This window comes from Leiobunum rupestre, chromosome 11 (genome assembly GCF_980474605.1).
Source record: "Leiobunum rupestre chromosome 11, qqLeiRupe1.1.hap1, whole genome shotgun sequence".
Taxonomy (NCBI): domain Eukaryota; kingdom Metazoa; phylum Arthropoda; class Arachnida; order Opiliones; family Sclerosomatidae; genus Leiobunum; species Leiobunum rupestre.
The window spans coordinates 41,429,081-41,954,698 of NC_143394.1; the positions used below are offsets into that span (position 1 = coordinate 41,429,081).

Consider the following 525,618-nt stretch of genomic DNA (forward strand, 5'->3'; position numbering starts at 1 on the left):
AAAAAGAAGGGGAAGGGGGGTCATAATTACAAGTTTACTAGCCGACGTCTGGGAATTTTACAATAATTAGTCAGTAGTGTAGTCGCACAGGCTCTTCTTCCCGACACGGACTCGCTTGAAGAAGAGATACATTGTATTAATATTCGAGGGCTGTCACGTTATCTCTTTCTCAAATGGATCTCAAATGGTTCTGAGGCTCGCCGGTTACCAACGTATAAATTTACATAAAAAACACAAGAAGGATAAATTTTCTAGCAGTGCGTGTATAGCGTAGCCTTGGTTCAGTCGTGAATTCAACTTTCAACCTTTTCTTCGCGATATGCGCCGTCTAGAGGAAGTTTCCTGATGGAAAATGGCTAGTACGTAAGTTTTCAGATAATTTTATCTTCCGTTGTCAACCTCGATAAGCCTAAATACCTAACCAATTATATTTAAAAATGAGATTAAAACCTGCTTTCAATTTTTGTGGGAAGATATTCCTTGAAACCAGGGAATTATTTATATAATAAATAATTTAGTAGTTATTAAGTATCACGAAAAACGATATCAGATAATGACTATATTAATAAATTGTTGGTACTAGCTTAACGCCATTTAACTTTCAATGAAATGTAACATTAATTATAATGTAAGTAAATATAATGTATTTAAATTAGAACAGTGAAAATTTTAATAAAATATCTTCACTGACGTTATAATTCGTGTTTAATTTAACTTAAAGTGTATCACTCCCTATTCATTTTGTTCACAGAAATTAAGATAGATTTTTATAACGAATAATTTTTTACCGATTTAATCACTAGTTAAAAACTTGCTGAGATTAACGGTAAAAGTTAGTGTAGGGAGCTGTTGGCTCACGTGGCTTGCAGGGCTTGCCACCACCCTCCTACGCATTGTAACCCGGCCACCTGAATTAAAGGCTTTAAAAATCGCTTGATGACTTAGGCCTAAGGTGGTGCCTTGGGTATTAGCCCAGCTGTTTATTATTATGATTATTATTATTATTATTATTTTGGTTACGAAACCATTATTATTACAATTTTGGCTGCTCCGTAAAAAAATTCTGGCTCCTTAGATTTACTGGGCATCTATACGAAGCAGTTGCAAAGACAATAAACAACACTATAGTTAGTCTTTAGCCGCGTTATGATTTATATGGTCTTTGGTGAAACAGCCTTCTATTAACGAAACGAAAATAAGACGGGTCGTACATATCGTTATATGTTATGTTAATATTTAATTTGTATATGTATTTTCCAAATTAATTACCACAAATTAATACGGCTAGTAAAAGCGAATTAAGTTTGGTATCGATCCAATTTTAATGTTGGACGTAGTGAAGTATTTTCAACAGCTGTTTCAAAACAATACTACACTTTGATCTTAGTCAGACGTTGATCATTTTCAAAAACCAATATCTTATACGAAGTTATATATTTAGTACTAAACAAAATATTTTAATGGTCAGCGTCAAAACAAAACAAGAAAAAATATTTCCAAGTCTACAAATAGTTATCGCTTTGTAATTTAAGTAGGGTGACGGAGTGATAATCACTTTCGTCTCGCCGTAAGAGGAGCCTGGTTCGATCCCAGCTTGTGGCACTGGATGAAAACTCGTAACAACTCCTTCTGCGTTTAGTTTGCAAGTTCTCTCCGCGCTGGTTGAAGGGGTTTTCCCCCGAGCTTTTCGGTTTTCCTTCAATAAAAACTTGTTGAGGTTAGCAGTAATAGTTAGTGTAGGGAGCATGAAGGGCTTGCCCCCACCCTCCTACGCATTGTAACCCGGCCACCTGAATTAATTACTTGAAAACTCGCATGATGACTTAGGCCTGTGGTCGTGCCTTGGGAATTAGCCTAGCTGATTATTATTATATACGAAATGGTTAATTAAAACTTTAAGCTAAAAGTTTGTTTAGTATTTACGATATTCGTCGCATCGAATACGTGTATAACGTGAGGGGGGAGGAGGCAGGGGTGTTGTATATATTCTTGACCATATGCATAGCAGCGAAGAGAAACACGAGAAGCGAAGGGGATAGGCGGCCGCAGTAAGTGAGGCTAAGTAGGGCTAAACAAATGAATATTCCATTACCTCTCAACGTTTCTTTGCCTATCATTTGTCAAAAGCGATCGCTTCGAGTCTGGCACAGCTCCCCGAAGGTTTTACGCGAACAACGGCCTAAGTTATACTCTCTTCCGTGCATCCTCTCAAAGGCCCGAAATTTCCTATCCCATCCCCCACTACGCAACCCCCCCCCCCCTTTACGTAACTCTTCCCCCCCCCTAACCCCTACACTCCATCGATGCTTTCGCGAACCTTAACTTTTCTTCTTTGTTATTTTATGAGGCGAAAATGCCCACCTTTCGAATTTGCCTGCAAAAATTGCGCCACTAGAGATTTGCCGAACTTCTCTCTCGCAGTTTTCGAGCTTAGGTTCTTTTCCGTGACAAGGAAATATCCCTAAGCAAAACAAAATATAATATTAACAAGTTTTATTTTTAAGAGAACGCCAACCAAAATGTCCTTCGTAAAATTTTCTTATTGAACTCGAGTTACTCGACCATTGTTGTCTAGCATTGTGTTAAGGAACTATCAGAAAGGATTTTCGTCTAAATTTTAAGTCTTTTTCGACAAAAATCCGTAACGGATATAACAGTCTTTTGACACTGTCTTATAACTTTAGCCAGACTACAAAACCCACTCCTAGTATACGCTACAATTTATAAAAAAAAAAAGTGTAGCATCAGAAGTTACAAAACATCGTAAATCACTTATAAGCTTAGAGCGGGATGAAATTGTCACCCGCAAAACGTCGAACGAACGTTTTCTTTCGGTAATAACTTGATTCTCTTCCCGACCTCAACTAAATTCCTTCCTCCCTTCGAAACCCTCATCTTTCGATTTTTGTCCAGTTTTTTTTCATTTGTCTTTTGTCTTCCCATCATACAGTCCGTAAATCACGCGCTCTCTTCTCCGTATAGCACCCTGCTCTTTATAGACCAATTTCTCGGTGACGTTTTCTTAATCCGACGGTGGCGGCCATTGCGTATTTTACTAGCGTTACCAAAGCCATTCGATTATACGTGGAATTATCAATGGCCACGTCCGAGAACGTAACCGTGGGATATGATGTAACGCGCACCCTCGGACGCTGGAGGACTCTACGCAAAAAAAAAGAACTTTTTGTCATCTTTATTCGGGGAATAGAACGGCTACTCATACATTTTGCAGGGTTATCGAAACTCGCCAAGATAAATCCCCATCCTTATCTGATAGAATCTTTAAGGGGTGATGTTCGAGATAGCCTACTTCGTACGAACTATCAGGTAGCTTCGTGGCGGGCTCTATAAACCGGACAGTTTCTTCACTACGAAAGGCTATCAAACGGGATCAAAGTAAATCTACTCCAATCGTTTTCGGCCGAGTTACTTTTTTACAGTCGAAATCCGAGAAATAAAGCTCGCCCCTCCTGTCGCTCCCTTCGCCCCTTTTTTAAGTGTGTTTGGCCGACTAAACGCTATAGCGGTTTTAGAGAAGGAATAAAGATAGGTTTTCAGTGCGGGAGAGTTTGAATCGTCTTTGGTTGTTGGAAGAGGGATTTCGGGCTCTATCGATCAAATCCCATCCCTCCTCCGCGCGACGTTTGTAACCATGGGAACCGGCATTCTTCTCTCTCTGGCACTTCGCTCTCCTTCAGACACCCCTTTTTAAAACAAATTTTCCCGGTATAATCAAAAGCGGCGAATTTGTTTACAAGCGGTAAGGAAGCTCTCTTTTCCCATTTAAAAAGTTAATTAGCACCGCTTTTCGTTATTAAGGTAACCGATTCCCGTAACACCGTGATGAAATTATTCCCTCGCAAACTGTTGCTTCTAATTATTAGCTATACTCTAGACATTACGGAACTTTTCTATAGTCTTTCTATAATAACTTGTATACACTTATAGAAAGTCTACGGTTTTCTATATCATATATACAATTTTAAAAATTCGTAGAAAATACTATATATTCTATAGAAGTAACTATATTTATTTTATGTAGAAATTTGTGTTCTGTAGACATTTCTATATATTCCGTAGACATTTTTATATATTTCTTAACATTACGATATATTCCGTAGATTATTCCGTAGACACTTCTATATATTCTGTAGATTTTTCTATATATTCCGTAGACATTTATATATATTTCTTAAACATTACTATATATTCCGTAGATTTTTCTATATATTCCGTAGACACGTCTATATATTCCGTAGACACGTCTTTATATTCCGTATATTTTCTATATATTACGTAGACACGTCTTTATATTTCTTAAACATTACTATATATTCCGTAGACATTATTATATATTCCGTAGACATTTCTATATATTCCTTAAAATTTTCTATTTATTACGTAGACATTGCTATGTATTTGAAAGACATTTCCATACATATTCGAAAGACATTTCCATACATATTTGAAAGACATTTCCATACATATTCGAAAGACATTTCCACACATTCGAAAGATATTTCCATACATATTTGAAAGACATTTCCATATATTCCAAAGAACTATCTACATAAACAAAATCTGTAAATTTTCTATTAGATTACCCAATACATTGATATAAAATATTTATGTAAGGGCCATGATAGAAATTCCCAAATTCCCTCTGACATTTTCCCGTCCTTTCCCGTACAATACCGAGAAAAAAACAACGTCCTTGAGCCAACTTCTGGAAGGTTATCTACCATTTTAACTATAATTGGGACCTCAAAGTAGCAGCTTCGGTTATCGTCTGTAGTGGAGCAAACCTTAATATAAATTGTTATCTCCAAACTCTCGACATTTTTACGACCCTACGGAACCAACCCAAAAAATCCAGAAAGAGTTGTAAAAGTCAAGGTATAGCGACAACGTTAAGTGTAGCCTCGGGGGTACGCGGGGACATTTTTAAAAGAGTTAACTTTTTCGAAGTATTTTCGCCGTTTTCACGGTTAAAAACCAAATGGCGCGATATGGTCAGTCAGGTACGCTCTCATTGTGAGTCCAAGTATTATTTATGACTTCCAAAGAAAAAGATATTCCGACCTTCTCTCCCGTATTGTCAGAGACGTGGCGTGTCCAGTTGCGTTGTAAGGAAACCCTGCTTTTTTTGCCGTACATATTTCGCGCTTTCCAAAATTACTAGCAACGATTTATTACCGTTCCTCTCCCCCCTCGCTACTTCACCTTTGGTTTCCACGTGGCCCCCCCTCAAACATTTTAGCGCTAGCCTTGTCATTATCCACCGCGGGGCAATAAAACGGAGGGCCAGTAGTTCCAGTATTGGGGAAAAAGTACGGCTCCTCGTATTAAACGCGCGTTTTAGGGCCAAAAACTCCAGCTATCATAAACCGAACGAGAACCGAACTCAAATGTTTATCAGTACCTCGGCCCGTTTGAACAAAGGAATATCTCATGGTATCTCCAATTCTTTTTCTTCTAAAAATGCTTTTAATTTTCGACCCCCTGCAAGCCCCCCCCCCCTGAAAGCCCCCCCCCCCCCTCTTAGCTTCACAATCGTCCTTAATAAATTTCACTCAAGTTGATCTCTACCGTAATGTGTCGTTTAGTAAGATCAAGTCTTTCGCTAAGCCAATTTATTCCTACTTTATTACAGGAGGGGGGCTGAAACGGCTTAATCCCCCTCCCCGAGGACCGCTCGAAATCTCTGTGGCAGACTGGGATCCGTGTACTTATTTTTTACCACGTAAAAACCCGAAGACATTACTTCTTGGACCGAGTTCAACAGGTAAGATATTTTGTTCTTTTTCTATAAAATTCTCTTTTTATTTTGGGGGGTTGAAATTTTATACGTTGCGAAGAAAATGTTTACAATTGAGAAAATTAGAAGAAGAAAAAAAACACTTCGAAAAAGCCGGTGTAACGCGCCAATGTTATGGCCAAGGCTTAGCGAAAAACTGTTCGGGTACGTAAAGGAAGTTATTTCCGATATGAGCCCTTCGAACGCTGGCCTGCTTTACCATTATTTATACCCAGGGCTATAAGCTCAAAATGGCCGCCCGCTTTGTTATCATTTTGTACCGTACGATACAGTTCTTTATTGGTGGGAAATTGGAAATAACTATCATTGTTTCGTCAGGGTATTTTATTTATCAATATTTTGGTCGGTCCAGGAGATTGTTGAACCGATGATCGCCTAACATATATAATAACGTTTATTTAAAATTAGTTGATTTATTTAAGTGTAAGACTAATTCTGTACGCCGCAAAATGTTTATTTTATTTATAACCTTTTAGTGTATTTCAAACAAGACAATATTAATCTAGCCACACTGCTATTTTGTTTAAACATTTTGAACTGGACGTCTGTGTCGCGGAAGAAAATTAATACTAAGCATATCGGTAACGGTTCCTACTGTTATTTTGAAGTAATGACTGTCATTTGAATTATAAACCCTTATTTTTATTATCGATTAAGACTAATAGTGTTTAATACGTATGTGACTAAAACAAACATAGTGTTTTGTTACCTCTTTTTCTCCACAATAACAGTTAAATTTACATTCGGTTAATTTAACATAATAATAATTGGAATTATTACAGCATTTAGTTTTATGATAAAGCCAAGACGTTTAGCGTCGCACGACTGACTTGGTAGTAACTGTAATTTCAATTTTAAATTATTTTTCAAGGTAATACTGAGCAATATCTTTATGTTTTATTTTTAGACATATATTACTCTTTCAAAGGAAAGTAGTATCAATACTTATAAATACAATGTCTAAGTTTCAAATCAATAAAAAATAAGTGATAATATTGGTAAAGCAATTCCTTTTGTTTACCAATTTTCTTTTCTATATTTTATATATTATATATTTTAAAACTGTGATAACGTTTAGTTAATATCGACGCATAAATACATATCTATAATCGATACTACAATATCAAAGAAATTAAGTGGAATTATTGGTGAAACCATACCTGTTGTTTACCAATTTCCCTTTGAAATTTAAATAAAACATCTATGATACCAAACCAGTATTTTACAATCATAGTAAAATAAGTGAAAATATAGCTGAAAAACCATCCCTGTATTTTACCAATTCCCTTTTGAAATATTTGAAATTTAAATAAAACATCTATGATACCAAACCAATTTGTTACAATAATAGTAAAATAAGGGAAAATGTTGTTGAAAAACCATCCCTGTATCTTACCAATTTCCTTTTAAAATATTTAAAATTTTATATCTTTGATACCACACCAGTATATTACAATCATAGTATAATAAGTGAAAATATTGCTGAAAAAACATCCCTGTATTTTACCAATTTCCTTTTAAAATATTTAAAGTTTTATATCTTTGATACCAAACCAGTATATTACAATCATAGTATAATAAGTGAAAATATTGCTGAAAAAACATCCCTGTATTTTACCAATTTCCTTTTAAAATATTTAAAGTTTTATATCTTTGATACCAAACCAGTATATTACAATCATAGTAAAATAAATTAAAATATTGCTGAAAAACCATCCCTGTATTTTAGCAATTGCATTTTAAAATAATTGAAATTTTATATCTTTGATACCACACCAGTATATTACAATCGTAGTAAAGTAAATTGAAATATTGTTGAAAAACCATCCCTGTATTTTACCAATTCCCTTTTGAAATATTTGAATTTTATATCTTTGATACCAAAGCAGTATATTACAATCATAGTATAATAAGTGAAAATATTGCCGAATAAACATCCCCGTATTTTACCAATTCGTTTTATAATATTTGAAATTTAATATCTATGATACCAAACTAGTATATTACAATCATAGTAAAATAAGTGAAAATATTGTTGAAAAACGATACCTGTATTTTACCAATTTCCTTTTAAAATATTTAAAATTTTATATCTTTGATACCAAACCAGTATATTACAATCATAGTATAATAAGTGAAAATATTGCTGAAAAAACATCCCTGTATTTTACCAATTTCCTTTTAAAATATTTAAAATTTCATATCTTTGATACCAAACCAGTATATTACAATCATAGTAAAATGAATTAAAATATTGCTGAAAAAACATCCCTGTATTTTACCAATTTCCTACTGAATATATTTAAAACTTTAAATTCTTGCCAACCAGTTTGGTACGTTTATTAATCGATTTTGAAATTAATTTCGAAGCTATTATTATTCCTAAGTAATGAACAGAGCGATCCGTAGAATTTTTACGATAATTGCTCCTTAAATTTTATAAGTAACTTTAATAAATCTGTCTGGCTCAATTTAGCGGTTCGCGTTGTTTGTGGGACCAAAGTAAGGTCGTCACCTGTCTAGGGTTATTTTTCTTCATCGGGGCTTATATCTAGCGTACCCTTGTGTTTTGGGCTCCTATCAAAGTAAAAAAGACGAAGTTTGTAAATCCCCGAGTTTTGAGACTCCGTCGATGTTGTCTTGTCGCCTTTCATTTGCGCCTAGTTCCAACCAGTTGACGTCCATTAAAATATTCGAGGATTTACTCCTTTGACGGGTGGGCTAGCGGAAGAAAAAACTGTTTTTTGGGGTAGTCAAGCGAACCAGAGCCGAGCCGTCAGCTTCGAAACCCAGGGCTGCACGGTTAGCGAGAAATAAAAAAAAAAACGAAATATTAACAAGGGTTTTTTTTTAATTGAAAGTGGCAATGGTAGGATTAAAACGGCGAAATGTGCTAAAGTCTTCTTTACCTACGAGGAAGCGGAGAAAACCCTAGGCTTCGTCAATTCGCGGCTTATATCATAAACTATGATAAATGAACCTCCTCTATAAGGCTAGCCACTTTTTGCTGATTTATTACTTTGAAATACATTTTAATTATGTCATTTTAGTTACGTCTTACAGTCGATTATACTTGACTCTTTATTTTTTAGTATTGGATTTATTTGAACTAAATTAAAATTGACAATGTAAACAACGGTTTAAATTAGCAATATTTACAAATAATTTTACGCAACTATTAATCCCAGTTCAGACTATACAATTAATTGGGCCACTTAATTGAAACCAACTAATTGTAAGCTAGAAAATTGAATAGTGTGAACAGAAAAATTGTAACCATTGTTCCAAATTTTTCTGTTCACACTGTACAGTTTTCTTGCTTCCCATTAGTTGGTTTCAATTAAGTGGCCCAATTAATTGTATAGTGTGAACTGGGCTTTACTCTTCCTTCATAAATATAGTTACGCCTTAACTATGATTTTTTTATAAATTTTATTGTTAATTTAAACCGTTTTTTGTCTCATTAATTTACGTGTTATCATTTTCTTCTCGCTTCATCTGTTAATACGAATATATTTAACAAGAAAATGTATTTACAATTTTGTCGGTACTGTAAAATTATATAGCGGATCAAATCTAATCTATCAAACGCTAAATTTGATAGTCACAAAACGAAAAAAAAAGCACTAAGAAGAGTAAAGATTTTTACGTATATCTAAAAATTCATTTATGATGAGCCTGCATGAAGCGTGAAAATTTTCGTCTGAGATTTCTTTGATGAGAGGTGACGTGGATCCGCTGCAATGTTAATGCAGCCTCCTTCCAGGATTTTTTTTATTCAATCTCGATTCCAGGGAACTCTCCGGGCTTTTAAGAGTAGCTGCAGGGTCCGCGCTAGTGAGTCGCCTTCCGCCCTGAGATTTTAGTTAGAGCCGCTTATACCCTTTCTTCCCTTCATTCCTGGGAAGCCTTATTTGCATGTCTATGCTGAATTCTCTCTCCCTGCTCCTGATTTTTGAAACGTGTCAGACTTGTCATCTTTCACCGATATACCGCCAGTTCTCTCCAGTGATGGGCATTTTCGAAAATTTTAAACTCAAACTCATCTCCTCTCACCGCCGTAAACTAACTTTTAAGCTCATCTCGTCTCATTGAATTTCGCTAATTAAACTATAACCTCGCGCATAGTCCAAATACTTTCTTTGAAAAATCTGAACTCATCTGACGCTCTTTGCCGTTTATGGAAATGCATACTTTGTGAAACACCTCTCACGCTTCTCTCCTTTTGAAGTTAAGGCAATTCTCACCTCTCAGATTCTCACACTGCTCTCACGGGGGTAGAACAACGACCATCACTGACTAGTGGCCACATTAGATTCAGAGTCGTAACTATCCATTTATTCGTCCTGTGCGAGCTTCTATAACTGCGCCCTTGAAAAATCTTACCCGGCTCTGACTTGATCCTGGTCTGGTCATTTCTGCGCCCTGTGCCTGGGCACCGCGGGCACCGCCCTTGTTACGGCACTGATAAGATTTACTGTCTTTTTTATAACTTTATAACGCCAGCGTATTACGATAATTGTACTTTTTGGCCAAAGTCACAGAATTCTTTTCAAAAAAGTCATGTTTTGACATTTCCTTTGTTTTTGTTTTCTTACACATCTCATCTCAAACTCATCTCCTCTCACCACCGTAAACTAACTTTTTAGCTGATTTCGCCTCATCGCATTTCGTTAATTAAACTAATCTCACTCACACTCCAAATACTTTCACCTCCTCTCAATCGCTCCCACTGATCTCACGGTGAGAGGAGAGTGCCCATCGCGGGATTTCTCTCTTTCTCTTTGGGTCGAGCGAGACAAAAGGGGAGATTCGCTTCTTGGGTGAACGTCAACTCTGACGCGAGAATATGCAAGAGGAAAACGTTATAGCTTTCAAGCTTCTGCTGCCATCCAGAGTTTTTTCCGAGAGCAGTATGGAAGGAAATGGGATAGAGGAAATGGTTCCTTCCCTTTTATTTCTCAAAGCCCACCCTTAATCTTGAACGACAGGGCGGGCTCGTTTTTTGCCTACCACCCTCTCGACGGTAGAAACTTAATTATCTGCAATGGTAATTATGAATGCTTCATTCGAATGAATATATGCATATTGATATTGTACCCCTTATTGGTAACGCTTTTTATTAGAGTTGTTAATTTTCAGGAAAAATAAAATATGGAAAATTTTCCGCAAATCGGAAAAATAAAAAATTGAAACATAAATTACTTTTTAAGGGTTTTTAATGTTTTTACCTTTTTATCGATATAAAATGTCTAATAACAGTAAACATACTACAAAACATTAATAGTGTTACATTGTTAATCAGTTTAAACTAATCTAGAGGTTTAGTTTTACTTTTAGATTCGAAAAATTAAGGCGAAAATGCCGCTTTATTTAAATTTGCAAACATTATGTGAGACTAATCATAAAATTAAAAACTTTTTAATTTTTTTCGGAAAAATACGGAACATTTTCCGCGGAAAAGGCCTCGGTCATTTTCCGGAACATTTCCCGTTTGGGCTTAAAAATAAACAAAAAAATTGTTTTTTTACTATACATAACTTGGTCACTTGAGTTAATTTGCATATTATAATGTTTATATTTTCGTCGTTGATTTGATTTGATTCAGCTTGTGGAATATCCTCGTTGTTTATTTTATTGAATTTTTGAGGAAACGTTTGGGGACAAATTTCAATTTCATAAAATTATGCACATGTGCTCGAACAAAATCGGTATTTTTCAACGATTATAAACCATATTTTTATTGTTTAAAATATAAACAAGAATGTATTTATTTATACCTAGGGAGAATGTCGAGACGGTTTTTAGCCTTTCTCTCAATCCACCCGTTGGTCCCCCCAATACGCTCCTCCGCTTAAAATAAAACGAATAGTCCCGGTATTTCATTGGCTGCTTAAAATTTACGTCACCTAACGCGATGGAAATCAAACGCCGGTGACGTTTTGTCTTTCCCCCCGCGCGAGACGGGGGAAAGGCGTTCAACGTGCCCGGCGATTGTCGCAACATAATCATTCTTCCTAAATATAAATAAATACATTCTTGATATAATTCAGTGTTTTTAATTGTTTAAAAAAACGTATAAAAACATTATTTGCATAACGTATTTATACTTGCTTATGAATTAGGTTATTAAACATCTTTAAAATATAGATTTACCTTTGGCTCAGGTAAAAGTAAGCACTTCAGGGTCTTAGGTTTTGAACCTATTCGTTGCTTGCTCGTAGCGTCATAGGCGTACGTCGTAGCTAAGCCCCGTCTCAAAACATTATTCTACGTCACCGATCACCCCACTATCCTGTTTGCCAATAGCCACGTGACTACCAAGCGCGTCTTAATGTCATGGCCGACAGAAACCCGTTACCATGTCAACGAAAGTACTTTAATTTTACAAATAATCTACTCTATTTTGGCGAATTAAGGGTGGGTGAATAACCGAATATTCGAATAGTATTCTTTTGTTTCGAATCGATTATTCGATTTTAACCGAATTTGAAATTTCGTGAAAACTATCTTACTTTTTAAATGGTTATTCGAAAAATAAGTCGAATAATCGTCTCTGATCGATACGAATAATCGTTTGAAAACGAATAAAAACCGAATAATCGTTTGAAAACGAATAAAAACCGAATAATCGTTTGAAAACGAATAAAAACCGAATAATCGTTTGAAAACGAATAAAAACCGAATAATCGTTTGAAAACGAATAAAAACCGAATAATCGTTTGAAAACGAATAAAAACCGAATAATCGTTTGAAAACGAATAAAACTTTTCTTTCTGTACCGTCGCGTCAGGTGACTCAGCAACTGGTCGAGTTTCGTTTTGTTTGGTTTGCGAGAGTGACTGGTTAAGTGTAGGGCAGTTTAACTAAATTTATTTCTTAAGCTTTAAGCATTTTGGCCAGAAATAACTGAAATTTAAATATAACAATGGCCGGCCTAAACCTGAATCGCGGGAGAATGATTTAGATTATGTTTTTTTTTACGGCGAAATGTCTGACCATGTCGAGGGAGCTTAAATTTCTAAGCTTTTCAATGATCATTAATCGGACATTTGAATAATCGCCTCATAAAATTCGATTAAACAAATTCAAACGAATAAAATTCGATTTTCGATTAACCGAATCGAATTTCGAATTGGGATTAACTATTCGATTCGTTTATGAAATGCACTGTTCACCTACCCCTAAAAAATATAAAAATTTATTCAATCTATGGCTTGTATTAAAAGCTAAAACATTCCATTACATTTTTGAATTGCTCCAATCTTGATCTCGCGCACAAGTTAACTATTAAAAACAACATACACTATTTCTAAATAAACAAAATTAATCCTTTTCACCTCACCACAAAATAAATATATCCCATATAATCGGCTAGTATCCATCACCTCCCAACATTATAAAAAAACCTGAATTTGATTGTACCAAAATCAACACTCTCCAGTGTTCAATAAAATATATGTGAATTTCAACCACCCTTATCTGCAGCATTAAATGGTTTAGAAGCGCACCCCTAAATCAATTCTGATCCGAAACATTTCATCGAAATAGTATTTCAAATCTACCTTAATTAAAACCGTTGTAAACAAATGTATGTTTATTTAAATGATTGATTTAGACACGTCGTGTCAAACTTGGCAACTTTGAGCCAGCCCTCACCTAGATATCTTTTAAGATTATGAATCTGAGATGGAACGCGGTTGGATGGGAAGTAATGTCAACTGGGGCTAGATCCATGGTTTGTTGTTTTTGGTTCCTTTCCCATAATTCAATTTAGCCGAAAGCCGCTTCGAATGAATACGAATCTTTTATTCGAGTGGAGGGCGTTCAAAGCGTGACCCTTACCCCCCCCCCCCCCAGCGCGTCTCACCCACGTAATACCCCTCACGCTATAGACAGTCCGGGAAGTTTCCATCCTCCCTGTAAAATAATACAAAAGGGTCTCTCTCTCTCTCTCAGAGCCGCCAATGTCCTTCATCTCTTTCATCTGGAAATAAAAAATGTGCGTGTCTCAGGCTGATCAAGCATGCGATATACGTTCGGTCACTCCGCCGCCCCCTCCCCCGCCGCCAACGCCATCTATAGCCTGGCTCTCTTCATTTTCTACTTTTATTTTTTCCCCTAGCCAGATTGGTCCTAACGAAAAACTACGCCGCGGCGCTTGGCTTGTCTGTCAGATAGAGAATCCCTGCGCTTCCATTCTTTGAAGTACTCGACCAAAAAACAGTGTTGACGTGATTAATGGACTACTGTTTTTCATTTTTACTTTTTTTCCCGGTTGGGGGCCTCATATTTTAATTAAAAAAATATCAACTTTGGGGCGTTGGGGTTGCGCAATACCTTCAGTTCTGTTATCCTACGCGATATTGGTTACTTAACATATGTAGCGCGTTTTCTTGCTAAAACTTAAGCCGCCCTACTAGCCTAAAGGAGACCCAGTGAACCAGCTTATCTCGAATCGAAGTTGATATCGAATTGTTTTTCTCCCTTCTATCACTTAAGAAAATTACCTGATCCAACGTTCAAGTTAAGATTCAACTGGAATAACAACACATCCAGGTTGAATTCAAATCTGTTTGGATCAAATAACTGTCATGCAATATAGTTAAATTTCGTAAATTGTAAAATTTTCGACTGTAATTCTCCATCACAGTCTGTCCAATATTGGATATAATTTTGGAATCAAATTGGATCCACCATTTTTTCAAATGACATTTCTTTTGTTTCGGGCATAATTTTGTTTAATGTCATCTTGACCCGAGAATGGCGCTTTCACGTATAAACAGGCCTTTATCGTATACATCCATTGAAAACGTATTAGATTACTTTGCAATAAGGTATAATTAACTTCGCGAAGGGTTTATTATCCAGTATATCTGGCACACGACCGACGAGTGGTGGGCGCTGCCTTAGTCACGAATTACGCGTCCTTGACTCTTCTGATGGTGGTGGAGGGGCTGAGGACTGCCTTCTGGGGACAACTGTCATAGATCGTCCACCGTATATATTATTCGGTATATAGCGTGGACTGACCAACTGCGTTGAAACAAACAGGAAAAACACGTCGGCTCAGTTCCGAGGGTTCCTCCTGTCCGATGTCGTAGCGCGTAACTTCCTAACTCGTTCGCCTTCGCGTTGGTAGGCTTTGGCCTACGTAGGACTCGAAACAGACTGACGTACGGTTACTAGGTTGCGTCGTCCCGCTATCTGCTAACTATCGGCGTGGTGTCTGGGTTAAGTTTTCCCCTCCCACCATTTGGTCCCTTACTCTGTCACTCTGGGTATAGCGGGGTGAATTTAACTGGGGTGCGCTACTCGGGGTGTACCGTGTGACGATACGGCGTCTAGCTGGAAATCCAACCAGTACCGTACCAGTAGGAGAGGGTGTACTACTCTGGAAACGGGGGTCGGCTAGCTACATCGGGGGAATTCGTCGGGGAATCTAGTTTTCAGAAATACATTACCCCAGTGAAGCCGGCTACCCTGGAGATCAATAACGGGCACAATAGTGCGCCATATACAGTAGCCTCATCGATTTCCAACTCCGCTCGCTCTCTCTCTCCCGATAGCCAAACTCAAAGTTTGGATTCTATAGGGGGGTTGATAAGTGCACACCGTATCAAGAGGGAGGAGGGAGAGATTTTTCTATAGGTGAGGAAAAGATCTTCCTTGATGTGAAAATTTGAAGATGTTTCTACTGGACTGTCTTTTATGGTCTGTGAAATATATTCGATGACCTTCATGGCCATCAATTTATCGTAGAGCCGTCGTGTGTGTGTAGGAACAGATTCTTTGTGGAATGTTCATGCGTGGTGGTCGCGTTAGATTCGCCTAAAACTAAATATACAACGTATTTATTTCTGTTGTTACAATTTTGTACACTTTGACACGAGGGGTCGGACACTTGCCATTATTTTGTACGGGATTTGGGGATTTCGTAGAGATTTTGGCGATTTTATCATTACTTTTTGAAGTGATTTTGGGATTTCAATGTTAATTTACCATAGAGAGAGTTTAAAGATTTTGTGATTTCAAACAAAGTGTACGGGATTTTGGTAAATGTCCGACCCCTGGCTTTGACAACTTTCCCATAAGATAAATGATAAACAAACTTTCGCGTAACACTAAAGGCAATGATTATATTTGAAATTCCTTTATTTAAAATTTCGCGTAAGGTGGCCAAACCTGTATCGAACAAGGTGTTGTCAATACCGCTGTATTATGTTGTTTTCCGACGCGCTTTTTGTGGGAAAAAACCCCTTGGACGGAAGTGTCGCGCGAGCTATAGAAAAACATTTAAAAAAAGGTTTCTGAGCATTATATCTCGGCATCCTGGACGTGTATAATCTTTTCCGTGTCCTCTATTCATTGGGACATGAGCCTGGTAGCCGAGACTGGTGGTTTGCCCGAGCCCTTGGGGCGCCCAGCCCCCGTCAAAGTTACGTGACGTGAAAGGCCCCTCGTTCCACCATACCCCAAACCCCCACCCTTCCGCGTTTGCGCGCCTATCACACCCAAAAAACCTTTGACGGTTTCAGTTGCCAAGTCTTACCGCGTAATACAATGGGATTGACAGGCCGTATCGGGAACACTCTTCCATGGCCTCCGGCTGCGTTGCCAACTTTGCCATATCTATAAGTTCTGTATCGTCTAACCCATACGACATTCGACACTGCGCCAATGGTTTACAAAAAATCTCTCGTCTAAAATTTTCCCATAGACTCGCGATTGACGCGGGTCTTTTCGGTGGCTGACATTAGCTAAATAAAATCCACACTTAATTTATAACGCGGCAAATAATCCGTATTTCTATCTGAAGCCGTGAACGCCCCGAAAAGCACGCGTGCACTCGTTTCTGTTCCCTGTAATTGACAGAATGATGGATCACCCGTGTCAAATTCGGCTTTTAAACGTATGATTGGTTAAGGCTTATCTGCCAATAAGGGAACTGAGACTCGTACCTTTGCCCTTATTCAAATATAAGGGAACACACTCTTATTGGTCTATCAAGACGAATTTATTTTGCATAAATCGATTTTATTTTAGTTCGCGCGAACAAAATATAGTAAACTACGAAATAACTATGCCTATATATATTTTTTGGTCCTTATTGCGAATTTAAACCAACTGATATTTCGTAAATGAGTTTGTAATATCTTTAACACGTTTTTCATTGAAGCGGTTTTTATTTTTACGTTATAAGGCGCGTTCGGATTCGTCTTTGAAAGCGAGTGTCAGAACCGCTAGACGGAGCTATCCATAACCGCTGTCTGACGTAGCGTGGCGCTTTCTAGATCTCTTTTCTTTTCCTAGTAACTCATCTTTGTACCAACGTGTCTTCTTCTCCGCTACAGTATTACTCGAGCTATATCCAATTTCTGGTTTAGTCTTTAAGCGCATTTTCCCGGACACTCTGTCACGTAGCTTTCACATTATTCCCTTTGATAATTTCCGAACCCGGGGAAAGTTTTTATCGTTAAATTTCAAGATTTGGCGTTTGAGAAGTCAGATATGGTATTTTGTTTGCTAATTTCTTGATTTTATTTTCTGAATTGAAAGCGATTAACTAGTTTCGAAAGCTGCTTATCGAAAACCAGTTTTCTATAATTCAACTAATATCAAAAGTTCATAGAAATAGCATATATATCTTCGCAGGCTAGAGGAAGATTTTAAATAGCTGTTTTTTTCCTTAAAAATCGACCCACAAGTCACCGTATGTACTATACTCCACCAATGTAAATAAACCATATTTTATAATACTATAATGAAGTATTTATATAGGCACTATTTTATTTTAATTACGCGTACTTAACAGATACAGACTCCAAAGATTACGAGTAATATCATTAGTACAGTCAAAGGTACGGTTACGCTGACCAGGAGACTACCCGAGGTGGTTAGCACGGATTTTGTTGAAACTCGGGGGGTTAAGTAGAAAATTTCCAAAGGGGAAAGTTGCAATGGACTTTTGTTTTCCGATGGCAACCGAAAATGTTTTGACCTCTACATTTAAAAAAGATTTTCTCGGTTACCCGAATTTGGTTAAAATTTAATCAAATTGATCAATTTTACCCAAAAAAAGGTCAAATTTATCTTTTTGTGTAAGTTTTGAAAATATAATTTTTTAAGTAAGTAAGTACCCTGTGAAACCGAGAAAATCTCATGCTTTTCTAAATGGAGATTTTTGTTCTGAGAGATCAAAAACATTTTCAGTTGCCATGGGAAAACTAAAGCCCATTGCAACTTTTCCCTTTGGCAATTTTCATATTACCATAAGGTCTACCTACCCCCCGAGTTTCAACAAAATCGGTGATAACCACCTCGGGTAGTCTCCTTGTGAGCTCCTCGAAAAATTCACGGTACACGTTTTAAGCTAATAACATCAGCTGTCTACTTCATTCCTAAAATAAATATTATATACTTCTGTTAATATCTAAAAGAGAGAGGAAATGACACCTGCGGAAAAAAAATTGTTTCGGTTTAGTATTTATCATTTAATTTTTTGGCGATAACTCTTCTAGATATTCTAGAATTTGAATGTCTCTATTTAACAACAAGTGGGTCAAAAATATAAAAACTATCTCCGTCTCTTTAGGCGGTGCAGGCAGGCAGGGGTTAGATAGGGCGCAATGGCTGTTTTCCGAGAATGATTCATGTTAATGGTGCCCCTAAAAGTCACTGTAAAACACGCTCTTACGTCCGCAGTTCATGCCTCACTCCTAAAAAGATTTAGGTGAGTGGGGAAGCCGCTCATAAAAAAGGCCGCCACTCCAGAAGAAACGACCAATGATAGGGCTCCAATCTTTTACGTTTCTCTTTCCGACGCCACCACACCTCACCTAACGCTTCCTCGACAAGTATCGGGAGGCCGTATTCCACGTCTAACCGCGAATACCGTCACCTAGCCTTTACACGAACTGTCGGGTGACGGGTCCCTTTCCGACGACATAAGAGGCTTCGAGTGGGGGATAGACGCTTACAGCCGCTGAATCCGAGCGATTTAAAGTCCGTAAAGCATTTCGCGCTTTCTATTTGAATGGGCTTTGGATAAACTGGAATTAAGCGCTCCGTCTAACCACCAAACGACGGAAGGTGGTCTTTGCAGGTTTATAGCCTTCGAAGCCTTTCTTAAGAACGACCGAGATAAAGACGTGTCTGTAGGGAGGGAGGGGGGCATTCTTACGACCGTGACAAAGTTGTTCGTACTTTTGAAGATAAGAATCTGCGGTTCTGCGTAATATATTACTCGCGTGTATTTTACGGCAGCCCAGAGTAATTGAGTAAATTAAGAACGTTAAATTTAGATTAATTTTAATCGGATATGTTGTTACTCGTGTAATTTATGTGGCTATTAGTTTCTAGTCGGGCAGGTGAAAATATTATATTATAAAGGTAGAAAATTTATTGACTTTAATAAAAACCGGTAATTTTAATTTTATTCTACTTTTATTCATTAGAAAATAATATTTTTTGTACTTGTATAATACTGTTATTCATTATAAAATGTACTTTTATGTACTTGTACTTTTATTCATTAGAAAATAGTTTTATTTATTAGAAAACATATTTTTATTCAAAAGAAAATTTACTTTTACCAATTAGAAAATATATTTTTATACCAATATTTTCTTTTATTCATTAGAAAATGTACTTTTATCAATTAAAACATATATTTTTTATACCAATGTTTCCTTTTATTCATAAGAAAATGTACTTTTATCAATTAGAAAATATATTTTTTATACCAATATTTTATTTTATTCATTAGAAAATATATTTTTATACCAATGTTTCCTTTTATTCATAAGAAAATATACTTTTATCAATTAGAAAATATATTTTTTATACCAATATTTTCTTTTATTCATTAGAAAATATATTTTTTATACCAATGTTTCCTTTTATTCATAAGAAAATGTACTTTTATCAATTAGAAAATATATTTTTTATACCAATATTTTATGTTATTCATTAGAAAATATATTTTTATACCAATGTTTTCTTTTATTCATTAGAAAATATATTTTTTATGCCAAAGTTTTCTTTTATTCATTAGAAAATATATTTTTTATACCAAAGTTTTCTTTTATTCATTAGAAAATGTACTTTTATCAATTACAACATATATTTTTTATACCAATGTTTTCTTTTATTCATTAGAAAATGTATTATTTATACCAAAGTTTTCTTTTATTCATCAGAAAATAAATTTTTAATACCAATATTTTCTTTTATTCATTAAAAAATATATTTTTATACCAATGTTTTCTTTTATTCATTAGAAAATATATTATTTATACCAATGTTTTCTTTTATTCATTAGAAATTACCATTTATATACTCTTATATATGTTTCATATAATTCTTTAGAAAACTATTATTATTATTAAACTTTTAAAATTGTCAAGGTAAAAATCCAACTATTTTTAAACCATTGTTTTCTTGAGTGTAATTTATATAACGCGAGACACGTATTATTTTCCACCAGTCTCCGTTCTTGTTTAGGGGGGGTAAATACCCGATACGTCGAAAAGAGTCAATAAAGGTGTCATCGTGTTAGTTTTCCATCGGCTGTTTCTTGTCAACGTTAAAACAAACGCAACGCGTAAAAATAAACCCTTGTTCAAACTTAGTCGAGTCACTCAAAAAAGTCGCGCTCGGGCTGACGCGAGAACAATACGCGTTGGTCGTATGACAAGATCGCGCATCCACTGACGTCATCATCAACATCCCCGCTAGGTGATGCCCCTGTCGCTTCTGCAAAAATTATAGGAAGGGGATGTACGCTAGATCTGGATGAATCACTTTTTCGGATTGGGAAAAATATCTCACCCCTAAGTCGTTATACCCTCGGCTTGGCAACCGATGGTCTTCTGGTTAAGCCATTGAACTATTTCGCGTGTTAGTCCAAAGGCACCGATAGGTCGTATACGCGTGTCTTTCGCCAGCCGGAGTAAGGAACGGAATCCCCCTCTAACAAATACGAGCCTTGTAATTGCCATTTTATTTATGGCGACTGGGGATAAAGGTCTAGTCGGAGTCGGATGAAAGTGAAAGAGTTATACATGAAGGGAACTAGCTACCGTTGAGAGGGGAGGAGGGGACATAAACAGGTTGCCGCGATTCGCTTTAGCCGCGTAATAAATTTACTCAAATAGCCCGAGAAATAATTTGACTTTAAACGCGTATCGTGTTTGATTGATCATAAATTTTATTCTTTCCTTTTGACGAACGTGTCATCGTATAAATAAAAAAAACGATATATATTTTTTTAATTTTATTTTGAAAATATCTTAAGCCTAAATGCGTGGGATTTTTGAGAAACGGAAGTGTGTTGTGTGAGGTTGTTTGTGAAGGGGTTTTTTTTTTAAAGAGAATTTTTCGACAGCTGCTCCTAGTTTAGGAGGCTAGATTTTTGGGATTTGTCCCGAAGGAGAGAGAGAGGTTTCATTGGAGCCTTTTTATTTGTTCGGTCCTTATTCGGGAGTAGACACGGCGCTTTCGGCCGGTGTATTCAATGTCCAGACAGTCTCCGTTGGCGTAGCTTCGATTTCCTCCTTTACCCCGATAAAGGAGCAACAATGGATCCAGAACACGCGGGATGTCAGATCTCTTCTGTTTGACTCCGATTCCGGCTCCTGGTGCCCGAATCCACAGTCGGGGAAATATCCACAGCGGATCCCTTATTCGGCTGCTTTTTTTTGTTGTTGCCTTTTCGACTCCGATTATACTTTTTTTTCCCTAGCCCCCCTTTCGCTGCTATCCTACTTTTATCTTCCTCCGCCGAGCTCTGCCTTCTCCGTTCGCTCCCTCCCTTTCGCCACGATATTTCGGACACCCCTTCTCTCGCTCTCTCTCTCTCTGATTTTAGCTCCAACGCGTACTGTATGTTGTTATTACCGCGATCTGCTCGCTGGAGGGACTCCATATTTTTCGTCGGGAGTCGGAGAGCGACGCCTGTCGAATTTGACTGGCAAACCACGGGCTGTCGAAAAAGGTTCGTCTCTTGACTGACAGCGGTCATCGTCGTCACGGTATTGGCCTTCGCGGGGTCACGTGACTCGGCGCCGCCACCCCCCTTCGACGCCGCGTGTGCCTTCCCCCTTTTGATTCCGACGTGGAATTGTATTTCCGACCCCCTCCCTCACCCTCCCCTCTCGACACCAGGCGGCTCTCCCAGCCTTTATTACCGTCGACTGCGCCGCTTTCTCCCCCCCCCCCGTTTTGCACCGAATATCATTATACGCGTATATAGAGACGACGTGAATTCGTCGTTTCGAAGCGAAAAGAAGAACGAATCAGTCACAAATCATTCGTCGTTCGGCCCATAAACTCTTCATTATGAGTTCGTATTTCGGCGGCGGAGGCAATGTGGCCGGCACCAACGCCAATTGGGTCAACGCCAATAATTGTTCGATTCAGGAGGCAACGTTCTTCGGACAGGGCAAAGTGTACGGTCCGGCCGTCTACGACCATCAGGCGGTGTCGGAGGCGCCCTACCACCACCATCACCACCATGGCCATCACCTCGGCCATCACCACCTTCCCGCGCACCAGCAACATCATCTCTCGTTCATCGCCGCCTCGCACCACCAGCACCAGCAAGCGCCCTACTCTCCTCAGCACCAGCGAGTCCATCATCCGAATCACCCTTCTCCTGGCGACGTTCATTTCGAGGACAGATACTCGCCTTACACTCCTCCGCACGCGGCGCCGGTATCTCGACTTCCCGCGATAAACTGCAAAACGGCGCCTTATTCCGTCCCGGAGCAGCAATCAGGCGGTGGCGGCGGAGCTGTAGCGGCATCTTACGGGTCGTTCTACTCCTCTCCTAATGTCCCGTCCACCGCGCTCGTGCAGTTGGCGACTCATTCCACTCATACGGCGGAGACGGGACGAATCGAAGTGAGTCCACCGCGAATTGGCGCCGTTCCCACGCCACCAGCGCTCACTTCTTCTCCAGACGCTGCGGCCGCCAGCTTCCCGGATTGCGAGAGTGTCGCGTTGCAACCGGACAGCGGTCGGAACAGCCACGACTCCAGTCGCGGACATCCGCGCTTCGATATTCGCGCCGCAGCCACCACTACCAGCACCACTCCCGAGAACCCGACCACGAACTCACCCGGACTCGGAGCTTTAGCGTGCAGAAACTCTCCCCCCGCGAATTCACCCTCTTCCACCGCTCAGGACGCTCCAAAAACCAACTTCTATCCGTGGATGAAGTCTTATACGGGTGAGTTTATCTCTCTTTTACTTTCTTTTCTATATCCCTAATCACTCTCGTAATAAGCCTACACTTACGGAGCGAGTTCTGGTCCTGGATAGGTCTACCTGTTTAGCCTGATTAATATTCCGAACCACGAGTTGCTTCGGCGACTCGAACATCCTTACCACCAAGTATTTATATATGCCTACGTGACCCGAAAAAGTTCCGCTCGCACCCCTACTAAAAACTCCGTATGTTGGAACACCATATATTATTCTCTCGTAAGACCCGGTTGATAACACGCGCATGCGCTTTGAACCTACACTCCAAACCTCTTGCCGCCATTTTTAAAACCAATAACTTGCCCTTTCGCCACCAGGGCGAAGATACTTTACGTTGCTGTTGGATTTATTTTCTTTTTTTCCAAATTAATCTTATTTTATTGCTTATTTTAGTTTGAATTACAATATCCCGAGGGGCAGGTCACTTCCTTGATTAACGACGCACCCCTCAAAAGATTAATTCCGATTTAATCGTGATTATTTTGATTAAATTCAATTTAATCACGATTAAGTTGATTAAATCACGTTTAATCATGATTAGAATGTTTAAATCTCGTTTAAATCATGATTAGATTTTCTAATCTTAATTAGATTTTTTAATCTTGATTACCCTGATTTAATCACGATAACCCTGATTTAATCATTTTACTATGATTAAGACGCACCCAAAATGGAAGTGACCTGCCCCTCGCAATATCCCCAGAAAGTTAATATTTTAAAGTTAATTAAAACTATATTTTATTGGTTCCTTTTTCGTTGAAAGGAGACCCTTGCGTGATTATTAATTAACCTCCCATTTATCGTCATCAAATTCCAAAAAATTTAGTATTTTAAAATGCTGTTAAAAAAACGTATTACCCGGAAGCGCTGCGTGTAGAACACTTCTACAGGCGCTTCGTAAGAATAACATTAGTAGGCGTACCCCTGTAATTCAGCTTTACTCTGTACACAGGTTTACGTGACTTTGAACACTTTTATAGGCGTTTGTAGGTCATAAATATATCATGGTACTCAATTTGTCATAATTGAGCTACGATTAACTTGACTTCCTTATTTTATTCCAATTAATTAAGGATTTAAAACAATTTCTAAAATCCAGACTGTAATAAAATATGGCAGAATAGTGCTAGCTTCCACCTCCGGTTCATCCCAGTCGCTTGGGCGGAGCTTCTGCCTTTAGTAACGCAGACTGAGGCCAAACAATATGGCAAGCGCAAGTAGCTATTTGCTCATAAGGTTATTATTTATAGCTTCAACTTAACTATTTATTTAAACAGATCCGTTAATGGCTCATAGTAAAGAACAATGATTATAAATTATTATAAGCCTTTGTAGCAACTCGAACTTAACTAAATTCCGCAAAGCAACTTTTTCTAAACTCTAAGGGGAAAACATTCTATTACAATTTGTGGTATTTCGAATTTGTCTTGTTGAAGTTCGTGTTACCTCAATTAGGGTAAATTAAGTTTACTGCGCGTTATTTAAATAGCGATTTTTCGGTCATAATCTTTAAAATTGAGAGGTTACAACTAAGTTTTAATAAGTTTAGACTGCACTAATACGTAAGCAAATCAACTGAAGCTTTCAAATAATAATAATTTAGAATAATTTCTATTTAAACGTATTTAAATACTCGGAATAATATATTTTCTACACAATATTATTTCGAATGCTTTTTTCTAAATCCAACAGCGAAAAAGTATCTCTGTCATTTATCTACCCGTACATTCTTAATTATAAATTCAAGCCCTCAGTATAATAAGAAATGGTGTATATTTTAAACCCGCCTTTCTCCCCGAAGGCCTATTAAACATGTCGTCCGCGCTCTGGGCCTCGGTGAATGGTAGAATTTCTCTAACCTACAATTATCCCCAGTACCGTATATATACAAGGACCACCGTCAGTAATCAAAATAATAATAGGTACTGTGTTATTTTTTTCCCCTACCCGCGAACAGACACTTGTCAAGGTCAGAAGCGCACTCGTCAAACGTACACTCGCATTCAAACCTTGGAACTGGAAAAAGAGTTCCACTTCAACCGTTACCTGACCCGACGTCGACGAATCGAAATCGCTCACTCGTTGGGACTGACGGAAAGACAGATCAAGATTTGGTTCCAAAATCGTCGAATGAAAGCCAAGAAAGAAACCAATTTGCAATCGGCCGCCTCAAGCACCACTGATGACTGCTCCCCTCCGCCGTGCGCCTACTACGACATTGACAGTCGAACAGACAGTAATTAAACCCTAGAATCGCGCGCCGAAAGTTTCACTAGCGAAAGAAAAATATGAAAAACATCTTATCCGTGACTAAACTACAACGGAATCGACTGCAGTCTTTTGCACGCTCCAAATTTTCACAATCGCGACGCTTTTTGTGCTCAAATACCCTCTGATTCGGGGTGTATCTTGTTATTTTTTTGCTGGTAAAGTTCCATTTCCAAGTTGATTCTTGGGCCCCCTCGCCGCGTCCTTGGGGGAACTCGGGGGACAGCTGGTCCAACGTCCACCGTGTCCGAGGAGGGTAAAAATTATTTATGGCCCTAGAAGAAAGGCATTTCTGGTGTCCATGGACAAAGACGGTGTTCGCGGGAATTCGCGTCCATTTCCGAAATCGTCGATTCTCACCCCGCGTAACCCCCACTAGTTCCAACTGCTCAAAATACTCGGCCATCTATGAACCCTTCTGCCGGTGGTGCCGCGTATCCACGCTGGAACTTGAATTATTTTCTAAAAGATTCCGAAAATTATTTATGACTTTTCGACTTTCCCGCTTTCTATACCAGCCACGATACTTTTTTTCAAAGAAACGTACCCCTCTTTTACAACTTGATGGTTTTACGACCATTTTGGGGCTCTTAGCGAAAGGGTTAAAACGTTTTTCCACCAGGCTTCCCCTTGAATGCCAACCATTTCGAGCAGATAGTCAAGTTTTACAACCTTTTAAGGTTGTAAATGGTTTCCCAAATTGGCTGGGTATAGCTCTCTAGGGTCTAATAGTTTATACGCTCGTGATTTTTCAAGGTTTTCTTTAAGTATTTACGTATTTAATTTTTCAAAATACGGGTATATGGTCAAACAAAATTAAATAAGAATGTAGTTGAAAGCGGCCTGTGAATAACTTCGAATGATCAAAAACGTTATTAGAGAAATAGTTGATTATTTTCCAGTTATACCAAAGCGATACAAAACAAATAACTTTCCTTTTTAATAATGATCGTTTTTAAAGTAACATTCCAAAAGATAAATATTAATAATGTTTAAGAAAGATTTTGCTTAACGCGATAATATATCTTTCGAAAGTGATTGAAATCAAAATCAAAAATTGTGTATATATTAATATTCGTATAAACGGTTTTAAATTTCAAATGAATATTAGTGATAACTATTTAAAAAAAAGAAATTGAAAATGTAGGGATTAAAATTTATACTCCGTATAAATATTTTTGGGAAGATAAATTTTGGGCGAGATAGTTATAGAAAATATAAAATGATTCTAAATATTTGCACAGCGTGAACGTATTTTTCTATCCGAACGAATGTTAGTCGAATATATATATATATAAATCGATCAAAAAAAGCGCGAATCAAAGAACAATTTAATTTAATCGATTTAATAATAATATTCTTTTTCGATCAGTATTACCAGTTTAAGATAACGAACGAACAAAATTGAAAACATAATTTAAATTGTCAAGTTCTAGTCTCGGAGGTTACGATCTTTGTGTTAATATATAATTAATTTTTTTTTGGCAATGTTAAAAATATTTTAAACACCCACGATCTACGTTGTACAGTAAACCCTTTTGTTGGTTTTTGATTCGGTTTTTAACAACAGTTTTTCGATGAAAATAAACCGAAAATTTCGTGAACCGAATTTGTTTTTAAATTTATTTGAATGAAGGGTTAAATTTAGTATCTACTCGTAATCGTTAATGAGGTCTAGTGTATTATAGATTTCTCAGTAGCTACTGCCTTTCATCGCACGCTCCATAACCCTAAAATGGAGAGAGCCGGCATGGGGGGGGGGGGGCTCGTCCGCCATCCCCCCCCCCTACCACCACTTTTCTTCTCTTTCGTCGTCATCCTCCCAAAAATTTGGAGAAAGTCGGGAAGCAAGCTCTTCGCGTTAGCTTGGTTTAGACTCGATGACGTTCGGAGAATCCCCAGTCGGTTCGGCTATTTACATCCCTATTATGAGTGTAATAGTGAATATCTAGTCGACCCCACCCCGATAAGATAGAAAATCGAAAACGGATGGATAGAAATTTGGAGAAAACCCCGAAATTTTTATTTCTCTAGTAGCGAGGTGTCTTTTAGTAACAGGCCCTGAGCCAAAAAAAGGCGCGTAAGAGGAGGGGAGGTGATGGGGGGGGGTAGGAAAGGAGAGCGCGCGGAACATCGCGGAGGGCGGCCATCTTGGATAGCGCTAGTCGCGCCCACCCCCGTGCGCTCCGGCTCCTTGGACGATCCTGGCAGCAGCGCCAGCTAGCGGAGGGCGCCGGGCGACGAGAAGGCCGCCCGGTCGGGGGGGATGGCGTGGTCTCCAGGCTATGTAGGCGCTAAGCCGGCGAGCGAGACAGCTTCGGAAAAAGGCCGCTTTTTCTCAGGTAATTAAAACTCATCCTGCATAATCTTTGGCTCCTTTTGCCGATTTCTTTAAGATCAGCGAGAGTGGAATGGGATAGGTTAAGCTAGGCCTCGGAGCCCTCGCAGTCAGGGCTGCGTTTGATACATATATATCTCTCAGCAGCACGGGCAAATGGCCTCGTTCGGCCGTGGCTCGATATCCCAGTTGCGGGTCTCCCCTCTTCCTTCCTACCTTGACTTATTCCCCAGTGCGATGCTCGGATCAGAAAACGTGTGCCACCGACGAAGCCTTTTACCAACCACCCTAACTCTTCTACGTCTACGAACGAGACCTACCCTCTACAATATCTCTCTCATCCGAATCTCGACACTAAATACGCCCAAGTATGCCATTTTTGTCATTAGCCTGTTTATATTTATCCTTTACGCCCGGTAGCCGTTACTTTATATCCCCTTTTGTTTGGTTTTGCTTACGTTGTTTTTCTTTTGTTAATATTTATTATCAGTCGTATTTTGTCGCGGTGATACAAAAGTACCTTTTATTTTGTATTCGTTTATTGATCGAGGATTCCCGTAACGTTTCGAGAAGAGGCTACTGGTATTCAAGTTTCAAAAATAATTCTTTTTGAACGTCAAAAAAGTGTCAGATCCTCCAAAGTCCAATAATACAGACGTATGCTATACTCTGATATTTTGCATTCCCCCCGCCCCACTCCCCTCCTTGGTTTTCCTCGTTCGTAAGTAGAAGGACCTCTCTCTGATATTATTCGCGGATATATTCAACTGTCCAATGTGACAGAACAGTGCAGGGTTGCTGTCATAGCTAGGCCTAACGAAGCTCGTCTTCGAGGAATATTTTTTTTTATTGTATCTTTTTGATTGTAAGACTTGCTACTCGTGACATTTGAAAAGTTTTGATGGGCGAAATATTTAGGTCTGGTGATGTTTTTTTTTTGGTACGAGTATCAACTCTTAAAGAAGATTTTATTTCGGTATTTTTGGTTATTTTTGGATGTCCTGACTTATTTTGAATTCTAGAAAATTCTAAGGGTATACATATTGTTGTGTTTTTTGTGTCGTGTAATCTTAATTTTATTAACTCAAAATTTCAGCTAGTCTAAGCTTACAAAACTTTTCAGGAACTTCTCAAGTTACGAGATTCTCAATGTTTATAACAGTGGAATGTTTAGGTAAATATACCTCGAGTCACAAAAATAATTCAATTATATTTTTAAACTCTAAAACTCCAAAAATATATGGTTTAATTTTAATATACATATATATATATATATATATCTACATTTTATAGATATATATGTAAATACAAATCAACTAGTATAAATTTACCGTGATACAAATCGACTAGCATAAATAATGTAATACAAATCGACTAGCATAAATACTGTAATATAAATCAACTAGCATAAATACTGTAATACAAATTAACTAGCATAAATACTGTAATACAAATTAACTAGCATAAATACTGTAATACAAATTAACTAGAATAAATACTATAATACAAATTAACTAGCATAAATACTGTAATACAAATTAACTAGCATAAATACTGTAATACAAATTGACTAATATAAATTTAGTAATTCGAATTGACTAATATAAATATAGTAATACCAATTGACTAATATAAATATAGTAATACCAATTGACTAGCATAAATACTGTAATACAAATTGACTAGCATAAATACTGTAATACAAATTGACTAGCATAAATACCGTAATACAAATTGACTAGCATAAATACTGTAATATAAATTGACTAGCATAAATACTGTTATACAAATCAACTAGCATAAATACTGTAATACAAATCAACTAGCAAAAATACTGTAATACAAATCAACTAGCAAAAATACTTTAATACAAATCAACTAGAATAAATACTGTAATACAAATCCACTAGCATAAATACTAATACAAATCAACTAGCATAATACTGTAATACAAATCAACTAGCATAATACTGTAATACAAATCAACTAGCATATTACTGTAATACAAATCAACTAGCATCAATACTGTAATACAAATCAACTAGCATAAATACTGTAATACAAATCAACTAGCATAAATACTGTAATACAAATCAACTAGCATAAATAGTAATACAAATCAACTAGCATAAATACTAATACAAATCAACTAGCATAAATACTGTAATACAAATCAACTAGCATAAATACTGTAATACAAATCAACTAGCATAAATACTGTAATACAAATCAACTAGCATAAATACTGTAATACAAATCAACTAGCATAAATACTGTAATACAAATCAACTAGCATAAATAGTAATACAAATCAACTAGCATAAATACTGTAATTCAAATCAACTAGCATAAATACTGTAATACAAATCAACTAGCATAAATACTAATACAAATCAACTAGCATAAATACTGTAATACAAATCAACTAGCATAAAAACTGTAATACAAATCAACTAGCATAAATACTGTAATACAAATAAACTAAATAAATATGGTAATAAAAATCAACTCACGTAAAAAATGTAATGAAAACCAATAATTTAATGCAAATCAACTTGCATAAATACCGTAATACAAATTGTCTAGCATAAATACTGTAATACAAATCAACTAGCATAAATACTGTAATACAAATCAACTAGCAAAAATACTGTAATACAAATCAACTAGCATAAATACTGTAATACAAATCAACTAGCATAAATACTGTAATACAAATCAACTAGCATAAATACTAATTCAAATCAACTAGCATAAATACTGTAATACAAATCAACTATCATAAAAACTGTAATACAAATCAACTAGCATAAATACTGTAATACAAATAAACTAAATAAATATGGTAATAAAAATCAACTCACGTAAAAAATGTAATGAAAACCAATATATTAATGCAAATCAACTAAAATAAATACTGACATAATACAAATCAATAAAACTAACATATTTACATTTCTATCCAATCTATTCATCAGCTGTTAATTTAAGAAATGCCCTAATGGTTTTTGATATTTCCCAGTATAAAACATTTTTATATTGTTTTGTTAAAAAAACTAATCTGTCTAATATGACAATATATTTCAATCTACACGTGGCAAAAATAATTGTCAAAGATGGGATAATTTGAAATAATCTTGTTTGTCAGTTAAGTGACATTATCTCCCTAATAGGAATATTATGGATATACTTTTTGAAAGTGAACAGGCTTTGACATTTGCCCTTGTCCTAATTATTCATTTTATAAACGACGGCATTATATTTCAAGGCACTTTTCATTCATTGCGTAGAGTTATATAACTGCTCTGTTATGAAATTAGTAAAATAATAACACGCTGCATATAAAATAATATTTAACATTTGAAAATCATATATGTTTATAGCAGATGCTCTAAATAAGTGGTTATTAAAAATAATAATAATACTATGGGATGCACCGATATTAACAAAGTTATGTATCATAACAGTAGTGTATATGATAAAATCATTGTAAAAGACGGTTCGGTATACTCTCATACCATTTTATTATAATTTTTCATGAAAAAATGGTTGCAAGAGCATATCCGAATTCATTTTACTTGATGCATATTTTATATCAAAAATCGAATATCGTTGTTTTTTATTTGTTTACAGTCGTAACCCCCTTGTCTAAAAAAAGGTATGATCTACCTTCTGAAGTCTGGCGTACGTGGCTTGGCCAATCAATTAAAATATTATCATTAGAATTTTTTTATTTTTTAAGGTTTTTCCGATCATATTTTTCTAATACCGGCACCGGCCCAGGACCGGATTAAGCCATTTTTCGCCCGGGGACCCAATGCAATTTGCACTCCTAAAACCAAGGGACACTTAAGACAAAGTATCTAAATCAAACTAATCAATGCGCCCCCAACAGCCTTGGCCCCCACCTTTTTCCGATATTGGCCGATATTAGAAAAATAGGCCGATATATCGGTGCATCCCTAAATAATATCAACATAATCGTATTATTGAAAGATCAGATTAAAAGTCAAGAAAACCTACCTAAACACCACATTCGATGAATACCCGTCTAAAATATCAACATCTTTATAAAACTTTATTTATGACGTAAGACAGCTTCCACGAGAGGTAAATACGAATTAAAGAGAAATAAATGATCCAAACAGCCACGCCATGTTGAAAGTTGCCTTTTGATAAGCGACCGTAGAAAGAGAAACTGAGAGTGATGTACACGCGAAATCTCGATTTGAGTAAGCCATGCCAGACCCTTATAACGCGCTGATAAAGATAGGAAATATAAAGATGGATGCGTCTAGTTGCTTTATTTATGATCCTCGGGCCTCTTTCGATTCTGGCAACGAAGCGCATATCTCAATATCATTAAGTTGGACTGTGGGCTATAGCGTTAAAACTTTGCCGACCGCAAATTGGCCGAAATCCTCTTTCGCTGTAGAAAAGATACGCCTTTTACCTCCAGACACACGGGGCTGGTGGCTCTGGCACCCATGGGACGGCCAGGGCTGGCTCGTACTGGCAGATCAAAAGAGGCCCGCGTACCCTGGTAGCCGCTACTGGTATTTTCGGCGACACGGAACTACTCTGAATTATAGATATTGCTCGCTAGAATCGATCAGGGCTCTATCGACGCCGATGTATCCTGCGTGGTCTTCCCTAGTTTAGAAAAGACAAGGGGGTTGCTTCTCTTAAAATCTCTGGAGTGGCTTTGCCTTGGGGCTTCGGTTGTGCACGCGTTTCGATTCGAATATTGTTTTCGCGCTTGTCTCCCATTGGGCTTCAAAAACAAAACTTTCCATTGTCATACGCGCCATTACACGCAGTGTGGGGCTCTGTAGATAGTGGACCCCTTACGCTAATACGCGCCATTCCTCGCTTCTACGTTAGATGTTAGGGATTTTTTTAATTTACAAAATGTCATTCCATCGTCCGAAAGTAGCCCGCCTTTATTCCAGTTCTGGAAATCTCACGCGAAGAATAAGGAAAAGTATTTAACACCGGATTTGGAAGGGAAATTTCGGCCGACTTTTCTAAAGGAATTAACAAAAATTGAGACGTTGTATCGCGTGTATTTGGTTGGATTTCTTGTATTCCGGTTTTACACGACGATTAATCTTCGTTAAAAGTCGCTTTTTAAGATTAATCGAACGACTCGATTTATTTTCGGTTTAAAGGGTTTTTCTACTTTAATTATTTCTATCCATCATTTTTAGCTACTGATGTATGCGATAAACGTAATTTTTGTACTAAACATAATGTTAATCGCCCGGGATGGTAGAAGCTACCTTTCTGTTCATATTTGCCAAAAATATCCTTGCTGATCAATTTTATAAAAAAAAAATATCACTATGAGCTTGTAGGAATTATTTATAAACTATCTATCAAATGAAAATTTTACTATAGGCTCGTAGAAACTATTTATAAACCAGCTATTTGGGGATATTGAAAAAAAAATCTTACTATGGGCTCGTAGCAATTATTTATAAATTAAATACCTGGTGATATTTTCGAAATAAATTATTGTTGATAAATTAAAAAAAAATGTTTTACTATGGGCTTATAGGAATTAATATATACACTACATATCTCGCGATATTTTTGCCAAAGAAATTCTTACTATGCGCTCGTAGGAATTATTTATAAATTACTTATCTAGTGATATTTGCAATTGAAATTCTTACTATGGGTTTATATGAACTATTTTTGAACTGTTTATATTAAAGAAATAAATTTATAGTAGATAAATTAAAAAAATCCTTCAGTAAGGGCTCGTAGGAATTATTTATAAACTACCTAAGAATTGGCCAAATAATTTCTTACTATGGGTTCGTAGGATTTATTTATAAATTACTTATCTGGTGATATTTGTTAAATAAATTCTTACTACGGGTTCGTAGGAATTATTTTCAATATAAACACCTTACAGTTGAGCGTGTGTACCTTTTTATATTGGGAAGTTGAATTCAATTTTCGAAAAAGAAGGGTACAAAGGTTGATACACTTCGCGAGCTGCAAATGTCAAAGTAAGTCTTTCCTAAATCCTCAAGATACAAAGCAGAGACTAGGCGCATCCGAAGTTATTGCTTTTTAAAGTCGACGTTTTTTCCATTCCGTGCTGTTGCTAGCTAAAGGGGCCAGAGTGTTTGGTTTTAATAACGTTATTTTAAGGAACACGTTTTAAAGTCTAACGATTTAAAAATACTTGGCCTATTTAATAAGCCGAAATGGTAAATTATGTACTATGTAGTAATAGTATCGCTTTCAGTATTGCTTCTACATTTAGCGGAAAATATTATTTTTTAAAACATTTAATTTCTAATACTTACTAATTGAAGTCTTCATTCGCATTAGTTAGTTGAAGTTCTTTGTAGATAATACATTACCCTGAGCACCGGAGCGTTGTGAGTGAAACAGCATTAGTATATTAGTGAACCCCAATTATATAACTTCTCACTTACCTATGTTAAAACTTGAAATAATGTGGAATATCATTTAATATATTAATTAGCATTATTAATTGGTCATTCTAATAAAATATATTTGTTTCTAGCTTCCCAAAAAAATTATTAGTTGTATACGAGAATGGTTTGTAAATAATGTAATGTATTAAAAATTTATAAAGTTGACTCAAACATTATCATCAAAATATATTTTTTATTAACATACCTAAAATCTTTATACAATTAACCTTTTTTAAATTATATAATTATATACAAAATATAATTAAAACATCTTTTTGTAGAATTTAAAAAGCAATATCGCAAAAGATTCAAAGAAAACACATCTTTAATCTAATTGGCTTTAAGCGAAAACTACGTCAAGTATTATGACAACCCAAAACGTATGATAAATTATCGATATAATTATACTCTTCTAACCTTAATTAAACGAACAAAAATCAACAAGCCTCTTACAAATCATCTTCAATGATAGCTAATTAGAAATACCGACGTTTGATAAATGCGTGAAAATTCGCGGGTTTAAATTTTCTTAGAAAAAACTCACTGTCTACTGGAGGCAAAAACACGTTTACATTCTACGTCAGTGCAAGTAGAATAAAGGATTCTGGTAGGAAACTGTGACTTGATAAATATCTGAGAAAGCATCGGGGATTAACATTCAATATTGGAGTCCGAATATAAGTAGAAGGGGTTGTTCCTTTAGTCATAAGTTAAGAGAGTCGGATGTGTTTAGTCGGCTACATGCGTAATACGGTTAACGCGATAGGAACATCAATCCTTGTCATAACATCTAATTTAGTATGATTAGTATCGGCTGGATCCCCAGAGTCTGGCCGGCTCCCATCTTGCCGGAGATGCTCGCCTTCGAATCGTTCTGGAGAGACGCCTAAAGTGTGAAAGGTTATTCTGCATAATAAATTCACACGCGGTATAGAAACGAAGCGCTACCATCGCGGAGTTTGAAATTACCTACTCTATATCGCCCTCCAAAATTAATAATGAAAGCAATAGGGGACTTGTTTGGTAGGGGGCAACAAGGGGGGATGGAATTCAGACCCGCCCTCCACTCGTACGTGTGTTAATATTTCCTATATAAACCCCTCAGTAAACAAATCTGACACTTTTGTAATTACAACGGGTTGATTCTTGTGTTACAATTTTTGGTCATATTCCTCCTGAAATATTTAGGCCAAGGATTTGGTGTTGCGTTATATCGCGTGGATTTATTTTAATTAATAATTCGTGGTTATTTACACTTATCGTGTTAATATTTTGCTTATGATTGATGTATTTAAATGTTGTAAATATATATATATATATATATATAAAAGAACTGAAAGAAATTGTTGGAAAATAAAGTACTTTATTGACAGACAGGAGTAGACAATTTATTTCTTGGAATAATATAGTGAACGGAAGCCTCGTTTAAAAAGGGAGTCAACGCTCTCGCGTTGGGAATAATTTATGACCGTCAACAAAATATTTTTCACAGCTGATTATTTTACTCCGGCACACGCTTATTTACGGCGCGCGCCGTCTCGGACGTTAATAACTACGCAGACTGCCACAGAGAGAGAGAGAGAAAGTAGTACTTTCTTTATTTCTCTATAAAGAGTTATTAAGGTCGTAATTTAGCAGCACGTGTGGGCTATCCCTCCTTTTATGGCCGTTTCGCTTTCCCCTTTTCTTTTACCGCCTTATATATATTTATATATACGTTAACCCTCGGGGCATATTCAGTTAGAAGCCACTTTGCGGCCCTATTTCGTTTTGCCGCGCGTACAAATGTGTGTCGGCGGCCATATTTGTTTACGTTCTCAACGATTTTCTAGCATGGCGCTGCCCGCCTGCGCCGTAGCACCCTCACGAGGCCTAACGTTTTCGAATCGCGAAGGAACGAGCCGCGCTGATTCGAGCGACCCGGTTTGCCGGATTTGCGTGAAAAGAAGGAAGAGAAGGAGAAAAAAAGCCCGACACAGTCGCGGACGGATTTGGGAATGGAAAAAACCGGTTAATAACCCGCTTAAATGCCTTAATAAAGTCGGGTTTTCGTCAATCGAGAGAAGGAAACTACGTCGAAATCGAAAGTACGAGCGGCTAAGCCTGAACGAGTGCGAGAAAACGGCTCAACGAAGAGAGAGTTTTGGCGACGTTGGATTCGTCGTCGTCGCCTGGTATGGATCGGAAAAGCCTAGCGTCAGTTCGGTGAGCAGCGTGCGATAAGGATCAGAAGCGTAAGGGACCAGCCTTTGCTACTGTGCGTTTTCGCAGCCATTCGATAGGAAGCCGGCTGAAGGCAATTTCCAGCGCTGCCGCTGCCCGCTCTATACACTGGCGCGCGCTAGGGAGAGAACTAGGCTTAAACAAGGCCTAGCGAAAATATAAAAGGAGAGAAAGGCGAAAAACGAACTCGTTATTTCGGCTGGACGAGTTTGATTAGGATTTTAGCGGCCGAAGACAATGAACGCCCAGATTTGCGACGAATATAAAGCGTACTATCTCGATCAAAAGTAAGCGGCATTTTTTCGTACCGCCTATTCCTAATATCGTTGACAATCGAAGAAAATACTCTTATTAGACTAGACAGTCGTTCGGGGCGCCACGACGCGAAAAAACTAACGCGTCTAAAGTAACTAGCCGTAATATTTACGCTTAAAACAATGAGAAGGGATTTTGGAATGCTCGCCTCTCGTTTTGTCACGACACGGCGCGGCTCTCCGGAAGAATGCCTATAGATCATTAATCATCCACTACAGGCGACATTCTTGGTCTCGTACCCCGAAGGCATGTATTGGAGCCGCCAAAGATGACAAAAGCTCTCGTTTCGAGCCAACGTCTACCGAGAAACCGCCCAACTAGAGTCGCCGTACGACTATGTCTATACGGGCGTTGGAACTCGCCTGGGAACCCCTCGTCAGACTGGTCAAGCGCCCTATAGCGGTGGCATCAATTTTGATCATCTCGAGATAGCCATTCGATGTTTCGCGCCCGCCCGGCAATCGAATAGCCAGAAGTAGAAACGTGATATTATTGACATTCTTAAGCGCGTCGGGAATTCGGATATAACTCCCGCCCGGACAGAACCCGCCCTTCAGAAAAAGGGGAATAGAATTTGGCTTCATATTTACCGTCCAATATTAGAAAAGGCATTTCCGTCGTCTGTACGAGAGAGATAGATATATATATATATATATAGTTTATTTCTACCGTCGCGTATTTCGCCAGCCCTCAAACGAAGTCACAATCAAGCCTCGGAAAATGGCATTCCAAGCGAGCTAAAAGCGCGTTGGAAGTGTGCGCGTTCTGAAAATGAACACACCAGCTACACCTATTCCGCAGCGCCCGACTCTCGTCTCATCAGAGTCGCATTCCAAATCTGTATAGGAGTCGCTTTTCTATGGGCTTCACTATTAAGCCACCAGACTTCCTATACGTTCCAAATTAATTTTTGAAAGGCCGTCTTGATATATAAAAAAAAATAAACCGAGATGAAATTGCAAAATGAATTAGAACCGGCCAAAAGACGGAAATTGTAAGGAACATGAAAAAGTAAAGAGAGACTTGATAGCAATATGAAAGACTTATCCGATAGTTTCGGACGCTTAGAAGAAAGGGGTTTCGTCAGAGTGAGAATTTCTATCAAATAAAAAGAAGGCTTCGAATTAACCTCAAATATTTCGTCTATTTTTATACTTATAAAAAAAAAGGGAAATCTGGCAAGCGTTAAAAAAAGAGAAATGAAAAAATGGAATTTATAAGAAGAAGAAGAAGACAGGAGTGAATGTTGTGATTTTTGGAAATAAAACCCTACTTGAACTTTTACGAGGACTGATTTTCCGCATTCGTTTAAAAAGGCCGAAATCGCGAACCCGCGGCGAAATGTTTGCGGAATTAAAGGCGTCTTTGGAGAAATAAACTATTATCGTCGTGGTAGATCAGCGAAGAAGGTACGATAGTCGTCTAGCGCGTCCGAAAATTGTCGTCGAGGCAGCGTGCGAAGGAGTGTCGGTGTCTGGGAGTCGAAGAGACACGTCCGACTCGCACTCTGGTCGGGCCAGTTCTATCGGCATCCAAACACCTCCGCAAGTTATTTTGGCGGCGCGAGAGGACGTCCCGAGTCGAGGAGGGGCAGATATTAATCGAAGGCAGGGTGGGCGCGAAAGGAATCGCGGCTGGAATATAAGGAAGGCTTCCCGAAATTATAATGCGGTTGCCGGAATGTTCGTAGCGTCTCATTCGCCCAGAAAGGTATCGATCACCGAAGAAAATGAGCCTTAGCGGAGCGACGTAGCTTCGAGACAGCGAGAACGGCTTCGCCTTCGACCGAGAACGGGAGGAGGGAAAAAGCGCTCTTTTGAATCTCTCCGAGGAGCGCCACCAGTTAAGAGAGAGAGACGAACCGCACTCACGCCGGAGCCGAGAGGGGGTATTTCGTCAGAGTTCGAACCCCCACTTCGCCTTGGCTCGGAGTCGCGCGCGCAACGCGTCGCCACCGATCTGGCTTTCAGCTTTGGCCGGGCCTTTTGGAAACTACAGCGGGCTCTCGAAAAACGCGCGCGTTATCAGGCGTGCACCACGCGGACTCGGTCAGAACGAGCTCTGAACTGGGAGCGAACGAGTGGCGCGGATTTTCCACCGCCAAATTTTAGGCCTCGTGCGCGTTCGTCCACGTTGCGTCAGTAGAACCGCGTTCGTCCCACCCGCCGCCGGCGCCAGCCTGACATAGGCCGACCGTAGTACAAAGAAGAGGCTCTAGGGTGCGCGCGTCAGTTACGTCGACTTTAAGCCCGCTAGCCTTTGGCCTTTTTCTCATCTCGGCATATACCTGCGAGGCATCAACGTCCTCAACTTCAGTTCACCGTTTGCCATCGAGGTAGTCGGGTCTGACAACCTTAGACCTCTTCTCTTTCACTCGACTCCACTCGCGCGCCACGATTGTGTTACCACGACGGTCGCACGCGGAGGCCGTGACAGCTAACCGAGATTCCGAGTCGGCCCGACCGTCACCCAAGACACTGTGTCGGCGAAAGAGAATACTCCGACCGACGTCGACATTATTTCGTCTAGTGTCGCCGAAATACTTGTGACTTTTCAACGCGACCCTGACAGTAACTCCGGGTCTCCCATTTTCATTTTCGAAAAAGCAAAACACCCCGAACGCGCCTGTCTTGGTGTTTCGTATTTCGTTAATCCACCCGGTCTAGGAATAACCGTATTAAACCCCTCGCTCCTTATCCACGGATCTCACTACACCCCAGGGTAAGTGATCTTACTACCGAGAAAATAAAAAAATAATTAGAGAACACCCCGATCCAGTTGCAAAAAGGGGGTTCCCTAGTATTTGGCGAGCGCTTTTAATCGTAGCTTAGCCAGGAAGCAAAAATTCGTTCCCCCTCGAGAGAAATTAATAGCGCCATAATTCCACGCTTGACACGAGAGTGTGTCTGGTGTGTGTGAGTTCTGTGGACCTTTGCATAAATCAAACTGCAAAATTTGTAAACCCCCCAATCTTTTACGACTCCCTCTGTAAATCTTTCTATTACCGCCACCCTTAAAACCTCTTAAAGAACGATTCACCAAGTCTCAGGTATATATATAATATATATAAGGGGAAAAGCGAGAGTTTAGGGAGAACTATCATAGAGGGCAGCACCGTACGAAGGCAAGCGGCCATTCCCCGCCTTAGCGCGAGGTGTGTTCTAGGGGACGGACTTGGGCCGTATATTTTCTCGTAGCCTCAGCCATTGCCACGCGCGAGTAACTCCCTGGCGAGGCGGCCGACCTACTCTGCTGCGCGAGATCAGCGCGGGACTATAAATCTTGGCGAGCAAAAAAACTGAAACACGTGCACCGCTTTTATAAACTTTTCTTACGACTGTAATATTTCGTTCACGGATCCGAGGCGCCCCGACGACAAGTGTCCCGTTGTCATCGTGGGTAATTAAAAGATCCGCAAATCTCTTCGGCGGGTTCCGCTTGATATTTATCGCTCTCCATTCGGAGGACCTGCGAAGGAGAGAAACTCGTAAATATTCCACAGACCACAAAGCGAGTCGGGGAAGCATGTACTTAACCTTTAGACCGTCGGCTCCTCTCCTCATTGGCTGTTGAGGATCACGTGGGAACAGAGCGGGGTTGCCCCGTACATGGAATTACGCGCTTCTAAGTGTCCCTGAAAGAAAAAAAAGGCTTTTTTTTAATAAATTTTTGCGAGTTTATATAGCGCGTTCTTTTCCCCCTGAGTGTAGCTAAAAAGCTATAATTTATCAAAATTGCGTGGAATATTGGCCAAAGTTATTCCGGTGGCACAAATCACGGCGGACAGATGAGTTCCTATCAGTTTGTTAACTCACTCACGTCGTGTTACGGGCAGCGGAGCCAGGACGCTCCGTCTCAGGACTACTACACGCCTCAAGTCCAGGCGTACGCCGGTTGCTACAGCGGGCCGGCGTCTCCGGTACAACAGTACGGACCCTACGCCCAAACGAACGTGCCACACTTACAGAATGGCGGAGGCGGCGAACACCCCCATTTTAACAGCTGCGCTCAACGCCTGAGCCACCCCAATCCGAGTCCCAGTCCTCGCACGCCGACTCCGACCACGACGCCGGTGCCAAGTTGCAAATTCGCCGTGGAATCCAGCGCGGCGTCGCCTCAAGATCTCAGCACCTCGAACTCTCAACCTCATCCTCCTCCTTCGGTGAGTCCCGACCAGAGGACGTCTCCGGTGCCCTCGAGGCTGACGGGACCGTCGGGACCCCACCACCATCCAACATCCCAAGCGACTCAACCGAATCAACCGTCGCCCCAGCAAAACTCGCAATCACCCCAACAAAACCAAGGCCAACAAAACCAGAAAAATACCTATATTACGAACCCGCCGCAAATATATCCTTGGATGAGGAAGGTTCACGTCGGACAAAGTGAGTACCGCTTTCTCTTAAAACACTCGTTTCTTTCTCTCTCACCTTTTGTTTTTGTGACTAAGCACGCCATTGTCACTTACACCGTGTGTATGTTTACCCGTAGATACATCACCCTTTAGAGCTGGCTTTCACTCGGGTCTAAACCGCCGCGACGGTTAGCGTAACCTTTTCAAATCCTCGTTAGGCCTAACGCTTTTGTTTTCGCGTCACGGCGTTTTTGCCTTAGTGAAAACCAGCCCGATACACCCACGCTAACCGCGACGTAGTCGTGGGCGATTTAAAATGCAAACAAATGAACAGGCATATATTTATTTACTCACCACAAAGAGGTAGTGCACGCTCCGGGTGTTGATGATACTCGCAGATAGTACACGGAGTCCCTTTCCATTGTCCTCGCAACGGTAGAACTTTGTCGTCGTTGGCATCCGTATTCGGGCCTCGGTCGTTCGTTCGACGTTCTTTTCTACGGCGGCCGAAAACTTGGTCGCGGGATCTGCGTGGGGAGAATTCGGTGTCGGAGAAATCCGCCAGAACACGCGGCAGCTAGCGAGCGGTTCGCGAAACTGGCGCTCCGCAGAGCCGGTTCGCCCGTTTTCAAGCGGTAGAAATGCCGTAAATATTCGGCTCTATGTCCTGTCAGGGGCCTTCCTCCCTTTTCGGCCATAAAAGCGCGCCACGCCAGGCCTATAAAACTTTCTACGAAGCCATAATTTTGGATGGTTTCGGAGCCCTCTCTTTCCTTACGCCAAAGTCCACCAGCGTCTGCAACGTAACCTCTCTCTCTCTCTCTCTCCTCGCCTACGGGAGCCCGTTTTACTGAGGCCATAAAGTTGCCCGGGCTCCCGGGCCATAAAAGTATATGGCGGGCCATAAAAGAGCGCGGGGCTCTTGCCAAACTCGGGCCAAACTCGCCGAGCTAAGTCTTAGCCGCTGCTACGCCGCCCCAATTGCAGACCGTAACTAGGCAGTTTTATGACTGCCATAAAATCCTTCCCTTCTCGATTCCGAGCGGAGAAATTCAGAGTTTACGAAAAGGATCACGTTCCACGTAGGAAAGTCGACGCTAAGGAACGGATATAGAAGCTCAGAAAAATGCCCACTTTTTGGTTCCGCGTTTTAAAGAGAAGAGAATCGTAAAAAGAAGGAGTTTTAAAACAACCCCTTTCTCTATTTTTCCGTCGTTCGATCCGCTTAGAAAAATATAAAACCCCGTAGGATGACACCGTTGTAAATCTTAATCCTTTATCTACAACGCTTTTTGAGATGTGGAAAAACCACCCAAAAAATTGAAAGGTGTTACGATAGGAGGGGTGAAAAAAAAGCGTCGTTTAAAGCTCGTTACGGGGTCACGGAGGTTTTATGACCCATTAAGGGACACTCTCTCCTTGTTGAGGCTTGTTTATGGCTGCTTGAAATTTTCCGACTTTGTCAATGCTCCTTAATTTCACGTTTCGTCGAGTAGAAGAAATACAAAGATTCGTATTCATTTGTCTTCCCCGAAAAAGACCCCACCGCCAAAAGAGTGCCTACTACGAGCGACGGAATATTTGGCACCAGTAGCTCGGTTTTTTTTTATCGTCCTAGCCAAGTCGCTACCTTCACTGACTCTCTTGCTTTTATCTTTTATAACCTGTAACATCAACGTTGCGGGTCGTAGGTGAATCTTAGATATTTTTCTACCTTTTTTTTATTTCTGAAAGTTTATCTCACTCGAGCATCTCGTTGTGTTTAAGATTAAACGACCTTTTAGAAGCGTTAAAATTAATGACACATCCGCGCTACTAAGAGAGACTTGATTTTATTACGTTTCCCAAATCGTCTGGAATGTAATATCGTTTCGTTTAGCGAACGAGGTGGTCTAGGTTACACCTCGTTCGAACACTGTGCCGTGGCAATCCCCTAAACACCGATTTCCGAAATTGCCCACTTTATCGAGAGTTAGAATCTCAAATGATGATTACTCGCGCTCTTTTACAGGTGTCTAGGTGGCTCCGATTAAGGGAGCCAGGGTGGGGGGAAGAAAAATGGTTTTGTCTCTGATATCGTAAGGGCCGGCCTTAGGTTAAATGGTAATCTCCCTTACGAGCTGAGGATTCCGCAGACGCTCCGAGTGTTTTATTGATCCACTCGCGTATTTAGTCCCTGATTTTCTCTCTTCGCTATAGCCTAGTCCGTGTCATTTTCTTTAGTTTCCCCTTCTGCGTCCTCAATTTCCTGGTCATTTCATCTTACCAGACACTAGCCACCCCTATTTGGTTTTAGTTTTTGCAAAAACAAACCTTAGAATTTAGTTTTTTGTCAACACTAGTACCATCATTCAAACTGCCTAATAATTCAGATTTTGTATCCAAAAATTAGTTATTTACAAAATTAAAATAAATATAATTCTTGGTTTTTGCTCTATTGGAGTTCTACGCAGTTTTAAATATTTTTTTTTACTAGAATGGAATCTATTATAAAACAGTGTAATAATATTAATGTTATTTTAATTACAAAATGTGTCATAGGCGTCATATTATCTAAACATTAAATTATTTAGCAGCAGGATATTATACTTAATGAGCAAGGTTAAAATACCCTAAAACTTGTTCTAATTTTTAATGAATAGAGAATAAAGACTCTTTATAATGTCCGTGAAAAACTAAATTGTACTAGGGATTATTTGTAGGGTACGTTTGCCCTTGGGGCTATTTTTAACCGACATCAGGCTGTGGAAGATGAATGAGAGAGAAGTCGAATTGTGCAAACCCCGGATCCAATTAAGCGGTTTTTTTGTTTTCCCGCTAATACATATAAAAAGATACCGAATCTAACATTCCTTTAGTACGGGTTCTATTCGTATACTTTAGGTTGATTACCTTATATTTAATTTTATAATTTCGCCCAATAATAATTTATGGAATTCATAAATATTTGTTCCAACTAGGAAAGTATTGGGTATTCTATCGTAGCGTTATAGAACAAGTACAGATATTTAAAATTTTATCATTTATCCAAGTCGCATCGTAAATCATTAAATGTTTCAAGAATATAATAATTTATGAAAATTTTCTCCTAATTTATAATTCAAACGTATTTCATTAATCTTAATATCTGCAAATATATTTTTACTCGGAAAACGTTCAGTTGAATATCCTAGCTTCTTAAAACAATGGCGGTTATTTGAAAAAGCGTAAAAAGGCACAGATGTTTTAGTTTTCCTTATATTAGCTTTTATTGGAACCTTGTCATCGCTTTGAAAGCTTCCTTTACACCTCTAATATAATGGGTTATCGAACACGTGAAAAAAAACTATATCCCGTCAAACAAAGACCAGCAAAGCGATTAATATTTCACTCACACTCAGTCGGTTTAATGTGAAATGTATACCCTATTGTTTATGAGATATATTTTTTTCCACCGAATTCGCGCGCACCCCCCCCCCCCCCTTCCCATTTGCCGTTGTATCCAAAACCCTTTTGAACGCTTATAAAGGTTGTCTCGACTACCTGTCACGTTGGGCGAAACGGTATAGAAGGGAGATCTTATTTTCCATACGTCGATTTGTTCCAGGCTTGTTTGTTCGAACAAATTGGGGCCCACCGGGTCAATAAGCTCGCGACGCTGATAGAAGGTCCATATTTCGATCGGGACAATTCTTGTCTGTCGAACCTATAACAATCACTTTCATACGCCAAAGACTTTGGGAAAACGACAAGGTATTATAACGGCGTTGGTCTCAACGGGGGTTTCGCTGTCAATATCAACTGTTTCGGCTCCGTTCACGTGTGGACATCGTGTAGGCCCATCTAAATTTCCTTAGCGCCTGGTTAGTCAGTCGCTTCGCCTCTTACGTATCAGCGCTTTCCCAAAACGGGCCGAAATCGTCGCCCCCCTGATAACGCGCCCGCGCCCAACGCGGAGATAGAACCAACCTGGCCGCCATTCCATCGCGCTTCGATTGATCCTAATTAATAGAGGGTTTAACGGTGGGCGGCCTCGAGGTTAACACATGGTCGAATTACCCCGTACCTGTTTGGCCCCGCCGTTGAGAACAATACTATCTTCCGAGTTTTGAGAGAGGAGAGACTGAGGTGGGGGCTCCTTCGATGGAAGAAAAGAGATGATTATACCTTTCCGCTGACTTAATAGGGGTCCTTGTTCGTCCACGCTGTTTCGGGGCCTTCCATCGTGGTCATTTCTGTCGCTTCTGCGTCCCCCCAACGCGAGAAACTTTTCAAATATGGAATACCTCCCTTCACCCCTATACTCTTCGTAGATACCCTTTCGCTTCAATATCTGCTGGTATCATTATATATCTCGGGTGTGTAACTAATATAACACCTTCAGGGTTTTAACCGTGCTATTTCGTGTATTCCACGCCACAAATTAACTGGGATTTTTAATTTTATCAAAAAGCTTATTCACATTTGTATTTTTAGCGTTATTAAATTGATAGTAATATCTCGAGTATTATTTAGGAACGCAGCTCTTTTAAATGAAATTGAAATTTTTGCATGAAAAAATTGGATTAAATAATACATAATTTTGAATAAATTAAGGGGGTTATTTAATTTTATCAAAGAGGGTATTGTTTTTAACTTTCCCTAGTATTTTTAAACTAAGTTATTTGGTAGGAACTATTTAGCAATTCTTTTAAATAAAATTAACTTTTGCATGTAAGCGATAGTTTATATTGTATATTTTTTTAAACAAATTGAGAGGCTTTTTAAATTTAGTAATTTACCATAAAAATTTTTAATATTTAGCATTCCCTCGTATTTATAGCCTTAGTAAATTGTTATTATTAGTTAAAAGAAAATTAAACTTTTGCATGTAAACAATAGTTTAAATTGTACCATTTCTTAGTTGCCACGGTAGCTGGAAAACCTGGAATTCCTGGAAAAGTCAGGGAATTTTAATATGGGTATAAAAATCAGGGAAAAGTCAGGGAATTTTAAAAATTAGTCTAAAAGTCAGGGAATTTAATTTCGGTTGCAAAAAGTAAACTTTTACTAAAATGTAGGTTAAAAATACAAAATCTTGGCACAAAATACAGGGAAAATCAGTGGAGATGGTCAGGGAAAACCTGGAAAAGTCAGGGAATTTGAATATGGGTATAAAAGTCAGGGAATTTGAATATGGGTATAAAAGTCAGGGAATTTGAATATGGGTATAAAAGTCAGGGAATTTGAATATGGGTATAAAAGTCAGGGAATTTGAATATGGGTATTATAGTCAGGGAATTTGAATATGGGTATAAAAGTCAGGGAATTTGAATATGGGTATAAAAGACAGGGAATTTGAATATGGGTATAAAAGTCAGGGAATTTGAATATGGGTATTATAGTCAGGGAATTTGAATATGGGTATAAAAGTCAGGGAATTTGAATATGGGTATAAAAGACAGGGAATTTGAATATGGGTATAAAAGACAGGGAATTTGAATATGGGTATAAAAGTCAGGAAATTTGAATATGGGTATAAAAGTCAGGGAATTTGAATATGGGTATAAAAGTCAGGGAATTTGAATATGGGAATAAAAGTCGGGGAATTTGAATATGGGTATTATAGTCAGGGAATTTGAATATGGGTATAAGAGTCAGGGAATTTTAAAAATTAATAAAAAAGTCAGGGAATTTTCAAGGGATTTAATTTTGGTTGCAAATAGTAAACGTTTACTAAAATATAGGTTAAAAATACAAAATACAGGGAAAATTAGTGGAGTTGGTCAGGGAAAACCGGCAAAAATTAGGGAATTTTATTGTTAAAAAACTGTGGCAACCCTGTAGTTTTTTTTTCTTCAAATGATCAATTAGACTATGTTAATCCCGAGTGAAATAACCCAGTAGTAAATGTGGAATACCAAGGCGCGGTTATAACCCTGAGTTCAATGTTTATAAATAATTTTTCTTCAACTCTCTCTCTCTCTCTCTCTCTCTATTATATATGTTGCTCGATTGATCTTGATATGAGTGTGGTTGTTTTCGTGAGTTTCTGACGCTTTGTGTCTCTCTTATCTCTCCTGTCTGTCTGTCGCGTGGACATGGTGACATTGTAGATGGAGTCAACGCGATGGGCGAAACCAAGCGCCAAAGAACGTCTTACACTCGTTACCAGACCCTGGAGCTGGAGAAAGAGTTTCACTTCAACCGCTACCTCACCAGGCGGAGGAGGATCGAAATCGCCCACGCGCTGTGTCTCAGCGAAAGACAAATCAAGATTTGGTTCCAGAACCGGCGGATGAAATGGAAGAAGGAACACAAGATGGCCAGCACCATGCCGCCGCAGATGCCCCAAGTCATGCAAGACCACCATCCTCATCTACACGGCGAAACCAAGGCCTAAACTTTACGTCACTCCCGCGTCACGGGGAACTGGAAATCACGGAACGAATTATACGAGGATATATATATTGACAAAAACACTACGCAAATGGCTGAGCGGTTTAAAGGAAGATAAGAATGATTTTTACAATTGTTTTCGTTTCGGTATCGATAACGCAACACCAATCCCCCCCCCCCCTTCCCCCGACTATCGTGGTCATTTTTTTAAAGTATTTATAAATTGACGCCTTTTTAAGTTATATATTAAACGAGGTAATTTATACTGTAAATTCGTTATTTATATGAAAGACTGATTTGCCTCTTCTATCTCTTAATTATATTTTTTGTCAGAAGAAAAAATATATTAATATAGATATAATATAAAATAGATTTGAAGCGAGTGAATAATTTACCAAATTTCGGTCTTTTTTTTCAAATGGGTAAAACGTGCAAAAATCGTAACAAAAACATTGAAGCGATATCAGTTTCTGTATCAAAATCCTACGAGGGGTCTGTATTTTTTGGTTCGTTTGGGGGAGGGAATTTCCCCTGATTTTTGCGGCCGCTGATACGGCGGAAGACCTCCTCGTAGTCGGCCCCCCTCCCAAAAATCTATCGGGCCGGTTAGCCCCTCTTGTCGCTGCAAAAACAGCCGAAATGGATGAAAGAGATGAAAAACTGAGCGAGGGGCCCACGAAACTAGCCTGATACGTTTCAGACGTTTCTAGGGTTTTTGGCGATCACGCAGGGGTGTTCCGATGCCCGGGTCCCCCAATGGTTCCTCGCCAAATCAAATGATCCGTTCTAAGGGTCGTCGCGCGCGAAAGTCACCCCGAAAAAGCCAACTTTTTCCATATTTTCTATATTTGCCCCCCCAAAACACCCTCCTCGACTAACCTTCTTAAAACGCCGAGAAAAAATAGGCAAGTCGTAGCAGATGTTGATCCTAAGCCCAGCCAGGTCAGCCATGTCAATCTCGACTAGTCAAAGAAGTTATAAATAACGGCGCCATTTTGAAAATACGCCGTTTTATCATTCCCCGTTTTGTATATTTCAAAATGGCGTCTGTTTTGTTTCGCTCTCGATCGAATGGCGATATAGTTATCAGCTCGACCTAACCAATTTTATTTACTTTTTATATTTATTGTTTTAATGGAAAATATTATATTCCGTAAAATGTGCCATTTGATAATACGTTCGATAAAAAATCTTTAACATTTTGGCAAAAATATTCTAAAACAGAATTATTTAATTAATTATTTTACGAAGAATTAAGACTTAAAATAACACTAATTTCAAATTTAACTTTTTCTTTATAATTTGCTGCTAATATTTCTCCTTTCAAAAGAATCTTGGTTAGGCATATTGGTAGGAAATTTGTAATCTTACGATTATAAGCTTAGTCATGACATTACTGTTAATTCACACTTAGAACCAAGGACGTATTTAGATTACTGAGAACGTAGGCGTCTACATAAGCACCTCCCACAAACGGAAACCCACCATTTTCCAAATTGTATAGTGCCATATAAACACTTTATCTTCCATATTTCGAGAAAACTTACGTGATTAGTTACTGAAAAGTAATTTAATTCAAATTAATTTAAAATGTCAATAATCATTAATTACAAAATAGTTGGTAAATTATCAATTATCGCGTTAAGAAAAACCATTTAAAAGTGCCCGTCAGATAGCGTTACTGTTTCGATTGCGAAATTAGTTTAGGTAGTAAACGAGTATATACTCTTACGTTCTCAACAACCTAACAACGTTCCCAACCAAAACTGAATATTGTCGAGACACCACAACTGTTGCGCGATGACTTGCCCTTTCTTTTAGGTACCTTTGTATTATTATTCACGCTATGGAACCTCTCAGTAGTCGATTTTTATCAAACCTAGAAAGAAAAAACAAAAGTTTTTTCTTGTTTTTTATTTCTTCCACCTTTTGGTGTTACGGTCCCCATCCTGAGTAGGGTTCCCCCTGCCTGATTTTGGCCCCCTTGAGGTTTCCCTCGCCGTTATACAGCTGACCTCCGCAACTTTGTATTCGCTTGTAAATATTTTTTTTTAGTTCGATAGAACGTGTTTTTGGGTGTTTCGGTCTGTATTTCGAGCCCCTCTCCTAGTCCCCCTCATAAGCCAACCAAAAAAAAATATAGCCTCCCAAGCATTCCCATAACCGATAATTTATAATCGCGTTATATACAAATTGACATTCTCTTTCGTTTTTGCCAAAGCAATGTACCCTAATTGTTCATCCGTAAAACGGTCGAAAAATGAAAAAACGAAGCACGATTTTTACGAATACGTCGGCGAAATTTGTAGGTTTTCCTATTCCAATCAAGCTTAATAGAACGAACAAGTTTTGGAAAGTCGGGGTTACGAAAGGGGGCGATCTACGAAGGGTAGGCAATTGCCCCTTTGCCCGTTTAAGTGAACAGTCGTAATGCAAATATCCATTGATCACGGAGCGTCTGGGAGCGTCGTGGCCCCATTAATCATGTTTTCCCAGTTTCTCGACACGGATATTGTAATTTATTACAGCGAGCCGGCCATCAAATTCTGTCGGACGGAAAACTTATTTTAAGTAGGCTCCCCTGTTACTTTTTTTTTTAAACTAAATCCATATAGGCTTTAATCGCCTATCTTGGATACAACGCCTAAACCTTCGGTTTGGGGATATTTCTACGGAAAAGATTGTATTTTTCAATTTTTCCTTTTGGTACCGTGTATATATAAGGATAAGTCTGTGTATGACTAGGCAATGCTCTCTCTCTCTCTCTCTCTCTCTCTCTCTCGGAGGGTGATTATTTATGAGTCACACCGAACTAGAAAAGCCCTAACTAGAGTTGTCGTTGGCGGCGCGGTGTAGGGTCTTCGCACCTCCCTTTTTCCCTCATTTCAGACTCGTTTCCTTCAAATTCTCCCTCAAAAACGGATTCTCTCACTCACCCACAACCCACGCTGCTATAGCTTCGATTTCCCGCTAATGTCGGAAGTTTTATTAATTTAACTTGCCACCCAAAATACAGTTATTTGGTGTTGGGTATTTTGCATATTTTTGTGGGCATTATATTGATAGTAGAATTTTGTTATTTTAATTTGGTTGTATTAAGGCGGAAGACTACAGTGGCCATTGTCTACTTTCGCGCTATTTCAAGCTGAACTCTTTTAATTTTGTATTTTAACTTATAAAATTAATATTTAAGTATAGAACCCCCTCTTGTTTAGTGCTTAAAATAATTTTGACAATTTTAAATTTAAAAGTTATTAAATTATTACGTTTTAATTCGGACCCCCGGAGCTAAATAAGTTGGGCAAGCGCCCACACTACCCTTTAGTTAGGACCCTATATCTCGTTATCTAATAATATTAGAATTATAAAAATTATTTTTAGCACTAGAGGAAGGTTCAGCCTAATAAGAAAAATATAATTCAGTTATGTAATTGTTAAAACAGAAACGTTCAGCTTGAATGAAATAGAGGATTTTACTGTATTCTTCCCCCTTAATGTCATAATTAATGTTTATTAAATAGTTATACTTAAATAATTGTCATGGGGGTATTAGGCATATACATTCTGATATCTATTTAATATTTATCGTTATGATAAAATTAAACGTATGACGGATGATTTGCATATTTATTTAAAATCTTTGAAAATTGTTTTGCTAGCTTTGTTTAATTTTACGAAGTTATCGTTATACATTCTTGGTATAATTAAAAATTAAATATTAAAATCTCGTTAGTAAATCTTAATATATAACTTCCGATAAGATAACATCTCTTAAACTAGGCATTTTACTTTTATCCAACGAACATCTCGCGTGAAACATACTTTGTGTTCGTTCAAAATTAAACTAAAAATAAAATAAAATGAGGAATAGCAACGTGAACGAAGCGTATCACACAGTCGTTATTAGAAAAACATATAGCCTTGTAAAGTAGTTTTCAAAATTATATTTTTAAATGTGTATTTGAGTTTGTGTGCGTTTTTTTAGACCCAATCCATCACTGTACATTTCTGTCTCCGTAGAAGCCCTTCGTGCCGCTGTGTTTTTAAGGGGTTTGGTCGGAGCAACCGATTTTAACGAAAAAATATCCAATCCCGACTTTTCTAAGATTAATGAAGTCTTGGTTTTCGTCGAAATTTTTTATTCGTGACTCTGTTTAGTTTTTTATCTTTTTTTTTAACTCTGTCGGGCGGGGGAGGGTGAAATTTAGTGCAGACTCTTCCCCCTCCCAGCGCTGCATACGTGAAACCATTGCCTATACTGATTGATTTCCAATATAAAAGTTTGTTAAAGGCTGGGAGGGTAGGGTGGAGAATAAGCCGGGGGGGGGGGGGGCATGCTTTAGTTCAGTTACTTTCAGTTTTCCTACCCCCCCCCCGCTACCTCTTCTCTGTTGATAGATTTTCTCTTTCAAAATTGCCTTTCGATTAGCGCGTTTTAAACTGAATTAAAAGAGAAGCGTCCCCTAGCGGTAGAGTTTAGGAACTCCCCTTTAAAAAAATAGAACTGCCCTATTATTATTATTAATTTTATTAGTTTGGAATCCTTTAAAATCCGGTTTATTTTTTTTGTTTATAATAAATTTATTGTAAATTCAATTTACTGCCAACATCGTATTACTATTTTGGAATCCTTTAAAATCAGGTTTATTTTTATTATAATAAATTTATTGTAAATTTAATTTACTGCCAAGATCCTATTATTAATTTGAAATCCTTTAAAATCAGGTTTATTTTTTTATAATAAATTTAATTTACTGCCAAGATCCTACTATTAATTTGGAATCCTTTAAAATCAGGTTTATTTTTTTATAATAAATTTATTATAAATTTAATTTACTGCCAAGATCCTATTATTAATTTGAAATCCTTTAAAATCAGGTTTATTTTTTTTATAATAAATTTAATTTACTGCCAAGATCCTACTATTAATTTGGAATCCTTTAAAATCAGGTTTATTTTTTTATAATAAATTTATTATAAATTTAATTTACTGCCAAGACCCTATTATAATTTTGGAATCCTTTAAAATCAGGTTTATTTTTTTATAATAAATTTATTGTAAATTTAATTTACTGCCAAGATCCTATTATAATTTTGGAATCCTTTAAAATCAGGTTTATTTTTTTATAATAAATTTATTGTAAATTTAATTTACTCCAAGATCCTATTATAATTTTGGAATCCTTTAAAATCAGGTTTATAAATATATAATATTATTATTATTTTATAATAATAATTTTATATCGACGAAGTATGGGTATTTTTTTATAATAAATTTATTGTAAATATAATTTACTACCAAGATCCTATTATTACTTTGGAATCCTTTAAAATCAGTTTTATAAATATATAATATTATTATTATTATTTTGTAATAATAATTTTATATCGACGAAGAATGGGTATTTTATATAATAAATTTATTAATTTAAAAAACAGAACTGCCAAGATCCTATTATTATTTTGGAATCATTTAAAATCAGGTTTATTATTTTATAATAATAATTTTATACGAACGTAGAATGGGTATTATTTTGATAATGAACTTTTGGTAAATATAATTTATAAATAAGAATTTCTTCGTTATTTAAATAAATACAAAATATCAGTAAAATTTATCTTCCGCTTTTTGAAGGTGGAATGAAAAAGTACGAGATAGTGTTCTTACTTCAGCGAGGCGACGCTCGTTTGGCGGGCTATTTTTGACCAGTTTCTCTATCCTCCGCTCATTCAGTCTTCGTACATCCTCGGTTTAACCTCTCGCGCTTCTATATAAATGGCCCCCTCTTTGCCAGGCTCGCAGACTTATTTTTTCTACCGTGTCTCGAGAGAAGGTTGCTGCTAGGGATAGCAAAATGTAAGAAGAGGGAAACCTAAATTATCCCGAAGTCTTCTTCAATCTTTCGTCCCGTTCTTCATTCGACGCGAGAAGAAACGTTTAATTCCGATTTAGACCCAGATAAATCAACGACATCTCGCGGAAGTTTTCGTAGAATTAGCGGGTCGTGGTGAGGAAGTTTTCTTCCTGTCTTCAACTCGGAAGATGGTTCCGAGCTCTGTCGGGTTCGACTTAGCCGTCGTCCCAGAACTCTCGCTGAGAGATGGACTTTGACGACTCTTGGACTCGAGGATTAGGATTAGAGCGGTAACTACGGCCAGTGGCTTTACCTTAAAGGTTCTAACGAAATGCTAGCGAGTCTTTCTATAGTTTTATATTAGGGTTCGGGTATTTCGATTCCCATATAGATCGAATTTTAGCCAGGCAGCTGGGTATCTCTCAGATCGGTAACTCCGCGAGGGGCGTTCGGAGAATAGAACGAAGAGACAGCTAGATAGAGGCTAAAGCGGAATGGGGGGGTTCGGATGGAATTGGGTATGGCGAGGAGAGGAAAGAGGGGTTGAATGGGAAGGAGAGACGCCTAGCGAGAGAAAAAGGAACGAAGCGGAGAGAGAGAGAGAGAAAAAGTGCATTACCAGCGTTCTGTGTCTGCCGCGATGCACAAACTTGTGACCCGAGAGTGCCTAAAAAATGATTGATGATGTTAGGTGGGCACTCCCGACTGGCATCTCCTCTTCTTCTTATGACATTTATTGGCATCAACGTTTCTGGCGAGCTTTTTCTCGCAAGTTCCATTCCCCCGCCAACCGTAGCCGTCAGTGTTGTTGCGAACTTTCTGCCATATAGGTCCGACCAAATTTCAACCTTTTTTTTTCTTGTTCTCTTAATACTCGCTACGTTACTCGGGTGTCCAGTTTTTTTGGTCCGAGATAATAATTCCTAGAGGTCGCACTTCGTTTATTCATTGATAGATGGCAGCGTTGCGAGCTCCCAAAACTGAAATTATAGTATCAAAGCCCAAAAAATTATCGAATTTTCAAGAACGGCCAACTTTGATTTTACTCGCTTTAGTATGGTAGCACTTGATTATAGTTGGCCGTGACTCGCGTATTTATTGTGTCACCCAGTCAAGGTCCGTCGAGATAAATACAGGGATCCTACAACAAGCTTGATTAGTATTTGCTCCAAGTAGTATAATAATAATATAATAATATTTCCATTCTTGGCCTACTAGGAGTAATATTACAGACTGGAAACGGCGTTCTTAAAGGCCTAGGTTTTCTTCTGCCTGTCGCCCTTTAAATTAGGCCAACATGTTCAGCGGTTGGCCTACCACCAGGGTATTTGTGCTCCACTAAGTTAATTTTAAGGAGGACAGGCAGAAAAAATCTAGGCCTTCAAGTTAAAAGAAAGGAACTTTCTAAAATTTCTTTAATTATCGCCTAAATATCGGATATATAATAAAATTATCGCAAAAAGTGGTACTATATAGTACGCGATTGAAAGTATAGTACAGAGAAAATCGTTAGGTAATATTATCAAAATGTACTATAATTATAACGCTCACTAACTACGTTAACCCTCCGATATATTTTTTAAATACCGCGGAAGATATAGGCATGCCCCCTCCCAGTCAAAAATCTTAAAAAACTCAATAATGCTCAAACTCCCAAGGTTTTCTTGATATCTGTGGATATATATATTTTTTTTGGCCGGGTATTCGAACGAGTCGTAGCCATCGGGGATTTTATGTCAAACGAAAAATTGAAACGTGTCAACTTTTTGGCGAGCGAGGTCAGCTGTGGGCTGGAACTAGCCGAATATCAGGAAGGGGGAAACCAACAGCTTTTTCCCTACGTTACGTCATTCCCCCAAAATACGAATTTTTGAACTTCTTCAATAACCGTCACGTCAAATTAGATTGAAGGGGGAAAAATGGTAGGCGAAAGGGAACAAAACTAAAACGAATTAAATTAAATTTCCATAAAATCTTCCCCCTTTAAGTATTAATTTTTAACTTTAAAAAAGTGGGTAATATGTATTACTTTTCATCTGTATAAATATAAACAATTGGAAATGACAAAAAGTATACGTCTTATACTACCCGCTGATCTGTAACTTGTAAATAATACTAATAACAATCCTTATTCGGATTTTAAGTATACACGCAATTACCACATTTAGAAAACAATTAAATACTGTAATATAAATTAAAAAAGGCAAAAAAAAAGTAAAAAAATAACGGTAGTCATATTTTCAAAGAGAAAAGTGGAATTTGCGCCAATCTAAATGAAAAATAAACCATACAATTAAAGAAAATAATTAAATTTACAAATATATTTGCTTCTGGAAAATATATAAGAGCAAGGGGGGAATAAAAAATAAAATTTGACCAAAATATTTATACGGTATATTTACTAAGCGCGTTCAATCTTGTACAAAAAGCGTAGATTATATATTTCAGTGTAAAACCCTCGTTCGAAAAATGTTCCTTCAATGTATTCTCGGTGATTATACATATGAAAAAAATATATTCCTGTAGGTAATATTGTATTTACCGAAAAAAAAACAAGAAATTCTCAGCTTTTTTTACGCGCACAAACGCGATGTGTAACACAAAAAAAACCGAACGAACTATGGTATCGTGACACTCGCGACGTTTCGACAAATACTTTAAATTATGAACTGAAAAAAAAACATAAATCCACCGTCAGATGGAGTTAGAAACGTAGTTAACACAATTAAGGTGTTGATTCGCGACGGACAATTTTTATCGAGACAAAATAAAAGAAAAAAAAATTGTTACGCGTAGGTGTTCGTGCAGTAGTAGATGACGAAATATACGAACTCTTATTTGTGTGTAAATATGTAAATGTTGGTGCAGAACCAAAAAAAAATACAAGAGTTTAAAAAAATATATACTGTGTAGATTTTCATGTGGTGGTGTATACTCAGATTGGCTTCATTTGCGAATTCTTTCTTGTAACATTTAAAGAAATGTCCGTATACAAAATGTGTTCGCAATAAAGTTAGATAAATAACGTCCAGTATCTTCTACTTTCGTCATCACTGGGAAACCACTTCGATAATGTGTATAATTGTTTAATTTTTTTAGGCTTAAATTGTTTGAATTTTTAAGGGGCTTTAATTATATATGGGGGGGGGGGGACCTAAATTGTTTTATTTTTTGAGGGGCGTAAATTGTATTTTTTTTTATGTGGAGCTAAAATTGTTATATTTTTTAAGGTTTAATTTTTTTTATTTGGGGGCTTAAATGTTTTTATATTTTAGGGGATTAAATTATTTTTGGGCTTAAATTGTGTAATTTTGGGGGCTTAAATTATTTTATTTTGGGGTTAAAATTACTTAATTTTGGAGACTTAAATTATTTAATTTTGGAGGCTTAAATTATTTAATTTTGGGGGCTAAAATTATTTTATTTTGAAGACTTAAATAATTTAATTTTGGGACTAAAATTATTTTATTTTGGGGGTTTAAATTATTTAATTTTGTAGGCTTAAATTATTTAATTTTGTAGGCTTAAATTATTTAATTTTGTAGGCTTAAATTATTATATTTTGGGGGTTAAAATTATTTAATTTTGTAGGCTTAAATTATTATATTTGGGTGTTATAATTATTTAATTTTGGGTGCTTAAATTATTATATTTTGGAGGCTTAAATTGTTTAACTTTGGTGGTTGAAATTATTTAATTTTGGGGGCTTAAATCCTATAAATTTGGAGGCTTAAATTATTTAATTTTATAGGCTTAAATTATTTAATTTTGGAGGCTTAAATAGTTTATTTTTTGGTGGGCTAGTAAATAGTTTATTTTTTGGAGGGGCCTTAAATTGTTTAATTTATTTAGGGCCTGTATCAAACGTTGATTTTGCTCCTCGATGTAAACGAGGACCTTTGTTTATTTTGGTGCGTCTTCTTTATCGGGTTTCCCTTTACACGCCAAAAGTATGCGCTAAGAAAATAGTGTTTCTGGTTTATTTTTAGGGAGACAGATTCTTATCGCTCACTGTGGTTCGTTTATTTGGTAAACAAAACGGTTCGACGGCTTACAGACCCACTGTAAGTGTTGGAGTCCAGAGCGCTACAATATTTTACTCTGATAGCGGCTATGAAAACGGGTGTTACTATCTAGTAAATACGTATTTATAGTAAAATACAGATTAAGATAATTATGGCCGACTCAAGTTTTCACGAAATTACTATCTAGTAAATACTTATTTAAAGTAAAATACGTTTAAGTAACTAAATTAATTATAATTAATCATGGTTTAACGAAATTACTATACCGTAAATACATATTTACAATGAATTTACATTTAATTATCTAAATTATAAGAATTAAGTTTAGTAAATGCATATTTAAAATGAAATATGATTAATTTACGAAATTAATAATAATTAACCCTTCTTAAACCAAGTTACTATCTAGTAAATACGTATTCGAAATGAAATACATTAAATTAACTAAATTAACTTTAGTAAAACAAAGTTACTTTCTAGTTAATGCATATTTAAAATGAAATACGTAAAATTATCTAAATTAATTATAATTATCACTTGTTAAATGACATTAGTATACAGTAAATACGTATTTAAAATTCCATATATTTAATTATATAAATTAAAAGAATTAAGTTTATTTAAACGAAGTTAGTATGTAGTAAATACGTATTTAAAATGAAATACGTTAAACTAACTACATTCTTATAATTAACTTAAGTTACACGAAATTACTATCTAGTGAATACAATTTTAATTAATTAAACTAATTATGATTAACTCTTATTTCCACGAAATTACTATCTAGTTAATACAATTTTAATTAATTAAACTAATTATGATTAACTCTTATTCCCACGAAATTACTATCTAGTGAATACAATTTTAATTAATTAAACTAATTATGATTAACTCTTATTTCCACAAAATTACTATTTAGTGAATACAATTTTAATTAATTAAACTAATTATGATTAACTCTTATTTCCACGAAATTACTATCTAGTGAATACAATTTTAATTAATTAAACTAATTGTGATTAACTCTTATTTCCACGAAATTACTATCTAGTGAAAACAATTTTAATTAATTAAACTAATTATGATTCACTCTTATTTCCACGAAATTACTATCTAACAGATACGCATTTAAAATAAAATAATTTATTAAATTAATTTTAAATAACCCCATATATTTAAAACCCATCGGTATATAATATATTTTGAATAAGGCTTCACTTGGGACTTTTCTACAGGATCAAAATTAGACCAAACTTATTTCTATTCACTATCAATATTTTTGAAACTAAATAATTTAATAATAATAAATTTTTGGGAAATTCAAAAGCAGCGATCATGTTCAATATAAAATTCAGCTGTTCACAAAATTTCTCTAACAAATACTTAACCCTTAGAAAAAATGAATATTCGAATTTTTTTTAACACTTTGACAGACATCGAAAAAACCGGGCAGTCTTATTTTTTTCGCTCTCATCTTATTTTGGGATATAGAAATCCAGCTCTCATGAGCCGTTCGACATCTCTGAGGCCATTGTTGTATTTTCCTATATGTCATATGATTGATGTTAGCGAGAAAGCCCGCTTATTCGCTATTGATATTCAATACAGCGCCTTTTTTAACCAAACATAAGCGTAGGAGACGGATTCCTTAAATAAAAATATAAAAATATATTTATGAAAAAAAAAAACATTCAGTTAGCCGTAGAGTTAGGGATAGAAAAACATAATCGAAAAATTCGCGTTTCTAGTTTTAATCGAAGCATCAATTTTAGATTAATCATGACCCCCCACTTGCATCCCCCCATCGGGACTGTTTTTTGATAAATCCAGGAATGATAGCCAATGAAAATACTTTTACTGCCAACTCTTATCAAATAGCGCTTAAAGAAGGCGCGTAAAAAACAACAAAAAAGTGATAACAATTTTATAATATAACCGGGCTGCCTCATAATTTACCATTAATTATTTGCAGATTTCTCTGATAGGACAGTCGCATCGGCGTAATCAACATTTTCTCCAGTTCGTGTCCGCCCTTTAGCGCGCGAAGGCCGTCACACGATCCGCTGACAAGCCAATAGCGTCAGTTCGCCGTCTCTTCTGGATCTTCGCTTTGCCACATAAATAAATCATAATGTCCCTACGACAGCGTTGTTTGGTTAGTTTGACGAATTATGTTTGCCCTTTGCCGGCCTAGCGCTTACAAATTTTTGAATATTCAATCGAGTTATTATTTAGTTGCCCGTGGGGAACGACAGATGGCGCCGCGTGTATCGGATATAATCGCCAAGATTGAAAGTAAACACGGAGACTCTTATTTTTAAACGACGCTCCGTATATACGTTTATTTTGGTATCTGTCCAGATTGTCAGCTGAGGAAAGCGCGGTTCATTTTCTGTTATTTTTTAAGTGGAATTTGAACGGAGAATTAATTATTCGAATTTTTGTAACGTTTACGTCCTAAATTGTTGAGCTTGTTTCCCATTAGCGTTTGTCAATTTTATCACGTACCAACGAATCACGCGCGTAATAAAAATAACATTATGATGCGAGGTTGTGGAAAATGAGCTTTGTTGGTGTATTTCGTTTTGCACTTTGATGTTTTAAAATAAGGTTTGGTAAATTTCATTAATCATAATTTATTGGTTAGTGTAAAAAATATTATTTAACGTAATCTAAGCTAAGATATTTAGTGAAATGATTAGTGATAAAAATATGGTATAATTAAATAATAATAATTGCACCAATAATAAATAAAAATTATATCTTGATTTGAATAAAATTATCTGAATAAGCTGACTTAGTTTTTAAATAACGAATATTGAAAAACAAACAATTGTAAGTTTAAACTAAATATTACCATATTTAACATAATTTCTCATAAGTATGGCTCGGTATAGCATTTTCATAGAAATAATTTCAATGAGAACCTTGTTTCACTCGAAGCGTACAATAAGGGGACCCAAAAATGCTAAAATTCTTATATTCCTTGCTGTATTTTAAAGGTAACCATGGAAACGAAATCACGTGATCCCAAGGCACGAGATAAATTTTAGATTGGATTGTTAAAGCTAGAAACGTGTGAGGAATTCTAAACTAACTTCCGTTTCCCGTCAATAAAGCTGATGACGCGTTTGTCGTCACGGAGTTGACAATGACGTAAATTACGTCATACCCCGTGAAGAAGGTTTAATGAAAGAGCATGCTTTTCAGTGGCGTAGCCAGGGGGGGCAAACGTATGGTCGTAAGTACAAATATTTTTTTTTACTTTTTTTTCAAAGCGTGCCCCCCCCCCCCCCCCCGAAACAAAATCCTGGCTACGCCACTGATGCTTTTATGGCATACTTATGAGTGATTAGTTTACATATGATATTACGTATTATCATGGACAATTTTGTAAACTGCGAGTACAAGAACATTTTAAGTTTTTTAACGAATCTTTTTACTAGGATTTATGGAAAATAAAGTATCATAGAGAACAAAACAACAACAACAATTGTAAGTTGTTAATAAATATTACGTAACATCATGAACCATTTTGTAAACTGAAGTTGAACAGAAAAATATTCCTGAGAAGTTTAAAGTTTTTATTAAGAAAATAATCGAATGGAGATTCTGCTAAACAGGGTACAAGCTGCGTGGTAAGAGACACCAGCGAGAAAACTATATAATTAAACTATAAAATAAAATTTGGCCGGCGTCAAAGATTTTTTATCCTAAAAGGGGATGGGGTTAAAAAGCTCTGGTTGAGAAAGGCTGAAGAGCAAAGAAATTGGTGGCTTCTTCTCCGCGTTGACCGACCTAAAATTTGCCTTCCTAATGAGATCTCGAGAAGAGTCTTTTTAAGGCGCAGAGTGTGGCGATGGTGGCTCGATAGAATTGTATACGCTCGTGTAAGGGCCAATACAAGATCTCTAGCGTGGCGTGGCGTGGTGGGGGCGGCGAACGGAGAATTTTCGTTTCAGCCGCGAAGGGCCTAACGTCATTAATTACTGTCAGCCGCAGCCCGTCCGCCGAAAATATGCGTAACGCCAGCCGAAGAAGAAAGCCAAACTGCCAGTCTAGTTTCTAAGCTAGTTCTAAGCCGCTCGAAGCGGCTACGGAGTGACACGCCGATCTCTCTCCACTGGCGAACCAGCCCTTCAACCCCTCCGGATGTAACAAAGGTCTGCCAGCCTCTTAAGTCTAAGCAAATAGCCTTAGTACTTATTTTTATTTATTCGCGGAAACTATTTAAGTACCTCAATTTCTCGAGTGATGGCGCTGACGAGCAATCACGCCACTATAGAGGCTCCTTCGAGCGGTCGCCGCGAGAAACAATTCGCGGAAAGTGCGCCGCCGGAATTCGTTCGAGAAGCCACCGCCAGGTAGCGCTTCTTCCCCGAGATTTTGGTAATTTAGAGTAATTCATCATGGCGTCGAAACTCAAACTCTCCGAACAGAGAGAGAGAGCGAGCGAACGAGCGACCGTGACTGTTTCTATAGATTAACGAATAGCGTTAGATGGAAGTTCGACGCGAGACGAAGTATTGGGTACAGTTTGCGAGGCTGCCACCTATTACTAGTCTTAAGTTAGCGCGCGAAAATTTCCCCCCCACTCTCTTTCTCTCCGTTTCCGGAAGCCGTAGAAAGTACGACAGTGGCGCTCGCTCTCTAACAGCGGCGAAGAAGCGAAATATCCGCGGGATAGAAAAAAATCCAAAAATCTGGCTCCCAATAAGTGGTGGCCCCAAACAATGACTGCCGTAAGCTCGAAACTCCATTAGCGTAGCGCGGGGGAGCGATCCTTCCAGGGGTCGCGCGTGCGAATACTAAAGGCCGTTGAAAAAGCAATTAAATTTTGAAGAAGAAGCAGAATTCTCAGTCTCCCCAGTCTCTCATTCCTATAGCTATACTCCCTTTGGTATATATTTTTTTTATCTTTACTCTCTAATGTACCTGAAATTCCAATAGCTTGATGTAACGTGAAAAAGGATTTTTTTATTCAAACGCCGCTTTTAGGGCGGTTTTTCGGTATTGAAGCCCGCGAAGAGTTTCGGCAGACGGTTATAGGGAGAGGAAAAAACAGAAAACTTTAACCCGTTTTTTTTTGCTGAAGTTTGAAATTCAAATAGACCAAAAATTGTGGAATGTACGGGCCCATGAAGGGGTCTTAAGCGGGCTTTCTTTGAAGCGTAACTTAAACTCCTTCATCGAATTGACGACCTGAATAAATTTATATTCTTGGATAGTAACTTTGAATTTTTCGCTGTCTAGGTTTAAACAAAAACCAATATTCGCCTTGTTTGAAATGCATTAGATTTTCCATAAATTCTTCTCATTGTAAGAAAATGTGTTAAAAAAGCTTTCTGAAAATTATAATTTATATTTTATTTTATGTAAATACCGATGTGATGCGCTGCGAACACTTCAACAGAAGTTTCGTAGACAAAGCTTAAAGCACTAGGTTTGCCCTGTCCCCCTTAAATTAACTTGCCTGAAAAGCAAATACCCTGGTGGTAGGCCAACCTCTGAACATGTTGGCCCCCCACCAGGGTATTTGCTTTTCAGGCAAGTTATTTTAAAGGGGGACAGGCAGAAGCAAACCTAGGCCTTTAAGTCGCTGAAACCCTGGTAGCCGTCTCTTTCCCAGTACGCCGGTGTGTTGCTCGTGAAACACATCTACAGGTGTTATTAGGTCAAAAATAGATTAAAGTATCTTTATTGCTATATATTATAAAAATAACATAACAAATTAATTAATGTTACAGTAACGTACCCGTTTTATTCTCTAGATATATATAATTTGCATAAAAGAATAATTAAACCACCAAATTAATAAAGTAAAGCAAACTTTATTTTTATGATTAATTGTAAGTTTCCACTATCAATCTAAAAAGAGTCCTTTTATGAAATATATGGCTATAAATATATGCATTACAACGCTACATATAAATAAAGATAATTAATTTTAAATTACTCTTTTTTTTAACGGAATTCCAAAACCAACTGTGAATGTAAATTTACCACTGTGAGATTAAAAAAAAGGAAATTGCAAAATAAAAAAAACACTCATCCAATTTAAATTCTCAATTAAAATTAAAGCAATTCTATTTCACGCCACATTCTAAACGAAGTCAGGAATTTGTTTCTTTTGAAAATTCGGGTATAATTCTTGGGCAGTGAACTCCCCACATTTACATGAAGAATTTCTGCTACGAGTCAGCCTACCAGATATATTTCTCAATCTCTCTTGAGAAAGATAAAAAAAATAACGCAGTATGGTAAAAATAAACTTTTTAATAGCCCAGATCTTTGGGCTCTTTGGACGTTTTTTTATACATATAGATGACGTGACATGCCGAAGCATGTGACTGACTCGAATGAAAGAAGAGTATATAATTCTGACCGCTATACTAGCAGCGCCCTCTCTCAATTGGTATGCCCAACATGGGACACCCGAAGGAATTTCAATTTCGCGGCAGAATTGAATTAATTCCTTTTGCCCGAGTCCATTTCTCCTCCGCGGTGAGCTGGAGTGTGTCGGAGAGGTTTTGGCTTTCAATGTGTTTGTATAACACCAATTTCCACGTTTCTTTAGAATCTCTACAAATAAATACTGTTTTTTAAACGTTTTGTTAAATAGTTCTGTTGGTTGGGAAGGAAAAAATAAAATACCAGAATTTTCTATTAGATTTGAAAATGCAATTTCACGCATTTGTAGGAATTTTCGCTTTTTCAACGGACGAAATGTTTAAAAATCTTTCCAACCATATTTCCCTCTCTTTTTCCTCTCCCCTCTCGTCCCCCCCTCTCGCTCTATCGATTGCCTCGAGCGCTCCCTTTCGTTCATTGCGTCTCCTTTCCGTCCGGGAAGGTCTAAAGCGCCATAGAGCGGCGTATCGGTGAACTAGCATTTAATTTGAGTTTATTTATAGGTTTTAATATTTATATTTTAAAGTTAGTTTTTCGTATTATTAATATATTTGACGTTAATTTAATTTTTTGGGAGTTAAATTTTTCGATTATATTTTATAATTTTCTTCAATAATATAGCGATTTTTTTCTTTTATAACTTGTTTAGAATGAAACTATTTCAAATGTAAAAATACGTAGATTAGAAAGTTATTATTTTCGCAGCATTTTTGCATTATCACCGATCAATTCCTATTATAATTATATTTACATAAAATAACATTACGTGTCATTAACATAATCGATTTGACATTAGAATTACCATAATATTTTTTTTGCAAATAAAGCTTTTCTGGTAACCAAGGTTACACAAACACAAATAATAAATAATTTAAAAAAATTGAGGAATTTTTAAATAAATATTAAAATACAAACAAGTTATTTCCAAAAATATTTAAAATAATTAAGTAATATTTGACATTACCTAACATAAGTTGTGATTCAATAATCTGCACAATTAATATTACAGATATAATTAATTTTATTTCTAGTAATTTCATATTAACTAAAACTTTATTATATCTGTAAACGGAACTACTTCTAATAAATAAATTGAAACTTAATGTTTCTGAGAACCTGAAGAAGGTCTAACATTGTAAGTATTTATAAAATATTTATATTATAACTTAACGATAGAGGGAGTGAGTGATTGGTAGATCTCAACAAAAACAACGTATCAACAGATCACTTTAACGGTTTACTGGTTATATACACCGTTCGATTTCAACCTGGGAGTAATAACCAAGGCAAATCCACGGCCATTGATTTCCGCTTCCCTCCTTTGAAAAATCTCACAACCCGCTAAAAATAAACGTCTTGAAAACCGTATAATCGTTTAAGACCATTAACCGTATTGTTAGGGCTTTCTGGTAGAACTATTAAATAATTTCGAGTGGGGCTCAAGTTCAATTCTTGATGTTTTTGGTACAGTCGGTCGTTCCCTCGTGGCTGTTGTCATCAAGTCTAGCTAGGACCAGTACTTGGAACTTGATGGAAAGCTCCCAGTCACTTAGACGCTGCTCTATAGATGGCTGCGTTCTCAACGAATATATATATATATATATATATATAAACCTTGATTGCGTGCATTGACTACCTGGCACGCCACCTTTTTCATTTTTTATTTATGCTTGTAATGGTCTACCGGTAATCGAATAAAGCACCATCCGTTGAAGATGTATTCGATGTCCGTCTGTACGGGGGTATAAAAATCGGGTTTTAAATTTCTTCAAATTTGTTTATAGTTTAGCTTTTTTATCCCTTTTCATTATTAACTAATTTACTTATTCGCGAATTTTTTCATCATTTGAATTGCAGTCCATAGGTGGTTCCTTTTAACGTATAAAAATCCTAAGTGCTTGTCCGTCTGTCCCATGCTGGAAAATAAGTAGTCATTGAATAGTTAGGCTTTGGAAAAATAATGTTAATTCTCTATTGTTAGGAATCTGTTTAAAGTATTATCCATGATAATAAATTATTTATTTGGTAATAAATTATTGAAATTACATTTTGGCGTGTACCTATTTTTTGTTTAATGTCCCTATAAGGTATCACACGAGACACAATAGTTCGGTGACCTTGTTTTGTTATTAGATTTCCGTACAGGGTACAAATTACAGATTTCGATCACGTCCTTAAAAGCTGCCCTGGAATGAAGACTGGTATCTGTTTACTACAGTCATGAGCCGAATGCAACTGCACCAATCAGTGATTATATAAAATAAAAGCGGAATGAACATAAAATAAAACGTAGTTAGTTCAACATAAATAACTACTTGTCACATTGAAGTTCACACATTCTTCGCCATATTCTATCATATGAAATGTGTACTTTTGTATACGTTTAAATAATTCATAAAGATCACAAAGTTCAACAATGTTGAAAAAACATTTATTGTCAAAATGTAATACACATTAAAATTTAACGTAGAAACCACACGTACGTTTAAATTAAATATTTATTTCAATCATTGCGTGTTTTCGATTTGACAAAAATATATAACAGGGTTTCCACACGTCAGGGGAAATCAGGGAAAAGTTAGGGAATTTAAAAATGGCTATATATATAATAATTTAATAATATATAAGATAATTTTTTTTTAAAAAGACAGGGAAAAGTCAGGGAATTCAATTTTATCTTGACACTTTTTGAAAGTAATTTTACTCTAGATCTATGACAAATTCTAAGATTATTATTTAGTTCCTTTAAAGTTTTGCAATTTTTTTGCAATAATACTTTTGTACTGAAATGTAGGTTCATTGCAATTTATAAACTTCTGATGAAAGTAAAATATAAAGCTAAAAATTGTCTAATTTGGTTTTAAAAAGTCAGGAAAAATATCTTAAAATGGTTAGGGAAACTGGGATTAGTCAGGGAATTTGAATCTGAAAATATTGTGGCAACCCTGATATACCTTTTTTGCGTTTTACGTAAACTTCCATGTGTTTAAATTTAAATCATATTGATTTGGCACGTACCCAAAGAAAAAGAATTTTAACATTGATGTCATACAGCGTACAAGGAAGAAGTGGGACCTCTTGTTGCAGCAATCTTCGCTTCTACATGCCCCTACGAGTTTAATGGTTTCGAGACACGATATATAGCCTATATTAATGATATTCTTTCGCCTATATGCTATAATATATGAATGTGTTTATGGCGGTGCATGTTGTATTTGCGAGGCTACAGCCCGCGAGACGCTCGCTTTGATCGGATCTCGAGTTACTCGCGTTGAAAAGAGAAATGATAAAAGTAATAAATTGACTCCCGTGGACCAAAAAAAAGGGGAAGAAATAATGGATTTATAAACGCGCTTTTTCCGACTTAACTTGGATTGGAAGAAAAATCCAGTGACTCGTTACGCCACCGCTGCTGTTATGAGCCCAAAAGACGTGCTGCCTATTTATCATTGCATAAAGAGGACTCGACGACCTTTGCTTTTATAGCGCGAGAATTTGACTTAATTTTCAACACGATAGGGGACACATTAATTTATAACTATTTATTTATTAGGCCTACGTGCTTCCTCTAAATTGATAGTTTTCTTTGTAAATGTTTGAGAGGTTAAGTCGCCTTCCGTAGAACGTGTAGAGACCACGTTTATATATTTTATTTTTACGGTATGGTTTCTTTTAAATTACTGATAATAATGTCATACGTGAAAATATTCGTTTTTTACATCGTAAATTATTTGGTGAGAGTATTTAATTCCCAAATCCACGTGTAGAATGTGTCATAATCAAGTAATTTTATTTTTGTACTCCCGTATTAATGTCAAATTATTATTACATCAAATTTAATCATTTACATAAAATGCAAATATTTTGGTTAATTGTAAGCGTTGTCGGGACATTTTGTGAACGTTTTGGGGGGACAACTTTTTCCTTATTTTCAAAGCTGCAGTTTATTTCTCCAAGTGCCCTTTGCCCTTCGAACTGCAATCAATCATGAGAAAATGGTCAGTTAGCTATGCATAGATAATGTTCGTTTAAAAGTGATTTAGATATTTTTATCATCATTTACCTATATTAAAATTAGCTATTATTATTAAATAAAATAATAATAAAATAATACAATTAAATTTCAAAATCGATGGTACTCATGGTTCTCGATAATAAAATCAAATTTTAAAATCAATGGTATTTATTGTGAACAATAATTTTAAAATAAGACTATGGTTTCGGCTTGAGAGAATAATGTGATTTTATTATTATGTACAATAAATACCTTTGATTTTATTATTGTGAACAATAAATACCATTGATTTTATTATTGTGCTAAATAAATATCCTTGATTTTATTATTGTGAACAATAAATACCATTGATTTTATTACGTTGCGCAATAAATACCGTTGATATTATTATTGTACACAATAAATACCGTCGATTTTATCACGGTGCGCAATAAATACCGTTTGTTTAATTATTGTGCACAATAAATCCCGTTGATTTTATTTCTATACACAATAAATCCCGTTGATTTTATTATTGTGCACACTAAATACCGTAGATTTTACACGGTGCGCAATAAATACCATTGGTTTAATTATTGTGCACAATAAAAACCGTTGATTTTTATTATTGTGCACAATAAATACCGTTGATTTTATTATTGTGCGCAATAAATACCGTTGATTTTGTTATTGTGCACAATAAATACCGCTGATTTTATTATTGTGCACAGTAAATACCGTTGATTTTATTATTGTGCACTGTAAATACCGTTAAAAAATACCGTTGATTTTATTTTTGTGCACAGTAAATACCGTTAAAAAATACCGTTGATTTTATTATTGTGTACAATAAATACCGTCGATTTGATTACGGTGCGCCATAAATACCGCTGGTTTTATTATTGTGTTCAATAAATACCGCTGGTTTTATTATTGTGTACAATAAATACCGTCAATTTGATTACGGTGCGCCATAAATACCGTTGGTTTTATTATAGTGCGCAATTAGTCTCGTTGATTTTATTTCTGTGCACAATAAATCCCGTTGATTTTATTATTGTGCACAATAAATACCGTTAATTTTGTTATTGTGCACAATAAATACCGCTGATTTTATTATTCTGCACAGTAAATACCGTTGATTTTATTATTGTGCACAGTAAATACCGTTGATTTTATTATTGTGCACAGTAAATACCGTTGATTTTATTATTGCGTAAAATAAATCCCGTTGATTTGATTATTGTGTACAATAAATACCGTCGATTTTATTACGGTGCGCAATAAATCCCGTTGATTTGATTATTGTGTACAATAAATACCGTCGATTTTATTACGGTGCGCAATAAATACCGTTGGTTTTATTATAGTGCGCAATTAATCCCGTTGATTTTATTTCTGTGCACAATAAATCCCGTTAATTTTATTATTGTGCACGATAAATACCGTTGATTTCATTAATGTGCACAAAAAATACCGTTGATTGTATTATTGTGCACAATAAATACCGTTAATAAATACCGTTGATTGTATTAATGTGCACAATAAATACCGTTAATAAATACCGTTGATTTTATTATTGTTCACAATAAATACCGTTAATAAATACCGTTGATTGTATTATTGTGCACAATAAATACCGTTAATAATTACCGTTGATTCTATTATTGTGCACAATAAATACCGTTGATTTTATTATTATGCACAATAAATACCGTTGTTTTTATTATTGTGCACAGTAAATACCGTTAAAAAATACCGTTGATTTTATTATTGTGCACAGTAAATACCGTTAAAAAATACCGTTGATTTTATTATTGTGCACAGTAAATACCGTTAAAAAATACCGTTGATTTTATTATTGTGTACAATAAATACCGTCGATTTGATTACGGTGCGCCATAAATACCGTTGGTTTTATTATTGTGTACAATAAATACCGTTGATTTTATTATTGTGCACAGTAAATACCGTTGATTTTATTATTGTGCACAGTAAATACCGTTGATTTTATTATTGCGTAAAATAAATCCCGTTGATTTGATTATTGTGTACAATAAAAACCGTCGATTTTATTACGGTGCGCAATAAATACCGTTGGTTTTATTATAGTGCGCAATTAATCCCGTTGATTTTATTTCTGTGCACAATAAATCCCGTTAATTTTATTATTGTGCACGATAAATACCGTTGGTTTAATTAATGTTCACAATAAATACCGTTGATTGTATTATTGTGCACAATAAATACCGTTAATAAATACCCTTGATTGTATTATTGTGCCGTTATTTTATTGTTTACCAAAAGTAACGTTATTTTAATTATTTACCAAAAGTACCGTTATTTTATTGTTTACCAAAAGTACAGTTATTATATTTTTTACCAAAAGTACCGTTATTTTAATTATTTAGCAAAAGTACCGCTATTTTATTATTATTTATCAAAATGTTAGTTTTATCATTATTTACCAAAATACCAGTTTTATCAATATTTACCAAAATACCAGTTTTATCATTATTTACCAAAATACCATTGTTATAATTATTTAACAAAATACCATGGTTATAATTATTTACCAAAATACCATGGTTATAATTATTTACAAAAATATCATTGTTATAATTATTTACCAAAATACCATTGTTATAATTATTTACCAAAATACCATTTTTATAATTTACCAGTGCAAAATTAAATATGTGGTATTTTTTGGAAAACCGTTTCGATAATTCTTATGACGGCCGTTGGTGGCGCCATTGTAGCGCATCTTTCTACCTAGAATATTTTTTCCAAAACGACCTCTGTTGACAGTACAGTGGTAGGCGGGAAGCGGGTAAATTATTAAGGGTAGGTATTATAGGGATTCTCGATGTTTTAACACGTTTAAACACTTTTAACACGCAAGACTGACCTCTGACCTCACAATAAAATTTTGGGTTGATAAAATTACATCAATCTTAATGCGGGACTTAGGTATTTTATCATTATGGTTTTTAAATACCCACAGTATTAAATCCAAGAGGAAAATCTTACAGAGAAACTGTCATTTCAGGGGAGAGTTAATCATAAGATTTGTTAGCTTCCTATACGTCATCTGTACTCCAAAGACTACGGAGCCTTAAAACAGACAAGATAATATGCTTTTTGGTAAATTATTTTTCTCTTGTGGGTCCAACTGCCTGCAATCCAATAAATTAGGAAGCCGCTGCGTTTATTAATATTTTTTATACAGCGATAAACTTAACTTTTGTTAGGTATGAGTGTACAGAGTGATGTCCTGCTCGAAAGGGACACGTCGGTTCGTGTCCCCGTTCCCTTGATGACACGTGACAGGGACGCTCTAGACTGGCCAACTGAGAAATAATGTGACAATATATAAAATGAGGGGGTACTCCTTCTCATTAACAAATACCTCCATTGCCCCCAATTAATTATTCTAGTCGACAAAGGGACGTTTTGTGTCCTTAGCACGGTCCTCCGCGACACGCTGGCCCGGCAACTGTCTTTATGTTATGTAAGCGACGCAGCACAGGGACTGGCTGCCACAACCCTCCAACCCTTCCGCAAGCGGCTTCTTCTGTTCGTCTTCGAAAAGTTAGCGCGACGCTTAAACTGTTGTCCGTCGGGAATTCTTTCAATTAGTCCTGAACAAGTTTGGCTGGGAAAAATATACTGCGAGACACTTTATTTCGCGAAAGCCAGTCGACAATGAAAGCGAGTATCTATCTAGAGGCTGGGAGGAGGTGGGATCAACTTTGGAACCATCTATTTCAAATGTAAATGCGATATCCACAGAGCGACAAAGTTGGCCTTTCTTTTTCAATTAGTTCCTCGCCCCGGTCGCCTGCTTTCGCCAGTGACAGGAAATCGAAGTACGGCCAATTAAAATTTACACATTTGAAAAAGGTTTTTCCCAATAAACTGAATTGAATTTTAAAAACTCATTCTCAAAGTTTCGTTTCATTCGACACGCTGCCTGATTTCGCAGCTCAAATGCGCTTCTTTATTTTTCATTATTGTCTCATAAATTTATTCTCCAAATAACAATTTACACCGAATTTTATTTAAATATCAAATTACACAAAATTGTATTTTATTGCGAATTGAACTATAATGGTTCAAATTAAATTCGTTTTTTTTTTAAAAGAAACGTTTTAGGCGTCTGTGAATTTTAATTATGCATTCCTTAATTGGTAATATGCAAATCTAACCTGGGTTGTATGTTAATTACATATCATTTTTCATTGACAAGTATCGAACGAGGCACCTTAAGTGTAAACTTCAATACACGTTGATTACACTGAACAACAAAGAAAATGTTTCGGGCTCAAAATTAGCTGATATTATGGTAGTTTTGTCTGCTGAACACGAATATGACAATAAAAAATGTTGGTTAGCTCTAGTTTTTGATATACAGTCATAGTGACTGTTCAAGTCATTTTAATGTCTTGGACAGTCATTATGTCTATGTATTATGTATCTTGGAAACGGTAGTTAATAAAAAAAATTCATTGCCTTATTCGTTTTTCTTTACTCAAAAATAGTTCAATTGGGTTAGGTAACATTCCAAAACATTTGTTTGTTGTTCAGTGTTATTAAGATGGTCATTTTAAACTTTCACATGTTAACTCTTTTGTGTAGTCAAATTTTTATTTTTACTTAAGTATTTCTGTTTTTTTTATTTTTAGTTGGATAATTAATACGATCAGTGTGCCTATATTGGATTTTTTTGGATTATGGACAAACGATTAATTCTGTGGATAAATAAATACGACAATGAAGATGACTTTGACATTATGGTGTGTTGCCGCGTTGTGTGTGATCATTTGCCAATCTGGATCTATACATGCAACATGATGACGGATTTGTTCCACAGAAGGGCTAAGACTTCGTGAGTACCTCTTTTACGATACTTTATTGTAAGTTGTGAGAGTGTTTTGGTGCACGTTATTTTCTGCATCTAGTGTCACGCAACATGTTGTTTATTGTAAGTTCCATTGCTAGCATTGCTTGCAACATTAGTAATCTTTACTTAATATTTCAAACACACTTCAACTAATATATTAATTATATAATATTATAATTATTACAAATAATTCTGCCTATTAAAGCATGTCATAACACCAAGCTATTTTCGACAACATTCGATTTTGAATATTAAGAAACCTTTAATTTATATTTAAATTATATTGACACAACCGTTATAAATAATTACAGACATTTAAGCGTGTTTTAACGCCCATATAAATTTACTTTCGACTGTAATCGACAATATTTACGATCTTAAACCAAGCTCGTGGCACAAGAAATATCCCGTTTCGAGAATCGAGTTTATTTCAAACAATCGCCCGTGGTTACAGTTGATTTGCCATCGTCATGATTTCTCTAAAATAGCATTTTGGCCTTCAATAGAGGTGTCCGATATCATCCGAGCACGTACGTATATGCCGCCTCACAACGAGATGCAAATCCACAGTGGGTAGACGTCTCTGCAATAATGGCCTTACTAATTACTTTAATAGCTGACGTTTTTTGTCTCTATCGTTTGCCCTCTTTAGAATTTTCCCCCAAGGTTACGTTGCTCGAATATCATCCTGTGCCAACATCCCTTGGAGTACGTAATGTATCTGTCCACCCTGCTTCATTTGAATTCTGGTAACGATGCCTTCTTGTTTCACAGACACCACATTGGCTCTCGCCGTGAATTTCCACTTGGGGGAAAAAATATTGCGGGATTTCTGTGCAAAGTTCTTTAGCGGGGGCTTAGTTTTCGAAGTTTAAACCGGTTATGGGTGGTCTTTTATGGAATTATGGGTTATACTTATTCTGTTTTAATAGATGTTGTTTTGATGGATTCGAAAGAATTTTTGCTTAGATTTTTGGAGGTTGTTTGTGAAATTATCCAAGAGACGATGGAAATATCAATCGAACTTTTGCGGTACCTGTATTCGGAGGAACTCTTTCAAACTACAATTTCAAATGCATGAAATGAAAATATTACATTTTTAACTATGTTATTTTGTAATATAGAGCTTCGACTTGGTTATATTGGACAGAAAATATTTAGTTAATGTTGCGTTATCTTTACCAATTTTTACTAACGTTAATATAAAATTATCCAAATAGAACTTTTACATTATTAACTAAAATTCCAAAATATGATAGAAAAGGTTATGAAACAAAATTTATTTAGAATTTTGTAGGTAGTCCATACACTCAAACGCATAAGGAACTACTTGAACTGGTCAACCAGAGATTAAACGGTTGAGTTGGTTCGATCAATATAGGAGCCACATAGGGGGGAAATGAAAAATTGGAAACCAAGAAAATATTCCTTTATACTTTGGGAGTATGACTATCCACTGCCAACTCAACGTAATAATTCTCCCTGAATATAAATAAATACATTCTTGTTGAGACTGTAATAAATTATAATGTATTTAATAATTGAAATATTATTAACCAAAAATCCCGTAGTGGCGCTACGGTATTGCATTTTAAAGTGTCTTTATTTTTAGAGTGCGCCATCTAGCCAGTTCGTTAGTCTTTGGTAATTTTCAACCGAGACAAGATTTAAAAAAAATTCTCTAAAATATTTGTTCGGTTAACGCTCTGAATTTTAATTAATGAAACTAGCTTATAAGTTCCAATAATTGCTTCAGAAAAAAAGTGTCCCTCGTCTTGTCGTCTGCAGCCTGCAGGCCCGGCAGCGTATATACAATTCGGTCGGAAAAGGGATGTTTCCATGTTTGGCGGGCGCGCGCGGGTAAAGTTGAGTCGTGCCCTTCAATAGCAGCGGCAGCAGCGGCGACTGCCGCGCGCAATTTTATTACCCCCTCGCGTTTGTAGCCTTTGGCAATGTTATGTCGCACTTAGCCCTCCCCTTTTCGTCTCCGCGGGCCGCCTAAGAGCCTCCCATTGGACGCCGTAAATCACGTGACTATTTTTAGTCTGGGAAATTATGACTTTTCGTTGTTTAAAAAAAATACGATCATACATCAAGACAAAGGCAGCCGATATTGTAATTTTGTATCCCCAAAACCCGGTCCCAGAACTGCCTCGCCGCGCGACCACTAGATCCGCTACGGCGCTAGCCGCGCTACGCATTCTCCATTTTCTCTTTGATATGGGGAAAAAACAGGACCGCGCCCTGACGCGATGTTTTTCGTGGCACATTTATCGGATGATAAAAGTGGACGGTGACCAGCCAGCTCTTCTCTCTCTCTGAACAGCACGAATCGTCGAAGCGAAAAAAACCTGCACTCCATGGATCTCCCGGGACGCAAAACACGGTAACAATAAATACCCTCTCCTCTCTCCCTCTCTCTCTTGTAGCTCTCGCTCGAACCCTCCCCCTTTTATACCTAATATTATAATTTTGTAAGTCCGAGGTTCCGGTCCGATTTGCATAGTCTCTGCCCTAGTCGTTGGCGCCATTTTTGGCGAACGACGCGTTAATTTCAAACCTAGCGCGCCAAATACGTAACTAATAGAATTACGCGCGCTTTTTCTCTATTCGAAAACGTTTTTCGCGGCGGTTGCGAGTAGACGAGGTCGTCCAAAAAGCCGGTACAATGTCCGCCATTAAGGTTAGGCCTTGGACAAGCTTCCTCGAACTAACGTCGTGGCGCTACGAGCGGTTATGGATTTTTCCCGCCCGCTTTATCGACCGAAACTGTAAGTTTTGAATCACGGCGACATCTGGTAAGCGGCAAAGGAACTCGGCGGCTTTCCTGTCGTCCCACCCCTCGTCCCCCGCCGTCTGGAAATTATGAACGGATATAACTCCACCTCTCGTAGCGTTCGTCACTATAAAACCGGGCTGGGTCATTTCTGGTCCTTACCCCCTTAATTATCATAAGCCGGCGTCGGCTCTACAGCGCTAATCTGAGCATGTGTAAAAAGCGAAAATGCTTTAGTAGTCTGTGCGAAGCCCAGGAGACACCGATATTTCTCTGATATGTCCGAACCGACCGCTAACTGCTCTCTGGTAACGTTTCAAAATTAAATATTTTTACTTATTTTTCAGTTATTTTTCTAGCTAGATTTTTTGTACCTTATTATTGCGTAGTAAATTCGTATATGGTTAGAATTAGCTGTTTGTTTTCAATTTGAAATGCGTAGTTTAGGAAATTTATTATACGGGTTTTAATAAAATGGGGAATATTTCCACGATCAAAACGTTCAAAATTAAGTCCGATCGCTCCGAAAATAAAGTTCCGAATAGCCACCGCGAGACGGAGCTCTTAAGCCTTGTCTCTTTGTTCGTAAAATACGCCGGTTGTAAGCCTCGGCTAGCAAACCGCGAACGTCATAACAAATTTGTTTTCGAATACAAGATTGTACGTCTGTATACAATGAGTCATGCTACTAGTTTATCACGATCGCGTTCTATTTTATTTACATTATATTTTATATAAAAAAAACTTGGAAATATTTCGAAATTGCCGAAATATCTGTTGATGAATTTGATGTTATTGTAAGTATCATTAAAGTGCTACTAAAATACGTAGACTTTAGTCACTTAAGTTTTAATTAACTACTAATTTAGTTTCATTTGTGCGGGAATTCTTCAAATGTACGATATTAATTTTGTAGTAAAAGATGTTTACCAAATATGTAACAAAAACTAATATTTAATGTGTTTTAAAATACTGTATAAAAACCGTAATACGTGGTGGCAGATAATTTCTAAATGACTAGTACTAATTATTGTTGCTATAAATGCTAATATTTAATTTGTTTTTGTGTGTAAAACCTTGCAAAACAATTTCTCAAAATAATACCCATTAGCAAGTTGTACGCTAGTTGACCCGATCCCCTCGAGATGGCGCCACTAGTCCGCTACTGGGATTTTCAAATATGGAGGATTAGCGCTCTCGTTCTCCAATACGGTCGATGCAATTCTCGGCGTCTAAAATTATCAAATTAAAAGAAACTGCTCTTTTTTATAATATGTATTATTTATTTTAAATATCACAATTAATTAACACGATCACATATTATAGTACCAAATATACCTAATATAATAAATTAGTTTATACATTAAAGTAACCTAATAAACAAATCGAATTAACTTTTAAAATATCCTCAAAGACTTAGAAATTGTTCAATTTTCTTTTTCCAAACATACCACTTTTTCGAATACAATAACCAGCTAGGCTAATACCCAAGCCATCTAGCAACTTTTATTGCCCTAATTCAAATAGTAGTAAATTATGGTTAATAATGGTAAATATTGGTTTATATTGTAATATATCAACTTAAGAAGATCTTCAACTTCATTTAAATTACTCTACAAGTCTGTTCTAAATCTTAAATACTGTAAATAATTAATGGAAATAAATTATTTACAATTATCTACCATTGTTTACCACTTTTCCTATTTCATGCCATAAATTTATTTACCACATTTCCAATTTTATACCATAACGTTATTTACCACATTTCCCATTTTATACCATAACGTTATTATTTACCCATTGTGTCCATTTTATACCATAACGTTATTTACCATTATTTACTACTACCCATTTCATACCCTAACGCTATTACCACATTATTTTCATATTTTATACCCTGACGTTATTACCACATTATTTTCATATTTTATACCCTAACGTTATTTACCATTACCTACCATTATTTACCATTCTATACCATAACGTTATTGACCATTACTCACCACTTTTCTCATATTAAACCATAACGTTATTAACCATTATTAACAACTTCCCATATTAAACCATAACGTTATCATTACCTACCATTATTTACCATTCTTTACCATAACGTTATCATTACCTACCATTATTTACCATTCTATACCATAACGTTATTAACCATTACTCACCACTTTTCTCATATTAAACCATAACGTTATTAACCATTATTTACCACTTTTCCCATATTAAACCATAACGTTATTAACCATTATTTACCACTTTTCCCATATTAAACCATAACGTTATTAACCATTATTTACCAATTTTCCCATATTAAACAATAACATTATTTACCACTTTTCCCATATTAAACCATAACGTTATTAACCATTATTTACCAATTTTCCCATATTAAACAATAACATTATTTACCACTTTTCCCATATTAAACCATAACGTTATTAACCATTATTTACCAATTTTCCCATATTAAACCATAACGTTATTAACCATTATTTACCAATTTTCCCATATTAAACATAACGTTATTAACCATTATTTACCACCTGTTAAATACCACTTCGGAACCCTGCATCGGATTTAGAATCAAAACACTGAACAATCTACGCTTTTATTTTTTTAAATCTATAGTAGTGGTGTTAAGGAAAATAAATTTTGTGGTTGAGGATATTTATCGTTAAAAAAGCAGGGGGGTATTAGCAGTGGGAAAGGGGGGGTAGCAATTATTGCCGCGTGTGCGTTGATTAATGCTTCCGAAAGTGGTCTATAAATCAAGCTCCCGTTCGCACATCCTTCACGATTTGTTTGTCTAGCGGAAAGGGTTATGTTATTGTAGTAACCTGATCTTCCATTTTTTTCTCCTTCTCTCCATTCAAAACCATTAATATTATTTTCTCTTATACGCGTGTTGCGCGCGCTTTTCTACATGCGTGTATAGAAATCCCGTTTTTCTATCGGAGGCTCGTTGAAAATCAACACTTTTACGCGACGGCGAAAGTGCTTCGAAGTCGCTTTAATCCGGGAGTAATTTATTATAAGTTAAAAAGAACATCTATTGTATTGGTCATTACCTTCGAATTACCGCTATACTTAGCAGTCTCGTGTGTTTAATTAGCCGTTGATGTACCGTCATTAATTATTTTCACGCCTTTCTCCTTTACCAGATATAATATAACCATATCCGTTCGCTACCCTGGTCACGCGTATAATCTATTAAATCATGTTTAGTGATCATTTGCTAAATATATTACCGTGATGACATTATTTTTTAATGTTCTCTCGCGGTTTGTAATTGATTGTTTGTGTTGATAAACATAATAACGTCCGACTATTATTGTTATTAAGTTAACCTTTTTAACTATCCAATTTTTAAAAATCGATTGCTAACAATCAGGGTTGCGACACGGCAGGGAATTAAAAAATGGGCATAAAAGGTCAGGGAATTTTAAGAATTTGTAAAACGTCAGGGATAGCAATTTTATTTTGACACTTTGATAGTAATTTTATTCTAGTTATCTGACAAATGTTATGAATTTTATTTAGTTCCTTTAAAGTATTGCTAAATTTTTTAACGTTACAATAATACTTTTGTATTGAAATGTAAGTTGATTTCAATTTATAATCTTCTGATAAAAGTAAAATATAAAATTACAAATTGTTTAATTTTGCCTTAAAAAGCCAGAGAAATGGTCAGGTTATAGTCAGTGAATTTGAAGGGTTGACAAAAGTCAGGGAATACAATTTTATCTGGGCACTTTTTGAATGTAATTTTACTCTAGATCTATGACAAATTCTATAATTATCATTTATTTCCCTGAAAGTTTGGCTAATTTTTTCAACCTCGCAATAACCTTTTTACTGAAATATAAGTCCATTTAAATTTATTAACTTCTGATAAAAGTGAAATATAAAATAAACATTTTGACCTTAAAAAGTAATGGAAAAATCTCTTAAAATGGTCAGGTTATAGTCAGGGAATGTGAATCTGAAAATATTGCGGCAACCATGTTGGATATATTCACAAGCTCTAAAATAAAAAAGGTTAAAGTCTATTTAGTTTTTTTATGGCCAACCAATCTTCAAATGTCGTGTTTGTTGAAAGTAGCCCATGTATATAAACCCAAAGAAACTTCTTACACTCTTTCTCCAACAGAGCTTTTTCTTAGGCTCTTATTTTTATTATTTAGCGTCGCTTTCTAAACTTTAGCAGATAGGGGTGTACTCGGCCACTATAGGGGAAAAAAGGTTCCACAAAAGACTTGGGCTATAAGAGGGCGGAGACCCGAAAGATCTTTTCCAAAGAGGAGATTCCTGGCGTACCGAGTTCTTGGGTATTGATTGGATGGGAAAAGGAACTAGAAGGTTCCACTAGGTCGAACCTGACAGCGTTTTTACAGTCTATTAAAATAGTCTCTACGAGGGACTTCTATCTCTCAGGGTTAAGGGATACGTGACGACGAAGAGAATGAAACGGTATGTACCATAAGTGTATAATTTTGTTACATAAGTGTGACACTTCCTAGAATCCTAGTCTTCACGTGCAAAAGTTTCACAGACTGCATTACGGGCTTCGTCGCCGTTTTGCGTCCACTCGCTAACGCGTAGCTTTTGACAGGGAGTTTTTCTTCGTGTGATGACGTCACTCCGTTACTAGCTCTCAGTAAAGTGACACACTTATGGCACAATATTATAGACTTATGATATACGCGTAGGATCCCTTTACCTTGGCGTCATTCGGGCCACCCGAACGTCGATATTGTTTTCGATTGGAAAAATCCCTTCTACACCCTTTGTGGCTCCTTTCCAAGCCCACCACCCTCCCACCTTTTTGCTTGTATGACGCGATGACGTGATGGCTGTGTACTTTGGGAGTGGCTTACGACCCAAAAATACGACTCTATATCTATCAGCGACTGCTAATTTGATTTTGTCTTGTACGCGTAAATATTTGCCCCTTAATAATTTAATTCTTTTTAAGTAAACAGGGCGGCTTAAGCCTGTTTTAACCACCGAATAAAATCCATGGTTAAAACCACTTTTTTTTAATTAAAAAAATAATTGAGAAATGAATTAGAAATATTGAAAAACTAAAACTTAACCTTCACTTTCTGTCGTAAGTAATGAGAGCTAAATATAAGCAATTAGGGGATCTTAAAATTCATTTTGCGCTTGAAAATACGCCGCCATGTTAGGGTATAAAAGCGGGTAAATAAGTCTGCTATACCTCGCAATGTAAAGGAACTGCAATGAGGGCTAGATATAAGCAATTTGAGCATTTTTTATGAATGGTTTTAACCGGTTTAAGCTACCCGTTACAGCCGTTTTTAACCATATATACTAGATTTTTAAATTAAAAAAAGCCGGTTTTTTGTCAACCCTGAAAGTAAATTAACAGTAATATCACAGTAAACTGTTAGAATGCCTTTAATAAGAGTAAATATTGACGTAAAATTCCCTTTATTGCAATTCAAAAAAATTACTATCAGAAGTAACTGACAATATAGAATCTCTTCAATTTGTACAACAAATTAGTTAAATAATAATTAGCAAAAATAATTTAAGTTTAATTTAGCCACACGTCAGGGAATTTAAAAATGGACCTAAAAAGTCAAAGATTTTGTCATGGAATTCCGTTTAATCTTGACACTTTTTTAAGTTAATCTTAATCGAGATCTTTGGCAAATTCTGCTATTATTATTTAGATCCTTGAAAGGCTTTTAAACGTCGAAATACCATTTATATTGAAATATAAGTTGATTAAATTTATTAACTTCTGATAAATGTAAAAGTTAAAAACCGTCTAATTTTGGCCTTTAAAAGTCAGGGAAAATAACTTAAAATGGTCAGGGAAAACAGGGAATTTGAATCTGAGAATAACGTTGCAAGCCTCAACCCTCTAGAGTCTAAATACTACTTGGTTGTGAGTCCAAATCAAAGTTGGATGCGAGGAGTAAATGTCAATAAAAAAGTTCGGTAAGGAAATTACCATCTTAAGAATTGTTGACGATAATCCACTACTCGGTTGTGAGTCCAAATCAAAGTTGGGTGCGAGGAGTCAATGTCGATAAAAAAAGTTCGGTAAGAAAATGACCATCATAAGAATTGTTATTATATTACTTAAGTTATTATTTATATTTAAGTAATTTAATTTGAAACACAATAATAATTTAAAACTTTTACGTTTAGCAAATTTTTGTATTCAACCACGCTGGTAGGGGGTTTAAAAGGATAGGGTGGGGTGTTATATTTAATAAGACGAAAACTGTAGGCAGAGACTTGGCAAGTGTCACGGGCTGCACGGCTCCCTTTAATTTATGACCGACTCGTATAACTAAATGACAGCAGACGTTAAAGCCAGTTAGCTACTCAGGGCCACGCTGCCCGCTTCTCCGCGCTCAAACCCCGATCCTCTCATTTATCTTCAACGTGTCCACTTGCCAAAACAATTCAATGTCTCATTTGCTACCAGAAAGCAGCGCGTGCGAGAGGATATCGCTTGTATTTAGCGCCCTGAGAGGCTGAGACGTTGCTAAGCCTCGCTCTCTAAAACAAGCAGTCAGGTACCCAGAAACTAGGCGACCGATTGGTTTACGAAAGCCGCGCTGGGTAAATATATTATACCACCCTGAAATCGGAGCTAAACACTGCGCCTTATTAACATTAACCACGTGTCTTTTAATCAAGATACCTTATAACCCTTACCCTGGTCGTAACTTATACCTCCTTCGTTCCTGACGTAATTAAAACCAGACCTATATATACGTACGTAATATATACTTGTACGTGAAAATTATTTAAAACGTGTTCCAAGACTGAAATTTTGGGAATTTTGCCTAACGTAGGCGTATATTTACCTGCGCATTGTAGAGGTATAGTGAACGCGAAAGGATACAGGCACGTATATGGAAGCTCGTTATAATCTCATTATGGAGTTATCTCCGCGGCTCTGTTTAGTTTTGGGCATTAGTCGGTATATACTCTTCGCGGGAAATTTAATTACGGCGAAAACCCCCTTTACTTTAAAACTTTTGGGGCAGGCTTCTTGGCGCGAGGATCGCCGTTGATTTTAATTGGTTAAGAAGTGTCGTATTATATGTAAACGTAATTAAGCCCAAACGTTTCGAGTTTCGGCACCGTTTTTGGGTATTTAAAGTAAGCATCACAATATACATATATATGTATATATATATATATATATATATATATATATATATATATATATACATATATATGTATATATATATATATATGTATATATGTATATATATATATATGTATATATATATATATATGTATGTATATATATATATGTATGTATATATATATATATATATATATATATATATATTATTTTAAAAATGGGTTTTGTATTTGGTATAACCAAAAGTAAACGAACCGAAGTTATCAGACTGCTATACTCACCGTGTTGGAGGCGTTTTCCTTATGAAGATACATTTTGACCTCGAATTTGAAATTTTTCCTAGACCGAAAAATAAATGTTTTTGTTTTTATGAAACCATTTTTTATACATAGAAATAGCTATACCCACAATTCCCAAGTGCAATTTATCGCGTCAAAAGACGGGGATGGAAATTGGCTTTTATTTGACTCGATTTTTTCATCATTTGCATAAGGAAAACGCCCTCCGACTCTGAGCGCTATTTCGATAACTTCGGTTCATTTACTTCTGCTATAACACGATATTTTAGTTTATTTAAATTGCTTAATAAGTATAGTATTATATCTAAACATAATTATGCCCAAACGAAAAACCTCACTTTAAGTGCCCGGGTTTTGGAACCATTTAATAATGGATTTTGTCAAGAATGTATTGAAGTTACTAAGAATATTGGACTGCAGGATTCTCATTCCCATCCTCGCAGCCTTTGTAGATTAAATTCGTCTGCTTCCCCATTCAAGTTTGCTATATGGTATGACCTTGAATGCGCCTTAAATGCAGACGAACTTTCTCCACAAAAGCTGCGATGATGGTACCAAGGGTTAATGCTATGCTGAAATATTCTTAATAACTTCAATACATTCTTGATATTGTACATAGTAACACTGTATTTATTTTTTATTTTAAAAAGGCGGTTTTTTGCTTTAAATAACACTTGATTAAATTTAAAAAATATTTAACTATAAATCCCCGGGTTTCGACACAATTTTTTGGGGATAACAACACTGTATTTATCTTCTTTTGGAAATAATTTTGGTACATCCAAATTGTGAAAAGTTGTATTATCTCCGAGTTTCAACACCATTTTTGGGTAGATGAAATAAGTGATATTTAATATAGCAACACTGTAAATAACTTATTTTAAACTGGTTTTTATACGTTATTATAAACAGTTATTTTAGCTTCTAAATTGTTTAAGAAAAATCGTATCATCTTCGAGTTTGAACACCATTTTTGATTTTATAAAAATAATAGAGATTGTATCCAGCTGCAACAAGCGCAAAACCAAGCAATAGGGACTTTAAATACTGTTTAAGTTTACTTTTTTATTCTGGTTACAAATCCTTTTTTTACCTATCACACCAGAGGTCCTATAATTCCTATAAAATCCTATATTTTCAAAAATGTCCTATAACATCCTATATTTTTAGCAAAATCCCCCAAAAGTTCTATAAAATCCTATAATTTTGATATTTTGCCCATTTCAAACCTAACCACTCAGTTAAATTGCTAGATTTAGCTATAGGATAAATTCCTATATTATGTCATTCTAGTCTATACTTTTGTTATTGTTAACATGGTTAGCTACTAGTATATTTTTGTGATAAAATGGTTAAATAGTTTCTATTTTTAAGTGAAAATCAAAGATTTATTTCAGTAAATGTAGATTTAGTTTTTAAATGCATAAAGTTAGTAAATAAAATAGCATATAAAGTCCTATAAAATCCTATAATTTTGTAAAAATAGTCCTATAAAGTCCTATAATTTAGTAAAAATAGTCCTATAAAGTCCTATAATTTTGTAAAAATAGTCCTATAAAGTCCTATAATTTTGTTAAAATAGTCCTATAAAGTCCTACATTTTTAGAAATATAATCCTATTTTTCCTATAAAAAAATTGAAGATTTGAGTGGGGGCCCTGCACGAACCCAAACCTTAATGTTCGCATTTCCCTGCTGCTTGGTTTTGTTCTTGTTGCAACCTACTTCCAGGGGCTAGTAGGGAAAAACAGGCATACTTCTCAACTCACCCCCTACAACTCCTTCAAATATTTGCATATAACCTTTTGAAACACCCTGTATACATTTGATTTTTAGAAATTATTTTGTATATTATTTTACGTTCCAAATAATACGGTGTTTTCGCTTCTCTAAATAAAGCAAATATTAATGATAATTCGTAAAGTTCTGTTTAGGACAGATTTTCCTTCTTAAATTAAAATTCTAAAAATACGGCGATGGCGGGGGCGAATATTCTGCTTTTGTATATAGATACATGTGTGTAAAAATCTATAATTTCCTGAAGGGAGAAGCGTCCTTATAGGGGCACCAGAGGGGTGTATATATGAAAAAGGGTTTCCCGCGTGTGTTATGCTCTCGGAGTAATCAATAACTTGTTTGCCTAAACTCGCTCGTTTATCATGCTCGTCTGGGTCTCCGGTCTACATTAATTACGGAGATTTTCAAACACGCTGAGTGCATATTGTTCCCTTTCAAAATGTGTTTTAAGACTCGCTGCAAAGCCCCCCCCCCCCCTGGTACTCTTCTGCTTTTCTAGCCCCCCCCCCCTCCCTGACTCTTTCTGACGAAGGAGTTTTAAAGAAAAGGGAACAATATTTAGTTTTATTTTTCGGGAAAAGAATTTTTTCCTTTTAAGAGCGTGAAGCGAGAGAGTATTTTTAAAGGCTTGGTATTCTTTACCCTTAAAGACGCTGAAAATTGTAGGTTTTTAAAGAAGCAGGATAAAACGATATTTCTTTAAGTTATAAATTTTAAATTATTTTAAAGATTCAATTTTAAGTTAAATTTAATAATTCCAAATTTTAAAGATCCTTTATTTCACAATATTTTAATTAAATTGTTTTAAATGTATATGGTAATATTTTGATTAGTTTTGTTTAAATATTTAAATCCATTAAATTCTTATTATTTTTAAACTATTTATAATTTATTTTGCCTCGGTAATAATTTTGAATACCATTTGAATTAGTCCAATTGACAAAAAAGAATTTTATTTGAGAAATAAATATTATTATTATTGGTTGTAGTTAAAACTAACTGTAGAAAAATCATCGTTTACACTGCTACCAAAGTTTCCCCTACACGTTTTATAATGTTAAATCTGCACAGGATTCGTACACTACCTGGAAAACCTGGAAAAGTCAGGGAATTTTAAAATGTTTCGAAAAGGTCGGGGAAAAGTCAAGGAATTTTAAATGTTTCGAAAAGGTCGAGGAAAAAGTCAAGGAATTTGAAAATGTTTCCAAAATGTCAGGGAAAATACAAAGAATTTGAAAATGGTCCCCAAAAGTAAGGGAACTATAAAATGACTCCAAAAAAATCAGGCAAATAAATTTTTAAAATTAATTATTTTTGAAGATTTTTATCTCAAACCATTCATTTGTTCTACAAAAATGGTCAGGGAAAATTTGTAAATTTGATCAGGGAAAACCTGGAAATGTCGGGGAATTTAATTCCGGAAATTTTGTACGAACTCTGCTGCAGTTTTTAAACTAGTACTTTAGTCCGAATATTAGCGTTCTTATTTCTGTTTTTCTTTCGGTACCGTCTTCACGAAAATAGTTGTTGATGGATGAAGTTAAAGCGACTGGCAAATGAACCTATCACTCGTTCCATAGATTCCTTGTTGACTGATTTGTCAGTCTAAGTTCAGAGAAAAACACACCGAAGGCCCTGTTTCCAGGGGGCTCTAGCAAAATATAAACAGTGAATTATTCTCAGAACCCTCAGAATTTGTCGAGGGAGATATTTCCTTTCTGGCTATTGATAAATGACTTCATTGCTATCGAAAATGACGTAAAAACATTGATATAATTAGCTAATTTTAACGTCCAATTGGACGTTACAGATTTAAAATTATAATATTAGCCGTATATGGGCGTGGTATAAATTTGGACTATCCCATCCAATGTAAATTGCTTCGGTGCAATCAATAACTACTCTAGTCCTAATCTAAATACTGTAATCTGTAGCTAAACAATGTAGGTTGCCATCCCAACCATGGTTCGTACACGACCTGGAAAACCTGAAAATGTCAGGGAATTTGGAAATGTTTCGAAAAAGTCAGTGAAAAGTCAAGGACTTAGAAAATGGTCGAAAAAAGTAAGGGAATTTTAAAATGACCCCGAAAAAAATCTGGCAAATAAATTTTTGAAGATGTATTAGAAATAGATAATAAATTTCAAGATTTTACCACAAACCATTCATTTATTCTACAAAAATCGTCAGGGAAAAATTGGCAATTTGTTCAGGGAAAATTTGGAAATATCAGGGAATTTATTTCCGGAAATTTTGTACGAACCCTGCGGACAATTTTTGTCGATTTTGACTACTAGTACGCGTTGGTGCCCCTGTAACCAATTCTTTTCGACACAAAACCCGTCAAAGGCTGGAAATGGAATAAAAAAAAATTCTTAAAAGGGGGGAGGCGTACAGAACCAAACGGGAGGGGGGGGGGCACGTACAGAACCAAACGCGGGGGATAAGAAATAGAGGAAAAAGGGGGAGTCCAAAAAAGGGGGAAGCGCCTCCAAAAAAACGAAAAGCGGACGATGGGAAGGGTCCATTTTGGCAGTCGAAGGGAGGGACGGACCGGGATGGCGTATAATAGACAGTGGAATCCATTTCCCCCCTCCCGACGCCACCCCCCCCCACCTCAACTACAGTCTACTACGAACAGGATGCAGAAACTTTGTTAGATTTTTATCGGGCTTATTTTTTAATCTTAACGTTGGAAATAGAGACCGATGTTTCCAATGTTAAAAAAAATTACCAACCCCCCCCCCCGTAGCGCTGTCTACGTGTCTATAAAGAACTCTACGCGTAGACGGGTATAAAATCCATTCTTCGCTATTGGGCCGTTCTCTCATCTGCATTTTGCACGATACCTTATCCCCCCAATTTTTATTCGCTTATACGGGTAACTGGCTAAAGGCCTAGCGCCATGGCGTATCGAAGGTTCTAATCTAGTTATCTGTCGCCCGCACGTCTGCTCCGGAGTCTTCACCCAACTCTCTTACTCGATTCGGAAAAATCACGAAATCGATTTAGTTAGTGAGTCTGCGCTGTGTAAATAATAAAAGTGGTGTCCAATGTACGGGTTTTTTTTCTCTAGAAAGAATATCTTTTGTAATTATGAATGTAAACGAATAAGAAAAAACTGTAGCGTAAGAAGGTAAGAAGAGGTGTTTCTCGTTTATTTAATGTCTCGAGACGTCGCCTTGTAAAGGATTTTTATGGGAGGCCATTGTCGTAAGCGTTTTTGTCGCTTCTCCCGGCCGATAGATGGGGCGTTAATGGCTTAATGGCGTTAAGACTTAAAGGGGATTTGAGAGGAATCGCTTCTAAATGGCTTCAACAAATTGATACGGAACAATTGACCACACATGTCAGCGATCCTGGTTTTAGGGGCTTTTAATAGTCTTTTCCCGTTTAACGCCCGCTTAATGCCTCCGTCTGATAAGATAGTGCGCCCTTAAGCCCGCGTAATGATGCTAATGGAAACAGAGCCGGCTCATTCCACCTTCGCCATTATCGACATCTATCGGTATCTATTCGCGGATACTTTCTTTTCACCTAGACACACGGGTGGTAACTGTGACTTTTCTACTCGCGCTGTTAAATAACTATATGACTTTTCCACTCGCGCTGTTAAGTAACTATTATGACTTTTCCACTTGCGCTGTTAAGTAACTATTATGACTTTTCCACTTGCGCTGTTAAGTAACTATTATGACTTTTCCACTCGTACTGTTAAGTAACTATATTACTTTTCCACTTACCCTTTTAAGTAACTAAATGACTTTCTTACTTACCCTGTTAAGTAACTATTATGACTTTTCCACTCGTACTGTTAAGTAACTATATTACTTTTCCACTTACCCTTTTAAGTAACTAAATGACTTTCTTACTTACCCTGTTAAGTAACTATTCTGACTTTTCCACTTACCCTTTTAAGTAACTATATGACTTCCACTTACCCTGTTAAGTAACTAAACGACTTTTCCACTTACCCTGTTAAGTAACTAAACGACTTTTCCACTTACCCTGTTAGTAACTATGACTTTTCCACTCTCACTGTTAAGTAACTATATAAATTTTCCACTTACCCTGTTAAGTAACTATATAACTTTTCCACTTACCCTGTTAAGTAACTATATAACTTTTCCACTTATTCTGTTAAGTAACTATATGACTTTTCCACTTACCCTGTTAAGTAACTATATAACTTTTCCACTCACCCGAGATATGTAACGAGTGCCTTTCCACTCACACTGAAAACGTAACAACTTTTCCTATTTGCTCGTGTTTGATACCTTTAAATTTTTTTGTTGGGCCTATAAAGTTCCACAAAAAGAAAGTCTGAATTTATCTACGCCTAGCTATTTCGGCGCTCCTTCCAAATCCTCAGTACGGCTATCCTCCCAAAATCTATTTTAAGGTACCATTCCACTGACGTCGGTTGTATGCCACTATCGTTCCTCTGTCTGGTTCTATTCAGCGTCATTAATATCGCGAACCTCGAGAAACCTAATAAATTAAGGCGTCATTAACTTAAATCCTCGAGCTTTGAATAAACAAACCCAAAAATTGCATTCCTCACCCTGAACAGCCGAATTACTTGTACATCAACAAAATGTTAAAAATGTCGCCGCTATTACGTTATGGCATTCATTATTTTTCCTCTTCAACGAGCCAATTAAACAGGGCCCAAACGGTAAATTAATTTAAACGAAAGCTTTATACGTATCCCGCGGCTATTAGCATACCATTTGAGCAGTCAATTCTCGCCCTCTTTAAATTCTACTTTAAGCTCGCGCCTTTAAGCGGGCTTTAATAACCCCTTCGGATTTCGTTTTCCCGCATTGTCGTCTTTCGCGTCAGAGTTAAAAGTCTTCGGTAGCTGTCCCCCCCCCCCCCCGCTAAGATAAATAGGCAACCGAAGTTTTAAAATTGAATTAATAGCCGATGTAATTTGTTAAACAAACCGCCTTGTTTACTTCTTTGATAATCGACTTACTTAGGTAATCGATCCTGGGTACGTTGGCTCGTTTCTCTCGCCGGTCCCTAGGTGACGCTGCCGGCGCCGTTGCGTTGCCTCGGAGGCGCGCGTGCGACGAAATTGAGGGGGGGGGGAATTGGAAGGAAGATTACGTCACTGGCTCCGAAATAGTATCGATTTCGAGGCGAAGCACGTGTTTTGGGAAGAGTCATTTTACTTTCGGGCGCCGCACTCCTTTAAGGTCGTCGAGTTTAAAAAATGACTTTTTGTTGCCGCTAGGGGATTTTTTAACGTTGCTGGTGGGGGGAACGGAATTGTTTACATAGACGATACTGTGTATTAAAACCGTTGGGCCTCATTGGCGTTGATATATATTCCAGGGGGGAGTAAACTGGCTCGTAATGTCTTCCCCCCCTTAGCGCATTAGGAAATGTTTGGTGAGTCGGCCACCCGCCGGATGGCGCTGCGTTCGCGTGGCATCCTGCTTTTCGGTGTCCCCACCACCCACTGGCTCTGGCAGTGTCGAGTGCGACCATGTCAACGGTCATCCGTCGTAGATGTCACGCCCGCCTAGCTGCCTAATTCATCAAGGTTCGTGCGTCGAGAATTTGTCAGGAAAATCGGGCTCGAACCACTGCCGCGCTATTAACAGATAACATCGTGTGCTGCCTCCCCAAGAGAAAAATCTACTCTGACAAAGAACCCCAATAAAGGAAATATTATAAACGCGGTTCTACACCCCCTTTAAGCGTTCTATGGACTTTCCCAAGGCTTTGCTATCTGTAACTGTACCTTTATTTTTGGTCGATTTCGTGTTTATAGTATGGATTTCAAATCCCTTTTGGTTTTGAATTAATAATCACCTACGAAGGAATCGAAAATAAGGTTTTATGTACCAACGTTGTCATATCTCATTATGTTGGTACCTTTTAGTTAATACAAATCTTGATTTTTAGCTGGATAATGTCGTCGAAAGGATAAAAATATAAAGTTCCGTGATTTTTCATTTCTGACACCAGGTTTAAAATAAAGTACTACGTTACTAGCGTTTTAGCTGAAGAATTTTCGATATATAGTACACTACCTTTAATATATCGATAAATAACTTTCTACGTGTAATCAGAAAACGAGGGGCTGATCACTCCGCGTAATCGGTGTATAGAGCCGTACCTTTGACTGTACTAATGGGATTACGCGTAATCTTTGAAGTCCCTGCCTTTGGCAGTGCTAATCTAAGCGTAATCTGGTGTACAGATTTTCTAAGAGTGGTTAGCCCCTCGTCAGAAAATAAGATCTTTAGTGGGAAAAATAATTATCGAATTAAAAAATTACAATTATTACATTTAAATGACTACATTATCATAATTTATAAGTATACTAATAGCGGTATCCATACCGATTTACCGAAATATTTTACCGATTTACTTTGAAGAGCTAACATTAACAATTTTACCGATTTCCCGGGCTAAACTACCGTTATCAATATAACCGATTTCCCAGGCTAAACTACCGTTATCAATTTGACCGAAACAGTTTACCAATTAATCAGGACAATACCGAAACAGTTTACTAATTAATCAGAACAATACCGAAACAGTTTACCAATTAATCAGGAAAAACTACCGAAACAGCTTACCAATTTATCAGGAAAAACAACCAAACAGTTTACCAATTAATCGGGAAAAACAACCAAACAGTTTACCAATTAATCGGGAAAAACAACCAAACAGTTTACCAATTAATCGGGAAAAACAACCAAACAGTTTACCAATTAATCGGGAAAAACAACCAAACAGTTTACCAATTAATCGGGAAAAACAACCAAACAGTTTACCAATTAATCGGGAAAAACAACCAAACAGTTTACCAATTAATCGGGAAAAACAACCAAACAGTTTACCAATTAATCGGGAAAAACAACCAAACAGTTTACCAATTAATCGGGAAAAACTGCCGATACCGATTTTACCGAAATTTCTATGGAATTATGGGTAATTTTTCTATAGCCATTGAAAATTATAGAAAAGTCGAGGTCTTTTTCTTTAGATCTCTATAAAATTTTATAGAACTTTTAGTGAAGTTCGCTCTCGGCAATTTTCGAGACCTTCGGACCTAAACACATCCGATTAAATATATACAACGCTAAGCCTTAGCCGGAACAATTTAAACGCAAGTACAGGTGGAAATAACGTACAATCGGCGTAGGTGTACTTAATGCGAGTTAGATCCCTTCTCACGTCCCACCCACCGCCGAAACTCGAAGCGTACGTGCCGAACGTGGTCTTCTTGACTTCTAACTTCTAACGTCTGCACCAACCCCGAAACTCTGCCGCCGACGTTTCGAAGTTGGTTCGCGTTTCATCGGAGCTTATCTGACGATGAAGTCGAACTAATACGGATGGGTGAAGGTCTGCTCTTAGGAATACTGTACGTTGAACCCGCTCACTACCAGTTTCGTCTATTTTGAGCGAGGTAGCGTAAGGGGGATTGGATAGGGGGATGAAATAAAAAGTATGATTTTGTAAAGCTGTTCCGTTTGTAACCAGTTCTTAGAATATGTAGATTTTGCAGCTACTCTTGTCGAAAGTGTGCTATTTGCAGCTACTTTTTACATTCAAATTGCAAGAAAGATGCTATAATTAACACTTATTTACTCAAACATAGCGTTTTGTACATACGCGAAATCGGTGAAGAATATTACTAGTAATTAGCCACTACTACAAAATATTCTGGGGTTGCTACATACCTTGAAAACCTGTAAATATCATGGAATTAGATAGTCTGGCCAATTCCATTTTCGTGGGTACAAAATCAGTCAAATTCCATTTTCGTGAGTATAAAATCAGGCAAATTCCAATTTCGTGGGTTAAAAATCAGGCAAATTCCAATTTCGTGGGTTAAAAATCAGGCAAATTCCATTTTCGTGGGTACAAAATCTCAGGCAAATTCCATTTTCGTGGGTACAAAATCTCTGGCAAATTCCGTTGTTGGTAAAAATTCGGGGAAATTCCATTTTCGTGGTTACAAAGTTACTGAAATTCCATTTTCGTAGCTATACAATCAGGCAAATTTCATTTTTGTTGGTAAAACATAAGGGAAATTTCATTTTTGTTGGTAAAAAATAAGGGAAATTTCATTTTAGTAGGTAAAAAATCAGGGAAATACCATTTTCCCTAAAAGAGGATATAAATCCCGTGTGCCAAATTACTTTAATAAAGGCATTCACGATTTCTGCAAACTAAAGGATAGGTAAAAACAATAATTTTAAATATTTATAGTTAAGCTTCGGTCATTGGCCGACATTGGTTTGTGAAAATAGAGAGGGCTTCTGCGTAAATGTAGGCACTGATGTAAGTTGCTCATTTAAGTCCTTTTGTTGATATGAAATTCAAACACAGTGCCTACGTGTTTTTACGTTAAATGTTTTGTCAAATATTTACATTAATTTTGTTTCTCAGTGTGTATGTGACTAAACTTTATAAATTATTCTCCACGCCCTGTTGAAAATAATGCGTAGCTTCATATTATTGTTTGACAGGGTCTCGCCTACATTAGTAGAATTAAAAATTCTATAAACTTTCTATGAAATTATTTAGAAGTCTATAGAAACCGTTGCTTTCTATATTCTGAAGTTCAAGTGTTCTCTAAATATTTCAATCAAATCCCCAATAGCTATAGATCATTTGTACATTCTATTTAATATTCTATGGATTTCCAATTACAGTTCTCTGGGATTTTTTTATAGATCCTATATTAATTAGTGTTAATTTTGCTGTAGGATTCCGGTTACAGTTCTCTGGGATTTTTAGATATATCCTATATACATTTGTTAATTTTTCTATAGGATTTCGATTACAGTTCTTTAATACACAGTTCTTTGGGATTTTTAGATATATCCTATATAAATTTGTTAATTTTTCTATAGGATTTCGATTACAGTTCTTTAATATTTTAGACAGATCCTAATCCTATATACAGTTCTGTAATGTTTCTACAGGATTTCGATTACAGTTCTATGGTATTCTTAGATAAAAATTTTGTAAAAATATACAACAAACCACTCAGACCGTGGAGAGGGAATTTTCAACGCCATCTACGTTCAATAACAGAAACTAAACGGAACGAAAAGGCTTAATACAGGATTGCCACGGTACCTGGAAAACCTGGAATTCCCGGAAAAGTCGGGGAATTTTAATATGGGTATAAAAATCAGGGAAAAGTCAGGGAATTTTTAAAATTAGTCTAAAAATCAGGGAATTTAATTTCGGTTGCAAATAGGAAACTTTTAATGAAGTATTGGTTATAAATTACTAAAACCTTATCAAATAAGTCAGGGAAAATCTCCGGAGATGGTCAGGGAAAACCTGGAAAAGTCAGGGAATTTGATTGTGAAAAAATGTGACAACCCTGTAATATAATTTAACTTTAAAAATTGCATTAGAATGGTAAAAATATCTGCCACTGGCTTTTCCAGAGGTAAATATTTTTCTATTATCGGGACACGGTTATCGGAGAGTGCGAGCTTGATATAGATACAGAACGGTTTTCTTTATAACCCGGCGTAAAGCCCCGCGCTATAAAAGGGGATTTTGAAACCTTTTTCTCCTCTCGTACGTAAGCACCTAATAGAAAGAGCTTTAATACAATCACTTCGCCATTTACGCGATGCGATTTTCCAAAAAGAGGAACTAATAGTAGAGAGTACCCGTGCAAATTGAAGTCGTATATTTCGTCCAAAGGGGGCGCCACTTTCCCCGTATCTATCGCCAAAAGCCCCTTTTTGGCGAGGTCTCCTCTTGAGAGCTTTCTGTGGTTCTTCAAGTTTAGGAGGTTTTTATAACGTCCGTAAGAAAAGAACCGTGTTAAACAAATAGTCCGTACAAGTCCCGGAAACGGTCTCGCTGTAAAAGAGTTGTAGAAGCGTTTTATATCACCAGGGGGAGCGTTTTTCTAATTTATTGATTCCGGGGGCACTGTTTCGACCCGTGTAATGGCCGTGTAACCAAGAATAATCACGACGATACTTTTCAACATGGAATTCCGTTCACGGCTCCATTAATATTTATATTTGTTTTGGAATTGGAAAGTGGACATTTTTTCTTCAAGTTTAAACACCTTTTACAATTTATTAAATTTCATATTAAGTGACAATATATTTAACGAATTTTAGTGACTATTTTACGAAATTTAGTGCAACATATTTCACAAATTTAATGCAACATATTTCACAAATTTAATGCAACATATTTCACAAATTTAATTGACAAAACATTTTACGATTTTAATTGACAAAACATTTTACGATTTTAATTGACAATATATTTCACGAATTTCAGTGACAATAAACGAAATTAAGTGATAATATATCACATGAAATTTAGTGCAACATATTTCACAAATTTAATTGACAAAACATTTTACGATTTTAATTTACAATATATTTCACGAAATTTAGTGACAATATATTTCACGAAATTTAGTGACAATATATTTCACGAAATTTAGTGACAATATATTTCACGAAATTTAGTGACAATATATTTCACAAAATTAAGTGACAATATATTTCACAAAATTAAGTGACAATATATTTCACAAAATTAAGTGACAATATATTTCACAAAATTAAGTGACAATATATTTCACAAAATTAAGTGACAATATATTTCACAAAATTAAGTGACAATATATTATCGAAAACAAATATTAATTTTTAATATAAACTGGTTATTACATCCATAAATTGTATTATATCGTGAATAATAAAATTTAAAATGAAAAAAATTTAAATCGATAAATAATTTGCACTTTAATACCAGTAATTAACGGATAATCAATGGCGTGACATAACTCGAGAATTTCACCCTCATTGTAACGAAAAGTGTAGACGTTCTTATTTTATTTAGGTATTCATTTAAATACTATTTGACTAAACCAGCAAACCGAGTATTAGCGATGAAAACTTTACTCTAAGAGCACCGCCAACACATTCCATCCGTGTGCGCGCATCACGGCTAATATAATTATTGTTTATAATGTCCTTGAGTTAAACTGCTTATTAAAATCTCATTTGAAGTTTCCTTTGATTATACGCGTCGACCAAAGAACTCATGCGAACAAGTTTCGCACCGGCGAGGGGGGGAGGGAAATATAACCCAAGCTACGCCTTCTCCGTAACGCGAAACTACCGCTTTGGCATTTTGCGTGACGTAGAGGTGCTCGCCACGTCCGTTGGCCCGGCCGCCCAACCCCCGAAAAAGCGCCAATTCAACCACTCGTAATTTGAAAAAGATTGCTTGCCATCTGCCTAAGCCGCGCGTATTCCCCGTTTAGAAGTTATAATTTAATATTTCTTTTTTCGGTTGCCAACACCGGCCCCTATTTTTTTACGGAATCCCTGTATACTGGAATTTTTTACTTATTCGTTATTTCCAATTTTTACTTCATTTAATTTTTTTTTAATAATACGGTGTGTATTTATATTATTTAGAATTTTACGAAATACTACGTCCAAAAGATATATTTTTATTGGGAGTTTTAGATATTGTGTACCGGTAATCGTTGTAAATAATTTTTTAATTATGTATAAATATATTTATATTTAAAATTAAACAAAGAATTTTATTAATAGGAATTTTAGATTTAGAAATATATTTATATTTAGAATTAAACAAATAATATATTTTTATTGTGAATTTTAGATTTAGAAATATATTTATATTTAAAATTAAACCAATAAAATATTTTTATTGGGAATTTTAGATTAAGGATTATATTAATATTATTATAAATTAATCCAGGAATATATTTTTATTTTCAAAATTTTAGATTTAGGATTATATTTATATTATTTAAAATTCTACAAAACCAATAATTTTATTGGGAATTTTAGATTTAGGATTATATTAATATTATTATAAATTAATCCAGGAATATATTTTTATTTTCAAATTTTTAGATTTAGGATTATATTTATATTATTTAAAATTCTACAAAACCAATAATTTTATTGGGAATTTAAGATTTAGGATTATATTTATATCATTTAAAATCCTACAAAAAATATTTTTATTGGGAATTTTAGATTTAGGATTATATTTATAATATTTAATATTCTACAAAAAATATTTTTATTGGGAATTTTAGATTTAGGAATATTTTTAAATTATTTAAAATCCTACAAAAATATTTTTATTGGGAATTTTAGACTAAGGATTATTTTATATCATTTAAAATTCAATAAAGAACATAATTTTATTCGTAATTTAAGATTTAGTTACATATATTTTTTTTAATTTTACAAAAATTTGGAATTTTAGATTTAAGAATATATTTATATACGATATAATTTTATTCGGTATTCAAGATTTTGAAAATATCTAAAGATTGTTTAATCTTATTATTAGCCTTTTTAATTGTCGAATTGAAAAGATGGTTATAGCAAAACTTTGTTTAGTTTCCAAGATGGCATCCTATTCTAATTGTTTCGATATGAATAGCAGGGAAAATTATAAAGACTCCTTATTAAGAGGGGGGGGGGGGGCTATGGCCCGACGGGGGGGGGGGAGGTTTCGGTTTTGGCCTCAGGGGAGGGAGACTCAAGCGTCTAGACCGTCGGTTACACGGGCAAACGGTTCACGACGGCCCTGCCCGGATGTGCCGCCGCTCTGAAGGCAGCTATTGAGACCACCACCCCACGGACTCTCCCCGTTCCAGCAGACCCACTTTTCCCGCCATTTGTTCGACCCCTCCATTCGCAGTTTCAATCTTCGTCCATTGGGAACAAACCGGGCCGTGAACCCCTCCTTTCGCCTAAGCCTAAAATGAGAAATCCCTCCAGGGGGCCATCCCTAAATAACCCCGACTTCCCTGCCCAATTAAATTCGGAACCCTAATAAGACGTTTAATTGATGTCGCGTAAATCATATTTGATTAAAAAAATTAACCCTCGTAACTGCCCTAAGAACCGGATACATAATACAACATTTTAGTATTTAAAGCTTTTCCCAAATATCACCTTATTTGCGTGTCAAAAGATCAACAAGACGTTCAATATACTTACACGTACCTTATTTTGTCTTGAAAAATACTTTTCGGCCTAAAAAGTTGAAACGCAAAATAACGCCAAATATTTGGGTTTGAATTTTCGCCGCCATCTTAAGGTGTATCGCCAGCGCCAGCAGCACCTTAGTGAGCGATTTGCGAACTATCCTAACTTTTAAAATCGCTAAATTTGGGCTTAGGTCTCGTATAACTGGAACGCGCCGCGCGTGCGAAACAAATCATTCGCGCGCGCGCTTTTACGTTGTTTTTCAATTTTAATCAAGCAAAGAGTGCCTCACCGATTTCTCACCAGGTGTCGCAGCGGACGCACGCTTTTCAATTTCCCGAAATTTCTTTATTTTATTAAAAATTAACCACTCAAATATTTTGATGCGGTTTTCGCCATTAATTTTAGTTTTTAACGGCTATAGGGCTATCTAAATGGTTAAAGCTTGACCGTTCCCCTTTAAACGGACTCCATTTATGGTAGTTTTTCTAATCTAAAAGTAAAACTAAAGCCCAGTTCACACTATACAATTAATTGGGCCACTTAATTGAAACCAACTAATTATAAGCAAGAAAACTGTACAGTGTGAACAGAAAAATTTGGAACAATGGTTGCAATTTTTCTGTTCACACTATTCAATTTTCTTGCTTACAATTTGTTGGTTTCAATTAAGTGGCCCAATTAATTGTATAGTGTGAACTGGGCTTAAACCTCTAGACTAGTTTAAACTGATTAACAATGCAACGCTATTAATGTTTTGTAGTATGTTTACTGATATTAGACATTTTATATCGAAAAAAAGTTAAAAACATTAAAAACCCTTAAAAAGTAATTTTATGTTTAAATTTTAATTTTTCTGATTTGCGGAAATTTTTCCGCGTTTTATTTTTCCGGAAATTAACAACACTAATTTCAACTAATTATTTAATAATAGTTAAACGATAAGAGATCTTTATGTATATCGCAAACCAAACATGACAACATAAGCAGCAGACGTTCGTAGACCAATGAAAAAAAGGTTGATAGGTGTAAAAATCAGCCGTAAGATGTCGCTACCATCACAAATGTCACGTGACTAGGCTGGATAACCATCATTTTTCAAAATACCTTCCACGTTAAAATTAAAGCAAAACTGGCAAACAATTTATTTTCTCGTATTATCAGAAGATTATAACATATCTAGGGAAGTATTGGTATATGCCATTAAAATGAAACGCCTAAGCAGGCTCGAAGCACACAACTCATCACGGCTCAAAATTTACCGTGTGTATTACTTTGATAATCGTAAAATTTAAAAGTTACACTCCTTAGAGATATATCGTTATTTATAAAATAATATTTTATCAATTTAAATAGTCTTAGAAACTTACAACACGTATTTCACTCCTCGCAATTCTTTCTTCTGAAACGCCTGTTAAAAAATAAACTAAATAAAAGAAATTAGCAGTATAAATACTAAATAGATAAAAACTTACTTCAAAGTAGGGATGCAACAATATATCAGCCCATTTTTCCAACATCGGCTTAAGCGAATCCGATATTGACCGATACCGGTATAAGAAAAATATTTTCAGAAAAACATTTAAAAGAAAATTCTCGATTAACTAACTTAGGATAATATTTGATTTGATTGGCCGCGCCACGTACGCCAGACTTCAGAAGCTAGATCATACCTTTCTTTAGACATGGGGTTACGAGTGTAAACAAACGATGAACAATGATATTCGATTTGTGATAGAAAATATGACTAACTTAAAATGAAAAGAAACATATTCGGATATGCTCTTTCCCCAGAGGTCCTAAAATTCCTATAAAATCCTATATTTAAAAAATGTCCTATAACATCCTATATTTTAAGCAAAATCCCGCAAAAGTCCTATAAAATCCTATAATTTTGATATTTTGCCCATTTCAAATCCAACCACCCAGTTAAATTGCTAGATTTAGCTATAGGATAAATTCCTATATTATGTCATTCTAGTCTATACTTTTGTTATTGTTAACATGGTTAGCTACTAGTATATTTTTGTGATAAAATGGTTAAATAGTTTCTATTTTTTAAGTGAAAATCAAAGATTTATTTCTCTAAATATAGATTTTGTTTTTAAATGCATACAGTTAGTAAATTGAAATAGCATATAAAGTCCTATAAAATCCTATAATTTTGTAAAAATAGTCATATAAAGTCCTAGATCATTAAGTCCTATATTTTTAGAAAAATAATCCTATTTTTCCTATAAGAAAATTGATGATTTGAGTGGGGGCCCTGTCTTGCAAACATTTTCATGAAAAAATAGAAACAAATGGTATGACAGAGTGTACTGAACCGTCTTTTACAATGATTTTATCATATACACTACTGTTATGATAAATTGAGAAATTAATTAGAAACATTGACAAAACTTAACCTTCACTTTTTGTCGCGAGTAATGAGAGCTAACATATAAGCAATTAGGATATCTTAAAATTAATTTTGCGCGTGAAAATACGCTGCCATGTTAGGGTATAAAAGCGGGTAAATAAGTCTGCTATACCTCACAATGTAAAATTACTGTCACGCGCAGAAACGTAATTTTTAAATCGGGAAATTTGAGCAATGAGGGCTTGATATAAGCAATTTGATCATTTTTTATTAATGGTTTTATCCGGATTAAACCACCGGTTACAGCCGGTTTTACCTATACTGGATTTTTCAATTTTAAAAAAGCCGGTTTTTTGCCAACCTTGTTAAATACTTATGGAAATATTAAAAATAATAATATAGGTTGATTAATATTTAGCTCACAAGAAATGGATTATGCACTTCTGGTGTTAAGGTCGCATTTAGCCTTATCTAAAAATGTTATTTTCGGTAACTTCGAAAGGGAAATACCACTGCGTAACAGTAAAAATCTAGAAAATAAAGCTTCAATCATTCTTTATCGCGAGTGTCACTTACATTGCTCAAATCGTTTACTTTTACACGGTGTTTCGATCTTTACAACGCCCTGAAAAGGTCGAATTCGGTATTAATCAAATATGATTTAATTTTAAGCGACTAGTCGATTAATATCGTCTTTATTTTTCGCTATATCGGCGAGTTTTAAAGAAAAAGACGGAAAAGATTTTTTTTATCTGAAGATAAAAAAGCTTTTTCCAAAGTTTCTTTGAAAAGTAGGCCTAAGCAAATATCGTATACTCGACGCCGACGTCCTCTTGATAAATGACTTTGCACTTCAAAATTTATCCGTTGCGAGCCAAAGTAAGAAGTTTCTCTTATCTTTTTCCCAAACCCCTCTTAGCCGGCGCTACCTTCTTGGGCTGGCTGCGCGTGACTTTTGATCTTAATTCGTATATAATATGGTTTGCCGAAATTTAAAAAAAAACTCGCGACTAAATATAGTTTTCAAAATATCTCAATTTTTTTGTCGTTTTAATATTTGTTTTCGGTTTCTTGTGTTTTAATGAAGTTTTAATGTTTGATTTAAAGTACGTAGGTAAATCATCTTTTCTATTTGTAAATATGGGTTTATATTATTTTTTACTTCATACGTTTTAAGACGGGCCGCTATGTAAATATCGACTCCACCACCATCTCAATTTCAATTAAAAACCAGTTTTACCTTTTCACTTGTTATTCTTTGATCACGTCATCTTAGTAAAAGACCTAACATGGTTTTTGATTAGAATTAATTTAGTATGTTTGGTTCTTTAAATAAAATAGAAATTAACTTGGGATTTATTCATTACAGTATTAAAAATAATTGATTATTTTGGTTATTTAATATTTAATATTTTTAAAAGCCTTAGCCACAAAATAAATTTAATTACTACGATTTAGTTGAAACAAGAACAGGGTTCGTACACGACCTGGAAAAGTCAGGGAATTTGAAAATGTTTCCAAAAGGTCAGGGAAAAGTCAGGGAATTTTAAAATGGTCCAAAAAAGTAAGGGAATTTTAAAGTGACCCCAAAAAAATCCGGCAAAGGTATTAAAAATACATATTCAATATTTTTCAAGATTTCCCTCAAAACATTAAATTATTCTACAAAAATGGTCAGGGAAAATTTTAGGGCTGTGCGGGTATTGATACCCGACCCGATACTCGAAATTTAAATTTTTAAATACCCGAAAGTGATCGGGTATTAAATTTTTTCCCGCCAAATAGTCGGGTATTAAAATTTTCCCGCCAAATATTCGGGTATTCAAATTTTCCCGCCAAATATTCTGGTATTCAAATTTTTGCGCCAATTACTGTGAGGTATAAGCAAACTGAAACTGAAACTGAAACCAAAAGTATGCGCACCTTTCTGTCCATATTTCAACATATGTCTCTAATGAAACTGTACTAAAATACTAAAATAAAAGGATTGTTTTTGAATTTTGGATAAATAAAAGTTTAATTAATTAATTCCCTTAAATAATGTAATTACCCGATAATTACCCGTTATTTTTAGTATCCGAATAGTTATTTTGCTTAGGCTTAAATACCCGAATACCCGATAAAAATTGGCTACCCGACCCGATACCCTAAAGAAATATTTCTGATTTACCCGTACCCGACCCGAACCCGAAAAAGCACTACCCGCACAGCCCTAGAAAATTTGTCAATTTAGTCAGGGAAAACCTGGAAATGTCAGGGAATTTAATTCCGGAGATTTTGTACGAACCCTGAAGAATGTATTTATTTATATTTCGTGGGAAGAAAACGCTTAAAATTGTCTCAACATATTCATTATCTCCAAGTAGAAATTAAAACCTTCTTAAAACCTTATATGGATAGATATAATTTTAATGATATACTAACACTTTTGATCTAAACAAAACAATAATACCAAAAGTTAATTATTTAACTTCAAGTTATCTATTTTGCACGAAACAAAATAGTGCCTATCTAGACATAAATTATTTATTTAAGTTACACAGAATTACACCAAACATTTACACACCAACCAGAGGTATACAAATCGACGCATCGTTGAAATAAAACTTAAGTTATCGAGTTGGGACTTAATCGAGGGGCAAATGATTATTAGGACAATCTCAAAGTTTTAATCATGATTTAATTATTTTAAATAAAATATTAAACCGTGATAAAAATATTCCGTTTCTAAGGATGAATTAATATTCATCTTTAACCATTTAATAATTTAATCACGTTTATTAATTAATTAGTAAAGTAACCTGCCGGTCAGACCAAAATATTTATTTTCTAAGGATAAATTTTAAATTATCTTCAACCCCAAAAAACGAAATAACACTAAATATAATTTCTTGTAGAACGAAATAGAATTTAAAGTCGGGGGCTGTAAGGGTGCAAATCCCGCTGTGAACCGTTCGAAAATTGACTATCCATTGATTTTGAGACTTTATTTTCGGGCTCAGGTAGGCTTCTTAGCGAGATATAACCCCCCGAAGCAACCGCACAATTTTTTATTCTTCCATAGAATTTTTCGCTCCACAGAAGAGAGAGATCGGCTCAATGCGCGAGAATCTCCGGGCAACCTCATGAATAAAAAGTCTTCGGGGGTATTCCATTATTTTCCATGATCCATCCACGGCTTAGAAGTCCCCCCCTCAAAACCCTCCTGCACCAACTTCTTTAAAGCAAACATAGTAAAGAATTCAGTGGTGGATTTTCAAATATATATATATATAGACTTTTATATACGAATGTTTCCGAGAAATTTGGCCAAGATGGTAACCGTTACTGAAAGGGTACGACGACGTCGCTTGAAAACTACCTATGGCCTTATAGAAAACCACCTTAGTAGTTCTAGAAATAAAAAAAAAGAATATATATATAAGAACAATATTTTTTTAATATTTTGCTTGGTGATTTTTTATTTTACCTTTTCTGGTATGTCGTCGGAGGGACTTAATGCAGCAGGGACTAAGCTGGATCTTTCGACGCTTTTGTTGGGTCGCATTAGGAGCGTAAAAGCTTAACTCCTGTTTACATCGAAGAGACAGTGACAAATGAAAACGGGACGATTGTGAGGTGATGCGTTTGCCCCCGTCCTCCCACCCGCTGAAAGAATTATGAAGTCTTTCTCGACTAGGCAGTAGCTTCCATCCTATCTTGACTCTCTGAAAAGGACAAGGGATTATATTAAACCAAAACCAAAATACAAACATCTTTATTTACGTGTCTTCAATTCTTCATTATTAAAAGTGTACTGAATACACGTCGTAAGGATTAGCAGTTTGTTAGTTAAAAATTTATTTATTCTGGGAAAAGTCAGGGAATTTAAAAATTAACCTAAAAGGTCAGGAATTTTAAAAATGAAATATAAAATATAAAATTACAAATTTAATAATTTTGGCCTTAAAAAGTCAGTTAAATTCTCTTAAAATGGTCAGGGAATAGTCAGTGAATTTGAATATCAGGGTTGCCACTCGCCAGGGAAATTTCAGGAAATTTTAAGAATTTGTAGGAATTCAGGGAAATGTCAGAGAATTTTAAGAAATTGTAGGAATTCAGGGAATTTTAAGAATTTGTAGGAATTCAGGGAATTTTAAGAATTTGTAGGAATTCAGGGAATTTTAAGAATTTGTAAAACGTCCTGGAAAATTCAATTTTCTTTTGAAACTATTAGAAGATAATTTTACTCTAGATCTATGACAAATTCTGTGATTATCATTTATTTCCTTGAAAGTTTGCATAATTTTTTTCAACCTCGAAATAACATTTTTACTAAAAGTCCATTTAGATTTATTGACTTCTAATAAAAGTAAAATATAAAAAATTGGCCTTAAAAAAGTCAGGGAAAATCTTTTAAAATGGTCAGGGAATTTGAATCGAAAAATTTTGTGGCAACCCTAGATAGCTATTTTGGGCCGATATCTTAGTGTAAATATAGCCAAGGCTTAAGCTTGGGTTTGACCAAAAATATAAAGCATCTACTTTATTTACTTTTTGCGGTTAACCCAGATTAATAGTTTGGTAACGATCATTTTACGTCGAAGAATTTAGTCCCGTGCAGATATTTTTCCTTAATTTTCGAATAGGGTTAGCCACGGTGCAATAAGGGTACTTTTCTAAAAACTACAGTATTATTTTTACGCTGCACTTTCCACTAACACTTTTTTTAAGCCAGCTTCACACTAAATCGCTTCGTGTTTGTTCGGGAAGCAACTCGTCAGTTCGCTTAGGCAAGGCGGGGAAGTCATATGGCTCGTATTTTCCAAAACAATGGGAATAAAATTCTAAATAATGTCAAATAATATTACCGTATGTATAGTAAACATAATTAATTAATTGTTTTGGGGTGCATTTTAGCATTTTCAAAATTCTGGTCATAATTTGAAATGAGGTTAAGCCTTGGCTATAAGCGAACCGGGCTGAAGCGATTTCGCGCGTGTGAACCAAGAATTATCGTCAGCGGTCAAAACTACAGGGCCCCCAGAGGTCCTATAATTCCTATAAAATCCCCTATTTCCAAAAATGTATTATAACATCCTATATTTTTAGCAAAATCCCCCAAAAGTCCTATAAAATCCTATAATTTTGATATTTTGCCCATTTCAAATCCAGCCACTCAGTTAAATTGCTAGATTTAGCTATAGGATAAATTCCTATATACCAAGCCATTCTAATGTCTATACTTTTGTTATTGTTAACATGTTAGCTACTAGTATATTTTTGTGATAAAATGGTTAAATAGTTTTTTTTTCACTAAATATAGATTTTGTTTTTAAATACATAAAGTTAGTAAATTAAATAGCATATATAGTTCTATAAAATCCTATATTTTTAGAAAAATAGTCCTATAAAGTCCTATATTTTTAGAAAAATAATCCTATTTGTCCTATAAAAAAATTTAAGATTTGAGTGGGGCCCTGAAACTGGCATTCAAACCGACCTAAACTGGGTTTTAAACACTAGTATGACCCTTTAGTGTAGTTTATTTTATAATTTAATATCGTTTTATTTTTTTAGTTATATTTAATATGAACAAAAATTATTTAATTTATCTCTGTCGAAATTGACTAGCATGTGTCGGTAGTGTCGAGGGGGGAAGTATGCAGTTCCTTTTCAGGAGTCTTTCATAGGAGAGGGGTTTATGGCCTAGTAGCCAATCAATCACTTTGGCAGCACTGCAGTCCGAATAGGCTAAATCCGATAGGCTCTTTCTGTCTGTGTATTATGGCAACAATGAGTCTCCCCAGTAAGCCCGCGTTGGTCAGGAGATCAGGGCCTTTCTCTGAGCCGAGCCATTATCGAGTACAGCTACGGGCTAAACTATTTTATTGATTTTCTGCGGGCGTTCTGTCCTAATATGAAAGTAGTAGAGCCGTTTACCCAAGTTAGAAAATGTAAAATCTATCCTAGCTAAGGCTGGAATTACAGTAGCACCAACGGCGGATTTTAGTAGAATAATTCCGACTATATACGAGTTTTGACAGCGGCAAAAAATATTTATTTTAATATTTTCGTACAATTAATTACGTAAATTTTAATTACATTGGGTGCTTAAAGGCCGACTACATAAATCTTCGGTTTACTCTGTCTTTCACTGGAAGTAGGCTGACTGCATGGCACACGTGTATTAAAAGTATGTAAAAAGGTCCTTGGCAATTGAAAAATAAATATACCAGGATTTTTCATTATTTTTCGGGGAAAAGTCAGGGAATTTTAAAATGTTTCCAAAAGGTCAGGGAAAAGTCAGGGAATTTTAAAATGTTTCCAAAAGGTCAGGGAAAAGTCAGGGAATTTTAAAATGTTTCCAAAAGGTCAGGGAAAAGTCAGGGAATTTTAAAATGTTTCCAAAAGGTCAGGGAAAAGTTAGGGAATTTTAAAAAGTTTCCAAAAGGTCAGGGAATATCAGGGAATTTTAAAATGTTTCCAAAAGGTCAGGGAAAAGTTAGGGAATTTTAAAATGTTTCCAAAAGGTCAGGGAAAAGTTAGGGAATTTTAAAAAGTTTCCAAAAGGTCAGGGAATTTAAAAAATTTTCCAAAAGGTCAGGGAATTTTAAAGGGTTTTCCAAAAGGTAATTTTAAAAAGTTTCAAAAGGTCAGGGAAAAGTCGGGGAATTTTAAAATGATTCCAAAATGTCAGGGAAAAGTCAAGAAATTTGAAAATGGTCCTAAAAAATATGGCAAATAAGCCTGTTTATAATTTTTTTTTACCTCAAAACATTCATTTATTCTACAAAAACGGTCAGGGAATATTTCGCAATTTGATCAGGGAAAACCGGGAAATGTCAGGGAATTTAATTCCTTAAATTTTGTACGAACCCGGCCGTGTATCGCCGCTAACTCGATCAAAAAACCTACAAAAAATGCGACATATAAAATAACCAGTATCCAAAGTTCTGGTGGGGGGGGGGGGGCTAGAAGGACGGCCCCCTCCTGGTACTTTATTTGAGGGAGGGAGGGAAACGCGTTACGATTGAAAGAAGCGAACTTGGTAGGGGGGGTTGACACAATCGTCTGATGAACTCCCCATCCCGGTTGGTCAGTGATGGATGATGGTCCATGGAGCAAAAATGTATTTTTTCTATCATCGTTGTCTCTTCCATGGGGCTATCATATTGGCTTAGGCTGGATATACCCGTACCAAGTTCTCCTTCGTAAGCGATACTCCGTTAATCTTGTATTGTGTATTTTACGCGCTTATGGAGAAATATTGCCATAATAACCGTGAAAATCTGAGCGGTATGTTTTGATATGGCTATTCCTGTTCGATTAACACCGCTTTCAATTATTACCAGAAGAATATAAGACACTCATAGATAGAAGTAACCATTTATCCGTATTTAGGTTAAATTAGTAAAACCCTAATAAAATTAAAGAAGGTTAAATTAGGGAAACCCCAATAAAATTTAGGTTAAATAAGTAAAACCCTAATAAAATTGAAGTAGATTAAATTAGGGAAATCCTTATAAAATTAAAGTAGATTAAATTAGGGAAACCCTTATAAAATTAAAGTAGATTAAATTAGGGAAACCCTTATAAAATTAAAGTAGATTAAATTAGGGAAACCCTTATAAAATTAAAGTAGGTTAAATTACGTAAACACTAATAAAATTTAGGTTAAATTAGGGAAACCCTTATAAAATTAAAGAAGGTTAAATTAGGGAAACCCCAATAAAATTTAGGTTAAATTAGGGAAACCCTTATAAAATTAAAGAAGGTTAAATTAGGGAAACCCCAATAAAATTTAGGTTAAATTACGTAAACACTAATAAAATTAAAGTAGGTTAAATTAGGGAAACACTAATAAAATTAAACTAGGTTAAATTAGGGAAACACTAATAAAATTAAAGTAGGTTAAATTAGGGAAACCCTTATAAAATTAAAGTAGGTTAAATTTATGAAACCCTAGAAGTAGGTTAAATTTATGAAACCCTAGAAGTAGGTTAAATTTATGAAACCCTAGAAGTAGGTTAAATTTATGAAACCCTAGAAGTAGGTTAAATTACGTAAACACTAATAAAATTAACTATGTTAAATTATGGAAACCGTAAAAAAACAATTAAAATAATAAATTACGGAAACCCTAAAAAAATTAAAGTAAGTTAAATTAGGGAAACACCAATAAAATTAAAGTAAGTTAAATTAGGGAAAACCTAATAAAATTAAAGTAAGTTAAATTAGGGAAACCCCCCAAAAAATTAAATTTCAAATATGTATATTTAAATATGGACATTTTTGGCAAATATTTATTAAATTCTTATACCACATAATCGGTACAGTATAAAATGAGGGGGATATTTAGTTTTGGTATAAAAATTGAACATAATTAATAGCGCTATCAAATTCCCGACGCGAAAGATCTGTGTAAATGATAAATATGGTCTCATTCAAAAGTCGGTACAACTCCACTCACTCGTGTTACTATAAATGGTCCAATAACGTGCTGAAAGAGAGATCTCGCCAAAGCGTGATTAGTCATTCTCTTTTAGGAGGTCTTTTACGCTTTAGCGCCGACCGGATGATTCTCCATTTTTCATTCTGCCTGTATGCAACTATTGACTTTCTCCAGTCGCCCCACCACTAACTTCCCCCCACCCACAATTATTTCACCCCCCCCCCCTCCCAATGGCCGTCTTGGAAGACAGAATGAAGTAACTTCGAACGTAGTCTAGATTATATTTGCTTCGCAAGTCTTAATTTATGTTGAAATAGAAAAGTTTAAAAAAATGAGGCTTTCCTAAGTGAAGCTACTTGAATGTTTTGACGTTTTCCCTAATTGCAGGGACCCCATAGGTCCTATAATTCCTACACTTTCAAAAAGGTCCCATAACATCCTATATTTTTAGCAAAAGTCCTATAAAATCCTATAATTTTGATATTTTTCCCATTTCAAATCCAGCCACTCACTTGTCAGTTAAATTGCTAGATTTAGGATAAATTCCTACACCAAGTCATTCTAGTCTATACTTTTGTTATTGTTAACATGGTTAGCTACTAGTATATTGTTGTGATAAAATGGTTAAATAGTTTATCATTTTTAAGTGAAAATCAAAGATTTATTTATCTAAATATAGATTTTGTTTTTAAATTCATAAAGTTCGTAGACTAAATAGCATATATAGTCCTATAAAGTCCTATAAAAAATTGAAGATTTGAGTGGGGCCCCTGTAATTGAAAATACTAAATTATTTTAAGGTTATCCTAATTTAACATACTTATAATTTTTGGAGGTTTCCCTATGTTAAAATATTTTAATTTAGAGATTTCTACCCAAAAAAACAGTTTTTTGGGTTTAAATCAGGTGTTTTTAAACACTGCTTTATTTTACTTTCAATCTATTTTTCGCTTTTGTTTAACCTTGCATACTAATTACCAATCAACTAAAAATTAATAGGAGTATTATTACAGGCCTCAGTTTTGGTTTCGTTTTTTACAAGTCTCACCAGAACTGAGTTTAGTTTCATTTTTGTATAAATACGGGTGACCAGGAAAATGCCTCTAAACCTTTATAGAAGGAATAGCAAATTTTCAAGCGAATTGAAGGAATATATAGGAAAAACCGTAAGCAAAAATAAGGATTCTTATCGAAAATCAGTAGATAAAATAAAGTGAAATATAGAATGAAGAAGGGTACACGACGACGGAATATTTCCGGGTTATATACTACACGAGAAAACCTAAGGAATTTATAGGAAGGTATTGAAAATATAGGAAATGTGGTCACCTTGTAAATGATTTAGAAATGTAATCATTTCGGTAACAAAATGAACTAACATTTAATTAAGTTAGAAGAAACCACCTATGGACTGTGAGAAGGATGATAAAATACGCGAAAAAGTAGATTAGTCCATAATTAAAAGGGAAAATATAGCTAAATCCTAAACAAATTTGAAGAAATTAAAAAACTTACTACTCACTCGTACCCAATAGGTCTTCGAGCAAAAAACGCGAAACTCGGATCAAATAGATCTTCGAGTAATAAACTAAATTAAAATAAAATAGCCAGAAATTCCAACGGTAGACCGGTTTCGTTCTATTTGGAACTCATCAGTACCGTGCGGGAAATCTGGCTGGCGACTGTTAAATCGAAAGGAGAAACTAAGCCTAACCATTAAAAATTTCAAAACGCGTTGCATATAGCAACGGAAAGCCGAAAAGGGGGGAGAGTGGTGGAGAATAGAATATACGGTACGTTAAGTTAGAAGAAACCACCTATGGACTGTGAGAAGGATGATAAAATACGCGAAAAAGTTGATTAGTCTATAATTAACATTTAATTAAATAAACCAAATTATTTAAAAAACACTTAGTTTAAACCATGATTTAAACTAGCCAACCCTGTGTAGGACAACCTGAAAAAATCCTACAGTTGAATATATTGTTCGTGACTGATTACTACAAAATCACGGTATATTCTGACAACCTCAGAATGCTAAACAGCCTTTATAGATTTAGATAAGAATGTTAGGTACGTTGAGGAATTTCGAACGACTCTGAATACGAGGTGTTGCAGACATGGCGTTGTCAGTCAACCGTATCCCTTTGATGCCAGTCAAAATATACCTGGCCTCCGACTCAAAATGTATGCCCAGTCTTCCATGATCACTCGAGCGTCGCGCACGTCGGTTAAAAAAGATGAGAAAAATAGGCACGTTCTTAGAAAAGAATCACGCCAACCTTTACATAGAATAGTTGACCAATTGAAACTATATATATTTCGTGGCGTCTAATGAGGCATCGCTTGTACCAATGGGCGGGAATTTCCTAGCGTGAAGATTTTTCCTCCAAGGTCTTTGGTAATACCTTATCTGCGTGGCTGGAGCCCTAGTCCAGATGTGATTTTAATAGCGCCATTATCACTCCATTACAGACTATGGGTTTTATAAGCCGCTAACAAAATATTGTTTGAAATATATTTTTTCTGCCTTTTTTTGTGTAACTGTGTTTGTAATATTATATTTATGGGTATTTTATACGCGTTGCTGATTCTTAATATTATAGGTTGGCGTTATAAAAAAATGTTTGAGAGTAGAAGGTGCATGGTTTTTTTTACGGTCAACCGTAATTGCACGTGGAGGTTTAAAATAATTTACCACATTTTTATGTCTAGTGATTATTTGAGGGGAGTAAATAAATAGCTTGTCGTAAAGTTGACTTCCAGGGTTAATTTATTAACGCTTTTTCTACTGAGTTTCTGTCGAGATTTCTGTAGTACCCTTTATGCTTTTGATTTTATTTGTTTAGCAGAAAACAAAAAATTTAGGGGAATAGCCAGTTCGGTTTATCGTGTTCTTAAATTTATTTCCGTTGGTATGTGTATATTAATGTCTAGGCAGTTTATTTTTGTGAAACGAAAAGTTTATTTTTGTGAAACGAAAAGTAAATTCTTGGTAAACGAAAAGTTTATTTTTGTGAAACGAAAAGTTTATTTTTGTGAAACGAAAAGTAAATTCTTGTGAAAAGAAAAGTAAATTCTTGTGAAAAGAAAAGTAAATTCTTGTGAAAAGAAAAGTAAATTCTTGTGAAAAGAAAATTAAATTCTTGTGAAACGAAAAGTAAATTCTTGTGAAAAGAAAAGTAAATTCTTGTGAAAAGAAAATTAAATTCTTGTGAAACGAAAAGTAAATTTTTGTGGAACGAAAAATACATTTTTGTGAAACGAAAAATACATTTTTGTGAAACGAAAAGTTAATTTTTGTGAAACGAAAAGTTAATTTTTGTGAAACGAAAAGTTAATTTTCGTGAAACCCGTTCTTCGTCTATGACTAAATTGACATCGCCATATCAGGTATGATCTTGGTAGGATAGTGGGAACTATATATTCTACCAGATGCTGTGGTAAAAATTCAGAAAAAACCTAAGTCAATGACGTTACAAACAAGGCGCGATAAAATTATCGTTTAAAATAAAATCCGAAGTGAGGCGCTGCACGTAAATTTAATTTTAATATTAAATAAACTTAACACCGGTATTTCATCAAGTGAGTTACATTTTTGGAAAGCCTATGATCAAATTAACAATAAAAATATAAATTATTTTAGTTTCTATTCCGAAAATCTTTTTGCAACTTACTCTCTTCAGCGCTTTTAAAAATCCCGTTCTGTGTCTTTCATAAAAGTGAAATCCCTACAAACTTCCGCTAAAGGGAAGGTTGTAGGTGCGCGGGGGGGGGGGGGGGGATCTCTCCAACGACTTGATAAATAGCCGAGCTAATTTCTCTCGCACCTTGTAATGGTGTAAGCGTGCTCCATTTAGATAGGCGAACAAATGGCTGGTCTTCGCCTTATAAACACTAGCAACTCGACCCTCTACAATATTACAGCGCCTAGAGTAAACGCGGAGATTAGATTATACGGAGACCAACATTTACTACGCGTGCTTGCGAGCCTAATTGGTCGTTTTAAGAAAAGGAGGAGCCACCAACGGCGGCGCTAGTAGCGACGAAGACGGCCTATTCCTCCCCTCCACCCTCCCGTTTGGAAGAAGAAGGTACGAAGTAATACATTACGCGTGGAAAAACTTTAATGGTAGCTAGAGGTTTTCCACAGCCAAATAATTACCTTTAATCGCCTAAAGATGGGTTTTTGAACTTTAATGAAATTTCATTCGTCGATAGATGGCGCTGGTAAAGGGACGGTTGGACGACGAAGGGGTTTCCCTGATAACCGGCGCACGTGCCAGTATCTCTCTCTCTCTCTCTCTCGCCCCCGAAAAGAGCAATTTCCCCTTTTAATGTTTCTTTTTCCCATTCATAGATTTTTATAACTTTCTCTCTTTAACGGTTTTGAGATTTAGGTCGATCTTTTCTTTTTTGAGTTGTGGTTAAAAGTCGGTTTCGATCTCGCTCTACAACCTGCTTTTTTATTGAGGTTGACCACGATATTTATCTGTCATAAATCATTTCAAAATTCCATAATTTTATGGACGGTATAACATTATTATTGGACTTGTTTTTCACTTATTAAAATAGTATTTTATTATATATTTTACATAATATGTTATATTCTACATTTTATTTTATATGATACATTTTATTTTATATCATATGCTACATTTTATAATATATGTAAATTAAATTGTTTATTTTCTATAATATATTTATAATATATGTAAATTATATTGTTTATTTTATTTTATATCACATATTTTATGATAATTATAAATTATGTTGTATATTTTATATGATATTTTTTATTTTATATCGTATACAAGATAATTTATATATGTTATAAAATATATGATATAAAAAAAAATATACAATATATTATATATTTATTATAAAATATATTTTATATTTTATATTTTTCTCTAAGAAAAGATATCAATATACGGGGTATAATTTATTGATTTGGGTACATTTGTCCGAATTTCATTCGTCCGAATGGTGGTACAAATGTCCGAATGCCGGAAAACAGGATCGTATGTCCGAAAACGTATTTCATTTGCCCGAAAAATGCATCACAACTTTTGTTGGTGATTTAGTCGTTCAATTTATGTTAACTTTACTGGCAAATTTCATTTGTTCGAATAATCGTTTGTCCGTTTTTTCGAACATTAGGATTTGGTTGTTTTTTTTAAATGTTGTTAATATAAGAAAATAGTAACATTAACGTGAACCTAACCTAACCTAAAATATCCACAACATTTTATCGATATTAATACGAATATGAAGTAAAATATACAATATATAGATATAGCAGCAATTAAGAAAAAACAACTTGAAAAAACCACGATATTTACAATGTAGTTTTTTATTTTTTATTCTTGCACTAAAAAAAGTCCGGACCAAAAAAAACAGCAATAAGAAATACTAATTTAGCGACAGAATTCGGACAAGTGATGCTACCGATTCGAACGAATGAAACAAACAAGTTGTCCAATTCGAACAATTGAAACATTTGTTATTTCGGCGGCTCGGACGAATGAAATTCGAACAAATGTACCTACCCCAATTTATTAATAAAAATTGATAGGGTTTGAACTTGGAAATGCATAACATTAACAGAGCTCCCGAATTGACCCCGTTTTGCCACGAGCATTGTGACGTGGGACTACAGAAACGAGAAATTGATTTTATGGCTAGCACAGAAACGATGGACTTTATTACGCGTTGAAATATACCACATATCGTTTATTGATCTGTGCCGCCGCTAATGCAATCGAAATTCAAACATTCACTGATAAAATATGTACCGCAAAAAATGCGCGTTCGAACCGCAACGCTAATCAACTCGGAAAATTTGTAATAGTATCTAAAAAAAAACTATTTAAGGGGTCTAACCATCCAAGAATTAATAAATTATTAATTATCTCATCTCTATGTAACATAAATTCAGGGTGACCACACTTCCTATATTTTTTTTTCTATATTTCGATTGTTGTCCTATAAATTCCTATAATTTGTAAATTTTCCTATATTTTCTTACTTTTCGATATATTTTTCGTACTTCGCGCTAATATAGTTTTAAAGTTTGATAGAAAACGCTTTACCTAAAAATTACTTCTATAATTCCCTATAAATTCTACTGAACGTTCCTATAATTCCCTATAAATTCTACTGAACGTTCCTATAATTTCCTATAAATTCTACTGAACGTTCCTATAATTTCCTATAAATTCTACTGAACGTTCCTATAATTTCCTATAAATTCTACTGAACGTTCCTATAATTTCCTATAAATTCTACTGAACGTTCCTATAATTTCCTATAAATTCTACTGAACGTTCCTATAATTTCCTATAAATTCTACTGAACGTTCCTATAATTTCCTATAAATTCAACTGAACGTTCCTATAATTTCCTATATATTTATCTAAAGATTACTCTTATAATTTCCTATATATTTATCTAAAGATTACTCTTATAATTTCCTATATATTTATCTAAAGATTACTCTTATAATTTCCTATATATTTATCTAAAGATTACTCTTATAATTTCCTATATATTTATCTAAAGATTACTCTTATAATTTCCTATATATTTATCTAAAGATTACTCTTATAATTTCCTATATATTTATCTAAAGATTACTCTTATAATTTCCTATATATTTATCTAAAGATTACTCTTATAATTTCCTATAAAATGACTGAATTTCCTATTTTTCCTATAAAAAATTGGAGAGTTTCCTGTGGTCACCCTGTAAATTAAAAATTTAAATTAAGGATAGTTATTTACATTCGAAATTGAATGTATAAAAAGTCAAACGCCGTGGTGCAAATTATCCATTTGCGAATCTCTCATATTTTCGCCAAAATATTTCTTTCGTAAACACCATGGATTATAATATTTACCATTATAATTTAAATATATTTTGACGCGAAATGAACAACAATTTTATTTCGTGTACGAAATTATTTTACGTTTACACTGAACCGTAGAATTTGAAAATATAGAAGCAATATAGCCTAATAACTTAAAATCTAGTAACAACGGTATTTTCTAATAATAGCAATTACCCCTTCGTACGTTTCGAAGGTTATAGAGTGAATTTGGAGGGCCGCGTATGTTTTGCGTTGAGAAGGGGACCGTTCACGGATCTATTAGTCGGGTAATCCCTACACGAACATTAAACTCTATACCGCGACCGCGTCTAGTTAATCGTAATACTCGCCTAAACTTTCCATTATGATAATTCCATTAGCGCGAATGCCCGAGAAATTTGACACTCGCGGTTGGTCGGCCTTCGTCAGGACGCCCGCGGTTTAAAACCCGGCAGGCCCCTAATTACGGACAGCGACGTATCGATCTCTACGAGCAGCGGATGCGCTTCAAACCGAATAAAACTAAAGCTACGGTTCACACGTACCCCTAAAATCCCTTGGTTTTAGATAACAAGTTGTGTTCCCGGGTGGTAAATTCCGTTTATTCCCATTCGACCGAAATCCCATTCGACCGAAAGAGTTTTAAAATGTAGCCCAATTGGCGGGGTGATTTGGTATTTTATTTATAAGGTATGTACTATCGAAGATCCATGTTTAGGTTAGGTTAGGTTAGAGTTGGTTAAGTTTACTATTTCAGTTTTGGTTCAGTTACTTTTCTTGACTAGGTGAAGATAAAAATATAATTCATGCTCATTCCATTTTATTTTCAAATAAATGCATAGTACAAAGATATTAAAATGGCATAGCTAAATTCATAGCAACTGCATCTAGTAGGGAGAGTGCTACTTCATTTTGAGATTAAGACGGAATAAATAATTATTATTGATGTATAAATACCCTCCTTTATTAGCTATCCGCTCCATTGCAAACGACTTCAGTAACTAAATTGAAAACATAGCAAAAGCCAATTTATATAGCAGCGTTCGGTCGAATGGGACACATAAAAACCGCACGTTTCGGCGGAATTCGGTCGAATGGGACACCTCAAAAACCGCCTTCGGTCGAATGGGATTTCGGTCGAATGGGACTAAAGCGTAAATTCAACCTGACATTTATTGTGGCAAATAGTGGCAAAAAGTGACATGGCAAATAATGATTTTTAGTGACAAATTGACATATAGTGGAAAATATTAGAAAAAGTAAAACTACTAATAAATGTTTCGTATGGAATACCATAAAAGCATTTTTAGGCTATTTTTGTAATTATCCTAGGCGGGGTTGCCAAGAATTGGGCTATTTTTTATATTTATTTTATTTTATTCATTGCTAAAAGTCATAGCAAATAAAGTGTTCTAAGAGTACAAAATTATTTGTTTCCCCTATTTTTCATTATATGCCATTATTTGTCAAATTTGTCATTATTTGTCACTATTTACCAGTGACATGGCCAATATTCGAAAAAAGTGACATTTTAGGAACATACTAGTTTTCAAAACCAGCGTGAGAAATCGCTTCGTGTTGGTTCGGGAAGCAACTCGTCCAAGTCGGTTCGCTTAGAATCGCTTTCAAAACGACAAGGCGGGGAAGTCAAATGGCTCGTATTTTTCAAAATAATGGGAATAAAATTCTAAATAATGTCAAATAATATTACCGTGTGTATAGTAAACACGTTTAACTAATTGTTTTGGGATACATTTTGGTAATTTCAAAATTCTGGTCATAATTTGAAATGAATTTAAGCCTTGGCTATAAGCGAACCGAGGTGAAGCGATTTCGCGCGTGTGAACCAAGAATTATCGTCGGCGGTCAAAACTGGCATTCACACCGACCTAAACTGGGTTTTAAGCTCTAGTGTGACCTTGGCTTTAGTGTAGTTTATTGGATAATTTAATATCGTAATAATATTTTAGTTATAATTAATATGAACAAAAAATATTTAATTTATCTCTGTCGAAATAGTTCTTTTTATAAAATAACCTTGGCCATCTTGTTGAAATGTTGCCTCTCCGCTTTAGCTGTGGATCAGTTTCAACAAGTTGGGCAAGCGTAAAGACATTTTATAAAATCAACTATTGACTTTAACTGGATTTTAAGCTCTAGTGTGACACTGGCTCAAGAATACTCTTCTATCCGGATCGGACTTTGCGTAAAAATGTCACCGCGACGACGTTCAAGACACGCGGAGAGTGGGTATTATTAAATTCGCATTTTCTTCCCCCGTCCCAAAAACGCGTCTTTTGTCATATGTATAAGCTCATATAGAGTCTGATTAGAATAAATATATATAAAAAAATCTATATATTATATATATATATATTTTGCTTCGGTTCCCGAGAAAGTGTATACTCTTCGGTACGCTGGCTAAACTAAGCTCCTCGTCATTATTTTCGCTTTTACAAAGTCATTTTCTATCGTTCAGGAAAGTGTGTGCCCAGTGTCCCCCAACCGGCTCTGGCTTTTTGCTCACTTTTCGAGTCCTCTCAGCCTTCATTCCCCCTCCTCCCGGGGCTGAAATGAGCGCAGTTTTCCCGCTCGCTAGCGAGAATAGATCACTGTCGCATCCAAGATGGCGGCACCCGGTTGTCAAGAATGATTCATGAGCGCGTTCTGGAGAAGAAGAGCGTATCTATGTAGAACGGCAGCGTGGTATTCATTCGACGCTCTCGCCTTTGGAATGCGTCCGCCCCCCCCCGTTACCAACCCCCCCTGCTCTTTATATATGCCCGGCAAGGCCTATTTTCGACCAGGGAAACGTTTTCTTATTACGATATCCTTAGACAAATATATTCGGCTTTATACGATACTCCGAGGCTTAACTTTAAAACTCTGTTCCCCCGCTCGTAAGCCTTATATTCTCAAGCGTACTTTATAAAGTTTAAAACGCTCCTTTTGCCCCCGCTGGGACTATACAATTTTTAATTCTCGTATAAATGCCGCGACGCGGAATTGCGAAGAGAGCCCTTTATGATATGTGTATACGCGTGTATACCCGGTGGGGAATACAATATGTCTATAATGAGAAAAGTCTTTATGAGTGCGGGGGGGAAACCATACGCTTTGGACGTGTGGCTTTGTAAATGGCAATTTATGATCCGTATTTGGCGTTGCGTATTAAATTATAACGTATAGAGGGAACAGTGCCGAGATATTTCAAAAGCAGAAGCGCTCAAAATTTGATTCGGGACACACTCTACGCTCGTAATGCGCGGAAAGAATCCACCGCGCAATTTTCTTTTTAGAAAATAAAAGTATTTATTTATATTTGTGGAGAATAACTTACACGGATACGTTCCACGGATTTTATGGTCTAGTTTTCCTAGACGTCACCGGAGCAGGGTCCCTAGAGGTCCTATAATTCCTATAAAATCCTATATTTTCAAAAATGTCCTATAACATCGTATATTTTTAGCAAAATCCCCCAACAGTCCTATAAAATCCTATAATTTTGATATTTTGCCCATTTCAAATCCAGCCACTTAGTTAAATTGCTAGATTTAGCTATATGATAAATTCCTATACCAAGTCATTTTAGTCTATACTTTTGTTATTGTTAACATGGTTAGCTACTAGTATATTTTTGTGATAAAATGGTTAAATAGTTTCTATTTTTTAAGTGAATATCAAAGATTTATTTCTCTAAATATAGATTTTGATTTTAAATGCATAAAGTTAGTAAACTAAATAGCATATAAAGTCCTATAAAATCCTATTATTTTGTAAAAATAGTTCTATAAAGCCCTATAAATATGTAAAAATAGCCCTATAAAGCCCTATAATTTTGTAAAAATAGTCCTATAAAGCCCTATAAATATGTAAAAATAGTCCTATAAAGTCCTATAATTTTGTAAAAATAGTCCTATAAAGTCCTATAATTTTGTAAAAATAGTCCTATAAAGTCCTATATTTTTAGAAATATAATCCTATTTTTCCTATAAAAAATTTAAGATTTGATGGGGTCCTGCCGGAGACGTCAGGTGTACTAAACCAATAAGATTTGAATTTGTTACGAATGGATTTGGAATCGTCTTATTTTAGTCATTCTCCGGTAGTAGAAATATTCTTGGTTTAAAAAAAAAAACCACCGCTCATTTTTCTAACAGGCGCGCGTGTTATCTCGCGTTTTAGTCTACGCTCGTATTTGGCTCAGCGCCATCTATCCCCGGGGAAGTTGGGCTGGCTAAAAGGTCTTTGAATACCGCGCTGACTTCGCGTCATTGTAAAAAATGCGACGGGGATTTACTTTTTTGTCAGTTTTTTAAAATTCCTCAATTTATTTTCTTAGCGCTGTTCGAAATAGATGAGTTACTTTTTGGGCTCGACAGTTCTGCTTGGAGGTATAGCAAATAGTTTCCGCCGAATTAACCTACAATTCGTATTCGCGTTGGAAAATTAAATCCCGCTTACCTATAAGAACTGAGAGTTTTATTTTTAACGCGTTTGGCACCGTCATTTTGTTCCGGTTTTGATAAGGTGGCTGCTGCAGCTCAGTTTTCACCGAAAATGCGTTTTATTTTTCGTGTTGAATCTTTTTTCTTATATTTAAAATGAAACTTGTACCTTGGCGCGAATTTCCCGACAAATTTAATTCGCTTAAAGACAGGGTTGGAGAAAAAAACGATTTTTTTAAATATTAAAAATTCCAGTGGTTTAATCCGGGTAAAACCACTAATAGAAAAATTATCATTACTTCGAAATTGCTCAAATTGCCCGATTTTAAAATAACGTTTTTACGCGTGACCGTACCTTTACATTGTTGAGGTATAGCAGGCTTATTTACCCGCTTTTATACCCTAACATGGCGGCGCATTTTCACGTACAAAATGAATTTTAAGATCCCTAAATTGTTTCATTACTTCGCGAGACGTCGTAGCACACGACGAAAAAGTTAAGGTTAAGTTTTTGTTTCGTTTTGGAAAAAAAATACAGAATATTGTATTCTACATTTTTTTATTTAAAATAAATAGTATTTAAATTTTCAATATTTCTAATACATTTCTCAATATTTTTTTAATAAAAAAAAAGTGGCTTTAACCATGGATATTTTCGGTGGTTAAAACCGGTTTAAAAAGGCTCTTAGCCCCGCACCATTCTGTTTTACGATGTTTTTTGAAAAATCAACGTAAGCCTGCGCGAAGTTTATAGGATAAGTCCAAACATTTTAACTCTTCTGAAAAATGTTTTTATATTTAAAAAAAACTCCCCAATGCATTAAAAAGAGCTTATCTTCTACATAACCAAAATAACAATTTTTCTAATTATTATAAGTCAATACAAGTTGACTTAATTTTGAACGTTTTATCCGTGGTATGGGAGGCGCGCTTTAACAAAGCGAGTTTTGAATGAGCGGAGACAATGCAAAAAAAAACAACTAAAACAGCCAGAGCAAAGAGAAAAATAGGGGTATCGGCATGCCATCTGTTTTAATGGAAGCTCCCATATACATTCCCTCCAGCCTTCGAACTCTTTCGGCGAATACTGTACACGATATACCTGCGAGCGAGTTTTCCCTCCTTTAACCCTGGCATTTCGTTCACCCTATCATTTCAGGAACAGTCTAAGTCGGCCGAAAGAAGATTAATGACGCCGCGCCGTACGAGCGCCTAAAAGGGTCCGAGCGTGGACCTCCAGTGATGATGCGCGTCGAGAGATGGCGCTGGCTGGCTCGGAGACGACGCCGTTGAGCCGTCTTCCCACCAACCTCTCCGCGCCAAAAAGAGCAGCGAACCCAACAGAAAGATAAAAAAAAGGAAGTGCACTATCTGGTCAAATCGAAGAACTATTCTTTCTGTTGGCTTTGAAGAAATATCATCCGTTTCCATCCGTTGGCCCATATATCGACAATCTCGCGAACTTGGTATTTGAACCACCTTCTTAGTGCTCTACATCTACCCTGTAGATCCGAATTTGTCGGGCTGTTCGCAACACAAATTCGGTTCTAGAGAGGTTCGTGTGGTGCATTGGAGTCAACATGACGCGATTAGGCTGCCCAATGTCTTAGAACAAGATATATCATAAATTGTATAAGGTGGTTCCTCGGCTTTTAAACCTAATCAATCTGTTCTTTATTAGAGTCGCTCTCTGATATAATTCCATTTTGTAATTTGAGAAATAAAATTAGTTGCTTGTGGTGTTCTCTCCTTGTAAACTAAAATCATTTTGTGTAATTGAAAACCTTAAGGTGTGTTTTATTTCGCGTTGCTTCTAAGAAAATGTCGCTTATGATACCGCTTTCTATATTCTTCTTTTGTCTCGTCATACCTGTTTTGAATTTTCATCTTCGTTTACGTTTAAACACTATTTCTAAACGTATTAAATTAAGTAATATAGTCTAATTTAGCCCTGGCACGATAGGGCTAGGAAAAACGTCACAAGCGCTTGCTTCAATGGCGTCGGAAATAGTAAATTTTTTAGATGTTTTAACGTATCTTTATATTTTAGTTCTATTTCGGTTTAAAATATAGTAAGTAATGGAAATTAGTGTTAAATGAAACATTATTCCTTTAAAAAATGCAAAACCACTTTTGAAGTTCGTTTTGCAAGCTCAAACGGTTTAAAAACAGCGTTACACTGATCGAAGTTCAAGAGGTAGACATTTAAGTGTTTCCACGAAGAGTTGGTTTAGCGGAACTCCACCTGAAAGTAGTAGTAGCTTACTCTAATGTTTTAGACTTTAAGTAAGACACTAAATAGTAGCTGTACATAATATATATCTTACGATAGAACACAGAGAAGTTTGGATCGAGTCAACCCGCGAAAGGTTTATTTTCATTATCTTATTTTGCCGGCTTTTGCTTCTATTAAATTACGCGAAAAAGCCTACTGAGTTGCGTGTTTCAAGCGAATAAACCGAGAGTTCTGATATTCGTTCACATCCCGTGCACTAGATAAAATTATTTTAGAAATCTTGAAAATCCTGAAATCTGGGGGAAAATCAGCCCAAAATAATTAGAAATCAACACGAAAATTGCACTCTTAAATCTCAAAATCAGTTTCTGGTGTGAAAAAAGACTTAGTAAACAAATCGAGGTAACCAGTGTAAAAATGTAAACTTAAACAGTATTTAAAGTTCCTGCTGCTTGGTTTTGCGGTTGCTGCAGCCTACTTCCAGGGGCTAGTAGGCCACATTTTGAAGCTTTCTGGCGGCCTTTTAACTAGTGCTCGGATTTCGATTAATTTTTATCCATGAATAAAATAAGCTCGGCGATATTTAAATAATATTTATTTAAATAACCAATAGTTGAATAAAAATTGTAAAATGTTAAAATAATCGAAAGTGAATAAGCCTATTATTTAAATAAAACAAACAATTATTTAAATAAAGACCACTTTTATTCAAATAAATGCTTGGTTGCGTAAAAAACATAATTAATACCAACGTTTTTTAAATAAATCGGTAAATTTGTGGATAATGAATAAACAATTCCGAGCACTACTTTTAACTCATCGTAGGAAAATGGGACAAAAACAGGCATACTTCTCAACTCAACCCCCTACAACTCCTTAAAATTTTTGCATAACCTTTTAAATCCCCTGTATATTTTTAAGTATCTGGTATTTCCAACAATTATCATAGGGTTATTTTCGTTACTCAGTCGATCCTGTGAAGTCAAAGTTCGAAATCTTGTAGTTGACGCACCCTTAACACAAAGCATGGTAAGTTGAGATCTTAATGGCGTTCGATGGAGCATACCTCCTTATTTGTGACATTGATTTATACATCTCGTTCAAAATAAATTTTGGAGGACACGGGGCCCCGAGGGTAGTAATTAGGACATTTGACCCTTCGGTTATAAAATAAATCCATCATAAAGTGTCCTTCAAATTGTACCCCAGTATTTCTCGAGGATATATATAGTAATGGCAATTACCACACCCTTTTTTTGGAACTCGTGACTTACCGGGGGGAAATCCCCTTTTGACTTTTTGAAGGTCGAATACCAGTACCACAAAAGAGCCATACGATCTGGAACAAGTGGTTTCTCCGGAAGAGGGCCTCGCGGATGCAAGAAAGGGCCCTGGAGTGCCATCAAATATCATGGCCCGTTAAATCGCGCTTCGTCTTTTTGAGCTCTTCAGGGGGCGACTCGCGTTTCGCTATCTTCGCCACTCACGTGATCATTCATCGACCCTACTAGAAAAGGACTTTACCATCTCTACCGCCTTATCGTCGAGTGTCCGTTGATTCGGAGGTTTTCCTTCGCCATATTCCTTATTATCCACGAAGACCTCCAGCTAGGTGTAAAATTGTCATCGGCTTCGACCGTAGCTAAAAGGTTCGCGGAAAATAAAACGGACCCTAAAATAGAAACCCCCGAGGGCTCTAATGAGTGTCAAACTTTTGCCGCCCGGAATAAATGTCTATTTTATTGCTGTCCTACAGAAGCCGTTTTCCGTTTTCTTCTTCTTCGCCAAGATGCAAAAGATACTTCGCGCGGCTTCGTCTTTGAACTTGAATCGTGGGAATTACTATTTTTCCACGTTAAATATTCGCTTTTCTGTTCTGCATTTTGACACTCCTATAGTTAGATTATTCGAAGAATTTCTGCTGAGCTTTTAAGACTCTTAAAGTGTAATTGGGCAAGGCTTTCATGACCCTTAAAGCCCGAAAGAGTAATTTATTATACCAATAAATCAAAGAAACCCTTTCTAATTTTTTTTATCCCAAAATGCAACGAAGTTTGGGCATGACTTTTCTGTGGATTATCTTTGACCTTGACCCGTATACGCTTTGTCATTTTTCAGTAGTCTTTAACTGGGTCCGTATACTTGTCTCTTTAAAGTTGTATATTATTTCGTATAAGCTGAAATATATAGCAACTCAAACGGGATAAGTTACCTAGAAAAACTTTTAGTCCAAAGTCAGGGAATTTCATTTTGGATTTTTCAGAAAGAAAACGTTTACCCAAATATAGGTTATTAAATATCTGGAAATGATCAGGGAAAACCTTTTTATGTCTGGAATATTTGTGGTAACCCTGATCTCGGCCATAAAACTATTTCGGCAGGTTCCCACCTAAAGATGTAAAAGGTAAAAATGAAGTCGACGTATGGGTATTGACTTAATTTGTACATGTTATTTTTCCGTTTTCAATTAAAAATTCCTTTATAATAACGTATTTCATAGTGCACTATTTTTTTATCTGCCGAAATCGGGTACAAACAGGGTGGCCACGGTACCTGGAATTCCTGGAAAAGTCAGGGAATTTTAAAAATTAGTCGAAAAATCAGGAAATTTAATTTCGGTTGCAAATAGGAAACTTTTACTAAAATATAGGTTAAAATATACAAAATAAGCCATGCAAAATCTCCGGAGATGGTCAGGGAAAACCTGGAAAAGTCAGAAAATTTGATTGTGAAAAAACTGTGTCCGCAAATTTTTCTTTAAATTTTTTATATTTGGTTTTAAAAATTTTATTTTTTTGCAACCCTGATACTACAAAGTGGTATTTAAAAACTGTTTTTATGCGTAATCTTGTAGCTACGCGTTAATTTCTTTTGTAAATTGATCAAGGAAATGATATTAGGCAATTAGAAAAAAGTCGGGAAATTAAAAAATGTAAAATATGTGGCAACCCCGGGAGAGATCCATTAAATGAATAAGCCATAAGTAGAGAGAAATTCTCCGAGGGTTGGGGGTTACCAAAAGGGTTGTTTAATCCGGAAACCGGGTTCTGTCTACGCCACTGTGAGAAGCGTGTATTTTAACACCTTCAAGACGTAATATTTAAAAGTACCTTCGGGATAACAAATGTACGCGGTGTCAAGCGAAACGTATTCGTTTTAGAAAGCGTGATGTAATCAGTCTCAAAGCACTTTCTAAGATGTGTTAGCGAGATAATTACGTTGTTGTCATGTGTAGGACATTTCATTTCCCGTTATCCTCGTCGTAATCCGAGGAAAACGCTGCATTAGCGCTATTGCGCTGGGAGCAGCTATTTTGTTCAGAAATTCCGTCGAGGGATGCTGACAAAAAAATAACGCTTGAGAGTGGTGGCTGGCTGGTTGGCTCGCTGGCTGGACGGATAAAAGTCGCGAGCTGAAGAACATTAGTCACTCACGCGCCGCTGCGAGGCCAGAGACGAATCTAGACAAAGTTATTTACTGGCAGTTAAACGTGCCTCTGTGTGTGTTTTGCCATTTCCATGTGCTGATTTTTATCTCCGCCATAGCACAACCATATGGAACTGAGCTCCGATATATACGGCAATTTGTTTGCGATTGGGAAATAAATAAGACTTAGCAGTCTCCGGGATCCGCGTTAGACCCGTTCTAACTTTTTGATTTCTCTCAATGTACATCGAAATAATTCTCAGTCCCACTTAAAGGGTAACAGAATCGTTTCAATTTTCGGGGGAGCTCAATAATCACTTGTTTTGAGCCGCGTGATGGAAGCAAATCTCAAGTTTTTTCGCAACCTTTATTGTAGACAGTGTTCGAATTTAAAAAACCCACCCACAAAAACCAACGGGTTTTTTTGGGTTGGACCCACCTTAAAAACACCCACCATAAAGCCCACCTAAAAAGTTTCAAAAATGACGAAAAAAGTTTAAATTTATAGTTTAATAATTAAACTATATTAAAGAATTAAACTTTAATTCTTTAATATTACAAAAATATAGCTTTTTAATAAACTTTCATTCAATATGTAGCAGACCATGGAGCAGACGATAATTTACGTCTACGAAAGATAAGAATAAGGGCGAGAAATAAGTAGTGTTAAATTGAAAATAAAAAATTAAAATCATCGATTTAAGGTTTCATTGTAGATTTTGTTTAGCTTTAAAACGTTGTCATTTAAACCAAACAATGTATCACGTTAGTTAAGAAGTATATTTAATTGGCACCTAGATAATAAAAATTCGCAATTTTGAATTTTTCACTTCTTAATTTTAATCAGATTTTTTTTAAATAAACCAAAGTACAACAATGAAATATGGAAATCTTAAATATTGAACTTGAAATAGCCATTGATTTTGCAATATACTATCGTTATGTAGGTTATCTAGATAATAAAAATGATAAATTTTGGAGTTTTCACTTACTTCTTAATTTTAATCATATTTTTTTAAATAAACCAAAGTATGGGAATCTGAAATATTGAACTTAAAATATCCATTGATTTTGCAATATTCTATCGGTATGTAGGTTATCTTAGATATATCCTAGAAAGCAACCTAATTGATCATCAACTGGAAAGTACCAAGCTCTAGTATTATGTTAGAATGCAAAAGAATGTTACTAAACTACCAAGATTCAATCACTACTACTCTCACAATAGGAAAGCAGCGTAGACTGTATAGTGATGGCTAAACAAAGTCTATAAATTCCAAGCTAACCAGACCAAACCCTTCCCAAAGACTATATAGCACTATTTCAGTAGGACTTGAAACTAGGTCTATTATTTGGTTTTAAAAATTAAATCACCTTTTCACAAATCTAAGTCTACATCCAGTAGGTTGATTCTTGTAAATAGCTAGCGTAAGCCTTATTGTCATTTAAAAACAAGATACCGTTATAACTTTAAATATTTATCCGATAACTGAGTAAGCTTTCGCACTGATATCTACATAATTAAAAAAGGAACTATGTTTGCCAGAAATGGAAGATAAGTATGTAATATCTGTAAACGAGCCTCCCTGGTTCAAGAAAACTCATTCTTTTGGTTTCCATTCTAAAGACCTAGAATCAAAAGATACTCACTGTTCCCGATATTTTGACCCGGTAGGCGTGGTCTAAATCGGAAAGCTTACTGAGGTATGCAAGCCGCTTTGAAGCGCCTCAAGAATTCTGTTCAACTACCACTGCTAGTTGGGGCTTAGAAGACAGTACGTGCGAGAAAGGATAAAGTTAGATTAGGCTTAGCTCATAAAATATTTTAAGTTTAGAAATTAAATGAATTCCAGTGAATTTGAAAAAAAAAATACTCAGCCATACGCGGCTGAGTGGTTATGTTTACTTAACACAATGGTTAATTACCATTACTTGATCTTTTAAAGAACCAATTTCAAAGATAAAAGCTCTAAACCTCACTAAGCCTAATCATTTAACCGACAACAACGTCGCCATTTTGTCAAAATTGAACGTGAACGCTCCAGTTTCTCTCAGTGGCGGCGCTAGGGGGTAGGCCTTAAAATTTTGAGGGGCCCCAAAATCACCCTATAAGGGGCCCCAAATTGATCTAGAAAGGGTCTCAAAATTGTCCCAAGAGATAAAATTATTTATAAATAACAATGAAACAATTGTCGATAATGTATTTAGATATTTTTGAGGTATCTCCTATAGTAAATAAAACCAGTTCTGTTATATTTGGACTCGTTTTACTGTTGTTAGAACTTTTTTGTTCGTCATGTACATCAGTACTTTATTTTATTGAAGCATTTCGTTGACAAAAGGGAGGTCGGGGGCCCATTTACTTGGTTTGCCTACCCTCGCGAAAATTCCTGGCGCCGCCACTGGTTTCTCTACGAAACTACGCCGGAAATCGACTTCAAGGACTAAAATTACTCGTGATTTTCCTATTCCCAGTATATATTAAAGTCTGAACAGTGAGTCTCCTATGATTCTTGGACCCTGATAGAAGGGCATACAATCGTTTTAGAAACTACATCGAAAAATCTTTGGTTAACACGAGCCATTACTTATTTTAGACGTAACCAGCGCACTGACAGAAAAGTGAGAAACATTGATCTACCATAAAAATTATGGTTCATAGTCCCTTTAAATTATTTTTAACTATAAGATGTATTTAATATATTTCTTACGATAACTGATAAAGACTATTCAGATTATAAATTTTCACTGAAGCCAACTAATTGTTAATATCCGTTGTACCAATTACTTGACATTTTTGACCACCGTTCATACCATCCCATATTATTATGCTCTTGGTAATTATATAGACAGCGTTCTTTACCATTGTGTCGAAAGTTGAGTCACTAAATGTGAGTGGTCGAAGTTGTTCGTTGCGCAAAAATTTCGCCAAATTATCTGTTCATACTACACGTTTCACTCAATATTAGTTGGAAAACCTTGCTGGATAATTAATTTTCCACAGAAAATTGTACAGTTTGAACGCCCATTTATTTGCTCGTAAAAATCATTCGTATGAAGGGCATTATGTTTGTTAGAAATTCGATGACCTATTCGATAAAAACAGCTGCAGGGTGCGCTGGATATAAAAGATAAATTGATAAATATCTAAATGAGGTGTAATATTATAGGCAATTTTTATCTTGATACTTCTTCCTAGATGGAAAAAATGTGTAATGCACTTCTGGTATCAGAGAAATAAGTAAATGTTTTGAACGTTCAAATGCATTCTAGTTACAGTATAATAAAATATGAAAAGTTCAAATAATGTTTCCATAAAAACTTGCAAAGGTTTCAAAGCCATACTTAGGGGCCTTATTTTCCCTGTATCGCAGGCTTGTTGCAATGCGGGTTATAAACATAGCTTATTATTATTAATAATATTAACTTTATTATTATATCATAGACTATATAGTAACTCGATTTCAACCGGACTACAAACTAGAGTTGTTAATTTTCCGGAAAAATTAAATGTGAAAAAAATTAATTTTCCAAATAGTCATCGATAGCTAAGCCGCAAAAATATAATTTAAACCTCTAGATTTGACGGTAAAATTAAAAGTTCTTGAATTTCGGAGGGTTTCAAACAAAATAAACGAAATCTGTCAACACTGCTATCTTTTTAGCTTGGCAGATAAACTTTTATCCGGCAACGCTGTTTTTTGTTTCATCGAATTTTTTGCCTAAATTGGTCGGCGGCTTTTTTTACTTTTATTTTAAATTAACAATCAGAAAAATAAAAAATTGAAACATAAATTACTTTTTAAGGGTTTTTATTCTAGCCTAGTCTAGAGGTTTAGTTTTACTTTTGGATTCGACAAAATGAGTCAAAAATGCCGCGAAATTTAAATTTGCGAACAATAAAGGGCTTGAGTCGCTTGCGGGGCTTGCCACCACCCTCCTACGCATTGTAACCCGGCCACCTGAACTAATGGCTTTAAAAGTCGCTCGATGACTTAGTCCTAAGGTGGTGCCTTGGGTATTAGCCTAGCTGATTATTATTATTATTATTTTTAAAAAAAAAATTCGGAAATCATGGAAAAGTCAGGGAATTTAAAAATGGGCCTAAAAAGTCAGGGAATTTTAAGAATTTTTAAAAATTCAGGGAAAAGTTAGGGAATTCAATTTTCTCTTAACAATTTTTGAAGGTAATTTTACTCTAGATCTATGACAAATTTATGATTATCATTTATTTCCTTAAAAGTTTGGCTAAATTTTTTCAACATTGCAATAACCTTTTTACTGAAATATAAGTCCATTTAAATTAACTAATTTCTGATCAAAGTAAAATATAACATAAATATTTTGACCTTAAAAAGTCAGGGAAAATCTCTTTAAGTGGTCAGACAAAAACAGGGAATTTGAATGTGAAACTTTTGTGGCAAACCTTGAAAAGTTTCCGAAAAAAAGGCCTCGGAAAATTTCCGTAAAATTTTACGACTAACAACTCTACTTCAAACTAATTATGTAGAAAGAGTAATAATGTAATATGGTGTGGATAGCGTATCTAGCGGCTACGAGGGACACTACACGACATAAAAAACAGAGTTAGATAACACGCCCAAGGTTTTTTATTAGTCCATGGGCGTTATGAAATCAATAGGCTGTTTATATATTTCTGTTGTTTTTTGGTTGGTGATGCATTTTGTCTTGTTATGGGCTGGTTGTTATGATCATTGCACGGTTGTGTCCATACTACTCCAGCAACATCGAAAAAGGTAGGGAAAATGGATGTCTGCCGTGTCACAAGAAACTGAAGAGTCATCAATGGGGGCTGGACTGCCCCCCCCCCCGCCACTGTTGCGCCGCCATATACAACCAATCACCATAGAAACGCGATTTCGTAATACGCGTACATAAAATGATATACATTACAGCGGAAAACTATTATTAAATCGATTGAAATGTAATCCATATTTGTAGAATTAAAAAACACTGCTTCCCCCCTTTTACTCCCACCCCCCAAATACGTCTCTAAACCAAGTCTCATTAAATGTCAATCAAAAATAATGATTAATTTCCAACGCCTGTCACCGGTTAGTTAAATAGTACAGGGGAATATACCACCCATGTGGTTGTTATTTTATTATATCCTCAACCATTCAAGGTATTTTATTCAATATAATACCATAAGTTTGATAATTAAGAATCACATAAGTGTGTCAGTTCATTATTTATATTGAGAAATATTTTAACATAGAAAAAACACATTTTTGGTGGAATATTTCGAGATTGGACCTAAAACGTGTTCTTTGCCTCGTCGCCATAGTGACAATAATTTGTTTATAAATGTTTTACTCGTTAGAGGCGCTTATCCTTTTGAGTATGACGATAATAATAAATACGTTCATGTCGTCCTTTTGATAAGCCCGCGTATTTTCTCAAAATAGTCTCCCTAGATAAAAATAAAAACATTCCTGTCGCACTTATAGAAATTAATTATAGACTTTTGATAAGCCCTCAAATATCTTCTAAACATAGTCTCCCTATATGACAATAAATACATTCCTGTAGCACTCATAGAAATTATTTATAGACTTTTGATAAGTCCGTATATCTGGTCAACATAGTCTCCCTTAGAAATAACAATAAATACATTCATGTCGTCCTTTATAAATTAATTATAGACTTTTGATAAGCCTGTGTATCTTCTCAACATAGTCTTCGTAGATAACAATGAATATATTAATGGCGCACTCGAACGTATAGAAATTAATTATAGACTTTTGATAAGCCCGCGTATCTTCTCAAAATAGTCTCCATAGATAACAATAAATACGTTCATGTCGCACTAATAGACTTTTGATAAGCCCGCGTATCTTCTCAACACAGTCTCCCTAAATAACAATAAATACATTCCTGTCGCACTTATAGAAATTAATTATAGACTTTTGATAAGCCCGTGTATCTTCTGAACACAGTCTCCCTAAATAACAATAAATACATTCATGTCGCACTTATAGAATTTAATTATAGACTTTTGAGAATACATCTAATAGCCATCAAATAGAGACGTTTTTATGGTAATATAAAATGAAATCGGTTTTTTTTAGTATAGGTCCATTGTTGTCGGTTTCAAGGGGACAGACGGGTATAGGGGGCAGTGCCCGGGGCGGGTTTAATAACGAAAAAAAAAACCGGCGTCGGATCAGACTAAAGGCAACCTAAATTTATAATGCGCGTAGGCGTATATACGATCCCGGCTCTTTTTCTTTGGCTTTTTTGCTCGCGTTCCGGGAAATATTTTATATCCAAAGCGAACATGGCGCCACGGTGACGCACGATGCAGACAACGCCTGATTCGGGGCTGTTCCACGGACGCTTCTACAGTTTCATACGCGCCAGCATGTGGAAACCCCCTCCCACTCTACCGTATCACTTTCCCTATTATTATTAATAATAATAATATGAAGAAGAAAAACGCGCCGTGTGTAGGAAGCGTTGAAGGGTGCATCTGATGATGTAAACATGCAACCACTCCCCTTATGTATGCACGGTGTAGTTTTCGTTCTGCAAATATGCCTAAAGACCATTTAAAAATGATCTTGTTTGCCGTGTTGACTTTATCCGCTATTAAAACGGTCCTTTGCCCATTATATCGCATATGTTCTTCTATAGATCATAAATCGTGTTTGTTTTCATTGGCTTGGGATATTATTTTTATCCATTTTATATTTTAAACGTAGCTGAGGGATTTTAACTTCAATATTAATATTTAATTCGTGTGGGTCGTAATTTTAAACTAAGTTGAGAGATTATAAGTTTTATATTAATATTTAATTGATGTATGTCTAAAATTTAAGCGTAGGTGACGGATAATAAATGTAATATTAATATTTCTTTAATGATGTGAATCAAAAATTTAAGCGTAGTTGACGGATTATAACTTTAATATTAATATTTAATTGATGTAGGTCTAAAATTTAAGCGAAGTTGAAGGATTATATCTTAAATATTAATATTTAATTGGTGTAGGTTCAAAATTTAAGCGTAGTTGAGGGAATTTAACTGTAATATTAATATTTATTTAATGATGTGGATCTAAAATTTAAGATTAGTGGAGGTATTATAACTTTAATATTAAAATTTAATTGATGTAGGCCTAATATTTAAGTGTAGTTGAGGGATTATAAATTTAATATTAAAATTTCATTAGTGATGAGGGTCTAAAATTTAAGCGTAGGTGACGGATTATAAATTTAAATATTAAAATTTAATTGATGTGGGTCTAAATTACTTAAATGTTTAATTCGTTATTGTGCAAATAATTAAGAAATTATTTTAATGTTAGTATATTTTAATGTAATATGTAATAGGTAATTAAAATTAAAAAATAATTGCTTCTTCATTGTTTTCAATATTTAATCAAAATCTTGTAATTTTTAGGATCGTGAACCTTCGTTAGCCGTGTCTTACGTACAAAATTATCTATTTTTTTATATTTTTCAAATTTTAAAATGAAAATTTTCGTTGTTTTGTTGGAATTTTTATTACATTAAATAAATTAAGTTTTTAAATGGAATAAAAAAAATTATTTATAATATTTGTTTTTCTCCTCTTTCATTTCGGTACGGAAGCAAATTGAATATAAATCAAAACAGAAAATAATAGTTATAAAAACAGCGTCACCACCGCCCAAGTGCGTGTTTATTATTTGCTCCTAGTTTTTGGCATTATATTCTGAAGGGATATATGTCCTTTGATGATTTGCCGGCATGCATCATTAGAGTTCTGATTACTTATTTTGCTCCGTCTTGTAATTTATGTAGGATTGCGCCAACTCGAGCAACGTTTCAAACCTCCCAAATATTATAGTTTTGCCTCGAAATCGATATTAAAGTCATCAGTTAGTCGATCCTCCCGGGAATATGGTATATTCGGACCTTATACGAATTAAAACGCGAGTTCGCCGTACAGATCGCGTGTCTGGTTTTAATATATTTCAAGCTCGTGTGTGTGCTAGGCGTTTCCGATTACTTGACTGTCCCAGCGGCGGATCACTGTGTATTCCCCACTAACATTATTTTGTTCCAAATTTTTCTTCACTTCATTAATAAAAGGAATCTTTTTCCTAGCTTTATTTATTCATAATATATTTCATTTCTGACAATTTCCAATTCCATGCTTATCGAAATGAAATATTAATGTTCTTTTTTCTCTCTGTTTCGTACGAGATCACCGTTGTATCATGATTTCTTTCGCAATGGTGCTATAAAAAGGGCTCTCTGCTTCTAAAGCAATTTTGCTAAAGAAAGGGTTTTCAGTTTTTGCTTAAAAAGCAATGGTTCTATAAAACGGGCTTTCTGCTTCTAAAACAATGGTGCTATAGAAAGGGCTTTCAGTTTCTGCTTAAAAAGCAATAGTACTTTAAAAAGGGCTTTCTGCTTAAAAAGCAATGGTACTATAAAAAGGGCTTTCGGCTTCTAAAGCAATGGTGCTATAGAAACGGGTTTCAGTTTCTGCTTAAAAAGCAATGGTACTTTAAAAGGGCTTTCTGCTTAAAAAGCAATGGTACTTTAAAAGGGCTTTCTGCTTAAAAAGCAATGGTACTAGAAAAGGGGCTTTCTGCTTCTAGAGAAATGGTACTATAAAAAGGGCTTTCTGCTTCTATAGAAATGGTACTATTAAAGGGCTTTCTGCTTCTAGAGAAATGGTACTATAAAAAGGGCTTTCGGCTTCTAAAGCAATGGTGCTATAGAAAGGGGTTTCAGTTTCTGCTTAAAAAGCAATGGTACTTTAAAAGGGCTTTCTGCTTAAAAAGCAATGGTACTAGAAAAGGGGCTTTCTGCTTCTAGAGAAATGGTACTATAAAAAGGGCTTTCTGCTTCTATAGAAATGGTACTATTAAAGGGCTTTCTGCTTCTAGAGAAATGGTACTATAAAAAGGGCTTTCTGCTTCTATAGAAATGGTACTATTAAAGGGCTTTCTGCTTCTAGAGAAATGGTACTATAAAAAGGGCTTTCTGCTTCTATAGAAATGGTACTATTAAAGGGCTTTCTGCTTCTAGAGAAATGGTACTATAAAAAGGGCTTTCTGCTTCTATAGAAATGGTACTATTAAAGGGCTTTCTGCTTCTAGAGAAATGGTACTATAAAAAGGGCTTTCTGCTTCTATAGAAATGGTACTATTAAAGGGCTTTCTGCTTCTAGAGAAATGGTACTATAAAAAGGGCTTTCTGCTTCTATAGAAATGGTACTATTAAAGGGCTTTCTGCTTCTAGAGAAATGGTACTATAAAAAGGGCTTTCTGCTTCTATAGAAATGGTACTATTAAAGGGCTTTCTGCTTCTAGAGAAATGGTACTATAAAAAGGGCTTTCTGCTTCTATAGAAATGGTACTATTAAAGGGCTTTCTGCTTCTAGAGAAATGGTACTATAAAAAGGGCTTTCTGCTTCTATAGAAATGGTACTATTAAAGGGCTTTCTGCTTCTAGAGAAATGGTACTATAAAAAGGGCTTTCTGCTTCTATAGAAATGGTACTATTAAAGGGCTTTCTGTTTCTAGAGCAACGGTACTAAAAAGGGCTTTCCACTTTTAGAGCAACAGTATTATTAAAAGGGCTTTCTGCTTTCAGAGCCACGGTTTTATAAAAAAAGGCTTTCTGCTTTTAGGGCAATTTTACTATAAAAAGGCCCTTTTTCTATTTAGCATATAACACATTTTTTATGTTTAAATCAGACATTCCTCTATTGCTTAAAGTGCGTTAGAATCACCATGACGAATTTTTCAAATTATTCTGGGCTTCTTTAAAATAGTTCTAGTGATATTTAGTTGATTAATTAATAAGATTTAATGTCAGACGTCGAGGCTTGTTTGGTGCTCAGTGTCATTATTGGATTTAATTTGTGAAAACGTTTTTTAAGTACTTGAGGAGAGAGTAATTTGCTCATGAAGATTAGTCTTACAAGGTCATATAACCCTTCATAATAGACCATAAATTAGTCGTACATATAAATTATAGTATATAATTTATTTATTTCTATAACCAATAAGAACCACCACACTTTTGCTAAGAATGATTTGAAGATATTTGATGTAAACACGGAAATGCGTGTTTTTGCCGCCATTTTACAAGATGGCGTGGGAAACGCATACGGACATTACGGCACTACCACTAGGAAGGTGAAAACTGCACTTTCCGAAATATAACTTGTTGAGGTTAAAGGTAATAGTTAGCGTAGTTAGCTAACGTGGCATGATGGGCTTTCCACCACCCTCCTACGCGTATAACCTAGCCACCTGATTTTAAGGCTCTAAAAGTTGCTAGATGGTGCCTTGGGTATTAGCCTAGCTGATTATTATTATTTATTTTTTTAACATTTTTTGTTTCAACTGTAATTGACATTTAATTTTAGAAAAATAAATACTGTTGATATTTGATGAAAAATACAAAATGGCCGCGATCAGAGTATAGTGAATAACCACATTTTCTTGTTTTACCGCAAACAGAAAACTGTTCTAAACAATTATTTGTAGATTCCATGGAAACATATTTCGGAAAACAACGCGCAATTCATCAAATAGAAGAAGATTAATCATGAATAGTTATTAATTTAAAAAAATAAAATGCGGAAAGATTTCCAGAAAATTATCAGCAAATCGGAAAAGTAAAAAATTTAAACTTAAATTACTTTTTAAGGATTTTTAATGTTTTTATCGATATAAATTATAATATACTACAAAACATTAATAGTGTTACATTGTTAATCAGTTTAAACTTGTCTAGAGGTTTATATTTACTTTTAGATTCGAAAAAATTAGGCGAAAATGCCGCTTTATTTCAATTCGCAAACAATATTAGACTAATCATGGAATGAATACTTTTTTTTCCCGGGAAAATACGGAAAATGTTCCGGAAAAAAAGGCCTCGGTCATTTTCCGACTTACAACTCTAATCCCGTGACACTTTTACCAAAAGATATAAGTGATAATTTTTTCGACTTTTCACTTGGAACACGGTATTCGGTATAATACTACCCCTTTAATCTAGTCGAGTAATTTTAAATATTGAAGAAAAACTTCGAAGTATAAAAAATGGCGAAATAAATATCTATTGTTTATAGAGGAAAATTTAAAAATACACCGCCATACGTATTTCGTAATCCACCCATAAATATACAATCTTTTGTTTTAAAAATCCGCCTTTATCAATACACACTTTGAAAACACAAACCTCACCGCAAAGTCTGCGGAAAAATCAATCGAAAAGCGGTCAAGAATTAGCCGTCCCGTCACTTAAAACAATGCGTACATAATATTAATAATCTTTTTCAATAATAATCAGCTAGGCTAATACCCAAGGCACCACCTTAGGCCTAAGTCATCAAGCGACTTTTAATATAGAAATAAATTAAATCGACGACATGCTGGGATAAAAATTATTCTTGTAAAGAAAGCTAAAACCGCTATTGAGTTATACGTATTCACTGGTTCGCTTGGACCATTTTTTCTTATATATTTATTCTCTGTCGGCGGGAAATTTGGATTAAAGCAGGCCTGCATTGACTGAATATATAATGAGCAAAAGTCGGTGTCTTTTTCAACCCCCCCCCCCGGGGGGGGGGGGGGGTGACGAAGAGTTGGGTGGGGAAAGACGGCAAAATTTGCATTCAAATAGTGTCCAGCTCTGAAATTGTAGCTTCGACGTTAAAAGGGGGCGCTACTGGAGTTACGGTATAAACGTTTCAACGTATAGGGCTGACATTTAAGCCTTTGTTTTGCTCCTGACGCAAAAAAGGCGCACTTTCTGTAAAGTGTATCGCGGCGTTCTCCTACAAAAATTACCATGCAAGTAAACGCGCCGCTTTTGAAAGCTTAACTATCGTCCTAAACAAAAGGTAATTGCTTAATTGTATAGTTAACTTTCTCTTTTAATAACGCGATGAGAATTTATACGGTTAGAAAACCGGAATAGTTATTAAAAAGCAATTTTAAGAAGCCCGAGTCGACATTTTATATTGTACGGAGAAAAATAAACAAGGCCTGCCCGAGCGTATCCAAAAAGGTTATTAAAACTTACCCGGATAATTAAAATACTACCTAATTAACCCCTATACGGTGCGCTTCTATCGTGGCTTTAAAACTCTTGTTTTTGCCGTTGCATTCAATTAATATTTTAACGTGTTTAAAAAAGGCGAAATTAACTGAAATAAATTAATTTGTAATTTCGCGTTTTAATCTTATTCAGATTTAATTACTATTGCAATTTCTGATTTGCTTTTAGGGCTACTTTAATCTTGAATTCCGTTTAAGGATGTAATACCATAAGAAAAATAATTAAACATAAGTATGTTATAAATTTTAACAGCCATTCCTAGTCATGCCTTACGTTTTTTCTAATGTTTCCTTTACAAAAGTTTCTTTTGAAATTCTACAAAAATGTATTCTAAATCCTGTAGAAAAATTGACCGCATTTCTATAGCATCTACAGAAATTTTGGGTATGGTTGTGTAGAAAACCTTAGATTTTCTATAGTTTTCTATAGTTTTCTATAAAATGTTATAGAACCATCCATTGAAAGCCATGTAGAAAAATTAATTTTTTCTATAAGATTTTATAGAACCATCCAGCTAGCAAATAACATGGGTAGATGGATCTCTAAGAAATATAAAAATCCTTCTGGTATTATTGAGAACCAAATACAAGATCAATGCTTAGCCGTCATACTTATTAAGTTACTTATAGTAAAAAAAAAAGAAATTGTCTCTGACTTGTCGGGGTGCTGAAGTTAAATTAAATTTACTATTTCTTCGCACGCGACGTAAATAAATTTTACGATCTCCGTAACGAACGCCGTCTATCAAACGTCGTTGAAATAAAAAATAAATTTAGCCTATCATCATTTGTATAAGACTACTGTAAACGCGTGTCGACCGTGGGGACTCCAAAACTTGTTGTAGATGACACACCGTTTAGCGTTCTGTTTTGAGTAATGTCCTTTTTTCCCATTCATAAATTCCTCAAATAGACCAATAAACCGAAAGAGATCGTGCACAAGGTTGTGGTGCGATTTTCAGGCTTTCGCCGGAGTCATCCGCGCTTTTTTATTGCCATTTGGCAAGACGGTCATTTGAAACCCCTTTGCATTGATCGAAAGAGCCAGGATTTTGATAATATTAAAAAGGGAAGGAACTGGGAAAAAATCATTTTAAAACGGGTTTTATCGCGTTAAAGAACCAGATTTTTTTGGCTCCGTTCTCTTGATAGTTATTGATTTTTAAATTTAAGGGGAAGAATCTTATATTGATTGACTATATAATTACATTACTACCTTATTGTCATTAAAAGATATTCTGGGTGGTGGGTGGGCTTGTGTGGGAAAGGGGACGTGCGGGGGCTATTTCATTAGGCTGCAAATTAAAAATTATGGTTTTTTTCTGTAATATTCAGTTTTACTATCGGATAAATGACGGATCTCTTTTTTTACTACTATTTTTAAAAGTAACAGTTTGATAGTGCTTACCGGAACAGGTGGGCGGTTGAAACCGATTTCGTATTCATTAGTTATTGATAATTTATGATACTACGTTATCAGTAACGTATACGTTATTAAAGATAATAATGATATTATAATAATATCAATTGTTACGTATCAAGTATGATATAAAATAGTGGCGTAGCCTGGGGGGACAAAGCGGGCACATGCCCCCCGAAACGCGTGGTATTTACAATTATTTTTTTTATTTTTTCAATTAAGTGCCCCCCCCCCCCTGAACTAAATTCCTGGCTAATCTACTGATACAATAATATACTTATTTATATTTAGGAAGAATATATGTTGATATGATTTTCGGGCCGAATTGATTTTTTTTAAGAATAAGAGGCAGAAACATGTGGGAAAAACTGGTATAAACCGGAAAAAACCGGAAAAAAGTGGAAAAGACTCTTTTCATGCTAAATAAATCATTGATATATCTATTAAGTGACTAATTTGGTCATTGCAAATAGAATAGACCAGAAGAAGAGTGAATAGAATAGAAGAATATACTGCTTTTATTTATTTTTTATTGAATTTTGCCACTAGAGGTGGAAAAAACCATGGAAGTACGATTTTCCACACGGTTTTTAACAGGAAAACAATAGGTGGGAAAAACCGCGGAAATATCTAGTTTTTTTCACCCGGTTTTTTCCACCCTTGGCAAAATTGTGCCAACCCTGGCTGAGGGGGATTGTAACGTTTTGGCTCGAAAAGTGTATTGTACCTTACCCGACTTGTTCGTCTATTATATGCCGAATTTTTGCATATGAAATTAACAGGAAAATTTCATGACATTATAATTTCAATTATAGCGCATTTATTTATGCCTAAAATATGATAATGGTATTATTAGCTATTCATAAATAAACCCAGACGATGGAGATTAGGGATCGAGCACCTGTATAAGTACTTAATTTGCCAGTTGAAAAATAAATGCCGTCAGTAAGTTTCGAGTATACGACTGCCACGAGGGTCAATGAATTAATATTTATGTACCCGAGACCAAAACACCGTACTTCGAAGACCAATCGCTTCGAAAGAACTAAAAAGAGTCAGTGGTTTATCTAAATTCTTTTAAATAACAGTGTGAAACGTGATGAGGCACTTCCTCAATCCTTCGATCTTATTCAAATTAATGGGCGGTTTGAAGGTGTGAAACTTTTATTAAACTGACTCAGGCGTTCGACGCAACTTCTTCATCAATATATAGTGTTGGAAAAACGCGTTGCGGGAGCTGCCTTTGTAATAAAACGCGTTTCTTATCAGGGACCAATCAAGGAAACCGGGTAACCAATAATTATAGCTATTTTCGAGTTGGAACTGTATATCATGAAGCGGTTTTGGAAGATAAGTTTACCAATAATTAGTTCGTGAATATCTTTATGGAAATGTAACGGACGTATAGACCCGAATATATAAATGGATTGGCGAATCAATCTTAGACAAAGAGAAAGACCTCTCTTTATAGAAAGTCAATAAGATGACCTTTAGACGCGTTTAGGTAACCTCTCACGTTCGTGTATACGGCTTTGGAATATTTTGGGTTATATAGACGGGCTCGAGACTACGTCGTTGCTTAGAAAACAAAGTTGTTAGGGCCACGTGCGGAGACCCGTGATAGCAGATCCATCAAAGTGTCGTCTTTGCCAACGATTTTAGAGGCGATTCGCCAGGGACTACGCCGTTATATCGGCCTAGTCAAGGATCCAACGAGCCTGTCCTTTACGTAAGCAGTAATCGAATATCATAATTGCGCCATTACATATAGATGGAGCTACTGACTTCTACATTGGTCTATAGACTGAGATAGTGGACTCGGAATTTCTTAGTAAAACAATTAAAAACCATATAGCTTCTTTCGCTCTTAATTATTAAGAAAGGCTTTCAGAAATAACCGTATCCAAAGAGTTGAATTATAACCTGGAACTTAGTATACGCTATAGTATGTAGTTTATGGCGAAGAAAATTGGATAATTTTTTTAGATGAGGAAGATTGGATAATTGGTGGTTTGCACAGTACGAATTTGGTTCGGGGCGAGAGCGAGATATAAAGAAGCATCAGGGTGCAATGCCTTCTGTTCAGTCGTGGGATATTTTTCCTTCTTGTATCTGTAAAATTCCCATTTGTATTTCTGGGAATGCAGTTTTCAAAGATTTGCATTTAAACAATTCAACTGCGGCTTAAACGCGAAGCCACAATATTATTTGGTTGGGGTGGAGGGCAGGGTTGCTTGTGTTTTAGGTAATCCTTTACGCTTTACGAAGGCACGCAATATAGTTCCACTTGACAAATTTAGATGTAACCCCATGCCGGGTAATTACGCTTTATTTATGGTGTGTAAAATCATTCGAGAGAATGCGTGTGGGCCGTACGATTGAACATTGACAGTCAGTTTTGTGTTGGCAATTTTATTTCTTTGTAACTGTCGCGAGAGACTCGGAACTGCCTATTACGTATCTCGTGTCAACAATGATAATCTTAATAAGCGTTTAATGGAACCCATTGTATAGGAATATGTATTTCATAATTTATTTATCATGTTTCAGAATTTAAAATGACTGTTATGTGAACGCGCGTGAGCCTCATCAAATGTTTGTCAAATCTGTTGACTGAGGTTTCCGAGAACAGTCAAGGATTTGATTCTTTGTGTTAAATCTCGGATTCTATTAAATCGAGCTTAGGTCTAATACTCAATAATTATTAGCTTTACCTTATTAGCGTTTTATATTTATTTAACCTATGATGAAATGTAAACCACTACTCCTAATGATTATCGTATCAAATTCAGGAATTCTACCTTTGGAAAGCCAATATCATTTATTATTTTAAACTTTCTTCTTGTTTTATCTATTAAGATAAAAAATATTATATAATAGAACATTATTTTGTTTAATACAAGTAGAACTATTTGGTGCAATACTAGTAGCACTTTACTTTGGGAAATGCTAGTAGCACTTTTTTTGTGCAATACTAGTAGCACTTTACTTTGGGAAATGCTAGTAGCACTTTATTTTGTGCAATACTAGTAGCACTTTACTTTGGGAAATGCTAGTAGCACTTTATTATGTGCAATACTAGTAGCACTTTACTTTGGGAAATGCTAGTAGCACTTTACTTTGTGAAATGCTAGTAGCACTTTATTTTGTGCAATACTAGTAACACTTTACTTTGGGAAATGCTAGTAGCACTTTATTTTGTGCAATACTAGTAGCAATTTACTTTGGGAAATGCTAGTAGCACTTTATTTTGTGCAATACTAGTAGCAATTTACTTTGGGAAATGCTAGTAGCACTTTATTATGTGCAATACTAGTAGCACTTTACTTTGGGAAATGCTAGTAGCACTTTATTTTGTGCAATACTAGTAGCACTTTACTTTGTGAAATGCTAGTAGCACTTTATTTTGTGCAATACTAGTAACACTTTACTTTGGAAAATGCTAGTAGCACTTTATTTTGTGCAATACTAGTAGCAATTTACTTTGGGAAATGCTAGTAGCACCTTATTTTGTGTAATACATGTAGCACTTTATAGGCGTTGTATTACTTCAGGTCGAAAACCAACTATTATTCACTACTACTTTAGCTGGGTTGTAAATCTGTAATTCGATTATGGACCTTTTGACAAAGAGCAAAGTGAGGTACGGTACCTGAAGCAGTCGACTCAACTTGGAGCTGGAAATCTTAACCCACGATCACAAGCATCCCAACATGCAATGCTACTGAAATAGGTTATTTAAACATGACGTCACTTCTGGCGTAACATTAAGCAATCCCATTGGTTGTTGCCCATCGTCAAACATGATAGGTTCAGACGAGTGAAGCATATTAGATATTGCGACTAGATTAAAAAAGGAATGGAAATCTCAATAGTCCTGGTCTGTAACGCGTCACCTTCATGTTGGCAATATCGCTCAAAATCAGTTTTCATGATCAGTTTCTCTAGATTCTAATAGTTTAAAATGTCCCTCAAAACAACATACTGTGGAACTTTGAACAATGCCTTCTTTAATACTACTTCCAATAGTACATTTTTATTTTAGTATTTACACTCCTAAAACATATTTTCAGGTATAGAGTACGCTAGCGCTTAAAATTACATTTTGATTACCATACTTAATTTATTATAGATAATTAAAGTTACTCCCGGTGTTAAAGAAATTGCGAAAATAGCCTTCAGGCGCGACATCATATCCTAAAAACTAATAAACAAAATAAATCAACAAAACTATTTTAAGCACTTATCAATACACAGAAAAACAGTTTTCGGGTGTACATGTTAAATGAAAGACATTTGACCTTTACACTTAACCTTCATCCTCGGGTTTTAACATTTAGCATTTCTGGCACTTTCTGGCACCAGGATGAACAAAAGCTAGATATGATTGGCGCTAGTTTCGTTTAAAGTAGCAGACAATTGTTCAATTACGTTCATACACTAAGCAGCGTACGAAATATTTTAGAATATACTCACAAGGAGACGACCCGAGGTGTTACACACCGATTTCGTTCAAACTCGAGGGATTGGTAGACCTTCATGTAACTTGAAAAATCCTAAAGGGAATTTATTCAATGGGCAACGGTTTTGCCATGGCAACGAAAAATGTTTTTGACAACATAAGCCATATCGGTTCATTTTCACCCATTTGGTTCAAATTGATCCAAATTTCATCAATTTTGATTTTTTTCGTTAATTTTTTTTATAATTTTGGTATTTTAAAATCGGTCCAAATCCCATGTTATTTTCAATGGGAAAATTTCCATTTTATGTTGTCAAAAACATTTTTCGTTGTCATGGCAAAACCGTTGCCCATTGAATAAATTCCCTTTTGGATTTTTCAAGTTACATGAAGGTCTACTAATCCCCCGAGTTTGAACAAAATCGGTGTGTAACACCTCGGGTCGTCTCCTTGTCAGTTTTAGAGAAATGGTGAACTTCCTCGAAAACAACAGACCTTATTTTTCACAGCGTTATAAATTCTAATAATATTGATTTTACATTTAAACAAAATAACCGAAAACGTTTTATAATATTCCATTTAAAATTCGATATAAAAAATTGCCTTACCATATAGTAAGAACGAAAGATTGTTTTCGGGTGTGGAAAAGTTGAACGCTGTGCCCTGAAGAACTGTTAGTTTTGCTATAGGGTGGGGACATTGGCGAACAAATGGTTGTTTGAGGACTCAAATTGGAAAATTGCGTTTTTCTCGAACTTCCTTTCAGAACAACGGCCTTATATCGACGTTACAGACCTGGTAATTACGGTATACAGGCCTCGTAGTGCCTTTACTTTAATATTTCCACGCATTAAATATTTGGAGAACGGTACTACTGAATGTATAAACATTAGGCTAATTGCGTTGTTAAATTTACCTTACGCGGTACTTCATGGAAACTTTACTCAAATAGCACACACCTCTGTAATATTCACACTTTTTGATGCGTCCTCTATACGTAGTTTAATGATCGCTAAAGACGCTAAGCGCAGTATCGAGTTTGTAAATATTCGAAAAGTCATTTGGGGCTATTGTGTTCGTAATGTTATGACTTGTATGACTGCAAATCAAACGACAATAAGGATTAACTTAATTTATCGCTAAATTATATCTGTATAGAACGTGACGTATACATTTTACAGTTACAATTGCGCAAATTGTTATGAGGTTCATAAATATTAATAAATCAATTGATACTTTTATGAACTTCATGGTTTTTATCCATAGTTAATTATCAAAAGATATTTTAAAATGCATGTAATATATTAAAAATATGGACACGTTTGGAGCATCTTACGAATCACTCTTCTATTATGACGCATCACGTCAAATTTAACGAAATAAGGTCCATTAAGCACTTAACAGTACAGAAGCCACATCTGAACAAGACGATTCTCAAATACGAAGAAATAATGAAATTAATCGACGAAGAAAGAAATTTGCAACTCACCTCTTTATTTTGTTGCCAGAAAAGTGATAATTCCGCGCGAATGACGATCAAAAGATGGCAATAGCTGGACTGATAAGAAGCTCTCTTATAAGGAAGACAAAACCGGATTTAACGCGCTTCTTACGAGACGAGTAAAAAGACGAAGCCGCGGGTCCAAGCGGGTGGAAGGCCGCTCTATAGTCCACTCTTCGATGTCTGGCCCTAATGCTATCATAGAAAAAGCTCGTGTTGCGGGTTCCTCCTAAGATACCCCAGCGGTGTTAAGACTCTCCGCTCACCCCGCGCCTTCACCTGCGGACTTCTAAATTGATGGATTGTTGCGAGGGAAGTGCTACGTATAGACCAGCGCGCACCCGAAGAGAGGAGCCAAGTAGAAATAAAGTATAAAAAAAGTCCAAGAAATGCCTCGAAAGCCAGAAAGCTTTCCTAAAAGTGTGTTGGATATAAGAGAGAGAGAGTGGGACTCCTTTTAACTGAATGCACGTTTCGTGTACTCGCTATACGAAACTTCTATAAATTGACTACGACTCATTGGCTCTGGTCTAATACGAAGGTCTCCCGCTATGGGCACCAGCCAGAGTCGAGCGAGGAGCCACGGAAGTCGAGGACGCTGCGGGAATTCTATCAAGCCATTCCCAGATAGACCCGCCACTCAATAAAATAAATCGCCTGGCAAAACTACGGCCGACTTTGAAATCATTAAAGAAAAGACGCGTTATAATTCTGTATTCAATACGAAAGTAATAAAAAAATTTAGAAGAAATATTTATTCAAATTATTTACATATTTTGTTTTAAGGTCTATTACGTCTATGAATTTCCACTCCTTAAGTTCTTCAGTTTCGATTCGACTTTGACACGTTACAATAATTGGGCTTCGTGATACCTATTTCATCCCGCACCAGAACACCAACGATTCGCGGTTGTTTAACTTAAATTTTTTTTTATTTTTATTTTCGAAAACGGCACGCGCGCGTGTAGCGCGACATCACCGTCCACGAGCGTGCTCGGCTACGAAAAGAAATAAAAATCCGTTGAGAAACATGTCGCGACTCGCCGAGAGATGGAACCCTATTCGCGATAACCGTGTCGTTTCCCGCCAAATTACCGAGGAATCCATTCTTACAATATTATCGAAGCTATTCTGGCCGGGGGAAGCGATAGTTTCTGGCTGTAGGATCCCTGGGAGTGCCGCGTGACGTTCCGCGTGCTAGCTACGGTACCGGGGCGGGGGGGAGGGGGCCTGGCTAGAAAAAGGGGATCATAGTGGCGCGCGGGGGTTGTCCAAAAATGGACCTGCCTCCCTCTCCGGGAAAGGGGGAACAGGGGGCATACAGTAAGAAGAGGGGTGGAAGCGGTGGCAACGTTCAGGCTTCGCTCAGGCGCGGGCCAAGCGACAGCGAATAGCCAACCGCGCTCGAACACCAGCGTGCACCCAGACTATTATTTGTGAATATTTTATAGTACCTGTTAAATGCCCCGTGGACATACCGTCTTCTACGCATGAGCCGCCGTCGGTGCCGATTCCTCCGCTGCCGCCTTCCACACGCCGCTGCCACTCACACACGTTGATCAGACTTAGTGTGGCGTGGGTTTGCGAGAAATCGGCTCGAAACGTCATATCCACGTTAGCCGCTGCACTCCGCGGCTGCCGCGATTTCATCCTCTGTGTCTGTGTGTGTCCGTGTCTGGAGCCAGCCGCTCGCGTCGTTGGCAACCGCTTTCGCCCCTGTTTCGTACGACGCGCCCGACAGCTGTTTTCGCCACCTTCGAACGACTATTATAGATACCTCTTAATAGAAGTACGCGTTCGATTGGAAAACTTTCTCTCGCGCGTCGTTCCAGTCCTACCGACGGAGACGACGCTCTCCCCGTTCGCCCGCTAATTCGTTCCCAGCTCTCCACCGACTACCGACCGAAAAAAACAACCGGGCGAACGCTATAAACTTAAATCGGACATTCGATATATCAATCGAGGAGAGGCCGCACCAACGGCACCGACGATAATAATCCAGCGGCACGTGGGGTTCCTCTAAGGACTTTTCTCAAGTAGGCATTTCCACGACGGGGAACTCGACTCGGCATTCGGAACAGCAGACCGTCCGCGCTCCGTTGAAATTCCAAACGGGCTTCATAGAGAGCGGCTCTCTCGCTGCAACTGGGTATTTTGTGTTCGAAAAGTAAAGTTTAACGCGTCGGGACGCGGGGCGGCGGGGCCTAGCCTACAGGTATGGCCGGCGCCGCCATTTTGTTGCAATGTGTCACTGTCATCGATCAATCTGACGCGAGCGCCCCGGGTCAAAGCCCACCAACCCTATTGGATGTCGGCGCGCACGTGATATGCTAATTTCTGCCGAGAGGCGGAGCCAGCGCGCGGTTAAACGACAACCCCAAAGAAAAATTATTTCCATCCAATTCACCCAAAAATTAATGATCATGAGTTCGTTTTTGATGAACTCTCCGCCGTACGTGGATCCTAAATTTCCACCGAACGAGGAATATTCGCAGGGAAACTACATTCCTACGCACGGAGCGGACTATTACGGCGGGCCACAGCCGCCTCACCACCATCCTTACGGATACGGCGTCAATTCGCCGCACACGACTGTCAGTTACAGCCAAGAAAACGGTGGCTCGACGGCATACACAAACCACGCGAGTTCGCCTCATTATTACCAGCACTCGTGTAGTCTGACCTCGTCCGCCGGACTACCCATCCCCAGAAGTTCCGCCGGTCTACCGCCGTCCGTAGACCATGTCGCGAATAGTCACAGTCCCGTTCCGGGATTGCACGGACCTTTACCGACGCACCACGCGCACAGGTCACCCGTCTCGTCTCCGCCACCCAACGGTGGACTGCCAAGGTCCCAACCACCCCAAACGACGTCGTCTCATCCACCTCAGCAGGGCAGCCCCGGTCTACCCAACCCGGACTGCGCCCTTTCATCCGGCGGACAGCCAGTCATTTATCCCTGGATGAAAAAGGTCCACATCAATGCAGGTGAGCATCACGTTGGAATCGCCAATTTTCTTACCCTTTAAGCGATCTCCCATTAGAATCCCTTCGACGACACCTCCGCTTATCGTATAGTTCCGAGGCCACGTGTTTCAATGTTTGGGTCGCGTTCTTTTTATTTATGGGCGCTCGCTTAATCTATTTATTATCCATTTCGAGCCGGAGCAGAAGCATCAATTTCATTAACTCGGCGGGCGCGGGTGGCGGCGACCCATCATTCGTTGTTTCCCCTTTCTCCTGTTTTCTTTTTTTGAATGCTAGCCCGGAATTTTTACGATGCTAAATTTTTACGAGTGTGTATCGTGTGCGCGCGTAGTTAACGACAATGTAATGGTCGCGTTTCCACGTGCCGAGCGTAAAACGGCTACGACAAATGGACGTCCCCGCGATAAATTACGTCTTTGTCAACTTCTTCCCCCGACGCTCTCCCAACCTTTATACTCGGTAGCGTCGTAGCAGTTACCGTAGTTGTACCCAACCTTTATACTTCGTAGCAGTTACCGTAGTTGTAACGTATTAAGGCCTTACGGCTTTAAAATATACACACTCGTACACTTTTTTTGTTGGTTGGGCGCCTAGATTAGTTGGGATAATTCGATAATAAATCAATTCGGGAACGGTTGGCCCTGTAGCGAGTGAGCGAGCGAATATTGTAGTCCCGCTCGTTCCCCATAATGGCCCCCTTTTCCCTATTTCGAAAAAGCCCCCCGATTGCCCATTTATTTTCCAGTCGCCCTTCCGAGTGTAAATCGCCTGTTATATACCCCCAATTACCACCCATTCACCGATAATTCCAACGTTTTATAATAGTTTAATTTTATTCGAAAATAACCGTTCCACTTTCTTTAATATTCGCTCGTTATAAGAAGGCCGTAATGGCGAAAATCGGCCGGTAATAAGCTTTCGATTCTTGGCGAGAAAATACGGGCGGCGTAGCGCGACTTGGCCGCTTTTGGCGGGAAGCTTTTCCCGCTCTTTCGGTGCCGCTTCGGCATCGGCGGAGTCGAAGCCGTCGGGGAAAAAGTCTTTTCTCCGGACGGATTCTTGGCTCGGGGAAACTTACGGCACCCTTGGGACCAATTTAACTCTGGGAAGCCTCTTTTCCAATACACCTTTGCCCAATTCTATATCGGACATTCGGAGTTTAAAATGGGAACCGTATAGGTACCGCAGGTGTGGGAAGCCCCGAATGTACCCAACAAAGGCTTATTGATGTTCGCTACCGATAAATCATCGCGAGTTCTTCCCCAATTATACTAACTTTGAAAAATCGACCTTTTTCGATGTTAGTGATACTTCCAATAGCGGAAAGTCCTATCAGTACAAACCTTACAATATTCTTTTTGGAACCCCCAAGTTTAAAAGTTGGAAATCATGATAACATTTATTATTACTTTAATTGCGAGAACGTTAAAAACAGGCTGGTATGAGGATAAATTTGAACACAGTTTGGCTATCCTTATCACGAAATTAAATTATTTGAATTTCAATTAAAAAATATCAAATAGCACAATGCCAAATTTCAACGGGTTTGATTTGCATAATCCATAAATCTTGCAATTATTTTAACTTTAAAAGCCCCCAACTAAAATAATTTAAAATCATTTTCGTCTAATTAATGGAAGTAAATACCATAATTGCCGTTAATTTCCACCACTTTAAAAACGATAAACGTTTAATTTAAATTCTTAACCGTCGATATTAAATTTCAAATTTTTCTGGCATGAATATTTTACGTGCTAACAGCGCATTCAGCCTTTCGATTATATAGCCTTATCACGAGTGGCAGAATGGGTAGTTTTTAAACGTTTCTCGAAGTTTTACATATAATATATAATATTTTCGTATGAATTTTAAGCGTGTTATCGCTTGAAGTCCAACTCTTACTGGAAAACATCAAGATTTGGAGTTTTTAACTTCAAGGCCTATCGAATGCGATGTCCCCTTAGAGCTCGCGCCTTGTCCGGGTACGTTTGGTCCTGGTACCGACACAATAGGGCCCATTTTGGAGTGAACACAGTGGGATGAGAGTCAGGGGACAGCGTAGAGCTACAGTGTGAAAAATTTCCCTTTTTGTATTTCAAGTCGAACACGTTGTTTGGTATGGAACTATGCGATAGAAAGAGGACCCCCAAGATGACGCCAGCGTAACTAACCCAGCGACAAAGCCATTTGGTTTCCATCTCGATGGGAGGTTTTTGTACGCCAGCGTCTATTCCAATTCCTCATCCCCGTAAGCCTAGGCCTACTCGAAACCAAAATTTACCGCGGAAAAATCTCTAGCAAAATGTCTTACGTTGGATCACGTGAACTTGTAATATTTCGACTATAAATATAATTTCCAAGTACCGGTAATTATATATCCATACAAAGTGTCTCGTCTAACTTTCATTTTTATTGTTCTACCCCTATACTTTCGCTGGCTCGCACCTACCGGTCTGATTATTAGGAACACACCGTGAACCGTTTAGGCTTGACTGGTTTGTGGAATAAATTATTCCCGCCGCTAGACACCGACCTTGATAGCGTATTTTTTCAAAATAATTGTATATATCTTTTTTTTTCATCCGATTCGTTTTATTATTATTAATTATTCATTCTGAAAATGATATAGATGAAAGTGGCGAAGCTATATCACCCAGTCTACCTGATTAAATACATGGTACCATTTTTATACACTTTTTTTTAAAGTGAAACGAATTCTGTTAAAAAAATTACTTTCATCTTTACCATATAATTTTTTTTCCAATGAGAAAATATTAAATTTGCATTGACGTCACTCCAATTAATATATTTAAATATGAGTACTGAGCTCCCAAGACTTCGCGTTATTGGTAATAAGGAGTTTTGGTTGCCAAAATAAGCAATTTTTTATTAAAAAAATAAATTAATGAAATAGTTTGCGAAGTTGCTTAACTTAATGATTTTAAAATTTAACGATCAAAATTATTTAATTTCTAGCCAGAAGCGTTTAGTGTCAGCTTTATTTAAATTAGACCGGTTTTCTTTTCGTGGAGCTCATCGGTATACTTGGCCGAGGAATTCTTAATTCGGTTCAGTTCAGCTCTGTCGCGTTCTATAAACCGCAAATGAATTTCATATAATCTTAATATTAAAATTGCGTCGGAATAGGGAGATTGAAATCTTCATATAATATTAATATTAAAATTGCGTCGGAATAGGGAGATTGAAATCTTCATATAATATTAATATTAAAATTGCGTCGGAATAGGGAGATTGAAATCCTCATATAATCTTAATATTAAAATTGCGTCGGAATAGGGAGATTGAAATCCTCATATAATCTTAATATTAAAATTGCGTCGGAATAGGGAGATTGAAATCCAATCGACAGTGGATGTCTGCAGATAAATTTAGTATACCCTGACAATGGGTTTTGTTTTTGGAAAATTACGCAATTTAGATCTGGATAGTCCCTCACAGCCGTTGTAAAAGTAATTTAAACGAAAGTAAGTCTGTGAAAGAACTGTTTTAGTTTCCCTTTGAAGTTTGTCGGCGATTGCGGTCGAAACGGGTCTAAAGTAAATAATACAGCTCGTTGTTTTTCGCGTGATCCAACGTCGCGCCATTTTGGTCGTAAGTTAATGACTAAGCCTATCAGCGCTCGTACCGATGGTGGCACGGATGACGTACGTCCTCCATCTTCGGTGGGCCGTTCATTCCATTATCTTATATCTTTGTTTCTCGTCTCCGTTCTCGCTGATGGGCGCGTTTTGCACACAGCCAACGGAGCATTCTCCGGCATGGAACCCAAGCGCCAGAGGACGGCGTACACGAGGCACCAGATCCTCGAGCTGGAGAAAGAGTTTCACTTTAACCGGTACCTGACCAGGAGGCGGCGCATAGAAATCGCTCACGCGCTGTGCCTCAGCGAAAGACAGATCAAGATCTGGTTCCAGAACAGGCGCATGAAGTGGAAAAAGGATAATAAGTTGCCCAACACCAAAAACGTCAAGAAAAACGCTCAGAAACAACAACAGCAGCAGCACACGCAACACGCCATCAACCATCAGGACATGAGCGGCCTGGCCCAGGCCTCGCCCGCCACGGGGGGGCCGCAACACGGCTCCGCCATTGGCGCCCACCCGGGACAAATGGAGCCCAAAACCGAGTACGGCCTAACGGAACTGTGACGTTCGTATTAGAGTATGACCATTCCTACGACTTATAAATATATATTCGTCAGAATTCAGCGAAAACAATATATATTAAAAGGTAAAAACTCTCGTTTGTAAAGCCCGACCCGTATTACAACAAATATACGTCAAAATACGTCATCAAGAAGACAACCCCTTCGTCACTCAACAAAAAGCGCCAAATCCCACTGTTATCGGTTCGCTGATATTTTCACTTCTGTCAGAAATTCGCCGCTACATAGTAAATATCGTGAATTAGGAGAGCTATCGGCGAATATATTTAGCTATATCCTAATCCCTCCCCATGCCGTTACGATTATGTCCTTTTACAACTGTAATCCCACCTTTGTATTAAAAAAAATATACGGTTAACGCTTACATCGACGCGAATCTAGAGCGTGTTTTGTACGCGGCCATAGGCGGTTTTTGCTGGGGAACGGGATATCACGATGGCCGCCGTTCGAACAAAGACGACCACGGTTTTGATACGTATACCGAAATTAAGACGAAACCAAGTTCTATAGCGGCAAGATACACAAAAAAATTAAAAAAACCCAATATCGCTAGTTGTATAAAAAAAAACTAATTAGATGTGTGCAATTATATAAAAGGTTTTGACCGAATGATTTTAAAAAGAAAATTGATAATTTAAAAAATAAAAATGCCGTTAATGTATGTATAAATTTATCATTAATTAAAATAAATCGGGCATTGAAAAAAAAAAGGAAATTAGATATAAGGTATAATTAAGAAACAGTTTTTAGTATAAAATATAATAACAAGGCTGACAACGAATCAGTCGCTCAAAATGAAAGTATATAAAACATTTTTGAGTGTTGCGTTTAGAAGTAGGTTTTACTAATACGCCTCAAAGCCCGATTAATGATACAAGTATAGCCTGTAATAATTGCCATTCTATATTACATCCTCTCAATTATTAAATACTATAATTAATTTACAATGACGAAAAACGTTTTCCCCAATAAGATGCTTTTATAAATGAGCGAAAAACGCGTTTTCGGAGCAAAGAACAGTATTTTAGCCGCGTTTATTTTTTTTAATCTTACGTAATTTAAATCATAACCGTATAAACAATTTACGTTCGCTCGATTACCGCAATCGCGTAAACATAATCCCATGAAATTAAATTAGAAATTAATAGGTGAATTAGCTTGGTAATAAAATTTCTTAATATGCGTTTAATTAAAGAGGTTGCTATACGAAAATAAATAAAAGGCTTTTTACCACACGAATTATTAAAAAAAATACGCGATTGACATATTGATATATACAAAAAAATGTAGATTATAATATACTCAGCCTTTTAGAATAGGCAAATCTCAAAAATACTCTATGTAATTTTAAATACTATTCGTCTTCGAAAAAAACCCCCGTTAAAACTACCAAATCAAATTATCAGGTTTCGCGGGTGTAAAGTCATCCACGCTTTGAGATAAGCTTAAACGGTAGGGAAAATAACGGTAAAATTACCCGCCAAAAAGCACTTTTTGAACGGTCATTTAATCCCACGAATTACCAAAGTTGTAATCAGTATTATCATTTGTCAGTAAGCGTCGAGTGAGTGCGCTCCTGTATATATGTGTTTCGGAAATTTATCGTCAAGGATAGTGTATCTGTCAATAGTCTTGTCTCATTTAGCCGTTATCTATTTAAAGGGAATCAGTCTCTCTCTATTTCTTTATGACGAAATGGGGCTCTGGGTCGCGCCCAATAAAGGTGGAAAGATTCATGAGTTGCAAAAAGCCTCTTTGAACGGGGGACAGCTTGGCCTTGGCGGTACGATAGCTAGCCGCCGAGAGAGAGAAAGAGCGCTTTTTAGAGAGATTTATGCGGCCGTTATCGAGATGCTGGCGATCCGGCGTGACTTGAAAGATGGGCCCTCGTCGCGGGCCGATGAAACCGCTATTCGTCTCAGCAAACATCCACCATTTATTTCTCCAGCGCCCCGTGATGTGTACACGAAACGTACACTTTCAGTTTTTATATCTTCTTATTTAAAGACGTTGTTACGCTCTCTAAACATATTTTTAGTTTCACTAAAATCGTTTCAGTGGCGTTGCTAGGAATTCTTTCAGGGCCGTGCAGGGTGGAGGGGATTCCCAATTAGCGGCGTTAAAGGGCCCAGAAGCGTGCTTTTTCGGGCCCGGTTGGACAGTGGCCCAGAAACCCCTTGAAAATTCCAGTTAGAAGGCTACGACCAAGGCCCCGAAATGTCATTGCATGACCCAGGGTCGGACTAAGTTTCAGAGGGGGTGACAATTTCGTATGGTAAAAGGGGCTTATTGAATAATTTTTGATTAGGGTTTAATTATGCCTTCGCTTAGTATCTAGTACGAACTTTCGATTCGGGTTTAATTATGCCTTCGCTTAGTATCTAGTATGGACTTTTGATTAGGGTTTAATTATGCCTTCGCTTAGTATCTAGTATGGACTTTTTATTAGGGTTTAATAATGCTTTCGCTTCAAATTCGGTGGTTTAGATATTCCGAAAGTTAAAAACTATTAGTTTTAATAAAAGGGCTGTTATTTTGTAGCTTAACAATAAGGAACCAAATTTAACTATTTAAAATTAATTCATGTTTCTAGGATTAACATTTAACCATTGTCTTAACAAATCTAAAAAATTAAAAATTAAATTACTAGTTTTAAAAACAGGGGTCTAAGTTAGTATTTTTCCAACTACATGATAGAGGTTTTCAAACTATATAATAGAGAATTTCTAACTACAATTAGTATGAAGAATGCCCTTTCCTCTTTAAATAATTCATACAAGATACCTCAACAGCCATAACAATTAAAATAAAAGCAGCGCATCATCCAGTAGATAAATGACCATGTTCAAAGCGTGCTTTCTCTAAAAGAGGAATTATATACAAAGATAGAAACAGAATGTGGTATCATTTTACGGCTATTTTCCTCCGTCACTGGCAGTTTGTTCGTGACCTTCGCAATTGGTTAGTAAGATTTATTCGCGTCTTAAATAGAGTTTAAGTAATGGTTTCTTTCCGCGAGATAGAGCGAGCAAAATACGTGTGAAACACCCGATAGATCTTTCGTGGGCAGCGTGGAGGAATTGGCCCTACGTGACAGGACCGCTCTCACCGGCGACTGGGTGTGTCCTTCTACGCGGGATACCAGACATTTCGCCCCCTTCTGACTTATCCACGGGCTCTGTTATTTTTCCCTTTGGGGAAAGTAAAAGTACGCGTTCTTAACGTTCTTAACCTCGCAATTTCTTAACGTCTGCGTCTTGCCTGGCTAGACTGGGGGGATTGATTAAGTTGAATTTCTTTTGGTTTTCGAACGCTTATAATGACGGATAATCTGTTTATTTTTTTTTAAATTAAAATCTTACTTTGTTGTTCTAAACTAAACCTTAAATCAGGCTTCATTCAAATTGTTTCAATGGCGTTCAATTTCGATAAAATCCCGCTAATAAATAAATAAATAACGTACGTATTTATGCTATATAAATAACTAAATTAAAAATATAACTTTTTTTTTGGATTTATAAATTTATGTAAATATGTTTCATTTTTATCCCTCCAAAGATTAGGTTTACTGACAACAGTGAGTGATTATGTTCAAGATCAAAAATTTTGCGTTGATAAATTTAATTTTTAATTTTTTTTAATAAAAATCTTTGGATTTATCGTTTGTATAAAAAAAATTGATTACGGGCCGGTTTTATTAAAATTAAAATTTTGTTTGATTGTATAGAACGGTAATGAATGAGATTGATACGATGATTAAATTAATTCGCGAATTTAGTTAATACTTAATACGTAAATTACAACCAACCCCGCTAACTCCGATATCCCATTGTCTACGTTAGCGTAGTTGGCCTTTTTTTTTAATAATTACGATCTATACCATTATATATTTAATAAAAAGTAAACAAATTTAATTAATTATGAAAATTAAAATAAATCGGCGAATTATAGTACTTATTTGCGCTATTTGTATACCAAAATGTGAATATCCCTTTCCCGAATCCCGACCCGTTGAAAGTAAAATTGTTAAGCGTTAGGCGTCTTAACGTGAACGCGCGTAGGCTTCCACGGGGCTTTCTAGGCGTTCACGTTAGAGATGCGTGACGTTTAGAAGCGTGTTTCGGTCTTCCTTGCATTAATACGAGGCAATTCAACAATACCCATAGACGCAGTGTGTAATCTCAAAACTACAATGACAATTAACCCGTTTGAAAACGGGGTTATGTATAAATGTGTATAATTTACTCATCATTGTTTTTTCGTCATGTGTTGTTTATAAGACAACAACAAAAAATAAAAAGAATAAACAAAACAGAAAAAAAAACAGTTCGTGGCAATTTAAAACGAGAGGACCTTTTTTGTCGATTGAACAGTCATCACTTGCGATACGAAAAAAAATTAAATATATTTGTGGTTTGTTTCATTGGAAAGACTGGAACAGTGTTGTTATTTGATGGCTTTCGGGGGAAAATAAACTTTTTAATTCGAGCAGATTTAAAAATTTCAAAAACAAAGGCCATGTGTATAAAATAAACATGATACTCAATAAACTTTAATTTAAAATAAAATAAAAACAAATTGACATTAACGCGTTTAAGTCGGAGACGGTACGGCGGACGAAATAATGAAAAGGTCGTAATTGCGAATCAAGTTTTGCACGACAAAAAACAATCTCTCCGGCAAAGAAACGCAACGTTTTTGAGAAAACAAATTCTTCTCTAAATGTATGTACGTTTTTGAGTCTTTTGATTTTTTTTCTTGGCTTCAGTATATTCAGATCTGTCCAGGTCTTGATAGTGTGAATAGACTACTATACTGTGATAGTTATTACGAATCATGTAGATAATGATTTTTTAGTGTAAAATTTTTTTTGTGGATGTTATTTCGCCTATAGGTTTCCGATTGTGGAGAAATCTGTAGGTTTATATTAAATGATTGTAGCTTATTTATTCGTTGGATGTGTTATTACCGAGATTTTTTCATAACAATGACAAAGTTAAGGTATTTTGGTTGTTAAGTGACTGAGCCGAGGAGTTATATGCCCATCAGAATAAATATGGAAACTAAAATTTAAATTTAACTGATATAGAAATATTATGGAAGGGAGAAATGCTTTTTCTTCCTTTTCTATTTTATTTCCAACGTCGTTATCAAATAATTAAACGCGAACAGAGCCCCGATGTTAGATTACGTAATATTGATATACCGACCATAACAACAACAAGAGCTACGTGTACGAGAAAGCCTTATTCATATGTACCAAGTGTGACGAGGCTATGTCAGAAATTTTTTCTTACAAATTAAAACGGTATAAAACGAACTTTTGCTTCTGATTATTTTTTTAAGGTTCCTAAAATCTAGGCTCATACAGTTTGCTATTCTAAATAGGTCAAAGATTTGTTATTCTTTCAAAATGCCGTAGTGTTTTGTAAATTTATTCGTAATTTTAGGTAAGGGTAATAGGGTAAGTCTACAATATATAACAATAAGTATACCTATATGGGAAAAATTTAACCACAGGTGCAGCCCATTATAGCCCTTACAAGAAATTTCTGTAGACTTTCTGTAAAATCTTATAACGTTTTTCTATATAGCAAAGATTTTTCTATAAATATAATAATAATCAACTAAGCTAATACTCAAATAGCAAATACATCGAAATTTCTGTGTTTTTCAATCCCTATGGAGAAATGACCCAAATTTCTATAGATTCTATAGAATTTGACCGTGGCCACCGTCAGTGCAGGACCTTGAAGAATAAGGGGACCCGAAATATTCTAGGTTAAAATACTTATCATATTAAGAAAGGGCTCCGAAACAAATTTATCAAACGAGCCCAAAAGACTTTAGTTGTAACACTGTCAAATTAATCATTGTTCTATAGGATTCCGAGTACATTTCTATAGAATATTTTTGAATCCGTGTCGTGTGAAGTATACGAAGTGTTATATTTATGGATAAATATTATAGGATTATGGGTATAGTTTTCATTTGCCTCAATCCATACATCCTATGATCCTAACCATGCCCCAACGAAAGATGTCATCAAGAACATGGCATACCATCAAAAATAAAGGCCTATAATTAAAATGGCCAATAGTGGCGAAATCATTAAATTTACCGAAATTTTATTTCGATCAAATCACCAGCAAAAAAACAACGTATTTAAATAGTATCTTTATCAATATCAATTCAGAGCAAACTTAAATTTAGATTTTAATTAGTAGTTCAATTTAAATAAGATTAAGTTAAAATTTGGTTTACGTTACCGCTGAATCAAGAAAATGGAGGCAAAAAATCAACAACCTTGGCAATTCACTCGACGAATTTGAAATTTTATTCACTCTAAATTTTAGCGGTAGATGTCCTTAGTCATGTTCCATTAGCAGTTGGCTTTATGTACCCAATCAAGATAATTAGAACTAATCAATAAAATATTTCCTTTTCCAACGTAGCAACGAGTATAAACGAAATCTTTGGTTAGCCCATGCTCTAACCGTGTATTTAAATTTCGGGGAAAATTCGGGTACGCTTGACACACTATAATTTAGATAAAGTTTCGAAATTATTTTATAATTATTATTATTAAGGTATAAATCTTATTTGACAGTATCATAGACTTGCCTTGCATAAATTTATTCGTATTTTGGATAACTTCGTGTACCTACGTACGTTTTAAAGTTTTTTTTTTTAAATTTCAAATAAAATGTGTAAAACAGTGGAAAGATAATAATATCTAAGCTTGTTTATATCCAAATTGAAAGGATAGGTTTCGACTTAATAATGTGGTAGTTTTCAACTTAATACTGTGATAGGACTCGACCTAATAATGTGGTAGTTTTCAACTTAATACTATAGTAGGACTCGACCTAATAATGTGGTAGTTTTCAACTTAATACTGTGATAGGACTCGACCTAATAATGTGGTAGTTTTCAACTTAATACTGTGATAGGACTCGACCTAATAATGTGGTAGTTTTCAACTTAATACTGTGATAGGACTCGACCTAATAATGTGGTAGTTTTCAACTTAATACTATGGTAGGAGTCGACCTAATAATGTGGTAGTTTTCAACTTAATACTGTGATAGGACTCGACCTAATAATGTGGTAGTTTTCAACTTAATACTGAGGTAGATTTCGACTTAATAATGTGGTAGGTTTCGACATAATGCTGTGGTTGGTTCCGACTTAATGCTGTGGTAGTTTTTCAACTTAATACAACGGTAGTTTTCAGCTTAATACAACGGTAGTTTTCAGCTTAATACAACGGTAGTTTTCAGCTTAATACAACGGTAGTTTTCAGCTTAATACAACGGTAGTTTTCAGCTTAATATAACGGTATGATTCGATGTAATAATGTAGTAATTTTCATTTTAATTCTGTGGTAGTTTTCAACTTAATACTGTGGTAGTTTTTGACTTAATACAATGGTAGGTTTCGACTTAATGCTGTGGTTAGTTTCGACTTGATAATGTAGTTGTTTTCAACTTAATAATGTGGTAGGTTTCAACTTAATAATGTGATGGTTTTCGACTTATAATAATGTGATGGTTTTCGACTTATAATAATGTGATGGTTTTCGACTTATAATAATGTGATGGTTTTCGACTTAATAATGTGGTAGTTTCGAAATTTATAATGCGGTATAATTCATTTAAAATTTTTTTATTAGGATAAGAGAAAATTCTGAAGTCGAATTAAAAATCGTTTATAACGTATCGCGTTACAAAACAGAAACCACGCCTCTTTTGACGAAATAGTAGTTTAATCTGAAGCAAGCGTGGGGCGAGGGGTCTATGGTTTTCGCACCTTCGCCTATTAAGGCCAAGGATAAGACACGCTGTCGAAGCGGACAAACCAGTTTCCCCACATAGCGTACAAATTAGCCCGCGAAAGAGAACTTAAAACAAAGATTTTCATTTTTCAAGAACGTTCAAAAAATGAAAAGCGAATTTTCAAGTAATTATTTTAACATAAAATATGGGCTACATGTTATTCCGTTTAATTATATAAGTTTGTTTTAATTTCCCGCTTTGTGTAAAGTTTTTGTTTTGTTGGTTTCGTTAATTAGTTTATTTTGTAGTTATTATAATCGTAGCTACTACATGGAGAAATAACAAATATACCTTAATTGCTACTACTATCAAGGTTAGACGACCCTTGTACATGTAACCTTTTAATTTCAATTAAATTTGATTTCTAGCGAAACGTATAGGTTTATCTATCATGGGAGGGTGATATATATTATGATATATTTACGATATTTTTACAATATATTTACAATATATATTTGCGATATATTTACGATATATATTTATGATTTATATTTACAATAAATATTTACGATATATTTACAATATATATTCACGATATATTTACAATATATATTCACGATATATTTACAATATATATTCACGATATATTTACAATATATATTCACGATATATTTACAATATATATTCACGATATATTTACAATATATATTCACGATATATTTACGATATATTTACAATATATATTCACGATATATTTATGATATATTTACGATATATTTACAATATATATTCACGATATATTTATGATATATTTACAATATATATTCACGATATATTTATGATATATTTATAATATACATTTACGATATATTTACGATATATTTACAATATATATTTACGATCTATTTACAATACATATTTACGATATATTTACGATATATATTCAAGATATATTTACGTTATATTTATGATATATTTACGATCTATTTACAATACATATTTACGATATATTTATGATATATTTATAATATACATTTACGATATATTTACGATATATTCACGATATATTTATGATATATTTACGATATATTTACAATATATATTCACGATATATTTATGATATATTTACAATATATATTCACGATATATTTATGATATATTTATAATATACATTTACGATATATTTACAATATATATTTACGATATATTTACGATATATATTCAAGATATATTTACGTTATATTTATGATATATTTATGATATATTTACAATATATATTCACGATATATTTATGATATATTTATAATATACATTTACGATATATTCACGATATATTTAAGATATATTTATGATATAGTTACGATATATTTATGATATAGTTACGACATATTTACAATAGATATTTATAATTCATATTTACGATATATTTACAATATATATTTACGATATATTTATGATATATTTACGATATATTCATAATATAGTTACGATATATTTACAATATATATTTACGATATATTTATTATATAGTTACTATATATTTACGATATATTTGCAATATATATTTATGACATATATTTACGATATATTTATTTATGACATATATTTACGATATATTTATTTATGACATATATTTACGATATATTTATTTATGACATATATTTACGATATATTTACAATATATATTTACGATATATTTGCAATATATATTAACGATATATTTATTATATAGTTACGATATATTTACAATATATTTTTACGATATATTTGCAATATATATTTACGATATATTTATTATATAGTTACGATATATTTACAATATATTTGCAATATATATTTATGACATATTTACGATATATTTATTATATAGTTACGATATATTTACAATATATTTGCAATATATATTTATGACATATATTTACGATATATTTACAATATATATTTACGATATATTTAAAATACTTATTAACGATATATTTACGACATATATTAACAATATATATTTACAATATATATTTACAATATATATTTACAATATATATTTACAATATATATTTACAATATATATTTACAATATATATTTACAATAAATATTTACAATATATATTTACAATATATATTTACGATATATTTACAATATATATTTACGATATATTTACAATATATATTTACGATATATTTACAGTATTTGTTTACGATATATTTACAATATATATTTATAATATATTTACGATATATTTACAATATATATTTGTAATATATTTACAATATATATTTGTAATATATTTACGATATATATTCTATATAAATCTTATTTTAAATATAATCAAATTAACTTATTCGAGGTCAGGGGTATCAGAGTACAACCTTTCAAACCAGTTATTAAATTTATTTGATAAATAAACTCTTCATGAAGGTTGTATAATAGTGCCTAGTATATAAACAAAATGGGTCGGTGAGTTTCAATCGCTATTTATTTTGGTTTTCGATTACTAGATCTCCCATCACGGGCATCATGGCATTCACAGTAACTGGTAATGTCAAACAAAATATAGAGCGTTAAAAATTGACAATAACGAAATCGAATAAGTAAATACGAAACATTTTCTCATAAGCATATTCATCGCCTAGTGGAAAATATTGAAATATTCTTATCAGTCACTAGAGCATGGTTTGTTCGAATTCGTTAGCGGCATGTGATAATGTTCGTCGATAATTATAACGAGTCAAAGGCGACGCTAATAGATGAATATAATTAGTCTGAATAAGAATTAATTTAGGTGAAACGTTCATTTATTAAATGTACCTGTAGATATTTGAAAAAGGGATCCGAGGGTAAGACAACCCCTCAATTCCGAATTCCAATAACGTCGTTCTTAATGCTTATTTGAAGCAAATATAGTGTTTTTAAGCGCGGCTACGGATAACGCTCCCGTTCAAAAAGAGTCTTATTAACAGGTATCGCCAGATCCCGGTTGAATATTGCAGGCCCGTACTTTTGTGTCTATTAGCAGACCACAAAATCTATGCCTGTGGCGTTATAATCGCCGAAAAATGCTCCCTGTTGCGTCCGTGTTGATATTAAGTTAAAGCCAATTAAGCGGCTAATGATTTTGGAGCCTGCCCTCCTCGACGAAGCCAGCTCGCCTTCTACGACTTCATATTCTACTTCGAGTCTTCAACGCGCCCGACAACCACGCTGGAAGGAGAAAAGTCGAATGTACGCATTTTTTCCTTCGTTCGGTTCATCAATTTTTGAAGACGCCCGGACCACGTAGTCCGGATTTCTCGGATGTCTAGATTATTTACCATTTTTCGGCCGGTAACGGTACGGCTTTCGATTCCAATCGTGGTTCTTCGTCGTGACGTAAGACAGACGCGGCACCACCATTGCCAGCCCCGTTTCTGGGTTACGGCCAGAGTCAAAATAAGAAGCTCAATCCATTTTTCACGTAACAAATTTTGCGTCGAGCACCATTTAAGTGATTCGCTCAAAGCTATTTGTCCGCGCTAGCGAAGGCGATTTCTCAACGATCGAGGATATATGACCCGGCCATTATCGATCGAAACGGAGGGTTTCCCCCTTCCGTGCCCCCCCCCCCTTCTTCGACGCTCGTTGTTTTTGTTCTCCAAATTCGCCGGACTTGATGGAAGTTTGAATAAAATTAGTTTGGACTTGGGTTTCACGTTGGCGCCGATATAACTGGTGTACTGTCACGGATTGTGTCATTGTCGATTTCCTTGGATGGATCCTCATGGTCGTTTACCAGGAATGGCTGGCTGAGGTAAGTTATATGATTACGTGTTTTTTTTAGTTATTGCTTTGATTACGGTTGTAACTCCGATTTAGTCGCGCACTGAAGCCGTTATTCCGCGAATGATTGAATGTATATATCGGGGTTTATTTGTGAAATAACAGCTTGTTAACCTTGCTTTTTTATTTGAGGAATTAGATTGGGCAATTTTTGGGTTGTTGTCAGAAAGGCGTAGCTTCACTAATTAGCGGGCGGGTAACCGACGAAAATTGAGTTTATTTTGAGGATTTACAGTCGATTTGATATTTGTACTATACAATTGGTAAATGAGGTTAAATAACTTTGTATATTGAATTCTTTTTAAAGGCCTAGGTTTTTTTCCGCCTGTCCCCTTTTAAATTAACTTAGTGAAGCGCAAATACCCTGGTGGTAGGCCAACCGTTGAACATGTTGGCCTAATTACTCGAGTAATGCGATAAGATTTTCATAGCAGTGGCGTACACAGAAAAAACTCCAGGGGGGGGGGCTAAAAGAGATCTTGAGCTATGGGTGTAATAACAAATCATCAAGTCACATTCCAAGCTTAAACGTCAAGGTCCCCCGTATGTATCCGCCACAATCTTCCTTTTAGGTTTAATTATTAACTTTTGTTTAAATATACTCACCATATGAAATTAAAGTTACCATTTTCCTGATTTGTACAAAGACGCTGGTAACCAAAGGAGATGCGAGTATACGTTTAATAATTTATCAACGTTGACAGCTCAGCTATTTCATTTTTTATTCACCACGGATATGTGGCAATATATAAAATTAATACGTTTAGTGGAAGCCGCTAAAGACTTATTTGACTCTGTTTAAAAATAGCGTCTTTGTTTACACCTTTTAACCCTTGGCCGTTGCATCTTCGCTTTGAACAAAACGCTCTCGCTTTAGCAGGTGGTTTTTGTTTGTTATTCATCATTCCGCTCACGCTCATTTTGTCGCTCAGCGCGAACTCGCGACTCTGCGCTGCCGCTGCCGGCTTGATTTACGAGCTCCGGACGAACGAGATTAGGCTTCGGTTCCACGAGTTCCCTCATTAGCGCGGATAGGAGCCCGTTCGAAAGACTGCAGCGACCCGCTTAGAGCCAGTGTGGCCACGCTTCTAAAGGGGACGCGCAAATACATTTTTTCGTCCGGCAACCCGTATACCCGTTTCGGAGGAAATGGAAAACTAGACATACTTTTGTAAAAAGGGAGTCTGCGAAGAAGAAGAGAAAAAAACGCCAGCGTTGGTACCGGCGCGATGAGGGATTTTCCGCATACCATTTCCTTTTAAGCTCATATTTCAAGCTCTAGATTGGGCTTATACTATCGGAGAGACGCGCGGATAAAATGCACCATTCTCGCGGAGGGATATACTATCTCGAATGGGGGCCCGTCTCGGCATCTCTCTATAAATAGAATTTGACGATCTGCGTATTAGAGCCACGATTGAGTCGAGTTGGCTATCGGGGACTCTTGTAAAGCGCGCGCGACCTTCGAGTGGCGAGGATGTCAGTGTCGCCGTCCTCAACGTCCTCGTGTCCAAGTTCTATTTCTCTACGCGGAGGTGAGTGTAGTTAGTCAAAATGGTACGGGACGCGTGATAGGCGTCAGACAGCGGAGGCCAAATTCGCTTCGGGGTTCGTCTTGACGTCGTGGTCGAGCGTTTCGGCTTCTGCCAAAAGTCAAGACGCCGTGGGACACGCTTAGGAAAATGGTATACGAGCTAGTTATAGAGTCGTTGCGGTATAATAGCGAGGCAGCCTGGAGAGTCGGTCGGAACGCGCGCGGGGGGAAAGTATCCAATCTGACCACCGCTGCTGGCTATCATACCGCTCGCCGCGATGACGCTCCCAGGGCGCCGCGACGCGGACAAAAGTCTGGCGAGTTTCGGGGCGCACGCTGCTCATGGCCGGGCTCCCCCGCAGCGAGCCGCGAATTCGGAAGTGAAGGATTTATGGCGTCGGCAATTGATCTCTGTGGAATTTTAGTACCGAGTCACCGGGAATGACAGTATAGATATCCCCTTCCCCCGTCCGTGTAAGCGGCCAACTCGGGTGTCCGCGCGGAAAAGGTTCGAAGGGTGGCGTGGACGGTGGTAGGTACGCCGCGGCTAAAGGGATGGCGATTCCAACTTTGGCTGTCGGAAGATTTATGATGTTAGATTTATCTCGGCTTCGGAATGAGGGAGTAGTTCGGTATTATGAGGGATATTAGGGTGGTTCGAAGGGGTGGCTCTAGCTGGGAAATAGGGAAGCATATATATCTAGTCTCTCTCTCCTACGCGCCCTCGTTTTCAACCCCTTTTGGGTCCTGATTCTTTGTAATTACGAGCGTAGAATCTCTGCCGGATTCGAGCCGACTAATATATTGGGATCTTCTCGGCTGGTCAGAAAATACTTTTCCTTTTGTCGAACCCCTCAATTTCGAACAATCGAACTCTATACGTATATATATAGATTTAAAATGTATTCGATATGAAAGGAAATTTGGCGAGGGATCCGCGCATCGGATAGAGTAAACAAATGTGATGGGAGGGGGCCATCAATTTAATTCGCGATGGTGACGCAACCTCCATACCACGCACGACTGCTTCGGTGTGCCTTCATTTCGCTTACATTTCTCACTCGATCTATGCCAATACTCTGTCTTAATACATATCTTATAGGCCTTGTAATGAAAAGGGAAAGTATTTTTTCTTTCAAAAATGTTCGGTTGGGCGCCTTTACAGAAATTTTCTATATAAATTCTACAGAAATGCATTTAGAATTTTATAGAAAGGTTTGTAAAATTTCTTTAGAACTTAGGTAATTGTTCAATGGGTCATGAAAAAAACTAAATGTTTCCAGATATATTCTATAGAAATATTTATTTAGCACTCTATAGACTATCGAAAATTTTATAGAAAGTTTATAGATTTTTTTAAGAATTCGGCGTTACGAAGGCTACTGTAGTATTAATTACGAAGGGAATTTAAAACCACCTGTCATTAAACTTTCGAAATATTTTCTATAGAAATATTGACAATAGAAAAACGTGTATTATACATAAATTGAAGATTTGTAGTAAGTCTTTAGGAAGGTTTTTGTAAGTTTTTGCCGTTAAGTGTAAAGAAAAATATACGCGTTGTAGAAGTTGGCAGTGCTATGACGCATTTCCGGGAACATTTTAACAAGTTAGCTAAGACCAAAACAATTTACGCTATCACCTATTGTAAAAGGAAAATTGACAATATCTTTTCGTTAGAATTTCTTTGAAACGAAGTCTGCACGCCGACACGACACGAGAGTCGAGAGAGACCAATTATTAGTTATAAGAGGCGTCATGTTCTCCCTGGCCCACCACGTGATTTGCAATTCTCACGTAATCAAGCTCAATACCGTTCGAGGCGAAAATGCGCGCCCCCAGTGAGACACTAGAACGGGCGCATAATGAGAGAGAGAGAGGCCCCCATCCCAGCCGTTGGGAATCCATGCCCCCTCCCTCCCCCATCCGGCTTTAGAATATTTTCCAACACACTGAGAATCGCATTATGTTTGTAACGTGGTAGTTTGCCGAAAACATTTCTCAAGAACACCTATTAACCGGTACATGTTTTTAAAGAAAAAAATTAATTTTATAAACCGTTTAGTAAAGATTGTACGTAATAGTCGAGCTAACCGGCTTTGACAGTGTCAACTTTACCCTGTTCCCGCTTCTAGCGACGTTATTGGGTCTTCACTAGCGCCGTATAAAGTTGGGGGAACACTAGGCTGAAATATCATTGAGGAAACTATGGCGGGGTGGCTGAAGACTAATTACTGGCACTAATCTAATTCAAGCTTGGAAGGTGCGGCTACCAAGATTCCGCGCCGTTCCTAAATATTCCACCAGTTTAATATCTTCATTATTTCACGGCCCTTTTAATTTTCAATTTAAAATTTTCGCTGCAAAATTTGGAGAGCGGAATCTTGGAAAACCTATTTGGAATTCTGGCTTGTCTTTCTAGCCACGAATTTCGGGGTGGAGAAGATGTCGTCGTTTATTCTTTTGATGATCTAAAGTGTGTGTTTTATCGGGCACAATGTAAAGGATAGTTCCTCTCTTTTTGTTATTAAAGGTGACATTGATGGAATGGGTGGCTCTTCCATCTTACGAACCTAATTTTTCTTATATCCACTCGATGAAGGCCTTAGAATAATGAGGTTTCTTTTTTTCAACCGCCGGGGTACAATGTCGAAACATTTTGGTCCCTTTAAAGTGTACGTACTTATTAAAGGCAAGATAGTATTTATTTATGCTTAGGGATAATCATGGTCTAGTATTACCCTTGCAGGTGTTGGGAGGAAATATAAAACGTTACCGCCGTGCACTTCAGTTAAAAAGTGGAGCAAAACCTCTAATTAATATTAAAATACGTAACATTTAATTACCAAGAACATCGAGAGGTTGGAACTGAGTACCGTCTTGGGTAATGGCTTTTACATCGATTACAAGGTTTGAACAAGAATGTATTTATTTATATTCAGAGGCAATTTTCTCCCTGCACGAGTTGGGGGAAGCTAAAACGTCGTATACTTCATGCGCGTCGGAAACCAATGAGAAATCGAGATGATCGGTTTTTGTTGAGCGGGAATGCTAGAAATCGCATAAATGAATACATTTTTGTTAAAGCATTGTTAAATTTTAGATATTTCTTTGGTCAACTTACGTCCCGCGTTAAATTAATGTCCTAATTACGTAAATTCTTTACGGATGCGTTGTTTACGCAGTCAAATAGGCAAAGGGAACCTTAGATGGATGGAAGTATATCTAAACTTATTAGGATGGGGGGGGGGGCTTGTTTATGAGGATTTATTTAGGTTTACCACTGTATCGCAAATATTAGAGAACATTATTATTAGGAAGAGATGGGGGAGAGAGAGGAGGCGACCGCAGAGCGCTGGTCATTCCAAATTGAATGGAAAAGCAGCTTTAATGCGACAGTGGTGGGTTCCTCTTGGAGCCGTAAGTGGTGTGGCCCAACGCATTATGAGCGCGCTGCGTTGCTTCCCTATAATAATAATAAATAGCTCTACGCCTAACAGAGAAACCTCACTTGCTCGCCACATCTCTATAACTATATGTATATATATATATAGCTATATATGTATGTATAGAGAGAGAGAGTTATAGAACCAGAGTGAATTTATCCCATTTTACCTTAACGCTAAAAGGCTGGCTTATATAATTTCGAGGCCCTCTCTGGTAATTTGAGTGGGGTGGTAGTGTCGTAGACTAAATGGCTAGAGACAACTTCGCTGCTCAGATCCTAATGACATCCATAGAGGCCTACATTGAGAGCGAATTAGTGCCGAAGTTTTCACGGAAACCCTGGCTCTTCACTGGGAAACTTCGACGTCGCTTTGAACGCCGCCTGCGACGGAGCGCGTGGTGTTGTGGTCATTATAATAACGAACCACGTAAATATTAGGGAGGCGCAAAATTAATATTTCCACGACCCTTTTCAAAGTTTACCCAAGATATTATTCCATTTAGTCCGCTGGCAACTCTGTCCCATTTACCTCCGCGGCGTAATGGACGGCACCATCACCCACAGACACTCTCTTCAAAGTATAGAAGCAGATAAGAATTTTGAAGTCCTAAGAATTTTTTATTGCCACATTTTCATTAAAAATTCTACTTTCCAGTCCCTAATAAGCTTGATTATGATGAGAACGAAGTTGAGATAAGCATTCACGTCGTTTAGTTAGACGAATTATATCCCTACAGATTTTACGCTTCAAGTTCCAAAATTTCTAGTGCCTATAATGCTACAATTCCCCTCAAACGTTTTAACTTTATAGTTACATTAAATTAACTACAATTAGGATCCTACATATTTTAATCTTTAGTTACATTAAATTTAATTGAAAATAGTTAGGGTTCCAGTGATTTAATGACGTAAAGATTAGTAAACTAAAATCAAAATATTAAAAATAATTTAATTCCTTGCATAAAAATACGCAACAAAAATGTACACGTGCACAATAATTAAATATTTATTTAAATTCTGCCTGGTGCACCTTCGGGCAAAAGGTTTGTATAGAAATGTTATATATAATTATAATCGGAATTATATAGAAAAATAATACGAATTCTTATAGAATCTACACAAATTTAAGGGTTACTTTTTTCAAGTCATCGACAAAACCACGAACACTTTTCTATAGAAATACTTATAGCACTCTATGGGATAGAGAAAAACTAAATCTTTCTATAGACTTCTATAAAATTTATATTATTGCTTGGAATGGTAGCATGAAGGTTCAAAAGTGCAATGTGGTTTGAATAAGCTTTTAACGCTTCTGCACACACAAATTTTGTTATACTTCTTTAGAATCACTTTTTCCTTTACATAATATGATTGATTTAATGGGAAAAATATAAATCGTTACATTATGTCTTCAAACTTGGCGATTAATATTGGCTTTTCAAAGTACGTAAAGTTGAACACATCCTCGAAAGATGCGAATCTTTGAATATTTGATAAGGCCCTATAAGTCATTCGGAGGCAGTCATGATATACTTGTATATGTAGAGTTTATCCCGTAACACAGTCAATGAGTAGCGTATCAATCAGGATGAGTGCTTATCTTACCTGTCAACAATTGCAGGGTGCGCCCTTTCCGCTCGCAATCCAGCCAGAATAAAGTGTCAAAGACGTCAAAATCGCCGCGGAATGTCCGAACCGTCACACGCGGCCAAAACTTTACCAGTATCCCAGAAATGGACGTGTCTATCTTCGCGGACAGATAAATATAAAATAGCGGCTTACTCGGTTCGACGACAACTACTTTTTGGAGGAGTTTTTCTCCAATTGAAAGATATATTCACCGCGATGGAATTTGACGATTGGTTCCTGGCTATATTTTGGGAGAATCAGGGGGTAACTCTACCACATCGGCCAGTACATTTGTAGTCTAATTCCGTGGCGGTGGCGCTGGGGATGTCGTTGCCCGCTTTTAGATAGATTTTCTAAAAGTTTGAAATACCTTTTATTTCGGGTGAAGATGAATAGTGTGAATCATGGAGGGGACTGTGGTCCGTATCGACGATCACCCGCCTTTCCTACATCGAATGTGGGTGTACAAACTTCACCACGCGATTTGTATTTAACCTTAACTGTCCGGTGACTTCGATTTGATTTGTATTAGAACTGGGTACGCGTTTTGAAACGGAAACGGTCGATTTCCAACAGAATAGATATGTTCGTTTAGAAACGATTGTGTAGCGCCTACTCCCATAGACAGAAAAAAGATTTTGGAATGGGTTACGCTTGCTTTTTTTTTATTCTATCAGCATTTCAGCCGAGTTGGCGCTATCTTTAAGCTTTTCCCTAACTAAGTGAATAAAGGAAAGGGCTGACCCGGGGAGAGCCGTCCGCAGCTGACCTGTCCAAAAATATCATTAATAATCGTCCCCAGGACACTCGGCTTTCCCATTTTAGCTCGCGCACGGGGTTGCTCGGAGATGGTGCTGGAATCGGACCAGATGCCTACTTTGACCTTTGATACGTCTCCCCCCGTCTAAGAATTACCGTAAAGGTTATAAAACCACCGAAACTTAGTCCGAATACTGGGTGAGATACTTGGCATTCGTCTCGCGATGGTAAGGGTACCAAAAAAAAACTCCGGGTCCCTATCACGGTCTCCTGTTTACATTCGGTCCATCTTCTGACCCGGGGGAGATCACTGGCGGTGGGGGGAGTATGGATTCTGTTGTTGGCGACAGTATTTAAGTCCCTGGAGGATTTTTAGAAGTCGCTTTTCGCTATAGAATTCTCGGTGGTAGAAGAGAAAAAATGTAGGGAAAAAGAGTCGAAATCTTTCAATAAAGAGAGAACGTAAATGTGAAGAATATTAATGATGTGCCAGTGGTGCTCGTGTCATATTTTTGGGGGAAAAAGAATGGCGAATAAGGTTAGACGAATAAGCCTCGCGTATGTATTTCTGAAAAGTTCTCTCCGCGAGCCGCGCGCGTTTCAACTCTTCGTTCGGGCCGCCGTAATAAATCGTTGTCCCGTCCACCGGGTTCATCTAGAAATTCTCAAAAGTGACGATCTACGCAATTAATCTTTCCGGGGTAATTGATTATGTATTTTTGCGCTTGGAAAATGTTGGAAAAAGGGAGAATTTCTGTAAGGCCTTTTAGTAGCGTCCAGTTAGTTGGAAACCGGTAAAAGATTTGTAGACGTAACGGTTGTACCCACTCTCCTCCACTCGTCTTAAAAAAAGTATAATTTACAATTCGCAAAACGAACCACCTTAAACATGACCTACACTCTCTCAGTGATAAATCTTTCCAGACTTTTGGTAATTTTTAACTATAGCGAGACGCTGTTTTCTTTGTTAATTAGAAGGTAATTAATGAGGCGAACCATGCTTTCAGTTCTACGTAATTCGAAGAAATGCTGTTGGCAATCTTTGTCGTTTTGAAGTTTGGGTTTAATTTTTTTACGAAAACTAGTCTTCAAAAATTGTAATTAGAATTTAAATTTTAGTTCGAATTAATTAAAATTTATTGAATTGAATTTTACATTAAATTTTATTGACACATTTCAACTTTACACAAAATTTTATAGGTACATTTCAAATTTACACAAAATTTTATCGGTACATTTCAAATTTACACAAAATTTTATGGGTACTTTTCAATTTTGCATTAAAATTTATCGGCACATTTCAATTTTGCATTAAAATTTATCGGCACATTTCAATTTGGCATTAAAATTTATCGCTACATTTCAATTTGGCATTAAAATTTATCGGCACATTTCAATTTTGCATTAAAATTTATCGGCACATTTCAATTTTCCAATACTTTTTATGGGTTCATTTCAACTTTACACAATATTTTCGCGTTACATTTCAATTTGCATTAAATTTTATCACCACATCCCAATCTGGCATTAAATTTTACAGGCATATTCCAATTTTGCATTAAAATTTATCGGCATATTTCAATTTTTAATTAAATTTTATCGGCACATTTCAATTTTTCACAAAATTTTATCGGAACATTTCAATTTTTAACAAACTTTTATCGGAACATTTCAATTTCAATTTTGCATTAAATATTATCGGCATATTACAATTTTGCATTAAATATTATCGGCATATTCCAATTTTGCGTAAAATTTTATCACCCTTTTTATTTTTATATGAAATTGATCACCACATTCCAATTGTACATAAAATTTTACCACCTTATTCAAATTTTCCTTAAAATTTACCACCTCATTCCAAATTTACATACACTATTACCACTTCATTCCAATTTTACATAAAATTTTACCACCTCATTCCAATTTTACATAAAATTTTACCACCTCATTCCAATTTTACATAAAATTTCATCGAAATAAAATTGATTACATATTTACCACATACGAAAATGCTTAAATTTTGTTAAGATATTACGCCAGTGTTTGAACAGTATTTTATAAACCTAGTGTCAAACTTTCACCGGCAAAACTTGATAGTCCGAGTTAGCCCCTTTTTTTTATCCATCCCTTAAACTTCTTATTTTTCTCCCTCCTTCTTCGTAATCTTATAATAAAGTCCACGCGCCGGTAATTAGTGGAACCATTATGAAAATAAAAAGAAGCTTGAAAGTATAAAAATGACCCCTCGCGATGAACTCTTCCTCGCCTTATACGACGATTAAGATTGACTCCCAAATTTCTGGGGCCGCGCTCGTACCATCCATCCATCCATCCATCCATCCCAAAAATAAAGTCTCCAAATGCAACTTTGTCGGCGTGCTCGTAGACGGACGTCGCTCGTGGAATTTTATTTTATCTTTTTAGTGAGTTTTTTTTCGGGCCGTCGCGCGTCGAGAATCACGCGCTCAAAAAGCCTTTCTCCAATATTGCTTTACGATTCTTGACAGAATCGATTATTTTTCACTCAGTCGGGCTCTCTTGTAGGGAGGACTTTATCCCGTACGTAAGAGAAGGGACTAATGTGTTTTTAATTGCTCGTGTTTTTCGTCTGTTCCCAATTTATACGTGCATCGTTCCTATAGCGAAATAACTTTTTCTCTCTCCTCTCGTTCGGAATATCTGCGCCAGCGTAGAGAAACTTTCCGTAGGAAGTTTGTGACGTTGCGTGATTAATTCTCTATCCTTCTTCTCTCTCCGATCTTGGATGCTCGCCCCCCGCGCCATCTCTCGCGAGCTCTCTTCTGTTTTTCAATTACTTTTATACAGCACTCGCCAAAGTTTCTACTCGCACCCCCCACACGGTTTCTCCTTCGCTTTTCCCCTTTACGTGTATTGATATGCAACTGACTGCCCCCTCCCCTAAAAATGGAAATCAACGGGAGAAGAAAATGGATGGGGGGATGGGGGGTACTTTGACTCAAATTATATTGTGATACGAAAAGTTCTACGGTTTGGAGAAAAAAATTTGTCGAAAAAATTAATCTCGTTTTTATCGTGGGAATAAAGAGTTTTTTTTTTAATATTTTTTTTGGTATACAGCGTAGGGTTGAAATTTTTTCGTTTTACACGTGTGTAGGTAAATTTAATTAAAGAAAATGGAGGATCAAATTGGATTCAAAAATAATTAACACAAATTCGAATTTTGATCGAAATTTCAATCTAAATATTTTTTATTTTATGCGTAAAGTTAAACTTTCTTCTAATTCGATCTTAACGTTATATAATGTGTCCAATTGGATCCAAATTGGACATTGAATCGAGTCAATTTCATAACGGAAACTAAATATTATAAAATTTTAAATTATTTACGAATCCATAATTTGTAAACGCTTGAATTATCTTGGATTGAAATACTGAACTTTAATTCATTGTTTTCCCAGAACACGCGTTTGAAACAAGTAAATTTATAACGCCAGTATGGCCATTTAAAAAACCATTGCATCTTTTGAATTTCGGAAATAAAATGCAAAAATTTTATGGAAATTCGGGCTGAATTTTTCAAATGATTCTGTGGCACTTTAAAGGGAATAGAGCATCCAGTCTTTGGTATGGAACACCAACACTTCCAATATTAGCCGCTCCATTATATGGATTAGATATTTCTGGCGCTATAGCTTTTGAATTCTTGTTCAAATGGTTAGCGGTCTTCGATAAAGAATGCGTTGAGCAAAGAATATAAAGCCCCAGGAATGGAAGGTGTAGCTCCGTCTAGTGGAACTTTTGCGCCTCTCGTTTTTAAAGAGAGACCGGGTTGCGTTAACAGTTTCCGGCTACTCTGATTTGCTTTGCCGGAAGTTTCTAGGGCAGCCAAAACACGCGGCCAATAATATCAATCCTTCCATTCCTGGGGCTTTATATTCTTTGCGTTGAGGTTCTGGCAATTCGAAAAAGCCACTTTCATCCCCTTATAAGACCATGAGTACTTAATTTTCGGAGAACGTTTAAGGGAGTATGAACTTATTTGAAAAATCGTCGGCTAACACGTGCTACGTAACCAGCACCAATCATCCAGTGCAGTGTCGGTGCCGAGGGTAGGATACGTATTTTATAGCTTAATTTTAATTTTACCTGGAAGCCCACAAATCGATTTTAATAGTTCTCAATTTAATAATGATCAATAATAATAATCAGCTAGGCTAATACCCAAGGCACCACCCTCGTCCCAAATCAGCTAGCGGCTTTTAACGCCTTTAAACAAGTGTCCAAGTTACAATGTGTAGGAGGGTGGTGGCATACAGTGGCGTCGCTAGGGTGTTTTAGGCGGCGCTTGAGCCACCTGTAAAATTTCTGGAGCGCCACCTAAAATTTCCGAAAAGCACCTCCTAAAATTAAGAATTTTTCCAATTCACTTGGCGAAATGTTTCTTCAAACTTAAAAATGGTCATAAAAATTTCCTTTTTCCTAGTCGGCCTCAATGTTCGAACTTTAAAAACCCACTCCCCATATCACTCAATGGGACGCCCCTGTCCAGTGCTTATGGCTTAAGCACCACCAGTTTTGAAATCCTGGTGACGCCACTGTGTGGAAATCCCTTCCATTGGTCCTCCAAGCATGGTCATTTACCTGTAAAATTAGTAAAAGTAGGCCCGCTAAAAATCCTAGCTTCTATGAAACAGAAATGTGAAACTTGTTTATGTATACTCCCTTTAATGCACTTGCTGTGTAAAAAATAAAAATTAAAAAGGAACCCAGCTTATCTCTACGACTTTCGAATATAATTAAGAAATTTAACGCTTTAGTCCTGGTACGAATCCTTTTGTTAAACGGCACCCGTATATGTACACAGCCCAAATCGAATGCATTAGTACACGAAAAACGAATTTAGGAAAACTCAAAATCAATTTTTGCTTTAAAATTCGCGTTTTTCATCCGTTTTTCTCCTCCTTCCGTTTTTTTTTGTTTTTTTTTTTCATCCTCAGCCTCCCGTGCTTTTTCCAATAAAGGATTTATCTTTTCTTCATATTTTTTCTTCCCAGTCCCTCCCATCTTAGCCCCCCCCCCCTCAGTAGTACCTCTTGGTTTTTTCCCTTCGTTTTGCCCCATTTCCTCCGAAGAAATGACAAAACCAAAGAAGAGAAATAAAAAATAACCAGAATCACGGAGCGGTGAATCCCAAACCATTTTGCCGCGTAAAACTTCGAGTTTTCGTATGCACATTTCATCTGCCAAGTCTCCTTCGCGTTACCGTCAGTAGTGCTACCCCCTTTTTTTACCCTTCCAACAATTTTTATCGAATTGGCGAAGATACAGGATACTCTTTTCTCCTAAAACTTGTATACAGGGTGTTTCAAATGGTTATGCAAAAAATATAAGGGTAGCTCAACTACAAGATTTGGAACTTTGACTTCACAGGATCGACTGAGCAACGGAAATAACCCTATGATAATTGTTGGAAGTACCAGATACTTATAAATATACAGGGTGTTTCAAATGGTTATGCCAAAAATATAAGGGTGGTTCAATTACAAGATTTGGAACTTTTACTTCACAGGATCGACTGAGCAACGGAAATAACCCTATGATAATTGTTGGAAATATCAGATACTTATAAATATACAGGGTGTTTCAAATGGTTATGCAAAAAATATAAGGGTGGTTTAATTACAAGATTTGGAACTTTTACTTCACAGGATCGACTGAGCAATGGAAATAACCCTATGATAATTGTTGGAAATACCAGATACTTATAAATATACAGGGTGTTTTAAAAAGTTATGCAAAAAATATAAGGGTAGTTCAACTACAAGATTTGGAACTTTGACTTCACAGGATCGACTGAGCAACGGAAATAACCCTATGATAATTGTTGGAAATATCAGATACTTATAAATATACAGGGTGTTTCAAATGGTTATGCAAAAAATATAAGGGTGGTTCAATTACAAGATTTGGAACTTTTACTTTACAGGATCGACTGAGCAACGGAAATAACCCTATGATAATTGTTGGAAGTACCAGATACTTATAAATATACAGGGTGTTTCAAATGGTTATGCAAAAATTTTAAGGAGTTAAATCAAATAATAAAAATAATAATCAGCTAGGCTAAGGCCAAGGAGTTGTGGTGGTTGAATTGAGAAGTATGCCTGCTTTTTCTCCAATTTTCCAACGATGAGTGAAAAGAGCGCCAGAGAACTTCAAAGTGTGGCATACTAGCCCATGGAAGTAGGTTGCAACAAGCGCCAAACAACGCAGCTGGAAAATGTGAATATTAGTGTTTGGGCTCGTGTGATAGGTAAAAAATGACTTTGTAAACAAATCAAAGTAACCAGCGTAAAAAATTAAACTTAAACAGTATTTAAAGTCCATGCTGCTTGGTTTTGCGCTGGCTGCAGCCTACTTCCAGGGACTAGTAGGCCACACTTTGAAGCTCTTTTAACTCATCGTAGGAAAATGGGGACAAAACAGGCATACTTCTCAACTCACCCCCTACAACTTGAATTTTTTTGGATAACCTTTTGAAACACCCTGTATTTTGGCTCGTCGTTCGTCCCAACTTCTTTACGCTAGGGATGACTGCGGGATCGGCGGTTTTAAGGAGTATCCTAAGACGGATAGCTTCAAAGCGAGGGTGGGATGAGAGCCTAAGAATGAAGGGAGATGGGAAGAAAATATTTCGGCCGAAAATCTAGATACACTGTTTGATTCTACAATAGGGCCCTAATCTGGTTGATCTTGTTTATAATGATTGATCACGGTGCATTCAGCCATCTTCGCGTAGTCGACGCTCGGCGCAGCCTGAGATGTCTGTGATATATGAGATTCTCCTTTCGCCTAGATTCTCCTTCGAGAAACAATATATGTACAGCGCGTACCTTTTTCTCGCTTATATACACAGACCTTCTATACGCGTATTTATATTATTTCTTTCTTCAGTATGAATAATTTGTGGGGGATATTAAATATAAGAAAATGTCTATTTGACTAAATCGATTTCAATTCTGCTTGATTTTCTAAGCATAAAAAGACAAACTTTTTCAAATAACGGGGTTTTTGCGGTTAAGCAAAACCTTTAATTAATATAAAAATATTAGTGTTGTAAGTAAGACCGAGGGCTTTTTTCCGGAATATTTTCCGTATTTTTCCGAAAAAAATAAAAAAAGTTTTCATTCCATGATTAGTCTAATATATTGTTTCCAAATTTAAATAAAGCGGAATTTTCGCCTCAATTTTTTGAATCTAAATGTAAAACTAAACCTCTAGACTAGTTTAAACTGATTAACAATGTAACACTATTAATGTTTTTTTGTATGTTGACTATTATTAGACATTTTAAAAGTTAGAAACATTTAAAACCCTTAAAAAAGTAATTTATGTTTCAATTTTCTGGAAATTTTTCCTTATTTGGTTTTTCCGGAAAATTAACAACTCTGGAAAATATGTAACTAAACGCTAAAACTTTAAAACATAAATTAAAAAAATCATTTTAATTTTATAATATTTAAATAATTTTCTAATATTAGTATTATATTATTCGTGGCGCTATTAAAAACGTAGATCGTTAGAGACCTAGCCAATCAAGGTTGTAATTTAAACACCCTTGAAGTAGTGGTTGCTTTACTTCATTAAAGCCTGCTAAAATTCCAAATATTTTTAATCTCGATGAATTAAAGATAAATTATAGTTCAGATCCTACGTGTATTACTTTATTAACATATTTGTTTTTGAATTACGTATTAACCGTAAATTGATATTCAAATTAAACAACCAACGTTTTGTCATCTCTTTTGAATACTAAACGGCAATTTGCTGTAGTTCTTGGCCAAGTCGTACATATTAATCTCTTAACCTGGCTAATGACGTGTGAAATGCGTGTTTAAATAAACGACATTTTCAACGCCGCAAATTATTGCGCGTTTTATGGTTGCGATTGCGACGGTTTCTAAAAACCATTATTTACGACTGTAATTCCGTTACTTAAAACCGCGAGATATCCATAAAAACGTCCGCTTTATAACAGTCATTATAAAGAACTAGACACTAGTCCAAAAGGAATCATTGTTAAGCTTTTTTATTATCTCTTTACCGAAATTTGGAACATAAATCTTAAGCAGTTAATGTTGTATACGTGTTTATGAAAATAGACACTTTTTCTTTCGTTTTCAAAATTCCCTCGAAAGAATTTGGAGGTTAAGTTGAACACTTTCTTTCGACGTCGGTAGCTTACTGGTCGGCGTACGAGAGAACGAATCAAAAACGTTGGCACGTTTTAAGAATTAACACAGACGCCTCTAAGACTGCGTAATTATGTAACAGCACTTGGCCTGAACGCCGAGAAAAATCCGCATTCTGAGTCTCGCAACTTGGATTTCTTTAAATTCTATTTTTATTATTACGCGCGGAGACGGTATGTCGTTTTTCTCCCCATAATTAGACCTTAAAAAACCCACGCGTACCCAGTATTTCATTCCACTATGATCGGAATAAACTTCACCCTCTTATTGCCTCGAATGTAACTTACCCCGTAAGACGCGTTTGGCTGTTAGATCAGGAAGAATATATATATATTTTTTAATATTTGCCGCCTCACATCTCATTGTCAGCATTGAAAAAAGCGCTGGCCCCGCTTACGATCGAGGCACGGATGGCCATAGGCTCTGGCTTCGCTTTTTTGCCAAAGGAATGAAGCGAGGAGAAAGTTGTATAAAAAAAAATACACATAATAAGAATAGTAGAAAAGGCTTAGGTATAGAGGGACATTTGATTCGCCATTTGGAGATCACTGAAGCGTGCTTTTAAAGTTTGCCCTCCCGTGACATTTCAACCGCGTTCGGTTTTTTTTAAATATACATTCACCCACTCCCACCTCCGATTTAATCCTTTTCGATTTTTTTATACCAATTTCAGACTTTCCGACGTCGCCATGTTATATATGAATAAAAAAAAACCATAAGATTTCTTTATAGATCTTTTAGGTTTTTAGGATTCCCCAGCCTAAAGCCTAAGGCACTTTCTTTAGGTGTCTTTAGAAGTCTGCATTTAGAAATTATTTAAATGGATTACGGACTAAATAAAAAAATTCTTCTAAAACAAGCTATGACTTGTTTGTAACGTAACTAGCGCCAATCATATCCAACTTCTGGCACTTTTTTATTTTTCTAATGAAAATCTATATTTTTATTTTATTGAATTTAATGATTTTTGTACAATTAATAACTTTTTTTCCTGTATAATTAACGGGTATTTTACTTTTATGAGTTAGCTAATCTTGAATTAAATGAAATCCCAATTGAATTTAATTACTATTTAATGTTTTAGTTTGCTCAGATTTTCTATGTTTATTATTTTTTAAGAAACTATTTTATTCAATTTTTATTCCTAGATTAAAATACATTGTATGATTAAAATGAATGATTTTTTTCCAAAAAAAATCTGGATTTTAATCATGACTTAAATCAAATTTATTTAAATCAGCAAACCCTATGTTAAACATCGTCGCCGAAATGTGAAAATCGTTGATCTATTATAACAACAACTCAAGCTCGTAAATAAAAGTTTTATTTTAAATTTACCTGAAACAAAATCCAATATGGTTTTTCCAATTTACAACTCGTTGTTGTAGTTATCTTTTCAATAATATCAAAAGTTTATAATATTTACCTTCGCAGGCTTAAGGCAAGTATCCAAAGTAACGAATTTACCGCCAAATCTAACGATTAATGTAAAAATTGCAGTTCGTAGATAAATTTATTTATATAGAAAAATTATTATCCCAATTATTTTTTACACGATCCCTAGGGGATTTGTGTCTATTAGTTTCACGTACTGTGTTTGCACGATTTATCGCGGTATTTGTGAGATCGGGGCCCCGTAAGTGGGGCATTTATTCATTTTATAATTTTGGGCGATTTTCGAATTTAAATGTACATTATTGTTTTTACATTAAGAACTACGTTTTAGGTTGCATTAAGAAATTTTTATTTTAAGTGTGATTTTGGGACAATTCGCGAGACCCCACAACCCACGTGCGAATTGATTTCAGGCACCATCTAACTCGTTCGAGTTTCGCTACCTTATTTCCCAAACCACGTAAATCGAAAAATTCGGTTTGTCTAAAAATTAAATGAAGTTATAGTGTTCGCGTTTCGCTACTTTATTTCCAAAACCAGGTAACTAAAAAAATTCGGTTTGTCTAAAAATTAAATGAAGTTATAGTGTTCGCGTTTCACTACTTTATTTCCAAAAATTCTTTTCCCATAAAATTCCTCTTGGGTTTATTAAGGTAATGTACAAGATGATTGGAAATTGGTTCAAATTTAAATTTAATTTTAAAATATAGTTCATACATCAGGGGGATTTGTGTGAACTTAAATGTCCGTGACATCTTGTTTAAAAATTATGTTTCAAGAAGATAAAATTAGCAAGTTACGAAGACGAATACTTCTCTTGTACGAGGTACATTATATACTTCTGATAATAACAGTAACATTATTTTTAACGGGCTTGAGTGATGAGTACGTAAATTTCCAGATCTTTGTTAAACAAAGCAAAATGATCGGAATTTATGCGACGCGTACAAACGGAACTAGTTTAAGAACACAACCAACCACTTATTTGCTCACCTGCTTTTCAAATACTTCAAAGGCTTAGAGACACTCTTTATAAAAACGACATTTTGCGAAAACCTTAAAGTTAATTTGTACTGTCTATTTCACTACGTTTAGTGTAGTATTTATTGGTAGAACGAACGATAAAGTATTCGTGTATGTAGATCGATCCAAATTAAGGTGCATTAGATACGCTTATGTGAATAGATACTACACTTTGATTTTAGGCTTATAATTAAATTTATTGTGTACAAAACAAAATATTATAGCGGTTTTACTTAATTATTTATAAAATTTATGTTACACAATTACACTAAAAACCTATACAGTAAAGTAAGGTATAACAATTGATGCATTGCTAAAATTTTAGCCTAAGCATAAATAAAATAGAAAAACAAAAGGTGTAGGCCTAAGTCATCAAGTGACTTTTAAAGCCATTAATTCAGGTGTCCGGGTTACAACGCGTAGGAGGGTAGTTGCGAGCCCTTCATGCCACGCGAGCCAACAGCTCCCTACCTGTAATATACCAAATAAAACTATAAACCTATAATATTTTCCATAAGTATTATATGCCGCGTAAAATTTTTACTAAGAGATATTCACAACATACACTCTTTAACTGGCTTCCTGGCAGTTTTGCTTTCGCGTCCCATGCAGCAGTTGACCACGTTGATAGTTTAATGTCTTTGGTAAAGGTGAAATTGGTCAACAGCACCCTACACTTACTATTACCGTTAACCAGTTTTAATAAAAGGAGAAATCACAAGCAGGGATCGAACCCGGCTCCTCTTGCTGCGAGGCGAAAGTGCTAACCACTAATTAATAACTAGAAACACAAAAGATTTAGAATCTAAATTAATCCTATATTCTAATAAACGTTAACTATATTATCCTATAAACGAAAGAAAATTTGATTTTAATTGAGTAAATTTCTATTAATTATTCTAATTACGTATTCGTCAGAAATTATAATAAAAAATATTTAAATATATGATAAATTGGTTTGGAAGGATGCCCCTCCTAATAAAGAACTAAGCCAGTGTAATTGTTTCATTAATTGCATCCCAATTTTAATATTAGGTTTTATATAGATATATTTTTTCCCTCTCTCTGAAAAATCTTTTTTGCATTAGGAGGGGGAAGAAACGTTCGGTCTTCGATAACGTTTCGAAATAAAATACGCTCTGACTTTTTTTTACTTCTATTCTACCTCTTTCATCGTATCACATAATGAAAGGAAAGTTTTTAGTAATGATGTGTTTCCACGCGATGTCGTCCTACACGTTATTGTAGATGTGTGGACAGCCCTAAAAAAAAATTTCGCGAGACTTTTTTCCCTGTACGTACGGAAGTTTGTAGAATATGTACACAGTTATGAATTAAAATTAAGCATTGAAATTTAAATTTACTCGCTTATAGAGATTGCACAGAGTCCAGGTTTTTACCTCTCCGAGGGGACTTTGTACCCTAGGAGGGTTTATACAACCACCGTGTCTGTCTGTCTGTCTGTGGGTGGATCTGTCTGTCTGTCAGGCCTGCGAACGCGTTCTCATTTTCGGGGCAAAGGGTAATCACTGCGTACCCAGTTTCTTAGAATCAGGGAAAAGGTTTTTCCAAAAGCGCCCTCTTTTTGTCATTGGGTGTAGTATAATTTCTTATTCGGCCGGTATTCGAACCCGAGCCCTCTTGCACGACAGGTGAGCGTTCTACCGCAGAACCACGGATACAGTTACGCTTCACTGAAAATTAAAAACTTTTCCGAGGAGAGGTATATTTTGGCTTGCCAACTTGTTTACTATTATTTGTTAGATTTAACGATAATTTTGGTTTTATTTAGTTTTTTTTTACCTTACGCTTACTATTTTATTTTTGTTTTTAGTGTGTTGTTATCTTTTGCGGTAATTTCCGCTGATATTCAAGGACCCCCGGGTCTATGCGTGCAGGTTCTTTGTAGTTCAAGGATCTGATCGTCCTGGATTAGATTGCCATCATCTTAAACACGACGCGGAGTGAGTACACGTGTTTTATCCGTTTAATTCTTTTTGTTTAGCACCGTATTGTTCTAGCTGTGGCGCTGCATTTGCGACCTAACAATATAAATATTTATCTTCAATTATGACCTACATATTATTTACAAAAATATTTCATACAACCTTAATAGAAATGCTTTCGTAAAACGTTAGAAAAATTAGTCAAAATTCGATATTTTATATAGCAATTTGGGCAAATTTTCTATATGCATTTAAAAATATATAATTTCTTTAGAAATATTTGTAAAGCATTCTATAGAATTAAAGCCTTGAGACTATAAAATCTTATCTAAATATATAAAAAGTCTATAGAATATATAGAAATTTGGGCAAATTTTCTATATGCATTTAAAAAATTATAATTTCTGTAGAAATATTTGTAGAGCGTTCTATAGAATTAAATTTAAAATTAAAATCTTATCTAAATATATAGAAAGTCTCTAGAATATATAGCATTTTGGGTCTTTGATCTATATGCATTGAAAAACATATTCTATTAAATTTATATATAGCACTCTATATGACTAGAAAACTTTAGACTATATATATAAGCTATATAATATATAGCAATCGGACATTATTTATACGCAATGTTAAAGGGAATATAACCTGCAAAGCAATCTTTATGGAAGACCCCTTCAATTTTTTAAATTTCCTTGTACAGTGGCGCCAAACATTTCTAAAGTTAAAGGCAAGAGCGGCCAAAGTTGCAAACGTTGGTGTTCCACACCAAATACCTGAGGTTATATTCCCTTTAAGTTAAAAGGAACCACCTATGGACTGCATTGTAAAGGATGATAAAATTGGTGAATAAGTAGATTAGTCCATTATAAAAAGGGATTCGTTGAGGGTTTAGCTTTTTTATCCCTTTTCATAATGGACTAATCTACTTATTCACCAATTTTATCATTATTTATATGCATTGACAAAACCTTGGTATTTTTTTAATGAAATATTTATGAAGCACTCTATAGGATAAAAAAAGCCTTAAGACTATAATATCTTGTCTAGAGAATATATAGCAATTTGAATATATGTAATGAATATATATATATTAATATTTCCAGAGCGTTCTATAGGGTACTGAAATTTTGAGGACTTTCTATTGGAATGTTTTAATTCAATAAAAACGTTTTGTAAGTCTAATCTGGCATGACATCTGAACAAACGTTAATATATTTTATGTTACTTAAACGTCACAGAAACGCGATATTATTAGTTTCGGTGTATTGTATTTTAAGGAATCCAAAGCGCGGTTTACGAGTTCCAAATATTTTCTCTAGTGATGTAAACCAAAATGATGAGCTCCAAGAAGTAGTTACTATTTTTACCCTACTTTTTCCTTGATTTCCTTGGTTGTAATTGGGGTGTCCTTATACCCTGGAGTTTCTTTGGCTCTAGAGCCAAAAACTTCGAGATAGAAGCTAAGCTTTTTTCTCTATGTCTGTAGGTTTTTAATGATTCTTGGATTAGATTTTCTATAAGGCCGAACCTCCGAGAATGCTGGAGGCTAGTACTCCGTGTTTCCACGTTGCTCGCATTAGTCTCTCGAGCCGGGCTGCCTCTAAACTGCGGACAATTGAATCAAAATCCATGAAAAGCTCTTTATCCGTCGTTCGGGGGTTGATAAATCTAAATCAATTTCAGCCCCCCACGCTATAGGCGATCCATAACAGTTGTCTCGGATCCCGAACCGATCGACAATACGCGGGCCTCCGATTCTGCCCAGCCATTTTGTTTCTTTGACGGGGGAAATTGCGTCTATCTTACCAGAAAATTTGCGGAACTTTCTGGAATCGATGTGGTTTGAAAATACAATTTCTTAGCTATTCTTCTGGTTTATTTTATCAATAATATATTTATTTATGCTTAGGGCTGAATGACACCTTATTCCCCAAAAAAATCAGATCAAACGGGTATCTCATTGGTTCCCTAAAACTGACGTCTTCCGAAGTGATTGAAGGGACTCCCCCCCTTTCGTGCCCGGAGGAAATTCGCCCATGGTGCATCGTCTCCACCTAGGAGCAACAAACACAGCACTCCACACAAGGAGAAAGCAGCCCGTCAAAAGTCGTGCATTTTCTTGTTTACAGTTTTCATTGGTTAGACGCTTTAGTGCCTGCTGCCGTCGGAAGGGGAAAATTCAAAAATTGTCTTCCCCCTTTCTGTAAAACGTTCAGCGTAAAGGTTCGTCCAATGAAATTTGTACACAACGCTGTGTTAGCTAGGAGCAACAAACACAAGGAGAACTCAGCTAGCATTTAAACACGCTAACGCAGTGTTGTGTACAAATTTCATTGGACGAGCCTTTACGCTGAACGTTTTACGGGCGGGGGGAAGACAATTTCCTAATTCCCCCTTCCGACGGCAGCAGGCACTAAAGCGTCTAACCAATGAAAATTGTAGGCAAGAAAATACCCGACTTTGGACGGGTTGCGTTCTCCTTGTGTGGGGTGCTGTTTTTGTGGCTCCTAGGTGTTAGTGTTTTTAAAGGCTAGCTTATGTTTGTTACTCTTAGGTCTCCACATAGCATAAATAAATACATTCATAGTATTATGAGCTCTTAAAGATAAGTACTTTTCAACCAAATTAACTTGTCTATCAAGAAACTTTAATTTTCAGCGGGAGCAAAACATGTTTTGAATTTAAAAAGACTCGTGTTTTAAGTTATAATTACGTACTTGCCGAAATCTTTAGGCTTTTTAATCTTAATTTTTTTTAGTTAACTTCGGCTTTTTAACTTTGTACGCTTTTATAACCTTAACCTCAAGCACCTTTCAAAACCCCTTCTAATGGGTTGCGTTGAAAAAAATTAAAACCTGCTTTTTTCCGTTATCTGTGTTTTTATGGCCTCATAAAAATATAAGTAAATCTCATTTCTTTAGCAATATTTTCTCGGATAAATACACACAGCAAGCTACAAAAGTTGGGTTCGCACGACCTATCGTATAGAAAACACGCTTCCCACAACGCCCACTCAATGAATATCAACAATACCGAAACCTAACCCCTGGCCCACTTCGACCCCTTCCCTGCTTTCTGGAAATACTCCGTTATCTTTTAGCTTTTTAATGAAACCAACAACTATTTATATCAAAAATGAAAAACGGAATTTGTGATGCCAAATACAGCCTAGAACAATTTTGAAATATTTAATATTTACCACCTAACAAACTACAAATAGAATATATAACTTTGTAGTGTTTCTTAATTTATAAACTAGATCAAATTTGTAGTGTTTCTCAATTAATAAACTAGAACAACTTTGTACTGTTTCTTAATTTATAAACTAGATCAACTTTGTACTGTTTTTTCATTTATAAACTAGATTAACTTTGTACTTATTCTTCATTCATAGAAAGTTCATATTTGTACTTATTCTTCATTCATAGAAAGTTCATATTTGTACTTATTCTTCATTCATAGAAAGTTCATATTTGTACTATTTCTTCATTTATAGAATAGATAAAATTTGTACTGTTTCTTCATTAATAAACTAGATCATTGAACTGTTTCTTCATTCAACGAATACATCAACTTTGAACCGTTTCTTCATTCAACGAATACATCAACTTTGTACCGTTTCTTCATTCAACGAATACATCAACTTTGTACCGTTTCTTCATTCTTAGAATACATCAACTTTGTACCATTTCTTCATTCTTAGAATACATCAACTTTGCGCACCGTTTCTTCATTCTTAGAATACATCAACTTTGTACCGTTTCTTCATTCTTAGAATACATCAAATTTGCACCGTTTCTTCATTCAACGAATACATCAACTTTGAACCGTTTCTTCGTTCAACGAATACATCAACTTTGTACTGTTTCTTCATTCTAAGAATACATCAACTTTGTACTGTTTCTTCATTCTTAGAATACATCAACTTTGTACTGTTTCTTCATTCTTAGAATACATCAACTTTGTACCGTTTCTTCATTCAACGAATAAATCAAATTTGTACTGTACTCCCTTTCCAAATTATATGATTGTCACCTCCCTGTATGCGCTACAAATTTCAAAAATCAAACTTTGCCAACCTACTTATATATTACAACCATCACGAAACAACCATAATGAAATCGCTTTCGAAAACACCTCACATTTATATCTTAGGTATTAACCGAATCGCGTTTACTTATAAAAGAAGTTTAATTGCAAAAATATCGTCTGGGATATATATAAAAAAAAAAGCTTTTTAGTCTAGGAATAAAAACGTGCACCAATACGTCATCGTCACTTTTCGTTTCCGAAGATTTTGACAATTTTTGTTTCGTATTTCTCTTTTCTCGGGGTTCCCCTCCGGTCCGGCAGATCTACGCTTCTCTTTATTCTTTGGTCCCTAAAAGCAACTGCATCCCTCCCTTTCCTCGGGCTCGGTTGAGCTGGTTGGCCATCGACAGGGCAATGCCGCTCGGTCGCCCAATTTCGGAGCACCCTCTCCTGGTTCTGTTCCTGGTGCAGCGGCAGCCTTTTCCCTCTATTTCGTCAAAATGATAAATGATGCCTTTCCGAAGATCACAAACACAGGCAGGAGCCGACGTTGTTTGCTTCTGCAAAAATACGCCCGCTTCTCTCTTGTCAATCGACTACTTATATATACGTCTTTCATAAGAGACTTGGCACTTCTCCGTAAGGCTAAGTGTCTTACCCATAAACCTTTAGTTCGAAGACAAGTTCGGTTGTACTAGGAAGTATAGAGCATTCCCTTCTCTTTCTGATATTTTTCCGATATAGTGGGGCTTTTTATAACCTATTTTCGTCTCGTGATTGGCCAACGGTTACGTCTGAGAACGAGAGGGGAATTTCTAAGACAATTTGCAGCTAAGAACGTGACGCGTTCTTCTCACGGACCTTATAGGATGGGTACGAAACCTTCGTTCGTTTCCGCTTCGGCCACTGATACGTATTTTCCAATTAATGGAACAGTGTCTCTGCCACAAACGATTTGCTCGACATCCACGTTGAAGTCTATCCAAAATTGTTCGTTTTCCGAATCGAGTGAAATCTGGAAAAACGAGGACTTAATGGGATTTTGACTATTTAAATTTACGCCCTTTTAATGTAAACTTTAATTAATCGCGATCATTACGTAAGCTCGCTTAAACCAGGGCTAAAAATTAAACTAGTTCCAAAATACAGAACGAAAACTCGTTAAAACAAATGCACTTTTGGACGAACAATAATTTCGGACCAATATTTGGTGACGCCAAGTCCGTTGAGCGTGCTCAATTAAGTTTCGAGTGGAAAATAAGCTTTTCTTAGCTATACTGGAAACGCAATATCGGGAATTAGTTGGGACGGCGTCCTCGTCAATAGTAAATTAACAAAAGGGCGATCGATATCTCGAGTCGGAGAGCGAAGTTTTAATTCGCGGGACCCATTTTAATTTAGTAGATTTTGAGCGGATCACGGCGCTTCGTAGAGGATACTCGGGGAAGAGCTTCGCGTGTTTACGCGCTCCGAATCGAGCTAGGTCAGGCTGGGAAATTATTTTTTATCATGTCTCTATTGGTGGCACGCGGAAACTTTGGAGGTAATTGATCAGTTTTCGTCCGTCGGGGGGTGGGAGGAGTTGGCCATTGCTCTGGGAAGAGTTCTTCCCCGCGCGCCCGCAGGGTGTGGCTTGTTACCTAGGATACCACCAGTCCACCACCACCGCCTCGCTGGTGCTGGATTCTCTCTCTCCGCCAAAAACAATTAATGCGAAATTAATTCCGCGACACTCCAAAACTTGAACAACACCGCTACCCATAGCGTCGGTACGGAGAAGACCCAAATTTGTACTCGCCAATTTTAGAGATTTTGCTCGCCCGAAGATACAAGCAACGCTATTCATGAGCGACTTTGACTGCGAAGCCAATTACTGTGTTTCCTTTGTTTTTTCCGCCGCTGCTGCAAACGCGATATTTATTTTCTATTATTCGAATACCGCAACGCACTTTCTCAGAGTCGCCTAGACCACGAAAGATACGCATCTAAATTTCATACAGGAGAGAGAGAGAGAGTGAGAGAGAGAGAGAGAGAGGGAGAAATGTAAGGGGTGGGCGGGTAGGTGCGGGGCATACATTTTCCAGTCGAGACCCCCCCCCTACCCAACTTCGTAATTCCGCTCATACCCCACGAGTGTAATTGCTCGGTGCGGTCTTGAAAATTATAGAATGTTTTTACGGATGTTAAAATTGGAGTGAATCAGAAATTATCGGACGTAAAGTTCTTGTTGTTGTACTTTATTTGGCTCATTTTCGTAAAGCAGTTTTTAATTTAGATAATAATTCAATTTTTATAATAAGTATATCTGGCGAATATCCATAAATTTTTGATATTTAAAATGTCTTTTCGATATAGATTTAAATATACTTATAATTAAGACAAATAATGAATTCAAATATCTGATATTTACGGTCAAGTATAGAGCTTTTTACCGTATACGGAAATACCATTACGCCCAACCATAAGTGTATAATATAGTTATATAAGTGTGACACTTCCTATTCTTCACGTGCTAAAGTTTTACCGCGAGCTATTCGCAAGACAGACTGCATTACGGGCTTCGTCGCCGTTTTGCGTCCACTCGCTAACGCGTCACACGTAGCCTTTGACAGCGCCTCACTAGGGGCAAATTTTCTTCTTGTGATGACGTCACTCCGTTCCTAGCTCTCAGTAAAATATTCCCAAAAGTGACAAACTTATGGAACAATATTATAGACTTATCGTCCGACATGTTCTGATTCGATGGTAATACGGTGCAAAACTTGATATTTTAGCGTTTGAATCCGATGACGGTTGGTTAACAACTGAAAAACTCCACCCGGGAGCCATAAACTTTCTTTTCGTGCCACTATATATATATGTATAGATGTATATATACATTTATCTATGGAAAACGCCTACCTGTAATAGAGCCCAGGGGTACACGCGGTCCTCTCTCTCTCTCTCTCTCTCTCTCTCTCTCTCTCTCTCTCTCTCTCTCTCTCTCTCTCTCTGCAGAGGAAGTTTCTGATGTCATGGCCAACGGCGACCGGAGTGATTTAAAGGCAATAATTGCCCTAATTATCTGTAGCGATTCGAATATACAACGAACGTAAAAAGATTTAAAAAAATATATCCACGGGTGGGGGGTGGCGATTGGGGAGAGCGTTTCTTAGCCCATCTTCTCGAGACCAAAACATCCAAGGAGAGCTGGCTAAAAGTCTGGTAGTTATTTTAAACGGCCCTTCGACTTTTTTTTTACACCCAGGTATAGATATATCTCCCTGGCATGGGTAGAAAATTTCCCACCCCTTTTTTTGCGTTTCTCCAACGTCACTGAAAGCCCGCCATCTCACGATTAAACGGGCTTCCAGAAAATATATTGCCTAAAAACGTTTTTCAGATAGTGTACCTTACGTGTTTGTAATGGACAAACGGTAATCTCTACAAGTACCTTTTTGTTTTCATTACTAAAAATATTCGATACGATAGTAAGGAACCTCTCTCAGTGGTAAATAAAATGAGACACGTTTTAACTTTTTAAGGGCAATTGATTATTTAATTTTCTTATTTGTATTCCGTCGGTTTATGATTTTACGAGCACCAGCTTCGAGACGAAATAATTTTAATAGCATTATATTTATAAGTAAGTATTTAATGTAAAATGCTCCAAATAAATGTTTAAAACGAACATTTGTAAGAAAAATAAGAGTTTTAAGTATGTTTTAAACATGTTTTTTACTGTTAGGAAATTTTTCGATAATGTTTATTTCATACACAAAGTAAAGTATTAACCACGTTTTAAACTAGGTCTTTTGTTTTTTAGTGTAATTTAAAAAGAGTTTAAAATACGGTTTTTTAGTTAAATTTAAAAAGAGTTTAAAATACGGTTTTTTAGTTAAATTTAAAAAGAATTTAAAATGAGGTTTTTTAGTTAAATTTAAAAAGAGTTTAAAATGCGGTTTTTTAGTTAAATTTAAAAAGAGTTTAAAATGAGGTTTTTTAGTTAAATTTAAAAAGAGTTTAAAATGCGGTGTTTTAGTTAAATTTAAAAAGAGTTTAAAATGAGGTTTTTTAGTTAAATTTAAAAAGAATTTAAAATGAGGTTTTTTAGTTAAATTTAAAAAGAGTTTAAAATGAGGTTTTTTAGTTAAATTTAAAAAGAGTTTAAAATGCGGTGTTTTAGTTAAATTTAAAAAGAGTTTAAAATGAGGTTTTTTAGTTAAATTTAAAAAGAGTTTAAAATGAGGTTTTTTAGTTAAATTTAAAAAGAGTTTAAAATGAGGTTTTTTAGTTAAATTTAAAAAGAGTTTAAAATGCGGTTTTTTAGTTAAGTTTAAAAAGAGTTTAAAATGCGGTTTTTTAGTTAAATTTAAAAAGAGTTTAAAATGCGGTTTTTTAGTTAAATTTAAAAAGAGTTTAAAATGAGGTTTTTTAGTTAAATTTAAAAAGAGTTTAAAATGAGGTTTTTATTTTTTAGGTAAATTTAAATAGATTTTAAAATGCTGTTATTTATTTAAATTAAGTTTAAAGAGCATTATAGCTGTATTTGTCTTTTACGTTATTAAATTATTTAAGTTTTGAAGTTAATTTCAAATCTCAAAACTAGCTAAAAGTAGTTCAATAAAAGTAAATATCATATTTCGAATGAAATGACCATCTCCCTATGGTCCTTATAATAAGAAGGGACCTAAAAACGAGTTTCACAATCGGGCCCCAAACAATATGAGCCCCACCCAAAGATTATCCATATAAAGAGTAATCATAACAATAAGGGGCCCGAAAAACAGTTTCGCAGTCTGCCAGTCGGGTCCGCAAGGAATAAGGGATTTAACAAAAGATTCCTTAAAACAAATGGCCGTCATAATAAGAAGGGACCCCAAAAACGAGTTTCGCAGTCGGGGGCCCTAAGGAAAAAGGGATTTCACAAAAGTTCCTTAAAACAAATGGCCGTCATAATAAGAAGGGACCCCAAAAACGAGTTTCGCAGTCGGGGGCCCTAAGGAAAAAGGGATTTAACAAAAGATTCCTTAAAACAAATGGCCGTCATAATAAGAAGGGACCCCAAAAACGCAGACGGGCTACCATGGGGAGACCTTGTACTCACAAACTTCTGATGATACATAAACCCCAATAGTCCAACCTTAGACCAGGGAGGGGGACAGGGTAGGTCAGTTTTTGAAATAAGGGCCCCATAATTGTCTGGCTAATTTAGACTATATTCTGTGGAAGTATTTCCCGTAATCACCATAAATCGTGGCCTCTCCGTAATTCGATTGTAATCTTTAATTAAGTAATAAATATTCCGTGGATGTTGCACGGTGAGCGGAATTTGATTTCTTCCTTTATGATCTCCGCGGGCGGACTTTCTTCGAATAACCCTCCGTCATATATTTCGGGTGTAATTGCTCCGGACTTACTAGTATATGAAAGTGTGCCTAACATGCTTAAAATAGGCGCGTTCTCTGCATGCTCCAAGCACTCTTGAAGGCATCCGTTCTTGGAAGAAAAAGTAAAAAGAAAACAGAGGTTTAATGTATGAGAAAGGCTTAAACGGGTAATTACAATTACCTCCTGCGGGTTGCGGAGCCATTTGGAATTACATCACGCGTACGATACAAGTAGACGCTTGTATATTTTTCGGACCACAGCCTCCTAGATTAGACTACCGTAATATATGGCTTTAAACTCTTTGACTTTATTTAAATATAAAATTAATGGCTATTATTTTTGCTGGAATGTAACGTTTTTCTTGGAAATTTTCTCAACGCGATTTTTTTATTCCACTTGTAGGTAATTGTAGATTTCAAAATAACAAAATTATATCATAAACATAGCCCAATTTGTAAACTTTTACTTCGCTTTTTTTAAACTAAGATTATATAGGTAATATTTCAGTGGACAAATAAAACTTAAAAGATTTGTCTTTATGTTTAGGGTTTATATTTTTTTCCTTGAATGGTAATTTATGTGGAAAAACCATTTCAGAATCTGCGTTACAACTTGTAATAACAAAAATAAATTATCATTGTACATTTTAATATACATGTAGAGTTGTAAGTCGAAAAATTTCAGGTAAATTTTTTCCAAAAAATAAAATTTTAATTCCATGATATTGTTCGCAAATATAAATTTCACGGAATTTTCGCCTCATTTTATCGAATTCAAAAGTAACACTAAACCTCTAGACTAGTCTAAAATAAAAAACAATTAAAAAGTAATTTATGTTTCAATTTTTTGGGAAAATTAACAACTATTTAAATCTAAAAAACGGCCCCGACTTACTAGCGTTCGTGAAGTGTCCTTTATTTGCCGAGTCGTTTAAAACAAATTGTAAAATTTGAAGCAAAATCAAAGGCAGACTTATGAAATAAAAATAGGTATTGTTTGAGGAATTGCAAACCTTCAAAAAGAGTTATCGGTTTCCGTGACGATTTCCTCCCTCCAATTAATAATTAAAAATTAAATTTATTAATTAATTAAATAGAGTTTTAATAATTCAATAAAGCAATATATTAATTTGGTCTCAATTCTACAAAATAATTTCCATTTAGACGTTTCAAATAATTAATAAATCAAACGAATGGTATATAAGTTAAAAGGAACCACCTATGGACTGCATTGTAAAGGATGATAAAATTAGCGAATAAGTAGATAAGTCAATTATGAAAAGGGATAATAAAGCTAAACCCTAAACAAATTTGAAGAAATTTAAAAAACTTACTAATAGCTCGTACCGATAGGTCTTCGAGCAAACGAAAAGACGCGAAACTAGGACCAAATAGATCTTCGAGTGAAAAATTAAATTAAATTAAATAGCCAGAAATTCCAACGGTAGACCGGTTTCGTCCTATTTGGGACTCGTCAGTACCGTGCGGGAAATCTGGCTCGCGACTATAACACCGAATAGTGAAACTAAGCCTAAATAATAAAAATATGGACTAATCTACTTATTCGCTAATTTTATCATCCTTTCGAATGTTATATAATCCTCGGTATTTATGATAAGTTCTCTTTCGAAAAACCGTTGAGTTAGCGTACCCGCCCCGACATCAACATTATCGCCATTACAACATGGATTCTTTACCACGGCTGTTTGACCTTCCCCTAGTAGCAGCAAAGTCTATATCTATTTAGCCTCTCCGTAAATGGTTGTTAGTACCGCGAATCCGGAATTGCGTATTCATTTTTCAAACCCATAAGGAGGCAATCGTAGCCCCTGGAACGTAAGCTATACGACATTACCTCGTTTTCCTTTGTTTACAAGCGTATAAATTCGCGTTTGTTATAGTTAGGAAAACCCGGGTGGCTTGGTTGCCTAATACGCGTATTCCATTTCACGAATGACTTAAGCGTAATTGATTTTGTTCTAGCAATTTTTTTTTCCGTTTTCTCTTGCCTATTTTTATACTTGATTCCGTAAAGGGTATGGGCGAAAAAAACTCAATTTTTACGGGTATGTTGAGAGTCGGGGAAAAAAAGGTTTAGGGAATCGTTTAGCGGTGCAAGAGCGAGCGAGCTCCATGCTTCGTGAGCTTTTGATAAGCGAATCCAGGAGAAGCTCCTATGCATTATGTACGCGCGCAAATTTTCCTGGCATCGAGCTGAGTTTCGGCGGGGTTCTGTTCTTGATGTGTACGTAGGCTTTCCTCCTCGGTTGCTATGGAAACGTAGCTCGGCTAATTACACTCCCGTTCTCTGCCCCCCCCCCCCCCTCCACCCAACTCCTCCGTTCCTCCTACATCTCGTGACTCGCTGGTACCCCTCAACCTCTCTCCCGCCCTGCTCGGAAAAAACCGGCGTAGACCCACCCCACCCCCCTTCCCCTATATTTGATGAAAAAATAAGAACCCGAAAAAAAAGGATGTGCAAGCAAATCAAAATTTAATTACGAAACGCAGCATGTGCAGACTTTTCGCCAAAGTTAAATGCACCGGTAAAAGCTGCGGTGCGATGATATAGTCTTTGGCCGGTTCGACGCTATTCGCGGGTTGTTCCGGGGGGTTTGATCTTTTCTCCGAGATACCGTGACTCATCTCTCTACGTGGATAAGTCCCCGTCCAACAAACCCTGATAGGTTCCCCCTGAAACCTTTTCCCTGAAATAGACAGTTTTTGGCCTCTCGCGACTGTTTCCCAAAAATCCATCCTCGCGCTTTACGACCAACTATTTGTTTACCATCGCGACGACTATATCCCTCAACGGAGACTTAACCCGTGTCCTAACCTTATTAATGCGCCTTTTTTTGGCTCGAATCTCGCGTTGCTCGGAGAGCGCGTGTGTTGAAAGTGAGGAATGAGTTGCTTAAACAGCTGTAGCATTGGAACACAGGTGTAATTATTTCCATTCCCTCCTCCAACAAATGACATTTTGCCGTCGTTACTTTTCATTCGCTGACATTTATCAAACAGTTGGTGACATCAAATTGACAAATTATATCGGAATGATTTTTCCCGAAGCAAAAATTACAAGAGACGTTTAGTCAAGATGACTACCGCTACTGCTTCTAAGGTTCCATTGTAAGGCATTGTAACCCGGCTAATGACTTTAAAAGTCGCTCGATGACTTAGGCCTAGCTGATTTTTATTTTTATTATTATTATTATTATTATTATTATTATATTTTAATCTCATAATGCGATCGAAAATTGGGTGAAAATTAGAGATGTGAGCCGGAAAATTTACCCGAGGGGCTAACCACTCTTAGAAAGTCTGTACACCGGACTACGCTTAGATTACCACTGCCAAAGGCAGGGAGTTCAAAGATTACGGGTAGTCCCATTAGTACAGTCAAAGGTACGGCTCTGTACACCGATTACGCGGAGTGATCAGCCCCTCGAATTTACCTCGGTAAATTAACCGGTAATGGTAAAATTACGGTAAATTTACCGAGTGGTTTTACCGGTAAATTTACCAATTACTTTCATAAAGCATAAAAACACCCAAAAATATTTTGTTAAACTTCAAATAAAAGAAGAAACAATTACATTTTACATTGGACCAGAAAACCAAATCATTTCCCTGTTAAAGACTCCGAATTCCCGGCACTGTGATTTTACGTTCCATACATTTAAATGTATTTCTAAGGGGTCAGGGCCGGATTAACCAATAGGCCGAATAGGCCTGGGCCTAGGGCACCAAGCCTACAAAGGGCACCAACTTGGATTAATAAATTTTTAATCCAAGGGCACCAAGAGGGTTAGAAAAAAATTAAAGTACAACACTTTAATCATTTGCTTTTCACAAAATATTTTCCAGAGTAATTTTAGTAAATGCGTCCACCTCTATGAACCAAAATCGTTTGATTGTCACATTCTCTGACGGACTGCCGTCTAGCCCCTGACGACATACTAAATCTGGCAGCAAAATGAATTTTCCTTCCATTTCTCAATTATAAATTGAGGAAGCGCCTAGCTCGCTTCGCTGGCAATTGAAAGGGGCACCAAAATTAACTTGGGCCTAGGGCCCCATAAAGTCTTAATCCGGCCCTGTAAGGGGTTATCTACGAGGTTTCTCTAAGTTTAATGTAACTTAAGGCTATGGTAAAATTAAAATATTATTTTAATAATTATTGTGACATCAAACCATTATTTTTATTAAATAAAAAAGTTAATGGTAAATTTACCGGTAATTTTACCAGTAATTTTACCGTTTTTATTTTTACCGGTAAATTCACATCACTAGTGAAAATTAGCAGCTACTCCTGCGCTTTTGTCGTAATATTTGATAATTTAAAACTAATACTTCAAAATATTTCCTCGACGTCCAATAGGCTTATGGCTTTGCTACGGTCCCTCTCGAACAAGCGTCCCCACGTGACGGCCATGGGAGGTTGGACCCAGGGATCAACCACAAAAGATCGCCTCCTCGCTTTTTTACACATGATCAATTTGCTTTTTTTTTAAATAAACGGAAAATGTTAGATAGTCGCTCCATCCATGGGAGATAAACGGCACTAAATTAATAATAATAATCAACTTTTCATAAAATACGGATATTCTAAATTTTATAATTATTTTCAAAAGTACAAATTAAGTCTCGTCTGTTAAATGTATAAATATTTTAATTGAAACCGAGTAAAATTATGTTTTTTGGTAAAAACATATTTGTAGAGTTAAATTTGATTTTTCGACACATCCTGTTGCAATTTTAACTAAATTAATTATAGTCATCTTTTCATAAAATACAGGTAATCGTAATTACTTTAAAAAGTACAAATTAACCTTCCTTTATCAAACAAATAATTATTTTAATTAATTAATTAATTAAAACAGTGTAGAATGTTTCACTTCAAATTAACCACATTTGTCGAGTTAAATTTGATTTTTCACTCATCCGGTTGTAATTTTATATAAATTATTAATAATCTTTTTATAAAATACAAGTAATCATAACTTTTTTAATTGGTTCAATTATTTTAAAAAGTGCAAAGTTTGATAATTAATAATGTATAGTAATTTTAATCAAAACAGCATACAATTACAAGTTTTTCGTTACAAATTAACCATGTGTCAAGTTAAATTTGATTTTTCACACGTCCTGTTGCAATTTTAACTAAATTAATTATAGTCATCTTTTTATAAAATACATTTTATCATAATATTTAATTGGTTCAATTATTTTAAAAATACGGAGTAACTCTAATAATTAATAATAATAATAATATATAATTATTTTAATTAAAACAGCGTAAAATACAGGTTATAAAATTTTTTAATTGATTCAATTATTTTGAAAAAGTACAAATTAAATATATAATTATTTTAAATAAATAAGCGTAAAATGTTGTGTTTTTCATTACAAATAAACCATATTTTGAGTTCGAAAATTCTTTTTTCACACATTCTGTTGCAATTTTAACTAAATTAACAATAATAATATTTTCATAAAATTTCTTAATTGGTTCAATTATTGTGAAAAAGTGCAAATTAAATATTACATTATTTTATTTAAGGGGGAAGACTATAGTAAAAGCCTCTTTTTCGTTCAAGCTGAAAGTTTTTGTTTTAACAATTACACAATCGAATTATATTTTTATTAATAGGCTGAACCTTCCTCTAGTGCTTAAAATAATTTTGATAATTCTAATATTAATAGTTAACGAGATATAAGGCTATAACTAAAGGGTAGTTTGTTCGCTTGCCCAACTTGTTTAGCTCCGGGGGTCCGAATTAAATCGTAATAATTAAATTACTTTGAAATTTAAAATTGTCAAAATTATTTTAGGCACTAAACAAGAGGCTGTTCTACACATCAATATTAATTTTATAAGTTAAAACACAAAAATAAAACAGTTCGGCTTGAAATAGCGCGAAACTAGACAATGGCCACTGTAGTCTTCCCCCTTAAAATAGCGTAAAATGACATGTTTTTGGTAAATTTAAAGCATATTTGTCGATTGGAATTTGATATTTTAAACATCCTGGATTATTAATCATAATTTCAATTGGCGGTTGTAATTGAATCTAGAACGGAAATATCCCACCTGCATAGATGCGGTATTGTGAGGCATAATTAGGATCACGATGGGAGGAGGGTGAATATTAGCGGAAAACAACGATTTGCAGCCGAGAGAGTGAGCGTCACATCGTGTAGCCTTCTCACGTCTTTCGTGATGATCTTTTCGACGGAGTTAGCTCAGCCTTTTTTTAAACGCGCTTGAACATTACCGCCTGAGAGTAATGCGGGAGCAATCTTTTCATTATCTAGCCCGTGTCCAACATTCATTTTGCCTCTTTCGTCGCGAGAATATTAAAATTTCTCTGTATAGAAAAGACTTGTAAAAAATTATCATTTTCGCACTTGCTATTATTTAAAACGTATTAAGGGGCGGTTTCGCAACCTGACAAATTTTGGGAGGTTTTTAAATCGTGATGTTCGGAATTTCGAAAGGTATATTGAATTACTTCATCTTTTGTATTGTGTTTTGTACGAATTGTATTTTTAACTGATTTTACATATAGTTCCTTAATGTTAAATAATTGTTATGGTGTTTGTCATGCCCTTACGAAAAATTTTATAGGAATTTTATAGAAATAAGACCAAAAATTGCATATTTGTATTAAATCTATAGAAATTTAGATAGTTTTTATAGTCATAATAATCGAGAAATTTCGAGGCTTTATCTATGTAAATATTTATAGAGCGCTCTATGGCATATAGAAAACCGTATGAAATATTTCCGTAGAAGTTTTATAGAGCTAATTGGAATCCTATAGAAAAAATTAAAAAAATTACACTTTTTATAGAATCTATAGAAATTTTTATATCTTTTCTATAACCACAGTAAACAAAACCTAAAAATTTCGAAGTCCACATAAATATTTATAGAGCACTCAATGGGATATAGAAAGTCTAAAAAGTTTTCTCTATATAAATATTTATGAGATTTAGAGATTCTATAGAAATAATCTAAATCCTATAGAAAAGAACAACAATAACAATTTCTATAGAATCTATATAAATGCATTTGAAAAACCCTAATTTTCCTTAGTATTTATAATATAAATATTTATAGAACTTTCTGTAGATTTCGTAAAACGTCGATAGAAAATTCCCGTAAGGGTAACCCGAAACACGTGGATTCTTTTCGTAACACGACGAACACGAATGGGGTATCTCCTTTCAAACTAATCAATTTCCAGTTGGTCCGTCAAAAGGTAGAAACCCCGCTTGGAAACCTTTCGACGTATCTAACTTTGACGAGGAAAAATTGAACATATTCTTGTTTTAATCAGTTTGTAGTTAGGTACACCGCCTAGCGTAATTACCCACTATATACGCGTACGTTTCTGAGATAAGGCCCGCCGTCCATCGCCATTTCTTAACGTACGTAAAGAATACGCCATCGAAGTTATAAAAGAACTTTCGGTCCACGCCTTCGCGATAGCGCAGATTGGTTGTCTGGCTGCCTATCCTAAAATCTCCATGGTCGCCTAATTTTCAACTCGACTTCTTAAAAATGCGTAGAAGATAGAAAAACGCAACCTCACGCTCGCTTGTCAAAGTGAAATAAGTCCGCGAACCTTGGCCCTGAGAACCGATGCATCATACTAGAAGACTCAAGGAATGCGTTCTAATACCAGCCTTGTGTTTTTTTTTACCTTTAATAAAGCTACTCCATCTTTATTTTTTCTTCTTGGATTGGCTGCAGCGAGATTTCTAGCCAAAGGAGGCGGTAGGGGGCGCGTAATCTTATCCCCTCTCCTATCAGTGTTCAACGATTTGATTTATTAAGCTAGTAAACGCGTTTTTGTCTCAGGTGCTATTCACCAAAGGGCGCGAAGAAATTTAAGATTTGAATATTATCAACGCTCTCGTAGGCATGTCAAAGAACTTTTGAACGAATGATTATTGACACTTTAAACCCCTTTTCCTTTTTTTTTCGTATCTTCGGTGGGTTACTTTGATTTTGTAATATTTCTTTAGCTGTCAATCAAAGAAGATATTTCTTCTAATTGAAGACTGTAAAAAGTGTTTTCAGCATCGACCCGAACATATAAATCATATTTTATTTCTTTTTCATTTCAAACTACCGAATTTTATATACACTTTCGACGTATCAAATCCGCGTTGCCGTTAGTAATTTTACAATATGTTTTTTTTTTTGTGTGGTCTTGTTTAAACCGAGATTATCAGTTCTTCTTAAACGGATCTGTTATTTTCGAGATAGACAATTTTTTACGTTGAATTTTTATTCGAAATAATAACCACGCAATTTTATTTTGGACGGGAGGGCAAGTCTTGCCAATGTCCGGATTGAAGTTAAAGGGTTTTTTTTTTATCTGTCATTGCCCGGAGCGCCAAGTTTATCGAGATGTATTATAATAATACGATATGACCTTCGAAATATTCGTTTCGTCTTTTAGACGATTCGGTCATCGAAAGGACACGGCACGCGGTGCTGTCGACGTATTGTAACAATTACTTTCCCATCTAATTTGCATACAATGGAGACTCGTAATTTTTCGTCTACTAGCTTTATCCACGCCGCCATCTCGTCTGCGCGACAAGTTGAGACAGTTTTAAACATCCCAAAACTACGAGAGATTTATAATCGTTTTCGAAGAATTTTCTATACGCTGTAAAATTAATGATTTTCTTGGATTGCTTTTAGCCTGTTATCGGTGTTGTTCTCAAATTGATTATTAAACTTAAATTTAAGCTACTGACCGTAATTAAATTATTTCCGCGTTTATTTACTTCTGGTTAAGAATTTAAATCTTGATTGCTTATATGAATTGAATTAATTGTTTAATTAATAATACTTAAGACTTTCAACGTTTATTTTAATTTCGTATAAATATTGACTGTATTAATGATTTAAAATTTCCAACGTGTATTTTTATGGTAATCATTGTAATACGTATATTCCATTCTATATAGTTGTATCTTCACGCGTGGTACACCTTTTTGCAATATTTTTAACAGACCGTACCATATTTTCAATAATTCAGATAAAACTTAACAAATTGTCAATAATTTACGAACCCACTAACATTATACAATTATGCTCAGCCCAAAAAAGTAATTGGTAGCAATTTTTGGTGGTTAATTAAGGTACTTGCGGTAATTAATGAAATTATTTGCGCGTTCATTTTCTTGTAAAGAAGTTGTCGAATAGCATAGAGTTTGCAATAAAGGGGTTTTTACCCGAGCTCTTTGATTTCTTCTTCCATATAAACTTGTTAGGGTTAACGGTAATAGTAAGTGTAGGGAACTGTCGGCTCGCGTGGCATGAAGTGTTTGCCACCAACTTCTTTCGATTTGTAACCCTTCCACCTGAATTAATGGCTTTAAAAGTCGCTTGATGACTTAGACCTAAGGTAGTGCCTTGGGTATTAGCCTAGCTGATTATTATTAGATTGTTTTTACTTAATTTAATTAAACGAAAGTGTTTGTAAAGTAAGTTTTAACTTTAACGCGAATAACGGTTCAAAAAGGGCTCAACTATCCCATTCCTAAATATGATTATTTCCGAAACATTACCTGCGCGCTGTTGTAATGGTAAATCTTTGCATCACGTCCCTTTCGGAGATATCCTTGGAAAAACAGATAAATAAGGTCTCTGTCCCTTTTAGCCCCCTTCTGTTACTGTCCGGTGATCTATTTCGACCCGGTTCGATCGTGGGCCGCCGCTGCTGTTGGAAACTCAGTCGTTTCTGGTAATAGTATCATTGTCCCGGCTGGCCTCTATCATTTCCATCTGCGGATATCGAGTTTTATCGTAACCCCCAATTGTCTCGGATCGCGTTTCCGATTATATGATACGAGAAAAGTTATCTTCCGGTAATTGGTCTCCCGGGGAAAGGACGTCTTCGACTCGAATCGTCCTGGCGCAAAGTCGATAATTTCCCCGTCGAAGCTTCTCTCTTTTCTAATGGCCGTTTCGACGGGAGTTTTCTTACCAGTCTTTCCTTAAAAACGGAAGATCCTCCGTTTTATATAGATTAATATTGCCAGGTAGTCCGTATCGATGACGCGTTCCCATTGTGATCGACCGTCTATAGAGGCGTCAGTGACGACGTGAGATCGTTACTATATAGAGGTCGAGATATTCTATGATGTATCGGTTACGGTTTCGCGGCTATATTTGGGACGACTTCGATTGATGCCGCCATGCCGCCATTTGAATGCGAGACGCGTTTTAAGATATAGAGATAATCTTTGTCCCAACCTTGGGTTATCTTTCAACTCTTTCGCGCACGCGTTGGGTACATTACGTAATTTTTAAACCGTAATCCAACAGGATGGGGTTTTGGGGATTATGAACATTAATTCGTAAAGATTAAATGAATTTTTTTAATAAATTCACTTTCTTTCGTAATAACCCGGAGGGCCTCTGTTTCTTTGTGAAATTTCCCGTTCTTTTGTCGAGGTCCCCGCAACCAGCCACCCGATTCACGGACTGACTGCGGGTATTTTGAATTTGTCCGCTATAGACAGCGGCTCGTTCGTCCGTGACCTTGCCCAATCTCCCGAGGCTCTCCTTTTTCACCGCGATGAGGCGCTTCTACTACTTCATCTGGGGGCCCTCCCAGCCATCTTTCTCCCGGGCGCTGTCCAATGAGCCAATGGGGTAACGAAAAAAACCACGCCGAGCATTCTTCCCTTACCATTTCGTTGAAACTGATCCGTCCCAAGACGAAGAACTTTTTTATTCTTCGACGTTCTCGGATGCAAAGCGTCTCGACGTAGAATAAGACTCTTTTGGACCATTCTTCTCATTGTGTCCTAAACTTCTATACTATAGCGGTGTGACTTAGATTGAGTTATCTACGAGGCTATAAAGTAACACCCCCTCCCCCCGCGTGTCTCCTATTAAGTCAGGTGGTCGACCAAATGGACCTTGAAACGTTATAGCTAGTTCAGTATCGGGGTATAATCAGTAAATTTATAAACCTATAAATAACAAACTCCGTAAAAAAAAGTACCCTGAAATTAAAAATAAGATTGAAAGGCGTATATTTAAAATACCGGTATCTTTTCATAGCAATAACTGGGGGCTATTTCCATATTTAGAAATTTATTTTTAGAAACTGGTGCCCGAGAAGTAGTTCAATTATAATGATAGGATTGGTAAAATAAAAACCGCTTTTTATGAAATATTAGTTTCGTGACGTTTTATTGGTAGCCATTTCGTATTTTAAAATTAAAGCGCGATTTTTAAGCCCGCTCAATCTTTATACGTAATCAATAATATATTCTTATATAAAATCCATTTCCATACACCAAAGTGTAGCCCTTGGCGATAAAATTTTTGGTTATCTGATATATTGAGAGACACACACATATATATATGTATAAAAAAAAAACCATAAATTTATAGCGAAGCCGTAATTACGGGATGCCACTGAATTAGCAAAAAAGGTGCACCAGAAATAAGCGAGAAATCTTAAGAAAGAGAGTATAAAGGTATTTTAATTTTGCCATGATTTGTAGCTATAAAGTTGGGTACCCTGAGGACGACTGTTTCTCGGGGTAGCAAATTGTAGACGTATCTCTCCGTTGTTGGGCTCCTAGCCATAGCCCTAACATTATTCTCTCGGTCGGTCGGCGAGCGGGGGAACGTGCGTCGCTTAGAAATAGCCCTAAATCAGACAGTTCGAACAAATTTCCCTCAGGCGCTGGAACGCGAAAGGAGCAGAGTGACACTGTTGCCGTTTTTCTACCACATAAGCCCCAATTAAAGTTATAATTATACTCTCTAAAAGGGAGCTCGCCCCGACCGAAAAGGCCCTTTTTTACTGCTTGCCTCGCGAATTGTTTATCATCTGATTCTCCCCAAAATATTTGAATTTCATAGGCGCCTCCGTCAAATTTTTAGTCAGTACCCAGAACTGGCTTTTTGAGGTCATTGACTATAGGCGTATTAACTTCGCAAAAAAATGTTACATTAATTTCGGAAAGTGTTAAAAACCGCCCTATTAGTTATCGTAATAACCTAATTACTTAAAGACGGTATGGATGTTTTAAAGTAATTACTTACTTGTTAGTCGTATCAAGAACGACTAAATGTAATTCAGAACGTAAGACTCGCGATTACTTTTACCCGAAGAAAAGCAACCGGAATTTCTGCGAGACTTACGTTGTATCATATGTAGGGTGTAATAATTTTATAAATCACAGATAATTATAAATAAGCTACAAATATAATATTGGAAGTTATAGCTTATCTTTCTATACCACATGTATACCACCTCTTATAATTTTCTAAATTATAGATAAATTATACGTAAACTACAAATATAATATTTGCAGATAACTTATTACTGTATATAATATGTATACAGAACGTATGATAATTTTCTAAGTTTCAGATAGATTATAAATAAGATACAATATTTTCAGTTATAGATTATCTTTCTTTATCACATGTAGATAGAATAATAATTTTACAAATTACAGATTAATTATGAATAAAACTAAAAAACAAAACTGGCTGGTATCTTTCTATACATTATTTAGGACATAAGAATTTTCCTAAATTATAAATAAGCCACAAATATGAAATTTGAAGTTATCTTTCTATACATTGTGTAGGATATAATGAGTTTTCCTAAATTATAAATAAGCCACAAATTCAAAATTTGCAGTTATCTTTCTATACATTATGAAGGACATACCTACATTATAAATAATCCACAAATACGAAATATGCAGTTATCTTTCTATACATTATGTAGGATAAAATGATTTTTCCTAAATTATTAATAAGCCACAAATACGAAATTTGCAGTTATCTTTCTAAACATTATGTAGGACATAAGAATTTTCCTAAATTATAAGTAAGCCACAAATTCAAAATTTGAAGTTATACTTCTATCTTTCTACGTAGGACATAATATTTTCGTAACATATAAATAAGCCACAAATACAAATTTGGCAATTAGAGACGTATGGAACACGTTTGAATTTTTCACTCAGGAAAATATACCCTATATATAGGGCACGAAGAATTTCGGGTTTCAAAATAGAGGCAGGACCTATAAGAGGGGAAAAGGCTGGCACGGAAAACGAAGAACTAAAAAAGAAGAGGTGCAGCCCACCCCGAAATTCAGTTTTTTTTTCTCCGGAGAAGAAAGATTGATTACGAGAAGAAGATCAATGAAGCCGAAGGCTGCTTCGGGCCTGCCACCAGCGCTGGCCGCCCTTTCGCTGCAGCCCAGACGAGCTTGTTTCTGTGGCCAACATTTCTTCACTACTTATCTTCGCCTATACTCTCGCTTTTATTCCCCTTAATGCGCCACAAATCCAGCGCCGTAGTAAGAAATACAAAAAAAATCAAACTCGGATAACTTAGGACTCGCGACGAAGAAGCAGTTTGGACGAAATAAAATGGAGTGAAAAGTCTAAATCTACTACTATACGTATATACGTTTATCCATACTGTCTATTTCACCTTAATACTAGTGTAGTACCACCCCAAAAAGGACACCCCTATACGGGGGGGAGAAATATCCAGGGGGGGAGGAATGAGGTAAGATTGTATAAAAAAAACGTCGGTATACGGGGCTTTTTAGGGTCTCCGGGAAAATTGATTATCAACCGCTATGATAACAATGTCCGGTCCAGGACTCGGCTCCTCTACGCTGGAGTATATACGGTCGGACCGACCATCGTCTTCGAGTCGGCGCTGCGGACACGGTGGGTGGCTGGGCGAGAAAATAAAGAGAAAAGTCAACCCCGTTTTGGAGTTTTATTGGGATTTAAACGTCCGTCGACGCGGGATTAGCATTTGAGTGTTGCCGGAATGAGTAATTCCTTTTTTCCTTGATGACGACGGGAATAAAAAATGAGTTTTCGGCGGCCTTTTCGCGATAAAGGTGTATGGGTTATTTTATTGGTTGTGTTACTCGAGAAGCAGAGTCCCCCCCTCCCATCTAACAAACCCCCCCTACAACACTACTACTTCTTCCTTCTCAAAACCTCTCTCTCTCTCGAGAAAAAGTAATGATCTTCTATGGCGTCGTACGAACCTGACTAAGTCTATAGAGGGGTTTTTCTCACGTTGCTCCGTCTTCTGGCTTCAGAGTGGAATAACACCACGTATAGAATCGAGTGGCGCGAGCTGACTGAAAGAGAGAGAGAGGAAATGGTGCTATTTATCTTTTCCTAATATGTTAACCGCGTTTTATTAATTGCCATTTGAGTGGGGGCAATTTGTTAGGAAACCGCGCGCGAGCCTGTATATATGAAGCACTCTTTTCCGCGTACGTATGATGGACAATCCCTGACTCTCCTCTTTCGACTGATGATCCTTTCTCGACGACATATCTAAATTATAATACACTCTCCGTGTAATTCTTTTTTTTGTTTAAAATTTTAATGGCTGTAGTTTTTTTTTGTTTTCTTTTTGGTTTAAATAGCGTAAAATATTTTTAAGACCATCTTAAACCCCCCCTCACCCTGTTGCTTCGACCACAGATTACAGATACAAGTTTTACTCAGAATCATATGCCCGTAATCGGTGTACGGAATTTTAGTAAGTGGTAAGCACTGAGGGGTAGATTATCAGGGCACCTTAGTATGATTAAGTCACGATTAAATCTGATTAAAATAAAATCTGTAGCTTTGACTGATTAAAATTTTAATACAAGTATTGAATATTAGATTAAAGGAAGTAAAACTTTCCATGCTTCTGGTGGATTAACTAACTTGTAACTGGCACTAGTTACGTTAATAACAAGTCCATAACGCGTGTTCGAAGAGCGAATTTTCGATTTTGTGTTTACTCCCTTAATTAGCCTGTAATAGGTGGGGTGGCGGAGTGGAAGGTGGCGATGGTTATTTTACGAATTGTTTGATTTGTCAATTAGCAGTTTTGGTAAAGAAAAGTCGTTGTTAGAAAAATTTATAATTTTTGGAGTTTATCCAACGAAGTCGCTTACGCCTAAAATATTTTGGTTAGTTGTTAATTATTTATGTTCCGTTATAAAACGTGAAATTTGGAAAACCCGATGTAATTTAAGTCTAAATGGCGACCTGTTTATTCAGAATGTCGCCTTTAAAAAATTACAAGCTATTCTGCGACGTAAAAAAAATTATTATTAAGGTCCCGTCTGATAAAGTTGTGTACCACCTTTTTGATTTAATATTCTAAAAAACAATATGCCTATAATTATGGATTAGACCGCACATTCTAGTAGTACATGGGTTTGAAGGGAAAAATAACTTTTTATGCCTTGTACATACTTTACTTTGTGTTTTAATAAATTGAAAAAAAAAAGAAAAAAAAAAGCACTTTCGCTTCGCAGCAAGAGGAGCCGGGTTCGATCCCAGCTTGTGGCACTGGGTGAAAACTCGGAACAACTCCAAGGTGGAGAATAACATAACTTATCTAACGGAGATAAAATAACTATTTCTGATGAATAAACTATTTTATGTACAAGTGCAATAATATGGTACCACAGTATATAATTAAAGGACTACAGGATCGTTTGAATTTTGAGGGTGAGGTTACATAATCACGTATTTTGAGAAGAGGGAAGGTTACTGAGTCACGTAACGGAAGAGGAGGAGCTACGTTAATTTCCTCCCGAATTTTTCGAACGATTCGGTGGCCCTTAAAGTGATAAAACCTTTTACACAATTTTAAATATCATAACATTGCTTGTTATGTCAATTAGAAGGCTGACATATAAGCCTAACCTTTGACACAATTTTAAGTATCATATAATTGTTTATGTCTATTGAAAGGCTGACATATGAGCATAACCTTTTACACAATTTTAAATATCATAAAATTGTTTGTTATGTCGATTAAAATACTGAAATATATGAGCATAACCTTTGACACAATTTTAAATATCATATAATTGTTTGTTATGTCGATTAAAAGGCTGGCATACGAGCATAACCTTTTACACAATTTTAAATATCATATAAAGGTTTATGTCAATTAAAAGGCTGACATATGAGCATTACCTTTTAACAATTTTAAATATCATATAATTGTTTGTTATGTCAATTAAAAGGTTGAAATGTGAGCATAACTTTTGACACAATTTTAAATATCATATAATTGTTTGTTATGTCAATTAGAAGGCTGACATATGAGCATAACCTTTGACACAATTTTAAGTATCATATAATTGTTTATGTCAATTTAAAGGCTGACATGAGCACAATGTTTGACACAATTTTAAATATATAATTGTTTGTTATGTCACTTAAAAGCGTGACATATGAGCATAACCTTTTCACAATTTTAAATAGCATATAATTGTTTGGTATGTCAATTAAAAGGCTGACATGAGCACAATGTTTGACACAATTTTAAATATATAATTGTTTTTTGTGTCAATTAAAAGGCTGACATATGAGCATAATTTTTGACACAATTTTAAATATAAAAATTGTTTGTTAATTAAAAGGCTGACAGATGAGCATAACCTTTGACACAATTTTAAATATCAAATAATTGTTTATGTCAATTGAAAGGCTGACATATGAGCATAACCTTTGACACAATTTTAAATATCATATAATTGTTTATGTCAATTGAAAGGCTGACATATGAGCATAATTTTTGACACAATTTTAAATATCATATAATTGTTTATGTCAATTGAAAGGCTGACATATGAGCATAACCTTTGACACAATTTTAAATATCATATAATTGTTTATGTCAATTGAAAGGCTGACATATGAGCATAATTTTTGACACAATTTTAAATATCATTTAATTGTTTATGTCAATTGAAAGGCTGACATATGAGCATAATTTTTGACACAATTTTAAATATCATATAATTGTTTATGTCAATTGAAAGGCTGACATATGAGCATAATTTTTGACACAATTTTAAATATCATATAATTGTTTATGTGAATTGAAAGGCTGACATATGAGCATAATTTTTGACACAATTTTAAATATCATATAATTGTTTATGTCAATTGAATGGCTGAAATATGAGCATAACTTTTGACACAATTTTAAATATCATATAATTGTTTGTTATGTCAATTAGAAGGCTGACATATGAGCATAACCTTTGACACAATTTTAAGTATCATATAATTGTTTATGTCAATTTAAAGGCTGACATGAGCACAATGTTTGACACAATTTTAAATATATAATTGTTTTTTGTGTCAATTAAAAGGCTGACATATGAGCATAATTTTTGACACAATTTTAAATATAAAAATTGTTTGTTAATTAAAAGGCTGACAGATGAGCATAACCTTTGACACAATTTTAAATATCAAATAATTGTTTATGTCAATTGAAAGGCTGACATATGAGCATAACCTTTGACACAATTTTAAATATCATATAATTGTTTATGTCAATTGAAAGGCTGACATATGAGCATAATTTTTGACACAATTTTAAATATCATATAATTGTTTATGTCAATTGAAAGGCTGACATATGAGCATAACCTTTGACACAATTTTAAATATCATATAATTGTTTATGTCAATTGAAAGGCTGACATATGAGCATAATTTTTGACACAATTTTAAATATCATATAATTGTTTATGTCAATTGAAAGGCTGACATATGAGCATAATTTTTGACACAATTTTAAATATCATATAATTGTTTATGTCAATTGAAAGGCTGACATATGAGCATAATTTTTGACACAATTTTAAATATCATATAATTGTTTATGTCAATTGAAAGGCTGACATATGAGCATAATTTTTGACACAATTTTAAATATCATATAATTGTTTATGTGAATTGAAAGGCTGACATATGAGCATAATTTTTGACACAATTTTAAATATCATATAATTGTTTATGTCAATTGAATGGCTGAAATATGAGCATAACTTTTGACACAATTTTAAATATCATATAATTGTTTGTTATGTCAATTAGAAGGCTGACATATGAGCATAACCTTTGACACAATTTTAAGTATCATATAATTGTTTATGTCAATTTAAAGGCTGACATGAGCACAATGTTTGACACAATTTTAAATATATAATTGTTTTTTGTGTCAATTAAAAGGCTGACATATGAGCATAATTTTTGACACAATTTTAAATATAAAAATTGTTTGTTAATTAAAAGGCTGACAGATGAGCATAACCTTTGACACAATTTTAAATATCAAATAATTGTTTATGTCAATTGAAAGGCTGACATATGAGCATAACCTTTGACACAATTTTAAATATCATATAATTGTTTATGTCAATTGAAAGGCTGACATATGAGCATAATTTTTGACACAATTTTAAATATCATATAATTGTTTATGTCAATTGAAAGGCTGACATATGAGCATAACCTTTGACACAATTTTAAATATCATATAATTGTTTATGTCAATTGAAAGGCTGACATATGAGCATAATTTTTGACACAATTTTAAATATCATATAATTGTTTATGTCAATTGAAAGGCTGACATATGAGCATAATTTTTGACACAATTTTAAATATCATATAATTGTTTATGTCAATTGAAAGGCTGACATATGAGCATAATTTTTGACACAATTTTAAATATCATATAATTGTTTATGTGAATTGAAAGGCTGACATATGAGCATAATTTTTGACACAATTTTAAATATCATATAATTGTTTATGTCAATTGAATGGCTGAAATATGAGCATAACTTTTGACACAATTTTAAATATCATATAATTGTTTGTTATGTCAATTAGAAGGCTGACATATGAGCATAACCTTTGACACAATTTTAAGTATCATATAATTGTTTATGTCAATTTAAAGGCTGACATGAGCACAATGTTTGACACAATTTTAAATATATAATTGTTTTTTGTGTCAATTAAAAGGCTGACATATGAGCATAATTTTTGACACAATTTTAAATATAAAAATTGTTTGTTAATTAAAAGGCTGACAGATGAGCATAACCTTTGACACAATTTTAAATATCAAATAATTGTTTATGTCAATTGAAAGGCTGACATATGAGCATAACCTTTGACACAATTTTAAATATCATATAATTGTTTATGTCAATTGAAAGGCTGACATATGAGCATAATTTTTGACACAATTTTAAATATCATATAATTGTTTATGTCAATTGAAAGGCTGACATATGAGCATAACCTTTGACACAATTTTAAATATCATATAATTGTTTATGTCAATTGAAAGGCTGACATATGAGCATAATTTTTGACACAATTTTAAATATCATATAATTGTTTATGTCAATTGAAAGGCTGACATATGAGCATAATTTTTGACACAATTTTAAATATCATATAATTGTTTGTTATGTCAATTAGAAGGCTGACATATGAGCATAACCTTTGACACAATTTTAAGTATCATATAATTGTTTATGTCAATTTAAAGGCTGACATGAGCATAACCTTTGACACAATTTTAAGTATCATATAATTGTTTATGTCAATTGAAAGGCTGACATATGAGCATAATTTTTGACACAATTTTAAATATCATATAATTGTTTATGTCAATTGAAAGGCTGACATATGAGCATAATTTTTGACACAATTTTAAATATCATATAATTGTTTATGTGAATTGAAAGGCTGACATATGAGCATAATTTTTGACACAATTTTAAATATCATATAATTGTTTATGTCAATTGAATGGCTGAAATATGAGCATAACTTTTGACACAATTTTAAATATCATATAATTGTTTGTTATGTCAATTAGAAGGCTGACATATGAGCATAACCTTTGACACAATTTTAAGTATCATATAATTGTTTATGTCAATTTAAAGGCTGACATGAGCACAATGTTTGACACAATTTTAAATATATAATTGTTTTTTGTGTCAATTAAAAGGCTGACATATGAGCATAATTTTTGACACAATTTTAAATATAAAAATTGTTTGTTAATTAAAAGGCTGACAGATGAGCATAACCTTTGACACAATTTTAAATATCAAATAATTGTTTATGTCAATTGAAAGGCTGACATATGAGCATAACCTTTGACACAATTTTAAATATCATATAATTGTTTATGTCAATTGAAAGGCTGACATATGAGCATAATTTTTGACACAATTTTAAATATCATATAATTGTTTATGTCAATTGAAAGGCTGACATATGAGCATAACCTTTGACACAATTTTAAATATCATATAATTGTTTATGTCAATTGAAAGGCTGACATATGAGCATAATTTTTGACACAATTTTAAATATCATATAATTGTTTATGTCAATTGAAAGGCTGACATATGAGCATAACCTTTGACACAATTTTAAATATCATATAATTGTTTATGTCAATTGAAAGGCTGACATATGAGCATAATTTTTGACACAATTTTAAATATCATATAATTGTTTATGTCAATTGAAAGGCTGACATATGAGCATAATTTTTGACACAATTTTAAATATCATATAATTGTTTATGTGAATTGAAAGGCTGACATATGAGCATAATTTTTGACACAATTTTAAATATCATATAATTGTTTATGTCAATTGAATGGCTGAAATATGAGCATAACTTTTGACACAATTTTAAATATCATATAATTGTTTGTTATGTCAATTAGAAGGCTGACATATGAGCATAACCTTTGACACAATTTTAAGTATCATATAATTGTTTATGTCAATTTAAAGGCTGACATGAGCACAATGTTTGACACAATTTTAAATATATAATTGTTTGTTAATTAAAAGGCTGACAGATGAGCATAACCTTTGACACAATTTTAAATATCGCATAAAGGTTTATTATATCAATTAAAAGCTAACAAATGAGCAGACTAAAACGTCATAAGCACTCAAAAAGTGCTCCATCTATCGTCTGAAATTAAAAATTACTATGCCATATCATAGATAGAAGGCTAACTAGTAGCTGAAGTTGATTCAAATTATTATACATTGCCGTAACATACGCGTATGCCGGCGTATATCAAAATAGCAGATGGCAATATTGGAAATATCTAGTTATATCTGAATGATGGTAACCGATTGTACAAAGCCAAACAGTCAAAAAACGCTACGATGATAAATATATTACCACTTGTGTGTTTGTGTTTTGACAATTTATTACAGCCAGTGACTTTTCAATTTTTTCGTCAGTGACAGGGTATATTATTAAAACTGCCCCCCCCCATCACCCCCCCCCCCTCTCGATAGTTCCGCATTGTGTGAGAGGAGAAATTCGTTCCGTTTTTGGCCCAGCCATGTAGTAACGTGAAGGTAGAAAAACATTTTTCTGAAGAAAATTGATGGGAAAATATGGTCAGAATGAAAAAAAGGGGGAAATTTTAGGTCGGTCTAGAGAATGTACCCTCTCAAAGTCCTTCGAGACGGCCGTCTCTAGCGCGCATGCGTCCGTAGAACAATGCTCTATTATAAGTTTTGCCTTTCCAGAAGCTCAAATCCATCATACTTCGACAGCTAGGCTATATTGTAAAATATATCTTTATGTAAGGAATGGGAGAGCTTCAATGTCACTAGACCGTTTGCCTTTTTTACCAAAATAACAAAAAAAAATTGTTCACCCTAACTTTTTTTTTTTGCTTTTACATTTTGGGTTAAAAAACGAAAAAAAAAATATATATAAACTTCGTTGGTTCCTCTCTTAAGAATATATAATAATGGGTGGTTTTTTTATCCTTTTTCAGACAGGGGCCAAATAAAGCGATTCGGTATTGGTTGAAGGGCCCGTGGTCGTACACTACGAAGTTGACGAGCACCCGTATCAGCTTTTTTTAAAGATTTTATCATAATTTATGGCGCTTTGAATACAAGATTTATGTACTTCCAAATTTTTCACACTTAGCTATATTACTGTTTATGAAACCGTTTGAAAAATTAATGTGAAACGAAATAGCTAAAATTCAAAGGGGAATCAGGAATATTTTATTGGTGGCATAAACTAGTACTGAAACTCTATTTTAAACGAAACTGGGTCACAAAATTACAAGAAACTTATGTACTTAGCTGCAACCTTAAATCGCTTGTAAATAATACAAAACATTTCAACAGATTTTTTTCAGAATCTTACTGAATATTTCTTCATATTTTTCAATGCCTATATAAATAAGACCTAATCTTACGTAAATATATAGACACAAATTTCTATATATTTTTACAGCTTTTTCTGTAGAATAATTAATACATTTCTATAAAATCTTACGTAAATATATAGAAAAACTAATGCTACGAATATTTCCATAATTTCCCCAATGTCTATAGAAATAGAACACAAATTTCTTTAGATATTTTTCAGCTTTTTCTATAGGATTACTAACAAATTTCCATAGATAGAAATTTTTCACCTATTTCTATAGGATAACTAACAAATTTATTTAGAATTTCTATAAAATTTTACATAAATATATAGAAAGTGTAATATATACTATGAATATTTCTTAAATTTTGGTTTACAGAAATATGACCAAAATTTCTATAGATTTCTCCTTTTTCTATAGAATTACGAATACATTTTAAAAAAATGTTTTTGGTAAGGAAAGACCAGGTACACTAAATGTGTATTAACTATAGACCCTTAAATAAAATCTGTTCTGCGATTTGCCTAGAAATAGTAGTAGAGTGAGCCACCACATACTTGTAATATTTCCAAATAGAAGGGCTCGTTCAATTTCGAAACTTAAGCCTTACAACATAAACACGTAAAAAGTGAGCGTCATTTATTGAAGCGCCTATCGATCGACTTTCACTAAAGTTAAAGTCCAAACAGGGGCGGACCGTTAACTTTGGGGGCCCTGGACTAACACTGTTTGGGGGCCTACCCAACTTTGGGCAAGTTGTGGCGATTCATTCGACAAGGTAAAAATTATTTTTATACCCCTTTTAAATTTTTAATTTAAAAGACTTTTATTTAATATCTGATCACGAAGGGGGCCCTTTGATTGAACGGGGCCCTGGACTGCAGCCCTTAAAGACCATGCCTAAATCCGCCCCTGAGCAGGGCCGTATTAAGGCATGTGCCAAGTGTGCCATGGCACAGGGGCCCCCGAGGTTAGGGGCCCCCATCTTCGAAATAAATGTATCTATTGGCATTTTAAGTTTATAACCACATTGGTGTTAATAGAGTCAAAAAGTAAGGTTTGAAATTTTTTAGGGGCCCCAATTTCTATTTTGCACAGGGCCCCCAAGGTTAGGGGCCCCCATCTTCGAAATAAATGTCTCTATTGGCATTTTAAGTTTATAACCACATTGGTGTTAATAGAGTCAAAAAGTAAGGTTTGAAATTTTTTAGGGGCCCCAATTTCTATTTTGCACAGGGGCCCCCAAGGTTAGGGGCCCCCATCTTCAAAATAAATGTCTCTATTGGCATTTTAAGTTTATAACCACAGTGGTGTTAATAGAGTCAAAATGTAAGGTTTGAAATTTTTTAGGGTCCCCAATTTCTATTTTGCACAGGGCCCCCAATATTATTAATCCAGCCCTGCCCCTGAGTCCAAAACAATCCACGCATAAACAATTAAAAACCCGCCTAAAAATATATTGATTCCAATTCTGCCGACTTCAGGTTGAAATGGGTAAATTTTAAAAGGGTTAGGACGTTCGGATGTGGGGGGGGGGGGGGGGGTACCCTGACTGTGTAAATCCAGTTTGGTCGAATGATAGCTTGGATACGGAGGCCAGAGGGAGGACTACGGTTAGGATAAACGGGCGAATAAAAATAAGAAGAAAACGTCCCGTTTTTCTTGCGCAGAGAGGAACGTGATCAAAAGCTAGCTGGTCCTATATATATATATATATATAAGTCCGAGATCTTCTGTAGCGAACCCCTCCCCCTACTCGCTCTCTCTCTCTTCTGCCGATGAAAAAATATTCCTTGGTAAACTGTAGACACGATCCGAGCGGAATGATGGATGGTCTCGTAGCTATTTGGTCTTAGCATCCCGCCCAGCTCTCCTCTCATCCCTTATTCCCCGCGCCCTTTGAGAGCCGCTCTACCCTCCTTTATTCTATCGTGTTTCGACCCCCGCCGCCCCCCCGTCCATCCCTTTTCTTCGTCCTGCGCGCGCTCCCCCTTTTTAGTCTCCTTCCGCGCCGGAATATAGGCCTATCTCTCTTTCGTTTTATTTCTGCCTCCGATTTCTTTCCTTACTTCTTTTTGTCTTATTTCGTCCGTAAGCAAACTCGCCATGCTGTAATAAAACTAAAACTCCACCCGGTTTTATTTTTAGTTTTAATTTTTTATCTCTCTCGCTCTCGTCTTCAATTTGCCGCGTGCATGTGTACTGCTAGTATTTGTATTCAATTTACTAAACGAGACCGTTCTTGATTTAAACTCGGTTACAGTTTTTCAACTTTCGGGGTAGAAGTTGTGTTCCGGCTTAAGTGAATATACTGCTTTTTAGTTTTTAGATTTGTAATTTACTGTTCGCTTGATTTATATTATGTAAATGTTCAACGATCTGTAAATTTACAATTACGAATAGACCCATAACAAAAGAGGGGCCGCAGACGAGGCTTAAGTGAGACCTCTGGACGGAACATCCTGTTTGTGACGTTTAGAACCACGTGACCGCCATTGAAATATACAGGCGGAAGTAAGGAAACGGATGTTCCGTCCAAATGCTGAGTTGCCAGGTAAAAATGTTAATTTTCGGCCCCCCAACTTTCATCATGGGTCTATTGAGCTGAGCCGAACTGAACTAGTGTGAAATATTTTTGTATAGGGTCGGCATAAATCCATAAATTTACAATTTCGAATTGAACTGAGCCGAACTGAACTAGTGTGAAATATTTTTGTATAGGGTCGGCATGAATCCATAAATTTACAATTACGAATTGAGCTGAACTGAACGGAACTAGTGTTAAATATTTTTGTATACGGTCGGCATGAATCCATAAATTTACAATTACGAATTGAGCTGAGCTGAGCTGAGCTGAACTGAACTAGTGTTAAATATTTTTGTAAAGGGTCGGCATGAATCCATAAATTTACAACGAACTGAACTAAACTGAACTGAACTCGTTTTAAATAGTTTTGAAGCACCTTTAGAAATTGAATCAACATTTATAAACACTAGGAACTGGTTGATATTACGTAATGACGTAATTTTCGTTTAACCGCTTTTATAAACACTTTTTAAATGTAAACATAAATTATATAATTTTGCTTAAAAAATAATAATTCAGATAATAAATGAAATAATACTTCAGATAATAAATGAAATAATAATTCAGATAATAAATGAAATAATCATTCAGTTAATAAATGAAATAATTATTCAGTTAATAAATGAAATAATCATTCAACTAATAAATGAAATAATCATTCAACTAATAAATGAAATAATCATTCAGTTAATAAATAAAATAATCATTCAGATAATAAATGAAATAATCATTCAGTTACTAAATGAAATAATCATTCAGTTAATAAATGAAATAATCATTCAGTTAATAAATGAAATAATCATTCAGTTAATAAATGAAATAATCATTCATATAATAAATGAAATAATCATTCAGTTAATAAATGAAATAAACATTCAACTAATAAATGAAATAATCATTCAACTAATAAATGAAATAATCATTCAGTTAATAAATGAAATAATCATTCAGATAATAAATCAACAAAAAAGGATTGATAACTCCCCACAAAATCTATTTTTTTTATTTATTTAATATGTATTTCCTTTTTTAAGTTTGCAAACGACAGCAAACTGGGCTATTTCGTAGTCTTTTCCGGTAGTTCTCAAACAGTAAATATAATAATAATAATAATAATCAGCTATAAGCTTGCGAAGCCAATTACTTTTGTCTAAGCCGACCGTTGGTACCTCTGTTAACTTCGTGCTAATTTCTTTCCTATCCCATCTCCGCTCATTTCTGTTCTGCCTGATTCATGACTTTGGAGGCTGCGAGGGGGCCGACACTCAGGCTTCCCCCTCTATCCCTGCTCTCGACTGAAGTTACAAAGAGAGCTAGCACGATGATTCCTATAGGGTGTTTCTCGTGACGTCATCATCGCTGTAGTGGAAGGCTAGTGTCATCCCCCTTTCCCCCTTAACTATCTACCTAAGAGTAATGGCCGCCATCTTCTCGTGAATACCACCTATACGGTTTCCAAGGGAGCTGTTCTCTCTACTTATTTTCGCTTACTTCAATATAAAACGTAACGCGTGTATTATTTAAATGTTATGTCAGTTCGATGTAATTATATCAATTTAATGTAGCGCGATTAAATTAAAAAAATATATTTCGGGAATCCTTTCAAATTTACTTTTTATCCCAAATCCAATAATTTTATTTCGAATTTAATTCGGTGGCTTCGGTTAATATTGGATTTTACATAAATTCCAATTTATCATAGAACGTCGGCCACCCACTATAAAAATAATAAAAATAAAACCGCGGAGATGGTGAACTAAATCAACGACGCGTAACCTTCTTCAGAATCCGGTACGCCAAGTTTCCTCACCCCTGATGCTTTCGACTATTTTTGAGAAATTCCACAGAAGGTAATCAAAATCCGCCGCCATGCTGCGATTTCGAGCGTTTTGAATTTGATTTTCAAAACGTGAAAGTAGACAATGCGACTTCTCCGCGGGTTAGAATTGGAGGTAGTGAAACTCGTAACAAAACATTTACAGATTATTATTCGTGTTTTTGTAAATTTCTGCGGCAATTTGTGATCTAACAAGGAGACTTCCCGAAGTGTAGAGGTCTGGGACGGTTAATCATTATCCATGATTAAATTAATTTTTTTCGGGAAAAAAATTTAAACAAAGAAATTTACCGGTTAATATTTCGGAAAATGATTAAAAAACATGTATTATTCGAAAAATTTGAGCTTTTTATCGAAAAAAACATCGTTTTTCCGTTTAATTTTACAAATTTATCAAAAAATTAATCGGATAATACAGAAATATAAATTACTTGATCAAAACGTTTTACGAATAATTTTGAGAGCGTTATCTATTGAATAAAAGTTAACCATCCCCGACCTCTACCGAAGTGTAACCCACCGATTTTGTTCAAACTCGGGGGATTGGTAGACCTTCATGTAACTTGAAAAATCCTAAAGGGAATTTATTCAATGGGCAACCGTTTGGCCATGGCAACGAAAAAGGTTTTTGACAACAACAAATGGAAATTTTCCCATTGAAAATAACATGGGATTCTGACCGATTCCTAGGACCCCCCCTGTGAAAAATTTGAACAAATTTTAAAATTTCGAAAATGCCAAAAATAGAAAAAATAGATAAAAATTGACAAAAAAACCATCAAAATTGAAAAACTTTTGATCAATTTGAGGTCAAAATCCCATGTTATTTTCAATGGGAAAATTTAATATTTTGTGTTGTCAAAAACATTTATCGTTGCCATGGCAAAACGATGGTCCATTGAATAAATTCCCTATAGGTTTTTTCATGATACATGAAGGTCTACCAATCCCCCGAGTTTGAACAAAATCGGTGGGTTACACTTCGGGATGTCTCCTTGTAAGTGTGACCATAAGTAAAATAATATCGATAAGTTTAACACTTCCTATTGTTTTAATGCCATTTTCCTGACCGTGCCTTTTTCGACACTGACATTCTCGTTAACCTCCGACTTGGACTTGAATTTTTTCTTCTTTGGTAGTAGTAGTAGTAGAACTAAACCTAGATTGTGCAATAGCTCTGAAAATTAGTTAAGTGATAAGTTTTCGACGGAGATAAATTTAATTATCTGGCCAACCTGCGCTTGGTTTCGGAAAAAAATGTCTAGAAATACATTCGAAAATATAATGTATCTGGCTCACACAAAGACCGAAAATAAGCTAAAGTTTTGCAACCAAAGAATAGAGAATTGCTAGTCCCACCAACTTGATCGAATAGTCTTTGTGAAATGTTTGGCTTGTTTGGCTCCGATTTTATAGAATAGGCTATTGACATACTTATTGCTATTACATTATTTATGGAGTGATATATTTTTAATTTCTAGTGGTTTTTTCGCGTTAAATTAACGCCCAAAAATCAGAACATACCCGAAAAGTTTTGAAACGTATAAGTATCTTCTTTATAGATTTGAGTGATGTTAATATATACCAGGTAGAACGTTCGTATTTTTCAAAGGTGGTTTTTTTTTCTTAAGAGGCCAGAGGCAGAATGTTTTTTCCGCGAAACAAATTTAAGCGTTGAGTGGTGGTCGGGTACACGCCCTGCCTTCAGCGAAATTTTTTTTTCTTCGGCAAAGTCAAAAACTCCCGATTTCGTTTCACAATGACAAGGTGGAGACTCTCCAGCTCTTTGTGATACGGGCATTGGAATCTTCTAGGTTAGCGCTGTGCCCTAATATTATATACCAGGTAGTATTCACCGCCTCGCCCCGCGAAGCCGACTCGATTCGGGCCAAAAACTAGATGGCTTTTGCCGAACGGATTTTATTTGTTAGTGACTGCTGCCAGAGTTATGGGTGGCTAGGAAGTGATTAAAAATGCATTAGGCCATTTCTATGCGTGGTCTATTCTCGCGGTATTCGGGGATTTGTGATTAGATTATTATTTGACATTCCTTCGCGCTTTTTCGGAGCGCTAAGCTCAATGACGCCCTTGTATCAGGCGGACAAGCTGCGGATCAAAGCTCGATCGGGGGTCACAGAAGGGACGCGACCCTTAAAATTAGCGATCTAATGGCGCCTAAATATTAAGTTGAGAAAAATAGAGACCATCTTACATTGGCACCAATGAAACATTTATATCTACAGTTTTTTCATATTGGCTACTGTGAAAATTCTTAAAATTCAGTAAATATACTGATTTTGGTATTTTTTATCGAAACCTTCCCTGGCGAGAATTGTGGCGGTGCAGAAAGTACCTCCCTGTCCTGTCTCGGTATTATAACTCCTTTTATTTGTACCCTATAAAGTTCGATATATTTTCCTCGCAGCAAGAGGAGCCGGGTTCGATCCCAGCTTGTGGCACTGGGTGAAAACTCGGAACCACTCCTTCCGCGTTGAGTTTGCCAGTTCTCTCCCCACTGGTTAAAGGGGTTTTCCCCCGATCTCTTCGGTTTCTCCTTCCATAAAAACTTGTTAAGGTTGACGGTAATAGTTAGTGTAGGGAGCTGTTGGTTCGCGTGGCATGAAGGGTTTGCCACCACCCTCCTACGCATTGTAACCCGGCCACCTGAAAAGTCGCTTGATGACTTAGGCGTATGGTGGTGCCTTGGGTACTAGCCTAGCTGATTATTATTATTATTATTATTATTATTATTATTATTATTATTATTATTATTATTATTATTATTATTATTTAATACTCTACCAAAGTCCAATTTATAAAAATCTTCTATAATATTTATCTATTTACCCTAAAATTATAAAATTTAATTTTGGGAACTATTGGGGGGACCTCAGAATTAATTTAACATGATAATTCCTAAATTTCAAAGCAAAATAACATATTTCAAAAAATATTTCAGATAAAGTTTCTACAAAAACTCTACACAGAACTTAATTTGGTCCTTATTTGACCCTCAATTAAAATCGTATATAAGTTAAGCCTGTGCGAACGAAATTTTTGGAATTCATAGGAAGGAGAAGAGGAGAATGGGGTTGAGTGGGAGCGGGCAATGTCGCGGCCCCCTTTTCCGCTCTTAGTCCCTGAAGGAGTTTATTTGAATACCGGAAGAATTGCGCCATTTGTCGCTAAAGAGAAGCAAAAGTCTTAGTTCTTTTTTTGCAGCTAGAGGGGGGGCGAGAGGGGGGGGGGAAATGGAAGAGCGAGAATTACGGGGCGCAGTTTTGTCGAAATCCCACGGCTTTCGGGGGGCCCTTCATCTTCCTCCGCGTTTACTATTCTCTGGACAAATTAAAGGAATTAGATGGTACGAGTTTCCGACCAGGGAAAACTGAGAGAGAGACACTGCCGGGGAGTTGAGGGAAAAACAAAGCGACCACGGACTCGTAGACTTACGGGCCAGGCTGACTGCGGTGGGTACGTGTTCTCGTTCTTCGACGAAACTCTTCTGGCTTAGGCCAAGCGCTCGCTGCTCTTCGTAACGTCTCCGTCCTAGCTTCCACAAGCCTTTGCTTCGTAAAGGAGACAATGCCTTGTGGAAGGCAGGACGGATCCGAAACGGAGAGCCAGTGAGCGCCTAGCCTTAAGCCGTCGCTAACGGAACGTCCTTAATTCCGCGTCCCAAGAGATCGCGTCTCTTCTGTGGAAATCGTAAAGGACTTCCCCGAGAACGATGAAGCGTCGCGGGTCATAAATAATCCAAACGCTTACCCCTTTCCTCGACGACTTCTCTTTTGAATTTCTCTTCGTCCAGACTAATACGTAAGAATGTGCCAGAGCGCGAATCGAGATAACTCGCTAGCCGACCAAACTTTTTAACTACGTACTGGCGCTTATGAAATTAATAGTGGGCAATTAGTTGAACGTGACGCAACAGGGGTCTCGCCTTCGACCCCTTTATAGACCTGGCTTTGGTACTCTACAATTTGTATTTGAGTGACTAACCACCCTGTTGCGTTTGAAATTAAAATTATTTACGATTTTTAACGACGCTCGATAATGATCGAAAATGTATTTTTAACGCGCCACGAAGTCGTTTCACCAGACATTCGCGCTGTTTGAAGGAATATTGAAATGCTCAAAATGTATCTTTAACGCGCCGTTTCACCAGTTTTCGCGGATTTTGAGGTGATTGTCGAACGTAATTCTCGAAATGGGTATTTAACGCGCCGCGAAGTCGTTTTACTCGAAAGGTCGCTGTGGAGAGGTTTTTATTAAAATAATTGATCCTTCGTCTGTAGTTAATACTGTATGGAATTAAAACGATGTTTATTAGCCGTGAAAATGCTTTCGCGTCAGCGTTGTCTCATTTATTTTTAAGTCTCGAAATGATTTGACGATGTTACTCAGAATTGTCACTTCATTCGGGCAGTAGAAGAAATCGGAGTTAGTTGAAAATCTTCAATGTCTTTTCTATTTTGAAGGTGATAAAAATATAAATTTTCTTGTTTAGTTAACCAGTTAAAAATAAGAAACCCACAGTTTTGTTAATATTATTACTTCTTCTGGAAAACTTCAGTTTATTTCAAAATTATTTAAATCTGTTTAAGAATTGTAACTTCAAATCTTCAATGTCTTTTCTATTTTGAAGGTGATAAAAGTCTTAATTTTCTTGTCTAGGTAAACAACGTATCTTTCCTTATTTAATTAAACAGTACTTATACCTTTTAAAAAAACTAGAAATAGTTCATTCAAAATACGAATTTTATTCTAAAGTTTAAAATCCGTCGGTCAAGTTTTCCAAATTATTAGTTACTTAGCAAATTTGTTATGTCGCTGTAAGTAATTTCTATTGTCTATTAATTTGGACACATTTTTGACACCAGATGCTACGTCGATTCCGACATGGTCTAGCTTGATAACCATTTGGGTTCCGTAACTGGGAGACTGCGAATCTTTGACATTACTAAAGTAAGTGTTTTACCATTATTTTTGGTGCTCTGATAGCAGTTAGTCTAACAACCAATGCTCGAAGTCAATACAATGCTAAACAAAATAAGTTACTACTAGAGAAGAATGCCCGTGTTAACAGTCATCATGGATGAAAATTTCATTAGCTACCCGTACACAAACACATTTCCAGTTAAAATTGCTCCAGGTATGTAGGAGCTCATACACAATCATTGTATCGCGTGTCAATATACGAAAATCACAACCGTTCTTGTACGAGTACGCCGCGTGTGAATCATATGATATAATCGTAAATGATAAAATAATAGGAGAAAACATCCAATTAAGCAAAAACCAAAAATCACCTTGAACCCTATAATTTCTGTAAGGTCGAGCTTGTGAAAATTATATTTTTTTGTCAGACTTTCTCTGGGATAATAACAGACGCCGCCGGAAAAGAATAATACCTATAGAATGGGCAAAAACCCTTAGACGTAACATTTTGAATACGGGTCCTATGTATTTACACGATTGGAAGAAAGAGCTAGGGTTTTTTCTCTCCCCTTCGAGAAAGTTTTTTTCCGAGGCACCCTAATTTCGAAGAATATAGAATAGGTATAGGTATAGGTATGGCTCCCCTGTATATAGTCAGGCGGGAATACGGGGAAAGTTGAAAACACGCGTTGGCCGCTTTGCCAGAAACCAGCCCTCCTCGCCTTCCAACGAACAATGCGCTCTGGGCTTTTGCATCACGCGAAAAACAGATTCATTACCATGTAATTGTGGCGCGATCCTGCAGCTTTCAAAAGCGCGATGGGCGGCCGCTTACGTAGCTCGGACCTTTCCAACGTATAATAACGTATCGTAGCTGTACCTGGCAGAAACGCGTCGACGAATCCCCTCCGATTGCTTTCGCGAATCACCCGAATTATGTCTCGGCGACTGTAAGCTTTCAGAAAACAATCTTTGGTTCGCTCGATCCGGCGCACCCAGTGTTTAAAATGCGACACGGATTCGTATTTATATTTGTTTGTCCAGTCGCGCTTCGTTTATTCCTCCTTGTTATATTGTTGTTGTTGTTGTCGAAAGAAATTGATCGGACTTGACGACTATTTTTATCCAAATAAATACCTTAAGTTCTCCTTGCCTGAGAGAAATAGATGTTTATATTATATTTTGATATTTATTACTAAATATTATATCATTTTCTTTTGTATTACAATACTAATGTCAACATCCAACTTACAAGGAGACTACCCGAGGTGTTACACACCGATTTTGTTCAAACTCGGGGCATTGGTAGACCTTCATGTAACTTGAAAAATCCTAAAGGGATTTTATTCAATGGTCAACGGTTTTGCCATGGCAACGAAAAATGTTTTTGACAACTTAAAATGGAAATTTTCCCATTGAAAATAACATGGGATTTTGACCGATTCATTTTACAAAATTGAAAAAAAAATTCAAATACCAAAATTATAAAAAAAATTGATAAAAATGTGACCAATTTTTTTTATAAATCGGTGTGTAACACCTCGGGTAGTCTCCTTGTTAGTGAATTGCGCGTATTCTTTGAAGAATTGAATATGAAAGCTTATATTACGAGCGACAGAAGCAGAAACGTCAAAGTTCCCCAAAATTAGATTGGATTAAATAAAGTTTCTTTCGGTGATGTAGTTCGATCATGGGTCCGCGTAACCCCGTTATGTTTTGTTGATCTTCAACGTAATAAATTGGCTATTCATGGGTGTTGCCAGAAACGGCTTTGTCTCCGTTGACAGCGATTGAAAGTAGATTTATGTCGAAAATGGCTGAAATATTGGGTGGTCCCGCGGCGATGGGATCCGTGGCAGTTTCATCATAAACAAGGAAGCGAATTTAAAGAGTGACAATAATTAATCCGTCTGCAGCGTCGTTTTGACGCGTTCGTTGGCTAACGCGCTTTAAAAATAGCGACGGCAGTAGGAGAAAACGTAGTTGAATTTTGACTCGTCACAATTTACCGATTTTGTAGTGTTAAGAGATGTTGAGTGAAACCGTCTCACTGTCAACCAACCTTATCTTTCACCTATTTAACTTGAATTCCATTTCGTATAAAGTACGATTCAGGTTCGAACGTTACCATCGCTTTCGAGTAAAGTTGACGCTCCATGGGCGCGGAAAAATTGTTAGCAGCTGCGAGCTGCCTGCCAATGGAAGAAAAATTGCCTCGTCTTCGATCTATAGTCCGGTCAGCGCTCACTTGATAGTACGGTAAAGGACCGCGATAGGGGAAAAGCTTATAGCTCGAAAGGTATCAGACGAGGGTAAGCGACTTCAACGGATGCTTTTATCCACATCCCAAAATTTAGCGCCCCCTTCCGACGCGATCGTGTGTTAGGTATATCATTTTTGAAACGCGGAATCGAAAGGCGGACATCTGTGCCTGGCAACTTGGCGAAAACTCGATAGAGAAACGTGTACCGATTCGAAATTACGAAAAGAGCCCAAAAGAGTGGATACACCAAATCAAAACCACCAACGAACATTTTTAATTTTAACTTTTTAAGCACTCTCAAGTAATATCTAAGTATGTTTAATATTATACTTTCATTTACACGCAAACGACGCAAGGATTCGAAATCTTGAGCTTATAAATTCTAAATTTATAAAACGTTGTGTAGAACTTCGTTGTAGTTGGAACATTCTGCTAGCACGCGCTACTGCCTTCAGTTCCGAAATTCGTTGTTCCACGTTAAACATCGGAGAATCGAACTCCCTTTAAGTGCGCGTATCTTATTTTGTGTTTCGTTGCAGCTCGCTAAATGCGTTGTCGTATGATTCTCGAATTTAGTTTGAAATTTTTTCTAACGTCAGCTTTATTTACATATCACAAGGTAAATTTTTACTTGGAAATTTCCATTATACGGAGAGGTGAAAGAAAAAGAATAGTTTGACAAGCGTAAAGCGGCGAAGGTGGAAGCTCGCTATTGATTACGCCAGCGAGAAAGGCTATTAGCATAAAGCGAGTACGCGGGAATCTCTCTGGAAGCTTAGCTGCGATCGATTTCGCGAATGCTAGTGTACAAATGCGTTTTTCCGCAATGAAGGATATGTATGTATGTCTATTGATCTCAAACAAACTTTCCACGCTCTTTATTACCCCAACTTTATATTTATTTGTATATATAACGAATACACCTGAAATACTTTTATCTGTACTGGAATTGAGTTTACCGGTAGCTGTATTAAAGTCGGAGTTGGCGGAGAAGAATCTGGCTGATCAATAAATAATCTACCTAAGGCGTTTTTCACGGCGATACAGGGGAATTTAAATTAATGGGGAAAAAGAAACACTCAAATATTACTAAATTCCCGGTCTAAGGATTTTGGTAATACTTCTACTAATATGTAAGTTATCGAAGAAAGCTGCTTGGGTCTTACGACGTTCAGTGTTGCCTAACCTCTTACCCTGGTGTCTCGTCCCTTTCCCTGGTGTCTCACCCTTTTCCCTGGTGTCTCACTTCTTTTCCCTGGTGTCTCACTTCTTTCCCTGGTGTCTCACCCTTTTCCCTGGTGTCTCACTTCTTTTCCCTGGTGTCTCACCTCTTTCCCTGGTGTCTCCCCCTTTTCCCTGGTGTCTCTCCCTTTTCCCTGGTGTCTCACCCTTTTCCCTGGTGTCTCATCTCTTTTCTTGGTGTCTCATCTCTTTCCTTGGTGTCTCACACTTTCCCTGGTGTCTCAACTCTTTCCTTGGAGTCTCAACCTTTTCCTTGGAGTCTCAACCTTTTCCCTGGTGTCTCACTTCTTTTCCCTGGTGTCTCACCTCTTTCCCTGGTGTATCCCCCTTTTCCCTGGTGTCTCACCTCTTTCCTTGGTGTCTCACCCTTTCCCTGGTGTCTCACCTCTTTCCCTAGAGTCTCAACCTTTTCCCTGGTGTCTCACCTCTTTCCCTGGTGTCTCACCCTTTTCCATGGTGTCTCACCGGGGTAGGTACATTTGTTCGAATTTCAATCGTCCGAACGGTGGAACAAATGTTCGAATTTCAGTCGTCCGAACCGCCGAAATAACAAATGTTTCAATTGTTCGAATTGGACAACTTGTTGGTTTCATTCGTCCGAATCGGTAGCATCACTTGTCCGAATTCTGTCGCTAAATTAGTATTTCTTATTTCTGTTTTTTTTTTGGTCCGGATTTTTTTTGGCCGATATAGTAAGTGGGAATTGCGTTGAATGTTGTGGATATTTTAGGTTAGGTTAGGTTAGGTTAGATTAGGTTCACGTTAATGTTACTATTTTCTGATATTTACAATATTTCAAAAAAAACAATTCCTAATGATCCAAAAAACGGGCAAACGATTATTCGAACAAATGAAATTCGCCAGTAAAGTTAACATAAATTGAACGACTAAATCACCAACAAAAGTTGCGATAAATTTTTCATGCAAATGAAATACGTTTTCGGACATACGATCCTGTTTTCCGGCATTCGGACATTTGTATCACCGTTCGGACGAATGAAATTCGAAAAAATGTACCCTAATCTCCTCACCACGTTCAGTGGTGTCTTACCCACATTCCCTGGCGTCTCACCACGTTCCCTGGTGTCTAATCGAGTCTCCCACTTCTTACCGCGTTACCTGGCGTCTCACACCGTTCTTTAACCTTTCCTGTCATATCACCGCATTCCCTGGCGTCTCACCAAATATTTAAATATTTCAAAACATATAAGAATCCTGATGTAATCTCGATTACCGTAAAAAAATATTGTAATACCGCGAAATACGTATTCCAGTGAATATGTAGTGGTTAGCCTCTCGATAACTTTATTTCGTCATCTAATGATATAGAAGCAGATGTTGTGGAAATCACCAATGAGAATTGGCTAAATTTGATTTGAAAGGCGGTACCTAAATATCCCAATGAAATTACGAATAAGGCGAAAATTAATCTAAATATGTCGTGCTACAAACAAGTTTCATGTTTCGGCTACCACTTTTCTCCTTGTAAATGTGAAAAGTTTTTTTAATTTTTATTTTTTTTTTGTGCCGTGGAGGAGGGGCCTCAAGTGATGATAGGGTTCGGGATTTTTTTATTTTAAGGGTGCACCTTTGATTGGAAAATAATTACCGCGTTTTGTATTGAAAGTTCAGAAACTAATATTCTAAGGGCGGTTGCTATTCGCAGGTGTTTGTCGAATTGAGGACTTTGAATATATGTACGTGGATATGGATTTTTTTTTCTTTTAACTTCTAGAAATTTCAATGTCCAACAAGCATTAACCGAATTCTATAGCGCCTATAAATTCACGCTCTTTTATCCAACGCGATAAATACGCTGCAACCTACATACACGAATATAAATAAATTAATACATTATATTACAACTTGAGTAACATATCCATAAGTATGATAATAGTATATATGTTTTTCTAAAACCTATCTTCAGTTAAGAAAAAAAATAAGGAGGTATCGATTTTGTGAACCTTATTTCTGAGAATAAAATTTTAAATTGACTGAATTAGTATTGGACCATTGAGTAGCTAATCCATCTACTTATTTATCATTGGCAGCAAAATGTGGTAGGCATAAAAAATTAACGCGCGAAGCTACAATTGTCATACTTAGAGGTATTATACGACTTATGATAACGGATACCTCTTCGGAACCGGTTTTTATAGAAAAGATTAACGCGATGGGTCTCTAGATTATCTATTTTATCAAGCCAAAAAAAATCTAAGCTAAACGGCGAATAATTCGAATCTCATTCTTGCCTGTGGGGTAGTTATTTTGAAGATACACACGACCTTGTATGTATCCTCTCCAGAAATTGAATGAGAATAAAATGGCGAGTAGCCCCGAGGCTATATCTGTTTTCGAAGCCTCCAAAATTGCCATGCGCTTATCAATGATTTATTGTTAATTTTATTTAATAAATCTAACCCGTTTTGGCGGAGTTTTGTTCCCTCGCGAATGCCACTGACAAAATGGGTCCGTTTTAAGAATGCCTGAAAGTCCCCGCGAGCCAAATTTTGGACAAGGGGTAAGACAGTCTCAGATAATCTCTACACCGAGTTTGTGCATTTAGCACTGTCAAAGGTACGGCAGTGTACACCGAGTTCGCAGAGTGTCTTACCCCTCGATTTCGGACTCCCTTTAAATGTATCGTCACTTCAGCGAATTAAAAATGCGAGCGGTGCAATGGTTAATTTTTCGTCTGTTGAAATTTATTACTATAGTTTCAGATGCTATCTCGACAAGGCGGAAATATTTAAATTTTCAAGGTTAAAGATAAAGTAATAACTTCTTCACATTTATCGGGTCATTTATAACCCGATCTCCTAAATCTTATTCCCGATTTCCGGTATAAAATCGAAAACTATTTCTATAATTGCGTTATTACGTTACACGAACTTTTCAGCTCTAGTTTCAAAGTATATTTATTAAAATACTGGGGAATGTGTGGGTAGTTGGGGAATTCACGGAAGAACCCGCTACGATTTGAACGTTATAACCTTTATATTATTTTTCTAAAACCCAGTTCTCAAATTCTAATTAAAATTTCAAACACCTCCTCGGAAGAAGTTGAAGGCACAATGCTTTAGGGTTTTTTTTACTCGCTTCATCCCAGACTAACGAAACGCAAATATCATTAATTAAAACATTAAGAACAAAAGATGGAAAATAAAACTGTGGAAAATAATTTAATTTTTTTTAAATAGAGCTTTTAATAAAAAGCGCGTTATTGTAGCTGTTGCTGGTGGTATACTTATCGCGTATTAAATTATGGTGTGGGTGGTTTGAGCTCACTTTTTAAGATTTACGATCTATTTGGCCGGGATCACTTTGCTCCTACCTCCAAAATTATTCTCTCTCTTTTTCCGCTCGTTGTACGAAGTCGTGGTGTATAGTTCGGGGAGTATCCACTCAATTGTATAGATCAAAGTATAAAGAGAGGGTTAAGTTTATACGGAACTAGATTTCCCTCGCTTTTGGTAGGTTGTTAGTTAAGCCTCGACTGGTGATGTAGCCTGGATTCCCGCATCTTTTCTCCCCTCTCGGTTACGTCTTCCTTTCTCTTTCTCATTTTAGCTTTCGCGGGCGCTCTCAAAATATTCCACTTTCATTCGTATAGCCTGCCTATGGAGCGAATTCTGCCCAAAAGATTCTGAATAATGGCGACCCTTGGCGGAGGTCGAACCGGGAGGGAAATACTCGCTCTGTTGGGAGGAAACGAGTGCAGCCTCCTATATATTTCGCGGATGAGGGAACTTGGAGGACGCAAACTCTCACATCGAGCCAAATACTTATTTTATTATTAGCCCGCAGACATTGCCATATTTAAATTTTACTCTCGCAGTTAATCGTACCAGAAGTTTATGATATACCTTTTTTCACAAAAGTATCCATTTTTGCCATAAACATAAAACATGTACCTTCCTATACTCAGTTGCCAGTTAAGAAAGGCAAAATATCTAGTACATTTGGCGGGAAGATACTACCATCTAGGTGCAACAAACACAGCACCCCACACAAGGAGAACGCAACCCGTCAAAAGTCGTGAATTTTCTTGCGTACAGTTTCTATTGGTTAGACGCTTTAGCGCCTGCTGCCGTCGGAAGGGGAAAATTCGGAAATGGCCTTCCCCACCGCCCGTAAAACGTTCAACTTAAAGGTTCGTCCAATTAAATTTGTACACAACACTACGTTAAGCCTACTTCCCACTTAGCGAAAAAAAAAACAATTTTCGCGCTGAAAATTGACGCTCGCGAATAAAATTTGCGATTTTTTTCCAATTCGCCGCTAAAGTCGCGTCTCCGCGGTATCTAGCGAATGTTCTATTTTATGACGTCCACACCTTTCCGATAAAAAGCTTCAGCCAATCAGAAAACGCGTTCCCTCGATCTATTCCGCTCCCGTCCGTCACTTATTAAGCCTAGGTCTTTAGAAAAGCGGCTCAGCCAACTTGACCAAGATACTGAAGTAAAGGTAATTATCTCACGAATAGAATCGTTTATTTATTGAAATTATCAACAGGAACACACATTTGGTTCATTTTGAACCGATGTTTTATGTTAGGCCTGAAACATTACTAAAAACCCGCACGAGTTGTTTTCAGCGTTTTTAAATTTTCGCGCTAAAGTGAGAACCGCTTCCCCAGCGACCGAAAAAACGCGTCTTTTTTCGTTGTGCGAAAAAATTTTATTCGTCTCGAAAATTCGCCAAGTAGGAACTAGCTTTTAGCGTGTTTAAAGGCCAGCGGCGTTCTCTTTGTTTTTGTTGATCCTAGCTAGCATGAATTTCCGGTAAATCGGCGGCGGGAATTGCGAATTTGTCCGGTTTAAGGTAGAATTTCTAAGTAAACCTCCGCGCGTTATATAATTTTGTAAAATACCGACTATTGCGTTATATTTGAAAGTGATAATTAATTCGTTAACAGAGATAAGATTTAAAAACAGTTGTACGTTAAAACCGTCATCGACTGGGAAATGACGTAAATTACGTCATATCCTTGCAACAAGGTCTCATTGAGAAAAAGTTCTTTCTGGCACACTTATGAGTCATTATGTTGCGTATGATATTACTTTATTTATCAATTTATGAAGTATTTCACTTTGTCGAAATTTATCAAATAAACAATCCCTTGTTTTTAAAAGTTTTAAAAACAAACCGTCTAAAACGACAAGTAATTAACCAAACTTAGACTTGAAACTCGGCGGAAAAGTAAAACGAACAAAACTAATGGATAAGCGCATTCTAAGCAATTCCGGAAACACATTCTTAAAGGCATTCTAAGAAACCTTCGATTAAATATACGAGACCTGCAATATTATCAGGAGGGGGGGGGGGGGGGTAAAGGGGCAAAAAGAGAAAAGGACCAAATAACAATTAAGCGTTTGCGCGTTGGCCCTACGCACCCCCGCTGTGCTCCTAGACAAAAGTGTCCAAACCTACTGTCGGTTATCAATAGGGCAACGTGGCGGTCCTCTCCGTTGGAAATTAGTGGCCCGCGATAAATCTTTCCGGGGTTCCTCCGATGACAAGGAATAATAATTCTTTTGGCGTTTTCATTTAGGCGGCCAATCCTTTTCTTCCCTCGCAATCCCACCTCTTCCAAAGTCGACTTTATCCTCCGTTCAATTGATTTTGGAGAGATGGAAGGAAGACCGCCGAACATTGTTCCTGTTTAATATAAACCGGGCGAAGGAGACTTCCCTAATTTCACCCCTACTTTCACTCTTAAATAGAGCTACGTAGGGCGCGCGTGACACGGGGCAGAGCTTCGCGAATTTTAAACGGATATATTCTCCAGATCCGACGGAACTAGAACCTTTCCCCCTTTTAAAGTTGCCATTTTCGGACTTGGTACAATGGAATAACGGTTAGACGCCTCGCTGGTATTTGTAGCCGGGAAGACGCTTATAAAGGGGAGGCTTCGAACGGAGTTAGGCCTCGCAACATCTCTGAGGAAAGTGCGCGTTATTAATCAGCTAATTATACCGAAGTTAATCGGGTTAGATTTATAAACCGGAGGGAGAGAGGGGTTAGCGGCGGCGGTGACGAGGAAACCGCGAATCTTGGGGGTTCATAACCTCTCGCTACGGAAGTGTGGTGGAATAATGAGCCCGGCCAGAGGATGGAAGCCTACGAGGGCGTTCGGGGAAGCCTATTTACCGGCGGAAATAAACAATGCTTAAAGTCATTATACTAGCGTAGGTTTGCCGCTCGCTTTGTGGAGGAGATTCGGAAGGCTGAAGAGTGGCCACCAGGCTCGCCTCGAGATTGGTTATTGGATTCTCTCTTCAAGAATTATAAGCCTTCTCTTTCAATGTGACTCTCCGAAACAGTCCTTGGCGCTGGGTGTTGGGTTTCGCCCCCTCATTCGCGGTCAGAAATTTAATTAGGCGGTTTAGGAAAAGGGCCTTTGGTTCGGCTTCTGAGAAAATAGCGCCGTCCCGAGGTTTAACCTAATAAAGTAGATATATGTACGGCGGAGTATAAGACGATATATATTCACCCCTGGACTAGATTGATTTAAATCAGGGGGAGATTAATAATTATCCGGGGCTTTATTTCTTATAAGGCGCTTCCGCCGGAGATTATCGCTTGAAAGGAGAAAGATTGGATTTGCTAAATAATAAAGCGAGGCTTAATTTTGATTAAAGTCAACGTTTTGGGTAAACATTGCGCGCGACGGTTGTACCGAAATGCCCCGGCGGAAATTCCTCGACGAATTATGTATAAATAATTCGATTACAGCGCGTATTGAGAAACGTGAACTTCGGCTCTCGGGTGTGGCTTAATACGTGAAATTTGAGGTACGCCTGACTTTAAAAATATAGCGTGTCCAAAGCGTGTCCAAAGTTTTACACGTGATTGGCTAACTTCTGGAAATACTTTATTGGTTTTAAAAGGTTTTAAAATGTTACCCAACTATATTCTATATTAAAAATTCGACACGTATTTCTTTAAAAAAAATGAATTAACACGCGCAAAATTTGCTTTTTGTTGATTTAATTGGTTAATATTTGTAAATCATTTTTTGAGTTTGAAATGTTTTAAAATGTTACCCAAAGGTTTTCTGTATTGAAAAAAATATTGAAAAATAATTCCAATTTACACGCGCTAAATTTGTTACGCTACTCACAATTTTTAGTAGATTTAATAACCTAATTTATCTAAATACTTTAATGTATTTAAAATGTTTGAAAACGTTACGCCAAGATATACTATATTGAAAAAAAAAAAACGATTCTCATTTCTTAAATAATTTTAATATTCACGCGCTATTTGTTACTCTGTTTAAAATGTTTGGTCAATTTAATTTTAAATTAAATTTTCAATTTGGGCTACCAAGTTAATTTACTGAAAAATTTCCTTTTAATTAAGACTGCAGAAAGTTGTAGCTCCAACTCTAATCAATAATTTCAAATTTCAAAATGAGTAAAAAAAAGCAATTAAATCTTGAAAATATCCTGACGATATTGAGAAAATGAAATTGTTTAAATAAATATTAAGAAATATTTGTGTGAATTAAAATTCTTTTACGCTTTTCCCCAGTTCTAAAAGTTGAATTATTCGTCATAGTGGTAACATCACAATACGTTTTTAATATACTAATGTTCGAAATAGCGGCGAAGAAACGAAAGAATCTCAAATATTCTAGTTCCCATGTATTTTAAGATAACATACACACGTAGAAGAAAAAAAAATCTTTAGATATTTTTTGCATTTCAATTTTTCACACGTGGTTTTTTTCATTTTCCAGCTCTCTTCGCAACGTGTATTATGTATATCGCGAAATATATTTTTGTAACGCGTTTTGCCATATAATTTCTTAGGCCTTTTGTGTATTATATATTTTATTTTATTTTTGTTCCCCCCCCCCCCCCCCACCCTTCACAGTGTATTTCTTAAAGAGAGAGCCAAGAGTATTTCGCTCGGTGGTCGTTTTGATAAATTTTACTTCCGGGGAAAAATAGAATAAAAAGTATGTGGAAAAGATGGGTTGGTTTTAGCACGCTTTATACGCGTTACGTGGCGAATGAAATTTGCCGCTTTGGAACTCACGGTGTAGGCCTATAAATATATCTATGCGCTTCGTATCAGAAACTGTGGGAAGTTAAACAAAAGAGCCGACAGAAAATCCCCCATTTTGAGAATAAAAAGAATTTAGTTTGCCCGTGGTAAAAGAAAAATATAGCTTACGCAATCCTGTATTTCAGCTATAAATGTTAAACGTTAATAACGTGGTATGTGTTGCAAGGTTGCGAAATTTCTTACACCCGACTCCCTTTAGAGGCCTACAAAAATAAATTAAACTTTATTTCATTTAATTTAAAAATAGGATTGAGATAATTCATTAACTGCACATGCCTACTATGTTAACCAAAATAGTTTTTTATATTAATGGTAATATTTAAGTAACTATCACTGTTTAGTTTAATTAGATAAAGTTTTATACAATTTTGTTAAAAATCAGTGGAAAAATATATACAATTTTATTAAAAATTAGTTAAAATGTTTATTCAATTTTATTAAAAATTAGTTAAATTTTTTTTTCAATTTTATTAAAAATTAGTTTACATTTTTATACAACTTTATTTTAAATTAGTTAAAAATTTTATTGAATAAAATTGTATTTTAAATTAGTTTATTGAATAAAATTGTAATTTAAATTAGTTTATTGAATAAAATTGTATTTTAAGTTAGTTTATGGAATAAAATTGTATTTTAAATTAGTTTATTGAATAAAATTTTATTTTAAATTAGTTTATAGAATAAAATTGTATTTTAAATTAGTTTATAGAATAAAATTTTATTATAAATTAGTTTATTGAATAAAATTGTATTTTAAATTAGTTTATTGAATAAAATTGTATTATAAATTAGTTTATTGAATAAAATTGTATTTTAAATTAGTTTATTGAATAAAATTGTATTTTAAATTAGTTTATTGAATAAAATTGTATTTTAAATTAGTTTATTGAATAAAATTGTATTTTAAATTAGTTTATTGAATAAAATTGTATTTTAAATTAGTTTATTGAATAAAATTGTATTTTAAATTAGTTTATTGAATAAAATTGTATTTTAAATTAGTTTATTGAATAAAATTGTATTTTAAATTAGTTTATTGAATAAAATTGTATTTTAAATTAGTTTATTGAATAAAATTGTTTTAGGTTAGTAAATTTTTCTACTTTTATAAATTTGGTGAATTTAATATGAAGTTTTATAAATGTAATTTGTGATTTACATGAAAACGATATTCTTGAAATTTAAGTTTTGGTTTGTCTCCAAAATCATGTAAATGTTCAATAATTGTAATTTTAATAAAATTAATCTACAAATTCTTATGAAATTTTCAAAATATTTAAGTTCAATTGTTTTTAATTTACAAAATATTTAAGTTCAATTGTTTTTAAATTTCAAAATATTTAAGTTCAATTGTTTTTAATTTTCAAAATATTTCAGTCTAATTGGTTTTAATTTTCATAATATTTACGTTCAATTGGTTTTAATTTTCAAAATATTGAAGTTCAATTGGTTTTAATTTTCAAAATATTTAAGTAATTGAAGAAAAATTTAGTTTTCAACATTCGTTTTATAATCATAAATTATAAATTATAAATTGTATTTTCTATATATTCGGCTTGAAATTTCGTTTTATATTTATAGATAATTGTAACGAAATTTTTATCGAATTAGATAAATATTCGATTTTAATTGTCTAAACGTAAAAAAATACAATTTAATTTTATTATAAATATTAGTATACGCAATTAATCGTATTTGTAATTTTAGATAATATCTATGAAACAAGCTTATCTTAAAGCGTTTATTCTCAGATTTCCAAAAAGTCTATAGCATTCGTTTATATTTTAATTACAGCGATAAAATGAAACACACTATGAATACTAAACATAAATTTATAGGAGAAAGTCGAGTTTGCCATCTGCGGTTCGAGTCGGCCATGTGTAAAGGCATCTTTCTATGATGTAGCCATTATTATTAGTTTTTTTTTGTCAGTTAGTACCGGTAACACTTAAAGGGTATCGAATAGCCGGTAGTTAAAATTATTTCGCGGTTTTTTCCTAATTCTTATCTGCTTTTTGGCGGCTATCGCGAGAACAGGGAATTGGAAAGCGAGCACTGAACGCAATTAATTAAAAGTTGATGCTGAAGGCTTTCCCTTTATAATGCGTCACGATTTGCCTTTTTTGCGCGTTCAAAAACCATTAAGGCAGATAAGAACAACCCTGATTTTGAAATTAGGTCCTAAAACTATTTGATCTCGTTTCTTTTTTCTCCCTCCGCCGCGTTGTACAAGGTGAAAACAGGAGGAATTTCGGCTTATTAATCAATTGCTTGTTAGGGAAGCTGCCAAAACACGAAAACGACAGCGCGACGAGTGTTCGTTAAATGGCAGAAATAGCCAATTGTTATTGTGATTCTTATTTTACGCTGTATTTGACCGGTTGATACAGCGCCTAGAAAACCTGGAAAACGTGGAAAAGTCCATTAATTGGAAAATGGGTCAAAAAGTCAGGAACGAGTTAAAAGGGTAGATTTAATTTTGGTTGCAAATTGAAAATTTCTAAAATATAGTTCATAAAATATAAAATTTTGGCTGTAAATAGTGAGGTAAATCTCAGGAAATGATCATTGATATCTTTGAAAAGTCAGGGGGAATTAAATCTGGAGAAATTCGGTAAATTTAAATCTGGAAAAAGTCAAGAAAAACTCTGGAAATGATTGGGGATTTTAAATTTGAAAATCAGGGAATTTAAAATTGAAAAAGTCAGGAAATTTAATTTTGAAAAGGTCAAGAAGTTTAATTTTGAAAAAGTCAGGAAATTTTATATTGAAAAAGTCAGAAAATTTCATTTTGAAAAAGTCATGGAATTTAAAATTGAAAAATTCAGGAAATTTGATTTTTAAAAAGTCAGGGAATTTAAATTTGAAAAGCTCAGATAATATAAATTTGAAAAAGGCAGATAATTTAAATTTGAAAAAGGCAGATAATTTAAATTTGAAAAAGTCGGATAATTTAAATTTGAAAAAGGCAGATAATTTAAATTTGAAAAAGGCAGATAATTTAAATTTTAAAAAGGCAGATAATTTAAATTTTAAAAAGGCAGATAATTTAAATTGGAGAAAGGCAAAAAAATGTCTGGAAAAGGTTAGGGATAACCTGGGAAAGTCAGCGAATTTAAATCTGAAAAAACTATGGCCACGGTATTTGATAATGATATTTATGGAGTCCCTAGTATTTTGAGATAATCTCATGGAAAGCATTACAGCTGTGTCATTACATCTCTAAATATCTTTAGAGTTGCTTTCTGAGATTATATTTCTGGGTTACTACCGACGGTTGGTTTTACAATTGGTTCTGCCAACAATGCGTACCTACCACGTGGATTCCCCTTTTAACAAGGCATCGTAAATCAACTGCATTATATCAACCAGTGCAATAAACCGATTAATCAACCGAAATTGTCAGAAGCAATTTATAAGTAATAAATATGAAGGTCATCCAGCTAATGTTAGCTGTATTTTATAACTGTTGAAGAAACCCTTAAACTTTAGATGCTCCAATTCTACTACTATAAATTTAATTTATAAAATTAGCTAAAATGATTTTAAAATTAACTTGGAAATTGGTGAATTGTAAATATTTTTTGCATTCGTTTTTAAATTTTTATTTTTCATTTGATTTTATAAAAATTAATTAGAATTTTAAATAATATAAAATTAGTCTTTCACTAACAAGTAAGACAGTACTGTTTTTTTCTATATTATTTATCTGTGCAGAAAAAAAAATCGCATTTATCAAAGCACTATTTTTTTTATTGTCCTCTTTACACAACCCGACGAAAGGATATTACCAGTAAAATGGCTAGTTTTAAACGAGGAGGTAGCCACTTAAAAAATCTGATGTACAAACAGTGAGAAATCGAAATAGTTATTTCCGGAAATCTAGAAATCCACAAGAAATATAGGGAATATTGGAAATAAGGAGAAATAAACGATTTATTTTTCCGATATTTCTGGAAATTTAGAAATACTGGAGAAATATTAGAAATACTGGAGAAATCCAAAGAAAAATTTGAAATCTAGAGAATTAAACGGAATATTTTCGATATATCTGGAAATATTTATGAAATATCGGAAATACTTATGAAATATCTGAAATAATTATGAAATATCGGAAATACTTAATTACTTATGAAATATCGGAATTACTTAATTACTTATGAAATATCGGAAATACTTAATTACTTATGAAATATCGGAAATATTTATGAAATATCGGAAATATTCATGAAATATCGGAAATATTTGTGAAATATCGGAAATATTCATGAAATAACGGAAATATTTGTGAAATATCGGAAATATTTATGAAATATCGGAAATATTTATGAAATATCGGAAATATTTATGAAATATCGGAAATGTTTATGAAATATCGGAAATATTTATGAAATATCGGAAATATTTATGAAATATCGGAAATATTCATGAAATATCGGAAATATTTGTGAAATATCGGAAATATTCATGAAATATCGGAAATATTTGTGAAATATCGGAAATATTTATGAAATATCGGAAATATTTATGAAATATCGGAAATATTTATGAAATATCGGAAATGTTTATGAAATATCGGAAATATTTATGAAATATCGGAAATATTTATGAAATATTGGAAATATTTAGGAATATTTATGAAATATCGGAAATATTTATGAAATATTTATGAAATATCGGAAATATTTATGAAATATTTATGAAATATCGGAAATATTTATGAAATATTTATGAAATATCGGAAATATTTATGAAATATTTATGAAATATCGGAAATATTTATGAAATATCGGAAATATTTGTGAAATATCGGAAATATTTGTGAAATATCGGAAATATTTATGAGATATTTGAAATATTTTTGAAATATCGGAAATATTTGGAAATCAGAAATCTGGTGTACAATTTTTTCCGAAGTGGCTTCCCCCTAATTTTTAAACTTCGGATTGACCTGGCGATATATTATATGCGTTTAGTCGTGACGCGATAATTAACACTAGATTTCCAAAAAAAAATTAAAAATTGATAAAAAAATATCATTGGGTCACTAGAAAAATATCATTGTGTCCCTAGAAAAATATCGTTGTGTCACTAGAAAAATATCATTGTGTCCCTTGAAAAATATCATTTTGTCCCTAGAAAAATATCATTGTGTCCCTAGAAAAATATCATTGTGCACCAGGCTCGGACTGGCGCCTAAAATCGGCTCGGGCATTGTAGAGACGCCGGCCCGTACTAGACGCTGGCTAGACGGCCCAGATCGGCCCACCAAGAATTTGCCCAGACCGGCCCATCGGGAATTTGCCCGATCTGCCCTATGGCCAGTCCGGGCCTGTTATGCACCTAGAAAAAATATCATTGTGTCCCTAGAAAAATATCGTTGTGTCACTAGAAAAATATATCATGTAACGAAAAATGTAAGGCATATACGCTAGATATCAAATTTAATCAAATAACCCCTTGCAATTAAAATATAAAATAATATGGTTTTAAAGTCAGTGACAGTGCTTCCAGTTTCCTGCAGGTGCACGTGCTGGTAGCGTAGGCCTGCCGGCGACGATGGTTCCCATTGTCGCTGTCTTTAGTTCGTTTCGCGCAAATATAAAGCAGGCCCAGGTCGTACAGAAGACCCATTATGATAAGCGCCATAGGGAGTTCGAATTTCAGGAAGGCGACCTAGTCGCCAAAAAGGCTCATCACCTTTCCAGTGCGGCTGATAATTTTGCAGCCAAACTGGCGGAAAAATACGACGGTCCATTCAGAATAGCTCGAAAGTTTTCCAAGTGGACCTATAAGTTAGAAACGATGAACAAGAAGGTTCTGCCTGGTACTTATAATGTCCGGCAGCTGAAACCATTCATAGAACGCTCAGCTAATATATTGAGCGATTCTGACTTAGATCAGGGTGCGGGTCAACCGTTGACTGATATATTGGATGATGATAGCGAAATCCGAAATCAAAATTTTGGTGGTCGAACATTGCGACCTCGCGACCCAAAGACTGGAAGGGCCCAAATCTAGTTTTGTGGGATTATAGTTTAAGCGTTTAGCTTATTTTAAGTGTTTTCTAAATTACACCCCGGGACTTATGTCCCCATTTTAAATTTTGGACTATGTCCACACTGTTTCTTATAGGCCTTATTATTTAGCTGATTATGGTACCTAGTAGTTTTTTTGGGAGTTTCAATATACCCCTCACGATTTTTTTTGTAATTGTTAATTTTGCGCATTGTATATATCTCAGCTGAGTGTTTAATTTGTTCCTGTACATAGTTTTCTTGTAAATAGTTATGTTAGTGTAGTGTCGTACGAGGGCATCCGACTTAAGAAAGGGGAGGATTGTAACGAAAAATGTAAGGCATATACGCTAGATATCAAATTTAATCAAATAACCCCTTGCAATTAAAATATAAAATAATATGGTTTTAAAGTCAGTGACAGTGCTTCCAGTTTCCTGCAGGTGCACGTGCTGGTAGCGTAGGCCTGCCGGCGACGATGGTTCCCATTGTCGCTGTCTTTAGTTCGTTTCGCGAAGAGGGACCCCCTGGCCAGAGCCCTTCCTAAACGATTCGGCCCAAACAATATTGACTCGCTTTCCATTTCGGGATTGGCGGGTTAATCCCCTAATCCCTTCAGTTGAAAACACGATTCCCATCATTTTCCTTTTTTTTATTTAAGAAACCAAAAATAACGAGGGTGCCAAGCCTCTTTTATACCATACATGAATATATAAAAACTTTTCCAAAATGTACTGTATTTTGTAAAACGGATATTGGTGTGCGCGAGTTTTGTGGAATGTGTAGTTGGGATTTTTGAAGAAAAACCCGATGACGTAGGGGTGACGTTTTTCATGAACGACTATCTTTCGGACTCTACGGAGAGACGGTAGATCGGAGTGACCGGCCCAGAGGAAGGTGAAGGCAAAAATCTCTCAGAGCCTTTTGAGTGTCGAGCCGCGATTTAAAATATGCGAGACATCCCTGATTAATGAGCGTCGCGTAAACGTCGTTCGGGTGAAATGTGCAATTCTTAAAAAGATAAACCAAATTACCGCGGTCGTCCCCAGTGAGTGCCGTACCAGCCAGAATCGGACGCCGGCTCCAAGCATGGACACCATCAGCAAGCGCAACTCGAACGTTGGAAGAATGGACCGCCGCCGATATAGAGCTTCGCTCGGATAATATAAGTATATTATAAAACTTACAAAACTCAATCTCTGATTGGTTTGGCCTTGCTGCCGTTAATGTAACCTTCGAACGGACCCATATGGGCCGTTATCTTGTTTTAAATAGTGCTAGTCTTGGTAATGCTCATAAAGCGTTAATATATTCCCCCCTAATGTTTAAGTGTGCACACACCACTGAATGTGGTTAAGATTAAGGCCCCCTATTCGTTTAAAGAAAATCATTTCATTAAAATTAATTAATTTCAATGTCAGTTATGCAATTTGATTCCATTAAATGTGTGAATGTTTTTGGCAACCCTCTAAAATCTGGTTTACTCCTTATTTTAATTAATTAAGTATTTAAAAATTCCCCTAGACAACGTTTTCCTTTAATTTTGATACCGCTAACCCCGAAAGTTAAGCGAGTTAACCCGGGCCATCATTTTTAATGTGGAGGTTAAGATACGCGAATAAGCTTATTGAGCCTAACGTGCTCTCTTTTACGTACCCGTCTTATTGGGCCTAATGCCCACCTTTTACGGACCGAATAGGCTTATTCATGTTGTTAAGTTAGAATAATTAATAATTTCTCTACAATCAAAGTAAGTAAACAAAATCAATAAAAAATATACTATTCATATTTTATATTTAGTTAAGTCCAACTGACCAAACTATATTATTTGCATTCGTGTACCTTGCTTTACTATATTAGTATCACTTGAACCATTTGAAGTTGAAAGTTTTAGCTGTAGTAGTAACAATAATATGGTACGTAATTAAGTACAAATATTGATTGGACTATACTAAGGTTAATTTCCTGTAGTACTGTAGTCTATATGCTATTGTACCGTGTCGTCGTTTATTCAGTTTTACCGAAGTATACTATAACTACAGCTTATTTAACTTTATTCCCTCCTTGTAGTGACGTTCTATGGTTCTGAAAAGTAGAACGTTCCCAATTTGTTCTCTGTTTACACCATTTTAGTTTCACCATCGACTCGCGTGAGATTAATCAAGTAATTGTAAATCCAAGTAAGGATAAATTTGTGGTAAAAACACGCAGAAATAAAGACCAAACTAAGGTGATTGGAAATTCAACTTCGATTTACGTTTTATATCAATTTGAGTTATATCTATTTAAACCACGTGTTCTAATTTCAAACGCCACTGTGGCTGGTATGAACCTTTAAGCTCATTTGAAAGTAGTCATAGCCTCATAGGTCTTAGGAAAGAAATTGATTTTTTAAGGCCTGCCCCCTTAGGAATTTGCCGGGCCTCCTCAACTGAAAAGTCCTGACTACGGGCCTTGCGTGGCATCTAGGAGCAACAAACACAAGGAGGACGCAGCTAGCCTTTAAACACGCTAACGCCGTGTTGTGTACAAATTTCATTGGACGAACCTTTACGCTGAGCGTTTTACGGAAAGGGGGAAGGCAATTTCCGAATTTTCCCCTTCCGACGGCAGCAGGTGCTAAAGCGTCTAACCAATGAAAATTGTACACCAGAAAATGCACAACTTTTGACGGGTTGCGTTCTCCATGTGTGGGGTGCTGTGTTTGTTGCTCCTAGGTGGCATGAACGGCTTGCCACCACCCTTTTACGAATTGTTACCCAGCCACCTAATTTACTCACATTAAAAGTCACTAGATGACTTGGGCCTAAGACGGTGCCTTGGGTATTAGCTCAGCTGATTATTATTTTATTTATTGTTTTTAATAGTTAACTTCTTCGTCGTTTGCTTATAAGATGAAAGACCTTTTCGCATCAGCCGTTAAACGTATCAGGTTCTCCTTCCAGATTGGATCGATAAATACGATACGTTGTATCTTAGCTTCAACTAAATTTTAGTAATATTAATCGGGCGTAGAGTTGAAACTATGCAGATAACAAGCTAAAACCAATCAATTAGTTCGGTGTATCGGCGTGATGAAAACCCTTTTGGCGCAAAACTAAAAATGGCAATCGTTGGGGGTGTATCGAATACGGATTCACTAGGAACCCCCAAAAAAGAATCCAGGCAAAAGGCAAAAGAAGAAGCCGAAAAAGAGCTGCATGGTTGGACTGATAAAGTAGCCCCCTGAGACGGGACACAGCGCGCAGTATACCTTCCGGCTGATAGACACACTCTTCCAGATGGAAACACTCGGTTTCCAGGGAACATTAGGAAGAATAGTCCGTGGAGGAAGCGAGCGCGGGACGACAAAAAAAGGACACAAGAGAGATAGTGGAACCTTCCTCTCCTCAGTGTCCTTTAGCTCCGGTTTCCTTCTGGGTTTTTTCCGACCTAGAGGATATAAATATAATAGACTGAATTCTCCATTCGATATATCTGTAGGAATCCGTCGCGAACTCTACTTTATTTCAGGTGCTATTTTTGTAAGCGCGATAAAACGCTACTAGATTCCCATCTCGAAATATAACGTTAAAACTCTCGTATTAAACGCGATGTTTTGAAGGTCATTCAAGGGCACGTACTCTTTAGGCGTAATTAAAATATACGAATGGGAGGAGTTTTTTCAAAGTTATTTATTTAAAAAAAAGAATTGCTACGGTTTTAAACGTTTATAATTACAGGGACAGACGACTTTTTTTTTAATTAATTCATCTCGGTTATTTTGGTATTCGCCAGATAGGTGTAATCCTCTCCATCATGTACTTCAAGTGCGTGTTTTGCCAAAATGACAACTTGAAATATTTTGCATACCGTAGCGTTTTTCTGAAAAAAAAAAAACAAGATTCAACGAGATACGTTTAAAAAAAATGGAACAAAACCCCCTAATTAGAAAGTAACCCGGCAATTAAGGACATCGTTCAAAATCGTGCGGGCTTCCGTTTCGAGAAAGGAGTCCCCGTAGAAATATATTACCGATAATTTAAGTGTTCACTATATAACCGCGCGAGAGATACTACAAAGTCACCGAAAGAATGCTTAATTTCTTTTTTCTTTTAGAGGAAATAAAATGGCACTTTTGAATTTATGCTGCCTTAAATCAATTTTGACGTTTTAAGTTGATCTCTATAATTACGCAAACCCCCCCGTTCTGGCGAAAAAGGGGCTCGAGAAAAAATCGGTGCCCATGGCCACACCTGTAACAGAAGGTATGTAAACTGAATCGCCAAGTCTTATAAATTTCAAGGCTTCTCGAAATATTACTGGCCCGATCTTTTTAGTCGCGTATTTCAATTAGATTACCCCTCTCCACTGTATCGGACAGTTGGATCCGTTCACTTATTTTAAAGAAAGGAGGTTTGAAAGTCATAAATTTCGCGTTTGGCACAATAGACCATTTTATTTTCGTGACTTTTCTCACCGATAATTGCTCATCAATCTATTCGAGATTTCATCCCAGATTCTCAGAATGGGTAGGGCCTATTGTGCCTAGTCATATTTCACGAAGTACAAGAAGGTGGAAGCGTATTCGCATTGAGGTAAATAATTGCGTAGCTGGGAACTTTTTAAAAAGTGAAAACGATAGTGTCCCTTTTATGGCGGTTCAAAATGTTTTGGCTCGTTTCTCGGGTTGTTCCGAGATGTGTCAGCCTACGAATAAAGCGACGATTGATGCCTAATAAAGCTGTCAAACCCCCGATCGACTTCGCAGCGTCCGGCTAATTGGTCTCCCAGGGAAAATTCTTTCCGCGCTCGACAATTCCCGACGCGTTTCGCTTTTCTATAGTATCCACTCTTCCATTAAGGCTTGAAGAGGGCTAAAGGCCAGAAATCGGTATCGTGCCAGGCCAATTAAGTAATGACTACGCTATTGAAGTCTCAACAGCGGGTGGTTCGGATAATTCCAAACTCTGCCGCGGAAAAAGACAAGTATTCGATCAAAATAGAACCGTTCTCTCGTTATACCGTACTCAGTCCCGCCATCGAAACTGTTCCTTAAGACGACGTCTTTTCGTATATATATATAGACCTCCCATTAACGCGTGTCCTTCCCCCCTTTACTTGGACGCCCAAGTTTTGGACGGTTTCCCGCTGCTACTTCTGTCCTTCTGTCCTTCGCTTGCCCCCCCCCCCCCCCATATAACCATGTCGATAGAACCGCTTCTAAAGTAGGCTTGTTGGACATCCAGTTATGGGTCCCCCAATATGTGAAAAAAATTCAACGTGTCACGGGAGTGGGGATATAACCCGATGGTAGTGTTAACGTTAGTGGACTACTAAAATCGCCATTGAAGACGGTATCCATTGAGATGGGGTTCTTAGTGTCCTCGGAACTCTCGGTACGGGAGACGCTATAGAGACCTTTTCGTCCACGATGGTTGCGCGCCAGCAACGGGGGACGAGGGAGGGGTTCGTCTTTAGGAGCCGCGGCGGTCGTTTTCTGCTTGACGCCCCTTGACTTTGGTGATTCATTTCACGCTTTACAATTTCCGTCTCAACATTTCTGGCTCGCTTTTATCTTTAACCCTCCGAGGGAAGCAAAAGCTGTCTTCGTGAAAGATCGGGGGCTATATTCCCGTTTTTAATCGTATCATATATAGGCCAATCCTCTTTGGCCTGTTCTTCTTCACGTACTTTTGATGGTGAATGTTTGGAACCTCGGGGGTGTTGGCCGGAGAGATGGGGGTGCCTCGGGGATTCGCCGTCTTCTGAAAGGCTCTCGTAGACGTATTGGTCACTTGAGAGGTTCAACTTGGAGTTAGTGTTCGTGGAGAGTTCACTCTTGATGTCTCTACCACGTAGTTAAGTCGTTGGTTTCTTCGTAATGAAGTTGTATTTTTTCGACTAACTTATATTTCTAGAGACTTCTGTCAAATAATGTAAGTTTGCTTTTGTTATTGGAACCTAACTATTATTTTTTGGTTTTTTATTTAACCTGGAACCACGTTACTTTCACGAAATTGCCATAGTTTATGTTCCAAACGACACAGTGTAGCGTTTTCGTGAACGTAAAGAGTTTAGAAACTCGGTTCCAGTTAGAAAAGTGTGTGGCGCCACATTTTAAGTTCCAATGGTTTTGAACCCATGGAAATTGCTCAATAAGAAGTCCAGAAAATAAAACCTAAAAAACAAGAAAGTCATTTAGTCTTAAAGCTCACGCTGAATTGCTAATAAGTTATCAGATTTCTTGTGCTACGGTATTAACATTTTCTTGAAGCTGGTGGACAACACTAGGAAAATTTAGATTAATACTATTTAACTTATCTACACTTCAGTTTGATGTCTTGAACATTTTTACTCAATTACTATGTTTTGGGTGTCTATTTTCTATGTTTCTTACAACTTATAAACATCTTCAATCATGTTAACATAGAATGAAACCCAGTTGTTCTCGAGGTCAATTTTGAATAAGTTTGGAAATCTGGTTCAAAGTCATTAAAATCCTTGATCAAATGATCATGGCTCGAGCTATACAACCTGAATACTTCAAATTCATTGCAAATAGACATTTTGAATTATTAGCCCTTGATCATTCTTAGCAATCCTAAAGCAATTGATCTTTGGTTAAGGTTAAACCAGCGCTAGTTATCGCACCTCCAAAAATTATTACTTACATAATCACGCGACGAAAACGGTTTAAAATCTAGTTGTAGAGCCCGTTACGCTCGACAAGTATTATAGCGAGTGCAGCATACTAGACCCCGACGTTGCCGATGTAGGCGCCGCCGCCGATCGTTTTTTTGCGCCCCCGCCGATGGTTTATAATATTATTTAACAGGGCTACCAGATTTTCCGTTGATATCAGTCTCTTTGCAGCTTTAACAAAAAATGTAGTTCTTTCTTTATCACGTCTGTTGGTAATTAGTGTGTATTCTGAACGTCTTAAACTCCTAGAAAAGGGATTGCTAAAATGTCCTATACAACGAAAACGAAATTTCATATAAACGCCACGCCATGCCGCCGCCGCCGGTCAAAATTTCTACAGCATACCTCGAAACTAATTTAATAAACCAGAACTTTTTTCTGGTGTATGGAATAAAGAAAATATAATTACTGAATTTTTTGCTTAGTTAAACCTTAGACCAAGAAACACAGGGACGTCGCGTGGTAGATATTTCGCGCCCGAAGCTTCGTTGCGGCTGCCTATTTCCTATTTATCTCGCGCTGTGTCGCTAGTAGCAAAGGTGAGTCAATTTTTATTGGCTATTTGAGTCACGTGCACAGCCCTACAATCTGTCAGCACGTAGCCTGCAACAGAATGGCTGCAAAAAACGAAATTTCTGGTATGTTTTTTAATATTTGTGTCCCTAAAATATTAAAAAAATATAAAATAATTTAAAAATATGTAACTCTTAGCTGATTATTTTTTTCAAGTTCTTTAAAAAACGTTATTTTTATCTCTCATGGATGGCGCCTATTGACTATCTGTATCACCTAACCCTCCTCTCCCTACCGCAGCCGCAACAAAGTCCCGCCGAAAAATTAAGCGTTGGGTATGATATGAGCGAGACGTCCCTGTGTTTCTTAGTCTAAGGTTAAACAGAGTGATGACAGTGTTTTCCAGTAAACGTTTGAGTTTCCAGCCCTGTTTAACGATACTGACTCGCGTGAAAATTTAAATAAATGAGAAATTAATTCAATTTCACGGTTTTTTCTCTAAAACTTAAAGGTAACCGCATTAACCGTTGATTTTAATTAAAATAAACTTAATGTGGATATACATAACTCATACTACTGTTAGTAAATTATGCGTGCTTGAAGAGAAAGTACTTAGAGTTACGAATCAGTGGTGTAGTCGGGCCAGGGCGGGGCAGGGCGTCGCCCCGGTACTTTTTTCAAAGGCAGGGCCCCGCCCCGCCTTGGTTTTTCCATTTTGCCAGGGCGGGCCCTGCCTCTTTTTTTCAACTTGCCAGGGCGCGCCTTGCTTCTATTTCGTATATAATTTTTCTGGAATAAAGGGTGTGTGAATTTATGATAAATTTTGCCCGCAGAGAAATACCATAACAATTACAAATCATTACCTAGTTACGGCCAGCTTCGATCACGCTAAAAATCGAAGTTGGAGGTACATTTATAGCGGCCAGTACAGCCAAATTCGATTTCGCGCGTAATCGAAGTTGGCTGTACCCAGGTAGCGCCCCGGTTCTTTTTATTTTAGGACTATACCACTGGTTACACTTGGAAGTTCAATAATTTTATTCCACCGTTGCTTATTTTGGACATTTTCCCGCAAAATATGCAAATTCTGTCGCTCATTGTAAAACAGTGAATAGTCGATAGGGTGAAACTCAGGGCGACGTGAATAATTGGCGTGAGAGCCGCTTCCAATCCAATGCGCGGGGAATGTGTTTGCTGTCAAAAACGAAACACATTGCTCGCTCTCAGAGGGATTTCGAGTCGTCGTCTGTCGCCTAGCGTGTTGTGGGTCACGGAATTATGTCATTAACTTCGTAAGAACACGTCAAATTTACCGGCTCCATTTGTTCTTTAAACTTTAATAGCGACTAGAAAACTCATTTAAACCGTTCATACCTCTCCCGCGCTTTTATTTAAATACAAGACGCTGGTTCGCTATACGCCGCGTGTTCCGCCTTTCTAAAGCGCGTTCCGCTTAATTTATGCGTTCTTTTTTTCCATGGCGTTCATTGTTTATCCATCAGCTAAATGTGTAGAGAGGTTTTTAGTAATGCAGTTTTAATAGTCAAAACTCCCGCTAGGCGCGAATCTGTCGCCTTTGTCACTGAAAGCTACCTTCAAAGTTTTCTACTTAAAGGGAATATAACCTCAGGTATTTGGTGTGGAACACAAAACGCTTGCAGCTCTGGCCGCTCTTGCCTTCGGCTTTAAAAATGTTTGGCGCCACTGTACAGGGACATTTAAAAATTGAAGGGGTCTTCCGTAAAGATTGCTTTGCAGGTTATATTCCCTTTAAAATCGGCATTTTGGGAGAGTGACTCAAATATTTAAACTGTACTGCTTTTACGAAAACATTGTTGCCATATTTTTATGTACCAATATTATCAACGCGAAGGAATAAATAAGGTGCTAGACAAACTTCAATATCGAGTTTGTCCATTCCGTTCACTTATAAATATCTTAGCGTTATTATTCGTCAGGTGAAGAAAGGCGGCACTTGTCCACAAGTATATATTACTTTTCAGGAAAGCCAAAAGAGTTATTGCTTTTTAGCCGCAACGCGCTATTGAAGCCGGTAAATCGTGGTTGGAACGTTTTGTGTAAATACATGTAACGGCGTTCTCTATACGCGATAAGGGCCGAATGAATGTCATCACCTCCAGAATTAATTCATCCGGTGACGCTCGCCTCACCATGCTATATTTATATACGATAAAGCTTGTGTGTGTGTGTGGCTTTTAGGCGGCCTCGCTTATACTACGTAAGAGTTCGCGTGATCCACGATATTACCGGTCTGTCCGAACTCGTTTCTGATAGACAAGTTCAACGATAAAAATAATGTAGCCCAACAATTGCCTGTTTTTGTTTGAGCACGAATTTAATAATAATAAAAACATCTTGTTCGCCTCTCTAACTTGACTTAGAAAAGTCGCGGTTTGCCGTGTTGGCGACCATAAGAAAGATGGGCGATTCGAGCTTTAATTATGGGGCGAGCGCCCAACGCTCTCGATTTCACGCGTGTTTCCAATGGACTGTCTTTCGTACAACCTCTACGAAGAGGCGTACATATATTTGAGCGTTACTTCGGCGGAACGAGTGGAATTATTTAAACTGCCAGGTCCGCCTTCTTGGACAATTTTTTCCCTGTTTTATTTTACAGAAGCATGCGTGTACTTCGGAAAGGCAACTGCGTGAGAGCTTCTACAACTGCATCGTTTATAGCGCACCAGAAACACGCTCGCTCTTATCAGAGTTCGAAATCTTGACGCGTTTTTGTGGTTTACCACTGTATTTAAATAACCATAGTGTCCCCAAATTACGCAGAGCCGTACCTAGCCCAAATGGCGTCCTGGGCAAAAAAAAACTAAATAGCGCCCCCAGAACCTTAGGTAAAAATTTTTAATTTTTCAATATCCAATTTAAATTAAAATCTTTGATTTTGCGCCCCTAAAACTTTGGCGCCCTGGGCCACTACCCCGCTCGCCCTACTCAAGGGACGGTTCTGAAATTACGTAATGAAATTTAACTTTAAGCTGGTTTCACACTCGACGGAAAATTCGGAGCGTTAAGTTGAACGTTAGCGGTATATCGAATGGGAATCAATTTTCAGCTCGGCGTTTATTATCGTCTTTCCGGCATATTTTCCGTCGAGTGTGAAACCAACTTTATGGTGGATCGACGAATTTCATCAGACGTTATAACCAGAAGTATATCATGTGCCTCGTACGATAGAAGTAATCGTCTTTATATTTTGCTAATGTTTTTTGCATTAAACATGTACCCGAGCAGGTTCTCAAGGATGTTTCAAAATTCCAATCAATTGGAAATGTAATTTTTACAAATTTTGGGCCGCGATTTGGCTGGAAATTCGTTCCTTTTAATACTCATCTCGAGTGTTTTATTTTGGTTTAATCCCCTAGTCGGATAATTATCTCTTAATAAATATATTATAAACTTCTGATATTAATGCAACACAAGATTACTAATCTACAACAACCACTCGTAAATTTTAAAGACCATATTTGATTTGCTTCTATGTATATATTGGACAATAATTATTTAATTACTAGCTTGAGTTGTTCGAGTTTCTTCTACCAAGTTTGATTGGCGTTAGTTACGTTAGCGCGTGATAGCAGACGATTTTCTGACTTAGTTCCCAGCCCCTTTAGCGTTCTAGGAATTTAGACAAAAGTCAACAACATCGTGAATTCTGAACATGCGCTTAAGCCCAGGGAGCCCCATCCGTAAAGTAAAATTTGGCCCGGTCGTAGAGGAGGCACGGTCAGGGGGTCATTACTAAAGCCCAGCTTAAGGATAGTGAGTAAATATTTCTCTTATTTTAGTCCTCTCCCAAATAGAAAAATACATGTTTTGGAAAACGATCGAAAAACAATGGAAAATACTGAGTTGGAAACAATGGGGTTCACTGTTCAATCAGACAAATTATGAATATTATATATTATTTACTAAAAGAAATAAAACAATTGCGAATTTACCAAAATGATTATTAGTTTCTCACAAAATTGTTGTTTTTCAATTCTGTGCGTTTTATATGATTGCAAATTCCGACAGATTTAGACAACTCTTTTTTTTGTTTCTATTTATCCTACTTAAGTTTTGTTCATTGTTATAATAGTAAGGTTAAGCAACCCCTCGAAAACGTGTAGAGGAAACTTGTAGGAGTGTAAACGTAGTTTTATTCTGTACAATCTACAATCTACTACATGCCTTTCTATTTTAACATTAACTATAAAAATTCCGAGGGGTCGGACATTTACCAAAAATGTGTACGGGATTTTGAAATCCGGGATTTCACGCTGGATTTTAAGATTTTTTGTTGGATTTCGGATTTCTTAACTTTTTTCCCGGATTTCGGGATATCTCGATTTTTTCCGGATTTCGGGTTTTCTCGTAGGATTTCGCGATTTCTAGATTTCTCAATTTCCCGTCGGATTTCGGAATTTCTTGCCCGCTTTCTCGATTTATAGCCGAATTTATGGATTTCAAGTCGGATTTCAGGATTTCTTGCCGGATTTCGAGATTTCTCGTCGAATTTTTTGATTTCCCGTCGGATTTCTTGATTTCTAGTCGGATTTAGGGATTTCTTGTTGGATTTCTGGATTTCTAGTCGGATTTAGGGATTTCTTGTTGGATTTCTTGATTTCTAGTCGGATTTAGGGATTTCTTGTTGGATTTCTGGATTTCTAGTCGGATTTAGGGATTTCTGGATTTCTAGTCGGATTTAGGGATTTCTTGTCGGATTTAGGGATTTCTTGTTGGATTTCTGGATTTCTAGTCGGATTTAGGGATTTCTTGTTGGATTTCTGGATTTCTAGTCGGATTTAGGGATTTCTTGTTGGATTTCTGGATTTCTAGTCGGATTTATGGATTTCTTGTTGGATTTCTGGATTTCTAGTCGGATTTAGGGATTTCTTGTTGGATTTCTGGATTTCTAGTCGGATTTAGGGATTTCTTGTTGTATTTCTGGATTTATAGTCGGATTTATGGATTTCTTGTTGGATTTCTGGATTTCTAGTCGGATTTATGGATTTCTTGTTGGATATCTGGATTTCAGGCCGGATTTCAAGATTTCTTGACGGATTTCGAGATTTCACGTTGGATTTCGAGATTTCTGGCCGGGTTTCGAGATTTCACGTCAGATTTCTGGATTTCTTGTTGGATTTCGAGATTTCTTGCCGGATTTCGAGATTTCACGTCGGATTTCGAGATTTCACGTTGGATTTCGAGATTTCTGGCCGGGTTTCGAGATTTCACGTCAGATTTCTGGATTTCTTGTTGGATTTCGAGATTTCTTGCCGGATTTCGAGATTTCACGTCGAATTTCGAGATTTCACGTTGGATTTCAAGATTTTTACCGGATTTAGAGATTTCACGTCAGATTTCGAGATTTCTTGCCGGATTTCGAAATTTTTGAAAAATCCTGGCTGGATTTCGGATTTCTTGGAAAGTGAACGGAATTTCTTTGAATGTCCGACCCCTCGAGAAAATTGCAGTAAATCCATTATTCCTTAATTGACCATTATAATGTTGGCCCCTTTTTAACTATTTTCTAGTATTTCCCAGTATAGCGTGGAACTTTTCCCCCAAAAAAGGTGGTCCTTTTGGGAACGGTGAACACGGCGTTCCCAAAGATGAAATACGGTCTAGTGATCTCTTCGGATTAACCTTCGTATATAAGTTGAACGTTGAGCGTCAAATAATATTTCTCCGCGTTTGTCTTGGACGATTTTGGCGTTTGGCGCGCGTTCTTCTTTTTGGGGGAGCGTTTATTTGGTCTCTCGAGTAATCCCTTACGCCATTCCTTTGGAAATCGACGGTTTTTGCAGTAGATTACGACGCCGTGCGTGTGCATAAGCAGGTTGAACATTCATCACTCGATGACGTCCAATAGCTCATTGTTCCGTGTTCATTGTCCACACCACACAAATTCCTTATTCCATGCAAGGCCCGCTTCTGCTGATGACAATGGCCAAGATCACCACGTGATTAATGAATCCCTGGCTCTCTTCTATATATATATATATATATATATATATATATATATATACGTCTGTGCGCGAAGTAAAAACGGAACCGCGCTTCTAGTACCCCCACAAACTCGCGTCTATTTCTTCCAAATGTTGTATATACGCGTTATATGAGATAACGGAAATAGCCTTATATTCTTCCTATAGCTTCAATTTAGTCGGATGGCGATTTTACGGCGCGGTCTCATAACATCGCGGCCCGTTATGGGATACGACTTGAAAAATTCCGGTGGAATATTTTAATTTTACAGCAGATGCTGCGGTTTTTCAATGACCTCTATATTATATTCGCGTTGTACTTACAAGGAGAGTACCCGAGGTGTTTATTGCCGATTTTGTTCAAAGTCAGCCGTAATGTAGACCTATATGAGATATGAAATTTCCCAAAAGGAGACGTTGCACTACTCATTCGTTTTGCCATGGCATCCGAAAATGTTTTTGACCACTTAGAACGAAAATAAGATTTTTTCCCTATTTTATCCAAAATATGTTACAATTTTAACCCAAAAATGTTCCAATTTACCCAAATTTGATCAAATTTACCTAAATATAGTCCAAATTATCCATTTCGTGATTTTAAATTTTTTTAAAAATTTTCGTAGGTATAGGATCCTGTAAAACCGAAACTGCTTTTTTAAATGGAGATTTTTTTTGTTTTAAGTGGTCAAAAACATTTTCGGTTGCCATAGCAAATCGAATGGGTAGTGCAACGTCTCCTTTTGGGAAATTTCATATCTCATATAGATCTACTTTACGCCCGACTTTGAACAAAATCGGAAATAAACACCTCGGGTACTCTCCTTTGTTAGATATATAGAGTAATTTCATTTCGTAGCTTTGGCTATGGCCACCAGTTGGCGCGGGTTTTTTCTCTATTCGACTAAGCACGGATGACATCGTGTCACGTGAGACTGAAATCACTGAGAAGTCAAACACTACCAAATATTTAACTGGAAATATAACTGGAAAATTGTGTTGTATTATGTTTTTATGTTTAGTTACATTACGTTATTTTATAAGTGATATGCTCATACAATATAGACAAGATGGCGATAATAATTTAGACCAGATGGTGATCATGGTTCAAAGGCAGGACTTTATGGGGGAAAGGGGATTACACTAGCCTTCCAATTTAGAGATGGTGACGTCATGAGAATACTACCTATATATATATAGTTGTTAATTTTGGTACAGAAATATTTTTAATTATTTTTATGTGTAGTGGCGTTATGTTATTTTTATATTACTAATGTTATTTTATATCTATTAACTTTATTTTAACGTGCAAAAAATATTTTCGTTGAATTTTTAATTTTATTTTTTGATGTTATTTTTATGTGTAGAAATATTTTCGAATTAAAAATTCAAATTTAAAGTAACAAACTAACCGTATTCATTCATAATGGCATTTGATTTTCCAAATTAAAAGAGAATGGTAACTATGTTTTTCAATAATATGTAACTAAAGACCTCGCTATGGAAATTAAATTGACATGTTAATTTATCTTTGTGAACTTAAGCGTGAAGTCCATAAATTTCTGATTAAGTCTTCTCATTTGGTTAAACATCCTACCAGCTCCTGATTCCTTAATATGAACAGCTTTAATAGTCTCCAGCAGCATTTATTTCGGCTTTAAAACGTACCGCGTTAATGGATTTGGTGCCACTAGTATTAATTTCACCTTTTAAATAGATTTTCGGAATAGAATTTTAAGTACTTCATATTTTTCTCGTTCATTTTTCCGAAATACCGTCGTTAGTTTTATTTAATATTAAAATTAATTTAAGTGCAGCGCCCCGCTGTGGCTTTTATTCTGAACGATAATTTTATCGCGCCGAGTTGTTGACGTCATGGACTAGGGTTCTGTCTGAATTTTTCCCACTGCATCTGGTAGATTTTATAGTCCCCACTATTCTTTTGTAATATCCTTGCTAGATAATATGGCGATGCCAAAAGATGTTGATATAAATTTATATTCAAGTGTCTTGCCCCCCGCCGAACACTGCTGCCAGAACTTTGATGCCAGCTTAGGCAGTATAACGAAAAACAAGTTGTAAGTCCAGTCGCGGTAGGACAAACTCTATATTGGACTTTGATGGGGATTTTATGGAAGCACCAATTTAGTACGCGCTCTAAAGGATAATCGTGTTTTTAAGCACCCGCGTACAAAATTCAGTAGTAGAATCCCATAATTCTAAAGAAGATTTTTCGGATTTGAGCACGGAATCAGTAGCATCTATACATTTTGTATCCAAGCCTAAACTCAATGTTGGGGATAGCGTCCAATGAGAAATAGCGCGTAGTCAATGACGTCAATCACGACTTTAAAATTCAAATTGTTTTGGCGCTCTACTAATTATTTCTAATTAACTATGAAACGGAAAGCAACGAAACTTTATATTTAGATATAATTTAAACGTAAGCGCTTCGTTTAATAACAAAATAAATTAGTTGAGAGGCAGAGCGTAAGCCAGACCATGATGGTCGCGAATTGCCTAAACATGGTCATTCTACCAAAGTAAAAATACGTACATTCAATGATACTAATTATTGGAATTTGGGAGTTAATTTGGCGATGATAAAGAAAGAATATACCTGGAGTGTTTGTAGTTTGATCGATTATATTTTTGCGCTAACATTGTTCGACAGAAAGTAAATCTTTAAATTAAAAAATCGGAAATGTCTGGCGTTGATTGTTCTTGGTGGTTTATCCTGAGGTTTACCGGGTGTTATTAAGGCGACCGTAGCAATTAAAATAATCCTGTCGTAAAAGTCAACGAAGCGGCCAAAATGTGAAACACGGTATAAGTATATACAGTTTGTGATTTTTAGATGTAAATTTATCGGACAAGCGTAGCGTGATAAAAATGGTAATTCAAATCGAACCATTGGCTTCGCTTTACCCAGTTCTTTTTCCCAAATGAGAAATGTTACGGCTTTTGAAATTTCTTGTAATACAAGACATTTTTTATTGGATTTTGAGTAATTTGGGTTTTAATTGTAATAAATTGGAATTGAGTAATAGATTATACCAGTTCAAAATTTCATTTCTACCTTTTGGTTTTCGGACAGAATGAGTACAAGTCAAATGAGATTCTTTCATCTTTTTATTTTGGAAAACGAATTTCTAAAATTCAAATTATCTAATTACAACAATTTGTTTTGGAAAACGAATGTGTAAAAGTCAAATGATCAGATTAAACCTATTTATTTTCGAAATCGAATGTGTTCAAGTCAAATTATCTAATTACACCTTTTTGTTTTCGAACTCAAATGTGTTCAAGTCAAATTATCAAATTACACCTATTTATTTTCGAAATCGAATGTGAAAAAGTCAAATTATCTAATTACACCTTCTTGTTTTCAAAATTGAATGTGTTCACGTCAAATTATCTAATTACACCTTTTTGTTTTCAAAATTGAATGTGTTCAAGTCAAATTATCTAATTACACCTTTTTGTTTTCTAAATCGAATGTGTAAAATTCAAATTATCTGATTACACCTTTTCGTTTTCGAAATCGAATGTGTAAAATTAAAATTATCTGATTACACCTTTTTGTTTTCGAAATCGAATGTGCAAAAAGTCAAATTATCATATTACACCTTTTGGTTTTCAAAATTGAATGTGTTCAAGTCAAGTTATCTAATTACACCTTTTTGTTTTCAAAATTGAATGTGTAAAAGTCAAATTATCTAATTACACATTTTGTTTTCAAAATTGAATGTGTAAAAGTCAAATTATCTGATTACAACTTTTTGTTTTCAAGATTGAATGTGTTCAAATCAAATCATCTAATTACACCTTTTTGTTTTCAAAATTGAATGTGTAAAAATCAAATCATCTAATTACACTTTTTTGTTTTCAAAATTGAATGTGTAAAAGTCAAATCATCTAATTACACCTTTTTGTTTTCGAAATTGAATGTGTAAAAGTCAAATTATCTAATTACACCTTTTTGTTTTCGAAATCGAATGTGTAAAATTAAAATTATCTAATTACACCTTTTTGTTTTCAAAATTGAGTGTGTAAAAGTCAAATTACAACAAAAGGTTAACCCTAGGAAAATGTTTCTATAGACTTTGTAAAAAAATCTTTTAAATATAAAGTCTAAGATTTTCTATATCCTATAGAGTGTTTTAAATATTTCATATGAAAGGTACCTAAAAAGCTCTAGGGTTTTTCAAGCTAGTATTAAAATAATCCAAATTTTTCTATAGAATCTTTTAAGAAAATTAGTTATTTTCTATAAGATTCCTTAAACAATTCTACAGAATTCCAGTAAAAAAATTTCAAGGGTTGAACTTCAATTTTAAATATGTTGAGTATTATTAAACTTCGAATATTATAGCAATATTCCAAAGCTAAATTTCCAAGCGTATGAAAGCGTATGAAAGAACAAGATGTAAAAATTAAAAATTGTATTAATCATTAGACAAATGCTATAGTTTATCAAGTATTCAGTTAGTGAAAAGGTTTTCTCTACAGTGACTTTTGACTGTAGTTGAAACGAAGGGGGTTAGGGGGGCGGTGGTTTTAAGCAAAAATCCAATCACCGTTGAAATTTTGCGCTGAATATTCCCTTAGAAATTTGAGCGAAAAATTCTACGCGCTCAGTCTAGCGCGAGGCTGCAGCTCTGCCTAGCACAGCCATGAAAATTCGCTTAGTCTCGTGACTTGGAGTCGGTGTACGGGCCACGGTAGGGAACCCCTTTTCGCGTTATTCGTGATTTTTACAAACTTTAAAAGGCTGGAATCCTATTGGACCGCTACCAAAGCGGAGGAGGCCGAGAAATGCCTGATGAAGCGAAACTCAATCAGAAATTGGCCATCCATCCATCCATCCTTCTTTCGGCGCAACCCAGCTCGCTACTTTAATTACGTTCCAGCATTTTCAGCATTTTTCATACATTAACATTGTTAATTCGACTATGAACCCCACCCCTAGCAGTCGTCTTTTCTTGAGCAGTCAAGCTTTTAATTTGTTCCAAATGTTACGCCACTACTGCCGCTTATTTGTTTCCGTTATTCGTCTACATATGGTTATTTGCGAAATTCTGATTAGTTACGCTCGCTAGAAACTCTTTAGAAGTCCCCCCCCCAAATTATTTAGATTTTGGTTTAAATCCGTTGATATTACATTCACAAATGGTACTAAATTCTTATAAATTAGTAATAAAATTTTATTGCCACTAAAAATGTCACGGTGAACAACCTGGAAACGTTAGTAACTTCGCGTGGGTCTTTTCTAGACCCAATTTATTTTATGGCTCATTTATTCGCTCTTGTATGATGAAATTAATTCCTAAATATGACAATAGGCCATAAAGACACTGGCTTTTAAGTACTTACCGTAGCTAGTTATTACTTAGCTTTAAGGCTTGTCTCTAAAACTAATAACGCATTTTATTCAACCGAAATTATAGGCTACTAAGTAGTCGTTATCACTTGCTATTTATTTATATTATTTCTTAATGATGTGTATCATTTGATTTTCGTCGCCATAAAACCTCCTCCTTGGGCGGTAATGCTAAGGCTCGTAAAATGTCCTATCGGCTTTATGCCGGCAAGTGGGTGTTGATTCTATGTTTTGGGATGATGAAGAGTGTATGGCTCTGAAAAGGGGCGCGTCAACAGTAACTGGCCGGATACAGTAACGCCATGTCCCATTGGACGATTCCTGATACTTTTATCAGCCAGTGCATCTTTTTCAATGTTACTCGGATTTATTTTTCTGTTCAATGATTTCTAAGTATACCCTCGCTTACTTTTAGGTACGCAGTGTTCTGTGACCAAATTATTTAAATTTAAATTTCAGGGCTATTATTGCTTTACTTTAAATGATAAATTGTGACACCAAATATGCGTCAAGCAACCATTTAAAAACAAGTTTGTTTAAAATATGTTTTAAGCAGGAATTTAAAAAATAAATTTGTTTAAAACGTTGTAAAATGTTTTCAACATGTAGATTTTTACAGTTTATCGAAGGAATGTTTTAGCCTTTAAGGGAAAATAGTAATTCAAATGATTCTAGAGGTACATTACTAACTTGTTTATTGCTACAAAAATGGTAATTAACCTGAAAATTTCACGTTTGACTCCAATTAAATAATTATATTTGCGTATACTTTTAAACGAGTAGACCCAAAAGTAAAACTATTTAAAAACAAATGTGAGGAGATTGAAGGATGTCTTGTTGACTTTTCCCCCTGTTTGCTTTGGGGGTATACTAGATGTAGAGGACAGTAATGATGACTTAGAGGTAAGTATTGTGTTAAATTATGTAACTGAGTTTCCTTATTGCTCTGTTGATAAGCGGGTTTGAAGTTGAGTTTAACATGTGTTTTAAGCAAAGTTTTATTATTGTTTACGGTTTTTAAGTTTGATTTAACAATGAATTGTGTTTTAAACCATTAAAAAGCGTTTTGTTCTTTTAAATAAACACATATTTTGTCAACCCTTCCTTTGCAGACTCGGGACAAATTCCAGTGCACACGATGAATGTGTCGTGGAAGTAAACACAATGGAAAATTTACCGCGTGTATTACTTGGCATACCCAAATAGAATTTAAAATTCACAGTACTTCTAGATCAATACGTCTTTAATACCGATTTCTAAATTTTGAATTTGATTTAGTTTTTCTCTAGGATTTTGAATAGATTTTAGAATGCCGTTGTTTAAAGGCATTAAAAGTCGCTCGATGATTTGGGCCTATGGTGGTGCCTTGGGTATTAGCCTAGCTGATTATTATTATTATGCATTTGGCTCTGCATCCTGTTGTTTCTAAAAAACATATTTGGAAAAAGCAGTGTGCCTAAATGCCATTAGCGGTGTAGTGAGTAAAGGCCACTTACTTCAATTTTCAATTTCAATTTCAATTTTCAATTTTATTTATATACAAAAGGGTTTTATTTACATAGAGGTAGTATATGTTTAAACGGTTGACATTATGAAGAGAAACAGTGGTTGGCATATGTTTTGACAAATGCACTTCATAAAGCTGTTAAAGCATCGATATTATAAAGGGAAACAATGGTTCACATACGTTTTGCCAAATTAACTTCATAATACTGTTAAAGCATCGACGTTATGAAGGGAAACAGTGGTTGCCATACGTTATGACAAACGCATTTTCTAATGCTGTTAAAGCATCGATATTATAAAGGGAAACAGTGGTTGGCATATGTTTTGACAAATGCACTTCATAATACTGTTAAAGCATCTACGTTTTGAAGGGAAACAGTGGTTGGCATACGTTATGACAAACGCATTTCCTAATGCTGTTAAAGCATCGATATTATAAAGGACAGTGGTTAGCATACTTTTTGACAAATGCACTTCATTATACTGTTAAAGCATCTACGTTTTGAAGGAAAACAGTGGTTGGCATACGTTTTGACAAACGCACTTCATAGTGCTGTTAAAGCATCGATTATATAAAGGACAGTACTTGGTTGGCATACTTTTTGCCAAATGCACTTCCTAATGTTGTTAAAGCATCGACGTTATGAAGGGAAACAGTGGTTGGCATACGTTTTGCCAAATGCACTTCAAAATGCTGTTAAAGCATCGATATTATAAAGGGAAACAGTGGTTGGCATATGTTTTGACAAATGCACTTCATAATAAAAGATTATTTAGACCTGATTTCAACTCGTACTACAATAAGTTCTTACTTATATTTCAAAGACAACGAAATATTTGTTAAGTACTCATTTAGGCGATGCATGTTTAAGTATATGATATCTATTAATACTTTATAAATTTCTGGTAATGTTAAAAAACTAAAATTCTACGATTTTGCCCCAAACAAACGTATAGATTAACCTGGCCTTTAATAAACAAAAAGTTAACCTGAAAAAATTAATACCAAAACACGAAAAATAAACCACGCATTCGCGAAACAGTACCACGCAGCAAACGCTGACCTTAATTACCTCCCATTTCCGGATGCTTGAATCATACCTTAGTGGAGAGGTTATACTCGCCCTTTTCAATATACGCTTCTGGTTCTTGCTTTTACGGAAAGTTTCTGGATACGAACCAAACCATATTGCAAGTATACCCACCATACCTGCCAGTTCTCGGGGTGAAAATATCTATAGAAAACGCCAGGGTATAGGAAAACATCTCGCCCAAAAAAAATTGAGGTGGAGAATCCTTAAGATGCGGGTTACTTTTCGTGAACCCCAGTAGACGAGAGAGAGAGAGAAAGTTCGCAAAGTGGTACGCTGCCATGTGCGCCCATGGTATACGCTTCTCGCAATTAGGGCGCATTACGGCGTGTGAAACAAGGTGGAATCGAACCAGGGGTCGCCACTACCGCGGGCTCCCCTTATAGAGCTTCGGACACCCCGCGCGGGGTGGCGCTGATTCATGGCCAGGGTGATAGATCGGTAATTTTTCTCGACCCTCCGCGATATCATTAATATTTTCTCCCTGTCGTTTTTGATAGCAGAAGTCGGGTTGGGAAGAAAAGGCATTCGATTTCTCCCCGCGCGCTTCAAAATTCGTAGCGCCACCACTTTTTTGTCGCCGAGCACTTGTACGTTTCGAATTGAAAATATTCTCGCCGCATAGCCGCGCGCGGTTTTCTTCAAGAGGATTTTATACGCTTATGTTTGAGAAAAACATCGCGGGACCCCCTCCATCCTACCGAAAGTTGAAGAAAACTGGGGAACTTATACGGTCCTATTCAATAAATGCGCTTATAAACCCGAGCTGCGCGCACACGCGGCGAACGGAAAATTGGAAAAACTGGCTGAGAAATTGCGTGAAAGGTGGCCCTGTACCTTTGAGCTTTTATCTATCTTTTTCAATTTTTCTTAAACCGAGGCCTAAATATTTTGGGTGCAGTTTGATGGGCCAACCTTTTCTAAACCCCCCACTGTTCGTAATATTGAATTTTATTCGACTCTCAATATATACCTATCATTGTTAAACTTGGGAAATTCTTTTTAATCCGTCTTTGATACGTAACCATAATTGCGACTCTTAACATAATCAAAATATTGTATTATATTCTAATTATATATTATACTATATTATTATATTATATTATTAATAATTTATTAATATAATATAATATTATTTATATATTATAAATAAAATATTATTTTTCTTATAACAAAAATTGACCTTAGACCCTTTGTGCATAGAAGAGCAAAAAGTTATTTCTTTCCTCTGAAGAAATTAAGTGAGTTTCCTTTGGTAAAAATTATATTGTATTATTTTATATTAATAATGTATTGACATTATATTCTAATAATAATATATGAATAATGTATTGAAATTAAGTTCTATTAATAATATATTAATATTATGTTATATTAATAATATATTAATATTATATTTTATTAATAATATATCAATAATGTTCTCTTAATAATATATTAGTATTACGTTCTATCAATAATATATTAGTATTATGTTCTATTTATAATATTTTAATATGATATTCTATTAAAAACATATTAATATAATGTAAAATTAATAATATTTTACTATTAGGTTCTATTAATATTAAACATTTTTTCTTTCTTTTTTTAATTTTTTAAGCCAACTCAAACATGGAGTAGGCGTTTATTCATAACAAAATATTCTTTTTACAATCCAACAAACATTTTACTTTATATAATTTCATCCAGCCCGTCACATCAAATTGATATTAATACTTATTGTTTTATCTTCACATAACTTACATATTCCAGATTTGGTAAAACTTTACTAATAATTTACTAACATTTCATTATGTTCTATTAATAATCTATTAATATTATGTTCTATTAATATTATATTAATATTACGTTCTGTTAATAATATTTTGATATTATCTTCTAATAATAATAATATATTGATATTATCTTCTAAGATTAATAATATACTGATATTATGTTCTTCTAATAATAATAATATACTGATATTATATTCTTCTAATAATTATATAGTGATATTATATTCTTAACTAGCAAGATCTTTAAAGAAGAAAATGGCATCGTTTTATTAAACTTTTCATTTTTAAACCAGTAAAATGACCTGCCAGCAATTTTGTAACTTTTTAAATATGCATGTTTTGTTGAATTAGGTTTTAGTTAAATGGTTTTTAAATTGGTTTTAATTTTGAAATGTATATGTTTTTCAATTTAAAATAAATGCTTACCTGTTTTGACAGGTAGGCTTAAACGTAAAAAAAAAAATAATAATAAAAAAATAATAAAAAAAATAAAAATAATATATTGATATTATATTTTCCTAATAATAATAATATACTGATATTATATTCTTCTAATAATTATATAGTGATATTATATTTTTCTAATAATAATATACTGATATTATATTCTTATAATAATAATATACTGATAATAATAATATACTGATATTATATTCTTCTAATGGTAATATACTGATATTATATTTTCCTAATAAAATATTGATATTATATTTTCCTAATAAAATACTGATATTATATTTTCCTAATAAAATACTGATATTATATTTTCCTAATAATAATAATATACTGATATTATATTTTCCTAATAATAATAATAAACTGATATTATATTTTCCTAATAAAATATTGAAATTATATTTTCCTAATAAAATACTGATATTATATTTTCCTAATAAAATACTGATATTATATTTTCCTAATAATAATAATATACTGATATTATATTTTCCTAATAATAATAATAAACTGATATTATATTTTCCTAATAATAATATACTGATATTATATTTTCCTTATAATAATAATATACTGATATTATATTCTTCTTCTAATAATAATATACTGATATTATATTCTTCTAATAATAATAATATACTGATATTATATTTTCCTAATAATAATAATAAACTGATATTATATTTTCCTAATAATAATAATATACTGATATTATATTTTCCTTATAATAATAATATACTGATATTATATTCTTCTTCTAATAATAATATACTGATATTATATTCTTCTAATAATAATAATATATTGATATTATATTATTCTAATAATAATAATATTCTGATATTATATTCTTCTAATAATAATAATATACTGATATTATATTCTTCTAATAATAATAATATACTGATATTATATTCTTCTAATAATAATATATGATATTGTATTCTTCTAATAATAATAATATACTGATATTGTACTCTTCTAATAATAATATACTGATATTGTATTATTCTAATAATAATATGTGATATTGTTTTCTTCTAATAATAATAATAATAATAATAATAATAATAATAATAATAATAATAATAATAATAATAATAATAATAATAATATGCTGATATTGTACTCTTCTAATAATAATAATATACTGATGTTGTATTCTTCTAATAATAATAATAATAATATACTGATATTGTATTCTTCTAATAATAATAATAATATACTGATATTGTATTCTTCTAATAATAATAATATACTGATATTGTATTCTTCTAATAATAATAATATACTGATATTGTATTCTTCTAATAATAATAATAATAATAAAAATGAATGAATGAATGAACGTGGGGTTTATTGTGTAACAAAACAATCCTGGTTACAAGATCAGCTAGTTGATACACATTTTAACAAATGAGAAAAATATACAATGGTGAAACTATTGACATAAATGTATTTTTATGACAATGTACAGCAATAGATAATAATAATAATAATAATAATAATAATAATAATAATAATAATAATATACTGATATTGTACTCTTCTAATAATAATAATAATAATAATAATAATAATATACTGACATTGTATTCTTCTAATAATAATAATAATAATATACTGATATTATATTTTTTTAATAAGAAAAATTGACGCTTGTATGTTTAACGAATAAAATGGGTTCCTATGGGGCATATTTATCGGTATTTGTGAATTAGTACATTAGCCGTGCATTTCCGACAGCGTTGTACGTGTAATTCATTTCAGGGAAAACAATCGATAGAATGACCTCTTCGTCGGGTTGCGTCCCCGGCGCATCTGCTATAGAAACCCACGCCACAACCCATCTTTCTTTTTTGTCCTCCTTACCTGCTCATGAAGCGAAATAACCCGCTATAGATAAGATTTCTACTTTTAGATTGGCCATAGGGCCGGCGCGAGGGTCGAAACTATACGTCGGCAAATCGTATAGGACGGGGGGGGGATATCAGAAAAACTATATATCGCATTTCAGTTCACCAACCATCCAAGATACATCCTTTCCAAGCTGTAATTTGGGGATAGCGAAAAATAGCCAGAGAGAAGTATGAAAAAAAACACAAAACTTAGTATACAGACGTTCTTTTTTGTACACCACGATGATTCCAGCGCGTTGCTTTTCACTATATATTTTCAACCGCGTCGAAGCGTCACCCGATAGTGAGTACCGAGGTAGGAGGACGGTTAAGTATACGCGTGCAGTTGGAGCAATTCGTGACCAAGCGCGAATATCATTTCCAAGCGTGTCCTTTGCAAAGGTGTTGTTCCAGTATTCCCATCTCTCCCCCCGTAGCAGGATGATTGCTACATTGGCATGAGAACTAGCCGAAGGCAAAATTTGTGTTAGAAAAAATTACATTTTTTTTCGTGGATGTAAACACTAGTGTGTTGTGTTTTTTTTCAACACACGGTCCATGTGGGCCGATCTTACGTCACTACCAATGAATTTTTCGGAGGTCATGATTACACCGTATACGCATGAGGACACGATACACACCCCGATATAAACCCTACGCGTTAAAAAAAACCTTAACAATTCCGTATAGCTTACCACAGTTCAAAGATTTAAGAAATGCGGGGAGGGAATAAATATTTTCAAAAGAGATACGCTAATGGGAAAGTAATACTGGGGCAGTAACCGACTTCAAAATTTCCGTGCCTCTTTTTTCATACGAAATTTTCGTTTTAAATATTTCTTTGTCATTTCTTTTGGACAGGCTATTCAACTCGCTTCATCTCATTTCATGATATTCGCGAAAAATATGGATTTAGTCGCTTTCCTTAATTAACTCGTACATACCAAATAATACGCATAGCGACGTATCGCGTGTCGACTACTAAAATGTGAAACTTTAATCATCTCCTATATGCGTGAGTAGTGAACAATCTGACTGTCGTTATTTTTATTGCTTTTGACACACGCCCGTTGCTATCAGCCTGGGTTGGTTTAGTTATTAACAAGAACGTTTCTAGATTACTGACAACGTACGGGTTCATCTACGCGCGTCTTTTGAAACTTCACAGTTTTAAAGCACCATCGTTTTTCTTTAAAAATCTGAGAAAATGTGAAAAGTTCGGTTTCATTCTATAATTTTGTTCCAGCAACTTTAATAAAAGTTAATAGTTAACTTAATTATATATATATATATATATATATATATTACTTTTTCAATTTAAATGCCATTTTCAGTTTGACCTAGGTAGTAGTGCGGTGGGGTGGTGGAGTAGTTAGCACTTTCCCCTCGCAGCAAGAGGAGCCGGATTGGATCCCAGCTTGTGGTACTGGTTGAAAACTCGGAACAACTCCTTACGCGTTGAGTTTGCTAGTTCGCTCCCCACTGGTTAAAGCTGTTTTTCCCAGAGTTCTTCGGTTTCCCATTCTTATAAAAACTTTTAGGGGTTAACGGTAATAGTAAGTGTAGGGAGCTGTTGGCTCGTGTGGCATAAAGGGCTTGCCACCACCCACTCCCCCTGCTACGCATTATAACCTGGTCACCTGTTTAAAGGCATTAAGTCACTCGATGATTATTATTATATTTTAGTATTACCTCCTAACGTTAGCGGTTCAACTAGTACGTTCTCAGTAACCTAAATAGTTTCTTGATATTACCTTAATAATATTACCCTCGTTGGCGTCTCTCGAATTTATATAACTTTGCCTTGTTGACGAAGCGTATGGTGAATGTTAATTTCGTTTTATTTTTCTTTGCAGTCGATAGAAAATGAGTGCTGCCAAAGTAAAGGGCAGAAAAAGCGGGCTTTGAAACACGACGAGGGCCGGCCTGATTCGACCGGGTTGGTCCGTTCACTCCGAAGAGTGGCGCTGTTCAATCTTCTTTACTTTTTGGAGGAGAGAAGGCCACGATCTACATGGCGCCAAGCTTGGAACCACAACCGCCGCTGTAGCCTATCCCCAATTTCTATAGTCGCCAACTAGATTGGGAGGTGTAGACTATATAGTGGCGTTCTGCTAAAAGCCAGATATGGTCTCTCGCGCACGTAGCCTCCAAAGTGGAGTGTCAGAGGCCACGAAATGCCAAAGAAAACCTTCCGCCAAAGAAAGAAAATAAGTCACGGGTCTGAGAATTCCGTCGGGTCTGGTTCGCACGCGCTTGTCTACCGTACCTTTTATATCGGCCACTTCAATTCGCCTCTGCTTATACTTCCCGCGACTTTGGATCCGGTGGAAAGGTTGTAAGACCAATCCCTATCGTTTCCAATACGCTTTCGTTAATTCTTTAATTTGATTACAGTGAAAATCACCGCGTAAACAATGAGGTACGAGACGTTTCTAAGTTTGGTGCGAACGGATCCGAGTTTCCTAAATGATTTCTGAAGAAGAAAAAATATCTGTCACATTTCTTCAAAACTGGGCATCTCAAGCAAACTCGTAAGGCGAAGGGGATGTTTGAAGAAAGATCGCGGGTCAGTCTCTCTTTTATTGCGCCAGATTTTTTTGCTTTTGGTTCGGGGTTACGTTAGAGACAGTGAAAGAAAGAAATCAGAAGTTTGTCCCAAATAGGAAGGCGGCTCGGGGAACCCAGAAATATCATCGGAAAGATGCCAATTACTTTGCGAAGAGCTTTTCCCCGTATCCTTGTCCAACCCAGCACCATATAACGACGAAGCTATACGACCCGCGAAATCACGTCTTAGATTCCGCTCACGTTCAGTTCATAAAGGGACAAATAATTAACCATCTACTTACTGATTGTTCACTTCATACACCAATGATAGCTACTTAGTGTTTCTAAATGGTCTTGTTACTAATTGTTTTATCTATCGTTTTAGTAATTTATAATGCCGAAGATTTTTATTGCACTATAGAATAGCTAAATTTAATGGCATTTGCAAAAAATTCTGACCAACCGCGAGAACTTAGAACTTACGCGTAAGTTAAATACATCATGTTTCGAAAGAAAAAGTTTTACCATTAAGAGAATAACATTAATACCGTAGTGTTTTTCCAAGACTACGCGAGTATTAATTTGCATAAAAAGGTAATGTTAGAAATGCCGAGTTATAGAGTACGATCTTATTTCGTTAGTGCGTGTTTTCCCGCGTATATTTCCCAAGAACAAAAAAAAGCGAGAACATCAATGTTAATTTACATTAAATCTTTTACGGCTTTTTCTGACTTTATTAATGGCTTAATTTCATTTCATTACCGTGTTTTTTAGCATGACTGCATTACGTTTATTGTCGCGCAAAGAAAATATTTAGATTATAAATGTTTCAATTGAGTAGTAAATCTAATGTTTACTTTGGCGTTTTTGTTAAGGTTTTGATTTTAGAAACTGGTTGAAATAAGATTATTCCCAGCACGTCTCTCGGAAAATCCTTTTTGAAATGATAAAAACCAAATTTGCGGAGTTTTTGTTTACTTTAAACCAGAACAGCGACAAGTGGTTTCCTACGTGCTACGTGAACTAAATGACTAAACTTAGAGACTCACTATTTTCGGACCCAAAAATCTTCACTGCAAAGCTGATCTTTTTCTATTGGCGTGTTGTAGGTGATAGTTAGGGGGACAGCCATTGGCCAGAAAACGACCCAATCCCCTTCGAATGTAAAATAGAGTGTGCCATATTTATAGTATCGCATTGATCACTCCCTTCTACTAGATACATGGTTATAAACGCTACATTTTGAATGTATTATAATCTACCCGCGTGTTAAGTTATTCTGTTATTTTGAGGTAGGGACCAGATGACGAAATGCGTTCGTGTTGTAGTATTATCGTGCAATTACAAAGAAGTAATAGTAAGTGTAAAACGGAGTTTATAATAGCCGCGCTTTTGTCCAAACGGCGTATTGCGTCGTCATGAACCCTACTTTACTTAAAAATGAACGAAAGGTTCTGTTATAAGCAGATAGCGCAAACAGATAAAAAAGATAATCCATTAATCTAGAAACGTTGAAATTTTGTAACATCCGTTTATTGGTCAAGTTGGCCAGAAGCCTAGCCCGCCTTTTGCTGGCACCGCCACTGAAGTTATTGTCTAATGATATATTTTTTTATTTACAGGGTACAAGTGCTTTTATAGTGCTGACGTGAAATCCATGTGTTTAGAAGGCTTTTTAGGTACCTTTATCTTTCATTATTAAATTTGGACACTATAGTTGTTCCCACAAAATTTACTGAACCGTTAATAATTTTAATAATATACCGCTGTCCTAATGATTACAGGTCATAAAATTAACATTTGTAAATAATTTCACAATATTATTAAAAAAAAGACTGCTACTTCATGGATTATTATTTATTTTGTCACTATTTTAAAAATTGCAGAACAAAATAAATGAAGTAGCCATCTTTTTAATTACGAATTTGTAAATATGCCATGGAACGTAATTGGAACATTTATGATTTGTAAATAATCTTCCTTAGATAACGTTTTATCGTTCAGTTTTAGCTTTTGCTTATTTTTTTGATATTCAGGGAGAGGAAGTCGAAATTATAGTCATTCTTCATGGTGTTCGTTATAAGCAAAGAGAAAAAACCCAAAGTCGGAGTATGTTTTTATTCGGGGGGCCTCTACCTTATACCATTGATGTATAAATTCGAAATAAAGTAGGCAGTTTGAATCCAACGCACGTTACACTTGTATTTACGGGACGCCATACCGCGTTCCAGTTGGATAATTTGCCGAGTCGAAACTCCGCTGATTATATTTTCGGTTCGTTTTCCATACTGCCGACTTTTCGCTTTGGTCGTACGATCCTCAAGAATACAGCTGGGCCACAGCGCAAATTATTTTCCGTAGGCTTCCGAAATACCGTTTTTATCTCCAGTGTACAAATACTATAAAAGAGTGAACGAGTGTGTGTGTAATAATGGATATAAAAACGGTTTAATACGTGATACTTCAACAATTGTCTCGCATATTAAGTAGTAGTGAAAAATTTATAAAATTGGAACGTCTAAGGCTTGGTTTCCAGTAGCTCGAGTCAATTTGATGCATTTTTCCTTACGCGCGTCAAAACGTTTGTACGTCTCAAAGTTGAGTGACGCGCCGTTACGCGCGCTAATGGGAACCACGGCTAGGGCTTATTTGCTACCGTGCTGCGTGTGTAACTGGAGAAATGGGCGGGGCTTAAGCTACGTCGAACGTAATTTCAAATTTATTGGCTGACCACCGTCGCTAAGAAGAAGCCGTTCACTCGAAAAGTAAACTTAGCAGAATTTATAATTCTGTACACGAAAATGTTCTAGTCTAGCATAAATTCGTGTATTTAGAAACAAAGCAAATGAGGCATTGCGAATATTTCTTTGAGCCAAGTGTTAGTGACGAATCGGCGCCGAGCTTAGCGTAGAACCGCGTGAAAAAAAATCTCGCCAGTAAGCCACGTCCGTTTCTATAGGGAATCATGCGGCCACCACAGTCTTACTTGGAAATTTGAAGTGTTTATATTTCTCACTTCCTGGAAGTAGCCTTGTTGTATGCAACCTTTTCTTGATCCATGCAATACCGTGTTGATAAAGGGATCGCAGCTCCATCTGTGATCTTTCTTAGTTACACCATATATCTTAATTAATATCGTTACCATAGTTCAAAAGGTCGAAACTGTACCTTTAATGTTGTCCATTTACTCCGTTTTTAAACTAAGGTAATGATCTATTTGTCATATTTCTGAAATGAGATTAATTATTTGATTTATTTACTTAATGACACTGGGCATTAAGGTTTCTTGCTTTCATGAGATAGTGCAGATTATTCGTAAATACTTTGTACACTGTTAATTCATTTCTGTGATTTACATTGATTTTACTAATTTTTACTGTTTATTCCAATTACTTTTCACAATTTTACTGGGAATTGCAATGACATTTTGCAAATTTAATGTGAATTGCAATGACTTTTCGCTTTTTTAATGTGAATTGCAATGACTTTTCGCTTTTTTAATGTGAATTGCAATGACTTTTCGCTTTTTTAATGTGAATTGCAATGACTTTTCGCTTTTTTAATGTGAATTGCAATGACCTTTCGCAAATTTAATGTGAATTGCAATGACCTTTCGCAAATTTAATGTGAATTGCAATGACCTTTCGCAAATTTAATGTGAATTGCAATGACATTTTGCAAATTTAATGTGAATTGCAATGACTTTTCGCTTTTTTAATGTGAATTGCAATGACTTTTCGCTTTTTTAATGTGAATTGCAATGACTTTTCGCTTTTTTAATGTGAATTGCAATGACTTTTCGCTTTTTTAATGTGAATTGCAATGACCTTTCGCAAATTTAATGTGAATTGCAATGACCTTTTGCAAATTTAATGTGAATTGCAATGACTTTTCGCTTTTTGAATGTGAATTGCAATGACTTTTCGCTTTTTTAATGTGAATTGTAATGACCTTTCTCAAATTTACTGTGAATTGTAATGACTTTTCACAAATTTACTGTGATTGCTAATGAATTATCACAATTTTATTTTGAATTCCAATGAATTATCACAATTTTACTAAGATTGCCAATTAATTATCACAATTTTACTGTGAATTCCAATGAATTATCACAATTTTATTTTGAATTCCAATGCATTATCCTAATTTGACTGTGAATTCCCAATAACTTATTGCAATTTTGTTCTGAATTCCAATGATTTATCGTAATGTTATGGTGAATTCGAGAATTAATGTCAAGTTCAATGATTTTCGTACTATAATTACACCAAATTACTTAAGTGAGTACCCCTCGTACATAGAAAAACGTTAACCACCCGTGAAAAATCTAATTTGAATTATATCAAACTTGACCATTTGAATTTGTATACCCTCAAGGTTGAACTATTTGTAAACTAAAGAGAAGAATTAACTTAAAAACGAAAGGAACAAATCCTCTAAACTTGATTATATACTATCAGCTGCCCTTTTTTCGAATCTACACCAATTACAGTCAACGGAGGTTTTTTTTTGGACCGGGAGCACTGTTTTATCTCCTACTTTGATATTATCTTCGAAAATAAACTTACCAATCATTTTCCTACGCGCTTTTTCTCAGACTAAGCACTAAAAACCCGCCAATGTTTTTCTTCTAAACTTTTGCAGGTTGAATCTGTCTGGAAACCATGTAAATTTGCTTGGCAATGATTGAACGATAAAAAATTATAACTGATCACCCCAAAGCAGTAAGAATGAGCGATGCGTTTTTTCCTATCATCTTCTCATCCTGGGGACCGGCCATACAATTTCGCGATGGATTGTCGAATCACTGCCGCCCTATTTTGGAAACTACAAGCCAGCTCTCATTCGCCACATTTTCACCTCGTCATCTCGGTACACGCGTTAAATTGTATAAATTTAAAGATATACTGTATATTCGTAATTATCGTAGGTAAATGTACTTGTGTATAAAATACCTTTCATTTTATTCAAATCAACGATTTCCTGTGTGCTTCTTTAACTAACTTCCCAGAAGTGTATACGTTTTTAAGCATACCTAAAAAAGTTAAATTTCGGGGGGGGTAGGGGGAATGAAAATTGTCATTGGTCCTCCTTTTTTTTTTAAATATTTCAAGGTCAAAAAATTATACCGCTTTTTTATAAAAGTATATAATTGGTGGAATAAGCCAAACCGCCAATTTACTGTTACTTTTGGGAGTCTACAAAGCCATTAAACCAGTTTTAACCTTAAGAAGGTCATCCTTAATTTTAAACCGATCTGTCTCTGTTGTTGTAATTACAGAAAGAGAGAGAGAGAGAGAGAGACTGGGGAAAATATTATGAATTCTTTTTAATAATTGCCGGAATACAAATAAACCTAATATTTTAAAATTATACAGGCTGTTTTAGTGAATAATGTTGCAACACTCTTCAGATTTTTTGCCAATGCTATGCGACACTACGGCGCTTTTAGTTAAGGTGATGGAACACATTGCAGATTTAAGTTAAGTCTATGGCGCACTATGCCATTATTAGTTTACGCTATGGGCATTGCCGATTTTAGCTAAGACGCTATGCTGTTTTTAGAAATGTTACGTGATACTAAGCAGTTTTAGTAACAACTAAGGGGCACTATCCCGTTTTTGTTTAATTCTTTGGAATATGTAATGTTGTTTTAGTTAACTCTATAGGACACGCACTGCCGTTTTTAACGCTATGAAACATAATGCAATTTTTAGTTACGGCTATGGAACAAGTACGGCCATTTTTAGTTAACGCTATGGGACCGATTGGTCGGATATTTGTCAAAATTCCTGACAATCTAAAGAAAAAAGTTTTCAAAACTATATAAATCACTTTAAATATCCAGAAATACCACTTTAAAAACTTAAAATCAATTAAGGATTCGAAAACCCGTGCCCGATCGTATGGGACACTATCGTTTTTAGTTAAGTCTATGGGGCAATGCCGTTTTTAATTAGAGCTATATTAGACAATGCCGTTTTTAATTAGAGCTATTAGACAATGCCGTTTTAATTAGAGCTATTAATTAGACAATGCCGTTTTTAGTTAATGCTACCGAAAACTACACCGTTTTTAGTTAATGCTACCGAAAACTACACCGTTTTTAGTTAATGCTACGGAAAACTACACCGTTTTTAGTTAATGCTACCGAAAACTACACCGTTCTTAGTAAACGCAATAGGACTCCAGACAATTTTTACTCGGTTTGGGAAACTAAATGAACTTTAGTTAACGTTAAAGAACTGCACCAAAACATTTTAAATAACAACTTAAGCTGCCTTTAACCTTTGCCGCCTACCACGAGTGAACATCCTCGTTCAAAGCCACGAACGAGGCATTTCGAAACCAACTGTACGCGCGAAATCATCTTACCTATACAGCGAGGTAATATAGCTCTAGGTGTATTAAACGCGGCGGCAATCTTCGGCAGACTGAGCAGTTGGCCCTTTTGTCACGAACGGTGGTCGGCCCATGAACGAATACCTCCTGGCATCCCTTCAATCAATGCCAACATTTTTGGAAATCCCTCTCTCCCTTTTTCCCCAGAATTCTCTTGGTTCTTATATATTTATACCCTCTCAACGTTGTCCCGGTCGGCCTTCTCGTACAGAACTACAATTTCAGGGGTATCTTGGCATGCTACGCCGCATATTTTAAAGCCTGTTTTCATCGTACACGATTCCATGGCTAGCAGGCATTGTCCGCTTCGTCACACGCGGTTTTCGAAGGTGGGACCGACATTTTTTCTACTGCCTCGATACTCGCCAAAAAATCCTGTCGTCTGGACGGATGACACGTTCCGAAATTTGTTTGCCAATTGGGTGCCTATGTACATGGTCACCTTTACATCACCCCCTCTCCCTTACGTCGTATATTACTGACATTTTTATATGGTAGCCGTGTAAAGCCTAGAACACGCGTAAGTAAAATAATTTCACGTTTCTGTTTGAGCTTCGTAAGTGTTTTCTGCCATTTAAAATTCTACCGCAGCGCCATCTCAAAGTCATACTTCAATCGACAGAATATTAATGCAGAAAAATAAGAAATGGCATTTAACAAACACTGTGGTTGCACTAAAATGGTGACTTTCTATTGGCTGACACTTTTTTTTATAAAATAAACTACCCCTATTTTAAGTTTAAGGGTGCAGAGGTATATAAATAACTAAGGAATATACCTTTATGTAAATATTTTTGCCTTCATTTCCGTGAATTTTTTTCGTATGTGTTCCATGCCTATTTCTAAAAGAAAAAGTGAAAAGTGTGTGTTTCCTTTTACAAAATGATTTGGCAAAACAAAGAAGTTCAGCAATAGACTAACACAAAAATAAAATCACAAATATACATTACCATAGGTTTATTATTTATTAGCTCTTCCACAAGGGAGTAAACGAATTTCACTCTTCAGCCGATAGTTAGAGGTAATTAGCTCGTGTTAGTAGATCATTTTAGTTACTATTGCCTTCCCATTTCTAGAATGACCACACGTGTTCAGCGGCGGCGATCGGAAAACATTCCTGTGGGGGCCCGGCCATTATTTGTTATCCAAAAATTAACATACTTAAAACTTATGCAAGAAAATGTACAGTTCTAAATCTGTATTACTAATTTTTTTTAAAAGGTGTCCTCTCTCCGTTAATGAATTTATTGATAATAAAATTCAAGTCGATGTTTTCAGAAAAATCTCTGTGTACATTGCTAGGTCACTAAGCCTTTTTGGCCACATACATTACGAAGATATTTTAAACTATCTAACGTAACTTGGGTAAAACAGGGTACACGACGAACCGATTTTCTGTTTGGACGAATATATCGAAATCAATCTTGCTAGTTCATCTTCAATTTCAAAATTAACGTCTGTAAAAAGACTGAATTTGAACCAAAATAAAAATCAGTAAGATTTTATTTTTTCCCTGATTGCTAGTATTTATCATCAATTTAATTTTTGTGGCGGCTCTGTCCCCGTATTTTTTCCCTATGGGGGCTCAAGCCCCAGAGCCCCTATGGGACGCCGCCACTGTTTTTGGTGGACTTCAGATTAGGCCGAATATGTACTCCTTCCCTCAACGTCATCAGGAGACAACAGAACCACACCTGGGTTTTTAAGTTGTGTATATCGTTTTGACGTCAATTCTACATCACTCCACCAGAACCGTCCCTTGGGTAGGGTGAGAGGGGCAGGGGCCCAGGGTGCCAAAATGTTAGGGGGTCAAAATCGATGATTTTCATTTAAATTAGATATTGAAAATTTGAAAATTTCTACTTAAGGTTCTGGGGGCCATTTGGACTAGGTACCGGGGCCGTGCTTAGGGGGCGGCGACCAGGGCGGTCGCCCAGGGCCGCAAAAATTTTACCATAGGGATGTATATGCCGGAGGGCCGCTACACTCACGACGTCAGTTTCGCCCATGCATTTCGCCCGGGGCCGCGAGACCTCTGAGCACGGCCCTGCTAGGTACGGCTCTGCACTCCACATTTAACTATCAGCAATTATTTGCGCTAACTGACGCACTTATACGCCTGATAAAATTTTTCTACATAATTTATCTGTTTATTTTGAGTTTTCTAGAAAATTGTCAAGACTACAAATATTGGTGAAACTATACAAAATTACAAAGCCGCGCTGTAATGTTTGGCTGTAAAATAATTGGTGTTTGCATTTTGGTTCATATGAAAATATAGTTTAATGTAAAGTAGGCATTGAAAGTAGTAGTAATTATTGGGTACTTGCATTGTCCTTTACCAAGAATTCATACCTACAACTTAGAATGGGGGGTGTCAGAAAGGATACCTATATGGGGCTTAAACAAAAATTGAAAATCCACCATCGTTCTCGTAAAATGTCATTCAAAGGCTTAGGTATAGCCTCACCGCATTTTGAATCGATACTTCCAAAAACCAATAGTAATTCATTCTTTCCTAATGTGATTATTTTATTTCAAACATTTTCCTGGGAGTTACTTATATTTCAATAGCTTGTGTTGCAATATACCACTCTATAAAATCCCATATAAACCGGCCAAACCCTAGCCAAAGACTTTAAAGCTATTATTTTTTGGTTTTAAGAATTTGGCTTATGTTCCGTCCTCATTCGGGCTAGACATATTATATTTATTTAGCTTGATCAGCCAGCCAACTAGGGAGTCTTGGGCCCGCTAAAGGCGGGCTAACCCGATCCGAACCCACCTCAAGGCGGGTCGGAGTTTCGATATCGAGGTTTTTGGCGGGGCGGGTCGGGTCGGTTTTAATTTAATTATTTTTTTCGGGCCAGGCAGGGTCGGGGAATTTTTTTAAACGGGTTGGGCCGGGTCGGGCATCTTACATTAAACTGAGCAGGTCGAGTCGGGCTTTTTATACATTAGTGATCGGGCCTTCATGTTTCAAATTTATTCGCAACAGCAAATCTTTACATACAGAAAGAGAATCATTATCATGTGTTATTCATACTGGGCAGGGGTGAGTCGGGCTTTAGAAATTAATCATTTGGCGGGCGGGGTCGGGTCTGGTTTTCTAAATTAATAATTTTGGCGGGTAGGATCGGGTCGGTTTTTTGAAATAAATAATTTTGGTGGGCCGGGTTGGGTCTGGTTTTCTAAATTAATCATTTTGGCGGGTCAGATCAGGTCGGTTTTTTTAAATAAATAATTTTTGCGGGCCGGGTCGGGTCAGGTTTTATAAATTAATCATTTTGGCGGGTTGGATCGGGTCGGTTTTTTGAAGTAAATAATTTTGGCGGGCTGGGTCGGGTCTGGTTTTCCAATTTAATCCTTTTGGCGGACCGGGTCGGGTCGGGTTTTAGAGATAATTATTTTTAGCGGGCCGGGTCATGTCTGGTTTTCAAAATTAATCATTTCGGCGGGTAGGATCGGGTTGGTTTTTTGAAATAAATAATTTTTGCGGGCTGGGTCAGGTCTGGTTTTCTAAATTAATCATTTTGGCGGGTAGGATCGGGTCGGTTTTTTGAAATAAATAATTTTGGTGGGCCGGGTTGGCTCTGGTTTTCTAAATTAATCATTTTGGCGGGTCAGTTTTTTTAAATAAATAATTTTGGCGGGTCAGATCGGGTCGGTTTTTTAAATAAATAATTTTGGCGGGCCGGGTCGGGTCTGGTTTTCAAAATTAATCATTTCGGCGGGTAGGATCGGGTTGGATTTTTAAATTAATAATATTGGTGGGCCGGGTCGGGTCTGGTTTTCTAAATTAATCATTTTGGTGGGTAGGATCGGGTCGGTTTTTTGAAATAAATAATTTTGGTGGGCCGGGTTGGGTCTGGTTTTCTAAATTAATCATTTTGGCGGGTCAGATCGTGTCGGTTTTTTTAAATAAATAATTTTGGCGGGCCGGGTCGGGTCTGGTTTTCCAATTTAATCCTTTTGGCGGACCGGGTCAAGTCGGGTTTTAGAGATAATTATATTTAGCCGGCCGGGTCGGGTCTGGTTTTCAAAATTAATCATTTCGGCGGGTAGGATCGGGTTGGTTTTTTGAAATAAATAATTTTGGCGGGCTGGGTCAGGTATGGTTTTCTAAATTAATCATTTTGGCGGGTAGGATCGGGTCGGTTTTTTGAAATAAATAATTTTGGTGGGCCGGGTTGGGTCTGGTTTTCTAAATTAATCATTTTGGCGGGCCGGGTCGGGTCTGGTTTTCAAAATTAATCATTTCGGCGGGTAGGATCGGTCGGGTTTTTGTAATAAATAATTTTAGCAGGCTGGGTCGGGTCTGTTTTCAAAATTTTTCATTTTGGCGGGTTGGATCGGGTCGGGTTTTTGAGATAATTTTTTTAGCGGGCCGGGTCGGGTCTGGTTTTCAAAATTAATCATTTTAGCGGGTAGGATCGGGTCGGGTTTTTTGAAATAAATAATTTTGGCGGGCCGGGTCCGGTCTGGTTTTCTAAATTAATCATTTTGGCGGGTAGGATCAGGTCGGTTTTGTGAAATAAATTATTTTAGTGGGCCGGGTCGGGTCTGGTTTTCAAAATTAATCATTTCGGCGGGTAGGATCGTTCGGGTTTTTGAAGTAAATAATTTTGGCGGGCCGGGTCGGGTCTGGTTTTCAAATTTAATCATTTTGGTGGACCGGGTCGGGTCGGGTTTTAGAGATAATTTTTTTTAGCGGGCCGGGTCGGGTCTGGTTTTCAAAGTTAATCATTTTAGCGGGTAGGATCGGGTCGGTTTTTTTAAATAAATAATTTTGGCGGGCCGGGTCCGGTCTGGTTTTCTAAATTAATCATTTTGGCGGGTAGGATCGGGTCGGTTTTGTGAAATAAATTATTTTAGCGGGTCGGGTCGGGTCTGGTTTTCAAATTTAATCATTTTGGCGGACCGGGTCGGGTCGGGTTTTAGAGATAATTTTTTTTAGCGGGCCGGGTCGGGTCTGGTTTTCAAAATTAATCATTTTAGCGGGTAGGATCGGGTCGGTTTTTTGAAAAAAATAATTTTGGCGGGCCGGGTCCGGTCTGGTTTTCTAAATTAATCATTTTGGCGGGTAGGATCGGGTCGGTTTTGTAAAATAAATTATTTTAGCGGGCCGGGTCGGGTCTGGTTTTCAAAATTAATCATTTTAACGGGTAGGATCGGGTTGGTTTTTTTAAATAAATAATTTTGAGAGGCTGGGTCAGGTCTGGTTTTCTAAGTTAATCATTTTGGCGGGTTGGATCGGGGCGGTTTTTTTAAATAAATAATTTTGGCAGGCCAGGTCGGGTCTGGTTTTCAAAATTAATCATTTTGGCGGGTCAGTTTTTTTAAATAAATAATTTTAGCGGGCCGGTTCGGGTCTGGTTTTCCAATTTGATCATTTTGGTGGACCGGGTCGGGTCGGGTTTTAGAGATAATTTTTTTTTAGCGGGCCGGGTCGGGTCGGGTTTTAGAGATAATTTTTTTTAGCGGGCCGGGTCGGGTCTGGTTTTCAAAATTAATCATTTCGGCGGGTAGGATCGGGTTGGTTTTTTTAAATAAATAATTTTGGCAGGCTGGGTCAGGTCTGGTTTTCAAAATTAATCATTTTGACGGGTAGGATCGGGTTGGTTTTTTGAAATAAATAATTTTTGCGGGCTGGGTCAGGTCTGGTTTTCTAAATTAATCATTTTGGCGGGTAGGATCGGGTCGGTTTTGTAAAATAAATTATTTTAGCGGGCCGGGTCGGGTCTGGTTTTCAAAATTAATCATTTTAACGGGTAGGATCGGGTTGGTTTTTTTAAATAAATAATTTTGAGAGGCTGGGTCAGGTCTGGTTTTCTAAGTTAATCATTTTGGCTTGTTGGATCGGGGCGGTTTTTTTAAATAAATAATTTTGGCAGGCCAGGTCGGGTCTGGTTTTCAAAATTAATCATTTTGGCGGGTCAGTTTTTTTAAATAAATAATTTTAGCGGGCCGGTTCGGGTCTGGTTTTCCAATTTGATCATTTTGGTGGACCGGGTCGGGTCGGGTTTTAGAGATAATTTTTTTTTAGCGGGCCGGGTCGGGTCGGGTTTTAGAGATAATTTTTTTTAGCGGGCCGGGTCGGGTCTGGTTTTCAAAATTAATCATTTCGGCGGGTAGGATCGGGTTGGTTTTTTTAAATAAATAATTTTGGCAGGCTGGGTCAGGTCTGGTTTTCAAAATTAATCATTTTGACGGGTAGGATCGGGTTGGTTTTTTGAAATAAATAATTTTTGCGGGCTGGGTCAGGTCTGGTTTTCTAAATTAATCATTTTGGCGGGTAGGATCGGGTCGGTTTTTTGAAATAAATAATTTTGGTGGGCCGGGTTGGCTCTGGTTTTCTAAATTAATCAATTCGCCGGGTAGGATCGGGTTGGTTTTTTGAAATAAATAATATTGGTGGGCCGGGTCGGGTCTGGTTTTCTAAATTAATCATTTTGGCGGGTAGGATCGGGTCGGTTTTTTGAAATAAATAATTTTGGCGGGCCGGGTCGGGTCTGGTTTTCCAATTTAATCCTTTTGGCGGACCGGGTCGGGTCGGGTTTTAGAGATAATTATATTTAGCCGGCCGGGTCGGGTCTGGTTTTCAAAATTAATCATTTCGGCGGGTAGGATCGGGTTGGTTTTTTGAAATAAATAATTTTGGCGGGCTGGGTCAGGTATGGTTTTCTAAATTAATCATTTTGGCGGGTAGGATCGGGTCGGTTTTTTGAAATAAATAATTTTGGTGGGCCGGGTTGGGTCTGGTTTTCTAAATTAATCATTTTGGCGGGCCGGGTCGGGTCTAATTTTCAAAATTAATCATTTCGGCGGGTAGGATCGGTCAGGTTTTTGTAATAAAAAATTTTAGCAGGCTGGGTCGGGTCTGTTTTCAAAATTTATCATTTTGGCGGGTTGGATCGGGTCTGTTTTCAAAATTTATCATTTTGGCGGGTTGGATCGGGTCGGGTGTTTGAAGTAAATAATTTTAACGGGCCGGGTCGGGTCTGGTTTTAAAATTTAATCATTTTGGCGGACCGGGTCGGGTCGGGTTTTAGAGATAATTTTTTTTAGCGGGCTGGGTCGGGTCTGGTTTTCAAAATTAATCATTTTAGCGGGTAGGATCGGGTCGGTTTTTTGAAAAAAATAATTTTGGCAGGCCGGGTCCGGTCTGGTTTTCTAAATTAATCATTTTGGCGGGTAGGATCGGGTCGGTTTTGTGAAATAAATTATTTTAGTGGGCCGGGTCGGGTCTGGTTTTCAAAATTAATCATTTCGGCGGGTAGGATCGGTCGGGTTTTTGAAGTAAATAATTTTGGCGGGCCGGGTCGGGTCTGGTTTTCAAATTTAATCATTTTGGTGGACCGGGTCGGGTCGGGTTTTAGAGATAATTTTTTTTAGCGGGCCGGGTCGGGTCTGGTTTTCAAAATTAATCATTTTAGCGGGTAGGATCGGGTCGGTTTTTTGAAATAAATAATTTTGGTGGGCCGGGTTGGGTCTGGTTTTCTAAATTAATCATTTTGGCGGGTCAGATCGGGTCGGTTTTTTTAAATAAATAATTTTGGCGGGCCGGGTCGGGTCTGGTTTTCAAAATTAATCAATTCGCCGGGTAGGATCGGGTTGGTTTTTTGAAATAAATAATATTGGTGGGCCGGGTCGGGTCTGGTTTTCTAAATTAATCATTTTGGCGGGTAGGATCGGGTCGGTTTTTTGAAATAAATAATTTTGGTGGGCCGGGTTGGGTCTGGTTTTCTAAATTAATCATTTTGGCGGGCCGGGTTGGGTCTGGTTTTCAAAATTAATCATTTCGGCGGGTAGGATCGGTCGGGTTTTTGTAATAAATAATTTTAGCAGGCTGGGTCGGGTCTGTTTTCAAAATTTATCATTTTGGCGGGTTGGATCGGGTCGGGTTTTTGAAGTAAATAATTTTGGCGGGCCGGGTCGGGTCTGGTTTTAAAATTTAATCATTTTGGCGGACCGGGTCGGGTCGGGTTTTAGAGATAATTTTTTTTAGCGGGCCGGGTCGGGTCTGGTTTTCAAAATTAATCATTTTAGCGGGTAGGATCGGGTCGGTTTTTTTGAAATAAATAATTTTGGCGGGCCGGGTCCGGTCTGGTTTTCTAAATTAATCATTTTGGCGGGTAGGATCGGGTCGGTTTTGTGAAATAAATTATTTTAGTGGGCCGGGTCGGGTCTGGTTTTCAAAATTAATCATTTCGGCGGGTTGGATCGGGTCGGGTTTTTGAAGTAAATAATTTTGGCGGGCCGGGTCGGGTCTGGTTTTCTAAATTTATCATTTTGGCGGGTAGGATCGGGTCGGTTTTGTGAAATAAATTATTTTAGCGGGTCGGGTCGGGTCTGGTTTTCAAATTTAATCATTTTGGCGGACCGGGTCGGGTCGGGTTTTAGAGATAATTTTTTTTAGCGGGCCGGGTCGGGTCTGGTTTTCAAAATTAATCATTTTAGCGGGTAGGATCGGGTCGGTTTTTTGAAAAAAATAATTTTGGCGGGCCGGGTCCGGTTTGGTTTTCTAAATTAATAATTTTGGCCGGTAGGATCGGGTCGGTTTTGTGAAATAAATAATTTTGGCAGGCCAGGTCGGGTCTGGTTTTCAAAATTAATCATTTTGGCGGGCCGGGTCGGGTCTGGTTTTCTAAATTAATCATTTTGGCGGGTAGGATCGGGTCGGTTTTTTTAAATAAATAATTTTGGTGGGCCGGGTTGGGTCTGGTTTTCTAAATTAATCATTTTGGCGGGTCAGTTTTTTTAAATAAATAATTTTAGCGGGCCGGTTCGGGTCTGGTTTTCCAATTTGATCATTTTGGCGGACCGGGTCGGGTCGGGTTTTAGAGATAATTTTTTTTAGCGGGCCGGGTCGGGTCGGGTTTTAGAGATATTTTTTTTAGCGGGCCGGGTCGGGTCTGGTTTTCAAAATTAATCATATCGGCGGGTAGGATCGGGTTGGTTTTTTTAAATAAATAACTTTGGCAGGCTGGGTCAGGTCTGGTTTTCAAAATTAATCATTTTGGCGGATGGATCGGGTCGGTTTTTTGAAGTAAATAATTTTGGCGGGCCGGGTCGGGTCTGGTTTTCTAAATTTAATCATTTTGGCGGACCGGGTCGGGTCGGTTTTTAGAGATAATTATTTTTAGCGGGCCGGGTCGGGTCTGGTTTTCAAATTTCATCATTTAGACGGGTCGGATCGGGTCGGTTTTTTTAAATAAATAATTTTGGTGGGCCGGGTTGGGTCTGGTTTTCTAAATTAATCATTTTGGCGGGTCAGTTTTTTTAAATAAATAATTTTGGCGGGCCGGGTCGGGTCTGGTTTTCAAAATTAATCATTTCGGCGGGTAGGATCGGGTCGGGTTTTTGAAGTAAATAAGTTTGGTGGGTCGGGTCGGGTCTGGTTTTCCAATTTAATCATTTTGTCGGACCGGGTCGGGTCGGGTTTTAGAGATAATTTTTTAGCGGGCCGGGTCGGGTCTGGATTTCAAAATTAATCATTTTGGCGGGTAGGATCGGGTTGGTTTTTTGAAATAAATAATTTTGGTGGGCCGGGTCGGGTCTGGTTTTCTAAATTAATCATTTTGGCGGGTAGGATCGGGTCGGTTTTTTTTAAATAAATCATTTTGGCGGGCGGGGTCGGGTCTGGTTTTCTAAATTAATCATTTTGGCGGGTCAGTTTTTTTAAATAAATAATTTTGGCGGGCCTGGTCGGGTCTGGTGTTCAAAATTAATCATTTCGGCGGGTAGGATCGGTCGGGTTTTGGTAATAAATAATTTTAGCGGGCTGGGTCGGGTCTGGTTTTCAAAATGTATCATTTTGGCGGGTTGGATCGGGTCGGGTTTTTGAAGTAAATAATTTTGGTGGGTCGGGTCGGGTCTGGTTTTCCAATTTAATCATTTTGTCGGACCGGGTCGGGTCGGGTTTTAGAGAAATTTTTTTTAGCGGGCCGGGTCGGGTCTGGTTTTCAAAATTAATCATTTCGGCGGGTAGGATCGGGTTGGTTTTTTGAAATAAATAATTTTGGTGGACCGGGTCGGGTCTGGTTTTCAAAATTAATCATTTTGACGGGCCGGTCGGGTCGGGTTTTTGAAATAAATAATTTTGGCAGGCCGGATCGGGTCTGGTTTTCCAATTTAATCATTTTGGCGGACCGGGTCGGGTCGGGTTTTAGAGATAATTTTTTTTAGCGGGCCGTGTCGGGTCTTGTTTTCAAAATTAATCATTTCGGCGGGTAGGATCGGGTTGGTTTTTTTAAATAAATAATTTTGGCGGGCTGGGTAAGGTCTGGTTTTCTAAGTTAATCATTTTGGCGCGTCGGATCGGTCGGGTTTTTGAAATAAATAATTTTGGCGGGTCGGGTCGGGTTGGGTGTGGTTTTCTAAATTAATAATTTTGGCGGGTCGGATCGGGTCTGGTTTTCAAAATTAATATTTTTGGCGGGCCGGGTCGGGTCGGGTTTTTGAAATAAATAATTTGGACGGGGTGGGTCGGGTTGGGTTTTTGAAATAAATAATTTTGGCGGGGCGGGTCGGGTTGGGTCTGGTTTTCTAAATTAATCATTTTGGTGGGTCGGATCGGGTCGGGTTTTTGTAATAAATAATTTTAGCGGGCCGGATCAGGTCTGGTTTTCAAAATTAATCATTTTGACGGGTCGGATCGGATCGGTTTTTTTTAAATAAATCATTTTGGCGGGCTGGGTCGGGTCTGGTTTTCAAAGTTTATCATTTTGGCGGGCTGGGTCGGGTCCGGTTTTTGAAATAAATAATTTTGGTGGGCCGGTTCAGGTCACGGTTCAATTTTGTATTTTTTAATGGAATGCTTATCGTGGCAGATTTTCGTCTCGATGTGGCTGACGGTTTTTTTAACTTAACAAACAACTACATGAAAGGAGTGCGCGCGCAGAGGGGATTTTGATCTCGTTGGCGGGGCCAAAGCCGTCAGAGTGATCTTACCATACGCGATATGCCAGGATAAGCATTCCAAGCAGAGGTATGGATTCCTGACAAAAGTAATTAACCACTGAAGTAGTATTTTATAGAATGGTCTATTCATCCTGTTTTACTGGTTTTCAGTTGGAGAGTTTTAATGTAACACACCCAAACATTCGCGTAAGATTTGATGTCATAAGGATGGCTCCCACCTATCTCCGTGTTCCTAAAGCATTCCTAGTTACAGGTATGGATTCCTACCTGTGAGTCAATAATGTTGCTTATTTTTCCAAGTTTTGTTTTCAACCACGTACGTAATAAATAACGTATTATTCATTAAACTGGCTCAGTTCCTTCGTAAAATTTCATATCCTAACACTATGAACATATTTAGGTTACTGAGAACGAAGTAGTCGATCCATGTAGAGTAACAAGACATAAAATCAAATGGAAATAGTAAAGGCATCTGTTGGAGACTTGTTTTAAAATATTTTTCAGATCTACCAATTATTTTGTTATTTATATTGAATTAAATAATAATAGGCTTTCATGAAAGTGCCACGAACTAAATTAATAGTTAAATTTAACTTTTCCTGGTCGTTTTTTACGAAGGATACTAGATGGCGATTGGATAAGGTTGAGTGTTTCTTAGGTAGTAGATCATACTAGTGGGCCTACGTTCTCAGTAACCAGGGGCGTAGGAACCAGAGGGGGGCAAGGGGGGCAATGCCCCTCTCTAGAATTTTGCTGGGAGGGGCAACTAATGTTATTGCCCTCTCCAGCTTTTTGGTCAGTAGAAATCTTCACAAGTCTCAAATTATCATTTTAAAAGCATAAAAAGCTTATAGAACCTCAACTGTGTTTAAATTTCAGTCTTTTCAGGCAATTTACACAGTAGTAAAAAGTACACATGCATTCGGAGAAGCTACACTCGATTAAAAATTCAAAACCATTCTCCAGACCCCTTTTGGTTTATCTTTGCCCCCTCCAACTTCTAGAACGTTCCTACGCCCCTGTCAGTAATCTAAATACGTGTTTTCGCCAAAACTAAATACGCATTAGAAACAATATAATTATTATGTAAGCGATCAGAAAGAAACATGGACTAATAGATTTGTATACCCCCGTACCGTAAATAAATACATACCCTGGAAAGAAACAGTAAAAAATGCAGGATATTGTACCAGCTGGTGTTTAAAGTTTAGTCTTATTGCGTTACTTCCCGAAACTCGTCACATTGTACCAGCTGCTATAGTGTTTAAAGTTTAATGTAACTTTCGTCACCGTCGTTGTAACGTATTTGGTCTTCGCTTGTTAGTTAACGAGCAATCACACGTGCCTATTTAAATTTAAAATATAATAATTATCTTAAATAAGCGCCGATTTCGTTGGAATTTATTGCAGTAATTTTAACATTATTTATCTATAAAATCCATAAGTACTATTCTGTACACGGTGACCGAGCTTCGGCGCCTTTTGCGTTCGATCGGTCTCGCATCTCACGTAGCCTTTGACAACGCTTCGCTAGGAGGCGATTTTCTTTGGCCATGACGTCACTCCACGAGACATATTTATGAAAATTATTTTAGACTTATGGTAACATCTGGGTTCGGAGTCAATGGAATTATATTACGTTGGATTGTTAAAAGTAAGGTAAATTTTCATTTATTTTTTTGTGTATTTGTATTTACTTAGGGAGATCAATTATGTTTATTGATGTTTTTGAAACCTTACAACAAATAAACAAAATTAGAGGCTGCATCGTTTACTGTTAAAGGGGAATTGTCACCACCCTAAAATTGGTTGAAAACCATTTAAATGTATAGAGGACGTCCGAAAATGGTTAAACAAAAAATTTCATGTTATTATTTCCAGTATTTGATTTATTATTAGCAACTAAATTTCGCGTTTATCCCCCCCGACTCGAGAGTCTCAGAACCGCTTGGTTGATCCTACCTGCAGCGCCATCTCGTGAACGAAACATTATTTTCCTCGGTTTTATCGTTTTTCGGTCGGAACTGTCGTCTGCTACGACATTCTCCTTGGCTTTTTAACCGAGTTATATTCGTAGATTGCAGTTTATCGTGTTTTTAAAATGCCTCACACGCCGCCCTTTCTCAAATTTTTGCCGCTTCATTCTTTTGGCGCTGCACGTAGGTTCAACCGCGATTTCTGAAGTTTTTGGAGCCGTTTGATGTAGGTTGCGTAAATTTTGGTTTTGGTGACAATTCCCCTTTAAGTGTAGGCTTTAATTTAAGAAAAACAACACTATTTAAATTTGGCAATTTTATTTATGTCCATTTTTACAACGAAACAATGCTAATTTAAATTTTTTCCCGCAAAATATTAAATTTTATTAAGTTGTATTTCAATTAAATGATATTACAAGGTTTCGCAAATTTAGCATTTCCTATGATGAAATGCTATTTCTTCAAACTATCTTCAACCGAAAATTCAATTGCAATTAATATTAAAAGTAGTCCAGTACAAAAAATTAAATTTAAATGCTTCCTCCCAAAAAAAGAACGTTAATCAATTGTTTTTAAAAATTACTAAATTTAGTTCATCCGAAATTGTACCCATGTGCTTTTATCGACCACATAGAGTTTACGCCCCGTAAAAAACTTGACCGGACAACATTTGATCTTGTAAACGTCGCTGCATGTTCTCCAGTCAACTCGTCGTACGCTTAATCTGTCTATCAACTCTTTAAAAACGAACGAGCAGGATTTAATTAAATCATATGGAACATAATCATTTAAAGGCCTAGGTTTTCTTCTGCCTGTCCCCCTTTAAATTAGGTGGTTGGCCTATCACCAGGGTATTTGTGCTCCACTAAGTTAATATAAAGGGGGACAGGCAGAAAAAAACCTAGAGCTTTAACGTTTCTATAGAAAAATACTGTATGAGATCTTGTTTCACACGAAACATATAATTTGTGAACCATAAACGGAAAATCAGTTTCCCCGGTGTTGATGACACATATTTCGTGAGTAATTTATTTAAGAAATACTTAAACTATTGAAGCAAACGAGTATGTATCGTAATTATCGTATAGATCGATCTAATTTTACTGGGAAAACTGACGATACATGTTCATGTGCTGCCAAAAGATACTACACTTTGATCTTAACGAACCTTAAAGGCCGACTACATAAATCTTCGGTTTACTCTGTCTTTCACTGGAAGTAGGCTGACTGCATGGCACACGTGTATTGCAGTAAGCCTACTTCCAGTGAAAGACAGAGTAAACCGAAGATTTATGTAGTCGGCCTTTCTCACTGGTAGTTGGCTGCTTGCGTAGCATTTGTGTCTTGCATCGAGCCAGCTTCCAGTGAGAGACAGAATAAACCGTATAACTATGTAGTTGGCCTTTAACAGAATTACACCATAACGTATATAACCAAAAATTAGTTAATTGAATTCATTCTTTATACAAGAACAATAAAAATTTAGGCTATTTCTAAAACCACAACCTTTTTTTCATGAATCGAGCACATAACAGATACATATCATATTAAAAAAAAGTATTGGAAAATTGTACTATAAGTAAACAAATAGTGTCTCGAATATAAAACCATATTATCATAAGTAACATAATAACAATAAGTATGACACTTCCTATTGTTTTAATGCTAATATACTGAGCGAACCTTTTTTCGACACTGACATTTTCGTCAAGCTCCGACTTGGACTGGCACTCGAACTGAGTAGCGTGTTATCATCCTTGGTAGTAGAATATTTTGCCTTTAGAAGGCATATTTTGACACTGTGCTGAGAACTAAACCTAGATTGCGCAATAGCTTTGAAAATCAGTTCGGAGACAATTTTTCCTAATAAGCCTTTCTATAAAGTCATTACGCTTGCCGAACTTGTTTCAATGTATCGCTTTCGTCACGAGATACGTATGAGTTCAGTTCAGGTTTGAAGGTTAGATCTCTATAAAAAGGGCGACTCGTCGAATTTAAATTCCTGTCTTGTTCAACTTGTTAAAATGTTCCACGCGCTCTTTCACATTTTAGCGTAAAAGGCTCGCGCATTTTTATTTCAGTTAGCACGCGCAAAATCGCTCGAGCCCATTTGCGCTAAAATATCAAGACGCGCGTTGAACCTTTTAACACGTTGAATACGACATAACTATAGTTTATGCTAGCTAGGAGCAAGGGGGCCCCGATCAAGAAGATGTTTGAAAAAATATCTGTACGAGTTAAAATTGATGACGTCACCCAGATCGTATTTTCAATACGATATCATCTGGGTGACGTCACGATTTTACATAGCAACGCAAAACCCGTAATATTTTGATAAAAAAACCATGCGATCGAGTCAACCGTGCAACAAACACAAGGAGAACGCAGCTAGCCTTTAAACAAGCTTACGCAGTATTGTGTACGAATTTCATTGGACGAGCCTTTACGCTGCACGTTTTACGGGCGGGGGCAAGACAATTTCGGAATTATCCCCTTCCGACGGCAGCAGGCGCTAAAGCGTCTAGCCAATGAAAAACGTACATAAGAAAATCCACGACTTTTGACGGGTTGCGTTCTCCTGGTGTGGGGTGCTGTGTTTAATGCTCCTAGATGCTAGCTAGGAGCAACAAACACAACACCCACACACAAGGAGAACGCAACCCGTCAAAAGTCGTGGATTTTCTTGTGTACGTTTTTCATCGGCTAGACGCTTTAGCGCCTGCTGCCGTCGGAAGGGGATAATTCCGAAATTGTATTCCCCCCCTTTCCGTAAAATGTTCAGCGTAAAGGCTCGTCCAATGAAATTCGTACACAACACTGCGTAAGCGTGTTTAAAGGCTAGCTGCGTTCTCCTTGTGTTTGTTGCTCCTAGATGCTAGCGTCTAGGGGCTATCATAGTGAAACGTCACTTCGACGTCACGATTGACGCGCCTGATACATCTAAATAAGAAGGCCAATGTAACTTTGTAGAAAGGCTAATTGACATACTTATCGTTATTACGTTACTTATGGTAATATTGAAATAAATAAAAGTATCGTTTCACTACTCCCTTATATAAAGAAAGCCAGTTTAGAACGTGTCCTCGCTTTTTGTAAATAATGTCTGTTTAAACGACCCACCCGGAGCAATAACTGTCACGGTGGCAGTTTTAAATTAATCTTGACGCCACGCGGTGATTTACTGATTTCAGGAATTACGTTTTCACTTATCCCCCCCCCCTCCCACCTTTAAACGGGTAAATGACAGAAAAACCATCGAATTTTCCTTTTATTCGCTAAATTTACTAAGACCACTTTCTTTACTTAAATTATTGAACTCCACCCTTCTACAGGTAAATTAAAGGAGATATGAAAAGAAGCTAGCCTAAACTCTATTTATGTCTTATTCAACTTGTTAAAAAGTTCCACGCGCGTCTTGATATATTAGCGTAAACGAGCTCGTGCGATTTCGTGCGTGCGGTCTAATACTGAACAAAAATGCGCGAGCCTTTTACGCTAAAATATTAAGGAGCGCTTGGAACTTTTTAACAAGTTGAACATGACAAAAATAATAGATGTTTCTATAAAAATAAAATGAATAAAAAGTAAAAATATAATACGTTGCTTCTTACGTCACAGCCTCTTACTTTTTCATAGTGTTGTAAGTAAGGCTTTTTTTTCCGGAAATTTTTACGTATTTTTCCGAAAAAATATTTTAAGAAAAATTTAATTCCATGATTAGTCTAAAATATTATTTGAAAATTTAAATAAAGCGCCATTTTCGCCTAATGTTTTCGTATCTAAAAGTAAAACTAAACCTCTAGACTAGTTTAAACTGATTAACAATGTAACACTATTAATATTTTGTAGTACGTTTACTGTTTTTAGACATTTTATATCGATAAAAAGTTAAAAACATTAAAAACCCTTAAAAAGTAATTTTGGTTAAAATTTTCCGATTTGCGGAAAATTTTCTGGAAATGTTTTCCGCATTTTATTTTTCCGGAAAATTAACAACACTACTTTTACAAGTGTACGATCGCGCGCTACAGTCGCCAGAGGAATATACTAATAAAGCCGTGTTTTGTGACTTAAGAGCAACATATTCTATTTTTTTAATATTTTTATTCATTTTATTTTACAGAAACATCTATTTACGTTAGCGGCGCGAACTCCCCCACTTCTAAATGGCGCCCGAAACGCGCGATCGTAGCGCCTTCTATACGTCGATTTTGGCATTTTGCTCCGGCGTCCCCAGGCTGGCAGTAGTTTATCAAGCGATTGTGGTAGCCGTCTTCCTGAATCCCCCAAGCTTTTAGAATGAAAAATTGGCTTCCTCGCCTCCGCGGCGGTGCCTTTCCTCCCAACTCGTCCTCTCGAACCCTGAAAAGAAACGAAAAATTTACGTTGATTTCCGTATCGAATTATAGACTATAAATTTGTTTTCAAGTACACTACGATAAATAAAACGTTAATTTGGTGGTATCAAACGCGTATTAAATTACCCTACTTTAGTTTAAGAATGGAGGACAATTTTATTTGATAAATTTAGTCTGGAAATAAAATGAATGACTAACAAGCTTTTACGCGTAAACCCGACACTGATATTTGGGCTAGGAACAAACGATTTAAACATTTGGACAATCTCAATCCGCATTGTTTAAAAGCGATTAATAATGAGCGTATAATTTGGTTACGTCTTGGTCCGAAGTAGTCTTTCCTCCGGGTTTAACGGAAATACAATTTAAGGCGAATTACGAGTCGGGTTAGACGCCTAGAGCCTAGGCCTAAATACCACGTGACTAAATGATGGATTCGTGGCAAATCCCCTCTTCGCCACCTTCCCATCCAGGCTAGGCCTTTTCCACCGCTCACCTCCAACTAATCTCCCGGCTTTTCTCGCCGTCGTCGATGGTGGAGCACCCTGGTTGCGGCGCCTCGCACTCTTCACCCTCCGATTTGTGGGCGTTAGGCCCCCGTCCCCTCGCTCCGCTAGAGCCCTGCTCGAGCCCTTAGATGCCGCAGACGAGGGCTTCACTAGATTTACAGAATCTCCCTAGGATTTTATTTCAAATCCCTTTCGGTTCATTCTGGGGTTTTGCCAAAAGAGGGCGCGACCCTAAATCGTGCCCCTATAAACTATCCCTCGCGTTTGCTTTATCAGCCTTCCGTAAACTTAGTTTTACTAGATCTTTTTTGTAGCAGAAGTATATAACCAGTGGCGCCGCCAGGATTTTTTCCACCGTAGGCACTACAATTTGGGGCCCCCTCTTGCCCACCAATTTTTAATATATTTACTTCAACCATAAGTAACATAATAAACATAAGTATGACTCTACCTATTTACCTAATGCATTTTTTTAATAATAGTCTGTATAGCCATTGACAACGTAAATTATTATGTGACTAAAGACTAATAACTATTAGTTGATAGTCACAAGTTTGAAAATTTTCAGCCATTTCTCTATTAATTCGGCTACAGAAAATTTAAAAATATGAAAAAATGGGGCCCCCTTTTTTAATAAATTTGGGGCCCCCTCTAGTTTTCCACGTAGGCACGTGCCTACTCGTGCCTATTGCTGGCGGCGCCACTGTATATAACGTAACTCTTACGAGAGAAGTAGCCACAAAATGTGTCGTGGCATTTTTCAATTGGCTCGAATTTCCCGTCAAACCACGCGTGTGTACGAGGCATCCTGACTCAATATTTACCGTTTTTATTACTCCACCAAACTATGCAAATTCTCAGTGGCGTAGCTAAGGTATCTGGGGCTCACCTATTGTAACTGGATGAAAACTCGGAACAAATCCTTCCGCGTTGAGTTTGCAAGTTCTCTCCCTACTTGTTTAAGGGGTTTTCCCCGAGCTCTTCAGTTTCCCCTTCCATAAAAACTTGTTGAAGTTAACGGTAATAGTTGGTGTAGGTAGCTGTTGGCTCGCGTGGCATGAAGGGCTTGCCACCACCCTCCTACGCATTGTAACCCGGCCACCTGAATTAATGGCTTTAAAAGTCGCTTGATGACTTAGGCCTATGGTGGTGCCTTGGGTATTAGCCTAGCTGATTATTATTATTATTATTTTTTTAACGTATTTTAGAGCCCCTTCTTATATTGGGAACTGATTTTTAAGTAATATTTTCGGTGCCCATTATTCCACGAAGCAGGCCTTGCGGGCCCCGGTTTTTTACGCCACTGTAAAAATCATACTTCTTATGAATATTTATTTAAATATCATAATCTGTAATGTGAAGCCTTTCACCTCGCACTATTTTTCTTCCAAACAGCAACCAAAACCAATAACTTCTAAAATGTAGGAATTTGCATGTAAGCTAATGCTTGTATAAAGCGCTAATTCTACAGAATTTAATTAGTCTTTTCAGTTATCATGAATCCACCTTAGGTCAACACGAGAAGCTCACTTATCCGCTAGATTTTGGACTGCGGCTAAGTGAATTTTTCGAGGTTCTCACTAGGTTACTCTGTAGTTTAGTAATTATGTCGAAATTCGTACGAAAAGTTTTGTTGTAATGGAAAAATTTGTTACAAAATCATTATCCCCAAATTGGAGATTTGATTCAATATTTGGGCAATACAACTCCTAGCAATTATCGCGTTTAAGCTTGAGGGACTAATTAAAATGTGTATATTAGTAATTGCGTTTTGTAATATAATCAGCTAGGCTAATACCCAAGGCACCACCTTAGGCCCAAGTCATCCAGCGACTTATAATGCCTTTAATTCAGAGTCTATTTCGGTTTCTTCCAAATATCCCAAAGTTTGTAAAAAATTCCCTTAAGAAAAGGTTCATGATGCGTTTACATATTTTGAATCGGAGTTTTTTTTAAATATTCACATGTTTTGGCTAGCATAGAATAATATATTTTTATATAAGATTTTCATGTATAAGCTATCTAAATTGAAGGTTTTGGGCTATCCTCAAAAATCAATTTCCAATTTCTAATATGAGAGAAAATCAAAATATTTTATTAATTGGAAATTATATTTGGGGTAGTGTTCTAGTCGAAGTCGGTTAAAGTTTGACTAAACACAATCGGGTTTTTGAGAAAAAACATTTTGAAAATGCGTTTTTCACTCTTGTTTATTATGTGGAAAGAGTTTGAATATACCTAAAAACACACGAAATTTTCCTACCTAACTAAACTGATCGTGGTCTTTCGCTTAACTATTCACTACCAGAATTTCTTTGTAACACAGTGCACTTGTGTTTGATCTAGTACTTCCCATTTTCAGCTATTAATTAATATCTGATTACATACTCTTTTTTATACAGAAAATATAGCAGAGTTCTAAAACAATTTCACCTCCTCCTTATCTCAATATGTTAACTGATCTGATTTATAAATTAAAAATCCTCACAGATTTTGTACAATATTATGATATATATACCTGTTAGTAAATAATAAAAACATATATTTTAGGCTAAAACGTATATTTTAAAAAGCATTATTTTAAAAAACGTTGCACTGCTATTTCGCCAGCCAACTGATATCTGTAGACGTTTAAAAATCGCTTCATCTGATTTTAATACAAGTGGAAAAATATAGCTAGTATCACGCCAAATAACAGTTAACCTCGCAGATTCCCTTTAATAATATCGCTACAATATTTAATGGTGGTCTATGAGTATACCCAATTTGAATTTATTTATTCAAATAACCTAAAAACAATTGGGCATAGCTTGCGATTTCAAAAAATAAGTGTTTTTGAGAACATGAATATTACGCATTGTAGGTGTATTCCCAAACATATTGTATAATCTACTTAAATCTAATAGAACAATAACCCTACTTAAATGGAATAAATTTAATGTTCGGCTGAAAGCACTGTATTTAGGCACGCAATTGTATGCCAACCATATTATGTACATATTTCATATTTGATAGCATTTGTGTTCCATATGGTAATGGTTTATTAGCTTTACAAATATTCGTAAGCAGCTTAAATATTTTAGGTTTCAAATTGCATAGCATATATTATATTAACATAAGTAAGGTAATAAATAGTGTCGCACTTGCTTTTGTCCTGACGCTAATTTTTTTAATGATAGTTTTTTTTTCTAAAACAACCATATAAAGTATTACCTGGCTAAGGACTGACAACTTTCAGCAAGCTGTGACCGCCCGCTTATTGAAAACTGAAACGCTTTCAACAATCAAAATAACGATTTCTTAATAATGACGAAATTGTTGAACGACAGGATACCATTAACCGAAATCGTACAGTTAAATACTTACGGTTATTACGTTACTTATGATATAAATGATAAAAAAACTTAATTACAACCATGATTTAAAATTCGCTAATATTTTAAAGAGTTGACGTTAATTCGTGGTTTCGATACCCCTGCTATAAATAATTGGTTATTAAACGGAGGATTTATTTATAAATAACTCATTCTTAAAAGAGCGGATGATAAATTTGGCAATTATAATATTGAAATGGTCGAGCTTTTGTTTTATTTCGGGTGAGTGCGCTTGTTGTGAAAATCGCTTTTGCTTCTTCGTGCTCGGCCGATTGAAACTGCCGCTCGTGAACGATTTATTTTATGGCTCCCTTAACGACCTGTCAGCGCCATCCGTGGCCGACAGAGCAAACTCACCCCTTATTTTTTTATTATTTAAACCAGAAAAAAAAACTTACTGGGATAGCCATAAAATATTAAGCTATTTATATATGGGTTTCGTTAGGTCGTATTAAAAAACGAATAATATATAGAGTATTCTTAGAAATCTGTAATTTATTAATTTCAACGATGTTCTGTTCGAAGATAAGAACTGATATATCCATTACGCTTTGTGGAGTAGAAAATACATAAAACTAATTTAATTTTAAAACTAATTTTTATGTAATTTTTCGTTATTGAAATTGTTCCGAAATTTGTAGTTGTAATGTTAATAATAAGTTAAGTTAAAAGGAACCACCTATGAACTGCATTGTAAAGGGTTATATAATTAGCGAATAAGTACTTCTTCGCTAATTATATAATCATGTTAATAATAATACTAATTAATTTAATATTTAAATTGTACACGCTTAGACGATATCGTTTGTGTTAACACCAAATATTCCAAAATTAATTCGTGTAATATTTTCCTTCCCTACAAGTTTTATCATAAGCACTATAGGACGAAAGTATAAAATCCTTTTAAAAATCTTTCAAAAGCCTGGTTGAAATGTCTAAGCCCCTACAACGACATACTTGTAATTTTATCCCCGAAGAAAGAGGAACAGTTCCCCGGAAATATTGGCTTTCTAACTAAATTATATTATTAATTTTAAACCATTTTTAACGTCTTGTAGCCTTTTTACATCGGTTTACGTATCGGGTCTCGGGAGTTTCCTTTAAGGATGAAGGAGCCAAAGCAGGAATGGACTACATCGAATAAATAATTTTCCCAGTTGCTAGCTCAACTTTCACTATTGGGGTGGCGAGTTAACTTAAGGAAATTAAAATTAAATATGGTCAGTTTGAAGGGGCTTATTAGAGAATAGTGAAGATTGGGGTTGAGGTTTGCCATGACAATGTTTAATAAACAATTAATCATGGATAAAGTAATTTTTAAAAATTAATAACTTTAATTAGAAACGGTTATAAAATCATACCCACACAAGTGGTATGGCGAGCAGTAGCTTTAAAGGTAACGAAATAATATTGACAGCATTAGTCTTATTTACATACAAAAACGAAACACTACGTCAGTCCTGGTGGCGCTGATCATGATGACGTTGAGTTGCAACGAAGATCGGTGTGGTGACGGTGGCGCGAGAAATGGATATGTGGCCACCTTGGCTACAGTTCCGAAGCCGTTTCTGTTCGCGGCTAGCTTCCCGGCAAAGCACGCACTCCGCATCGTCGGGACAAGAGCTTTAGTCAGACAGTGTGCGGGAACTGCGGTGTCTTAACACCCGTCTTCAAATTATTTTTTAAAGTGTCTCCTTTGTCGCACCTATAAAAACTTATCTTCAAATCGTTTGAGTCGAATTTAAATGTGAGTGGGATCACGTGGTCTCTTGGAATTGTATCCTTTTTTGTACCAATCAAGACCCGTGTCCATGGGAATCCCGGGACGAATCCCTACAAACTGAGTTATATCTGGGATCGTCACCAAGGTCCGGCATATTCAAAAGGATGAATCACCACCATGTAACGATTTGTTGACCGCCTATGGTCGAGACCCATATTGCCTCCAACTCTCTCAACTCCGTTTGAGGCAGTCAACAAATCGTTACAAATTGGGGGTCCGTCCGGGATTTGAACCCGGAATCTCTCGCGAAATAATCCCTTTCGGAAAAATAGGCCTAACAACAACTAATGGAGCCCTAAGTATTTAAAATATCCAAAGATAAGATGTACAAAAATATTGGTTACAACCATCCGCAATTCGCACAATCGTTCACTTTCAAAGTTGGTTTGGCGAAAGACGCCAGCTGTCCACCATAAAATGAAACACTTTCCACCCATTCGGGGTGACCACCATAAATTAAAACACCCTTCACCTATTTCGGGTGAGCGTAAATTCCAAAATAGTAATGCAACAAGATGGGTAACGCGTATACAAATAAATATAAAAAAAAAACATCTGTTGGCAAAGTAGGTAAAACTCCATAATTTTCTTTGTCAATTCGACAGGGGTTATAAAACTAAAAGGGGCTTCTTTGGTAGCCCCACAGAGAAGGAGAGTGAATTGGCTAATCGGGCAACGAAACATAAACTCGGGCGTCCAGCGCACGAGCGCCCCTAGTGAGGGCGTAGGAACAAATAGGTCATAAAATAGCAATAGAATTTTCTTATTATCAAAACTATCTTGAAATTCAAAATAATCCCAGTTTAACATTACAGTCTCATTATTAATTTTAAACCATTCTTAACGTCTCATGATTAATTTTAACCATATTAAACGTCTAATGATTAATTTTAACCATATTAAACATCTAATGATTAATTTCAACCATATTAAACGTCTAATTATTAATTATAACCATATTAAACGTCTAATGATTAATTTTAAACATATTAAACGACTAATTATTAATTTTAACCATATTAAACGTCTAATGATTAATTTTAACCATATTAAACGTCTAATTATTAATTTTAACCATATTAAACGTCTAAATATTAATTTCAACCATATTAAACGTCTCGTTATTAATTTTAGACCATTCTTAACGTCTCATTATTAATTTTAAACCATTCTTAACGGCTCATTATTAATTTTAAACCAATCTTAACGTCTCATTATTAATTTTAGACCATTCTTAATGTCTCATGATTAATTTTAGACCATTCTTAACGTCTCATTAGTAATTTTAAACCATTCTTAACGTCTCATTGTTAATTTTAAACCATTCTTAACGTGTCATTATTAGTTTAAGCAACGTTTTCGATTAATTATTAATTTAATCCATGTTTTATTAACTTCGTGCACAATATGCTTCTAACTTCAACACTTTTAATCAATCTTAAAACTATCCAAGAAAGGTAAAATACGCTTCTATGCCTAGAATAAAAAAAATATGTAGTGCACTAAGCTGTTCCATATATAAAACTAGAGTTTATTTAATATAAATTAAGTATTTAATAAAAATTTAAGATATGATTGATTAATGTCGTCGCAGGCGTGTTGATTGGCTTGACTCTGTTCTTGTGTAGGAAGTATGAGAATCCATAGAATTGATTCATCGTCGGGTCGGTGCTAAGGCGGCCGCCGAGATAAATGAGTTTTAAATGAGCTCCGTAATTTTGAGCCGTTCTTATCTTTCACGCTTTCCTCATTCCCTCGCGGTTTTTTATTCGCCCTTAAAACCGTTTAATCAAGGAAGCCGAGAAAGTGAACTTCTTTGTTGTCCGAAATTAGAGGTACAACGTGCCTTACCACAATCGAGCTTCCTAGAAATTATCCCCAAAAAGACGTGTAATGCAAGAGTATTTACCCTTGACCCTAATGCGCGTTATTACGCGTGGAGATTTCACTTATTGAATTAAACTGAACCCACTTCAAATTGTGGGTTATTTTATAGTTGTTGTTGTAGTTGCTATAGAATATACAGGGTGTTTCAAAAGGTTATCCAAATATTTTAAGGAGTTGTAGGGGGTGAGTTGAGAAGTAAGCCGGTTTTTTGCCCATTTTCCGGCGATGAGTTAAAAGAGCTTCAAAGTGTGGCCTACTAGTCCCTTGAAGTAGGCTGCAACAAGCGCAAAACCAAGCAGCAGGGACTTTAAATACTGTTTAAGTTTACCTTTTTTCGCTGGTTACTTCGATTTGTTTACAGAGTCCTTTTTTACCTATCACACAAACCCAAAGCTTAATATTCGCATTTCACTGCTACATGTTTGGTTTGGCGCTTGTTGCAGCCTACTTCCCGGGGCTAGTAGGCCACACTTTGAAGCTCTCTGGCGCTCTTTTAATTCATCGTAGGAAAATGGGGAAAAAACAGGCATACTTCCCAACTCACCCCCTACAACTCCTTCAAATTTTTGCGTAAACTTTTGAAACAACCTGTATAATTTATTGTTGGTTTGGCGTATAGAGGCTCATTTTGAATGAAGTCCAATTTTACGGTTATGGACATTTGCAAATTTTGCGTACGGGATTTTGAATCTCATGGTTATTTCAGAAATCAAATTGATTTTGAGATTCCATAGCATGATTTTAGTGTTTTTTAGGTTGATTTTTAAATTTTGTAACTGATTTTCGCCCAGATTTCAGGATTTTCCAGTTGATTTTAAGACTTTTAAAATATTTTTTTTCTAGAGTGTACGGTATTTGTACGAATGTCGAACCCCTCAGTTATGTCTGTCTGTCAACATTTTGAAATGTTGGAAATTTGCTTAACGTACAATAATTAAGTTTTTATGTACTTTTAGGAAGTTGGAGAGTGGAGACCAAGGAAGTTCACAGCCAACATTGGGGAAAACTTATCCCATCACTGCATGAAATAAAATAGAACAGAAATGTTTAAAGAATGGAGCATACTTTGGTTTTCTAACGCCAGTAACCTCATTTTAACCATGAAACCATTACAACTATATTTTACTAATTCTGTAGCTATAGAGTAATGGCACTGTGACGTCCTAGTACGTCACCCATGCTCTTTCCTATAGATAAAAAATTTGCGGAGTGCTACTACTCTATAGACTGTTTCACGTCCAAACATGTCGCTTACTTTGTTAGCCATGCCGGGGCTCAAATGCCCCATTCTTAATTATTATGAAATATTATTATTAATAAATAAATGGTTAATAAAGTAAATATTATTTACTCTTACTAATATTTATTATTATTTAATTAATTTAATTAATATTAATTTATTTTATGTATTGTGAATGTGTTATTAATAATAAATAACTACCATTATTTAATTATTAAAAATAATTAGTACCTCCGTTGAATGATAAGCTATATCGATTAAACACATTTAATTTATAAATGTAATAGAGTTAATTGATCTAAATACTAAACTAAATCTTTTCAACCGAAGGCTCAAGGATCTAATTTTAAAAAAGGTAATTTAATGTTAATTTTAATTTGTATTCTATTGTATAAATTACACTTTTAGTTAAGTTAATATTTAGTTTTTCATATCTGTTTGTTTTTAATTGGTTTGTTTAATTTATAATTTCACGATAAAAAAAGGGCTTATAAGTCAAAAATTGACTTAGCCCTACGCAACCTATATGTACAACCTCTTTAAATTATTTAATAAATTTGAATTTGAAAAAGGATGAAATACTGGAATGAATTTTAAAATATTTCGTTTCGAAAAAGTCTCGATTTCGACGCCAGAAAGGTGAGTTATGCTATGACATATGACGGGCTATTTGATTCTTATTTTGCCTGTACAAATAAAAATTACAAATAATTTACATTCGCGTATATATACGATATATAAAATATTACTCAATTTAAATGGTTTTATTATAAAACTGCGGTTTATTTTCAGTGCCGTATTTCCATCCTTGTAAGGGGCCCTCCAGTGACCGTAATTACTGTATTCGAAGACATGAATCTATAATATCAATCGCAATTTATATTGGAGAAATTCCTAGGTAGAAGATTTTGTTTTAAAATTACCAAAATTTCTGCCTGGCAGTTTACGGACGCAGCCTAAAATCGCAATGTTGCATAATTATCGCATATTTAGTCGACGATTGTTAAGAGCTTTTATTTAGTAATATAACCGTAGAGCTCAGACTTCTACGCTGAATCAGGGAAATTCAGGCACAGCGTAGTTCCAGGGATAAGAGTAAATGCAGCGCGTGAAAAGGGGGCCTAGACCCTTATCTGCCTATGGGCCCAGTCCGGCCCTGTTTAAATATTTTCTATTTACAGGTATAACGATCCGCTTCAAATTTCCGAAATCCATGATTACTTTAAATTACAGCTCTTATGATGCAGGAGCCGTTGCAAACAGAAATTGTCGAACACAGAAAAATAGGTGCAATTTGAATTTTATTTAAAGGCACGCGGAATGAGTAACACTCATTTTATTTAAGAAACATTGGCTTACAAGTGAATATTAAAAGTTCGAATTTATCGAGTTTTTACATAAAATATCGGGAAAGTTATTTTTAGACTTGCGTATTATAAACCATATCTTGAGTTTTATTTGAAATCGAAAACAATTTACCGTGCTTACAGTGGCTAACTAACGAACTAACGATTTGATAGTGTCGAAGTAATAACAAGGCTCGCGACATCTAACGAGGAGACTACTCGAGGTGGTTATCACCGATTTTGTTGAAACTCGGGGGTTAAGTAGACCTTATGGTAGTATGAAAATTGCCAAAGGGAAAAGTTGCAATGGGCTTTAGTTTTCCCATAGCAACCGAAAATGCTTTTTACCTCTCCATTTAAAAAAGCGTGATATTTTCTCGGTTACACAAATTCTGTTAAATTTTAACCAAAATTGATCAATTTTACCAAAAATTCTTGATCAATTTTACCCAAAATAGAGATTTGGCACTCCGTAACTTTGGCCATGGCCGCCATTGTGGTAACATTTTTATCCCCACGATAAAAACTATTGAAAAAAAACTGTGACGTAGCACTGCCAAGTCCCTATAGGTCAAATTCATCTTTTTGGGTAAGTTTTGAAAATTTAATTTTTTCAAATGTTTTTATTAAGTACCCTGTGAAACCAAGAAAATCCCATGCCTTTTTGAATGGAGATTTTTCGATTTGAGAGATCAACAACATTTTCGATTGCCATGGGAAAACTAAAGCCCATTGCAACTTTTCCCTTTGGTAATTTTCATACTACAATAAGGTCCACCTAACCCCCGAGTTTCAACAAAATCCGTGATAATCACCTCGGGTAGTCTCCTTGTTAGTGTCATCTACTGCAGGCAACACTTGAAAAAATACTAGATTTATACGAGAGATCCAACCCATTCGTACAAATTCCGTACATTGATTTTAGAAATCTGGAAATCAACTTGAAAATCCCGAAATCTAGGCGAAAATTATCTAAATCTCTAAATCAGCCTAAAAAACGAGAAATCAACGTGCAAAATTGCGATCTCAAATCTCAAAATCGGTTTCTGAATTCTGAAATCCCTTTGAGATCCAAAATCCCTTACGCTAAATTTTCAAACGTCGGACCCTTCGATTTTATTAAATTAACAAATTGATTATTTTACAATCAAATTAAGGATGTTCCTTTTGTATCAAATATAACTTCGTTGTATTAGTCTTAGGAACAAATTTTACCTATTCAAGTTGGATGGTATTCTTCAAAATAACGATGCCAATGGTTTTCTATTCAAATATCGCGCGTTATTCAATACATAAGCGCTCTCTGGTGGGAATCAGAGAAAACATTCTAACTTTATCACCGAAATATATTTATATGTTCAACTATAGTATGAAGAAAATTAATAATCATATTTCTTTGATTTTTCGAGCAACATCATAATTTTTTCACTGATTTAATGCTTGTTTATTCACTTTTATTAAATTTATAGAAACATATCTAAGGTTCTATAATTATAACGACATTCTAGTTCTATTTCGAAATCAAATAAAACGGAAATTAAAATTATAATTTTTTTAATCATTTATTTTAAATACGTTTAATCTCCAATATTTGGATCTTAATGTCATACTTAAACAATTTCAATACGTAATTTTTGTAATTATTTTGAGTCGATTTGTCTAATAATTGATAAATACCGTTAAGATATTTCTAGTGAAATGTAGCGCGATTTTTTGGGGATTTTAGTTTAGTTGGAAATGAACTCGACCTTTTCAAATTGTCCTTAACATTGTATTTTTTCCCGCGTGTAAATTACAAGCGTAACGTTTTCACTATGTATTTATATCCAAATTACACTGGAGTCATTAATCGAAAAAAATGTTTAGCTCTCCATACCACGTTATTAAATTTCGTATATTTTTTATATCACTAAAAATACGTAGTTGCGCAAGCACGGTGCCCTTATTACTGTACGTGAAAACTTTCTTTAACATTGAAAAAGAAGGCGGTTTACAGTGAGAGTACTTGTAAAACGTACAACCTAGAATTTTCTAGCTCAGCGCGTAGTTTGGGGCTGGCTCAGGTTTTCCCGGCATAATGGATTTTGAATTACCCTTACGCGGCTACGGTTGGTCCAGAGCTCTTCCAATCGGATCAAAAGGAACGCTTTCCTCCTGGATAGATTCGGACACACCTTTCGGCGAGTTTTAAATACGGCTTTTTTATTTTTCCCCTTTGGCATTTTCGGAAACAAGGCTTAAGGATTAATAATGTTAATGACGCTGATAAACAATACTGCTCTTTGTGTTTGTACTTGGTTTTCTTGCTTTTTAAAGTGTAAACTTTGCAGTTGATAAAAATTTTGTTTTATTTCGGTTTCTAATATTTACCATATGGTGTACGCTAAATACTAAATGACGGGCGTCTGCAACCCGACTTAATTGCAATCGCCGTTACGTGTTTTGTACAAACGTGCGATTTCGCAAATTTTACAAAACCACGTACGTAATACGAATTATAGAAAACACGATGATAAGTTTTAAAAAAATATTTGAAAATAAACTCTATTAGAAATTAACGCGACATGCCTTCCAGGATAATTTACAACTTTAAGTCTAAAAACATTAATTGCTTTTGCGTTTGCTTTTATATCCAAATACTACGTTAAGCGAGCGCCAATAACGTTTAATTTCAATTTTTAATCGCTTTATATACCATTAAATATTTTTTGTTTTTGCTAATACCTAGTTGGATTAACGTTAAATCAGCCGAAGGCGATGAAAATTTGCCAAAACATTTAAATATTTGGCTAAAAATTAAATAAAACATAGTCTAAGCTATTTCCTCTCTCAAACTTTATATGAAAAACCTGCGAAGGAAATCAAGAATTTTTGGTTATAAATCCAAAGTCATCAAAAAAAATATTACAATTCCCAGATTTAACGAAACATTTCCAAATGTATCAAATTACTTCAATATGAAATTATGAATAACTATTATTTTTAGATTATACCAAATTAGCTCAATATGAAATTATGAATAACTATTAATTTTAGATTATACGAAATTAGTTCAATATGAAATTATGAATAACTATTATTTTTAGATTATACCAAATTAGTTCATTATGAAATTATGAATAACTATTAATTTTAGATTATACGAAATTAGTTCAATATGAAATTATGAATAACTATTATTTTTAGATTATACCAAATTAGTTCAATATGAAATTATGAATAACTATTATTTTTAGATTATACGAAATTAGTTCAATATGAAATTATGAATAACTATTATTTTTAGATTATACCAAATTAGTTCAATATGAAATTATGAATAACTATTAATTTTAGATTATACGAAATTAGTTCAATATGAAATTATGAATAACTATTAATTTTAGATTATACGAAATTAGTTCAATATGAAATTATGAATAACTATTATTTTTAGATTATACCAAATTAGTTCAATATGAAATTATGAATAACTATTATTTTTAGATTATACCAAATTAGCTCAATATGAAATTATGAATAACTATTATTTTTAGATTATACCAAATTAGTTCATTATGAAATTATGAATAACTATTATTTTTAGATTATACCAAATTAGTTCAATATGAAATTATGAATAACTATTATTTTTAGATTATACCAAATTAGTTCATTATGAAATTATGAATAACTATTATTTTTAGATTATACCAAATTAGTTCAATATGAAATTATGAATAACTATTATTTTTAGATTATACGAAATTAGTTCAATATGAAATTATGAATAACTATTATTTTTAGATTATACCAAATTAGTTCAATATGAAATTATGAATAACTATTATTTTTAGATTATACCAAATTAGTTCAATATGAAATTATGAATAACTATTATTTATAGATTATACCAAATTAGTTCAATATGAAATTATGAATAACTATTATTTTTAGATTATACGAAATTAGTTCAATATGAAATTATGAATAACTATTATTTTTAGATTATACCAAATTAGTTCAATATGAAATTATTAATAATTATTATTTTTAGATTATACCAAATTCGTTCAATATGAAATTTATAAAAAAAACTATTATTTGCAGAGTGTATCATACCAAACTCGGTTCATAATTGATATTCAATTTATAAATAATTAGAATTTGGTGTTGAAACTTATATTGAACTAAATTAATCTTTGAAATTTTCGAAGCACATGTTTATAAAATATTCGAATTGAAGCGCACGATTGAACATTAAAAATAAAAACGTGATTTGATAAAATAAAGCGCGCTATGTAAACCGTAGACATTTGGAAATCAAATAAAAAAGTCAGTAATATTTTAATCGTGAAGGAGAGCATACCGTCAACGAATTCCTTGTGCCGTCTCCGCCATTTGTGACCAAAGTTGTTCAATCCCGCAATAAACCTCAACATTCTAAAAGTTATGCCATTTTCCAATCGTCGATTCTTTCAATCTACGATTCTTTCAATCTTACCCACCCCGAAAGTGAACCGTTTTCATTTCAAGTGTTTCAGTCCGCCTGGAATTAGCCGAGAAAAGCTCTACCCAATCAATATTATAATATTTCTACACAATATTATACCAAGAATGTATTTATTTATACTCAGGGAGAATGAATATGTCGATACTATCGACGGACACGTTGAGCCCCTAACCCCGTCGCGCTAAGGGGGGTCGGGAGGGAAAAAGGAGGCGGTCTTATTTTTTGCGTCCTCGCTGCAGCGTTAATCGCGTCGAAAAACGTAATTTTTAAGAACCAATGAGATTGCAGTATTATTTGATTTTATTAAAGCGGAGGAGCATACCGGGGGGCCCAACGGGTGGAATTGGAGAAACGCTAAAAATAATCTCGACATATTCATTCTCCCTGAGTATAAATAAATACAATCTTGATTATACCGAATTGTTTTTAAATGAATTTTACAAATAGACAAATTAGGTGAAACTTGTAGGAGTGTAGAAGTAGGTTTATTCTTTTCTATATAAACTCCTACTGTTCTCCCTACACGTGGGGTGGCTAAACCTGTCTATTCACTACGGTTTTAAAATTGTGTTATACCCAATTCGTTCAATATTAAATTTTTCAATAACTAAGATTTCTAGATTGTATTATTTTTCAATTATTTCAAAATTTTTTTTCAATAATTAAGTTTTTAAGGGTATATTAGTACCAAATTCGTTTAAAATAAAATTCATCCATAACTATTGTATCATACCAAAATTTTCAAAATATTTTGTAATAGCTTGGTTTTTATACGTGAATTAATACCAAATTCGTTAAATATAAAATTTATCAATAACTAGTATTTATAGATTGCGTTATACTAAATTCGTTCAATATAATATTTATCAATAACTAGTATTTATAGATTGCATTATACAAAATTCTTTCAAAACATTTTTTCAATAACTAAGGTTTTTAGAATACCAAATTCGTTCAATATAAAATTTATAGATAGCAAGTATTTTTAGAGTATTTTATACCAAATCGTGTATAATAAAACAGGTTTTTTTTAAAGGCTCGTGACTCATTTTGAGTGAAAATTATCGATTTTTATTCCATATTTTGAAATCCCGGGCCAACGCTATGAAATATGACTTTTATAGACGTTTTGAAAACTTTCCGAAGCAAACCTTTCCTCTATAATTGGCAGTTACGGGGCGGAATATCTTTCGTGATACGGTCCGTGAAAGGAGCGCGAAGAGAAATGAAAGATGGTCCCACCCTTTACGCGTCGCTCTATCCGCGTTTGAGCCCCCAACCGAAAGGTACTACTTAAAAATGGATGATAGCAGCCATATTTCATATTTCGTCGCTCAGGAGGGTAGGGGCTCCTTTCTTGTTGAACAAACGAACTATAACAAACTTATTTTCCAAATACTAATAATATAGCGGTACACCGTGGTACCCTCAAAAGCTTATTTTTCTTATCCGCTTTCTTAAAAGAAAAAATTATTCTTCCTTGGCGTTCTAAGACACGGACACGGGTTCAGTGGTGTATGGCATCGCTATAGTTCTGGTTTTTGGTTTGTTTGGAAGGGGTAAAAGTACCAATTCTAGGTACAATATTTTAACTACAGAAACCCTTCACTTGGATTACGAAACCGAGGGATCGAGCATTTCATAGATTTCGTTTCTTGTCCAAATATAGTGTTGGCTCGCGTGGCATGAAGGACTTTTCACCCCCTCCTACGTATTGTAACCCGGCCACCTTAATTAATGGCATTAAAAGTCGCTAGATGATTTGGGCCTAAGGACTGGTGGTGCCTTGGGTATTAGCCCTGCTGATTATTGGTTATTGATAACCACCATTAGAGAGTTTAAGCTGGACGCTCTAGAAGTTTGAACGACAACGTCGGGAGTATCTACACCTTCGTGATATTAATTTCTTTAAAATTGGTTAAGCGTGCTTTCACTTTGACTGCTAAAGAATTAAAAGAAAACATTTACATTTATAGTAGAATTTTAACACACTTTATAAATATTTGTTAACCCCCGGTACATGACAAAAACAACAAAATGTTTAACCATTACTAAAACGTGCCTTATGTATGGCATGTGAGCATTGTCTAAAGACAAACCTTTGTTTTCGTGTACCCTGTTTTACTTTAAACGTGTCTCCGTAGTCCGATTTCACTTAGGAGCTAAAACGCTTGTTGCTAAAACGCTTGTTGCTAAAACGCTTGTTGCTAAAAAAGGAATAACCTGCCTGAATTAGCTGGTTTCTTTTCGCTTGTAATAATAATAATCAAAATAATAATCAGCTAGGCTAATCACCTTATGCCTAAGTCATCAAGCGACTTTTAAAGCCATTAATTCAGGTGGTAGGGTTACAATACATAGGAGGATGGTGGCAAGCCCTGCATGCCACGCGAGCCAACAGCTCCCTACACTAACTATTACGGTTAACCTCTACAAGTTTTTATGGAAGGGGAAACTGAAGAGCTCGGGGGAAAACCCCTTAAGCCAGCGGGGAGATAACTTGCAACCTCAACGCGGAAGGAGTTGTTCCGAGTTTTCACCCGGTGCCACAAGCTGGGATCGAACCCGGCTCCTCTTGCTGCGATGCGAAAGCTTAACTTCTCTATCGCCACCATTATCGATCGATTAACATTGATTGAAGGTGGTGGTCGATTTTGGAAAATTTCTACCTATGAAGAAAGTGAATGTATTTTCCTGATGTTAAGTATAAGAACGAAACCACACTTATTGTCGGTTGATGTTTCTAAAAAAACCATTGTGTTTTTCTGAAATAACGTTATTTCAATGTTGAGTTATTATTACATTCATTATATTCATGTATATTGATAAATATACTATTAACCTTAGCATAAGTAACATAATAACAATCAATATGTCAATTAGAGAAAATTATCGCCGAACTCATTTTCAGTGCTATTGGGAAATCAACGTTTAAGTCTCAGCACAGAGCTCCGTAGTGTCTAAATATGTATAAAGCAAAATATGTCTCGAAATCCAATTGAAAATCAGTTTTCAAATATCATAATCCACATAAAAATATTTCAAAATCACCTTTAGATTAGAAATCTCGTACGCAAAATTTGAGAGTGCCTAGCCTTCGACTAAAACCATGGTTTATTAAATCTAAATTTATTTTTTATACATATTTAATTTCAATCTGTTAACTCGTAAATGGTTAAAAAAAAGGAACTTGAAATTTTGTTTCTATCGGAACCGTGACAGCGAAATAGGCCAGACTAGTTAAATATAATTAAGTTAAATATATATATTTAAAAATTTGTAATATTCATAGAACAATTTCAAAGGACGCGGTCACGTTTTCCAAGCCGTAATATCTCGCGAAACTATTTGAAAAGCGCTAATGTGTTTTAAATTGATTTATTGTTTCGTTTATTCCTTTCAACGTTTCTTTCGTGGTCCTAAAATATTTACTCAAAATATTTCACCAATTTTACTTTGAACTTTTTTAAAAAAAAACTTGAGTTACAGAAACGTATACGTTTTATATAAGCTTTCAAAGGGGTTGTTTCGAGGGGGTTTGGTTAAGGCATGAGAAAAACATTTGTGGCTCCCTGGCATGATCTAGCTCATAATACACCCTTCAATGGAACTCGTTTCATCCTTAAGAAGGACTGGCTCCCATATAATTAGAGCGGCCTATACGCTGGGAGGATGGGTTATATAATTAAACAAATTAGCGACGGTATCAGCGAAAACCCTAATTTCAGAAGCCCCGAAACTTAGGTACACCGACTTTCAAGGAGAAGAAACATTAAAACAGAAAATATAATTGCGACGTTATACCCAGAGATACTGAAAATCTACTCGTATTTCTTTACTGCGGCATTTATTTTACCTTATTTTATATACATTATAGCTGAAACGTAATTTCGTATATATCTTTCGACTTACTTTGAAGTGACGCGTATGTTGACCTACAACAATAGGGACGTATAATTTATGCCGTTTTAATTGCCAAAATCTTAGTCCCAAGCGTCCTTTTTCTATTTCGCATAAGGCTCGAGCATTAATCAAAAACTCGAACAGGTTCGAGAAATGAAAAATCATTACTTATTAATTATAATTAATCACCTTTCGCGGGATTTTTGGGGCTTGGAAAAGGCATTTTTGTTCATCAGACGAAACGTTCGAGTCTCCCCGATAATAGAGGTCCGGATTTTCGGGGACCATATTTCTTCACTCTACTTATTGTATAATTCAAATTATAAAACAAAAAAATCAGCAATTCCTTATACCCGCAGTTGTTAGAGTTATTTTTGGAAGATATATCCTATTCTAGGTTTCGACCTCATTTTAGTCTTTGCTTCAAAAACAAATAAATTTCTCGTATTGATCATGTACAATTTGTTACTTTTCTGTAACGTTGCATTTTGCCGAGTTTATCATAAACAAAATATAAACGCTTTGAAGCGTTGGTTTTCCGTTATATGTACACATGAGAGAGAGAAAAAACAGTCGAATGGAGTCGAGCATTCCTAGGTATAGGAGTACGTTGCCTAGCAACCTGCGAATCAAACAAAAAGGCCCCGCACCGAGGCTTAACAAAACGAATTACATTTCCATCTGGCCCAGCAGCGAAAATTAATTCGTTTCTATTTCAAGACCCTGGTGACTATTTCCCAGATTAAAATACTAATATACGCTGGTACCCTTTCGAATATTCGAGCAGTCTTGAAATCAGGAAACTCCCATTGGGTGACATACATCCGGAATGTAACGTAATATTACGCCAATGATCGTTATACTTCATTAATATAAATAGACAAATATTTCAATATATAAATTATTAATTTAGGCGTATAAGCCTTAGTATATGGGAAATAATAAATTCTTCAAAAATAAACCACTAAAAATTAACTGAAGAAAAATTCTATCGAAATCAGTTATCTGGTTTAAAAACATGAATTTTTACAAAATGTGATATTTAATTGCGTTAAAGCAAATTGTTTAATGGCATTATTACGAAAAAAATTATAGATCACTAAATAGTGCACGTTTTAAAGCTATACAATTTTAAAATTTATAAGTATTTTATAAAAAATATTTAATCGAAAATGTTAAGTTCACGTAATTATATAGCATTCGAAATATTTTCTATAATTTTTTTATTAAATTATGTAGGCGCTCTTTTCGGGGTTCGAGGGGAAATGAGAAAAAAATCCGGCGGGATTCGTTCTAAATGCAGTACACTATAATTACCATAGTTTAAAAATCCATCTTAATTTACATTTTGGCGGTATAGACCCCGCCGAAAATACCCCCGTACAACTGGCGTTTTCTCTGAAATACCTGGCTGTAATAGGGATCGCTCGGAGCTAAAGCCCAATTTAAATCGCGACGAATAGATAATAATTCAAGTCATGAAACGGCGCGCGGCGATTGCGCATTCTGAACACGCCTCGTAGAGTTTTCGCTCGCGCAAGAATTCGCCTATCCACGATATACCGCGCGTAGATATCTACGCGCGCTTGCAGGGAGTTCAAGCGATCTCGATAGAGCTGCTCTGCCGTGCAAAGCACAAAAGCATTAACGACCAAATTTTCGATTTACAGATTTTGGTTTTATTTCTCCTTATTTTATACGTTAAATTCAATTTTGAACTAATTTTCGAATTTAAAATTTTTGTTCTTAGAGAAATGACTTGTTGCAAAACGCATTATTTTACTTTTTTGCATTATTTTGAAACCAAAAACGCATTATTGGGTTTATTTTCTTTAAAAGTCAAATCAAAACGCATTTTTTTCGCGTTTTAAGACATGGTTTTGATGATATTTCTGAACTATCGTTTGGCCTGTAAATTGTTTAGTACCAGAATATAACTTGAGTAGAAAAATCCAAGTCTACTATATACACTTGAAAGAAGTAAGTTGGGGTATCTTAAGACCAAAAAAGTTTGAATTTCGCGGGTTTTCTCCATATTTTGGTTTTGGTCGTTAATGCTTTTGTGCTTTGCACGGCAGTGCTGCCCCCGGAGTTAAACGTTTCTAAAATAGCTCGAATGTCCAAATTACCAAAAAGAGTCGATTTTTTCCATCTCTCTTCGATGTGCGTGTCAGGTGCAGCCAAACCTATCGAGCCAAGCAGCCAATGAACCAAAAGACATATTATTGGGTGCTGCCGTAAGCCTTGGGCTTTAATTTATATAAATGAAAAGCCGCTGCTATAGGATGCGGAGAATTTAGCCTGGTCTGTTAGAGATGCAGTTACCCAATTTACTTCGTTTTTTAGAAGAACAAAAATTCGTATTTATTAACGTTTTATAGTCATGGAATGTCTCTTTCAAAATATTTCATAGAAATTATATAGAAACCTTTCCGTAACCCAATCCTATAGAAAAATAACTCAAATTGGAATTCGTAATCCAATCCTATAGAAAAATGACTCAAATTGGTATTAGTAATAAAATCCTATAGAGAAATGACTCAAATTGGTATTCGTAATCCAATCCTATAGAGAAATGACTCAAATTTGTATTCTTAACCCAATCCTGTAGAAATATGACTTAAATTTGTATTCGTAACCCAATCCTAAAGAAAAATTACACAAATTTGTATTCGTAATCCAATCCCATAGAAAAATGACCCAAATTTGTATTCATAATCCTATAGAAAAATAACTCAAGTTTGTATTCCTCTATAAAAATGACTAAAATCTGTATTTGTAATTTTCTAGAAAAATTACTCTAATTTGTATAGAAAGCAGACTTTAATACTGTTCATTATCCTATAAAAAGATGAATAATTTATTTTCGTGATTCTATAGAAAAATTGCTTAAATTTGTATTCGTAATCCTATAGAAAAATAACTCTAATTTCCATTCGTAATCCTATAGAGAAATAACTCTATTTTCCATTCGTAATCCTATAGAGAAATTATTTAAATTTCTATTCGTAATCCTATTGAAAAATAGTTTAAATTGTTAACTCATATTTCAATATAATAGTTATCTTTGTTTTTTTTTAACTGCGATTTTATCAGCCTCGTCTGAAATTGATATAGGATGCTACTCTTAACAAACAAAATACTAAAATTCGCGTTTGAAAATCGTACAATATTACTAAATAGAGTAAAATATTTTAGATTAGATATTTTAGTCGAGATCGAGGTCCGACCTTTTCAATTTTGCGTACGGAATTTTGAATCTCAAAGTGATTTCAGAAATCAGAAACTGATTTTGAATATCAGAGCGCAATTTTAATATTTATTTCTGATATTTAGACTGATTCGATATTTTCGCCCAGGGGGTCTATTCTGTAAATATTCGAAATCCAATTTTCGATCGAAAACATACATTTCGAACTTCTAGATCTCGACGAATGGTATTCGGTAAAGATTTCGAATAAGCATAAATCAATGCAAATTGTCGAAGTCAATTTCGACATGGTGGGGGCAATTCTGTAAAAATTCGAATGGGAATTCGATCTCGATACCTAATTTTCATAGTTATTGCGTAATCAAGATGTTTTCTCAGCACAGAGCCCTCTAGTGTCTAAAATACGTGAGACTTCCGCTAAGCCGAAATATCTGGTTTCCGATTATTAGGCTAAAATGATAAAAATTAAAAATGTTTTTCTCGGCGCCACGAGCTCATGTTTTTTTTATCACGCGTGATTCGCACGCGGGCTTCAAAACCAAGCCAAATCCCCTCGCGACTCCAGAACGTGCTCTCCATTGTAAGGCTTAATTTTTTTTATCAAAAAGTAGTCATCCAAAACGGTAAGTCGCCACAGCTTGAAGTGCCGAAAAAAGGTTCGGTTACAAAATTAGCATTAAAGCAATATTAAGTGTCATACTTATCGTTATTATGTTACTTATGGTAGTAGGTATCAATCCAAAATGATTAACTTAAGCTAAATACCATATTATCTTCTGATTTTCCAAATAACGTACATTAATTATAAACGGCAAAGTGAAATTATAATTAAAACTTTAGGAAAAATGATTACAATTGAATTAAACGAAATAAAATTAAATTTTTTTAAAAAATAATGAAAATGTCGCTTTAAAACCCTTACAAGGGAGTATGGAATCTGCAATTGAAAAATCACTTGCTAAGATGCTTTACTGAACGTAACCAGCGCCAATGCCACTCCTAGTGCTAGCTTCAGTTTCAGATGGCAGAAATGTGGAGTTGGTCGTTCCAAATCCAGATTTATCTTATCCAGTCGGTGAGAAACTTTATATCGAATTTCTGAAACTGGTTTGAACGCGTGATTTTGTTTCGTGGGCTCGATCTTAATAACCCCATCTTTCGTCTTCGTGATTGATGAATCCAACTATAACGAGCGCTTGCGTGCACACATCTCCCTTTCTCTGCCAGAATATACGCCACTAAGCGCTAGCCGTCTTGTACCTAGGCCGCTTGGCGTATACGTAATACACTATCTATTCACTCTCTCATACACTTATACCTATAACTCCCTAATTCTTCTTCTTGTTGGAGGACTAGAAATTTTCTATTTTTTATTCTCTATGACGGGCCCATAATTTATCAAACGAGGACCAAAATCTCTTATCTTTTATTTAGGGAAAGAAGCCTAGGCTAGTAAAAAGTAAAGGGTATTGGGAAAAGGTTATTTTAGCTAATATCGCTTGAATAATAAAATAAGAGGTATATAACACCTTTGTAGTATCTAAAGGCTGTAATGGGAAAAGAATGAAGAATATGGGGGAGTGTTCGGCTAAGAAAGAACCATTTCATACGCGCCATATTTCAACTCTAATAGTTAATTTATGTAAAATCCGGAGAATATTTAGGGTAATGAAGCACTTTTAGTGTATGCAAAGAGAAGCCTGTCTTACAAAATCTCAAATTTCTGGTCATTGAATCAGAAATTTCGCCAAATATATCTATCCGAGTTTAGCGTTAAGAAACAACTTCTAAAGGTTATATATTCATTTAAAATTAAAGTTCATATAAATATGTGGTACTATTTCGAAATTTTAATGGTCAGTTCAGCTTAGTTCCCCATATCGACTAAAAGCGCTCGCTTGTTATGTAGGACCGGCAAAATATTTATCAAGTGTACATATTTCAGTTTTGTATGTTTAGCTTAAAACCGGAAAATATTTATAGCAAAGCTTTTTCCTTACCAACTTTAGAATTAATTGAACTTCTAATGTTCGAATAACAAGATGAATACCAACAGTGCCTTCTAGAACTCCTAAAGTTTTACGACTGTTTACTAAAAATTTTACTTTTGTCAGTCTAACACGCTCAATTACTGTCTGACCAAAGTTCAAATATTTACCCAGTGTTTTAATATAGAAATATAGCAATTAATGCCGCGAAATATCAAAACATGTCCAAAATCACAAGGGTGGAACGGAATTATCCCCCTTGTATGTTTTTCTAAGCGTGGTACAAGTTAAAAACCCACACAAACGCAGTTTTCTATCGAATACAATAATAATAATCATCATTAGGCAAATTTCGTTCGAACTCACCCGAGTTCCTACCAAATGATATTTCTACCGAAAGTTTAAGTCCAAATATAAATAATTCATGCTAATTTCACGCAATACAACCTTTTCAAATCGATAAATTTAATTTTGTGATATTGCTATTCGAAGATATTGCAATTTAATAAGTTTCGCAAAACCGCATTTCGTTAAAACTTAAGAGCTATCAAGATTCTTTGGAATTTAATTTAATTTCTCAATTAGTTTATACCTAACAAACGGGCCGTAAAGACATACGGCGCCTGCATCAACACTTTTAGGTTTTCTTATAAAGATATAAAGATAACAAAAACGCAGCCGACTATGAAGATTTTCGCTAGACAATAGAATAATAACGTGTATCTGAAGATTCGCATCGCTGCCGAGCCGGTATCCTACTACATGGATAAAGCCTAGTTTTCACTAGAGCAAAAATAACGTGCCGGATCGCGTCGACGCTATACATTTGTATCGCATCAAACGGAGATTTTTAAAGTTGACGCTCACTGTCTCAGTTTTGGTTTGTTTAAAGGACGGTTCTTACTGTGGCCAAAATTTAAGTGATGAAGCTCGGTGATGCGAAATAAATTGTGTAAAGCTAGTGCCCGTAATTATGCATTTTCTTTAGGCGCTTAAAAACGTTTGTACGTTTAAAAGTTGAATAACGCACCTTTACGGGCGCTAGTGGAAATTAAGCATTAGGCCCGAAAAGATTTTTCACGTCGACGCTCGCTGGCATGGTGTTTTTCTCTTGGCGAAAATGAGCTCTTACGACGTTAGTGAAAACCAGCCCTAAAAGTAGCGGACGCGTATTAATGCGTTTCGCGGACGTGAGACTGATCCAACAGCACCGATAACGTATTTAGACATTGTAAACGCAATCCTACGATTTACAGGAAAAAAGAATACACCAATCAATCTTTTTCAAAACATCCACTCACCCTTTGCGTGTGCGTTACACCGACACCGCGACGTCACAACGCCTTTCGACAAAGAAAAACGACATAGTCATTAATAGATGGAACCACTTTGCTGGTTTGAAATTTAACAGCAACGACTCCCTAGAGTAAACTATTTTTGGAAATTTTGCGCTAATGTTAAAACGAAAAACTCAAAATCTTAAGCAACTAAGAAAAAAACACTGTAGTTTGCAATGACCAAGGCTTAAGTGCGAGGTCCTCCGCGACTATGGCGGCCTTGGTTATCCCCGAAAATTAGCTAGAGGGGGTAATGTGGCCCATAATGGAGTTTCTCTTTCTACCGTTGGCGAATGCTTGTAGTCCCTAATAAACATAACTCACCCCCGAATGTTCAATTTTTCGGCCTTCCACGATTCATTCTTTCTCTCTGTCTGCGCGTCTAACCGAGGCTTAGCTTTACCGTGGAAATTATCCGCGGGTCCCTCTGCACGTTATTTTTGGGGAACCCCACGCCCCGTTCGAGATAAAGAAAAGCCGTAAAGGCTATATGAATGATGAGCCCCTATATATCATATTGGTCTCCCGCTTCGATGAGCCCCTTCTCTTCGACGATATGTATTTTCCCGCTCTCCTTTTTGAGGGCCCTTTGTTCGAAATTATGACTAGGCCTATTTATGAACTCCTCAGTTAGAAATGAACCGCGACTTGGCGGGGTATCTTTAGACCCCGCGCCAGTTTTTGTATCTCGCGTTTAGAGGGTTTTGGCTTCTCTACCTGCGGTTTTTGTGAAAAAGATTGTCTCGTTAGAATGGAATCGAACAAAAGAAATGGCGGGAACAAAATGTTTGACAATAGACGCAAAGTCGACATCGTCGTATTTGGTTTCGCGTCTCGTTAAAGTTTATCTTTTAGTCGGTGTAAGATATATATATTATCTGAGTGAAAGGTAAGGGTCGTTTTGATCTATCGAATGTCTTAACGCGGGTTGTTGAGTGTTACGGCCATTGGGCGGGAATTTGTCTTTTGCCTGTGTGGGTACGAAACCATTAGCCTCCCGTAATTAAGCTACTGTGATGCCCCAAACTAATGGATTCTTTTATTTTGAGCGATTGTAGATTTATTTTAATTAGGGATACGGTTTAAAACGCAATTTCCCATAGATGGCGCTCAAAATTAGGGTGTGGTTTTTAAATGTAAAGGTGGGAAAACTCGGGTGGCAAGCTGATGTGGTGAATTTTACACGCGTGGTAGTATTTTACGGATAATTGTAGGGATACATTATGGCGCGAGTGAGCGTATTTATACGAATCAGGGTACATACTACAAACATTTTTAAGGTAAAGATATAATTAATAAACTTAGTTATAAGAATTGGGGTACAGACTACAAACATTTTTAAGGTAGAGATGTAATTAATAAACTTACTTGTTAGTTATACAAATTAGGGTACAGACTACAAACATTTTTAAGGTAAAGATATAATTATAAACTTAGTTATACGAATTAGGGTACAGACTACAAATATTTTTAGGTAAATTTGTAATTAATGAACTTAGTTATAATAAGAATTAGGGTGCAGACTACAAATATTTTAAGGTAAAGATGTAATTAATAAACTTACAAGATAGTTATACGAATTAGGGTAAAGGCTACAAACATTTTTAAGTTAGAGGTGGAATTATTAAAGTTAGTTATACGTTACAAATAACAAACGTATATATTGGTGAAAATGTAATTAATTATTTTAGTTATAAGAATTAGGGTACAGAACATAAACACATGATTTAAATAACAGTTAAATAATAATAATATTATCGCGTTCATTTCCTTAATATTTTATAACCAATATTTTGTTACTTAAATAATTATTTATTGATGTGTGGCTTATGTAATATTTATGTTTAGAGGTCCTTAACAATAAATAAATTACCGTGAAATTTAATATGTTCGCGATCATTTAACCGTCATGATATATTGTCTAAAATCTTGTCACATTAGTAACTGATACGCGATCACATCATTTATAAATGCCTGTCAGATTAAATGTATCTAGGAAACACGTTGGGAAACCGTGTAGTTGGCTTAATTTTGGATATACATGCTTTCCTCACACGTTATCAAACGCGTGCCTAAACTGTCTATTAGGTCGATGGCGAAGTTTCAAATAGACCATGGTTTTATCGACAAATTTATTGGAGCATATCTACATCAAATCGCCGTGAAATTTAATATAAAATACTTTATTATAAAATTGGTCGCCTTGTTAATCTATTAGCGAAAAATAATTAAAAATGTAAATTTATATAGTAATATTAATTCTTTTTTTGGAAAATTTTAAGTACCAAATATCGAATTTCTTTATTTTACAGTTTGTGCTCAAAACGTTTTTGTAATTAAAAAAAATCATTTTAAACCGAGCGGTATTAGTTTGGAATTTTTTGGAAATCCCTAACCGTGAAAATTGTTGGAATTTTGAAGCGTAAAACTCAAGATAGCCGTCCTTAACTCTTCCAATTTTGTTGGGTATATTTCGATAACGATATTCAATTTTCTTGGCGCGAAATCCATTAAAGTTGGGCTTAACGATTTACGGCGGCGGTGAATGCGCCAATTTCCAATTATCATTAATCTTTCTTAATCATGTTTTCTCACCTAGTCAATTTATATACACAAACCACAATTTATTAAAATTTCCTTTTTCCACGCCATTTTTAAGGTAAAATCCGTGTGGGGGAATAATTGAGCGTCGTTATATACTTCCCAAATATTGTATACGAAAGGGCCACAATATCGTTTGAATTTCAGTAATTTCGCGTGTTAATCTCCAGAATTTGATTGGTCGGATCTGTTATCACAAGGAGGGGTAACGTGACATTCGTGTGGAATTTTTCAAATGATTACATGGCCCTTTAAGCGATGAGAAATTTTTAATACTACATATATTTAATGTTTTCGTGCTTTAGATTGTTGTAGACTGTTGCATGATGTTGATGTGCTGGTGCACCGTCATGAATGTAATCAAATTGAGATCGAGGCTGTTATTAAATTGTTGTAGACTTTTTCGTAACGGATCGTTCATAGACGTAATTTATTTTTTACGTTAGGCCTTTACGCTTTTAACAATAGTGGAAACAAAACCCGAAAAAAAAAGAGTAGAAATTATCAATGAAGTCGCGTGGTGAACGAATAAAAGTATACTTAAAGATAACATATTTGCTTATGAAAATATCGCAGGCGTGTATGTATAAAAACGTAAATATGTTTTTAATGGTTCCGCATGGGCCGAGACATCGAGCTGGGGCTCTTTCCGTCTGCTAGAACGATTATTGGGGAAGAAGTTAAGAGCGGGTACATCGTAAACGGTTTTAAAACTATATCAAAGTAATTTTTAAAGACCTTCTCAATGGTCTATTTATCCAAAAGACGCTTATATCGGTTCTCCGTTCTAAATAGCGCTCTTATATTTATATACAATTTATACGGCGGTGTACGTCTAAATATATATATATATAATAATATTAGAACTATAAAATGGGTAATAGTTTATCGGTGGTAATAAAGCGTCGGGCGCGCGCCGGCCAGCGAAGGTCCGCGTAATAGCCCCTTAAGTGTCCGGCCGGCCAAAAAGTAGCGGACCCAGATGATCCTGAAACAACTCCGGCTAACGTTAAGCCGTCGGTTGCGGCCATTAAGCGGATGCGAGTCTATTGTTTACCGCTTATTGACAGCCAAATGCCCAACCTGTAAGCGTTTCTCCTAAAGAGCTTCTTTTACAATACCTCGAACCTGGGAAATAAAAAGAAACGAAGATGATTTTCTCGCCATTATTTAAAGACTTTAATAACGCGCCGATTCATTTGGAGCCGTCGTTTCGGGTAAACTATCGTTCGGAAAATTATCCGAGGTGAGGTATTACGGGCCCCGGGCCGCGGTATAAATATCGAGATTTCCCTCTCAAACGACGGTCAAAATGCGGCACCGCGTCGGCCGTCGCGATTCGACGCGTTTTCCCGACACGAAGTTCCAAACTTGGCGTTGCGTCCCGGAGGATCGTTTCTAACGTCGGCGGAAAAAATATGGCGTCGCAACGAAAAGACGAAACGGAAATGAACCGCGATTCCTGTCGGCAACGTACTAAAGTGTCTTGGTGGACTCGCTTGATGGAGAGGTGTTATACGCTCAACAATGTGGTGGTGGTGGTGATGTATTTATCTATGTGGTAAATCGCTTAAGACTAGTACGTGACTGTTGCGCTCAGGAAACTATAGGACGCGGGTGGAAGCGCGTGTAACTTATCTAGGTTGTATATTACCCTGACAGCCGCCTCCGCTATCTGTGTGAAAAACATGTGTTATTGCGTTGAACCCCGTGACCGCGCGACAAGGCTTGTTTAATTCTCAATTAATATTGTCTGTCTGGATTGTCTACCACTTTTTTTCTATCAGGAAAAGCGATGCGACCTTTAAGGCCAATGCTAAAGCCTAAGTTCTGATTAATGAGACGCTCGAAACGACTGTATAAGTACGAAATAAATCTTGAAAGGGTGTATGTAAGACTCTTTTCTAGTTTTTAAAACGTCTTAAAGATAGCGCTTCTCGATAGTTTAATGTTAACATCGCTTTTACTTTTGTTTAAATCAATTTCTTGACTCGATTGACTTCCTTTTACCTTTAGGGGTCTGTCGTACAGCCTGTAGGTGGTATTTAAATGAGGTTTGAAACGCCGTATGCCTTTGCTAAATTATAATATTTAATCTCCTTTGTTTTAAATAACGAAACGTACGCCTTAGGGATGTACGCTATATTATCCAAAAACCATTAAGTTTACCATTAACACGCGGTCGCGCCTGCGGTTTATTAAAAATGCGTTATTTTTCAGCTCTTAAACCCATCTGTTGTTATTCATAAACGTGTATATATGTTAGGTATTTAAAATAAAGTAACACTTTCATTTAACTGCGTTTTGTAATTGTATAACCGCTAAAAATCCAATTTCCTTTGACATCAGGAATTCACGTATAAAAATTGTTTGAGGTCGTGCTGGGAATCCAATTTGGCTTACGAATTAGCTTAGCTTTCTTGCAAACTCGGCAGTATGGCGGGGGGAAAAGAAAATATATTTACACGAAACACGTTAACTGAGTTAAGTGTCGTTATGCTGCAATATACCGTAGAATCGTGGTTAAAGAAATTATATGTTATATAGATATAAACAAAGCGATTTCATTACGAACTCTGGGAACGCGTGCTGCCCTGTGAAACGTCGATGCCGGGCGGAGTTGCCGACAACCGACCTCGGCTTTGCGGCGAAATTTCTAGAGTCCTACGGACAATCAGAGTTTGAAATGTACTCGTATTTGAAAAAACAAATTATTCATTATTATTTATTATCAAATAAAGTAGTTAGCATAGTTAGAATTGAAAATTTTCACGATTAAACCAAACCTTTATCTTCCCATCAGTAATATCCGTATGCATAAAACAATTTAGCCACCAATTTCCACAAACTTATTTGTAATTTCGTGGATAATATTTAATAAATAATAATAATTTTGCCGTAGTGGTTTGTTAATAAAAGTTTTTAATGTACAATAGTGGCTTGATTTATATTCTTAATGTTATTTGGATTTATATTCTTAATGTTATTTGGATTTATATTCTTAATGTTATTTGGATTTATATTCTTAATGTTATTTATGTACAAGTTTGTGCATTCCCAAGTTTAGTTAAATAATAATTATAATAAGCTAGGCTAATTCCCAAGGCACCACCCTAGGCCCAAGTCATCTAGCGACTTTTATTGCCTTTAATTCAGGTGGCCGGGTTGCAACGCGTAGGAGGATGGTGGGGATGCACTTCATGCCACGCGAGCCAGCAGCTCCTTACACTTAGTATTACTGTTAACCTCTACAAGTTTATATAGATTTATCAGTAGGATAGAGCAGCGGTTCCCGAAAGGTGTTCCGCGGAACCCTGGGGTTCCGTAAAAGGGTCACAGGGGTTCCGATAATTCGCAGCGCGGCCATCTTTGTTTGTGTCAAGAGTTTAAGATGAGTAAACAAAATGAGTTGGGGTTCCGCCATAATTAGGTGGATAATTTAGGGTTCCATAGCAAAAACAAATTGGGAACCGCTGGGATAGAGACCCCGTAAAATAACTTCTCCCCGAACACCAGTGTACCGCGTGTCGCACACTTCTACAGGCACCCTACCCGGTTCACGAGTTAAAGGATTGTAGTTGGTCTAAACGAATATTTTTAATAATATGGTGGAAATCCGAATATATATCAGATACTTTTATATTTAAACTTAATAAGTTATAGCCCTGACTTAGGTCTCACGGACACTAGCTATTTAAACATTTTGTAATAATGTCTTATTTTTGAGTTAATAAAATTTCTGTAACTGGATCGTACATATTTGTTTAATTTATAGATACTCTGAATAAGTACAAACATGATTAACTACAATGTATTTGCGTAACCTTCCCCCCTGTGGTCACGTGTGCAAAATTGTTCGGTGATAACTAATATAAGTCCCTTTTCATTATAGACTATTCTACCTATTCGCGTATTTTATCGATAACTAATATACACATTTTGATATAATATTAATTGAAATACGATACATAATTGAAACTAACAAAGTGGACGACCCGAGGTGTAACGCACCGATTTTGTTCAAACTCGGGGATTTGGAAGACCTTCATGTTACTTGTAAAACCCTAAAGGGAAATATGTCTCCAAGCAACCGTTTTGCCATGGCAACCAAATATGTTTTTGACAACACCAAATGGAAATTTTCCAATTGAATATAACATGGGAATCTGACCAATATTAAGGGTACCCCCTGTATAAATTTTAATCAATTTCGAACTTTTTCATTATATTTTTATTTATATTTTCTATTTTTAGCATTTTCAAAAATTAAATTTTTTAAAATTGGTCAGATTCCCGTGTTATTTTCTATTAAAAAATTTCCGTTTTGTGTTGTCAAAAAATTTTTGGTTGCCATGACAAAACGGTTTCCTATGGAGACATTTCCCTTTAAGGTTTTTCAAGTTACATGAAGGTCTACCAAACCTCCGAGTTTGAACAAAATCGGTGTGTTACACCTCGGGTCGTCTCCTTGTAAATTTACAACATATTAACAGTTATTTAACAAATTCTAAAGGACATTTCTTTGTTTAGCGACGTAAAATATAAAGATTTCACCGCGTAAGGAAAATTAATTATTTACAAACTCTTCTCTCTAAGAGGTGTATTATAGATAAGTAATATCAACCAAATTACAATTTTCTTGATCGTAATTTTCGCGTATTATCTTTATACAAATTCGTTAATTCCTTCGTGCAAATAAAATGCAAGATCCTACCTGCACCGCGTATTCGGGAAGCGTCTGAAAACGAAGCCAGGATCGTATCACGGCGAAACGCGTTTCAGGCCGCCGCGCGGAGAGAGTCGCTATTGCGGCGAAAGATACTTCGCAAATAGCGAATGTCTGCAAATGACCCCTACCAAGTCACACACGATTCGCATTCGTTTTTTGTGTCAATTTGTTAAAATCCACTTGAAGTGGAAGTGAAAGGAATTAAAGAAGATTTAATGGTGTCGTTTTTCACGATCGTTTTCTCTATTTCTCTCCGCTGAAAGGTCGTTAAATTTGTATATTAACCCTAAGTATACGTGGTCGACTTAATAGCCCGCTATTTAACAAACATGTCAGTCCGACTCGAGCGAGTTCATTGAAGTATTTAAACCTCGTATAAATGCCCAATACGCTTCTTGATAATTAGGTTTTACAGTCGTAAATTCCGTAATGTATCGTGTTTGAACGGCATTAGGCGTTCGCCAAAATAGCTTTCGTATCTCGGTCCCCTAAAAAATACCCTATACGATCGTATTATGTCTTAAATTGGTTCGTATTACTCGAAATACACAGGCGGAATACCCCCCCTTGGCTTATGTAATTCCCATTATATACGTAAAGAATGTCTCCTAAATGTTTTTAAAACCATAACGATAATGATGGTAAATTCATTGAATTTTCCGGCTTGCGTAAACGAGGTAAATCATTTTACGGAATTGACTCCCGTCTCCGATAGACCATTAGGACTCTACCCGGCTGTGTACGCCGGCGTATACGTGGTTAAAGTGTTAAATTTATTAGACCTGTTAAGACGTGATGTCTATGAGCTTACTTAATAGTGACTTTGCGTACGAATTAAGTCGAACCCGTTATTTTTACCACACGAAACGCGCGCTTTTCAACGCCAATCTCGTTTAAGTTCATATATTACGACGTTAAATAGAGAGAAAATAATGAAATAAAACGCCGGTTACGAACGCGTGGTGTCACCACTGTCAACAGTCGCGTATTTATCAATTTCGAAACATAAGTCAAACTTTTAACGCGACAAATTAGTACTATTACGGGCTTATCTTTTAATGATACTTGTTTGGGCGTCGAATTATCCGCGTCTCCATTCGCGTAGTTCGGAGGCGAAATTCAATTCTACGAGCTTGATTTATGAGACGTTGGATCTTATAAATGTCCAAATTTGCCTTAATCGGAGTTTTATTATCGATTACGAACATGTTTAAATCATTTACTGGAGGGGTGGGGAACGGCTTTTCTTAATGTTACGTCTTTTCGTCGAAGATGTATTAGTAAAACGATCAAAATGACGGATTGCTTGGCTGGATACAAGTTCATTAAATTTCGTACATTCGCTAAGTGGCTTTATACTAATTTAATTATAATTCAAACTACCGGTATAGTTTTAAATGATAATTTGAGTCCTCGATCCCGTCGGGCAAACGTCGTGGTAATCTGTTAATGTTATATAATACCGCAAATTTATATTTGAAGTAGTTATCCGTTTACTCCTTAAAATCATGATTTCAATCAAGAATTTATTCAAGATTTTAATCAAGATTTAAATTAAGATTTGAATCAAGTGATTTTTTAAAAAAATTAAGAAATAGATTCTTAAAAAATTAAAGTTTATCGAAAATCTTAGCGACTAATATATTAATTAATTTTAATTAAGATTTAATTTAATTCAAGATTAGATGACTGATAAAAGTAAAATATCCGTTATTATACAGGAAAAGAGTAATTAATTGTATAAAACTCATTAAATTTAATAAAATCATAAACATTCGCCTTAAATCAAAGCAACAGCTCCTTGCACTAACTATTACCTCAACAAGTTTTTACGGAAAGGGGATACCGAAATACTCGGTGCAAAACTCCTTTAACCAGTAGGAAGACAATTTACAAACTTAACGCGGAAGGAACACTCGTGTTTGAATGTTAATAAATAAAATATCGAACTTTATAAATTGGTAATTAAATCCGGCCTTATTTAACATTAATTAAATGTATTTAAGTTGAAATTGCGCTGTTAAAGAATTAATTCCATTTAAAGATGTTAAAAGGGCTTATCCAACCGCAAAATTGTTTATATCGGCCTTGATTGAAACATATCACCTTTCCGAAATTATAAATAGAAAATTTGGCCCACTCAATTTTCAAAGTGGGTGGTACCATACAGTAAAAAGAGAATGTATGTTAAGGTCTTGCGTGACTTTGCGTCAAAACAATTTAAAAGAGAGAAGTCGGTTTCTTGAAAAGGAGTAAACTGCGGTTCTTTGTACAGGCGTGAAGCGTTAAAATTTAACGGTAGTCGTCGGTAAAATAAATCATTACAAAACGGTAATATATCTGAAATTCGCGATTTTTTCCTCGCGTCTTCCTATATATCGCGGAATAACTTGGAAACCATTATTTTTCGTCCATACGAAGTCGGCTCGCGTATTCGACCAGCGTATATGTAATCTTTTTCGTCCGGCGCTGCCCTGGACTTTGCTTTCTTATATTGATAGAGGTGCTGCAATATGGAATTGGAAAGACGGCCATTAATTACGTATCCTGGGCAATAAATAGCGTTGGGCGTTTGCCCCTTCCTGACGTAGCCGCGTTGCCGGGAAGTGGGCGACAGGGGAGAAAAAAAAAAGCCAAAGCTTTTAATAAACTACTTCTCTTTTGTTTTGTTATTCCTGTCGTATCAGTTTAGCTTAACGTTTCATCAAAATAAATGGATATCCGTGCACCGATCCCCTGTTAAATTTCGGAGGGTGCTTTTAGTGATAAGCGTTTAAGTTGTCTTAGACAATATTGGGGGGGGGGGGGCTTATTCTCCGTGTTTTCCTAAATTTACCTAAATAGTTATCGTAACCTTAACCATAATACTAACTTGTAAAATGTAGATATAACGTATATGGTATAGTTTTAAATATTTCGCCGATGCTAATGTTATCTTAATTAATTAAACTAAATCACTTTTCATGAAGTGGAAAAATTATGAGTCATTTATTTGTCTTTTTATAAATAAATAGATATATAAATAATAGATAATTAGTGATAATTAATATATAATTAAATTATCTAAACTCAATGGGTTTCATTGTAAAGATAACAATATTATTATCCATTTAAACAGTAGCTTAAATAAGGGCCCACGGAGAATAAGGGCCCCAAAGATTCTATTAAAAAAATAGTCCCCTAAAACGAGGTCTGCATTTAAATCTTAAGTTAACGTTTTAAAATAACATCCAAATATGATAAATTAACATTCGCAATAGTCAGTGCGTATCATTTATTCCAAAACGGTACTGATTATGTTATGCAGTTTAAAATAGGCTTTTATCTCGAGACATTGCTATAACATAAAGCGGACTTAATGTCTTCTATTTGAAATAAATAATTTTCTGGAAACACCTATTAAATAACCAAAATTCAAAAAGGCTGTATTGTAAAGACCCCATTTAACTTGATAATAAAAATATTATATTTGTAATTAATAACTGATAATTAAATTATTAAAATTGAAAACCTTACGATTGTAAAGACCCCATTTAACTTGATAATAAAATATTATATTTGATATAAATAACTGATAATTAAATTATTAAAATTGAAAACCTTTGGATTGTAAACACCCCATTTAAATTTAAAACGTTTTTCCCGTATCAATAATATTCTAATATTTAAAAAAAAACGTGAAATCGCCAATCCATATTAAATAAGGTTTAATACATTTTTAGTATTTTGGACTTTGGCCAAATGCTTTTTAGCAGCAATTTTCTATATAGTAATTTCTCGTGTGAGCCCCTAAAAAGCCCGCCCGTCGTAGATATTTCCGCCGGTTTGGCTCGAACATGGCCCGGCAACGCCTATGCGCTCGCGAAATCCGCATTGCGCCAGGCTCCCTCCTCCATATACGCACTCTATAAGGTACAGATTCACCGTCACGTGTTCCTTCGACAACACAGCCCAAATTCTCTTAAGATTTGGCTGTCTAGCAAAAGACAGTTTCTATTATAGAAAAGAATAATATCCTTTCCAAAAGTCCTTTGGGTCCGAATAATCGTCATTGGCGAACGAGGAACGTTTTTGTATTATTTCATTTGGACCAATCCAGATATTTCGCGAGTAATTTCGATGTAAAGTATAGGGTCCGAAGCTTTTCCAAACTTTAAAATGCCCGTGTTATAACAAAGAAAACAATTTGCCAGAAAATGGGAAATATATTTCCTTGACAATGGTCTATTACTTATTTTCGTCGCCGAAAATCTGTCTAATTCAGGGTTTCAAATTGTCCTTGTGATATTTCCTTTGACATTGAAGTTGGGACCAAACGAGGAGACCTTTACATTGCGGTTCTTTGGTCATAGTTATTTTAATTTCCTTAAATTAATTCCTTAAAGTTGAGCTTTTAATTGTTGAAATATAATCAAAAGTTCATTTATTCGGTTTACTCTGTTTCTGACTGGTAGTTGGCTGCTTGCATAGCACATGTGTCTTGCAGCGAGCCAGCTTCCAGTGAAAAGCAGAGTAAACCGAATAACTATGTAGTCGGCCTTTAAGTAAATTAATTTCAACTTTGAAAGTTCTACAAAAAATAAATTTCCATACATGATTTTCCTAAAATTCAGCTTTTAATTCTTAAAATATTAAAACAACGTTCATAGAAACCATATTTTAAGTAAATAAATTTCTATACAAAAATAAGTTTCCATTTTGAAAATTATATAGAAAAATAAATTTCCATTTTGAAAATTCTGTATAAAATAAATTTTAATTTTGAAAATATTAAATAAAAATAAATTTCTATAAATGATTTACATAAAATTTAAATTTTATGTTGAAATAGCTCTGAAAAAAATTATGAAAACATTTTAAAGTTTAAACTTCTGTATAACTATAAACTATTATACAGATTTCCATGAAATTGAAGGATTATAACAGTCATTAAAAAATATTTCTAAGGGAAATAATTTCTAATATTTAAAATTCTAGGTAATTTGAAATTTACCTAATGATTACTATAAATTTGAAATTTAATTGTTGAAATAACTTTAAAAAATTCGTGAAAAATACATTAATTTTTACTAAGCAAAATAATGTCTTATATTTAAAATTGCACATAATTATAAACTTCTCTAATTTATTTTCATAAATGATTTGAATAATTCATTAAATATTAAAAATAAAACATTTATGAAAAAAAAAATATTTTTTGGTTATTCATACTTGAAAATTAAAATTAAAGGAAACCGGTTTGAATAAATCGGAATAACTACGAAACCACATATTTGAACATTTTCTTTAATTGTATTTCACCCTGGATCTCAAGCATTTTCAACCTATTTTAGTCCTTGATCATTTTAAATGCAAACTTCAAGCGCATTAATTTCGCTTGAAATTATTTTGCTTCTATAAATACGCTTTGTAATTTGATATATATTTATATATCTATATAATAGAAAACAATCCACCTATAATTGAGGGTGGGTCTCTACTAGCAAAGGATTGCTATAACCGCTATCGATTCGACCGTTGGGCGTCGCCTAAAGTTCAAATCGCCTAAGTTCTATTCTTCTCCAGTATAACATCGCTCTTATACACGCGAATTCTAATTCCAAAACGTAAAGGAGTACGAAAATACAAATAGCTCTTCTAAGCTTAATTAAAATATTTTAGATGTAAGTTTATTTATATCGAAAATACATTAACAGATAAAATATTAAATGTGGAATCATAATTTAAAATGTTAAAAATGTAAGTTTTTCATTTATTTAAACCATAGTTTATTTTCGAAAATATGAACAAAATTTACAGGGGATAAAAAGTGTGATAAATTATAAATTTGATATATTAAATAATAAAATAGCCTAAGATATTTCTAAATTTAAATTTAATTCATATGCCAAATAAAGTCATTAATTTAAAGTTGTTGGTTTTAAAACCTTTTTCAACGACTTTCTTAATTTTATAAACCGTTTTTGTAACCCCAATAAAGTTATATTGAATTAGTGTAAGATATCCCAGTCTTTTAACCATATCAATGGTTTTCGAACGATTCGATTGGTTTTTCCTAATAATATTTAATATTTACCGATATGTATCATTATTAAATAAAATATCGATATTTGAATAATATTTTTATTACTGAAGCTCTGATTACGAGAGCAAATTGCTCGTGAAAATACACGAAAATGGAACGACAGGGAAAAATATTGAATCCACTAGTAATTTACACCATTACCTCATCCATAAATTTGAATTAGGCTATCGCTCAAACCCTTTACATTTAAATTACGATTAAGCTCGGCACATTAGCTATCGCGCCCAGACGGGACAGCTCGATTTTCGGATGAGATATATTCGAGTAGAGCCAGTGTCGAGACGGCCGCTGTATTCAACTCCTCCTTTTGTTGAAATTTTTGGAGAAAAAAAATGTACTGGTTTTTCTCGCTTACGTTTGAGCGTCGCGACTGGGAGAAGGCCAACGACTGGAATTCACGAATTAAGAACATTTTTATCATAACCGGTTTCAACATTCTATCCGAGTTTTCTACTCTAATGGCTGGGAGCTCTGAATTATAGTCTCTAGAAGAAAAATGTCTTCGTATTCGCCCATCCGTCTATCATATCTTTTTTTTTTGCCTGTGGGCGGTAAAATTACCCTCAAATTAGACTCTGTTTCGTTCTCTCAACGCGTTTTTTGCAGAGCACGCGGCTACGGAGAAAAGAAAGTTAACCAATTATTCGCGTAACCTCATTATAATGCAATTAAATGCGAAAAATTTGAAAAATAAAAGTGAGGTCTCTACTGTTTAGGGTTTGAGTATCATCAAAATATACCTAAAACCATATGGGAATTCACGATCCATAATATGCTCGGGCTTTTGGAGTTTCGCGATTTTTAATTCCCAAAACTATTTTGCTACTTATACGGATTAAACTTTCCTCTAAAGTTTCAAATAGATTTCGTGATATTTAGTTGATTAGTTAATGAGATATAACTCAAGGATAGTTCTTTTTTCTAATTTAGATTTCGCTTAGGGGGTTCACTTTATTTCGTTATGATTAATTAAGTACTGATTTTAAAATTGGCAAAACTATTCTAAGTGTACTATTCGTTTAAAGTAGTTTTAATCGAAAAATAAAACCGTGGTTCCGCAGCTAGAACTTATGAAGTACTTTCCCTATATCCCAAACAGACTTCTAAATTTTTTATAACATGTTATATTAATATATAGAACATCTAAGGTTTTCTCTATAAATATTTCTATAGACCATATCTATATAGACATTTCTCGGTTTATTCAATGCCTATAAAAATGATTACATTTTCTATATTCTGGGGAAATTTTATTTTATTTCTAAAGGATTTAGAATCTATAGAAATGTTTGTTCCATAGAAATTCTATAGAAGTGTATTTGAAATCCCATAGAAAATGAAGAAAAAATTCTGTAAATTCTGAAAAAATGTGGGAAATACAATACTAGAACAAAATTTATGTAGATTATCGGAATATTATTAATTTTTCTAAAGTATTCCTAACACATTTTTATAGAATTTCTATAGAACAAATATTATGTAGATTATCAAAATTTTATTAATTTTTCTATAGAATTCCGAATACATTTTTATAGAATATTCTATAGACTACATTTGTAATAAATAATCTTAAGAACTAAACTTTCAAGGAATTGGAGGGGAAAAAACGTCTAAAAACTATACTAATGAATCTCTAACAAAGACGGTTTACATCCGTATAAGATTGTACTCCGGTGGGGGGTAAGTATTCAAACTTATGCTAATTCCAGAAATGGGGGGAAATATTAACGTTTTATAAATGAAATTTTAGGCGGCTTTGGGCGGTTCGCGAGCGTAGCTTAGAAAGTTTTCCGCAAAGTTTGCAAACGAACAAATGTCGCCGTATGCGCGATATATCGTGCGAGTTTTGTACGCGAAAAGGGGAGGGGACGAGCCTGGACCAAGATTCCTCCATTATAAGTTTCCCTCTGCGTAAACTCTAAAATTAAACTAAAATAAGTTCGCGTGAGGACACAGGGCCCGCTATACGTCGAATGTACGTACAATAGGAATTACTCAGCTTGTACTCGTTTTAGTCCTGACGAATGAAAGCCTGGCGCTCTCAGCCTTCGTTCAGTGCACGACTGCTTACGTGACCCGATACATTAGGCCACTTATATATCTTTTCTGATGAAAACGCATTATGCCGCTTCGGGAACCCCCAGTTATCAAATCCCAAAGCTCTCTCTCTCTCTTTCTCTCTCTCTCTCTCTCTCTCTCTCTCTCTCTCTCTCTCTCTCTCTCTCTCTCTCTCTCTCTCCCTCTTGCAGCGGATATTATTCCTCCCACTTTTTGGGGAAAACTTTGCCAAGTAGGCGGATTTTTCCTACGACGCTTGTAAATAAACGAATGTAAATATTTTTTCAGAACCATTTTTTTATACTCGCCTTGGGAATTTTTTTTTTATAATCAGTTTTACTACAGATTTCCCGCAGATTTTAATGTACTTACTGTCATCCGCGGACGTATCGTTTGTCTACGTATACGAACAAGAAAGTTATTTGTTGAAAGTAAACTTTGCAGTAACTAACTTATCTTGGGTTTATAAACGTTGGACGTTATTATTGGAATTTTTATTTTAATTTTCACGAATTTCGAAGGATTTAATTAATTGTAGGGATTATTTCATAAATTCTTACTTTTTCGGTACAACCGAAATGAATTTACTCGAAGTTTTCTATACTTGAGTACACTTTAAATTAGGGTTGTTAGTTTTCCGGAAAAATAAAATGCGGAAAAATTTCCAGAAAATTTTCCACAAATCGGAAAAATAAAAAATTTAAACATAAATTACTTTTCAAGGGTTTTTAATGTTTTAAACTTTTTATCGATTTAAAATGACTAATATCAGTAAACATACTACAAAACATTAATAGTGTTACATTTCAACCAGTTTAAACTAGTCTATAGGTTTAGTTTTACTTTTAGATTAGAAAAAATGAGGTGAAAATGCCGCTTTATTTAAATTTGCAAACAATATATTAGACAAATCATGGAATGAAAAAGTTTTTAATATTTTTCGGAAAAATACGGAAAATTTTCCGGAAAAAAAGGCCTCGGTAATTTTCCGGAAAATTTTCCTACTTACAACACTACTTTAAATAGTAGATTTAAAGGCCGACTACATAGATCTTCGGTTTACTCTGTTTTTCACTGGAAGTAGGCTTACTGCAATACACGTGTGCCATGCAGTCAGACTACTTCCAGTGAAAGACAGAGTAAACCGAAGATTTATGTAGTCGGCCTTTAAAGTTGAATATCACCATATAGCACTACAATTAACAAATGTTTTTTCTTTAAAACTTTGCGGCAGAACACATTTGAAATCTAAAAATTGTCTGCAAATCGTTTTAAACCAAGTGGAAGAAATTTGATTCACCATAAAAATGGTTATTATGATTGCTTCACTGGAAGTTGACAGACACTCGGTACTATTCAATCAGCCTTTTTCTTACTTATTATCGCCACCTAGCGGTTAATTTCCCCTAATAGATGGCGACGTAAACACCTACAATTCTGTAATGCATCCCCATCAAGATAAAGCAAGTCTACTAATTTATGGATCAATTTCAATAACTTAGGCTATTTATTTGAAATATTATCGATTCAATAACAGTTTCTAAAATATATATATACAAAAATTATATTTAAATGGAGCATATATTCTTCATAGAATTTTTTTAATTAGAGGTTATGATTCGTCCAACTGATTATCTCAGGGGTGAGATCTGTTAAATTAGGCATTAGGCTATATACTCCGTGTGGTGTAATAATTTCCAAAAAAAAATTAAAAAACAAATAACTACAAAATGAATAAACTATTCCAAAATCCACAACAAAACTAAAAGATTAGGTACGTCCCCCGTAAAAAAAACAAGATACGGAAAATGAGCTTGTAATCAATTAAATCAAACCTAATTACTTCGGCCATTAATTTTCGTCTCTTCTAAAGTAATTTACCCTGTTTATTTTGGCTACTGTAAACTAAAAAAAGACTGAAAAAAAATAATTACGCTATCTTTTCCTTCGCGTCTTTTGTAATCGTGTCTGTGCTCTTCACGCGGTATTTATTATACCCGTTGCTACGACCTTCTAGAGTGATTAATAGCTCTGTCCATATACCATCGAGGATGCCACCCCCGATTCGAGCAGCGAAGCGTCAGGGCTGGCCACTCTACGTATTAAAAAACACGACGCGAAAATCTGCATGGCTGGCGAGGCGCGAGTTCTTTAGGGTATTCCTCCGCGCTATTAAAGGAAGAATGCCGTGCCTTGATTCTAATTTTAGAAGGAGAGCCAGCAGGGCGGGTTCCACACCCTACTTCGCGGAGGGCCCAATCCACTCTCGCCGCTTGCTAAATCATTCAGGAGTGCACTCTCTCTTGGCCGCGGGTCACGATCTGTTATATATTATTCCCGGGCACAAAAATGAAAATGATTGTCCGCGCGCATTGAAAATCAATTAGTTTTAAACCCTTCTTCATCTATTAAAAGTTTCCTTCTTACAACTTTGCGTGATTAAAGAATTTAACCCTTTTCAGCGTATTATGGAATTGAGCTGACAAGGAAAAAGTTAAGAGGATTATGTAAATGGAAATTTAATCTAGACTTATAGCGGATTTAAACGAACATTTATATTTAATTTTTTTCCCCGCTAAATATTTAAGTAGGGGCTCATAATAGTTTAACTTAATAACTGAAGATATGTTATTTTATTGTTTTATTTAATATTTCAACGTTTATTTAGTTTTAAAGTAAAGAAATAACCATTTAGGCTATAAACTGTAAAAATTAAACAAGTATGTTTTGCAGTTTCAATGGGAATAATAGAGATATTTACTTATTTATAAATCAAATTAAAATAGTAGTTTTTGGATGTATTATTTATCTTTTTAAATAATGTAAATAATAATGACATTTACTTCACTATATTTCTAAGAATAAATTTTTTTAATACTTAAAGTTTCCTGTAATTATATCAATTCTATATCAGTGTTTCCACTTTATTTTAGCTCAAAAACACCTGTTTTACAAACTTTTACGTCTAGTAAAAATCTGTTATAATTATTGCAATATCTTTTTGCGTATGTCAAGCGTTTAGCTTCATTACGTTTCTCAGTAGACCGTTAGACGATTTGATATGTCTCCATTAACAATAGTACGCGCCAATCGTCGAGCCCAACAGCTACGCTGTCGTAAAAACTAAATTACCACAAAAGTTGCATTAGCCAACGAAAAACGAAGCCAGCTTTTGATTCGTTCCCTCGCTACTTTTCTTTTTTTAGTTTTGTTTGAATTTTGATCAAAAAAAGTGTATGGACTCTTTCGCCAAGACGTCTGATTGTTCTCGAGAAAATCATTTTTTTTTTCGTTGTTATAAATGAGAGTGTTTTCCACGATTTTGGTTTGGATCCTGGTAATTTGAGCGTCGATTACCCCTTTCCTAGTTTTGCTTTTTTACCAATCCGGTACCGGCTAAAATGAAAAAGCTTTTTTTGCACGGATAAGTTACATTCTTTACGGGAAATATTTTTTTGGTTATTTAACTTATTTTTCAGAGTTTCCACCGAATTGCGTTTTTTTTTCTTTTGTATTTTTAGTCAAGAAAATGAATCTATACGAAGCCACTTATGGCTTCAACCCATCTCACGATGCAATCGAGATTAAACTCGGATGCGTTATTGATAGGGTCGTGTGTGAAAAATAATTTGAAAAATATAAGTACACTTTATTAGATTAGTAGCGTGGGAAAAGTAATAGAAAAGTCCACACCCGCGTTTCAATTCGACTGAAAAAATTCCAGAATGTGATTGGTCTGATCCTCAATCTCAAAGTCACGTCGTGGACGAGCTAATAAATTTTCTACCGGGATTTTTCAAACTCCCGTGTGGCCCTTTATGGTATTTTATTATTTGGTTTTAACTAGATTTACTAGTAGCCAGGACCACTGACAGCGGGCCTGGGCCCCGGAAAAAACATTAATGTCGGGCCCCAATAGAGCCGTAACTATTTGAGAGAACTATACATTTTAGGGGAGAAGTATACCACCAAACTATGCAAATTCTCAGTGGCGTAGCTAAGGTATCTGGGGCTCACCTATTGTAACTGAGTTGAGTTTGCAAGTTCTCTCCCTCCTTTTTTAAAGGGTTTCCCCCCGAGCTCTTCGGTTTCCCCTTTCATAAAAACTTGTTGAGGTTAACGGTAATAGTTAGAGTAGGGAGCTGTTGGCTCGCGTGGCATGAAGGACTCGCCACCACCCTCCTACTCATTGTAACCCGAACATCTGAATTAAAGGCTTTAAAAGTCGCTTGATGACTTAGGCCTAGCTGATTATTATTATTATTATTGATCCAAATCGGGCCCCCGAGGCTGCACGGGCCCTGGTAATTTGAACCGGCTTCCCCCTCTCTGGCCGGGCCTGCTCGTAACGATTCCTATAGTTGAAGTATTGGGAAACCACTTAATTGTAATATACAAAGGGCGCAAAAAATATCGAACTCAATTGTTGAAATGTACAATTCGACTTTCCATTAGTCGAAAATATTTCTATTGAATAACACTATCTGATCCAAAGTAGACTTACGTGTGTGGTAACAGACGAAAAGTATTTCGGTAGATAAAAAAAAGTTGGCACGAAGCCCATCATAAACCTTACAAAGAAGCGGGGGGAAAACGTAGAAGATTGCTGCGAGGGTGTGGTTTTGCAAAGGGTGGACACCCACTTATTATAGAAAGAGAGTCCTTTTCTTAGATAAGCCCACAGAATGAGTAAAAAAATACGCTCTCCCGAATTACTATCCCCAGCTACAGCGAAGAGTATAAATAAGGTAGAACCAGGTGAAAGCGCCTTCAGCGTTTCTCATGTACATTCCTCATTGGATAAGCCCCTGTATTACAGCTAAATATATTCAGCGCATGGCTCAACCCGCGAGATAAGGGCATAAGAGCTATAATTAGGGTATATTCCGTAGCTGGCTCTAGAATTTTTTTTTATAAACGTAAGCGCATCTAGGAAACCCCTCACGAACTATACGCGCGGTACACCCAACTAGAATTTCTAATATCATAAACTATATTCGCCTAATAAGTCTCACGTGAAAAGAGTACCCGTAGAGTTACGGCGTTTCAACGCGCGTTCTTTATTCATCATTCTTTTCAACATGGCCGCCGTATATCGGTATCTCGAGCGGTCACGTGAATCGCTATCACGCGATATCTCGAGTTATGCATAATGTATAACCGCGTGTTCCCCTAAAATACCAGAATGGTTTCTCTAATTACGACGTTAATTATTAATAATTACCCCGGTGGCCCCGCGAAAGAGCATTAAAATCAAGAGCGTATAGACTTCCATCGTATTGCCTATACGTCAATTTCGAATACCTAAAATGTTCGGGTCCCGCCTGGTTTGTTTGGCTCATTATTCATTATTACGCAAATTTTCCCATAATTATTCATAGTCCCAAGAAAATCAACGCTTTTGGGCCTATACTCTCATTACTTATTTTGACGTTGGTTTTCATAATCTTATGATAATATTATTTTAAAGTCATAGCCGTATTCAAATTTGGTTTTGTTTACCTTTTCAATTTTTGGTATCTTAATTACGTAACTTAGGTACCAGTTTCAATAAGATATCGTTTATTTCAAGTTTTTCGTTTAATAATACGATAATGGTAACATTTTAAAATCTACCCTTTGTAGGAAAATGTAGGAAAATTTACCGTCTATACGATAATGATATTTTTAAAATTTACTATCGATAGAATAATGGTATTTTCAAATTTAACAATAGGTAGAATATGGTATTTTTAAAATTTACTATCGGTAGAATAATGGTATTTTAAATATTAACTATCGAAAAATAATGGTATTTTATAAATTAACTATCGGTAGAATAATGATATTTTTAAAATATACTATCGGTAGGATAATATATTTTTAAACTTTACTAAATGGTATTTTTAAAATTTAATTTTGATAGAAAATTGTGGTATTTTTAAAATTTACTATCGGTAGGATAATGGTATTTTTAACATTTACTATTAGTAGGACAATGGTATTTTATAAATTAACTATCGGTAGGATAATGGTATTTTATAAATTAACTATCGGTAGGATAATGGTGTTTTTAAAATTAACTATCGGTAGGATAATGGTATTTTTAAAATTAACTATCGGTAGGATAATGGTATTTTTAAAATAGACTATCGGTTGGATAATTGAATTTTTAAAATTAAGTATCGGTAGGATAATGGAATTTTTAAAATTAACTATCGGTAGGATATTGGAATTTTTAAAATTAACTATCGGTAGGATAATGGTATTTTTAAAATAGACTATCGGTTGGATAATTGAATTTTTAAAATTAAGTATCGGTAGGATAATGGAATTTTTTAAATTAACTATTGGTAGGATAATGGTATTTTTTAAATTAACTATCGGTAGGATAATGGTATTTTTTAAATAGACTATCGGTTGGATAATTGAATTTTTAAAATTAAGTATCGGTAGGATAATGGAATTTTTAAAATTAACTATCGGTAGGATATTGGAATTTTTAAAATTAACTATCGGTAGGATAATGGTATTTTTAAAACTAACTATCGGTAGGATAATGGTATTTTTGAAATTCATTATCGGTAGGATAATGGTATTTTTGAAGTTCTTTATCGTTAGGATAATGGAATTTTTTAAATTAACTATTGGTAGGATAATGGTATTTTTAAAGTTTGCTATCGGTAGGATAATGGAATTTTTTAAATTAACTATTGGTAGGATAATGGTATTTTTAAAGTTTGCTATCGGTAGGATAATTATATTTTTTTAATTTTCTGCAGTAAGATAAGAACACAATACTGTGATAATGAAACTTGTATCTATACTACTGGTGGGAGATGAATAATTTGAACGTATACTACTAGTAGGAGATGGATAATTGGTACCTATACTACTATAGTAGGAGACGGATAATCGGTTCTTATACTACTAGTAGGAAAAAGATAATTTTTACCTTTATTAATAGTAGGAGAAGGATAATTATTAACATTACTATTTAAAAGGATAATTTATGAGTATACTACTAGTAGGATAAGGATAGTTTGTACGTATACTACTGGTAGGAGAAGGATCATTTGTACCAATACTTCTAGTAGGAGTAGGATTATCGGTTTTTAGTAGGTAAAGGATAATATTTACCTTGATTAATAGTAGGTAAAGGATAATTTTTACCTTGATTAATAGTAGGTAAAGTATAATTTTTACCTTGATTAATAGTAGGTACAGTATAATTTTTACCTTGATTAATAGTAGGTACAGTATAATTTTTACCTTGATTAATAGTAGGAGAATGATAATTATTAACAATACTATTTAAAAGGATAATTTGTGCGAATACTACTTGTAGGATAAGGATAGTTTGTACGTATACTACTGGTAGAAGAAGGAATATCGGTTGTTAGTAGGTAAAGGATAATTTTTACCTTGATTAATAGTAGGAGAAGGATAATTATAAACTATTCTTATTAAAAGGTTAATTTGTACGTATACAACTAGTTGGAGATGGTTAATTTATTTCTATTCTACTAGTAGGATAATGATAAATTGTATCTATACTACTAGTAGGAGAAGGATAATCGGTTCTCATACTACATATATGACTAGGATAATTTGTACCTTTACTACTAATAGGAGAAGAATAATTTGTACCTATACTACTAGTAGGAGAAGGATAATTTTTATTTATACTACTAAAAGTAAAAGTGTAATATGTAATTATACTTCTAGCAGGAGAAGGATAATCTGTAAGTATACTTCTAGCAGAAGAAGGATAATCTGTAAGTATACTTCTAGCAGGAGAAGGATAATCTGTAAGTATACTTCTAGCAGGAGAAGGATAATCTGTAAGTATACTTCTAGCAGGAGAAGGATAATCTGTAAGTATACTTCTAGCAGGAGAAGGATAATCTGTAAGTATACTTCTAGCAGGAGAAGGATAATCTGTAAGTATACTTCTAGCAGGAGAAGGATAATCTGTAAGTATACTTCTATCAGCAGAAGGATAATATGTACCTATTCTACTAGTAGGTTAACGCTGTTGGCTCGCGTCGCATTGTAACCTGGTCACTGGGATTAATGGCTTTAAAAGTCACCTGATGACTTGGGTATTAGCCTAGCTGATTTTTGTTATTATTATTATTATTATTATGTACCTATTCTACTAGTAGGTTAAGGATAATTGGTACATATACTACTAGTAACAGAATGAAATTTCTAAATATATTACTAGTAGGTGAAGGAATGGGAAGGATAATTATTACCAATACTATTTAAAAGGAGGTTAATTTGTTCGTATTCTACTAGTAAGAAAAGGATAATTTTTACCTATTCTATATACTAGTATGAGAAGGATAATTTGCTCCTTTACTACAAGTAGGATAAGGATAATTTGCTCCTTTACTACAAGTAGGATAAGGATAATTTGCTCCTTTACTACAAGTAGGATAAGGATAATTTGTTCCTATACTACAAGTAGGATAAGGATAATTTGTTCCTTTACTACAAGTAGGATAAGGATATTCGGTTCTTATACTACTAGTAGGATAAGGATATTCGGTTCTTATACTACTAGTAGGATAATGATATTCGGTTTTTATACTACTAGTAAGAGAAGGATAATTGGTTTGTATACTAGTAAGAGAAGAATAATTGGTTTGTATACTACTAGTAAGAGAAGAATAATTGGTTTTTATACTACTAGTAAGAGAAGAATAATTGGTATTTTAACACTAGTAGTACAATTGCTAAATTACATTGGAAGTCAAACATATTCCAGGATAATTTTTGATTTTTGATTCTAGATGAAAATGTGCTGGTTTCAGAAGAAAAAGAAACATTTCCTCCTTTAATTTATTGAAGTAAATTGTAATATTTAATTTGAAAGGCCATGCTATTTTTTTGAAACATTTTCTACACATTATTTTGCTTAACTACCTTCGAAATGGTCTTTTTATTGGATAATTTGTTAATGCCTCTTAATATCAAAGTTATGTATTAAGCCATTAAGCTTTGGGCTTAATTTGTGAATGACTCTTAGCGCTTCCAAAAATCCAACGGCCAACTTGTCAGGTTATTCTCAGTCGTAATTTTCAGATACATGTAGGTAATCATTAGTCAGGTAAGGTTAATATTTTAAATCCCCCTCAGCTAGTAAAATGATTTCAAATTTAATTTAATTCAGTATCTCAAGCAACAAATCTGATCTGATATGCTTTATCTAATCTTATCAGAATAAACAGAAACAAAAATTACGAAATAAATTTAATCGAAGGATATGTAATGTGAGAGTGATCCAACCAAACAAGCATACGGGGAACTATAACAAAAAGGTTTACACACTGTTTTAGACTTAATCCCGGCTTTCCATTCGCGTAACCATGACATGGTCAGTGGTTGTCGAGGGATATGAATATTTTTAGGCTTATACCAAACTAAAAACGAGAACCTGGGAGTACCAAAAGATAGATTTAATATTAATTATAAACTTAAAATACGATTTTAAAGAACTTGAGTCTAAAAATTATGTTGGAAGTACTTGCCTTCACGAGTTAAATCAAATAATAGGCCTTTCCATAAAAGAACATTGGCCTATTGCTGTTATGTTGCTTCTGCGTCACGGGTGACGTATCGATGACGTTTAACAACGAAAAGCCCTGGACATAAGGGAAAATTCGACGATGCACCCGGTTTTTAAACATTAACTGAACCGAAATTCTACGTATTTCGTGACTAATGAGCTACATAAAAACAAGTGCAGTGAGTGTAGCTTATTTTATAGAAAGGCCAATTATCATGCACTTGCAGCCAGGGACGTCATTTCCACAGTTTTTAGGAGGGGGCATAACTTGAATGTCCGGGGGAGGGCTGGGAAAACCGGTTTTTATAAACGGCCAAAATGAGTCAAATTTAAATTTATTTGTATTTGATATAATAATCAGCTAACAGCTAGGCTAATGAGGCACCACCTAAGGCCTAATTCATCAAGCGACTTTTAAAGCCATTAACTCAGGTGACCGGGTTACAAGGCGTAGGAGGGTAGTGGAAAGCCCTTTGTGCCAACAGTTCGCTACACTAACTATTACCGTTAGCCTCTACAATTTTTATGTAAGACCTCGTGGGAAAATCCCTTAAACCAGTGGGGAGAGAACTCAACGCAAAAGGCGCCGTGCCGAGTTTTCAACCAGTGCCACAAGCTGGGATTGAACCTGGCTCCTCTTGCTGCGAGGCAAAAGTGCTAACCACTCCACCACCCCACCTCTATAGTTGACGAAAAATTGCAATAATAACATATTTCAGCCAAAACAATGAATACATGAAATTAAGCAGGACATTTTATAATCTAGTTATATACAAATTTATTCGTGACGTCCCTGCGTGCAAATCAAACTACCAAAGACATAAAACAATAGCACCAAGCGTCCTTTTCTCAGTTCGCTCCTTCATGGTCCTTAGGCTTGGATAACGTAGCTTCAGGGCGGAGGACGTGTGACATTATCTCCTGCAAACGCTTGGAGCTTGAGGTAGACCGCGGTTAACGATGGGGCGCAACGCGCTGCTCTTGGCTTATGATCGCGCAACTTTCAAGAGCTCGGATCGGAATTAAGGCTTTTTAACATTACATTCGTTATAGAGAAGTGTCACAGTACGTCTTAAATCTCCACAGTCCTACCACCAACTCTCGCATTATTCTTGCCGAAAGCCCTCTTCACGTGACCAAGCTCACCAAACACGTGTTAATTTCCAATGAACCGTGTTAGAATGTCAACCCAAGCCTACGAGTACGGCTCCACAAACTATATTTATAGCCATACGATAGTCTATGCCAGCACCATGGGCCACTCTTGGATTTTTTTAGAAATATACGCTCACACACGCAAAAACCATCGAGAGTAGAAACACAAACACTGACTCCCTTACGAAAATGGAGGATCAGAATTTGATCCAAATTTGATATAATTTATTGGATCCAAATGTGATCAAAAATTGGACAGATCAAACGGGGATCCAATTACAGTTGGATCCAATTTTGTTTTTACTTTAAGACCTCTCGATAAAATTTAGGATCCAATTTATATCAAATTGGATCAAGTAAGGATAGATTTTATGAAATTTGAATGCCAATTGGATCCAATTTCGTAAATTGGGATCCAATATATATCACAATTTGATCCAATTTCCTAAGTTGGGATCCAATATATATCACAATTTTATACATATTAGGATCCAATGTGATTGGATCAAAGTGGGATCCCATGAGATTGGATCAAATTGGGATCCAATGAGATTGGATCAAATTGGGATCCCATGAGATTTGGAACCCGACTGGATCTAATGATATTTGGATCCGGTCTTAATCCAATTAGATTTGGATCAGCTCTTAATTCAATGAGAATTGTATCCAGTTGGGATCCAATGAGATTACAAATACGGAATCTGGGCGGTAAGCAATACTTTGAAAATGAGGTAATTTTGGTGGCATGGATTATATTGACAGCAGATACTACACTTTTCGCTTAGCCGTGAGAGTAACTCACAGTGACGCAAATTTGCCAATTAATCATAGCCAAATGGACGAGTACACCGTCAAACTTTGCGGATAAATTCTTTACATACATAAAAAATCATGTCAAGAAACGATAAGGTACTATAACGAAAAGCTAATTTTTAGACCAAAAACCTAGGAAACCTACGATATCTGCCGAAAGCCGTCTACTTTGGCCTAATATAAAGAAACTAATCAAAAAACGGCACATGCATCACGTGCTCCAAGTGCTCAAAACGCGGTAAACGAAAATAATTGAGGTAAAAATAACATAAAAATTAACAATTTTAAACAACGAATTATAACCCCACCCAAATCCCTTGTTTTTACTCCTGGTTCAGCTTAGATGGTAGATTAAATAAAACAAAGAAATGTAATTGGCCAGAACCGAGTGACGTCACTGCAACTTTGAGAAGGCTAACTATTAGAGAATCGACTAGAGTGTAGAAGGCAGGGAACAGACTTAAAACAAAACCACCCAAACGAGGCTACCTTTTATAGCAATTTGTACTAACCTTGGGTGTTACTGACTAACCCACCAGTTTCAAATCGGCGCGTGGTCCATTGCAAAAATCGTTCTAGTTAAATTCTAATTTCTATGCTGTAGAGTTTGTTGCCAGTTGTTCGATAAATTTAACCATTGAAATAAAAATATATTTACTGAGATCGATATTGTTCTGGCGGTCTCGCCAGACATAAAAAGTAGTCATCTAATATCCTATCGCCTTCTATAATTATGTTTATACCATTGAGTTAGCAATATATACTCTAGATTATTGAACACTCAATTGATATCCGCTATGGTGTCTCGGTTGGGACCACTTTCTAAGAAACACTTACGGCGGCTGTCATTTATCATTATACGGTGCCTTCATCTATTTTAGAAATAATATATTTAAGCCACCGTCTTAAGTTATTCTCAGTGTTTCTAACCGCTGGCGGTAGATGACGACACCGTACAAGATTCCATACACGATTCCAAGAAAGTATCCCGGCGAAATATCAATTGAATCCAAATATGATACAATTTCATTTGATCAAATTAATTTGGATGAAACTTGGATCCAATTCTTAGTTAAAAGATTTTTTCAATCCAAATTTGATACAATTTTATTTGATCAAAATAATTTGTATCCAAATTTGGATCCAATGCTATGGGATCAAACCAATTTGGATCAAACTTGGATCCAGTTCTTAGTTAAAAGATTTTTTTGGATCCAAATTTGATAAAGATTATTTGATCAAGAAATAGTTGATCCTTATTTGATCCCTTCAGGATATAGCTTGATACAAATTGGATCCAATGTCCAAAATTGGATCAAGTCATTTTCGGAAGGGCTGACGAGGGGACGCAACAATAAATTCACACTGTGACAATTTCAATCCCAACTGCCAACATACAGACGAAACTAACCTACGGGGGATTCTCTTTCGAGCCAACACCAAATATCATCTACAAAAAAGGTTTCACACTGTTTTTAATTTATCCCGGGTTTCCATTCGCCTAACTACAACTGGTATTGGAGTTAGCGAAGTATATTTAAACATGGGTTAGTTTTTGTCTAGGGGTATGAATATTTTTAGGCTTATACTAAACTGAAAACGAGACTCTGAGAGTACCAAAAGATTTAATAATATAAATAAAACGAAAACAAACATAATTGGAAGTACTTCCTTTAGCGACTTAAATACCCTATTAATCATGCAATATATATAACATGCAGGGAATGGGACATTAGGGATTATTAACATTATATTTACAACATTAGTCCTTTGTCCAGTGTACCCCTGGTCATGTGACCATTCCCAAGTTAGCCACTCACAACTCGCCCACGCATCCTTTTTTAATTTTAACGGACCGAGTCCGCATCTCAACCGAAGCTTACGAGTCCTTTATACTAACTATATTTATAGTGGCACTATTTGGTCTCTGTTGGATCCATGGTGCGCTCTTGGATGTCCAAAGATCTAACGTCAACACCGCACACAAACATCATAGATGGGAACACAAACACTCGCCGAAGAGGGGACACAACAATAAAACAACGCTTAAAATAAAATAAAATAAATTTTATTATCGCTTGGCACTCTCAGTCATAAAACGGGAGTGGCTAAACGGGGTCACAATTACTAAAAAATATTTCAATAAAAGAAGAGAAGGATCTCCTCGCAGTGGTCGCCGGGTCACCCTACAAACTTCGACCTCGGGGATCCAGGGAGAATCTTGGCCAAAGACTCGCCGCCAAACCAAAGCCCATAAACTTTCACTTCGGATCGAACATCTGGAACCCATTACCCGAAGTCTTGTTAACGAATATAGGCCTAACATAGATGTTTGTGTATATCTAAAATTGAAGAAAGATCTCTTTGTACGTTAGGCCTGTTTTGAAACCACTGTACGTTAGGCCTACTTTTGGCATTACAACACTCAAACATTTTTAATAATACACTTAAAACCTTTCTTAATGGTAAAAGATTGGCGCTCTCAGTCATAAAACGGGGTGATTTCTGGAAAACATTCGATAAAATAAGTGATAGAAAAATTTCTAACAGTGGCGGTCTGGCGGCCATCCACCTCGTGGGGTCAAGGGAAGATCTTGGCCAAGAACTCGTCGCTGAACCCAGGCACAAACTCTCACTAGGCGACCTGCGATTTCCGTTCGAGCATCTGGTAATCATTACCCGAAAAGTCATTCCCACGAACTTAGCCCTACTATAAATGTTTTTATATTATGGAGTTATAGAAGCAGATTTTAAGAAAATTTTAATTATGGAAACTATTTTACGAGCTATTTTGGGCACTAGAGTAAAATCAAAAACTGTGAAGCATCTGAAATCTGTGGTTTTTAAATGAATTCTGATTAGTTTCGGGTATTAACTATTTGGTTTCCATTTTGACCCATTTCAACTGATCTGATACAATCGGAGCGTAAATACGGATTATATGATATCTGATTTATCACAAATATTTTCTCGTTTGAGAGAACTTGACTTATCTGACTAATGGTTGTTACTGAAAAAGTAGCTTAAAAGGCCCGACAATCCTCGCACTTTACCCTGTCGATCTATCACATAGGAAAGTAGGGATCTGTCTCTAATACTGAGAGCAAAATATCACGAGTAATAAATCTATCACAGAGTGGAATAGGATTAATATATAACAAAAAAATCTAATTATTTGAAGAATAAAAACATATAATTATTTTAAATATAAAACCAGGCCAAAAAGCTTTTAGTATAGCACTGACGTTTATGTGAAATTTTAGGGCATGGCTTCAGAGGATAGTCATTCGAGATCCCCCGAGGTTGAAGTTCGAGAAGTCGTCACTAGGAGATATCGAAGATTCCCATTAGAGGCTATTTAGGTTGCTCGTATGGCTGTCAAACTGTTGGTGCCTTAGAAAGGGCAGACAGTGTCCTTTCCCTTATAAGCGGTAATTGCCCGCGTCGCTTTCTTCGAACCCATATCTTTTACGACGTCTTAAACAAAACATTCCTGGCCAAAAAACGACATCTGTTAAGGGGGCTTAACCCCTCTTCACTCCAAAAATGTATTTGAACAATGGTTACTTTATTGTTTCGTTCATATATTTTCGTTTATTATGTAAAAGCGTGGTACATTGAAAACCTAATATAAAAGGCTTCAAGACGAGCGCTACGAATCTTTAAAGGCCGACTACATAAATCTTCGGTTTACTCTGTTTTTCACTGGAAGTAGGCTTACCGCAATACACGTGTGCCATACATTGTAACGTTAATTGCTAGTAAACTGGTGTCCCTCGATAAACGTCATAAAAACAATCACAATTTACGTAAACTTACGGCAATCTCTTCAACACGTCAATAATATTTATTTCTTATTTGCTTCTGTGTTGCTTAACTGTTTCCATCAGGAGTATCATGGGAAGGTTATCCAGATTTATTCGGATAGCCAGGCCGCTCTTAAAGCTCTCAGCCAGTATAGTATTCTTTCTAAACTGGTTTTTAGCTGCTTGGATCTCCTCTGTGCTCTTGGGTTGCACAATAAAGCTCAACTTTATTGGGTGCCTAGGCATAAGGGGCATCTTGGGAACGAAAGAGCCGATGCCTTGGCCAAGGAAGGTGCGAGGGTTGGGTTCATTGGGCCGGAACCTGCTCTCCCCATCTCCCGGGGACTTGTACAAGTGTATCGCTCTCTGGGGCTAGTATTAGGATGGTTATTGGCCTACTACTTACAGGCCATTGCCATCTAAACAGACATTTAACTCTTATTCGGGTCAGCGATGACCCGATTTGCAGAGCTTGTTTAGCTGAGGAGGAAACTGCCTCACATGTACTCTGTAGCTGCGATTACTATGCAGCCCATAGGCTTGAGCATTTGGGTATGCACCGGTTGGAGACGTATGACGTCTCTAACATCACGGCCAGGCAGGTTTTAAGCTTTGTGTCAGCAATAGGACTTTTTTAAGTCACCCAGTTTGGGGTTGCACAATGGACCTTAGGTCGAAGTGCTTGGCTTGCCACCACACTCAATAATAATATGTGGTGATATCGAAAACTTTTGTTGCGCTGTAAAACGCGGGTGGCTTAGAACAATTTGAAGGAATACCATACACATACGTCACGTGACCGGGATGTGGTAAAACCATTAGTCTACAACATCGATGCTCGAAAATGTTCACGTGGCAAGGGTAAAAGAACCCGAGATAATGGCAGAATATTTTAACATTCCGTAAATAAAATATTTATTTTCAGTTGAATATTTCTTTTAGATATTAGTCATTCGTAATTACAGAGTAGGGGTATTTTCCCGGGTCCTCACTTATAGTGAGTGTGGCTATTCTCAGCTCTTACGGATTTTACGATTGTCATCCGGTGCTCGGGTTACCGGGGCTGGAATTTTTTTATCTGGGGTATAGCTCAAATTTCCCATCAGCGGCAATTTTAACATCTAGAGGTCCAGGAAAAGCCGAGTGGCCATAAAAGCTGTCGCTTTTCCGATGACACAACTACCACCGTGGCTCTTGTGGTTAGAGAAAAGCGTCGAAGCAATTTTTTTCTTAAATTTAACTTACAGTCACTCTCAAATCTTTTTTAAATTTTAGCGGGGGTATTGATTGCCGGAAATAGTTTTTATTGCTGTGTATATATATATTTATAAAAGCGTTTTCCATTTGAATGCTCGAGATTCGCTCCGAATCTGTCTCTGACGTCCTAGATCTCGCCCCAATCGATTAGAGTAAAACCGCAAATGGAACATCCTATTAACATATTCGCGCGCTTTGTTGTTTTTCGTCTGCTAGTAATTTGAATTTTCGCGTCTTGGGCTGCCATTTTGCATAAAAAAAATCTAAAAGGAACACGTAAAAATTTTCTCCGACCTCGATCTCGATCCGTTGATCTGTCAATATCGGCAGTTCGGTTTTGGGCGATCTTGGAGCACCCGAGAGCGGGAAATGGAACACTCGAAACTTGATCGGAGCAGATCCGAGCACACAAATGGAACATAAAAGTTGATCAGAGCGATATAGAGCGCTCGAGAGCAGTCAAATGGAAAACGCTATAAGTGTTGTGTATTTTAAATGCATCCACAAGTGTTCCTAGTCATGGTCCTACCGACCCGATCGCCGATATGGCATTATGGCCCTTTCAACTGGAAATGCCATACAGGGTCCAGTTTGCGTGATAATAATACCACATAGTGTGTGTTTCCGTGGATTCGTTGGCTCAGAAGAGACGCTAGGGTCAACACTGCCCTTAATCAGATATGACTAATCCGCATAGTGAATGTCATATTTGAGTAGCATCAGGACCTTCGAGGTCTGCCTTTAAACGCTACATTCAAAATCAGTAAGTCCGGTGCATAAATATTTTAAGTAGAATAACCTTACCGGTTGGTTATGGCTTCGGCCAGTAACGAACCAGGGGTAATCCTAGCACCATGTTAAAGTAATCGGCGCAGCAACAACGATACGCGACACCATTTAAATCTTAAATTAAATGTAATAGTTCCCTTAGACGTTTCTCTCTTCTCGTTAACCTTGAACGTTACGAAAGCTTCCCTATAGTTCACTTTGTAGGGGTTGGCTCTCAGTTAAACTCTAAACTTTTAATATTATTAATAATATTAAGATATTAATTCTTTTTTGCTTCAAGGAGAAGTATTAACAGGTAAAACAAGGCAAACCGTCTTTGTACGATTACTATAATCTACGTTCTTCATCTTCATTAATCAACATCCATAATCTTCAAAATCTGCAGACGTCGAGGCTACCAATCGTCTACTACCTTCTGGGCCCTAGGCTTGACCTTATTTAGCGGCCTTAGGCTTGAGATTATTTAGGGGTCCATACCCTTGTTTTTCGCCATGTCTCAGGCCCCTTACTATTTGGTCAGTTGCGGGCCCAAAGGCTTAATCTTACTAAGCCTATTGGTTAATCCTTCACTGAATCTACATCGAAGAACACGTGGTGAAAATAACTACTCTTAGGTCTTTCGAAGAGATCGAGCTCAATGCACGTTGTTTATTGCAGTGTTTTTTTTTCTTAATATTTATTGGCAACTGGTAATATTTGATTTGATTCTTTGATTTGGTATCTTATCTGTAAATATCGGCTACTGGAACTAATATTTGGCAGTAACGATATCGTTAAATACGAATCGAGATGGTAATATTTTTGGACGTTTCCCTTACCAAAACCGGAAACTTATTTAAGGCTGTAATAAGGATCAAAAAGGATTATGCCTTAATTAAGACATAATGAAGCCTTTAAGTTAAATTTCAAGACAAAGTTTTTGTAATCATTAAATATAACATATATTAGGTTTATTTAAGTCTTAACCCAGTCATATTTTTAAAGACCTGCAGCTTTGACACTCAAAAAAGACTTAATTAGCTTTTTAATACGACTGCGGTTTTCCGCTTAAATTTCAATTAAATCAAGTATAAAAGAAGACTGTAAAATGAGCATTTTAGAAGAACATAAATCTTAAAAATGAAGATCAGAATGAGTCTTGAGTTCGTTTAAAAATACAGCCTTAGTAACCTAGATGAAATAAAAATATGCAGTGTAGAATATCCACATTTTTAACTCTAAATAGTCTTAAAATAATATTGGCATTACATCGTTTTTAAAATTTCATTTAACACTTAAATAAGACATAAATAGCTCTAAACAACGACTGATTTTTTTCAGCTACATTCCCGTTTAGATCAGGTATACAGGGTGCTTCAAAAGGTTATGCAAAAATTTTAAGGAGTTGTAGGGGTGAGTTGAGAAATATGCCTGTTTTTTTTCCCATTTTCCTACGATGAGTTAAAAGAGCGCCAGAGAGCTTCAAAGTGTGGCCTACTAACCCCTGGAACAAGCGCCAAACCAAGCAGCACGGAAATGCGAACATTAAGGTTTGGGTTCGTGTGATAGGTAAAAAAGGACTTTGTAAACAAGTCGATGTAACTAGCGTAAAAAAGTAAACTTAAACAGTATTTAAAGTCCCTGCTGCTTGGTTTGGTGGTTGTGCAGCCTACTTCCAGGGGCTAGTAGGCCACACTTTGAAGTAGTGTTGTTAGTCGGAAAATTTTCCGGAAAATGACCGAGGCCTTATTTCCGGAAAAATTTCCGTATTTTTCCGACAAAAAATAAAAAAAGTTTGCATTCCATGATTAGTTGTTTGCAAATTTAAATAAAGGGTCATTCCAGGACAGATTTTCCCACTTGTTCACCCGACCATCGCCAAATTTCGTGAAAACTTGTATTTAGGGTTATTTCGGCCGTAGAAGTCGATTCTGAAATTTTCATTAAGATTGGTTCAGCTGTTGCTGAGATAAAGTGTATTCACATTTTTGAAAATGACATTGAACCCTACCATTAACCATTTTTTATCTCAGCTTCTGCTTAACCCAAAAATTCGAAAGAGGGCTCATTTTAAAGGAATTGAAGAGCGCAATGTAAATAAGCACTTAGGTTCATGCTTTATATAAGACAAAATGCAATAAATCAAGTTTTAAATAGTTTACCTTTGACCCTGAAAATAGCTCATTTTTAATTTTCAAAATTTAATTTTTTTACGCATTCCCTATACGCGCTTTAAAAACTGCGAGGGTAATAATTTTTGTTTTTGAGAAAAAAAAATATTTTGAATACCCCTCCTTAAAAAAATATATAGAAATTTAAAAAAATATATACAGGGTGTTAACTAAAAACCGATACAGAGCCAATTACTCAACATGTATTTTAAGTAAGAATTTTAAATTTGCAAGTTACATAGAGGGTGCAGGGGGACAAATGTCAATGAAAATTTCAATGACCTTGAACCAGGTCTTCAAGGTCATTCAAATTTTATCTCGAGAACCATTAGGATTAGAAAAATTGTTCCAATAGGTCTTTCAATAAAAGTTACGTCCCCCTTCCATCCCGCCCGCCGCGTAAAACCGGAACTAGGTGATTTAATTTATGTTACACGGCTACCAGATTTTATCGGGTAGTTGTACAGCCAACCCTCTTTGAAACAGCCAACTTCAATCCAAGATTTCGCTTTAAACTGTAAGCGGCGTTACCGTTCCCTGTGGTCCTTCGTTAAGATATTTAACGTTGAGTAAGTTAAAATTTTAATTAAATGAAATAAATCTAATGTAAATAACTTAATAATTTCTAGTTTTCAGTTAAATAGATAAGATATGGAGCCACTAGGCTGTAATAAAACCCCAAAACCAGCAAAAGTACAGTTAATGCTCAAATCTCCGAATATATTGAAGGAAAATTCAAAACGAGAAAAACTGATCCCATTAAAACTCAACGTATTACTTTCACAATCCGGAATGCAACAAATGTTTCCTTTAACCCACGTAGCTTTTTTAGGCATTTTAGAGTAATGAAATCCCGACTTATTATCTAGGATCCCGAATTCCAACTTAGGCCTAACGTTTACAGTGTTAAAAATATTTCCTTATTTCAGGCACCAAGCGACCACAAGTGACAAAGACTATACAAAAAGGAATCTGTTAGTCCAGGCGCGGAATGTTAATACTCCATGGCGAGTGTTGAACAGGTTTCATTGAAAGGCCTATTAGAAATGTGTTCTACGTTTAATTTTAAGTCTAAGCAATTTTGACCCGATCTAATTTGACCAATGGGAAGCCGAGAAATGTTCGACCAAAACCATAAGGTCGTGTGTGGTATTCTAATGTTAAATTTCTATATATTTTTTTAAGGAGGGGTATTCAAAATATTTTTTTTCTCAAAAACAAAAATTATTACCCTCGCAGTTTTTTGACTGCATTTAAAGTGCGTATAGGGAATGCGGAAAAAAATTAAATTTTGAAAATTAAAAATGAGCTATTTTCAGGGTCAAAGGTAAACTATTTAAAACTTGTTTTATTGCATTTTGTCTTATATAAAGCATGAACCTAAGTGCTTATTTACATTGCGCTCTTCAATTCCTTTCGAATTTTTGGGTTAAGCAGAAGCTGAGATAAAAAATGGTTAATGGTAGGGTTCAATGTCATTTTCAAAAATGTGAATACACTGTATCTCAGCAACCGCTGAACCAATCTTAATGAAAATTTCAGAATCGACTTCTACGGCCGAAATAACCCTAAATACAAGTTTTCACGAAATTTGGCGATGGTCGGGTGAACAAGTGGGAAAATCTGTCCTGGAATGACCCTAAAGCGGAATTTTCGCCTCATTTTTTCGAATCTGAAAGTAAAACCAAACCTCTAGACTAGTTTAAACTGGTTAACAATGTAACACTATTAATGTTTTGTGGTATGTTTACTGATATTAGACATTTTATATCGATAAAAAGTTAAAAACATTAAAAACCCTTAAAAGGTAATTTATGTTTAAAATTTGTATTTTTCCGATTAGCGGAAAATTTTCAGCAATTCGGAAAATTTTCCGCATTTTATTTTTCCGGAAAATTAACAACACTACTTTGAAGCTCTCAGGCCCTCTTTTAACTCATCGTCGGAAAACGGGTAAAAACAGGCATACTTCTCAACTCACCCCCGACGGTGCGAAGTATCATTCTAAGAATTTGGCACATTTTTCTGCACGCGGTTACGTTGTAATTAGTTCATTAGAATATTATCCTCTGGGCCAATATTTTGTTAAAATTGAACCTGGTCTTTTTCTTGTCCAACGTTGCAGGAAAACGGGTTCGATTATTTTATTTTCAAAAATTAAAATTAAAAAATCAGGATAATACGTTTACTTAATTGGAAGCCTTTTTTTGTTTTTGTTTGAGGCACCGATATAGTGAGTGTTGCGCTGCTACGACGGCTTCGAAATATTAAGGATCGTTATGTATTTTCTGGCTCCGGTATTTTTACTCCGTGTGAGTTTGTAAGAAGGGGAAAAAATTGTTAGGAACGTTATAGAATTTGCATATTACGCTCGCTGGAGGTAGAGGCAAGTTTTAATATTCCGTTCCCCTTTCACTTATTCTAAGCACGAAGCGTAACTTAGCATAAAATTTGTCTACCATTGAAGGTGTAGAAATTATCTTTGTCCGTCTGAAATTAGTATAATTGTTTCTTATTGTTTTATTAAGTACTTTGGAATGGTCCGATGCGATCACTAAATTCACCCGAATTTCAACTGGTTTGGCTATTACCAAATTAATATAAATTATTAATCATTAGGAAATCGAGTCCACGCGACCGATATTTTTATAAATTAAAATCGATTTAAGTTAACTGAAATATTATTTTAATTTTATTTTAAATTAATATAAATCTATGTATAACGATTAATTATCCAAAATTGTTCCTGGAATAATAATTCATTAGTGGTGAAATTAGTAAATTGGATTGAGTTTGTTTAAGTTTATTTTCCAGAAGGTACGGAAGGTAGCTAACGAAACGTCATTGCTTAATACAATTAGACTGACTCTTTATAAATTTAAAAATCTCGGTAAATACTAGAATGAATGAATACATTTTTAATTTCAAATGACGGGGTTAAGGGGGAAGAATACAGTAAAAGCCTCTTTTTCGTTCAAGCTGAACGTTTCTGTTTTAACAATTTCATAATTGAATTATATTTTTCTTATTAAGCTGAACCTTCCTCTAGTGCTTAAAATAATTTTTATAATTATGATATTAATAGTTAACGAGATATAAGGTCCTAACTAAAGGGTAGTTTTGGCGCTTGCCCAATTTGTTTAGCTGCGGGGTCCGAATTAAAACGTAAAAACTTAATTACTTTTAAATTTAAAATTGTCAAAATTATTTTAATCACTAAACAAGAGGCTGTTCTACACTTAAATATTAATTTTATAAGTTAAAATACGAAATTAAAAGAGTTCAGCTTGAAATAGCGCGAAAGTAGACAATGGCCACAGTAGTCTTCCCCCTTAAAAAGGTTACAAATTAAATTATAATACAAAATTTACAAATATATTTAAATATATTAGGTGGTAAACGAAACATTTACAAATCAACAAAATTTTAACAAATTTTAAAAATGTTACAAATCAAATCATAATATCTTAAAATTTATAAAAACATTTAAAAACCTAAATAATTAAAAAAAATTTAAAATGTTACTTATCAAATCATAATATCTTAAAATTTATAACAACATTTAAAAACCTAAATAATTAAAAAAAATAAAAGGGTTACAAATCAAATTATAAAATTTACAAACATATTTAAATTTATTACGAGATAATCGCGATACATTTAAAAAACAAAATGGTTTCATGAAATTTTATTTGTTAGAAAAATTAATACTATACACTTTGATTAGAAGTATATTTTTAGGGTGTACATTTCATATTTTAAACATGCATAGAGAAATATGGTTACTTAGATTATATTTTAGCTGTAAAAATAATTACTTTTATCTTAGTCTTATGGTTTTATTAATTGATGGTAGTTTTCCTTAGAAGCCTACTATCGAAATAGTTGGCCTAATAAAATTCATCTAAAAATGCATAAATTGGTATAATTTTATTTAACTCTTAATATGTAAGAAAGCAAGCAATTAAATGAGGGAAATGTGGACGGGGCACCAACGACAATTTCAAAGGGACGGGGGAAAAGTGAAGCGAGAACTTTTCTCCGTCTGCCAAATTATAATTATAGGTTGAACACTTCCTTTTTGCTCCGAAAAAAAAAATTGCGAACCAGAATTATAGAAATTTCCAAGACTGGAAATAGTGGTGTGGTACCTTCTGGCTCTTTTCATTGGTCGGTTTCCAATTCAAGGACTTTTGCAATTATACCATATTTTGCATGAATTATATTTTTGCTCGAATGCATCTGATATATCTGCATGGGCGGAAACTCAAAATGTATCTCCCCCCTTTCGAGTTTTTTTTTTTGACAGTTTCACGAAATTCGCGTACTCGTTGTATGGTATAGGCGACAATTCAGTTTGAGCCTTATATTTAGTCAACGGATAGTAATAATTAAAAATGTTTTTAATTCGGTGCCAAACTCGATCCGACAGGGTGATTTATGCCATTGATTCTCATTAATTTTTGCATTTGGGATTCGAATTTTGATTTGGTAAAAGGTCGCGACTCGGTTAAATTTTCACGTTTTACCGGTATACTATATATACTCTGTAATATTTTGTCTATCTGACGCGGTCTATTCAAGTTGATCACAGAGCTCCAAACGTATTTGTGTGTTATTTTCGCCTTCATTGAGATATTGTTTTTTTTAATTGTTGCGGGAACAATATGTCATTATTCAATACGCATAGTTAGGGAAGGGGTATATTCTCTCGAAGTTAATTCTATATAATTTAGTAGGTGTCTATAATTAATGGCTCATTTGCGTATTCTCCCATTATCGGTAGCGATTCCCAATTAACCCGTGAGATTTCGGCAATTAGTAATTATTATTTTTTCTCTCATAATGAACTTCATTAAGTTATCGATTGCTACCGAAAGATTGTTTTGATAGTTGGTTTATTAACGTATTAAGTTTGTAAAATAACGAAGACACGAAGACGGGGAAATTAAAACCATGCTAAATTGGTCACGTATATAAAATATAAAAATATTTCGTTGTAAATATTTCAAGGGGTCCGACATTTTAAAATTTCGGGATTTAATTTTTAAGAAACAATTGTATACGATGAAATATTGATAGCTCGTTGATTGCGATTGTCTGGCTGGTTATTTAGAAACCGCGTTCCTATAATTGGTACAATTCTAAGTTCAAAAGTACATTTTCAGTTATTTTAAAGAATTTTTGTACGTTTTAAGATTTGGTAATTTATTTTATTGGGGGTTCTTTAAAACCATGAAAATGTTAAGCACCATCTATTGAAACCTTTTGGTATTAATAATATACAGTAATAGGGAGCGCTCTGGTTTTTTATAGCAAATATCTAAAGGTACGTTTCCATATTCCCCAAAAGTCATCCAAAAAATATCTAGCGGCTATACTCCTTAGAAAATAAGAAATCAAACAAGGAAACTATATTTATCTAAAGAAAATATAACAGCCTACTGACGAACAGGCGTCTTACGAATCACGGTTTGTTAATATTGGTGAGACATATAATGTCTATAAAATATCTTTCCATTTAATAGCGCATTGCGTATAAAATATAAATAGGTAGAAATAAAATTATAACGATTGTGAAAGTTAATAATAAGATAATTATCGACTACGTTGGTCACAAATGAAGAAAGAGAGAGAGAGAGTTTTCTAAGGGTTATAACGTCACGCGCATTTTCTACACTTTGTCTTGGAATTTTGGTGGCTAGAGTTTCATCCGGGGCCTCTCTTCAATTGGCACTTTGCCGATGACGAGGTCGTCATTAATCACAATGGACACGCGATGAAGTACGGTCATGCACTGTTGCGGCCAGATGAAAATTAAAAATGCTTCAATTTTGCATGCTTGACTGATGGGACAAATTTGAGAGTCGCGGGGGCCTCTCACTCGCATCATCTCAAAAACGCACCTCGCAAAGCGTGGATGCCAATGAAAAGATTTGTTGCCAATGATGGCTTTTAAACTAAAATCATTTCGTTATTTGAAGATAAAAATAGGCAAAATCCGTACTTGTATGAATACAGATGTGCTAATAGTCCCATAAATTCGTCAATCGGGAGTCAAACCTAAGCCCAAGAGAGTCCTTCTCCCTCTGGTCTACGTCAACTGTTTCTTAAAGGGAGTATAACAATTTCAGGAATTTGGGGCAATACATATTTCCCTCCCCTCAATTTTCTAACCACGTGTTGTAGGTAGAGTGAAATACAGTGGTTTTTGAGGAATTATCCCACTAAAAGTATCCCCGCTTTGGTACTGCTTTAATTTTCTCATATCTACTAGAACGCCTTTCGCGAATCTAAAATCACGTACCTCATTATTTAGATATTATATTTGAATAAATATCCAAACTATAAGGAAAATAATCGATTTATAGCTCGGATATTGTTATTTATATGTTAATTAAGGGTGCATTTTTTTCTGAAATGTATTTTTGAAAGCAGTGTGGTCCTGCTAAGGTATAATTGTTTCAAGCTTATATTTTAGATGTATAATTATAATTAATATTATTTTATGGAGAGATATAGAAAATATATATTTATATTTCTCTAAAATGTTGTCTTTGCGCATTTGTTACGCTTTCAATATTTTGATTAAAAAAAAACATTTTATTTCCAATTTTAGAGTCAAAAGTTTCGTTCACGCTTTACAACTTTGGTCGCTCAACATAATTGCACGTTCATTGTACTTCCTACTTAATGTATTGTATGAAAAGTAAATTTTTTTGTTGTAGCAACAAAATTGATTAACATTCAAAAATGGTTAAAGAAATTGGCCCAATAAACTTGTATAATATGAGCGAAGCTATAGTTACATATTAGTTACAGTTGAGAGATGGGTAATATTGTACATATTGATTAAAATAATTTAAACACCACTATTGTACAAAACACTATACTTCATTTAAAACCGCTACGGCCGTTTCGCCGTCTAAAAATCCCGTACACTCTAGAGAAAAAATTATTCTAGAAATATGGAAATCAACTCAAAAATCCCGAAAACTGGTCGAAAATCAGTTCTGAAATTTCGAAATCAGCCTAAAAGTCAGAAATTAACACGAAAATTGCGCTCTGAAATCTCAAAATCAGTTTCTAATTTCTGAAATCACTTTGAGATTAAAATCACATACGAAAAATTTGCAAATGTCGACCCCTCTGAATAAATCGATCAGGCGGATACAAAAAAAAACAAATAGTGGTGTTTTAATTATTCTAATCTGCATATTAGTTAGGATGTAAAACGTATAGATTGGTAATATATTTCTCACGAATTTGAGTTAAAATGTAAAATATTTGTTTTTTTTTGGGCAAAATAATATAGAACAATCCTATCCGTTTATTTTAAATAATGCATGATTTACAAAATGGCCAAGTTTATGATTTATTAAAACAATAATCATATCATCGTTTTATCCCCAGAAAAGGAACTTTTCTACCAAAAACCAAACGCCAAGAAATTTAACATAAAAGGTCACATTCACATAAATATTTGTCATTTGCGCGATAAACTAAGTAATATATCAAATATACTGTATATTTAATATTCTTTTTTTTTACTCGATTTGATTAATAGATAAAAATTGCCGTCTCTCGTATCGTACAATCTTTCGCATTTAAAAATAATTACGCCGTAATAAATTACACAGTCCTCACTATTCTACGGAACGTGCGATGTTTTCCCCCTCCTTTTCCCCCCTTACATACTTTCAACTGCGAAAGATTAATGATAGAAGATTATGCTCGAAAGAATATCTCTTTTTAGCGCGTTTTGCATTTGGAAAAAAAACTTTTTTCTTATGACAATTGGTTTTCATAGTGGTTTGTGTAATACAATGTAGACAAATGCATGTATAAAAGCGTTAATTATTTCCAATTTTATTTAATGGATTCAATTGGATTGTGGCTCGTCCGGGAAACACCAGAAGAATCGAAGGCTAAATAACTTTAACAGTATAATCAGAATTTTATAACGATAACTTAGCTTAAATATTTAAAAATCTAAAAATTACACATTTTCCCTGTAAAATATTTTTTCGTCCCAAACCTGTTTTTAAAAAACAAACGGGAGCCTGCGAAATTTCATCTTTCAAGCAGGATAGGTTTTTATTATTTATTTAATATTAATCCCAAATTTTAACATAAATGATGAATACTTATCGTGAGAGATATATATATACTTATGGTAAAACGCGATATAAGTCATTCAAGTGTAAATATTTTCCTTTTACTACAATTCTGTTTAGTATTTCCAAATGCAAACACGGCCATCATCGCGTGACCCGGAAAATTGCGTATGTCTAAAAGTTCGTTGTGTTTGTGTGTGTGACAATTTAAACAGCGTAATGTTGAAAATTAAATTAACAAAATATATTTGTACGGAATAGTAAAGCCGTGTCGAGTGTATGTTTCCGCGGACTCCTAACAATGGTTGGGTTAGGATTTTGGTCGCTGTCGAGGGCAGATCTTCGGGTCTGCGCGGAGGCTGGCAGCGACTGCCTCGCGGGCTCAAGGACCCGGCAAAGGGGCCGCTATGTTATTAAGCTCCACTCCGAGCAGTTAGAAACTCGGCGCCACCAGCTCTGCCGATGCGGTATTGAGAGGCCTATGGGAAGTTGCTGGGACTCGGTTCGAACGCGTCATTGGATAAGTGTCTCCGGAGCCACGGCGCATGCGCTCAGAAATTTTCTCTCTCTGCTCGCATGGGCGTACGCGTCGCTATCATTATGTCATATAGGCGAAGTTTCGTGGGGATGCAAATTTCGCTTCTTGGGCGAGTTCGCATCTTTGTCTTTTTTTTTATTTTCCTTTGTTAACATTTCGGTCAACAGGTTTAAGAAAGCTAAGGGTGATTAGCGCTAGTTACGTTAAAAACGGCGAGTTTAAGCAGTTGGTTTGCTGAATTAGTTCCTATGCTTTCAAAATTGAAATATATCGTCGTTATTAATGAAAGTTAAACGAAAAAAAATTATATTTATGTTTAAAATATTAAATTTTCCCCTAATCAAATAATTTCAATGCATATTTTTCTTTTTAAAAAAAGCTATTTTTAACAACATTTAGTATTAAAATAATTTTTAATTACATTTTCAATGTAATTTATACTTTAGTACAAAGTAAATAGTGAAAAATACTGACCTTTTGTGGAGGAATATTAAGCTTTAAATATTGAGAATTAGTTTTAAGTGAAACCACAACTTAATAAATAAATAAATAATGAATACGTTTTTATGGAAGAAGTAGTTATCGTAAGCCAAAATAAGTTAATATTTTCCTAAATAAGTAATTGTAAGGTGTTAAATGCGAACGAAACTCCGTAAGCAAATAAGAAAGACTTTATCTTCGTATTCTTGTTTTATTCTTTCTGAAAGGAAAAGAAATGTAAAAGAAAGAACTGGAAATTGAGCGAAACTTTGGTTGTTCGTATACCCACCTTGTTCAGTTCTACTGTTCCGAAAGTACGTGGAAACGCAAACAACAGCTGAAACGTTGTCTTCTCTACGTGTATGCCCCCACCTCCCCCCTACACATTGCTTTAATTTGATGAACTTCGCTCACGCACGGCGCACGTAATACCAGAGGTGAAACGACATAAAATTTTGCCGAGGGTTACGGTGTATTTATATACAGGGGGCTGGCTTACCCTTTGGACGAGTTCCCTGCTTCCCCGTAACACGCCGGTGTATTGTAAGATTAAGCCACGACATTTAGACCGTAGGGGGCTCGTTTTCTGTACAGCGTATTCCCCCATGACTTACGATACACGGGCGTGATGGTCCAAGTGGAATGCGTCACCCGGTATATATTCCTCTCTACCTAGATTTCCATTGTAATAAGGCTTATTTGTTATTCTAAATCGCAACCCAAAAGAGAATGGTAGTTATAAGTAACAACTTTTTACAGTACACTACAGCCACGGTTACAAAATGCTTTAGTCCCATTCGACCGAAATCCCATTCGACCGAAGGCGGTTTTTGATGTGTCCCATTCGACCGAATTCCGCCGAAACGTGCGGTTTTTATGTGTCCCATTCGACCGAACGCTTTTATGTGTCCCATTCGACCGAACGCTGCTATATAAATTGGCTTTTGCTATGTTTTCAATTTAGTTACTGAAGTCGTTTGCAATGGAGCGGATAGCTAATAAAGGAGGGTATTTATACATCAATAATAATTATTTATTCCGTCTTAATAAAAAGAAAGATACAAATTGCTATTTTTCTTGCCGAAACGCGATGTGTAAAGTAACTGAACCAAAACTGAAGTAGTAAACTTAACCAACTCTAACCTAACCTAACCTAACCTAACCTAACCTAACCTAAACGTGGATCTTCGATAGTACATACCTTATAAATAAAATACCAAATCATCCCGCCAATTGGGCTACATTTTAAAATTCTTTCGGTTGAATGGGAATAAACGTACAAAATACCTCAAAATCCAGATTAAATCGGTTTGATTACCAGTTTTGACCACTTAAATTTAAAGAAACTCTTTATGATATCTGATTTTGGCCGATAATGTGACTATGGCTTATGAATCGTTTATTAAAGTTAATATTTACGTTTGTTTAACTACTTCTGTAGAGTAGCGCAATAAAGTGCCATCATCTCTGAACGGAATTAAATGTTTGTAGTAGCTAAATACTGGGTTACACGTAGCCACTAACGAAATAGTACTAACTATATCGCACATAGTAAAAAACGAATATTCAAATAATTTTATCTTAAAAGTGGACCCCATTTTTAATCTTTTTCAAATTTTACAGCAGTAGCTCTTTCCCGCAAGGTTTAAAATTTTTTGTCTTAATTTTTTTTTAGTTTTTCATCGAGGGATAACAACCACAAGAAAATTCATAACATCTACACTAGGACTAAAATCTTTATTTAACATATTATGTCTATGTTTTAAAATATTATGCGACTCTACAATAATTATATATTTAAATTCTTATTTTAAAATTAAATCTAAATCCTCCCAGGCAATAATTTTGAAGGGTCTGTTCAATATAAAGCTAATGCAGACTTATAATTTTTTTATTTATGTTTGTTATGTGTTCATTAAATGTTCTTTGGATTTGTACGATATAGCAAACAATGACAACAGATCGATACTAGTAGCGTTTTCCTTTTGACTGCTCTCGACCACTCTAGATCGCTCTGATCATCAATTTATGTTCCATTTGCGTGCTTGGATCTGCTCCGATTAAGATTCGTGTGTACCATTTCCCGCTCTCGGGTGCTCTAGATCGCTCTGATCATCAATTTATGTTCCATTTGCGTGCTCGGATCTGCTCCGATTAAAATTCGCGTGTACCATTTCCCGCTCTCGGGCGCTCTAGATCGCTCTGATCATCAATTTATGTTCCATTTGCGTGCTTGGATCTGCTCCGATTAAGATTCGTGTGTACCATTTCCCGCTCTCGGGTGCTCTAGATCGCTCTGATCAGCAATTTATGTTCCATTTGCGTGCTCGGATTTGCTCCGATTAAGATTCGTGTGTACCATTTCCCGCTCTCGGGTGCTCTAGATCGCTCTGATCATCAATTTATGTTCCATTTGCGTGCTCGGATCTGCTCCGATTAAAATTCGCGTGTACCATTTCCCGCTCTCGGGCGCTCTAGATCGCTCTGATCATCAATTTATGTTCCATTTGCGTGCTCGGATTTGCTCCGATTAAAATTCGCGTGTACCATTTCCCGCTCTCGGGCGCTCTAGATCGCTCTGATCAGCAATTTATGTTCCATTTGCGTTCTCGGATTTGCTCCGATTAAAATTCGCGTGTACCATTTCCCGCTCTCGGGCGCTCTAGATCGCTCTGATCAGCAATTTATGTTCCATTTGCGTGCTCGGATTTGCTCCGATTAAAATTCGCGTGTACCATTTCCCGCTCTCGGGCGCTCTAGATCGCTCTGATCAGCAACTTATGTTCCGTTTGCGTGCTCGGATTTGCTCCGATTAAAATTCGCGTGTACCATTTCCCGCTCTCGGGCGCTCTAGATCGCTCTGATCAGCAATTTATGTTCCATTTGCGTTCTCGGATTTGCTCCGATTAAAATTCGCGTGTACCATTTCCCGCTCTCGGGCGCTCTAGATCGCTCTGATCAGCAATTTATGTTCCATTTGCGTGCTCGGATTTGCTCCGATTAAGATTCGTGTGTACCATTTCCCGCTCTCGGGTGCTCTAGATCGCTCTGATCATCAATTTATGTTCCATTTGCGTGCTCGGATCTGCTCCGATTAAAATTCGCGTGTACCATTTCCCGCTCTCGGGCGCTCTAGATCGCTCTGATCATCAATTTATGTTCCATTTGCGTGCTCGGATTTGCTCCGATTAAAATTCGCGTGTACCATTTCCCGCTCTCGGGCGCTCTAGATCGCTCTGATCAGCAATTTATGTTCCATTTGCGTTCTCGGATTTGCTCCGATTAAAATTCGCGTGTACCATTTCCCGCTCTCGGGCGCTCTAGATCGCTCTGATCAGCAATTTATGTTCCATTTGCGTGCTCGGATTTGCTCCGATTAAAATTCGCGTGTACCATTTCCCGCTCTCGGGCGCTCTAGATCGCTCTGATCAGCAACTTATGTTCCGTTTGCGTGCTCGGATTTGCTCCGATTAAAATTCGCGTGTACCATTTCCCGCTCTCGGGCGCTCTAGATCGCTCTGATCATCAATTTATGTTCCATTTGCGTGCTCGGATTGGCTCCGATTAAAATTCGCGTGTACCATTTCCCGCTCTCGGGCGCTCTAGATCGCTCTGATCATCAATTTATGTTCCATTTGCGTGCTCGGATTTGCTCCGATTAAAATTCGCGTGTACCATTTCCCGCTCTCGGGCGCTCTAGATCGCTCTGATCATCAATTTATGTTCCATTTGCGTGCTCGGATTTGCTCCGATTAAAATTCGCGTGTACCATTTCCCGCTCTCGGGCGCTCTAGATCGCTCTGATCATCAATTTATGTTCCATTTGCGTGCTTGGATCTGCTCCGATTAAGATTCGTGTATTCCATTTCCATCACCAAAAATTGATTTGCCGATTTCGACAGATCAACGGATCGACATTCCCGGTGTACCTATACGCCGTAATTTCCAATCGGGGGCGAAATATCCCCCTTTGATTAAAAACCGTGGCTCAACTTTGGCATAGGTAGATAGAGAGGACTAATACAAATCGAATGACGCCTGAATTAAATGTATATCGAGTGCCGTTAAAGATAATTCGTTGACTCCCGGGATCTATACGGAGCTATAGACTGTATTATTCACCTTCACCATCATAACCACCACCACCGCATACATCAGGAGCGAAAATAACAGCCTCTTTTTTCTACACTAAAGGAAGAGGCTAAAAAGCGCTGGAATATGTTTATGGAATGTTCCATTGGTGGTTTTACAAAAGTCGTTTGGGGCGAAATAGGGTATTTGTGCTCCACTAAGTTAATTTAAAGGGGGACAGGCAGAAAAAAACCTAGGCCTTTAAACTCATTTGATGCACTATTTTTGGTCTTTCCAAAATATTAATATATTAGATAATCTAATAAAATAATATAAAACATCTAATGTACTTTGTATATATTACTAAAATTGTACCAGAGACTGATTCGGAGCTAATCTCGAGCAATCTAATGGAATACGCTATTAAATTCAGTTGGTGAAAATTTCTTTCCCTGACGTCATAACGTCTGTTTCATCGTCTTCTTTCCGAAGACGACGGAGCAGATGACTTTATGACGTGGGGTAAAAGCCTCTTCGGGAGATAGGGGGAACGAAATTTTCCGCCACTCCCATTAGGAATCGATCTATGATACGCAAAAATCTATATAACAACTTGGGTTGCATTTGTATTAGCGATTGAAAATTATAACGCGCCTTTTTATTATAATAAATTTTTCAAAGTGTAACAATATGTAATGCCATAAGTGAATAATATTGTAACATAAGTGTGACACTTCCTATTGTTCACATGCAAAGGTTTACTGAGAGCTATTCACAAGACAGACTGAATTACGTAGCCTTTGACAGCACATCGCAAATGGGAGTTTTTCTTCTGGTGATGACGTCACTTCGTTACTAGCTCTCGGTAAAATATTCCCCAAAGTGACAAATTTATGAAACAATATTATAGACTTATGGTATTGCTCATAATTAAGTAGACACTGGTTCTAACATTAAATAACTTATGGTAGCATGACACTATCCCAAATTTGTTAAACATTCCCAGTATTTAAGGCGCATGAAAACTGAAATTTTCAAGCTATATAGTGCAAATAATTTCGAATAATTAAATTTAAAGGCTGATCTCGGGCTATTGTGTAGTTAACATTTCTGGTGTAGCGCGCGCCACTAAAGGAAGTGTTATTATTGCCGAGGCTCAACTTTTTATTGGTTCTAATTTATGTCAATTCAATAAGAACATTCTTCCGAAACAAAGGTTTACAACTTTATTTGCCTTTTGCTGTTACTCAATAAACGAGACTAATAGTGTGTCAGAATTTATAGCCCGGTGTACTTAGCAACAGGGGCCATACCAACGGAGGCCTATCATCATAGTGCCCTACGCCAGCTTCCCCAAGCCCGGACAGGTGACAAATCCAGCATGGGTAATAGTACCCTACTACTGATGGTCGCACCTTAGACGCAAGCCACTCAAACCAGCAGAAGGTGCAGCAACGGGTGACCAATCCCCACTTCGCACGCGGCAGTGGGAGTAAGAGTGGATGCTATAGCAACTCCAGCCGACACCCTACCTACGTAGGTAAAGAGTCAAACCCTTTGGAGAGAGCTCCTAAAGGGGGAACGACGGGCACACAGCGGTCCACGTAACCCGGCACAGCCGGCACCGGATATCCCGGTGTGCTCCAAAAGGCCGGGAAACAAGGACCACCGTGCCCTCATACGGAGGCCCGCCGCCCCCCAGCAAGCTAATAATTAAAATTTGATAAAAAATTGAAACGTTTTTTGAAGCGGTGAAATGATTGTTGTGAGACCCGCCATTTTGCGTAAAAGAAACCTGTCAATGTAGATTTTTAACCTTTATTTTCGAATAGGGTGAGCCAAGGAAAGTTTTCAGTAGAGCTATTTTGGCACTACCCTTTGTACCAATAGCTATGTTTCCGTGCAACACTAACTGAAAGTGCAGCGAGCCATAGTCCAAATATTTCAGACCTACCATTACACCTTTGAAAATCATCGACCAACAGTCCAACACTTTCTAGTCTAGATATTTTCGCACTACACTTAATTTTATTTTGTTTTCTTGCAACACTAGCAATAGTGCAGCAATATTTTAGCCATGGTTCAAAAGTCTTAGCAATAGCAATACATTTATAAAAAACATAGAGAATAGTTTTCAATATAGGTATTTTTGCGCTACACTTTCTATACAATAGTTTGGTTTTTGCGCAACACTAGCTGAAATCGCAGCACCATTGGGTTCAAAATTTTCTAGTATGTGACCTTCCAAAAGTTTCCTATTTGATGGGAATTTATGTATTTTTTCCTTACCTATATAATTTAATTTTAGTCTTCACTAAGGATGTAGGAAATAATAGTAATTAGTCTTAGTTCGGGCGTTAATTTTTTCCCCAACCCGTTGTTGCGTTTTAGTTGAAATTGGATTGGGACGTCTCGAACCGTGTTATTTGCAACGGCCTTGCCTTTGAAATATGTCCGTTCGATGGCGCATCTTACGTAAGAACGTGTAATTTTAGATAGATACATTTGATGAAGGATAGGGTTTAACGTTTTTTGTGGAGCGAGACGCCCGGTTGTGTGATTACACATTTGGCGGTCCAACCCCATTCCTTGTTTTTTCTCAGTTCTTATCGTTCCAGTGGTACCGCACTTCTGTCGGAGGCGGCGTTTCTTTGAATTTCAAGAAACTCGAGATGAGCGTATATAATTTAACGCTCCAGTAGCAGTGCGGGCATCTCGAGGTTTAGATTATTATAGGATTGAAGCGTAATTGATTTAGTCTATTTTCATTCTTCTATGGGGGAAATTTTATTACATTCAAATTAAGGTAATTGCAAGAATGAACTCTGATACCTAATAAATCTGGATTACAGAGATTGTAGTGAATGTTGGACTGCGTGCTTCCAATTTTTGGCTCACTCCATCTATGTTTAATAGTGTTGTGGTTACCATGTTGTGGTTGTTTGTTTATAAGTATAAATAAGTAGAAAGCTTAGTTTGAGATGAGGAATCTTTATTCTGTCTTCATTCTTAGTTCGCCTGTTCACTTATATCCGGAAGTCTCGTATATCCTAAACATGGTTACCCGCTAGCAATATTTATATATTTATAACATGGTTACCAGCTAATAAGTAACTTTACAACAAATAGTGTTTTCCATTTGACTACTCTCGAGAGCTCGAGATTGTCCCGATCAACATTTCATGTTCCATTAGCGTGCTCGGAACTGCTCCGATAACATTTCACGGGTGCCATTACCGCTCTTGAGCTCGTCTGAGATCGCTCGATACTAATATGACAATTTCGACAGATCAACGAGCCAAGTTTTAGCTTGTTCCAAGGCGCTCGATTCACGTGTTCCTTTTCATCTTGGGCATAAAGCACGCGAAACATGTTACATTTCTCTCTCAATCGTAGTAATTGGTCAAATGAAAAACACTTCTACGTTTCGTGATTGAAAAGCAGACGAACTTTCGCTAGGAGATAACCGATGGTTGTACCAGAGCCTAATGGTATGGCCCCATATTATTATAGGTACCTGAATTAATTATTAGCACTTGTTATGCCGGAGGCAACACACAGTTTACGAACCTATATAGTAATTATAGATGAAGGTTATTTTAAATTTTTTAGAAAGATTCAAACGTATGTATGTGTTATTAATATTATATTGACTGACAACACCAAACATGTAGTCATACGTGTATTTTTTTAAATTGGAAATGGTTAATTGATGAGGTACGGATAAACTTTCGCCATCTACCTTGTCAATATCGAACTATAATTGGAAAATAATGGTAACCTAAAAATATAATTGAGAAAATAAGTAAAATTAGAGTTCAAATACCCCACCAATAAAATTATTATCAGTTTTAAAATGTGAAATAGTTTTCTGTTGATATTGTAAAATTTTGATGTTTGTCGAGATTGTATTCTTGTGATGTAAACGGAATAGTTCTTTTTATAAAAAAACCTTGGCCATCTTGTTGAAATGTTGCCTCCCCGGTTCAGCTGTGGATTCGTTTTCTCTCCCACTAAAGAGTTTATGAACTCATTCTTAGGCATTGGCTGAACTATTCCAGTGCAACATTTCAACAAGTTGGGCAAGTGTCAAGACATTTTATAAAATCAACTATTGATGAGAAATGTGAAGAATTTGAGGCCCGCCGAAAAAAACTTTAAAATTCAGATGGTGAAACCTTGACACTAACAACATGTTTCCCCATTTCAAGAAACTACAACAGACACGCAAAAGATGGCGCTACCACCGTTGTACCGCCAAAACAAAATATAGACTCGGTACTTTCTTATGGGCGGGTTACATGATATTGTCAAAATTGTTTAAGTTCGTTTATATATTTCCTATTTAACATTACCCTCATATAAGGCGTATGACCTATCCATTATTACCATGTATAGGAAACACCGTTTCGAGAGTAAGATCATAAGTAACATAAATATTAACTTAACGATTTCAGGTAATGATAGACTTTCGCTAAGTCTCTCTTTGTTGACAAAATTACTGTAAAATTATTATGATGAGGATAAAAACGACCGAAAGCGGGTCTGGGCCCCAGTAAAATATTAATTTCGGCACCCAAGAGATTGGTTATTATCGAAGATAAAGAGAAGTTTTGTAGGCAAAGGCTGAATGGAATTTTTAAACGGAAGGGCAATGTTTCAAATGGAACAAAATACAAGCGTCCGGTGCAAGATTTAGTCTACTGGCTTAACGGACAAATTAAAAGGCTAAATAATCGCTTGAATTTCGAGTGTGGGACCTGCAGAATCCAGTGTTTTTGGAAGCGGGAAGTTACGTGACGGAGAGGGAGGAGCAACTTGAAATTCGTCCCGAATTATTCAAACGGTTCTGTGGGCCTTCAATTTCTATGGCTGAGCGGTAAAAGAGAGTAACGTTGTTCTATGCCACCCGAGATGTTACCAATGAAACTAGTGGTATTCCGCGAGAGCTTTAATTAAGGGGTATTCTTTAAGAAAATTAATGCGCAAATGTAATTCTTCGCGTGAAGTAGAGTTCCGTGAACTTTGTAATATCTGAGCAGTGCGGTATCGCATTAGCATTTTTGATCGGTATTTTGGATGTAACTTGAAGTTCAGTGTGTACTATGTAAGTTTGGCCAGAAGCCTAGGGCGGCGGCAGACATACGAATTTATATTTATTCGATATGCATGTATATTATTATTTCTTCCGAGCACGGCAGTTTTTACCGAATTGATTAATGTACAAGTTTTACGTTTCTGAATAAATTGATGGTGATCATCCAATGGCGAAAGATATAGAGTTATTTTTTTTACTACAGAAAAATGCGCGGTTTGAGATTCGGTGATGCGAAACCCTATAATTAGATGGTAGAAAAAGTTGGCTTGACTTTTTTTTTTGGCGCTTAGCTCAAGGCGAGTAAATCGTCTTTATATAGCGAACGTACCTGTGTAATTCCGGCGTTCTATCGCGAGACCAAGCGGGCCTATTTGGAAGCCATGGGAATATTTGGAAGCCATGAGAATATTCGGCGCGTTTTTTTTAACGCCCTTAATGTAGATTATTTTGGTTGGCCTTGTACATTGCGTAGCTCTGTAAAACGTTGCCTCCAGGTATCACTATTTTCGTTAAGAAAAATTTCAACAGAATCGAAAACTAGAATTCTTTCTATCTACAATTCGTTTTTCTATTTCTTTCCCAATTTCGTAAAATGTCCTTCGCTTCGAGATCAGCCCGATTTTTCAAATCCTCGAAATGACGAGAAAACCCTATACGTTTCACGAAGTTTGACTGATTTTATTTTAGTTTTAATTGAGTACTTTATTTCCCAACGAAATCGTGTAATTGTATTAACGTCTTCTTTCGAAATGTACCTTTTAAGCTAACTCAAGCTAATTTCTCGCAGTTCGCAGTCCACCGAAAATTTTTAAAATTAATTTCGCAGCGCCATCTGTCAATACGTTGCTGATTTAGTCAACGTGAAAACAGCACTAACAATTTGGAATGGACTATTATTACCCCGCGTGGCATAGAACTTGGAACCTTTTCTCGGTTTATCTCAAAAATGGAATAATCCATATTATTAACCCGCGTGGCATGGAACTTTAAATCCTTTATCAATTTACTTCTAAAATGGAATGCGTGACATGGAACTTGAAACCCTTTCTCGGCTTATCTAAAAAATGTTATAATTCATTATTGTCCCGCGTGGCATGGAACTGGAAACAAAGCCGCGCACACGAATATGACTGATTGAAATTTATCTGAGAGGAGCAAAATTCAAGGAAATTAGGGTGCAAAATTCGCTTCATAAGAATTCGTCTTCTTATGCCACTCGGTCAGGGGCATAGGCCGAAATTCGCCTAGGGTGTCAGTCTATGATAATATTTAAATAGGCCACCTAGGTGAGCTCTGCCTTGACAAAACGTGCTTTAGATACTTTTAAATATAATGCGCCATATGTACGAAGATTAAAGCTGTAGGTAACGTTAATAAAAATGTTTTTCTTTTAAAATGAAATGTAGATAATTCCATCGTATGAACAGCCATAGATTATTTCTTTTAATAATTATAAGGCGCAATATTTAATGATTAGGTTGATCAAAATAATGTAGTTGTTAATGGCTGCGCAAGCCCATAACTCGCAAACTTTTCACCGTTTATCTTTGAAATGGAAAAGGTTGTTCTTACTTAACTTAATATGGAAGTTGGTACATTCTGTCTATTTATCTCTAAAATGGAATGGGATTTTATTACCCTAGTAACATGGAAGTTGAAACATTTTCTCAATGTATCTTTAAAATGGAATGGGTTATTATTACCCTAGTGACATGGAATTTGGAACATTTTCTCTAAACTGGAATGGACTATTATGGCCCCCGTGACATGGAATTTGGAACCTTATCTTCGTTTGTCTTTAAAATGGAATGGACTTTTATTGCCTCCGTGACATGGAATTTTTAACCTTTTCTAAAATTCAAAATTGGATTGCATTTCAATACATTTCTGTAGAAAAAAACAAAACTTAGTCAAGGAAACGAGTGCATGTAGCTAGTTTGCCATTTGAGTAATTAAATGATAATTAATAGTTGACATTGAGAACGTTTGTCGACAGAGGGAATTATCCCATCTCCTTATACCACTGATGTTATTTTATTTTCGTAAAACAAGTTGTACAAACGTTTTCCAAATAGGTTTCGGAAGAAAACGGTTGTACTGCTTTCTAAAATAATAAATACATAAATATCCCAGGGCGTATTTTGATTTTTACATTTTACATCACCAGGTAGAATAATACACGTTGTAAATTTTGAGCCGTGAATCAGTGATGTCAGATTATGGGACGTATTTCATTATAGTAGTAATTTAGTAATTTTACAAAATTCAAATGAGTTTATTTTTTATTCTTACTTAAATTTCAACAAATAAGTCGATGAAAATTAGTCGTATTTGTGTGATTTGTGTCTATTTTACCGACGCAGCCTTATCGAAGATAGTATAGTTTATGGTACACCAGGGTACCTAAATACAAAAGGGCCCGATTTAGTATTGTTTAAACATCCTTTTATTGTCCCTGGCTCCCCTGAAATTTAAAAAAGGTGTTAAAATTCTTTAGAAACCGTTCTTGTCGTTTATTCCCATTCGACCGAAATCCCATTCGACCGAAATCCCATTCGACCGAATCCCATTCGACCGAAAGAATTTTAAAATGTAGCCCAATTGGCGGGGTGATTTGGTATTTTATTTATAAGGTATGTACTATCGAAGATCCATGTTTAGGTTAGGTTAGGTTAGGTTAGGTTAGGTTAGGTTAGGTTAGAGTTGGTTAAGTTTACTATTTCAGTTTTGGTTCAGTTACTTTTCTTGACTAGGTGAAGATAAAAATATAATTCATGCTCATTCCATGCTCCATTGCAAACGACTTCAGTAACTAAATTGAAAACATAGCAAAAGCCAATTTATATAGCAGCGTTCGGTCGAATGGGACACATAAAAGCGTTCGGTCGAATGGGACACATAAAAACCGCACGTTTCGGCGGAATTCGGTCGAATGGGACACCTCAAAAACCGCCTTCGGTCGAATGGGATTTCGGTCGAATGGGACTAAAGCGTTCTTGTATGATCCGTTTCCTGTAGAACTGAAACCTGAAAGGATGCTCAATAGATTTAAGATCAATTATTATATTTTAAAGCGCTAAATTTACTTAACCTTTCTATTATTTCATAAATTAAACTGTGTAAGGAAAGTAGGAAACCTTCCATTCGAAACTTTAAATCCCGGCTTTTCCGTGATGCGCGGGCCCTAGGCAATTGCCTATATTGTCTAGGCGAAAACGTGGCCCTGAGGCATGTCCGAGGGGCAGATCACTTTGTTACAGGGTGTCCTAATAATCATGATTAAAAATTTAATCCTGATTTAATCATTTTTAATCTTTGTACAGCCAAAGTGACAGATTTAATTGTAATCTAATCTAATCATAATATAATCACACGAGGTTGTCCTAATAATCATTGGAGTGAGCTGCCCCTCGGGTATGTCCTTTGGAACCTGCCTGAAGCTGGGTTAGGTTTCACTTTACTGTGAGTACTTATTTCCGATGTCGGTTACTTTCGTATGGTTTTGAATGAATACATCGTATTCAAATCGCTTCAGTTAATCGTCTTTTAAAATGGTTTTCTCTATAATTTTCCGCGGAGAGTATGATCTCTCGGCAATCGAGTAGAGCTCTCGAAATGAATTTTTCATTGTCGCGTAGCTGTTCGGGACGGTAGCGTACGTTGGCGTTAACTAGATTTACGGATTTTATCGGTAATAGAACCATTAGTAGGCTTCGTTAATGATGGAATGCTTAAGAAAACGACTTATTTAGTCGGGAAGGGAAAGATGACCGCATTTGAAGCCATATCGAAGAAATAGCGATGATATAATTATTCTTTGGGTGCTGATCGCTGTAAAAATTGCGGTTTATTTCCCAATTGAAGATACGAGATGATAATGTTGCCGATCCTTAATGATTTCCCTCCATCAGATTGGTATCCCTTAATTCGGTGAGAACTCGGGAGAAGAAATGATTACCTTCTTGGAGAATTTAATATATTGTTGGCGACCGTTTAAATACTACAGCCTTAATCGTTTACTGGCTTCTGGGTTTTCCTTAAATGATTTAACACAGCCGCAAAAGCTCTTAGAAAGCCATAAAGTTAACGCTCGCGTCGGGTTTGCTAATTGAAATTTAGTCTACAGCGTCTGCAACCGAACGTGATGAAAGGGCTATCAAGGTAGACCGGGTTAATCGTGTGGTTTGAGTAACAAGACCGGGTTAATTGTGTGGTTTGAGTAAATAATGTTTTTTTTTTCTTAATTGTGAAATCATTAAACGGAGAACGAGGATATTATGAAAATGGAAAATGTTGGTACCGGTTTATAAATTACTATATTGTTAATAGAGATGAAACTTCTTGTTGATTTGATTTCAGCTGAATAATTTAAAATTTATCGAAAACTTTTTTCGACAGCGACCTTTATCATATCGAATTTCGAGCTACGTCGAGTGAGATATCGTTGAAAAGGTAAGTAAATTTGGAGAGGACTGGTAAATAAATTAATTGCAATTGGGCTGGTATAAAATAATAAAGTTAAAAAATTACTCAATGAAATTGTAATTTTCTTCATTACTCTACGTCAACCAGTTGCGTAAATAACAGCCAACAGTGGCTGCGGTGTGGGTGGGTTCCCCAAGATTAAATGTCCCCAAAATATAACGAGTTTATATAAACTTAATCGGGAAAAAATTTCGAAAAATAAAACAATCAATTAAATATTCTATCAATAGGCCTTTCTATAAAATAAGCTACGCTTGCTGAACCTGTTTTTATGTAGCTCATTCGTCACGAAAAGTTCAGTTTAGTTCAGTTTATGCTTGAAAACACGGTGCCTCGTCGAATTTACTGTTATGTCAGGGCTTATCGTAGCAAAACGTCATCGATTCGTCACCCTTGACGCAACAGCAACATCCAAACAATAAGGCCAATGTTACTTTATAGAAAGACCTATTAATTTATTTTCTCTGCCCGAACTCAACACTCTACTGCCATCTATGCTACTAACAAGGAGACTACCCGAGGTGTTACACACCGATTTTGTTCAAACCCGGGGGATTGGTAGACCTTCATGTAATTTGAAAAATCCTAAAGGGAATGTATTCAATGGGCAACGGTTTTACTATGGCAACGAAAAAATGTTTTTGACAACATAAAATGGAAATTTTCCCATTGAAAATAACATGGGATTTGGACCGACCCTGTAAAAGATTTTAAAAAATTGAAAAGTTTTAAAATAGCAAAATTAAAAAAAAATTTAAATTGACGAAAAAAATCAAAATTGATCACATTTTCACCCATTTGAACAAATGGGTGAAAATGAACCGATATGGCTTAAATAGGAAAAATTTCAATTTTATGTTGTCAAAAACATTTTTCGTTGCCATGGCAAAATCGTTACCCATTGAATAAATTCCCTTTAGGATTTTTCAAGTTACATGAAGGTCTACCAATCCCCCGAGTTTGTACGAAATCGGTGTGTAACACCTCGGGTAGTCTCCTTTTTAGTAGCATAGATGGCAGTAGAGTGTTGAGTTCGGGCAGCGAAAATAAATTAATAGGTCTTTCTATTATTAATAAAAGAAACCTTTATGAATTTTACTCCTTCGGTACATTGACGATATATTTATTTTGGACAGTTTAAGCACCTCAACCAAATTTAGGATTTTTGAAATGAATTTAATGGTTTGCGGTATAGACTTCAGAATTGAAATATTAGGCGACGTTTAACCTAAATATTGGCCTTAGACATTTCTCCTTACATAAAAGTCTTATAAGCGAAATTATATAACTTTTCAGGAGTTCACGTCTACTGGCAACAGCCAAAGAGGTATTGTGCCCAATAGACAAAAGATGAAATTTGGGGTGGCCGAAAATTAACATTTTTACCTGGCAACTCAGCATTTGGACGGAACATCCGTTTCCTTACTTCCGCCTGTATATTTCAATGGTGGTCACGTGGTTCAAAACGTCATAAACAGGATGTTCCGTCCAGAGGTCTCGCTTAAGCCTCGTCTGCGGCCCCTCTTTTGTTATGGGTCTATACCGTAAGTCTAAAATATTTACCATAAGTATGACACGAAAAATGTTTGCAGAGAGTTTTTGCACGACAGAGACTCCATGTTGGCGTCCGTTTGCGCATTGCGTAGGCTAAGACAGCACCTCGCCAGGGAGCTGTTTTTTTTTCTGTGAATAGCTCTCAAGAAATTATTAACCAAAGAAACATACTTAATTATAGACTTATGCCAACACTCTGAATAAATTTCGAGTCTGTTTATTGGGACTTGTGAATCACACTTTATCTTTCAAAATTCCCGCAGCCTGGCATTGGCATAAGTGTGAGAAATAAGGCACTATTACAGGCCAATCGCCAGTTTAAAAATTAGCTGGGCCAGTTTAAAAATTAAATACTTGAGGTGTTAGTGGCCCTGGTGACCACTTAATTAATTCAAAGTTTTTTCCCTTCAAGATATTAGTTCATTAAAAAAATACCATATTAATCCCTAAAATTGTTCTGTCTTTCCTTCTACGCTGTGTGCTTGACCTTGTGTCAATTGTGTGTATCGGTGGGTCACTGGGTGTCATGAGTCCGTCTACACAAAGTATAGAAGAAGTGAATTGAGCAGTTAGCAAAAAGAAATATAACAGTCTCTCTGTCAGTAGGCTTGTTCGGGTCGGGTTTATAGCACATATTGTCAAGAAGAGATAATTTGACTATAAATTATGAAAGCCGGATTTTGAAGGTTAAAAATAGTAAGTTGCCAGTGGCCAGTTTTTTAATTAAACTGCCTAGGCACTACTGGCCACAGGTCCAGTTTAAAAAAATCCTTATTTCTCACCCTGATTGGCACTGTTCCCAAGATTTCCGATTTTAATTTATGACTTGATGGTTAAATGAAAAATGAACGTTTTAATTAGATTTAATAAGGTATCGCTTGAGTGATATTCCGGAGGAAAGACCAAAGGTATTCAATTTATCAAAATGCCGAAAGATGGCACCAGCGGAGGACCAAGCGAGACGCCGTCAAGTCTGCGGTCTATTTTATCGATATTGATTGGTAAGAAGCCAAAGTCGGCATTTTCGGGCTTTCAGTGACCGACTAAAATGCTACACTGCTATCATGGTGGTTTAAAAATAGGCAATTTAAATCGTACAGTAAGAAAAATAAAATAAAATTAAATTTAAATTGGTATTCTCCAACTCACCAGCCGGAAGATTGATTTTTTGACCTTTCCGAAATATGAGAAATTGATATAATAATAGCACAACATTGGGATATCGTTATTTCACTGCATACAATGATTTATATTAGAAACGTTTCTTTATATTTCCCTCTATTTGCCTTCCATTTCTCTCTATTCGCTGTTGTTTTCCTCTATTATAAGTTTATTTCCCTTAATATAAATATGTTGCCTTTAACTTTCATTAATATAATAATTTCATATAACCGGCCAGACAATTTCATCTCAAAATATGTCCTGCCGAATTACACGGAAATCTAAAATGCAAACCAACGCATTTTAATTGATTTATGATTAAAAATATGACCTTCTCACATTACTCTAGAATTAGTAGGTGGTTTTTTTTTCGCCTGTCCGAGGACAAAAAGTGTAATCTTTTTACCCTAAAACGTTTTATTTGCCCGTTCTCGGGGTAAGATTTACCCTGTCCCGAATTTTGTTCGCTTGTTCCAGAGCTCTTAAGGTTACACTTTTTGCTCCTCCTCGAAAGGAGGTGTAGAGGGAGAAATCTAGCTTTGCCGTTTGCATATATAGAAAATTAGTCTGCTTAAATTTCGTTTCACGAAAACATGACGGGATTTGAACCTCTTCACATGTGGCAAGTTTTTAATTAAATGGCTTTAAATGTTGCTAGCTAATTAGTATTATTATTAAATAAATGATAAAAATGAGCCACATATTGATGACCTCACCACCGGCCGCCATCTTAAAACAAAACTACAGCTGCTTCGGCAAATAAATAACCCTAACCTTTAACTACTCCCTTCTTACTCCAACTCGTTTTTTTCTTCAAGACAGAATAGACGCATTCACATAATGCCTACAGGGAAATATGCAAAAAGGGGCGAAATTCACCCGAGGTACCTTCCTATTTAATAATGTTTGAGTTAGATGGCGACACTATAAAGTTTATGAAAAATAAACTTTTTTAAAAAGTTATTAATTAATTACTAAATTATAGTACTTTAAATTCTTATTAAAAATATATAATTTTTGTAATTTAAATTAACAATTAATTTTAACAGAAGTTAACACTCTCCGCCATAGATGGCACTTTAATACGATTTTAAACTATCCAATCAGGGAAGAGAATTTTGTATTTTAAATCTCGACAAAACCGTTCTCCACTAAAAACTGAAAACTTTCAACCAATCGTTGAAAATCTAAATTATTACGTCATGCTGCTATCAGAGCGCCATCTACTAACAAATAACGCCATCACCACGTTACCTCGGATGAATATTACCCCATTAAAGTCGTATTTGCTCCTTAAAAATTGTAAATCGATCTATTGGAGTAAAATGACTTCGTAGGGCTACACTTTTTAACCTGCTCAAAAAACCCAGAACAGGTGAAAAAAACCACCTACTAGCGGCGTCAGGTAATTCAATAAGCCTATTTTCAAAAGTGAGGTGGATATTAAAGCGCAAAAAAAATTAATTTTTCTTGAGAAAGCTCATCTTGCATCACAAACTAGGTAAATTTATCTTTTTTTTATTTAATTTAATTTAATTATTCACTCGAAGATCTATTTGGTCCGAGTTTCGCGTTTTTGTTTGCTCGAAGACCTATCGGTACGAGCTATTAGTAAGTTTTTAAATTTCTTCAAATTTGTTTAGGGTTTAGCTTTATTATCCCTTTTCATTATGGACTTATCTACTTATTCGCCAATTTTATCAAATTTATCGTTCGCTCAGTAATGGACTATTCACACTAGAGTTGTAACTCGAAAAAGTTTCCGTATTTTTCTGAAAAAAAGGTTTTATTTCCATGATTAGCTTAATATTGTTAGCCAATTTAAATTTCCGCCTAATTTTTTGAAGCCAAAAGTAAAACTAAACCTCTAGCCTCGTCTCTAGATTGGTATAGAATTAAATATATATATTTTTTTTTAATTTTCCGCAATTACCGGAAATTTTTCCGCATTTAATTTTTCCGGAAAATTAACAAATCAAATTCTTACTATCCCACATTTTCCCCGTCTTTGTTGGTGAGCGTTTTCGTTTACAAGGTTGATCAAAGGTTGTCGAGATTTCAAGTGTTAACCAGTGATGGAAATTCTTTAAAAAAACATCTACTACAAAATATGTTAATTTATATTAACAAAGGTTTTGAACATAATTATTAGCGTTAGTTTTGTGTAATCAAAAGGTTGTGTACGAAAAGTATTTGATTTAAATATTTGGAACTAAGATTCAGAGGGCTTAAAAACCGACCTTTCAAAACTTGGCAAAAATGTTTGCTAGTGAGAATAGATCAATTAGAATTTGGTAAAAATTTTAAATCCTTACGGTCAAATCAAACGTTAATAATGGCGGTTAATATCTTATCTGTGATGAATTAGGTCCCAACTCCTAACCTACAGACTGCGAGAGTGTCCCTATCAAGTAAACACACGGCGAACCTCTTACTAAATATCATCTACCAAAAGGTTTACACATTGTTTTAGACCTAATCCCGGGTTTCCATTCCCATAACCAAAACTGGTATTGCAGTTAGCGAAGTATACTTAAACATGGGTCAGTTGTTGTCTAGGGGTATGAATACTTATATGCTAATATACTAAACTGAAAACGTCGAGAATCTGAGAGTACCAAAAGATATTAATAATAAAGTTAAAATACGATTTTAAAGAACTTGAGTCTAAATCTTATGTTGTGTAAAGTTACCTTTTCACTTTACCAAATCGTTGGCAAGGGGCTGACTTTTCATTGCCCAATTGGTGAAGGGGTCACACCCTTACACCTGGGACACACATGGGCATTCTCTTAACGAGATTTGGAAGAGTCGAATGCCAATTTGGGGAATTCAAGACATATGGAGAACACCGTGACAGTGGCGTAGACAAATGGAGGGTTTCCCTGTAACTTTGGCTGGACTAAAATGTCACCCCCCTTCTCGACCCTTTAGGTTTTTTTCATAGTTTAAACCCCTCCCTTTAAGGATTTCTGGCTACGCCACTGCACCGTACCATCGGTACACCTTCAACATTTGTGAAACATTTACAGCACTTTCAACATGTGGGAGACATTTTTTAATCCGCTGACAAACCATATTGAGAAAAGTTAAATAACGAGGAATCGCGAGTTTAAGGAAAGATAAAGAGATGGGCACACCGCACACGTGACCTACATTGTACAGTTGAAATGCTAAAAAATACAATGGCTACCCCACATGTGCAACCTTTCCCTCGTTAAAAATAAACTGAATTCCATGCAATATTAGACGGGGGGTTTGAAATATAATTACCGAAGCTAAGAATTTTTAATGGTTACGACTAAAGTCAATAAGCCCAATATTTTATGTAACAGTTGGAAGTACTTCTCTTTGCGAGTAAAATTAAATAATTAACTTGCATTATAGTACACATTGTAGCGACCAAATTTATAAGTAATGTAATTGAAGCCCCATTAAGTATTTGTTCCTCCCCTTTACAATATTTTTCATCCCACGTAACAGGAATTCAAGCTTGCTATTCTGTTAGCTTCGGCATCTCCTAGGGACGGTGCTGCCCCGTGTGAAACTATTTCTAGCCGTTCTCTTCCTCCTTGAAGTGACCGCGAGTTGAGCGGTCATCGGTAGGGGGTGTCAAAGGTGACCTTCGTTATCTTTTCTTCCTTTTCGCCGTAGCAGCTTCCCGGGCCCATTATCCCTCTCTCTCTCTCACTCCCCCCCCCCCCCCCATTTTGTCAATTTACGAAGTTCTGAGAAAATCTGTATTGTGTTATTTGTGTAAAACTGTCATAGTTATAGTTTGATATATAACTAGCGTCTTGGTGGCGCCCGGGATGACATTATTGGAAATTGTGAGTTATGGGGGATGATCCAGTTGACCCTTTGAGGTATCCCGCTTCTGGGAACTTCGCAATTAAGGTGAGCGTCACGACGCGATGGTGTTGATTGGTTGGTGGTGGGGTTCGTTACCGTTTTGCGTCCACTTGCTAACGCGTCACACGTAGCCTTTGACTGCGCCTCGCTAGGGGGAGATTTTGTTCTTGAGATGACGTCACTTTCAGTAGAATATTCCCCAAAGTGACACACTTATGGAACAATATATTATATATTTATGGTATACGTAAGGATGAAGGAGCCAAATCAGGTAAGCACTACATCGAATAAATTATTAGCCCGGGTGCTCACTCAACTTTCACTATTGGGGTTGGCGAGTTAACCTAACCTAGTTTCAGATAATTTCATCCCCCAGTGTCGAAAAAGGGTTCAAACATCTTTTTGCTTTTCCCTTCGCTATCCCCGTATTGATAGCGACGGTCACCTCGTCATTCGGACTTCGCGGTTCTCAAGGGCATTGTAACTGCTGACAATTTTGACAGCGCTAACAATTCCGGATTAATCCTTCCACATGGAGAGGTTGGGAGAGCGAGCTGACCCGTCGCTATCAATGGTGGGGTTTCGAGGGGCAATTAAAAGGATGTTTGGACCCTTTTTTGGCAAAGAGGGGTGAACCTAGGCCTTTAATGAAATTACAATTAAATAGGGTCAGTTTGAAGTCTAGGAGATTTCTTTTAAATTAAATTAGCCTAATTGAGAATTGTGAAGACTCGGGTTGAGGATAAAGTAAAACCATTAATAATAGATGAACTTAAATTAGAAACGGTTATAAAATCATAACCACACAAGGGGCTGCGCATCTTTAAAGGTAAATTAATAATATTGACAGCATTAGTCTTATTTACATATTTACATACAAGAAAGAAACATTACGTCAGTCCTGGTGGCGCTGATCATGATGGCGTTGTGTGCTGCAACAAAGATCGGTGTGGTGACGGTGGCGCGAGATATGGATATGCGACCACGTTGGCTACAGTTATGAAGCCAACTCTGTTCGCGGCTAACTTCACGACAAAGCACGCACTCCGCGACGTCGGGACAAGAGCCTTAGTCAGACAGGGCGCGAGGACCGCGATGTCTAAGCACCCGTCTTCAATTTATTTTTTAAAGTGCCTCCTTTTTCGCACTTATTAAAACTTATCTTCAAAATCGTTTGAGTAGAGTTTAAAAATGAGTGGGGTCACGTGGTCTCTTGGAATTAAATCTTTTTTGGACCAATCAAGACGCGTGTCCCCAACCAATAAATTTAGAAATAAACCTCTGTTGGCAAAGTTGGGAAACCTCCATAATTTTCTTAGTCAATTCGACAGGGGTTATAAAACTAAAAGGCTCGCCAAAAGGTTCTTCTTCGGCAGCCCCACCGAGAAGGAGAGTGAGTTGAATAATCGGGCAACGAAACAAAGATGGCCAGTTACAACCTCCATTCCCTTTTCTGGTTATCAAGCACCATCTTTGTGTGCTTCTAAAACAAGATCCATAAACGAAGGGTTATAATCTCAGGCGTTCATCGCACGAGCCACCACTAGTGAGGGCGTAGGAACAAATAGGTTGTAAAATAGCAATAGTATTTTCTAATTATCAAAGCTATCTTGAAATTTAAAATATTCCGAATTTAACGTTGCATGATGTGGTATTCTAACAAAACCAGGGAGCTGGTTTTGATCCCAAGTCGAAAATTTGGCTTTATTGAAATTAATAAAGGTAGAAAGAAAATTAAGCTCTATGGGTTTGGAATGAAGACTTTAATGGTTAAATTAATTGTGATAATATTTACGAGCATTTTAATTTACCCGATCACTATTATATATGAAAATATGTAAACTTTGATGCTGTAGTTCGATTACTGACTGTCTCTTTTATAATTACCATAAACTTTTTAAAGGGTTTGCCTGGTTAGGTGCCATTTATTTTCGAATATAATATGGAGGAATAAAGAGAGATTCAGAACATATAAATTTAAACGAGGGGGGAGGAAGAGGGAAGAGTCCTGGACTCCTCGAAAAAATAGATCGGCGGAGGGGTCCGGTTCCAGTGAACTCTCTTAAAAATATACACTATTTACAAGTCTGATCCGAAGTAAAGGAAAACAAAGCTTTGCGGGCCCAAGTGGTGGTCGGCCAACACCCTACTAAGAACGTCGAAGTGGGGTGTCCCGCGATGAACCAAAACATCGGCCAAGAATTCCTCGCGACGTGCTATAGTGCGAATAGACGAAAGCCTCAGTGATAAACCAACAGTGTGCGTGTCAAGACACCAACCAACCAACATGTTCCACGAAGTTCTATTTGTGTTAGTACCCTTTGACTCAGCCGAGGACCATATTTGAATGTATGGTCACTGGGAATCCTTTAGGCTGGGAAAAGCGACGCTAGTGCAAAGTGTTGTGGTATATGATTGATACTTAAGAAACTGACACGTCTTGAGTCAAAGATAACATTTAATGAGTCGTAATAAAACTAATGACTGCCGTTACAATCGTGGGTAGTACTGCGTACAGGTATTTATACCCGTATAAAAAACTATACATATATCACTTGAATGATTAAAGGTCAGATCTATTGATTAAAACATATCTACATTTATAAACTATGTTTACACTTATACAACACAAAGGTAAGAAAACCCCTACAACGTATAGTGGTTATTCTATTTACATCATACCGGCAAACAAAATACAATAGCACCAACAGTCCTTTTCTCAGTTCGCTCCTTCATGGTCGTTAGGGTGCGCTTGTAGTTGGCCACCGGGCTTGGATAACGTAGCTTCAAGGCGGAGGACGTGTGACATTGTCTCTTGCAAACGCTTGGAGCTTGAGGTTAACGTTGGGGCGCAACGCGCTGCTCTTGGCTTATGATCGCTCAACTTTCAAGAGCTCGGATCTGAATTAAGGCTTTTTAATATTACATTCGTTATAGAGAAGTGTCACAGTACGTCTTAAATCTCCACAGTCCTACGACCAACTCTCACCTTATTCTTGTCGAAAGCCTCCTTCACGTGACCATGCATGGACAAACTCACCAAATACGTGTTAATTTCCAATGAACCGTGCTAGAATGTCAACCCGAGCCTACGAGTGCGGCTCCACAAACTATATTTATGTCTATGCCAGTTAGGAGCAACATACACAAGGAGAACACAGCTAGCCTTTAAACACGCTAACGAAGGGTTGTGTACGAATTTCATTGGACGAGCTTTTTCGCTGAACTTTTTACTGGCGGGGGGAAGACAATTTCCGAATTTTCCCCTTCCGACGGCAGCAGGCGCTAAAGCGTCTAGCCAATGAAAAAAGTACACAAGAAAATGCACGACTTTTGTCGGGTTGCGTTCTCCTTGTGTGGGGTGTTGTGTTTGTTGCTCCTAGATGCCAGCACCATGGCGCACTCTTGGATGTTTTTACAAGTATACGCCAACATACGTAAAAACCCTCGAGATGTAAAGCACAAACAGTTGCTGTATGTAGGGATTGCAATTGCTGGATCCCTCATCCAGCAATCCAGCTGGATCCAGCACATTTTTCGGTCTGCTGGATCCAGCACCACGTGCGGGGTCCAGCGATGCGGATTCGCAAGTAATTAACTTTTAAATAATTGGCACGTGAATCGCGATTCGCGTGACGCGAATGGCACAAACGTGGACGTTTCCGCTTTGCTATGTGCGCTACTGCCCTGCGTGAGACAAGACCATCAATACCATTGGTTTCTTAAGATTGTACTTCCAGAAAAGTAAAAAAGGCTCTTATATTAATGTATGTGGTTTAATATTTAATAAAATGTAGTTAGTTGCCAGTATTTACAATACAATCTGGTTTATTTGTAATTGTCTGCCTTATTCTTCCAAGATGTCAACAAGAATCTCCTTAACTAATAGGTGTATATAGATACCCCCAAACCCACGTGCGTTACAAATTATACAAACGTGATCGATTTAATCCTTTAAAATACTTCAAGACTAATATTATATAACTCCTCCTTCTAACAAGACTTTACCATAAGAGAGTTCCCTAGGAGGGATTTTACAATTTTTTGGAGTGTCTGTTAACAAAATGTATTCACCGCGTTGGCAGTTTCATGAACTTTGTAAAAGGTTCATCAGGGCAAAACTGATCTTTTACAGCTGAGCCAATGACTGCCACGTCTACTAATTGCAAATAAATAATATCGTAGACATAAGATGGAGGAATAACAGGAGAAGTTTAAATTTGTCACGCTATTTAGTACAGTACGACCGCCAGGTGACGCTAGTATCGCCTTTCAAAAAAATCCTGTTAGTTATCCACGGAAAACTTCCGAGGAGAGGTATATTTTGGCGTGCATTTTTGATAAAATTCTTTTGTTTTTTGAAAAATATACAAATTGCTGGATCCGGGTTGGATCCAGCTGGATTGATGTCGGTCCAGCAAAAATCCAGCTGTATTGAAAACCCTGCTGGATTGCAATCCCTAGCTGTATGTGCTATTTTATTCGCCAAAACCCGTTATTTTTAAAAAGAGATAGTGGTCGTCGTGATAAAAAACCGGTGTCAAGGTGGAGGAAGGTCAGAGAACGATAGAAGACTCGACGACGCAAGAGCTTAACGGAGAACTCCTAGCAACTTCTGGAGGTGCCGCTGGTGTAATTTTCGCTAAGTCGCGTGATACGGAATCTACTAATTCGGAGTATTAATAAGAGTTCGTAGTAGCACGTTCTGTTCTTCTGGCGCGTGCTGAGGACCCAATTAACACGGTGATGTATCTACTATCTAGTCATGGCGTAGACATTTAATGTGAAAAACCATCTGTAGTAGTTAGAATCTTCTCCCATTTGAAATGTAGAGTTGTAGTGTAATATAGTTGGGGGGGGGGATTGTAATTGAATCTGTAATTATTTTGTTGAGTTTATTATTATTTGTCGTCGCTAATTGATTGGCTTTATAGGCTTGGTAGGGTTGGTTGATTATTTGTAGTGTCGGAGAATTTTTAGTATTATAGTAGTTTTTGAATTAACTGCGTAATTGCGATTAATTAATTAATTTGTAGTTGCTATTTACAGTGTTTTGATATTGGATGTTGTTTGATTTTCCTTGATTTTAATTTAATAGCCCAGTATTATCATTCTGATAAATATGAACCTCGGCATGGTGGCTCCGAGTGTTTGTTTCTATCCTTTTATTCTTAATTTAAATAGCACTGCATGGTACAGTGAATCCGATATTTTTCCAACCTAATAACAATAATTAACTTCAATGCTCCATTAATAGCATTTCATAACATCTGGTAGTTATTGGTAGAAAAATGTCAACACAGACTACCTTCTAAGCTCATAGAAAAACCGTTACACTGCCCATAGTGTTGCATTTCTATTTATTAGATTTATTATCACACGGAATGGGTTTAAAGTGTTGAATGGAAGATGCTCGGTCGTTATTTGCGAAACAAAATTTAAAAGTTGAACGATTGCTCGTAGTGGTGAGTCATCCTTTTAAAGATCCCAGACCTTGGTGAAAAAATAACGCAATTGGTAAGGAGTTGTTCGGGAATTCCCAGTGGCACTGCTCTTGATTGGTTCCAAAATATATAATGCCAAAAGATGTAACGATATTGATAATTACCTATGGTCAAGACCCTTATTGCAACCAGCTCCCTCAATTCGTTGACAAAAATAATTAAACCAATTCTTAAAACGCTGATTAAGGATATGTTAAATATTAAATCGCACTCATTAATTAAAAACATAAATTAAAACTTAAAATTTAAATATGAAATACTAAATCATTTTAAACAATTGTAAACCTTAAAATGTAGTCCAAATCTTTCCAACATTTGTTAAAATTCTTGTATATTTCCAATGTATTATTGTACTTTATTTTATTTTTTTTATGGTATTGTATTTGTAAATCTTCCACGCTTTATAAATATTTTTTTAGCTATGGCCCCGAAGATTATGATTTTGAAGAATAATGCCCATTATCATGGAAAATGTAGCTTTAACAGTTATTAATGAAGTGAATATTACGTCTTGAGCTGTAAGCCTATTAGAAGATTCATTACGAGGGTTATTTTGTGCCAATGTGCCTCCTCTAGTTTTTCTACCGTTTCGCAAAGATTAGATTGAAATATATTCTCAAGAATATCTGATATTAAAAAATTCTTATCATATTAGTTAATAAAATAGATTAGTATAACTTAACATGAAAATTCGGCGTTAATATTACCAATCAATAATCTAATCTCCAACTCCATGGACGCTGCCATGTTGTCCCAAATTTTTAACTTCAAAGAACTTCACTAGGTGGCGCTGCCCGTCACGTAAAATTTCAACGCGACATTTGGAAGACGAAGTTTTATAGGCTTACATTACGAATATGCCCTAACGGTCAAATTGGAAGTTCAAAGTTATAAATAATTTTTATTCGTAGTCGTAAACAGTGTTTTTCTTGTAAGATAGAAAATTTTGATAACTCAGCACTTTGACGCGCTTTAGTCCCATTCGACCGAAATCCCATTCGACCGAAATCCCATTCGACCGAAGGCGGTTTTTGAGGTGTCCCATTCGACCGAATTCCGCCGAAACGTGCGGTTTTTATGTGTCCCATTCGACCGAACGCTGCTATATAAATTGGCTTTAGCTATGCCATTTTAATATCTTTGTACTATGCATTTATTTGAAAATAAAATGGAATGAGCATGAATTATATTTTTATCTTCACCTAGTCAAGAAAAGTAACTGAACCAAAACTGAAATAGTAAACTTAACCAACTCTAACCTAACCTAACCTAAACATGGATCTTCGATAGTACATACCTTATAAATAAAATACCAAATCACCCCGCCAATTGGGCTACATTTTAAAATTCTTTCGGTCGAATGGGATTCGGTCGAATGGGATTTCGGTCGAATGGGAATAAACGCTTTGACGCGATAGGGAACTAGCATTTAAATAGTTAATTAAAGTAAAAATATAGGACTTAGCTTTGGTTTCAGTCCGGAAGCTTAAGTATGAATTAAAAATATTCAAATAGCTCTCCCCAGAGATATAACAGGATATGCTTATTAAGTAATAGTTAAGATTTACTTATTAAAAACCTAAGACGCGACACTAATAAAAATAAACGCGAACATTGAAATAGAAATAAAAATTGTACCATGGTATTACTAGAATAAATAATAAGCTAGTGCACTGCTTTCCTAATGAGATTACCTTAAGGGTGATCTAGAGATAGTTACTGCCAATAACGGCTGATTACCGAATAATCTTTAAAACAAAATATAATACTAAATTATTCCAAACTGCCAACTTAAATATAATTGCAATTGCAACCGTTCGACAAATTGAACTAATATAGCTGATAAAGATTCTAATTGAAAGTCTCAATTGACTGATTTAAACTAATTTTGGCTACCTAAGCGGAAAGACTAAACACAGGTCCCGACGACTCTGTGGCAACCTTAGCGGAAAGATTAAACATAGGTCCCAACGACTCTGTGGCAACCTTAGCGGAAAGACTAAACACAGGTCCCAACGACTCTGTGGCAACCTTAGCGGAAAGATTAAACATAGGTCCCAACGACTCTGTGGCAACCTTAGCGGAAAGACTAAACACAGGTCCCGACGACTCTGTGGCAACCTTAGCGGAAAGACTAAACACAGGTCCTGACGACTCTGTGGCAATTACCTTAGCAGGTCGAACCCGTTGCTCTTTCCGTACCCTTAATTAGGTATGGTTTTTAAGTTCAGTACTTATCTCTCATTCTCAGTCGTCGTGGCTTCAATGATGTCTCACAAAAGGTTACGTTGTGGTTCACGAACTTAATTCACATTTTAAATGTCTTCTTGGATTTTTACACTGATTCCGACATAAAGCTTAATAAACAAAGAACGAACTTGAGCCCCACAACTTAGTGGCCGCACACTTTCATTGCACTGGGTTTCGAAATCCTTCAGGGTCTGTCACTCAATCGAGTCTTCACAAAAGGGGACCGAATATGAGAGAGCAGGAAGGCAAGGCAGGGCCCTTCCCAAAATACCTTCTTCGGCGAAATAGGCCTAAGACCTCTGCCACTACTTAAATAATTTCAAAGAAACTTTTGGTCGCAAAACTAAATTAACATAAGTACCAAAATATTGGTTACAAAGACCACGTGACCTCACTCATATAATAATCAGCTAGGCTGATACAAAAGGCACAACCTTAGGCCCAAGACATCTAGCGACTTTCAATCCCTTCATACAGGTGGCCGGGTTACAATGCGTAGGAGGGTGTTGGCAAGCCCTTCATGCCACGCGAGCCGACAGCTCCCTACACTTACTATTACCGTGTTGCCATGGCTAACAAAAATGTTTTTCATAACTCAAATTTAAACTTTCTCTACGTAAAATAGCATTGGAAAATCATGGTTTGTAATTGCCATTTTCAACAAATTAAAAATTAAAATTTTGGCAAAACCATTGGGTAAAATCGAGAAAATTGGATAAAATCGATAAGATTGGATAAAATCTATAAAATCAGTTAAATATAACCCGTGATTTGGCCATGCTATTTTACGCAGAGAAAGTTTAAATTTGAGTTGTGAAATACATTTTTGGTTGCCATGAAAACACGAATGGCCATTGAAACTTTTCCCTTTAGCAGCTTTCAAGGTACATGCCGGTCTACTCCACCTATTCAAACTCGGGGAGAAACACATCGGGATATCTCCTTATAAGTGTATATCTCATTATTGATAAAAGTTAATCTAATCTCATCGAAATTAATTTCGAGCTTATTTTTTCCCGCCCGTACATTTTCAAATAATTTTGGTGTTATTGATTCGTTTAGCGATTTTTCTAGTAGTTTGCTGAACATGCCGGGGCTAGAGGCGTAGTCTTGTAATCCCATCCATCTGGGACTCACAAGGAGACTACCCGAGGTGGTTATCACCGATTTTGTTGTTGAAACTCGGGGGGTAGGTAGACCTTATGGTAGTATGAAATTTGCCAAAGGGAAAAATGCAATGAGCTTTAGTTTTCCTATGGCAACCCAAAATGTTTTTGACCTCTCCATTAAAAAAATCATGTGATTTTCTCGGTTACACAAATTTTGTTAAAATTTAATCAAAATTGATCAATTTTACCCAAAATAGGTCAAATTTATCTTTTGTGTAAGTTTTGAAAATATAATTTTTTTAAGTAAGTAAGTACCCTGTGAAACCGAGAAAATCCCATGCTTTTTTAAATGGAGATTTTTTGTTTTGAGAGAGCAAAAACATTTTCGGTTGCCCCCGAGTTTCAACAAAATCGGTGATAGCCACCTCGGGTAGTCTCCTTGTCAGATAATGTGACGGGCCTTGTAAGGACGACCACCAATTCCCCAACGGGTGACATTGACAAGTCGTTCACGAAACACTTCCACTGCTTCATTAATTAGGACACTCGTTAATAGGACACAAGAACTGTATTTTTGTCAACCTGTGTATTTTTGTTATTTCCACAAATTTGAGTTATTAGCACTGAACATATTTTAGTCAAATAACCATATTTTTTTTACAATATATCTACCTATTTTGTAGGTAGATTAGTTTTTATTTTAATTCTGTGATTTATATGCGGCTCGAAGGTTTGAACATTTTGGTACACACAAGCTGGAAACGAGAGATCTTTCCAATATTTCGGCGAAGCAGATTTTGAGCTTCGTTTCTGAGAATGGGCTGTTCCAGGTCTGAAAGGCTGAGGCTGCACAATGACCTTACTAATAATAATAATATTCAAATTTCAGGGTTCCTTTGTGGATCTTTGGTGTAGCATAGAAGTGGGGAGTAACATAATGAGATGGTATAAGTACTTTATATACGATATACAGTTTGTAGATAAAGTTTGCATTGGGCTGGGGAATTTTTTTGTCGGGTCACGTTTAAGAATCGAATAAGTTCTGTAACACCTAAATCGTAATCAGACTTGTCAAGTAAAACTATACACCCGCCTTTATCAGCTTTATAGATAACAATATCTGTTTTTTTTTATTAAACTAGCTATGAGATATCTTTGGGGTGCTGTATATTTATTTTGACAATCAAAGAAACAATGCACGGATGTCTAATTTTATCTTTTTTATTACCGTCTTTAAATTTTCTAATTCCGGTCTCTAATGAGGCAATCATTGAATCGGTATCCAACGGTTTAGTGGATATTGCGAAGTTTAGTCCAAGGCTTAACGTTTTTCTTTCCGATTCATTAAAGGGCAACGCAAGTGAGCTGGCAAAATGTGTGTAAAGTCAGTAAAGTGCGAAATTTACGGTTGACTCTGGGCGCCTCTGCCAAGGCCGAGTGAGGGGTTGGGGGGGATGAAAAGCAAGCTGCTTTTTTCTTTTTTTTTTGCCAGCTTACTTGCGTTGCCCTTTAAGGGCATACGAGGATTTGTTATTTTTGCATTCATCTCAGAAAGAGCGTAATTAGTAGAACGAGGGTTGAAATTTCTTAATTTAGATTGTTTCAGCTAATATAGTTTATTACATAAATGCATCTCATAGGGGAAAGTTTGTTGTTTGATTTCATGCTCATCTGGAACATGTTTTCTGAGAGATAAACACTGTCAGTGATGTCTTCGTTGGACAAATTGTAATGAAACCGAATTTTAGAGTTACCTGGTTTTGGGAATAAGGTAGCGAAACGCGAACACGTTAATTTAATTAATTTTTAGACAAGCCGAACTTTTCAAGTTGCCTAGTTTTGAAAATTAAATACATTTTTAGACTCAAAACCGACCGGTGACAAGATCACAATGTTTGGTTGTCGCCAACCCTTTTCGGTGGTGATGTTCGGAATTTACTTAGTCTCGTTCCCCGACTCACACTGTCTTTCAGAAAAGTCCAAGTCCAGTTTTTAAACGCCGAGGCCACGTGGTCCTTCCGAACGTCCGTCATTCGGACAAATCGTGATATTTTTCGATGGGTCCTTAGTTTTTGTTGAAGTTCTTACGCAACGATTTCAGCAAATCTTCAGTTACGGAGACGAAGTTAAACAGGAACCTAAACTGGTTTAATTAAAATATAACAGAATTAAATGAAAATGTGTGAACCACAATTTAGATCCATAACAAAAAGAGGAAAAGAGACCTAAATCAATAATAACGAACGGTTATATACCAATATTTAAAAACAATGTTATCTTTGGTTAACGTTGTAAAAGGTAATAATCGGGAACATTTAAAAAATCAATCATTTCCGATTTGGACGCGTAGTAAATATCCTTCAGTACAGAAGAAAACATCGTATTATTTAAAAAATAACAGTGGGACCAAGGGAGAATCGCCAAGCGCAATAACTTCAGTAAGATGAAAGCAACGGGGACCCGGACGACTTTCTTTAGCGAAGAGGTCTAAAAAGGATTAAATCCATTAATGTTTCAGCCAGATGGCCAGCTTCTAAGGGGATATTCTGAATGTTAGAAATTAAATATTAGGCAATCGATTTTATGCGTTACACTCTTTAGTACCCTTTCTACCTTTCCTGGTGTAATTGCTGTAACCGAGTCATGGTTGCATGACGATATCACCGAAGACGCCTACGCTCTCTCTGGCTATGACTCCTATAGAAGTGATGCCTCCACTCGAAAAGGGGGATGTCTTATGTACGTTAGACGGTTAGAGCATGCGCTACTGCAATTTGAATTTGACCCCCTTTCGACTTGGACAAAGGATGACTTGTCTCAACCCACAATTCGATACATCTATGGTCGTGGGGATTTTGAGCTCTATCGTGCGGCTCTACAAGCTCAAGACTGGACTCTTATCTCCCCCCAAACCTCCATTGAAGTAAATTATATGCTCTTTACCCATTTCATCCTCACCGCACGAGCAGAATCGATACCTACCACTATCTCTGCGCCCAACCAACAGGATAAACTTCGCCGCGGGCCATGGTGGTCCAGCGAAACCCAAGGTCTTATTTTGGCTTAACGTCGAGCTTTTCATAGATATATCTCCCACCGTACATCATACACACGGCACATGTACTCAGTTCATCGCAACGTTTTAGTCTCTCATATTCGTCGAGCAAAATTTCACTATGAAACTCGTTTGGTTGACCAAGTTGGTTCAAACAAAAAGGCACTTTTCTCCTATGTTGGGCGCATTACCAAACTTCGAGCACCTCCTGCAGTTCTAGAACTTTCTAATGGTCAAGTTAGTGCTGACCCGGATTTTATCAGCGGTGCTATGAGCGATTTTTTCCAATCAGTTTTCCAACGGGAGGCCCATCCAGAGGCTGCTTTCTTCGGGGACTTCGCGGGCTTTGCTAACGATTCCACGGATGCCAGCCCACTGCTCTTGACTTACGGAGTAGTCAAACGATCCCTATCACGCATCAAGGTTGACAAGTCCCCCGGGCCGGATGACATTCATCCTCGCCTTTTAAAGGATGGTGCTTCTATATTGGCCGGTCCACTACTCTATATATATTAACAGTCGCTATCCACGGGTGTCTTGCCTTCCATCTGGAAACAAGCCGATGTCATTCCCCTAAAAAAAAACATATAGTCGACGAGTGGAAGAATTCCGGCCCATCAGCTTGACCTGTATTCCGTGAAAAAACTTGGAAGTTCCAGTGCGGGATGCTCTCGTCTCTCACCTCGATACTCGCGGCTTCTTCTCAGATGTACAGCACGGTTTTCTATTTAGGAGATCCTGCTTTACCAACCTCCTGGTAACCTTTGATGCGGTGTCCAGAGCACTAAATGATGGTCACGATTACGACCTCATCTTTTTGGATCTTCAGAAGGCGTTCGACGCGGTTTCCCACTCTCTACTGATGTCTAAACTGCGTGCCTTGTAAGTACCAGTTCTTCTCCTCAACTGGATTGAATCCTTTTTATCTGACCGCTCTTAGCGTGTCTGCTACCGAGGTTCAAGGTCACCCTGGCAGCCGGTCTCGAGCGGGGTCCCTAAGGGATCCGTCTTGGGTCCGGTGCTATTTGTGATCTTCATCAACGATCAGCCTCTTACTGTGAAGAACTCGCTTATACAACTGTTTGCAGACGATAGCAAACTTAGTAATCGTATCCGTTCTCTGGCCGACTGTCAGGACCTGCAAAACGATCTCTGCGGTGTGGAAGCCTGGGCCAAGGAAAACTGCATGAGTTTTAACGCGGGCAAATCCACTATCTTGCACCTCGGCAAAACGAACCCACAGTTCGCCTATTTCTCAATGGGGCAACCTTTGAGCTCCAGGGCTCAAGTTCGAGATTTGGGGATAGAAGTATCACGTCTCTTAGGTCCAGGGCAACGCGTGCACTATTTTTGCTTAAACGCTTTCTCTCGCCTGGACGAAAAATCGGTTAAAATACTCTTCAAGACATACGTCAGACCGCACCTAGAATATTGTTCAAGTATTTGGAATCCTACCTCAATAAAAGACTCTGATGCTGTAGAATGAGTTCAACGGAAAGCCACAAAAATGGTTTCACGTCTTCGCGGGTTTTCATATGAAGATCGCTTGAAGCGCCTAGGCATGCAGTCACTGCAATCGCGCCGTCTACGGGCGGATCTAGTGGAGACATTCAAACTTGTACATGGCCTTTACTCTATCAACCCGGACATTTTTTCCGTATAACTTGGAGTGGCCGAAATGCTCCAAAAATTTTCAAGACTCTATGTGCTTCCACAATTCGGCGAAATTTCTTCACTCAGCGGATAGTTAACCACTGGAACTCCCTCCCTACTTTAGTTAAAACACGTTCCTCGGTCTGTGCTTTCAAAAACAAATTAGACAAACATATGGGTTGGGATAGAACTTAAACGGTGTGCTTCTTTCATTGTACCTAATTGTAACCATTGCTTTAAATGTATTTCTTTGTCGCTGATGCTGGCCCAATAAGCGTCCACGCTTGTATCTATTCCAGTTCAATAAATTCTATTCTATTCTACCATCTGGGGCTAGGATGGATGGTGTCTTCCGCGTTTGACGGGGGTTTGTCGTTTACTCGATTCGCAAAACGTTTCTGCATGGAGCTCCGTGGTTTCTGGCATTGCTCATTGTAACCGGAGAAAAATATTCCTGGTAATTCTAACGAAAAAAATCCTGATTCCGTTCGTTCGAAAAGGGGTATAATAGAATTTTATAAATTAGATTTTGCACAATGCCTTGGCAATGATAACTAGCTTAGTTTCAAAATGTTTATTATCGAAAGGATTTTTAGGCGGCGGCCAGTATAGCCCTTCCAGGATTTTTTCGTGGGAATGCACTGCGTGATTAAGACGCCCACCCATCAAGAACATCTTCGTATTTCTCGTTGACATTTCACAGTCAAAATATTTTTTATAATTTTTAATAAATTTAATTATTACTAAACTATTTAATACAAAATTTATTTTTAATCGATTTCCTCTTTTCCGAAATTCGTCAAATATTATTGAGGGTGGTCTCTTAGGCAGTTAGACCACGATTAATCGAAATTTTGGGTAGGCTAGATAACCATTGTTGTCCGTAGACGTGTTATAATTCGGTTGAGATAATTGAAACCCCTTTCGGATATAGTATAGTATTTCCTCTGGAATACTTAAAACCATATTGTGGTATTTGACGAGATCCGGAAAGCAGTCAAGGACGTTACTCAAGTTTTTCGATTTAATTAAATTATTGGCTATTCTTATGATAAGAATAGCCAAAAATTCTAATAAATTTTATCTGAGAAGGTATAGCTAACCCTATGCATTAAAATACAGAACGAAAACAAAAACCACTTTTGCATAGTAAAAATTAAATAACACTTTATTAAAATGCTAGTCACTACTACTAGTTTCCGAACGGTAGCGAAACTAGTAGTGACTAGCATTTTAATAAAGTGTTATTTAATTTTTACTATGCAAAAGTGGTTTTTATTTTCGTTCTGTAAATTTTATCTGTCCCTTTAACGAATCGAGATCGAAATGGAATCGCAAAATGTCCGATTGACAATGACCTATAGGCAGGGGCGTAGCTAGGCAGGGGCGTAGCTAGGTAGGGGCGGGTGGGGCGGGTGGGCCCCGTGGGGTGGGTGGGCCCCGTTAGGGTTTAGAGGCGACAAATATCAAGCTTATTGAGGGGCGCCAAATTTTCACTGGCAATTTTTCCTAGCTACGGCTCGGGCTATAGAACATCGTTTTCGTTAAGAAAACTATGTAATCGAACCTTTTTCTCGCTCCACCACCTACTTTTGCGACTTTGTGGCATTTTAAGAATGATATCATAACCCATATTTTTCTGGGACTCTTCAAAACATTAACATCTAATAACTGATTTACTTTGACAGTTGTAATTCCCGAACTAGCAATATATTAGAGCAACAGTAAACCTTATCCTGTGTTACGGATTATTCGAGCGTTTGGTATTGGTCATAGCATAAGTTAATGATACCTCTAAGTAGATAAATGACTATGCTGCCTATGGCGGATATGCTTGTCCAAATTGACCTATGTCTCTGTACTGCGTATCAAAGTAGCCTTAACATAGACTTGGAACGGCCGAAGCTGACGTTTCTTTAATCCCGTTTGGTGCAAGGCTAGCTTGAACTTCCCCAAAAGAGATAAATTTCGGTATTCCCTTAGAAAATTCGTTCCCCCCGGATTCCAAAGAACGTTTATTGGTTTATTTATCTCAGCCCAATATAGTTTCATTCTCGACCGCACAGCGGCGCTGGGTCCGAGATATTTTTAAAAACTTTCATTTTCGCGGGAATCGGAGAGACAAGATTTGACATCACATTTTCTGGACAAAGATTCCACCTTGAAAGGGCTTATTTGTCTACTTAGAGGTATCATTAACTTATGGTCATAGCAAGAAGAATTTTGAACTCCAATTAAAGTTTATGAAAAGAAATGACCTTAGGCTGAACGGGCAGACAATATTTATTCAAACTAATATCTAGCAGGTTATCCCAGGCTAAAACTGTAACTAAAACCATTTTTTTTATTAATGTTGAGAAAACCAGACAATATTTAGTCGCTTTGACTTCAGTCAAAGAAATATAGACACGTTGGCAAGTCAAAATATACATATCCTCGGAAGAATTTGCCCTTGGGCGTATTAACTACTGAACACGGCACTTTACGAGATACCTCCGAAATTTAGAGCACCGTCCTAAAAACGTAATCCCAGTTCAATCCCGACCGGTAGAATATGGTTTATTATAATTATAATAAATTATTAAAACTGTTATAACGGCGATCCCTTTTTTAATGAACAAAATAAAGAAAACGGGCCGAAAAACTAAGAATTTTATTTCAAGTTTATATATTTCACCAAGACCCGCACGATAAATTTACTAGAATTTATCCCCGTTGCCGCTACACCGAAATTTAATTTTATTCGAGATTGCCAAAGTAGAAGGAAAGTGAGGTCAGGTTCGGGATCGGGGTCCGGGATTTAAGGGGTGAAATGGGGGTAAAATCGTCGAAAAGTCAATGTATTTAGGGTATTTCTCGCGACGATTTGTTTTCCCGTATATCAACATATTGTGTCCAGGCCAACTTGTTCATTTATCTACGCTTATCGCGAAAGACACTTGAACGTATATCTTATCGCGTTTTATCGTACGGAATAAGTAGAAATGATGTAAAAAGTGATAACCTAGGCGGCGCGTGCGCAGATTACCCCGGGGGACGCGGTTAATTTGAATTGAAGTGTTTTGACGTCATGGAATATGGGACGCGGTTAACGAGCGCGGATTGGGGCGCGGTTAATTTGAATTTAAAACATGGATTTGAGTGTTTTGACGTCATGGAATATTCGTTAAAATGACGTAGAATGGAAATATTTTTAAACTTCATTTTAATATCATTGTAGTACTTAAATATGCTTGACACTTGAACCTTTCTCACAAGTATTTCAAACGAATATCTAAAGTTTAAGTATGAGAAACGTATCGTTCTCAAGTATTGTAATTGTATACGTGATTCCGTATGAGGACCGGGTAAATTCCTATATACGTAACGCGATACACTTCAAAATGCGTATACGTAGAATGGAATTAATTTTAAACCCCATTTTAATAAAAAAGATATCGAAGATAAATAATTTCAGAGTATAAAAAGGGAAAACCGTATAATAGTAAGACCATATTTAGAAAGTTCACCATCTGAATTGTATTGGAAGTGACTCCGGGGAACCTTAAAATGTAAGTAGGAATACTCAGTGATAATTCTTAACTTTGTCTTAATGTATTTATTTTATAGGAATTGTTCATTTCCTGTGTCTGCTGACAAAGGGTTAATCGTTTATGCAGATGAAACCATCTACTGCGGTCTATTAGATTTAACAAAGGGTATCAAACTAACAGAAGCGGAACTGCAAGAGCTATGGACAAAGAAAGATGTCATTGAAGCTTATTTCAATAACGAAGCTGAAACTTCGTGGGTTTTCACAGGTTCTGAAACCAAACGGTTTTCGGTTCATAGATTTGCCGAACAAAAGGTTTTAGATGTTAGACAAATGTACCATGGTTACGGAGTAAACTATGGAAAACTGTTACCGACTAAAGAGGGGGTAGCTTTCGCTCAATCTTCTTGGTTGAATTTCCTCGACCAGTACGAGTCTATTCAGAAGTGTTTAAAGAAAATCAAGGAAATAAAGGAGGCGATGACTAACGTTGTAATGAAACAATTACACGGAGCTCTTAAGAAAGCGTGCAATGGCTGTCAAATTGATCATCCATCTCAACTCCAGCATGATTGTATCATGACGGATTATTCTAAGCGTGTAGATTTGCATTTTTATGAAATAATTATGTCGGTAGATTGTGAAAATATTATTGAAATGTTTACTATTCGCTGTGAATTGTCGAAAGAAATTTTAAATAATATAATGTCACTAATAATATGCAATGCTAAAAACTTGTTAAAAAACTAATAAAATTGATTGCACTAATGTTCCGATTCTCATTTACCATTATGGATTTAAGCTTACAACATCCAATGAATGGGCTTGTAGCCGGGTCCACCCAATGCGGAAAGTCATTCCTGGTGGGACGGTTGATTCAACATAAGAAGACCTGCATATCCCCTCCTCCGGAGAGGATAATATGGTGTTATACCGAGTATCAGCCGAAACTATTTCAATCAATATTAGATCACACACCTTCAGTCGAGTTTCACGAAGGGTTACTCGATGTTAATATATTAAACCCGCAAATTAGGAATTTAGTTATTTTAGACGATTTATTATGCGAGATATCTAATAATAAAGATGTAACTAATTTATTTATTCGTGGATCTCATCACAGAAACACCTCCGTACTAATTTTAATGCAAAACCTTTATTACCCCGGAAAAGAAATAAGAACTTTAAATTTAAATGCTCATTATCTATTTATTTTTAAATCACCACGAGATAAATCAACAATTTATCATCTCGCGAGGCAGATATCTCCAACCAATAGCAAATACGTTATTGATGCGTTTCAACAAGCTACGTCACGGAAATTTGGGTATTTATTAGTTGACTTGAAACCTCACACCCCAGATCAGTATTTACTACGAACAGGTTTAATACCGGGTGAAGAATCGGCTGTCTTTATTCCAAAATGAAGTGTATTATAGATGGGAATTTTTTTAGGGTTAATCGAGAGTGGATTATTAAAGAATTAGCTTACGTAGTATTAGAAACTGAAGAATCGGAAGTGTTTACTTTCAAATCTCCATACCCTTTCAAAGAGCTTTCAAACGAAGATAAAAGACAATGCAGATGGATATCTCATAACATTAGTCATCTTCGATGGAATGACGGCGAACGTCCTTACAGAACGAGACGTGACATTTGCAATCAGATAGCGGAAAAAGCGACTTCGTTTTTCACCAAAGGTTTAGAAAAAGCTGCAGTATTATCGACACTCCTCGGTGTTCCAGTAACTAACATCGAAGATACCGGTTGTCCTAAATTATAAGAACTAGAAGACGTTGAATTAGACTGTCCTTTTCATTCCGAAACTGTTCATTGCGCTTTAAGAAAGGCTAAGAAAATCTCTAAATGGATGTCTCAAAACGAGTTAAGAAAAACATAGACTTTCTACGTTTCCTAACATCCTGTAATCTAAATCAAAGAAAGACAGCTATTAAATACGCTAGCCAGGAGGCTATATTGGCTCTCGTTGAATGTTGTATAAATGTATTGCACGGAACAATTGAACTGTCAGAACGTCATCGTAAGCGGTTAAAGAAACATAGCGCGGTTATACGAAACGTGTCGAAGAAGAATCCTATATCAAAACGACGAAAGATACTGGTACAAAAAGGTGGTTTTCTTCCATTTTTATTAGCGCCACTGCTATCTATCGTTAGCTCAGTCGCCGGAAGTGCAATAAGCCGAGCTATAAACCGATGATGGCTCGAAAAATGCTTCTAGTACCTGAAGATGTAATGGAGAGATTAAAAAACAATACACCTTCCAAAACAGAAGAAACACCTGAACTTCAAAAAGAGAAGACACTCGATGATGAAATGAAATCTATTCTAGATAATCCAGATTTAAACGAATCAGAGAAATTAGCATTATACAATCAAACTCTCCAACGACGGTTAACTTACGTACGTAAAGAGCAAATCTCTCCCGTTATTGAAAACTCTGAACGACCTAAAACTTGGTTCGCGCAAATATCTTATTCTCTACCTGCAACTTATGTTAGTGATGCAATTTCATTATACCGAGCGACTACGGAAGATCCGAGATATATTAGATGGACTAACTCAGGAGAGCTTTCTATTCGAGGACAAGTGATTGGAGGATCTAATATAATCGATCTTTTGTATGACGCTGTGAGAAAAACACCTGGAACAGTGATTGATCCTATAGGAGTTACTGAGTTTTACGAGGGCATTCATAAGTCAAATATTTCAAAACGTTTAATTAAAAATCCTGTAAGATTGACACTGTTAAAAACATTCGCTGTATTTCATACACCACCAAGTAGTTCAATGTTATCATCATCTTCACCTAGTCCTCTAAGATCTTGGATACATACTAAATAAAATATATTAACCTGATAATTTTGTTCTCATTTCATAGTATAAGCCTACAATGGAAGGTTGTACAGAAACGGTCTCTTTAGGACTTTTAGCCTATTTATCACAATCATTTTCAAAATCACCGAAAATTATCACAGCTGTATTAATTATCATAGTTATTATAATATTAGAATTATTTAATTTCCTTTTTTGGCGTTACATGCCATTACATCAAAATATTACCCAATATGGAGAAAGAACTTGAGCAGATCTATACTAACCCCGCAGACCCAGGGTCATTCGCTGGAGTTCGAGCGCTCTATAATTCAGCTCGACATAAAGGTTTAAAGGTTTCATTGGAAAAAGTAAAACAATTTCTAATAAAGCAGGATACATATACGCTGCATAAACCTGCTAGAAGACGATTCAAACGAAATCGAACTATTGTTTATGGAATTGACGAACAGTGGCAAGCGGACTTGGCAGATTTTCAGAAGCTGTCTAAATATAATTCAGGATCTCGCTACGTATTATGTATTATCGACATATTTAGCAAATACGCTATGGCTGTAGCGGTTAAAAATAAGAAAGGTGTAACAATTTTAGAAGCGTTACGTAACGTTTTTGAAAAAGGCCGTCAACCGAAAAGAATTCAAAGTGATCATGGAAACGAATTTGTCTGTCAAGAAGTGCAGAGTGAATTACAACGAAGGAACATTAAATTTTTCGCTACCCGATCGGAAATGAAAGCGTCCATTATTGAAAGATTCATTAGAAGTTTTAAATCTCGTTTATATCGCTATTTCACGCAGAATAACACCCTTAAATATATCGACGTTTTAGATGATATTATAAACGCTTATAACAATAGTTATCACAGATCAATTAAATGTAAACCCGCGGAAGTTACTCTAGATAACTCTGCTAAAATATGGAAAAATCTTTACGGTTCGGTAAATTTTTCTCCTCCGTTAACATACGCGTTTGAAATTGGAGATATTTGTAGAATAAGTAGAAATTTATCAATTTTCGATAAGAAATATAACCCGAATTTTACTACAGAATTGTTTAAAATAGCTGAGAGACTACCACGTGACCCACCTGTATATAAGCTGATGGATTTAAATTCTAACCCCATTTTAGGAGTATTCTATCGAGAAGAGGTTCAGATTGTTGGTCGAGATTTAAAAGACTGTTACTTCATAATCGAAAAAGTAATAAAAAAGAGGAAAAAATCGGACGGTCGCGTAGAACTGTATGTCAAGTGGCAAGATTACGACCCTACATTTAATTCTTGGATACAAGAAGTGGATTTAAAATGAGTTTTTACGTAACGCTACCTTCAGATTCCTCGTCATTATATTACCAAGATAATAGCGTTGGTAAATTTCGAACGTATTTAGCTGAACCGTTAAGATTTGAGGAACAGTACGAAGTTGGGTTAGCGGAAATAAGCTATCCTCGGACATGGCATAACGTTCGAAAACCTAATCTATTGGTTATTAAAGACCCTCTCGAATATGATAAAATGACTGATAACCCTCTAGTTAAAGACCCTCTCGAATATGATAAAATAATTGAAGTTCCCGAGGGTTTTTATAAAACTCCGGAAGAACTATTACATGTTATGAACGTCCACAACCAAGAAGAAGAACAAGTTACATTCGCTTATTTAAATTATTCTAATCGAATTAAAGTTAAATTGCAACCGAAAATCAGAGCTGTAATTGGCCCCGATCTATCGATTTTACTAGGTTTTAAGGATAGAAGAGATAAAGATTTCACCATTTTAAATTCAATGATAACCCCCTACCCAGTTGATATGAACGCTGGGTTACATTCCTTATTCGTTTATTCTGATCTGGTTGAAAATAGCGTTGTTGGGGATAGTTTAGCACCTCTATTAAGAATCATAAGCGTCGAAGAGAAAGCCGAGTCTAATGGGAAAACAACTACAAAAATATTTTCACAACCTCATTACCTACCAGTCGTGTGTAATAATATTAAGACTATAGAGATTAATATAACAGATGATTTAGGTGAGCCAATACAGTTTCATAGTGGAAAAGCTCACGTTGTATTACATTTTAAACCCCGTAAAATGTGGACTTCACTATAAACCTTTAATCATTCAGGACACACCCTCATTCTAGCTTAAGAGAGCGAACAGTTAACATCATGAGGTCTGAATATTCACCTTCAAGAACTGATTATGAAAGTTACTATTTAAACCAGGTTGGTTTCGGTGGAATACCTGTATATAGAGGTTTAGCCGTGCAAAGAGGACATGGACTAGGAAATATATTATCTTCAGCGTTTAGATTCGCGGTACCTTTACTGAAGAAAGGCGCTTCTTACTTGGGGAAAAAACTTTTAAGTACCGGAGCGAAAGTAGCGACCGATGTTGTTAGCGGAGTCCCAATTAAAACAGCGCTTAAATCGCATTCTATTAACGCTGGAAGGGAAACTTTAGCTTCAGCAGCTGATGAAGCCATGAGACTAACATCTTCAGCTACGGATCATATTAAAAGAATGACGGGTTCCGGAAATAAAAGGAAACGAACTCAGTCGAAAAGCGCCATTTCAACAGCAGGCAGGATAGCGAAAGGACGGTTCCCTAAACGTTCCGATATATTCTCATAATGTCTCTTTTACACCCGCACTCAGTTGAGTGTATAAATTCCGAGCTAGATTTGTTTCAAGTACCTATGACACAATCTTCGATTATTGGTGGAGAATGGGTTGAGTATAATCCAATATCAAATATAGTTGATAACGCATCAATTACATTTTCTATCAACGGTAACTCTGAAACGTATATAGACCTTTCACAAACTTTGCTGCACGTTCGAGTTAAGGTAACTAAAGATAATGGTCAACTACCGCAACCCGCGGTTCCAGGTGTTGCGGGTGGGGCCGCCGGAACTCCAGCCGACAATATTGCCCCCGAGAATTTGTTTCTTCATTCGCTTTTTAGCGACGTCCACGTATTTCTTAATGAAAGATCAGTAACACCTTCCAGTCAAAATTACGCTTATAAAAGTATGATACAAACTTTATTAACGTTCGGAGATTCTGCGAAAAAAAGTTATTTAACGAGTTCACTTTTCTATCGGGATACGCCTGGAAAGTTCGATTCATTTTTCGATAACGATGGTTTCTCTAAACGAGCGAGTTTAGCGCAAAAAGGGGCGATTGACTTGTTAGGCGTAGTCCATACTGATTTATGTCAACAACCACGCTTTTTATTAAATATGGTTGATTTGAAATTTAAATTCGATAAAAATAGAGCAGCTTTTTGCGTTCATTCTGACGTAAAATGTAAAGTGGAGATTTTATCAGCTTCCCTTTATCTGAGGAAAGTTAAAGTGATACCGGAACTATCGCTCGCTCAAGCCAAGGCGTTACAATATGGAACCGCTAAATATCCTGTAACTCGTTCGGAGTGCACCTCATTTTCTATACCCGCTGGTCTTATGGCTAGTGTGCAAGATCATTTATTTACCGGACAAGCACCTAAGAAAGTTGTTATCGGGTTTGTGGAACAAAAAGCGTTTCTAGGAGATTTGAAAAAATCCCCGTACAACTTTCAACATTTCGATTTATCAAGCATTGGATTGTACATTGACGGTAGCAGCGTCCCTCATAAGGCGTTATCTCTAAACTTTGAGGAAAATCTATATATTCAAGCGTATTGCAATCTTTTCATTCAAACTAATCAGTGGAACGTAGATGAAGGGAATCAGATAAGTCGGGAAGATTACCCTAACGGAAATTGTTTATTCGCGTACAATTTAACCTCGGATCTTAATAACAACGCTAATCACTTGCATCTTGTAAAAAACAGTAACCTGAGATTAGAATTAAAATTTGCAAAACCGTTACCGGAGACGATTTCCATTCTAATTTACGCTGAGTTTCAAAATTTGATTGAAATTGATAAAAATCGAACCGTGATTTTCGATTACAGTAATTAATGGATTCGCTACAGATAACTAAAATTCTTGAAAAAGATTTAAGTACTAAAAGTATATTTCAAGGCGTGTTCGCGGCTGACAAGCTACCTAAATACGTAAAAATATTCCCTTCTCTATTTATTGTAAATACCGATACGAGTGCTGAACCTGGAGAACACTGGGTTCTAATATATTTTTCTAAACATAAAAATTGTGAATTCATGGATTCCTTTGGAAACCCGCCAGATTATTTTAAATTTAATGACTTTATTGAACGAAACAGTAAAACTGTAACTTTTAATTCTAATCAATTACAGAGTAATTCTAGTAATACGTGTGGAGCATTCTGTATCTATTTTGCTATAAACAGGTGTAAAGGAATAGAAATGTATAACATTGTGTCTAGGTTTAAGAAAGATAAATATGTAAACGATAAAATGATTAAAGAGTTTATGTGTAAAATGTATCCAATAAAATAATTTTTTACAATTTATAGCAATAGCAGTTTTTTTTTTTTATATATATACATAAATACAAGCATTCATTATAATTTTTCAATATCTTTATGACCGTGCGCTAATGTACGAACCCCGCAGGGTAGAATGTATCTCTTATCATCATTTGGTGATAAACAAAGTTTTCTAGTATTTATAGTAAATAGTTCATGCTTGAAACTAGCTATACGCATCATCTCGGCTGACATGGTTTCTTGATTAAAAAGACAACGTTCATAGTCTTCGTGGCGGATGACGTTTCTAATAACGTTCATGGCAACGCCCTTACAAACCTTTTTATGGTTTAAAATTGACTCTAAAGATTTCCCCAATCGCAACTCCTTTTCTATCTCTTCAGCGGTCTTAGACTCCCCGTACAATTTAATAGAATAAAGCTTTGGACGAAGTCCTACAAAGCTTTGAATTAACTGCGAATTTGTCTCGTCTTTAAAATAACCGAGAGCTTTTTTATTCTGATTAGAATGAAGGAAATGCGAAGGTGGATAATCAGAGAAGTCAAAGCGGTTTTTATGAACTTCAAAGTCTTTATAAACATCATCCGTCTTAATGTTGTACGTTAAACTGTCTGTAAATATTTTATATATTAGTACTATTTAAATAAAAAATGCATATTAAATTAAATTACCAGTGTCTGTAAATAATAGTGATGCTTTGTCCCCGTACGTATTTTTTATGAATCCATAATGGAACCGATACATGAGCTCCTTGGATAAATCTAGAATGGTGAATCCGGTAAATATAGGCCGGTTAAGAACAATTTTAGCTCTCTTCTTATGAGCGCCGGCTAACTCTTCATTAAAGATGGTAAAGTGTTCAAACTGCGGGGAACTTGTAACTTTTAACATTCTTTCTGGTTTATGAATCAACTCGAAATTTATATGCTTCCGTAAATTTTCCATTGTTTTTCTAAAGAATTAAATGAAGTAAGGGAAAAAAACAGCAATAAATTATTTAAATTGATTTACCCGAAAACAGAGTTAACCATTAGTTTCCAGAAATTCTTTTCAAATGAACTCTTGGATAATTTCCTCTGTTCAGTGTTGAATCTAACATATTTTTCTAACCATTTTCCTTGAGTGAAGGTTAGAGCTCGATGAACCTTGGTTATTTTCAAACCTAATTCTACATAATATTTTAAATTGCGGTAATGTACTATGTATTTCTCTTTATTATTTAAATTAGGAAGAAGTTTTGGTAGACTTTGATTCTCCTTAATATTTAATTTTCCTAAGAGATCTTTGGAGTATGGAGATAGCATATCATGTGTAATAACTTTAGATTCCGCCGCTACTGGGAGATCGTTATGTAAGTCATGCAACTCTGGAGGATATTCAAGATCCACCTGCAAAGGAAACAATTCTTTAAAAATATAATTCAATAATTATAACACTTGTTATTTACCTCTAAAATGTATCCGTTTTCAACGTTATTGGGAATACTCAGAATATTTTCACTGAGTGTTTGCAAATCATCCTCCTGAACCCACTGGAAGTCGCCTAGCGGTAGTGGTTCACACATAACAGCACCGTACAAATTATTAGCATCTTCAATTAAGTTAAATTAAGTTAATTAATATAATTAAAATTAAAATAATTAAAATAAAAAAAAATAAAAATATTATTTATTTTTTTAAAAATGTAAATTACCTAAATAGCATATATAACTGCTCTCTTTAGACGAATCATATGTGTCGGCCATATATTTGTTATTCGCTTCAGAATAACGAGTTGAGATCATTGAAACACCGCCTCGAATCCCTAAAAATTCAATGTAAATACAATAATATTTAAAATATCACAAAAGCGTTACCCTTTTCAATAAATAAGTGTTGATCTATATCAAGTATGAGATCGAGGCGAACATCGGTCATCTTCAAAGCTGCTTGCCAGGCTAAACCTGGTGCGGTGTAAGCGTGAGCGGGATCTAATTTATAATGGGTTATAGATAATGTTCTAAAATTTTCAAAAACGTCGGCTAAGAGCAACGCATCGCTTTTCACATAGAGGTCGGTGTATTCCCCTACGAAAACCGAGGTTAAGAGATTTGAAATATTTATACTATAGTAATTTTACCTAATGTTTGAATATTAAACGCTGTCCAAACATTTTGGGCGTGTAAATAATCAGATTCTAAAATATTTTGATTTTTCAATGAACTGAAAAACGCTTCTCTAGGTGGCAGCATCGTCTCGTCAAATTTCTTTTCATCGTCCATATACTCGTACGGGTAGACCCCCTTCCGCAAAAGCAGTTGAACTTTCTCACTTTCAAAATATTTCTTAACAATCTGGAATTTACTGGCTCCTTCCAAAACGAGATTAGATACTAGAGCATCGAGGCTATCACTTAAAAATCGATAAGAGTCTAAAAACCGAAATCTCCCTAAAAAACAATAAAATTAATGTTAAGGTTAAATTCATAATTAAATATATTTTACCTAGTTTCAGCGAAATATAATTTTCGCTAGTGGAAGGAATACAGTCAAGTGTCTGTTCCTTAAAATGACCAATCTCCTGACATATAAGATGTAAATCGTATCTATGAAGATTTATTATTATTAGGTTTATTTCCTGGTTAATTAACTTAATAAATTCACCTGCTAAGGTTATGAAGGAAAATAGGGATAAATTCTGGAACTTTCTTTTGAAGATTACAGACGTTATGCGCTGGCCCCCTATATTTGCCGCTGAAATGACAATGATCTCGAACAGCGGGCATATTTCCCTGATTTAGCTGCTTCTGACAAATGTAGCAATGCGTAGCAGCTTGAAACTGTTCCTCCTCCTCCGGGGTAATAATCATTGGTACATTTGTCTCAATGAGTTCCATCAACTCCTTCTCTAATTCCAGAATAGACTCCAGAAATCTTCGAGTTGCATCTTGTCCTCGATAGCAATCGGTTCGAACAGGTACACCTATAAGTATCCTATTGTAATATATCTAAAAGGGAATTTTGTCAAATAACTTACCGTTAGGTCCAACAAGCACCCACGAATACGCGCAGCTGATGTGCATGTTTACTTTGCTGGTATTTATATCGGGATCTAGATCACATCCTTGAACTCTCGGTAGGATTGCTTCAAAATCGGCGTAAAATACATACTGCACCTAATAATTTCATTTCATTAAGAGTTAAATTAAATAATTTTTATTTTTACCTTTTCTGTCCACTCATATTTATCAAAATAAACCGTCTTCTTCTTAGTAGGGAAAACTGTTTTTTGGACGCCGTGAGTGGCGCATTCTTCGATATGCGCATCACGTCGCTGTTCAGCGTTGCTTCCACTGAATCGGTGAAGACACATTCTAATACAGAAAATAATTAGTATATTTCAAACTAATATATTGGAAACTAAATTACCTGCAATAATAACTTGTATTTATGTGTTTTGTTAGATGCTGTAGCAGTTTTCCTAGGTCTCGTATAAGACAGTAATGTCTATTCCCATCGTCAATATCTTTAGTTTCGTCGGTGATGTATAGCAAATCAACCTCCCTTTCCTTACAACACTTGTTAGCGCTTACGTAAAGGGGGAATATGTCTCCCGAAAAGCCGAACACAGATATTGATAAATTATTCATTAATTCAAATTTTTTAAGTTCCGTAGCGTTTAATTTGAAAGGAAAAGATATATCACTGGTATCAAGTTCATTTTCATAAGGTGTATATTTGGAAACACTGTTAGGGTGATGAAACTTAGAAACTGGGTGAAGTTTAGCTAGAATTGACCAGAGAAAACATTTCTCATCATTTTCGTTTCTAATATTAAGAATCGCGTGACGTCGAGATAGTTTTTCAGGTAGTTCCATATACGATGACCCCCGCAACGGTTGGTAAGATGCTACATTTAATTCTACATACAGAACACGGTCAATTACCCAACCCGATCCTATCAAAAATATAATGTTTTAGTTCAAAATATAACTTAAATATAAATTTTAGTACATACCTGTCGCTTCAAAGTTTTCCGCTGCTGACTGTATTGTTTCAATACAGTCATTCAGCTGGTCTTCAATTACATCGAGCGTTAATGTTGTTTGCATAGTGCTCCGGAAATAGGGTCTCACTTCCGCACTTTGTTCCGCACCCCCCAAAGGTCTCATATAAATCGATCTTACGAGTAAGAACCACTTAATTCCACGTTTACTAGCAAGTCTTTCCATTAGAAATTTACGAAAAGCAGCTCGATAACGTCCAATAAACATAGCCGCATCAATATCATAGTCCTCGGCATTGTAACGGATAGATGCTAACGTATCATTCAAGGCCTGGACCATACTTGGGGATGCTGGTGGTGTTTCATCAAGTATTGATGAGGCAGGAACAGGTGATGGTGTTGGGTTGTCGGGTAAAGCTGATGTAGATGGTTGGATAGATTGCAGTTGAATGTCTTGAAGCAGACTAGGTGAAGGTGGACGGGTTGGTGATGGCGAACGTTGCATTGGTGACGGTGTGCGAGACAGGTCCATGGGTTCAGAAGGGCCGGGTGCGTTCAAGTCATGAGTTCGTTGATGGCTCTTGAAATGTTCCAATCTAGCCATATTCTTACCACATACTTCACAGACAAAATTATGTCTATCACCGTGTACTTCTCTAACATGCCGATTTAAGTGGGACTTGGTAGAAAAACTTTTCGCGCATGTAGGGCAAATATGTTGGGCTTTAGGCATCTTGAATATAGCTACAGCAGTTAACCGTGGAATGACCTCCCACAACCCTATACAACCCCTTTTATAGGATATTCAAGTATCATTTGAGAACGATACGTTTCTCATACTTAAAATATTCGTTTGAAATAGTCGTGATATAGATTCAAGTGTCAAGTGTATTTAAGTACTACAATGATATTAAAATGAAGTTTAAAAATATTTCCATTCTACTTTAACAACAAATATTCCATGACGTCAAAACACTCAAATCCACTACAATGATATTAAAATAAAGTTTAAAAATATTTCCATTCTACTTTAACAACGAATATTCAATGACGTCAAAACACTTCAATTCAAATTAACCGCGTCCCCCGGGGTAATCTGCGCACGCGCCGCCTAGGTTATCACTTTTTACATCATTTTGAGCCCATTAGATTGTAGCAGTGGCGGCTTAAGAAGGCTGGGTCCCCGGGGCGGCGGCAGTGTTTTGTGACACCCCCCCCCCCCCCCGTGCAGAAGTTTTCACGGGTCCGTCTTCCTCAAGTTTAATCATTCTGATTTGCACCCCCCCCCAGGGCGGCACTGGATTGTAGATGTCGGTCTACCGTGTACGCGGCTACTTCGACTACATAAAAGACACACACGGTCATACGAGAGACTAAATTCAATGGCTTGAAATGGGTTTAAGACTATAGCTATTAAAACAATAAAAATATTACTCAGGGCTAAAATAGTGGGCAGTTTTGGGTAGTTCTAAAATCGGATTTGGGCAGTGCTATTTATCGTGAATTTATCGCCAAAAAGTATGAAAAGTTTAAAATAGCTGATTACCGCATGGGATATGTCGACGGCTCAAGGATTTTTCAAGTTACATGAAGGTCTACCAATGCCCAGAGTTTGAACAAAATCGGTGTGTAACACCTCGGGTAGTCTCCTTGTAAGATACTTATTTACAGCCCTTTTTGCTCTCATAATTTTGCTAAAATATTCGTCATTGAAATTTTGTTTTGAGGGTTTTGTTTTGTTTGGGCACTTATAAAAAATCCTTATTTTAGCCCCTGGTATTACTTAATTGAAAGTAGTCGCACGAGCCTAATGTTATCCTAGGTGGAGGGCTAGTATTTTTACTACAATAGGGTATATGACGACGAAATAAAAATCACGAGACACGAGTCACACGAACTGCAGTCCAATGAGCTTTTTATGATAATTGTTTTAGCCTCGTCTAAGCACTTTTCATTTCTTCGTGTACCCCGGTTTAGGGCAAAAATACCTAGAGAGTGCTCTAACCGTCGGAAGTTCGTAACTACTCGCCAAACCGAGTCCCCAAACACCCTTCGCGTAGCTTTTTAAACCATAGGCGTTAGAACTGGGTTTACACTAAATATTTTTTATTTTTAGTGAAATTATTAAATTAAAGCCATTTACTATAAATTTAATTAGACAGTTGATAGTGAAAAATATATTCCATGAAGTTGGCAATTTTTAGGCTTTGAGTTGGCAAAAATTTACCTTCCCCCCCTCAAACCTAAGTGCTTCGCTACGCCCCTGATTACTAGCAGACGAAAAACAACAAATGTGTTCATGGAATGTTCCATTTACGGTTTTACTCTAGTCGATCGTAGTGTGATCTATGACGTCAGAGACAGATTCGGAGCGAATCTCGAGTAATCAAATGGAAACCGCTATTGAATATTAATTAATAGGTTTATTTGGCTAGCGTACATTACGCGCATTTTGGGAACAGGGTGGCTCTACTTAAGGGAGCATAGTTAGGGAGAAATATCGGGGGGGGGGGGACTCTAAAACTTTATGATACACTGGATTTTGATACAAGACCTAAATTTGCCAACTATAGACTCTTAAACGCGCCTTCCCAATCGACCGCCATTACCTTACAGTCTACGGGGAGGGTGATGAGAAAACCGGTTTTGGGGGGATGAAATTTCTGCGGTAGAGGGCTGACTAGTTGGTTTTCTGTACGATAATGGCGGCGCCCAGTAAACGTTTCTTAAAAGAGTGTATTTCAAACTTCGGAAGGGGGGGGGGGGCAACGAGTAGGGTTTTTTTTTTTAAAACAAGGTTTAAATTTGCCAGCTTTATAACTCTCCGGGAGAGGGGATTGATAGATAGATAGATAGTTATTTCGAGGGGCTAACCACTCTTGGAAAGTCTGTACACCGATTACGCCGGATTACGCTTAGATTAGCACTGCCAAAGGCAGGGACTGCAAAGATTACGCGTAATCCCATTAGTACAGTCAAAGGTACGGCTCTGTACACCGATTACGCGGAGTGATCAGCCCCTCGAGTTATTTACTATTGAAATATCAATCCCTTTGGAACCAGAGAGGAATTCACATTAAATGAACTCGCGAGTACAATTTAACAGAATGAATTAAATATTAAAATATAAATATAAGTATACTAAAATAATAAAAATATTGAATCCAACGAAGGTGCAAAAAGAATAGTGATGAAAGAGGCCTTCGTAAGTCATCCCAGAGACCCAGAATTATCTTCGTGACAGTCATGTCCTCCCACATTACGCCACCCGTTCCGTTCAAACCCAAGAGGTAGGCAACACACTCATCCGATCGGTCAAGCTCCTTCGCGTAGGTGTTTGGCACTTCCTTTGCAATATAAAAATGTAAGGTATACCAAGAGTGAATATTCTCCAATCTGTGGCATAAATTTCCCTATCGTTTTGACATTGGGAATTATTAAAGGAAAATTTATTATATTTTTAAAGATTTTGCTACACTAATTATAACCACAAGTAGCTGGGCCCCAGCTAGTTAGTTACTAAATAAACTGACTACTCTCTACCGTTTTTGTAGTTTTTTTTATAAATTTTTCAGTTCTTCAAGTTAAAAATACATTTTAAAATTGATATATTTTATCGCAAAATTTATTAATTTGCTTAACATAAATTCAGAGCAAAGATAAATTTTACTATTTCGATTTTCCAAAATCCTTTAAAATAGCTGTTTTAAAACGGCTTTCTAATATTACTACCAATAGCCTTTAAAAAGCTGTTTAGTAGGTAACTGAATAATACTTTCGTCTCATTTTATATTTAAGCGTCAACAATCATTTCGCCCCAGGCACTACCGTACTAGGTTTGACAAATATAAACAGTTTAAAACTTAAGCGCGGAAACATTATGTTAGAGCAAAGGTTCGCTTTTCCACCCCAGCCTAAATAGATTCGGTCTATCTAAAGACATGGGCCAAATAATGATAAATCCAGCCTCCAGGACATGACTCTATGCGAAAAACCCGCCCAACAGCGCTAACACCCACCACTATTGCCTCCTATTGGGAAAAACGCGCGATCGTCATTTTGGGGGCAAATCTTTTAGGGACAGTTTTCAAAAATAATACACGTGGTCGTCGTAGTAAATATCCTGGAATATTTATTCACAGTTATCATATTGAGTGTGCTTATTAAAGTAAGTACTTATTTTTATACGTACTAAGCTCATAATTAGTATAAATATATAATTATATAATATTAAACATATACTTTCCTTGAATCGTTAAAATTTATCAAAAAATGAGGGGCCAAATATGGCACGATTTTCGAATTACAACCGCCACTTATTTCCGAATTCCGACTGACGACGTCAGTCAACAATAGATGGCGGTCGGGAAACTGGAAATTTCTGCTTGATTTTGCTCCCTATTTATTTTATTTGCTCCTTTTCACCCCTTCTAAAATGGCCGCCTGTATCTTTTGGAGGACGACCGATTTAGTACGTGCAGGAATTCATACATCGAACTTGGAATGGTTATCTCGCCCGATTTCCGTCTCTATCTAGGGGACCGTTTTTTTTTTCATCATTTTGACGTCAGAGCATACGTGTTTTCTCATACGATTTCCAATGGTATTAAATCCTAGTTTCAGATAATTTCATACCCCTGTGTCGAAAAAGGTTCAAACATCTTTTTGCTTTTCCCTTCGCTATCGCTCTATTGATAGCGACGGTCACCTCGTCATTCGGACTTCGCGGTTCTCAAGGGCATTGTCACTGCTGCCAATTTGACAGCGCTAACAATGCCGGACTTAATCCTTCCACATGGAGAGGTCGGGAGAGCGAGCTGAATGGTGGGGTTTCAAACCCTAAATTTCGAAATGGCCGGGGAGTCGAACAACAAAAAACTACAGTTGTAAAAACGGGATGTTGCGCGGGGTAAAAACTCCTAAAGAGGGGAGACGCGTGCGAGGGGGCAATTTTTTTTCTCATACACGTCACTGAAAACGGTCCCCGAGATCTTACCATAGGGAATACGGCCGGATAACCATTCCAAGTTCGAGGTATGAATTCCTGGTACGTGTGAAGGTACCAGAGTCATGTCCTGGATTTATCATTATTTGGCCCATGCTAAAGACTATCTAAGGTGACCAATATAAACCTCTCGAAAGTTCAAGAACAACCTCAGATCACCTCCAACTTTAAAGTGTTTTAAAGTTTCGTCAATAGCCAGGGGCGTATTAATCATTAGGCACAGTAGGCACGTGCCTAGGGCGCCACTTTTCTAGGGGCGCCAATATTTTGATATGGTTTTTCCATTTTCTCAAACGTTTTGTTCAAAATTAGACAGACTAATGTAGTAAAACGAAGAAACTGTAAAACAGGTCACATTTAATCATTCTTCGGCGAATTTATTAAAAATATCGCTGAAATATCTTCACATTGGACGGACAGTAATCTTGTTGCACAATTATCCAAACGCTAAAAAATACGATAATGGTCCGATCCAAGGTTAAGGTTCTCCGTTGAAGGGAAATCAAACTAGTAGATACTTACAAGTTAGTAAGTTATATTTTTTAAATGGTTTTTAATTTTCAAAACAAAACCTGAAATCAACAGCTAGTTTGGATTTGGGGCGGTAAAATTTTATGTGCCTAGGGGCGCCGTCAGCGTTAATCCGCCCCTGTCAATAGCCTTCGTCAAACTGGGTTTAATGTTACGGAAATGAAAGCCCCTAACGGTCGCGAATAGCTACAATCCACCGCGGCTAATTCGCGAACGAAACTATAGCTTCTCCCCCTTTGGTTCGCCATTGAAACCTAGATCAGTGTTGGAAATAAGGCGGTGGCGTCGGTCAAAGACCAGTTTATTTTGGGCTATGGCCAGTAAATTAAATGGAATCTGGGGGGTTCACTGGTCATAATGACCAGTTTATTTTTAATAAAAGTATAATTCTATACCGAAAAGATAAAATGATAAAAGCATCGCGCTCTCAGCTTCTCACAGCCAATGAAATTGCGGATTTTGACTTATTTCTACTCCTAAATCGAACGTTTTTCCTGGAATCTGGCAGTAATGCAATTTGACGTTCTTCCGCTACAATCAGTCAGATTCGTCGAGCTAAATGCGAAACATCTAGATCAATCATTAAGAATATGTTTAAGAAACATAAGCATAGAAGACATTGATACGTATCCTGCAATTTCTTTATGGCTTTTAGAAACAAAAAGAAAGTCAGAAATCTATTTTATTCGAATGAATAGAAGATTATGTAAAACTGTAAATACGGATAAGTTTTATTCGAAGAACAAGAAGATGATGAAATATTTTTTAAAGTTCCTAAGAAATGTGATAAATATCACAGCTCTTTGGTTTGTGATAAAAAATTATCATTGTAGTTCCTAATCGCTATTAACAATTCACTTTCAAAAGTAAAATAAAAGAGGGAGGGAGATAATTAAGTGGGGTAGAAAAGAGTGGTCATGACCAGTAAATAATTTAAGTAGGGGTATTGTGGTCATATTGACCAGTACTTTTAAAAAGCTTATTTCCAACACTGACCTAGATAGGTCGCGGCATACAGTAGAAACTACAAGAGGAATAGAAAGAGTCGATGAAAAGTGTTACGGGCTCGGTACGGGCAAAAGGTTCTCCGTTCATTTCCGCTTGAATCTAATTGGCCGTCATTTACGAAGCTTTTTTTTATTGGACCAGAGATAACCGGAAATGAAGGGAGAACCTTTTGCCCGTGTTATCTTAGAAAGCACGTACAAAGACAGGGCCTTCTATTTATAAATAATGATCCTCGCATTTTAATATAATTTTTTCATCGTTTGTTATATTTTGATAAGTTTATTTAAAAAAAATTGCTTATGACTTTTGAATTTGCCTGTAGCAGACGCTAGATCATGGAGAAGCCATTTACGCCACCTAGACTCTTTTTGGTCGTGAATAAGCAGAATATCACCGCCCATATGCCTAACGCCTTCAGTATTACCATCTAATTCTGATATTACCATGAATGTATTCATTTCAACCATGAATATCGAACTATATCATTGCCCTTTCTATCATCTGGGGCTAAGATGGGCGGGGCCTTTCTGCGTTTTACCATAAGTCTATAATATTGTTGTAACAATATTATACACTTATGGTTTTACGTAATGTGAAGCCTGGAAATTATCGGCTTATGTTTAAACCATGTGCGAGACTTAATGCAAAATACTCTCTATTTAAAATAAATGCGGGCTTTACAGTAAACACTTAAGCCAACCAGGAGACATTTGTTGGTCGTTGACTGGAGCTAAAAAACGATTCCGGGATTGCCCGATTTAACCGGCGACGAAAATCACTCTTGATTCTTAGAAAAATACCTCTACTTTAACCAAATTACTTGATAGTCATAAATAAAAGAATTTATTGTTAAAATTCTTACCTCAATCAAAAAGATGTGTATTAAAATTCTCGAAACTAAATTTCGCATTAAGCCTTGGCACTGAAAGTTAGTCAAACGTTGCCCTTCAATACAATTTTTGAGGGGCAGCGCGTAACCAACGTCAGAATATCTAAGCCCCCTTCATCCTAAAGACTGAGGCTAAACTTCGTAAATGCAGTTCGATATTCATGGTAGTACTGGTCCTCAATGAACACCAAGCCTTTGGTCCAAGTGGCCTACAACCCTACCTCATGAAAAATGTAGGCGGTATCCTCATGCCACCCCACCTAGCTATAGTGTGTTGTCGTCTGAAACCCTGCGACGTCACCATTGTAATTTGCCTATTGATAAACAAGTCAGCCCAGGCCGTAATATTAGTTCCACATCAGTGTATTCGAGTGGACAAACCCACACACCCTTAGTAGACACAGGTAGGCAAACTAATACAAAAGCTGTTGAGGCTACGTGATTTCTTATCGTTTGATATATAAATTTCCACCCTAAGTTAAAGAGTGGATGCCGCCGACCATCAGGAGACCCGGGTGGGCAAACTAATATAAAAGCTGTTGAGCCCATGTGATTTCCAATTGTTTGTTACATAATTTACCATCCTATGTTAAAGAGTGGGCACCGCCCACCCTCAGGATATGCGGGTGGGCAAACCAATACAAAAGCTGTTGAGGCCATTTTATTTCCTATCGTTAGATAGATGGAAAGTATCAAAGGTGAAATAGGTAAGCAAAACACGACAAAAATAATTCTTTTAAATTATTGAAATTAGTGAAAATATGATTTAAAGAAATTCTTAAACTGGGATTCAAATGTGTTTATTTTAGGAAATTTATATCAAACATTGGGTAGTTTAGGCACCAAAAGTCATGTAAATTCTGAAATTCATAAAGATTCTGTCCCCATGGTCGCATACTTTGCAGCCAAAGTGCTAGCCCATTGAATTTAACATGTGCGATTCTAGCAAAGCAGACTTTTGCAACAGGCCCTAAGTTTGACTGCTTTGGATTTTTTGTTCTCACTCTTTAACGTAGACGCGATCGTAGACGATTCCAATCTTTTACTTTTATTGTTCTATCGAATGAGACCAACTTGGTTTCCCGGTTACTCTCCCTTTAAGGGGATTGGTCGTAGGGGGCGGAAATTAACGGCACTGCGTGCGCGTCAAAGGGGTTCTATCGAATGAGACTAACTTGTTTTTTTCGGTCACTCTCCCTATAAGGGGGTTGGTCGAATGGGGCGGAAATTAACAGGACTGTCTACAGAATGAGATAGCAGCGATAGCATCTTGGGCCATAGCTCGTGGTGTAACTTTTTATGTCCAGAAATGAACCATTTATACTACTAGAGACGAGTCGGGCAGAAATAAATTAATTTTTGCGGGGTAAATTTTCAATCGGGTCCGGGTCCGGGTCCGGCCGGGCCGGGTTATTTTATTTTAAAATTAGATGGACGGGGTCGGGCCGGGCCAATTTTCAAAAGGGCTGGGCTTTTAAAAATAGACCCGGCCCTTACCCGCGACTGCGTACTGCGTAGGGTGTGTGAAATGTTTCGGCCCTTTCGGGTGTTGTACGAAGAGGGATAGAGGAAGAGAGAGGGGGTGGAAGAGAGATAGACGTAGTGACGTAATGAGTACTGCGAACTGCTCCGATTTGCCTAAACTTCTCTTACGTTTAGTTTTGGTTTTACTTTCGATTTCCCGGGGTTAAATTGCGAATTTGCAAGTCGCGGGTCTCGGCGTACTTTGAAAAAATATAGTTAGAAGAGTTCTAGGTATTCCCGCGTCACAAACGAGTGTATTTTCCAGCACGGGACTGACACTTGGTCCTCGTCCTCGAAGAACAAGTTTAAAACTCTTTCGCAACTAACTTTTTTCACCAAAATTGTTTAAATAAATAAATGCCTCTTGTTATGTTTTATATTGCATATCTACATCTACACTATATTATATAAAAAAAAAGTTCATACTATGGGTTGCGGCGGTTTTTCGGGTCTTGTCGGGTTTCCGGGCCGGGCCGGGCAAAATCGATTTTTTAATTTATCGGGTCGGGTCGGATAAAAATTATTTTAATTTTTTACGGGCTGGGTCGGGTCGGGCAAAATTTACTTTTAAATATTTCGGGTCGGGCAAAATTTTATTCTAATTATTTCGGGTCGGGTCGGATCGGGCAAAATTTATGTTTACGTTTTTCGGGTCGGGCCGGAAAAAAGTGGGCCCGACTCGTCTCTATATGCTACCTTAGTATAACCAAGAATGTATTGGTAGACATATAGAACTCTGGTGCACCCCTCATAGGTGATAAAAATAATTTGACACACAACTAGATGTACAAAACTGACAAGGGGTACCGTAACCATATGTCTCCTGTAGACAGAGACAAATGCTTTAAGCTCGACCAGAATTAGATTAGAATTAGATTAGAGGAAGTTATTTATAGAGCCATAGAACCCACTGTGGGCGCATTTGACCTACCAGAGAGAGAGAGAGAGAGGGGGAAGACTGGGCGGGATGACAATTTTGGCCCCGCTATCACGGGAGTAAGACCGAGATCGGTACCTGGTGGAAATGTATAGAAACACGGGAAAATGGCAGCCGATATAACCGCTGAAACGTCTTTGATATCTATTATGGATATAAACAGGTTAGAAACTTAGAAAGTGAGGCAGATGCATCAGATTCTAGGAATATGAATTTACATCCTCCTAGGATGCATCAACTCAATATAGTTATTATTTAATTAGCAAATCTAAAACGAAAAATAAGTCTGTAGCATGTAATTTCGATACAAAATTGGCCAATAATAACCAAAAAACGCCAAAGAATACTAAGCTTTCGCCAAGTTTTAAATCGGTTTCTTAAGCCGGAAACATCGAAATCTTTTGGCCGGAAATTAAAGAGAAAAACGATTCAAAAGCTAACAAATTTACCAATGTTGACATCAAAACGAAGAGTTAATCCACCGTTATAGAATCAGTGGTAGTTGGGACATTAGTTTGTGATATTTAAAAGTTAATTATCATGTAGAATTAAATTATGAAATAAGTAAATTTGTATTTAGAAATTTTGGCATTAAAGATAAATAAAAAATGTATAGAATATTGAAGCATATGTTTTAAATAACGCATTTCTTGACTGATCAAATAAACTTAAATCTTTTTTAAATATATTAATTAATAACTTAGGTAAATAGGTGTCATCCCAGTCCCACCCTTCCATGTCAAACAACACTTAATATCTATGCCTTGTAAAGCGTACGAAAGGGGGGGGGGGGTCAGAATAATGTAGAAGGGAAAAGCCTTCACACCATGCGCGTCAATTTTACGTTCCGAAATATACATGAAATGTCAATAAAAAAACAAAAAAAAACAAAAACAAATTAATAAAACTGTACAACATAATAAAGTCAATTCAATACAAGTTCGTACGCAGGGTTAAAGTTATGGACGAATAGCCTTTCGCAGAATGTCACAGGTTGCCTCAATCACACCGTGGGACCCGGCGTGGATCCCCGTTAGTACGCCAACCAATGTTTCCGGAAGACCCTTATGATGTAAGGTACATCTGAGTAGGTGCCGAGCAGCGGCATTTGAAGGGCAGTCAAAAAGGATATGGGAGGCATCCTCACGCGCCACACCGAATACAGGAGGCGGTGGGGCTCAGCCGAAAACGATATAACAAGGCCTTGGTAGGAAGTCTGCCGCAACCTAGCCTCGCTAGCAGGGTGTCATCCCGTCGCGTAAGATTAACGCGCATAATAGCACGAGAGTCTGGAAGAGGCCAGGGATCCGCGAGAGAGAGCCAGTGCCGTGTCCATGCCGAGGTAATAGCCCGTCCACACGCACTCTTTAACTCCGCTAGAGTAGAGGGAATGAGGAAGTCAATCCGCCCAGGACGCGGAGTGTTAGTAACCCCTGCAAGACTGTCCGCCAATTCGTTTCCCGGTATTCCCACGTGTGCCGGACACCACAGCAGAGTTATGGAACTATAGTACTCGTCACAGAGGGCATGAATTAGTTGAACCACTGGATCAGGAGAGCGCGAATAAAGTTGAGAAAGGGCGCTTTTTGAATCCGAGCAGATTACTAGCGGCCCGTGGAGATGAGACGACGCGTATTAAAGAGCCATTTGAATAGCGAACAACTCAATCCTATTGATGGGGTGCCCGGAATCCAGGTACGAAGCCTCACCGACTTTCAGGGCAGGAATCGCGAAAGCCGCACCTGCCACTCCCGAGTCCGGCGCGAGTGAGCCGTCAGTGTATATCACCGTCGCGTTCTTGGCGTAAAGTTCGAGAGTCGCGAAGAAAAGCTGGCGGAGTGCGTCCGAACTATGATCCTCTTTGCCACCGCTGCACAATCGTCGCTGTTGGAGGTTCCCATGGCGGGGTTGACTTGAGGGGAATGTGCCGCCTGCTGGAGTGGAAGAGCCAGGTTAGATTTTGAACCTGAGCCAAACGCCACGCCCGGAGAAGAAAGAGGAGCCTACCCAGAGGAAAGCGGTGCTCCAAGATCTCCAGGGGAGCAAGTGTCTTCCTTATGAGAGCTGGATAGGAATCAGGAGTATCAACTGCTCCGCACGGAGCCAAAGTGAGTAAGTCTAATAGGTCTCTCTTAGAACTCAGCGGTTGAAGAGCTGCCTCGGCTTCCATCAACCTGATAGGCGTAGATGGCGGAACTCCCAAATTAACTCGAAGAGCCGCATTTTGGACCTTATCCAACTTGGCAAGAAGGGTTGCCGACGCTGACGCATAAAGAGGGCTGGTGTAGTCCAATCCAGAGCAGATTAGGTGGGTGTACAGAAGCCGTAGAACTCCCCGGCCCACCCCCCAAGTAGTCGCTGAGACTGCCCGCAAGAGGTTTAAACGCTTCATCGAAGATGAAATGAGGGACTCGGTATGTGGTTTCCAGGAAAGGCCATCATCGATTACTCCCCCTAAGTACCTGTAGGACGGCACGCGTGCCAGGAGGGTGCTTCCTAGGTTGAGAGTGAGACCTAGTGGGATCTGTTTCACTTTGGAGATGGCCATGTACTGGCATTTGAGCGGCTGGAAGTTGAGGCCCCATGTGACTCCGTAGGCTGAAATATTATCCAGAGCGACTTGCATAGTCTCGTACAGAATGCGAAGACTCCACCCACCAATCCAGTCTGCAATATCGTCTGCGTGTTCCCCTTGGAAAATCGCTTTAGGACAAAGCCGGGGGATCCCGTCCAGCAAGACGCTAAAGAGGATTGGACTGATAGAGCTGCCCTGGGGAACGCCTCTCGTAACAGTAAAAGGCGCTGATAGCTCTCCATTAACTCTGACTTGGGACGTCCGGTTCTCCAGGAAACTTGCCACCCAGCGGAGGAGGTTGCCCTCGAGGCCGTAGCTTTGGAGTTTATATAAAAGCGCTTTGTGATGGACGCTCCCGAAAGCGTCCTTAAGGTCTAGGAAAACCGCAAGAAAATGCTGACCTGTGGCCTTGGCGCATTGAGCCGCCGTAACAAGCCTGATTGCGTTGTCTGTTGCTCGACGGCCCTTCCGGAAGCCGGATTGTTCCTGTGGAAGAACGTCGTTAGTCTCCAAGAACCAAACCAGCCGGGCAAGAACCAGTTTTTCATAAATCTTCCCCAGGTTCGGGAGCAGAGAGATATCCCTGTAAGAGGTCGCATCGGTAGGAGACTTGCCCGGTTTCAAGATTGGATGCAAAATGGCTTGTTTCCACCTCGAGGGCATGATTCCCACTTCCCAAAAACCGTTATAGAGAGTCAAGAGTGCCCTACGGAACGCAGGAGTGGTGTTTTTGATTATTAAGTTCGACACGTTGTCCACTCCCGGGGAAGTGTTGTGCAATCCTGAGATGACGCCGTAGAGTTCCATTTCGGAAAAAGGAGCGTGGTAAGGGGTAGCAGGTGTCGCCAAAAGTAGTTCTGGAACATAAACCTGATCCGGCCTAAGGACCGGTTGGGGATGGATATCGGCGCCGGCTGAAATAGCCAGACACTCCGCAACCTTCTGCTGATCCGTGACTACTTCAACTGCGTTGTTTAACGTTAGAAGTTTCCTGGGACGACTACCAGTCTTGAACCACCGGACATGGGACCAGACTTGAGTCAGCGGTGTATGCGCATGAAGACTGTCGCAGTAGGCCCTCCAGCTGTTGCGCTTCGTTTCTTGGATGAGCTTTTTGTAAAGTGCCCTTTCCTTCTTGTAGGTGACCTGGTCTAGCAACAGACCTGATCGCTGTGCCTTGCGACGAGCCCGTTGGACTGCCTTGGCTTTGTCTGAGCAGTGTTTGTCCCACCACGGAGGCTGTCTAGGAGTTGACCCTCCACTCCCCCTTCTGCCGACTGCACAGTCAACGGGGCGTTTCCATCAGAACTATCCAGCTTTATACGAAATAGCTTCCAGTCGGCCCCCCTATACTTCCAGAAGTCAGGCCCAACTTGACGAGGAGGAGCCAGTGGGGAAACGCCTATGAAGATAGGGAGGTGGTCGCTGGTACCCCGGTGCAAAACCGTCCACGGCAGTTGTAGATCGAGGTTTGTACTAGCAAAAGTCAAGTCCAGTACTCCATCAGGACCCCGAGTTGGGTGGCGAGTGGCTTCACCGGTGTTGAGAAGAACCAGGTGATCATCGTCTTCCAACCAGGTTTGAATGCGCCGGCCCTGAGTGTCGGTTTTGCGACTACCCCAGATGACGTTGTGTGCATTAAAATCTCCTAAAACAATGACAGGCGCTATAACATCCCGAAGTAGCTGGTCAAAGAACTCCGACGGGGCCGTTCCGTAAGGATCATAGATATTGAACAGAGTGATCCAGCCGCTGGTGAAGAAAGACACTTACGCTTACCTCCCAGGCTTTTGGTAGTGTACTCTGTTAACATTGATATAGAGTATATGACAAAAGACTGGCCCGGGACGGGGAAGTCCGTCGTGCAAGGAAAGCAGCAAAAAAAACCACCTGTTCGCCTCAGTGATAACTTAGCTCCAACCAACACAATAAACATAAGCTTAGTTTCTAGGAATTCTACAAAAGGGGGCATAAATTGAGAAACTGGATTTCTTTAATACGACTTAAACCGTTGCAACGCTTAAACGAAGGGAAATCCCAGCGGAGCTGAAGTCGAAGCGTAAAGTATCGTACCAGTCACTACTTTGAATAGAGAGCGTCCTGGGGATTAGGGTTTTTTCTTTTTTACTCCTTGTCCCTTTTGCGAAATCACGTGATATCAGTGACCACTGATCGTAGAGAAAGGACCTAGACCTTCGGTGGTCGGACTTGTCCCAGATAACGCGCGTTTCTTCATTTCGTTTTCTGCTCCTGAACAAACAGGTTGTTCTCAATTTCGATTCTCTCCCAGTCAAATTTTTCTAAGTCTCTTCCGAGACTAACTTTGTCAATACAGACTTTTTAAAGGCTATTTAGCTGTTTTAAGCTAATTTTTAAACAGCCTTTTTCAAGGCTAATTAGCTATTCTAGCTAAATCATTCAAAAAGCCTTTTCAAGGCTAATTAGCTATTCTAGCTAAATTATTCAAAAAGCCTTTTTCAAGGCTAATTAGATATTCTAGAAAAAATATTCAAACCGCTTTTTTCAGGGCTTTGATATAGCTGGTATTATTAAAAAGTCTGTTTGAAGACTACATAGCTTTAACTAAGCTTTATTTTCTTAAACCTTTTTAATGTTATTTCGCTATTAGTATATAATAGTAGCATTTTCAAATATGAGTACCAGAAAATTTTTATTTGGGTCCCAAAAATTATAAAAATGGAAAAGGGAAGATAGTTTCGTTAGTAATCAGAAAGGTGCAATAGCACGTTTTTTGAAATCGTCGGCGCAAAGCCATAACTATAGTTCTGAGAAAAACCTAGTCAAAGAATTGGGAAAGGGTTTAGAATCCTTGGAGACTGATAACAGTCACTGTTTTAGTAATACTGCTGAAGTTCTTCCAAACGTCAGTACTGATATGGAAATGGAACTGACTCATGAAGGAGAAATTGCAGAAGTAATTGCAAACCCCAACTCTAACCATGCACAAAATACATCAAACAACGTGTCCAATTCAAAATAAATGGGCTTACACGCGTTGAATAACTTGGATATTAGTCTAGATAAAGATTGCCTTCCAGTTCAGCCTAAACTAAATCCTTTTCCTAAAAGATTAATTGGCGGTAAAAATCGAGGTTTCAATTCTTCTTGGTATGACAAATATCAAATTATTGAATATTCAGTTGCAAAGGATGCAGTGTATTGTTTTTGTTGCCGTCATTTTTTAGGCAGTAGAAACACTGCATTTTCAAGGGATTTTCAGATTGGAAAAACATGGGGACACAATTCGAAGAACACTTCACTTCCAACAAATCTTCTCACCAACTAGCCTACAAAATGTACTTAGACTACATGGAACCCAAATCCTGTGGATCAATAGTTTGCCAGGTTAACGACCACCATAGACTACACGTTATTAGAAACAGAGAGGTCCTATCTACACACGTGGAAGTGATTATTTTATGTGCCCAACAAGATTTAGCACTTCAGGGGAACACTTACACATCCGCCGACAATATTGGGAATAGGGGAAACTTTATTGCAATATTAGATATTTAAAAAAAAATGTCATGATTTAAAAGTTTAGTTAGAAAAATTATTGTTCAAGAGGTCAACTACTATAGGGTAGTTTGGGCGCTTGCCCAACGTGTTTAGCTCCGGGGGTCCGAATTAAAACGTAATAATTAGATTACTTTGAAATTTAAAATTGTCAAAATTATTTTAAGCACTAAACCAGAGGCTGTTTTACACATCAATATTAATTTAATAAGTTAAAACACAACAATAAAACAGTTCAGCTTGAAATAGCGCGAAACTAGACAATGGCCACTGTAGTCTTCCCCCTTAACAATGGGAGAGATAAGCCTAAATAAGTAGTTGATGAATTTGGGAAAAGAGGTAATCGTAGGGTGGAATTCTTCGATTAAAAGTAAAGTTGGTAATATTTATTTGTAAATAATATACTTAATAATAAAAAATTTATTAATTTAATAATAATAAAACTTTTATTAATTTAATAATAATAACATTTTTATTAATTTAATAATAATAACATTTTTATTAATTTAATAATGATAACATTTTTATTAATTTAATAATAATAAAATTTTTATTAATTTAATAATAATAAAAATTTTATTGATTTAATAATAATAAAATTTTTAAATAATTATATACAATTTGGCTAGTTAAAGAACAACAAAAATTACAAAGGAGTTTTTTATGGGGGCCTCTTAATCACGCAGTGCCTACTCGCGAAAAAATCCTGGCGGGGCTACTGTCTTCTCCGTAACTCTTTGAATTACATTTTACAGATTTGCAGCATGTGGTCAGCTAAATCCACCGTAGACCCCTCCACCATTTTCCTAAAATTATCAAAACTATAATTAAATGGAACGACCGCCAATACCACTTCTCATTCCGATCGATTAAGAATTGGAATTCCTCACCGTGGAATCTTTTAATTGCCAGACACGATAGACGACCTTTAGAAGACATGCACACCTACACTTACCTTCTCGTTACAAATCCTAGTGATCAACCTTTACTGCCCTATTCGCGACCGAAAACTATCGCTACACCCCCTTTAGTTCGCTATTGAAACCTAGATAGGTAGCAGCTAAAGCAGACGCTATTAGTTTTTCCTCATCGTTATTCGTAAATTTGACTTTATAAATAATGATACTTGTATTTAAAAATAATTTTTACATCGTTTGCTTTTATTTTGAAAGGATTATTTAAGAAAAAACTTTTTTATGACTTTTTAATTTGTCTGTTAGTAGTAGACGCTAGATCATAGTCGCTACCCTATAGTGCCGCTTGTTAGAACCTTGGGCGCTACCTCGGAGAAGCTAGCACCGTTACGCCACCTAGACTCGTTTCGGTCTCGAATTACTATTAACATTAATGTATTCATTTCAACCTTGAATATCGAACGTTCATTAAGTAGTCTATCCTCAGTTGCTAGGATGGGAAGTGCTTAGTTATTTTGACGTTGGTCACGCGCCGCCCCTCAAAAATTATATTGGCATCGTTTTGAAACTTGACTAGCTTTCAGTGCCAAGCAGTTCCGGATTAAGGACTAGGCCTACTAAGCACTGGCCTATGGGCCGCCACCAACAGAATGCTCCCACCACCATATGTAACATAATTACTCATAAGCAGTCTTGGAAATAACACACGTCCACTGGTCCAAAACCAGTTTATTAATTGCTTGGACCAGTTTTTTAATTAAAATACTAGGGGTCACTGGTCCGTAGTACCAGTTTAATAATTCACTTTTTTATGGGCATTGAGGCGGGACCAGTTTAAAAATTCAAGCTTTCTTCCAATTTCTACTCCGACTTTTTTCTTTCTAACACAATAAACGTCACACTAGAGATGAAGGGCTTACGAAGTTACCAGCAACCTTTAGTAGTGGTATTAAGTTACAATGAATAATGAAGTAAAACACCACGCGGCGCGATTCGCGCCTTCTTGAATTATAAACATTTATATGGTTTCTAGAGTCTAGACCTATCCACATTTCACATTCCATAAAAAATAATTTACAATGGGACCAATAGAAAAAAACATGGTAAGGGTCACTGGTCCTAAGGACCAGTTTATTTTTGTAGACAATAAGGGTCACTTAGTCTAATCTTAAGGACTAGTTTTAAAAAATTCCTTATTTCCAAGACTGCTCATAAGTATGCCACTGTACCTTTATTCCATTCAAAATCTTCACTAACGGTTTGTTTCCCAACGAACCAGTAAAAAGGTGGACTACGATAGATTTTAAACTTTTTTTATTCATCCTAGTAATTTTGCGAGTCACACTATTGGCTAGTAACATATTTATTTAAGCCAATGGAAAACCTCTAAATTGAGAAGGAATTTTTTACGTCGGAATTTTAGTCAGCCCAATAAACTCGCTCGGTTTATGCGGATGAAGTTTTTTTTATTCAAGGAAGGAAGATACAAGGGCTGAGTGGGTCTGAGAAGACCGCGATCCCGGCGAAGATTTTTGAGGCGTGAGTGGGACGGGGGGGGGGGGGGCAAATGCGGTCTGCCCGTCCACCGGATTAATCAGGGCGAAATATGTGTAACGGCCACGCCAACGGGGGGATACGTGGGGACAGGGGTGGGGACACCCGTGGCGAATGTATTCCGACCACCCGTTGGGGGATTGGTGGTCGTCCTCACACGGCCATCCACAAACTCTGCCTCCCAGACGCTTGGGATTACAGGAGTACGCCACTACTCCCGGCACGGATGAAGTTAAATTAATTATGAGTAATTTAGAAAAATAAAAGGTTGGGGAAAATGACCAATAAGTGATCGCTTTCCGAAAATGGAATAAGTCGTCGAAGTGGGATATTCCACCAGCGTTATTAAAACCCATATCAAGCCTAGAAGAGTTAGGCCTAGCAGTAGCGGCGCTAAGGTTTTTTCACGGGTGGGCTAAATATTTTGTGGCCCCTAAGAATTTTGTGGCCCTTACCATTTTAGTTACCCCTTATAATTTGGTGGCAGCTGTGGCTTGCCCTCCAATATGTCTCTTATAGCTTCTACATATTTAAAAATTTGAAAATTTAACTCAAAGTATAAATTGCACTCTTCTCTTTTTTTTACTAAACTCGTCAACAACCAACAAAGGATTGTCTCTTAACCTATTAGATAAATCTCTATTTATAGAGAGCAAGGCTAAATTTGTTAATCGATTTTCAGACATTGTTGTTCTTAAAAATGATTCGAGTCTATTAAGTGTACTAAAACTACGCTCTGAAATAGTATTAGCAACAGGTATACATAATACAATTTGGAAATATTTTACGAGATCTGGGAATGCCTGCTCGTATGTCAATAAATATTTATAGCAATCGGAAACATTTTGCAAATTTTGAGGTTTAAGATATTCATTGGTTTCAAGCTGCGTTTGCAAACTTTCTGTGTTTATGTTTTCACCGCTTTTGGTACTAAATAACATTTTAGCAACGTTGACCTGATTTTTCAGAGACTCCAGTTCAAAATTAAATCTTTTGTAGTTTTGACAAAACGCAGTAATTTTTTCAACGTTCAAAAACTCGCTCGAATTTGGGTCTGATGCGCAAAGTTCTTCATAAATAGAACAATTTTCTAACAATCTTTTTTTTCATTTCTAATACGAATCTATCTAAAATTTTAAAATAAGTTGCTTTAAGTTGGTCGCCAATAGTTTTGAACTCCGTTTCTTGACTTCCTATAGTACCCGTTATTATGGTACCTTTTAACCTTTTGTTTTGAATAATTTTTCTTTTCATGGTTACTTTGACGGAACTATTCTTTTCTGGTACTGGAATTGAGGCTGAGAGAGCTAATTGTTTCGCAACATCCCAAATTTGATCGAATCTTTCAGAATTTCGGTCTGTTTCTAACTTTTTTATTGTGGCACCGCAAATTGCTACGGCTTGAGTTATAACTACTTTTGGATTTTGCAAATATTCAGACAACACATTTGTTACGCCTAAAATCTCATCTAATGCTACGACCATTGATAAAATGCTGAAATTTTGAAGCTGGGAATGGTACCCTCTACATTCGGCTGCTTCCTCAGATTTGCCACTTTCAATTAAGTTTTCTAAAGCTGAAACTACAGCATTATATCTAGTTCTAAAAAAATGTATAATTTTTTTTTACTGGACCATCTAGTGTCACAACTCTGGGGTAATTTTAATATTACATCGTATTCAAGCTCTTTTCGGGCCTCTTGAAAATACTCACTTTGTAGCGCGGGTGTCGAATGTTGGAGATCTCAACCTAGGGACAATCGACTTAAGCGAACCCCTAAGGTACCCGTCTACAATTAATAATAATGACTGAATACGTCCGGGACTACTCGCGTAACGTGATATGGTGGGGTTAGCGAGGGTCCTCAGTATTAAATTGGTGTCTAGGAGAAATTTGTTATTAAACGTATCAAGCCAGTTGTTAGATTGCCAAACACTAATTGATTTAATTTAAACTCAATATCCTAACCAAACATTTAAGCTAACTTAAAACTACCTAAACACTAATTAAACTAAATGAAATATTATCAAACTAAGCAACTGGCCAGTGCTCGCGGCATTAACGAAATGTATAATCTAGGTTGCAACCATTACTTAACAAAGTTCATCCCGAAATGTTCAGTTGAACTGCGGAAACTTTATCGAAGTGGCAGAGTCCGGTTGGAGCCGTGGAAGAATCTGAGCGACGTTGTTGACGTTTCGGAACAGCGGAACACAGAATTTATGTTGGTGGCGATGGTATCTCGTACAATATGTTGAATGTAGCCGCTGGATGGTTGGGCATAACGAATTGGCCAATATAGATTGTTCCTGTCCTTATCTTGAAGTCAACACGTTTACAGCTCGAAGGTTAAACAAAACACGACTTTAACGTCCAAAATTAGTTGAAATATCAATTATTTTGCTCCGATCATAAAATGGAGTCCTTTTCAAATCAAAATCCGAACCGTTACTATTTCTTTTTTTAGCTCGCGTCCGAGCGCGCGTTATTAAAAAAACTCGCGTTATTTATCTCGCGTATTATTTTCCAACTCTTCAATAGACGCCAAAAGAAATTATTCGCTCCAAAATAAAAACCGTCAAAAGGAAGGGTTTTTAAATTAAAAACGCGTGAATCTCGATGATATCGCCCATTTTTTCGTCGCACGTGTAATTATTTATTCTGATAATAAAATAGAATCACGTGGGCTTAGCAATATTTATCTGCATTTGTCTTAGCCAATAAGATTATCCCTTCCGAGCAAGCACGCGCCAATTTACACAATGAACGGATGAAGATTTTCAAATCAATTTCTTTTAAGATCTATTTTGAGAATAAATATAAACGTAAAAATATGTATAATACATGTAAGCATATTTTAACACAATAAATAATTTATAATATATATAATGTATAAGAAATATAAATGACTATCAAACAACTGGTCTTAGACACGTCGGCATATCAATAAGGGGTCAAAGGGGCGCTGTGATCTCCTCGCTATCCCACAAAAACAAAGATCTCCCGGTAAAAGGACGGGCCCTTCCCTTACCTGGGGTAAAACACAAACAACCGAATCACCCAATCACCAAAATATTCGACCAGCAATTATTTTGGGGGAAAGGGGATGGTATATTTCTTATTAATTTGATATTTCGCATTACAACTTCGAAGTGACGAATTACTTTGAAATGTATAAATTTCCTGTAACAAACCAAGTGTTTCACGAATTATTGGTACATTCTTACAGGTATCGACCAAAACTAAATTTAGGCGATGGGCGTAACAGTGCACATATGGACACATCCCACCCACAGCATCCTTAATCCTAATGTTCACTCCCGACTTACTTCCACTCATTACACTCGCTCCGTCATATGTTTGCGCTACACAGTTTGATATTTTTAACCCATTTGATAAAAGAATATTAATAATCGCGGAAGATAAAGATTCAGCGTCAAATTTATGTAAATCAACAAAAGACAAAAACCTTTCAAGAACCTCTCCCTTAGTGGTGGTAAATCGAACACAAACACTTAGTTGTTCTACACCGCCTTTGTCCCTAGTTTCGTCAGCAATTATTGCGTAAAAACCACCCGAATCATTAATATCCTGAATAATCATTCTTTGAACAAGTGCACCACTAGTGTTAATAAGCTCGTTTTGTATTGATCCGTGGGTATATTTTGCTACATTGGGCATGCTATCTACTTTTTTCTTTAAGTCAGGTGAAATGCGCTTTAACAATTCTAGGATTTCAATGAAATTTCCACGATTTTGCTGATCGTCGTTCTCTCGATGCCCTCTTAACGCGATATCCTGTTGAGCGCATGTTAAAACAATTTGCACATGGGCGGATAAAACTTCTCTGTTTCGAATAGTATCTAAACGGTGTTGCTTATTTATCTCTGAAGTTATAGCTCCTCGTTTCTTAGACTGTAAAAAATGTATGTACTTCGTTTCCGCTAATTGGTCGGTCGATTTCTCGGAAGTAAAATGTTCGTGAAATTTCTCATTCATATTTTTCCAATTTTTAAAACCAGTTGTGAAATATGTTTTTTTACCACTGCTTGGAAAATGATGGCAGCAAAAACAGTATACCATGTCATTTTCTACAGAATATTCCAAAAAGGGATATTTTACATAATAAATACTATTGAAACTTTCTTGGTTGAGCGAGTGGAGAATCCATGTCGATACTAATGTCAGGAATAATTTGAGTTGCATTTAAATCAGATAGAGCAGGAGTTAAATGGTGCACGATACTGCTATTCTCATGGAGTTCTCGGGAATTCCTGGAAGCGACAAATGAAAGTGCAATGTCATTTGAATTGTTTGATTCACTTTCACTAGGAGCTCCTATTAAGATATTATCAATAACTGATTCTTCAATGCCTTCTACAACTTTATCGAAAACATTTTGACTCGTTTGCAACATAGAATGTTTATTTATAACATCGTTAGATTTATTAGTTGAAAGATTACTTTCAACATGAACCCCTATAGCGTCCTTCAATAAGCTTATTTTATTGTCAGTACTATTTTGTTTTGGTTCGGATTCTAGCGATTTGTTTTCGTTGTGGGAAAGTTGATTTTTTAAAGATTCCGTAGTGGTTGGTAAGTCAAGTTTGTTCGCAATTGCATTTAATTGAGTTTGTTCTAAGACTGGAATTGATGTTTTGAAGTACTTATTTAGAGCCCCTTTTTGAGAATTTAAAAATTCTTGACTGGCTTTTCGCTTTTTGCGACTTTGGCTTCCGGACGGAAATTTTCTCCCACTCATTTCTACATTTTTTTTTAATTTGTCAATACTTAAATAGTTAAATTTACCGGATATAATTATCTAAAATGTATCTCTAAAATCCTTCTAATTCTCGAGAAATATTTATCTTAGTAAATAATAAGACTAAGTTTCTAAGATATTAGAAAAATAACTAATAATAGTAATTTGCCTTGACAAAGGCGGTTTGGAAAATATATATCTACTAATAGTTAGCTAGCCCTGAAAAATGCTTTTTGGAAAAATTAACTATTAATAGTTAATTAGCCTTTAAAAGGCTGTTGAAATAATTTGAAATAAAATCAAACTATCAACTAGTCATTTAGCTAAGTGTTTATATTTTAAACAAGCGCATTAGGGCTTCTTTAAACCTCGAGGAGGTAGAAGTCCGCTCTTGCTAAAATATTAGAACAGAAAAGACTAAACTACTTATAATTCGAGAAAGACTTTCAAAATATATATATCTACTAATAGTTAGCTAGCCTTGAAAAAGGCTGTTTGGAAAAATTAATTATTAATAGTTAATTAGCCTTTAAAAGGCTGTTGAAATAATTTGAAATAAAATTAAACTATCAACTAGTCATATAGCCAAGTGTTTATATTTTAAACAAGCGCATTAGGGCTTCTTTAAACCCAGGGCCGGCTTGGGTGTTTTGCGGGGCCGGGTTCGAAATATACTTGCGGGGCTCTCGACTTTCGGATTTCATAACCCCTATAGCTTTACCCTCACTTTTACACACCCCCGTTTTACCCCCCGTCGTTTTATTGATCAAATATTGCACTATTTTAAGTTTCTAACATTGGAAGACATTAATTTTATTTTTCATAGTTCATTTACAGTTGTAAAAGTTACTTGTTACCTTTACCCTTTAAAATTGACATCTAGATCTTTTGGCAGAAAAATTTTTTATTACGCCATCAAACTCTAATGATTTCGACACTTTATTTTCGATTGACAATAAGGCTAGTGATAACAGTCTCTCTTGGCTTATAGTTGATCTTAGATAGTTTTTAATTAATTTCAATTTTGAAAAAGATCTTTCTGCGGAGGCTACTGAAACTGGAGTGGTCAACAAAATTTTCAAAGCTATTACGATATTAGGGTACAACCATGTTATTTTTAGTTATATAATTTAAAGTATCAATAGCTGTCAAGACTGTTACAGGAATAACATCTTTAAACAACTGACACTCTTCAAATAATTCTTCTCCGTCTACATCGTCAATTAACGTCGTTTCAAGAATTTTGTAGATTTTCTTCCGAAATGTTTTTTTATTGCACCCCCACCGTATAAGAAGCCAAATACATCTTTGTGCTCTCTGTACAGTTTAAATCTACTTTCCATGGCGGATAACGCGCTATCAACTAATTTTTAAAAAAATTCGTTTTAAATTGAACCTCACCATTGTAAACTGTTTCATCGGGACCTTCATAACTAAAAATTTTCTTTTTTTTTCGTGTCCTAACTTCCCTAAAAATGGTTGAATATCCAATTCAACGATAATTTTGAAAAAAAAAAACAATTTCTGCTAAAATGTTTAGTCGCTACGTCCATTGTCACTTTTTGGTTTTGCTGACTATATTAACTTTGGTCAACATTTCGTACCAAATAATCAAACTAACGATGAAATCAAAAGACGTAAGTTCTTGAAATAAACCCTGAGCCTCGCTCCTAATCTTTACATCTGAAACTCTTACTGAAATCTCGCTTAGGGCTTTTAAAAAGGCCGGAATTTAAAATCAAACAGCTCTAACCTGGCCACCTGGATAAATGGCTTTAAAAGTCGCTTGATGACTTAGGCCTAAGGTGGTGCCTTTGGTATTAGCCTAGTGGATTATTATTATTATTATTGATTGGTGACAAAGTTACGCGTTCGAACGATGATTCAATCGCGCACACAATTTTATCTTCTCCGACACCCGATGACTGAACGAAGTTCTCTCTTAATTCTTCGTAAACCCTACAGTTTTCGTTGCTTATAAGTGTGCCAGTACAATTCCTTTTTTCGAAAAAATTTGAAGGCGCATCCTTCTCTTTATCGGCAATTTCTTCATGCTTTCTTTTCTGCGCCGCTCGTATACTTTCTTCCCATATATTGGATATTGGAAATGGACATTGGACACCTGCATTTTTGTTACCTTATCTATAACTGGATTTTCCAGGAATTTCCCGTTAAATGCTTGAAAGTGTGAAATACCAAGAAACCAGCGGGGCCCCGCTGGCCCACTACGCTGCGGGGCCGGTTTATTACAAAAATAGTCACCCACTTCGTTTAATGGTTTCTTAGAAATTTAAGATGCATAATAAAATAGGTGAAATGATCCCACAATTTATTTGAATATGAAAAAAAATGGTTGTCAAAATAATTTATTTTCTAATATAAAATTAAATTTGTGGGGGCCCTTAAATTCTAGCTAGCGCGGGGCCGGGTGCCACCGCACCCTTTGCACCCGCATCACGCCGGCCCTGTTTAAACCTCGAGGAGGTAGAAGTCCGCTCTTGCCAAAATAATAGAACAGAAAGACTAAAGACTTAAAATTCGAGGAAGACTTTCAAAATAGACCTGACTCGTTCTGGAGCTCAAGACGAAATGGAAAGAAATGTTTAAAAAAAAAAGCAGCTTAGCGGTCGAGCCTGGCATTGACCATATTTCGCAAAAGTGGTGAAATCGAAAAACCGCAGAATTTTCCAGGAAGCGAGAAGAGCAAGGTCGTTTTATTGTTGTGGCTATCGTCGCGTTTACTGGACCCCCTTCTGAGCTTGTATCCGAGCGTCGGATTCCGAACATTGACGTGCATGCCCGCTGGGGTATTTCCCGAAATTCCCTCAAGCCCCCTTTCTTTTCTTTCAATTGTTCATTAAACTTTCTCTCCATTTCCGCTCCCTTCGCCTCCCGAATCTATCTGTTTATGGTCTACTATCTTTTTGAGTAAACGAATTGATTTTTAAAGATTTTTCCCCCCGAAAAACTTTACTTGGCAATAAAAACATAAAGAAATTTCAAATATGTGGCCTCTTAAATATAAATATGTGGCCCCTCTCAGAAATGCAGGGGGGCTAAAGCCCACTTCAGCCCACCCTTAGCGCCTCTACTGAGGCCTAGGCTCAAAAGAATCTGCAAAGACTCCAACCTTGTAGATGTGCCAGAAAAGCTTAACCTGAATTTCAACTATTTTTCCAATAAACCTGCTTCTTTTATTTGACAATGCAAATTTATTTTAGAACGTGAGTCTTCGAGAACTTCATTAATTTGCAAATTAATTACATTAACAGAACTTGACACTATATTGTAGCTCATTTTAGCTCCTAATACCCAATTCAGACGAGGCTAATAAAACTGGGTTCAGACCGTTCAGTAAACCAAAGTTAAATTTTTATAGCACATTTCAGTATAGCTAAATAAGCTCTGGTTTCAAAAACGGGATCTAAACCCGGGTTTATAAGCCTCGTCTGTAAAGAGTATAAGCCTTGGTTGTTCAAACCGGTTTGTTTACTAAAATAACGGCCGTCGGTTTATCAGGCGTAGAGCTAATTGGGTGACGGCATTATCGGCATTTGAGATTCGATGACGTCAAATATTACGTAGGGTACGGATGACGCAATATCTGTGAAACAAACCGTTAGTGAACAGGGGCGGATTAACACTGACGGCGCCCCTAGGCACATAAAATTTTATCGCCCCAAATCCAAACTAGCTGTTGATTTCAGGTTTTGTTTTGAAAATCAAAAACCATTTAAAAAAATATAACTTACTAACTTTTAAGTATCTACTATAGTTTGATTTCCCTTCAACGGAGAACCTTAACGTTGGATCGGACCATTATCGTATTTTTTAGCGTTTGGATAATTGTGCAACAAGATTACTGTCCGTCCAATGTGACGATATTTCAGCGATATTTTTAATAAATTCGCCGAAGAATGATTAAATGTGACCTGTTTTACAGTTTCTTCGTTCTTAGTCTGTCTAATTTTGAACAAAACGTTTGAGAAAAAGGAAAAACGATATCAGAATATTGGCGCCCCTAGAAAAGTGGCGCCCTAGGCACGTGCCTACTGTGCCTAATGATTAATACGCCCCTGTTAGTGAAGAAATAGAGCTAGTGGCATACTTATGAGCAATTATGTTACATATGCCACCACTGATGAAATCAATGATTTTCTTCGGGACATGCGAGTTTTGTTTTTTATGCTTTCCTTACATAAGCCCCCACCAAAATCTGCCTAGGGCCCCACCTTCAGTAAATCCGAGACTGGTGCCAAGGTTCATCACGAACAGCTTATGTTATCATCAAGATTAATGCGCGACCGAAACGAGTCGAGGTGGGTTAACCTCTATATTTTTTAAACTAAATAAATTCTTTGAATTTTTTTATAAAACTTATTTCCAAGGCTGATGGCAACCCTGTCAAAAGCGTCTGCTTAGCCAAAAACGGTAAAAAACCCAAAGCTTGGTAGTAAATGGAAATCACGGACAGTTACGGAAAGCCCTTAATATTAGGAAAAACGTGGGTTACTGGACTAACTGGAGTAGCTTAGGCCATATGGGTTCAAGAGTTATCTAAATTAATTAACTTTATTATTGAGGTACATTTCTTTCTTTATGTGTATATTTAGAATTGACTTATGTTTATCAAATTTCTAACCATTTGCAACAACCATACTAGAAAATTCAATTATAAAAATAGTAATTTCCTCAGAAAGGTAATTACGGTTAGGGCTCAAGATCTCAAAATGGATATCGACTCTGGGAAGATTCAAGAAGAAATCAAATCTGAAGAATCTAGCGCTATAATCCACAGCACGACACCGTATACTGCAGTAACTGAAGGAAAAGCAGAAATACTATTTCCAAGCACACATGATGTGTTTTATAATCCAGTTCAAGAATTTAACAGAGATATCAGTATAGCTGCAATTAAGGAATACCTGAAATCAGGATGGACCCATAAAAGACTTAATTCTGTTAATTCTGTAGAAGAAGTGAAGAAACAATTAAAAAGGGAGGAACATAATAAAAAAACTGACAACAGAATTAAAATTTTGGAGGCATTAGCTGCATCTGGTCTACGTTCCATACGATATGCCAAAGAAATTGAAGATGTTGAGAACCTATCTATAATAGCAAATGATGTCTCGTTACAGGCTGTAGAAAGTATAAAGCGAAATATAGCTCACAATGAAGTTGAAAATCGGGTTTCTGGGTCCCAATGCGACGCTTCACTCCTTATGTATCAGCACAGAAAATTTGGTGAGCAGTTTCAAGTTGTTGACATTGATCCTTATGGATCTCCTTCACCATTCTTAGATGCCGCAGTTCAGTGTGTCAATGATGGAGGTTTACTTATGGTCACTTGCACCGACATGGCTGTACTATGTGGAAATAGTAGTGAGACCTGTCATGCAAAATATGGAGCTGTGTCATTAAAATCAAAGTGTTGTCACGAAATGGCCCTTCGAATTACTCTACAATGCATAGAAAGCCACTGCAATAGATATGGACGATATATTATACCATTCCTTTCCCTAAGTGTAGATTTTTACATTAGAATTTTTGTTCAAGTGTGGACAAGTCCAAAGGTTGTTAAGCAAAGCGCTAGTAAATTATCAATGGTTTATCAATGTGCTGATTGTGAAACATTTCACTTTCAACCTCTTGGAAAATTTGAAATGAAGAAAGAGGGACAGTTTGTCTATTCAAATGCATCGGGTCCTCCAGTTGGCAATAATTGTATTCATTGTGGAGGCTTACACAAAATGTCTGGCCCAATTTGGACTGAACCAATACACAACAAAATTTTTGTTAGAGACCTTATTAAATCAGTCGAGCAAGATGTGTCCAAGTTCAAAACAGGCAGAAGAATAATAGGTATGCTGCATTTGGTTTACGAAGAGTTGGACAATTCCCCCTTGCATTTTGAGTTAGATCGACTCTGTGCAATAGCCCATGTTCAAATGCCAAGTCTAGTTCAGTTCAGATCCGCAATCTTGAATGCTGGCTTTCAAGTATCTATGTCCCATTCTGCCAAAAATTCTATTAAAACTAATGCGCCGCACACATTAGTATGGGATATTGTTAGAAAACTTTGCAGCGATAAGGATGGAAAGAAACCCAAAGAAGGGAGCACAGCTTTTAGAATTTTAAATCAAGATTCAACATATGAAGTATCTTTCGAAGAACACCCTGAAGCTAATCCACAGTCCCGACAAAATAATCTATTACGATTTCAAGTTAATCCTGAAAAATACTGGGGACCCAAGATGAGGTCTCAGACAAGTTTATGGTTTGACAAACCAATAGAGAAGCAATTATCAAAACAAGGAAAACATAAACATTCAGTTAATACAGAAGATGACACCAAATCATTGCCTTGCAAAAAATTTAAGAAAGGAAAATGTGAACTTGGTGATGATTGCAAATTTTCCCACCAGTGTTAATAAGTTTGTTTGTACTAGAAAATGAACCTCTGGTTTTTACAGTAATCACATCATGGTTAAATAATTTACATAAATAAATTTATTTGAATGGCTACTTTTTTTTTAATTTAGATATTTAAATTTCCTACAATGTCGTTTTGGTTACTGAGGTTTTTTTGACACCGTCCATCAATTTAGAAAATTTTCCCGCAACACTGCGTTGCTCCTAATCTCCCTCACCCATAGAAATCTGCCCTCACCCTCTAACCCTAAGCTCCATCAAACAACATTTCGAAAGGAAATTTTTAATTTCTTGGCAGCATCATAGAGAATCTGTATTATCTATTGGAAATAAGGTTTATTTCAAAACTGGTCTATTTGGCCAGTGACTCCCAACTCTTGAATTATTTAAGTGGTCACGTAGACCAGTTGGTTAATAATACGGTAGATTTTGAATTAATAAACTGTACCCTGCACCAGTGAACCCCTAGCTTTTGAATAAAAAAACTGGTCCAGTGATGGTAAGTCCAAAAAGGGAAATCAGGCTAAAAATTTGCGAAATCGAGGGAAATTCCACGTAGGGTGATTTTAAAGTGAAGTTACCATAGTTAACTAGAATGCTGCCGCCTACGGCCGAGCTTGACGCCAGTTCGCCTTGAACCTTCAGCCAATGAGAGGCCGTAGAGTGGTTCCGCCAAAGAGGATAATAATCCTCATTGGATCCGCTACTATAGCGGGAGATAGGTGACGTCATTTTCTCTGGTGACATTAAATTCTTGGCAGAACCACTCTTTGAGCTCTGATTGGCTGAGATCTGGCTATCGTCTGCCACGGCGTTTGGCCCATTTTCCAGTTACACGGCAGCATTCTAGTTACCTATGAGATTTCTATGGAAGTTACTAATCTAAATAATCACAATATTTAAAATAATTGATTTCATTTTATGAAAATATTAAAAGATAGTAATTTTAGCAAGGAAGCTTAATGTTTTCTATTAACCTGGCACCCCTGCAATTTTGCTTTCCACTTTTTAGTTCCACATCGAGATATATATATCGAAGTGGGACTATTGCTATGGACGGATTGTCGTTAAGTGTTGTTGTTTGTTTGTTTGTGGTGGAAAGCGACGACACGGTAGATGGAGCTGCGAAAAATAATTTATATGAGTGGCTTCACCGAGACTCGAACACAGATAGCTGCGGGCCGCGTAATCTCCAAAAACCGACCGTTCTACCAACCAAGCCACACCGCTCTGTACTAATGTTACTCGGAACTTCTAATCTTTCTTTGCAAGGCGGGGGGATTTGTCAAGTTAAGTTGTCGCAATTCCCGTTCGTTTTTCCGCGTCATTTTACGTATATTTACGGCGTTTTAGGGTCAAGTTAACCTCAAACTTCGCGTCCCCCCGCCCCAATTTCGACCCCCTTATCGAAACCGTGTATGGTCAGAAGTAATAAATAAGTGTGGCACTTTCTTATCGAAACCGTGTATGGTCAGAAGTAATAAATAAGTGTGGCACTTTCTTATCGAAACCGTGTATGGTCAGAAGTAATAAATAAGTGTGGCACTTTCTTATCGAAACCGTGTATGGTCAGAAGTAATAAATAAGTGTGGCAATTTATTATCGGAACCGTGTATGGTCAGAAGTAATAAATAAGTGTGGCACTTTCTTATCGAAACCGTGTATGGTCAGAAGTAATATATGAGTGTGGCACCTTCTTATCGAAACCGTGTATGGTCAGAAGTAATAAATAAGTGTGGCACTTTCTTATCGAAGTCGTTTTGATGTGGCACAAAATAATATTATCGCCTTCTTGGCAAACTTGTATAGTTTGTATAGTTGGTCCAGAGATTTAGTCTCATTCGATATAGCTCTTTGACGCGCACGCAGTGCCGTTAATTTCCGCCCCCTACGAACATCCCCCCTAAAGGGAAAGTGACCGAAAAAACAAATGGGTCTCATTCGATAGAGCTCTTTGACGCGCACACAGTGCCGTTAATTTCCGCCCCCTCCGACCAGCCCCCTTAAAGGGAAAGTGACCGAAAAAAACAAGTTGGTCTCATTCGATAGAACTCTTTGACGCGCACGCAGTGCCGTTAATTTCCGCCCCCTCCGACCAACCCCCTTAAAGGGAAAGTGACAGAAAAAAACAAGTTGGTCTCATTCGATAGATCTCTTTGACGCGCACGCAGTGCCGTTAATTTCCGCCCCCTCCGACCAGCCCCCTTAAAGGGAAAGTGACCGAAAAAAACAAGTTGGTCTCATTCGATAGAGCTCTTTGACGCGCACGCAGTGCCGTTAATTTCCGCCCCCTCCGACCAACCCCCTTAAAGGGAGAGTTATCGAAAAAAACAATTTGGTCTCATAGAACAATAAAAGTAAAAGATTGGAATCGTCTACGCTAGCGTCTACTTGAAAGAGTGAGACCAAAAAATCCAAAGCAGTTGAACTTAGGGCGTGTTGCAAAAGTCTGCTTTGCTAGAATCAAACATGTTAAATTTAATGGGCTAGCACTTTGGCTAGGGCTTTGGCCACAGGTCCTTAAGCTGAAAAGTATGCGACCATGGGGACAGAATCTCCGTCTTGCCATATTCTTAGTACATAAATACATTCTTGCAATAATAAGATTTATGCAGTTGTTAATAATCCATATTAAATATCTGCTCTAAGAAAATACTAATTTAATCACCGAGATAATATAAAATCACATGGCCTGAACAGCTTTTGTATTAGTTTGCCCACCCGGGTATCCTGAGGGTGGGCGGTGGCCACTCTTTAACATAGGATGGTAAATTATATATCAAACGATAGGAAATCATATGGCCTCAACAGCTTTTAAATTGGTTTGCCCACCCGGGTATCCTGAGGGTGGGCGGCACCCACTCTTTAACTTAAGATGACAATTTATTAATCAAACGATAAGAAATCACGTAGCCTCAACAGTTGTTGTATTAGTTTGCCTACCTGTGTCTACTAAGGGTGTATGGGATTGCCCACTCGAATACACTGATGTGGAACTATATATTACGGCCTGGGCCGACTTGTTCGTTTTATTATTGAGGACTCGTCTGCTCCTCGGAATGGTGACTGTAGTCGCGTGCAGTGTGAGAAATTATATAACCAATTATAATTAATCTAATAATTTCTAGTTTCTAGCCATCTAACTCTGTTGATTAAACTAATGGGGAAAAGTAAAAAAAAATCGTTATTTTGTGTAATAAGTTAACGTACTGTTTTTCAGCTAATTATTCTATTATATATAAATAATAGTTTAATATTGGTTACCTAGAAGGCGCTATGTAATAAATAACACTTTCTGAAGGCTAATAAAGAAACTAGGGAAAATTTTGGTCAAAAAGGGAAATTTTAAGTCCCTGTGAGGGAAATTTCAATTTGGTGACTTGACATCACTGAACTGGTCTTTGACCCAGTGACCACCACTTATTTCCAAGCCTGGCAGCATTGCGCTAAAAGACGTCTGCTACTCTGCTGAGTAATTTAGCTAATTTGGGTAACGCCGGCGGATTTTGACCCCGTGATTATTATGTTTAGTTATAAATTTATGAATTTATTATGAAAATGGTGTGTTAGCTAATAAAAAAAGAAGTTTACCTGAAATTTAAACGCGAGTGAGATTAGTTTCTGAACTAATTTAGTAGACCAAATTCCTCTCGGCCGAAAGTTAGTGGGGGTGTTGACGCTTATCACTTATGAGCTCTGGTTAACATGTGGGCCTAATTTAAACTTATTTCTTCACTAGTGACCATGACAAAGTGGACAGACATGTAAAATTAAGGTAAAGTTGTAATTTATACAGGTCACATCATTGAAATAAATTATTTTTACATGGTAAATGTGCAGCATGTACTAGTTTTCAGAGTTGTCCTAGTTATTTTCAAAACCCTAATTGAACTTTGACCCATATTGAACACTTGAGCTTTTGTCAATGTGTTTAAATTTGACTTTAGGTTATTATTCCCAACAGATGTGTTGCATATACAAATTTAATCTTTATCTTTCCTTATTTCTCTTTTCAGGGTTTACTGCTTGTTAACTTAATATAGGTGACAATGAACCGTCATCAAGTTTTAACTGGTGCTGTAAATGCGGGTGAAAATTGTTTTGCAGTTGGTGGAGTAGACGGTGTTCCATTTACTGCGTATGCAGCGGGATGTAATATTGTGATACTTAGTAGCAACTTTCAGAGAGTTCAAATTATACCTGGCGTTAGCCACGAAAATGTGCAAATTAGTTGCTTAGACTGTTCGTCTGACTTCGGAAAAGTAAGTTCAATTTTAGAGTTAATCAATTCAATAGTGCTAGTAATTAAATATTATTTTTATTTTAATTAGATTGCTGTCTCTTATGGGAAAAAGATCTGCGTCTTTGAACCAACTCCCTTACTTAGTCAATCATCTGTTCATGTAAATAAATACCCATTTCATTAAAGAGATTCAGTTACCCATAACTCTTTTTGCTTTACAGAGACTAGACTACAGATGGGTTCAAACAGCTTCCTTCATAGCTGATTGCCTTAATAGAGTTTTGTCATGGAACCCAGATGGTACTCAGTTACTAACGGGTGGAGAATGCATTCAGATGTGGCTCCTGGTGATGAAACAGTCAGAAGATGTTAAATTTCATATTGGGAAAGAATTTGATTCCCCTAAAGTTCAGGATGAAGATGATGGTCCGAAATGGGATTGCGTTTGGAAGTGCAAGTAATGAAATTTATCTCTTCTATTCTTTTTGTTATTGTGTGCAACTAACCATCCTTTTCAATTTAAGGACTTCAAATCCCGTAAATTTTCTTAAATTTTCTCCGGACGGGATGTTATTTGCCTCTGCAGGTACTGCTGACCGTCTTGTGAAAATTTGGTATGAAAATAAAAAAGGTAAATATAATGGTTTTTTATTAGGTTGTTGGCAGAATTTTGTTATACTTAATCCTTTAAATTTTTATCAACACCAACAGTCAATTTCGTTTCGCAAACTAGCTCTGGTCTGTCTACCGCCAATGACTTCAGTTACACTTTCATATATATTGCTCATCCTAGAGCTGTATCTAGTCTCTCCTGGCGTAAAACTAGCAAATACATGCCAAGGAGCTCTGTAGCCAATATGTTAGTCACTTCGTGTAAGGATAATATTTGCCGTTTGTGGGTGCAAACTTTGCTTCCCGAAGATGGACTTATAAATGTGCAACAAATTGAAGCATTAGCCAATCAAGCACCACACATGCAAACCCAACGACATAGACAACGTATTATGCAGAAATTGAAGCATATGAAGTCCTTTAACCAGTACAAAAAACGTCAAGCTACACAGTTCATCGAAGACCCTCAAGAAGTAGTTCCTACATTGCCAAGCACCTACAGCGTCCACGATTTCCATAGTTTTGGTATTCAAGGTAGTGGAGTGGCTCCCGGCATTCATTTTCATTTAGCTTCAAGTATTAACGCCGCTACAGACATTCCTCTGGTTCCAACAATTGGGAGCAGTAATGGGTCTAAAGAGCCTAATTTTGTTTTGCACTGGTTGAACAACAAGGAGGTGATATTTTCTGAATCTACGGAACAGTTGTTGAGGCAGTTGAGTCAGAAAGTGATGCAACAAGAAGCTGCTGCTGCCAATGCTGAAAGTGAAAGCGAAACTGCGGATGCCAATTCCCAAGATAGTCAAGTAGAAGGAAGTAAGCATTTACAACATTTTCCAGAAATGTATTACAATTATTTTAATGATTTTATCTTATTCTCGAAGGTTTACATTCCCAAAATCGATCCAAAAAGAATTTGGGTCACGAATTTGCCTCTGAAGAAACATTGGGAGACGATTTATCAGCGAGGCAAACTGTATCTGCAGTTTCTTCTTCTGTTTCATTAAGCACTGATGCTGGGCAAACGCAACTTCAGACACCGTTGATTGATGCCTTGGACCGTAAAATTGATTCTCTTCTTCGGGAATGGCAAAATAGTCCTGATTTGCTCTTCAGCATTCATCCAATTGATGGAAGTTTCTTAGTTTGGCTTGTTGAATTTTTGGATGAATACAGTCCCGGTTCATTTCGCCAAGCACAAGTTAGCTTTTGCTCGAGGATTCCCAATGCTTTTCCTCTAGGGGACGCTGCTACCATGTCTGAGTATTTGACTCTGTATTCCCCTCGAGGAGGAATTGCTCTTAGAACGGCTCTACAAGACTCTGTTAATCTGTCTGATATGAATTCTAAATCCCATGAGAATCCGGATAATGAAGCCAAATCAACAGAATTTAGTGAATCTCTGGGGGGCAGTCTGAAAGATGGACTTTTTAGTAACCTCCCTGACACCTCCCCAACACCAGTTTTATGTATGACATCTAAACACATTAATGGTACCCTGAACCTGTGGCATTTGACGTTTGGTGATAATTCAAACTATACCCAAGTAATGTCATGTGTAATTTCCTACTTTTGAGTTCATTTGTTGTAATATTTTAATTAATTTTCAGGTGTTAAGTATCAGTCATTCCTCAAGAGTCTGTGGTCATCGATTTCGTATTAATGACGTCACTTGTCACCCTGTTTTACCTCTACTTCTGACCACATCTCATCACAATGTTCCTAGTCAAACTCCAACTTCAAACACTTCACCTGCGAATGGCCCTGATAGCAACCCACAATTTAGTCTGGATTGTGACAAATTGGGGTTCTGTAGTGAACTTATCTTATGGAAAGTTGACCCAGTTGGCCCTTTGTCAAAATCTGGTGGAGTTTCTGAATTAGCAAGGATCAATTCACCAGAATTATCGGCTTTCGCCAATGTAGCTTGGATTCCTACACTGTTGCCCAGTACTACGCTTGGCAGTATATCAAATTCTCCAAGTGCATGCTTCGTGGCTTCAGATGGCCATAAACTGCGAATATACCAAGCTGTAATTGATGCCAGAACCATTTTAGCCGAAGTCTCGGCTTCTGTGAGAAAGAAACATCAATATGTAAGAGACAAATGACCTTACAGATCATATGCGGTGTAATTTTCAATGCTTAATTTTCATTTCTACAGGATTTCACCGGCAGTTTATCAAGTGATACCTCCTCTGGCTTAGGTTACCGCCATGTTAGTCTTCAAGATTCATTCCATATTGTTAGTTTACAATCCACAGCTCGACCCGGATGTGTTTTGGAACTCGATGCTATAGCTGATGCCAATCATGTAAGATTATTTCTTTAGGTAATTAACGATAATTTGTTATTGCAACTATCATCTAACGATCTTAATAGATATGGCAAAATACTCAAATGCTTCACGTATTTCAAGAGCAACTTATAAGGGGTAAAAGAGCAAAACTGAATGCCGATTCAGAGAAAATTGGTTTTGTCGAGCCTGGACTTCAAGCTGTAGTTGATTTAAGAAATGCTTCAGTCTTTGAGGAACCATTTTATCTAGTGGTTGTTGAGAAAAATGAAACTGGACAATCTGTTTTGCATATGTGGAAAATTTTAATGGCTTCTCATCCTGGTGAAGATGGTCCAGAAATGCCATACAATTATGTTCCAGACAGCAATTTGGTACAAGACAGTGATCATTCTAATCAGTCATCAAGAAGTAACTCTCCAGTCCCAGATGCAGCCCATCCTCAAGCCTCTCCCTTGCACATATCCACCACTAAAGTGTGTACTCAAATATTACCATTACCAGACCATGTGGAAATTGTACACACGACCCCAGCTGCTGGTCATTTGAGCTCGTCCAGTATCTACCCAGCGTGTCTAGCCCCATACCTATTTTGTACAGCTTGTTCTGATGGCAGTGTTCGCTTTTGGTGCTGCAAGCAAGTAGATGTCCCTGATGCTGATCCCACTTTTGTGTGGAGTGAATGGACCATGATGATGAATAATCAAGAGAGTTTAATTGAAGTTCCAGGTACGTAATAACAAACCAATGTGGATGTTTTTTAGAAATTGAAGAATTTTTACTTTTTCTTAGGACAACCATTGTATGCTAGTTGCGCCTACAGTGGAAGAGTTTCTTGTGCTTATAAGCATGGCCGATCTTATACAAGGCCAACCAATGATAACTCCCTCTCAAGCAGATATGTTAACATTAGTGTGGCCATTTTTGAGTGCGAATCGACGGGAGGATCAGAATGGATTTTGGAAGATACAATCCCCTTGAAGAATGTTAGCTTACCTCAACCAGATCTGTTGGAAAAGCTGAACCTTGAAACTTTATATGATGTGAATCTTAGAAATAAACACACTGTGAATGTCATCATGAACAAATTGGCTCCAAATGATGATGCAACTAATGAACACCGGCCTACCATTCAAAGGCTTTTGTCTGTACCCAGTTACACCACTTTGCAAACTCTTAAGAAGGCTGTAGCCGAACAGGGGAATCAATGTTTGTTAACTCAAAAGTCGCTAGTTCAACTGGATTGGGTTTCTACTGAGGATGGCTCTCACGTACTCACTGTATCTGTTGGCTCTAAGGTAAATTAACTGCTGTAAATTACAGTTCATTTTAGTCCAGTGCAGAAATTATGAGGATTACCAAAATATTTACTTTGTAAATATATTTTAGGTTCTTCTATTTACACCAGTGTCTACTGACATCGCTCAAGCTAATGTGCAAGCATTAAAAGCATCCAAAAGCGCTGGTACCAGAACTTTATTAAAGCAAGCTTCATCAATGGCCCCAGCACTTTTACAACCCGAACAAATGCGTTGGATGTGCCTCAGAACTACTTTTCTTACTACCGTTGATTCACTACCACCTTTACCAATGCAGTTATCATGGGTCCGAGATGGAATTCTTGTTGTGGGCATGGATAGTGAAATGCACATCTACTCCCAGTGGAGACCCACTAATCCAGAGGAAATTGAAATACTAAAGAAAAATGAGGCTGCGAATGACATTCGCAGTTTAAAAGAGCAAGAGATTTTGTCAAGAGCCCAGGAGGCTTCACAGTTGAGGCTTCCTGGTGCTTCAGGTGGAATGTCACGTAACACTTCTTCAAATGTAATCACATCATGGGGTGACACCAGAAAAAAGAAAGAGTCTCAAGAACAAATTAAACCAAGCTTTGAAAGTGTGGATACCCTACCTGATTTTGGCCTTTTTGAAGCCAGCCGCCTAGCTTGCCCAGTTTTGCCACAGTATCATCCTAAGCAACTAATGGAGTTGCTGGAATTTGGAAAGATACGCAGGGTTAAAGCTATTCTTTGCCATTTGGTGAAGTGCTTGGCTGGAATGGAAAACTTCAAAAAGTCATACGAACATTTTATTGAATCTACAGAAGTTAATGGTGTTGATGGTGAAGGGTCAGCCAGAACATGGTCTAGATCCCGCGCTCTCTCAATTGCTGCTTCGTCACCTTTGCAGCCTAGTCCAAGTGAGCCCCAGGGCTCAGTTTCTGTTTTTCCCGAGGAAATTCAGTTGGATTATGTAGAAATTACCTCAATACCTCCTCTACCTTTGTTTACACTGCTGGCAGTTGATGAAATAACACAACCAAGCACAGGAACCCAAATTGAACAAAAGAATGAAAAGGTATTCCAGAATTGAATAAACAATATTAACTTTTTGCTAAAACATGTTATTTTTTTAGAATTACAATGACCTTTTTGACTTGGGAAGTAGTCTTACGGATGACACTGCAGACTTTTTGAATGAAAGCTCACCTCAAATACCCAAAATTGAGAAAAATGAATCCGAAGATTTTAACATAACACAATTTGGGCCCAGACAAGTTAAACTTTTAACGAAGCTTCTGACCCATACACACCTTCCTGGCTTGTCGAGCTTGGACCAGATGCATGTTTTGGCTTTAGCTGACACTGTGGCTTCTTGTAGCTCGAACAATTTCAGCCAACATAACCCTAATTGTAAGTTTAGAATTCATCAATTCAAAATGTGTTATACTAATAGATTTTGTTAATTTTGTTGTGTTAGATCTTTCCCAAAACAATGATAACAGTTCGACAAATTTGGCAGTATCAATGGACTCTCTGGATGAATGTGGATTAAGGTTTTTATTTGCCATGAGACATCATATGTATTTGATGTGCTGTCTGCCTTTGTCTCAGCGGGCTCAACTGCAAAAGATGGGTCTTGGAAGCCATAGTATAGTTTGGGCTTTTCATTCTGAGACTCAAGAAGAGTTGTTACAGGTCATACCATCTATACAGAAATCTAATCCAAGATGGATTGACCTTAGAGAACTTGGATTTGGGTGGTGGATACGAAGTAACACAACTTTGAGACAAGTCATAGAAAAAGTTGCCAAGGCTGCTTTTCAAGCCCATAATGATCCTCTGGATGCTGCCTTGTTTTATTTGGCCATGAAAAAGAAAAACTTAGTTTGGGGACTTTTTCGGTCTGTTAGGGATACAAAAATGACAGCGTTCTTTCAAAACAACTTTGCTGATGATCGTTGGCGGAAAGCCGCCCTTAAAAATGCGTTTGCATTGTTGGGAAAACAACGCTTTGAACATGCTGCTGCTTTTTTTCTCTTGGCTGGTGCTCTGAGAGATGCAGTTGATGTTTGTCTACATAAATTAGATGATTTGCAGCTAGCAATGGTTCTTGTCAGGCTTTATGATGGAGAACTAGAAAGCAATACTCCTTCATTACGTCGTCTTTTGTTTGAAGAAATAATGGGCTGTGATAAGGAAGGTGGGAATTACATGCAGTCAAAGGCACACCCAGATCCATTCCTTAGAAGCATGGCTCTATGGACCATGCAAGATTATAGTGGGGCCCTTACAACTTTGCTTCAAACAGACATCGGTCATGCCCATCCGAAACTAACCAGTGAAGACTTGAAGTTCACTGGAGAAGATTTGACAGCTAATCCAAGTGTATTCAACTTTTACTTGTACCTAAGAACTCATTCCTTTGTTGTCAGAAGTTATGCTGTTCAGTATTCAGCCATAAAGAAAGCCACTAAACCAGTCAAATCGAGTGGCTTTGGGTCATCATTAGTCTCTCCTGGAGCTGTTGATTCCTGGGTATAAATTCTGCTTGTATTTGCCCTATAATTTATCATTCTTTTTATTTTTAAGATTAATTTCATTAAAATTATTTCAGCTGTCCAGAGATGAAACCATAACTCCATTAGAACGCAGACTATTCTTCACCACAGCCCATTATCATTTCCAAGCTGGATGTCCGGCACTAGCCTTGGAAGTTTTGTCCCGTCTTCCTGACAATGTCATTCTGAATTTGGACATGAGTAATGATAGTGGTTTCCACCACCATCCGGTAGAAATTCAACTGCCCAAAGCTGAGGAATCTGTAAATGACTTTGATTGGAGCCAGCCTGTGACTTCAACCAAAGAAGATTCCGTTGACTGGAGTCAACCTTTATCTAATCAACTGTTTGATAAAGCCGATTCCATTGATTGGAGTCGACCCACTACTGTCAAAGATCCTTTAGATGATTTCAATTGGGGTGAACCAGTTAGCTTTCCGAAAAAAGACTTGCTTTCCACTGACGCTAGCTATCACGATAGTGATCCAAGCTCTGATGATGATTTTGGACTTCAAATGAAAGCCAAAGAAACAAAAGGTATTTAAATAACATATATGTTGAAAATAAAATGTCAATTGCTTGTTTGCTTTACGAAGAAGAAGATACAAGTATGGAAGAAGTTGAAGAAATAGAACGCAAAGAAAAATCTTTCGACGTAATGGCACAGCAACTAAAATTCATTGCTTGCCTGAAGGTAATTTTTTAACCCACCGGTCTATGTTTGCTTACTTATTAATTATCCGCCAATTAGATTATGATGGAAGAACTCAGTACCTTGGCAACTGGGTTTGAAGTTGATGGTGGGCAATTAAGATACCACCTTTATATTTGGTTGGAAAGAAGTGTAGCATCATTATGCGACCTCTGCCATTATGGACGAGGTCATTCCGAGGAAGAATACAACAGTATGGGCAATGAAGATGCTGATATTGAAAAAAATGCTACTAATCCTGAAATTGCTAAAGACGCTTATCCAACTCTCCATGAAATATTAATGGCTGATACCTTAGACTTTGAGGACAAACTACAAAGAGCTGCCCGTAGAAAAAAGTGGCTTAAAGTCAATGAGACCTTGTTAAGGACCCTTTTGAGTTACTGTAGCTTACATGGAGCTCATGGGGGTGGTTTAGCAGCAGTAAGAATGGAGCTTATGTTACTTCTGCAAGAGCTACAGCAAGAACGGTCTCAACATCAACTCCTATCTCCATTACCATTCCCTACAACACTACCTCTCTTAGCAGCGAGTGTTGCTTCACAAAAGACAGTGGTTACTGATCCTATACGCTTCTTGCAGGTAATTTGAACGTTTCAACTTTCTTTTACCATATTTGACTAATTAAAATATTATTATTTAGTCTTTGACTCATGATCTGCTCGAAACGATAATTACTATTAGTAGTCCACCAACAGTCTCAAGTGGCAGCGATACAGCTTTATCAATTTTAAGGGACTTGAGTACTGCACTTTCCGCTTGCATATATCAATCACTTTGTGACAGTGATAATTTTATAGTCAAGCAAAGTGGTGTTAAGGCCCAAACACTTGAAGATTTTATCAGTTCCAGTGTTGTTTATCAAAATAGCCATTTACTAGCCGGCCATAACAGACAACATTTTAATGTTGTTGAAGAGGCCATGCAAGCTAGCACAGCTCCCAGTAAATGGCCAGGTGTTCAGTCTTTGAGGGCATTACTGGCGAGAGATAAAGATGAAGATTCTCCGAAATTACACACTTTATTATGCGAAGCTTTTGTGGCTGTTTATTTAAGTCAGCTTGTCTATGCCATGGGAACCTATGACTGTCACATTTTGTATCGGTTAATTGACAGAACAGTAACCGAGAAAACGTGGGCTTTACTCTTTGGTGGTGGAACAAAGAGGCTGTTGCGTGTATCCACAGCTATATCTCCTGCATTACAAGGTCAAGACTCCAATGTGGACAAAGCTGAAGAAAGCAGTCTGTTAAATACTTTATCCAAGCAAAGGGTGAAGCTTCATATGAAACTTTTGAGTCAATTGGGTCAAGGAACACCTCAACCCACCATAAAGGAAGACAGACCAACTTATCGTGAACAATTTGTGCCACCGGAGATGTCGATGGTGTCTTGTTTCATGTCAAAGCCCCAATTACCGGATGAATGGAGAGAAGTTGATTATGATTCAAATGCCTCAATTCCGAGTAGTGAAGATGAAGAAGAAAATGATGATGTTATGGATGACAATGGATTTGGTGACAGCTATAACTCTCAAGGAGTTCCAAAGAAACCTGCATCATCGTCAGTTTTTATGGAGCAATTGGATCCAAATTCATTTAGTTGGGCTATAATGAGATTGGCTGTGGTTAAACTGGCCAATTGCTTTTTGTTGTCTTTCCTAGAAGTTGCTGGTATTGAGCTAACTGGTAAGTATTCACTTAACATCTTACATTTTCATTGCTTAACATTTGTATGATTTTTTTATTTAGATTTGCCGGTTACAAGTCCTATGATACATGCTATTCTCAAAGTTTTAGAGCAGTGGTTAAAATACTTGAAAGAAGAAATGGACAATTTTGGAAGACCCCCAACAAACTTTTTGCCCAATCTTCAACTTCAAATGGGAAGTGGACCTCCAATATCAAAATACAAAGTTCTTTTGGATGTAAACAACACTCCATTCAAGTAATTTCTACGCACTACCACTAATTTCGAAGGTAGATATATATTGCTCATATAAAATGACATTTTACAGATCTCATCACCCATTGGCAATGTCTGCGAGGCGATTATGGAACTTTCTAGTCAGGCAAGAGCCAGTTCAAGATATCTTTGTGAGATATATATTTTCGCGTAAACATCAGCATCTACAGAATGTTGAAGTGAGTGTTTCAAACTCTGCAATTCTCAGAAAATTTACGGAGATTTATTAATGTTTTAAATCTTAGGACCATGTTGATACCGAGGCTGAATCAGATGCAGCCAAGATGGAACCAATCAGAATAGTGCATAAGGACCAAGATAGCATTATGTCATTCTGCATTAGCAAAGTATGGATGTACAAAAGTTATCTTCCACAAACACTTAAGCAATTTAAATTGCTTATAGGTCAGCAGCGAGATGTTAACAATATCGACTATGAAAGAAATCCATGAAATAGATATTTCATCTCTCCTGGAACCTGTTCCATGGATGGAAGATGAAGCTGAATATGATATTTTGAATATTCAGAAGTATGGATGGCAAAATATGGATTGTAGTTTTATTACAGAACTAATCTTCTGTTCCGATAGAGCTACTGAGCCGACTCCATCTTCAGATTACATCGTAGTCCAACATCCATCTGATAAGGGACTATCTGGATATCCAGGCGGTCCAAATCCAGATAGTTCAGCATTTACCAGTCCTACAGGTCCCGCACCACCTCTTATAGGAACGCAAGCAAGAACTTCCAACGTAGTAAGATAAGCTTTTCAGTAATATTTTTGTCAAGCACCTAGAGATGTGTAAATTTTACCGTCTTTTTAATATTGTGTTTATAAATGTGCTTTGTCTGGCTGCAATAATTACGATCTGAATAGCTTTACTATTAATGTTTATTATGTAGAATAATCAAGCTTTTAAAAATAACGACCCAATTTCTATGGTCCATCAAAACCTTTTAAGAAACCCCCACTCCCTCTTTCCATTTTGCTGTTCTGTGTGCTTCAAATAACTCTCTGTGCAGATGAAAAGCCATCACATTCCCGGAAGTATTAACCCACAATTTTGTCAGTTTGTTCTTGAAAGAAGCCGACATTTACTAAAACCGGTGAGTTTAGCCCCCCCCCTGTCCCAACTAACATAACCCTTTCCGTTTTTACCTGTATCAAAAAAGGTTGTCACCAGGCTTTTTTTTTAAACAATGCTTTTCTTCTAGCTCTCTTTAAAAAAAAATCATTATCTGCATGGTTTGCTTTCAATTTCTATGTTTTTCAAATATTTTGTCTTTTGTGTTTTTTTTATTATTATTTTGGTTTCCTTATTTTGTTAGAAGTTTCTAGACAGTAATCGATAATTTAGCATTCCCGTAGATAAAAATGGGGCCCTTGTGTTGTTTGTTGTAAATATTACAGCTGGTAACCATGTTGTAAATATTACTAGCTGGTAATATTTACAATACCTTGTAAAATTTAGTATTACAATTTCAGCCTGAGAATTCTCAATCTTCACAATTAATATTTAGGTTAAAAAACACAAAACGGATGGAGTGAGAAGATTATGTTCTCACCCCTTTTTGCCAGTTTGTAAGTTTTAAATACACAATTACAGTATCTTCATATTCGATTAGAAATTATAATTTTTTTTGTAGACCTGTCTGGATCGCAAGATGGTTCTGTTAAAATGTGGGAATGGGGACATCAACAACCGGTTTCTGTACCAAGACCAGCTGGAACATTTGCCAAAGTTACAAAAGTGTCATTTAACTCGCAAGGAAATAAATTTGGAGTCACGGATGGTGATGGATTTTTAAGTTTGTGGCAAGTGGGACTGACATCAGTGACCACAAGCCCTTTTTTCGTAGGTTTTTATTTGAATTTGAAAACATTATGAAAGGTTATTATTTATTAATAATATATATTCAGAGTATCCAAAGTCACACTAAGCAAGCTAGTGATTTTGACTTTGTGGGGTCATCAAGTTTATTAGCGACTGCGGGGCAATCATCAGAAGGCAGAAATGTTTCAATGTGGGACACTCTTCTACCTCAGCGCAAAGCTCAAGTAGCGAGTATGTTACTGATTAAACTTTTTGGAAGATTAAAAATTCGCTAATAAGTTATTATTTTGTAGGTTTTGTATGTCACGAACATGGAAGTTCGGCTTGCGTGTACTCTTCTAGAAGCCAGGTTTTAATTACAGCTGGAAAAAAGGGAGATATATGTATGGTTTACCTTGATAAAATGGGCTCAATAAAATGTTATATTTTACGTATTTCCATTTACAATTTAGGTATATTTGATATTCGACAAAGACAACTTCGTCATGTGTTTCAAGCTCATGACCATCCAGTGAAATGTTTATCACTAGACCCTGGTGAAGAATTTTATGTTACTGGATCTGCAAATGGCGATATCAAAGTAATTTTTCATACCCTTAATTATTTAATTTATGTTTAACAATAATACTTTCACAACTTCTCTTAGGTTTGGGGCCTCAATTACCATTTATTATTGTATTCTTTTCCTGGTGAACATTCCAGGAGCACCCTTTTTCGAAATATAGGAATGGGGGTTTCTCAGTTATACATAGACAGATCAGGAAAATTATTTTCTTGTGGAGCTGATGGGTCGCTTAAACTTAGGCAACTTCCAGAGAGGGATCTCATAGTAAAAGCTCTAGTGTAGATTGTTTATCTACTTTACTAGTATTAGATTTATTTTAGTGTAGATCTTGGGTGCTATGTCAAAACGGAACCCTCATATATAAACGTGAAATTATATTTAAAAGTAGAATAGTTCTGGTTAATGTTTCTAATAAGTTGTGTACCTGTTAAAACCTTACATATAAATATATATACACTTTCAATGGAAATTGATCCACATAGGTTTACGCTTTACAGTTAATTTATTTAACCAATTATTAGTTATCTCGTATGTCAAATCTTTTCAGCACAAATTTGGAAAATGACATATTTAAAATTGGTAATGTTTAAGAATGAACCTTTTTAATTAGGCAATTTTACATTGTACTATTAAATATTTTTTTAATTGCTAATACCTTTAGGTTTTTGTAATAAAATAAGCCTTTAATTAGTATTACCTTTAAACTTATAACCAGATTTGGTTTTTGGTAATTCTTTACCAGATTAAATTTTTTAAGGAAATTGTAATGTTTAGCAAGAATTATAAACAAAAATGTAAATTTTTTCCTGACATTAAATTATGTAAACGTTTCGTTTGATTCATAATCACAGGTGGCAGGTCAATCGTTTTTAACAAATGGCGGCCCCCATGCGTATCCATTTATTTAAGGAAAGATGAATTTTATTGAATAATTGCCAAATAATCTCATAAAATATTAGTTATAATTTTAGAAAAATGGCGTTAAAAGGTGTTAAGGTTCTAGAAATGGCTGGTTTAGCCCCTGCTCCCTTTTGTGGGATGATATTATCTGATTTTGGGGCTGATGTTATAAGAATTGATAGACCAAATGTAATTTATTTTACTGTATGAGCTCCAGAGAGGTATTGTTTGAAATTAGAATGAAGACTTTTTTCAGACATTAGATGCAGATCGTTTATCACGAGGAAAAAGGTCAATTTGTTTGGACTTAACTAAGAAGAGTGGAGTCAGTGTTGTGAAACGTTTGACTGACAAATCTGATGTTTTAATAGACCCCTTCCGTCCTGGTAGGTTAAGTTTTGAGTAACAGCTTGGTAACCAATTTAAGTATGTGACACGAAAGGTACAAAATTCTTCTAGGTGTATTGGAGAAATTAGGTTTGGGTCCTACGGATTTAAGTCCAAATCTTATATATGCTAGAATATCAGGTTACGGTCAGAGTGGACCAATGAATAAAATGGCTGGACATGACATCAATTATGTGGCAATGTCTGGTTAGTTTCGTATCTTGCCAAGATGCAAAATTTTACATTTGAGTATTGACAATTAACTTAAAAATATCATAGGATTGCTTTCAAAGCTAGGAGATTATGCCAACAACCCATCACCTCCGATAAATTTGCTGGCCGATTTTGCAGGGGGTGGGTTACTTTGCGCATTAGGCATATGTATAGCCTTACTTGATAAGGTTAAAACAGGCAAAGGTCAAGTCATTGATAATAGTATGGTATGTTTTCTCTACTGTAAAACCAGTTGCGGTATTAACCTAAAGGTTTAAATATATTTAAAGACTGAAGGAGCAGCTTATGTAGGTAGCTTTATCTGGAGAACACAGTTGGGAGCCAATATGCCTATTCCGCTTTGGGGAAATCCCAGAGGAAAAAATGTCCTTGATGGAGGGTCTGCTTTCTATCAAACATACAAAACCAAAGATGACAAATATGTAGCTGTAGGAGCTCTTGAGCCCAAATTTTACTCTAATCTTTTAAAAGGTTTGTGAAACTATAATCCACTAGTGTTTTAGGTCTATTCTACAACAGTATTACTATTCAGGTCTATTACTAAATGAAGACGAGTACGGACAATTTAGTGACCAAGGAAGGTTACGTCAAACCTTTTCCAAGTGTTTTGCATCAAAAACACAAGTCGAATGGAACGAAATATTCAAAAATATTGATGCATGTGTGACTCCTGTTTTAGATATGGAGGAGGCAGCTTATTATTCTCATCATGTTGCAAGGGATGCTTTCGAAATTATTGGGGAGAATGAGACTTGCCCTAAACCCGCACCACGAATGTCTAAATCTAGTGTTAATCTTAATCTAAAAGAACCACTAATAGGGGAGCATTCTGTGGAAATTTTAAAAGAAGTGGGGTATTCTGACTCAGAAATATCATCTCTTATTAAAGATGAGATACTTAACAATCCTATTGGGTCTAAGCTTTAATCAGTTTTTTGTGGCATCAGAAAAACTATATAAAAACTCATTTGGGTATGATTTATTTTTAACCGTTAAAACAAATAACAATTTACGAACTGAATAAAAAAATACATAAAAAGAAAATTTTAAATCAAAACCGTTTGAGGTGCTGCTTTAAAAATATGCTATACATTATATACATAGTTCATATTTGCCTTTTTCTCAGTCATCATTCAATTGTTCCTCTTGCGAGGGTGGATTACCCTGAATAGGACGGCGAAAAAGCAAAATATGGGGTTCTACAAAAAATAAAAATTAAGCTTTAAACTTTGTTTCAAGGGATTACAAAAGATTTTTCTGCCATTATGCAACAATCTAATCTCTACTAAGAGCTAATCGCCATTTGAATAATGAAATTTTGAAAATAACCTGGCTGATGAACCATGTAATGAATCCATCCTTGACTTTGCTGCACCCCTATTCCTCTCCATTCAGTTTCAGACATCAAATGAGTTGTTGGCACTTTTTTGGCGATTTCTTTAGGTAGCATCACATGCCTAATAGAATTAAAAACACCTTATATTTTAGTTAAACACGTTTTAACCGTTGCTATGGAGTTAAATGTTAGGCTTAAAGAAAAAAAACCTTGCCGCCCAAGTAGGCATTGTGGATTCAAATAAGTGCCTACTTGGCGGAACACGTAAAGTTAGCCAGTATTACCTGTATTCAAATTTTTCATCATAATACTTGTCAGAATAGTAAATATTTCGGTGAGCCATCTTTGGTTAAAAACTTTATAATTCAATTCTTCAAATGACTATACAAAAACAGAAATTATCGCTAGACGATCTCAACGGAGGAACGAAATTTTTGTCTAAACTTCGCGCCTATTTTCGATAGAAATCTTTTTGTGAAGTTTTTAAAACTTTGAACATGCGCAATGGACCCAATGCTTATAATTACCGAATTCTCATTGGTTGAATGTCACAGTGTTCATATAAATATTTTAAAGGAATGGCTATCCATCCATACTATTTTTGAGAATAGTCGTTATTAAAAATTAAAAGAATCTTAATTATGTCGTTAAGTGTATAAATACAAAGAAATTAGTGCATTCAACTTGAAATATAACAAGAGAGTGGTGATTATCGTTTCCCAAACGAGTGCACCAGCTCTGTGAATATTTCTGAAACGTATTTCTGGCAGTACAGCTACCTTTATAAAAAAAAGTTTCCTTACACAGCTCTAAAATAGCAATGATTGATGTTTTGTGTCGTTACTTTTTGTTTAATTAAGGCTCGTATTAAAAAGTTTATTAAATCAAACTCAATACAACATAATTTAAATGAAATTAATTTACAAACATTGTAAGTTTTTTGGCTCAATATGTTTTTAGAATTTAGGAATTTTTTCTACTTGAAAGGTATTATTGGTATTAAGCCTTGGCTTATCATCCAATTTTGAGTTTTCAAGGACAAAATTATTTAATACGCGTAAGCCTATAGGCACTGCATTCTATAATACTAGGCGAAACAAAACGTATTTCGAAAACCTTATTCGGTTAAAGCACTATCTAAAATTTATTTCGTTTCCAATCCATAATATTCCATATGCAACCCTTTCAAATTTGAACTTTTATATCTTTGTGCAATTTAAGTTATTGAACTATTTTTAACTTTTTTAAGCAATTCACCATGTCCAATACTTGTGATGGACAAGCAGTTATGACAACACTAAATTCAAATACTGAAGGAAAGATTGATAATTCTACAAACTTTCCTACAAACGAAAAACTCCAAAATGATTCCAAATCTAAACCCATCAGTAACGTACCTAGTTCTCGCATCCAAAAGGATTCTAAACTTGTTTCTGAGCCATCGGAGGATCAAGTTGATCCCAGAGTTCAGGTTAGAATATTTAGATTTTATCTCCAAAATTAATTTTGTCTAATGCTTTAAATATCTATTTTTGCCCAATTTAGGTGGAGCTGGAAAAATTAAACACCGCTACAGATTTAATCAACAAATTGGAAATTGAACTAGATGTAAGAGTTTGGCATTTCATTTGCAATCCTTTTTGGTATTAAATTGACTTGGGTTAAAGGATGCGCGTGCCAATTTTCGGCTGTTACTTACGGAGTCATCTCAACGAATCAATCAAATGGCAGTGAAATTAGGGAATTGTATAGAAAGAGCAAGACCGTACTATGAAGCCAGGATGAGAGCCAAAGAGGTTCTTAAATTTGTAGCCAGTTAATTGAAGTTTTTTTTAAATTGCTGACAATTGTATTAGCTTCAACAAGAAACTCAAAAAGCAGCTTTAAGATTTGAACGTGCAAGTAGTGCACATACAGCAGCCAAAGAAATGGTAAGGCTTTCTGAAGAAGGTCTATGTAAAGAGGGTCGTACATTTGACCCAGCCTGGCAAGAAATGTTGAATCACGCAACTATGAAAGTAAATTGCCCTTCTTGCACTGTAATAGTTGTCAAAAATGCTACGTAAAATCTTAATTCTATCATAATAGGTGAATGATTCTGAGCAAGAGAGGCGAAGCAGTAAAGCCGAACATCAAAAAATGTCTCAAGCTTATAATGCTGCGGAACAGTTTGTTCAACAGCTTCACATAGCTCTGAAGAAATCCATCATCAAATCTAGGTGACATATTTAACAAAATAGGCATACATAGGAGGGAGGGTACAACCAATCTCTCAACTCTATAAATAGGATGTAAAGAATTGAGTGCATCAAAATTTTCTAGAAATGGTATTTTTGGTTAAATTTGTTGAAATACATTTCACCTCTTTTTGGGATACTTCTGAAAGGGTTCAGTCATGTTTTAAGGTTTTATATTAAAAAAAACTCAAATGGTGTTGGTGCTTGCTTATCTCATTCTAAAATTTTTTAGTCTTGTGTATGTTACTCGAACCCGGTTACATTTGCTTTCTTTTAGAAAGCTCTTTATGCAGTTTTTCCATCTGTACCTGTAATAGCTCTAACTGGTGCTGCTGAGGTCTTTACCAGAATTATTAGTATGCTACCCACATTTTCAAGTTTTTTATTGGTTTTCCGCTCCCTCCTGAGTTATATTTCGTTGGTTTAATGTTGGGCTCCATCTTGTACTAACATTTTTTTTCCCTTTTTGTTTGGTTCATATATATTACGGCCCATTATTACAATTTTTGTTTGAAGTTTATCAACACGCCGAAGTCTTCTCCAACTAAACAATCTAGCCAATCAGCATCAGTTACAGCTATTGTAAGTATAATCCCAAAAACATCCCCCTCGTGTTGTTATTTTAACACTGACGCTAACATTTTGCGCTCAATTCTTTACCTAGTTAATCAATTCCAGTGAACACCGTTATTTATCATATACTCTTATATTAATTTTCAGGCCCTATTTCGAAATGAAAGCTCAGTTTAATCAACTTTTAGAGGAGCAAAAAAGAAAAGTTCAGCTTTTGGAGGAAAATGTTATGCGCGTTAAAATGGGGTACTCAGAAGCCCTTCATAATTTAGAAAGGATCAGCGATGAAATCCATTCCAGACGGAAAATGAGGGAGAAAGTGGAAGGTACTCCTTCTAAAGAGGCAAACGTGGAATTGGGAAATAAATATCACCGAGCCAAATCCGAAGACGAATCAGAGAGTTATATTACTCTTGCTACCGAAACTAGAACAGAAGGTGTGGGTGCTGAATTACCTCCGCCTCCTCGTAGCCACGGTCAATATAACGGTGCTATGACTGACCAAGAGACTACTTCAAAATGTTCCGTAAGTTGCTCCGCATTTTTTATTCTTAAATCATTTAAATGATTTTTTTTTTTATCTAGATCAAACCCAGTGATCTACCTCTTCAGAAAATATCCTTGGCAGAAATGGAAGAAATGACACCCATGACTCCTGGTTTAAGAATATTTTCACCCGGTTATCATAACCCGATTGTCTCAAATATGATGTTGAAGGACATGTCAATTGCGGTAGAAGAGTGTAAAGATTCCAAATCGGACTCTTCGCAAAGTTCTCTGAGTGTTAAAAAGGCTAATGTGGCCAAATTATACCAATTAGCCAAGAATGTAGCCGATTTGAGTGGACTGAGTTATCATTCTATCGGTGAGAATATAGCTTGTAGAGTGGTTGCTGGTGAAGCGGAAAATAGCTCTCCATTTAGGTCTACTAGTCCTGGAATGGCATCCATAGTCAGTGCCGGTAGCAATAGCGGTACTCCTTTGAGGAACCCAAATTTTGATCCTGTTAAAGTCACTCAACGAGAAGAACTATTATCGGATACAGAGAGTTTAGCAAGTACCGATACGGCTGATACTCTAGACGACCATCATATAGAGTGTTTACTACTAGATAAGGTTTTAGAACAAGATTACCAAGAAATTTTAGCTTCCACTGCGGATATCACTTCCGTCACTCCTTAAGCAAATTAAATTTAGGCTGTTATTCAATAATATACCGTGATCTCTTTGTAAATTAAGACATTAGGATGTTACATTTTGCGCAGCTAATTAGAAGAAACTTCAGAAAGTAATCAAGTTTAGACTGCTAATAAAGTGAAAGTGGCAGGCAGCATCTTATACTAGAACCAATGAAGGATAAATAATTCATTAGGGATAAATGTTGTTTGGTTAACCAAAAAGGTAAAAATTCAAATTAAATGATCAAGTTATATAAAAATTAAGGAATTAACTAAAGTTTATAACTAAAAATTTAATTTATACGAAATTAGCTTTTTATTGCTAGGAAGATATGTAATATTTGGTATGATTTGAAACAAACCTACTTATTTTAAAAATTTAAGATAGGTTTGTAATGTACAGTATTTTTATTTATTTTTAAATAAGCTGTCAAGGCAAACCAAAGCAAAATCAGGATTTTTTTGGTGAGGTCTTAACGTTTTATATATAACTTTTGTTTAAATAATATTAAAATTAATTAAAAAGAAAATTATATTGGTACCTTAAAATCTTTTTTTTTAATAATTTCAACATATGGAGTTGGGGGATTCAAATGTACATAGTGCAAAACTGCAGTGGCATTTTACCCAGCCCAAAACCTAACCAGCTAGCTGTTCAGAACTCTCAGTAAAAAGATCCTGGAAAAATCTTTGGTTGTGTCAGTGTGGTAATCCATATTTGGGCATTTGAATGTTATTGTATTTAGCATTATATCATTTATGTTAACTTTTCCTCAATTATTTGACTGGATTATATTATTCCATATATTTATAAGTACAAAATTATCCTTTGAGATACTTTGAAAAGTATACAGTAGCTAGTCAATTGTTAATTCAAATTCTGGGATATTAATTATCTTTTGCACACTGGCATAACGTATTTTGCATTGTAATTTGTTGGCAACCTTTTACATTGTGCTTTTAAATTTCTAACAAATATCCCTTAAGTATCGAACGTTATTGTGCCATTCTTATTTTGACAATTCTACCGTTAAAGAAGCCGAGATAGAGAAATTTTATTCATTGGCAGCGAAAAATTTTGAATGGTCAGTTGTTGTGTATATATAAATAAAATATGAGTTGTTATTGTAAAAAGCTTCAAATCCCATTAGTAATTGAGGTTACACTACAAGGCTTTCTGAGAGGAGTAAAAAGAAAGTATCTGAAAAGGGTAATTATCTTTAAACGTGAAAATTTATTTCATAGCTGACATTTAGTATTGAATTTTATTTATTTTGCCCTTTTTAATACTTGGCAGTGGCTCTAAATAAACTGAAAAGACAAATTATCTTCAAAGCAAACTGCATTTGTTTATGAAAAATATTTTTATTTATTCACGCCAATCTATAAAGCTAAAAAACTCGTTCCAAAACTGAGATTCGAAGGAAAAAATCAATGAATAAATAGCAAAAATGGCAGGACTAAAAGAAATAGGAGACAATTCAAATATCACTCAAGATGTAAAATAACTGCGCCTAAAATGTATAAGAAAATTTAAGTGCTATAACAATGCTTCAAATTTTCTTAGAGGTAACATTGAGGTTTTAAGTATGTTGGAGAATCTGGTAAAATGTGGGCCTTGTCACTTGTAGAGTAGTAAGTATCGTTGCCAAACTGGTTGATTTTGCCTTCGCTTTGGAGTTTTCCGATGTATGTAAAAGTACATCCAGTGACAATCAAACAAACAAGTACGGCCAATAAAGCTACGATGGAGACAGATAAATGGAAGGCGAGGGAATTTCTAGCTTTATGATATGTTTTCTCCACCCAGGCATTTACCGCTGTGTTGAGAACTTCTTTGGTAAGCAACAAGTTAGAAATTTGCTCTTTAACGCTGTCCAAATACGCCATTGTTAAATCAGCTGAAAAACCTTTTCGTTCCAACTCCATACTTCGATGGGTGTTACTGTGGGACAGAATTTTCTCTGTTACTGTATTAGAGACTACTGAAATTTGTGGATCTTGTTCGTGAAGTTCTTTCCAATGACCATGAGCATGAGGGACAAAACTAAAAGCCATGTCCATCAGTGTTTGACTGCTAGTTTTCATTTCCAAGAATTCAGTCTTGTTCAAAGGTATGTCTGTTTTTACAAATATGGTTCCCAGAGCTAGTTCCCCAAATCTTTGGAACATTCCTTTGACAAAGAGAGCATACGAGGCACTTGGTAGGGGCAGATTTTGAAGGTGTTCCATTAATTCCTGATGTTTAAAAGATTTCCTCAACAGCAATTTGTTCAAATCAGTGAAGATATGAACAATGTCTATGGGGTTTGAGTTAATGGTAATAGTTTTCCTTATACGTTGTAGTTTAGCTTGTATCGTATCAAGTAAACCAGCATTATTTTCACTTATTTGAACCCAATGAGTAGCCACCCCATGTTTCCTAACATTCTCAACTACGTTGTTAGTCATCTTCCACGTAACCATAATTTCCTCTTTGGTTGGTTGAGGGGTATCAGAAAGAAGCCAATCCACAGTTGATACTGTTAGAAATAGAACTTAGTTCTTAAAAATATCCCTAATTACTTAGATTTGGTCAACTATTAATTAAAACATACCCATTTCATGGCCCAAGGAGAAAGATATTTTTCCCACATGCTCGTGTATATGGAAAACATCTATGGTTTCATCAGCGATACTTTGGTCCTATAGAAACAATGATTTTGAAAAATAAGTATATACAAAACCCCTGTGATTTTTTTTATACCTTAACGGTGCGAGAAACTAGTATTCCAGCAAGTACTGCTGTCCATATAATTAAGAATCCTAGGGCTAATGATATGAAAGCTAAAGGTTTGTGAGGGAAGTTCTTTAGCTCTTGAACCATTGTCATTTAGGGACTGGTTACCGACGCTGAAGTTAAAATAAAAATAATTTTTTTATAAAGGACCGTTTACATTGATATCTTTATGTTCTATGTACCCGTCAGGTTCTTACCAAATGTTTGATAAATTATTGACCAAATTAAAATATTAAAACTTATTTTAGCGTCCTTTGTTAACGACCATGATTACTCATGCGATTAGACTATCCTATTATTAAATCCAAGAAACGATGATGATAATTCAGGGTTGCCAGTACCAAAAAACATATTCCTTGCCAGTACAATATATTTAGCGTTTTCCATCTTACCAGGAAACTATATAGGTATACACTAAGTGTAACGGTCACGCCAACGGGTGGATACGTGGGGACATCAGATTGTTGTATTTATATAGTAATTCGTGTTGAAGCTACCATTGACCTTAGGAAAGTACTTCTTAGTTACCTTTCCCTTCTCACTCTCATCCCACGACTCCTGCCACCTTTGAGTCGTCACCTCATTGAGCCACCTTTTAATCACCAACTTAGTTGGCTTCATCTCCTTCTCCTCGGGAAGATCGGTTGCTGACTTTGCAAGAAAGTCAGCCCTTTCATTCCCTGCACATCCAGTGTGCGACTTTATCCAAGTAAAGTTGACTTGAGTCTCCATCCGTTTTAACACCTTACGGATATCATGGCATAAACCATGATTATTTTTATGATTGCTTATTGCGTTAATATCAAAAAGACAATCTGTAAAAACCGTTGCACCATCACCAGGACGTTGACCATGCGTCCTTAACCAGCAAATACCCTCATGTATTGCTAAGAGCTCAAGAGAAAACGCATCCACCTTACCATTAATGCGAGTGACCTCGTTGTACACTTCCACACCATCTCTGTACACAGCAAATGCCACTCCGGCACCCCGACCGGACAACGAACCGTCAGTAAACACCTCTATCCCATTGCCATTGGGTAGTTGCTCTGTGATGTTTATACTGCTTCTGACCGCTGGGTGGTCCTCCCATGGGTCGCCTGGGTAGAGGTAGTTACCACCACGTAACTCCTCCCCACAGTGCTTACTGTCTTCTCTAAAAGAAAAGGATCTGAACACAGCAGCTTCCTGACTCACCACCAGGTCCAACGGTTGAATACCAGCAAGGATCCGCAGCGCATCGCTCGAGACAGTCCGGTAAGCACAAGTAATACGAAGGGCCGCAATTCTCTGAATTGAGCTCAACTTCCTCACCATCACACTATTTTGCGTGCTCTTCCACCAAGCACCGCAAGCGTAAGCCACTACTCTCACAATAGACCCATTGTAGATAGTCCTTAACGCTTTATGGTCAAGGCCCCACTCAACCTTTGCAAAACAAGCAATGCTTTGCACCAGCTTCATCACCCGGACACTTACTTCCTCGAGATGAGGAAGAAAGGAAAGCTTGCTGTCGATGGTGACACCGACAACTTTCAACTTGTCAACATTTGCAATGTTGACGGCTCCCATCTTATAGATTGGGAGCCTTTTCATTATGGATTTTGCGGCGAAGGTGATAGCCGCCGACTTTTTAATGGAAAAACTCAGCTTATAGACTTGGCTCCACTTAGTCAATTTATCCACGATCACCTTACTCGTGGTTTCGAGAGCACGCCTGGACGTGCCCCAAAATAATGACTGCAAGTCATCCGCGAAGGCTTGGATTAGAGAATCCTCTGGATACTCAATCCTCAGTGCGCTATCCATAACCACATTGAATAGCAGAGGTCCACTGCATGAACCCTGAGGGCAGCCGTGGGTCAGTACTCTCCGTACACAGGTACTACCTGCCCTCACCACTGCAACTCTATCCTTCAGATAGTTAACATATGTCTCATATATATTCTTCGGACACTTAAAGTTCCTTAAAACGTGTAGGATTCCTGGAATCCACACATTGTCAAAAGCACCCTCGATATCTAAAGATATCAGACTGGTGTGACAATTATTTGCTTTGTTATCCCTGATTTGGTTCACCATATTGGTTAGACAGTGAGTCGTGGATCGACTATGTCTAAACCCAAATTGCTTATCGCTAAGCAATTTGTTGCTGTGAAGAAAGTAATACAACCTTCTTGACAACAGCTTATCAAGCACCTTCCCTACCACCGGAAGAAGCGAGATTGGCCTGTAGGCCTTTGCGTCCTGCCTGTCTCTGCCTTCTTTATAAAGAAAAACTAACTTAGCAACCTTCCAAAGCTTTGGGAAGTATCCCATACTAAGGCAAGTGTTGAAAAGCCTGACAAACAACGCTGGGCAAGCTAAGAAAAATATCTTGAAAAGCTCGATGGTGATACCATCCTCACCAGGAGCCTTGCCCTTCTTAAAAGAGTTGATAGTCTCCGAGACCTCATCACTCGTAAATGGCTCATCATTCTGACTCATGAAGTCTTCGTGCAATGACTCCCTTATTGTCGTATGAACTTCCTCATCATCATCCAAGGAGTCCTCTTTAAAAAGAGTATCCATCAGAGTAGACCACGTCTCCTCAATACCTGAGGTCAAAGAACCATTCGGTTTCTTGATGCAATTTAATGCATTCTTACACTTGACCTTCTTTGTGGCCAACTTATAGGGTAGGGAGAAAGGATCCTCCCTTGAAACCCTTGTGCAGAAATCCTGCCAGGACTTAAGCTTTGAGTCTGCTATAAGTGCTTTATAGCTTTTTGACTCACGACGGTACTCGACCTTAAGCGCCTCCCGGGCTGCATGGTCCCTGGTTCTTTGGAACCTCCTCCTGAGCGTTCGTAACTCCTTCCTCTTCTCACTGAGTTCGCTCGTCCACCAGGGAGTGGACTTGTGCCCCTTATTCTTACGCAACTTTGAACATTCTTTCGAACGCTCAATAATGAGATTATTAATCTCCACCACGCATGCCTCGACCTCAACCTCATTGTTGAGTGGAGACTCCATCAACCTCTCCAAGTCAGGCACGATAATATCTTGTAACCTTTCAAGATCAATATCCTTGACACGAATTGCATTCGAATCATTCTCCAGGACAAGATCACCAATTTCAAAGAAAATGTATTTGTGATCACTGCATGTTTCCTCGTTGCTGACACGCCAATCAATTACTCTACTCGCAATTGCCATACTGGATACCGTAAGATCCACCCAACTCTTACCATTAACGGTCCAGAACGTCGGGCCACTACCCGGATCGTTCTCGACATTCAAATAAAACGAGTTGAACAAGTCGATTAACAATTTATCGTGATGCTTTGATCCCCATAGCGCGTGATGGGCGTTAAAGTCACCACACAAGATAACCTTTTTTCCACTCTGTACTTCCAATTGATTCGCAATCTTATCGATATGGAATTCAATGTCATCATTTGGTGGTATGTAAATGGAGAACAGGCATAAGCTTAGATTCCCCAAAATCACATCCACCACAAACATGTGAGAGTCTTCGTAGAGCACGATCACTTGTGCCTGAGGGTTGAAGACAGCTATAGCTGCCTTTGGATTGTCATGGGAACAGACGATCCTTGTTCCCATGGGTAGACCTATTACCCGACCGTTAATTGCATATGGTCCCTGTAGTAAGGCAATGTCTATAGAGCCTTCCTGGCAAGACTGTCTAAGCGCAGAGGTTGCAGTTTTGCCCTTGCCTAAGTTGACCTGCAGACAACTTAGCTTCCTACTCACCTCCATAGTTGGTTCTACTCTTTAGAAACTCCAACTCCTTCTTATACACAGGACACTGGCCATCCAGGGCTGAATACGTGGGGACAGGGGTGGGGACACCCATGGCGGAAGTATTCCGACCACCTGTTGGGGGATTGGTAGTCGTCCTCAAACGGCCATCGTCAAACTCTGCCTCCCAGAGTCTTGGGATTACAGGAGTACGCTACTACTCCCGGCAAGGTTTTCGTATTGAATTTTAACAACTTATAAAAGGAAAATTCTCGTAATGTTAATTTTTTACACATACTAAAAACAAAAGTGACATAAGACCCAAAAGTGTGTCAACTCTACCTTTGCGCCCGTTTAATTATTTACTGAGAGCTAGTCTCACTATAGACTACATAACCTACTAGTTGGAATAGTACTAGCCCCTTTATATTTAGTCTATGGTCTGGCGCGATTTTCTCTCTTCGATTTTCTCGCCCGTAGACATACGTTCTAAAACGCCTCACTCGGCGGCGCTGAAGTGGAGGAAATTTCAAATTTTGATGACGTCTTTTAAACCCCCTCTTCCACTCCCTCATTTTACTTCGCAACAAGCTCTCATTAAACATTATACGGTTCTGACACACTTTTGGGTCTTATGTCGCTTTTGCTAAAAATGATGCACGCGAAGCACCTTTTTAGTTTGTGTTAACACAAAAGTTTACCTAGGCAATACCAGGTGGCGTATTCAAACCATAGAAATCTTATAACATAGAATGATTCCGTATAAATACAAAATGGGCCAATTGCATTTTCGGAGGTTTCGTCATTATCAGCCAATCACGATTCAAAGAGTGACTACGGCAACGACTCGTTGCCATCTAGTTTGAGTTACTGAAAATAATAATTCGATTTTAGATTACGTCACCTTAAGAACCCCCATTTGATTGGCCCACGTACGTGAGCGCGTGCAGGAGGCCGTGATCGAGTTTAATAGATTTTTCTCTTATATGCAAACGTTTTGGATAACTATTGCGTTGTTTGTTGTTATGGCTCCTCGATGTTTCATTTCCACGGTAATGTGTCGTTGTACAGGTAAAAGTTTGGGTTTCCTTAAGCCTCGAGGCAATTTGAAATGTTAATCAACGGCGGGCTTTCAAATTGATGATTTGGTAAAAGTTACTTCAGGAAGTTCAGTGAGCCTAGTGGAACAACAACTCAGGACTATAATTACTGCAATATCCGGTTTTTTTTTAAATAGTTTATTTAACATTGTAAATATTGGTCTTCGTTGAGTACTATCTCTTATGTTGTTTAACAGTGGAATGTTGAATTTAATCAGAGTGCGAGACATTTATCTTGGCTAAGCTTCTCAGAGAAAAAGCATATTATTAAATAGAAGGTAAAGTTTTGAAAAATTAGACAATTATCAGTATGATTGTTGCTGTTTAATTCAATGACTGTCGTCAATTCGTCATAAGTGTCATTCTTTAGTGTAATGTATTTTTAGTGGGATATAATTACTCTTTCATAATGTTTTTGTTTATCTAAGTTTCTACAAACAAAATAATAAATATAATTATACTTACTTTAAATGTGAAATAACCTTTAAATACAAAGGTTAATACTAAGGACCTTCAGTCACTGCTTCTCCCAAAACTGCCATTGGCATTGCCTGATATTTTAAAAGTTGGGCCTATGTCAGGCCTAGGCTTAAATATTTTCAAAGCGAACCTAAACGAAATCTTATTTATCTTCCTCACAATGGTATTTAAATATTCCTTATAATAAGTAAATATGAAAACAAAACTAAAAGTTCAAAAAATCTTAACACTTATTAAATAAAAATCCAAAAACGATGAAGTGGTTCATGTGAAAAATTCCAGCAAAAACCTATGGGAATTCTGCGAGCTTGGATCGGATGGATCCTGTAAAAATCGCCATGGTATGGCGGTAGCGGCTTGCCGTAGTCAATGAATGGCCGCTGATTGACTGAAGCTTAAGCAAAGACTATATAATCATTAGTCGTTGCTACAAAATGACTTGGCGTCAGGTTCTCCCGTAGACTGGAGCATTCTAGGTAGGAGTATAAGATTTCTATGATTCAAACGCTCACCCCGCAGAAGGAGATTCTCGTTTTTTGAGGAGGGCGGGATGACATACCGCATTTAAGAAGGGGTAAACAGAGAATTTGGGTCTATCGTTAGAGGAATGGGTAGCTGATAATTTCGGTTCATGTATTTCTGGTAGCACACTATGATTTCCACCTCAAGTGTCACCCATGTTAGCTACGCCACTGAAGGGAGTAGAACTGCTTTAAAGAGCTTTTAAACTATTATACTATCAAGTTCAAGTTCAAGTTCAAGTTCAAGTTTATTGAATTTTTCTATTTAAATACAAATGTGATGTAGGGCTAAGTCATTGTTTGACTTGTAAATACTCTTTACACAGGACTGCGTTACTCTTCAATCCGACCTCGACAGCATCGGTAAGTGGAGTGTGCAGTGGCTGCTACCGCTAAACTCTGCAAAGTGCTCAGTTCTCTCTCTTCGCAGAGTTGGTCAGCCAGTTAACTCAGCTAAATATGTCCGTCAAGGCGCTGACCTGCGCACAGTCTCCTCTCAAAAATATCTCGGAGTGATCTTAACAGACACCCTGGAGTGGTCCACCCACATCAACCTTGGGCCTTGGGTTTCATCCGCCGACACTTGTCCCGCTGCTCCTTAGCAACGAAGTCGTTAAGAGTTAACACCTTCGTCCTTCCGATACTGAAGTACTGTTCGGCCGTCTGGTCCCCATCAACTGCAAGTGGCGTTCACGCGGTTGACAATATCCAGCGGCGTGCCCTTCGCTTCGCGACAAGCGTTGGATTCGCGTGAAGTACGTCGATTTTTAGTTTAACCAAAAGTTACATAATTACCAAAAGTGTGTCAAAATAATTTGGCGGGAGATGAAATATCGGTTCTTAAAACATCTTTTATTCTTGTTGTGTTTTGTATTTAAAGGGCCACTTCGGCATTGAAATTTTACTAGATCCCGCGCAAATTCTGAGAAAATCTTAAAGGGATCAGCAACCTGTATTGCAGAAATTTGTGAAAAGTTGGGTATAGTGAGAATAGAGTAATGGCAGTGCTACGTCACACAACGTCACCCATGCTTTTTCCTGTTCATAAAAAATTCGCGCCCACAATGGCGGCCATGGCCAAAGCTACGTAGAAGGAATGATTAGAATAATTTAAGGACCTCTAAATTCAAAACTGCAACGTAGGTTTCGAGAGATAATAACGAATCTGGAGCAAAGGGAAAACACTAATTACGTCCGTACGGGAACCCAAAACGTAAATGTTAAAAATTATGTTTAAAACTTTTCAGTGACACTCCTTACAAGGGAGTAATTTTTTTAATATTTGTGGCCTCGTCGGTTACCGAAACCAGATAGCCGTAGGTCAGATAAAAAAGCGTACAGGGAGCCAGATAAATCAAATTGTTTATCGGAAATATATCTGATGTGAGAAATAGTAATCAGTTTGCCCAGATAAATCAAATTGTTTGCGGAAATATATCTGATATGAGAAATAGTAATCAGTTTGCCCAGTACCGTAAATAGACATTGGCGGGGTTGGCCCTCGCTAAGGGCACGCGAGGGTAAGGAGCGCCGTTTGGGGTTCAAAAAGCTTAAACCAAAAGTGTGACAATCCCTGTATTTTCGTATGCTAAAGGTTTAATGAATGCCACTGTGAACCAGTGGCGTAGCTACGGGGGAGCAGATCCCGCAATGCAGGCGGGCACACGGGTCTAGGGGGCCCATTCAAAATTATGACCAAAATCTGAAGCTACGTCACTACTGAGAAGTGGGACTATTGCTATGGACGGATTGTCGTTAAGTGTTGTTGTTTGTGTGTTAGTGTTTTTGTGTGTTTGTTGTGGAAAAGCGACGACACGGTAGATGGAGCTGCGAAAAATAATTTATTAATATAATTTATATTGCTGGCCTGGCCGGGGCTCGAACACAGACAGCCGCTCGCCGCGTAATCTCTAAATAACCCCACGGCAGGGCCGTCTTTAGATGATTGGGGGCCCCAGGGCAAAGTGATAAGCGGGGCCCCTAATAATTCCAGACAATTTCTTAACCTCCAATGCGAAGCTCATCGTTGCCCTAATTTACAAATATTGGTTCAAATAAAAAATATCACGAAAAGACATGTTTTAGATAGTTAAATAATTTTAATAATTTGCCTTACAAAAGTTGAAAATGGGGCCCTCCAGAATCTTGGGGCCCTAGGGCAGTGCCCTATTTGCCCAATGGGAAAGACGGCACTGCCCCACGGCCTACCAACCTAGCCACACCGTCTTCAATAAACATTCGCTTGAAATTTTACGGTTGAACAGTTTTTTTCTTCCATTGGGGGCGGGACGAAATTTTGCGTTTACTCGAAAGCGGGACAAGTAGATTGTTAACTAGTAGTGCCCGTAAAGGCAGGAGAGCGCGCCGCTGACGGTGCAGTCTGCGGATCGGACTGAGGATTTGCGGACAGCCATATTCCGTTCTCTTTTCGTATCACATAGGCTTTTTCGCCCGTCAATTTTCTCCCTCGCCCCTGAATCGCGAAGCCCCGCTGACGGTGCGGTCTGCGGGTCGGACTTGGGATTTGCGAACAACCATATTCCGTTCTCTTTTCGTATCACATAGGGCTTTTCACCCGTCGATTTTCTCCCTCGCCCCTGAATCGCGAGGCCCCGCTGACGGTGCGGTCTGCGGGTCGGACTGGGGATAATAAGTGTGGCACTTTCTTATCGAAACCGTGTATGGTCAGAAGTAATAAATAAGTGTGGCACTTTCTTATCGAAACCGTGTATGGTCAGAAGTAATAAATAAGTGTGGCACTTTCTTATCGAAACCGTGTATGGTCAGAAGTAATAAATAAGTGTGGCACTTTCTATAGCGGTACAAGTACATTGTTAACTAGTAGTGTCCGTAAAGGCAGGAGAGATAGATCCGTTAGACATTGAAGCTGAGAGCATATCGGCTGCCCCATGGCAAAACATTATAACCACCAAATTTTTTATTTCCAACAGATTTATGTGGTTTTGGAACTAAAAATTTCAGTGCCAAAAACAAATAAATAATTTTTTTACTCCACTTAAGAAATAAAAAGAAAATAAATTCACCATTAAAACACACCTATAAAATGTGTAAAATAACCTAAAATATATTTGAAAAATATTGAGGAGCAAGTTTGAAAACTACAAAAAGTCGTTTTTCTAAAATTGAACTTTTTTAGATGTCTGGTTTTGGAACTCAGGTAACGAAAGGGGCTCCAAAGTTCGGTTTCCAAATGTGTGTAAAGGCAGTAAAGTGCGAAATTTACGGTTGACTTTGCCCTCCTCTGCCAAGGCCGAGTGAGGGGTTGGGGGAATGAAAAGCATGCTCAATTTTATTCTTTTTGCCACCGAACTTTGGAGCCCCTTTAAACTATACAGTCTTTAAGAAATAAACTCTTTAAAATATACTATCTTTAAGAAATAAACTCTTTAAACTATACTATCTTTAAAGGGGCTCCAAAGTTCAGTGGCAAAAAAAAAGAAAATTGAGCATGCTTTTCCTTCCCCCCAACCCCTCACTCGGCCTTGGCAGAGGCGGGCAGAGTCAACCGTAAATTTTGCACTTTACTGACTTTACACACATTTTGCCACCGAACTTTGGAGCCCCTTTAAGAAATAAACTCTTTAAACTATACTATCTTTAAGAAATAAACTCTTTAAACTATACTATCTTTAAGAAATAAACTCTTTAAACTATACTATCTTTAAGAAATAAACTCTTTAAACTATACTATCTTTAAGAAATAAACTCTTTAAACTATACTATCTTTAAGAAATAAACTCTTTAAACTATACTATCTTTAAGAAATAAACTCTTTAAACTCTACTATCTTTAAGAATTAAACTCTTTAAACTATACTATCTTTAAGAAATAAACTCTTTAAACTATACTATCTTTAAAGGGGCTCCAAAGTTCGGTGGCAAAAAAAAGAAAATTGAGCATGCTTTTCCTTCCCCCAACCCCTCACTCGGCCTTGGCAGAGGCGGGCAGAGTCAACCGTAAATTTTGCACTTTACTGACTTTACACACATTTAAGAAATAAACTCTTTAAACTATACTATCGTAAAGAAATAGCTTAAGATAGTATAGTTTAAAGAGTGTATTTCCCTTACAATACTATAGTTTAAAGAGTGTATTTCCCTTACAATACTATAGTTTAAAGAGTGTATTTCCCTTACAATACTATAGTTTAAAGAGTGTATTTCCCTTACAATACTATAGTTTAAAGAGTGTATTTCCCTTACAATACTATAGTTTAAAGAGTGTATTTCCCTTACAATACTATAGTTTAAAGAGTGTATTTCCCTTACAATACTATAGTTTGAAGAATTTATATTTTTTAAGATACTATGGTATAGTTTATTTCTATCATAATATTATTTTATTCATCATAATGGTTTATTTACCTAAATGGGACGTTAGGTGGCTTTATGGTAACTGAAATGGCTTAATTCAAATTGTAAATACTTGTATGCTAACATTGGAACAACAACGTTCTGATCACATTAGCAGTCCTCCTTCAGTCCCTCATCTTGGTGGTAGACAGCCAGTTTTTAGCTCCCAAATACGGGATAATACCTCTGTAGTAACGGATGCACTTGTTTCTTTCCTCGCAGATCTAGCCACCATTTTTAAAGATCCCCGCCGTAACCGCCAACGTGCAATTCATATTCTCCAATCAGCTAAGACGTGTTTTGTTAACCTCTCCCAGATCGATGGTGATGCCTTAGCGCCGCTACAGGACGTTCCAAATCTCTCCGAGTCTCTTTGGTCAGATGAGATGAGCGGAATGGACGCTTCCAATAACGATTACTCCCACTGATTATAGTATTATTCAGTGGAACGTTAGCGAGGTTCGTGCCCATCTGGGTTCACTCACGCAGCTTATTCAGAGTCACAATCCGTTAATTGTCGGTCTTCAAGAAACTTTTTTATCAGATGCTTTCTCGTTCAACCTCCGATTTGGTCGATACTCAGTGTATCGGAGTGATCGCGCTGTCCGTTAGGGGGGCGGTGTCTCTCTGCTGGTTCTTTCATTCATTCCCCAGTTCCGTGTTATTTGGCCAGCCTGCAGCACTCTGGGGGTAGTGGCAGTCTCCTGCTTTATCAATAATAGTTGGACCGTGGTGGCAAGCGTTTATGATCCTCACGATTCTGCCCCCAGATCGAGCTGACTTTGATTTGCTTAAACCATGTATGGGCACTTCTTGTTTTATACTGGGTGATTTTAATGCTCACCATCAATTGTGGGAAGCTCAGCAGCGGATGCCCAGGGTGTCTTGATTACTGAGTGGTTTGAACACTTCGACAGTTTAGCTCTGCTTAACGATGGCACCCCAACCCACAAGGGTAATATGGTACAGAATGACTCCACTATTGATTTGACTTTCGTCAGTGCGGATCTGGCACCCACCTGCCTGTCTGCCATTGGTCTACACTTGCGAACAATGGCAGCGACCACATACATTCGTTGCTCGCTCATCGTGACCTCAATGGTAGACTCCCCCCCCGCAGTGGAATTATGCAAACGCCGATTGGACTCGGTACCGGGCGCTGCTTAACGGTGCTTTTGACGGTTGGACTCCGGCGGAGTCTATTGAAGATACGGTGGAGCTCTTTACTTCTCAGGTTCTTTCTGCTGCTCAAGCTGCCATACGTAGTTGGGGTGCTAGCAGTCCTGAAGCCCCGGTATGTATTAAACTACGGTACGGGGGTATACAAATAGAGATAACGAATGTCCTGAAGATCGCTCATCCTCTCCACCATGGTGGACCAGGTCCTGCTCTGTGGCCTTGAAAGCTGCCGCAGCGGCTCGTCGTCGAGCCTCTCGTACTCGTAGGCCTGATGATATTAGTTCCGCTCATAAGTTAACAGCCAGGGCCAAACTTCTAGTACGTCGTTCCCGAACCGCTTCCTGGCGGCGTTTCAGTTCGTCCCTGTCTGGTTCGGTTCCTGTCACTTCTATATGGAGTAAAGTGCGGTGGTTTGAAGCGGTACCCTGTTTCTCCCATTCCGCCGTTGGGCACCTCTGATGGTCCAGTGTCTTCGGCGGTGGAAGCCGCAGAAGTACTTGCTACTCATTTCTCGGCGGCGGCCATGGCAGGGGCCAGCTTCAGTGTTCCCAATCGGTGAACTTTCCTTGAGCCCTTTCGGTTCCGTTTACGATGGGGAGCTTCACAATGGACTCGCTAGGACGAAAAACACTGCGCCGGGAGCCGACAGGATTTTTGTCTTATTACTAAGGAATCTTCCACTTAACGTACTCACCATTTTGCTCGATATCTACAATGATTGCTGGTCAGCTGGTTTTATGCTTCCCTCTTGAAATCTGGTATTATCCTTGCTTTCCTTAAGCCGGGAAAAGTCCTGATGACCCATCTTCATACCGTCCCATTAGCCTTCTGTCGGTTTTTAGGGAGCTTTTTAAGCGACTCATTCATCGCCACCTGGACCAGTGGCTGGAGTCCTCGGGGAAGCGATCACCTTATCAGAGTGGCTTTCGTCACGCACGTCGTAGTATCGACAATGTTGCCTTGTTGAGTGGTGTTGCTCAGCATGCACGTCTAACCAAGTATTCCTGCGTCGCAGTTTTCTTGGACATTAAGGACGCTTTCGGTTATGCCAATCATAATTTTCTCCTCCGCAAGTTGACAATGTTGGGCCTTGATGCTGGGGTGTTCAGCTTCTTCCGATCATATCTCACAGGGCGCTCTGCCAATGTGCGTATCCGAACATAATTATCTGCTTCATTCCCACTGCTGCGAGGGGTTCCGCAGGGTACGGTTCTCTCCGTTGCCTCCCGGTATCCAATTGGCTATGTTTGCGGATGACATTGCACAATTTTTTACTGGTCTCTCTTTCGGACTTCTAAATACCCATATGCAAGATGCGCTCAATGCGACATCTACCTATTTCACGCGTCGGGGTCTTCCACATTCCCCGGCTAAATGCATTTCACTACGTTTTACACGTAAACGTGACTCAGCAGCCTTTTTCACGCTCAGCTACCCCTTTCTCGTACGGCCCGCTATCTAGGTGTTGTATTCGACAGCCGCCTCACTTGGAGGCCCCATATTGTGCAGTTACGTACGCGTTGTTTACGCCTCCTCAGTCTGCTACGATCCATGACAGGCTCGAGGTGGGGTATTTCGAGCAAATATCTTAGCCTCTTGTACTTTGGACTTATCCGTTCCCGAATTGACTATTCAGAGGTGGTTTATCGCTCTGCTTCAACTACAACGCTTGCTCTTCTAAATACTCTTCAAAATGCTTGTCTTCGCGTTATAGTTTTAGGTGCTCCTCGATCCACTGTTATTGGAGCGTTGGAGGTGGTGTCGTTTGTGCCGCCCCTCTCCATTCATCGTGATTTATTGGTCCTGCGCTATGGCGTCCATTGCCATACTAGTCCTCTCACCCATTTCCTTGCGGAATGGATGTCTCCTGACAACGTCACGTCGGCTTTTTTCCGTGGTACCCTGGCTCATCTGAGCATCGTCCATAAGGCCAGGGACCTTTATCGGTCACTCTTGCGCCAGCCTTCGGCTTCGTTTGTGGCGCCGTGGCTCAGTACCCAGTTTGCGTTTGATATCGATTTGGGGCCTTAAGGCCCCAAATCCGCCGGTTTGCCCGTCGAGTTGGATGCTGCATTTACGAATCGGTTAACCCTGCTTGCTCATGAGTCATGTGTTATCTATACCGATGGGTTCCACCTGCCGAATGCTTACTTTTCTGGTCTAGCATTCTGTTGCCAATCTCGATGTCACTTGTTCCTTCCATACTTCTGCGATGCTATCTATTAGTCGTGTGGAGCTCACTGCTATCGTCCAAGCTATTCTCTGGCTTCTTGATAATCAAATCTTTGAGGCAGTGATCTGCTTCGAATCCCCCACTCCACCCTTGCGCTTCTTAGTCGTTCCGACCAAACTGACACATTATTGTATCCACTGTTGGGTCGTCTTCGTGACTATCCTCTGGTTCGTTATTCTTTTCTCTGGGTGCCGGCGCATGTCGGAATTTAAGGTAACGAACTAGCGGACCGCGCTGCTCGAGCTGCGGCGGGGTCGGCTGCTGCCCCGTATGTTTTTGCTCCAGTCAATCATTGTAGGAGGATCCTTCGTAATAGCCTACTTTCCTCCTGGCAGCTTCACTGGGATTCACTCTCAGTGGTCTGTTTCCTTTACTCGGTTCATACTTCTCCGTGTTATTTGGCGTCTTCATCTTCGCCGTCCCATGGAACGGCCATTGTTCCTGGCACTACCCGATCGTTTCCCCACCTCGGCAGTATTATATCGTTTTAAACGATCACCCTTCCCTCTGTGTGACTTGCGCCGTTTTTGGTGACCTAGCCCATTGTGTCTTTGTCTGTCCCCACTTCAGTAATATCCGCCCGACAAACATTCTCCTACAATGCCCTCCCATCCCGACTGCTTCTTCCACTCTTGCGCGTGCCCACGGTACTCCTGTTCAAGATTAGTTAGCGATCTTTAGTGCTTTCTCCCTAAATGTACTGTCTGTCCTGATCTGGACGTACTACGGCTCCCGGGCATCCAAGGGTCCCCTACGACCTGATGCCACAACTGTAACATCACAAACTAAGTGAAATAAATCTTTAAGTTGGTCACAAGTTCACACTAAAATTAGCTAATAGGAATGTTAAGTAAGTTATTAATAGAATCCAATTCAGTTTATTTATACCAATTTACATAGAAAAATTGGTAACATTTTAAAATTAAGGTGTAAGTCGTTTAGGGTCCCTTGGGAACATGGAAGTCTTTCTAATATTGTCAAGGCCTAGATATAACATAGTGACTCTCTCTAAGCCTATTGGAAAAGGTGAAATTAAATCAAATAAATTAAATTTCTCTGGGAAACAAATAACTTACCAATTCCACCCCCAGCATGTGGTGGAGCACCATAGCGAAATGAATCAATGTAAGACTTGATACTGTCTAAATCTAACCAACAGTTTATCACACATAAGATACGTGTAGGTTTAACCGTAATTGGTGGTCATAATTTCACTTACTTATCGCATGCTTGGTTGCTCTTACAGTTAGGAAATCAGGGTCATGAATTCGTTGAGCCCCTGATAATATCTCTTCCCCTCTCATAAACATGTCGTAAGAATTTGAGTACATCTGCAACGTAATTAAAATATATAATATATAATTGTTAGTTTAACAGATTTTTAAGTTTATACTTCATTATGCGGATCTGGCATTGTATAGAATGGTCTCACAGCTAATGGATACTTGTCCAAAATGTAGAAATCAGTATCATACTGGATAATTCATTACGGTTTATAATTAATTTAAGATTATAATTCAGATACCATAATAATGACAATTTACTTTGGCTTTGACTAGTCTTCCGAGAAATTTTTCATTGGGTGTACTTAAATCATCTTCATCACTAATATCAACGCCAGCAGATCTTAACATGGCAACTGCTTCTGGAAATTCCAGCCTCAAACTTGGTTCCAGAAACTTAAAAGGCTCAGCGGGAAACTGAGTGTTAACTGCTGAAATTTCAGCAGCATACTTTGTTTGAAGGCCTTTAAACATTTCCACAAACATTTGACCAATAACGTCAACTACTTCGTGGTAGTGAAAATTAAACGCCATTTCCAAATCTAAGCCCACAAATTCGCAAAGATGCCGGTGAGTGTTGGAATCCTCTGCTCTGAACACAGCACCTATGGTAAATACCCGACCAAAATCTGCAGCAATGGCAATTTGCTTATATAGCTGTGGTGACTGGGCTAAATAGGCATTTCCTTTGAAATACGTAACTTCAAAGACATTGGCCCCTCCTTCACTGGCAGCTTTGAAATATGAAGGAAATGGTTAGCTTATAGTTGCTATTTTAATCATTAGTTTGTAATGCAATACCAGGTATAATTTTGGGTGTATGAATTTCAACAAATCCTTTTTTAGTAAGGGACTCTCGGAATAGTTGGCAAACACCTCCTTGTAGACGAAATATGGCTTGATTTGCAGGGGTTCTCAAGTCTAAGACTCTATTGTCAAGTCTCGTGTCTTGATTTACATGTATTTTAAGTCCTTCCACTTGCTAAGTAAGGTTTATTTAGTAAGCATCAAAAAATATTTTCTTTAGGTTGACGTTCAAAATGTACCTCCTCAATTTCAGGCCTCGAAGCATCCTCAATTTGCAAGGGCAACCTAGCCTCCGAACTGCTGACAACAAAAAACTGCTCAATATGAAGCTCCACATCATGTTGACTACAGCTTTCAATTTTAATAGGAGATGATCTTAAAATTCCTTGAACATCCACAATTGATTCTTTGGTAACGCTTTAAGCCATTTGTATATGAAAAAATTAATTAATTAAAATGTTTTTTTCTTAGCTTCAATACATACGCAGATATAAATTTGAGCATGAATTTGCTGACAGATTCTGAAACTGATAGAAGACATTGAACAGTGTATTGTTGTTGTCTCAGCACGAAAAAACATTGTTTTCCTGAAAACCAAGTGGGGTAAATGAGTATTTCTAACATTTTTATTTTTATTTTCTGCTACCTTTCGCTCTACTGGTGTGTAACCTCCCACGTACCCAAATATTTTGATTTTCAAGTTTATTAGTTAAATCTTTCACATTTTCCAAGATTTTATTAGGTTTATCTTGACTTTGCATCATGGGTAAATTTCCATATCTCCCTTTGGAACAATCTTCTGCCTCATCCTCAGTTTCAAGTTTTGCCTAAAAATGATATGCTCATGACCTTAAATTTTGCAATCTGGATGATTAAATTTACATTTTGGCTTTTTTTCTCAGCTTTTTTGGCTGCCTTTTCCGCTTCTTTAGCTTGCTTTTTCAAACCTTTTTTGGATACAACCTTCCCATCTTCCTCAAGACTAATAAAAGGTATTTTTAGTTCTTTTTACAAAGTGTTTAGCAAATGCAGCTTTTTAGCTATCATTTACAGTCTACAGATTGCAATATCCATTTTCATTACCCTCATTATTAACTTTTTTTCTAACTAATACAATAATTTATTTATTTAGTTAATCATAATGTTCATAATTACCTTTCAGCAACTTCTTCTTTTTTCGCCATGGGTACACTTAAGTGTTTTGGATCTTCCTAAGAATCCTAACCTGTCCTAACAAAGTCAATTACAGACGTTCGTTTGGTCCGAATGCTACCTAGCGGGAAGATGAAAAAATTTTATTCAAAACCGGAGAATAGGGTAAATTTGCCTTATTAGACTGATTAAGCACGCGCTGTAGCTTAATTGTGCACAAACTGTTTACCGTTCAAGTTTATCCTACTTATTTTCTACAGCGGGTTTAACATGTCTAGTACTTCTAACCCCCCCTACATAAACTATTACCGTATTACGTCATTGCTGTTTCCAATTTACAAAAAGAATTTATATATGTTCGGCGGGGGAATTTTAAATGGTATTTCTCAAAGGTCTTTGCACCTTTCTTTGGCTACAAGCCAATAAATGGATCGCGCGATTTTACGTCACAACGACCATGTCGTCTGCTCTCCTTTGCTAGTTGCTGAAATGATAGCCTACTACATAACTATCACGTAACTTGTGTAGCTACCAAAATACTGCCCTCGCTTATGCTTCCACCTAGTGAGAAACGTCGAAACTAGCTCGCCTTAGTAAGGCTCGTGAGTCAGCCAGATTCTAGAAGCCCTCTAGTGACTAGATTTGCCATTTCGTCGATCTCTCAGAGATAGAAACGTAAAGGTGAGGAACGGACTGTTGGAGAATTACGTACGCTACAACAAAACAAAATAGCTAAAGCCTAAATTTTTCTTTGAAAGGTCGGGTGAGAAGTGAGTATGACGGCTTCCGAAGAGATTGAATTCGATTCAATTTTGTTCTGTAAAAAGCTTGACAAATTATTTGTTGACGGCGAATTTGATGGTTGGGATTTGGATGTTGAATTTTACGGCACTAGAGTTTACAAAAGATACGATGTGGTAAGTAATTTTATTAAAATTTGAAACTTCCATAGTCCCTAAGCTTAATGACAGTTCTGCCCCCCATATCAACCAGTCTTTGAACGCGATTGGTGCACGGTTCATTCTATGGCCCAATAAAAACCTTCTTTCCCTTACAACTTATCCCATTGGCTGAAAATTCAGTTGCTAACGCTCCACGACATGACAACCCGAAGCCCAGCTGGAAGGTCGAAAGCGTGTTGATTCGAAATTGACTTTAGATTGGCGGCTTGGCCTCTGGCCTTCGTAAAAGTGCACAGGGCTCTTATCGCTAATTTTTAATAAACTAAATCGTGGTGACAGCAATGTTGAACTTAATGAGCACGATAACTTATTCATTGAATTGACTACTGTATTAATTATTTTCTGGAGATAATGACATGTCATTAATGATTTAATCATAGACGCGTAACCCCAGAAACTTAGTTTTACAAATAAGGCCACTATTGGAGTATTTGTAATTACTGCATTTCTCAATAGCTATTAACTTTGTTGTGTCCATCCTCCATAATTATGATATTTGTTAAATTGGGTCCATAGTGTCTAGTTCCTAATTGCATACAACTGAAAGCTTACTACTAATCTTAACAAATTACAATATTCTAAAATGAGTCATCGTCAGCTGGCACTATAATAAATTACTAGAAGGAGCATCTCTTATGCAAGTTAGCTAAGTTCAAATGTTTGCCACAGATGGCAATAGCGCATCACAAATCACGCAAAATTGGGTTCACGTGCATGGAGGGGGCGCTTTTCAAGTTCAATACCAAAATAACCTGGTTTTTTTCTTATTTAGAAAATTGCTTTTTTTATTTTTTAAGGTTTCAAGTTTGTACGAATATCGGGTGGTAGGAAATTTAAGAAATGTTAGACCAGATGTTTGTTTTCAAGTGTACACTGACATAATTTACAGAAAAAAGTGGGATAGTTACGTTAAAGGTACATAATTATTTCTAATGGGAAGAATGAAGTAAGGTAAGAAAAACATATTTTCGTTTACAGAACTGAACAAGTTCGAAGAAGGAGGTGAAAAAGCTATTTACTGGGAGGCCAAATGTCCGTTCCCATTGTCCAATAGAGATGTATCCTTTTTTGTTCACCCCTCCCAAATATTTGGTCGCTTTTGAGGGAGAGCGAGATTACACTACATTGTTGCCCAATAATGAAACCGTCTTGACTGAACTGCTCCTCTGATGTCCGTTGTTCTTATCTTCCGCTTTTTAAAGTGGCGTTTTTCTTAACAGAATGTTAAAAGTACACTTACAGGTGTAAGACGTATGAACTTGACGAGAATGAAAGGCATGTGTACATAGTTTATGCCTACAGTTTCGATTCAGAGTTGGTTCCTCCGAAAAATGGTGTTACTAGGGTATCAGATTATAAGCAAGTTGTTGTAATCACCGCTGATGATATTGGCGGAACGATATGTAAGTACTATCAAAAGTATGTAATAAATTTACTTCATAAGTATCCATCTCCGTAAGGACCGAAACCGCCCCTCCAAGGGGGTAAACAACAGTTTCTTTTGGATCTCTAGGGGGGGTAAAACAAAAGTTTATTTTGGATCTCTTGGGGGGTAAAACATAAGTTGCTTTTGGATCTCTAGGGGGTAAAACATGTTGCTTTTGGATCTCTAGGGGGTAAAACATAACTTGCTTTTGAATCTCTAGGGGGGTAAAACATAAGTTGATTTTGAATCTCTAGGGGGGTAAAACATAAGTTGCTTTTGGATCTCTAGGGGGTAAAACATAAGTTGCTTTTAAATCTCAAGGGGATAAGACGTAAGTTGCTTTTGGGTCTCGAGGGGGGGTAAAACAACAGTTTCTTTTGGATCTCTAGGGGGGTAAAACCTAAGTTGCTTTTAGATCTCTAGGGGGTAAAACATGTTGCTTTTGGATCTCTAGGGGGGTAAAACCTAAGTTGCTTTTAGATCTCTAGGGGGTAAAACATGTTGCTTTTGGCTCTCTAGGGGATAAAACATAAGTTGCTTTTAAATCTCAAGAGGATAAGACGTAAGTTGATTTTGGCTCTAGAGGGCGGGGGGTAAAACAACAGTTTCTTTTGGATATCTAGGGGGTAAAACATAAGTTGCTTTTAAATCTCAATGGGATAACATAAGTTGCTATTGGGTCTCGAGGGGGGGGGGGTAAAGTAACAGTTCCTTTTGGGTCTCAAGGGGGATAAGACATAAGTTCCTTTTGGGTCTCAAGGGGGATAAGACATAAGTTCCTTTTGGGTCTCAAGGGGGATAAGACATAAGTTCCTTTTGGGTCTCAAGGGGGATAAGACATAAGTTCCTTTTGGGTCTCAAGGGGGAATAAGACATAAGTTCCTTTTGGGTCTCAAGGGGGATAAGAAATAAGTTCCTTTTGGGTCTGAAGGGGGATAAGACAAGTTCCTTTTGGGTCTCAAGGGGTATAAGACATAAGTTCCTTTTGGGTCTCAAGGGGGATAAGACATAAGTTCCTTTTGGGTCTCAAGGGGGATAAGACATAAGTTCCTTTTGGGTCTCAAAGGGATAAGACATAAGTTCCTTTTGGGTCTCAAGGGGGATAAGACATAAGTTCCTTTTGGGTCTCAAGGGGGATAAGACATAAGTTCCTTTTGGGTCTCAAAGGGATAAGACATAAGTTCCTTTTGGGTCTCAAAGGGATAAGACATAAGTTCCTTTTGGGTCTCAAGGGGGATAAGACATAAGTTCCTTTGGGTCTCAAGGGGGATAAGACATAAGTTCCTTTTGGGTCTCAAGGGGGATAAGACATAAGTTCCTTTTGGGTCTCTAGGGGGATAAGACATAAGTTCCTGGCACTAGAGTCGCAATTTAAAAAATTACCTTTCATACTTTTCTCTCCGTGTCTTTCCTACATGATAATATACCCGTTAATTTTTATCCGTGATGCTTTGTTTGGCGGGAAAATTTACCAACTTAATTTTACGGCAGTGATGGATACTTATCTCGTAAGGGTGTAATAACTTATGGTACTATTGAAACTTCATTATTGGTTAAGAAACCCTACATCGTGGCTATAGTTCCAAAATTAGGCACGCCAAAAAGTTAAATTTGATTTACAAGTTATTTAATTATATTAAAACTATTAAGCAATATTTTTAAAATTGATTAAAAATACAGCAAATTTTTACATTGCGCTTTTTCAAGAGTCTTAGTTACAAATTTAATGCAAACTGAAATGGTCTTAGTAAAATGTCATAAAAAGCCGATTTGCTGGGTTTTGTAACTAAAGTAGTGGCATGTGTTTTATACATGTATCTCTGGTTTTATTACTGCCAACTAGAAGCAACAAACAAGGATAACGCAGGTAGCCTTTAAACACGCTAACGCAGTGCTGTGTACAAATTTCATTGGACGAACCTTTACACTGAACTTTTTACGGAAAGGGGGAAGACAATTTCCAAATTTTCTATTTCCGACGGCAGCAGGCGCTAAAGTGTCTAACCAATGAAAATTGTACGCAAGAAAATGCACGACTTTTGACGGGCTGCGTTTTCCTTGTGTGGGGTGCTGTGTTTGTTGCTCCTAGCTGCCAAGAATGTATTTATTTATACTGTCGGGAGAATGAATATGTTGACACGATGCTTAGGAAATATAATATCCGTCAACTAAATATGTGAAGAAATAGCAGACTACTTTTTCGGTTGAACTTTCAGCTGTTGCGAAGAGGGAATTTTGAAAGAGCAGACAACTTTCATATATTCAATTTAAAACCCGGCGATACTTATGACCAAAATTTAAACTATACACGATAACACGAAGCCTATAGTCGAATTTTCTCGGTACACGACTGCAGGAGGTAAAAAAGCTTAACCGTCTTGCTCCTCAATCGCTTCGGATGACGTCAGTTTTAGGGAGCCAATGAGCTGATTTTATTTGTTTTATGGGGAAGGAGCTTAAAAATTAGAGCTTAAGGGGAGAATAATAAGCAACGCTAAAAATAGTCTCAACATAGTCATAGAAACCGATATTTCCATAAACTCCCTATCAATGTCAAATATTCCCGACCGAAACAAGTCTAGGTGTCGTAACGTAACGGCGCTAGCTTCTTTAAGGTAGCGCCGAAGATCTAGTGTGTGCTACCTAGGAGCAAAAAACACAAGGAGAACGAAGCTAGCCTTTAAACACGCTAAGGCAGTGTTGTGTACAAATTTCATTGGACGAGCTTTTGCGCTGAACGTTTTACGGAAAGGGGGAAGAAAAATAGTCTGGGAGGATTTTATGGAAATAATTATAAATGCATTCTTGTTAAATATGCTTACAAACCTATGATCTGTAAGTATAGATCCTGTATAAATTTTTATGTATTCTGTTTCGATAGTGTATATGGAATATTTTGAAAATCCTGGGATAAAGAACCCGCAATGGTTGGTTAACTGGGCTGCCAAGGTAGGTTTTGCAAATCATTCATTTTTCCGATTTGAAGGTTTTCAGAATATAATAAAACGCGTGATTAATTTGAGCAAGCATTGTTTTAGTGCCACTATCGGAATCTATATAATAAAAAGCTGTTGGTTGGGTGTTAGGTAGGTAGGAAGGAATAGAAATGTTCAAAAGTGACGCAAATATCAGTTTCTAAAAATGCTCAAAATCTGTGGCCCCTGAGAGTTGGGCCGTGTTTGTCCCAACCCGCAATACACCCGAAATTCTCTCTTTCCGCTGCGAATTTCGGGGGGGGGGGGGGTGTTGGAGGGTCCGCACGGGGTAGTTTCAGAAGACCTGTGAGTTTCGGAAACGGGGGGGGGGGGGGGTTCGGGGGTCGTTCCGATTTGAAAGTCCCGTGGCTCTCTCGGCATACTTTAGTCCCGTGGCCTTTATGCATCAGCCATTGGATACAAGGGGTTTAAAGGGGTACAGGGTTGAGTTATGTCTGCGGAGAAAAGAGGGAGGGGGTACCACGGTAATTATCACATGGGGAAAAGGGGGAGGTGGGTGTGATATCACGGTAATTATAACATGGGGAAAAAGGGGAGGAAGGGCCTTACTGCGGTGGTTCGACTATGGGGTAAAGGGTGCCAGGGAAAATATCCCATGGGAAAAAGGGGTTGGATGGGCGTACTGGGGTGGAGTGCCTCGAAACACACAACTAGCTGAGGGCCCGCCTGTAAGGTGGGCTTCTCGGCTAGTACTAAATAAAATTTCTTCGCAACAATGCAACCTAAAGGTGCTTTCTATTATTCTTAAGTCCTTATGCGACTTGACATTCATCCCCGCTATTGCCTATCCACCGTAGTACTAGTATTTGGATTTCTTATTCGGACCTTCGTAGTGCAATGGATCTTACGGGCACCTATTACGCTTGTAGTTATTTCATTAATTTCCTCTGGGCTTGGAAATCTTCTCCCCCCTCTACCACCCGTTGGATATGGAGATTTACTCATCCTCTAGCACCCGTTCGGTTTGGAGATTTACTCCTTTACTCCCCCTCTACCACCCTTGGTTTTGGAGATTTACTCCCCCCTCTACCACCCGTTGGGTTTGGAGATTTACTCCCCCCTCTACCACCCCTTGGGTTTGGAGATTTACTCCCCCCTCTACTACCCGTTGGGTTTGGAGATTTACTCCCCCCTCTACTACCCGTTGGGTTTGGAGATTTACTCCCCCCTCTACCACCCGTTGGGTTTGGAGATTTACTCCCCCCTCTACCACCCGTTGGGTTTGGAGATTTACTCCCCCCTCTACCACCCGTTGGGTTTGGAGATTTACTCCCCCCTCTACCACCCGTTGGGTTTGGAGACTTACTCCCCCCTCTACCACCCGTTGGGTTTGGAGATTTACTCCCCCCTCTACCACCCGTTGGGTTTGGAGATTTACTCCCCCCTCTACTACCCGTTGGGTTTGGAGATTTACTCCCCCCTCTACTACCCGTTGGGTTTGGAAATTTACTCCCCCCTCTACCACCCGTTGGGTTTGGAGATTTACTCCCCCTCTACCACCCGTTGGGTTTGGAGATTTACTGCCCCCTCTACCACCCGTTGGGTTTGGAGATTTACTCCCCCCTCTACCACCCGTTGGGTTTGGAGATTTACTCCCCCCTCTACCACCCGTTGGGTTTGGAGATTTACTCCCCCCTCTACCACCCCTTGGGTTTGGAGATTTACTCCCCCCTCTACTACCCGTTGGGTTTGGAGATTTACTCCCCCCTCTACTACCCGTTGGGTTTGGAGATTTACTCCCCCCTCTACTACCCGTTGGGTTTGGAGATTTACTCCCCCCTCTACCGGCCCTAAATGGGTTAGAGTGTGCAATAACTGGTGGCTTTACCGGGGAGTCGGGGTCCGACTCTTGTAACCCATCAGGGCGGTGGCGCACTGGGATATGTTAGCTCTGATCAAATGGTCCTATCTCCACCTCCGACTTCGGTCAGGTTTGGGCTGGATACTGAACTTCGGTTCAGGCTAACGGAGAGGGTCCAGGCAAACTGGCCGCCTCGTCGGATTGGGTAGCCTGCTGTGGGGTGGCGGGCCTCCATATGCGGGCACGGTGGTCCTGTTTCCCGGCCTTTTGGGGCCCACCGGGATCTCCGGTGCCAGCTGTGCCGGGTTACTTGGGCTGCTGTGTGCTCGTCGTTCCCCTTTAGGAGCTCTCTCCAAAGGGTTTGGCTCCTTACCTTCATAGGTAGGGTGTCGGCTGAAGTTGCTATAGCACCCATTCTAAATCCCACTGCTGTGTGCGAAGTGGGGATTGGTCCACCCATTGCTGCACCTTCTGCTGGGTTGAGTGGCTTGCGTCGAAGGTGCGACCATCAGTGGTAGGGTTCTGCTACCCATGCTGGATTTGTCACCTGTCCGGGCTAGGTGGACGCTGGCGTAGGGCACTATGATGATAGGCCTCCGGTGGTATGGTCTCTATTACTAAGTACACCGGGCTATAAATTCTGACACACTGTCCCCCCTCTACCATCCGTTGGATATGGAGATTTACTCCCCCCTCTACCACCCGTTGGGTTTGGAGATCTACTTCCCCCTCTACCACGCGTTGGGTTTGGAGATCTACTTCCCCCTCTACCACCCGTTGGGTTTGGAGATCTACTTCCCCCTCTACCACCCGTTGGGTTTGGAGATCTACTTCCCCCTCTACCAAACGTAAAACCTGTTTATATCAGGGAATAAAATTGTTGACAGTGAAATTACTCTATTTTTGAAACATCAGGAAATTTATGAAAGGATCCGTGCCGCATTCTCCTGGGGGGTCGGACATTCACTAAAAATGTTTACCATATTTTTCAATCCGGGATTTCTCTTCGGAATTCGAGATTTTTCAATTTCGCGTCGGATTTAGGGATTTCTTTCCAGATTTAAAGATTTCCCGTTTGATTTCTTGCCGGATTTAGAGATTTGAAAAAAATACAGGCTGGATTTCGGATTTCTTGGAAAGTGTACGGAATTTCTTTGAATGTCCAACCCCTCGCATTATCCATAAGATCGACGAGGCTGAAGTATATTTGGCCCATGGCCGAAGCCTAGGGCCGATTAAGTGCGCGGGCCTAGCAGGACCCTAGGCATAATAAGATGCCTAGGAGCCCTGCCATGAGTTAATACAGCACTGAGGAGAAGTTCGCCTTAAAGAGTAAAAATTTGCAGCAAGCTTTTCTTAAGATTGGACTATATTACTTAATTTATTATAATATCAAACCAATTTAGTTTAAATATCAGTCACGAAATGAGTAACTCTGTACCTCTTATTTTTAATTGAGGTTACCTTGCACCTGGAAATATCAGGTAAATCGGTTGGCCAGTATTATGAACCCTGTGAGGTCCCACCGATACCACCCGTTAGGTTTAGAGATATATGCCCGCCGGGACTACCCCTCTACAACATATTGGGTTCTTGAGTTGTCGCCCGTTGCGTTTTGAGTTACCCATCTACTTCTTACATTTTCTCTTGTTTATACTCAAAATGTTTCATAGGCTAACTTGTGTTATGGGTGCTCGTACGCTATATGAATCTTTATTTTTGTACTGCTTAGCTATACAGGGTGTTAACTAAAAAATGGACCAGGGCAAATATCTCAAAATGTGTTTTAGCTACGATTTTGAAATTTTAGGTTGTTATTGAGCCCCCAGGGGTCAACCGACTACGAAAATTTCAATGACCTTGAACCATGTCTTCAAGGTTTTTTGAAAATTAACTTGGGAACCGTAAGAGTTTGTTCCAATTAGGAAAGTGGTTCCCGTCACATTGTATGGCTGACTAGCTTTGACCCGATTGGATTCGACCAATAGGAAGTCGAGAACTGTTAGGCCAAAAGCAAGAAGATCGTTAAGTTGATAACGTGTCGAAGACGAGTTTCGGCAGCTGATTTTCGACTTCCTATTGGTCGAATCCGATAGGGTCAAAGCTATTTAGCCATAACATGTGACGGGGAACACCTTTTTGATTGAAACTAATTTCGTAGTTCTTACGGTTCTTAAGTTAATTTTCAAACGACCTTGAAGATATGGTTCAAGGTCATTGAAATTGTCATAGTCTGTTGACCCCCTGAGCGCTCAATAACAACCTAAAATTTCAAAATCGTAGCTAAAACACATTTTGAGATATTTTCCCTGGTCCATTTTTAAGTAAACATCCTGTATCGTGCAGTACCAATTATCCGAAGTATAAATATTTCAATCGGAATTGTATTTGAACATAATAAATAGACGTAAACGGTTTAAATTATCGCTTAAAGTGCTAGATAATCGTTTGAATTTTGAGGGTTTAAGTAAAGGATAACGTGTATTTTGAGTCACCCGACGAAAGGGTGGGGCTACCCGAAATTAGTCCCAAATTATTAAAAGTTTCAAACGATAATCTTGTTTGAAAACTTTCTGAAAACCTTCTTTGATGTTGATAGTACAGGTGGTTTATACTTACAATATTTCCTTCCTTATTTTGAAAGAATGGCATTCCAGATTTTTTAACAGTTAGTGAACAAGCCTGCTTAGGATATGAGCGGTATCTTCAATCGAAGAATTAATATTTCGGAGAAATTTATAGTTTTATAATGGAAAAAAAGCTTTAGACTGGAAATTTCAAAAAAGGGTACCCGTGTTTTTATATGACTCATTTTGAGTCATGCAGAAGAAAAATGTTTTTATTGTTCTCTACAACCGTGACGCGTATTTGTATGAATTAACCTAGTACATTTTGAACTAGTTTTTAACTAAATTGTTATTAATTTATCTGGATTCGTACAGTTTAGTTTTGCGCGTACGATTTTGAGTGTAATGTTGCTAGCTTCAAGCTCTCTGAAAGTTTAACTTTTTAGTTAAAGCGACATTAACTTAGTCAATCACAACAACTCTGCGCAGTCTATCTTCCGTTTGAAATGCCCGGTTTGGGAGACAACAATGTTAGGTACTGTTGTATTACCGCCTAGCTGTGCTTGACTAGTGTATCTTCAATATTTTGTTTAATTTATTAAATTTAGTAGTCTTTTAAATAAATTCTTATATTGGTGTTTGTACATTTTTTCGCTGAAATGTACCTTTTAAAAGTACCTAGTAATATACTATTTAGATAGAAAGCATTTTTTTAGTGTTCACGATTATTAGTGTGGAAGAATGACACTGTTTAATAATATCGCTTATTCTTTCTGTGATAGTTGGTTTTCACCACTATAATATGTAACTATTATATCATTATAATCGTGTAGAAATACCATAAGTTTATAATTTTGTTTCGCGTAAGTGTGTCAGTTCCCTATCTTCGCCATGATCAATTTTTTTTTACTTGGAGACAATTCTAGAATGATCATACGTTTTTGTTGGACTTCAGACGAAGTCATTAGGCGTGTTTATTAGTTCCGTATTTTTCTCGACAGAAGCGTTTATCGTTTTGGACATGACGTGAGATCCTCGTCACTCCCCACTAACTGACACAGTTATGGATTATAATTATAAGCTTATGGAAATACTAATTTTTAGGTTTTTTTAAGTCGCGTTCTTCATGGAAATACATGTAGGGCCCACACTGTATTCATTCTCATGTTTCTATCTGTGATAATATACATGTATCTCCTAATTGCCTTATAATACTTTGTAAGAAACAAACTAGCCCCTTTCTGTTTTGCTCACACAGACTCAGTATTATCGTTCTTATTCTGATCATTTTTGTTATGTTTTAAACTTCTTCATTCTACCATTTTCAGGGTTGTGTTTGCATGAACAAAGTTTGAAATTTTGTCTGTGCCTTTATAAAATTAAGGGTAGGGCTAAAAAATGTTTTAATTTCTGTATTATCAGGCGATTAGATTGAGCTGCACAAAATCAATCGAACATTATATGCACGCAGCAAATAAATCTTTAATTTTTTCTCACTGACGTGAACTTATTACGACCCCCAATTTTTTTTTTACGCGTTCCATGCCATTAAATTAATTATGTTATAACCAACCTTTTTGAGCCCTTCTACTTGAAAATGCTTGGAAAATAACTTAATATTAAGGTGGCTGCAGCTACGTGTAAATCTGTATTGGCCTATTTATTTAATATTTCGAAGTTTCTTACATTTTGCTATTAGTTTATAGAAATTTATTATAATTTATAGAAGAAACTACTGAATTAAAAAATTGGCTCTTTTAAAAAATGTTTTCCCAAAGTCTGATTTTTAAAATCTCACTTTGTACAAAATTTAAAAGTTGGTTGTGAAGTTCTTTGGTTAGTGTTAGTTTTAAATATTTTTAGGACCTTTAGAATGGATAGTTAACTTTCTACATTTTTTACTGGAAAGTTTAAATCTGCTTTAATTTTTTTATGTACTATTGTCTTTTTTTATAATATCAAAATATTAAGTTAAGTTACCCAGAGCCAGTAGTTTACAAAAATCAAAATTATTTATCAATATCACTGATAATCACCTATAGTGGCTATGCCTAATTTGTCTGTAACCTTCGTTTAATTATCACTCTTCATAATTTAGCTTCGGTAGTGAGTACTAACATTATTCTATGTAGTCCCAGCTATCTTTAAATGTGGCTGATAATTTTATCCTTGATTTATCAGACATCATCAAAGACGTAACTGGTTTAAACCAGTTAAATTGAATGTATAAAATCAGTACCAAAATTTGAGGGGTTGGATATTTATAAAAGTTTTCCTAGAAGATATATTTAGGAAATTTTTAAATTAATTTGGAATTTGATGTAAAATGAACCTTAAAACACATTGAGATATAAATAAATCTCTTAAACTGTTTTTAAAATCTAAAATCTACAGCAAATCATACGGTAAATTTTTGAAATCCACATTAAAATCAGATATGTTTGGCATTAATATGAAATAAAGAAATGACTGACCCCTCATCCTATGGAAAAAGACCTACATGCTATTTTATAAATATTTGCTAGGCGAGCCTTGTACATGTGTAAGCTTTTAATTTCATGTAAATTTGATTTGTAGTGTAGCATAGGTTTTTCATGAGACCAGTGAAATGTATTTCTGGAATTATAAATTGTTATTTACATTGAATTTATCTGTAGTTAATAATACCACCATGTTTATGCATTAGGTGGTTACATATTAGACCATAATGTTTCTCTCTGGTCTTCCAAAATTGGATAGAGTTCTTTCAATTAACATTAAATGTTTATTTTAATGTTGTGTTTTTTCTATCCAAGACCCTTATAAAAATGAAAGTAAAATGTTATTAAAACTTTTTAACTATTTTATTCTGAAAATACACCCAATTAAACATTTAACAAATGCAAAGATTTATAATAATTGGTCAAATAAATTACAATATCAAGTCTCTAAATAAGTTTCTATATTTATTCAATGTTTTGCTAATTATCCTGAATTATAATGTTTCATTTTTTGTACTACATTACCCTATCTTGCTGATACCTACTATTAAACCATAGCTTTAAGAATATTTTCTAGTAAATCTTGGGTATGTTCTTGTATTTGATACGTAACTTGGTTCTCAATTTACTGGATATTATTATATTTTACTTCTGTGATCTGTTCCATTTGTGTATTCTAACAAAGACTTCTTAAATGATGAATTGGTTGGTTTTTTTTCAGAATAAATAAATGATAAAATAGTAATAACTTTGGGCATTGCATTTTATTACCAGAACTTTGGCAAAACGGAAATTAACTCATTTTAGAAATATATGCGTAAAGAAAAAAAGGTGCTGTGGTGATAGCAGTTAAAACCAACCTATATTAGGCAAATATCAGTCGGAAGCGAACCACTCAAGGTAGCAACTTAGACCATATCTTATCAGACCGACGCTAACTTCAATTAGCTTGTATCTAGTACAGATATAAAGCATTTCACCAGATAAAATACGTTCTTTTAGGTTTTCTATCGATGTAGGTACGGTTGATTTTAAAAGGTTAGTATTTGGTTTTAAATTTGTAATGAATTAACTAATTCAATGAATCTTTTATATATTTACATACAAATGTTTGCTATAGTTAATATGTTATTAATACGTCAATTAAGTTTATTTGTAAAAATATCAATAAATTAATGGTATTATAGAATTTAAAGGTGTGGTCTGTTTGAGGTTGAGATTCATTGAATGATTGGTTTTCTGTTTTATTCCATCTAAACTGAAACGTAGATTGAATTTTCAGAATGTTGGCACGTATTGCTGTTCTCTTGCTTGTAGCGTCTTCGGGCATCTTGGCGGCTGAAAAATGTAGGCAAAGTGATTTGTTACAACTACGAGCTTGCTCATGTTTAAAGGAAACAAGTTCAATTGCTTTGGAATGTGTTGAAACTAATACAAGCCTTATTCAGAAAGATTTCTCATATGTATTCGCAAGTGGTGAGCAAGTTAGCAGTATTGAAATAAGAAATTCTGATCTCTCTGAGCTCGATCAATTGCCAGATGCCTACTATGAGACCCTTAAAACTTTGAAACTAGGGGATGTTATAATTAAACAGCAAAGTGTCGAAAACTTGATAAAACTTTCCACTAAATTAGAAAATCTTGTATATGACAATGCTGTCATTAGGCACCTCCAGAGATCTTTCTTTAAAACATCCCCAGAAAATTCTCAGTTACGTAAACTAAAACTTATGAATGACCAAATCAAAGAGATTGATAATGACGCCTTCGATGACACGTCGTTGCTCGAAACCATCGATTTGAACAACAATTTTCTTAATGCCATTCCCCGAGCAGTTTTTAAAGTAAAAAGCCTCAAGGTTTTGGATTTGTCAGGAAACAACATTAAAAAAGTTTTTAATGATGAAACAAGCGAATTTTCAAAGCTAGAATTGCTCTCAGATCTAAAATTGGACAGTAAATATAAATTTTATCACATACTGTAAATTTTATAGTGGGGTAAAACTTAATGGAAAAATTTTATTTTCAGGAATTAACTGCAGCTGTGAGCTTAAAGATGAGAACTTCTTATCATATGTTAAAGGAAAAAATTTTAAAAATGTTCTTTGTTCGCATCCAGCTAAATTAAATTTAAGAAGCGTTATGACACTTAAAAACAATGAAATCTGTAATAGTGGGAACTCTCTTATTGTATCGTTAGCTTTAATTGCTTCTGCAATTTTCTTTTGTATTAAAAACTGGGAAAATTAATTAAAGTTTCAAATTATTTTATCTGTCTAACCAGTTCTAATTTATATTATCTTTTATTTCAACCATGTTCATTTACATCAGCCCCAGAGCCCAATATAAAAAATAACAGAAGTATTCAATGGATCTCTTGCGAGATAAGTATCCCACTAAAATAGAAAACGTACCTGTTTTTAATGGCGAGATACTTTTCTGCCAAACGTCACATCTCTTCACTAAATGTACCGCTTATATGCACTCCACCTACTTATGTAAAACATATAAATTATATCATCTAGGGATGTATATTATATTCTTCCAATAAAAGTTTTAAAAATAATAATAATGAATTTTTCCCAAGTAATTTCTTCCAGAGGGTTTTTTCCAAAAATTAATAGGTACTTGTGCAGGTACATTATAAGAAACCAAATACTTCTCATTCCCAAATATATTTTCTTCTGATAATAACTAATCTTAGTGTAAAATGTATAGGAACTTTTATTATAAAGTACATGAATATGTTAAAAATACAAAAATCCATCCATAAATATAATTAAAAACTGCAAAAAGGAAAAAAAAAATTGACATAGTTAATAAATAATATAAAAATAAATTTATCAAATAATGCGCAAGCTAAAATGTTTCAGTGCCAAACATATAAATCATAAAATTTCTTAAAACTGCTTATTTTTTAGAGGTTTTTAAAAAAAAATTGAGAAGTGTAGAAATTATAAAATATATACCGGTACATATAAAAACATTTCCCGTAAAATATGTATTCCGTAAAATTGCTTATAAAACCACAAACAAATTTTTTGGTCTAAACTTCTTAATATTAACAATTTTTATAATATCATTTACTTTTTTTCTTAAATATTTGATAACAATCTAGTTAACAGCATTTTACAAGTTTTTTTTTTTCTAAAATTTCTGTAAGACTTAACATTTTGTTTTGCAAAATATTTGGAACAGTGAACAACTGTACGTTTAATATTGTAGACGGCTATAAAAGCTAGTTTTGTTATCTGTTTTTCAATGATAAAAATATTTAAAAGCTGCAATTGCGTACCCCTTTAACGCTCTGTTTGTAATTTCCATTTATTCACATTATTTAGCAGCTCCGCAAAGATTTACTGTTAAATATACTATATAAGAGTGACTAGTGATAAGGCTATTGAGATTTAGAAGGAATTCCTTGAAACCTTAGACTAGAAATAAGGCTGAGAATATTCTTTAAAATTACTTTATCAAGTACACGTATCTTTGAGTGTAATTTATACTATAGGGCCTAGTGCTTAAGAGTACTTTTTTTAAATTTTAGGTAAATTTTTGTTATAACTTTTTTTTAAAAAGAACTTACTAAAATTTAAAATTTTCATTAGAACAGTTTTAAATTTTTAGGTAATTTAATTTTCTTTTGAAATAGTGCAAGTTAATGTATAGAACAATAATTGTACTTTTTCGATTCTTACTGGAACGTTACATTAGCTTTTACCGTAACCTGGTAATTAAAGTAACCTACTCTCTCGTAAAGCCGGGCTTTGTAAAGGAAGACTAGCCTATAATAGAGTGAAGGAAAATTGTCATTCAAAAAACTGTCTCATCCTCTTCATAAGCGAAATTTCTTTTTGATCGGGTGAAAAACTGCAAATCTTTGGAAACAAAACCTTGGTGACTAGACGAGTTGGAATTGAGGGACGAATTTTTCTTGTGCGTACGGTTCAGTTCCCAAACTTTGATCAACTCGTCTTCCAAATCAGTCAATTGCGATTCGGAATCATTTTGTAAATTTTCAAAGACAATTCCGCTAACAGGTTCAAAGCTGGTTGTCGTATTTTTCCTGGATTCATTTTCATCTTTGGAATTGAAGCTGTCGGATTGTTCTAGACACGCCAAAAACGCGTCTCCTTCAACTGTAAAGTCCAAACCTTTATCCAGAGATGTTTGGCCCAAACTATCCGAATGAGGTATTGACATTTTGGTAGCAGTGTTTTGATTTTTGTCCTTTTTCTTGTAAACAAATTCGTTGTCCGCGTAAGGCCACTGGGGATTCAAGGCCTTGCATTTTGATTGCTTGCACTTCTTCTGTTGGTTCTTCACATCAAAGACGTATGGTAAAGGGGAATCCCACATGTTAGGAAGAGTAAAAGACAGAATTCCCGCCAGGATGGAGAATATTCCACCAATTGCGAGACACAAAAACCAGTTTGAATCGCCAGCCTAAAAAAAGACGCAAACCGCAAGTAATTAAAGAGTTATAAAATACTTGACTATTTTTAATTTTTACCATTAAGCTTATATGAGGTGTTATAATTTCGGCAACTTTAGCCCATAAAAGACAGGTTGCTACTCCGCTAGTTCTGAAGTTTAATAGATTTTAGACAGTTTCAAACTCAAGAAATGAGCTTTATCAATCTTGTACCTTATAAATGTTGGGAAATGTTTTCCTGCGTGAAAAAACAAACAAGGCCAAGTAACTCTGACAATTTCTTTTCCCAATGTTGCGGATATGTGAGAAGTTAGAATTAATATATTGTTATTATCTTGAGCTATGAATGAAATTATTTTTAATAATCACCCTAAAAGGAGGAAAAAGTGTATACAATACTAACAAATTTTAAATAAAGGGGCAACTTGAACTTGTAAAACGAATGATCCAACGCATAAAACTCCACCTAAAATAAGTAAAATGGCTTGAACCAACTTGGGACCTAACCTATAAGACAAATTGGTTATCATTACATGCCACGCAAATAAAAGTTTCCAGAATAGCCAATTACCTATTTATTATTAAATATAGGAGTATTATAACTCCTAAATTTGCAAATTCATTTATTAAAGTTCCCAGTTGCCGGCGTTCTTTCATCAAAATTAGCGGAGGTACTTTAGTAGTATTTACCATTGAAACCGCAAACCTAATACGCACAATAAGGTAATTTTGGAAAAAGTTATATACAAATTTTCTCAAGAATTACAATATTTCAAACTCACCATAGGAAAAATAGGACAAATGTACTTCTTTTGAGCTTATGGTAAAAGCACACGGATTGGAATGTTATTCTTTTAGATGCAGTCCCTCCAACGGATCGTATGGTGCTATAGTAATCTTTCAATTTAACTCTAAAACTAGGAGCTAAACATATTCCATTGTAGTTGGCTAAACGTTCCAATTCGTTTTCTGCTTTCACAATGTTATCATGAACAACGTGCCAAACCAGCGAGGATGGAATTAACCTGTATTATGGTTTATACTATTAGTTACGTAAAAAGTGATGGATTTATAAGTGTTTCTGTTACCAAAAGTAAGACACGCAAATTAATCCTGGAACTGATACCGCTAGTTGTAAAAACCTCCAATGATGTACAGGCCACGTTAACAAGGTAAGAATTAACTCCCCAATAGCCCAGAATACAAAAAGCAAAACGCAAAATTTCAACTGATAAGGCGTTGGAAGTATTTCCAAGAGAAGAACAAAGGAAATACACTGTACTCCCTATGCAAAAATTAATTTGGAAATTAAATATTAAATCAGTTTATAATTTAGTTATACAGGTAAAATTTCTTACAGCTGTGAATACTCCAATAGACGTATATAAAGTAGCAAATGTAACATAATTTGGCGAAAAATGTAATGCTATAGATGCAACAGTATTCGCAATGACTGTGATCAACAAAATCCTTTTTCTTCCAAATTGATCAGCTAAAGAACCAAATACTAAACACCCCAAAATTGATCCTCCACTCAGTAAAAATGGAAGCAAATTTGCCAGGTATTCCTTTTTACAGACCAGATCCCACTAAGATTGAGAATAATGTTTCATTAAGCTCCATATTTTTTTATTAATAGGTAAAACCCCCACTATCCAAGTTCTACCTCTGAAACAATGGTCCACTCTTTATCTGGGATCATATATTCCCATCCATTGGAACAATATTGAGTTCCTAAATTGTGATCAGTTGGATCTTTGTACATTTCGCAAGAAGAAAAATGTCTCTGGCCATTTAATGTAACTAATGGTAGTAGATCTGTGAGATCGGTACCCGCAGTAATATTAACCCGAACTAAACATCTATGTGGTGGGCTTTCAGCATAGAATACCAATAGTATTTTTGGAAATATTACAGGAATTTGAATGCAACAAAGCAGAAATGCAATAAATACTTGAAACCTGCCCGGTTGTCCATACAGGAGTAGAATTTCGTCGAGTTGGGATAACATTTTTTTTTTAAATACAGAATACCATTCTGCACAGCGCTCTACAAGTTGTAGTGTTTATCCAAATTGAGCATAAACGTAAGGCCAACAAAATTTGGCACTTTGCATTCATTTTTAAACGGTATATATTTCCACAGCCAATATCAACGTAATTCCAACGCGGAAAGTTCCATACCATAAACGCGTAAACATAATTATAAATCGATGACACAATTCCGCTCAGCACGCGAAATACTGCGTTATTAAAAAAATCGTCTGCTATAATTAGGCTTACGAACTGTCAAAATTAAAAATTTACGACGCTAGAGCCCTCTACAAAACAAAATACGAGGTAATATCGACGGAAGAAGTTACTGTTGTAATTAATCCATTTAAATTATTTTAAATTTTGCGAGAACGGTCGACATTTTTTAACGTGTCGTTCCTGCGAAACCGAAAAGCGGAAATGAAATAAAGACCCGCTATCTGTAAAATGGCCAATGTGGATTTTCTAATTCAGAGTAGTTGAAGTGTGAATAATTAGATAGGGTAGCTGGGTGGAGACTAATTTAACAAAAGAAGAATTTCACAATTTATTCTGCGGGGAAGTTTAAATTCTCTGACCCGCAAAAGCAAAATGTTAAAGAATGGAGTCATTGAAAAGGGACGTACGTTATATTACAATGGTACTTAACTTAATCTACTCCACACTCTATTGTGTAGCTTTGGGTGTAACTTCGATCGGACGTTTTATCAGGGTCATAGAGTAAGAACTGGTTATAACTTATAATAAACCACCTAGAGCACCATTACTGGCAAAGGAAATTTTATACACCTAGTTGGGAATTGGTTAGCGCTAAGACTATAAATAATTAAAGTTATTTAATGTAAATAAATTATGTTGCATTTTTAATTAATTTTAATTATTGTAATTCTGTATGTTTAAAGTTATTATCGCAAAATGCGACTCAAAAGTTGGCTAATTTTCCTTGTGGAGGGAGAGTTAAAATAATGGTTAGATTAAGTTGCGTGACAACCTTTAAGATTGAATAATATTTAATCTATATGAAATTAGTCGAGCACTAATAATTTTTACCTTGAAGAAAAAACTTACAATTAAGGAACACGTTACCTGCTTCCCACCATCAAATATTCGAAAACGGCGCCAAAACGGAATGGAGAAGGAGTATCGCTCAGCCCGTTGGGTAGAACTATTAAGACTCTTAGAAGGCGACATGCGAACGTTGAAAACTGTTAATAAAAGTAATTAAATTACTATTATTACAAAATAATTTTTAAATAGTATCTTTATTTTATTCTGGTTAACAGTTTAATACATACAATTTTTCAAAATTATGTATTTTTATTTAAAATTATCGTTTTAATAAAACGTCATGTACGCGAGATAGATTTTATCCAAACTGTATGAATTGCATGATTAGATGGACAATTTCATACTTACTTGGCGGGAAAATTTCCTGATCACGACGGGGAAAAATTTGGCGAGAGACGATTCCATTGCACTACGGTTTCGTTGACCGCCACCACGATCACAAAATGTGATTGATGGCCCGTGTAATTTTTGTTAGTGGGGATCTGCGTTCGCGCTAGTCCCTTACGAAATTAATATCTAAAAGTAAAACACTAATAAATAGGACGATTATTACGGAAAACAAGATGAAGATTCTTAATCTATATAAAACCAACAATGACATATTTAGAATGGGAATGAATTCATGTATTAATTTTAAAATTGATGGATTTACAGAAAATGTTGTAAAGTGAAAGATTAAAATTGAACGTCTTAGGACCTCGGAAGCCTTTTGAAAAACCACAGATAGAACATAACGTCCAGGCCAATTTTGAGTATGGCTTAGGCTAAGAATATGAATGTCCCATTCATCCTCCTAGGCTTAGGCCAAAGAATATAAAGCTTTATATTCTTTGCTTAGGCAGAAGATCGTCTAAGTTCAAGGTTCGTAAGTTTTCTTGACAATATTTTGCTGAAGTAAGTGGTTTTGTGTTTTAAACCAAAACTAGAGGGCCTCGTCTCTTGGCAGTGTTGACGGAATAGGTTTTCGTTCGAATTTTGCGCGCGAAAACTTTGGAATTTACAAGTAGAAGCATTGATTGACAGGGGGTGACAATCTTTATCGGCTGGCCAGAGCGACGGAGACGCTTTTAGTGTGAAAAAGAAAAGGACTGCTTTGGGAGTTTGAGGATTATAAATGGACAATAGATACTGCTTGAGACGAGTGTTTGAAAAAATCCGAAAACAATCTTCCATCTTTTAGTTTAGCCGTCCCTATTTTATCACGGACTTACATCAATAGCAAATCATTTCAATTTTAATTATAGTCTCATTTAAAGTCCAAATTAAACGAAAAATCATCACTTTAAGCCAAATTATTTGAAATACATTAAAGGCTTTAAGCAAAAACCGAGCTAATTACCAAAAGTGTGTAATCGTTTTCAAATGAATGTTAAGCGCGAAGTAAAAGCTCAGAGGGGAGGAGGGAGACCATGGACAGTGGATTTTAAGATCCACTGTCCATGGGGAGACAATGAAGTTCAAAACTAGAAATAGTGTCGCCTAGCGGGAGTTTCGATAACTAAGGAAGCACTGGGCAACGCTAGCAGGCTTGTTGATTTTTTCCCACTCAACGGAAACGCTACCGCCATCTATTTACAAACCAGAAAGTGTCAGTATCGTCCACCCTAGCGTAGCCTTTTATGTGGTCTATACTCGATAGCAGCATTCATTAAATCTTTAGCATTGGGAGTATAGGAACTAGCACACTTTTGATAAAAGCAACAATGATATATTAAACGAACAAGAAAAAGTTTATTTATAAATATAATAAAAAACAACTTTAGTAGCAATAGACCCATAACAAAAGAGTTGCCGCAGACGAGGCTTAAGTGAGACCTCTGGACGGAACATCCTGTTTGTGCCGTTTTGAACCACTTGACCGCCATTGAAATATACAGGCGCAAGTAAGGAAACGGATGTTCCATACAAATGCCGAGTTGCCAGGTAAAAATGATAATTTTCGGCCCCCCCAACTTTCCTCATGGGTCTATTCATGCGGTCTATTACTTTATTTTGTAAATTGAAAGAATTGACGTATTTGATGACTTTAAAGGAATAAAGTTTTAAATGTACAGGACAGTTCTACAATATTTGTATTTGATGAGTCAATTTCAAATATCTAACTCTAAAATTAAATTAATTACAATAACTTAAAATTACGATTCTTTTTGGCATAATAACTCAAAAACTACTGGTCGTATTACGATCGTTGAAACTTTGACAAATTAATTCCACATTGAAAAATCTTAAATTATTCTTGAACGGTTGAACCCCAGAAAATGTTACTTGTTTATATCGAAAGGTTATCGTTCGATTGTGTCAATAATTTCCTAGACAATAGAAAATCCCATGAAAAATGAAAATAGCTCATTTAATACGTTAATTATTCTTCTACAAAATGGTGAAAACCGTCTATTTTTAATTGTTTTAGTTTTTCTGCAGCTAGTTCAAAATCACAACCAGGTTTACTGAGATTACTACTAACTTCCCCTTCAGCCCATCTGCCATCATAAATTATTTGTTCGTATTGCTTTTATTTTTGTAGAACAAATTTCATGGTTTGCTTCTTTGTGTGTAGATGGCGGTATTGCTCCAGAAATCAATAAGGGCGCGCGAGGTTAAAAGACGATTTTATTTTAGTGTCGTAGTGTTTTTTGAGTGATTAGATTTTAACGCAATTTAACTGTAGATAAAATATATTTTATTATTCATATAAAAATGTTCTAAAACAGTAGTTGGGGCTTTTAAATTTACTTTTTTTCTAGTGTTAATAATACAGGGAATTTATCATATTTTTTGGGGCATAGTTTTCAATCTAATATCCGTGTCATGTCCGTTAGCCACTTCTTGACTTATCGATTTGATTTTCCTGTTCAAGAAATAAAATTAATTTAATTACTTTAAAAGGGGTCAGCAGTACGTACTCTTTCTTTTCGGGTTTCTTAATCCTCAAGTGGTGGGGTACCACAAGTTGATTCAATAATCTGGGATCAGGAAATTCTTCGTTGCCTTTTTGAAAGATATTATTTAATAATCACGTGGGTCTAAAGCGTATAAGTTGGTTCCGGAATTCATCGAAATAGGAGTAATACACGGTGAATCATAAAGGTTGCTAGAGACGCTAATATAGGTTTGCTCGCGCGGACGTTTTTGAAGCCTTAAAATACGAGACAAAAAGAAAGTGGTAGGGTCTGATGACTACGTCACTAAAACAATCGATTAGAGTTTCAGACGTAATAATGTACGCTAAAAAATATCAAAAATACATTGGTTGGGTAGTCAAAAGTCAGAGCAAATATAATCCGAGGACATAATCCAACTTTCTTAAATTGTAACGTTGGTGTCAGACCCTTGAAACATAAAAGAAAAAAATTTACCATTTCAAATCAAGCGTGAGCACCCCTTGACTTTTTACCGCTCTTATTTAGTTTCATCTTTGCACGATAGGTAGCGCCATTGGTTAATTTTTAGCCTCACCCCAGCCTTTACGCTGAGCGTTTACCGGGCGGAGGGGAAGACAATTTCCTAATTTTGCCCTTCCGACGACAGCAGGCGCTGAAGGGTCTAACCAATGAAAATTGTACACAATAAAATGCATGACTTTTGACGTGTTGCGTTCTCCTTGTGTGGGGTGCTGTGTTTAATGCTCCTAGATACCAGTGACGAACCTTTGTGGTTAATCAAAAAGGTTTTTTTCATCCCCCCCCCCCGAATAAAACTCTGGCGTAAAAGTCCCCGCTGAATAGTCAATTTATTGGTAAGCGACCACTGAGGCGACAAATATGAACGACACTTCCATTAATGGGTTATGACAAACTATCTCAGGTGCGATACCCGTTTGAGCTCTTGATTTCTCAGCGACCCCTGAGGCCATAATTACGATAATAAAGAACCTTGGGCCCTTGACTTCTCAGCGACCACTGAGGCCATAATTGCGATAATAAAGAACCTTGGGCCCTTGACTTCTCAGCGACCACTGAGGCCATAATTACGATAATAAAGAACTTTGGGTCCTTGACTTCTCAGCGACCCCTGTGGCCATAATTACGATAATAAAGAACCTTGGGCCCTTAACTTCTCAGCGACCACTGAGGCCATAATTACGATAATAAAGAACCTTGGGCCCTTGATTTCTCAGCGACCACTGGGGCCATAATTACGATAATAAAGAACCTTGGGCCCTTGATTTCTCAGCGACCACTGGGGCCATAATTACGATAATAAAGAACCTTGGGCCCTTGATTTCTCAGCGACCACTGAGGCCATAATTACGATAATAAAGGGCAGGGGGGAGGCTGCTATTATGGCCTGTACCATCTTGTTAATTATATATTAGCTTCGCTGGAATGGCAACTGATTTCACTTCGAACCCAACAATTTCTGTAACGTACTGCCTTTGCACAAGTTAGTCTACGACAAATCGGCAGTTGAATACTCCTATCTTGATCAATCACTGTTTGGTTTAATACGTACCCCACCATAGACTAAATATCAACGCTAGTACAACTGTCATCCCAACTCCTATGGCCCCGAACCACATGAAGGATATTTTGTACAATGGGAAAATATCTCTGTTATTTGGAAAAATAAATGTTAATGGTCATTTAGCGCGAATGTTGTCAGATAGCTCAGTGCCGTCTTTCCCATTGGGCAAATAGGGCACTGCCCTAGGGCCCCAAGATTCTGGAGGGCCCCATTTTCAACTTTTGTAAGGTGAAAAAGATGAATCTTACAAATATTGTTTTCCACATTTTTTAAATATTAGTATTGTCTATTTACATTTTACAAATTTTTAAACTATCTAAAACATGTCTTTTCGTGATATAGACGGTGTAGACCGTCGCATTTTTTTATTTGAACCAATATTTGAAGATTAGGGCGACGATGGACTTTGCATTGGAGGTTCAAAGCCTAGTTTTTCTTCTGCCTGCCCCCCTTTAAATTAGGCCAACATGTTCAGCGGTTGGCCTACCACCGGGGTATTTGTGCTCCAATAAGTTAATTTAAAGGGGGACAGGCAGAAAAAAACCTAGGCCTTTAAGAAATTGTCTGGAATTATTAGGGGCCCCGCGTATCGCTTTGCCCAGGGGCCCCCAATCACGTAAAGACGGCCCTGAGATAGCTGTACGAGCGATCTAGATTTTTGAAGTTTACTTGTTCGGATGCTCATTTAGCGTGTGGTTCATGGGGGCAGGAGTAGTTTCGTAACTCGTATGAGTTCCATTGAGCAGTAAAGAACTGTTAGCGGGACATCCTGCGGTGGACAGAGGCAAATGTTTGGACTTTAACGGGTTCATTTGACTTCCGATGGCCAGCCACATCATGAAGACTATGGTGATTATCATGGCCAATTTGCAAACCTGAAAATACGGAATATTGCATTCTATAAATTTCTAGCTAAGCCAGCGAAAACTTCACAAAGACTATATAGTGTTACTTCAGTACGACATGCAACCATTGGTTTTAATAATTAGGCTCAGTCCTTTCTAGAGGTCGGGGATGGTTAACTTTTATTCAATAGATAAAGCTCTCAAAATTATTCGTAAAACGTTTTGATCAAGTAAATTACATTTCTGTATTATCCGATTAATTTTTTGATAAATTTGTAAAATTCATCGGAAAAACGACGTTTTTTTCGATAAAAAGCTCAAATTTTACGAATAATACATGTTTTTTAATCATTTTCCGAAATATTAACCGGTAAATTTCTTTGTTTAATTTTTTTCCCGAAAAAAATCAATTTAAACATGGATAATGATTAACCGTCCCCGACATCTAAGTCCTTTCTGATTGCAAAAGGGCCAACCATAAGGCGATTTTGTACATATCTTATGACGTTATTCTTTGGGCTGCTCTGAGTGTTCCGAAAAGAGTTGCATTTTACTTAGCTATGCAGTAAAAACAACATAAAGTAAAGTAAATAAATAAAAAATTAACTGACAGTTTTAAAGCGGAGTAATAATGTTTTATTACTTTGAAAATTGATGGATTTTATGGAAAATTAAGAAATATATTTTAGGATTAATGACTAAAATTTTGTTTAAACTTTAGGGAAAAATTGTAAAACCATGCTATGTCTATATTTAATATTTAGCCTAATATGGCACTCTAAATACTGATTTTCTCATTGGTTAATCCCTCTGGCGTGTTCGATTAAAATTAATCGAATCCAGGGGCAGTTGAGAGCAGTTTCGGAGACATCCAAAGAAAAACGCCATACGCGAAGAGACTACATTTATAGAATGGTCAATATAGTTTAGGTTGTACCTTCGCGTTTGTTCTTGGCGCGAACATGCCCAGTAGCATGACCCCGCAAAGAGGTCCGGCGGACGCGGCCACCACGCTGGAGTAAGTCTTGATGGCTCCACCAAGATAGGGTATCCCGAAACTGACCAGTATGGCCATGATACCGTAGAAGGCAGCTGCGAATTCATACGAGACAGTTTTAATATTTGGGTATTTATTATTGAATGTAAGTTAGGCAGAAACCATGTCACACCTACTCAAAACTTTGCAAATGAAGATGTTCCTCTTCTCGCTGTTCGTTAATTTGGGGAAAAACGGCTTCAGGTAGTCCTCCAAGGTCAGAGCCGCGAAAGCGTTGATGTAGGAAGAGAATGTACTCAAAGATCCACTGACAATCCCAGACAGGGCGATACCCGCCAGTCCTGGAAGGCCCTTCAACATGATCCCGATAGCGTACACTAGAATCTAAAAGTCGTAGCGGGATTAATAGCAGTGGTGGCCTAACGACCAGTCTTGGAAATAGCACACGTCCACTGGTCCAAAACTAGTTTATTAATTGCTTGAACCAGTTTTTCAATTAAAAAACTGCTGGTCACTGGTCCGTTTAATAACTAACTTTTTTTATGGGAATAGTTGATTTTATAAAATGTCTTGACGCATGCCCAACTTGTTGAAATGTTGCCCTGGAATAGTTCAGCCAATGCCTAAGAATGGTTTCATAAGCTCTTTAGTGGGAGAGAAAACGAATCCACAGCTGAAGCGGGAAGGCAACATCTCAACAATATGGCCAAGGTTATTTTATAAAAAGAACTATTGAGGCGGGACCAGTTTTTCAATTAAAAAACTGGGGGTCACTGTTCCGTAGCGACCAGTTTAATAATTCACTTTTTTATGGGAATTGAGGCGGGACCAGTTAAAAAATTCAAGCTTTCGTCCAATTTCTACTCCGACATTTTTCTTTCTTACACAATAAACGTCACTCTAGAGCAGCGGTTCCCAAAAGGTGTTCCGCGGAACCCTGGGGTTCCGTAAAAGGGTCACAGGGGTTCCAAGAATTCGCAGCGCGGCCATCTTTGTTTGTGTCAAGAGTTTAAAATGAGTAAAAAAAATGAGTTGGGGTTCCGCCAGAATTAGGTGAATAATTGAGGGTTCCATAGCAAAAATAAATTGCGAACCGCTGCTCTAGAGAGTCTAGTAACGACGCCAACTTCCGAGGTAAGCGGCTAAATTTTACCGTCTGCTACAGTCAATTTAAAAAGTCATAACAACGTTTTTTCTTAAATAAACTTATCAAAATAGAGGCAAACGATGCAAAAATTATATTAAAATGCGAGTATTAATATTTATAAAGTCAAATTTACGAATAACGATGAGGAAAAACTAATAGCGTCTGCTTTAGCCGCTACCTATCTAGGTTTCAATGGTGAACCAAAGCCTAAGGGGGCGTAGCATTCGTTATCTTTATTTGTATACCCCCGTACCGTAATTTAATACATAATAGTTTTCGGTCGCAAATAATCGGAAATGTGTCAGACCATGTGAAAATTCGTGATCGGGTGAAATTTAGTACAGTCAAAGCTATAGGCCGAAGGGGGTAGCAACGGAAACCTCCTTGTCTAAGCTACTGCAAATAACATAAGTTCATAATTAAGCTTCAAAAGTGCGTCAATATCAGTGCCTCTAGGGAAAAAAATGTGCAACTTCAACTTCAAATTTCAACACGCGCTCCATACACGCTTCGAACTTAAAAATATCGCCATCTGCTTTAGTACTTTTGGATTTAAATGCATTTAGGCTAAAGCTTTGAGATAATTTTGAATGAGCAGACAGCTATCACAGATTCAGTTTAAAACTCGACCGGTAGGAATTGTTACTTCTCACCAAAACTTAAACTAAGCCTACGACGATAAGGAAAAGGGCGAATATTTAGGCCTAATGACTTACACCAAAAATGTGTAGTCAATAGCAGTGGCGCCGCCAGGATTTTTTCCCACGTAGGCACTACAATTTGGGGCCCCCTCTTGCCCACCAATTTTTAATATATTTACTTTAACCATAAGCAACATAATAAACATAAGTATGACACTACCTATTTACCTAATGCATTTTTTTAATAATGGTCTGTTTCGCCATTGTAAATTATTATGTGACTAAAGACTAATAACTCTCGGCGAATTCCTCTTAGTCTTTGGAAATCGCCGAGTGATACAGCCAAGGCCCATTAAAAATTGAAATGCTTTCAAAAATGTAAATAACGCTTACTTTGTGTGAAAATATGTATGCATTATTATTATATAAGGAGATAAAAATATCTATTATAAACATTAGCTAGTTATTTTCGAATTTAAAACATGTGTTTTCGCTGGTATGAATAACCATCTGAAACTATACTACTACTAAAACTAACAAAGTTTCTTTGTCAACTTATATACAGGGTGATTCAATAGTCAGTACAGAAATTTCTGGTGGTCGTAGGGGATGAGCTGATAAGTATGCAGGTTTTAGTCGCGTTTCTCTGCGACGAGTTTAAAGAGCGCTAGAGGGCTTCAAAGTTTGATCTACTACCCCCTGGAAGTAGGCTGCCGTAAGCACGCACCCACGAAGCAGGGAAATAACTATTTCAGGGCTTATTACCTACCCATTCGAAACAATCAAGACATTGAACGGCATCGCTAGTCATTATAGTGGACCCAAAATATCGTTTAATAGATCCAGATTGGCTCTTAATTAGAGTCTCTTCCATTTTGCGTTTTCTCCGCAAGTTGGAAACCAGACGGGGTTTTTCTCAAACTCATTTTAAACTAGGTTGTCTCAAACGTGGTCTCAAAATTAATTTAATCCTACACTATTTTACAATATTTATATATATATATATAATTCAACTATGATCGCGAGTTCTAAATTGCTGCTTTATCGTACGAAAACAGACTGGAAAATGAAGATATATGAAAATTGTAAGGGATTTTTGAAATAGGCTCTACAAATCTAAAAACAGACTGTTAACAAAAAAGAGAAAGTGAGTCACCCTTTTTTTCTTTGAAATAATACACTACATGTCTACATCTCTGCCACTGACGGTCATTTCAAGATGGCTTGTTGTTTGTTTATTTTTCTCTCTGTCGCACCTGTGCGATTTCGTGTTTCGTCTAGGCACGCTCATAACTCACAAGAAGTGACGGCCGCGTAAGGCACACGTTGCGTTTTTGCTTACGCGCTTACCCCCTGGTATTATACAATGGGTATTATCCTTTTTAAATGGGTAAATATGTGCATTAGTTGATAGTCACAAGTTTGAAAATTTTCAGCAATTTCTCTATTAATTCGGCAACGGAAAATTTACCAATATGAAAAAATAGGGCCCCCTTTTTTTAATAAATTTGGGGCCCCCCTCTAGTTTTCCACGTAGGCACATGCATACTCGTGCCTATTGCTGGCGGCGCCACTACTAGTCATCCTCGAAATGACTCTCAGTAATGGAAGATAGCAAACTGACACACTTACGTGTATCATATTTATCAAATTATAGTAATAGAATGGAGGTCACGTCTCTTTTTGACATGGGATTGATATCTATTAAAGGGGTCGCACCTGATCAGACGATTTCACTCCGGAAGAAGGATCGGACATCGGGTCGCAATCCTGCAGGGTTTGGGAAATTAAAACAATTATACTTTTTATTTCGAAAAGCAAATATTAACTTACAATTAGACGACCCGAGGTGTAGCGCACCGATTATGTTCAAACTCGGGGGTTTGGTAGACCTTAATGTAACTTGAAAAACCCTAAAGGTAAATGTCTTCATAGGCAACCGTTTGGCCATGGCAACCAAAAATGTTTTTGACAACACAAAATGAAAATTTTCCCATTTAATATAACATGGGAATCTGACCAATTTTAATCAATTTCAAACTTTTTCATTATTTTTTTTATTTCTATTTTCTATTTTTAGCATTTTCAAATATTTAAAAAATTTTGCGGGGAGTACCCTTAAAATCGGTCAGATTACAATGTTATTTTCAATGGGAAAATTCCATTTTGTGTTGTCAAAAACATTTTTGGTTGCCATGGCCAAACGGTTGCCTATGGAGACATTTCCCTTTTTCAAGTAACATGAAGGCTTACCAAACCCCCGAGTTTGAAAACAATCGGTGGGTTACACCTCGGGTCGTCTCCTTATTAATGCGCAATACCTTGAATTTGGAGTAAATAGCAAAACCGGCGAAGATTAGCAACACTTTGTAAACTAACATCAACCCCGTACTGATGTAGACAGACCTGTACGCGTTTTAAATATATAATCAGTTGTGTCAACAATTAATGTCAAAGTAATATGGGTTATAGTGTATGAGTAAGTTACGCCTTTTACGAAAACATAATGACAAACCTCTGTGCAGCTTTCGCGTCCCTGACGCTCAGTAATCTTTGTACACCGGCTTGATTTGTGCTGTAGTTTTTAGCTGCCAGCAGAAAACCCGAAGTACACAGGGCCCAAACAGAGTACCTCGTGTCTTCGCTTTCGTGCAAACTAGGCGCAGATGTTTTATTAATGTATAGTTACCATTTTACTTATTAAACCAATCTATAAATGCCTCAGCCCATTTAAATATTAAACTAACTATCATTTTTGGTTGCCATGGGAAAACTAAAGCCCATTGCAATTTTCATACTACCATAAGGTCTACCCAACAAAATCGGTGATAACCACCTCGGGTAGTCTCCTTGTAAGTGCTATTTATCGTGGATCAGTGAATTTAACATTTATGCCATCAATTTTAACAGATCTATGCTAGGACTGATTTTCTCTTAGGTTCAGAAAGAGTTATATCACTTTTCTGGCAAACCTGCAAACCTAATTGCTTGGCTAATATGTAGATTTGAGTAAAAAACGACAATCATTTATGATTTATCGGTTACATTTTTAAACAAATCATTGTATATAGTGCAATAACTATATCTCTTTGATTGCATGAATTTTCCTTGTGGAATATCGCTATGGTTTGAAATATACGTTCTTCGCGTAACCTTAATTATATACAAACAAATAAACAATTTCAATTGTTAATGTTTTAACCAAAAAGTAGTCAAGTTGCAAATCCTACCAAAAAACGATATATAGTCTTTGTGAAGAGCTTGATTACCTTGAAATTTATGGTTTTTTGGAAACTGCTATATTATTTCCCCCTATTAACTTACTCGAAATGCAGTCTTTGTCCTTTGTAATTTTGCACGCAAGTTTCGACAATACCGCCAGCGTCGTATATCCCGAACCCCATAATCAGTCCGAAACAGGTGAACATCAATATGGTTTGTAGCACATCCGTCCAAATCACGGCTTTATATCCACCCTTGAAATATAAAAGAAAATAGCGAGCTTACACGTGGTATAGCTGCACACGCACTGAGGGTGCTCTTTTGCGATTAAAGATAAATTATTTAATAACCATACTAATACCAACATCTTGGTATCTTTTAATTTCTTGTTAAAGTTACGGTAACTTTTTAATATTCGAAAAATAAAATTATGATAGAATATATTTGTAATTGTTATTAATAATAATAAAATTATTTGGGTGAGAATTTAGCTTCATTAAAGGTTTCTAAAATGTTTCATTAATAGTTTGTCTATAAAATGTGCTCCTTTCTTTAACGCAATGGGCGATAATTTGGGCTATTTTAAAAATAAAATTCGAAACGATTTGAAACCGTCATTTATACGTGACCACCACTAGAATACGTGAAGGGAGAACTTGTAGGAGTGCACAAGTAGCTCTATTGTGTACAGTTTGGACACCGACACATTTTCTACGCGAGCATAAAAATACGGGACTTACCAAGACGCAATAAAAGACGCAAACTGCTCCCGTGACGCTGCTGGTCAGCATGTACGGAATGCCGGTAACCGTGGTTAACGACAAAGCTGGGATGTATAAAACTACACCCAAATAGAACGCCTAAATGGGGGATTTAAATTATAAAGAAGTCAATAAAATATTTGCCGGAGAGAAGTATGCATCTTCCTATACTGACAGTATTTTTTCGCTGGAAATATTTAAACACGTTTCGGACAGTACAGTGCTTTTCTAAAACTATTTAGTCGGTGAAATACAATTTATAAATATCAATAGGCAAGGTTAAGTATACATTTTACATTATTAGGTGAAGTAAGACACCGGAGTTACATTTTATGCAGAAATGGCTGGTTATTACTAGAGCAAAATGCCAGCGCCGGAACAAAGTAATGGAGATACTAGAATGTACTGTCACTACTAGTGTCGTGACGAAGCTAGAGGTCCTTATTATTCCATTGTTAGACTTGACAACTAGTATTTATGAAATTGGTAGTCTGAACAACAAGTATTTATGAAATTGGTAGTCTGAACAACAAGTATTTATGCCATTGGTAGTCTGTACAGCAAGTATTTATGCCATTGGTAGTCTTGGCAACAAGTATTTATGACATTGGTAGTCTTGGCAACAAGTATTTATGCCATTGGTAGTCTTGGCAACAAGTATTTATGCCATTGGTAGTCTTGGCAACAAGTATTTATGCCTTTGCTAGTCTTGACAACAATAATTTATGCCATTGGTTGTCTTGACAACAAGTATTTATGCCACTGTTAGTCATGACAACAATTAGTATTCATTCCAATAGTGGTAGTCTTGACAACAATTAGTATTTACAGAAATCCATACCTCTACTTTACGAAGCGTGTTTTTAAAAGCACGCGTCGTCTGCTTAGAGGACGACAAACACGGTTACGTCACTAAAGGCGAAAGTTTCTTCTTAGATCCTCATTGTGACAAGTTTAATGACAAGGGCAATAAGGCCGCGACGGCTAGCTTCGACTCAATAAAGAATAAATCACCGTTAGGTCTAATATTTTTTAGCATTGCTACTCGTTGATTTTAAATGTTAACCCTCTCGGTCGCGGCCATTTGCTTTAGTTAATAGAAATTAGGTCTCGTTGGTGGTCTGGTCGAAAAACCAGGTGCAGCTGTTTATCCAGACGGGTCTTTTTCACTCAACGTATAATTAACCACTGGAATGAGCTCCCCTCTGCCGTCAAAACTAAATCATCGGTTGGTTCTTTTAAATCACGTTTGGACAAGTTTCGGGGCTGGACGTTCTAGTCATTCTCCATTTCCCCCTTGTTTTATATTATTGTATAGTGTGTTGTACTATTCACCGCTTAATCTCTTTAGCTTTCCCAATTAACCTGTTCTTGTCTGTACATAATTTTTATACCGTTCCGCTTAGTTTTCTTATTATCGGTATTATTTCCCGTCTCATCAACCCCTTGCCCCCTTTGTTTATTTTTTATCTATATCTCTGTCTTGTGTTGGTAATCTTGTTTTGTATTTTTTTGTTTTATGTTAATATTGTTTTTGAATGCTTGGTGTACGTAATGTTAGTGCGTACTCAGGAGCCCAATAAGTGTATTTCACTTTCTCTATCCTGACAATAAAGTATTATTATTATTGTTTTTAACTTTTTTCATTCTTAATTCTTTTTGAAGAAATCCAGTCAGGATTTCGATTTCTTGGAAAGTGTAAGGGATTTATTTCAGTGTCGGACCCCTCACGCGCGATGGTGTGAAGGTACATATTTTATTTGTATAGCCGAAATAGATACTTCTCTCTTACATATACGACATACTTCTGATCATACTTACATTACCGGCTAAATAAATAAACGAGAATAGTAACCTCATCGTCCGGTCATAACGTAGTTCCAAATACTGGTCATTGAAAAGAAATAGTTTAATATTTTTTATTATAAATAATTAAGAATGCATTCAGGTACTATGAACATAAGGTAAAATTATTAGTCATGGTAGCAGAAGTTCGTTTACTTGTAATCACTAAATGCGCGTATAAATGGTCTGTGTATAAGAATGTCACGAAAGCAGACAAACTTTAAAATCCACGCAGTCTCATATTCTTAGGTACCTCAATTCATTCTTGTAACAATATCCACGACAGGTTCATAAATTTGTTACAGCTCCACAAGATGGATTTATGACGGACGCGTTGATCTCTTGTTACTGGGGGGAACACCTTTTGGGTAGGTTGAAACTCGTTCTTGACGTCACAAGGTGCCGAGGAAAGGGGGAAGAGAAGGACTGCCGTGTGACTAAGTCAGGCACTACGAGAAAAGACAGGGGAGCGACATCTTGTGACGTGAAGTGCATCTCTGCACTGTTGGAAATATTTCCTATCCTATACTAAATAAGCCTGGTGACTGGCCCGTCACGCCCATAGATATATGAAATAGTATAGATCCACAATTCTACGAGGGACTGGTACGGAAGTGACAGCTAGCTCTGGATGCGATACGTTATAGCGCCATCTTTCCACCAAAAGCAAAACCATGACACGTGACTTCAACTCCACGTTATCTCTTGGGCTATCAACATTATTAGGCTTAATCTACCGCGTTTTTTTTCAAATACTAATTTTGGTCACCGATAGATGACACTATTACGTAGCGCATCCAGAAAATATTTTCAAATACTAATTTTTGTCACCGATAGATGGCACTATTACGTAGCGCACCCAGAAAATATTTTTCAAATTCTAATTTTGGTCACCGATAGATGGCACTATTACGTAGCGCACCCAGAAAATATTTTCAAATACTAATTTTTGTCACCGATAGATGGCACTATTACGTAGCGCACCCAGAAAATATTTTTCAAATTCTAATTTTGGTCACCGATAGATGGCACTATTACGTAGCGCATCTAGAAAATATAGGTCTTCTGCTAACTGTCTCTTCCGTGTTCTTCCCAATGGCCCCTATGCAGCGTAAGGTATCTATGCTCTTTTATATATCTATGGTCACGCCAAACAAGCCCACTTGATATCCGCTTAGGTTATCCTTACCTCGTACACGCTGACGTACTCCATTTGATGAAATACGGGAACTATGAAGATCGCCACGACTATTTTACCAGCCGCGCTGGCCATAGTAGAGAACTGGTACTGCGCTCCGTACAAGTACATCTCCCCGATTCCCCCGGCCATCGAAATCGCGGACATAATGGTGGCCATGATAGAAAACGATACCTTTATAAAATTTCGAAATATAAAAAAAGTATGCCGATAATTTTGTTTGTAAATTGAGATTTACTGGTATGACTGCCATGTTTCGATTGGCAAGCAAATAGTTGACCACCGTGTCTTCCGGTGCACCCTTCTTTTTGCGACCGGTTATAACTCCGATCAAGGCACAGATCATCATGGTGATGCAGAATATCACGTAATCCCAGATGGTCAAGTATGCTGGTCCCACCTCCATGCTGAGCGTTTTCTTAAAAATATAAAGACAATTTCATTGGAGAGACAGTGTTGCCAGTTGATCGGGTTGGGCTTCTTTAAAAAGTACGATACTTGGGCGAGAGGCGAATTTTGGGGCATGTTTTGGTGGGAATAACACTAATTTATTAATTTATTCAACGAATGTCGCTAGGATATTATGCTGAAATAATTTAATGGGCAACATTTTGAAAATTGATTATTTTTATGGCCAAGGCTTACCGCGAAATGCCGGATTAACCAATAGGCCGAATAGGCCTGGGCCTAGGGCACCAAGCCTACAAGGGGCACCAAGAGGGTTCGAGAAAAATAAAAGTACAAAACTTTCATCATTTGCTTTTCACAAAATATTTTCCGGAGTAATTTTAGTAAATGCGTCCACCCCTATGAACCAAAATCGTTTGATTGTCACATTCTCTGACGGGCTGCCGTCTAGCCCCTGACGACATACTAAATCTGGCAGCAAAATGAATTTTCCTTCCATTTCTCAATTATAAATTGAGGAAGCGCCTAGCTCGCTTCGCTCGCTATTGAAAGGGGGCATCAAAATTAACTTGGGCCTAGGGCTCCATAAAGTTTTAATCCGGCCCTGACTTTGTAAAATATAAAAACTCCTCTTTTCGATTGAACGAAAATAGGTCAAAATGTTATTTATTATTATCAAGTTATAATGTAGTAGTAGTAGTTAGTAGTGATGTTTTTTGAATATTTAATTGGTGCCTGTTAAAATGAAACGTTTTGTGGATTGAGTCAACGACTAACGCCTGTGTCCTGATTGGCTTAAATGATTACGCAGAAATGAGCCGCCTATTCCTGGTTTAAATGAATATATTCGTAAATAAAAATCATGCTAATATCGTCATTTTGATTATTAACCGAAACGAGTCTAGGTGGCGTAACTGAGCTAGCTTCTCCGAGGTAGCTCCCTGCTACAGACAAATTAAAATGTCATAAGAACGTTTTTTCTTATATAAAATTATCAAAATATAAACAAATGATGCGCAAATTATATTGAAATGCAAATATCATTATTTATAAAGTCAAATTTACGAAAAACGATGAGGAAAAATTAATTGCATAGATCTGCTATAGCCGCTACCTATATAGAATGTTGTCATCTGATACGATTTTGAAAACTTTTAACGTCACAGCTGTAGTGATAATAGTGGCCGCCATGACAGTTACCGTTTTTTATCAATAGGCAAATTACAATGTTGACGTAGCAGGGTTTCAGACGACAACACTCTATAGGTTTCAACGGCGAACCCAAGGGGGCGTAGCGATAGTTTTAGGTCACGAATTATATTTTTATCGCTGTAAAAAAAAACAGGAATTATTTTTAATATTCGGAAAATAAAATTTTATTAGAAAATATTTTCTTATGTTAATAATAATAATAATAAATTTATTTTGGGTATAAATTGATCGCATTTAAATAATGGGCTCATTTATGTAACAGATTGGTTTATTTTTTAATATACGATTCTGAGCGACTTTTTGGGCTAGTTTTATTTCCATTTGGGCTACACGTACCGTCACTTAAACCTGGCAACAAGAACAAATTATTATGCTTAGTATTTGAAAGTAATTTTCCCCACCACCTCAAAGTCTGTTATTATTCTGTTCTGTCATGCGTTTTCCCCATTGTATCCTCTGGAAAACCGAACGCAATGATGCTTTTATAGCCTTGATGCGCGCTTTACGTATAACACACGATAGAATATTAATTTTAACTTTCTCAAGGTAGGCACGCGGGGGAAAATAGCTTAACCGCGAAAGAGCGTGAAATACCTTACCGTGTAACAGTAGTATTTACAGTTTCCAGCGCGGCAATTTACAAAGTACGAATTAAGTAACTTTCTGAACTAAAGAGAATTTGGGAAAACAGCCAATCGTATTATCTAGTATCATCGTCCACTTTATCTACTCGAATTACCAGAGAAATTTAATGTGGACATTAACGTCATATTAATAAAATTATAAATAGTATAAACTATCTGCACTTTCTGATAAATGACTTAGAGATATCGTTGTACTAATTGCACACTGAATTTGAGAATTTATGATTCGTGGTTATTTGCGATAGCTTGTATAAAGAACGAACAAACAACCTCAATAGGGACTTGTTACTAGGAATTTTTGTACTAAGCTACATGGACAATGTAGACAGGCTCGGCAAGAGAGGGGGGAAGTTCAAGCTAGCCTTGCACCAAACGGGATTAAAGAAACGTCAGCTTCGGCAGTTCCAAGTGTATGTTAAGGCTACTTTGATACGCAGTACGGAGAGACATAGGTCAATTTGGACAAGCATATCCGCCATAGGCAGCATAGCCATTTGTCTACTTAGAGGTATCATTAACTTATGGCAGCGCTTATAGATATGGGAAAACGCGACAAGAAAAATCCGAGCGACGCTCTGCGGCCGGCCGGGAGGAAGTGCGCGTTTCGAACTGAGAATTTTAGACGGAAAAATTTGAAACGTGTTTTCGTCTCCGAAATAAATTTTTCACGAGTGTTTAATTCTTAATATGTTTTATTGTTCAGCATTTTATTATAACACTTTTAAAGAAATACCACGTATTTCATCTAAAAGAAAAGAATATATAGTAAGCCTCTATTTATACTTCGTGTTTTTCAAAATATAGTTCCGAGAAATGGCTAGAAAATATGCGCATTACATTTTGAATTTCTAAAGGCTTCAAAAGTCGCATGATGACTTAGGCCTAAGGTGGTGCCTTGGGTATTAGCCTAGCTGATTATTATTCATTAACAGCTTTAACTATAACATTTTCTAATGATTATAGAGAAACATTGAAAAATAAAATTTTATTTAAATCAAATGTTAAATATAAATATAAATGCTAAATTATTTTAAAAAATATTTAAATTCTCATTATAAATTATATTTAAATTTCAGCTTGGTTTCTTTTTCCTTGGCGTTAGCCTTCGAAACCGTATATTAAGAACCAAAATAAAAAGAACCACTTGCCGAAAACGATTCCTCCCCGCGTACAGGCGGCGCTGAGATCAACGAAAATTTGGGGGGGGGGGGGGAAACATGGTTTGCTGGGGTATAGAGAGTTTCGCGTCTCTATATGCGCAGCGACTCAAATTATCTCTGGTTTAAACCACTGCGTGGCACGAGACTCATTAACCCCGTGGATAACCCAGTTTGAAGCCACAACTTAGAGCTGTTAGGTCCATATAGATAATAAATTTTTCCGAAAGGGTTATATTCTTTGAAAACAAGTAGCAATTTAGGTACTTTGTCCATGTTCGGTGAAATTGCTTTTTTCTCGAGTTAAAATCTGATATATGTAATATCATAAGTCTATAATATTGTCCCATAAGTTTGTCACTTTGGGAAATAATTTACTGAGAGCTAGTAACGGAGTGACGTTATCACAACAAGAAAATCTCCCCCTAGCGAGGCGCTGTCAACGGCTACGTGTGACGCGTTAGCGAGCGGACGCAAAACGGCGACGAAGCCCGTAATGCAGTCTGTCTTGCGAATAGCTCTTAGTAAAATTTTGTGAAGAATAGGAAGTGTCACCCTTATGTAACTATATTATACACTTATGGTAATATTAACAGCGTTTCTTAGTTGATTTGCTATGAGAGACAATGGATAATATTCAAAACCAAATATAACCCGTTTTGTTTAGTTTTCTTTGCCATTAAAATCCAGTCACGTTTGTTAAGCGCAACTCCACGTATATTATCCACCCGCGATAGGCTAGGATTATCGAAGGTCGGGAGTTGCTAGTCTCGCGGTTCAGACCCCAATACATACACGTATTCTCGATTTCGAAGTGAAAATGAAATTAGTGAAAACGCTTGTTCCGTTTCTATCAGTATACTATTGGTCGATGACATAGTTGTCATTTTGAAGAAGATACGGCGTTCTTTTTCGCGTCTTCTTAGGCGTTTTCTGACCTCTTCCCAAGCGACCATGCTTAAAATTCTTAAATTACCCGTCTAACCTAGTTAATTTTAGCGGAATACTGCTAATGCAGGGGTCATATGATTTCTATTAACTCTAAAAATAAGTTCTTTTCAACTATATTACTGTCCATAAATTACTGTACCTCTTAAAGTCAGTGGCTCAATCGAGGGGGTAACCACTTGGAAAAAAATTGTACACCAGATTTCTGATTTCAAAATCTTTCCGATATTTTTCAAATGTTTCCACTATTCCTCAAATATTTCCGATATATATCAAATGTTTCCAGTATTTCTCAAATATTTCCGATATTTCTCAAATGTTGCCAGTATTTCTCAAATGTTGCCAGTATTTCTCAAATATTTCCGATATTTCTCAAATGTTTCCAGCATTTCTCAAATATTTCCGATATTTCTCAAATGTTTCCAGCATTTCTCAAATATTTCCGATATTTCTCAAATGTTTCCAGTATTTCTCAAATATTTCCGATATTTCTCAAATGTTTCCAGTATTTCTCAAATATTTCCGATATTTCTCAAATGTTTCCAGTATTTCTCAAATATTTCCGATATTTCTCAAATGTTTCCAGCATTTCTCAAATATTTCTGATATTTCTCAAATATTTCCGATATTTCTCAAATGTTTCCAGCATTTCTCAAATATTTCTGATATTTCTCAAATGTTTCCAGTATTTCTCAAATATTTCCGATATTTCTCAAATGTTTCCAGTATTTCTCAAATATTTCCGATATTTCTCAAATGTTTCCAGTATTTCTCAAATATTTCCGATATTTCTCAAATGTTTCCAGCATTTCTCAAATATTTCCGATATTTCTCAAATGTTTCCAGTATTTCTCAAATATTTCCGATATTTCTCAAATGTTTCCAGTATTTCTCAAATATTTCCGATATTTCTCAAATGTTTCCAGTATTTCTCAAATATTTCCGATATTTCTCAAATGTTTCCAGCATTTCTCAAATATTTCTGATAATTCTCAAATATTTCCGATATTTCTCAAATGTTTCCAGCATTTCTCAAATATTTCTGATATTTCTCAAATGTTTCCAGTATTTCTCAAATATTTCCGATATTTCTCAAATGTTTCCAGTATTTCTCAAATATTTCCGATATTTCTCAAATGTTTCCAGTATTTCTCAAATATTTCCGATATTTCTCAAATATTTCCGATATTTCTCGGGATTTCTAATATTTCTCGTGGATTTCTAATATTTCCTATATTTCTTGTGGTTTTCTAGATTTCCGGAAATAATTATTTGGATTTCTCGCTATTTGTACATGTACACCATATTTCTTAAGTGGCTACCCCCTCGGGCTCAATATTCTTAATTTCCAATTCAAAATAACGGTAGAAAAGCCTCCGATCAGATTAGGATAAATTTTCGACGGCGCAAACAACTGCCATTTTCAGTTTGGAGATAATAATTTCTCAGCCGGCCAAAAATAATAACAGTAGTGGCAAATTAAGACTATTTTGTTTAAGAACCGATAATGACGTATTTTCATTTTGAGGAGTAGTATCGACTACGACTGGTTGAGATATTAAAAGTTTACTTACGGGGACTAAACAACTGTCGTATATTTTTGCCGAGGGGCTAACCACTATCCGTAATCGATGTACAAGCCCGTAGCTTTGACTGTACTAAAATGATTACGTAATCGATTACCGATTCCGCACTATTACTCGCTGTAATCGGTGTACAGAATTTAAGGAAGTGGTTAGACCTTCGATATTGGCAGGCTTATCGTAAATTATAATAAGTTAAAATATGAAAAAGTACCCACCTTTATCAACGCAGATTGTAGTAAATTAGGTATTCTTTACGAATGAAAAGTAATTTTAACTGAGAAATTGCCGTAACTTTTCGTCCTGTGATAAAATTTTAATATTTACTCCCTCAGGCAACAATAGAGGGCGATACTTTAGGGATCTTCTTGGCGTAATACAGAAAAATATTGAAGGGGTTTTCTAAGGAATCACCACTCGCTTAAATTGAATACGATTTCGTAAAAGGCGTAAACTTCTAATTTTCAATATTCAATCAGGAAATCTCGGTGCTATTTCTCAAAATTACGTAATAATAAGAAAAAAGATAAATTTCTCATTACCTGATTGAGCTTTCTTTGAAATTTCGGCCCCAAAGAAGATGCTCTTTAGTATCTTCTGAGAATATAACTGTAGAATAAGGAAAACTCGGATCAAACAATCACCGCCTTTAGTTTTTTCCGCATGAGTTTGCACGCGTTGCTAAACTTGCAAAATATTTTTTTCAAACAAGTAGTGAATATTTTAAATACAATATTTTAAAGTCGTCAAACTTAATTACGCAAACAGAATGACTTTCATTATTTTTATAAAATTTCCATAGAGCGTTTTTCCGAGTTCGTAAACTCCTTTTAAATTGACTAAGTGATGTATTTCGGAGGCTCTTGGCGGATACCTTTCTCCGTCGCTAGCAGTCGTTTCTCTCTATCGGGAAGTCGGATTGGGCCGAGCTATTCGCCAGATTTCGAAGGAAGTTGTTCGTCCGAAGGGGTTAAAACAAGATTGCGCAAGCTCTACTATATATAGCTTCACACAATCACTCTTGAGATTAATGCCAGGGTTTTGTTTCAAATCAAAATAATTGATTTTTTACTTAAACTCTAATTTTATCCCAGAGCTCATACGAAATTTTCGGATCAAGAATTTCTGAAATAATTTTTTATAACTTTCTTATTCATTTGTCGC

At 36.3% G+C, this 525,618-nt stretch overlaps 15 protein-coding genes, 2 long non-coding RNA genes and 1 other non-coding gene across 23 annotated transcripts; 11 read left to right on the top strand and 7 right to left on the bottom strand.

Annotated features, from left to right (window-relative positions):
* The first annotated feature begins 275 nt into the window (after positions 1-275).
* LOC149922857 (uncharacterized) lies at positions 276-302,179 on the top strand. The gene is made up of 4 exons (XR_016477139.1): positions 276-367; positions 5,657-5,785; positions 72,373-72,575; positions 302,110-302,179. It is a non-coding gene; the product is annotated as an uncharacterized LOC149922857 (long non-coding RNA).
* On the top strand, positions 22,160-25,330 carry LOC149922858 (uncharacterized). The gene is made up of 2 exons (XM_090162318.1): positions 22,160-23,051; positions 25,044-25,330. Exons 1-2 carry the CDS (start codon positions 22,160-22,162, stop codon positions 25,328-25,330), a joined length of 1,179 nt encoding a protein of 392 aa, XP_090018444.1.
* LOC149922859 (uncharacterized) lies at positions 40,045-41,848 on the bottom strand. Its single transcript, XR_016477475.1, has 3 exons — positions 41,397-41,848; positions 40,225-40,322; positions 40,045-40,156 (listed from the first exon to the last, which is right to left on the bottom strand). It is a non-coding gene; the product is annotated as an uncharacterized LOC149922859 (long non-coding RNA).
* Positions 40,321-47,730, top strand: LOC149922860 (uncharacterized). Its single transcript, XM_090164317.1, has 2 exons — positions 40,321-41,073; positions 47,117-47,730. The coding sequence occupies exons 1-2, from the start codon at positions 40,476-40,478 to the stop codon at positions 47,401-47,403; spliced, it is 885 nt and encodes a 294-aa protein (XP_090020443.1). The 5' UTR covers positions 40,321-40,475; the 3' UTR covers positions 47,404-47,730.
* On the top strand, positions 146,961-152,760 carry LOC149922861 (homeobox protein Hox-B4a-like). Its single transcript, XM_090163678.1, has 2 exons — positions 146,961-147,861; positions 151,621-152,760. The coding sequence occupies exons 1-2, from the start codon at positions 147,201-147,203 to the stop codon at positions 152,028-152,030; spliced, it is 1,071 nt and encodes a 356-aa protein (XP_090019804.1). The 5' UTR covers positions 146,961-147,200; the 3' UTR covers positions 152,031-152,760.
* A 105,284-nt stretch (positions 302,180-407,463) lies between the features above and the next one.
* On the bottom strand, positions 407,464-411,542 carry LOC149922862 (uncharacterized). Its single transcript, XM_090162319.1, has 13 exons — positions 411,389-411,542; positions 410,800-411,328; positions 410,597-410,744; positions 410,408-410,546; positions 410,035-410,353; positions 409,876-409,976; positions 409,512-409,820; positions 409,249-409,458; positions 409,086-409,196; positions 408,841-408,983; positions 408,556-408,781; positions 408,065-408,289; positions 407,464-408,004 (listed from the first exon to the last, which is right to left on the bottom strand). The coding sequence occupies exons 1-13, from the start codon at positions 411,540-411,542 to the stop codon at positions 407,469-407,471; spliced, it is 3,150 nt and encodes a 1,049-aa protein (XP_090018445.1). The 3' UTR covers positions 407,464-407,468.
* A 27,481-nt stretch (positions 411,543-439,023) lies between these two features.
* Trm1 (tRNA methyltransferase 1) lies at positions 439,024-441,130 on the top strand. The gene has a single exon (XM_090164047.1). The coding sequence runs from the start codon at positions 439,236-439,238 to the stop codon at positions 441,045-441,047; it is 1,812 nt and encodes a 603-aa protein (XP_090020173.1). The 5' UTR covers positions 439,024-439,235; the 3' UTR covers positions 441,048-441,130.
* A 3,429-nt stretch (positions 441,131-444,559) lies between these two features.
* On the top strand, positions 444,560-457,949 carry Rbcn-3A (rabconnectin-3 alpha). Of its 4 annotated transcripts, XM_090164044.1 has the most exons (31): positions 444,563-444,708; positions 444,788-444,823; positions 445,065-445,310; positions 445,380-445,451; positions 445,513-445,748; positions 445,816-445,922; positions 446,003-446,719; positions 446,788-447,449; positions 447,514-447,999; positions 448,068-448,217; positions 448,286-448,928; positions 448,992-449,497; positions 449,589-450,557; positions 450,616-450,892; positions 450,960-452,017; positions 452,097-452,577; positions 452,637-452,734; positions 452,792-453,334; positions 453,396-454,440; positions 454,504-454,699; positions 454,770-454,896; positions 454,963-455,064; positions 455,123-455,247; positions 455,308-455,473; positions 455,742-455,825; positions 456,240-456,300; positions 456,366-456,574; positions 456,640-456,784; positions 456,847-456,936; positions 457,006-457,133; positions 457,200-457,949. In XM_090164044.1, exons 3-31 carry the CDS (start codon positions 445,098-445,100, stop codon positions 457,398-457,400), a joined length of 9,897 nt encoding a protein of 3,298 aa, XP_090020170.1. In that variant the 5' UTR covers positions 444,563-444,708; positions 444,788-444,823; positions 445,065-445,097; the 3' UTR covers positions 457,401-457,949. The 4 variants fall into 4 exon arrangements, with proteins under 4 accessions (XP_090020169.1, XP_090020171.1, XP_090020172.1 ...); XM_090164043.1 differs by having other exon boundaries at positions 444,560-444,823; XM_090164045.1 differs by having other exon boundaries at positions 444,560-444,823; positions 452,640-452,734.
* Positions 457,950-457,988: 39 nt separating this feature from the next.
* Amacr (Alpha-methylacyl-CoA racemase) lies at positions 457,989-459,866 on the top strand. The gene is made up of 6 exons (XM_090164051.1): positions 457,989-458,207; positions 458,275-458,404; positions 458,478-458,612; positions 458,685-458,845; positions 458,909-459,110; positions 459,172-459,866. The coding sequence occupies exons 1-6, from the start codon at positions 458,094-458,096 to the stop codon at positions 459,564-459,566; spliced, it is 1,137 nt and encodes a 378-aa protein (XP_090020177.1). The 5' UTR covers positions 457,989-458,093; the 3' UTR covers positions 459,567-459,866.
* Cks30A (Cyclin-dependent kinase subunit 30A) lies at positions 459,604-460,556 on the bottom strand. Its single transcript, XM_090164052.1, has 3 exons — positions 460,260-460,556; positions 459,969-460,096; positions 459,604-459,838 (listed from the first exon to the last, which is right to left on the bottom strand). The coding sequence occupies exons 1-3, from the start codon at positions 460,316-460,318 to the stop codon at positions 459,762-459,764; spliced, it is 264 nt and encodes an 87-aa protein (XP_090020178.1). The 5' UTR covers positions 460,319-460,556; the 3' UTR covers positions 459,604-459,761.
* A 443-nt stretch (positions 460,557-460,999) lies between these two features.
* On the top strand, positions 461,000-465,196 carry LOC149922867 (SH3 domain-binding protein 5-like). The gene is made up of 9 exons (XM_090164048.1): positions 461,000-461,032; positions 461,225-461,446; positions 461,521-461,583; positions 461,643-461,771; positions 461,832-461,993; positions 462,064-462,194; positions 462,729-462,794; positions 462,933-463,311; positions 463,371-465,196. Exons 2-9 carry the CDS (start codon positions 461,234-461,236, stop codon positions 463,965-463,967), a joined length of 1,740 nt encoding a protein of 579 aa, XP_090020174.1. The 5' UTR covers positions 461,000-461,032; positions 461,225-461,233; the 3' UTR covers positions 463,968-465,196.
* A 112-nt stretch (positions 465,197-465,308) lies between these two features.
* Positions 465,309-467,030, bottom strand: LOC149922868 (uncharacterized). Of its 2 annotated transcripts, none has more exons than XM_090164049.1 (4): positions 466,925-467,030; positions 466,710-466,855; positions 466,561-466,648; positions 465,309-466,485 (listed from the first exon to the last, which is right to left on the bottom strand). In XM_090164049.1, exons 2-4 carry the CDS (start codon positions 466,833-466,835, stop codon positions 465,527-465,529), a joined length of 1,173 nt encoding a protein of 390 aa, XP_090020175.1. In that variant the 5' UTR covers positions 466,836-466,855; positions 466,925-467,030; the 3' UTR covers positions 465,309-465,526. The 2 variants fall into 2 exon arrangements, with proteins under 2 accessions (XP_090020175.1, XP_090020176.1); XM_090164050.1 differs by having other exon boundaries at positions 466,940-467,024.
* Positions 467,031-481,227: 14,197 nt separating this feature from the next.
* On the bottom strand, positions 481,228-483,987 carry AspRS (aspartyl-tRNA synthetase). Its single transcript, XM_090164149.1, has 12 exons — positions 483,844-483,987; positions 483,618-483,735; positions 483,345-483,444; positions 483,109-483,289; positions 482,947-483,049; positions 482,702-482,879; positions 482,457-482,637; positions 481,917-482,389; positions 481,766-481,846; positions 481,592-481,703; positions 481,449-481,520; positions 481,228-481,386 (listed from the first exon to the last, which is right to left on the bottom strand). Exons 2-12 carry the CDS (start codon positions 483,644-483,646, stop codon positions 481,295-481,297), a joined length of 1,602 nt encoding a protein of 533 aa, XP_090020275.1. The 5' UTR covers positions 483,647-483,735; positions 483,844-483,987; the 3' UTR covers positions 481,228-481,294.
* A 73-nt stretch (positions 483,988-484,060) lies between these two features.
* LOC149922870 (phosphatidylcholine transfer protein-like) lies at positions 484,061-496,594 on the top strand. The gene is made up of 7 exons (XM_090164152.1): positions 484,061-484,295; positions 484,373-484,531; positions 485,374-485,491; positions 485,555-485,634; positions 485,808-485,979; positions 488,884-488,951; positions 493,444-496,594. Exons 2-7 carry the CDS (start codon positions 484,391-484,393, stop codon positions 493,519-493,521), a joined length of 657 nt encoding a protein of 218 aa, XP_090020278.1. The 5' UTR covers positions 484,061-484,295; positions 484,373-484,390; the 3' UTR covers positions 493,522-496,594.
* A 104-nt stretch (positions 496,595-496,698) lies between these two features.
* On the top strand, positions 496,699-498,126 carry LOC149922871 (uncharacterized). Of its 2 annotated transcripts, none has more exons than XM_090164151.1 (3): positions 496,699-496,884; positions 497,116-497,802; positions 497,876-498,126. In XM_090164151.1, the coding sequence occupies exons 2-3, from the start codon at positions 497,130-497,132 to the stop codon at positions 498,094-498,096; spliced, it is 894 nt and encodes a 297-aa protein (XP_090020277.1). In that variant the 5' UTR covers positions 496,699-496,884; positions 497,116-497,129; the 3' UTR covers positions 498,097-498,126. The 2 variants fall into 2 exon arrangements, with proteins under 2 accessions (XP_090020277.1, XP_090020276.1); XM_090164150.1 differs by having other exon boundaries at positions 497,129-497,802.
* Positions 498,127-498,898: 772 nt separating this feature from the next.
* LOC149922872 (organic cation/carnitine transporter 2-like) lies at positions 498,899-502,510 on the bottom strand. Its single transcript, XM_090162787.1, has 9 exons — positions 501,948-502,510; positions 501,640-501,870; positions 501,370-501,566; positions 501,064-501,306; positions 500,853-500,987; positions 500,685-500,788; positions 500,495-500,621; positions 500,360-500,432; positions 498,899-500,292 (listed from the first exon to the last, which is right to left on the bottom strand). Exons 1-9 carry the CDS (start codon positions 502,290-502,292, stop codon positions 499,660-499,662), a joined length of 2,088 nt encoding a protein of 695 aa, XP_090018913.1. The 5' UTR covers positions 502,293-502,510; the 3' UTR covers positions 498,899-499,659.
* Positions 502,511-503,722: 1,212 nt separating this feature from the next.
* Positions 503,723-503,885, top strand: LOC149922873 (U1 spliceosomal RNA). The gene has a single exon (XR_016477476.1). It is a non-coding gene; the product is annotated as a U1 spliceosomal RNA (small nuclear RNA).
* Positions 503,886-506,045: 2,160 nt separating this feature from the next.
* LOC149922874 (sodium-coupled monocarboxylate transporter 1-like) lies at positions 506,046-520,782 on the bottom strand. Its single transcript, XM_090162700.1, has 15 exons — positions 520,722-520,782; positions 518,741-518,920; positions 518,494-518,676; positions 517,281-517,346; positions 515,439-515,558; positions 514,801-514,952; positions 513,992-514,132; positions 513,798-513,882; positions 513,196-513,246; positions 509,865-510,072; positions 509,629-509,783; positions 508,516-508,721; positions 507,835-507,932; positions 506,286-506,370; positions 506,046-506,230 (listed from the first exon to the last, which is right to left on the bottom strand). Exons 2-15 carry the CDS (start codon positions 518,906-518,908, stop codon positions 506,149-506,151), a joined length of 1,800 nt encoding a protein of 599 aa, XP_090018826.1. The 5' UTR covers positions 518,909-518,920; positions 520,722-520,782; the 3' UTR covers positions 506,046-506,148.
* Positions 520,783-525,618: the final 4,836 nt, after the last annotated feature.

Coding starts and splice junctions, on each gene's coding strand:
- LOC149922858 (XM_090162318.1), top strand. CDS start 22,160: ATGAGTTCGTATTTCGGCGGCGGAGGCAATGTGGCCGGCACCAACGCC. Junction 23,052..25,043: donor GTGGATGAAGTCTTATACGG/GTGAGTTTATCT, acceptor ACCCGCGAACAG/ACACTTGTCAAGGTCAGAAG.
- LOC149922860 (XM_090164317.1), top strand. CDS start 40,476: ATGAGTTCCTATCAGTTTGTTAACTCACTCACGTCGTGTTACGGGCAG. Junction 41,074..47,116: donor GAAGGTTCACGTCGGACAAA/GTGAGTACCGCT, acceptor GTGACATTGTAG/ATGGAGTCAACGCGATGGGC.
- LOC149922861 (XM_090163678.1), top strand. CDS start 147,201: ATGCTAATTTCTGCCGAGAGGCGGAGCCAGCGCGCGGTTAAACGACAA. Junction 147,862..151,620: donor AAAGGTCCACATCAATGCAG/GTGAGCATCACG, acceptor TTTTGCACACAG/CCAACGGAGCATTCTCCGGC.
- LOC149922862 (XM_090162319.1), bottom strand. CDS start 411,542: ATGAGACCTTTGGGGGGTGCGGAACAAAGTGCGGAAGTGAGACCCTAT. Junction 409,977..410,034: donor TTCCTTCATAACCTTAGCAG/GTGAATTTATTA, acceptor AAATCTTCATAG/ATACGATTTACATCTTATAT. Junction 409,197..409,248: donor ACACTTATTTATTGAAAAGG/GTAACGCTTTTG, acceptor TTGAATTTTTAG/GGATTCGAGGCGGTGTTTCA.
- Trm1 (XM_090164047.1), top strand. CDS start 439,236: ATGTTTATCAAATTTCTAACCATTTGCAACAACCATACTAGAAAATTC.
- Rbcn-3A (XM_090164043.1), top strand. CDS start 445,098: ATGAACCGTCATCAAGTTTTAACTGGTGCTGTAAATGCGGGTGAAAAT. Junction 448,929..448,991: donor GAGTTTAATTGAAGTTCCAG/GTACGTAATAAC, acceptor ACTTTTTCTTAG/GACAACCATTGTATGCTAGT. Junction 452,578..452,636: donor GAAAGCCAAAGAAACAAAAG/GTATTTAAATAA, acceptor TGCTTTACGAAG/AAGAAGATACAAGTATGGAA.
- Amacr (XM_090164051.1), top strand. CDS start 458,094: ATGGCGTTAAAAGGTGTTAAGGTTCTAGAAATGGCTGGTTTAGCCCCT. Junction 458,613..458,684: donor CAATTATGTGGCAATGTCTG/GTTAGTTTCGTA, acceptor AAAATATCATAG/GATTGCTTTCAAAGCTAGGA. Junction 459,111..459,171: donor TTACTCTAATCTTTTAAAAG/GTTTGTGAAACT, acceptor ATTACTATTCAG/GTCTATTACTAAATGAAGAC.
- Cks30A (XM_090164052.1), bottom strand. CDS start 460,318: ATGGCTCACCGAAATATTTACTATTCTGACAAGTATTATGATGAAAAA. Junction 460,097..460,259: donor GATGAAAAATTTGAATACAG/GTAATACTGGCT, acceptor TAATTCTATTAG/GCATGTGATGCTACCTAAAG. Junction 459,839..459,968: donor TTACATGGTTCATCAGCCAG/GTTATTTTCAAA, acceptor TATTTTTTGTAG/AACCCCATATTTTGCTTTTT.
- LOC149922867 (XM_090164048.1), top strand. CDS start 461,234: ATGTCCAATACTTGTGATGGACAAGCAGTTATGACAACACTAAATTCA. Junction 461,584..461,642: donor AATTGGAAATTGAACTAGAT/GTAAGAGTTTGG, acceptor CTTGGGTTAAAG/GATGCGCGTGCCAATTTTCG. Junction 461,772..461,831: donor CCAGGATGAGAGCCAAAGAG/GTTCTTAAATTT, acceptor CAATTGTATTAG/CTTCAACAAGAAACTCAAAA.
- LOC149922868 (XM_090164049.1), bottom strand. CDS start 466,835: ATGACAATGGTTCAAGAGCTAAAGAACTTCCCTCACAAACCTTTAGCT. Junction 466,649..466,709: donor TAGTTTCTCGCACCGTTAAG/GTATAAAAAAAA, acceptor TTGTTTCTATAG/GACCAAAGTATCGCTGATGA. Junction 466,486..466,560: donor CTCCTTGGGCCATGAAATGG/GTATGTTTTAAT, acceptor TATTTCTAACAG/TATCAACTGTGGATTGGCTT.
- AspRS (XM_090164149.1), bottom strand. CDS start 483,646: ATGGCGAAAAAAGAAGAAGTTGCTGAAAG. Junction 483,290..483,344: donor CTGAGAAAAAAAGCCAAAAT/GTAAATTTAATC, acceptor TATCATTTTTAG/GCAAAACTTGAAACTGAGGA. Junction 482,638..482,701: donor CGAGGCCTGAAATTGAGGAG/GTACATTTTGAA, acceptor AACCTTACTTAG/CAAGTGGAAGGACTTAAAAT.
- LOC149922870 (XM_090164152.1), top strand. CDS start 484,391: ATGACGGCTTCCGAAGAGATTGAATTCGATTCAATTTTGTTCTGTAAA. Junction 485,635..485,807: donor TCCCATTGTCCAATAGAGAT/GTATCCTTTTTT, acceptor GAATGTTAAAAG/TACACTTACAGGTGTAAGAC. Junction 485,980..488,883: donor TGATATTGGCGGAACGATAT/GTAAGTACTATC, acceptor CTGTTTCGATAG/TGTATATGGAATATTTTGAA.
- LOC149922871 (XM_090164151.1), top strand. CDS start 497,130: ATGTTGGCACGTATTGCTGTTCTCTTGCTTGTAGCGTCTTCGGGCATC. Junction 497,803..497,875: donor CTCAGATCTAAAATTGGACA/GTAAATATAAAT, acceptor TTTTATTTTCAG/GAATTAACTGCAGCTGTGAG.
- LOC149922872 (XM_090162787.1), bottom strand. CDS start 502,292: ATGTTATCCCAACTCGACGAAATTCTACTCCTGTATGGACAACCGGGC. Junction 501,871..501,947: donor AGTGGACCATTGTTTCAGAG/GTAGAACTTGGA, acceptor TCTCAATCTTAG/TGGGATCTGGTCTGTAAAAA. Junction 500,622..500,684: donor TGCCCCTTTATTTAAAATTT/GTTAGTATTGTA, acceptor TTTCATTCATAG/CTCAAGATAATAACAATATA.
- LOC149922874 (XM_090162700.1), bottom strand. CDS start 518,908: ATGGAGGTGGGACCAGCATACTTGACCATCTGGGATTACGTGATATTC. Junction 509,784..509,864: donor CTTCATTTGCAAAGTTTTGA/GTAGGTGTGACA, acceptor ATGAATTCGCAG/CTGCCTTCTACGGTATCATG. Junction 508,722..509,628: donor CGCCAAGAACAAACGCGAAG/GTACAACCTAAA, acceptor CCGTATTTTCAG/GTTTGCAAATTGGCCATGAT.